The following is a 509,851-nucleotide window of genomic DNA, read 5'->3' as shown; positions in this document are numbered from 1 at the left end:
ACAGCCACAGTAATAGGGTGGTAGGTGGGTCCCACACTTTTTTTCTGGCGTGGCTCCCAGCCAGGGCCTCGCCTCTGCCTGGGCTGCCGGCCGCGGGAATGGGGGTAGGTCAGGGATCCGATCTCGTGTCACACCGCAGCCCCTCCTCGACGTTCTCCTGCTTCCGTCTTCCCCTCGCTTCTCTGCCTGCGTACCCACCCTGCGCTCCGGCACGGGTCACTGGCTGGATGCCGGTGTGTCGCCTGGGTGTTGCCTGCTCTGGCAGGGGGCCCTGCCTTGCCCTGGGCTTGGTGGGCCGCTGACGTTCCTGCGATGTGCCGTGCTGGTTGGGGGCTGCGACTGTGGCTCGTGGGCGGACGGGGGTGGGGGTTGGTGGGCGTCCCCTCATCCCATCCCTGAAAGCTGGTTGATGGGGGCCCAGGACAACCCTGGATCCCTGGGAGGTGACGGTGGCCCCTTTGCTGGGCCGCGGGTTGGCTGGGAGGGGCCGTGGCACAGGGGTGGCGCCCGCATGGTGTCTCCGCTCGCATGAGAGGCTGTTCCATGTTTGATGTGATTTGCGCATGGCTGGATGTGATTGGGCGCCCTCGGCTGAGGGACGGGGCGGCGTAGGGTGGGTTGACAACGGTCTCACACTCAAGGGATTCACACGATTACTAGGTTCTAGATCACAGGGTTGATTTGTGTACACTCCACCCCTCCTAATCACTTATCTTCTAGACTCCGCCCCCACTCTCTTTCCCTGATCAACAGGCCCCCTACATGGTGTCAACCGGAAATACATCTAGCTGACGATAACACCAACATATTCATAGTTAGTGTAGACGTTCAATGTATTTCTTGTTGTTGTGTTTCTTCTGTCTCTCTCTCCTTCTTTTCCCCCTTAACCCCTTCCTGTTCCCTGCTTTGTCTTAATAAATGACATATGTTGAATGATCACAATGGGAGTAGGTCATACTCCAATGTGAAACATTAACACTGCCCAGACCAACCGGACACTCAGACTTCCATTCTCCGTGTCAAACATTTGCTTCTTGTTAAGAAATTTCAGGATCCAAAAGGCAAAAATACAGTATGGCTGGTACTCGCAGCTCCTAGAGTTTATGGAATGCAACATTGGCTATTGCCTAGCATTCCTGGCATCCAGTTGGCTAAGAGGAACCTCGGCTGTATGTGTATGTGTGTATCCCAGTGTCCTCTTCATTCACCCCTAGTGTTGCAACAGCTTTACATGAGTGTATTAACTTTTTCTTCATTCTTGTTTTTTTATATTATGCACAACTACGATTTTATGTTTATTGTGCAATAATCTATTTGTAACATGTATTTGTTACATATTTTGATGCATTTTTATGCATTATAAAAGATGTCAGAATTTTGGGGGGCTTGGAACAGATGAGGGCATATACATGGAAAACGCGTCTCTACTTACTGAATTTTCAAATTATGAAGCTACCATCAGAACCAATTTATTTTCGTAAGTAGAATTACAACAGTATGTTTAAAAAAAAAATCATCTTTGTCTTCTTAAAAGAAAAAGATTGTAATTAGCTCTATTTTTTTTTTCTGTGCATTCACAACACATTCGATAATAAACTGGATATTTAATAAGAATAAAAGTGCAAAAAACATTAACTAGGCAGCATGGAGTATAGTGATATCCCTAAAAAATACAAATAGAACCTACATAAGCAAGAAAATACTACGTCCATCTCTTAATTACCAGTCAACAACACGCTTCTAATGTTCTCAAGGTTACTGTATGTGGCTACACGAGAGAAGTAGAAAATGAGCTGTGCTACAGAAATCTCCCAGTGTACTTTTTTTTTTTTTTACCAGCAACAGTAGTTTAGAGCGATGTGACGTTGGCTAGTGCTTCCCTGACGTCCCCAAGGATTCCTCATCAGCATCTATATCGCCATAGTCTGGTAGCTCGCTGGATATGTGGATTTCAACTGTGCTAGATTCTGAACCTACCGAGACAAAACAAGGGAGGGGGACGGGCACCGATTACTTTGTGGTTTTAAAAGTTACCCTCTAACGCAGTTATTTTGCTATCGAAAGAATATATTAGGGCTGGGCAATGATTACCCATTTTCATCGCGTTTAAATACGAAGTCAACATATTTCGAGTGGGTTTCAAAATAAATGCACGGAAAATACTAAAATTATTATTGGATGACAATTCGAGTAATCATAGTTGATCGCGTGTGATTAATTGCTATTAAAATGTGTAATCATTGCCCAGCTCCAAAAAATAAAAAAATAAGTTCTCCTACTTGAAAAGATTAGAGAGGCCTGTAATTGTCAACATGGGTAAACCTCAACCATGAGAGACAGAATTTTGAAGAAAAAACAGAAAATCACATCGTTTGATTTTTAAAGAATTTATTTGCAGATCATGGTGGAAAATAAGTATTTGGTCACCTACAAACAAGCAAGATTTCTGGCTGTCAAAGAGGTCTAACTTCTTCTATCGAGGTCTAACGAGGCTCCACTCATTACCTGTATTAATGACACCTGTTTTAACTCATTATCGGTATAAAAGACACCTGTCCACAATTCAGTCAGTCACACTCCAAACTCCACTATGGCCAAGAGCAAAGAGCTGTCGAAGGACACCAGAGACAAAATTGTAGACCTGCACCAGGCTGGGAAGACTGAATCTGCAATAGGTAAAACGCTTGGTGTAAATAAATGAACTGTGAGAGCAATTATTAAAAAATGGAATATATACAAGACCACTGATATTCTCCCTCGATCTGGGGCTCCATGCAAGATCTCACCCCGTGGCGTCAAAACAATAACAAGAACGGTGAGCAAAAATCCCAGAACCACAGGGGGGGACCTAGTGAATGACCTACAGAGAGCTGGGACCACAGTAACAAAGGCTACAATTAGTAACACAATGCGCCACCAGGGACTCCAATCCTGCGCTGCCAGACGTGTCCCCCTGCTAAAGCCAGTACACGTCCAGGCCCATCTGCGGTTCTCTAGAGAGCACTTGGATGATCCAGAAGAGGACTGGGAGAATGTGTTATGGTCAGATGAAACCAAAATATAACTTTTTGGTAGACACACAGGTTCTCGTGTTTGGAGGAGAAAGAATACTGAATTGCATCCAAAAAACACCATACCCACTGTGAAGCATAGGGGTGGAAACATAATGCTTTGGGGCTGTTTTTCTGCAAAGGGACCCAGACGACTGATCTGTGTAAAGGAAAGAATGAATGGGGCCATGTATCGAGAGATTTTGAGTGAAAATCTCCTTCCATCAGCAAGGGCATTGAAGATGAGAAGTGGCTGGGTCTTTCAGCATGACAATGATACCAAACAAACAGCCAGGGCAACAAAGGAGTGGCTTCGTAAGAAGCATTTCAAGGTCCTGGAGTGGCCTAGCCAGTCTCCAGATCTCAATCCCATAGAAAATCTGTGGAAAATCTGTTGAGTTGAAAGTCCGTGTCGCCCAACGACAGCCCGCAAAACAGCCCCAAAACATCACTGCTTTAGAGGAGATATGCATGGAGCAATGGGCCAAAATACTAGCAACAGTGTGTGAAAAGCTTGTGAAGAGTTACAGAAAACGTTTGGCCTCCGTTATTGCCAACAAAGGGTACATAAGAAAGTATTGTGATGAACTTTTGGTACTGACCAAATACTTATTTTCCACCTTGATTTGCAAATAAATTCTTTTAAAAAAAAATCAAACCAAATGTGATTTTCTCTTTTATTTCCACATTCTGTCTCTCATGGTTGAGGTTTACCCATGTTGACAATTACAGGCCTCTCTAATATTTTCAAGTTGGAGAACTTGCACAATTAGTGGTTGACTAAATACGTATTTGCCCCACTGTGTATATAACATGCAGGAAATTCACTGGTCATATACAAACAAAAGTTCTAACATCATCGTAATAAAGTGTCAACAGGCGTTTTTAAAATGTGTAAGATGCATCTTTATTTGTGGCACACCATACAGAAAATGAAATATATAAAGTGAAGAAGACTGCAAAAGAATTACAAAGTACAAGGAAATACTACATGCAGCATGTTTGACTATGTTAACTCATTATCTGCCATTGATGGTAATGGACATCCAGTACATCGGACTGGGGGTTCGTTCATTCTCTCCTCCCAGTCAAAATGGATTGGATGTCCATCACAGTCAATGGCAGCAAGTGAGCTGAGAAGTAGAGAGATTCATTTGCTAAAGAGAGAATAGGAATCTAGAGCAGAACTTTGTTAAATACAGCATAGTATATAAAAATGGCTTAGAAATAGGAACAAATCGTTCAAACGCATTAGTGCAGCACGTGCTTGTTTTCAAGATGTCTGTGTAATTGCGTCGACATTTCTTCTTCCGCAACACAAGGACATCACGTTGTCTGTCTTAGTGAACACTTTAACAAGACAAACAAATGGACTGAAGATGAATGGTGACGAGACAAAAAGTTGGTGTAAAAATTCAGAGGTTTGCTTGGAGTTCACATCAAGGACGTAGGTTTGGTCTCAACATTGGTAGTGACGATATAACAGCATTAACCTTCATGCACACATTTTGCTGGAGATGGGACATTAATAAAAGCAAACATATTGGGTGAATGGGGTTAGGGCTACATTTCTCAAGAATATGAACCTAATTAAATTAACTTTCATATGAATTGGTTCAGGTGATACAGTGGTATTAAAAAATATCTGAACCTTTTGGAATTTCTCACATTTCTGCATAAAATCACCATCAAATGTGATATGATCTTTGTCAAAATCGCACAGATGAAAATACAGTGTCTACTTCAGCTAAAACCACTCAAACATTTATAGGTTTACATATTTTAATGAGTATAGCATGAAAACAATGACAGAAGGGGGAAAAATAAGTAAGTGAACCTCTGCCTAAGGAGACTTAAAGAGCAATTGGAACCAATTTTTACCAAACATTTTCAGTCAGGTGTGTGCCCAATCACTGATGACTTGTTTAAAGCTGCCCTGCCCACTATAAAACACACACCCGGTAAGAATTGTCTTAATGAGAAGCATTGTATGATGTGCATCATGGCTCGGTCGAAAGAGCTGTCTGAAGACCTGCGATCAAGGATTGATGGTTTGTATAAAGCTGGGAAAGAATGCAAAACCATCTCTAAAAGTCTGGATGTTCATCGATCGACAGTCAGAGAATTTGTCTACACATGGAGAGAGTTTGGCACTGTTGCTTCTCTCCCAAGGAGTGGCCGGCCACCAAAGATGACGCCAAGAGTTCAGCGCAGAATACTCAGAGAGGTAAAAAAGAACCATAGAATGTCTGCTAAACACCTACAGAAATCATTGGCACAGTCCAATATCTATCTGCACAGATCAACTATATGTAAAACTATGGCCAGGAATGGTGTTCATGGGAGGACTCCACGGGGGAAGCCACTGCTGTCTAAAAAAATCATTTTTGCTCGTTTAATGTTCGCAGAAAGGCACTTGGACACTCCACAGAAGTTTCAGCAAAATATTTTGTGGACTGATGAAACCAAAGTTGAATTGTTTGGGAGTAGCACAGAACGTATGTGTGGAGGAAAAATGGGACAGCTCACCAACATCAACACCTCATCCCCACCATGAAGCATGGTGAAGGAAGTAGGGCTGTCAAACAATTAAAATTTTTAATCGAGTTAATCACAGCTTAAAAATTAATTAAACGTAATTAATCGCAATTAATCGCAATTCAAACCATCTCTAAAATATGCCATATTTTTCTGTAAATTATTGTTGGAATGGAAAGATAAGACGTATATATACATTCAACATACTGTACATAAGTACTGTATTTGTTTATTATAACAATAAATCCACAAGACGGCATTAACATTAACATTCTTTCTGTGAAAGGGATCCACGGATAGAAAGACTTGTAATTCTTAAATGTGAGAACAAGTTATAGTAATTTTGATAGTTTGTACATTGCGACTAAATATCGCCATCTAATGTATTTGTTGAGCTAAACTTAATGTTTGAATAGAGTATTATTTTGCATAGCTATTTTGATTGGGAATGCCAGATCTCTTTGCATTGAGCGCTTTTCTTTATGTGAACATTATTTTATTTTTGAGAGATAGGAATATTATTTTTGTTGTGCTTTCACCAAATGATACTGTAGCAATTTAAATGTTCTTAACTGCCCAAATGCATGATGGGAATTTGAGCAACCATGAGTCACAGTGGTCGCTGCAAATGGTATATCTTCTCTGCGTTGAGTACAATACATGGTGTTAAGTAAAAGATCATCTCCAGCTATTCTTCCCAATGTCGCAAGCCACAATAGTTATAACAGTTGTGGAAGAGATGCCACTGCTTATTCCATTAAATAGTGCGGCTCCAATAAATGCCTGCGTTACCAATTCGCCCTTCTTGGTCATTGGCGGTGCTATGGACCTGCGATTGTTGTTGGCTCATTATTGTCAGTTGGCTCGATTCGTCCGATTTCCTCCTGAGGAAGACGGCGGCGTACATATAAACACTGAGAGGCGTTGGATGGCTTTTTGTGGGTACTTTTTTTAACAAAACATAAGCATGTGGGGGATGCAGCATTTGAGCCTGCGCTAACTGCACACTTTCTCTACTGTCTCGCCCCCTCTCTCGCTCGACCACTTTCTTCCTTACTGCTCAATCTGACAATGCCGGTCACATTGAAAATAACAGCGCTCAATATACTTCAAACGGCGCCATTGTAGTCTGTTCGCGGCATTGCTTGAGTGGGTTGTTCCGCGCCTGCATTAATTGCGTTAAATATTTTAACATGATTTATTTAAAAAATTAATTACCGCCCGTTAACGTGTTAATTTTGACAGCCCTTGAAGGAAGCGTCATGATTTGGGGCTGTTTTGCTGCCTCAGGGACTGGGCAATTTGCAATCATTAATCGAAGAATGAATTCAAAAGTTTATCAGGATGTTTTACAGGAAAACCTGAGGCCGTCTGTCAGACAGTTGAAGCTAAAAAGAAGATGGATGCTGCAACAAGACAATGATCCAAAACACAGGAGTAAATAAACTTCAGAATGGTTTAAGGAAAAACAAAATACACATTCTGAATATATTAAATAAATATATAAATATTAAATATTAAATGTAATGGTTCACTTACTTATTTTTCCCCCTTCTGTCATTGTTTGCATACTATCTTCATTAAAATATAAAAACCAATAAATGTTTGGATGGTTTTAGTTAAAGAAGTTTTTTCATCTGTGTGATTTTGACAAAGAGCAGATCACTTTTGATGGTGATTTCATGCAGAAATGTGAGAAATTCCTTAAGGTTCAGTTACTTTTTCATACCATTGTACACCATTCAATTCAAACCGTTGTTTTCAAAAACTACTAAACTTTTAAAAACTAATTAAACTTTTGAAAACCTTCAAAATAAATGTCTGGATTTTATTAGCAAATTTAAATTCCAATATTAAACTAAACTAAATCATATTAACATACACAATAATACAAACTTGTTAATAATCTGTTAGCTGTCCAGGAACGCAAAAATAAACTTTTGTCTTAAGACCGCTCAACATTGTCTGTCTGAATAAAGAAATTAAATATAACTGAAAAAACTTAGTCCGGTAATCACAAAAATACATAAAAAATTGAGCCTTACTTCAGGTAAAATACTACCAAACTTAACCAAAAAAAATGGAAGCTCCTTTGGTTGCTTGAAGGAACATGAATAAAATAAAAATGAAAATAGGGGAGAAAGGGATGAACCTTGGTTCACTACATATCTCACAGTTTAATTAACGTTAACAATAGAAAACACATACAGAAGGACACTTCTCTCAAAAGCAACTTCCTGCTCGAGTTTTGCAAGTGAGCAAGTTGAGACAGTTTAATGTTATGCTAACTCTGATGCAGGTCGGACTTTCATTAGCAAAATTAGTGGTGTGTTCGTCTTTTCGCATTACTTACAGTGGTTGCTAACTGAAAAAAACTTCTAACATCCCTCCTCTTCAAAGAGGGCGGAGGAGGTGGCATGTTGTCGTATTTCTGTCGGTGCTGTATGTGTGTTGGAGGGGGGATGGTGGGGGGTTCCAATCAAACATGCGTTTGAGGGGGAAAAAATGACACATTTAGCAAGTGAAAAAGTGTAAATGTAAGTCTGAACATAATGAAAATAATTCACTTAATAATGGCAGGGTCAATTCTATCCTTACAACATATGGGAAGAATCGAAATTACAGTAGAGCAAATAAGTATTTAGTCAACCACTAATTGTGGTTGACTAAAAAACATTTCTCCCACTTGAAAATATTAGATAGGCCTGTAATCGTCAACTTAGGTAAACCTCAACCATGAGAGACAGAATGTGGAAAAAAAATAGAAAATCACATTGTTTGATTTTTAAAGAATTTATTTGCAAATCATGGTGGAAAATAATTACTTGGTCAATACCAAAAGTTCATCTCAATACTTTGTTATGTACTCTTTGTTGGCAATAACGGAGGCCAAACGTTTTCTGTAACTCTTCACAAGCTTTTCACACACTGTTGCTGGTATTGTAGCCCATTCCTCAATACAGATCTCCTCACGAGCAGTGATATTTTGGGGCTGTCGTTGGGCAACACGGACTTTCAACTCCCTCCACAGATTTTCTATGGGGTCGAGATCTGGAGACTGGCTAGGCCACTCCAGGACCTTGAAATGCTTCTTACGAAGCCACTCCTTGGTTGCCCTGGCTATGTGTTTGGGATCATTGTTATGCTGAAAGACCCAGCCACGTCTCATCTTCAATGCCCTTGCTGACGGAAGGAGATTTTCACTCAAAATCTCTCGAAACATGGCCCAATTCATTCTTTCCTTTACAGAGATAAGTCATCCTGGTCCCTGTGCAGAAAAACAGCCCCATAGCATGATGTTTCCAACCCCCATGCTTCACAGTGGGTATGGTGTTCTTCGGATGCAATTCAGTATTCTTTCTCCTCCAAACACGAGAACCTGTGTTTCTACCAAAAAGTTCTATTTTGGTTTCATCTGACCATAACACATTCTCCCAGTCCTCTTCTGGATCATCCAAATGCTCTCTAGCGAACCGCAGACGGGCCTGGACATGTACTTTCTTCAGAAGGGGGACACGTCTGGCAGTGCAAGATTTGAGTCCCTGGCGGCGCATTGTGTTACTGATAGTAGTAGCCTTTGTTACTGGGGTCCTAGCTCACTGTAAGTCATTCACTAGGTCCTCCCGTGTGGTTCTGGGATTTGTGCTCACCATTCTTGTTATCATTTTGACGCCATGGGGTGAGATCTTGCACGGAGCCCCAGATCGAGGGAGATTATCAGTGGTCTTGTATGTCTTCCATTTTCTAATAATTGCTCCCACAGTTGATTTCTTTACACCAAGCATTTTACCTATTGAAGATTCAGTCTTCCCAGCCTGGTGCAGGTCTACAATTTTGTCCCTGGTGTCCTTCGACAGCTCTTTGGCCATAGTGGAGTTTGGCGTGTGACTGACTGAGACTGTGGACAGGTGTCTTATATACCGATATTGAGTTAAAACAGGTGCCATTAATACAGGTAACGAGTGGAGCCTCGTTAGAAAAAGTTAGACCTCTTTGACAGCCAGAAATCTTGCTTGTTTGTAGGTGACCAAATCCTTATTTTCCACTCTAATTTGGAAATAATTTCTTTAAAAATCAAACAATATGATTTTCTGTTTTTTTTTTCTCTACATTCTGTCTCTCGTGGTTGAGGTTTACCCATGTTGACAGTTACAGGCCTCTCTAATCTTTTCAAGAAGGAGAACTTGCACAATTGGTGGTTGACTAAATACTTATTTGCCCCACTGTACCTATGTAACTGAAGTCATTATATAATGCAAATAAGGTTGCTTAAAAGTTGGTGGGGACAATTTGAACATCCTAAAAAGTTGGTAGTGTTATGTCCCTATCGTCCCTATGCAAACCTACGCCCTTGCTTAGTGGGTGCCTTAACGAGACCAGAACAGAATGGAATTATCTGTGTTGTGTTATTAGTAATGAACATGAGCCTGTAGGATGTTACATGTATTTTTTTACCCACGTAAAGAGAAACAGGAAATGGAGATCTTACAATGATCGAAAGTGTTATGCAAGAACTGTTCTTTTCATCGTAATTTTTTGTTTTGTTTGCAATCTGTGAGATACATCAGAAAGGTTCCATGATTGGCGTTGTACCAGTCCTCAAAGTTTACCAGGACAGTCAGAGGACCAGTCGGAAAAGTTCCGAGACTGCCTTCAAAACCAGAACTACTCTGTTGGTAAAAGTTACAGGATTTTCTAACAGAGCCCAACTGTTGGTGAAGTCCCAGTACTGTACTGCACTGGAGCAATGTCAGTCCTGGAACTTTTCTGACAGATGAGGTTTGTCAGAGAAGTTCCGGGATTGGTATGATACCAGTCCTGGAATCGGTCGGAAAAGTTACAGGACTAGCGTCAAAAGTCTCGGAACTTTTCTGACCAACCTCATCTGTCAGAAAAGTTCCAGCACTGACACTTACCAATCCTGGAATCCGTCAGAAAACTTCTAAGTACTTGTGTTGCTTTTCAAGAACTGGCGTTTACCAGTCATGGAACTTTCCAAAAGACTTCTATGTTGTTGCAGGATTACACTTTCAGTTCTAGCAGGTATCAGCAATAGTCAAAACTAATCACATAAATAAAAGCTCACATTTTCGGATTGAATAAAAGTAGCAGTCCATTCATCCTTCATCACCATCCCTCGTACATGGGCGAACCATTGGCGGCGCCGTGAGCCCAATTACCTTCTGAGAGGACGCTGATGGCGTCGGACTGCAGCTGCCCGTTGCCGTTCATGTTTTTCTTCGCCTCCTGCACGTGACTCTGGTAGAGCAGGGCCGTGCCCAACATTGAGTCGCGTCCACCTCCGTTGGCAGCCGACGTGGATGCCGACTCCCAGACCGGGTCCCTGCGACCTCGCAGGCTCAGGTCCACGTCGAAACCCGTCCAGCCGTGGAATGCCAGCGTGTTGAGAAAGGCCTGCATTGGGTTCAGGATCCCCTGAAACGCAAGATGCACATTGTGATTAAACTGCGATTGACGGCAATAGAAGTCCCATCCAATTGGACCGGATGGATTAGCAACAATTTTGTGCTAATAATATACTAAAACGAAAACTAACTCACTAATGTGTGCCATTCCACCAAAGTAAAAATTTTAATCTATTTTTGATCATTTATGGAAATTTTGCCCCACCACCCTGCTGCCCTTGGTATTACATGTATCAGCTGCTATCTATATTAATGGTAAACTTCTTGACTCATTAACTATCATTGATAATGACTGACGTCCAATCCTTTTGAACTGATAGGGCTGGCAGTGAATAAACATTTATTCATTTGCTGCCAACCTTCTCACTTCAAAGGGATTGGACGTCTATCACCGTCAATGGCAGTGAAAGAGCTAAAAATTCACCAATTTGCAGTATTTTAGTTTGCATTTTCTTAATGTGTAGGGTAATGGGTCTGCTTACGAAAGTATGGTTAAATCCAATTTCAGGAGGTGAAAGTTTCTGACGTGAGAGTTCATTCATCAAAAATATTTTTTGAGGGGATGGAATACACACAAAAATAAAAATTGTCCGATAATGACTTTTTAACCGATATCCCGATAGTTCAACTCCGAAAATCTGATACCAGATATCACCCCGATACCGTTATATGCGGTCGTGCACTCTACATATTATTGCTAGTTGTATTGTGAGGCCCCACTGGATGCTTTAATAATGATAAATGTGACAACTTCAAGGTTTTCCAAATAAAATTAACTTTCTGTGAAAAATAAGAACACATATATAAAATAAATGTCCCATATAAATAATATAAATTGAAATTAGCCAAAATGTCCATAATCAAATAAAAGGATTCATTCACAATTAAATTATGTTTACAGTGGTTACCCCAAAGAGCCACTAGGGGGTGACCAAAGCATCACAAATACACGCAGGCAATCATAGGACATGCCAAAGCAATGACAATTCCCAAGATGCATTTTAACCTTTTATTTACAAGAATTTTCAACTTAAAAAGTTCTTTATTCCGTCACGGCTGCCATGTTGGACTACACAATATTGTAACTTTTGCTTGAAATATTTACGTAAAATGAACGATAATTGCCCGTTTTTTGCTTTTAACCAAGAATCTGGACTGTTTTACATTCATACCTGTAGAAATTGCGCGATTTCAGCATTTGTTTTAATGAACTTTCAACTTAAAAAGGTCTTTTGTGACAGCCGCCATGTTGGATTACACAATATTGTAGCTTTTGCTTCAAATATTTACGTAAAATGAACGATAATTGCCCGTTTTTTGCTTTTAACCAAGAATCTGGACTGTTTTACATTCATATCTGTAGAAATTGCACGATTTAAGCATTTATTTACATGAATTTTCAACTTAAAAAAGTCTTTATTTTGTGACAGCCGCTATGTTGGATTACACAATATTATAACTTTTGCTTGAAATATTTGTGTAAAATGAACGATAATTACCCATTTTTTTGCTTTTAACCAAGAATCTAGACTGTTTTACGTTCATATCTAAAGAAATTGCGCGATTTAAGCATTTATTTCAATGAATTTTCAACTTTAAAAGGTCTTTTGTGACAGCCGCCATGTTGGATTACACAATATTGTAACTTTTGCTTGAAATATTTGCGTAAAATGAATGCTAATTACCCGTTTTTTGCTTTTAACCAAGAATCTAGACTGTTTTACGTTCATATCTATAGAAATTGCGCGATTTAAGCATTTATTTACATGAATTTTCAACTTAGAAAGCTCTTTGTTTCGTGATGGCCGCCATTTTGGATTTTGTAAAAAAAATTAAGTTCCTATTTCTGGCAAAAACTTATTATATGTTAACTTATATGATATGTTCAATATTGCTATTGATCCTGAAAATATGATTTTGATTATCTCTACATTTGGTGATTTTTGTGCATCTAGCATAAAATCTTGAGAATTTTATAGCCATTTTAAGTTTGTCGGCTACTCGATAATATCGGACAACTCAAATAAAAATAATCAATTCAATTTAAAAGATATTTTTTAATTCACTTAAATTTTTGATTTTTTTTTTTTTTAACGATAACTTACTAATGTAATAAAATGAATACATACATAAAAAGAATATTTACTGTTCAGGAGCTCAAATTATATTTGCATTTTTAGAATTACTTTACATTTCTCTGATTTTGACGCTGTGCATGAAATCTCTGTTTTTGACCCACACTTAAGATTCTGAAATCTTACCATGATAAACCACGTGATAAGAGCAGCATTCCTGATATTCCTTAGGCCGCTGTCACCAATGTTCACCTGCATTTCCAGGTAGAAGAGGAGGCCCTCATTGAGGATGTTGGGAATCCAGCTGATACGTGTTAATCACACAAATCAATATTATATCATATAAAAAAGAATCTTGCAGCAAAGAACATGAAACCCACCAAATACAGAAGACTAGCATGATTTTAAAGAAGCGGATTTTGATAGCGTTAGCTAGCCGGCGCTCGTTTTCCGTGTAGATCCCTTGACGTCCTTTCAGCAACGATGTCACTATAGAAGAAAAACATGGCTTTTTAAGCCCACATTTGTGTCAGATATTTCAAATTAATTTTAAAAAACCTTACCCGCGGAGGTGGTGCGATTGAAGAAGATGGGGTTGGCCACGAGGACTAACAGCATGGGTGCGTACGTGGTGACGTAGTGAGGGATAGCGTGCTGGAAGCCTTGCTCACAACTGGAAAAAACATGAAATACACACCAATGCAATGCAGTCATTTCAAATTAAAGATAGGATCAGCGGGTATTAAGTTATGGTGAAAGTCCATTTCTGACCTCTGTGACTTTTGACCTTATGAACTCTTCTACTTCATAATATAAAGTTTGACAGTAATCATATATATATAGTGTATATATAAATATATAATGTATTTCTGCCATATATAATGTATACGGCAGAAAATACTCAGGTGACTTGAAGTTCCGCTCTGAGACATCCCAATTTGGCCAACTTTCTAAATTGTCCGATATGCATGTGTGATGCATCATTGGAAAGCTTCAAATCTCAATTTTCTGGGGAAAGAAATTTTTTGAACAGGAGGGCATTTAAAAAAATTAATAAATTTAAACAGTGAAACCCCATCTGGAGGTGAGAGCATGAAAGAGCAGAATTAAAGACGTCATGACTTTAACGAGATATTATCGTGTACTTACCTTGTTTTGATCCATGAAGCATGCCTCGCTGAGTGTCAAGCCACAGCTGTGAATGGCCACAGCTGGATTTTTTGGAGATTTTATGGGTGAAACATGGTCATATAACAAGGGTCGCGATGCAGAAATCGCAGACATCAAGGAATGGTCGAGATTTTCTTTTACATATATTTACCCTTTTAAACTTTTTTTTATTCAATTTTTCTTTGTTTGGATCGATTATTTATCATCTAACATATCGGAGAAAATGCGACAGTAACAAAAAAATTCAAGTGAGCGATAGTTATGAGGTAGATATATGTGACTTTTTTTACAGGCACTATTTTTTTCATTGAGACGTCATTTGTTTAAAAGTTTAAAAGCTGTGAGTGAATCATTTTTTAAAGTCGTTTTTTTAAATGAAATATTAGACATCAATTAACGATTCTAAGCTAAAAATGACAGACATTTTGAATGATAAAAATAATTAATTACCTTCGTTTTATGGCTGGGTTGAAACAAAAGCGGTTGCGCGACGTCTGTAAATGGGGGTTTTCAGGGTAAAACAGACATATTAAAAATAGTTCGGGGGCTTACTGCATGATTAATCTGCTATGGCAGCATATAGACATATTGTTCGATCAAACACAATAGTTGTTTTGGCTTAAAATACAGCAGTTTATTTTAAAGAGAGGTGCAAGAGCAGAAACTGCTTTTTCAGTCTTGTCTGTGAAAAAGCAGTTTCTGCTCTTGCACACCTCGTGCCATAAAACTAAGGTAAATTATTGTGTTTATTATTCAAAATGTCTGTTATTTTTAGCTTAGAATCATTAATTGATGTTTAATATTTCGTTTAAAAAAAAAAGACTTAAAAAAATAATTCACTCGCATATTTTAAACGTTTAAACAAATGACGTCACAATGAAAAAAATGGCGTCTGTAAAGAAGTCACGGATATCTACCTCATAACTATCGCTTAATTGTATTTTTTTGTCACTGTTGCATTTTCTCCGATATGTTAGATGATAAATAATTGATCCAAATGAAGAAAATTGAAAAAAAACGTTTAAAAGGGTGAACATATGAAAAAGAAAATCTCGAACATTCCTTGATGTCTGCGATTTCTGCATCGACCCTTGTTATATGACCATTTTTCACCCATTAACTCCCCCAAAATCCGGCTGTGGCCATTTACAGCTGTGTCTTGACACTCAGTGATACATGCTACATGGAGCTTTTGGACCGAAAAGAAGTACGCGATAATATCTCGTTAAAATCATGGCGTCTGTAATTCTGCTCTAGTGTGCTCTCACCTCCAGATAGAGTTTTGCAGTTAAAAAAACTTTTTTTTTTTTTTTCAAAATGCCCTCCTGTTCAAAATTTTTCTAAATAACCCAGAAAATGGAGATTTTAGGCTTTCCAGTGATGTATCACACATGCATATCATATAATTTTGAAATCTAGCCAAATTGGGGTTCTCAGAGCAGAACTTCAAGTCACCTGAGTGTTTTCCGCCATATATATATACCCAGTATACATTAATTATATAATGTGAAAATGTAATACACACTGGCTTTTTGCAACACTGCAATGTTGTTTTTCTGTTATGGTCATGTTTTTATCCATTTTTTTAAGGTTAAAATCTTTTTGTATGGTGATTACCATTTTTTTTCTACTGAAAACAGACATCTGAGACTCAATTTGGGGTGAAAATATCATTTTTGCTTGGATATGCTTGCCTGAAACGGCCTTGAAGAACATTAAATGAGATGAAAGGAAGGGAGAAACCCTGAAAATGCAATTATAACTCAGCTGGAATCCTAGTCTATGCTTATGTAGGTGGTTTTTTTTTTTCACTCGTGTTCCTTGTTATGGACTTATTAGTGATTTCATACATTTCATTTCATGCAAATAATTTTCTTCTTTTAAAAGTTTTTTTTTTTTTTTTTTTTAAAACCTTTTCTGTTCAGCTGATTTGACATGGAGAATGGGAATCTGAGTGTCCTTATGGTCTGAACAGCTTTAATGTATCACATGGAAAAATGATTAGGTGATTAGGAGAATGTAGTGAGCAGGAAGGGGTTACGGGGGGACAAAAAGAAAAGCAGAAGAATAGAGAAGAGGAGAAACCCAAACAACAACAACATATACCATTGAACACTACCTATGAATATAGTGGTGCTATCGCTAACTAATTGCATTTCCCGTGAACACCATGGGGGGGGGGCAAGGAGAAAGATGAGGGTAAGTCAAAAAGATGTGAGTCCGGGTGCCGGTCCGGGGCCGCGGCCCTTCCCCGGCCGGCCGGGGTGGGGTGGAGTTGGGGTGGGGGCCGGGGGGTGTATGCGGCAGCCATGGTTCCCTCCCAGGTCCGCCCGGCCGGAGCCGCGTCTCCCTGTACCGGGTGCCGGGGAGGTGCCCTCTGGTGCCATACCGCGCGCCCCTCTTGGCCCGGGGGTGGGTTGTGGGGGGTGCGCTTCCCTCCCCTTGGTCTGTTTCCGGCCCTGTCCGCCTCCCTAGGCCGCGGCGGCCGCGGCTGCCCCCCGGCCGGTGGGGTCGTTGGCGGGGCCTCTTGGGGCCCGCGGGGCCTAGGGTGAGGCTCGCTGTCCCTTGCCGGTGGGGTGAACGCCCCCTGGTCGCCGGCGCTTGGTGTGGCGCCTGCTCGGGGTGCGGGGTGGGTGCTCGGTGGGTGGGAGGGGGGTGGGCGGTCGCGGAGGCGCCGTGGGTGGTCTGGGGCGGGGATTGATCGGGGCCCTGACGCTTCTTCCGCCCTGGGGCCGGTGGTTCTGGTGGACGGGGCCACGCCCGCGGGAGCCTGCCTCTTAAGTCACGCACTTCTCACTTCGGCACTGTAAATATTTTTCACCCTGGCACTTACATGCTCATACATTTCTCCGGGGAGAGTTGGGACGGGGCTTTACAGTCCCAGCCCGACTCCCCCCTGTTTTTAATGCACCACACACCAAGGCTGTGGGATGGTTGGGACCTGTTGGGGGGGGGGGGGCCTCACGGCTGCCTCCTCACCACAGGCCCCGCCATCCCTGCACCTTTTTTAAATGCACCACACACATCATACTCCACAGGAGAGCTCCGGCAAAGGGCGGTGGGACGGGCGGCTGGACAGAAACTCCATGCTGCGGTCCCACTGCCCCAAGCCAAGCTCTCCTATTTTAATGCATACATTGCACTACCCTCCCCTCACACCCCCATCACGGTGCTGGGTGATGGCTGCCAGTCGGGAACCTGGCAGCCACAGTAATAGGGTGGTAGGTGGGTCCCACACTTTTTCTATATGGCGTGGCTCCCGGGGTGTGGCCTCCCCTCTGCCTTGGCTGCCGGCCGCGGGAGTGGGTTGGGGGGTCGGGTCTCCGATCTTGCATTGCCCCGTGGCAGTCCCTGGGCGTTCTCCTGCCTCCGCCTTCCCCTCTCTTCTCTGGCTGGGCATCCGCCCTGCGCTCCGTCGCGGGTCGCTGGCTGGGCGCCGGTGTATCAGCGGGGTGTCGCCTGCACCGGCGGGGGACCCTGCCTTGCCTGGGGCTTGGTGGGCCGCTGGGGGTCCCGTAGCGTGCCGTGCCGGTTGGGGGGCTGTGGCTGTGGCTCGTGGCCCGGGTGGGCGGGCGGGGGTGGGTGTAGGCGTGGGGTTGGTGATGCGTCCCCTCCTGCCATCCCTGAAGGCCGGTTGATGGGCGCGCGGGTGGCCCGGGGGACCACCCTGGGTCCCGGGGGGGGGGACGGTGGCTCCTTTGCTGGGCGGCGGGAGGAGGGATGGGCTGCGCATGGCCCCCCCACCACCCCGCCCGCCCTCCCTCCCCGGGCTGGCTGGGTGGTGGCCGTGGCCCTGGGTTGGCGCCCGCGCGGTCTCTCCGCCCGTCTGCGTGGCTGTCGCGCGCCCGGTGGGGCTTGCATGCTGCTGGATGTGGTAGGGCATGCTCGGGTTGGGGGTTCCGGTGCCGGGATTGGCGATGCGGCGGCGTAGGGTTGGTCGCCAACGGGCTTACACTCATAAGAGATTCACACGATTACTGGGTTCTAGATCACAGAACTGATTTGTGTACACTCTACCCCTTTCAATCACTTAGCTTATAGTCTTATAGACACCCCCACCCCCATTCTCCTCTTTCACTGGCCAATTGGCCCCCACATGGTGTAAACCGGAAATACATCTCGCTGACGATAGCACCAGCATATTAGTAACTAGTTTAGATGTTCAATGTATTTCTTGTTGTTGTTTGTGTATGTGTTTCTTTTCTTTCTTCTCTTGTATTTCTTTTCTTCTGTCCCCCCATAATCCCTTCCTGTTCGCTGCTTTGTCATAATAAAAAGGTATTTTGAATGATCACAATGGGAGTATGTCAGACTCTCCATGTGAAACATTAAAATTGTTCAGAATCCGGGCACTTAGACTTCCATTCTCTGTGTCAAACAGCTGAACAGGACAGGTTTTAAAAAAAATAAATAAATAAAAAAAATTTAAAAAAAAAAAAAAAAAAGATGTGATTAGACGGGGTGGAGCATACAGAAATCCGCACTGTGAGGTGTCGAACCCAGTCATATGTGAAACACTTGTACGTGTGGAATCAGTATGTTGACATCCTTTTCTATGCTGCCTGATCGCTAATCCTGGCACCGACATTCTCTCCACTGAGTGTGCCTAATTGCACCCAGTCATGCATTAATTCCATTAGACTTGTGATAGTCCTACAGACTAGGGTCTGTAGGACTATCACAAGTCACATGACGTCACAACCACGCCTCCGCGCCATATTGTCCGTCTACTCGTCGTTTTGACGCATTACCGCTACGTAAATTCCTCCTATTATGGCATGTTTTTCTGCTCGTTAACATTAATAATCAAAATGGTGAAGGCGTGTGTGGCGGTTGGTTGCAATAACAGAGAAGATAGACGGAGAGACTTGAAGTTCTACCGTATTCCGAGAGACCCGGGGAAAAGAGCGAGATGGACTGCTGCAATTCGACGAGAAAACTGGGCACCAAACGATTACCACAGATTATGTAGTAGTCATTTTATATCTGGTAAGATGCATTTAATATATATTTAGAGGGTTTTGGGCTGACAACCACAATTAAGATCATTGCGAGGCTAATCGCCGACAACATACAGTTTCAAATTCAAGATGCTTATTTCTTCCACCATCATTACATTTTGAATAATATTTAGCTGGTACCAAGTGAAAGAAGCTGGCCTCGTCTACGGATCATCAGTTAAACAGGTGTGTCCAAACCTTTTGCAAAGGGGGCCAGATTTGGTGTGGTAAAAATGCAGGGGGCTACCTTGGCTGACTTACATAGAACAATATATTTAAACAAATTTTAGCAAGCCCTTCTGTGTGTCACATTTGCTTTATTATTATTATTTTTAATTCATAATTTCAACAGTGTCGTCTTTGTGGCGTTCTCTTTCGACACTCGGGCTCTTGCGAAATACTGCTGCTGTGAAATTAAACTAGCTTCAAGTTACTATAATTTCTCGCTGCGTATCTTCCCTGTAATGTTGTCGTACATGTCAGCGTGTCTTGTTCGGTAATATTATCGCGTCACATCGAACTCTTTGAAAACAGCGACTGTCTCTTTGCAAATGAGGCAGACACAGTTGTTGCGTATTTTATTGAAGAAATAGTCCAATATCCACCTATCCTTGAAGCGTCGGCCATCGCAGTCAACTTTTTTTTTTTTTTTTGATTGTCGCCATTTTAGAAATCACACGGGGTAATGATGCTTAGAGTGCTGCTGTTAAAGTTTTTCAAACTTTCGTGAGAATAGGCTGATTTTGTGTGGACAAGATAGTTGTAGATATCAGGATAGCAGATGTCAGGCAGAGAGGGCGAAGACAGCGGGTCGAAAAATATCGATTTAGGCATCAAATATGGATCTGGCGAATGGATAGACTGAAGCTTTTCCACATAACGCCTTTTATGCAACGCATGCAATGAGTTTACAGCGTCTTAAAGCACCGGGGCTTCCATGAATTGCTCTATAAACTGAACGACTAATTGAAACCATTGAGAATAGGGCTAAACAGAGACGGACAATATGGCGGCCGGATACAGCGACACGTCATTCTGTGACGTTGGTGAGTAGGGTCTATAGCAGTGCTTCTCAATTATTTTCTGTCACGCCCCCCCAAGGAAGACGTAAATGTTTCGCGCCCCCCCAAACTCTCTGCCGCCACTGTAAATAGTATCATTTGTCTATAAAATTACTATTATAAATACGCATCTGCCTAACATTGTGTCCTTTTTTTCTAATAAAGAAAAAAAGTAACATAGCTCAACTTATAATAAAGTATAACTTTATTAACATTGTTTTGTTTGTAACAGAGAAGACTTGACGTGCATCAATTTGCCTGAATTTAAAAAAAAAAAAAATTCACATCCAAACTAAAAAATACACTCAAGGTACATTTTTGACCATTTGATACAGAAAAATTAAATGCAATAAAATCAGTAAATAATACCAAATTAAAATTGATTAGAAACATTCACTCATGAGGACAATGTGCCAAAAAATTTGACCGAAAAAACATCTGAATAAAAGGGGGGAAAAAGTGTCCTTGGACAGGACAGTTTTTATTTTTGCTGCTCATAGTATTTACCTCCTTTGCAATGGTGTGGAGTTATTTTGCAATTAGCATGCTAACAATGCTCACTGGCTTACTGATATAACACTGACAAAGCAGGACGATTGTTGGCAATATTCGGCACGTTTTCACTGAAAAAATCAAGCGGCTTAACAATGAGATTGGGGTCTAATGTCTTTAAGTGGCGTCTTAATTGATTTGGCTTCTTGCTGTCTGCTATAATTATTTTTAGACACAGTAAACAGTGGTCTTTCATCATCACCCACTGTATTAAAAGTCAAAGCTAAAAGGCAAACGGCACGAAAAAAGCGCATTCACGGCGGCCGAGGTAGTGAGGGCAGTCGTCCTGACGATCCCAAGCCGAAAATGGCACTTCTTGGGCGGCGACGTGAGAACCGGACAAGACAGTGGGTCGCTGCGTGAGTGAGTCCGGTCGGAAAACGGCTTTCGAAAACGGCGGTGGCACACTGCTCTTCATATCTGTTGTCTGTGTGTGCTGAGTGCTCTTCCTTAGTTCAAAAATACTGCGCGCACTCTGAAAATGAGAGCGCCACTGCCACCTACTGAGTGGATGTGCAAGTACACTTTATTCCAGTACGGCAAAAAAAAACATGTTCCCCGAGGTCACATGCGCCCCCCCTGGCATTGCTCTGCGCCCCCCCAGGGGGGCGCGCCCCACTATTTGAGAAGTACTGGTCTATAGACAAGTGGAAATGCTGCGCGGGGGCCGCCCCACGGCCACGGCCCCTTCCCAGCCAATCAGGCGGGGTGAGCCAGCGCAGACCATCTCTCTTCCTGCAACTCCAGCAAAGTGGCTGTCGCCATACCCCCGGGACCCAGGGTGGTTCCCCGGACCATCCGCGTCCCTGTCAGCCGGCCTTCAAGGAAGGGATGAGGGGGCACGCTACTGCCCCGAACGCCCACCACTGTCCGCCCAACCAGCGCCGCAACCCCCAAACCGACACGGTACACCGCAGGACCTGCAGGGCCCACGAGGCTCAGGGCAGGACAGGCTCCCCACCCGGAGTGGGTGACACCCCAGTGACCCACGCCAGGGCCCAAGGAGGATAGAAAAGACAGGGGGAGGTGGAAGTAGGAGAGCGCCGAGAAGCCGCCGCGGGGCGGTGCGGGACTGGAGCCTTGACCCTCTCATAAAATTAATTTTCTATAGTTCTTGCCCTCATTAGAGTCACGAAAGAGTCAATATACCGTATTTAATTCTTTCACTGCCATTGACAGTAATAGACGCCCAATCCATTTTGACTTGAAGGGGCGATTATTCCCAGTCACAATGGATTGGACATCTATGGCCGTCAATGGCTGCAAATGAGTTAATGGCGGATCAAAAAGTCTTACTTGGAGATGGAGGGGTAGTAGAGCATGGCCACGCCCTCCACACACAACAGCAAAGCCAGACCCCATGTGATCATGTGGTACAGGATAATGGTGCTGAAGGAGAATAAGAACAAGTCATGAGTACGCAACACGTGTTGCAGCTCTTTGTCCTCCAACCCGCGCTTGACTTCTTACGACGCACTAAACCATGTGCTTCCATTCATTTAGCAAACTCTGAGAAAAGGATTCTAGCAGTGATTGCCATCAATGGTGGACTTTTTCTCGAAATAGTTGTCAATTTTATTTTAACTTTTTCTTTTAAAATCATTGCAAGTAATTCAAGGCAAGTTTTTAAAGAAAAAAAATACCCCAAAGAGCTTTACAAATGCATACTTGATATTGAAATATTTTGAAAAAGTTGCCATATTAGTAATACGGTAACACTATTACATGAATAAAATGTATAAAATATAAATATTTGAATAATTGTAATACAGGATAAAATGTTGGCATATTAGTACCATTGAATACATTGGGAAAAGACAGCAAAGGATCAATAATTATTAGAGATGTCCGATCACGTCAAGAATCGGAATCGGCAAAAAAATATTGGACATGCCTTTTTAAAAAATATATATATATATATATACATTTTTTTTTTTTATTAAATCGTTTTCTAATTGTATTTAACGTTACAGACATAATATGTTGCACTCATCCAGTCTTTAGTTTAGGTTTAAGGTAGGGTTATCAAATTTATCCCGATAACGGCGGTAATTACTTTTTAAAAAAATGTATCACATTAAAATATTTAACACAATTAATGCATGCGCTGCACGACCCACTCATGCATTGTCGCGCTCAATCTGTAATAGCGCCGTTTTACCTATATAGAGAGTTAAAAGGCAGCGTAAAATGAGTAGAGTGAATTTTGGCAGCCTTTGGAGCCTTTTTTTAATTGGCTAAAGCCTTACAATCCCTCTCTCTAAGATTAGAAATATCGTGGGAAGCAATGTGGGGAAGCAAGGTAGTAATTGCTCTTTTTTGTAACACCCTATGTTAATTCCCAACGCAGAGAAGATATATCAATTGATAGCACTACGCACAGTCATGGTTGCACTTCCCATCATGCATTTGGGCATGGCTACAGTATCATTTACTGAAAGCTCAACAAATAGACGAGATGGCAATATTTAGTCGCAATATACAAAGTCACATTTATCTTTTAAGAATTACAAGTCTTTCTATCCGTGGATCCCTCTCACAGAAAGAATGTTAATAATGTAAATGCCATCTTGAGGATTTATTGTCATAATAAAATGTATATATTCATCCGAGTTTTATTCATTTTTTTCTTAATGCATTGCCAAAATGTATATGATCGGGAAAAATTATCGGGAATGATTGGAATTGAATCGGGAGCAAAAAAAAAGCAATCGGATCGGGAAATATTGGGATCAGCAGATACTCAAACTAAAACGATCGGGATCGGATCGGGAGCAAAAAAACATGGACGGAACAACCCTAATAATTATAGAATAAATAAATGAATAAATGAGTGATATTAAACAAAAAATAAATGTATATATTTTGATTAAATGACATTTAGTTTTTAAAATAAATTATTTATAATGAAGACATCCCTTGATTTACACACTAACAAATAATAACAAATTATTATTAAAATGATTCCCTCTTCACATTATATTTAAGTACAGTGGTACCTCTACATACGAATTGACTTCGTTCCAGGACCTGGTTTGTAAGTCGAATTGGTCGTATGTCGAGCGGGATTTTCCCCTAAGAATAATTATAATTTGATTATTTCGTTCCATAGCCTACAAACCTACACTAAGTCCTTAATATACTAGTATACTGCTGGTACAATTACAAATAGCAATTACACATAGCAAAACCAATAAATTATAAATAGAAATCAGAAGAACATAATGATAATAATAGGGCTGGGCATAGTTTGAATTTTAAACAGTTCCAGTTCCACGTTTCGATTCCGGTTCCAAACGATCCTCGATTCTGATTCTTTTAATAGGCAGGGTAAAAGAAACTGCATAGTTTATATTAATTTCTTAAACTTCTCAATTATTTTTTTTAAATTATATGAACTTTCAATTAACTTTGCTATAAATTTCTTGCAGGGCTATTTTTAACTTGTATATACTGTAAATAATGGTCTATGAATTGATATGATATGATGAAGTTTCTTTCCACGCGAGTGCACTTTCACAAAGATGTTTATTTTTCAAAAGCTCACGGGGAGAACATTTACACATATTCTTTTGCCTATGTTTTGGAGTGTCTTATGCTGCAGGCATTTATTGTATTGCATCGTTTGTTAGTTAGTTAAGGGTCAGGCAGGAAGTGTTCTGTACTTTGATCTTAGGTTGACTACTTTTTAATTTTGATTTCTTTCTAAACTGATAAATTGTTCAGCCGTCAACAAGATGTCACTTTTAACTCTGGATTCTACAGTTTTTCTTTGTTTTGCTATGCGCGCTTGGCTTGTGAGTGGTGACTTACTGGAAGCAGCAGGCAAAAAGAACTTCCTACTTTACTTGGAAAAGAATCCTTGAGGTGTACAGACGTTACACAACTCCTCTGCACAACACATCGTTGGGAACCCTTGATAAAACAATATCTAAGTTTGCACGTTCTAACAGGGGGTCTGATATAATTTCGGTGTGTTTATTCTGTTTGTGTGTTTGTGAAGCGAAGCAACACGTTTTTGTGATGAGCTAAATTAGCCATTTCATTTGATTTGCTCATAATGGAGCTAGTCTCCATGTGGCCTCTTCGTGGTGTTCATCAGCTATTTTTATGGTCGGCGGTCAGGGCATTGAAACTTGGAATCCAAATGAAAAAATTTGAATGGTTCCGGGAGAACAGGAGTGTTAATCCTGGATCCCATCAATGCTCGATGCCCAACCCTAAAAAATAATATTGTAAAGAATCGGGTTCTAATATGGCGGTTGTGTTTTGCATGCTGTTCCTGAACGCACAGTGTGTATTCATATTTTTCTATCATTTCTATCTTAATTTCAATGGTAAGAGACACCTTTTCCCTTCTTTTCACCACCTGCACTAACCTTCCTGGGATCCATGTTGATTTAAAAAATGATGATGACCACGAAACGCAGTGTCGGCAATAAAATTAACTTACAAGATACAGTATATGCTCCGATAGTAGCTTAGCCCATGCTCGTACATAGAGGCATCCCAGCTGTGTGTGTTAGCGCACTGTCTAATCAAGTGGAGAAGTAGATGTGGCGTCCTTTTTGACTGAATATTCCAGCCTGGAACATTTATAATAATCCGTTGAAAATGAGCGATTTTTTGTTTCCCATCATTTTTTAGGGGAATTCTAAATAGGACAGCTATGCTACTGGCCAAGATTGCCATCCATTGAATATGGTACGCCCGTTGGTGGCTCTGTTAACATCTTTGGTGGGGCAAACTGAAACCCCGCTCGCAATTTTGGCGGTGCTCTCTGGCGTTTCATGGTCCACATCTTCAATCCTTGGCTCTCAGTCAGTAGTTGTTGTTGCTTTTGAAAGCTTAGGTTTGAAAAAATGATGTATATCCATCTTTCCTCTTCTATCCTTAGCTGTTTTTTTTTGGCTAAGCAAAACAAATGATCGACTCTAAGGTGCTCGTCACATGATCTGTTTGAAAAATAACTTTGACCCATTTTAAATTTTATTATATAACTTTTTTTTTTTTTTTTTTTTTAATAGACAACATTTTACCAGCAAAGTCTTAATTTTAAATGCATGTATTGGAAAACAAATACATGCAATGACATTTTTGGCCACCGGGGGGTATGTCCCCCGGCCCCCCCTTAATCTCTGCGTATGGTTGAGCATGTCGTCATGTGCCAAGACAAATGATGAGTCAAATTTTACGTCGGATGTCGAAAGACTCGTGTTGAGGTACCACTGTAAATTTCTTAACATAAAATGACAATTTAAATGTTTTGTTATTCAATTAGAATACAAATCTGATTTATTTGGTTTTATAAATATCAAGCTATCGACTATAAATTGATTTTCTCTTAAGACACTAAAACAACTTAATTTTTCTTTTATAATTCAGACAATTCTCAAAATATTATATTCTGGTTTTGCAATAATACACCTATAGTCTTGTAAAGATGTTCTTGCAATATTATGACCCCATTTTCATTTGGCATTGTTTCACTTTTGGAAAGACTAAAACAGTTCTACCCAATAGTGATTTAAAGTGAGAGCATCAAATTAAATTATTCTCATAAAGTAAATGATGTCGCATGTCCATTTGAACAGCTAAAATGAATTCGACATCTTCACCGTTGATGGCAGCGAACGAGTTAACACAAATGTGGTTCGTTTTTGTGTGCGTCACCTGATTCCCGCAGATGTCTTAACCACCAGAAAGACATCGACTGCGTAACAAAAGGTCCACCAGAAGGAAGCGCTGTAGAACAACTGGATCCACATCTGCAAAAGTGAACCTTTAAACAAGTGTAACTATGTATGTCGTCCCATTATGGGCAGGATGGCTTACTGCGCTGCCAAGGCAGAGGACGTCCGGCCAAGCGTCGGTGCTGTTGGCCACAGAGATTTGTTCAACTGCGTTGGGAAGGCCCAACCATAGAGAAGACCTCAAAAGAATACCTGGTAGTGACAAAATTGAGGTACTGTTACTCAAGGAGCGTAGGTTTGGTCTCAACATTGGTATGCATAACCTGCATGTACACTTTTTGCTGGGGACAGGACATTAATAAGACCAAACAGATTATTGAACGGGGTCAGGGCTACATTTCTCATAAATATGAACCTAAATAATTGATAGGCCAAATGATTAATGCAAAAATAAATCTGTATTGACATCTCTATCTACTTCTGCGAGACACTTGAGCACCCCTAGACTCAAACTAAAGTATTGTAAAAGTGATTTGGGAAAAAAATGAAAAAATATCTCGGCTATCCAAGGACCTGTCGACATCTGAGGGATACTAGACTACCTCAAGACTTGAACAAAAGTACTCTCACGAAATCCTGATGTGTGATTTCATTTCACAGATTATTTTTTTTCATGTCAGTTCATGTTCATGTTCATGTCAGTGTCCCCCTGAAGTGGACCCATTCTTGGATAGCTCCCTGTTTTTTTTTTTTTTTTTTTTTTTTAATTCGCACTCTGAAGCTACCGCGTTGCATTACCTTAATGCACATAATTCAAATAATGATCCTAATGAGGGATGGCTAGCTTAATATCGTTGTTCCTTGTGGAGGCTGGCCTGACCGAAGTAGTTTTGCAGGTTAGCAAGTTCAGACAGTTTAATGTTATGCTAACTGTGATGCAGGTTAGACTTTCAGAAGCAAAATTAGTGGTGTTTCCCCCACCTCCACAACATTGACACCTTTTTAGATTACTTGCAGTGACTGCTGCTGGCCAAAAAAACCTTTTAAAATCCCTCTTCTTCGAAGGGGGCGGAGGAGGCGGCATGTTGTTGACATGAATCTGTCGGGACTGTGTGAGTGTGGCAGGAGGGGCGGGGTCAAGTTATCAGCCAATCAAACGTGTGTTTAGGGGAAAAAAATGGACCGGCAACACCCTGAATCGGTTGCTAGCCACTCGCAGGGTACAATGAGATAAACAACCATTGCTGTTACTTATCATTGACCATAAACTCATCCATTAGAACCCAAACATTTAGCACAAAAGACAAGTTTACTTTCAGTTAATTCCTTGTACCTACAGTGAAAATCCAACTTGGAAACAATTTTACCGGCCAGATCGTAGACATATTCCGGCATTAAGGTCGACCCAGTTCACTGACGTGCACACCAGGCTCATTTTTTTCTATCATTTACATCTTAATTTAAATTGTTAGCGTCAACCTTTTACTTTTTAACCACTTGCACTAACCTTCTTGGGACTCATGTTGATTTCTCTCAAAAGAAAATCTGCCGTGCCTTTGTTTCTTGCGGGGAAACAACGAATTTGTGACGCTGCCATAAAACGTCCTATTTCGAGCATATCGTCATATGATAAGACAAATGACGTGTCAAATTTTACGTCACATGTCGAAAGGATTGTAGGTCGATGTGATTGTATGTTGAGGTACCACTGTATTACTAAAGATTGGAAAATGTTAGAATCAACTTTATTTTCTTGGTAAAAAATGAATGAAACCTGCTTAAAATGGTTTCCAGTGAACATTGGTATAAAGAAGAAAAGTCAACAACCACTGTGTTTTGTATCAAGGTGCTTGTATCAAACTACCAAAATATAAAAATGTTTGTAAAATGAGCTGTTCTTTGTAGAAACTAGTGTGTGCGTGAATGGTTGTTTGTCTCACTGTGCCCTGCGATCAGCTAGCAACCAATTCAGGGTGTACCCTGCCTACTGCCGATAGTTAACTGGGATAGGCTCCAGCACACCCACAAGCCTTGTGAAAATAAGTGGCACGGAAGATGAATGACTCAATGACCAATCAATTAACCCTGGCTAGGACAGTGGACATCTATTCAAAATGTATCCTTAGCTTAACTCATTCAATGCCAGCCAAGATCGCCGAGTATATGTTGTGCAGTTAGTAAAAGAGAGAAGTTGATATTGAAAACACCTATTGACGTCAAGAGACGTCCAATCCATTTCGAGATTGCACTGGCACCTTCCATTTAAAATCAAGGGGACATCTATTGGTCTCTATGGCAGCCAAAGAGTTAAGATAAAGTATGTGAAGTGACAAGCAATTTATAACACAATACAAAACAAAAATAAACAATAATAAAGCAATGAAATTCTCAAAGAAAGTTAAGCATGGGACTCATCTGATTTTTTCCCCAATTTATTAGTTTGTGTGTTTCTTTTTTTTTTAAGTTTTAACTTTAAAAATAATTTAACTGTATTACGATTTACATTGTCTATAGCCAATACATATATATGGCTGAAAACACAGACAAGGCTGAAAAAGCAGTTTCTGCTCTTGCACCCCTCTTTGCTTTTTTTTTTTAAACTGCTGTATTTTCAAAGGACTGTTGTGTTTGATAGAACAATATGTATATATGCTGGCATAGCAATTTTATGGCGCATTAAGCCCCCGAACTATTTTTAATTTGCCGGTTTTACCCTGGAGCAGGGCCGGCCCAGCCTATACGCAGACCATGCAGCTGCTTAGGGCCCCTGACCACCAGGGGGCCCCCAATCTGGCAATTGTTTAATTTGTGTTCGATTTTGTTTACTACAGTTTGCTTTATTTTACTTTTGTGAGTTTTGAGACTTGATTACAAGCTTAAAAAAATAAAATTTCTTCCTTAACTTCTTTCTTTCCTCTTTTAGAAAAAGGTTTGGCGCTATCTACTGTAAGTACTGACAATCATTTGGGGTGAGAAGTTTGAAGTATGCAGTGCAACAAAATCTGATTAATATACAAAATATGGACGTATGGGTTGGATTACATGTATGGGTTTGACAGTACACTGTGACGAAATGGTGGGCCAAAAATATGGGCCCCTTTGCATTATTTTGCTTAGGGTCCCAAAATGGCCTGGGCCGGCCCTACCCTGGAGACCCCCGTTAAGAGACACCGCGCAACCACTTTTGTTTCAAACCAGCCATAAAAATAAGGTAAGTAATTATATTTATTATTTGAAATGTCTATCATTTTTAGCTTACAATCAATACTTGACGTCTAATATTTAGTTTAAAAAAACAAAAACAAAAACGACTTTGTAAAATTATTCACCCGCATATTTTAAACTTTTAAACAAATTACGTCACAATGAAAAACATAGTGTCTGTAAATAGGTCACGGATATCTACCTCATTTCTATCGCTTAACTGTATTTTTTTTGTTTTTTTGTTACTGTCATATTTTCACCGATATTTTAGATGATAAATAATTGATCTAAATAAAGAAAAATTGAAGAAAAAAAAACATTTAAAAGGGTAAATATTTGAAAAAGAAAATCTCAACCACTCCTTGATGTCTGCGATTTCTGCAATGCGACCCTTGTTATATTACCGTGTTTCACCCATAAAATCCCCAACAAGTCCGGCTGTGGCCTTTCACTGCTGTGTCTTGACACTCAGTGAGACATGCTACACAGAGTTTTTGGGTCGAAACAAGGGAAGTACGCGATAATATCTCGTTAAAATCATGGTGTCTTTAATTATGCTCTCTCTTGCTCTCACCTCGAGTTAGGGTTTCTGGGTTTAATTTTTTTTATTTTATTTTATTTTTAAATGTCCTCCTGTTCAAAAAAAATTTCCCCAAAAAATTAAGATTTTAAGCTTTCCAATGATGTACATACCTGTCAAGTTGTACGGTTTCTGCGTAATTTGTACAAGTGAGCACTGATGTTTAAATGTGTACGCCGTACGTTCAAAATCTGTACGTTTTTCGTGCATTACCTTTTTTTTTCTCCGTTTGGATTTTGTCACCGTTTCGGCAATGAGACAATGTGCATTACTATGCGTTACTACGTTGGTTTGATGACGCGAGAAAAGTCAGAGACACGGAGAGAGAAGAGTGTTTGTTGTGACACCGTAGCAAACGCGATGCAAGGCGGCTCCGATATTTCCTGACTGTAGCCAACAGCCTACAATCTACGCCTAGGTATCACATGCATATAGAACTACATGCGAAATGACAGACTCGGTGGCGTTCGTAAACAGCCGCCATTTTAAAGCAATAGACTTCTCAGAAAGGCTCTGTTGTAATGAACCTTCCTAGCGAACCTGAGTAACTTTTAATCTAAAATACTCCTAAATCAGAAAAATCTTGACTTAAATCTATCTTTAAATGATGAAACAGTTTTAAGACTTTTGCATGTCGAAAGTAGACAGAAGGAAACCAATGCAAAAACGGGAGCAATTTTAACAACTTTAACAGTTGATTCAAAACATTAAGTGACTTCCAAACATAGCAAAGGTTACTATGTTTTTTTTGGTTTTTTTTTTAATGGAGAAAAAAAACATGAAAGGTAACACCAGTTACTTTGCCAAGTAACTAATTACTCTTACATTCAGGTAACTGAGTTACTAACTCAACTACCTTTTGGGAGAAGTAATTTGTAACTTTAATTAATTACTTTTTTAAAGTAAGATTAACAACACTAGTCATAAAGATGAAGTCTGCAGATTGAAAAGTGACGAAAGCGGAGATTTTATTCTGCCAATTTGCTGCCGAACATAATTAGACCGCAACTATTGCTGATCAGTTCTCAGAATTAGCAAAAGAAATGTTCCCTGACTCAAAGATTGCATCGGTAAGTTAATTTTATCAATTGACTTTTTTAATTTAAAATTGGACACACTATTATTACTATTATAAACTGTTCGTTAGACAGTTTTCGAATACCTTCAAGTCAAACTGAACTGCGAGCTGAAGTGCCATGATGTGCAGCCATCAAAAGACATGATAGAAACTGCCAAAAGTGCTACATACAATTGTAACAAAAGTCACTGTTAAATTTTAGTAATCAGGATGTACCTGAAGATATTGTTATTTGATTGCACCAGGTTATATGTTACAATATTACCTATGCATTCATATTATTTTAAAATTTGAGTTTTATTTTTGTTTTACAGTATATTGCACGCTATATAAAACGTTGTAAGATTAGTCACCAATTTGTAAAGGCATACGTCACTATTTGTAAGATTGCCAACGGCCTCGGGTTGACAGGTATGGATGTATCACACATGCATATACAGTGGGGCAAATAAGTATTTAGTCAACCACTAATTGTGCAAGTTCTCCCACTTGAAAATATTAGATAGGCCTGTAATTGTCAACATGGGTAAACCTCAACCATGAGACCATGAATGTGGGAAAAAAACCCAGAAAATCACATTGTTTGATTTTTAAAGAATTTATTTGCAAATCATGGTGGAAAATAAGTATTTGGTCAATACCAAAAGTTCATATCAATACTTTGTTATGTACCCTTTGTTGGCAATAACGGAGGCCAAACATTTTCTGTAACTCTTCACAAGCTTTTCGCACACTGTTGCTGGTATTTTGGCCCATTCCTCCATGCAGATCTCCTCTATACCAGTGATGTTTTGGGGCTGTCGTTGGGCAAAACAGACTTTCAATTCCCTCCACAGATTTTCTATGGTGTTGAGATCTGGAGACTGACTAGATGTGTACTGGCTTCAGCAGGGGGACACGTCTGGCAGTGCAGGATTTGAGTCCCTGGCGGCGCAATGTGTTACTGATAGTAGCCTTTGTCACTGTGGTCCCAGCTCTCTGTAGGTCATTCACTAGGTCCCCCCGTGTTGTTCTGGGATTTTTGCTCACCGTTCTTGTTATCATTTTGACGCCACGGGGTGAGATCTTGCATGGAGCCCCAGATCGAGGGAGATTATCAGTGGTCTTGCATGTCTTTCATTTTCTAATAATTGCTCCCACAGGTCATTTCTTTCCACCAAGCGTTTTACCTTTTGCAGATTCAGTCTTCCCAGCCTGGTGCAGGTCTACAATTTTGTCTCTGGTGTCCTTCGACTGTTCTTTGGTCTTGGTCATAGTGGAATTTGGAGTGTGACTGACTGAGATTGTGGACAGGCGTCTTTTATACTGATAATGAGTTAAAACAGGTGTCCTTAATACAGGTAACGAGTGGCGCCTCGTGTGACCTCGTTAGAAGAAGTTAGACCTCTTTGACAGCTAGATATCTTGCTTGTTTTTATGTGACCAAATACTTATTTTCGGCTCTAATTTGGAAATAAATTCTTTAAAAATCAAACTGTGATTTTCTGTTTTTTTTCCCCCATTCTGTCTCTTATGGTTGAGGTTTACCCATGTTGACAATTACAGGCCTCTCTAATCTTTTCAAGTAGGAGAACTTGCACAATTGGTGGTTGACTCAATACTTATTTGCCCCACTGTAGGACAATTTTAAAATTTTGCCAAATTGGAGGTTTCAGAGCAGAACCTCAAGTAACCTGAGTGTTTCCCACCATGTATATATATATATATATATATATATATATATATATATATATATATATATATATATATATATATATATATATATATATATGTATATATATATAGTTATATTAAAATTTTATTTGTTTTTATTTTTTTTTCCTGGCTATAGCAAAATACATAAAGGCAACACTAATAATCCAACTGGATGTCAAATAGAAGCCATATTGTCCTAATATTTTGGCTGCCAAAATATTAAAAACGATTTACACACTATTCGATTCATTGTTAACTTTATTTCAAAGGTAAAGGCAAACTTTTTTAATGAAGATCCATCAAAAGTATAGTAACAAAGTTTAAAAAAAGAAAAACAAAGAAAAAATTTTTTTTCGAATATATTCACTGTCATTGACAGCCAAAGACGTCATATCCATTAGATACTAGGATGGCTCAATCTCTCTCAGTCCAAATGGATTTGACGTCTTTCGCCGTCCATGGTAGCCGACGTGTTACCTGCACATCCCAAAATGTCACAGACGCTGATAATGAAAAGTATCCGCGACGACGAGGCTGGTCTGGGCAGCGGATACTGTCCGAGCCGCCTGTAGCCTTTCCTCTTGGGCAGGATCTGCAGCAGGGCGAAGAGCGCGCTGACTCCCGCGCTGACTGCCGTCAGAACGCCAAAGAGGAGCGGCTGGAAGGTGACCACCAGCTCGGTGGCCGCGTCCCGGTTGGAGCAGCAGAAGGTCTCCAGCCGCGGTGACGCCATGACTGCTCGACCCAGCCCGGCACGCCGACCAACCAGCCGGTTTACAGAGAGGCAAAGTGAAGAAAGAGAGTCCACTTAGTCCAATTCTTTGACTGCTCACATGGTGGCTGCATCATGTGCTTTCATTTAATCCCCTTGCAGCGCGCCTCGCCTCAACTCAACTAACAGCAAACTGCAATGCCCGAGGACTAAGAAAGGTCAAGTGGCCTTTAAAATTATTAGAATTTATAATCTTTACATCTGCTCAACCAAAAGGCTTCTGTCAATAATACTGTATACATGTCGTGCCATGCGTCTGATCCGTGCAATGGAAATATTTTATGATTACTATTTTTGTGCTGTTTCTTACTGTATGACAGCTTTTCCAATACATTAATAACGAGGAACAAATCTTATAAGATCTATCTACTGTATATGATTGTATGTGTCACAGTTTTTAACTTTATTATTATGATATTGTTAAAAATAAATAAATAAATAAAAATAAAACACAAAAAAAACGTGTTAAAATTTGTCATATTATTATTTCAAATGTGTATGAAAATTATCGGTGTAAAAACTTAAACATTATTTTCATTTGTTTTCTTTAGTGTGTGTAAATTGGAACTTTAAGTACAGTGGTATGAAAAAGTATCTGAAACCTTTTGGAATTTCTCACGTTTCTGCATAAAATCACCATCAAATGTGATCTGACCTTTGTCAAAATCACACAGATGTAAAAACAGTGTGCTTTAACTAAAACCACCCCAACATTTATAGGTTTTCATATTTTAATGAGGATAGCATGCAAACAATGACAGAAGGGGGAAAATAAGTAAGTGAACCCTCTACCCAAGGAGACTTAAAGAGCGATCGAAACCAAGTTTTACTAAACAATTTAAGTCAGATGTGTGCCCAATCACTGATGAGTGGTTTAAAGTTGCCCTGCCCACTGTAAAACACACACCTGGAAAGAACTGTCTTGATGAGAAGCATTGTCTGATGTGCATCATGGCTCGGTCAAAAGGGCTGTCTAAAGATCTGTGATCAAGGATTGTTGATTTGGATAAAGCTGGGAAAGGATACAAAACCCTCTCGAAAAGTCTCGAAAGTGGATGTTCATCAATCAACAGTCAGAAAAGTTGTCTACAAATGGACAGAGCGTGGCACCGTTGCTTCTCTCACAAGGAGTGGACTTGGACACTCCACAGAGGTTTTGACAAAAAAAATTGTGGACTGAAAGTTGAATTGTTTGGGAGTAACACTACGTCATGTGTGGAGAAAAAAATGGAACAGCTCACCAACATCAACACCTCATCCCCACCGTGAAGCATGTTGGAGGGAGCATCATGGTTTGGGGTTGTTTTACTGCCCCAGGGCCTGGACAACTTCATTCATGGAAGAATGAATTAAAAAGTTTATGGAGAAAAAATGGAACAGCACACCGACATCAACACTTCATCCCCACCGTGAAGAATGGTGGAGGAAGAATCATGATTTGGGGTTGTTTTACTGCCCCAGGACCTGGACAACTTCATTCATGGAAGAATTAATTCAAAAGTTTATCAGAACGTTTTGCAGGAAAACCTGAGGCCGTCTGTCAGAAAGTTGAAGCTAAAAAGAGGACGGATGCTGCAACAAGACAATGATCCAAAACACAGAAGTAAATCAACTTTAGAATAGTTTCAGAAGAACCAAATACACATTCTGGAGTGGCCAAGTCAAAGTCCAGACTTGAACCCCATTGAGATGCTGTGGCATGACCTAAAGACAGTCATTCATGCCAAACATCGCAGGAATCTGACTGAACAACAGCAGTTTTGTAGAGAAGAATGGGCCAATATTAGTCCTGATCGACGTGCCAGACTGATCTGATCTGCAGCTACCGGAACCATCTGGTTGAAGTTATTGCTGCCGGGGGGAGGGGGCATAAAATATTAAATTTGACGGTTCACTTACTTATTTTTGCCCCTTCCGTCATTGTTGGCATACTATCCTCATTAAAATATGAAAACTTATAAATGTTTGGCTGGTTTTAGTTAAAGCAGACACTGTTTTTACATCTGTGTGATATCGACAAAGATCAGATCACATTTAATGGTGATTTTATGCAGAAATGTGAGAACTTCCAAAAGGTTCAGGTACTTTTCCATACCACTCTACACTCTTTCCCCCACAATAAAAACAATTACACTAATATGGATAAGTTGATCTCTTATGGTAATATATAAACTTGTCCATAATATTCCATTCATTGTGGAGGTAAATAAACTTCCATTATATTTATTTTTAATAATATATATAAAATAATGTCTCTACACACAGAATTCTCAGGTTAAGACACTCCTGAATGGGAAAATATTGCCTCTTGTTAAGAAAGAAATTTGAGAATATGAAAGGCAAAAATACAGTATGGCTGGTACTCTCAGTTCCCTGTATATACAGTGGGGCAAATAAGTATTTAGTCAACCACTAAATGTGCAAGTTCTCCCACTTGAAAATATTAGAGTGGCCTATAATTGTAAACATGGGTAAGCCTCAACCATGAGAGACAGAATGTGAAAAAAAAAACAGAAAATCACATTGTTTGATTTTTAAAGAATGTATTTGCAAATCATGGTGGAAAATAAGTATTCGGTCAATACCAAAAGTTCATCCCAATACTTTGTTTATGTACCCTTTGTTGGCAATAACGGAGGCCAAACGTTTTTTGTAACTCTTCATAAGCTTTTCACACACTGTTGCTGGTATTTTGGCCCATTCCTCCATGCGGATCTCCTCTAGAGCAGTGATGTTTTGGGGCTGTTGTTGGGCAACACAGACTTTCAACTCCCTCCACAGATTTTCTATGGGGTTGAGATCTGGAGACTGACTAGGCCACTGCAGGACCTTGAAATGCTTCTTACGAAGCCACTCCTTACTCTACTCCAAACACGAGAACCTGTGTTTCTACCAAAAAGTTCTATTTTGGTTTCATCTAACCATAACACATTCTCCCAGTCCTCTTCTGGATCATCCAAATGCTCTCTAGCGAACCGCAGACGGGCCTGGGTGTGTACTTTCTTCAGAAGGGGGACACGTCTGGCAGTGGAAGATTTGAGTCCCTGGCGGCGCATTGTGTTACTGATAGTAGCCTTTCACTGTGGTCCCAGCTCTCTGTAGGTCATTTACTAGGGCCCCCCGTGTAGCTCTGGGATTATTGCTCACCATTCTTGTGATCATTTTGACGCCACGGGGTGAGATCTTGCATGGAGCCCCAGATCGAGGGAGGTTATCAGTGGTCTTGTATGTCTGGCATTTTCTAATAATTGCTCCCACAGTTGATTTTACACCAAGCGTTTTACCTATCGCAGAATCAGTCTTCCCAGCCTAGTGCAGGTCTACAATTTTGTCTCTAGTGTCCTTCGACAGCTCTTTGGCCATGGTGGAGTTTGGAGTGTGACTGACTGAGGTTGTGGACAGGTTTCTTTTATACCGATGAGTTAAAACCGGTGCCATTAATACAGGTAACGAGAGGAGCCTCGTTAGACCTCGTTAGAAGAAGTTAGACCTTTTTGACAGCCAGAAATCTTGCTTATTTGTAAGTGACCAAATACTTATTTTCCACTCTAATTTGGAAATAAATTCTTTAAAAATCAAACAATGTGATTTTCTGTTTTTTTTCCCCACATTCTGTCTCTCATGGTTGGGGTTTACCCATGTTGACAATGACAGGCCTCTCTAATCTTTTCAAGTAGGAGAACTTGCACAATTGGTGGTTGACTAAATACTTATTTGCCCCACTGTAGCTGCTATGCCATTGGCTATTGCCAAGCATTCCTGGGCTCCAATCCGCTAATAGGGACCTCTACTGTATGTGTATTTGTGTATCCCAGCGTCCTCTTCATTCACCCCACGTGTTCCGACAGCTTTATATGAGCGTATTCACTTTTATTCTTTTATTATTGCTTCTTTACATCATGCAGAACTCTGATTTTATGTTTATTGTGCGATAATATAATTGTAAAATGTATTTGTTAAATGTTTTGATGCATTTTTATGCATTATAAAAGATTTATGTCTAAATTTCGAGGAGTTTGGAACAGATTAGGGCATTTACATGGAAAACGTTTTCAAGTTACAAAACCAGAACCAACTAATTTTCTAAGTATAGGTACCATTGTATTTGGAAAGGCGGAGGTGGGGAAAAGCATCTCAAAACTTTATTGAAGTGAAAGGACTAAGGATGTCCCAGTCGCATATTTTTAAGCCCATATCTGTGTCACCTGAATTTGAACCAAAGGTGTGTTACAGTCCTGTACTATTTACAGTACCTCCAGTTGCACTTTTTCCGGGAGAGTTGTATTCCTGGATTGTTACTTTTTAGTGTTCCGGCAGAGTTGTATTTCTGGATTGTTACTTACTAGCCTCTAAAAAAATTAGAAACTCAGTCCTTTTCTGATCCTTTAAATAAATGGCACTTTCGGCCAGATTTCCGATCATGTGATCGGGTCTGGGACATCCCACAGAAGTACTGTTACTTTTTGTTTGCTTACCTTGTAATGGAAGCGTTTCAAAATGTAACAAAGTAAATTAAATGAAACTAGATTGATTTCAGTGGAACTCAAAAAGTTACATGGACAAAAAAAAGTACTTGTCGCCTTTGACTCCAAAATAGTCACATTACAGATCAAAGCAGCTTGATTATTATTTTAAACTATTGATGGCTGTTGTTACTTATTTGCATCATACATCAAATTATATGTATTTTATTGTTTATTTTTAAATGTTCTCAATATTGTATTTTTAATTATGTATTTTTAATCATGATTTGTATTTGCATTTTATTTTAATTGTTATGATTTATTGGTATTAATTATTCTGTATTTTAATACTTTCCAAACTAGGTTTAGCAAAATTACAAGCAAAAAGATTTTTAAATCTTAAACTATATTTATTTATTCAATTTTGGCGTCAAGGGGTTAATTTTAAATTTACACAAACAAAAAGTAATCTTCAAAAAATTAGAATAAAAACAGAATATCAATTAAATGTTTATTTAAAATGTAAATAAATCTTTTCATGACATTCACGTTTTAGATTCATTTTTTTTTTCGAATTTAATTTTTATTTTCTTCGAAAGCCATGACATTAGTCCACAATGGGCCATCTATGAGGGTCATTCGCATCAATGTCATGTAAACTCTCGATAAGAAGGAAAGGTACCTCTAATGGAGTGTGTTTGGACAGCTGACTAGCCTGCATGACTGCGTGGCTACTGGACAGTCGAGCCACACTCCGGCTCCCTGTGTTACTTATTAAGATTAAGAGTTTATGGCTAAGCAATAAGATGATTTCAGTGTTTAAGCGCGACTAAAAATATCAAGGTTATTCGTGACTAAATAACTGAATTGATACAGTGCCATTGATGATGGTAGCCGTCCAATCACGTGGCTTTTATATTTTTGTGCTGTGAATTCAAATGGGTTTGTCACGAGTAGACATGCAATTCATTTGAAGTGGGAGGCCTCCAACTATGATATATATATGTGAATATGGCGGAAATCAGGTGACTTGAAGTTTCGCTGTGAGACCCCCAATTTGGCCAAATTTCAAAATATTCCGATATGCACGTGTGATACATTATTGAAAAGCTTAAAATCTCAATTTTCTGGGGGAAGACATTTTTTGAACAGGAGGGCATTTAAATTAAAAAAAAAAAAAAACCTAAACCCTAACTAGACGTGAGAGCATGAGAGAGCATAACTAAAGACACCATGATTTTAATGAGATATTATCGCGTACTAACCTTGTTTTGCTCCAAAAACTCCGTGTAGCATGTCTCACCGAGTATCAAGACACAGCTGTGAATGGCCACAGCCAGACTTTTGGGGGATTTTATGGGTGAAACACAGTAATTTAACAAAGGTCGCAATGCAGAAATCGCAGACATCAAAGAGTGGTTGAGATTTTCTTTTTCAAATATTTACCTTTTTAGACGTTTTTTTTTTTTTTTTTCAATTCTTCGTTGTTTGGATCGATTAAGTATTATCTAAAACACTGGGGAAAATGCGACAGTAACAAAGAAAAAAATAATACATTTAGGCGATAATTATGAGGTAGATATCCGTGACCTATTTACAGACACTATTTCTTTCATTGTGACATAATTTGTTTAGAAGTTTAAAACATGCGCGTGAATAATTTTATAGTTTTTTTTTTTTTAGATTAAATATTAAACATGAATTAATGATTCTAAGCTAAAAATGATAGACATTTCGAGTAATAAATATAGTTACTTACCTTCTTTTTATAACTGGGTTGAAACAAAAGCGGTTGCGCGGTGTCTGTAAAGGGGGGTCTCCAGGGTAAAACCGACAATTTAAAAATAGTTTGGGGGCTTAATGCGCCATGAAACTGCTATGGCAGCATATAGACATATTGTTCTATCAAACACAACAGTTGTTTTGGCTTAAAATACTGCAGTTTCTTTTAAAGAGGAGTGCAAGAGCAGAAACTACTTTTTCAGTCTTGTCTGTTTTCCACCATATATTTAAAAAGAAAAAAATCGTTGTCTCGCCCACCCGGGCGGTATGGTCTCCCCTTTCAAGCTCGGGTCCTCTACCAGAGGCCTGGGAGCATGAGGGTTCTACCCAGGATTGCGCTCTTCTGAATGGAGATGTCGGACGTTGTTCCTGGTATCTGTTGGAGACATGCACCCAGCTTGGGGGTTACTGCCCCTAGTGTCCTGATCACTACTGGCACCACTGTTGCCTTCACTCCCCACATTTTCTCCAACTCTTCCTTCAACCCTTGATATTTCTCCAGCTTTTCATCTTCTTTTTTCCTGATGTTGCTATCGCTCGGGATTGCTACATCTATCATACTGCTGTCTTCTGATGTTTATCCACCACCACTATGTCAGGCTGGTTGGCTATCACCAGTTTGTCTTTCTGGATCTGGAAGTCCCACAGGATCTTGGCTCGGTTGTTCTCGATCACCTTTGGAGGTGTCGCCCACCTTGACTCCGGGGCCTCCAGTCCGTACTCTGCACAGATGTTCCTGTACATTATGCCTGCTACCTGCTTATGTCGTTCCATGTATGCCTTGCCTGCCAGCATCTTAAACTCTGCTGTGATGTGCTGGACTGTCTCAGGGGTCTCTTTGCATAGCCTGCACCTGGGGTCCTATCTGGTGTGATAGACCCCCGCCTCTATTGATCTTGTGTTTATATACACACACACACCGGTATATGTCTATATGTTGCCATAGCAGATTCATGGCGCATTAAACCCCCAAACTATTTTTAATTTGTCCATTTTACCCCTAAAACCCCTGTTTACAGACATTTTTTGGCTTAAAATATTATTTTAAAGAGGGATGCAAGAGCAGAAACTGCTTTTTCAGCCTTGTCTGTGTTTTCCACCATATATGAAATGAAAAAGGTATAAAAAAAGGCCGGTCGTTGAAGGTGAGTCTTATATTGTGGTGCGCCTTGTAGTGCGGAAAATACGGTACATTAAGTTCATATAGTTTGTGAGCTTGATTCCATTGCTGAGAATGTGTGTTAAATTTAACTAGTGACTGCAAAACAAAAAAAAGTATGCACATGACGGAACAGATGCCTTTTTAGTTGAGGAAAATAAATAAATTATCATCAAAATTTCAAAAAGAGATTTCTGGGCCATTATGATGGTTCAGTGTAACATCGAAATGAAAGTGGAAGGACACGCCTATTCTATGTCAAATTTGGATAGTTCCTCTGTGAAAATGGTCATTATCCTCATAAAATAGATTTTTCATACTCACTAAATGATGACTTTTAAGTTTTAACTCATAAAATTTGGCAGTTATGTGGTGAAACATTGTTGCAAAAGTATGTTCTTCTACTTTTGAGCTGTGTCATTTTTTTTTTAAATGTTTGCCAACGTTACAACTTTTATTCCCTTGAGAAATTACTACTTCTCCAAAACACAAGATGAAAAAAAGAGCAGAAATATTACAGTTGAGGTTGACCAAACGCCTCCGGTGTCTTTCTCGGTGTCAAATGTCAAGGCAAAAATTCCAACCTGCTCGACAGGCCTTCTTCTCTTTTTCCGGCACCTCCATTGGTCGAAACACACCCGTGACATTTCCTGGTGGGCAAGTCGCTAGTCTGAACAGGAAATGACATCACAGTGCCGCAGGGCGTTTTGTATAAGGAGCAGATGTGTTTTCAAAAGTAGAGCAATAGGAGAAGAAACATGTCAAGGGTTTTCTTCTCCAATCCTCTGATGAGCGGTGAGTGACGCACATTTGTGTCGATTACAAGCATGTGACGTGCACATTTGTGTTATCCGCACAAGATGTTGAAGCTGACTGGAGTCCCATTCATGATGCGGCGTTCAACGGACGCACGCTGACGCTGAAAAGGCTCATTGAGCAGGTAATGCTTCACTTGTAGACTTCCTGCAAGTTTTAAATATTAACAAAGAGTATCCAGTAAAAGTACAACTGCAATCTGTATTTTTTTTTTTTTAAGATGACACTTAGAATGGGAGCAGAGGTAACGGTTAGATTTACTCCGTTACATTTACTTGAGTAACTTTTTGTGTAAAATGTACTTCTAAGAGTAGATTTACAAAACCATACTTTTTAATTTTACTTGAGTAGATTTGTGAAGAAGAAGCGCTACTCTTACTCCACTGCTTTTCGGCTACACTTGTCATTACATTTTTCCTATTTAATCTACATATTACATTTTTACTTTTTTTCCTTGCCATACACGCCAACAGTGGCTCTACCAGTTTCACTAATGAGACCTTGCAAGAATAATCACATGACTCCATTCTACCAATCAGATTCAAGCTAACTGGTTTATGATCACGCCGGCCTGTCCAATCACAGTGTCTTTAAAGCACAGCGAAAAATTAAGTGTTTGACCACCGCGCTGCCGTCAACTGGACTTGAAAGCCCAGATTTTAATCGCTCTTCCAGATTTTAATCGGCACTGATTGACCACGAAAAACTGAATAGTGCTTCATTTCTGTAGATTTTTTTTTCTCTCGCCAGAATCCAATGATTTTTTTTTTTTTTTTTGTATTTCTTTGGCTTAAAGTGATTATGTAACAGGGTATAGTACTGTATAATAACACCAATTCATATAGATAACTTTGTGCTGAGACAAAAAATACAAATGTTTAAAAACAGAAAAATCAAACAGCTTAAGCAGTTACTCACAACGTTACACATTACTTGAGTATTCTTATGACAAAATACTTTTTTACTTGTAATTAAGTACATTGTTTGGATGACTATTTTTACGTTAACTTGGGTAATAATATTTTGCAGTAACGCTACTCTTACTTGAGTAAAACTTTTGTCTACTCTACCCACCTCTGAATGGGAGTCAATTTAACGCTTTCAGTGCTACTGACGATTACAGAAGTCGAATTTAATGGCGTTGCATAATCCTTCTGCTGTGAACTTGAATGATTTTATCACTTTTAGACATCCAATCCATTTGAACTGGAAGGGATGGCTACAAATACACTAGGGTTGTTCCGATCATGTTTTTTTTGCTCCCGATCCGATCCTGATCGTTTTAGTTTGAGTATCTGCCGATCCCGATATTTCCCAATCCGATTGTTTTTTTTTGCTCCCGATTCAATTCCAATCATTCCCGATAATTTTTCCCGATCGTATACATTTTGGCAATGCATTAAGAAAAAAATGAATAAAACTCGGACGAATATATACATTCAACATACAGTATATAAGTACTGTATTTGTTTATTATGACAATAAATCCTCAAGATGGCATTTACATTATTAACATTCTTTCTGTGAGAGGGATCCACGGATAGAAAGACTTGTGAATTTGTATATTGTGACTAAATATTGCCATCTAGTGTATTTGTTGAGCTTTCAGTAAATGATACTGTAGACATGCCCAAATGCATGATGGGAAGTGGAACCATGACTGTGCGTAGTGCTACCAATTGATATATCTTCTCTGCGTCTGCAAAGATCAATTGCTACCTTGCTTCCCTACATTGCTTCCCATGATATTTCTAATCGTAGGGAGAGGGATTGTAAGGCTTTAGCTAATTGAAAAAAGGCTCCAAAGGCTGCCAAAATTCACTCTACTCATTTTACGCTGCCTTTTATCTCTCTATATAGGTAAAATGGCGCTATTACAGATTGAGCGCGACAATGTGTGAGTGGGTCGTACAGCGCATGCATTAATTGCGTTAAATATTTTAACGTGATACATTTTTTAAAAAATTAATTATCGCCGTTATCAGGATAAATTTGATAACCCTACTTTAAGCCTAAACTAATGACTCTGGATGAGTGTAACATATTATGTCTGTAACATTAAATACAATTAGAAAACGATTTAATTAAAAAATATATATCTATATTAAAAAAAGGCATGGCTGATATTTTTTTGCCGATTCCGATACTTTGAAAATGACGTGATCGGACCCGATTATACATTTGTTGATTTGCTGCCAGAACTCCCAGTTCAAATGGATTCTATCGCCATCAATGGCTGCCAATGAAAGGAAGGAAATGTTTAAATAACAATAATACATTTTATTTCTAAAGCGCCTTTCAAGACACGCAAAGACACTTTACAAAAAATGGGAACACAATAGCTCAACAGGAATAACAAAACAATCATAAAATTAGATTAAAAGCAGGATAAGAGTATATATAAAGTTTAAGAGGTCAGGATAAAACTGAGATTAGGATCATGGTGGGTAAGAAAGGGTAAACAGGTGTGTTTTGAGTTGATTTGAAAAGTGAGAGGGTAGATATATTGCGAAGATCGAAGGGTAGGGAGTTCCAGAGCTGGAGGGCACAGTGGCTAAAAGCTCTGGAACCAAAGGTGGCGAGACGGACACGGGGGACCGAAAGGTGGAGGTTAGAGGAAGAGTGAAGTGAACTGGGAGTTAATACAGAGGAGATTGCATAGGTTGGGAGGGGCCAGGCCATGGAGTGCTTTAAAGGTAATTACAAGGATCTTGTAATTGATTCTTAGCTTGACAGGGAGCCAGTGAAGTTGACGGAGGATGGGGGTGATGTGGTGGTTGGTGGGGGTCCGAGTGATGAGGTGTGCTGCTGAGTTTTGGAGGAGCTGCAGTTTCTAAAGGGACTTATTTGGGAGACGGAAGAGCAGTGAGTTACAGTAATCGAGCCGGGAAGTGACTAGACTACAGAAAAGAGTGGAAGCGGTATGGCGGGTGAGAGAAGGGAGGAGATGAGAAATACTGCGAAGGTGGAAGTAGGCCGATTTGGTGATGTTGTTGATATGCGAGCGGAAGGAGAGCGTGCTATCGAGGATGACACCCAGACGCTTAACCTGAGTGGAGGGAGAGATCAGTACATTGTTGATGGTAACAGGGAAGTTATTGTCATCAGAGAGTGTGGTGTTGTTGCCTACAAGGAGGACTTCTGATTTTGAGCTATTGAGGAGGAGGAAGTTGGAGGAGAACCAAGAATTAATGTTTTCTAAACAGTGGGTGAGGGTGGAAGGGAAGAGGTTGGTTTTGAGGAAATGTAGAGCTGGGTGTCATCCGCATAGCAGTGGAAGTGAATGTTTTGTTTGCGAAAGATGGAACCGAGGGAGAGAATATAAATGATGAAGAGGAGTGGCTCCAGGACGGAACCCTGGGGCACGCCAGCGGTTACAGGGAGGGATTTTTTTGTGGGAGCCAAATTTGACAAATTGTGTGCGGTCGGACAGGTGGAAGTGAACCTAGAATGGGGTGTGTGGGTGAAACCAAGGGAGGAGAGCCAGCAGAGAAGGATTGTGTGAGAAATGGTGTCGAAGGCAGCAGTGAGATCAAGAAGGAAAAGGATTGATAATAAATCAGAGTCAGAAGGGATGAGGAGGTCGTTTATAATTTTAAGTAAAGCTGTTTTAGTGCTACGGGGGGTGGAAATCGGATAGAAACTGCTTGTAAATGTTATTAGTAATTAGGTGGTTATGGAGTTGGGTTGCAACGGTTTGTTTCAAGAATTTTGGAAATGAAAGGTAAGTTGGAAATGGGGCGGAGGTTACTGAAATTGGTGGGATCCAAACCGGTTTTTTAAAGAATGGGCGGGATGGAAGCCGATTTGAGAGATGAGGGGACTGTACCAGACATGAGCGAGGAGTGAATGATATTAATGATGAGGGGGACAATTGAGGGAAGACAGGTTTTGATGAGGGCAGAGGCTCAAGATGACAGGTAGTGGGTTTGGATTTAGTAATGATGTCACAGATAACCGGGCTTAAAGGAATGGTAAAACTGGACAGTGTGCTGTTGAGAGGGACATGAAAGGGAATGGAGTCAGTCCCCTATTGCTAAAGTAACCTGATTTTGTTGTGTGTGGTCAAACAGGGTGCCTGCGTGAACCTGAGCACTTTGGATGGGGCCTCCCCCCTCCATGTAGCGTGTGTTGGAGGCCACGCGGCCTGCGCCAAGCTGCTACTGCAACACGGTGCTAATGTCAGTCATATTTGTGCTTATTCAGCACATGCTCATCTATGAAAAGTCCTAATCTGTTTGAATTCATTTGCTATCATAAGGTAGACTGTCAGTCTTTAGATGGCTCTCCCATACATGTAGCAGCAGCAAAAGGTAAGCGTTTCTGCATCGGTCATGCGTCTGTCTGTATTGTGACTGTTTTCCACACAGGTTACCTAGAATGCATTGAGACTTTAGCGCAGCACTGTGCCGATGTGGATCTGAGCCTGGGTCGATCTGGCACCCCGCTTCATGTTGCCTGCATTAATCAGCAACTGAATGCTGTCAAGAAGCTGCTATATCTTGGTAAACAAACTGATGAAGCAATGCACTGAACTACTGACACTGGATTTAGTCAAATAAAATTGTACAGCTTAATTTTCATAAATTGTTAAAAAGAATACAGTGAGGAGCAGAACTATTTGCACTCCTTGTGATTTTGCAAGTTTACCACTTTGAAAATAGTTAGAGGTCTGAAATTTAAATCAAAGCTGCATTTCCACTTACAGAGACATGATCTAAAAAAAAAAATCTGGAACACACATTGTTTGATTTTTTAATTATTTGTTATTTTCTGGGTTTCATAAGTAATTATACCCCTGAGAATCAGCAATAATTATGACACTCAAAAAGTTGTCAGTCTACCTTAAAAAAAGTCCACCTTAACGCCATGAGTAACCACCCGTTTGAGCTCATAGTTGTCACCTGTGCACCCCACAGTCAATCATAATCCAACTGCTACCATGGGCAAGACCAGAGAGCTTTCGAAAGACACCAGGGGAAAAAATTGTTGAGCTCCACAAAGATAGAAAAGGCTATGGGAAAGTTGGAAAGCAACTTGGTGAGAATAAAACAACAGTTGCAGCAATTGTTAGAAAATGAAAAAGGCTAAACAAGACAATCTACCTCGGACTGGGGCGCCATGTAAAATCTCTCCTCGTGGGGCATCACTCTGATGAGACACTGATGAGAAAAGTGAGGGCTCAGCCTAGGACTACACGGCAGGAGCTGGTCAATGATCTGAAGAGAGCAGGAGGCACAGTTTCAAAGGCTACTGTCAGTAGAACACTACGGGCCAATGGTTTAAAATCATGCCATGCTCAGAATGTTCCCCTGCTGAAGCCAGTACATGTGAAGGCCCGTCTGAAGTTTGCCAGGGATCATCTGAATGATGCAGGGGGGTCATGGAAGAAAGTCATGTGGTCAGATGAGACCAAAGTAGAACTTTTTGGTGCAAACATTACTCGTTGTATGTGAAGGAAAAAGAAAATGAGTACAATCCCAAGAACACTATCCCCACTGGGAAGTATGGCACTGGAAACCTCATACTTTGGGGATGGTTTTTAGCAAATGGGATAGGACGACTGTACTGTATAAAGCAAAGCATGAATGGTGAAATGTATCGTCAGATTTTGAGCCAAAACCTCCTTCCCTCAGTCAGAGACTTGGAGATGAGTCGTGGCTGGATCTTCCAACACACAGCACACAGCCAAGCTGACCAAGGAGTGGCTGTGGAAAAAGCATTTCAAAGTTCTGGAGTGGCCTAGCCAGTCTCCAGACCTCAATCCATTCAAAAATTTTGGGATTAAGATGAAACTTCGTGTTCCTCAACGGCAGCCCCGAAACCTGACAGATCTAGAGAAGATTTGTGTGGAGAAATGTGCCAAAATTCCTGTTTCCATATCTGAAAACCTGGTGAAGAACTGCAGAAAGCGTCTGACCTCTGTAATTGCAAACAAAGGCTTCAGCACTAAATATTAGCACTGATTTTCTCAGGGGTACAAATACTTACGAACCCCAGTAAATTACTAATAAACTATTGAAAAATCATACAATGTGAGTTCCAGATTTTTTTTTAAGATTATGTCTCTGTAAGTGAAAATGCATCTATGATTGAAATTTTAGACCTCCACCTATATTCTAAGAGTGTGAACTTGCAAAATCACAAGGGGTGCAAATGCTTCTGCTCCTCACTGGATATAATTGTATTATTTTTAAGTAGAAAGTAAATAAATGGGGGGCTGGGAGTAGCGCTGTGGGGAACACCAAATGAAAAGATATTGGACCAGAATTAAATCAGCAAAAAAAAAAAAAAAAAGGGAATGAAGCCATTGTGTTTAGAGGATTGTCAATACTGAATGAAAAGCAAAGTACAGATCGTGGAAGTAAGATGCCAGAGTTCTTTTTCTCAGATAGTCAAAATCAGGTTCTCATATGGCGATTGTGTTGCATGCTGTTGCTGAACGTACCGTGTGAGAGTGACTGGCCGCGACAGGCGGAGCATCTCGGGGCGTTTTGTGAGTCTTGCTCTCTTGAAAGTGGCGGTTTATAAGACAGCATCATGTATTCACTTTGAAACGTTGTGAAAAAAATGAATGGGAAAAAATTAGCATACCTTTAGCTTGAAATATTTACGTAAAATGAATGATAAATGCCTGATTTTTTTGCTTTTAACCAAGAAACTGGACTATTTTATGTTCATATCCATAGAAATTTTGGGATGTACGCATTTAACTTACAAGAATTTTCAACTTAAAAAGCTCTTTGTTTTGTGATGGCTGCCATGTTGTATCCATACACAATAGCGTAACTATACATTGAAATGATCAGGTAATTTTCGGCCAACTGCTCGTTTTTGGGCAAAAAATGAGTCATTTAGACATTTCTGCGTCCATACAAAAAATTTCAATATAAAAACGACGAGAGCCAGATAGCCGGCAACACGTGCTGAAGCAATAGGAACATCAGAATTAAACCTAAATAAGTTATTATATGTAGAAAAATGCAAATTTTGCTTTTGTTGAGTAAAATTAAGATGATTTGGCATGCTTTCCTCAAGTGTTAAGTTTCTGATGTGAGTGATTTATTTCGCTATTTTGGGCAAAAACCCATATATGTTAAATTTTGCTATTGATCCTGAAAATTTAGGTGACTATCCCTGCATTTGGTGATTTTTGTGCATCCAGTGTAAAATTTGATAATTTTACAGCCATTTTAAGTTTTGTTATACTTACATTAAAAAAATAATCAGGATTTTATTAGGGAACGACTTCGAATTTTTTTGTCGCTGCTCATGGAGACTTATATATGCCCAAGGCTTTGGTTTTGAAAGTATTTGAATTGTAACTTTTTGAAAATAGGCCTCCTACCGATCGGCCTCGAGCCCCGTGTCCCGTCACCTTATAGTGAAGTCTGTGGTTTAACATGTAAAAATAATGTTATGCTACATTATGTGCAGCTTCACAGCACCACGCTATGATGCTCAACGCTCCCTCCCCTCTCAGGAGGAAGGTATTTCCTCTCCTATGTGTCCAATCAATGAGTGCAGCATTTGTCTACGTGATGCTACACGGAAAATCCGGTTGAGCAGTGTGAATGCTGAACTTTTTCAGCAACTCATTTGCAAGTGTTGCTGCGAGTCAACTCTCCAACAGGACTCAAATAAGCCCCCAATATTTTCAGAAAAACAATCAATTCGAACCAATGGTGTTACCAGGATGCCAAGTGTGGGTGGGCATTAGTCTTACCTGGGGGGACGAAAAAAAAAAAAAAAAAAAAGCTACAATGCTCAAGTAGGTCGAAATCCAGCGTAGGGGTACTGCACCTTCAAACATGTTTTGTTTTCTGCTTAAGATAACCGTTGTTGTGATTTGGTCTAAACAAATAAAAGTTGATTTGATTTTGACTTAGAACACATCCGTAACTGAACAGTATGGACATGCAGGTGACAATGTTTTTTTTTAGGTAACCTACCCTCGGTTTTATTATTGTTATTATAGTTATTCATTGTTCCGCAGCCCCTTTGAGCTCAATTTGACCCCCTCAGAATGCTTTAAAATGCACCAAAATCGGCAGGCAGGTCAAGTCAGGTGCAATCTCTGATAGTGTGTAAAGACAAATTCCAAATACACTATGTAGCGCCCCCTAGCAGTCATTCTTTGTCCCGCCGACGCTTTGAGCCCTACTTTGACCCCCTCAGAATGCTTCAAAACTCACCAAACTCAACAGCCAGGTGAACACTGGTGAAAACTTTTGATAAAATGTAAATAAATAAATAAATAAAATCAAAGTGTAGCGCCCCCTAGGAACAAAACCAACATTTCATTTTTTTTAAGGCGAAAGAGGAGGTAACAACGCAAAGGTTAAAACCATACGCGGTGCTCAGACTGCCGTTACTACTACATCCAGTTTTCTTTGGCTGGGCAGAGCATGTCCGTGGGTGGGCACTGCTCACCCCTGCCCCCCCCGGTAACGCCCCTGATTCGAACGATGCTGGCAGCCCCTCCCAGTCAAAATAGATTAGATGTCTTGTGCCGTCCATGGTTCCTAATGCCCTCTTAACTCTGGTCTTCTCACTTTCAGGCGCCGATGTGAATAACTGTGCGCCGGGCGAGTCCCCTCTGCACGTGTCTGTGCGCACTCACAATCCCGAGATGGTGTCGGTTCTACTAGAGTACGGTGCCGACACCTCCCTGCGAAACTCGGACAGCAAACGGCCGGGGGATCTGGCACACCCTGGCAGCGACGTGGAGAAGCTGCTCACTCAAAACCGAGGTATTCGAATGTTCTAGACAAGGGCGTAGGTTTGCATAAGGACGGTAGGGACATAACACTACCAACTTTTCAGGAACCTTATTTACATTATATAATGACTTCAGTTATATAGGTCATTTAGATTGTCTTCCTATATTTTGTAAGGGTAGAATTGATCCTCCCATTATTAAGTAAATTACAGTAATTTCATTATGTTCAGATTTAAATTGACCCCTTTTCAGTCGCTGAATGTGCCAGTCCATTTTTTTCCCTCAGACACACATTTGATTGGCTGATGACTTAACACCCCCCCCCCCACACACACACACGCAATCACAGCCCAACAGAAATACAATATGCCGCCTCCCCCGTCCCCTTAAAAGCCGAGAAATATTAGAAGCATTTTTCCGCAAGCAGCAGCCACTGTTAGTAATGTAAAAAGACGTCAATGTTGCGGAGGTGGGGAACACGCCACAAATTTTGCTACTGCTACAGTGCTTCAAGTTGATTTTACTCACTTAGATTTCTTGAAATAAGAAAAACAGCTAGCTGAAAATAAGCTTAATAGACTTATTTTAAGCAAAAAGTTTGTATCTTTAATCTTAAAAGAAAAACTCATTTGTCAGAAATTTTCTTAATATTTTTCAAAACACTTTTGAAAGGATTTTTTTATTAGGTGAAAAATGACCACCTTTTGTAGTAATAAATAGTAGTAAACAGTAATGTTTACTTACAGTAAGTGGAAGAATCTGACGCAATAATCTGTTAACTAGCCTTTAACACTCAAAAATGGAGAAAATTATTTGACTAAATTTACCAAAAATTATCAGATTAAGGCCTTATAAATTTGCAGTGTGAAAGTTAGTATAGGTCTATACAGATTTATTTTGCATTAATCATTTAGCCTATCAATTAATTAGGTTCATAATGGTGAGAAATGTAGCCCTGAGCCCCATTCACCAAATATGTTTGGTCTTATTAATGTCCCCAGCAAAAAGTGTACATGCAGGTTATATTGTTCTATTGTCCCTACCAATATTAAGACCAAACCTACGCCCTTGGTTCTTGAGTAGGACTTTAAGAGCCAGAGCTTGGACTTTTTTTTTTTTTTTTTTTGACCATCAGGAATCCCCACGCTGATGCAGCTGTGCCGCCTACACATCAGGACGGTTTTAGGCAAAAGAAGGTTGTGCATCGTCCCTCACCTCCAATTGCCCGCATCACTCAAAAACTACCTTCTATGGAGATCCTGATATCACCAACAGAGGGCGCGCTCGTACAATCTTTGAGGACAAACTAGATTTGGAAAAGATGTTCAACTGAAGGTCATCAACTGATCGCCAGCATGTTCTATTCATGAGCTGCTGGCACACTTTTTGGCCTTTCATCTCGTCTTGTTGATGTTCCAAAAAGATTTTGTTGGGGCCCCCCAACAGGCTAAGCTTGAGCCTTTCAAGATGAATTTACATATTTTAGAGAGGAATATTTTCGCCACAGGCGCTTTTACTTTGAGATAAAATCTCCATTTTTTGGGAGGTACCTTTCACATCAATTTTGTGAAATTACAAAGATGGCTTGAATATTTGTATTTTATATACCTGGTTTCTCAAGTTAACTCATTGGCTGCGATAGACAAGTGATAGCGCAAATAGTTTAGACGTCTATCGCCGTCAATGGCACGGAAACAAAATGTTTCAGCGTTTCATAGGAGTTTTAATGTTTTTTGTCTATATGTGCCCGTTGTTTGGCAGAGGTTGGATTAAAGTCCTGTAATATTTATAGAAAATTGTGATTTTAACTGAAAACATTTGTAGATTTCCTCACAATTTCTCACATATTGCTATATCAAAGATTGGGGATGAAGTACAACAGCAATAATAAAGTTTAGGAATTATGATCTGCATTTTTTTTTTTTCCCGACTGAACAGGGTTTTTTTGGCAAAACATATTAGCAAATTGCAATATAAGGAAATTTTAAGTTAAAATAAAAAAATATATTTTAAATAAAACTAAAATAAATGCAGTACTTTAGGTGAGTGTAAAAAAAATATTCTAAATAAAACTAAAATAAATGCAGTACTTTAGGTGAGCGTAAACCCACAGCTAGAGCTTAACATTATCATCAGAAAAATAATTGAATTATTTTCCATAAAAAGCACATGTGTATGACTCTTATCATGTTTACATTATAAACACATTCTCTTTCTCAACACAGACAGTTGCCAGAGAGAAAAAAAGTGTTTTACCACCGCTTCGGCAGCCACCCTCTGCCAACATGTTTTAGATGTCGGTTGGCCCTTCTCTAAGCTGTAGCCGTCTGTAACTTTACTGTAGCCGAAGTATTCCCAATTTCCCATACCAGCGATTTCGTTTTCTTTAATGGGGGAAAAGTTCAGTTTCATCTCCTCCATCCATCGTGTAGCACTCACTGAGACTTATCAACAACCAGTGGGGGAGGGTTGAGCCTTGCAGCTGAAAGCGAGGGATTTTCTCCCTGCATTTATGGTACATAAAATGGGCTAATACTTAGGGACGGTATGACGGATAACTTTTGCATTTTTGAAACCGTGACTTTTTCATACCACAGTATACCTTGAAATGGGTTATCGTCAAATACCTTAAATATGAGAAAACAATTGGTAAAGTGTGAGTATGTGACCAAGAAAAGAAAGTGATATAGTTTTGAATTTTTTTCAAATTATTACCAAAACTGAATTTTCCTCCTGAAAAGTCTCTCTAAAAACCTTTAAAAATAATGTATTGTGCAATCAAAACCTACTTTAATATTGTAATGTTGCTTATAAAACTAAATCACAAATTCACGCAGTTCATTATAATTGTGCATTAACAAAAAAGTGAAGCCTGTTTTTTTTTTTTTTAATCTCTGCTATTTGTACATATACTACTGGAAATACCACTACATATGCTAACACGCCATTAGTAGTATTACTAATGCATCATAACTTTACCGAGTGGACACCATTTAAGGAGGGGATACACCTAATAATCAACAGTGTTGTTAATCTTACTTTAAAATGTAATGACAATTACATATTATTTATCCCAAAAAGTAATTGACTTAGCAACTAATTACTAAGTAAGTAATTAATTAATCAGCAAAGTAACCGACGTCACTTTTCATGTTCTATGCATTATTACATCGCACATTCTATAACAACTTTCACATCAAAGATGTCAATATGAACGGATTTTTTCTTTCTCAAAAAAAAAAAAAAAAAATATATATATATATATATATATATATATATATATATATATATATATATATATATATATATATATATATATATACGATACATATATACGAGTGTAACGGTATACAAATGCTGTGAGGAAAAAAAAAAAAAAAACCTTCTTGTTTTTCCTGTTGTACTGAACCCGCATTGAACCCTGACCCCCGTATCGAGGTACGCACTGAACCGTGACTTGTGTGTATCACCACACCCCTAATATATACTGCATATATAGATTTTTCAATATGCAGTTGAAGCTCTGAATCTCTTGCCTCTCCTGTCTTTGCTCTAGTTTTTTTTTTTTTTTATTAACCCACAATGTTCACACAAGGTTCATGGAAACATAACTCAAGAAAAGTTTAGGGCAGATGACTACGTATTTTTGGTCATTAAAAAAAAAAAAAAAAAAAAAAATCCAAATTATTCTTACATTGTAGCGTCTACAAGCACAATACTAATTTGGTGATGAAGATGCATACTTGGCAGAAAAACAGTCCGCTATTTTCAATAAATTGTACCCGCTTTGACGTCATCAACTGTATGTTAAAAAAAAGTTGCCCAAGAGTTTAAGATGACGCTCGTCACGCTAAATGCGAACAAGAACGCGAATGCTATGCTAACACTCTGAGCCACTTAGCCAATCATCACCACGTTTGCATCAGCGTCACCACACCCTTCCCTCATCCCGCTCTGCTCTCAGACAACTTGCACTTCATTCAACCAAATGATAGTAACGAGCCCCTTCACATCCTCAGTAACGGTAACTGTGTTGAAAGGAAGGGAAAATTAATTACGACTGAAAAAAATAACGCCGATATACTACAACGTCGTTATTAACAACACTGATAATCAATAAGACAGGATTGCTACCAGTCTGCCGCTTCAGAATGGCTTGGATGTCTATCGCCGTCAATGGCAGCCAGAGTCAATTCATGAAATAACAAAGCCAATAGAAAACAATATACATAAGCTATTGTTTTTTTTCTGCCATCTGCATGATGAAACTGAATGGAGCAACTAATGAACATGGAAACAACGGTGGATACGGGATAGGACCTTAGGGAACACCACGGGTAAAATAGCCTACCCCAAAAACGGCCAGCACAAATAATTATGAAAAACAGATCATCAACTGAATACAAACTAAGCATATTCAGTCGATTAAAGCCACTAGTACTTGAAATGTTGAGTACATTTCAGCGACTCCGCCCGGAAAATCCTTGGACTTAAATGCAACACTCATTCATTTTCTATTGATCCCTCCTCCCAAACAGACTCAATGAGTACATGCTGAAACGGCAAGTGATGTGATGTCCGGAGGTCACGCTGACTTTGAGGCGCCTTTTGAGTTGATGTCAAATTGATGCAATCGAGGGGCTCACGTCTCCCAACACAGACTCTGGAATTAACGACAGCTTAGCTATTGTGACCATTAAAATGGCTTCAAGGCTGGGACATCACTCAAGTTGGCAATTAAAGTTGTTGTCTTGGAGCAGAACAGAACTAGAAGGAAAAAAATACATAAAATTATAATAAAAACTTTGAGGAAAGAGAGGAAGTATTCACTTAATGACACATTTTTTGATTTAATGCAACGTTTTTATTTTCTGGTGGGTTTTTAGGGAGAATTTTGAAAAAAAATTGACAAAAAGTTAAAAAGATTAGTGCATTAAAAATGTGTACTAGTATTTTAAGAAAGAATATTTGAAAAACAATTTAGAATTTTATGAAAAAAAACAAAATATTTGGTTATTTTTAAGACATACAGTATGTATTTTTTTTTAGATTTGTTAGATTCATAATTGGAGGGGAGTAGTAATGCGTTACATGTACTCCGTTACATTTACTGGGGTAACTATTTGAAAAAAATGTACTACTAAAAGTAGTTTTACCAAGTAATACTCTTTACTTTTACTTGAGCAGTACAAAAGCAGTTTTCACTATTCAAACAAGGAATTTTTCCAGGAATTTTTAGAGGGCACTCATGCTCTTTGGAGGAATAATGCTCCCCCTTTTTTTTTTTTTTTTTTTTTTTTTTAAATGGTATTTCTTTGACTTATCGTCTCGGCCCGAATATAAGACGGTGTTTTTTGCATTGAAATACGACTAAAAAAGAGGGGGTCGTCTTATATTTGCGGTCTAGACGTTATATCCATTCAGGACGCTAGAGGGCGCCAGATATCTTTGAAGCGATGTTCTGTCATGACAGATCTCAGCTACTCTTTTTAGTTTGACCAGTTTGCATTATTTTACTGCAATGTTTTTCCTTATTCAGATTCGTTTCAAGACTAACTTACAGTTAGAATTCACTTTGATGGTTAATACAGTTATTGCCATTTTGTTGTTTTATCACAATAGATTGATTTATTTACATTTCAAAAACCAGAAGCCATTCATTTAGGAATGTGATTGCACTTTAGTTTTCATATTTAAATGTTCAGATATTAAGATTTGAATGAGGCAAAATAACATGCTTTTTCTCTTAAATATATTGTTATATTTGCTTCGGATGTACTGTAATTATTTTCTGTATAAAAATTAATTTGGTGTTTGGTGTTTTCAAACTTAAAAAAAAAAAGAAGGGAAGTCAGAAAAAAGTCTTATAATCAGGGCCGTCATATTAGGGCCAATACGCTAATATGGTTATGTAATTTGTTATTGTGCAGTATAACTATACAACAGTTCACATAGATAGGTTTGTGCTGAGAGAGACAAAAAAATACCATTATTTATTAAAAAATTTTTAAAAAAGCATTCTTTTCACTGTATACTTTTTTACTTGTACTTGACTACATTTTTTGGGGACTACTTTTACTTGAGTAATATTATTTTATAGTAACGCTACTCTTACATGAGTAAAATACTTGGCTACTCTACCCACCTCTGTTCTTAATACTAACAAAGTGTTGTCTTTGTCAACAATGGCGATAACGAAAATATTTCGCCGATGAACAATTTTTTCATGATGATGACATCACAATGACAGGCTAAAAAACATGGCTTGGGAGACTACAACATAACAAGACAACTTCCAGTTTTCGCCTGACGAGATGAAAATGCGACTGTTTCTGTCATATGTTAACAATGTGTGACATATTTCATATTGTGAGTACGTCAGCTTACATCGTAGCAGTGTTTGGGTCATGTCACTCATGTGAGATGTGTTGTGCCTCTCCCTACCTCTCCTAATCAGAGTTTAGGATGTGTCTAAAGCTAGCTAAAGCTCCATCTTGCTTGTTTGGAAATACGGTAAGATTTTTTCCCCCTATCTTTGCAAGACAGAATACGCAATGTTGCTGGCTGATCGGAGACAAGGTGGAGACGAGCTCTGTAATAAAACACACATCTCCTGTAATCTGCGATGGGAGGACCACCAATGGGCAATGAATTGAAGCATATTATTGCGACGCACGTTTCAAGGTTCAAGAAAAATATGTGAATGCATTGTCAGGTCGAACGAGTCGGCTGGTACCACATTTAAAATTACAGTTTAGCGGACAGGCAGATGCACTGATCAAAAGAGTCAGAAATGGCTGGCGAAGACATAGGTTCCTGACACCTGTTCTAAACTTTAGATGATAAACTAAACAATGTGGAAAAGAAAAGAGGAGCAGGACCACGTCTTGATCGTCTGCCTCCATTGTTTACAATGCCAGCGTGCTGCACTAAAAATGGCGATGGCACGCTCCATGACGTCAATTCCTTTGTATCCGATTGTTGTATGGAGACAGCAGTCTATATTAAGTGGTGGGTAATATTACCCGACAACATTTTCCGTGTAACAACTAGGGGTGAAAGTGGCTAGAATTTCTTGCCGAAACTCCCCGACGTGAAGGTCGCCACGGAGCAAGAAATTTTGTTTATTTATCTATTTTCATTTTTTTTTGGGGGGGGGGGGGGGGGGGGGTGTCAAACCTCCTAAAACTACTGAAATGCAAAGAAAACTGTTTTGGCATAGTTATTTCTATAACACAAAAACTTTTTTTTTTTTTTACTCAAAATTGTATTTTTTCAATGATTTGCAAAATAAAACCTAACATAAAAAAGACAACAATTACCCCAACCTCCATCTCCTAATTTTTATTTTCCCTCATTTTCTCACATACTAAATGCCAAATCTAAATTTTAACTACTTAAGAACATAGGATGTATATCAAAAATGAAGTTAATGTAAACATTTTTTTTTTTTTTTTTTTTTAATAATAAAGATATAAGTAACATACATTCAGAAAAATAAGTACAAATGACTTATATTATGCAGAGTGATATGATATGAATGACCGAGCCCGGGCATGGGCGATGGCCGAGTGGGAGCGTGACTCTCCAATTTGTTACTCACTCACTGCTTTCAGAGAAGCCCTAATCAGGACGTTCGATCCAGTCTGCACCGAACGGCCTCGTGCGTGGGAACTGGGAAACTTGCTGCAAGGCAGCCGCTCTGTCAATGACTATGCCATCGAGTTCCGAAGGAGCATCCTTTTTGAAGGGGCTTTCCGTTCCTATCTGGGAGCGACTCATTCCCCTGGATCTACCTGACGACCTCAAATCCCTCATTGCTTTAGCCAATCGGACAGACCATCGGCTGCAGGAGCTCCAGAGGGTCTGACCAAACCACTCCGAGAAACCCTCTCCCCGGACATCTGAGCGTCCCGAGATGCTTCACCCTTCTCTGCATCATGCCACACCGCAAACTGTACACGCCAAGCCCATGCAGCTCGGGCCAACTGGTCTTTTTAAAGAGGAGCGCAAGCGCCACCAACTGGAGAGAAGGTGCTTCTACTGCGGGGCCTCAGGACACCTTGTAGCTGCCTGTCCCTCTTGCCACGACCAACCAGGTGAACCACGACGTACTCCGGAGAGTACACCCCGCTCGACCACCGATATCCAGGTAACGCACGGGGCCAAGACACATTCCGGGCCCTCATTGACACTGCAACGGATGAAAGCCTGATGCCTTGGGGGGGGGTAAACTGTTGGGACTGCAGGCTCTTCCTCTCAGGTCCCTTGACGGCAACAGGGTGTTTACGATAACCCATACTAAAGATGCACCGATACCGATACTAGTATCGGCAGGGGGCGCCGATCCGGCCCGAAATGGTGGTATCGGTATCGGCGAGTACCAACAAAGGCGGCGCCGATACCATTTACCGGTCCATTATTATAACATTTGACCGCAGCCTCTTTTTCCTCCTGGCGCTCACTACATTGTCTCTGTGTTGTGTGATAACACGTGAACACCAAGCAGCTATCGCTATTGGCCTGCTCCAGACCAATGACAGCGGGCCAATAGCCACTCTGACCAATGACAAAGATGCTTTTTCATATGGAGGAAAACAAACCAGGAGAAATGGCGGCGGTTGGGAAATATTTCAAAATAGAAATCCCGTCGATTAAAATCAATGGCTGCATTTTGCGGTCTGAAAATTTCGAGATGTGGAGTTAAATCGGCCAGTTTCAATACCTCGAACCTGATAAAACATTTGAAGACGAAACATGAACTGTGACGGAGTAGCCCCGTCAGATCCCGGGGAGACTCGGCGTCCGCAATATAACGCGTGAGACACGGTGGACTCGGCGTTATCAATAGTATTCATTTTGACACAATATTACTAATTTTGACTCACACACACGTGCGCACGTACATTCACACCGTACCTGTTGAATCTTTAGGCATCGCAGGGGTCTGGGGTGCACACTAGACTGCCGCCACAACATCGTTATGCCGTACTCACTCTTAACAAACATTTCCAAAGGTAGTCACCCTCCATTCACGTGCTGAACTGTCAAAACAGAGCGCGGATTCACTTCCTGGTTTTATGACGTCGCGAGCGGGCCGTCAGCGAGTGACGTCACAATACGGCTTGAGTTTTTGGCCATCGTAAATTTATTTTTCTTTCCAAATGTTTTTTCGGTATGGTAGTACCAGTATTTTGTTTATTGTATTTTTCATTAATTTATAGTGAAGCTAATATTACATAAACTGGAGTTATTGAACAGAAAACTAAACTTTTGGAGTTAATTGGCTGGAGGGGAGGGGCCAGGAGGAATATAAAGAGCGACCTACCTTTCCTACCTGAGTCACTTGGAGTCACGCAGTGGTGCAGAGCAGGTAATAGACCTTTTTATTTTATTTGTCATGCAAGTAATGTTTTTGTAAATATGGTGAATGTATCTTTTGTAAATAATCACTTTTTCACTTTGTCACAGAACACTGCTGTTAATTTGTTGGGAACGTCGTTAATAAAACACTTAAAAAAAACATCATTCTGCTTCGGTTGCCATTTTTGGGAGCAAGAGCCCCGCCACATATGGTGGCAGTGGTGGGATGGCAAACCGAAGAAAACGACGTTCCCAACAGCGAAAGATGGAGGAGGAAGACTTCTCAGTGGGAACAGCGAAAGATGGAGGAGGAAGACTTCTCAGTGGACCAGGGGGCTGCAGCAGCACAACAGCCCGTAGGGGAGCTCCTTGGCCTCATGAAAGAGTTTTTGGCGGGTCAGCAGAGGAGAGAGGAGGGGATGTTGGACGAGATACGCAACCTACGTGTCTCGCTGAGACCAGCTACCCCGGCCTTTTCAGCTGAGCATGACGGGTTATCCAGCGTGGGCAGCCCACGGATGGAGCTGCCTACACCAGCCCAGTCAAGGCGGCCTCTAGGACAGTCCACAACATTGCGGGCGGGGCCAGAACAGAGCGCCGCCGGAGCCAACCTTCCACCGCCAAATATGGAGCCGAGGCCATATGCAGCTGAGCCGAAAATTCCGCCATATGAGAAGGGAGAAGACCTCGAGAACTACCTGTTACGTTTCGAAAGAATAGCGAAGACTTGGCGATGGCCAGAGACTGAGTGGGCATGCCGGCTTGTGCCACTTCTCTCGGGGAAAGCGCTGGAAGCATATACAGCCATGGATGAAGGGGAAGCACACCGCTACTCAGACCTAAAAGCAGCCCTGTTGGCCAAGTTCGACATTTCACCCGAAACCTACAGACAGCAGTTCCGCACCACCATGATTCCACCTGGAGAGACACCGACCGAGACCTACCACCGTTTAAAAGGCCTTTACCGAAGATGGGTGCGTCCAGACCAGCTCACCAAGGAGCAAATCGGGGAGCTCGTTATCCTGGAGCAGCTGCTTCGTGTCCTGCCTGCTGACGTCCGCACCTGGGTCCGAGAGCATGAACCTGACGATGGTCTGACGGCAGCAAAGTTGGCACTGCAGTATCAAAACGCTCGTCGGGGAGGAGTTCCACGACCCACCAGCTCAGCACCTAGACCTGCCCAGCAGTTTACACCAGCACGACATACGAGGGAGCCTATGAACAGCTCGCGAGGTACACCCAACTCTACTCCAAACCAGCCTGGGATGGGTAAGCCCTTTATTTGTTATTACTGCCAGCAACAGGGACATAAAGCTTCTGTGTGCCCAGTACGAAGGGATAAGCTTACTGGGGCCTGTTACGCGCCTCGTGCAGAGGGTAGACGGTTAACTAACCAGGATTCGAACAAGCATGTATTAAAAATTGTGACTTTAAACGGCCAGCCAGTGACAACACTGCTGGACAGTGGGAGTATTACCTCACTGGTAAAAAAGAGCTTGGTCCCAGTGACCGGTATTGACTATAACCATAAAACTGATATTGTTTGTGTTCATGGGGACAATCATTCATATCCCAAAGCGGAAGTGACTGTAAGAATTGATGGACAATCTTACTTGATGACTGTTGCAGTAGTGGAAAATTTACCAGTTGACCTGGTCCTTGGTACTGATTTCCCTGTACTGTTAGAACTTTTGAAAAATGAAAAAGGGGGAGTGAATGGGTTGAATAACCATGGTTTCTGTCCGGTTGTAACGCGGTCTCAGACAAAAATGGGCTTAGAGCCCTTACCAAACTTAGATGACAGCATATGTGAAGGAGGCCTCAAAGGGCCTAGAAAGTCAAAACTCCAGAGGCGAATCGAAAAACGGCTAAACCTAAGTGGCTCAAACTCTACCAACTTGAATATTGAGGAGGGGTGGAAGATACCCGAGAATATAGCAGAATTGCAAAGACAGGATAAAACTCTACAAAACTGTTTTAAGAACGTGAATGCTAATGCTATCGCTAATTCTAGTGCCACGGGTAAAGAACAGTTTATTCTCATCAATGATTTATTATACATTGTTAACGATACTCAAAAACGTCTGGTGATTCCGGCGTCCTGTCGGCAGATAGTCATGCACGTTGCACACACACTCCCGTGGGCTGGACATCTTGGGCGTCACAAAACCTATTTGCGCGTGAGTGCTCGGTTTTACTGGCCAGGCATGTACAACGACATACAGACATATTGCACCACATGTCCGACCTGCCAAAAAACCTCACCACCTCGCCGATCTGACAGGGCTCTCCTTCATCCACTGCCGATAATATCCACACCATTTCGCCGAATTGCCATGGACATTGTTGGACCGTTGGTCAGAAGTGCTCGGGGCCATCAGTACATTCTCGTTATTTGTGACTATGCCACTAGATATCCCGAAGCCTTTCCATTATGTACAATTACTGCTCCAGCTGTCCTCCATTGCTTCGTTCAGTTATTCTCCCGAGTCGGGATCCCCGATGAAATCCTGACTGACCAGGGAACCAATTTCACTTCACGTCTCTTACAATTATTTCATAAACAGTTAGGGATCACAGCGTTGCGCACCACACCTTATCATCCGGAAACAGACGGCCTGGTCGAGAGATTCAACCAAACGCTCAAGAGGATGTTGCAGAAATTTGTTGGCGACACCGGTAGCGATTGGGACAGATGGCTGCCATTCCTTTTATTCGCCTACCGAGAGGTACCTCAGGCATCCACTGGATTCTCTCCCTTCGAGCTATTGTATGGATGGGACGTGCAGGGACCCTTGGACTTGCTGAGCAAAACATGGGCGGCAATGGAGTCCAAAGCCAGTGAGAGGGGAATCGTCCAGTATGTGCTGCAAATGAGGGATCGGCTGTCCGACTATCTCGAGGAGGCTGAAGAGAACCTGAAAGAGGCGCAAAAGAAACAAAAACTATGGTATGACCAACAAGCCAGACACCGTGACTTCCATCCGGACCAGAAAGTATTGTTGTTGCTTCCATCATCCAACAGCAAGTTATTGGCAAAATGGCAAGGCCCCTACACCATCCTGCGACGAATGGGACCAGTCACCTACGAAATACATCAGCCAGACAAGAAAAAGACCAAGCAGACCTACCACGTGAACCTGCTGAAGGAATGGAAGGCGGCTTCTCCGGAAAATCCAGACATCACCTGTTTAGTGAGGAAAATGGACGTGGATGATGAAGATCCTGGTGTTCCTGTAGTCAACGATCCATCTGACCCTCACATAGCTCACCTCTCAGTTGACCAAGCTGCCGACCTTCAGAACATCTTCGAGGAAATACCATCCATCTTCAGGGCGGAGCCTGGCAGGACCACCGTAACCCAGCATGTAATCCGGTTGAAGGACACCAACCCCATTCGTCAACGCCCATACCGGATCCCCCAGCAACTGACAGAACAGCTGAAGCAGGAAGTGGAGTCAATGCGGACACTGGGAGTCATTGAGCCATCAACATCAGAGTGGTGCAGCCCGGTCGTTATTGTCTTTAAGAAGGACGGTTCTTTGCGCATCTGCATTGATTTCCGAAAGCTGAATTCCATCTCTGCTTTCGATGCTTATCCTATGCCAAGAATAGATGACCTTTTAGATCGCATTGGCTCAGCATCTTTCATTACGACCCTGGACTTGTGTAAAGGCTACTGGCAGGTACCGCTAGAGGCCTCCAGCCGACCATACACTGCCTTCCGAACACCTACCGGCCTGTATCAATTTACAGTAATGCCATTCGGCCTGCATGGCGCCCCAGCAACCTTCCAACGCCTCATGGACAGAGTTCTTCTAGGCTGTGAAACATTCAGTGCAGCTTACCTGGATGATGTGGTGATTTTCAGTAGCACATGGGAAGAACATCTCAAACACCTGAGGGTAGTATTAGGGAAGATCAAGGAGGCGGGGCTGACCTTAAATGTATCCAAATGTGAGTGGGCACGCCAGAAAACCCGATATCTGGGGTATCAACTGGGCGGAGGAGAGGTACGTCCTCAAATGGACAAGGTAGAAGCGATCCAGAGTTGTCCTCGTCCTCGCACAAAAAAGGAGGTGCGATCGTTCCTTGGCCTTGCGGGGTGGTATCGCAGGTTTGTCCCACAGTTTGCCACAATCGCTGCCCCACTCACTGCTCTTACTATGAAAGACAAAAAGAATCCAGTGACGTGGACGAAGGAGTGTGAAACTGCCTTTGAAAACTTAAAAACACTCCTCTGTTCATCTCCAGTGTTGCGCAGTCCTGATTTTAACCGACGCTTCTTGGTCCAGGTGGACGCTTCGGATGTTGGCCTCGGAGCAGTTCTTGCACAAGGTGACCCTGGAGCTGAGCAACCCATCCTCTGTCTGAGCAGGAAACTACTGCCACGTGAAGCCAGATACTCAGTGGTGGAAAAGGAGGGACTAGCCATCAAGTGGGCTCTGGAGAGCCTAAAATATTATTTATTGGGGAGAGAGTTTGATCTAGAGACAGACCATAGGGCCTTGACTTGGATCAACTCCATGAAAGACCATAACAGCCGGTTGACACGCTGGTACCTCTCGCTGCAGCCCTTCCAGTTCTCTGTCAAACACCGGTCTGGGAAATCGAACTTGGTAGCTGACTACCTCTCTAGGTTGCCAAGACTTTGTCAACCTTCGGGAGGAGGTGGATGGTGTGACGGAGTAGCCCCGTCAGATCCCGGGGAGACTCGGCGTCCGCAATATAACGCGTGAGACACGGTGGACTCGGCGTTATCAATAGTATTCATTTTGACACAATATTACTAATTTTGACTCACACACACGTGCGCACGTACATTCACACCGTACCTGTTGAATCTTTAGGCATCGCGGGGGTCTGGGGTGCACACTAGACTGCCGCCACAACATCGTTATGCCGTACTCACTCTTAACAAACATTTCCAAAGGTAGTCACCCTCCATTCACGTGCTGAACTGTCAAAACAGAGCGCGGATTCACTTCCTGGTTTTATGACGTCGCGAGCGGGCCGTCAGCGAGTGACGTCACAATACGGCTTGAGTTTTTGGCCATCGTAAATTTATTTTTCTTTCCAAATGTTTTTTCGGTATGGTAGTACCAGTATTTTGTTTATTGTATTTTTCATTAATTTATAGTGAAGCTAATATTACATAAACTGGAGTTATTGAACAGAAAACTAAACTTTTGGAGTTAATTGGCTGGAGGGGAGGGGCCAGGAGGAATATAAAGAGCGACCTACCTTTCCTACCTGAGTCACTTGGAGTCACGCAGTGGTGCAGAGCAGGTAATAGACCTTTTTATTTTATTTGTCATGCAAGTAATGTTTTTGTAAATATGGTGAATGTATCTTTTGTAAATAATCACTTTTTCACTTTGTCACAGAACACTGCTGTTAATTTGTTGGGAACGTCGTTAATAAAACACTTAAAAAAAACATCATTCTGCTTCGGTTGCCATTTTTGGGAGCAAGAGCCCCGCCACACGACGAGTTTGAGCCTGGAAGAGCAGGACTGCTCTCCAGAGGAAGGGCACTGGACCGGAGCAACAATCTCTGCTCAGTTCACTACGTCTACTTTACTTTTATTGTCTTTTACTGAAAGAAATGCCGCAGTAATTTGGGCACTCTTTCCAAAGTAGGTTTGCCACCTTTAAGAAATTGAAATAAGGGACTCCCCCCTCCCGAAAAAAAGGAGGCTAATAGAGAGACGGAATGCTGTGGTCAATTATTATTACTTATAATAGTTAGCGTACACAAATGCGGAAACAAAGTTGAACCTCGAAGCAGACAACAAGCGGGGGATACGTACAAGGGTTTAATGATTGCAAACAAAAAATAACACGCGATCGCAGGATAGTAGCGATAACAAAAGGAGTCCGTGACAGCAGGTTGACGGAGCTCAATGCTACAAACTCGAAGGTTAACTAAGACGATAGGCAGCGAGCCAAAAAGCCAAACTAAAAACACTCAAATACCTGCACAGGGTAGAGGTTACAAACGAGAGTAGCACACTAACAGAAAAAACCCAATGCAGGGGCGTAACAAGCAAATGTAGCGAGACTATAGTGCGAGATGTCAAATGGCGGTCAGCAAGGCAAATATCTCAGCAGCCTTCTCTGAGATCACCCGTGCTTAAATGCTGCGTTGATGAGCCTTCATTGGATTCAGGTGCGACGTCAGTAACGTCCCCACTACCAGCCCAGCAACAAAACACAATCTAACCAGCAGCAGAATGTGACAATAATTTCATGAAAGTTTCACTGTTTGGACTTTGAGATATTTTAAAAAGTTTATTCAGTTCATTCAGAGTTTATTATTATGAATTTATTTTTACTTTCTTACTGTTAGGCTAGTATTATACATGTTTTATTAATTTCACAAATGTAGCACTATTTTGGCTATTGAGAGCCAAAGGTTTATTCAACTATTGTCTACTAGGGTTTAGTGTACTTTTTCCTATTTTGCAAAGGTAAGCAACAGCCTGACAAAGAAAGCCTTGATAGCAATGATTTCACATCCAATTATGTACAGTGCCTTGCAAAAGTATTTGGCCCCCTTGAATCTTGCAACCTTTCGCCACATTTCAGGCTTCAAACATAAAGATATGAAATTAATTTTTTTTGTCAAGAATCAACAACAAGTGGGACACAATCGTGAAGTGGAACAACATTTATTGGATAATTTAAACTTTTTTAACAAATAAAAAACTGAAAAGTGGGGCGTGCAATATTATTCGGCCCCTTTACTTTCAGTGCAGAAAACTCACTCCAGAAGTTCAGTGAGGATCTCTGAATGATCCAATGTTGTCCTAAATGACCGATGATGATAAATAGAATCAACCTGTGTGCAATCAAGTCTCCGTATAAATGCACCTGCTCTGTGATAGTCTCAGAGTTCTGTTTAAAGTGCAGAGAGCATTATGAAAACCAAGGAACACACCAGGCAGGTCCGAGATACTGTTGTGGAGAAGTTTAAAGCCGGATTTGGATACAAAAAGATTTCCCAAGCTTTAAACATCTCAAGGAGCACTGTGCAAGCCATCATATTGAAATGGAAGGAGCATCAGACCACAGCAAATCTACCAAGACCCGGCCGTCCTTCCAAACTTTCTTCTCAAACAAGGAGAAAACTGATCAGAGATGCAGCCAAGAGGCCCATGATCACTCTGGATGAACTGCAGAGATCTGAAGCTGAGGTGGGAGAGTCTGTCCATAGGACAACAATCAGTCGTACACTGCACAAATCTGGCCTTTAAGGAAGAGTGGCAAGAAGAAAGTCATTTCTCAAAGATATCCATAAAAAGTCTCGTTTAAAGTTTGCCACAAGCCACCTGGGAGACACACCAAACATGTGGAAGAAGGTGCTCTGGTCAGATGAAACCAAAATTAAACTTTTTGGCCACAATGCAAAACGATATGTTTGGCGTAAAAGCAACACAGCTCATCACCCTGAACACACCATCCCCACTGTCAAACATGGTGGTGGCAGCATCATGGTTTGGGCTTGCTTTTCTTCAGCAGGGACAGGGAAGATGGTTAAAATTGACGGGAAGATGGATGCAGCCAAATACAGGAACATTCTGGAAGAAAACCTGTTGGTATCTGCACAAGACCTGAGACTGGGACGGCGATTTATCTTCCAACAGGACAATGATCCAAAACATAAAGCCAAATCTACAATGGAATGGTTCAAAAATAAACGTATCCAGGTGTTAGAATGGCCAAGTCAAAGTCCAGACCTGAATCCAATCCAGAATCTGTGGAAAGAGCTGAAGACTGCTGTTCACAAACACTCTCCATCCAACCTCACTGAGCTCGAGCCGTTTTGCATGGAAGAATGGGCAAGAATGTCAGTCTCTCGATGTGCAAAACTGATAGAAACATACCCCAAGCGACTTGCAGCCGTAATTGGAGCAAAAGGTGGCGCTACAAAGTATTAACGCAAGGGGGCCGAATAATATTGCACGCCCCACTTTTCAGTTTTTTATTTGTTAAAAAAGTTTAAATTATCCAATAAATTTTATTCCACTTCACGATTGTGTCCCACTTGTTGTTGATTCTTGACAAAAAATTTAAATTTTAGATCTTTATGTTTGAAGCCTGAAATGTGGCGAAAGGTTGCAAGGTTCAAGGGGGCCGAATACTTTTGCAAGGCACTGTAGCTCTTTGGGGGGGTGTGTGTGTGTATATACACATATATATATATATATATATATATATATGTTTAAATGGGGTGGTATCGGTAGGGTATCGGTAACGGCCGATACTGCACAGCCAGGTATCTGTATCGGGGCCAAAAAATGGTATCGGTGCAACACTAACCCATACTAACGAACCAGTTGCGGTTGAGGTACAAGGACACACAGAGACTATGAGCTTCCACCTGTTCTCAACATCAACTCAGACTGTGGTGCTGGGGTTCTCCTGGTTGTGTAAACACATTCAATGGAAAACTGGGACAATTGTGGGCTGGGGTAGTGACTGGGCAAGGAAGTGTGTGTGTGTGTGTGTGTGTGTGTGTGGGGGGGGGGGGGGGTAGTACGGTGGCTAGAAGGTTGATGTTAATAACGTCTCTTTCTACCTTTTCAGGACCGGAGATCGACCTGAGTACAGTCCCCGCTTGTTACCACCACCTAAGCCAAGTCTTCTGCAAGACCAGAGCCATGTCATTACCTCCTCACAGACCTTATGCCATCAAACTTATCCCTGAGTCCACTATCCCCAGGAGATGGCTCTACCCGATCTCTGGTCCCGAGAGACAAGCCATGAAGGATTACATCCAGTCCTCGTTAAAAGGCGGGTTAAATCCGCCCTTCTTCCTCTGCTGTTGGGGCAGGTTTTTTCTTCGTGGGGAATGACGGAGGCCTGCGCCCGTGTATTGACGATCGCCAGCTGAACGATATCACGATTAAGAACAGTTATCCACTCCCATTATTGTCATCAGTTTTCGATCAGTTGCAACAAGCCAAGGAGTTCACAAAGCTTAAGGAATGCTTACCACCTAGTTAGGATACGGGAGGGGGGTGAGTGGAAGACGGCTTTTAACACTATGGATGGCCATTATGAATACCTTGCGATGCCGTTTGGTCTTACCAACGCCCCTGCTTTCTTTCAGGCATTGATTGATGACGTTCTACGTGAATTTTTAGACCGCTTTGTATTTGTTTATTTAGATGATATTCTGATCTATTCTCCTGACCGAGCCACCCACCAGCAGCATATAGCCAAAGTACTAGAAAGACTCTTGGCCAACCGGCTGTATGTTAAAGTGCGTATGACACCTAAAAGCATGTTTATTTCATATTTCACGCGGTGTTTTATGCTCCTGAATGAAACGGGCCGCTTGGATGTGTGTGGAAGCCATCGTTTTATATATTCAATTTTTGAATCCCGCGCTATGAAAACTAGTTACTTCCGGCTCCAGTCTCGGGTTCCGGACAAATGCGAATGTGACGTCACCCGGGTCAGGATCTCACAATACAGCATTGCTTTATAGCATGCAGATGGACTGCGGATTCAGCTGATTTTGCGGATTAATTTGTTTATTTTTCGCATCACGCCAGCCAAAAGGCTGCGCCAGGTAGAGGCGTGTGAGCCTTTTTGGGTTTCAGAAAGTTTCCGTTCACCCCGAGATCGGCCAAAACAAGTGTGCGACAACTGTGGGACCATTGGACTTACGAGGAAGTGAGTAAACATCGTGTTTTGTATTATGTTAAATTAGGGCTGTCAAAATTATCGCGTTAACGGGCGTTAATTAATCTTTTTAATTAATCACGTTAAAATATTTGACGCAATTAACGCATGCACTGAATGACCCGCTCACGCATTGCCTCAAACAGATTACAATGACGCTGTTTATGGACATTAAGAGTGAAGAGAATGCCACCGGCCGCTTGGGGGCAGCACTGTTCCATACTAATGTTATTCCTTCTATTAGTGGGAGAATTAGTAATTGTGAGACGTTTATGCTGTTGCATTATGCTATTTGTGCTCCATACATATTTCTGTAAGTATTCTTTCTTTTAGTGGCAATTATGTGTCTCTTGTTGTATTTTGGGTAAGATATGTACAGTGATATATATGTTATAAAGGCGAGTGGGCACAGGCGTTCTTTGGACCGCGCCGTTTATTGGCATAAGCCTCGGCTACTCCTTCACAACATACATAAGTATCATTGATCATTATCAGTGAAAGCACAACAAAAAAAAAAAAATCCTATCTCTCAAAAAAAAAAAAAAAAATGTTCACAAAAAGAAAAGCACTTCAGTCTGTAGCAATGAGGCCCAATTTTCACACAGTTAAACAACAATGCAAAGTGAACTAGCATTCCCAATCAAAATAGCTATGCAAAATACACATAAAACTTACTCAGACTTTGGTCACTCTATTCTTATTATTGTTATTTTTATTCTTATATTAACTCTACTTTTGATTGAAAATTTTACAAATTTTATTAAAACGAAAACATGAAGAGGGTTTTTTATATAAAATTACTATAACTTGTAACTATAACATTTATCTTTTAAGAACTACAAGTCTTTCTATCCGTGGATCACTTTAACAGAAAGAATGTTGATGCCATTTGTGGATTTATAGTTATAATAAACAAATACAGTACTTATGTACAGTATGTTTTATGTATATATCCGTCTTGTGTCTTATCTTTCCATTCCAACAATAATTTACAGAAAAATATGGCATATTTTAGAGATGGTTTGAATTGCGATTAATTACGATTAATTACAATTAATTCATTTTTAAGCTGTGATTAACTCGATTAAAATTTTTAATCGTTTGACAGCCCTATATTAAATATTGGGATCATAGCACACGTTTGAATACCGAGGTGGCTTGCATTTTGTGGCTGACATGCTCCTTGTCCACTCGGCCGACGATCGGCGGCTTGTCGCACATCCCCCCTGCCGGGAGAGCGCTATACTCGGCTTATTGCCCTCTTCGTGTGCCTGGTGTTCTGTCAAATTTTCCACCCGATCAGAAATTGCAAGTTTGTGTTAAAAATTGCCGCGAATACAGCGATTACAAAGTAAACACTATAAACTGTCTTTAAATAAAGGGTATTTACTTACGTTTGATCATGGATGGGCATGTAGAAAAGCTCTCCTCAGATACATTCTGCCATGTTAGCTGCACAACAACTGCAGCCGCTCTCATCTGACTCTCTCGCTGTTAACGTCTTCGCCGTGTGGTAAAGCATTATTTTGCCATATTCCTGTTGACCATGTGGCAGCTACGCACTCCTCCGACGTCGGCCGGTTTGTCCAGCGGTCATTGTCCAGCTGCTTCCCCGCAAACGAGCCCTCTGCCCTCAGCAGGGTAACTACGAGCTTTAACTTGCTTGCCGCCGGGCGGGTTGCTGATTGGCGAAGAAAATCGACAACCCCGCCGCCGTGTGATATGATCCAGGCTAGTTTTGTGTTTTGGGTTAGCATGTCGGCTAGCTGTCCCGCCTATTGGTTTATTTACATTCTCCGAAGCCGGGGGCAGAGAAATGACAAAAGCCCGACTAACTACTGTGGCATAAAATATCGTTCGGGAGGCGCGACAGTAAAGGTGAAGTCGACACCATTATGGAGTAATTTGGCCATGTCGTACTGAATAAATAAATGCATTTTTATTATTTCATATTCCATTTGCCACAAGACTGTCATTTATCATGAACATACCATTTATTTAGCTATTGGGGAAAAATAATTGGATCAAAAGAATATCCTGTAAAAATACTGGAGTAGAGAGACTGAAACAATGACATTTTGCGGCTCTCTTCGTCACATTTTCCTCGTTTTGTATAATTCCCCCTCAATGGGCTGAATAGTAAAACAGATGAAACCATTCTCCTGCTGACGTCATCCTCCAGTTGGGTACGCTAGAGCTTTGTAATGGTATGTGTGGTTAACCGGCAGATTAAAAAACTAATTTCTCGTCATCCGCGCTTTGCCAAATTGTTGTATAGGTCAAATCGTCTCAAAATTAGATTTTAATTCACATTATAATTCTATTTAACTTTTTTTCTCCTGTCATACGCACTTTAAGGCAGAGAAAAGCCAATTCCACGCCGACACCATCTCCTTCCTGGGCTTTATCGTAGCCCCTGGAAGGGTTCAGATGGATCCGGCTAAAATCAGCGCTGTGGTTAACTGGCCGTGCCCCCTGGTGTTTCAATGGCCTCACTCCTCGCCGCTTTCCTGCCATCCGAGAGTTTGGCGGACAATGCACGCCATCTGCCGGAGGTTCTGGTGGCCGGGCATGGAGCCGGATGTCCAGGAGTACATTAAGGCATGCTCAGTACATTAAGGCATGCTCAATCAGCGCCCAGAACAAGAGCTCAAACCGCCCACGCATGGGACTGCTCCAGCCGCTGCCCATCCCCTCCAGGCCTTGGGCTGAAATCTCCATGGATTTCGTCACAGGACACCCGATCTCACAAGGCAACAACACAACCTCACAGTGGTCGACAGATTCTCTAAGATGGCCCGCTTTATTGCGCTACCAGCCCTGCCCTCCGTCAAAGACACTGCTGAGATCATGATGCGGCAGATGTTTCGGGTTCATGCGTTCCCCTAAGACATTGTATCTGACCGGGGGCCCCAGTTCGTGTCCCGTTTCTGGGGGGCCTTGTGCAAATTGATCCTTGCCAAGCCAAGCTTTACCTCTGGGTATCATCTGGAATCCAACGGTCAGACCGAGCGCCTGAACCAGCAGTTGAAAACCGGCCTCCGGTGCCTGGTGTCCCAGAACCAATCGACACGGGGCAACCGCCTGGTCTGGATCAAGTTCGCCCATAACACGCTGCCCACCTCAGCTACGGGTATGTCACCGTTTAAATTTGTGTTCGGCTACGACCCTCCAGTTTTCACCGCCCAGGAGCCGGAGGTCTCCGTTCCCTCAGCCTCCGTCCGCCGTCGAGGCGCATCTGTGAGGCTGCCCACCTGGTCCTTTCCCGACAGGGGGACAGAATGAAAAGAATGGCGGACCGTCGACGTCGCCTTCCTACCAGGCGGGGCAGCGGGTCTGGCTCAGCGCCTGGGATCACCCTTTTCGACCCTCATCCAGGAAGCTGGCACCCCACTTTGTTGGATCGTTCACAGTCTCCAAAGTGGTGGGACCTGCGGCCGTTCGACTGCGGCCTTCCTGGACCCTTTGGATCCACCCCACGTTCCACGTGAGTCAAGTGAAACCCATGGTGGAAAGCCCAGCGCTGCCGACTCCGCCCCCGCCACCCCCACTGGATGTTGACGCCGGCCCCGCCTACAAGGTCAAGCGGCTGTTGGCGGTCCGGTCCAGGGGCAGGGGACGCTAGTATCTCGTCGATTTGGAAGGGTACAGCCCCGAAGAGAGACAGTGGGTCCCCTACCTCTTTATTCTTGACCATAGCCTCATTGCAGACTTCCACGGGGACCATCCTGAGATGCCTGGTCCGTCTGGGATCCGGTCCTAGAGGGGCGGTTCTGTCACGCCTGGGTTTGGGTTGTCATGTCTTGGTATATTGTTGTCTCTTCCTGCTTTATTTTGAAGCCTTACCCTCCTGTTTCCAACACTCACCCTCCTTGCTGTCTATCCTGTCTGATTATGATTACCTATTGTTCCCACCTGTGCTGCATTCCTATATGCTTAAATTGTTTGTCATTCCCTAGTCTCGTGCCAAAGTGTCTTCACCCTTCGATGCCACCAAAGCCAGTCCATAGCCAAAGATATTCTAAGTTGTAAGTTGTTCATTGCATTCTGACTGAATTTTGCATTTGAGTCCGCTACATCTTGTCTAAGTGTGACATAAGACTTGTAAATATTTTCATCCTAAAGACTAAAACAAAAATTAAAAGGGCTGCCAAAACAACACTGCCAAGAAATGTATCTTTTTTTGACAATTCCAAGATTAATACAATATTTTAGACAAATTATTACTAAGTTATTTCCAGTGTTGTTAATCTTACTGAAAAAAAGTAATTAATTATAGTTACAAATTACTTCTCCCAAAAAGTAATTGCGTTACTAACTCAATTACCTGAATGTAAGAGTAATCAGTTACTTGGCAAAGTAATTGGTGATAATTACTTTTTTTTTTTCCCCCTCAAAAAAAAAAAAAAAAAAAAAACATTGGCCACACTATGTGAAGTTTTTTGTGGAGGTTTTTGGTACAATTGGCCCGAGCCCAATTCTTTACCCTAATTTACCCTTTACCCTGAATCAACAGTTAAAAGTTGTTAAAATTGCTCCCATTATTGCATTAGTTCCCTTCTCTCTACTTTCGACATATGAAAGTTTTAAAACTGTTTCATCATTTAAAGATAGATTCAAGTCAAGATTTTGCCGATTTAGAAGTATTTTGGATAAAAAGTTACTTAGGTTCGCGAGGAAGGTTCTCTACAACAGAGCCGTCCTAAAAAGCCTACTGCTTTAAGATGGCGGCTAACATTTTGCATCTAGTTATATCTATATACAGTACATGGGATATCTACCATGTCTACCATATCTACCATAACATGCGGGCGTAGTTTGTCCGGCTATCGGCTACAACATGTATTATTGGAGCTACCTAGCATCGCGTTTGCTCGGCTTCACACTTTCTTGCCTCCTCCCCGCTCCTGCTCTGCTCTGTCGTCTCGGTGAGTCCGTCTCCCTCAGACTTTTCGACCAATATAGTAACGCATAGTAACGCATGCCTTTCCGTCCTCAGTAACGGTAACGGCGTTGCCAAGATGAGAAAAGTAATTAATTAGATTACCCACTACTGAAAAAAATAACGCCGTTAGTAACGCCGTTATATTGTAACGCCGTTATTAACAACACTGGTTATTTCACAGAAACATTTTCTTGATAAAATGGAGAGGAAAAAAAATGAACATTTTGTCATTTAGACTTGTTTTTTTATTCATGACAGATATAAGATGTAAGACAAGAAATAAAAAATCGGGCTCCGAGAATGTAATGATACAAGCCCCATGCTACATGGGTGCAAAGTTTCAAGACAACCGGTCGATTAATGACAGAAGAATAAGACTTCAAAATGAGTCTCCACAATAACAACAACAACCTGAGTGGCAACTTACACATATTATGTTAGCTCGTTGGCTGCCATTGACGGCAATGGAAGTTCAATCCATTTAAACTCGGAGGGTTAGCAGCGAATGAATTCGCTACTAGTGACAAACTCAGTAGAAGGATGAAATTTATATGTTCAATTTAAAGGTGGGGGTAGTACTAATGATGTATTTTTGAGTGAAATGTTTTAATGCTTTTTATTTCTTTGGTGAGCCATATAAGACCCACAATCTTCCCACTCCCAAAGACTCCATTAACTTCCAGCAGCGTTAAAACTTCAAAGTAGGTTAGAGCGGGCGGTCTCGGAGGCTTTTGCAAACAACCTCATGGTAATCAACACCGCAAGAATGTGCTCATTACTGTCGCTCATCAGCCAACCGCGTTCGAACGGCACGTGTTGATAACTAAACAGAAATGGCCGCTCATCACGCGGGTCCTGATTGCTCGGCGTCGCAGATAAAACAGATTGACAATAAGCAATGCGCGCGTGTCCTTGTGCCCGCTGCTAATTGCTTCTGTAGTTTTAGCTAATTAGAAGCAATCTGTTGGCGGCGAAGGACCGCAACTTTACTGATTGAATCTATACTTATATGTCCACGCTACAAAAATGACTTACGTGAATTAAGTGTTTATTTTCACATCTTCAATATCATATAAAATATTGTACATACAATATGATCACAAAAATAAATCTTTCCTTCATATTTTTTAGTAATAAATACCTTTTTTTCCAGCTTATAAAATGCTGCCAAGTTGTTAAAAGCGTCTTTGATCGTCGGCACCGAATTGTGTCCCTTGAACGGTCTTTGTTGGTCAAGATAGTTGCTGGTAGAACATCAGCAGGTGGATGCAGTACAGGTTGAGTAAAAGCAGAATCAGGACCAGGCAGATTAAAACTTTCTGGACCCACATGCACGTGTTGACGCTCTGCTCCAGGCGGGAATTGGAGGCCATCAAACGCATGAGCTGGTGGCACAAAAGAGAGAGAGAAAAAAACAAGGGTTTTAGAAGAACATAGGTCTTCCATCTCATTCCATGTCAGATACAATTGCTTTTACCAGAACAGCTAGCAGAACTGCTATGAAGATTTTTCAACTAAATATTATATTATTTAACATTTATTGACAATAGTTTAAGAGACATTGTTGACCTAAAGAGGGTCCAAATTATCTTTTTTTTTCTTAACTCTTTGGCTTCCATTGTGCCAATAATTCTATTCCAACTTCACAATCACATCCATAATCATTCCATGATCGCTCTAGTTCTTCCTCCATCTCCTCCTCACGTGTTTTTGCGCTAAAATGATTTTTGTTATTTTTGTATAACGTTGGTGTGTAACAAATTGGTGTTTGCCGTCATCATTTACCCGTTTTCAACTTTACAGGGTGCACCAAACCGGAAGACGGATGAACCAACGAGAAACATGAATAAACCCAAATTGACTCCACTGACTACTTACCCATATTTTAATGTTTTTGGGAAACAAACACACAAACAAAAAAACATTTTTCTTGGGACCTCCAGGGGGAGGCGGGCCTGCGGGAGAGCCTCGTGCCTGGGTGAAGCTTTCCTGTCTTCCCCTTACCACCTTCTGAAAGTCTCCCCCGGCTCGGTTGTCATGGCAACAATTTAGAAGTCAAAGAGATGACTAATCCAATTATGGCTCACAATTTTCAAACTGGACCGTCATTATGACGACATTATTTTCTCCGTAGTTCACATGATTTAATTATCACATGCTATGTTCATACTATAGGTTTCATATACTCGTTGACTTTTCTCTAACCTAATTGCCTGCATATGTGGGTATTGATCTACACACCTCACAGTAAACCTTGTTTTTTGTATCTTCGGAGCTGACCCAATTCCAGCGGTCTCACCACTTGGGCTGAAACTTTCTTTCCCTTTTCTTTTCATATTGGATTTCGCTTTCCTTCAACTCCTCGGGTGACTCTTTTTTGAGTGGTCTTTTTTCCCCGGTGCGTTCCCTCTTCCCATCCCTGGGGGCCGGTTGACGGGAGCGCGGGTGGTCCGGGGAACCACCCTGGATCCCGGGGGGGTGACGATGGCTCCTTTGCTGGGCTGCGGGAGGAGGAATGCACTGCACTCCAGAAATCGTTATTTATATGACAAACACGACGTGCTTTTATTTTGAAATGTTCACCGGAAGTACGTTCGCTAAACCGCTAAGCTTTCCACTCCGCAAAAAAGCACTTTTCGTCATTGCTTGTGGTGTCACTAATTGATTTTTTTTTTCATGTTAAACAGCGATTTTTCATGTTTGAAGTGTCACCCTGAAGTGTAACCGCAAGTTTGCATTTTGGAGAAGTATAAATAATCGACTTATAACCGAATCGGAGCCTCTGAAACATAATCGTAATTGAATCGTTAGTTGCCCAAAGATTCCCTGACAGTGCACCTTATAATCAGATGCGCCTTATATATATAGATCAATATTGGTTAATCATGACATTCCCTTAAGCGTAGCGCCATTACTGGATGCATAACATAACTACAACAACAAGGTGACCCAAAGACAAGTTTTTAGAAAATATTTTATTCATAGTAATTGGAACCTTAAAACATCCCATTTAAAAAACAATTATGGAATTTTCATTTTAAAATTGTGTCCTTCAAATGGTGTCGTCCTGCATGAATGCATTCATGTAATCCGCTGTTGACCACTTAAAAAAATAATAAAAAGAAAAAAAGGGAATTTTTGCGTACTGGCACTAAGGGTGTGGCCACCTTAGGCACACCCCTGATTCGATTCGATTACGATTCAGGGTGCTACGATTCGATTTTGATGATCACGGTAATGACGATGATCAAGGTTATCGCGATTATCACGATTATCGATGCATCGTACATTCCTGATTAATAAGGTAGCCAAATAAATTTATGTCCATTATTTATTTAAATTATCCTTATGATTCAACAGGTACGATGGAAACATGCCCATACAACAAAAAACTGCCCTTAAACTGTGTTTTTATTTATTTATTTTTTTTACAAGAAAGTGCAAAAACATTAACCATTTTAAAGGGAGTACTTATTTCTCTCAACAATACAATAAAAGTTACACTGGTCAAATGAATTCCACATTTTCTGGACACAAACAAAGTGTCTTTAGAAATAAGAATTCTTTTAACCAATATACTTTGTTTTCACAGTGTTACCTCCTTTGTGTAACTCTTGGAGTGACAGGTGGAAATCAAAACTGATCTTGATCACTTTTAACTTGTGGCGTTTATTGCTGAGCACATAAAAAAGTCCGGCAGCCTCCAACATCGCCACACACACACTCATTACAGCGCACGCACTTTCTTCTCTCCCTGCACGCTCACACACGCCTGTCGGCTCCCAGGCAGCACTTACAACAACAGATTTCTGTACTATTTCGCATGTTTGTTGTTTTTCCCACTGTACTTAATCATGGTTTTACACGTTCTGCATATGAAATACACGTTAGCTAATAAGCTTGGCGCTCGGCGCTAACTATTAACTATCTAAAAAACAACAACAATAAAGGCTAAACAAGAGAGTTCGTGTACTAACCTCTTATAGACGCACACAGGTCTTAGCAACCCACTAAGGACATTTTTCAATTGAAATGCCTTAAAACTACTGCTGGACATCTGAAAGACAAGGAGCAACGAACTATCTCTCTTCCTCTCTCGCTCTAAAAAAATAACTTGCGCTTCTGTCCCTGCCTGTGTCATACACAAACGTATTTTCCAGTCTTTTAAAAAGGAGTAAATTCCTCTCCCAATAACCGGGAGCATCCATCATAACGCCGTGCGTGCGTCCGTTAACGGTATCTGGGCGGCAGACGTGTCTTAAATTTTGTTCCGCTACGAGCAGCTGTCATAAAGTTATGAGGGAAAATCCTCGTTTTTTAACCTTTATGAATCGTAATCGAATCGTCCCGTGTCAAATCGCGATGCATGTAATAATCGATTTTTTGGAACTCCTCTAATTAGCAGACATGAGCAAGTGGCAACACTGCGAGACAGTGACCTTGAGCAAGTAAATATGCCATTTTAGCAACCACGGTGAAATTCACAGTATTCAACATCTCAGACGAGGAACCAATGAGAAATCTTAGCAGCACATTTCAAGAATGTATTTGTACAAGAGGACGCCATTTAAAGTATGTCATTTTAAAAAAGTGAAAACTCCATCATTGTTTCTTAATTGGCATGTTTTAAGGTGTCAATTCCTATAAAGAAAATATTTTCTTCCAACAGTCTTGGTTTTATTGGATTGCTAAAAAGTTCCTGTTGTTTTTTTTTTTTGGGTCACCCTGTATTTGGATCAATATTGGTTACTCATGGCATGACATTTAGCGCAGCTACATTTAGTGGCTGCATAGCGCAACCCCAACCACTACTACTACTGCGCCTTATAACGCTGTGCGACCTAGATATGAAAAGTTTTTAAATGGGCCACTCATTGAATGTGTGTGTTATACTCCAATGCACCTTATAGTGCGGAAAATACGGTAATTATTCAACAATCCAGCAGGAAGCTCAGCTCCCATTACACCAGTCATGTCCAAAGTCCGGCCCGGGGGCCAGATGCAGCCCGTGGACAAATTTCATCCGGCCCCCAGCCTCTGTCATAAAATAAATAACGTCTGGCCCGCACACAGACTTAATAAATTGGTCAGCAGTACTGCTACCAGCATATGAAGTCACCTACACACTAAATACTGCTCCTCATTTACCCAGTAAAAGGCAGCAGCACGCTAACATTACCCCGTGTGACCCAATTTTCTAAAATGGCGACAATCAACAAAAAAAAGTTGACTGCAACTGCTGACGCTTCAAGGATAGGTGGAAATTTGACTATTTCTTCACTAAAATACGCAACAACTGTGTCTGTGTGTCTGCCTCATTTGCAAAGAGACAGTCGCTGTTTTTAAACAGTTCAATGTGAGGCAATAGCACCAAACAAGACACGCTGACATGTACGACAAGATTACAGGGAAGATACGTAGTGAGAAATTGAAGCAACTTGAAACTAGTTTAATTTCACAGCAGCAGCATTTCGCAAGAGCCCGAGAGTCGAAAGAGAACGCCACAAAGGCTAGTTGCAAGATTGTTGAAATTATTAATTTAAAAAAATAATATAGCAAATGTGACACACAGAATGGCTTGCTAAAATTTGCTTAAATATATTGTTCTACGTAAAGGACGTTAGCCAAGGTCTGCCCCCACATTGTTACCACACCAAATCTGGCCCCCCTTTGCAAAACGTTTGGACACCCCTGCATTACACTTTGACCTAAAGACCCCTAAATGTATAAAAGAAAAGTTTGTTCGTAAAGCTGTCGAGTTGTTATCTTAGCATAAAAATTGAAAAAGCAGTGGACACCACTTGCGCTTTCTGATTAACTCATTGGTTGCCATTGACGACAATCGACGTCCAATTCATTTTGAGTGGTAGGGCTAGCAACGAGTGAACGAACCAGCCCTACCGCTTAAAATGGATTGGACGTCTATCGCTGCCAATGGCAACTAACGTGCTAATCATATTCCAAGAAGCCAAAATTGCATAAAGAAGACGCAATGCTCTTTATGTAAGTCAATTATAAGGGCGCCCACTCTGATATTGATCTGTAAAATCAATTAGGGAAATCTTTAAAAAGACATTTGAAAGGAGGCAGTCACACTGTCTCGCTTGTCCACAGGTTAAGATAAAAACTAAAATAAATAATCAATAAATAAATGAAGATTGCAGCTTCTTCCTAGGAAAGAAATAAATAGCCTTCATTCAGCCAAGACTCACTAAATCATAATCTGGTGCCAAGTAGCCTACCAGCAGACAGTGTAAGAAATATAAACTGTTACATTGCAATTGCGATGCCTGTCAAGTCATTTTTTTTGTTTTTGCTTTCCGATGCCATGTGACAGCGTACTTACCATCGTGTTAATGTCGTTGCTGCTTCCTATATCGTAAGATTCCTTCAAAGGGTTCACCACCGGTTTGACGCTTTCAAGAACATGGCATCGCAACCTGCAGGGGAAAAAAAGAAACAGTTGAATGAAACTAGCAGGAATTCCTCAAAGCGTCAGGAAGTACCTGTGTTCCATGATTTTAGGTTTTGGTACTTCTTTCCAGAACTGCGCGAGTTCTTGAGATCCTACGTTGTCCATCTCTGCCGCCATCACCAGGAAGCGATCCTGGGGGGACGCTTGAGACGCTGGGCAAAAAAATGGGGGAAACAAACCTGTGGTATTGAGTGATTGTCATTGACAGTGACAATCCATTTCAACTGGGAGGAGCTGCTTTCATTAATCGACTTTTGTGATTGAGAACTAATCGGTTAACAACAAATTAATCAACTATTTTGATAGTCGATGAATTGTTTAGAGACATTGTCGAGCTAAAAAAAATGTCCAAATCATCTTTTTGGATTTTCTCAATCGTAAATATTGTCGTATTTATTCATTCACATTTTCCCTCCATTACAAAAACAGCAATGCAGGGAAAAATATGATAAAAGGTCATTTTTAACTCGATTAATAAAAAAAAGTATGTATTTTTAAAGATATATTTTAAATTGAAAACGAAAATTGAAAATTTTTAAAAATGTAATTGGTATTGTTCGTATTTATATCTTAAACTTTTATTTATTTTACTTTGTAAAAAATTGGGAAAAAAATACTTTTTTTCTAATTCGAAACTTGATTTTTTTTTTCAAATATATATATTAGGAATAAAAACACACAAAAGGAAAGCAACAGTAAATGTTGTACTTTTTTGTTGTGCTTATATGAATATTTAAGATTTTATTCTTTTTTCCAATCAAAACACAAAACAAGGGGAAAAAAGTAGTTTTTTTAAAAAAAATTATTATTATTCACTTTGAATTTTGCAAAACATTTTAAAATATATTGTAAATCAAAAAAGGAAACATGGAAAAAAGCAATATTATCTTTTTTATTTACATTTCACATTTGATCTAGCTTTACTTAATAAACAAAGTTAAAAAGTTAATACTCTGATATATCTGTAGTCCTCGATTAAATCATGCGAATTTTTTTGAAATTATATTTGCAAACATTACTTTTTCTTTGGAAAACTATAATAGTAATAATAATAGTCCAACTTTTCTCTGCGCATTGTTTTTGGGTCCAATGCATATTTTAAACCAAAACTTATATAAGACTAATATAAAAATGTATATATGAGCCAATTAGTCGGTTAATCATCACCCCCTCAAAAATCAATGTTTGTGGAAGTCCTAGTAAAGAATACGTTAAACTTGGAAAAGTACCTCCATGCAGTGACACCACAATATCGATGGAAGCGCCTGGTTCACAAGTGCTGCTGCTAGGCTTCACTCTGTACTTCTCGGGTGCCGTAGTCCGAACCTGAAAAGGAAAACTACTAGAATCAGAAACTTTTTGTGAGATGCAGTTAAAACAAAAGCAGATGACATGTCACGCTCACCTTAAAGGCTAATGGGTTTTTGGTCACATTGCACAGGATAATGAGGCTTTTCTTCTCTGTATCTCCACAACCGAAACTGAGCTCTTCTGCAGGGCTGCAATAGAAAAAAAAATGCATTACACAAATAAAGAGTGGAACGCCTGGAGGCTGTTTGGACTCAGTTAGAGTTCAATCTGGGCTGTGGTGGCATATGACAACGAAAACCTCATTTCAACACCACTATATCATTACCAATATACTCCTATCTAATTGTAGTATCTGCACAACAACACATGGCCACATGCATTTTAGCCTCAGGAGCCACAATATGATTAAATGACTAATCAGCAATAATTATACATTCCAGGGTTTCCACTTTCCAGGGCTTTATAAGCCTGGCAGGCCAGGAGATTAATAAACCTTCCCATTGTTAAAACGACTTTGCCACTGACGGCGATGGACGGCCAATCCATTTTGACTTCGTGGGGGTGGTAGAAATCGTTGGATCGCTACCAGCCTCCCAGTCAAAATGGATTGGACTTCTATTGAAGGTCAATGGCACTGAATAACGATAATCATAATTCAATGGTAAGGTAAGGGCTGAGCGATTGACTGATTGATTCACAGAAAACTTTCATATTTTTTCCCTCAAACTTTTTTAAGGAGACAATAACAACAGTCCTTTTCAGACATACACTGCTGGCCAAAAGTATTGGCACCCCTGCCATTCTGTCAGATAATGCTCAATTTCTCCCAGAAAATGATTCCACTTACAAATGCTTTGGTAGTAATATCTTCTTTTATTTTGCTTGCAATGAAAAAACACAAAAGAGAATGCGAAAAAAAAATTAAATCATTATCATTTTACACAAAACTCCAAAAATGAGCCGGACAAAAGTATTGGCACCCTTTGAAAAATCATGTGATGCTTCTCTAATTTGTGTAATTAACAGCACCTGTTACTTACCTGTGGCACATAACAGGTGGTGGCAATAACTAAATCACAATTACAGCCAGTTAAAATGGATTAAAGTTGACCCAACCTCTCTCCTGTTTCCTTGTGTGTACCACATTGAGCATGGAGAAAAGAAAAAAAGACCAAAAAATTGTCTGAGGACTTGAGAAGCAAAATTGTGAGGAAGCATGGGCAATCTCATGGCTAAAAGTCCCTCTTCAAAGACCTGAATGTTCCTGTGTCTACCGTGCGAAGTGTCATCAATAAATGTAAAGCCCATGGCACTGTGGCTAACCTCCCTAGATGTAGATGGAAAAGAAAAATTGGGGAGTGATTTCAACGAAAGATAGTGCGGATGGTGGATAAAGAATATCGACTAACATCCAAACAAGTTCAAGCTGTGTCGCAGTCCGAGGGTACAACAGTGTCAACCTATACTATCCGTCGGCATCTGAATGAAAAGGGACTCTATGGTAGGCAGTGGTGTCAGTAACTAAGTGTTGTCAGTGTCAGCAGTGTTGTCACTAAGTAACGCGTTACTGTAATCTGATTACTTTCTTTCAGTAACGAGCAATCTAACGCGTTCATTTTTCCAAACCAGTAATCTGATTAAAGTTAGTTCTGACCCAATATACAGGTAATCCCCGGGTTAGGAATAAGTTACATTCCTAAAATGGCGACGTAACCCAAATTTCCACGCAAGTCGGAATTAACCATTTGAGTACCCCTTACAAAATAACTGTCCAAAAAGTCCAAAAGTATTGTATTTTGTTTAAAATAGAGGATACACTGCCCTCTGGTGGCAGCGTTGGGTCTGGCTGGGCTGTTGTCTTTTATGACTGAGAAGCACACTCAGACGTCTGACATGGATAAGGGATAGCTGTGCTCTGGTTTGGCACATACAGCTATAAGTTGTTTCAGCCAATATATGTTTGTGTATGCATTTGTTATAAAATTTACAGCTACAGTTTGTGGAGTTACGTGTGAGCGATTTGCAAAGCGAATTGTAAATAAGTAAGCATTCGTAGCATTTAAGATTGCAGAATTTTTTTAGGCAAATAGGGAATGGGATGTACTACATCATTGTTTGGATACGACGCCATGTTGGTAAAATCAAGTACTTCCGTTCCGGCAGACTCAACGTGGACTGTAACCAGTTTTGCCGATGAATGGAGAAAAACACCTGTAACCTTTGACAAGACCTTTTGTGACCCGCACTGGTTCCACATATATAACTGCACATATATAACTGCACATATCTATAAAAATAACTGCCTTTGAGAGTGCCTTTAAGAGTAACTAACTGCGTATTAAAGTAAAACGAGTCCACGTATATAACAACAACTGCCTTTGACAATAAAGAGCCTTTGAGCGTGCCTTTAGGAGTAACTAACTGTGTATTTGTGACGGCGCTGGCCGTTTAATGGTTAATTTTCTGAGGTTCTTCCAGTCAGGTGATCGTCGCCTCCACCAGCTGGCTGCTTCCCCTCCCACTGTGACGGAAGCTGATCGACGCAGGACGGACCAACGACGTCGCCGCAGCTGATTGGCCAAGAAAAAGGCGCCAAGCTTCATAAACCTGCCGCTGTCAACGTTCTATGAGGTCGCAATTTGGCAGTATTCTGTCGCGTTCCTCCTCGCTAGCTGTTTGCTCGTCATTCACGCTCGTTTGCACTTTGATCGCTAGTTTGATACACTCCCGCTTTTTCGGTGAGATCTTTTGTGTTTATTCGTTATTGGATCGTTTTTGTTCACCACTGTAAATAAGAGCACTGAAGCAAGTAAGGGTAAGTCGCCATTTCTGTTCAACCCGTTTTCTCCTGTTTTGTATAGAGTAGGAAGTTAGGTTAGAAGCTGTCTTTTCTTTGTTCCTTTTACATGATCAGGGCTTAGTTAGCGGGTGGGGTTTAAGTGTAGTTGCTTTTGTTTGTTGTTTTGGCCTGGGCTTACCCTGAAGTCACGCTTCCTCGGCATTTTGTACATATTCATTGCGAGTTTGATTATTGTGTAAATAAATTTGTGTCCACTTGTCCATTTGTGTGGATTGTTTTATGTTACGCCTTTCGCGAGCCATCTTTGGCACGTAACAGTATTAAAGTACAACGAGTAAACCAATCATATTTGGACACGAGAGTCATACAACGAGTGAACCAATAAGTTTGCAGGCCACGTGACATGTGCCAATAAAAAGCCGGACATTTCCGGGCCACGCCAGAGTCTGTCGTTGGATTAACGTGTGGTCGCTCAGCTTTGGTTCCTTGGATACTCAGACCTAGAGCGTATGGCTCTCCGCTCATTGTCAACAGGTAGGAGCTTGATTCATTACCAGGGAACTCGTTGTGCTTTAACTGTGGCGTGGGGGTGTTAGCTTTGACAACTATACATCTAGCGCCATTGTTTCTTGTACTTGTGTGTGTTTTAACTGCATCGTGGGGGTCTTAGACGTTATCAGTGACAATCTAGACCTAGCGCTGTGGTTATTCTATGTTATGTTTTTTTTTCCTTTTCTTTCAATAAACTTCATTCATTTGCAATTTCTAATCAATAAACATTGTCTGTTTAGCAAAAGTGTGCCTGTTGCTGACTCACTGCGAACCTTGAAATTTCGTCAGCGAACCTTGAAATTTCGTAAAACAGCCGTTTACTTCACCGTAGGATGGCTTTTTTTTGCAGGTATTATGTTAAAAACCCATAGTCGTGGTGGGATTTACAGAGAAACTCAAAACCGGTACTTTTCTAAAATCAATTTAATCAACGATGTAGACCCATATACTTGCTGCCAAAGAAGGCATGGAGCAACAATTTGGACGACCTGTCCTCATTGACTATGTATGTAAATGTAAAGATTTTAAACTGTCAGTTCAAATAATGTATTGGAGAAGTTGCAACCCTTAAATGGAAATGCAAGAACTGCAATGTACATATTTATTCTGCCTGGCTATTTACCTAAGACCAGTATTTATATATTTATTTTAAACCGCTTTGACAAAGACATATTTTGTAATCTTGTATTTATATAGTATTAGTTATAATTTATCATAATATTATATATTATAATATTTGCTGCCCCCTGTCAGAGTGTGGGGCTTTTGTGCACTAATGTAAAGATTTTAAACTGTCAGTTCAAATATTTTACTGGAGAAGTTGCATTAAATGAAAAAAATCAATTGCAATTTATTAGTCCCAGTTCTTGTCTACAACACTGTCCAAACATTGTCAGTAGAGCTGTCCCGACTAGTCGACATAGTCGACGTCATCGATGACGTAAATCCGTCGACGAGCACAACATCCCGTCGACGGTTAATGAAAAGTTAAAAAAATATATATGCACGGAAAGTTCAGAATGTCGGATGCTCTGTATGCAAGCGGGGAAAGCGGCACAAAGCCAAAAAACCGCACCAGAGTGTCCAAAACATTGACTTATTTCAAAGAAACAAAGGAGCGTACACTCTTCCGTCCTGTCTCTTCAATGCCAAGCTTGGCTAAACGTCGGCCGTGAATAAACACCTCAAGCGCCGTAACCCAGTTTGTAATTTTGTTTTTTCATTTTTTGTACACCAGAGGGTGCTGTCGCCTTACTAAATAATAATGTTTCATTGACAATGGGCCTGTAAGCGCTATTAGTATTGTTCTTAATGCTAACTGAAAGGTTTATTTCATGTTATGGTTTATTTTATAGTATAGAAAATTATATAAGGTTAAAAGGTCATAAATATATACAGTATATACAGTGATTGCACTTAAGGGAGAGATTGTCAATGATAAGGTAATAAAGGTAAAGGCAATTCATATAGGCAATTCATTGATATATAAATAAGGTTTAAAAGGAAAAAGGTGAAAAGTTTTCGTTAATTTCTAATTGTGTTGTTTTATTTGTGTGCACCGTAGCTTTTACAGTGTGATTACATCAAGGATGGAATAAAATTTGTAAACCATCAGTTTAAGAGACCATCTTTTCAATCAAGATGCTACACTAGTTAATTCTATCAGCATTTCAACTCATTGTTTATTTGTGATTTATTATTGTTATTTACGTGTTTATTTGTACTTTAATAAATAATTTAAGTGTTCCAATATGTTTTTTGTGACTTGATAAGCGTCAACAAAAATTTCATTGCTAAATTAGAAAACAAAACAAAAAAAATTTTTTTGTTTTTTAAAATTATTAGATTAGTCGACTAATCATAAAAATAGTCGGCTGACTAATCAGGAGAAAATTAGTCGTTTGGGACAGCCCTAATTGTCAGTGCATATTCCAAATAGAATAACATAACATTAAATCACCTCACCCTGTAATTGTTACAACTGTTGATTATGAAGAGCTAAAGTAAACAACGAATTGTTAGTTTGTCAAGAACTTGTTAAAGTCATGTTATAGTATTTACATTTTATTGACTTTTCACAACCACACTTTGGCTCATGTTTGTAAGAGCACACCAAACAACCGCAAGCTTATCAAGGAAGGTAACATCCTCCCTTTTACATGGCACCACAAAACTAATAGGAACCTTGTTTGACAAAATGGTGTACTTATTCCAAATGTTCCCAATCACCTGTTTCACATGAATGCGAAGGTGAACAATTTTCCTAGGGCTCTCCACATCACTTGCATCAAGCTGGCTGTGACCTTTAGTAAAAGCAGGGATCTTGACTTCTGCACACGAGCCACACACTGTCTTGTATATCAAACCCTCAATCTACCAACACCATATCACCAGGAAGTAGTTTATCTAGAATCCCACTTGTTTCCGTTATGCGTTTATTGTTTGCACGTCCACCCCATCCTTTGGAGATGAATGAAATGGCACCCTGTGGTGTTACCACTCATTCCAGCAGAAATATGGTCAAAAGATATGCTTCTCAGACGAACCGCTGCGACCCAAGCCATCCGTTGTGCCTTTGTAATCTCTGATATTTGGTCACCTTCATTGCTGCCCCATGCAGGAAAGTGGTGAAAAATCAGTGGTTTTCTTCACCCCTTTTCTGTTGTGGGAGACGCTGTTGCACCCAGTAACACAACAATGCACACTAGGGGTGTGCCATCTTAGTGACCCCGCGATTCGATTCGATTATGATTCAGGTTCCTACGATTCGATTATTGAACGATGATCACGGTTTGACAATGATCACGATTATCGATGCATCATACATTACTAATTAATAAAGTAGCCAAACCAATTTATGTCCATCATTTATTTAAAATATCGTAATGATTCAACAGCTTTTTTTTTTTTTTTTTTTTAACAAAGTGCAAAAACATTAACCATTTTAAAGGCAGTACTTATTTCTCAACATGCCTATAGAACACACAGCTGAGCTTGAAATGCTCTTTTACAGAAGAAGGTGCAAAAACAGCTGTTTCAGAGGCAGTACTTATTTCTCTCAACAATACAATAAAATTTACACTGGTGGAATGAATTCCACATTTTCTGGAAAGAAATGAAGCGTCTTAAGAAATAAGATTTTTTTTTAACCAATATACTGTTTTCACAGATTTCTGTACTATTTCGCATGTTTGTAGTGCTACCGCTGTACTTAATCCTGGTTTTAAACATTCTGCATCTGGAGTAACTTTTGTACACCACCAAACAACGCACAACTTGACATGGAAATACATGTTAGCCAAACAGCTAATCAGCATAGCGCTCGGCGCTAACTAGTATCATCTCAAAAACAACAACAATAAAATCTAAACAGTACAAGGGGGTTCGCGTACTCACCTCCGATAGACGGACACGGGACTTTTTCCAATTAACACGACTCGAGCCTACTGCTAGACAACTGAAAGACAAGGGGCAACGAACCATCTCTCTTCCCCTCTCGCTCTAAAAAATAACTTGTGCACAGAAGTGCGACCTGCCTGTCTCATACACAAATTAATTTTCGAGTCTTTTGAAAAGGAGAAAATCTCTCGCTCAGTAACCAGCAGCATCCATCGTAACCTTGTGCATGCCTCCGTTAAAGGTGTCCGGCGGCAGACGTGTCTTGAATTTCGTTTCGCTCCTAGCGGCTGTCATAAAGTTATTAAGGAAAATCATCGTTTTTGAACATTTATGAATCGTAACTGAATCGTCACGTGTCAAATCGCGATGAGTCTAATAATCCGATTTTTTGGCACTGCCTTAATGCACACTCATGTTTTATTTTGACTACAATGAAGGAACTAGCCTAGCACTACCACAAGTTATAATCCGCGTCGAGTCTGCCGGAACGAAGGTACGTGATGTTACCACCATGGCGGCGTATCCAAACAATGTACAACCCAACAAAATTTAGAGCACTGTCGACCCAAACTATGTTTCAGCAGGGCCATGCAGAGACCGGCGGAGGGGCAGGTGCTCCTAGATCAACAGGAGCACATGAACAAGTATTTAATACACCTTACAACAACATAACTTAGATTTTAACCATCTTTAGATTATAATTGGGACATACTTTAATTCGGAGGGGGTGACAGTTAATAGAAATCAACACTGTCATCAACACTTCCTGGCTGTGACTCAGTCACTGCCTGTTTTCTTCCTTCAACTTCTACATCAAAAATTCCTTCCTCAACTTGTTGTTCATCTGAGAACAATCCACATCTGATGGTCACTGAGCCACCAACAGCACAGTTTTCTCAAAACTATTATTTCATTATTATCCATATTTAACAACTCTAGCACCTAATAATTAATAAAGCAATGACATTAAATCTTACAGAAAAATGACATTGTAATTCTGTTTAAGGTTCTATTTTATACCCGACTATCCTTGCAATCTGTTATTCTTACCAAGTGTGCTATTCACCAAGCTGATGAGGTATCCACTGCCTTTAGCAGCCTCATCCAACTCCTTTTTTTAATCCTTCAATCTCCTTTCCTTTCGAGGCATGTCTACATAATAATAATAAATCTTAAATTAATAAAAAAAAATTAAAAAATCAAACACCTCGGAGGCTTTTATTTTTAAAGCTTTCTTAATTTCTTTCTCTCTCAATAACTATGGAGGTAGATTTGTGTCTTTATTATTCAGTCAAAAAAAAAAAAAAAAAGTTGCTTCGATCAAAAACAAAGGTGGTTCAATCAAAATATATATTTTCAATCCAAAAAAAGTCACTTCAATAAAAAAAGGTGTTTGAATGCAAAAATAAATTTGAGACAAAAAAAAAGGCATTTGTAAACTATTTTTCTTGATTGAAACAACTTTTTCAATAGAAGTAATGTTGTTTTGCGTTTGGGCCACATTTTGGCTAGGACATTTGTGTCTTTATTATTCAATCAAAAACATAAGTTCCTTCAAAACAAAACCAAAAAAATCGCTTCAATCAAAAAAAAAAAATCATAGAAAAAGTTTGCGCATGCGTCAATCATTGTTTAACTAAGTGAGCAGCTTGAGAGGATTTGAGTAGACTCACTATGAAGCATTTAATAAAGCCATGCATTTTCCTACTACTTTATTCTTGTTTAAAAATAATTCAGTGGGACGGTAACATGTTTAAAACTTATCATAATTATTCAATTTTAAAGTGCTTAAAAACCATTTATAAATTATACTTTGGGGAAAAAAAGGGAAAAAAACGTCATAAATATGTATCTTTTTTCCAATGGTAATCTGGATAAATGCATTGAACACGCACAAAAACGGGGGGTGTGCGCTACTTCGCTGTTTCCCCATTAACCGCGGAAAACGAGGGATCACTGCATTTCTGAAAAGCTTTAAGAAGCAAGATTCATTCCCACCACTCGTCGAGTCAGCTCAAGTCCCAGCCGAAAATAACGCGCCTCAGGCGGACGACAGGATCGATGCGAGGTGCCCCCCTCCATCCGAGAGCATGCCACTTAATTTGACTTAACAGTGTGTTTTGTCATTTATATTACCGTTAAATACACAAGCTTGGCACTAACTTAACGGGAGCTATTTTTTATGGGAGATTTGGCTAGCTCTGGCAGTGTTCAACGCAAGCTGCAACGAAAGGCAGTAACTTTATAATAATACAAAATATGAAAACGATTGAAACCATTACTCACCAAATTCTATCTGCTGGCAAATGCAGGCAAGTGGGTATGCTGCGCTCTGGTCTGCCCCACGGTGGATATCTGTCAAGTTGTACGGTTTCGGCGTAATTTGTACAAGTGATCACTGTTTTTTAAATGTGTACACCGTACGTTCAAAATCTGTACGTTTTTCGTGCGTTCCGTTTTTTTTCTCCGTTCTGATTTTGTCAACGAGACAATGTGCGTTACTATGCGTTACTACGTTGTTTGAATGACGCGAGACAAGTCAGAGACATGGAGAGAGAAGAGTGTTGTGACGCCGTAGCAAACGCGATGCTAGGCTAGGTGGCACCAACCTTCCTGACGTAGCTGACAGCCTACAATCTACGCCTAGATATCACATGCATATATAACTGCATGCGCAATGACAGACTCGGCGGTGTTAGAAAGAGCCGCCATTTTAAAGCAGTAGACTTCTCAGAAAGGCTGTTGTAGTCAACCTTCCTAGCGAACCTAAGTAACTTATCTAAAATACTTCTAAATCGGCAAAATCTTGACTTGAATCTATCTTTAAATGATGAAACAGTTTTAAAACTTTCACGTCGTAAGTAGACATAAGGGCAGTAATTCAAAAATGGGAGCAATTTTAACAACTTTAACGGTTGATTTACACCATTAAATGACTTTCAAACGTAGCAAATTTGACTTTTTTTTTTTTTTTTTTTGTGAAAAAATGAAAAAAAAACATGAAAGGTAACACCAGTTACTTTGCCAAGTAACTAATTACTCTTACATTCAGGTAACTGAGTTACTAAATCAATTACCTTTTGGGAGAAATAATTTTTAACTGTAATTAATGACTTTTTAATTACGGTACTATTTACGAAAGTGAAGATTGTATTCTGCCAATTTGTTGCCGAACACAATTTGCCTGCAACTATTGCTGATCACTTCTCAGAATTAGCAAAAGAAGTGTTCCCTGACTAAAGATTGCATCGGTAACTTGATTTTATCAATTGACCTTTTTAATTTATAATTGCACACACTAACGAACTACCTTCAAGCCAAACTGAATTGCGAGTTGAAATGCCATGAAGTTCAGCCATCAAGACATGATTGAAATTGCCATAAGTGCTACATACAATTATAAAAAAGTCACTGTTAAATTTAAGTAATCATGATGTAGCTGAAGATATTGATTGTTCTTTAATTGCACCAGGTCATATGTTACAATATTACCAATAAATTCATATTATTTTTAAAAATTGAGTTTCATTTCTGTTTCGTATTGCACGCTATACACAACTTTGTAAGATTAGTCACCAATTTGTAAGGGCATACGTCACTATTTGTATGATTGCCAACGGCCTCGAGTTGACAGGTATAGGAGAAGGTCTGGTTTTTGTTTTCGCAGCTTTGCAAGGCAACCAAAGGCTCTCTAAGTACTCCATGTACACCTGAAGAATGTGTGCGCGATTGGAATAATGGAACGCAGTTTGGGCCTATGATTGGTTGTTGTCAGCGAAGCAGCCAGAAGGATATGCTGACAGTCCAAGTGAAACTTTTTTAAAGGACCGATTTCTGAAGTGCTCAGTTTATGTACTAAGGTAATCACATGATAATAAAAATAATAATAATTTTTTTTTTTTTAAATCTACCGACCCCACCCTCTCCCCAAAAATTTCTCCTCGGATCTACAAAATTCAAGTAGGTCACCCTTTTTGACTTCAAAACGGCATATTTCGCCAAAAGGTGAGACATTTTCATGCCAAAAATGTACATATTGATCTGACTTGATGGATGTTTGAACACCAATTGATTTGTGTCAAGTGTTTTATTGTTAAAATGTGTGTCGTTTTGAACATAAGTGTACGTATGTGTGTTACAGCTTTACAAATTGTCAAAAATGAAGTAATGTAAAAGGTTCAAAAAGCACAATTGCATTGTTTGCTATCTATCAAGCTGAATAACTTCACGTTTAGTGAGGATAGAACACGTCATTAATAAAGTAAAGTAAAAAATAAGTTACTGTGAGGTACGAGTACAATAAGGTACTGTGTATGCGACTTCAAAAAAAACAAAAAAAACAACTGGAGGCAAAATGGCGGACGAGACTCCGGCGTCGTCAAGTCGAAATTGCGTTAAGTCGAGTATGTCGCCACCCGGGTACTACCTGTAATCTTTTTGTTTCCCCCTATTTGTGCTGTCAGCCCCCGAATACAAGTAATTATTATGCAAAGAAACAAACTTTCTCGTGGCATAATCAGTTGAATAACGGCTTGCGAGATTGGGATTGAGATTTTTTGGTAAAAAAAAAAAACAAACAAAAAAAAAAAAAAAAAAAAAAAAAAAAACTTGATTTAATTCATAAAATTGATATATTGCACAGGCTTAGGTTAGATTGATACACTTGGCAATCAAGACTACTGAAAAGTGAGGTCTGTGACCTTCAAGTCACCCTTCTGAGTCATTAGATAAACAATGATTTGCTGCTTTTAATTGAACTCATTTTAGTGACAGTCAAGAATGTTGCCCGTACAGTTTCAGTCCAACAAATAGGAGCCGAATGGTTAGTGTGGAATGCTAAGTGTTTACACATCCAGATTATACTATTTTCATTTTTTTGGTCTTAGCAGTGGTGGCGTAACTCATTCAATTCAATCACATTCAATCCATTTTGACGGGGAGGGCCCTTCCCCATCAAAATGGATTGAACGTCTACTGAAACTCCTTCTTTAGCATTCAGCAACTGTAAACGCCCTTAACAGGAATTACACACAATTACCCATTGGAAGCAGGAAGGAGCTCATTTGGGAAAACTCTTGACAAAACGCCCCCATTGCCATTATCTTACAAACACACAAACAATGCTATAAAACGCAGAGCAGAAAAAAAGAGAAACATTCACAGTCTCTTGTCAAAGCAACTCTAATAGAAGAGGAATTGCTGTGTATTTTCTCCTTTTTCATATCCGTGTGTTATTTGCCCAGAGTACCCAAAGTGAATCTCCAACTTAAGCAATCAAAGCATCCCCGCCTTTCTTTCCCCAGGGAAGCCCCCGGCCTTGAATTAAAAAGTAACGCGGCTCAGAAACATCGCAGTGCTGTTGCGATGCGTTTATTGGCGTGATTTGTAGCCTTGAGCTGTCACAGTCCTCGCTTCAAAGCGGCTACGCGATGGGAAACAGACCTTGACGGCCTCCGCAGACAAATATGTTCATTTGAAAAATTTATACTATGTGTACATAGGGCTGGGCGATATGGCCTTAAACATGTATCACGATAAATTGAGCAGATTTATCTCGATAACGATAAATGACGATAAATTCGCCCAAGCGTACTGTTATATAATTTGAAAATCTGAATCAATGCATGAAATACAGATTAACTGTTTCTTGTTGATTTATTTACCAGCATTCAATTTCATATACTGTATTTAACAATTGTACATGCAGTCTAAACATTAAGTTTATAAAAATGTAATGTAAGCAATAAGAATTCAAGTATGAACATTTATAACAGCGTGTATGACTTGAACAATGTACATTATCAAAATCAATATGCCTGTGCAAACATGTCATTGTAACACAAATGACTTGCAGCTTGAACAGTACACTTCAAAAAGACAACTTGTTAATGGCTGCTGTGACATAATTATTAAATACAAGTGTTTACATTATGGTTTCAGGGTCCCCCCCAGTGCATTTTTTAATAAATGCACGCACAAATGAAACCCCAAACAAACAGAGAGAGACACACACACATTAAAGCTATATTGATCTTCTTCAAATGAAACGCTTAAGATTTTATGATAGCAATAATGACACAGAAATAAGCACATACAGAAAAATAGCTGGGGCCATTTCTCGGTCATTATAAGTTTCGCCGTTGGATTGTACTTTAAGCTGAATGCTTTACCATCACAAAAGCTATCAGAGGAATCACACACAGACAGATACAAAATAATGCCACATAGTAATTGCTAGATGCAGTCCGTGCCCAATCCACTCATTAAGTTTAGCCGTTTCGACAAGTTAAGAGCCGCTATCCGACTACATCACGTTCATTTGTAGCGTTAGCCGCTAGCTAGCGTTAGCCTGGCTACCAGTAGAAAGCACTGAAAGCACCATCTCCAGAAATTGTGAGAACAGCAGGGAGGACAGCGGGTGAAAGCCCGTCTGGATGCCACCAAGAGTCTACTAAATGTCGGTTAAAAGTTTGGTGAACCTCCCTTAAGCCACACTCCATCACGTTTTGCTTGTAGCGTTAGCTGCTAGCGTTAGCTTACTAGGCTTTTGTTTGATTGGCTCCTTGATGATCACGTGACTCCCTACGTAAGCCCATTGACGGTTTCTTAAAGGGGAATGAACATAGACGGACAACACAGAATCAAAGCGGGATGAAAAGACTATATTTTCTTGTTTTATTAATTTACCGAATTTACCGACATGGTCAAAATTACGTCGGTCATCGTTAAGAATTTCGGTGACGGTAAATTTTCGGTTTACCGCCCTGCTCTATGTGTACACCGCATGTATTGTCCAGTTAAAGCAAAATGAAGCAATAAAGATTGAGAAGGGAGGGATTGAGGAAGATTTATTCTTTTGTAAATTTATTCAAAACAATATTCCCAAAACTCATTGGTTGCCATTGACAGTGATACACGCCCAATCATGTGGGTCTTTTCATCCTTCTGCTGTCAACCTAACTGAGTTTATCACTAGTAGATTTCCAATCCGTTTAAAAGGGTAGGGCTAGTGGCGTATGAACTAAATGTATCACTAGTAGACATCCAATCTATTATAAGCGACAGGGTGGCAGCAGAGGCGGGTAGTAACGCGTTACATTTACTCCTTTACATTCACTCCAGTAACTTTTGAGAAAAATGTACTTCTTCGAGTAGTTCTACCACACAAAATTTTTTACTTTTACTTGAATAGATTTGTGAAGAAGAAACACCACTTGCTACTTTTGGCTACACTAGTCGTTACATTTTTCCTTTTTATTAGAGATCGACCAATATGGGTTTTTCAGGACTGACACCGATACTGATTATTAGTAGTTAGAGGGGCTGATAACCGATTTTTGGAGCTGATATTCATTTGCAGTAAAAGTAAAAATATTGGTAAAAATGAATAATCGAAACATTGAACTTCAGTTAACACTAATAGAAAATAATAGCTAATAATAGCGGGTGGCGTAGTTCAGTGGTAGAGTAGTCGCTCCCCAACCCAGAGGTTGAGGGAACGACTACTTGTGGGTTTGATTCTCTGCCCTGATGACCTCGTCTAAGTATTCTTGGGCAAGATACTAAACCCCACGTTGCTCCTGGTGCTGCGTCACCCATACACTATAAAAAAACAAGGACCATTTCATTTGGAGAGACACTCCCAACATGAATGGCATTGTACAGTAACAGGTAAGTGTGAACTTAGGGTTTCTTTTAAAATTGTCAATGCGAAAACATTAACAAGCCTGGTACGCTGCGTGTTAAATCCCCTATAGTAAAAATATGTTTATATTTTACTCCTGGCTTTTGACAGTCATTCCTGATAGCTAGCTAAAAGCTAGCCGTTTTTCAGAGCAAAGCAACATGAGTTGCTGGTAATAATGTGGTTCTATTTGAATCATTAACCTTATTAGGGCCCGAGCACTAGCGTGCGAAGGCCCTATTGTTTTGCAAAGGATTTTTTTTTTTTTTTTCAGGGCAATTGAAAACGGCCAATTTGGAGGCCTGAACATGCACGAAAAGTCACCAAAATTTGCACATATGTGCGGAAAATTGTAAATTTCGATAATTTTGCAACGTTGCAAAAAAAATGTAACCAAATGACTCAGTGGCGCCCCCTTGAAATTTTAAAATTGGCCTATAACATTATGGTCTGTCAGCATAGAGCGATGAAATTTGGGGGGTCTATACCTTGTCCAAAACCGCTCCAAAAAAGCATTTACACCCATATTCCAAACCCAACAGGAAATCGGTTATTTCGAATATGAAATTTTTATCGATTTACAGGGTGCACATTTGAGACCTTTTCGCCGAGGGAGTTAGTTGGATCATCTTCAAAATTGGTGAAACTGTTCAGGACATATATGAGATCTTAAGTTTTTAAAATGGTGCGTTTTCATTCACGGGTCTGACCTGGGCGTGGTGCCAAAGTCGGCCATTTTTTCGGCCAAATGACAAATTCAGTAAATGACTAATAGTTCCTTGACACAATGTTCAATCTTTTTCATATCTGGCATATATGTACGGTATCCCACCCTTAACACGAGTGCATTGAAATATTACCCATTAGGCCTAGTGCCCCCTAGTGAGAACAGGAAATGCCTTTTTTTACGAGACAGGTTCCTCATCCAAGGGAAAAAAATCTGTTGACCTCAAACCTGCATCAGGGGAGCCTTAAGACCTGTGTTCAGTTGCCTGATGAAAAATATTGAGGTTTCGTTGAGGCAGAGGGGTCCGAATCAGGAAAGTGAAAATGACCGTCAACAATTTGTCATGCAAAAAACTTTAAACAGTCATAACTCAGCAGATATACAACATATCTGCGCCAAACTTCACGTGCTTGTTGAGAGTCATACCCTGAAGGGTCTTGTAGGGGTCATTTGCATCAACTCTACAGTGCCAACTAGTGGCGACAGAAAGGAGTTTTAAAAAAGGCCTTTCCTATTGGGTTTTTTTCAACGTAGAGCAATGACATTTGGGGAGTCCATACCTTATGCAAAACTGCTCCAAAAAGTCTCTTGCACCCATTTTCCAAATCCAACAGAAAATCGGGTATTTTGGATCGAATGTGAAATTTTTATCCATTTGTAGTACAGTTTACATTTGGAGGCCTGAACATGCACGAAAACTCACCAAATTTAGCACATACATGCGGCTTTGCATGTATTTCGATAATCTTGCGACGTTACAAAAAAATGTAACAAAAGGGCTCAGTGGCGCCCCCTTGAATTTTTCAAAAAGGCGTTTCCTATTAGGTTTTTTAACGTAGAGAAATGAAATTTGGGGAGTCGATACCTTGTGCAAAATTGCTCCAAAAAATCTCTTGAACCCATATTCCAAACCCAACAGGAATTTTGGGTATTTTGATCGAATGTGAAATTTTTATCAATTAACAGGGTGCACATTTGAGACCTTGTAACAGAGGGAGTTAGTTGGATCATCTTCAAAATTGATGAGACTATTCAGGAGACATAAGAGATCTAAAATTTTCAAAATGGTGCGTTTTTATTCACGGGTCTGACCTGGGCATGGACCTAAGTCGGCCATGTTTTCGGCAAAATGACAAATTCAGTAAAAGACTAATAGCTCCTTGACGCAACGTTCAATCTTTTTCATATCTGGTATGTATGTGCGGGATCCCACCCTTCACACGAGTGCATTGAAAAATTACCCATTAGGCCAAGCGCCCCCTATTGGGAACAGGAAATGCCTTTTTTTACTAAACAGGCTCCTCCTCAAAGGAAAAAAAAAATATTCACCTGAAACCTGCATCAGGGGAGCCATAAGACATGTGTTCAGGTGCCTGATGAAAAATGCTGAGGTTTGGTTAAAGCAGAAGAGTCCAACAGGAGAAGTGAAAATGACTGAAGCCATTTCGTCTCACCACAAGTTTTGAACAGTCATAACTTCTACAACATATCTGCGCCAAACATCTCGTGCTTGTTGAGTCATACTCTGAAGGGTCCTGTAGCGGTCATTTGCATCAACCCTACAGCGCCAACTAGTGGCAATAGAAAGTCACTCATTTTTCTAATATATGTCCAGTTCTTTTCAGATTGGTCATTATAGTTTCAAGACCTTTTGAAATATTTATTTTACGTCCCATGTCCACATGTCTCTGTCTGTTGCCGTGACGACCCTTTATTCGCTCCTTTTTTGTAGTACTCTGTCCAATAGGGGTTTTTATCTCTTAGGTGTGTGAATGTAAAGAGGCAACGTTTGAGCATGTTAGGTTCTAATGAGATGATTAGAGAGGACGATCTGCCACCACCCTGACCTGCACACTGTCCGAGTTGCGTGACGTCCGAGTTGCGCTAGATTGCGAGGGCCCGTTCAGTCCTGCTTGCAGGCCTCATTTTCTAATTAACTTTTCAGTTACGGCGCACCGTATTGTCAAATGTTTCGCCCTTCAGTATTATAGAGTGACGCTGGGCTGCTACTGCATGTAAATTGCAGTAATGGCGGCAACCACTAGAGCACAGGTGTCAAACCGATTCCAGAAAGGGCCTAGTGGCTGCTGGATTTTGTTCCAACCGATAACGCGCAGAGAGTTTAACCAATGAACTTCCTGCTGAAACAAGCAGCACCTGACAAAGTTTAACTGATTACACATGTAAAAGATCTAATTGGTGAAAAGGTGTCCTCTTCTTTGGTTGGAAAGCAAACCTGCACCTACTTGGCCCTTTCTGGAATCGGTTTGACACCTGTGCACTAGAGGCTACCACAACTTGGATTAGTCAATATGTATTAAGGAACAACTCATCGGCAAGCTATCCAATAGCCTGATAATGATCCTGATTATTTGATTTAGGTGTGTTGGAGGACGGAGATGTGGAAAACAGACTGGATAGGTGCCCTCGAGGACTGGAGTTGGTAACATGCTACAACATAGCACTCCTGTGGGGTTCAAACATTTATGGTACAGCATTTTTGCCTTATTAGTATGTCAAACAAAGATTCTACAAACAAACGTATGCGGCGACCCGTTGCAGACCATTACGGTATGTGACGTAACCAATTTGTTTCGGTAATACATCACTCTAATCGGCCGAATGATTTCGTCTGTGTTAAATTCTGCTTTTTTTACTCTTCATAAAGTACAGAATTTAGTTTCTTGAACTCATTTGAGTCAACGTTTATTGCAGCTCCGCAACTCGGACCATAACAAACGTAACAACAGACTTCCTGTGTGTGTCCGTCAACTATATCTGTCCCTCGGGAAACTCAAACCCAAATAACAATACTAGTTCCTATTGTTACTGTCGTGTTGACAGCAATGAGCTCTCACGGATATCCGACTTACGTTCTCGCTTTCATTTTACCGTATCAATTCATGGAAGAAACATTTATTCGTCATGATGAAACGAGCAAGTTATACAGCAGCCTTTAAAAGAAAAGTCACATCTGTTTTGTTGGAGAAGTTGTCAAATCATATTATTACCGTAAATATTAGAGCTGGGAATCTTTGGGCACCTAACGATTCGATTACGATTACGATTCAGAGGCTCCGATTCGATTATAAAACGATTATTGATGCACCCTCCTCCTTTTTTTTCTTTTTTTTTTTTTTTTAATGTTTTGTACATTAGTTCCAAAATTGTTCAAAAATACTCTCAGGCTAAACCACACTACTATTTCAGTATCAAGTTAACATATAGCAGTAAACAAATATACAAAAATAACATTAAATAAAAAACTCCAGTCCCCATTCTGTATCAGCAGCTTTAAACTACATTCAATTAATCTTGCTTGGAAGGTTCGCTACAAAAGCCTTGCAGGGAAGTGTACTGCTTTAAGATGGCGGCCGTTTACTAACGCCCGCATCTAGCTTTTTATAGATGTGCTGCTAACACTACCAAATCTATATTGCATCTAGTCCTATATAAATGATATCTACCGTAACATTATATGGATGTACTTTGTAGCAGCTTTTCGGCAGCAGTCAGGTATATTGTTGTGTTTTTTTATCTCGTTGCATGAGTTGAGCTAGAGCCGTGAGTTGAGTATTGTCATTACCCGAGGGGCCGGGTAATGAGAAGCATGATGTTTAGCTATTCTCGCTCCGTTCCGTCCCGATACCGCGCTGAGTGTTGTGTACTTCCACTTTACTTCGCATATTTCAATAATCGGAATTTGGATGTTTGTGAATCGTTCTCCAATCTTCCACGGCCGAATCACGAATAATCTAAGAATCGGAAATTTTGCACACCTCTAGTAAATATTGTCAGTTTATGGTAATGTTTTGAACTACCAATGTGCTATGCTTGTGCTGTGTTTCACCAGTCAGTAAAATGACATTTTGTACACGAGCTCTATTTTCTTGTATTCTTCTATTTATTGGTGCTAAAATTAGGGTGAGCGTTATAAACGGGTACAACAATTTTCCCTAGATTTTACAAGTAAATTTGGGGTGCGCGTTATACACGGGTGCACCTTATATTCGGGAAATTATGGTACTCAATTTTAATAGGTCTTAAGTGATATAATCTGTTTCAAAAGGTTAAGTAAACCTTAACCAAATTATTGGAGTATATTACTGTTAGCGCATTTAGGTAATATTTATTTAATAAAATTCGCTAAACTTTATACAATCAAACTGAGTGTAAATTGTTACCTCAATTTTATTAAGTAAATTCTATAAGTTGTTTTTTACAGTGTAAGTAGATGAGGATATAGTGTGAAGCGCTTTGAGGGCCTTAAAAAGGCGGAAAGGTGCAATACAAGTGTGACTCAATTCAAACAATCAGAGGACAGGGTGATTACTAGTGCAGGAGACAGCAGGCAGGAGAGAGAGGTACACCTGCATCTGAGCAAAAATAACCCAGTTTTAAATTGAAAATGTTCATACCCGCTGGTCGGATTAAAAAAAATAATAAATAAATAAAAAATAAAAAAAAAAGGCCGATATGTTGTGGCGACCCGTGAAAGAAAAGCCGAAAGGAAAAGAAGTAGACCGATATACATCAAATTTCCAAATATCAGCACCGATAATCGGTCTGTTTCTACTCTTATCTACATCTTGACTTTATTTTTGCTAAAGACGCCGACAGTTGCCGTCTCAGTTTCACCAATGAGAGGTTGCAACAATAACCACATGACTCCATTATATGAATCAGAGGTAACAATGTTTTTTTCTTTCCACTTGAGGGCACTCGTGCTCTTTGGACAGGTGGTGTTTCATAGTGTTGCTCTGCTCTGAATTCGATGAAACTGTCATCTTTTTTACCTAATACGGTCATGTAATAGGTTATAGCAGGGTAGCCAATGTCAGTCCTCGAGGGCCCCTATCCAGCTTGTTTTCCATGTCTCCCTCCTCCAACACACCTGATTCAAATAATCAGGATTGTTATTAGGCTCCTGCAGAGCTTACTGATGAGCTGATTATTTAATTCAAGTGTTTTAAAGGAGGGAGACATGGAAAACAAGCTGGATAGGGGTCCTCTAGGACCGGAGTTGGCTACCCCTGAGTTATATAGCATTGTTTTTTTTTTTTTTTTTTTTTTTAAAAACAGACATTGTAGGCAGTTACTTTCAATGTTACTCATTACTTGAATATTCTTTTCAACGAAAACTTTTTTACTTGTACTGAAGTACATTTTTGGATGACTACTTTTACCTGAGTAATATAATTTAGAAGTCACAACTACTCTTATATGAGTAAAATATTTGGCTACTCTACCCACCTCTGGGTGGCAGTGAATGAACATGCAACTTTAAATGCATTGGACATCTATGGCCTGTTCAAAGTGAATGTAGAAATCTTCTGTCTTTGTGCAAGGGCTGGTCACAGCTTAGAACAGTTATTGCTACAGTGGGGAGAACAAGTATTTGATACACTGCCGATTTTGCTGGTTTTCCCACTTGCAAAGCATGTAGAGGTCTGTAATTTGTATCATAAAATCTCTTGTGCTGTGAGGGACGGAATCTAATGCAAAAAAACAGAAAATCACGTTGTATGATTTTTAAATAATAAATTTGCATTTAATTGCATGAAATAAGTATTCGATACATCATAAAAATCAAACTTAATATTTGGTACAGAAACATTTGTTTGCTATTACAGATACCAAACATTTCCTGTAGTCCTTGACAAGGTTTGCACACACTGCAGCAGGGATTTTGGCTCACTCCTCCACGCAGATCTTCCTTCTCCAGAGCCTTCAGGTTTCGGGGCTGCTGCCGGGCAACACGGACTTTCAGCTCCCTCCATAGATTTTCTATCGGGTTCAGATCTGGTGACTGGCGAGGCCACTCCAGGACCTTAAGATGCTTCTTAGGGAGCCACTCTTTAGTTCAGGACATTAAGATGCTTCTTAGGGAGCCACTCTTTAGTTGCCTTGGCTGTGTGCTTTGGGTCGTTGTCATGCTGGAAGATCCAGCCACGACCAATCTTCAGGGCTTTCACCAGAGGTTGCGCTGGACTTTTTCGTTGTCTGTCATTTTGACTGACAGGCTCATAAAAATCTGGTCATAATCTATTTTTACCCGTCACTTAAATTTTAAAAATGATAATAATAACATATTCAATAGTATTTATTTTTTATTAATTTTTAATTAATATTCTGTTCGAACAAGCTTAACAGAGAATTCACACCGTGCCATCACACATCAAGCAGATGAATATGTAACTTTTTCTCCGCAGTGACAAAAACAGCTGACTGTGGCCCCAGTAGGTAGGCTACATATGGAACAATGAAATTAACAGTTCACCGGCTGTGGCCTGAACGCAGTCTCACACCTTCCTCCTGGTGCGCATGGACTTGAATCGCGTGCCCGCTTGTGCAGTCCCTCTTTTTTCACCTCTTTTATAAACACCATCGTCGTTTTGGGGCTTTTTGAAGAAACTTCGGACAATCAGATGCCTTGACATTTTTCCGAGTAAGGCCAACGACGTCATGCATCAAGAGAGACAATAGCTAATTAATATGCTCACTCGCCACCCTGTGGTCTGGGGTGTGAATTGCAACCTGTCAAAATGACAGATGGACTTCAGTTTTTTCTGTCACCGTTTTAAAAAAAACGGTCAACGACGGAAAATATTCGGTTAACGCGACCCCTGGCTCTCACTGAAGGAAGGAGGTTGTCAGCCAAGATCTGGTGATACATAGCCCCATCTATCCTCCCCTCAATACGGTGCAGTCGTCCTGTCCCCTTGGCAGAGAAGCAGCCCCAAAAAATGATGTTTCCTCCTCCATGTTTCACGGTTGGGATGGTGTTCTTAGGGTTGTACTCATCCTTCTTTTTCCTCCAAACACGACGAGCCGAGTTTAGACCAAAAAGTTCCATTTCGGTCTCATCCGACCACATGACCTTCTCCCATTGCTCCTCTGGGTCATCCAGATGGTCAGTGGCAAACTTTAGACGTGTCTGGACATGCACTGGCTTCAGCAGCGGGACCTTGCATGTGCTGTAGGATTTTAATCCATGACGGCGTAATGTGTTTCCGATGGTTTTCTTCGAGACTGTGGTTCCAGCTCTCTTCAGGTCATTGACCAGGTCCTGCTGTGTAGTTCTGAGCTGATCCCTCACCTTCCTCATGATCAGTGATGCCCCACGAGGTGAGATCTTGCATGGAGCCCCAGAACGAGGCAGATTGACCGTCAACTTGAACTTCTTTCATTTTCTAATAATCGCTCCAACAGTTGTTACCCTCTCACCAAGCTGCTTGCTTATGTTCCTGTAGCCCATCCCAGCCTTGTGCAGGTCTATTATTTAATCCCTGATGTCCTTGCACAGCTCTTTGGTCTTGGCCATTGTGGAGAGGTTGGAGTTTGTTCATTTGAGCATGTGAACAGGTGTCTTTTATATAGGTAACAAGTTCAAACAGGTGCAGTTACTTCCGGTAATGAGTGGAGAACAGGAGGGGTTCTTGAAAAAGAACTAAGAGCTGAAATATTTACTAGTTAGTAATGTATCAAATACTTATTTCATGCAGTTAAATACAAATTTATTATTTAAAAATTATACTATGTAGTGTTGCACCAATACCATTTTTTGGCCCCCATACCGATACCTGGCTGTGCAGTATCGGCCGATACCGATACCCTACCGATACCACCCCGATTATATATATATTTTTTTTTCTCCAAAGAGCTACATAATTGGATGTGAAATCATTGCTATCAAGGCTTTGTCAGGCTGTTGCTTACCTTTGCAAAATAGGAAAAAGTACACTAAACCCTAGTAGACAATAGTTGAATAAACCTTCCGCTCTCAAAGGCCAAAATAGTGCTAAATTTGTGAAATTAATAAAACATGTATAATACTAGCCCAACAGTAAGAAAGTAAAAATAAGTTCATAATAATAAACTCTGAATGAACTGAATAAACTTTTTTAAACCTCTCAAAGTCCAAACAGTGCAACTTTCATTAAATTATTGTCACATTCTGCTGCTGGTTAGATTGTGTTTTGTTGCTGGGCGTGGGGGCGTGGCACTTGAATCCAATGCAGGCTCATCAACGCAGCATTTAAGCATGGGTGATCTCAGAGAAGGCTGCCGAGATATTTGCCTTGCTGATCGCTATTTGACATTTGGCACAATAATCTCGCTACATTTGCTTGTTATGCCCCTGCATTGGGTTTTTCTGTTAGTGTGCTGCTCTTGTTTGTACCCGCTGCCTATCGTCTTAGTTTGTCCGTCGACCTGCTGTCACGGACTCCTTTTGTTATTTCTACTGTCCCGCGATCGCGTGTTATTTTTTGTTTGCAATCATTAAACCCTTTTATGTATCCCCCGCTTGTTGTCTGCTTCGAGGTTCAACCTTGTTTCCGCATTTGCGGACGCTAACAACTATAAGTAATAATAATTGACCACAGCATCCCGTCTCTCCTTTTTTTCGGGAGGTGGGAGTCCCTTATTTCTATTTCCGAAAGGTGGCAACAATACTTTGGAAACACTTCCCAAATTACTGCGGCATTTTTTTCAGTAATAGACAATAAAAGTAAAGTAGACGAAGTGAACTGACCAGAGATTGTTGCTCCGGTCCAGCGGCCTTCTTCCTCTGGATAGCAGTCCTGCTCTTGCAGGCTCAAACTCGTTGTGTTCTTTCACGTTTCGTTTTCAAATGTTTTATCAAGTTCGAGGTATTGAAACTGGCCGATTTAACTCCACATCTCCAAACTTTCAGGCCGCAAATCTTGCATGCAGCCATTGATTTTAATCGACGGGATTTCTATTTGGAAATATTTCCCGACCGCCGCGGCGCCGCCATATTTCCTGGTTTGTTTTTCGTCCATATGAAAAAGCCCCCTTTTGATTGGTCAGGAGTGGCTATTGGCCCGCTCTCATTGGTCTGGAGCAGGCCAATAGCGATAGCTGCTTGGTGTTCACGTGTCATCACACAACACAGAGACAGAGTGTAGTGAGCGCCAGGAGGAGAAAAAGGCAGTGGTCAAATGTTATAATAATGGACCGGTAAATGGTATCGGCGCCGTCTTTGTTGGTACTCGCCGATACCGATATCACCATTTCAGGCCGGATCGGCGCCCCCTGCCGATACTAGTATCGGTGCATCTTTAATACTATGTGATTTTCTGGATTTTTGTATTAGATTCCGCCCCTCACAGTTGAAGAGAACTTATGATACAAATTACAGACCTCTACATGGCTTGCAAGTGGGAAAACCAGCAAAATCGGCAGTGTACCAAATCAGGGATTCCCCTATATTCAACAGATTGTGGCGCACCGCCACACTAAAATGAAAGCCGCCACGCCTGGCAAATGAGATGTATTTTATTTATTTATTTAAATAAAAAAAATGTTTTAAGGCCGCTTCAAACTAGCGGCAGCCAAGTGGGAGGAGTTCAGCGGACACCTATTCATTGTGTATTGTAGCCTAATGTTCGTAACTATGCAGGCCCCCCCTTAAGAGACGCAAGGGGAACGAGTAGGAAGAATGGGAGAACGAGCGAGATAGCGAGAGATAGCGGTCGCATGTTGTAGCAGCCCGCTGTTATTTTGTTATTGTTTTTCTTTATTATTGTTACCACAATAAAGTGGGTAAGCAAATACAGACTTCTCTCCTTCTTGCCCATATCCGGGGCATTACAATAATTTGGATCGGACTTTTTGGCGAAAGTGAGCGGTGGACGGCCGTCTTGGACGGAAAGCAAACTTTGACTAACTTGCGCTGAGAGACTGCGGAGAGGCGGGGCCCAAAATAAAGCCTTGCTCTTTTTTCAGAGCGTTGGTCACAGTAAACGATTTATCAGTTCAAGCGGAGTAAAATGATACATATTCACGGTACAAGAACGTCGTTTCTGTGTCCATCGATTGGTAAGAAAAGGCTGTTTGTACGAGTGACGTGTGGGCGCTCCCGTCAGGGGGGACATTTCACGTGGAGTGGCTATTTTTCGGCACAACACCGGCGCGCCAACTTCAGACAATTACGGCTGACGAAACTTTGATAAATGCGCCCCCCCACCCAAATTTCGCGAGCTCTGGGACACTCGAAAAATGACTCTCATACCTCTCCTTGCTAAGTTAATGGTACCTCGACGTGCCTTTGTGCGGAAATTTAGTTTACGAACAACGGGGAAAAAACTATTCGCCTTCTCACCGAATCAAGTAAAACTCTTTACACGGCTATTAGAATTCCCCCAGTGCTCTAAATGGGTCAGTTGACAGAAGGACTGTTATTGTTGTGGTAATGTAGTACTTATGAGGGTCAAATAAAAGGAAAAAGGAGGACGACGACGGTGGTCTGCAACCCGCGGCTCTCGGGCCGCATGCGGCTCTTTAGCGATGCTTCGGAGCTTTTTTTTTTTTTTTTTTTTATAAATGGAAAAAGATGGGGGAGGGAAATATATTTTTTTGTTTTAATAGGATTTCTAGGAGGACAAAACAAACATTCTTTCAATTCATTAATATTGTAATGAAGTTAAACTTGTGGTGGCATAGTACAACAGAGTAGTCACGTGGTGCGTCATTCTCTATAGGCTCCACTGCAGGGAAAACAAACATTTAATCATGAAGGCTAATTACGTATTTCTATAGTAGGCTAATATAGCTAGTATCGATAATTTATAAGGCTTGTACAAGGCTTTTAATTTTTTGTGGCTCCAGACATACTGTATCAGTTTTTTGTGTGTTTTTTTTGGGGTCAAATATGGCTCTTTCAACAGTTTGGGTTGCCAACCCTGAGTCACTACGAGATGTAAGTCGTACTATTGCCACGAGAAAAAAAGTCGCATTAGTACATCGGGTAACGTAGCTGTAATCAGCTACGCATTTTACATACATGTACTGTAGCTGAGAGGTACAACATTAGCCTGGCTAATGAAATATTTCAAATATATCTTTGTTATGGTTCTTCTTGGGGGGAAAAATGAAGAAAAAAAAATTCGCTGTGGCACATGGTGAGGCTGTCCGACTCCGATGCAGCCCACCACCACAGCTTCAAAAAATCCTAGGGGAAACACTGCAAATACTTGTTCTCCCCACTATATATATGTCCATATGTAGGCTATATGTCCGTATAAGTCCACGGCTGCATATATTGGTATCAGTTTGATATCGGCATCAGATTTTTGGAGGTGGACAATGTCGGGTTATCGGTTAAAAAAAGTCATTGTCGTTCAACTCTAATCAACACCCATTCTCTCAGACCAACTAATCCAGAAAAATGAGAGTACAATCATGAAAAAACTACAAATCACCCAAGGGGAGACTGAGTGCATATGCTTTAGTCCCTCTCAACTCTGTCTCAACGCTTCGAGGAATTTGTCCTTGTGCATCCTCCTTTGAGTATTTTACTTGGTGATCATTAAGCCATGAGTGACCCTGCTTTGCTTTAAATGTTAAAAAAAAGTTTTAACTGTCAACTTTACATATTTGTTAATGCCTCAAACATTTTGTTTAATGCTTTTTTAAAGCCTGAATTTTGACAAAATCCATTTAATGACTTTTAATGACCCACATAAACCCTGGCTTTTCTATGAGTGTTCCTGAGGCATGTGAATATTCACTGGTTTAAGAGCCAAATATTGTGAAGTGATGCCAGTTGTCATTAGAACATTAATGCTGTCTTACGTTGTATAGGTAGTCCCCGGGTTACGACATACCTGACTCACGTCATTTTGACTTTACGACGCCAGAGTCTTGCCCGCTGTGTCTCCAGTCCTTGTTTTGTAAACAATACCTTCCGTAAATTTCAGACTATGAGCCGCTACTTTTTCCCCTCATTTTGAATACTGTGGCTTATAGTCCAGTGCGGCTTATTTGTTGATTTATTTGGATTAATAGGTAACGCTTTATTTGACAGCGGCATCATAAGACTGCCACAAGACCGTTATAGTTATGACATGACATTATCATGGGCATTTTTGAATGCTTATGATAGATGTCATTAAGTGTCATCCAGCAAATTATCTAACTAACTCCATTCATGTCCAGCTCGGATCTTTTACATCCATTCAAAAGGGAGATAATTTGCCGGATGACACAAAATCACATCAGTCATAAGCATTCATTAATGTTCGTGGCAGTGTCATGTAATAATTATGATTGACTTATGACAGTCTTATGGCCCCACTGTCAAATAAAGTGTTACCAAATTCCATAAATGGAAATTAATGAAACAACTACAACAATAACTGAAGAAATAATTAGCACAGAACATGAATTTTGATTTGTTATTAACATTTGTAGCGCTGCAATGCATGCTAGCAGGCATGTTGCACGAAAACAGCATTGAAAGCAGGTGGCAGCAGAGGTTTACCGTCTCACCCAAGAGAACAGTGATGGCCAAATTGAAACTTCTTGAAGCAATGAAGTAGTAGTGAAGGTTTTAAACGGAATGCCAGCAAGTTTTAATTTTTTTAGAACCATGAAGCTTTGAACCAACTGGCTGCAAAGCTTCATGGTGGTTCATTTGGTCTTACGACAGTCTTAAGATGCCGTTGTCAAATAAAGTGTTACCGGTTGATATCTTTTGGTGTAAATATCTCACAATACAGTTAGGACACGTGCGGCTTATAGACTAGCGCACCTTAACTATGAACAAATGCAGTTTTTGAGTCAAATTTGGTGCGTGGCTGCATATAGTCAGGTGCGCCTTATAGTGCGAAAATTACAGTAGTTCTTGCCATGTCAGGATCCCCTCCTCCCCAAGCAGTGTCGCAGCCGTCCTGCAGTTCCTGACAGCGTCAGGTCTCACTTCCTTGTTCTCATGCTGCTGCTGCTTCCCCCCGGGACGGACTCCTCTCCGGTATTTTGAGTTCGGACGGTGGACAGGCATTATGAGAGAGGACGCTGGCCACCTGAGCGTCCATGATATCCCCCTTTTCTCACCTCCCTACTCTTTCCAGATCGCCCTTTTCTCTGAGCAAGGCGACTCACTCATATTTAATGACAATTCGAGGCTTTAAAAAAAAAAAACTATTTGGGCTTTACTCATAACAGCATTTAACACAACGAACCTCACAGTATCGTATTTTTTAACCTTGTCTTATTAATATGAGGTATAATACATGTTTTTGGATAGTTAGCTTGAGGTATAGGGGGTATCTTAAGGTACTTTAAGGGTTAATTCCAACTTACGCGGAAATTCGGGTTACATCGCCAGTCTAGGAACGGAACTCGTTCGTAACCCGGGGACTACCTGTATATTATTATTATGTTTATGGATTTACTGGATCAAAGGAATGCTAAATGTGATTTGTATTTAAAAACAAACAAGTGTGTGTTTAATTTCACAATTTAGCATCATTACTGGGTAGGTAATAAGTGGTACGAAAACCAACATTGGATTCTTTGAAGGACTGCTCGCTAGCTGCCAAAGTTATTTCCGCCACATTGGCTCGGTTAAGTAGGTCACGGCCGATCATAGAAATCGACCTTAAATTTTTAGAATAAGCCTTTTCACTTCAAACTGAGACCATACATCGTCAAGAACCATGTAGTTCAAACACCCAAGTCGAGTAGCAACAGGCAAACACTTGTTTTGATTGAGTGTTACGCCTTCAGAGAGAGAATCAATGGCCGGCCGCTGCCTCTTGTTGATTTCTGTTAATAATTAACCAGGACGACTACCTTCTAATCAATAAACAATTGATTGGTAGCACCCTTAATTCCTGCCCCCACATGCAGCCGGATCAATTGAGCTATTGCGGTATAAACATATCAATAATATTGCAGCCAAGATAGGCAAAAAGATAAATAAAGAGAAACATTTTTACAAAATGTTGCCAATGGCTTCTTTTAAAAGTTGCAAGAAGTGTAGCTGCTTAACACCAGGAGAGGGCAAGACAGTTATTTTTGTAGAAACATCTCAACTGGTTTTTAGCGGACTGCCAAACTGTTGCCGTTTCCTGGAAGTGTGTATCATAATGTAAAAATCACACTCCGTCAACTCAAATAGTACCTGATGTCCAACAGAGTGCCTTTGAATGTGGTCACGGGCTTCCTCACTCCTTTGATTCGGCCGTCACCCTTATCGTTCTCTTCAGTCTTGACATTTTCTTCCAGGAAATTCACCTGGAAAAAAAAGAACACTTAATAACCAGCAAACGCAAAGCAACGTGAACCTTGGGGCATTGTTCAACCTCTGGTCTCCACATGCGGTGACCTATCAGATGATAAAGGTTAGTGATTTAATTAGTGTAATGTTTCATTCTTGAAAACCTCCTTTGAAGAGCAATGACCCTTGTTCTCATTTAGGTAAAGCATAAATCAACAGACCGCATGTCCATTGAAGAATGCAGAACTAAGATAAACCTCAGACTTGTGACTGGAAATAGAAACGACCCAAAAAAGTGAATAATCCACAATATTTTGATCTAAATTGGTACCAGACACACGGCAAGCTCGTGACGGATCTTGTTTTTCAAGATGTTTGCAAAAAAGAAAAAAAAAACTATACATTTACTGTTGGTAATGGGGGTTGGTCATTTATTATGGTCACGTGATCCGGATGGAGAAGCAAAGGTGAGAGGACTCTGCATGTGATGAGAATTTGAATGACTCACAGGGGAAATGCGTGCGACTGGAGCAACATGACTAGTTGAGATGACCGTTTACGCAAGAATGAAGACATGAATCAGCTGCTAAGAAACAACTCAATTTATTCATAATCATTTTAAAGTGCTAACTTGACACAATAACAGGAAATAAAAAGTATAACGTTTCTGCGTCAGTCAAAATTAAAAATTCAAATCAACATACATTAGTATTATTACTAGTTAAGTCACTGATTCTACTAAATTTGTAAAACCAATACAAATCTTGATTGCATGTAATTAAAAAGACAATAAATCTATCATAAAAAATGATCAGTTGATTGCTTGAAATGCTTCAAAGTTATGAAATGCTGCTAGATGACTCAACATTTAATGAGGGTCAGGCAAGAACCACAGCATGGTTAGTGCTTATCATACTCTTGGGGACGAGAAACAGAGGGCGTTTTGTTTTTACGCTTTGCCTCTGAGGTTTGAGGGGGGTGTTGATTGAGTGCTCCACACTTTTCACTTGGTCTACTGTTTTATAACAGTAACTCATTAACTATTTTTATGGGACATTTGGGAGTGAAAATATGGAATGGTTGATTGGAGTGATAGTTCCCAGTGACATGAGTGCCTTATGGTGATTGTGTAAAAAATATATGAGGCTACAGTCCTGTAGCCTTCCTCTCAGAAAAGAAAAGTGCTGACACGTGGTTGAAATTTTGGACCGCTGAAATGTAGAAGGTCAAATAGAATCCGAGATGGAGTCAAAGGGGCTCACTTGAGCACACCTGCCTTGGCAGCCTGCAGAAATCTTGCCGTGTGTGGGTGCAGTGATCCGACGCTGCATCACCACCTCCAGCCCTTGTTTCAAAAGAGAGAGAGAGGCAATTAGCTTCCGAGTACCTTTGGGATCCTACGCCAACTTGTCTCTGGGAAGAACGGAAGGTAGGTGAGAGCTCCTTCAGCTGGGATGGTATAGGACAGCATAGGATAGTGCTCACTGTCTCAAGTATGAATACATAGCAGTGTTATTTTGGTCAACAATGACGATAACGAAAATATTACGTCAACGAACTATTTTTTCATGACGATGGCGTCACGAAGACATGCTGAAAATGTGTCTTGGGAGATTAAAACATAAGATGGATGCTAGTTCTCGTCTGATGAGACGAAATGAAAATTCACCATAGTTTCCGTCATAAATTCATAATGTGTGATATTTTCTTATTTTACGTGTAGTTAGCATGCATTTAGCAGTGCTTTGGTCGTGTCACTCATGTGATGTTCTGCGCCCCCCCGATCCTCCAGCCCCGCACACACGCCGGCTGGTTAGTAAGCCTGTGCCCATTCCAGGCTCCTTTTGTGAAATGTATGTATCAGCTGAGGCTTGGTATGTTTGCTTTCTTATCTTGGCTAGATATGCTATGTTTTTTTAGCCTAGCGTTTGCGTTAGCATTAGTGTTCACGTTAGTATTAGCATTTAGCGTGGTGACTTGGTGTATTAGACTGCCTAAACTAGTCGAAATTTCTCAAAACTTTAGTTTTGATTTGGTCTTTCACTTCTAAGAACTGCATTAGTTTGACTTGGTTTTAGCATCTCAAAGTCTTAGTCTAGAAACTGTCTCAATGCAGTGTTGTTCTGAACTGACTATCAAACCCTTTGTCTTGACTTGGTCTAGTCTCTTTAAAGACTTAAGTCTCATCAACTCCTTCGCAAGCCCTCAAAACCTTGACTTGGTCTCAGCAGCTCAGTTCATCCATAACATTTGACAATGGGAATAATCTATTGAGCTGAAGAACTAAATGCACTACTTGGTGGAAATATGGCTTTAGCCAAAGTACTTTCCCACATAGGTAACTTACTCATCCGCTTAGTGGGTTAAAGTGCAGTCTTTCAGAATGTGCTGATCGCAACAGACAAATCTTTCTGATGCAAGGCAATACAACCTTACATTTCTCAAAGCCCAAACACAAAAATACTGTATTTTGAAACGAGGCTAATGACTACTGATTTGCATGCCTCATTTTTTCTGGTTATCTCAGTCCTTAGCACATGGTCAACAAGGTCATAATCAACAATCTTTCTCTTGTTTATATGGGAATTTCAATGTTACAGGATTTGAAATTTGAACAGGCTACAGTTTCAGTTTGCCACATGTTGGCAGCCAGCTGGAATAGCGTACTTGCAGGTAAGAGTGTGACAATATCTCGATACAGCGATATATCGCGATATTTTGCAACCCGATCGGTTATTGATATGCTCCCGCCAAGTATCGATACTTTTATTTAATATATTGGCCATACAATGGAGTATGGATGCTGTCAACTGCTCAATGTTTGTTGAGCAATTCCTTGGCGGTCCACTAGGGGCGCTCGGGAGTGGCGGTGAGGGTAAAGTGCGCACAAGTTGTCTAGAGAAGAAGAAATGTAGCTCCAAGTGGGTTGAAAAAATAAAAAAGCGCCGTGAGAACGGTGGAGGAAAAAATGAGCAAAATATTGCTACAAATCACACATGGGGACACACTTTAGATTTTACACCAACAAGAAAGGAAGTAAGGTGAACAAGGACTTTGTTGTATGCAAGAATTGTCTTAGAAAAATAAGTTTCACTTGCAGCTGGTGACGTAGTGGACACAGGAGTTTGTGAGCTTAGCTTTCATCACTTGAGGTAAGAAGGTTTTGCAATGTAATTGACTTTTTAATTTACATGTATTATTTTGATGACATTTGGTGTTGAATGATATAAAATAAACCGGGACCCTAAACTGGATGAAAATGAATATCGAACAAGCCCACATGAATTTACCGATTTATTTGATATTATTTGAGAACCACTTTCCATGTAGTTTACTACACAAACTGTTATTACTGTCATTTTGATACAATAAGCTATAAAAATGGTTTGAATAGGTTCCAAGATATATAAAGTGATGTGCATGACAATTAATGTTGCTTACATATTAAAAATAGGTAATGATTGCATTTTTAATTTCTATACATTCAATTCATTTTTTTTTTAATTCAATACTTCCAACACAAAAAAAGAAAATCAGGATTTCAACTCAAAACCTATGAAGTAGCTAATATTTTTTGTTTTATTTTGTTGTTTTTAAGGTGAGGAAGACTGTGACTGAGCAAGTCTGGCATCTTAAATGCTGAAGCAGATAGTGGAAGTGCTCAAACCAAGCAAATAAGGTCATATACGAAGAAAAGACCCACCAATTTTATCATTGCACCACTCCAAGCTCAACTGCTGACACCTATGGCACTTTTTATTTTTATTTTTTTTAAAGATTTAAAACTTTAAAGAAATTAAGGGTGCCATTCATCATGATCTTTCCAAGCAATATCAGTGGTTGTGGCTTGTTTCCTCTATATGTGCAGGTGCACAATTTGCAGTAGATTTATATTTTACAGCAATGTTGCGCAGAAAAGGTGTCACTGTTTAATAAATGACTTAAACAGTATTTTTTTCTATTTTTAATTATCTTTTTTTCCCCCCGTTTCAACAGCTGTATCGTAGAATGTCATGTATCCAATTTCTGACCAATATATCGAAAATCGCTGCATCGTGATATCGTGAGATAATCGTTATCGTGAGCCTTGTATCGCGAATCGTATCGTATCGTGAGGTGCCCTGAGGTTCCCACTCCTACTTGCAGGCTCTTACAAATATAGGTCAAGCCCTAGTTGACATGGGCCTCGACACCAATTCACATAAAACACCGCAGCAAATAGAACATCAAACGGCAGTCTAATAGAGATGAACTTTCTGCCGGGCGGCGATTTCATGCGGTCTTAGTTTGCACTTGACGAGCTGCAAAAGAAGCTAAACAGATTCTGAGAGTGAAAGATGGACCTCTTTCTGTGTATAGAGTAGAATATGAGAGGCGAGTTGCAGTCCCATCTGTAACAACGGCTAAATACAGCCAGGTTAGAGTGAGGAGGTGGGCTGAGGATGTAATATTCAAGCTAAAGCCAAAAGGTTTAGTGGATATCCAATTATGGAGATGGACATCATTAAGCCAGACCTGACTGACACATACAAGGATGGATATGAAATGGCAAGAGAAGCTTTGACATGAATGAAATCAAATAAATTACAACAAGTGAGATCTTCCAAATTATTCTTGAGATATATTCCATGTTCTGCAAGAGTATTTGTGGGTATGTGGTGGATAAATGAAAAAATGTACCTTTTTGGGCTTGATGGCAACCTCTGAGTTGAAGCTGGAATCGAGGCCTTCTTTGCTCTCTAGCTCGCTCTCTTTGCTCTCAATCTCGTCCTCGCTGACGATTGGTCCATTGTCGCCGATGGGTGTTTGGAAGTCATCGTCGGGGAGTGGAGGGTAGCTGTACTTAAACGGGTCCTGGAAAAAAAAAGTCGTTTTGAAGTTGCATCATCAATGATTGACACAAAATCCTGAATTGTGATTGAAACCTTGACAACAGTTGAGTGAACTACAACGCACCGATCCTCCCATGTGAGGCGGCAAGTACTCTGGGTCGATGTACGACGGGAGTTCCGATCTGGATGCAAACTTAAGCTTGCTGATGGCTTCCGGACCCAACCATGTCTTCACAATCTTCCAAGCAGCTACCCCAGGGCAGAGAAAAATCGATTTAGGAAGGGAATGTTGATTCGGAACGTCATAAAATGCCACAGTGGACTTGCTCTCACCGTTCATGATCCAAGGCATCTCCACAATAATCATCTTGGCTGAAATCACAAGGTAATTGAATTTTTGGCAAAGACAAGGAAAAACAAAAATAAACAAAATGGTGTAATATCTGGATGAGAATTTTACTTACAGAGCAACTTTGGATAATATATTTTGAAGCAATTTACAACGTACTTCACAAAGTCCATGTCCTGAAACATTTAAAATGAGACTTTAATCAGAATTTAATTTGCTGCACGTGTATGCACATTAATAATGTTACATTATAGATTTAGGGAGATACAATAAAAATTTTTAAACTACTTTTCATGCGAAAGCAGAAATTCCTTCTCTGACCTCTGTGATCTTTGACCTCAAAATTTAATCATCTCTTTGGTTTCGTATTACAAACACATCCAGCAAGTTTGATAATAATCCCCTTATTTGTTCTTGAGTTGTCTTCAACACGAACATACAAACAGACGGATGGAACTGAAAACACAACTCAGATTGAGTTCTAAACAAAACAGGATATTTATTATATAAAGAAAATCTTGAATAAGGTTAACAATGTTTTAGTGAAAATGTCTTTTTGTTGTCGGTCTTTGGTTTTATATGGGAACTTGGCCATTTACTTGTTAAAAGTCCGATTTCTTTGTCTCGTAATATTACTTGTTTTTTTAACTTCAGAATAGTATATATTACTGGTGTCAACAATAATCGATGCGGCGATGCATCCCGATGCAAGCCATGGACGATGCGATTCGATGCGGGCAACAAGCCGAATCGATTCAGCACATATTAAAATATATAAGTCCGTTCAAAAATCTTCTGGTGATGCAATGGATTTGGTTTCCCCATTCGTATTATTATTCTCATGTTTACCTGTAGAGGGAGCTACTATACAAGCAATGCAGGGGGGACGAGGAACCCAAATCTGCTTCCTCACGGGAGTAACGTCACAGACATGCGCAATTGCGCAGTGGCAATCGAGAAAGCAGAGATAAGACATAACAACAATGGCTGATGCGGAGAAAGAGGGAGCGCGAAAGATTATTGACGCACCAAAGACATTGAAAGCAGGCATATGGAGACATTTTGGCTTCTATGAGGTTGGTGGGAAACTTGACCAAACTTATGCGGTGTGTAAAAAATGAAAGGCTGCTACTGTGTGTAAAAAAATAAAAATAAAAAATAAAAAAGAAAGCCCTGGTCTCATTTAAAGCACTAATTAAATGCTGTGATGTTTTTTTATTTTTATATATATTACTATTTTCATTTGACTACAACCAGGAATGACACAAGAGCCTATAAAAAGTTGTTTAATGTCTGACCGCTTGTGTTGCCTCATGATTCACGAAAAATATGCTTTGCTTTAGCATTTTAATGCATCCCAGGCTTTAATGCATCGTGATGCATTGCCGAATCGAACCGAATCGAATAGTGGCCCTCTGAATCGAATCGAATCGTGGCCCTCCGAATCGTAATCGAATCGAATCGTGAGGGCAGTGCCGATGCACACCTCTAGTATATATATATATATATATATATTTTTTTTTTTTTGCTTTTTCAGGAAGAGTTTAAGACAAAAAGTAAGTTCTTCAAATTTCTAGTCGGGATGTCCCCGATCCGATCATAGAAATCAGGCCGATCGTGCCATTTTTCAGAGGATCGGAATCGGGTGAAAAAGATCACGTTTTTATATTTTAAAAAACTAAAAAATAAATATAATCGGGTATTTCCTGGGTTATGAACGAGTTCCCTTACTACACTGACGGAATGAACCCTTTAAGTACCCCCAAATCTCAAAATATCTATCCAAAAACATGTATTTTATGTCATGTTAATACAATAACGTAAAAAATGACGACAAAATGTCAGAAGAGACACTGTTACGAGACAAAAAAACAAACAACTTTTCGATATTGGATCGGGAATAAAAACGGCAGAGTCTCAAAACCAGGTGACTCGGGACTCGGTTGCAAAAATATACGATCGAGACATCTCTAATTACTAGACACCACCTAACATTGGCTTCCATTGACAGCGATAGACGTCTAATTCGTTTGAACTCTGAATGAACAAATGTCAACGGCAACTAATGAGTAATAAATGACTTGAACTCTGTAGCTGTGTAAATAAATCCACTATTTGCGAAAATGTCATTTTAGGCAGACGTTTTTCTTCATCTTCTGACACTGTAAAACCTACATGCACTTTTAGCGATTAATTAAAAAAATAATTGGCAAACTAATCGACTTGGCTGTGTGCCCAAAGGAGCCCTATGATGGATGTTCAGCGTAGCATTTCACGTTGACTGCAATCATCACGGCAACAGATTTATCAATAGAAGCTAGGCCCACGTCCTGACTGCGTTCCATAATTGGCAGGAGCCCTCATTGCTATGCCGGCGCCGCGCTCCGGGCCTTAACGAGATCCTGCTGAACGGCGACGCGCCGGCTCCCGCTGAGCCTCCGCTTTGCGATCGGATTTTCTAAACTCCTCATTTCGTATGCGCACTACATTTTTTCTTTTGCTCTCTCTCTCTATGAGTCTTTCTGCTTTAGGCCTTTAACTCCTTCGTTTGCGGAGCACTGCGTGAGCTCACGACTGTGGATTAGGCAGCCCCCTTGAATTGACCAACAGGATTTAAAGGTTATTTTAATCTCCAAAGAGTGAAACCACTGAAGAGCGAGTGTCACTCAATTTTCAGTCAACAAGAGGAAATTTGAAGTGACGGACAACATCTTGCTCATCATTATCTTTCCAACCCTTTAAAAGGCCATCCATTTAACTACTGAAAGATGAGCATTCACAGCCAACCTCCCAGCTTAATTGAATTGGACGTCTACCACTGGGTGGGTACCTTTATAACCCAATTGAAAGAATTGTATTAAGTGAAGAAGATTTGATCTGTATACATAAAGTTTAAGTAAAGAGATTCACGTTCAAAGGCCCTGGCTGAATCAGATTGTATTGTTCCTTTTGACATGCGCATTACGTTACTCTCTGCCACAACCTGTAATGTGACATGCTGCCTTCACATGCTCTGGCAGGGGTCGAAACTCGACAATATAAATGGCCCGGTGGCTCGGAAGTACTTTTAAAACAGTCGGGGCCACCAGAATGCTTGAACCACTGGCCTTGAGGGGCCAGCAATAATAATGCGTAGATTAAAAAAAAAAAAATTCACATCAATTCCCAGTGGTTCGGTGTTTTGACGACGTTATGCTACTCCGATCAAAGACAACCTTACAGTCTATGCAGCCAGCCGTTGCTCTCTGTGGGGTGTAAACACATCTCGTTCACTCCCGCACGAACGCGCTCAACCTGACTATTGCTACATATTGATTGTCAGTATCTCAGTACCGCCTAGCGTTATACTTCACGACGACATGTTTCTGAAACCCCCAGCACCCAGCCAAGCACTGGGGGAAAAAAGATCACTCAAGAAATCGAAAGTCACCGGAGGAGTTGAGGGAACGCGAATTCCAATATGAAAAAAAAGAGAGAGAAAGTTTCAGCCCTAGCGGCGAGACTGCTGGAATTGGCTCGGCTAAGATGAGACAAAAAATAAGGTTTACTGTGAGATGTGCAGATCAATCCCCACATGTGCAGACAAGTAAGTAAGAGAAAAGTTAACAGATATGAAAGCTATGCTATGAACATAACGTGGTAATTCATCTACGTGATTACGAGAACAATAATATCGTCATAACGACGGTCTAGCTTGAAAACCGTAAGCCATAATTGCCTTAGTCGTCTCTTTGACTTTTAATTGTTGTCACGACAACTGAGCCGGGGAAGACTTCCAGAGGGCGGTAACAGGAAGACAGGAACGCTTCGCCCAGGTGCGGAGCTCCCCCGTGGGCCTACCCCTCGGAGCACCCAAGGAAAAAATATTTTTTTGTGTGTGTTTGTTTTCCGAAAACATTAAAATATGTGTAAGTGGTCAGTGGAGTCGATTTGGGTTTATTCATGTATACTGGAGTGATTATGGAACACTTATAGAATTATTTGCACTATATTCATGTTTTTACACCATTTTGCTGCACTTTTCATTAAATCTACCTTAAAAAAATGTCATTCAAGCAAATTGTTCTTTTTCATGATTATTGGGATCAATAACTGACACCTTGACCTGGGTCGGTGGTTTTGATAGTGGGGCCAGTGAACTTTAAATTTCCCTTATTGCCCACCCCTGTATGGGAAAGACGATCGTCACAACTTTCAAATTGATAGTTACCAGCACAGCCTATTCATGTGCTTTTGTTATCGTTGAAAAAAGCAGATACAAATTTCATTTTAGTTTGTTGTGTGGGCAAAACGGTTTTAGACCTATTAATTCCTCAACTACAATAAGTTTATAGAAGTACGTTTTTGTTTGTAACTGGACGTTTTAGCAACCACTTGGTTAAAAAAATAAATGTACACAACATTTTGATGCTGGCGTAAAAAATTTAATTAAAAAGAAAAAAGTGCAAATTGACGAATAATCTTCTTAATCTTACCATTCACAACTTTTTTTTTTACGCGCCGCCATTTTGAAACGTAAATGGTCGTCCTATCTCGGAAACTCGGGTATCATAATAAAATGCCGGTGTTCCAGTAGAAAATACGACTTGAGGGGGCATTCATATGCAATTTTCCAATCGACGAGTGGTATATACCAAAATTACGACATCACATGAAGGCAGCATAAAAGAAGAAGCGATGCACTTTCTGCTTCACCACCATACTTTCACATAGTAGGAGCGCATGCGCGAACCAGACAATCCTCTCCATCAACCCAATACGCTCCACTCAGCAGTTTACATAGAGCGTGGAGCAGATTATCAATCGGTGTAGAGTACATTTTACAATCTGATCCAAAATATAATACGATCCGGGTTAATCCAATTGGCTAAGGTGTTTATATGAGACATATTTAATCATACAGGGCTTTAAATCGGATCATAAATAAGATTTTTGAACTCATGTATACACATGCTACCATTGTCAATGGCATACAATGAGTTAGCAATATCTAAAAAAGACAATATTCACTACTATCTTTAAATTTTAAGATTGTGGGCTACATGACCCAAAATGTGATTCTTACGTCCACATGAGGTTAAGTTTCTTTTTTTAATTATCCAAAATAGTCACTTGCCTTATAAAGGGTTAATAAATTGAAAAATCTCAGATTTTTATTTTTCAGATTTAAACGTGAATTTAAGACAGTGTGTTCGGGAAGTGGCTGCCCGCCACAGGCAGACATTTTATCAATGTATTATTTTGATTAGTAATATTTTAGCAATAGATTGAGTCTATCCCCTTTTTTCGTGACGTCATTAATACCCATTATGATTATCAAATGCGCTTGTGGTCGTCTTATCAGTATGTATAAGCGTAGGTATAATTAATGTCACAAAACGGCTGCGTTCATAAATTGTGTCATTTTTTGTGTTTGCCCATTATTTTCTCCATTATCCGAGGTCTCAGAAATTTGTAATTTGCAGATTTCAAACTTGTAGCAACAGTCTTTCACATACAAGTCATCTGTACTAGGTGTTGTCTGTCTGTTTAAACAAAACATATTCGACAAATCAAACTTACAATATTGGCAAGGCCAGACTCTGACATGTCAAACACTACTGTCAAAGGCATCCCAGGTTCTTTCTTGACATTGCGTTCCAGCCAGAAAGCCACATATTTCTTCTTGTCAAAGATTGTTTTTGCATCCTTCACATGCAGCTTAACCTTAAACCAGACTGGGGAGTAAAAAGAAAAGTCACCACATTATTCTCAGAGGATTTACATGTAGGCATGTGCCGATAACCGGTTTCAAGGTATACCGTGGTATGAAAACTGTTTCAAAATCACAAAAAAATTCTGTCATTCCACCCGAAAGGTATTAGCTATTTTTAATGCACCATAAATGCAGGGAGAAATCCCTCGCTTGCAGCTGCAAGGCTCAACCCTCCCCCAATGGTTGTTGCTCAGTGTCAGTAAGTCAGCTGTGCTACACGATGGCTGGAGGAGGTGGAACTCCTGAACTTTTTCCTCCATCAAAGAAAATCGCTGGAATGGGAATACTTTGGCTACAGAAAAGTTAGACTGCTGCGGCTTAGAAAAGGACGGCCAACCGACATGTAAAACATGTTCACGGAGGGTGGCTGCCGAAGAGGGAATACCTCCAATATGATTACTAAAGGTTAGTAAACACTGTTGTGAACGTTTCCCACCAGCTACGAGAGTTAACTCTAGCGTGTTTAGTGTGTCTAGCGGTGGTAAAACATGTCTTTTTTCTCTCTCTGGCAACTGTGTTGAGAAAGAGTGTGTGTGTGTATAATGTAAACATGATACGAGTCATACACAGATGCTTTTTTATGGAAAATAATTCAATTATTTTTGTTCTGATGATAATAATGTTAAGCTGTGGCTATGGGTTAACCTCAAGAACTGCATATATTTTAATTTTATTTAGATTTTATTTAATTTTAACTCAATATTATAATTATGTTCCAATTTATTAGTATGTTTTGAAAAGTAAAAATACTGTTCAATTGATTTTTTTTTTTAAACACTATAATTGCAACACCGTGATACCGTGAGCAATCATACAGTCAGAATCTCACACCGGCACATGCCTATTTACATGTAATATGATCACTTTTTGTTGCCCCAGTGAAAGTGTGAAAGAAAATGGGTCAAGTGTCACACATACAGAGCTTATTGCCCTCTTTGTCGTAGCCATGGAGGAAGACTGCCCCGGTTTCAAACATCCACCTGGGAATGGAGCTCTCAGAGAGATCTGAAGGGGGAAAAACAAGTTGGTTAGACAACTGCTCCACAAATGTGAATTGTGTTAGGAAAGCAACATATTTTAAGGGGTGGGTAACCTCAAGCTACAGAGAAAGTAAGTGAAACTCGTCGGACAAGCTGTCGTCGTTCTGATCACAAAGAACTAGCGTTGGATTTCATGAGAAAATAACACTCGTTTTTACAGACGACAAAAGGAGGAATAAAATCCAACCTTGGTGCCAATGATCGCTAATCACATTCCCTTAACATAACTGTCTGACAAATTGCATTTTCTCCATAAAACAGTTCCTTGCAGCAATCGAACCTCTATGGATATCTGAAAAGCGGGTATTGTTTTCATAAGCGGCCTATTCATCATGTTAAGAGCACAATGGGACTCTTGTGTGTATTGGCTCATCCCCGAGAAGCAGTGAGAGAGCTGCTCTGACAACCACTGAGCGAGGCACAGTCACAATTCCATTGATTTGCAAAGCTGAACTTGGACCACTTGTTGAGGTCAGCTGCGCTCTGACGATTAAAGCAAAAAACCACTGTGACATTTACGGTGTTGTTAACCCCTAATCATGTTTGTGCTATGTCATTGTCAACAGTTCTCAGTGAGGCCATTGCAGATACAGAAAGACATCTCACCGTTGACACCATATTCTTTCCTCCACTGGAAACTCTCATCGATCATTTTCAAGGCGTCGTCCACCACGTAGAGTCGCCACATCAGGTAGCCCTCCACCATGGAGTTGTCCTTCAGCAGTTTATCTACGTCTCTTTGGTCATATTTGTCGGATGAATCTGACATTTAAACCAACAATTTTTTAACTGGCAGAAAATGCACAAATTACGAAAGTAAATTGCACTGAATTATATACATACAGTTCATAGTTTTACTCATTGGCTGACATTGATGGCGCTAGACGTCCAATCCAATTTGACTGGGGGAGTCTTGCAGCGTGCCAGTCCTCCTAGTCTAAATGGATTGGACGTTTAATGCCATCAATGGCAGCCAATGAGTTAACCTGTGTGTCCACTTTTACTGACATGAGATTTACTCTAATGTGAAATGTGTGCCATAGGTCGATTAAGGTTGGGAAACAGTGCATTGGAGAAGCACAGCAATGTGGCCATACCAGTTATTGCGAAGTGCTCCCCAATAATCACACTGAATGTATTTTGAGAATGAGTTAAATTAATTTATTATGTTTATATGTCTTAAGAATTAAATTAAGTAGTATAAATTTGGATGAAAACAGGATTCTTTGCCACCGTTAGCTCATCTCATTGAAGCTTATTCGGACCTTTATCAATAAAAGGAATGATTATACCACCAATAAATATATATGTCATGGTTACCTAGGAAGGTTTCCTGTTCAGATATTTTACAATAGCTTTGAATGTGTGTCACAACCCAAACCAGTTACTTACCTATGAGGAACTCATTTTTGAACCTCTCTCTCGTCTGTTCAATTTTCTCTTGAATGCCCTGCGCCATGAGAGTTTAATGAAGTTTATAAACACACGTTTCAAAGCTAAACATCACAAGAAGTACACGGCATCCTAACAATTCAAAGTTCAAATACCTGCTCCCCTTGGTGTTGTTCGAGATCAGCCATGTTCAACTGACACCGGCGCGTTTCCTTCCCTACTGATAGTTCCTCGTTAGCTCGCTCGCTAAGTAGCTAGCCGCACTTTGGGTGAATCACTGTAAAGTGAGAAACTGACGCCCCTTCGAAGCCATTTTGGCTCAGTTCATTGGCCACTCCTCTTCGTTTTGTTGTTTTATGACGAGGAAAGGAAGGAAGGTGTGTGCAGTCGTGTTCGAGATGTCGCGCAAATGTATTAAAAATACACAAAAAGCGTGAAATCGATGCGTCGAGCACTAAGCGCTATGTCATGGAGGCTAAACCAGTTAGCGTAAGCTCTTGAACGCACCGCTGTTTACAAAAATAAACTCCCACAATGCACTTCACCAGGCGGTAAACTTCCGGGTTGGCGCGCGCTTTCGAGTGAGACGATTTCGATTCAAAATAAGTCAGTCAAATGCAATGAAAAATGTCAAAACGCGAAGGACATTATAAATGTAATAATTACATTAAAAACATAGCTGTTGTCGTTTAAGTGCATAATGACGAGCGTCACGTCAACTTCGAACCAACTTTCGTTCTGTGGCAAGATCATCACATTTAATCACGTCGTAAGGGAAAACAAGGCCAGCGAGGTAACGTTCTGTGACTTTTCTTTCCAGCCGGAGCATGAGGTGTTTATGAAAGCATCACAAGGATCTGCTGTCATCCTCCACAAAAGTGCCGCCCGCGTGGACGCTTTTATCAAATCAAAAAGCGTCGTTTGTGTTCAAAGTAGGACCTCTACACCGTGTGTGCTTGTCTCGAAAAAGAACAAGAAGTCAGATTTTTTTCTATATAAAACTTTCATTCTGAGCGACTCAAACCAGCTGAAGCCCAGCATTGAGTTCTCACTCCCTCACCGCTTGAGTGGGGATGTTTGTATCCTTCAGGGTCCAACTGTGCTGTGGACACATGGTGATGCTGTGTTTCATGCGTCAAGTAGGTCAGGTGAGGTCAAACAAGTACCTCTCCAGTTATCCCACTGTCTTATTGGTGAGCTCCCGCTAGTTAAGAGACAAGTGTTCATACTGGGACAGCAACAGGGCTCAAGTAAACAAACAGTGGCCTACTTGCTTGGGAGCGGTCGCACTGTGGACGGTTCTCAGATTTTACCTCATCCATACATTGGCATCACACAGTGCATCAATGTTCTGTCTGCGTGCATAGCAGGCGACGTTCTGCGGTGCACTGTGGTTGCAGCCACTGCCAATCGGCAACTTGTTTACTTGGAGAATGGCGTGGTGGAACACACGTGCACACTCCCATATGAAAGTCCTGAAGCTATACAAGTGGTCGACACAGGAAGAAATGGAGTCATCTTTGTCGTAGCTTTCGCCCATGGCAACGCCTGTGCTGTGTGGAAGGATACATTTCAAGTATGTGATACATGATTGTTTTTGCCTGGGCACTGTCATAAACACAGTGGTTCAGGATTGAACCCACAACACTTATTTTCCAGTATTAACACAGTTTGTCTAATTTTTATTTTACAGATCGCCACCCAGTGGTCAAAAGTGAGTTCTGTTCACGTGGATGACTATCTCCGATGCGGCACAGAACAGATATTGTTGGTTTTTCACGATGACCGTGTATCGGGGCAGTTGCTGGATCATTTCCTCATCACGGACCTTTGCGGAATCTCCTATTCTGTAAGGAAAACCTTTACGTCATTGACCTTCAGAGGCGGGTAGAGTAGTCAAAAATTTTACTCGAGTAGTGTTACTTCCATAAAATATTACAGAATTAAAAATAACAGTCATACAAAAAAATACCCGAGGACAGGTAGAAAGGTATTTAGTGAAATAATACTCAAGTAATGAGTAACATTGTGAGTAGGGGTGTAACAAAATATCGAAATGGTGATATATCGTGATACTTTGTATCCCAAAAGGTTATCGATATGCACCTGCCAAGAATCGAGAAATTGTTTTAAGAAGGTGTCAATGTTAAAAAAAAAAAAAAAAAGGAACCATCAAGTTGCTATCAAAATCTTCAACTATAATAGTGTCTCGGTTAACTCTATGGCTGCCATTGATGGCCCTCGACGGCCAATCTATTTAGACTGGGAGGGTCGCACGAACGTTCATTCATTTGAAACCAGAGAATTCACAGTCACTCTTTCTGATTTTCAGGCCATTTACAAGTCAATTTCTGTTCATTTTAGGGCATTTACACGTCGCTTCCTGTTGCGTTTGAGTCACTGCCTATTCATTTGGGAGATTCCTAGGCCACTTCCTGTTCCGTAACGCAAAATCAACAGGAAGTGACTCATAAAATGCCCCGAAATCAACACAAAGTGACTCAAAATCAATAAAGTAAGAATCTGAAATGCCCCAAAATTACCTCGTTGCCTAGCATTGGCTGCCACTGATTGCCATAGACGTTCAATCCGTTTGAAGTGGGAGGGATTGCAGCGAGAGAACGAAATTCATTCCAATTCACAACAGAAGCTTGTTTTTCTGTTTATTAGTCGTTTTGTAGAGCATCTTAGGTTGATTTCCTGACCAATGTATCAATAATCATTGTATCGCCATATCGTGAGATCATCGTTATCGTAAGCTCTGTATCGCAAATGAGTAAAATTGTGAGTAACTGCTTAAGATCTTAGATTTTTTTTCTCAGCACAAAGTTATCTATTTGAACTTTTACTATTATACTGTACTATAACCTATTTCATAATCACATTAATCCAAAGAAGAAGAAAAAACAACAACAACAACATTCCGCCAAGAGAAAAACAAATCTACAGAAATTAAGCATCATTTGTCCAAATAGCAATAGTGCCCTCTAGTGGAGAAAACATTTCCTATTATGAAACTAAAGGGATCATATCGCCGGTTTTCCGTGGTCAATCGGTGCCAAATAAAAACGGCGAGAGAAATTAAAAACCGCGTTTTCGAGTCATGTTCAGGGCTATGTCAAATACTTAGATTTTTTTGCGGTGCTTTAAAGACGCCACATGATTGAACAGGCTGGCATGATGGAACGGCAAGCTTTATTGCAAGCAAGATTGGTATAATGGAGTCATGTGATTATTGTTGCGACGTCTCCTTAGTGAAATTGGTAGAGTCACTGTTAGCGTCTCTAGCAAAAAAAAAAAAAATTTAATATCTGGAATAAACAACAAAAATGTAACGACTAGTGCAGCTCAATGTAGCGGCGTTAGAGTAGCGTTTCTTCCTCACAAATATACCAAGTAAAATAAAAAATTATGGCTTAGTAAAACTACTTAGAAGTACAATTTTCTGAAAAAGTGACTCAAGGAAATGTAACGCGTTACTACCAACCTCTGTTGACCTTCCATTACATTGAAAATTGATTGTTCACTGACAACTGTAAATAAGGATCATGTGATCAAAATCCTTTAGAATTTTTGAAACCAAACCTGAAAAAAGGCCTAAAACTTCTGATTAGTGTCAAAATGTTTCAACTTTAGCGTGGCGAGCATTGCAGTGCAGCTGCAAAAATGTCCCCTCCACCAGAGAACCACCTCACAATGAAAGCTTTGGAGTCCAGACTGCAGGTGATCCATAAAAACACTGAAGTTGCATCACTACAATCACGTTTTCCCAAAACAGAACTATGTTTTTTAACTTCCTCTGTCATGCGACTGTCATCTGTCTCTCAGAGTGGACTCAGCGCGCTGCAGGAGCTCCAAGGGGAAGTGAAAGTGAAGGACAAAGTTTTGCGGCAGTCATTGCAAGTGCTTATTGGCGTGGTTCAACATCGAAAACCTAATATCACAACGCCTGAGCAGGTATGTCACACGTGGATACGAGATTTCGATTTTTTGTTGTTGTTGTACACAACTATAAAGAAAAATCTTTATGTCCCTCACCCTCTTTGTGCTGTCGGCCCGCTAATACGGAGAAATAATGACAACACAACAAAGGAAAACTCATGGAATAATGTATTGAAGAACTTGTTGGCAAATTTCCATCTCTCTTTTTTCAGTTTGACTGTTTTCCTGCTGTCATTATTTTTACGTGATACAAAAATATATTTTGAAAATCATGTGCGTGTGCAATATGGGGAGAAAAGTTGGTCTCCCTTTTGTATATACTGTGTATCTCTTGGAGGTGAGACATGCACCGCACCAATTGATAAAAATAACACTCAAATCCGTTTTTAAAAAAATCCTCCGCAGTAAAAAAAATCACTCGAGAGATTCAAGTCCCACTCTCCTCCTTCCCAAATCATTAGATTAGCTCCGAAACTTGTTTCTCATATTGATAAATTGACACTGATGGAAAAAGATGCAGTCAAAGCCCAAAATATAAAAACAAAACTGCAGAAAATTGTGCTTTTGTGCAATAAATAAAACGCAAAGATTCCCATCTGTGTACCGTTACTCATTGGCTGCCATTACCAAAGACAGATGTCCAATTGATGTGAATTTGCTCTCCCAGTTCAAATGGATTAGACGTTTACTGGTGACAAAACTAATTTAAATTCACAGAAGGATGAAAAGAGCCACATGATTGGTCGTCTATCAGCATCAATGGCACTGAAAGAGTTAATAGTGGTGGGGGGTTTTTTTGGACATCAAAACTCATGTCAGGGCTGTCGCACACTTGTCATCTGTCGTTATCATCTTTCTGTCCAGGAAGGACTCGTCGCTCTTTGGGAGAGTGATGACGAGTCAAAGGAAGAGGCCACCGATGACGAGACCAGAGTCATGCCAACGGTGCTCTGCGGACCTCACATTGACAAGTTTTGGCATCGCGTCTCGGACGGACGAATGGTCGTGGGAGTGATACTCGCTGCCGACAGCTCAGTGTAATTTCATTTCATTTCACTGTCCAATGCTGACAGAAAGTTGTTAATTAGTAAAGCCTCGTGGTAGAGAAGCCCAGCAGTGGCCCACTATGCATGTGGGGGAAAAAATATAAACATTTAAACTTGACAGAATGTTTAAATTATGACTGTTACAGTGAAGAAAATCAGCATTTGAACACCCTGCTATTTTGCAATTTCTCCCTCTTAAAAATCATGGAAGGGGGGTCTGAAATTTTCATCGTATGCGCATGTCCTTTGTGGGAGAGATAATTTAAAAAAAAAAAAAAAAATCCAGAAATACCAATGCATGATTTTTTTAATGATTTATTTGTGAGATACAGCTGCAAATAAGTATGTGAACACCTGTCTATCAGAATTCTGACCCTGAAAGACCTTTTAGTCCGCTTATTGAAAGTCCACCTCCTCTCCATGTGTTCCATGTATCCTGGATCGGATACTCCTGTTTGAGGTCGTTAGCTGCATAAGGACACCTGTCCACCCCGTACGATCAGTAAGACTCAAACTTGTAAAATGGCCAAGACCAAGGCCACTTTTCAAAGACACCAGAGAAAAAATTGTACACCTCCACAAGGCCAGAAAGGGCTAAGGAGCAACTGCCTTAGCTGCTCATTGAAAAACGTCCACTGTTGGAGCAATCATTAGAAAATGGAGGACGCTAAACATGACGGTCAATCTCAATCTGAGTGGAGCCCCATGTAAGATATCACCTCATGGGTTCTCAATGATTCTAAGAAAGGTGAGGAATCAGCCCAGAACTATACAACAGGAGTTGAAACCTTTGTAGGGAGCTCAAACTCAGTGTTTCTCACTGACAGCCTAGAAACCTGACTGATTTAGAGAAGATACTGTATGTGTGGTGAAGTGGGCCAAGATCCTCCTGCAGTGTGTGCAAACCTGGTGAAAAACTATAGCAAACGTTTGGCCTCTGGAATTGCAAACAAAGGCTACTGTACCAAATATTAAGATTTGTTTTCTCAGGTGTTCAAATATTTATTTGCAGTTGTATCACACAAATAAATAGTTAAAAAATCATACATTGTGATTTCTGGATTTTTCTTTTTTAGATTATCTCTCTCACAGTGGGCGTGCATCTACCATGAAAATTTCAGACCCCTCCATTATTCTTAAGTGGGAGAACTTGCAAAATAGCAGGGTGTTCAAGTACTTATTTTCTTCACTGAATGTAATGTTAAGTGATTTACTAACAATATTTAAACATAGTCATATATAAAGGCAGTCTTGAAAGGAATGCAATGACAGAGAGCTGGGACAGGTTTGTTCACATATTGAACATAAGACATCACCTTTGCACCTTCAACCCTATTACTAGGTTTTGTTCAACTGCAAATGCAGTTGAAATCTGTATGCTTTTTATACTAGCTCGCCAGGCGTAGACAGCACCGGGGAAAACCCTGAATTCGTATGTGTATTTTGCTGTATTAGGTCCTATTGATAGTTGTTGCCCCAATTTTTAATCAAAACAACTGAGGCAGCGTAATAAGAATTGCAAAAAATAATTTCCACTAGTCAAAATGGATTTAACGCCTATTGCCGTCATTGGCAGCCAATGAGTTAATGTTAGCGTCAGTAGCTCAAGTTTTGAAATAGATTCGTCTGTTTACAACTCGGATTTAGTAGATGAAGTGTAATTTGTACTTGTTGATTGCCTCAGCCTCATGTGAATTTGGGCCAAATTCAGGTAGTTGTCATGGCAACACCTTTTTTTCCTCCCTCTAAAATAACCTGACATTCTCTTTTTGTGGGAGCAATCAGATATCTCCCACCACCTGTTCCGGCACATGTGGCGAAAAACTATTGCCTCAGGAGTGGTTGCAATTTCTAATCTACTCTCACCATCTGGAATATTGTTAATCACCTACTTGTATGTCTATGAACACATCTGTGCTACTGTCCTCATGATGTCAGCGGTCCTTACTGATGTGCTATTTTGGTTCCAGACCAGCAATGGGTTCGAGCTTATCCATGGTGACACAGGCAAGCCACGGCTCGGCGCCCGCAGTCATCCGGTCCCAAAGCCGTGTGTCGTGGCTCCCCCCACTCGGCGCCTCCGCCTTCCTGGAGCCGGCAGCCAAAAGAAGCAAGAGGCACCACGCGGGCGGCCTGAATGATCTCAACACGGCCAGACTCGCCGTGACTGCCGTGACCGAGCTGGCGCCTCTGTTGAACTCTGCCTGCGTCAAGTGCAATGTCATGCTCCATTACACCCCGAGACAGGACAATACAGCACTCGCCCGTCCACAGCCGATGGTCCTCCATTGTGGTCAAGTTAGTGTGGACGTTCACGCTGACTTCAACACCCAACTGTTGAGCAGCCCGGAGCTCAAAACAGGTGAATAGCAATAAGATTAAATTTCCAAAACGTGCCTTAAAACTAAGGAAACAGGTCAACAATCTCACCACTGTTAAAACTGCTTTAATGTTAGGGGTGTGACAAAATATCGAAATGGTGATATATCGTGATACTTTGTTTCTCAAAAGGTTATCGATATACTCCTGCCAAGAATCGAGATATCGTTTTAAAAAAAAGTGTCAATGTGTAAAAAGAAATTTTTAAAAAGGAACCAACAAGTTGCTACCAAAATCTTCATCATAAGTGTCTCCGTTAACTCTAAGGCTGCATTGATGGTGCTCGACGCCCCATTCCATTTAGACTGGGAACGTTCGTTCATTCGAAACCAGAGCATTCACAGTCATTCGCTCCGATTTTCAGGGCATTTACAGGTCACTTGCTATTCATTTTAGGTAATTTACGGGTCATTTCCTGTTGAGTTTGAGTCACTGCCTATTCATTTGGGTATTTTATGGGTCACTTCCAGTGCTGTAACCCAAAATAAACAGGAATTAACCCATAAAATACCCGAAATTCAACAGGAAGTAACTGAAAATCAACAGGTAAATGACCTTAAATGGCCCAAAATTACCTAATTGCCTGGCGTTGGCTGCCACTGACGGCCATAGACGTTCAAGCCGTTTGAAGTGGGAGGGATGGCAGCGAATGAACGAATGTTCATTCGCTGCCACCCTCCCAGTTCAAATGGATTGGACGTCTACTAGTGATAAACTCATTCCAATTCACAGCAGAAGCTTGTTTTTCTGTTTATTCGTTGTTTGTAGAATATCCTGGAATGATTTCCTGACTAATGTATCGATAATCATTGTATCGCCTTATCGTCAGATCATCGTTATCGTGAGCTTTGTCTCGAAAATCGTATCGTATCGTGAGGTACCAACAGGTTACCACTGCTATTTAATGTTTTTTCATAAATTACCTTATTTGCTACTATTGACAGTGATAGACATCTAAAGCCTCCCAGTTCAAATGGATTGGACGTCTGCTCGTGATATAACCATTTAAATTCACAGTAGAAGAATGGCTGGACATCTATCATTACTAAAAGAGCAGATAGTCGTATGTATTTTATACATTTGTTGTTTCATTTATATTTTTCGTGTTTGTTTTGGATAAGAAAAAAGAATAAAAAATGATATGCTCTTTTATATACTTTTTAAATTATTAAAAAGAAAATTAAGAATGTGAAAAAAATAGCTATCCTCTTATTTATTATAAATTTTCTCATTCTGTAGTGCTCAAAAGCAGATAATTATTTTTGTTCTTATACTGTAGTCATTTCTGGACCAGAATTTGCTACCAAAGCTATGAACCCTGCAATTTATAGTCTCATGCGGCTTATTTGTGTATTTTTACAGGCTAATGTATTTTGGTGTAATTACTATCTTATAATACCTCGTAGACACCTGTGGTTTGTATTAGAACAAATGCAGTTTTCTTTTAATACTGTATTTAGTGGGTGTGTCTGATAGTTCGAAAATTGCAATACTGTTATCAAAATGGATATTTGCACACATCTGCTTTTGCTTTGGAAAACAACATACAGTTTAGGCCTAAACGATATTGAGAAGAAAAAAAATCATTGATACTTTAGGGGGGTGCGATATATCGCGATATTATAGTGTGATTTTAAAATTAGACATTTTCACCAGATAACTTGAGTAGCTCTGTTTGGGATAGGCCTGAAGGATATTAGGGGGGAAAAAAATAACATTGCGATATATATATTGCCAAGGCTCCATACTTTTTGCATTGGTTGGCCCTTTTTTCTTAAGGTGCACCAGCACAAAATGTAGGCACACCCACATTTTTCATTGCATCACCTTAAAAGCCATACTTTTAATCACTCTCCATAATATTCATTTAATTCATTCATCTTCTGAACTGCTTATCCTCACGAGGCTTGTGGGGGTGCTGGAGCTTATAACAGCTAACTCCAGGCAGATGGCAGGGTACACCCTGAACAGGTTGCCAGCCAGTTGCACGACACATATAGACACACAACCGTTCACGCACACCCACTCAAACCTACAGACAATTTGGATTTGGGGTGTTCAATCTGCGTACCATGCACGGTTTTTTGGGATGTAGCAGGAACTGGGAGAAAACATGCAAGCATGGGAAGAAAATGCAAGCTCTTTGGAAGTCTGGAGCCAAATTGCACCCCTGATCCCAGAACTGTGGGGTGGAGGAGCTAACCACTGTCCCAGCATGCTACCTTCATAATGCGAATTATTTTTAAACAAGAATAATGTAGAAAAATTATTGTCTTTATTAAAGGCTTCATTGAGTGAGTCCACTCAATTCACTCACGTTTTGATGCTCACGCTGCTGAGAACAGCCTCTCACTTACACAATGAATGAGTTGGCACAGTCCATTTCAGACGGGGTTGCAAGTCTAATGATGATTAACCCCAAAATCCCACTATTTCCGTGCGGCTGCTGCGCTCAGCTCCGATGCGGAACGCCTGTGATGCCCACTGCATATGTCTCTCATGCGGTCCGTACACCCGCAGACTCTAGATGCAGAAAATGGAGGAGACCACGTGATCAGATCAACACAAAGTTTATTATTGTGACAGTATTTTCAGAAAAAAAACGCGCATGTATGGGCCAAAAATGCACAAAGGCCAATAGTACAGTTTGCACACGACATCCCGCGGATGCACCCCCCCACCCCCCCACCCCCACAAATCAACGCACGCACACACATGCACTAACATAGTCCAGCACTTGCAAGTATCAGCTTCAAAATCAGCTTCAGTTAATTAGCACAGAAGTCTAGCTCACTTTTTACTGTTAATTTTTCTCTGCACCCAATCGTGATGTCAGTAACCATATAATCCAACACATAGAACAGATATGTCATCTTGAAAGGCAATTTAAAATAATAATTATTATTATTACTATTATTTAAAATAATAAAATAGAGAACAACATGCTGAATAAGTGTTTGATAATGTTACATGATGCATGAACAACGAAATGCAACCGTTGCCGGTATGTAAACGTAACATAGCTATTAAGAGTTATTCAGATAACTATAGCATAAACAACATGCTAACAAGTTGACCAAACCATCAGTGTCACTCCAAAATACTAAATAAAACAAAAACAAATAAATAATAAATAAATAAATAAAACAAAACACGTGAAATGATATAATAATGTGTTAATAATTTCACACATAAGTCGCTCCAGAGTATTAGTCGCACCCCCAGCCATACTATGAAAAATACGACTTATAGTCCGAAAAATACGGTAATTCTATACATGCATGTTTTCATCTTATATTTTTTCATTTCTCGGTACCGAGATATGGCTCTGGAGGACTTGCTGTCTCTGTTGTCGGTGCTGGATCACTGGACTTTCCACATAGATTCCCCCGATCACAGTTTGGGTGATATTGACGGCTGGCTGCAGAGGAGAGTGGGATCTAAGAGGGTACAAGTAAGCCCTCAGCATCAACTATTCACTTCTCAAGGACTCTCATCCCTCTCACTGTTGCGCTGGCGTCACATCAGCCCGTTCCTAGGGGAACTGGCGGTCCACTCCAGGTGAGAAAGATGCATTTATGGTGGCAAAAACAGAACACTCAGACAAACAAGGAGTGCACTGCACAAGAGAACAGGAGTGTCAAAATGAAATAAAAGTGGAGAGAAAAAAAATCAGTGTTGATATCAATATATAAAAATGAGACCTATAAATTTGAAATAAGTTTAAACAGTATGCATAGCAATACTCATAGGAATATGGTCTTTCTTTTGCAAAAAATGGGTATCGGAAAGAGCTGCAGAATGAATGAACACATTTGCTGCCATTGACGGCGAAAGACAGCCATTCCATTTGAATTGGGAATGTTCATTCATTCGCTGCCACACCTCCCAGTTCAAATGGATTGGACATCTATCAACGTCAATGGCAGCACAGTGTCAGTGATCCCTCATTTTTAACGGTTACCGGGGACCAGAACCTGCCGCGATAAGTGAAAAACCGCAAAGTAGTGCACCCAAACCCCAATGTATTTATTCAGATTCAGCATTAGAAAGAGATACATGTAAGACATGTTTTTTCACTTTTTTTTCTGAAAGGATAATTTTTAAAAATTCATATATATACAGTATATATAATTTGTAATAAATGGTTTTTAAGCACTATAAATGTAATAATTATGATAACTTTTAAACATGTTACTTGTCCCACCGAATTATTTTAAAACAAGAATAGCGTAGTGTACTGTAGTAGAAAAGTGCTTGGCTGTATTAATTGCTTCTGTTCCCTCCTTTGGCTGTGACTCTTTGAGTGACGTGGAAATTACAAACTGCTCAGGATCAATTTTGAACATGTGGCGTTTATTGCCGAGAACACAACACGTCCGGCTGCCTCGAACGTCGCCACACACTCACATTCATTCCAGCGCGCGCTTTCTTATCCCCCCGCCCGTGCAATACGCACACAGAGCCTGTCTGTTCCAAGACAGCACTTCATTGAGTGAGTCTACTCAAATCTCTCTTAGACACAATGAGTTGCCACAGCAACTGTTTAACAAGTTAAATGGTGATTGATGCTTGCGGCGCTTTTGAACCCTGTGACTCTGGCCAAGTCAGACACAAACATCTGTCAACATCATTAACTTTAATAAGCAACTCCAGTGCACGTGCACTGCCTGCCTGGGGAACAAAGAGCAGGGAGAGGGAGGGAGTGAGAGTGAGACTAAGCGATCGGCTCGGGACAGCTCATTTGTATTTTTTGTTTTGTTTTGGTATTTTTAATTGAAAAAAAGTCTGCGAAGGACTGAGGGCGTGAAGTTTGAAGCGCGAAGTAGCGAGGGATCACTGTAAATAAGTTCATCATTATGTATGTCTTTACAATCCCTACTAGCATTTTACAGGTGCTCGGTTCTATTCATACGAATTGATTTTAATTAGGGCTGCTGCTATCGATTATTTAAGTAATCAATTAATCTATCAATTAGTTAGTTTAAATAATCAAGTAGTTGGATTGGGAACATTTAATGTGTTGCAGAATAAATTTTAGGAGATTAAAAACAAAGGCTTGCTATGATTGCACTTTCAAAAGAGCATTAAATGCAAATACAAAATAAAATTCCCAAGTGTTTTTTCAAACTACGTAGAATTGCACTTTCATTCCTCAAGAGCAATAATTAAAATAACTGAGCTTAGCCACAAATGGTATAAAAAAAATTAATGAGTACAACAAAAGAACAGTTGGCTAACTTAGATAGCAAAAGTCTGCTATCTTAAATGCTATAAAATGCAAACTTAAATTTTTTTTTTTTTTTTTTTTTAAATGCTCTTAACAAATCGTTCAAACACATTCCCATTCCCCAAACTGCTAAATATACCTCTAAGCTAAATTACAAATGCATGAACAATCATATTAGCTAAAAAAAAAAAAAAACCTTACAACCTTATGTTGGTCTTGGCAGGGAGCGGCTGGATCCAGCCATGTTAGATGAGTAATGTCATATTCACTGTTGCCTCTAGAGGACAGTATATCCATCCAAATCAATAAAGCTAAATGCAAACACTTTCAAAACAAACCATTACAACGCCACTCTAATTAAACGAATCCTTGAAGCAGCAAAATTAGTTTGAAGTTTTTTTTTCAAATTAATTTACTCCAGTTAATCGATTAATTTTGAAGCACTAATTCTAAGCGTTAAAATCGAAATTTTGTTTGCTTTTTCACAGCCACTTACAAATGCTCAAGCTTTTGGACACCCTGCTAGATTATCTTCCATCTTCCTGCTCCATCCAGCCCATCCGTGCAATAAGAGAGAGGTCATCCGACATACTCGCTTTAGCTTTGGAGAAAGAAGTGGCATCACTACGAGAGTTTGTGTCACCGCTACCGCGTGACGAACAGAAGAGCAACAAAAGGGTAATGGGACCTGAGGATAACCATGACCCGGGCACGCCCGAGGGGCTTCAGAGTTGTAGACTAGCCTGGCAACAGGACGTGGAAAGGAGTCTGCAGAATTTAAACCCACAGTTGGACGTGAGCAGGTACCGCAAGTTTATCCAAAAGCTGTCTGACGCCCAGCTCGATGGGGATTTAGCCGCTCTCGTGGAGACTCAGATGAAATAATGCTATTTTTGCTGACATTATACATTGAAAGAAAATAACATTCGGCCTTCAAGAGCAAACTGATGCTGACTCGGATACATTCTTTTGTCGCATCCTGTCTCCGCACGAGCGTATTTCCACTTGATCACCTCCGAGGTGCCATCTTTTCAATCTGCTGCGCTCTGTTCGTCTTAATCCTCCAGACTATGTGTCCTCAAACCATTTGTTGGCGCTCTCTAGTTTCACCCCGAAGTGAGACATGTCAGGGGAGGTGATAGGATGGCACAAAGAAAAGCTTTTACTGCTTCTTTCACCTCACGGTTCACCCGTCTTCCTGCGACACGATACAGTTTCACATGTGATGCTGCTGGGAAAATGCCACACAAGTGCACAAGATGTCTTTTAGATTGTTTTTGACCAGCTTTGTATCATAAATTGTTCAGAGGGATGTCTATACAGTATGTGCTCATTTCACAATACCATAATTTTCAGACTATAAGCTGCTCCTTTTTTTCCTTTATTTTGAATCCTGCAGCATATTGTCAGTACGGCTTTTTTTTTTTATTTATTTGGGTTAATAAGTAACACTTCTTTATTTGACAGCGGCGTCATTAGACTGTCATAGTTGTGACATGACACTATCATGGGCATTACTGAATGCTTATGACAGATGTCATTAGGTGTCATCCGGCAAATTATGTAACTACTCGAATCTTTTACATCCATTCAAAAGTGAGTTAATTTGCCGGATAACACTAAATGACATCTGTTATAAACATTCATTCATGCTCATGACAGTGCCATGTAATAATTATAATTTTCCAATGACAGTCTTATGGCGTGACTGTCAAATAAATTGTTAACAACTGGGACAGTAACTGAAGACATAATTAGCACATAATATGAATTTTTGATTGTTATTTACATCTGTGGCGCTGCAATGCTTGCTAGGAGGCATGTTGGACAACAACAGTGTTGTCAGCAGGTGGCAGCAGAGTTTGACTATCTCCCCAAAGGGAGCAGTGATGGCCAAATGAAGCTTCTTAAGGCAATGAAGCTTTGCAGCCAATTGGTTCAAAGCTTCATTGTGGTTCATTTGGTCTTATGACAGTCGTATGATGCCGCTGTCAAATAAAGTGTTACCGGTTAATATCATTTGGTGTAAATATCCCATAATACAGTGAGGACAGCTGCGACCTATCTATGAACAAATGTTGTTTTCGTGTCACATTTGGTGGGTGGCTATTTTGATAGTCAAAAAAAAGTTTTTGTTGAAATAAAAATGACTAAATTATTATTTTTTCTTTCTTTTTTTAGCCTGTCAGCACAGTTTTCTTTCATTTCCCTTTTTTGTTAAAAAAATGGAGGGTAGCAGTAAATATTCTTTATTCTTATTTTTTATCATTTTTGTTTTTCTATATTAAAAAAGAAGAATAACTGTAAGTATTCATTTATATACTGTAAATGTATGTAAAGTATATTCATATGTTTTTTTATCTTTACACTTGTTCAGAAAAAATAGGTGGGAATCGGTCAACATTCTTTTTTTTCCATTTTGGGATTTTATAGAAAAAAATTGAATAAACAGTATATTTGTTTTATTTTTAAAATCTCATTAAAAAAGAAATATTCTCTTATTTGTCATCCATGAAAGTTTTATATAAATACTTTTCAGGCCACACAAAATCATGCGGTGGCCAGGATCTGGCACCTGGGTCGCCAGTTTGACACACCCCTGGTTTAAAACATTGACTAGCATTAAGAAAGGGTATGAAGCATTTTGGACTTGCAACATTTTGTTTAAAGAACAAAAATAGCACATACAGCAAACAAAATACAGGGAAAATCTCTGTTTAAACCAAAATAATAGAAACTACATTGCAAGCCACAACTAAACTAAATTTCTAAACTGCTTTAAACAGTATAACAAGTTTCACGATCAAGCAAATACAGTACGTGCAATGGAGCAAATACTGAAGATTAATACTAGGTCAACGCTTGGCCTCTTGTACTTCAACTGATGCGCTAATAATAGCACGGCAATAAGTTGTAACTCTAAAACTTGGTGTGAGGTCACCAGCGATCAATAATGGGCACCCATGGAGCAACCAAATGGGAGCTCATTGATTGATCGATCGTGTACGCTACATGAATCTTGTCAATATCATTCATTATCCCCAATGATTTTTTTTCTTGCCCACTCGTAAAAAGAAAAAAAAAAACATGAACACCACCTCCAAATAAATTCCTGGCAACCTGCTGTTCAGTAAATAAACCCTCGTGACCAATCTATACAACTGGCTATCTTAACATTAACCTCTTGATACCTGAATTTACATTTAACTCTTTGGCTGCCATGCATTGATGGCGATAGATTTTCACATCATTTTGATTGGGAGGGTTGTCAACGATCGGATGACCAGTCAAATTGGATTGGACTTCTATCACCGTCAATGGTGGTGAATGAGTGAACAAATAGATATCAAAAAGCATTGAGGGAATACATAGTTCCATAGAAAACTTAATAATTAGAAAATAACAATTTGGAAAAATACTTTTAAAAAATCAGAATCATAAAAGAAAAACTAATATTGTCAAAATAATTAAAAATAAAAATGTTGTCGTTTAAACAAATAGATCTGTTAATATCCTTTTTTAATGGGCACGCTAGCAAGCCCCATTAACTAGCGTTAGCTTAGCCATTCCGGAGCCCCGAAACTAACACTTAACTAACAAATTGCTCGGAATTTGTCAAAACTCCACCAACTAGTTAAACTCTCGCTAACTCGAAGATTAAGCCAAATGTAAAAAATTCTTAACATTTATAATAGGGCTGTCAAAATTATCGCGTTAACGGGCGGTAATTAATTTTCTAAATTAATCACGTTAAAATATTTGACGCAATTAATGCACATGCCCCGCTCAAACAGATTAAAATGTACAGTACAGTGTAATGTCCGCTTGTTACTTGTTTTTTGGTGTTTGGCGCCCTCTGCTGGTGCTTAGGTCCAACTGATTTTATGGGTTGGTACCATGAGTGAGCATGGTGTAATTATTGACATCAACAATGGCGAGCTATTAGTTTATTTTTTGATTGAAAATTTTACACATTTTAATAAAACGAAAACATTAAGAGGGGTTTTAATATAAAATTTCTATAACTTGTACTATCATTTATCTCTTAAGAACTACAAGTCTTTCTATCCATGGATCGCTTTAATAGAATGTTAATAATGTTAATACCATCTTGTTGATTTAATGTCATAATAAACAAATACAGTACTTATGTACCGTATGTTGAATGTATATATCCGTCTTGTGTCTTATCTTTCCATTCCAACAATAATTTACAGAAAAATATGGCATATTTTATAGATAGTTTGAATTGTGATTAATTACGATTAAATAATTTTTAAGCTGTAATTAACTTGATTAAAAATTTTAATCGTTTGACAGCCCTAATTTATAACAACGTTACGTTTTCAGTGACGCCAGTGGATAAAAGCGGTATTGTTTTGTCTAACGGAAGACCGCATTTCCCATGAAGGCCTGCGCAGGTGTCATAAAGTCCTGATCTTCCAACCGCCTGCAGTCTGACTACTACATTTGTGTTTCCAATGGCTGTGCGAAGGATGAAGACTCTCCTCGAAGTTGCTTAATGACTGTGAAAGTGATACACATTAGACCCCGAGGACTGTGACTGAATTGTCATTCAACTACTTTAAGTCGATGTTCAATCACATAATGCTTAATCTTCGAGTTAGCGGGGGATTAATTAATCGGTGGAGTTGATTTCAACAAATTCTATGGAGTTTATTAGTTATTTGTTAGTTTCAGGACTCCGGAGTGGCTAAGCTAGCGCGAGTCAATGGTGCCTGCTTAGCATACTAATAAAAAACAACATATGCACGCATGAGAACCATTGATGACCCATACAATCAATGGTTTTGACTATGTTTTCAGTATAAAGTTATTAAAACTTACCATTGCATGTCAATAATAATAATATGAACAGCCACATTTGTAATCCAGCAGCTCTGCAGGGAATGGGCTGTCTAGGCAAGTAGGGCGGAGTGATATCACGTTTTTTTTTTCACCGCTGAGTTTTTTTTTTTTTTTTTTTGCTTCTGGGAATGAAAGGGACTCCCCAGGAGACTGAGCACGAGTGGCCGAAGCACTCCTCTCTATTGTGGTCGCATAACGCATCTAAAAAAATGGTCCTGCAAAATGAAATTAATTTCGGCAGTTTGGTGTGCCATTTTTTGGGGGCGGGTATTTCGAACAATGAGGTGCATTTTGAAGTTATTTCTCTATGTTAGATCTGTTAAAATCATTTTTTTTATTGGCATACTAAGCAGGCATCACTGACCCGCGCTAGCTTGGCCAGTCCGGAGCCCTGAAACTAATGAATAACTGACAAACTGCACGGAATTTGTTGAAATCAACTCCAACGACTAATTAAACCCCGCTAACTTGAAGATTAAGCCTGATATCAGAAATTCTGAACTTCCGCTATAAAATAAAGACTTAGCCGTTTAAATGTTGTCTATAAAAGTCGTAAAGCAATAAAACAACAAAATGAAATGAATAAGGCTCCTATAAAGTATTTCATAATGGATCAAAATTATTTTTCGAACAGATCATGTGACTAGCACTTTAGAGACGGTCCTTTGCTTTGCTTAGCCAAAACTACACCTGAGGAGGCAAGAATAATAGTTTCTCTAGACCTAAGCTTTCAAAAGCTTAAAACAACAACTGAGCGTGAACCGAGGATTGAAGACGAACAGTGTCAACAAGTATATATACACAAAACCATAAATATATATACAGTATGTATTAGTAATTTTATTTCTGACACTGTGTTTCAGGGTCATCAACATGTTTTGCCCCCCTACCACAAAAGTCAAACTCCGCCTATGCCTGAAGGTTTAGTGGGAAAAGGCTTCACTAACAAGATATGTAATCCTCTGATGCAATGTTGTGCGGGTGACTTGTGCAATCGTGCCATACCTCCTGCTCCCAGTCTCCTCATCCTCATAATGTTGTTTTGCTTTTTAAAAGTGTTTGTTTGAGCTACAAATGTGTCAAGTAGGCATGTGGCGGTATGAGATTCTGACGGTATGATATGGATTTGTATTTTTCAAAGTATATTAGCAAATTGGAACATAGGTATAATGTTATCCTCAACATTATTACCATCAGAGCAAAAATAATTGAATTATATTCTATAAAAAGCACGTGTGTATGACTTGTACCATGTTAACATTATACACAAGACACTTTCTCAACACAGACAGTTCCCTGAAGGAAAAAAAAACACCTCATTTAACTGCTAGATACTAAACACGCTGGAGTTAACTAATAGCTGGTGGGAAACGTTCTAGACTGTGTTTACTTACCTTTAAATTTGTATAAATGCGAAATCATATTGGAGGCACAGTATTGCCTCCTCAGCAGCCACCCTCCTTAAACATGTTTTACATGTCGGTTGGCCCTCCTCCTCTAAGCCGCGGCCACCTGTAACTTTTCTGTTGCTGAAGTATACCCATAGCAGCGATTTCGTTTTATTTGATTGGGGGAAAAGTTCAGGAGTTTCACCGCCTCCAGCCATCGTGTAGCAAAGCTGACTCACTGACACTGAGCAACAACCGGTGGGGGAGGGTTGAGCCTTGCAGCTACAAGCAAAGGGTTTCTCCCTGCATTTTTGGAACATAAAAAATAACTAATACCGTAGGGATGGTATGAAGTAAAATTTTTGCTATTTTGAAAACTTGACGTTTTCATATCACGGTATACCTTGAGAACGGCAATCAGCACATGTCTAGTGTCCATCCATCCATCTTTCATCTACCGCTTGGTCCGCGGTCGGGTCGCGGAGGCAGCAACTTTAGCAGGGAAGCCCAGACTTTCCTCTCCCCAGCCACTTCAACTAGCTCCTCCGGAGGGATCCCAATGCATTCCCAGGCCAGCCAAGAGACATAGTCTCTCCAGCGTGTCCTGGGTCGTCCCCGGGGCCTCCCGCCAGTAGGACATGCCCGGAACACCTCTCCAGGGAGGCGTCCAGGAAGTATCTGTACCAGATTCCTGAGCCACCTCAACTGGCTCCTCTCAACACGGAGGAGTAGCGGCTCGACACCGAGTCCCTCCCGGATGACCGAGCTTCTCACCCTATCCCTAAGGGAGAGCCCAGACACCCTGGGTAGGAAACTCATTTCAGCCGCTTGCATCCGGAATCTTGTCCTTTCGGTCACGACCCACAGCTCGTGACCATGTCTCGTGTCAAGCAAGCATTATTTAGGAACTTATGAGTTACAGTTGGATCTATCGCTCTAATGTAGGGAAGTCAAACTCGTTTTAGTTTACGCATCACATCCATCCGAATTTCACATCAAGCGGGCCGGACAAGCTTACAACTTACAAGCTATGAATAACAATTAAAATTTTCACTATTTTTTGGTTAGTACCAGTCCATTTGAAAAACATTCACACTTACAGTATCGAGTTGCAAAGCTTGTTTAAAATCATATGCACAATCTGTTTTTATTAAATTGCCAGGAAGGTGGGCTCAAGTTCTCACTTCTTTTTGTTTGAGGGCACTAACTGCGCAACAATTGCCAATCCTCTGTTATTCTTTTATTTATCACAATAAAATTTAGCATGTATAGTGAATCTAAGGATTTATACGCATCGATCCTCGGAGCCCTATTTTCTAAAATTTGGTCTGAGGGCTTGTTATTGACATTAATTGCGCTCTTCTGCGATTGGCTGGCAACCAATTTAAGGTGTACTCAGCCTACTGCTCATAGTAACTGGGATAGGCTCCAGCACGCCCGCAACCCTCGTGAGGATAAGGAAAAAGGAAGACGAATGAATAATTGCAGACTTATTGTTTTCTGTCAATTTCTAATTTGTTTTCAACAAAAAAGTGCAATTTCTCAATATCACTATCTGTGCACCTGCAATTTATAGATGACATTAGTGCATTTTACAGTGTGTGATGTGTGTGTGCTCATCCACCAGGAAATATTAATAAGTGACTCACCACACAATACAAATGATTATTTGCCACCAAACCTCCCAGTCAAAACAGATTGGGCGTCTGCCGCTGTCAATGGAGGCCAAAAAGTTACATTACTGCATCTTTCATGTGTTAATTTGATGTTGGACCATGAATATAATTTTGCTTAACACATTGGCTGCCTTTGACGAATGTTCATTCACTTCTATTGGACGTCGACTAGTGACAAACCCATTTAGATTCACTGCGGACCATAGGTGGGTAGTAACGTGTTTACGCGTACTCTGTTACACTTACTTGAGTAACTTTTTGAGAAAAATGTATTTCTAGGAGCAGTTTTACCAAGCCATACTTTTTACTTTTACTACAGTAGATTTGAGAAGAAGAAAAAAAAGGCAACTTTTACTCCGCTACTTTGTACTACCCAAGAGTCGTTACATTTTTCATCTTTATTATACATATTAGATTTATTATTTTTTGCCAGGGATGCCAAGAGTAGCTCTACCAATTTCACCATTGCGATGTCGTAATAATAATCATTATTCCATTGCAGCAATTTGACGCAAGCTTGCCGTCCTGCCTGCCTGTTCAATCACGTGGTGTTTTTAAAGCACCGCAAAAAAGCACTGTAAAAGTATTTGACATAGAGCGCTGCCCTCAACTAGACTCAAAAGTGCTGATTTAAATCTCCGTCCCAGTTTTTATTTGGCACCGATTGACCACAGAAAACCGGAGATATGACCCTTTTAATTTCATAATATTAATTATGAAGGAACTATTCACTATTCAAAGTGGGAACTATTTTCTCCACTAGACGGCACTAATGCTCTTTGGACGAATAATGCTTCATTTCTGTGTTGTTTTTTTTCTCTCTCGTAAGAATTCAATGATTTTTTTCCCCCTTGTATTTCTTTTGCTTAATGTGGTCGTGTAATGGGTTATTGTACAGTATCGTTATATAAACCGTTCATATAGATAAGTTCGTGTTGAGAGAAAAAAAATACTATTATTTAAAAAAACAACAGTTACTCACAATGTTACTCATTACGTGAGTATTCTTTACACTGGATACTTTTTTACTTGTTCTTGAGTACAATTTTTGGATGACTACTTTTACTTGAGTAATATTATTTTGAAGTAACGCCACTCTAACTTGAGTAAAATTTTGCTTACTCTTCCCACTTCTGCTGCAGACGGATGACAACAGCTACATTATTGGACCACTTATCATTATGAATGGAACTGAAAGAGTTAAATATACCACCAGCGCTGTAAACAAAACTGAGAGAGTTTAATAATATACCAGCTCCGTAAACTATTTGCTCTTGCTCCTCGGCCTTCCTGATTGGGTGCAGTTGCCATGGCAACTCATTTCTCTTCTCAGTCTTCCTCACACTTCCATAAACGAGCGCAAGTTGTTTCCACCCTGAACGCAATTAGAAACTGCAACTAATTTTTCTTTCATGTGCTGCTGTATGACTTAATGACTCGTCCCTCTTTTACATAATTCAAACAATATTAATGAGCTGTTATGTAAGATTGGAATTGATGGAATTCCTACATGAGGATAAGTGTTATTGATTAGTGTACAATCTCTGTAATTTGGGCTGCCTGACTCATGTATGAATGCATGAACTAGTCTAGTTATAGGAAGTTAATCTGCATCTAAAAAACTGTACTCACCTGTCTCATTAGCTGTTATTATGCTGTATAATCATGGCTTTTGGCCAAGCACATAACATATTTATGAGCCTTTTACAGCAACTGAGTCGTGTGCTGTTTATGCAATCGTATGCTGGACTTTTCCAAGCATTTGCACAATGTGAAGGTTTATTATCATGCATTGGAGCAATCCCAGTGTCAGATAATATCCACACTACCCCAGGCCATGCAGCCATCCATGGCCAGTGTCATCACCTCGGTGAGATGAGACTTTTTATCTGACCTGTAATCGGGCCAAAGTAGCATTTGTATGTTATTTTCCCACATAGAATAGATCGAATATGACAGAAAAGCAATACAAAGGTTTCTTTTTTTAATCATAGATGCTGAACTGGTCTGAACTGAGGTGAAAGAAAATGAAGCAAATGTAGTGCAGTCATGTTTATTGATGTTCAGGCTGATAAATAAACGTTTTCAATAATAGTATTCAAAGAAATAGTTCTTAAGGTCCATTAGCAGTTCTATAGATGAACGTTAGGCAGTTTCAGTGTTGTCCTTCCACCCACTGGCGCAGCTATCTTGAGTACTGAACTGTATGCCTCCATCTAACATGTCAAAAGGTACACAGCCATTGCAGGATAGAGAAATACCTGAAAGGTTTTTCAATTAACACAAGCCTTTCTGCAGTTAAGAGTTCAATGTACTGATACTGCAAAAACAAGATATGTTGTATTGGATTATGATACAGTCAGAAAGTTCAGTGTCATTGAAACTGCAAAATAGTTTGTTCAGGGTTTCCTAAACTTTTCCAGTTCAAGATTCAAAGTAGAAACTTGGTTCCTCTCTGAGACCCAAACTTACAAAAATACGCTGTACATCATTGCCACAATGTTGACATTTACACATGAATCAAAAAAGGCAAGCATATAGGAGCAGCCTGTGAACAGAATTTTTAATGTCTTTCTAAACACATGGAATTCAATTTGGATGTTCGAAATTCATGTGTTCTTAGCTTGGCTCAGGGAAAATACAAAAATCTAACGATCACCAAAGAGTTCAAATTTAGGAAGGCTGTAAGATAGGTTCAGCAGTGCGGCACAGAGAGGGTGGAGCCGGATCCGACTTGGCAGTCTGTTGACTGATCAATAGGGAAAGAAATGCTGGATGCCCTCCATCCTTTCTTCTCGGTGTAATTTGTTGTGTTTCGCTTTAATTGTGTCGGTCGCCTCGATGCCAGCACAATTTATGTAGCCAAGAAACACTTTTTACCTGGCGAGACCCTTTTAATCAGAAGTTCCTTGAAATATTTGATATGCGTTTCAGTAAAAGATGGTTGGATTTGCTTGGCTCCAGTATTTTACAGCCGTGAAAAAAATAGGACACCCCATTAAATATTCAGTTCTTTAATAATAAATGTTCACATAGCAATGTCTAAACTTGTTTGTCGTTATCTCTGGAAAAGAAAATGATTTAATTGTAGGTAAACAAAAATAACATTGTTTTACTCATTAAACCAAATTTATCAACAAAAATGCTTATACAAGTTAGGACACCCCACCACATAATAGCTAGTGTTACCCCCTTTAGCTGAAATAACTTCAGTGAGACGCTTTTTGTAGCCATCTACCAGTCTTTGACATTAGTCTGAAGAAAGTTTGCCCCACTCCTCAACACAGAATACTTTCAACAGTGACTGACTGATGAAGTGAGTGAAAACGCCATGGTGAGATCAAAGGAGCTGTCTGAGGCCTTCAGAAAGAAGATTGTAGACGCTTATGAGTCTGGTAAGGGATTTCAAAAGAATATAAAATTTGCCAGTCCACTGTCCGAAAAATAGTCTGCAAGTGGAGGTCATTCAAAACAACTGCCAATATGCCCAGGTCTGGCCATCCAAGTAAATTCACCCCAAGAGAAGACCGCAAGATGCTAAAAGAAGTCTCCCCTAAATTGTCATCACGAGACCTACAGCAGGCTTTTGTAACTGTTGATGTGAAACTGCATGCCTCGACAATCAGAAACAAACTTCACAAGTTTAACCTTCATGGGAGGTGTGCATGGAGGAAACCTTTGATCTCCAAGACGAACATGAAAGCCAGACTGAAGTTAGCCAGAGTTGATGTAGACATAGTCGTAACTTTTTCCTCAGTTAGAATATGCATTTTTGTTGATAATCTGGTTTAATGGGTAAAACAATGTTATTTTTAGTTGTTTACCTGCGATTAAATAACTTTTCCAGAGATAAAGAAAAACAAGATCAGACATTGATATGTGAACATTTCCTAATAAAGAACTGAATATTTATTTGTTTGTCCTATTTTTTTCACATGACTGTACATGTGAAATTATATTATCTTCAAAGGAAGTGTCGTGATATTACAATATAAAATATCCCTTTGATAGAAGATTGTGACAATCTGGAGAAAACTGAGGTTCAAACTAAGCTACGGTACGATATAACAAACTTTATACTTTGTTTCCATAGTTGTAAACACCTCAAGGCAAAGATGGGATAGAAAAAGATTTGGTCCACCGTAACCGGAATGCTACTAAACCTTGAGTTCTCCCCTTCAGATTCCTAAATCAGTATTTGTCAGCATACAACATTTCTTCAAGATTCACGAAGACTCAACATTATCCCTGATAAAAACATCCCTTGGCATTGCCTATCTTTTCTCAGTTCGAGAAACAAGTCGTTACTTTTTCTCGATGTCCTCGTGCCTGATGATCTTGTAGGTGATCCAGTAAAAGACATTAAAGATGAGAAAGGCCAGAGGAAAGGCAGCGCGAGAAATCGTGTCTATCCTCTTGGCGCGGTCCACAAATTTCTTCTTCATGTTTTCCGAGTCTTTGGGGACTGGCGGCTGAGGGTTTTGGGCTAGAGCGGCGTTCTTAACAGCTGAGCTGTCCTTCGTTGGCAGACACTGGTTCATGTTATAGCCAGTAAAATTAAAGCGGCCGTCACGCATGTCTTCATCCTAAAAACACATGTGGACATGTCTGAGCTCAGATGGCATTGGAAGGATTTTTGCAATACATTGACAGAAATAGACATCAAATACATTTTAACTCGGGTAGCTGGTAATGAATAGAAAGGAGGCATGTGCCGGTATGGGATTTTGATGGTATGATACCTTAATCAAAACATCGCGGTATCACAGTTTTTGGGAGTTTTTCCTTGCCGACATGGAGGGTCCAAGGATGGGGGATGCCCAGGACTTGAACTTTATTTATTCATCTTTGTTTAATTCATTTGCTGTTTCTGACTGTGTATCATATTGCCTCTGCAAAGCCCTTTGAGACAACCTTGTTGTAATTTAGGGCTATACAAATAAAACTGAATTGAAAATTGAACCACGGTATTGTAATTATAGCTCTAAAATGTGTTATTTTAAAATGTATGGATTAAAAAAACAAAACTTTTTTTCCATTGAACAGATTTTTTTTTTCACAACATAACAGTTTTTACAAATTGGAACATCAGCATTAATATAATGTTAAATAAATAAAATAACAACATAATAAATAACAAACATTTTAAATAAAATTGAAATAAATATAGACTAAACCCACAGCCGCAGCTCAAGTTGCTCAACATTAGAACAAGAACAAAAAAATGGAACAAATTAAACATCATATGATCAAACTGGTTTTATGTTAAACACATACCACTACTACTATTAATATTAATTAGTTGAATATTAATGGAGAACGAGATCAAGAGACATTGTGTGTGTATGACTCGTATCATTTTTTACACGTTATGTATACACACACACACACCCTCTCTCAACACAGAAAGTCGCCAGATAGAAAAAAAACCACAGGCTGTATTATGAAAATGTTATTTTGAACAGATGTTTACAATGGTGGAAGACTTTACAAAAAGTAGGCTAATGGTAGCGAGGAAACTAGTTAGCCGTCTTGGCATGCTACCGAGCTACGTTATCTGCCTCATTAACAACCTTAATTTATAGTGTTTGTTTTAACCATCGCTAGCCACACTAAACAAGCTGGAGTGAACGCTCGTAGCTGGTGGGAAACGTTTATGACGGCGTTTACTTTCCTTAAATTTTGTGTAAAGTAATGGATGATGATCACGTAAATGTGAAATCACGTTGGAGGTCCTGCTGTCCTTCCTCCTCGAAGCTGCGGCTGTCTGTTTGTTTTCGGTAGCCGAAATACTCCCATACTAGCGACTTTTTTGAGGGGGGAAAAGCTCAGGTGTAGTTTGAACACCTTCAGCCATTGTCTCTATTCCACGGCACAGCTACAGACAAAGGACATAGCAACAACCGGAGGGAGAAGGGTGAGCGCAGCCGCTCCAAGCAACTGATTTCTTGCTGCATTTTTGGGACATAAAAAATAGCTAATACTGTACTACAGTATGACCGAAAATTTTAGTGGTTTTAAAACCGTAGCGTTTTCCATACCACGGTAAACCTTGGAACCGATAACCAGCACATGCCTAATCAAAACGGTGTTGAAATTTTTATATCACCGTCAACGGAAGTCAATGAGGATTCTGTTGGTCACATCGACAAACTTCATGAAAACAGCAAGCTTCAGAAAAGTCTTACCTTGTGATTCTTCCTTTGTCTTCGCCTCAAGCGGAGAAACTCCTTCTGTTGCCTGGAGACGAAATTAACCCCAGCGTATTCGAGTAATGCCGCAAATACAAAGAGCAGACACACCGCCATCCAGATATCAATGGCTTTCACATAGGAGACCTGCAAGCGGCAGGGAACACTTTTGTATTAGTTCTTCTCCAGTCAGCCGGCAGATCAATTGCGCTTTGATTGCGCATAAAAATAATCACCACATATGCTTTTGCTAAATAAATAATAACGAATGATAGTCCTTACATTTCCCTTCATACGCTAGATGCTGCTCAGAGCTAATAACCACCTCAGCTACAAACAATGCTCCGATATTGATACCATCTTGTCATCCTGGCAAGGAAGATGAAAGCTGTTTGTCAGCATGACCTCGCTTCTGACTGCCGATTAGCATGTGGAACACAGCAACTCAGCTTTATGAGGCCACTCGTGCGTGCAGACTGTTTTCACTAGTGGCGACTCTCAAAGGCCTCATTTTAAATATTTATCACCGCACGTGTCTTTCATGTTTGAGACCGTGATGTGTTTTATGGGCTGTCGCCGCTCATACAAACACAGACTAATCAGCAACAACTGAAGTATGCTCAATATGTGTGTTTACCGTCAGCTACATATGAATTAGTCACTGACGGAATACTTTCTTTTCAAAGTTTGAACACTTATCTTGAAAATGTGCATAGTGATGAGTGTCGAGAGGCGGTTGATAGAAAGTGCACAGGTAACTGCGAGTGCATGGGCGATTAAGGGGAATTTCTCATTAGCTTCCTTTTAAATTGCAATAAGTTGCATTTGGTTTGGAAACACTCAGTGCTGAATGTTCTTGTGCTCACCTCATGCTGGCTAAGCATGAAGATAACGGCAATGCTAGTCTAAAATCCTAATTTAGGCAAATCCACTTCACCAGGTGTGTGTTTAGTATTTCTGGATCATGCTGTGATCCACTATGCACATTGTATCTCACCATAAGTTTAAGATTACAAAAAAGTCCAATATTTTTATCATATAGACAAGTTCCTGAGGTACAGTGGTATGAAAAGGTATCTGAACCTTTTGGAATTTCTCACTTTTCTGCATAAAATCACCATCAAATGTGAGCTGATCTTTGTCAAGATCACACAGATGTAAAAACTGTCTCCTTTAACTGAAACCACCCAAACATTTATGGGTTGTCATATTTTAATGAGGATAGCATGCAGACAGAAGGATGAAAAATAAGTAAGTGAACCCTCTGCCTATGGAGACTTAAAGAGCAATTGAAACCAATTTTTACCAAACAATTTAAGTCAGGTGTGTGCCCAATCACTAATGAGTGGTTTAAAGCTGCCCTGCCCACTATAAAACACACACCTAGTATGAATTGTCTTGATGAGAAGAATTGTCTGATGTGCACCATGGCTCGGTCAAAAGAGCTGTCTGAAGACTTGCGATCAAGGATTGATGATTTGTACTGTATAAAGCTAGGAAATGATACAAAACCATCCCTAAAAGTCTGGATGTTCATCAATAGACAGTAAGAGAAGTTGTCTACAAATGGAGAGAGTTTGGCCCTGTTGCTCCTCTCCCAAGGAGTGGCTATCCACCAAAGATGACGCCAAGAATTCAGCGCAGAAGATTCATAGAGGTAAAAAAAAGAACACTAGAGTGTCTGCTAAAGACTTAAAGAAATCACTGGCATAGTCCAATATCTCTGTGCGCACAACTATACTGTATGTAAAACTATGGCCAAGAATGGTGTTCATGGGAGGACTCCACGGTTGAAGCAACTGCTGTCTAAAAAAAAAAAAAAAAAAAAAGATTGTTGCTCGTATAATGTTCGCAAAAAGGCACTCGGACACTCCACAGAGGTTTTGGCAAAATATTTTTTGGACTGATGTAACCAAAGTTGAATTGTTTGAGAGTAACACATAAGGTAATAAGTGGAAGAAAAATGGAACAGCTCACCAACATCTACACCTCATCCCCACCGTGAGGCATGGTGGAGAGAGCATTATGATTTGGGGCTGTTTTGCTGCCTCAGGGCCTGGGCAATTTGCAATCATTAATGGAAGAATGAACTCAAAAGTGTATCAGGATGTTTCACAGGAAAACCCGAGTCCGTCTGTCAGACAGTTATAAAGAGGATGGATGCTGCAACAAGACAATGATCCAAAACACAAGTAAATCAACTTCAGAATGGGTTCAGAAGAACAAATTAAATGTTCTGGAGTGGCAAAGTCAAAGTCCAGAGTTGAACCCCATTGAGATGATGTGGCATGACCTAAAGACAGCAACACATGCAAGACATCCCAGGAATCTGATTGAACTACAGCAATTTTGTAGAGAAGAATGGGCCAAGATTAGTCCTGATCGATGTGCCAGACTGATCTGCAGCTATAGGAAGCGTCTGGTTGAAGTTACTGCTGCCAAAGGTGGGGCCACAAAATATTAAATGTGATGGTTCACTTACCTCATGTTTCGGACTATAAGTCGCAGTTTTTTTTTCATACTTTGGCTGGGGGTGCAATTTATACTCTGGAGCGACTTATGTGTGAAACTATTAACACATTGTTATATCATTTCATATGTTATTTTGGTGTTTTGGAGTGACACTGATGGTTTCGTAAACTTGTTAGCATGTTCCTTATGCTATAGTTATTTGAACAACTCTTCATAGCTATGTTACATTAACATACCGGCCACGTTCGCATTTCGTTGTTCATGCATCGTGTAACATTATCACACTCTACACTTATTCAGCATGTTATTCTCTATTGTATTTTTATTTTAAATTGCCTTTCAGGATGACATATCTGTTCTATGTGTTGTATTTTATCAAGTAAATTTCCCCCAAAAATGCGACTTCTACTCTGTTGCGACTTATATATGTTTTTTTTCCTCTTCGTTGGGCATTTTATGGCTGCTGCGACTTATACTCAGGTGCGATTTATAGTCTGAAAAATACGGTACTTATTTTTCCCCCTTCTGTCATTGTTTGCATACTCTCCGTATTAAAATATGGAAACCTATAAATGTTTGGGTAGTTTTAGTTGAAGCAGTTTTTTAATCTGTGTGATTTTGACAAAGATCAGTTCACATTTGATAGTGATTTTATGCAGAAATGTGAGGAATTCCAAAAGGTTCAGATACTTTTTCATGCCACTGTATGTACATGTGTGATGAGCTCATAGTACCATAACTATAACCAGATGAAAAATACCTTGGAGTATTTCCTTGTAACAACAAAATCCGTTCTAGCCCTTCTACATTCGGCAACAGTAATATTATTTGTAATTTCGCTTGATTTTGGTCACTGAAGTGGCCGGCGTATCAATCACCTCATGTTAACACAAGAGATTGTTAGAATTTTGTCCATGAACGATCAACGGAGTGATAAGAACAAACATACAATATGAAAATGGGAATTTAAATTTCCTTCAGGATGTCTTAATGCTTCTGGTCCAAGATCCAATGTGGTATCACGTGGCGCACGCACACACATGCGCGTATTTGACTCTTGGTGGACTCTTTAGGTGTAAATCACTCCCTTAACTTCTCTCTTGTCCTTGTCTGCTGCTGGTTTTGATTTAAGGCGTATGGCAATGTAGATCCACACTGGCAAAACATTCCACTTCCAACCACATATATAAGCACTTCCAGGAGTTCACACACAGCACAGAAAGTCCCAGAGCCTCATCTACGTTGTGCTGAATCCTTTTTAACTTTGTCTACACACTGCTTACGTCAACCACACTTCATGTTACTCTGTCTAAATCGAAAGTCCGTAGCAGAAACTGTCAAAAATGGCGCAGCCCAAATTTTTGCTCAGGAAACTTGTCTATATTTCTTTTACTTTTATTGGTTCGGGTGTAATATAAGGTGTCTACAGAGATTCCCAGTTTCCCTGTTGATGATAATCCACAAAAGTTGAATTGGAGACACCTGGACTTCTTATAGTTGCTGAAAACATTTCATCCTCATTTTAAGTTGGAGTCAGTGAAAGTGGAGCGTAAGCCCTCTGAGAACTTGCAACATCCTGGAGAAGATCCCAATTAGATCTCGGCAAAGCAGTTTTCCCCCACTGGTTAACACTGACATCATGTTTTGGAAGCTCAACTGAGAGAAATCACACAAAGTGGGGGATGGTGTTAAACTGTTCACATTTTTCACTCTTCACACCTGCACACTTTGCCTGAATAAAGATAAATCTAATTTTCATTTTTCCGAGAAAAAAAGACTTTTACCTATGTTATAATAGTCGAGTGCAGAAGCACAATTTATGTAGTCTGTACCCATGTGCTTCAACATAAAACACGACAAATGTATTTTTGTACAATGGACAGACCATACTATTTATGTTTAGGAATTTAATAGACATAGACATGATATTCCCATTTCACTGCACAGTTCTACCTATCCTAATCCATATAGACAAGTTTCCTGAGCAAAATTAAACCAGAGGAATCCAGGGAATCTCCAAAAATGGATTCAGCACGACGTAGATGAGGCTCTGGGACTTTCTGTGCTTTGCGTGAATTCCTCAAAGTGCCTATATATACCGTATGGTTGCAAGCGGAATTTTTTTTTATCAGCGACCAGCTAGTAGCTACAAAGCGCCAGTGTAGATTTACCTTGCCATACGCCTTAAATTGAAAACCAGCAGCTGACGATAAGTTAAGGATGTGCTTTAAACCTAAAGGCTCCACCTAAAAGATTGTATGCTTGTTCTTATCACTCTGTGGATCGTTCGTGGACAAAAGTCTAACAATCTGTCCAGCCTGTGTTAACATGAGGTGTAGATTGATATGCCGGCCACTTGAGTGACCAAAATGAGGCGAAATTACAAACAATGTTACAGTTGACGAATGCAGAAGGGCTGACATGGATTTTGTTGTTACAAGGAAATATTACAAGGTATTTTCATCTGTTTAGATTATAGTCATGGTATTATGAGCTCATCACACACACATATACAGCATATATACGTATAAATAAATAAATATATATATATACACACACAGTGGGGCAAATTAGTATTTAGGCAACCACTAATAGTGCAAGTTCTCCCACTTGAAAATATTAGAGAGGTTGGAAGAATGTGTTATTGTCGAAAACAAAACAAAACTTTTTGGTAGAAACACCGGTTCTCGTGTTTGGAGGAAAAAGAATACTGAATTGCACCATACCCACTGTGACGCATGGGGGTGGCAACATCATGCTTTGGGGCTGTTTTCCTGCAAAGGGACCAGGACGACTGATCTGTGTAAAGGAAAGAATGAATGGGCCCATGTATCAAAACATTTTGAGTGAAAATCTCCTTCCATCAGCAAGGGCATTGAAGATGAGACGTGGCTGGGTCTTTCATTTTGACAATGATCCCAAACACACAGCAAGGGCAACAAAGGAGTGGCTTCGTAAGAAGCATTTTAAGGTCCTGGAGTGGCCTAGCCAGTCTCCAGATCTCAACCCCATAGAAAATCTGTGGAGGGAGTTGAAAGTCCGTGTTGTCCAACGACAGCTCCAAAACATCACTGCTCTAGAGGAGATCTGCATGGAGGAATGGGCCAAAATACCAGCAACAGTGTGTGAAAAGCTTATGAAGAGTTACAAAAAACGTTTGGCCTCTGTTATTGCCAACAAAGGGTACATAAACAAAGTATTGGGATGAACTTTTGGTATTGACCAAATACTTATTTTCCACCATGATTTGCAAATAAATTCTTTAAAAATCAAACAATGTGATTTTCTGTTTTTTTTTTCACATTATGTCTCTCATGGTTGAGGTTTACCCATGTTGACAATTACAGGCCTCTCTAATATTTTCAAGTGGGAGAACTTGCACAATTAGTGGTTGACTAAATACTTATTTGCCCCACTGTATATAAACAAATAGTATGGCATTATTTTCTATTGCAGACATTGATTGCAATAAAAGTTTTGGACAACATAGTTCTACTCCTAACTTTATTTAAAACATTTGGTGCATCTGCAAAACAGGTCAATGAATCACAATTAACAAAATTATTAGAAAAATATTAACGAAGGTGGCGCATAAATCGAGCCTTCCGTCATCAAAGTAGAATGCACGTAGTCTCGATATATGTCCATCAGCATCAACACAACAAGTGTTGTTGTGAGGCACATCAAGTTTTCTTCTCTTGCCTAACAGCGTTTTCCAGCTGTAAACAAACGAACAAAAAACGTTTGCATTCATGCATTTAGGGTAAAAAGCCCGTATATGACTCGTGGTAAATGAGTTTTTGTTTTCCATTCTTTGTTGTTGCAGCTAATGCAGAGCTAATCATGTCTTAGCTATGACGCAACACAGAATTGTAGTCAAACTGAAACTAATTTGACCTGTTATTGCTTTGCGGTGGCACTGCCTTGGTTCCACATCTGCCTTCATGAACACAAAATTCCCACATTCGTGTATCAGGACACATTCAACTTTGTTGCTATGCAGGTAGGTACTGGATGCTTGGAGCTTTTTAGGTCTCTCATTGCGTTTCCATCCACTGCCATTAAATCAATAAAATGTGAAAATATTTTGGTTGTGATGACTCTTTGCCATTTCTTCATGTTGTCCTCCCATGACGAGATAATGGCAGATGGATGGGGTATTTCCAAATTGTCTTTTTTGAGGGATTTTGATTTGTTCTTTTTTGTTAAAGAACGTGAAAAATGGAAGTCGCGAGCAGAAATGCGAAAGTACATCGGGAAGTTGTCAATAATTTGCGTGTTAGGTCTTCTTCTTCCTCATACCAAACTTTTGTCAACCTTCCAATGTGCAAACCAGTTTCTCTTTCTATCATGTCGCGGAAGAGCAAAGAAATGAGCTGATACTTTAAAGGGAATGTACGGAAGCCTCCTTATTAGTGTGAAAAAGTCAGAAGTGTGAAGAATAAGCGATGCATCCTACCCTCTTCGCAAAGTTTGGCGCAGGTTCGCCACAGCACTAATGGGATAAGGCTTAACTGTTGGCGCTTACCTTTGGAAGAGAAGCTCTAGAGCCAGAGCTTTGCGTGGTCATGGTGAGCACAGTGGTGATACCCAGTGCCACTCGGGCAGGGGCGGCATCCATGTTGATCCAAAAGGACACCCATGAGAGGATGACAATGAGGAGGGAGGGGATGTACATCTGAATCAGGTAGTACCCCATCTGACGCTCCAGATGGAATTTCACCTCAATGCAGGTGAATTTGCCTGTTCAGAAATGATCAAACAAAATCAATTCAGTTAATACGTCACTCAGCCTAGTTACCACTTACCGGTATTGTAGTGTTTGGTACAGTAGCCCAGCTCCTTCTCTTCCTTCATGATGAACTGAGGCAGTGTCAGACCATCTGACACTTGCACGGCACCTTTCTCCAGCCACTCAAAGATCAGGTCGTTCATGGTGTAGCCGACTGTGGAGAACACAGACAAAATGAAGCTAATTTTAGTTTTCCCTGTGCAATTTTGGTGCAGTCACTCAGGCTCAATATTTGTGAAAGTTGAACATGTGGCTCAGTTTTCACTGCTTAAAGTTTTTATGTGCGATTAACAGTGCTGTTTGCTTCATTAGAAAGGCAAATACTGAATAACCTGTAATGTGTAATGATGTATTTCGTGACTAAACAAAGTACTCATTTATATTCCTATGATCCAACTACACCAACAGATCCTCAGCATATTCAATGTCTTAGGTGTTTTTTAAGTCGCACAAGTTGTCTTTAGCTGACAAAGAAAGAACAAGTTTTTCCTATAATTTGTTTTGTTTGTATTGACTAGTTGAAGAACCCAACACAAAACACAGAATCCCCTGATCTAAACCCCAAAATCAATCAACCTTATGACTACTGCCATGGTAGTGTTTATAACATGTAAAGTAGCAAAATTCTGACACTCACAACTCTCAAGTTGCATTGTACACGTTTGGACATCCATTGGGAAGTTTTTCAGATCCATCGGGCAGGAGAGGATAAGGGTCAACCTGTGATGTCAGTGATACAAATCACAACAAATAAATGGACACTAACCATAAAAAAGAGACATTACACTGTAGTAAAGTGTGCTAGTGGTGTTCTCGTGTCTCCCTTGCACTCTGCTGGGATACATCAGCAAGATTCACTCCAGCGGCTTCCAATCACACTTTCATTACTGCAGCTTATTGTCTCGCCGAGGCATTCGGGTGCCCACTGGGCCCCCCACCATCTTTCCCTGCCGCGAACAGCGATGGAGGCTAACCAGCTTTCATCTCAGGCGTCGACCCGCTCTGCCTCTACACCTGAGCACCACTCAGCCCCGAGCAGCCTCCGTAATAGACTCAAAGACTTTCAGTTCTGTGTCCAGAAGATTGAATTCGGCTCCTGTTGGACGTGACGGTGTATTGGAATAGAATGAAATATTTTCATACATGTGCTCGGTTTTGTGTGACTATTTGGCCTTAATTAAAGTTCCCAATTGGAAATGGAACTGCTTGAAGAGTCTTCGGATTCATGGAAACCCAGCATGAAGTCTCAATTTTTTTACTTTAATCTTTTGATCCTTAACAAACCCGCCGAGATTACCGTACGCGCTTTCCATCTGAATTCTTTTATTAGAAAATCTACATGCAGTGAATTACGAGATGTCAAAGGGGGCAGTCACAATGGAATCTAATCTAATTTAAACAGTGTCCCTACAACCTTTGAAGTTGAAGGAAATATTCACTTTTTACAGTTGGATTCGTACCTTACCAACCAGAGTAAAACTGTACTTTTAATTAGTTTTATGGAACAAATTGAAGGGTAGCAACCAATTTTTTCTTAGCATTAGCTGTCTATTCATGTCAATTGGAATAAAGAACAGCGAATAATTGCTGCTGCCCTTCCCAGTCAAAATGGATCGGTCGGCTATCACCGTCAATGGCAGGCAATCAGTTCATAGCAACTTTAAGACAAATTTGGCAATGTAGTGCCATAATTATGCTTTTGTCCAGTCATGATTGCTGAATTGTCAATTTGGGACAGATTGTACGGTAGCAGGGAATTGTCTGACAATTTGGAAATTCTAAACGCTTTGCACAAGAAAAAACACAAATGCCAAAAACACGGACGCAAGACGACAACAGAAGTAGACTTATATCGGTAGATACACATATTGCTTTGTGACCATCTCTGCTCTAGGCTTTTCAAAAGTAGTTATCCAGTAGAGAGCATCAGCTGTACGCGACCTGCTAAAACATTCAGCATAGATTTGTTGTGTATGGGTACTGGTCTTGTTATTACAGGAAACCATCATGTGCTTTTTTATTAGTAGGGTATGTGCTTAGTTAGTTCCGTTGTGCTTACGTCTGACTGGCTAACGCTATCTGCAGATATCAAACAACAATCTCTACTGGTTGACTACTTCTGAAAGGCCTAAGGCCGAGATGGTCGCCAAACACCAAAAAGTACCCTGCAAAAGCAGCTCCCTAAAACTAGTTAAATTCCCTAGTGTAAATCTACTAGCAATACGTGAAATGATCTGCCAGTGCTTCAAGTAGATTTTACTCAGATTTCTTGAAATAGGAAAAGTAGCCTGCTCAAAATAAGCTTAACACTTATTTTAAGCAATGAATTAGGATATTTAATCTGAAAAAAAAAAAAAAGCTTTCAAATGTTCTTAATTGAAGAATAGATATTGTTCAAAACATTATTTGAAAGCAATTTTTTCTTGATTTAGATGAAAAATGACCAACTTTTAGATGTATGGGCTTAATAAGAACAAATAGTAATATTTAGTTAAAGTGCAATTATCTGACGCAATAATCTGTTAGCTAGTCTTTAAAACCTAAAACAAGATGGAGAAAATTATTTGACTAGATTTAAGAAAAATTATCTGATTAAGACATTAATAAATCTTCAGTGTATCAAATCGTCACATTATTCCATTTACTTTAAGTAAATATTACTATTTGTTGTTATTAAACCCATGCATCTAAAAGTTAGTAATTTTTCACCTAAATCAAGAAAAAATTGCTTTCAAATAATGTTTTGAACAATATCAATTCTTGAATTAAGAACATTTCTGACAACAAACTTTTTTTTTTGTGGATTAAATATACCAATTTATTGCTTAAAATAAGTATGTTAAGCTTGTTTTCAACTAGCTATTTTTCTTATACTAAGAAATCTTTGTCAAATTTACTTGAAGCACTGGCAGGTAATTTCATTTATTTCTAGAATACAATAGCCCTTTTTTGTCATTATACGGTTGTACAATGAAATTGTGGAGCATCTCCCTTTACAGTGCAGGATAAGTTAAAATCTCAAAAGTGACTTGCAAGTATAAAAGTATAAAGTCTAAATAAATATAAAATGTGTATGAGATAGTCCTATGTTCAGGCAGTGCAAATAGTTGGAGTGAAGTTGCAGCAGTTTGGCAGTGAAGGCATTGAATATTGCACGTAAGTATTGCACATATAATATTGCATGTAAATGTATATTGGACATTGGGTGATGTGGTGCTGCATATGGCAGTTCAGGGTGGAGATGGTTTTAGCAAAGAAACTGTTCCTCTTTCTGTTTGTTTTTTATTTTAAACTCTAGTAGATTTACACTGAAAACACAGGAATTTAACTAGTTTTAAGTAGGTGTGTTTTTGAAGGTTACTTCCATTGTGGTCATTTTGCATTTTTGTTGCAACTATTGGTTTTTACGTTGTTGTTTTTTTCCTCCTTGTTTCAAATTTCCAAATTGCCTGACACTTCCCGGCCACCGTAAGATTTCCAGTGCACCCATAAAAACAACATTTAGGGCTAATATAAACCACACATTTGACCATATTTTCCTTGAATTTTTCATCTCCTCGAACTGTCATTTTTACTGGAAGAGCTGGCAGTCAATGAGTTCTTCACTTTCCTTCACCTGATACTGTAGAGGACATTCCCATCCTTGAAAATCCTCAAAAGCTTGTTGTCCGTCGTGACATCGTGGAAATTAGCGCCCTTCTCGTTGGCGAAGAAGAGGTCAGGCTTCCAAATGGAGTCCAGCATGGAAGGGTCCAGGTCCAGAGAGGAGTCTGGGTATTTGCTGTACGCCAACCGGGGGTCATTCCACGTCTGCCGCAGGAAGATATTCACTCTGTAATCCTGCAGACACGACAAGCGGCTTTGCATATTTTTGTGGTGCAGCTATTGGGCTTAGGGGAAAGGGAGCATGCTGGTGACACAAAGTCACTCATCTGCATTGTTTTTTTAAATACAATATCTCCTCTTTTTAAGCGTAGTGGGAAATTGTATTTGAAAACATTGCTGGGGAATATGACGGACAACAATGGCCTCTGCGAAGTGATCATTGGTGAGAAAACTTGGTTCATAATTGGCATGACTATTTGCAGAGGTGGGTCGTAACGTGTTACATTTACTCCGTTACATTTACTTGAGTACCTATTTGAGAAAAAATGTACTTCTACTATTAGTTTTACTAAGCCATACTTTTTACTTTTACTTGAGTAGATTTGTGAAGAAACGCTACTGTTACGCCGTTATTTTGGGCGACACTAATCGCTACGTTTTTCCTCTTTATTCTACATTTTAGATTTTATTTATTTATTCATTTATTTATTTTTGCCAGCGATGCCAACAGTATCTCTACCAGTTTCACCCAAGAAACATCGCAACAATAATCACATGACTCCATTCTATTAATCAGACTCAAGCTTGCAGTTCTACAGTGTATCACAAAAGTAAGTACACCTCTTGCATTTCTGCAGATATTTAAGTATATCTTTTCATGGGACAACACTGACAAAATGACACTTTGACACAATGAAAAATAGTCTGTGTGCAACTTATATAATAGAGTTAATTTATTTTCTCCTCAAAATAACTCAAAATATAGCCATTAATATCTAAACCCCTGGCAACAAAAGTTAGTACACCCCATAGAAAATACGTACATCCCTAAATGTCCAAATTGAGTACTGCTTGTCGTTTTCCCTCCAAAATGTCATGTGACTCATTACAAGAGTGCTGTCAGCATTGCTGCAGAGATTGAAGAGGTGGAGGGGTCAGCCTGTTAATGCTCAGACCATACGCCGCACTCTACATCAAATTGGTGTGCATGGCTATCACCCCAGGAGGAAGCCTCTTCTGAGGACAGTACACAAGAAAGCCCACCCGTCTCATTAGACCATAGGACATGGTTCCAGTAATCCATGTGCTTTGTTGACATGTCTTCAGCAAACTGTTTGCGGGCTTTCTTCTATAACGTCGTCAGAAGAGGCTTCCTCCCGGGGTGACAGCCATGCACACCAATTTGATGTAGAGTGCGGACTACTTTTCATTGTGTCAAAGTGACATTTTGACAGTGTTGTCCCATGAAAAGATATACTTAAATACCTGCAGAAATGCAAAGGGTGTACTCACTTTTGTGATACACTGTATGAACACGACGGCCTGTTCAATCACATGGCGTCTTTAAAGCACCATAAAAAATGGAAGTGTTTGACATTGAGCGCTGCCGTCAACATGATTCGAAAGTGCGGATTTTAACCTTTCTCCCAGTTTTTGATTGGCATCGATTGACCACAGAAAACCAGAAATATGATCCTTTTAATTTCATAATTGGAACTATGAAGCAACTGTTCACTATTCAACTATTCAAACTAGGAACTCTGTGGACAAATGATGCTTCAGTTCTGTGTTTTTATTTCTCTCGCTGGAATTCAGTATATACATTTTAATTTATTTGGCTTAATGTGGTTATGTAATGGGTTATTGTACAGAATTGAATTACTAAGAGTTCATGTAGATAACTTGAATTTAATACCATTGTTTCAAAAAAAAAAACAACAACAAAAAAAATTTTAACATAGGAAGCAATTACTCACAAGGAAGGTTACTCATTACCTGAGTATACTTTGCACCAAATACTTTTTTAATTGTACTTGAGTACATTTTTTGGATAACTACTTTTATTTGAGAAATATTATTTTGAAGTAATGCTACTCTTACTTGAGTAAACTTTTTGGCTACTCTACCCACCTCTGACTATTTGTTAGTCTGACTGATTTGACCTCAGCAAGTACAGTATATCATTCCAAATCGATAGGGCTCTTGCTATGAGAAATATCCAGAGATCGTTTCAAGTCTTCCCACTGATTATCACCTTTCTTATATCAAAGGTACTTGAAAATCAAAGGATTTTAGTTTTTGATAGAGGTGAAGTATGATCTCAATTTGGAACATCTACAGATATTGATTAAATAAAGCGCTTGAGCGAGCAGCTGTCTGACCTCAACCTACCCTCATCATTTGGGATGTTTAAAATCAATAATATTCTTGTTTTTCAAATGTTTGAAGCTCATTTAGCAGAGAAATCAACTTAATTTTTTTTTTTTTTTTTTTTTAAAGCTGAGCTGTTAGCATTTTTTTTTTGTTATTTTCGTATCACGAAAAAACATCACGCAGTGATTTTCAGATTTTAATCTGATGTTTATATTGAAAAATATTAATTTGAAAATACAAGGTCAGAGTGTGATTTTGTCATCAGTTTTGATTTATTCAAATCCCCGAGAAGAAATTGTGCGCATATAATATTGTTCGGATTGCACTGGTGAGCTACTGTACTCACTGGCCGAACAAATGTGAACAGGCCCCCGGTGCTATAAGCAACAACGGGCCCCGCGAGAAGAACGTCCGGTGGGTAAAGGTGTTAAGGGAAGATTACTCGCGGGGCCTTCAATACGATCGTCCGAAATGTGGGTTGGGGCAGAGCTAGGGGAACACTTTCTGCAGGCAACAACCAGTTGAGCGAGGGGGATGGGGGTGTATTGGGCTAGGTTCATACCGCAAGTCTTAATGTACTAATCCGATTTTTTCGTGTTTTTCGACTTGAGTCATTAACTTGATGGTCTGAACGTGACAAGTCGCATAGAAGTGGACCATTTCAAATCTGATCTGGGTCACTTTCGTGTGTGGTTTAAATCCGATCTAGGCCACATTTTTCCAGAATGTGGTGGCGGTCTAAACTGTCAAGTCTCCCAAATCAGAATTCATGCAGCAATTAAGTCAAAAAAGAGCCTGAGAGACAGGGCGCTACATTGGCGGTGCAGCTGTGCATTAGCGTTAACTCCTAGTTTTAATGCGGCTTTTGGGAAGGAGCGGGCTTGACAACAGTCATAAAAAATAAAATGGGTTGAGGAGAAGCCTGAGATTCTTGGTTTTCTCTGCTCCACATGAGCAATATTTCAATATTGCTTACACCGCCGGGAGTCTGTATGTGTGTGTGTGCGTCATGTGTAGTCTTTTTTTTTTATGCTCCTGTGCATACTTGTCAGTTGCTGAGCGCGTCTTGTACTGCGAATTAGTGCGCATGCGTGATACTTGAACAGGCTCAATTGACAAATCAGTCTGAACGGGCATGCCAAAAAAAAAAAAACAGATATGACAAAAAATTGGAAATGTGCATTAAGACCTGTGGTATGAACTAACCTTAGAGATTTTTGACACTTAAGGCTGAAATACACCAGGCAATGAATGCAATTAAATGCAATCCAGCAGCGAGTGCACACCAGTTGCAGAGCGGCTGCATTTCATTCTCGTCCACCATTCTATCTCCAGTCCTTTTTTTTTTCTCATATAAATAGTACCTGGTTCTTGCCATGTCAGGATCTCCCCTTCCCCCAGCAGCATCCCCGCTGTCCTGCAGTTCCTGACGGCATTAGGTCCCACTTTTTTGTTCTCATGCTGATGCTGGTGCTGCTTCCGCCCGGCGCGAACTTCTCAAGCAAGTCCCGATCCATTTTTTTTTTTTTTTTTTAGTTTGGACGTCGGACTCGCGTTAAGAGAGGGGACGCTGGCGACCTAAGCGGCCATGATACCGCCCTTCTCTTGCCACCTTGCTCTTTCCACAGGATCCTTTTCTCCAAGCAAGGCGACTCACTTGCAAGTAAAGCCCGATTTTTATTATTATTATTTTTTTAAAGCCCAAATAGTCATTGATTTTAACTGCATTTAACACAATGTCTTATTATGACGTATAATGCATGTTTTTGGACAGTTATTTTGAGGTTCAGGGGGGTATCTTGGGGTACTTAAAGGGTTAATTCCGACTTGCGCAAAAAATCGGGTTACATCACCAGCCAAGGAAGGGAACTCGTTCGTAACCCATATTTGTCGCGAGACGCAACCCTCCTGCGTCAATTGAACTAGGTAGAATCGGGCGGACCAGAAGTCACGCGTGTAAAAATATAATACTGAATACCGTTCAATTTTCAAAATAATATGCTGTTGCGAGTGCTGCCTTGGAACCGACAGACTGTGCGCATCAGGGGCATTACGGGGGAAGGGCTCTGCCCACCCAAAGAAAACTGGATGTAGTACTAATCTGAGCACCGTGTATGGTATCCCATTCATATAGTACTGATGTGTTCTAAGTTTGAACCTTTGCGTTGTTACTTCCTCTTTCACCTTAAACAAAACAAAACCAAAAAAATGAAATGTTGGTTAATTTCCTAGGGGGCGCTACACAAATTTACGCATATTTAGATTTTTTTTTTTTTTTTTTTTTTACATTTTATCAAAGTTTTCACCAGTGTTCACCTGGCTGTTGAGTTTGGTGAGTTTTGAAGCATTCTGAGGAGGTCAAAGTAGGGCTCAAAGCGTCGGCGGGACAAAGAGTGACTGCTAGGGGGCGCTACATAGTGTATTTGGAATTTGTCTTTACATGGTATCAAAGATTGCACTTGCCTTGACCTGCCTGCCGATTTTGGTGTATTTTGAAGCATTTTTAGGGGGTCAAATTGAGCTTAACTGGGCTGCGGAGAGAATAACTATAATAATAATAATAAAACCGAGGAACCACAATAGGTTACCTAAAAAAAAAAGACATTCTCACCAGCATGTCCATACTGTTCAGTTATGGATGTGTTCTAAGTCAAATCAAATCAAATCAACGTTTATTTGTTTGGACCAAATCACAACAACAGTTATCTCAAAGAGAAAAAAAAACATGTTTTAAGGTTACGCCGGATTTCGATCTACTTGAGCATTGTAGCTTTTTTTTCTTTTTTTGCCCCCCCAAGTAAGACTGATGCCCACCCACACCTGGCATCCTGGTAACACCACTGGTGCACATGCACGGGTGGTGAGATAAGAAAGTGTGCGCTGGAATGTGTGTGTTTGGTGACGTTCGAGGCAGCCGGATGTGTGGAGTTAACGGCAATAAACGCCACAGTGACCCTGAGCAGTTTGTGATTTCCACATGTCACTCAAAGAGTCACAGAAGACAGGGGCAACAGTGCAATTAATTTGATCAATTTCTGTGTGGCACTTTAACTTAAGAAAATTCATCAGAAAGCTTTTTAAAACCTTTCATAAGGAAAAATGATTCATTGAGGTATTTAATTTGTACAATACATGTTGAAATCTTCTTCTGAAATCTTTTTCTGTTTCGCACAGGACTTCTTTTGTATTTCAGAAAGAAAGCTGATCACACGGGGTCGGAAAGGCAAATGGTTGTTGTGTAGTCATCTTTAAATACCCGCTACTCTCGCGCGATTTTGCAATCCTCATGTGAACCGATCGAGCAGCTCCACAGACACTCTGCTCGTAAAACGCACCCTGTGGAAATTGGGGGCGAGTGGCAGCGGTGCGGGATGTATTACCGGGGTAAACGCTATAGTCCAGCTCTGAGCATCATCTTACCTTTCTGTTTGACCCTCCCCTTGCCCAACCACGCCCCATTTACACCCACAAACCAGGCCTCTGGGCGGTAGGGTGTGTTTAATGTTAACATTTAAACACTATATTACAGCTCCATGCATCATCGTTCTATTGTGTTTGACCCTCCCTTCGCCCAACCGTGCCCCTTATACGGCCGCAAACCAGGCCCCTCAGAGGCCTGAGCCCGGGTGCCACTGCACCCCCCCTTAGCTCTGCTCCTGACTGTATTACGGTTTAGCGCCTATAACGTGCAATTCCTTATACCGTATTGGCCCGAATATAAGATGGTATATTTTGCATTGAAATAAGCCTGAAAAAGAGGGGGTCGTCTTATATTCGCGGTCTAGACAGTATACCCATTCATGACGCTAGATGGCGCCACATATCAGTGAAGCAATGTTCTGTCATGATAGATCTCAGCTACTCTCATTATTTTATTGCAATGTTTTTCCTTATTCAGATTTTATTCAAGACTACAGTTACAGTTAGACTTTACTTTGATGGTTAATGCAGTTATTGCAATTTTGTTGTTTTATCACAATAGATTGGTTTATTTACATTTCAAAAACCACAAGCCATTCATTTACGAATGCGATTGCACTTTAGTTTACATATTTAAATGTTCAGATATTTAGATTTAAATAAGGCAAAATAACATGCTTTTTCTCTCAAATATATTGTTATAATCATTTGTTTCGGATGTACTGTAATTATTTTCTATATAAAAATTAATTTGGTGTTCAAAAAGTCTTTTTTCAAACTTGAGTCTTGAAAAAGAGGGGGTCGTTTTATAATCAGGGCCGTATTATATTTGGGCCAATACGATACTTAATATTATTTCTGATCAAAATAAATAACTGTCTAATCGGCACTAAACTGCTTACGCTAACAGGAAGTTTGTGGAATTTTTCCAAACAGTTGACAGACTTAAAACACTTTTGCTTGATTTAATTTTATGACGCGAAACGAAAAAAAAAAAAAAAAAAGGTAACAGCCCATGTTCCTGTTTCGTTTTTTTTTATTTGAAGTTGAAAATTGAAAGAAGATTCAAGATTTATTCAAATTCCAACCCCGAACCTCTAATTATGCTTTCTAAAATCAATATGCTTCTTGCGTTGCCTTCATTGATGCTGAGAAATAAAAGTTTTCAACAATGTTTTCTCGATCAGCTTTACCTGTGCTCTGCAGAAAAAGTCGTTCAATCAGACATTTAATGTTAGGTTCTACCACTCTATTATTAAGTTTAGTTAAGGTGGAGCAGCGTAAACATCAGTTGGAACAAAACAACTTTCTCCTCTGACATTTAACTTGAACTCTGGTGGGATATTTTAGAAAAATGAAAATCAATACTTTTTGCCTTTAAGTGCAGTCATTCAAAATCAATTTTGCTTCCAAAAAACACAATCCTGTAATTTTCCGAGAATTGTCACCTTTAGTATGGATCACTTCGCGGCTGCAACGATTTGTCGAAATCACTTGACGACAATACGAAACAACATCTTGCATGCAAAGCAACAACACAAAAATTGACTTGTTCAGTGATATTGACAGCGACAAACATCCAATCCATTTCAACTGTAATCAATTGCTGCCAACCTATCCCAGTTTAAATGGATTGGGCGTGTAACAATGGCAGCCAATCAGTTAAAGCACAACACAGACTCAGACTCACAGAAAAATGAATGGGTAAAAAACAAATATTCCTCTGCTAGTCTTAGACAAATATTTTAATATGTTGCTGATTACAAAGTGGCGGCGCGCCAATTTGCAACAACTTTTCTCATTAAACGCAATCATGGAGTCACCATAATAGAAAGCAAACGATGTGTTTATTAGCTTGGAGCATGTGTCATCACCATGACACGCTCTTATGTTGTTTGACATTTCATCAGCGCGTCGCCACCTCCCGAGCGTCGGCGCCCGTGTCGGAATCTGTGTAATTGCCAACTCGTGTGCAAATTAACATCCTCCATTCACGATCCAAGTGGTGATTAGAGGCCATTAAATAGGATCGCTGCCGTTTTCCCACGCGCACTCGCGCGTTTTTGTATTTTTATCCCGTTATCAGTGTGGATATTTTAGCATAGCAGCGATTTTCGGACGCTCCCGTCGCCATTGGCTGGATTTATGGAGATTTACCAGCTGGGATTGACTGTATGAAATATTAACTTGGATTAATATGAAATTTAAAAAGAACGGGAGGATTCGTAGTAGCGGAAAGCTACATGTGTCATTTATAGTCACAGCATGAGCTGCAAAAAAAAAAAAAGGGGGGGGGGTACAGTGTAACTTTTAAGGTGCATCACCATCGGGAGCACTGATCTGATTTTCACTTTGAAAAAAATTGAAGTAGAATTTTTTTCTCCAAGCATTTAAACTGTCTTTTAGTAACATTCCCATTAAAATTCTTGTGTTCGCGAAAATTTGCTTTTCATTTAGAGTGTGCCCAACATTTTTATCAAGACTGTAACTTGAAATTTTTTGTACTAAATACTTAACAGGAGGCCAGTTCATGTAAAATGTTGTGTTCAAACTACTTAACAAAAGTCCACTTTATACTTAAAATATAACGTATTAACTGATAACTTGTATTCTTTTTTTTTTTTTTTTTTTTTTAGTTTTCCATTAAAAGTAGAGATACGACCAAAAATTTGGCGCTGAAAACTTTCGGCCGAAAAATAGCTAAAATTGCATTTTCGGTTTTCGGTTAAAAGACAGAAAGTTTCTGTCACTGTCACTACCCAAATGTGACAGGCTACAGGATCGCGACAGATTGCTGCTGCGCATGTGTGAATCAATGCCATTTTCTCTCAAGGGATGAGGGAAGATATAGATATGTACGTGATAGATTAAACAATAAAGATTTTTATTTTTTTTTAATTCGTCACGGTCTCTGAGGGGAGAGGAAGACTGTTTAAATTGCACTTTAAATTCTTGAAAGACCCTTGCTGTAAAACTTACCAAAAGTCTTTTGGTAAGTTTTACAGCAAGGGTTTTTGTGCAGTCTAACAGTGAACTCTTGTGGTTGCTTTGCAACATGGTTTATTGCTTTCTTGCCAGTTCAGTATGGCTGCAAGACGTCTCGGGCTGACGCCTACGTTGTAATGTTGTGCTTATATGATCCTTGGACAAGATTTGTCCGTAAGTATGGTTGTTGTAAAGAATGTACATATTATGTTAGTAAGCAAAATGTTATATTTTTTGTATGAGACGCTTTTTGTTTATGTTTAGTTAACCTGTATAGCGTGCTAAGCTAACGTTGTTGCTAATGCAATGCTTTTGTACCTTTTTTTTTGTAGTTTTACCACGGTCTAAAGAGGACAATGGTTTGAGGCCATTTTATTAATAAATCAGATGAAAAAGGAAGAAGTCCGATTATTAAGGCGTTGTTTACTAGCTGTCTAGCTTTGGAAAAAGTAGACGCTTTGGAGTGAGGACAGCATAGACAGATTTAAATGACAGTAGAGTGAAATGCCCACTACAGTCCTTATGTACAGTATGTTGAATGTATATATCCATCTTGTGTCTTATCTTTCCATTCCAACAATTTATTTTACAGAATATATATATAATTTATAGAAAAATATGGCATATTTTAGAGATGGTTTGAATTGCGATTAATTGCGATTAATTACGATTAATTAATTTTTAAGCTGTAATTAACTCGATTAAAAATTTTAATCGTTTGACAGCCCTAATTATTATTCATCCCACATGCCAGACCGTTGGAAGAATAATTAATTCCATAAAGCCAACGGGGGAAGTGATGTAGCACAGTCACGTGAACAGGCGGTCACAAGTGGGTGGCCGTACAACATGTGCGCGTTAACATTCTTCTTCTTGCAATCAATTTTCAGATGAATACCGCAACCTAATATACAAAATGTGCAGCACTCATTCATCTACCCTTATGATCTATACATCATCTTAATACCCTTCAAGAATTTAAAATGTGCTTTCCTTAAATACCAAACTGTCTTCCACTCCCCTCACCCCAATTAAACCCTTCAGAGACCAATCACGCTGTTAACAATAAACCATCCATCATCTACCACAGTAGCTTTAGCAGGGAAGCCTAGACTTCCCTCTCCCCAGCCACTTCAACCAACTCCTCCGGCGGGATCCCAAGGCGTTCCCAGACCAGCCATGTGCCCTGGTACATCCCCGGGGCCTCCTGCCGGTGGGACATGCCCAGAACACCTCTTTAGGGAGGCGTCCAGGAGGCATCCGAATAAGATGCCCGAGTCACCTCAGCTAGCTCCTCTCAAGGCAAGGAGTAGCGGCTCGACTCCGAGTCCCTCCTGGATGACCGAGTTTCTCACCCCATCTCTAAGGGAGAGCCCGGACACCCTGCGGAGGAAACTCATTACGGCCACTTGTATCTGGGATCTTGTTCATTCGGTCACGACCCACAGCTAGTGACCATAGGTGAGGGTAGGAACATAAATCGACTGGTAAATCGAGAGCTCCTTCTTTACCACTACGGACCGGTGCAGAGTCCACATTTCTGCAGACGCTGCACCGATCCGCCTGTCGATCTACCCCCACTCGTGAACAAGACCCCAGGATACTTAAATTCCTCAACTTGGGGCAGGATCTAATCTCTGTCCCGGAGAGGGCACGCCACCCTTTTCCGACTGAGGACTATGGTCTCGGATTTGGAGGTGCTGATTTTCATCCCGACAGCTTCACACTCGACTGCGAACCGCTCCAGTTAGAGTTGGAGGTCACGTTTTGATGAAGCCAACAGCACCACATCATCTGCAAAAAGCAGAGATGCAATGCTGAGGCCACCAAACTGGACCCCCTCAACGCTTCGGCTGCGCCTAGTAATTCTGTAAAAAAAACTATTAACAGAATTTTATGTTATTTATTCATTTTTAATTTTTAAATTCATATATAGGTAAGTCAATTACACGCAATGATATTTTTCGGCCATCAAGGAGCACTGCCCCGCCAGCCCACCTTCAAACTCTGCGTATAGCATGCTTGCTGGAACTTTTGCAAGTAAAAAAAAAACCCAAAGAAAAAGTAAAAGTGCAAGTTAATCCTCAGATTTTTCGCATGTGTCATCGTTTGGGGTGAGAGTAAATACAGTGGGGCAAATAAGCATTTAGTCAACCACCAATTGTGCAAGTTCTCCTACTTGAAAAGATTAGAGAGGCCTGTAATTGTCAACATGGGTAAACCTCAACCATGAGAGACAGACTGTGGAAAAAAAAACAGAGAATCACATTGTTTTGAGTTTTTAAGAATTTATTTCCAAATTAGAGTGGAAAATGAGTATTTGGTCACCTACAAACAAGCAAGATTTCTGTCTGTCAAAGAGGTCTAACTTCTTCTAACGAGGTCTAACAAGGTGTAACGAGGCTCCACTCGTTACCTGTATTAATGGCACTTGTTTTAACTCAATATCGGTATAAAAGACACCTGTCCACAAGCTCAGTCAGTCACACTCCAAACTCCATTATGGCCAAGACCAAAGAGCTGTCAAAGGACACCAGAGACAAAATTGTAGACCTGCACCAGGCTGGGAAGACCGAATCTGCAATAGGTAAAACACTCGGTGTAAAGAAATCAACTGTGGGAGCAATTATTAGAAAATGGAAGACATACAAGACCACTGATAATCTCCCTCGATCTGGGGCTCCATGCAAGATCTCATCCCGTGGCGTCAAAATGATGACAAGAACGGTGAGCAAAAATCCCAGAACCACACGGGGGGACCTAGTGAATGATCTACAGAGAGCTGGGACCAAAGTAACAAGGCTAATATCAGTAACACAATGCGCCGCCAGGGACTCAAATCCTGCACTGCAAAGAATACCGAATTGCATCAGAAGAACACCATACCCACTGTGAAGCACGGGGGTGGAAACATCATGCTTTAGGGCTGTTTTTCTGCAAAGGGACCAGGACGACTGATCTGTGTCAAGGAGAGAATGAATGGGGCCATGTATTGAGAGATTTTGAGTGAAAATCTCCTTCCATCAGCAAGGGCATTGAAGATGAGACGTGGCTGGGTCTTTCAGCATGACAATGATCCCAAACACACAGCCAGAAGTGGCTTCATAGGAAGCATTTCAAGGTCCTGGAGTTGCCTAGCCAGTCTCCAGATCTCAACCCCATAGAAGATCTGTGGAGGGAGTTGAAAGTCCATGTTGCCCAACGACAGCCCCAAAACATCACTGCTCTAGAGATCTGCATGGAGGAATGGGCCAAAATACCAGCAACAGTGTGAGAAACGCTTGTGAAAAGGTACAGGAAACGTTTGGCTCCGTTATTGCCAACAAAGGGTACATAACAAAGTGTTGAGATAAACTTTTGGTATTGACCAAATACTTATTTTCCATCATGATTTGCAATTAAATTCTTTAAAAATCAAACAACGTGATTTTCTGTTTTTTTTTTCCCCCACATTCACTCTCTCATGGTTGAGGTTTACCCATGTTGACAGTTACAGGCCTCTCTAATATTTTCAAGTGGGAGAACTTGCACAATTAGTGGTTGACTACATACTTATTTGCCCCACTGTAACTGCCTTGAGATATGACTCAGCCTCCTTTTAAAAAAAAAAAAAAAAAAAAAAAAAAAAATCAAGATTTCACCTTTGTTTTTTCCGGAGGATTTTTTTTACTTTGACTTATTTGCAAAAATTTGGTTGCATAGTAAATATTGCATAAGAAAATCCTTAAAACTGTTTATTGCTGTCTTTTTATAAAGTCCGATACTACAATACGCTATTTAATAAGGGTGTGTATTGCCTCATATCTGGTGATGATTCACAGGTCACGTTTTTATTCGATCCTGATTATTCCTGATAATACACTAAATGGACATAAAAGCATAGGCGGAGTCTGACTTTTGTGAGGGGCGAAACATTTGACAAAGAAATTCCAAATATCCATCTTGCCTCCTCAGGTGTAGTTTTGGCTAAGCATAGCAAAGGACCATCTCTAAGGTCCTAGTCACATGATCTGTTCGTAATTTTGAACCATTATGACCTACTTTATATGATTCTTGTTCATTTCAGTCATTTTTTTGGTTTGTTTTATTGCTTTACAACTTTTATAAACGACAGTTTACCAGCTAAGTCTGTATTTTAAATTGAAGAAGATATTGGGGGCAGTCACAGTGATATTTTTCGGCCACTAGAGGGGCACTGCCCTGCCTGCCCCCTCCTGCCATCTCCACGAATGCATAAAAGTACATTTACATAAATGTATTCCTAGAAACCTAATCCAGCACTCAAGTAAAAATGTTTTTATTTTATGTTTGAACAACATGACTTTCATTATAACATTTTCTCTTTTTTAGTTCAAACCTGCTCAGATGCAGGATTCTAAATACTCCATGCCTCCGTTTTGCGGTAAAAGCCAAAATGAGCCCATATTTCAGACTAAAAGGACTAATCCGAGCAAAATGACTGGAAGTTACCTGTCCGCCATTGCTGAGGTGTGCCGCCATCAGTACACAGCCAATAGCTGCTAATGTTACCGTTTACGTTGACTGACGCTGAGCTGCTATAGGTGTGTAAACACCCCAGTAATAAACACTAGAGGGCGACGTACGCAAATCTCTACTCGGATTAATTCAATGTTGTTGTCACTTCAGCAGACTGCAAGGCAATGCTGCTGCGCGCCGCCAACTACTGATATGAGAATTGCGTGACGTAATATCATGATATATATCAGAATCGATTTTTTTAAAACACCCCTACTATTTATGTATTAAAAAAGACTAAAAATGGAATAAAAAATGAAAACGTGATGAATTCAATCAGTTTCCGACCCCTCAACTCACCATGGTAGTTTCAGCTATAGAACCAAAGCTGTTGATAAATATGTTGCAGGTAACGTTAACAGGCGGACCTGCAGTTGAGGGACAGACAACACATTCACTCACACTTGTGCACAGTAACGCAGCCACGATCACAGAGAACTCACCATGGTCGTCTCCGTGACCGAGCCGAAGCTGTTGATAAAAATATTGCATGTAACGTTTACGGGCGGACCTGTGGAATGGAATGACACGCCTTAAAAACGCTGACGAAATATGAGTGAGTTGGCCTGTGACCTGTTGGACGTTTCATTAGCTCTCATGCATTGATGGATGTTTTCGAATGTGCAAAAGTGCTCATAAAAAATGCAAAGACTCTGAACGCCCTCATTTTTTTCTCACAACTCCCAAATTAAGTCATTTAACACCACTTTCCTCTCAATCTTGTCTGACCACAGAAAACTCTAATCAGATCACTTTCAGAACTGAACTATAAGTCTCCTCAGCAGGCGTTTGCCATGGCAAGCCTTCTGACAGCAGCAAAGTGAAGTTGTCAGCCTTTGCCGCTGCCCTTTTCCCCGCGTTTTCCTCATCAATATTGCATCGGACGCTGTATTAATATTTGCCTCGCTTTGTTGTCAGCTGACTAAGACTTAACGGGCCGAGCAGGAAAATAAAAGCGGCTCACAACAATGTCAGCAAAAGGAAATCTAGGTCATCCTTCAGCAACGCAACGCACTCGTCAAGGTGTGACAAGCTTGCAGTACAAATGCAGAAAAGGTGTGTTTTTAGAATGTTTTTTGGGGGAGGGGATAGCAAATGTTTTTACCAAATAGTATTAGGGCCGCATTCTAAAGGGAAAACGTGTAAATAGTAAATGAATAATCTTTATCTAGTCAAGGATAAAAGTTCTGAAGAATGGATTTTAGCACAACTTTGCAATGCAACATGAAAGTTTCTGAGGTTACAGTTTATACGTAATGCCATTTTGAATATATATATATATATACATATATATATATACATATATATATACATATATATACATATATATATATACATATATATATACATATATATATACATATATACATATATATACACATATATATACATATATATACATATATATATATATATATATATATATATATATATATATATATATATATTTTTTTTTTTTTTTTTTTAAACTCCTCCCCCTCCCCCCATCTCTGGTAGGGTGGGTGGCTGTTCATCTCAAGCTCGGGTCTTCTACCAGAGGCCTGGGACCTTGTGGGTCCTGTGCAGTATCTTTGCTGTTCCTAGGACTGCGCTCTTCTTGACGGAGATGTCTGATGTTTTTCCAGTTATCTGCTGGAGCCACTTCTCCAGTGTGGGGGACACAGCCCCCAGTGCTCCTAAGACACCATTGTATTGATATGGTGGAAAACACAGACAAGCTGAAAAAGCCGTTTCTGCTCTTGCACCCCTCTTGAAAAATAAACTGTTGTTTAAGCCGAAAGAAATGTTGTGTTTGATAGAACAATATGTCTATATGCTGCCATAGCAGTTTCATGGCACATTAAGCCCCCAAAATATTTTTAATTTGTCCGTTTTACCCTGGAGCCCCCCGTTTACAGACACCGCGCAACCGCTTTTGTTTCAACCCAGCCATAAAAAGAAGGTAAGTAATTATATTTATTATTCATAATGTCTATCACTTTTACCTTAGAATCAATAATTGATATCTAATATTTAGTTTTTTTTAAAAATACAACCTTATAAAATTATTCACTTGCATATTTTAAACTTTTTAAAAAATTACGAAAATTACGTCACAATGAAAAAAATAGTGTCTAAATAGGTCATGGATATCTACCTAATAACTATCGCTTAATTGTATTTTTTTTTTCTTGTGACTGTCGCATTTTCCACGATATTTTAATAATAATAATTATATTAATACATTTCATTTCTAGAGCGGTTTTCAAGCCACATAACGACGCTTCACAAGAGAAATGGAATAACAGTACGAACAAAATATACAGTATATAAAAAATTTTAAAAAAATCAGATGATAAATAATCGAATCAAACAAAGAAAAATTGTTTAAAAGGGTAAATATTTGAAAAAGAAAATCTCGACCAGTGTTGTTAATAACGGCGTTAGAAAATAACGGTGTTTTTTTTTTTTTTCAGTAGTGAGTAATCTAATTAATTACCTTTCTCATCTTGGGAACGCCGTTGCCCTAACCGAGGATGGAAAGGCGTGTGTTACTATGCGTTGCTATAGGCTATTGGTTGCATGACGGGATAAAAGTCTGAGGGAGACGGACTCACTGAGGGGCAGTTTACATGGCGACTCTGCGACACAAAGACGCAATGACTGAGTAGCGGACTCGCCTCGCGTGCATATGGTGTCGGCGAAGACGAAAAATTCTTAATCCTGCCTCCAAAGTGGAAGAATCCGATTGCGGGGGTTGAGGGGGCTTCCTCGGCATGCATATCAAAGGCTCCTGCGGCGCAAGACCGCGCTGTTAACGTCAGCACTCGTACACGTCACATTGGGCGTGCGCAGCGGTGCTACTAAACATTAAAAACAGCAAATATGGCGGAATGTCAGCTTTAATTTACTGTTTTAATAATGAATAATAATTAATTTTATAATACGAATTTTAATTTTTTAAATTAAATATGTTGAATGTTTCAATTTTTGTGCCTTTTAGAAACAAAAGAAAAATGACATCGCTTCGAGTGGGCGGGCATATTTTTTTCCAGGCCGAGGGAGCTTGGTGGGGTCAAAGTGCATCATTCTCTGTCGCCCTGTAAATCTGCACTGCCCCGTAGGGCCTGGCATGAATACCCATAAAATCCCCAAAAGTTCAGCTGCTGCCATTCACAGCTGTGTCTTGACACTCTGTGAGACATACTACAGTTTTTGGAACGAAACAAGGTAAGTACGCGATAATATCTCGTTAAATCATGGTGTCGTTAATTATACTCTCTCATGCTCTCACCTCGAGTTAGGGTTTAGGGGTTAAATTTTTTTTTTTTTTTTTTAATGCCTTCCTGTTCAAAAATTTTCTTCTCCCAGAAAAATTGAGATTTTAAGCCTTCCAATGATGTATCACACATGCATGAAGGACAATTTTGAAATTTGGCCAAATTGGGGGTATATACATATATACGTATGATATGTATCAAATACTTGTTCTCCCCACTGTATATATAATTTGATAAAATAAACCCATTGTATCTAGAGACAAAAAAAAAAATCCTGTTAATTTTTGAGAAATGGTACTGGTTTACCGTGAAAAAAAAAAGAGTCCAGTTGTACCTCTCCTTATGAAATTAATTGGTTTTAGAAGTAGTTTTGTAACCTGAAAATGTTGTAAGTTGAGACTCGTTTTCCATGTAAATGCCCTAATCCTTTTCAAGCCCCCCAAAATTCAGACATAAATATTTTATAATGCATAAAAATGCATCAAAACATGTACGTAACAAATACATGCTACAATTAAATTATAGCACAATAAACATAAGAATATAGTTGTGCATAAGGTAAAAAACCAAGAATGGAGAAGTAAATGCACTCATTTCAAGCTGTCAGAACACGAGGGGCGAATGAAGTCGAAGTCCCTCTTAGCCAATTGGATGCCAGGAATGCTAGGCAATAGCCATGGAAGAGCAGCTGGAGGTATGTTACTTTCACTAAACTCTTGGAGCAGCGAGTGCTAGCCATACTGTATTTTTGCCTTTCATATCAAGAGGCAACATTTTCCCGTTGAGGCATGTTTTTAACCTGAAAATTCTGTATGTAGAGAAGTTCGTATGTAGAGGTACCACCGTATATATTTTAAAATAAAATACTGTAATGTTTAAAAAAAGAAAAACTGTAGTTTTTACAGTATTCTTCATGCAAAAAAATGAAGTGTACAATGCTTGTGTGTTCATGAAAATAGTAGTACAGTAGATTTTTGGGGGGCTGAAAAATCTTAATAGAAAAGAGACTACATGATTTTTTTATAACATAGTTAAAAAAAAAACTTTGTTGTTGGCTAGTTTAAAAACAACGGTTCAAATACATTATATTTTAACTTGTAGTTTACTGTAATTTTTACACAATAGTAATTACACTTTGCCCATTTTTTTCATGTGAAATATTAGCAAATAGGGCCAATGTTTTACCATAAATTTGGTGTGAACCTTTTTTTGGTGCATATTAACAATTTATTTTTGCAAAATTGCATTTTTCATGTAAAGGTTTAATATCGTGAAAGTAGAACTCTACCCTCCTAACATTTCAACTTTATCTCTGTGATTCCAACTTGAAGCCAATAATTCCAAAACTTCATCAATAACACATGCATCTTCCCTTACTCAATCTTTTGCTGCTTCACTTGAATCCCACAACAAACTGGAGTAAGACCCTCAACCCCAAAACAGCTGGGTTCATCCCTGCCCACCAGAACCCGCTCGTTGCGAGCTGGGCCTCTCCTTATGTTTCCAGTGACAGATGCTGTTTGCGTCTCCGCAGCAACACAAGACGGGAAGCCCGCAGCCTTGCCACGGGGGCACCATCCATCACTTGGACCTGTCAGGGTAATGCCCCCCTTCTTGCTGCGAGCACTTATCAAGACCTCCCCGCGGACGCTGGTATTCTCTTCACACACTTGTTTGTGATGGAATGGATGAAAACAAAACGTGGCATTGGGGTGAGAGGTTATGGCCACTTAATTAGGAATACGAAAACAGAAAAATATTGAAATTTGATTGACATAACTGCGGTCATTGTGGTTGGTTTAACTCGTTGGCTGCCATTGATGGCCACAGATGTGAATATTGTATCAAATTTCCTGTATTTTGTAAAACGATAAATCGCAATTAATTGTGTACTGGTGTGACAAATCGTGATTTTTTTTTTTTCCCCACGGCAATCCATTTGAATTAGAAGGGGCTGGCATTGATAGCCAAAGTGATTTTAGTGTTCATGTCTGCAGATTCTATGAAGATTTTTTATGAAGAATATAGCTAGAGAGATAAAGATCTTACTTCTAATAACTAATTAATTATATTTGAAGAGCCTGCAACACAGTACAGTGGTACCTCTACATACGAATTTAATTCGTTCCAGGACCTTGTTTGTAAGTCGAAATGGTCGTATGTCGAGCAGGATTTTCCCATAGAAATACATTATAATTCCATTAATTCGTTCCAAAGCCTAAAAACATACACTAAATTCTTAATAAATACTGCTGGCACTGTTACAAATGGCAATTAAACATAGAAAAACAAATAAGTTATAAATAAATAATTCAGAATAATATAATAATAATAAGAATAATTAATAATTATTCCTGTAAATAATGTAACGAATCGGATTCTAATATGGCGGACACTTTTTACTGTCCCTGAACGCACCGCGAAGCTGACGTCTCAGTGAAATAGGTCGGTGCGGTAGAGATAATACTTTCGTTTTCTTGAGAGCAGTCAACTGCTTAAGACAATGGGCGTTTTGTGTTGGATAAGTTCTTAAATAAATGATAAAAACGTGACGAAGCTGGCGATTTCCTTGGCAATGTTACCACAATAATAATTGTCACCTTAACTTATAAATAGTGGCGAACGGTGGTCGGAAGAGGACCATGGAGCTGTATTGTTGAGCCAGTTCAGGGACGCGCACCCCAAGCTCATATTTTTCTATAACTTGCATCTTCATTTCAAAGGTAAGCATCACTTTTTTCCTTGTTTCTCCAACTGTATCAACTTTTTTTGAAAACTGTGTTGATTTCTCACACAAGAAAATCCACCGTGCGTTCGTTTGCAGTGCTGTCATGTCGTCGTATTTCGAGCATGTCGTCGGCTGTAGAAACAAATGGCGAGTCAAATTTTACGTCAGATGTCGAAAAGATCGTGTGTCGAAGCGATCGTATGTCGAGGTACCACTGTATACTCGCCTTTTAGCACTTTTAATTCACAACGCATATACAGCATTCACTTCATAAATAGATTGCAAACTGGAGCTAGATATTTAACTAATTGACTGCAATTGACATTGGTCGACTCCTGATCTACAGTGATCCCTCCCTACTTCGCACTTATAACTTTGCGCCCTAAGTCCAAAGCGGATTTTCTTTCAATTAAAAAAAATAATTAAATAAATACAGTCTAGCCGTCCCAAGCCGATCACGTAGTCTCACTCTCCCTCCTGCTGCTTTTTGTTGGTCAGGCAGTGCACTGGAGTTGCTTATTAACCCTTAGATGCACAAGTGGGTCAAAAATGACCCGGTGAGGTTGTTTTCTTGAAATATCTTTGGAATGAAAAATTGTTATCTATTCATTCTCCAGGTATTCCTCAAAAAACATGTTTTTGATATAATGCCACTCAAATTTTTGATTAACTTTTTCTACATTTGAAGAAATTGTCATTTGTGTATTCCTATCTTAAGCTTCCACAAGTGGGTCAAAATTCACCCACATGCATTTTCTATGGAATCCAATGGGAATCTTTCATTCTTATGTACTTTGGCTGTCAGGAATAAATTTACCGTGGACCACACAGACTAGGTATGTAAAAAGTGACATCCCTTAAGAAGATTATTTTACATAGCAAGAGCTGATACATGTACTCTAAGTATTGTGTCCATATGGTATTTTGTGTGCCTTTCATGACTCTTTTTATTATTATTTATCAACAAATTAACCTACTTCATAACCAGGTAGCTAACTAAGGCTAGGTTCATACCGCAGGTCCTAATGCACAATTCCGATTTTTTGTCATACCTGTTTTGTTGGCGTGCCCGTTCAGACTGCCTTTGTCCATTGAGCCTGTTCAAGTATAACACGTGCGCACTAATTCACAGTTCAAGATGCACTGAGCAAACTGGCCCGCATGCACAGATGACTACACATGACACACACACATACGGACAGTTTTCCCCGACACCTCACCGTGTAAGCAATCTTGAAATATTCCTCATTTGGAGCAGAGAGAAAACAGAGCATTTTCAGACTTATCCTCACCCCGTTTTATTTTTTTATGACTGTTGTCAAGCACGGTCCTTCCCCAAAAGTTTTATGACTGTTGTCAAGCATGGTCCTTCCCCAAAAGCCGTGTTCAAGCTAGGCGCTGATTTGAAATGGTCCATTTTTATGCAACTTTTCCTGGTCAGTCGAGTCGGAAAAACGTGAAAAAATCAGATTTGTGCATTAAGACCTGTGCGTATTTATTCATACAGCTATATATTGATCTATTGAAAACACTCCTTATCCAAAATGTCATAGCTGCTAGATTTACAGCTGAAATGGTCCTACAGATGTTGGATGATGGAGAGGCCGTGACGGGGTTGGACTCAAGTGTCCGAAATTTCTGTTGATGAGGACCCAGAGTATTGTCCAGGTGGCAGTGGTAGTTGTTCACCTGGAAATCCAATTGAACAGGATCCATCTGACTCCTAAGACTCCACTTATGTGTCCTCTGAAGAAGAAAGTGTCCAAATCATGGCCAACAGAATGAGTTGGTAGGGCTCTTACTAGAGAGAATTACCTCCCACCCAGGGCAGAACACAGAACACTTCCATAAGTGGGTAATTTTTTACCCACTTATGGAAGAGGGTAGCGTCCAGTCAGTTGTGCATCTAAGGGTTAAAGTTAACGATGACGACAGACATTTAATGTTTGTTCTTGCCACAGATGCTTGGAAGCTGACGCTTCAACGCGTCAATCAATGTTTAACTTGTTAAACAGTTGCTGTGGCAACTCATTGTGTGTAAGTGAGCAGCTTAAGCAGATTTGAGTGGACTCACTCAATGAAGCATTTAATAAAGACTGTCACGTCATGGAGTAATTGTGTTATTTCCTGTTTTATTTTGAAGGCTTCACCCTTGTGTCTGTACACTTGCCCTTCCTTTTGTCACCTAATCACCTATTGTTTCCACCTGTTCCCCATTACCTCTTGTGTATAAATAGTCTGCATCTCCCTTGTCTTTTGCCAAAGTGTTTTACAACCCGTGTTGCTCACATCAGTCTTGTTTTGTAGTAGTCACAGTCATCTAGGTATTTTCCTCCATTGGAGTGCTTTGTGTTTGATTTTTTAAATAATTGTTGTCTTGGCTTTTTCCTCCATTTGGAGCGCTTTAGGTTTGATCTTTTCCTTATTCCTTAAAGTTTTTGTCCTGAACTCCGCAGCTGAGTCCACCTTGTCATCTCGGCCTGACAAAGACAAGCATTTTTCTACTTTATTCTTGTTTAAAAATAATTCGGTGGGACAGTAACATGTTTACAACTTATCAAAATTGTTATATGCAGCTTTGCAGTGCAAAGGCCCAGATAGTAAAATTGTGCAACTTTATTATTTTTATATGGGGCTTTGCTATGCAAAAAAAACGTTATTTTTCTTGATTGATTGCTTGATTGATTGAACATTTTTATTTCGACAATTCAATACATAAATACCATTACTCAGTGACAATAATCAAATATAAAAAAACAAAAACAAAATATGTGTATTTGAAAAGGAGTGAGAAGAAGTTAAACTTATTTAAACACACCCCTTGTCCTTTAATTCTGACATGTCAGTTCCCGTCCACACATTTAAACATATACATTCTTATTTGACACATACTGTATACAATCCCACCATATAACCTTACATGTTACCTACACAATTGTTGCAAAAGCCTTGTTCATAAATCAGTTCTTATTATATGGGGATTTTCATTGCAAAGGCCCAGATAATAATCATTATTAATACATTTGAAGTGCTTAAAAACATTTATTAAAATATATATACAGTACACTTATTTTTTATTATTATTATTATACTTTGGTGAAAAGTGAAAAAAAAAATGTTTTATGTGTATGTCTTTCCAATGCTAAATCTGAATAAACACATTGAAAACACACAAAAATAAATATTTTTTTGTCTGCTACTTCGTGGTTGTTCACTTATCGCGATGGATTCTGGTCCCCATTAACTGCGAAAAACGAGGGATCACTGTATTTTGCGAATGACCACAGCCAGCCCTCCTACAGTTCAAATGAATTGGACATCTATTGCCGTCAATGGCACTGAAACAGCAGCATTCAACTAAATTGCATGTCTTATTGATGGAAGCCAATGAGTTAAAAAACAACAACAAAAATAGATTTTACGCAATCCACTCAAACAATACTGCTAATATTTTGGTTTCCCCATGACTGAAAACTGCACAACTACAATTTTAAACGCACACGTTAATAATAAACACGCGGCAGTCAATCAAAATTCAACATATTGCATTAAAGTGAACTTGGGTACCTAATGAAGTGACCTGCGAGTGTCCAAAATAAATGAATTACACCCTGGATAATAATTAATTAATAATGATCCTTTTTTTTAGTGGTGCTTACACAGGTGAATAATTTATTTGAAATGAGTCCAACCTTTAAAATTGGGTCGTATTCGCGCGTCGTAGCCTGACGTTCGACCCATGAGCGAGTCCAGAAAGTCGGACGGAGACATGTTCGACGACGACCGAGGGTCGTGCTCCTTGGCGTCCGCCAGCCTGGAAAACACGCACGGGTCAACAGATCTAACCACGCCGGGTCAAAGTATCCCGTCAGGTGGGCGCGACCGTGCGTTAAAGCGCATTACGCACGATGGAGGAATGCGCACATTCAGGGAGGAAAAAAGGCTGCAAGTGCGTAAAACTTGCGTAAAATTGCGTCAATTTGCTCACCTGTAGTTGAAGAGTAAAGCTCCCCAAAACATCACCCAGGAGCGCTGCATACCGGGTGCTGTCTTTTTCACTTCTTCCATCTGTCAGCGCTCACCCAAAAAGTCCTCTCCTCCCGCATGGTGAAGCTCTCGCGCGGCGCATTCCACAGCATACTTTGCGTGCATGCAACTCTTTTTAAAAAAGAAGGGACAAAAAGAAATTAAAAAGATTCCAGAGAGGGGGGAATACTATAAAGAAAAAAGGGAAGGGATTTTAATTTTACCCCCTCGAAGATGATACAGTTTGGAGGAGCATGCACTCAGAGTGTGGAATGAGTGAGGAACGCCTTTCTCCCCTCTTTTTTACGCGCACGCGCACAAGTGACAAACGTGCGTTGGGTTCCAATAGAACACGCACGCGCAAGGTACAGTATTCTGTCAAATGTGTTATGTAACCTGATATATTTAGGCGTAATGCTCATTTTAAAGCATAATTTTTCCGGATTTTTCACCAAAAAAAGAAGGGTGAAAATTTTTGGTCACCCTACATCCTTTCCATAGTCCATATAGTGTAAACAAAGGCTGCGCCAGTCAGTGAGAGGCTAGATGGAGAGTATTTGGTGCCCTGGTTACCCTGGAAACAGATTCGCAGGCATATGATTGGAGACGGCGCAAAGGTTGGCCTCTCCGAGCGAGACGAGATGAGATGTGAGTGACAGACAGGAAGGAGGAGAGGCTACAAGACTGAGAGGCGACGCCGGGATTAACATTTCCCATTGAGATCAATAAGAGTTCTGACCATGTTTTTCCTGATCAAAACCTATTTTTGTGGCTTGGGGTGAATTCTAACTCGCAATTTAGTGATAAACCGTTGTAAAAATAAGTCAACCCTCTATAGGGTGCTCATTTAACTTATTAGCTGCCAATGACGGGTCTGGACGTCAAATCTGTTTTGATTGGGAGGAGCGGATGAACATCCATTCGGCCTTCCCAGTTTAAATGAATTGGATGTTTATCATTGTCAATGACACACAATGATGAAATATTATAGGGGAAAAATATCATGTTTCGAGTGATATTGGGGGTATAACCAGAGTGTATTCCTATAATAATCATTTGAATTCTATTAACTGTGATTATATTAACATTTTTATTATTTTCTTTTTTTATAATTGCATAAAAAAACATAAAAATCATATTAAAGCATTCAATAAAGATTACATTAGAAAAAAATATATTATACAGTGGTATGAAAAATTATCTGTAAAGATTAAATTAGAAAAAAAATATACAGTGGTATGAAAAAATATCTGAAGCTTTTGAAATTTCTCGCATTTCTTTATAAAATCACCATCAAATGTGATCTGATCTTTGTCGAAATTACACAGATGAAAAAACTGTTGGCTTTAACTAAAACCACCCAAACATATAGATAGGTTTTCACATTTTAATGAGGATAGTATGCAAACAATGACAGAAGGGGGAAAAATAAGTAAGTGAAACATCACATTTAATATTTTGCGCCCCCCCCCTTTGTCAGCAATAACTTCAACCAGACACTTCCTGTAGGTGCAGATCAGTCTGGTACATTGATCAGGACAAATCTGGGCCCATTCTTCTCTACAAAACTGCTGTAGTTCAGGCAGATTCCTGGGATGTCTGGCATGAATCGCTGTCTTTACTGTAGGTCATGCCACAGCAACTCAGTGGGGTTCAAGTCGGGACTTTGACTTGGCCACTCCAGAATGCGGATTTTGTTCTTCTGAAACCATTCTGAAGTTGATTTACTTCTGTGTTTTGGATCATTGCCTTGTTGCAGCATCCATCCTCTTTTTAGCTTCAACTGTCCGTCAGACGGATTCAGGTTTTCCTGCAAAATATCCTGATGAACTTTGGAATTCATTCTTCCATTAATGATTGCAAGTTGTCCAGGCCCTGAGGTAACAAAACCGCCCCAAATCATGATGTGCCCTCCACCATGCTTCATGGTGGGGATGAGGTGTTGATTTTGGTGAGCTGTTGTATTTTCCTTCACACACGACGTAGTGTGTTACTCCCAAACAATTCAACTTTGATTTCATCATTCCACAAAATATTTTGCCAAAGCGTGATTGGAGTGTCCGAGTGCCTTTTTGCGAACATTAAACGAGCAACAATGTTTTTTGTTTTTTTTTGACAGCAGTGGCTTCCTCTGTGGAGTCCCCCCATGAACAGCATTCTTGGCCATATTTTTACATATTGTTGATGTGTGCACAGAGATACTGGACTGTGCCAGTGATTTCTGTAAGTCTTTAGCAGACACTCTAGGGTTCTTATTTTACCTCTATGAGTATTCTGCGCTGAACTCTTGGCACCGTCTTTGGTGGAAGGCCACTCCTTGGGAGAGAAGCAACAACGCCAAACTCTCTCCATTTGTAGACAATTTCCTTGACTTTCGATTGATTAACATCCAGACTTTTAGAGGTGGTTTTGTGTCCTTTCCCAGCTTTATACAAATCAACAATCCTTGATCGTAGGTCTTCAGACAGCTCTTTTGACCGAGCCATGATGCACATCAGACAATGCTTCTCATCGAGACATTCTTACCAGGTGTGTGTTTTATAGTGGGCGGGGCAGCTTTAAACCACTCATCAGTGATTGGGCACACACCTGACATACAACGTTTGGGTAAAAATTGGTTTCAATTGCTCCTTAAGTGTCCTTAGGCAGAGGGTTCACTTACTTATTTTTTTGCCCTTCTGTGATTGTTTGCATAGTATCCTCATTAAAGTATGAAAACCTATAAATGTTTGGGTGGTTTTAGTTCAAGCAGACACTGTTTTTACATCTGTCTGATTTTGACAAAGATCACATTTGATCTTGATTTTATGCAGAAATGTGAGAAATTCCAAAAGGTTCAGGTACTTTTTCATACCAGTGTATTTGGACACTTTATTGGTTATTTTAGTTGCTGGCCTTATAAGGGCTTAAGTGTTTTAAACAAAGGCATAGGTTTGCAAAGGCACGGTCGGGACATATTGTAACACTAGCAACTTTTCAGGAATCTTAAATTATCCCCACCAACTTTCAAGCATTTTATTTATTGGTTTATGATACACTGCCCTCTGTTGGCAGCAATGGATCTGGCTTGACTGTCGTTCAATAATGCTTCCATACAGGAGCACTCAGACGTCTCACATGGATAAAGGATCGCTGCACTCTGGTTTGGCCCAGAAAAGGCTTTAAGTTGCTTCAGCTAATATATGTTTATGTATGCATTTGTAATTAAGTTTAGAGGTACAGTTTGTGGAGTTACAAGTGAGCGATTTGCTGTGAGAATTGTAAATATGTTAGCTTTAATAGCATTTAAGATAACGGACTTTTGTGATGCAAATTAGACTAATTTTTTACTCTACTAAATGTATATAGTGATAAGACTAGATAAATGTTGGAGCACCAATTGCTTTGTGTTGAGTGGTTTACTGTTAAAATCTGTGTCGTTTTGATCAGACGTGTACATACAGTATGTGTGTTACAGCTTTACAAATTGTCAAAAGTGAAAGAAGTAAAAAGCTTGAAAAATTGCTTTGTTTGCTGTCAAGCTGAACAACTTAACGTTTAGTAAGGGCAGAACAAGTCATGTCAATAAAGTGAAGTAAAAAAATAATGATACTGTGAGGTACAATTAGGTACTGTTGTGCAACAAAAAAAAAAAAAAAAAAGACAGGAAACAAAATGGCGGATAGGACGACGTCGTAAAGTCGAAATTGTGTAAATTGAGTACGTCGTAATCCGGGACTACCTGTATAAATAATTCAGATTGTTTTCCCAAAAATGTGTTGTAAGGATAGAACTGACCCTACCGTTATTAAGTGAATCATTTTCATTATTTTCAGACTTACATTTACCCCTTTTAACTTGCTGAATGTGCCAGTTCATTTTCCCCCTTCAAACGCACGTTTGATTGGCTGATGACTTGCATTTATTTGAAATGTATGTATTTTTTTCCACCTTATTTATTTAAAAATATTTTTATTATCAGCCGATGCAGACATTTTTTCAGATAATCACACATTAATCATAGCCGAGGGGAAAAGTTTTCATTTTTTGTTGAGTTTAGCTGTGCTTGTGGACAAAAGCAGTAGTTTTACCTGAAGGAAGGCCCTATTTTTTTTAAATTTTTGGTATACCCTGACTACAAACTTTTTTCAGTTATATTTATTTATTTAGACAATGTTGAGTGGTCTTAAAGGGAACCTCAGACTTAAAGACTTGTAGGCTCTAATAAGCCCCAATTGTTCTCTTTTACTAAAATATGTTATTAGAAACACATAAAATATTGCCATTCATTTAAAAATCTATAATATTTAGTACATGTTTTGACCTACGGAGGGCGCCATGTTTTATGCGCACAATGGACGCTCGGGGTGATGATGTAGTTTGTCATTGTCACTAGACGAACACCTCTGGTGTTCTGCAATTCCTTCTACGCGGCGAGACGTCCAACACACGTGCACATCGTTTAAAATCGGCGATCACTTACTATTCGTGTTTTTATTGAGTCTTTCATTTCCTTTTCATTGCCAGAAAATACTTTTTGCAAGTGTTTCCCTCTCATACTTTTAAGCATTGTGTTATCTTGTGGTAGCTTTAAAGCAGATTGTTGATCTGTTGACCACATTAGTCACGTTTAAGTATTTTCTTAAGGCATCTTAAGCGCACGGTAGTACTTTGGGTGTGAAATTTGCCTCTTGTAGGACGTTTCGCCGATGTAGCACATTTTGTCGGAACACCAGTTTTGTCATACTCTCGTCTCGTCTCATCCCGTCTTTCCTTTTCATTTTGTATTTGCTGCACGTTTTGTGAAATATCGACAGTGCTGTCATGCTCATTAATGTTCCTCTCGGGTTCAAATTGAGAGGGTAGAACGGAGGCCATGTTTATGTCGCTAGGGTTATACTCTGCAAGGTCGGCAGCGTAACACAGTGACGTCACCGCCCTGCGACTTCAACAACAATGGCGAACTACTAGTTAAACTAATTTTACAAACTGTATAAAAACGAAAACTTCAAAATGGGTTTTAATATCAAATTATTTTAACTCATAATAACGTTTATCTTTTAAGAACTACAAGACTTTCTATCCGTGGATCCCTTTAGGAAAATATTGATTGTGTATTTTAATATAATTTATGTTCAAATATTGCAGTTTAAATTTGCTGATGAAATCCAGACATTTATTCTGGAAGTTTTCAAAATGTTTCTTTATTAGTTTTTGAAAACAAAGGTTCGAATCGAACGGTGTATCACCTGAACCAATACATGTGAAAGTTAGGTATAAGTCAACACAGATTTATTTTGCATTGATCATTTAGCCCAGGGGTCCCCAAACTATGGCCCGCAGGCCAGATACGGCCCGCCTCCACATTTGGTCCGGCCCCCTGAATAAAAAAAAAAAATATATATTATTATTATTATTTTTTTTTTTTTCAATAGTGTTATTTATTTCCTGACTTTTTTCTGGGAAGAACCCAGAGAGGGTTATTTGGTTATTATCTATTTAATTAATAGTGTTATTATTATTTATTATTATATTATATTATATTATATTATTATTTTATTTACTTTTGTTCCGTGACGCATCCAGAAAGGGTTATTTGACAGGGCTTTCTAAAAAACAATAAATCTTTACATGTTGGCACTCCTGCAATCGTCATACCTTTTCTGTTACAAACTGACCCCGGCCCCTCTTCAGAGAAGGGAAAAGTTATGTGGCCCTCACAGGAAAAAGTTTGGGGACCCCTGATTTAGCCTATCAATCAATTAGGTTCATATTTGTTGGAAACGTAGCCCTGACTCCCGTTCACCCAATCTGTTTGGTCTTATTAATGTTCCGTTCCCAGCAAAAAGTGTACATGCAGGTTATGCTGCTATATCCTCCCTACCAATGTTGAGACCTAACAAATGCCCTTGGTTTTCAATGTGTTTCTTTGCTCATAAACCAAACACATCTTAAGACAATTTACTCCAAATGTTACTTTCGCTGTGTGAAATCTAAACTCACAGTCATTACAGTATTTTATTGTAAGAATGGCAACAGTTGGATACACAAAAACAACGCACCCACTGAAATCTAGTGGGAGAGCGTGTAATTTATTCTGCCTGTCACTCCATGTTCCTGGCAAAGAAAAATCAGCAAAGAGGCATTAGTCCACCTGCCAATGACGACGACAGACGTCCAATCCATTTTGACTGAGAGGGCTCGCAGCAAACATTTGCTGCCAGTCTCTCTCAGTCAAAATAGATTGGACGTCTATCGCAGTCAATGGCAGCCAAATATTTAAAGGTAAAGTAGAAGCTGCAATCTCACATGTGTAATGCGTGTGTAGTTTCACACCGTGACCCGCTCAAGGCCATATTTGCGCGTTGCTCGGTTACCGACCGGATTCCTGATCACGTTGGCCTTTTGAAGCCCGCGGAAAAGCAGCCTCTTTTAATGCTGAGGTCACCAGTGTCACATTGCATCGCATAGTGGTGGATATGCGGCGTGCTTATATGGGTTATTTGTGTGTCGGTTCATATATTTTTTGCGTGTCATCGGAAGCCTAAAGCGTGTTAAACCCTTTGCGTACAGAGCCCAGCTATGGAATAGTCACTAAGAGCCGCATGCAAAAAGTATTGTTTTGACCGCAGTTTTATTTTGTTTTTACTGTACATTGAACCATCCTCACTAATTCCTACTGTTACATCCTTGTAATTCTTACATCTTTAAGATTATAGCCTCCTCACTGACAAAATGACATTTGTTTTCTTCAGTTTTTTCCCCTTGGCCCCGTAACGCCACACCTCACCAAGTTTTAGCAGAAATTGTTTATGAAGTTTTTGTTTAGTCCTAGCAGAGTAACACAAGTTGGCAAAAGAACAAATGGACTGACTAACTGACCGACTGCAACGATGACTGAATACCCACCTGACCTGCCGACAAACAAGTTTACAAGGCAAGGCAAATTTATTTATATAGCACAATTCAACACAAGGCAATTCAAAGTGCTTTACATCACATGATGATCACAAAAAACACATTTAAATCAATGGAAAAAAAAGTAAAAAACAAAAAAACGTAAAAAAACATAAAAAAACAATCGAAAAGGTAATAAAATTATACGTAAAAATTGCATTTAATCACGAATAGAATAAAAAAAAAATCAATCAATCAATAAATAAATAAAAATAAAACAAATACTACTACTACTAATAATAATAATTGAAATCAGCAAAAGAGATAGGCAGAAGAGGAATAGAAAGCAAATAGATGGAAATATATAGACAGTTACAAAATGACAATTAACCAAATGACAACGTGCCGACCATACTTGACTAGCTTACGAACGACATACTTGTGAGTACTACCGAATGACTGGCAACAAACTATCATTTAATAACTGGTTTCCCCACTTAACCCTTTATAGCCAAATGTATGACATTTGATACACTTAGAATTTAATGATTTTGAGACTAATTCAGAATTTTTAGATTTTTCTTTCAAAGAAAAAGATGGATGCAAGTCAACGCATGCTCCTGCAGGTTCCATTTGGGGAAAAAAAAAAAAATTAGCAAGGGTTATACATTCACCGGCCACTTTATTAGGTACACCATGCTAGTAACGGGTTGGACCCCCTTTTGCCGTCAGAACTGCCTCAATTCTTCGTGGCATAGATTCAACAAGGTGCTCGAAGCATTCCTCAGAGAGTTTGGTCCATATTGACATGATGGCATCACACTGTTGGTGCAGATTTGTCGGCTGCACATCCATGATGCGAATCTCCCGTTCCACCACATCCCAAAGATGCTCTATTGGATTGAGATCTGGTGACTGTGGAAGCCATTTGAGTACAGTGAAATCAATGTCATGTTCAAGAAACCAGTCTGAGATTATTCCTGCTTTATGACATGGCGCATTATCCTGCTGAAAGTAGCCATCAGAAGTTGGGTACAATGTGGTCATAAAGGGATGGACATGGTCAGCAACAATACTCAGGTAGGCTGTGGCGTTCCAACGATGCTCAATTGGTACCAAGGGGCCCAAAGAGTACCAAGAAAATATTCCCCACACCATTACACCACCACCACCAGCCTGAACCGTTGAGACAAAGCAGGATGGATCCATGCTTTCATGTTGTTGACGCCAAATTCTGACGCTACCATCCGAATGTCGCAGCAGAAATCGAGACTCATCAGACCAGGCAACGTTTTTCCAATCTTCTATTGTCCAATTTCGATGAGCTTGTGCAAATTGTAGCCTCAGTTTCCTGTTCTTAGCTGAAAGGATTGGCACCCGATGTGGTCTTCTGCCTCAAAGTTCGACCTACTGTGCGCTCAGAGATGCTCTTCTGCCTACCTTGGTTGTAACGGGTGGTTATTTGAGTCACGGTTGCCTTTCTATCAGCTCGAACCAGTCTGGCCATTCTCCTGTGACCTCTGGCATCAACAAGACATTTCCGCCCACAGAACTGCCGCTCACTGGATATTTTTGCTTTTTTGGACCATTCTCTGTAAACCTATAGAGATGGTTGTGCGTGAAGATCCCAGTAGATCAGCAGTTTCTGAAATACTCAGACCAGCCCTTCTGGCACCAACAACCATGCCACGTTCAAAGTCACTCAAATCACCTTTCTTCCCCATACTGATGCTCGGTTTGAACTGCAGGAGATTGTCTTAAACCATGTCTACATGCCTATATGCACTGAGTTGCCGCCATGTGATTGGCTGATTAGAAATTAAGTGTTAACGAGCAGTTAGACAGGTGTACCTAATGAAGTGGCCGGTGAGTGTAGATATTAGAATGCTTATTACACATATTCATTTTGATCTTTTTTTTTTTTCTTTTTTTTTTTTTAGCAGATTTGAAAAAAAGGTTCCATCCGTGTTGTTTTGGTCAACAATAACGATAACGAAAATATTTCTCAACAAAAACCTTTTTCATGATGATGATGAGATGATAACGAGCTAAAAACGTGTTTTGGGAGACCAAAACAAAACGAGACGAGTGCCAAGTTTTTGTCGGTCGAAACGAGAACGAGACATAAATAGTTTCCATCGCATGTGTCAGGTATGCGGGCAGGCAGGTGGTGTGGACCCAAATGCAGGGAAAGGGAGGCGAGGCAGATAGGCAGTGCAAAAAGTATTTAATCAAAGCCAACAAAAAACAGAGTACAAACAAAACTACCAGGGAATCCAACAACTCAAACAAAAGTCAGAGTACTAACAAAAGACTGGTATGGAAAAAATGTACTTAGGCTGAGGAATACAACAGCTGTGACGTAGAATCGACGCTGATGTGAACACGGACATTGACAATGACGCAACAAGGAATGAAAAGAAACCGGGAGCTTATATACACACACAGACAAGGGGTAACGAGACAATGAGGAACAGGTAGGTGGCACAGGAGGATGCAGATTGGAGGATACACTAGGAGCAAGTACAACAGGTGAAATCAATTGGCAATCACAGGGGCACACTCGGAGGTAACCAACTCAAAACCTAACAACATGTTCACAATGTGTGACATTTTATGTGTAGTTAGCTTGCATGTTAGCAGTGTCTGGTTTTGTCACTCATGTGATGTGCTGCGTCCCCTAACCCCCAACTTGCTAGTGTCCTCTCCTCTCCTCTCCTCTCCTCTCCTCTCCTCTCCTCTCCTCTCCTCTCCTCTCCTCTCCTCTCCTCTCCTCTCCTCTCCTCTCCTCTCCTCTCCTCTCCTCTCCTCTCCTCTCCTCTCCTCTCCTCTCCTCTCCTCTCCTCTCCTCTCCTCTCCTCTCCTCTCCTCTCCATGACTCTTTACAGGAGTGCTGTCAGCATTGCTGCAGAGATTGAAGAGGTGGTGGGTCAGCCTGTTAGACCATAGGACATGGTTCCAGTAATCCATGTGCTTTGTTGACATGTCTTCAGCAAACTGTTTGCGGGCTTTCTAGTGTACCGTCTTCAGAAGAGGCTTCCTCCTGAGGTGACAGCCATGCACACCAATTTGATGTAGAGTATGGCGTATGGTCTGAGCACTAACAGGCTGACCCCCTACCTCTTGAATCTCTGCAGCAATGCTGACAGCACTCCTGCAACGAGTCACATGACATTTTGGAGGGAAAATGACAAGCAGTACTCAATTTGGACATTTAGGGATGTACGTAGTTCTCATGTGGTGTACTCACTTTTGTTGCAAGGGGTTTAAATATTAATGGCTATATTTTGAGTTATTTTGAGGGAAAAATAAATTAACTCTAATATATAAGCTGCATACAGACTACTTTTCATTGTGTCAAAGTGTCATTTTGTCAGTGTTGTCCCATGAAAAGATTTACTTAAATATCTGCAGAAATGCGAGGGTTGTACTCACTTTTGTGATACACTGTAATTGCAGCATGAATTCCGATTCAAGAGACTTGACAGTTCAGACCGCCGCCACATTCTGGAAAAATGTGGCCCAGATCGGACTTAACCACATACGAAAATGACCCAGATCGGCTTTGAAATGTTCCACTTCAACACTGGAACCGGGGTTTAGGGTTGCCACCTGTCCCTTAAAATAAGGAACAATCTGAAATTGGGAATTAAATGTTGTGTTTCGTATTGAACTAATACGGAATATAAATGAATAGATACATTTCTATGCATTTTAGGAGTTGTTGGGATGTCCCTTTCTTTCTCTGCCTGTACAGCTTTGGGCACGAGGGGGGCGCCCTGTAATTCTTATTTCTGTAAGGTGGCAACCCTACCGGGGTTATGACCTTATTATTCAAATTTTGGGTTTCTCTTTGCCTGGCACGGCCAGACTGTTCTCCCTGTGTTTTTCAAACACTGAGAGTATAGTCTGGGACCCAGCCCATTAACGGCCTCTCGAGCAAGTACAATATCAATCGACAAATCAGATTTGTTTATTTGCGTGACGTGTTCTTAACGAGCAACGTCCCTCTTCCGCGTCAGAAGTAGTCTCCACAACAACACAGATGGCGAACAGGAGAGCCGAGAATATTTTCCAATTCACGGTAAAATCAGTTTTGAATGACACACCGACACAAGTCACTGACAACAGTCTGTCTCGCGCTAGCCATGTTAAATAAACTCCGCTCTCCTCGTATGTTTACTTCCGCGCGCAAGTCCCTCGTCCCGCCCGTCAGTGATTGGTCCACTCCGCTGTCTGTTTGCTGTGGCTTGCTCCGTCCTAGAAATTTTATCTGCTTAATGGTGGCCGGACTCAATAGCTGGAACAGCGGTGAGTCTGGAGTACCAGGCTAGGATTCTCTGACAATTGCTTCATGTTGCAGGCCTTTAAAGAATAGTCAGTTGACCAACCAAGAACAATGTGATTGTCAAAATGACAAGTGGATTGACTGACTGATCACCCGTGAGTCAACTTTCTGTAGACAAGCTGACTGACTAAACTAGCAACCAGAAACAAGCTGAAAAACACTTGTAGACGTCCTGTTGTTGAGGAACTACAAACGTTGAAAACTAAAGAATGAATAGTCTTACTGAGAAATTCATTTAGTGACTAACAAATCAATGCCAAACTTTGAACTGGATTAACTGAGAAGACAACAAAATGACTGACTTACCAACAAACAAATGATTGGCCCAAACGATGCCTTGCTAATGGCAGGCATCAAACATGTGAGTAGCTTCACGGACCACATAACAAACTAAGCAACCAATGAACCCCAATCAAAACAATACATTTCTACAGCAGAACTTTCCAATTCCAAACGATGTTGCTAACAATCTGTTTACATTATGTTCTTTTTCCATGAATCAGAGTGACTTGTTTTTGACCCAAGACCTGAATTCAATGCTATACATGTCTGTTCCTACAGTTGGTTTTAATGGGAAGCGAAGCAAACTTGGCTTGCATAATGTGTCCTGATTTATCTGTGGCAAAAATAACCACCGTGTCTTTTCTACTTTTCACATTGTCTGCCAGCTGCAGCAGCTCTGTAATGACACTCGAGCAGAGCTTCTGGTGTCATTTTAATGGCATTGACGGCCATTAGTTTAATAAGGGGGAAACTTTAGGCCAGGTGGGTCATGCAATTAAAGGAGGAAAAGTCAAATCCACGCATCATTAAGAGAAAAAGTTACATCTTTGTCTGGGAAAGGAAAGCCTGAATGAGAGAAGTGTCATATATCCACAGCATCATTAAAAATTACAGCCTCTTAATAAGCAGAGCAATTTTAAAGCCGCCCACACGTGCACACAAAATGAGGGTTGTTATTCAGAGGAGGATTAAGGGCGTATTGTTGTCTAAGAAGGATGTTCCGCTCCATTGATAACTTCAAAATGATGCCTCTGAATAATTTGCCTCATTCAACAAATCGAAAAAAAATGACAGCCTTGCTTTGGTGCACACAGATTTGGGAAGGTTTCAAGATATTGCAGGCCTTGATGACTGTCATTGAACTCGTTCACTTGCTCTTGACTGTGCTGGAGTAACTCACCTGGAAGAACTTGCATCCGATGCATCTGATATTCCGGTGCAGTCGACCTGACACAACGGAATATCCGTTGCTCCATCGATTCCTTATGTCTTTATTCCTCTCCCTCCCACTAATTCCACTCACGGATGCAGCAGAATAACTGGGATCCCTTTCGATTGGCTGCCAACACGCTCGCTCGAAGAATTCCGAGGCTTTAATGAGTATTCTTGAAGAGAAGGGAGGATTTTTTTCTCTAATTCTCTTGTGCCACAACACAATTATCATAATCCCTCCGTCGTCGCAAAACCGAGCTCTCGGCGGCTCGTATGTGTCGGCACGTGCTCTCAACGTCGGACGCGTTAATTTGGAATCAAGCATGTTCTAAATGCTCACCGCCACGCTTCTCCTCGATCTGCGCTCATACTTGCTTGTCAATCACAACTCTTATGTCTCCAGGGAGTTAAACTGACTGCCATGCTAACATATGAACAAACCACAACCCTCAAGGTGCTTCTGAACATTTTCAGTAGTTACACTGTCTTGAAAAAGCACTCGTACATACTAGTCCTTCTAAAAAAATTAGCATATTGTTATAAAATTCATTATTTTCTGTAATGTACTGATAAACATTAGACTTTCATATATTTTAGATTCATTACACACAACTAAAGTACTTCAATCCTTTTATTGTTTTAGTATTGATGATTTTGGCAAAAAAAGTCAAGAAAAACCAAAAATCCCTGTCTCAAAAAATTAGCATATTTCATCTGACCGATACAAAAAAGTGTTTTTTAATACAAAAAAGGTCAACCTTCAATTAATTATATCAACTATGCACTCAATACTTGGTCGGGAATCCTTTTGCAGAAATAACTGCTTCAATGCGGCGTGGCATGGAGGCAATCAGCCTGTGGCACTGCTGAGGTGTTATGGAGGCCCAGGATGCTTCGATGGCAGCCTTAAGCTCATCCACAGTGTTGGGTCTGGTGTCTCTGAACTTCCTCTTCACAATGTCCCACAGATTCTCTATGGGGTTCAGTTCAGGAGAGTTGGCAGGCCAATTGAGCACAGTAATACTATGGTCAGTAAACCATTTACACTTGTTTTGTTTTCACTTGGTTTTGACACTGTGAGCAGGTGCCAGGTCGTGCTGAAAAATTAAATCTTCATCTCCATGAAGCTTTTCAGCAGATGAAAGCATGAAGAGCTCCAAAATCTCCTGATAGCTAGCTGCATTGACCCTGCCCTTGATAAAACACAGTAGACCAACATCAGCAGCTGACATGGCACCCCAGACCGTCACTGACTGTGGGTACTTGACACTGGACTTCAGGCATTTTAGCATTTCCTTCTCCCCAGTCTTCCTCCAAACTCTGGCACCTTGATTTCCGAATGACATCAAAATTTGCTTTCATCTGAAAAAAGCACTTTGGACCACAGAGCAACAGTCAAGTGCTGCTTTTCTGTAGCCCAGAACAGGCGCTTCTGCCGCCGTTTCAGGTTCAAAAGTGGCTTGACCTGGGGAATGTGGCACCTGTAGCCCATTTCCAGCACATGCCTGTGCACGGTGGCTCTGGATGTTTCTACTCCAGACTCGGTCCACTGTTTCTGCAGGCCCCCCAAGGTCTGGGATCTTCTCCACAGTCTTTCTCAGGGGGGCGGTCACCTCTTCTGGTTGTGCAGCGTTTCATGCCACACTTTTTCCTTCCCACTGAGGTGCCTTTCTGTGTCTTAGCCTCTTGCTTGAAGGTGTCAATGATGGCCTTCTGGACAGCAGTCAGGTCAGCAGTCTTGCCCATGATTGCGGTTTTGAGTAATGAACAAGGCTGTGAGTTTTCAAAGCCTCAGTAATCTTTCGCAGGGGTTTTGAGTTAATTCGTTGATTCAGATGATTAGGTTAGCAACGTCTTTACAGTACCTTTTCATGATATACTAATTTTTTGAGATAGGGACTTTTGTTTTTTCATGACTTTTTTGCCAAAATCATCAATATTAAAACAATAAAAGGCTTGAACTACTTCAGTTGTGTGTAATGAATCTAAAATATATGAAAGTCTAATGTTTATCAGTCCATTATAGAAAATAATGAACTTTATCACAAAATGCTAATTTTTTTTTAGAAGGACCAGTACATATAAACTGCAAGTGTCCACGTATTAACATGGCATCTTTAATCAGAAAGATTCAGATTGATGTCAAAATCTATTTATTTGCTAAATTAACATCTTCAACACAATTGCTCCTTAGCCTTTCAACCGGTAAGCATGATGCTAGTTTGCCTGTTATTAAACCGCAGGATTCAAAGGTTGAGAAAATGGCATTTTATCGAAAATATAACCTTGCAGCTACAGTGCTGGCCAAAAGTATTGGCAACCCTGCAATTCTGTCCGATACTGCTCAATTTCTCGCAGAAAATGATTGCAGTTACAAATGCTTTGGCAGTAATATCTTCATTTATTTTTCTTGCAATTAAAAAACACAAAAGAGAATGGGGAAAAAATCATTATCATTTTACACAAAACTTCAAAAATGGGCAGGACAAAAGTATTGGCACCCTTTGATAAATCATGTTATGCTTCGCCAATTTGTGTAATTAACAGAACCTGTTACTTACCTGTGGCACATAACAAGTGGTGGCAATAACTAAATCACACGTGCAGCCAGTTAAAATGGATTAAAGTTGACTCAACCTCTGTCCTGTGTCCTTATGTGTACCACATTGAGCATGGAGAAAAGAAAGAAGACCAAAGAACTGTCTGAGGACTTGAGAAGCAAAATTGTGAGGAAGCATGGGCAATCTCAAGGCTACAAGTCCATCTCCAAAGAACTAACTGGTCCTGTGTCTACCGTGCGCAGTGTCATCAATAAGTGTGAAGCCCAGGGCACTGTGGCTAGCCTACCTAGATGTGGACGGAAAAGATGATTTGACGAGAGATTTCAACGAAAGATGGTGGATAAAGAACCTCGACTAAAATCCAAATAAGTTCAAGTTGTGCTGCAGTCCAAGGGTACAACAGTGTCAACCAGTACTATCCGTCGGCGTTTGAATGAAAAGGGACTCTATGGTAGGATACCCAAGAAGACCCCACTTCTGACCCAGAGACATAAAAAAGCCAGGCTGGAGTTTGCCAAAACTTACCTGAGAAAGCCAAAATGTTTTGGAAGAATGTTCTCTGGTCAGATGAGACAAGAGTAGAGCTTCTTAGGAAATGGCATCAACATAAGAGTTTACAGGGAAAAAAACAAATCCTTCAAAGAAAAGAACACGGTCCCCACAGTCAAACATGGCAGAGGTTCCCTGATGTTTTGGGGTTGCTTTGCTGCCTCTGGCACTGGGCTGCTTGCCCGTTTGCATGGCATTATGAAGTCTGAAGACTAGCAACAATTTTGCAGCATAATGTAGCGCCCAGTATGAGAAAGCTGGGTCTCCCTCAGAGGTCATGGGTCTTCCAGCAGGACAATGACCCAACACTTCAAAAAGCACTAGAAAATGGTTTGAGAGAAAGCACTGGAGACTTCTAAAGTGGCCAGCAATGAGTCCAGACCTGAATCCCATAGAACACCTGTGGAGAGATCTGAAAATGGAAATTTGGAGAAGGCACCCTTCAAATCTCAAAGACCTGGAGCATTTGGCCAAAGACGAATGGTCTAAAACTCTAGCAGAGCATTGTAAGAAACTCATTGATGTATACCGGAAGCGGTTGTTTGCAGTTATTCTGCACGTTGTGCTACCAATTATTAAGCTGTCCCGGGCCTCAGGACCATGGGGGCCCCTGAATGACCCTTGATTTATTTTACTTTACATTCACATATTTCTTTTATATTTAAATCTTTGATTAAATATTATGTTCTACTCGATATATACTTAAAAACTTTACATTTTAAGTATTTCAAATAAATATTTTTTCTGTTTTTTCCACAACACCCCCCCACCCCCTACCCCCCACTGATGTTATAAATGACTTTGCTGTAAAAAAAAAAAAATCACTGTTTAAGGGCTTGATAACCCCAGGGATGTGGAGGGGGCGGGCATAGGATGTGTAGTAATACCGTTTTGTTGCTTAGCAGGCAGGCATAGAACTCTCAGTTGTATTGTATTGTAGCCTTCATGAGACAATAGATGGAAATGCTTTGTTTTTTATTGTGTCACATTACGGTCTTTTAAATTTAACTGTTCATCTCAAATTAAATAATTTGAAAATTTACACTGTCATTGCTTGCAAAGCAAAGTACTGCGTATGTTGTCATGACAAGCCGGTGGCAGGGGTGAGATGGGTGGACCCTACAATGGTCTCTTGTCCCCTGGCCCCTGCAAGTCTGCTGACAGCCGTGACTGTAACTAATTACTTTTACTAATTACTAAGTAAAATTACCAACACTGTAAGTGATAGATGTACAAAATCATTTGTGTTTAAATGACTCGCTGCAGTTGACGAGGAATTAATCGGACATCTATCGCCGTGAATGGCACTGAAACATTATCATAGTCTTGTTTACTCTAATCTATTTCCAACGTGTACACTCGTCTTGTGTTCCACATCCATCAGAATGACGCAAGATTGATGATCTGTGTTTCTTCGTGAGTTTACATCAGTGCGTCCTTTGAGAGGCGCTTACAGCAAATATGCAAAGCCACCGTTTACACAGAGGAACATCTTACATGTATGCGGGAATTAATCTCCCGCACACGGAGGCTTGTGTTGAATCTGAACGAGTGACAATGTGTTTATATAGCTGTTTTGCCAGTGAGTGTCTGTGTTCTCTCATCACAACGCCAAGAAGAAGAAAAATATAGTCCGCTTGCACAAGCATAGCTTCATAAAAGTGATTAGCGCGCAGCCTGTCAAGTAGTGAAGAGCACATGAAGAGGACGGCCTGTCACGCCGCCGTCAAGCGGCCTCTTCTATAGAAGGCAGACTATTCCGGTCTTATGGTGTCTTTGAAAGTTAGGTACCACCTACACGCGGAGGATGAGTAATCAGATATGGTGGCTTTGGAAAGCCTCTTATTTCGAAGTGCCATTAAGTTTGCGTTCTGTCCGAAGTCTTATGTGGGTTATCGTGATGAATTGGTGTTTCATAATCAAGCAGAACACCATACTGCCGTGAGTACAGGGGTGCGTAAACTTTTTCCTCCGAGGGTTGTGAACAGAAAACCAATTTGAAAGAAAAGACACAATGACATTCCTCAAATTGAACTTTGATGTTGTTCGACTTTAACTTTTGAGCAAAAGGATTGGACATCTACCGCCCTCAATGGCAGCCAATGAGTTAATACTGACTACATTGGGATGATTTATCACGAAATTAAATAAATTACAGTGATCCCTCGCTACTTCGCGCTTCAAACTTCGCGCCCTCAGTCCATCGCGGAATACAGATGAGCTGTCCCGATCCGATCAAGTAGTCTCACTCCCTCCTGCTGATATTCTTGGTCAGGCGGTGCACTGGAGTTGCTTATAGTTAACGATTATTGACAGACATTAGGTTTGATCTTGCCAAGACACTCGGAAGCCAAAACCTCAAAGCGCCGCATGCATCAATCATCTTTTAGCTTGTTAAACAGTTGTTGTGGCAACTCGATGTGTAAGTGTGCAGCCTGAGTGGATTTGAGTGGACTCACTCAGTGAAGCATTTCATAAAGAAAAGCATTTTTCTTATTTATTCTTGTTTGAAAATAATTCGGTGCGACGGTAACATGTTTAAAACTTATCACAATTATTGGAATTGAAGTGCTTAAAAAATATTTATCATATATATGATATATATATATATATATGTGTGTGTGTGTGTGTGTGTGTGTGTGTGACGGAAAACACAGACAAGACTGAAAAAGCAGTTTCTGCTCTTGCACTCCTCTTTAAAAGAAACTGCTGCATTTTAAGCCAAAACAACTGTTGTGTTTGATAGAATAATACGTCAACATGTACAGTGGGGGGAACAAGTATTTGATACACTGCCAATGGGAAAGCCCATTGGCAGTGTATCAAATACTTGTTCTCCCCACTGTATATATATATATATATACAAATATATATATATATATATATATATATATATATATATATATATATATATATATATATATATATATATATATATATATATATATATATATATACAGTGCTGCTCAAAAGTTTGTGAACCCCCTCAACATTTTGGAATTTTCTATTATTTCAACCTGATTTCCTAATCAATCAATTCAGTAGTTTTTTTTTGTTTTTTTAACAGTTGTGTTGTCGAGACTAAATTAAAAAGAGTTTTCATCAACTGATGTAGGTGCAAAATTGAACTGTTTGGTCACAACCAAAACCGCCATGTCTGGCGAAAAGTCAACACTGCATACCACCAAAAGAACCTTCTCCCAACAGTGAAGCATGGAGGTGGGAATGTCAAGATCTGGGCTTGCTTTTCATCCTCAGGACCTGGACAACTCCATATAGTCCAGGGAATCATGAATTCTGAGGAATATTGTCAAATCCTAGAACATAACCTGACGCCATCTGTTTTGAAGTTAAAGCTTGGCAGAAGGTGGATCATGCAACATGATAATGATCCAAAGCATTCCAGCAATACAACCAAGGAATGGCTGAAAAAGAAGAAGATTCGTGTTCTGGACTGGCCCAGTCAAAGTCCTGACCTAAATCCCATTGAAATGCTGTGGCGGGACCTGAAGCGAGCAGTTCATGCCAGACGCCCATCAAACCTCTCTCAACTGACTGCGTTCTGCAAGGAAGAATGGGCAAAAATCCCCCAAAGTAGATGTGAGAGGCTGATTAGTCACTACAGAAACTGTTTGGTTGAGGTAATCTCTGCAAAAGGAGGCGCAATATCCTATTAACTGAAGGGGTTCACATACTTTTGCACACATGATATCTGAGTTTTTCTTAAATCAACCACTTTTGTTAAATAAAGAATGACAATATAACTATTTCTTTTGTTTCAGTCCATTATTTGGAATGTCAGTATTGTGGATTTGGGTATAACTTAACATTTAATAAGGTTATTTTAGTTTTTTTTACAAAAAATCTGACCATCGCTGTGGGGTTCACAAACTTTCGAGCAGCACTGTATATATATATATATATATATATATATATATATATATATATATATATATATACATACATATTTACAAAAAAAAAAATCATTGGATAATATCTCCGCCTGTCACGCGGAAGACTGGGCTTTAATTCCGTGATGGGGTGTTTGCTCGAGCTATTTGACAACTGTTGACTCCTCAAAATGTGTTCCGATAGAAATTGTCCTCAAACGAGGCGATCAGGTCAACTTCATCAGCTTTCCTCGTTAGTATAGTGGGCAGTATCTCCGGATGGCTAGACTTCAATTCCCTGATGGGGAATTTACTTTAGGTTTTTGACAGCTATTGAATCCTCAAAATGCGATCCTAGAGAAACTCTCCCCAGTCTACAAGATCAGATTTACCTGTACAAATTTCCTCGTTAGTATAGTGGACAGTATCTTCGCCTGTCACGCGGAAGACCAGGGTTTGATTCCCTGACGAGGAGGTTCTTCTAACTTTATACCCTAAGAAACGTTGACCTCACTGTTTTATCCTTGAAATGCGCTCATATAGAAGCTCTCCTCAGATGAGGCTTCCGGCTTACATCAGCGTCCGTCCTTGTTAGTATTTGGTCAGTATCTCTGCCTGTCATGTGGAAGACTGGGGTTCGATTCCCTGACGAGGAGGATCTTCTAACTTTACACCCTACGAGAAGTTTACCTAATTGTGTATCCTCAAAATCCAATTCTATAGAACCTGTCCTCTTTCGTGAGTCGTTTGCCAACGTCACTTCCCGTTCACTGACCGAACGCTTCATTTGGCCGGGTTGGGTGTGGGAGAATGAGGGGGGCGAACGATTTGTTTGAACGAGTCTTTTTACTGAACGAACCGGAATGGATTCGTTTACTCAAGTGAACGACATATCCCTTCACTAGTTGACCTCACTGTTCTATCCTTAAAATGCGATCCTATAGAAACTGTTCTCAGACTGTGCGATCAGGTCACTTTCGTCAGCCTTCCTTTTTAGAAGAGTGGACAGTATCTCCGCCTGTCATGTGGAGGACCAGGCTTCACTTCCCTGACGGGAGTTTGCTTTAGCTATTTGAAAACTGTTGAATCCTGAAAATGCGATCCTAGAGAAACTCTCCTCAGTCTACGCGATCAGATTTCTCTGGACAGATCTACTCGTTAGTATAGTGGACAGTATCTCCGCCTGTCACGCGGAAGACCGGGGTTCGATTCCCTGACGAGGAGGTTCTTCTGACTTTATACCCTACGAGAAGTTTACCTAATTGTCGTATCCTCAAAATCCAATCCTATAGAACCTGTCCTCTTTCGTGAGTCGTTTGCCAACGTCACTTCTCGTTCACTGACCGAACGCTTCATTTGGGCGGGTTGGGGTGGGAGAATGACGGGGGCGAACGATTTGTTTGAACGAGTCTTTTTACTGAACGAACCGGAATGGATTCGTTTACTCAAGTGAACGACATATCCCTTCACTAGTTGACCTCACTGTTCTATCCTTAAAATGCGATCCTGTAGAAACTGTTCTCAGACTGTGCGATCAGGTCACTTTCGTCAGCCTTCCTTTTTAGAAGAGTGGACAGTATCTCCGCCTGTCATGTGGAGGACCAGGCTTCACTTCCCTGACGGGGAGTTTGCTTTAGCTATTTGAAAACTGTTGAATCCTGAAAATGCGATCCTAGAGAAACTCTCCTCAGTCTACGCGATCAGATTTCTGTGGACAGATGTCCTCATTAGTATAGTGGACAGTGTCTCCGCCTGTCACGCGGAAGACCGGGGTTCGATTCCCTGACGAGGAGGTTCTTCTGACTTGATACCCTACGAGAAGTTTACCTAATTGTCGTATCCTCAAGATCCAATCCTATAGAACCTGTCCTCTTTCGTGAGTTGTTTGCCAACGTCACTTCCCGTTCACTGACCGAACGCTTCATTTGGGCGGGTTGGGGGTGGGAGAATGACGGGGGCGAACGATTTGTTTGAACGAGTCTTTTTACTGAACGAACCGGAATGGATTCGTTTACTCAAGTGAACGACATATCCCTTCACTAGTTGACCTCACTGTTCTATCCTTCAAATGCGATCCTATAGAAACTGTTCTCAGACTGTGCGATCAGGTCACTTTCGTCAGCCTTCCTTTTTAGAAGAGTGGACAGTATCTCCGCCTGTCATGTGGAGGACCAGGCTTCACTTCCCTGACGGGAGTTTGCTTTAGCTATTTGAAAACTGTTGAATCCTGAAAATGCGATCCTAGAGAAACTCTCCTCAGTCTACGCGATCAGATTTCTCTGGACAGATCTCCTCGTTAGTATAGTGGACAGTATCTCCGCCTGTCACGCGGAAGACCGGGGTTCGATTCCCTGACGAGGAGGTTCTTCTGACTTTATACCCTACGAGAAGTTTACCTAATTGTCGTATCCTCAAAATCCAATCCTATAGAACCTGTCCTCTTTCGTGAGTCGTTTGCCAACGTCACTTCCCGTTCACTGACCGAACGCTTCATTTGGGCGGGTTGGGGTGGGACAATGACGGGGGCAAACGATTTGTTTGAACGAGTCTTTTTACTGAACGAACCGGAATGGATTCGTTTACTAAAGTGAACGACATATCCCTTCACTAGTTGACCTCACTGTTCTATCCTTAAAATGCGATCCTATAGAAACTGTTCTCAGACTGTGCGATCAGGTCACTTTCGTCAGCCTTCCTTTTTAGAAGAGTGGACAGTATCTCCGCCTGTCATGTGGAGGACCAGGCTTCACTTCCCTGACGGGAGTTTGCTTTAGCTATTTGAAAACTGTTGAATCCTGAAAATGCGATCCTAGAGAAACTCTCCTCAGTCTACGCGATCAGATTTCTCTGGACAGATCTCCTCGTTAGTATAGTGGACAGTATCTCCGCCTGTCACGCGGAAGACCGGGGTTCGATTCCCTGACGAGGAGGTTCTTCTGACTTTATACCCTACGAGAAGTTTACCTAATTGTCGTATCCTCAAAATCCAATCCTATAGAACCTGTCCTCTTTCGTGAGTCGTTTGCCAACGTCACTTCCCGTTCACTGACCGAACGCTTCATTTGGGCGGGTTGGGGGTGGGAGAATGACGGGGGCGAACGATTTGTTTGAACGAGTCTTTTTACTGAACGAACCGGAATGGATTCGTTTACTCAAGTGAACGACATATCCCTTCACTAGTTGACCTCACTGTTCTATCCTTAAAATGCGATCCTGTAGAAACTGTTCTCAGACTGTGCGATCAGGTCACTTTCGTCAGCCTTCCTTTTTAGAAGAGTGGACAGTATCTCCGCCTGTCATGTGGAGGTCCGGGCTTCACTTCCCTGACGGGGAGTTTGCTTTAGCTATTTGACAACTGTTGAATCCTCAGAATGCGATCATAAAGAAACTGTCCTCAGATGAAGCGATCAGGTGACTTTCTTCAGCCATCTTCGTTAGTATAGTGGACAGTATCTCCGCCTGTCACGTGGATGACGAGGCTACGATTTCCTGACGGGGAGTTGACTTTAGCTTTTTGACCGCGATTGAATCCTCAAAATGCGATCCTAGAGAAACTCTCCTCAGTGTACGCAATCAGATTCTGTACAGATTTCTTCGTTAGTATAGTGGGCAGTATCTCCGCCTGTCATGCGGAAGACCGGGGTTCGATTCCCTGACGAGGAGGTTATTTTGCCTTTATACCCTAAAAACGTTGACCTAACTGTTTCATCCTCAAAATGCGATCATATAGAAACTGTCCTCAGATGAGGCTTCCGGCGTACATCATCATCATCTGTCCTAATTAGTATAGTGGACAATATCTCTGCCTATCATGCGGAGCACCGTGGTTCGATTCCCTGACAAGGAGCTTCTTCTAACTTTATACCCTAAGAAACTGATCTAACTGTTGTATCCTCAGAATGCGTTCATATAGAAACTGTCCTTAGATGAAGCGATCACGTGACTGTCTTCAGGTTTCCTCGTTAGTATAGTGGACAGTATCTCCGCCTCTCATGTGGATGACGAGGCTGCGATTCCCTGATGGAGAGTTTACTTTAGCTTTTTGACAGCTATTGAAGCCTCAAAATGCGATCCTAGAGAAATTCTCCTCAGGCTATGCGATCAGATTTCTCTGTGCAGCTTTCCTCGTTAGTATAGTGGACAGTATCTCCGCCTGTCACGCGGAAGACCGGGGTTCGATTCCCTGACGAGGAGGTTCTTCTAACTTTACACCCTAAGAAACGTTGACCTAACTGTTGTATACTCAAAATGCGATCATATAGAAACTGTCCTCAGATCAGGCGATCAGGTGTACATCTTTGTCCTTCCTCGTTTGTGTAGTGGACCGTTTTTTCGCCTGTCACATGGAAGATTGGGGTTTGATTCCCCGACAAGGAGATTCTTCTAACTTTCTACCCTAATTAAAGTTGACCTCACTGTTCTATCCTCAAAATGCGATCCTATAGAAACTGTCCTCAAGCTGTGCGATCAGGTTGCTTTTGTCAGCCTTCCTTTTTAGAAGAGTGGAAAGTTTCTCCGCCTGTCACTCGGAAGACCGGGCTTTGATTCCCTAATGGAGAGCTTTAGGTTTTTCACAGCTGTGGAATCCTCAAAATGCGATCCTATAGAAACTGTCCTCACACTACACGATCAGGTCAGTTTTGTCATTGTTCCTTGTTAGTATAGTGGACAATATCTCCTCCTGTCATGTGGAATGCCGCGATTTGATTCTCTTGGCGGGGAGTTTGCTTTAGGTCTTTGACAGCTGTTGAATCCTCAAAATGTGATCCAATATGATAAAATGGCTGACATTGAAATCATTACAAAGCAGTGGTTCTGTTATTTTGTTAGTATGGGTACTATTGTTCACCACAGTACTTTTACATACATGTGCTTCACCGTGTGGCGTGGTCGCCAAGCTGTGCCCTTGTTTTGGGATGTCAGACATGTTGAGTGCTTCCTGTGGAGGCCCCGAAGGCCACCGAGGGGTAACTGGCTTGTTGCATTTCTCTGTACTAAATCGTCTTGGTCATAAAAAAGCTAGCAAACCTGACTGAAATGGCATGCACATGTTGTTACACTAAGGTATGATTAGTAAAAACTGACCATTGTGTTTGTGTCCCTGCCCTGCATTGATGTGACAAACAACCATGAAGCAGATCAATACGTCTTTTTGGAAAATTGTTACCCATTTTGCCAAAGAAGCAGATAAGAGCCGTTTGTCATCAGCTCCTCATAATGAAAAATCAAACCGATTCCTATTAGCGGCCTTTAATTGCGCCGTCCAGCCGAAAGCCCTCACAGCTTTTTCAGCTTTCATTAGTCATCGGAGAAATACGGCTGCTCCAATCCGCTTATCAATGTGTGTCTGGGCCGTGTTTCCATGGCAACTGTGTTTACTGCCCCACGGCTTGCTAAAAATGGTTCCGTGGTGATAACGGCACTGGGGAGAAGCGGCATTATGGCGTGACAGCCGGCGGGAATGATTGACACTAGGGACACTATAAGAACGTTTCGCTTTAACTCCTTGGGTGTTATTGACGGCGATAGACGTCAAAACCGTTTTTGTTCATTCACGCCTCCCAGTCAAAATGGATTGGACGTCTATTGCTGTCAATGGCAGTGACACATGACCATTCACATCCACATTGGAACAAAAAGCTAACAAGATTTAAATGTCCATTCCAAGCTGACTGTATTATATCCCAGCTGACTACTTGGATCTATAATTTGTGGATCAATGTGTGTGATGAAGCGCTCCCTGGTTGATGTCTTTCTAATGAAGCCTTTGGAGGGAGAAAAACAGCACACTGAGTGTATCCCAGCACTATTTAATAACACACAGCCAAATACAGCACTATTTAATGATACATCACACAGCCGGTAATATCCTACAAAACCATAACAGGATGCAGAGGGAGAAATTTAGGCTAAAATGGTCCATTGTGGCTGATCCCAAATGAGCCCATGAAAGCGTCATCGGGCCATTGCTTAAACAATTGCAGGTAGTAATGAATGGCACCATTACAAGGCTAGCAGTAAGACAATCAGCCATTATGTTCATAATATAGTGTAGCAGGGCAATTTCCCATGAGGTGGAGCAGCTACAGAGGAGAAGCGGTAATAGGAAAAGAATTTGGGTTCAAGAGTGGCCAATAAGGCACTCGTGTTTAAAAAAAAGGGGGTTAAATGCTTTCATCTCATTCATTCTCAGAAGCATAGTCTTCATGAATGACTTTAGCGATTAACAAGTTTTGTTTTTTATGATGGAAGGTCAGCAAACGTTTAAATGAATAAAATTCGAGAATGTCTCTAATTAGTATCGACTGTGTATAGACACAGTGGGGACGCGGTGTCGTCGGGGAGTCATCAAAACCAATTTACTCTTGCGTGAGGATTGAAGCAGGTAACTATTTAAAGGTAAATTTCAGTTTGAAATTAGATTTAGTTATTCAAACTTTTCAATGTGCTTTTATTGTATGCCGCCCTTCACAGTAAGAAAAGTATTAAGAATTTTGGTTTGTCAAGGATAAGAAAGTTTTGATTGACATTGTCAAGTAGTAAGAATATTAGTGATATACAATGTACCGTATTTTCCGCACTATAAGGCGCTTCTTATTTTATTTCTTATTTTTATTTTTTTGACAAGTTCTGTCCTCACTAAACGTGAAGTTATTCAGCTTGACAGACAGCAAACAAGGCAACTGTGGATTTTGAAGCTTTCTAAGTCCTTCACTTTGACAATTTGTAAAACTGTAACGCACATAAGTCCCTTTCACACATGCCGAAACACCAGGAAAAATATTCTCTCCATAAAGGTAATGAACAGAAACGGTGACATAGGGCAGCCTTGGTGGAGTCCAACTCTCACTGGAAACGATTTACAACCGGCTACACGGACCAAACTCTGACACCGGTCATACAGGGACCAAAAACATAAAAAAATTCAAAGTCGTTCCCTTATAAAATCCTGATTATTGTTTTTTATATAAGTATAACAAAACTTAAAATGGCTAAAAAAAAAATTCTCAGATTTTACACTAGAGGCACAAAAATCACCAAATGCAGGGATAATCACCTATATTTTCAGGATCAATAGCAATATTAAACATATATCATAGGTTTTTGCCCAAAATAGCAACTTAATTATTTATTTATTTATTTACTGCAAGTTTTCAAGATAATAAATAACTTAATTTTCACATCAGAAACATAATATTTGAGGAAAACATGCAGAATAAACTATAAAGAATACATATATAAAGCGATTATTAATAAATTGTATACACAATCATAATTTATTATATATTATTAATAAATTGTATCCACAATCACAACTTATTATACAATATAATACAATCGAATAGAATCACCCTTTATTGTGTACAGTGAAATTGTGGAGCATTTCCCTTTACTGTGCATTGTAAATGAAAATCTCAAAAGTGACTTGCAAGTATAAAATCTAAATAAACTAGGGCTGTCAAACGATTAAAATTTTTAATCGAGTTAATTACAGCTTAAAAATTAATTAATCGTAATTAATCGCAATTAATCGCAATTCAAACCATCTCTAAAATATGCCATATTTTTCTGTAAATTATTGTTGGAATGGAACGATAAGACACACGACGGATATATAAATACAACATACTGTACATAAGTACTGTATTTGTTTATTGTAACAATAAATCCACAAATGGCATTAACATTCTTTCTGTTAAAGTGATCCAAGGATAGAAAGACGTGTAGTTCTTAAACGATAAATGTTATAGTTACAAGTTGTAGTAATTTTATATTAAAACCCCTCTTCATGTTTTCGTTTTAATAAAATTTGTAAAATTTTCAATCAAAAGTAGAGTTAATATAATAATAAGAGGAATAAAAATAACAATAATAAAAATAGTAGAGCTGGGAATCTTTGGGCACCTAACGATTCGATTACGATTACGATTCAGAGGCTCCAATTCGATTATAAAACGATTATTGATGCACCCCACTCCTTTTTTTTTTTTTTTTTTTTTTTTTAAATTTGTTTTGTACATTAGTTCCAAAATTGTTCAAAAATCCTCTCAGGCTAAACCAAACTACTATTTCAGTATCAAGTTAACATATAGCAGTAAACAAATATACAAAAATAACAGTACATAAAAAACTCCAGTCCCCATTCTATATCAGCAGCTTTAAACTACTTTCAATTAATTTAATGTTGTGAATCAACCGTTAAAGTTGTTAAAATTGCTCCTGTTATTCCATAATTTCTCTTTTGTCTACTTTCAACATGTAAAAGTTTTAAAACTATTTTAAAGATAGATTCAAGTCAATCTTTTACCGATTTAGGAGTATTTTAGATAAAAAGTTAATTAGGTTCGCTTGGAAGGTTCGCAACAACAGCCTTGCAGGGAAGTGTACTGCTTTAAGATGGCGGCCGTTACTAACGCCCGCATCTAGTTTTTTGTAGATGTGCTGGTAACGATACCGAAGCTATAATGCATCTAGTCCTATATAAATGATATCTACCGTAACATAATGTGGCTTGTAGCAGCTTTTCGGCAGCAGTCAGGTATGTTGTTGTTTTGTTTTTTTTTTATCTCGTGGCATGAGTTGAGCTAGAGCCGTGAGTTGAGCATTGGCATTACCCGAGGGGCCGGGTAATGAGAAGCATGATGTTTAGCTACTCTCGCTCAGGTCCCTAATTGCGTACCGAAGACCGCGCGGCGCGCTGAGAGTGTCGTACTTCTGCTTTACTTGGCATATTTCAATAATCGGAATTTGGATGTTTGTGAATCGTTCTTGAATCTTCCACGGCCGAATCGCGAATAATCTAAGAATCGGAAATTTTGCACACCTCTAAAAAATAGAGTGACCAAAGTCACAAGTTTTACGTGTATTTTGCATAGCTATTTTGATATGGAATGGCAGTTCATTTTTCATTGTTGTTTAACTGTGTGTCAGAATAGGGCCTCATTACTATAGACTGAAGTGCTTTTCTTTTTGTGAACATTATTTTTTTGGGGAGAAATAGGAATATTATTTTTGTTGTGCTTTCACTAAACGATACTTACAGTGGGGAGCCAATGGGAAAACCCACTGGCAGTGTATCAAATACTTGTTCTCCCCACTGTATGTTTGTTGTGAAGGAGTTGCCAATAAACGGCGCGGTCCAAAGAATGCCTGTGTCCACTCGCCTCTATTGTATAACATATATTTGTACATATCTTACCCAAAATACAACAAGAGACACATAAATGCCACTAAAAGAAAGAAAACTTACCGAAATATGTGTGGAGTACAAATAGCAATTTGCATTGCATTGTGAAGCATAAACGTCTCACAACTACTAATTCTCCCAAGTTTAGAAGAAATAACATGAGTATGGAATGGCGCTGCCCCCAAGCGGCCGGTGGCATTCTCTTCACTCTTAATGTCCATAAACGTCCTCATATGATGTAATCTATTTGAGGCAATATGCGAGATGGTCATTCACCCAAGCGCCAGCAGAGGGCGGCAAAACTCCATAACAACAAGTGAGCGTTTCAGTGTACTGTCATTTAAATCTGTCTGAGCGGGACATCTGCGTTAATTGCGTCAAATATTTTAGCGTGATTAATTTAAAAAAACAAAATTAACGCCCGTTAACGCGATAATTTTGACAGCCCTAAAATAAACAAATATAAAATGCGTATGAGATAGTCGTATGTTCAGGCAGTACAAATAATCGAAGTGAATGAGCAGCAGTTTGAAAGTCAATGCTTTGAATAATGTAGGTGAGAAAGTATTGAACATAGAATATGCATGCAAATGAATATTAGACTATTGCTGTGTTTTCCAGTCATCTTCCTCGACTTGCACAAGTCTGTTCCTCGCCATTTCCTTTCTGCCGGTCTGCCACTCTAAGGCCTTGTACGTCATCGCTTCGGAAGCCACATCCTTGGAGAAGTTCGCACCAAAACAGTTGAAGAGGGACCTGCTGATGTGCGGCGAAATGGTGTTGACCAGCCTGTGCCTCTCCTGGCACCTGTACCCCTGATAGGCCGCCCCTATCACCTCCTGCTCTTGGCCGCAGCACACATCGGTAGTTATCATTCCAGCGCATTTCCTGCCCCGGCCCATGCACATTCATCACAGAGATCATCCTTTGGAACATCTCCAGAATGTTAGCCGTGTCCCTGTGTTCCTCCTTGTTTGTGGTCATGGCGAGGAGCCTCAGCCCGGCGACCATGTAGGGGACCACCGCCAAGATGAGCCCAACGCTCTGCTTCTTAATAGAAGAGGGCGCCAGCACCTTCTGGATCAACTTGTAGCCGGCCTTGACACTTTTAGTTCACCCACCTGGCCAGCACCTTCCGGCTCGAGAATCGGGCCGTCCTCATCCTGTCAGGCTCCTAAAAACATGTTTGTTTTTATGAAAAATGAAAGATAGGTGTTTTGATTAATCTTTTTTATAAAGTGAATAATTCTGGCCACTGACCTCAGCCCCAGGACACCTGCGGCAGCACCATACAGCCGTTGTTGAAGAAGCTGCTGTAGATGTTCTTCCAAAGGTGCACGGGGTCAAAGTAGAAGATCTGCTTGTTGCCGTCGGCGTAGCGGTTGGTGTAGGACCATGGTGTTTTACTGAAAGTTATTAGATTGAAATATTACATAAAACAAAACACGTAAAAGCTGATTGTTTTTAAATACGGACACAGAAATGTCTACAATAAAATCTAGAAATACAAAATCCTTCATGGCCGCCGTAGCAAAACATTGAGGTTTTTACGTTGAATTTCTTGTGAATAAATGCTTAAATCCCAGAATTCTTTATAGATATGGATGTAAAACATTCTCGATTCTTGGCTAAAAGCAAATGAAATGAAATGAAAGGAAGCATTTATTTCACGTAAAAACGGCGAACGTGCGGCTCGTCTTTAAGTTCACTCTGGCGCTGCCTTACCACAAGCCCATAGGAATGAGTTTTTTACGTCGAACGTTTTTTACGTTCTTGTGAATGCTTAAATCCCTGAAGTCTTTATACATATGGGCGTAAAACAGTCTCGATTCTTTATTAAAAGAAAAACAAACGGGCAGTTTGAGTTCACTTTAACTTAAATCTGTCGAAGAATTAAGCTAGTCCGTTAGCGTTGTTATGATAAGGGGTCTGCCACAATGGCGTTTTCAGTTCAAAATTCTTGTGAATAAATCCTAAAATCACTAAACTCTTTACAGATATGGACATAAAACAGTCTCAATTCTTGGTTAAAAGCAAAACAAACGGGCAGTTTGAGTTCACTTTAACTTAAATCTGTCAAAGAATAAAGCGAGTCCGTTAGCGTTGTTATAATAAGGGGTCTGCCACAATGGTGTTTTCCATTCAAAATTAATAACTGAATTCTTTGTAGATATGGACGTAAAACAGTCTCGATTCTTGGTTACAAGCAAAAGCCGGGCAGTTATTTTACATAAATTTGTCGAAGAATGACGCCAATGGCTCCCATTGATTTTTTTTCACGTTTCAAAATGCATGCATTGTAAGAAAAATATAATAATTACCTTGAATCCTCGATCAAATCACTACTGAGACAATCCTTGTTGTTAGTATGCGTTCTACATTTTGTACTTTTTGAAGGTAATTCCTCTATGGTGATTCCAAACACAGCATATGTGATAGTCATGATATGATAGTGATAGTCATTCCCACCTACTTCTAATAAATGATGCTGACTCACCCTACGGGCGGGCTTTGCGCGGAGAATACCTCAAGTGACTCGTCAAGTAAATTATGATGTCTGTGTATATGTATATATGTTTTGTTTGTTTTTTTAATTTACACACATATATACATACAGCGATCTAAGTCAGTATTCAAAGAATCAGAAAATTAATTGACTGATCAGTCAGTTTTTTTTTTATTTTAAACTGTGCAGAATGGAAAATAAACAGGCAATAAATTGACTCCACAGTAAACAAAAGCTTAACAAGCTCAAAAACTCCAAAACTTAGTTTAACGGCAGATTGCAAGCAACTATAAGGTGCATACCGCCACCTGCTGTACAAGAGTGTGCAGCACCCATCTGAAGGTGCGCTGCTCACTCTGTTGTTTTTGTTTTTCATTGGTCAGTATCTTGTTCAACTGCCTAATCTTGCTTGTTCTCGTGTTGCTGCCTGTCGTGTTGCACCATTACGGTACAGTCCCACGGGGCTTATCGATTGCGTGAAAAGGCATGAAAATGAAACAATCAATTCACAATGAGAAAAAAAAGAAAACAACAAAAAAAGTAACGCGTAACACAGGCGACAATTTGAAAAGTAGTGGAGTAAAAAGTAGAGATACGTGTTATAAAATGTAGTGAGGTAAAATTAAAAAGTACCACTTCATATTTGTACTCAGGTAAAGTACAGATACACAAAAATGTACTTAAGTACACTAAGGAAGTACTTTTACTTTGTTACATTCCACCACTGGTGATAACTCATCTATCAGTGGGGTAGGGGTGAATGAATTTGTTCATTCCCCCTACCTCAGTCAAAATGGGTTGGACATCTAGCTTCGTCAATGGCATCTAATGAGTGCCCTAAAAATGATTAACAAAAATACCTGATATTAACAAGATTGATGTTTTTAAAAAATGTGTATTAAACTAGTGCTTCTTATCATGACGCAATAAGCTTGTTGACAACTTTCGCAGACAACCGACGAAGTTCATCCATAAGCCATTCAGTTAATGTCATTTGAGTTGAAAATATTTACAATATTTTTACCCGCCTTACGATATGACGGCATGCTTCTTTCAAAATAAAAGTTTTTTGAGATGTCGATAAGACATCCTAATATCTGTTTCTAGAAAAATCCCAGCATTCAAATTTGAGTTTGATTTCAAACAATCAAATGCCAGCAGGCTTTTCACCACCCCACAATCAGCCACATGCACAGATGGCTTTTTATCTCCAAAGTTGAAAAAGCACCGCGATGCATCGCACACCGACCGGGCTGCATCTTTTTCAACTCTGAGAAGCCGGCATCTGCTGGCGGGCGATACCATTCAAACAACATGAGTCGCCTGTCAGCCAATGACTTGATAATTTCCCTCAGGTAAACTCAAGCGCACTACTCCTTTAATCTGTCAGGGAACATAACAGGAGTCCTCTGGAGAAATTTACTTCCACGCAGCGGGGAAAAAAACCATCTCAGTGCCGCTTGTTAATTGAAAATGTTGATTTATGTTGACGTGCATGTCTGTGTTGCCATTCCCACTTGAGTCTCAAAAATACAATGAAAATTACAAGTAATGAAAGTCATACTTTGGGGAAAATATCACTTCTTGCTGCGTCTCTGACTTTTATTAAAGATAACCATCAAATATGGAATCCATAATACTACATTTAAGTCAAATACAGAATGTATCATGCGAATCGCAGTCGCTGTCAATATATGACGTGATTTCAACAGGCCGAAAATGGTTTGGGTTAAGTGTAAACTAGAAGTAATCCCAGTTGATTATGAGATACACCCAAAGGGGTGCTGAGGATCTTATTTTGTTAGTCATGCTCGGGTGTTTTGTCCATACAAGGTGTGCACAATGGCAGTACAAACACATGTTGGATAGTTTACATACTACTACAAGGCTACTACAAAGATAGTGTTCTTGTTCACCTAAAGAGTGTGTTGGAGTTTTTGTATTGGAAAATATTGGATAATTTGTTTTTGCGTCATGTTAACGCCTCCTCTGTCAGCAGTTAATTTTTCCAATACCGCCTTATTCAACGTGACCCAGTAGCAAACAAGGGGTCAGGTGGTGACCATGTTAATAACAAAAAAAAATGTTTTCAACATATGTATTTATTCTCTAAAGGTATATACTTTATTGTTTCAATATGTTTAATTAATTTACTTATTTATTTATTTATTTTAAAAAAATAAATAAATAAAACAAACAAAGAATCTACCAAAACACACTATTTTTTTCTACCCAACACCAGAGGGTGCTGCACCCTCAGCCACTGGATACACCCTGGACTGGACTGGTCGCCAGCTAATTGCAGGGAACATAGACAAGCAACTCACATTAAAACCTATGGATGAAGTCTTTAATGCACTAAAAAACACAAAATCCATGCAAGAAGACCAGAATTTGTAAGATGTAAGCATACTAACCATTAGGTCACCACGCTTTCCCTCTTATAAAGATCGATGTGGATAGACGTTCAATTCATTTTAATTGGGAAGGACCGAAAAGATCATTACATGCTATCCCCTCATATTAAATTTATTGTTGTGATTAAAGTCACTGTTCATCCATCTGTGACAGGCGGAGATACTGTCCACTATACTAACGAGGAAGCCGGACAAAAGCGACCTGATCACATAGTCTGAGGACAGTATCTGTAGGACAGCATTTTGAGGATTCAAGAGCTGTCCATAAGCTAAAGCATACTCCCCATCAGGGAATCGAACCCTGGTCTTCCGCACACCAGATACTTTCCACTATACAAGCCGGGAAGCCTGACGAAAGTGACCTGATCGCGTAGTGTGAGGACAGTGTCTGTAGGATAACCTTTGGAGGCTTCAGCAGCTGTCAATAAGCTAAAGCAAACCCGCCAGTAGGGAATCAAACAAAGGTCTTCCACATCACAGGTGAAGATACTGTCCACTAGACTAACAAGGAAGGATGATGGCCCAGACCTGATCATGTAGTCTGAGGATAATGTCTGGAGAATTGAATTTTGAGGATTCAACAGCTGGGTCACTTCACTAAGGGTGGAACGTTAGAAGAACCTCCTCGTCAGGGAATCAAACCCCGGTCTTCCGCATGACAGGCGCAGATACTGTCCGGTATGTAACGGTATAGTAACAAGGAAGGCTGAAGATAGTGACCTGATCGCGTAGTCTGAGGACAGTTTCTATAGGATCGCATTTTTGAGGATTCAACAGCCATCAAAAAGCTAAACCAAACTCCCCATCAGGAAACCAAACCCCGGTCTTCCACATGATAGATGGAGGTTCTGTCCACTATGGAAGGATGACAGACAAGACCTGATCGTGTAGTCTGAGTACAGTGTCTGTAGGATTGAATTTTGAAGATTCAACAGCTGCGTCAACTTCAGGGAGGAACATCAGAAGGATCTCCCCATCAGGGAATTAAATCCTGGTCTGCCGCATGACAGGCTGAGATACTGTCCACTATTCTAACAAGGAAGGATAATGGCCAAAACCTGATGTAGTCTGAGGGATCGAAGTTTGAGGATTCAAAAGCTGGATCAACTTTTTTAAGGGTGCAAGATTAGTTAAATCTTCCCATCAGAGAATGGAACCCTGGTTTTCCACTTGACAGGTGGAGATACTGTCCACTATACTAACTAAGAATGCTGAGCGCAGTGACCCGATCGCATAGTCTGAGGAAAGTTTCTGTAGGATCGCATTTTGAGGATTCAACAGCTGTCAAAAAGCGAAAGCAAACTCCCCATCAGGGAATCGAATCCTGGTCTTCTGCGTGACAGGCGGAGATACTGTCCACTATTCTAAAAAGGAAGGATGACGGCTAAGACCTGATGTAGTCAGAGGGATCGAAGTTTGAGGATTCAAAAGCTGCGTCAACTTTGTTCAGGTTGCAAAATTAGTTGAATCTCCCTGTCAGGGAATCAAGCCCCAGTCTTCCGCTTGACAGGCGGAGATACTATCCACTATACTGACAAGGAAGGCTGACAGGAGTCACCCAATCGTATAGTCTGAGCATAGTGTCTGCAGGATTGCATTTTGAGGATTCAACAGCTGTGAAAAAGCTAAAGCAAACTCCCCGTCAGGGAATCGAACCCCGGTTTTCCGCGTGACAGGCGGAGATACTGTCCACTACACTAACAAGGAAGGCTGAGTGCTGTGAACCGATCGCAAATTGTGAGGACAGGTTCTATAGCTAAAGCAAAGTCCCGGCCAGGGAATCGAACCCCAGTATTCTGCGTGATAGATGAAGGTACTGTCCACTATTCTACCATGGAAGGATGATGGACAAGACCTGATCGTGTAATCTGAGGTTAGTGTCTGTAGGATGAGATTTTGAGTATTCAACAGCTGGGTCAACTTCAATAAGGGAGGAACATTGGAAGGATCTTCCCGTCGGAATCGAATCCTGGTCTGCCGCATGACAGGCTGAGATACTGTCCACTATTCTAAAAAAAGAAAGGATGACGGCTAAGACCTGATGTAGTCTGAGGGATCAAAGTTTGAGGATTCAAAAGCTGGGTCAACTTAATTCAGGTTGCAATGTCAGTTGAATCTCCCCGTCTGGAAATCAAGCCCCAGTCGTCCACTTGACAGGCGGAGATGCTATCCACTACACTGACAACGAAGGCTGACAGCAGTCACCCGATTGTATAGTCTGAGCTTAGTGTCTGCAGGATCACATTTTGAGGATTCAACAGCCGTCAAAAAGCTAAAGCAAACTCCCCGTCAGGGAATTGAACTCTGGTCTTCCACGTGAAAGGCGGATATACTGTCCACTATACTAACTGGGAAGATTGAGCGAATTGACCCAATCACAAACTCTGAGGATAGTTTCTATAGGATCGCATTTTGAGAATTCAACTGCTTTCAAAAGCTAAAGCAAAGTCCCCGGTCATCTGCGTGATAGATGGAGGTACTGTCCACTATTCTGCCATGGAAGGATGATGGGCAAGAGCTGATCGCATAGTCTGAGGAAAGTGTCTGTAGGATCAAATGACTGGCAGAAGCAAACTCCCCGTCAGGGAATCTAACCCCAGTCTTCCGCGTGAGAAGCGGAGATACTGTCCACCATACTAACGAGGAAGCCTGAAGACAGCTTCTAGATCACGTAGTCTGAGGTTAGTGTTTGTAGGATGAGATTTTGAGGATTAAACAGCTGGGTCAACTTCAAGGGGGAGCAATGTTAGAAGAATCTCCCTGTCGTAGAATCGAACCGAGGTCTTCCACGTGACAGGCACGTACATACAGTCACATACAGTCCACTATAATAACGAGGAAGGCAGAGGGGCTTGATCCGCTAGCGTAGTCACAGGATAGTGTCTGTTTGATCGCATTTTGAGAATTAAACAGCTGTCAAAAAGCTAAAGCAAGCTCCCCATCAGAAAATCAAACCCCAGTCTTCCGCATGTAAACCAAAGATACTGTCAACATCTTCTAACAAGAAAAGATGATGGACAAGACCTGTTCGCATAGTCTAAGGAAAGTGTATGTAGGATCGAATTTTGAGAATTAAACAGCTGGCTCAACTTCAATAAGGGTGGCCTGTTAGAAGAATAGCAAGCGCAAACTCCCTGTCAGGGAATCGAGTCCCAGTCTTCCATGTGACAAGCAGAGATACTGTCCACTATAATAACAAGGAAGCCGGAAGGCAGCTTCTTGTTCGCGTAGTCTGAGGGCAGTGTCTGTAGGACAGCATTTTGAGGATTCAACAAATGGGTCAACTGTCAAAAAGCAGGTCCGAGTTGAAGGCAAGGCGAGGCAAATTTATTTATATAGCACAATTCAACACAAGGCAATTCAAACTTCCAAGTGCTTTACATCACATGAAGATCATAAAAATCACATTAAATCAATACAACGTAAAAACAGAGACAATCGAAATAGGAAATAAAATTAAGTGTTTTGTGGATGAGCAGTAGTATTTTATAGTCTATCCTTTGACTCACTGGAAGCCAGTGTAACGATTTCAAAATCGGTGTAATGTGGTCCAGTTTCCTTGTATTTGTGAGGACTCTGGCTGCAGCATTCTGTACTAGCTGCAGCTTCCTGACTGATTTTTTATCAAGACCTGTAAATATACTGTTGCAATAGTCCAATCTGCTGAAAATGAATGCCTGCATAAGTTTTTCCATGTCTTGTTGAGTCAGAAGCCCCTTAATTCTGACTATATTTTTTAGGTGGTAATCAGCAGATTTAGTGACGGACTTAAGATGGCTATCAAATTTTAGGTTTGAGTCAATAATTACACCAAGAATTCTGACTTGACTTGTAGCTGTAAGTGACATTGTGCTAAGGTGCCTGCTTATCATTGACCTTTCCTTTTTTGGCCCAAAAATGATCACTTCTGTCTTTTCCACATTTAACTGGAGAAAATTCTGGCACATCCATTCATTGATTTGATGAATGGGTTTACTCAGGGATTTTCAGGGACTATAATCATGTGGGGACACAGAAATGAAAACCATAACGAGTGAACGGAAAAGTTTTTATGCGATTGAAAATGAATGGAAGCATTGGAAATGAATAGGGCCATTGAAAATATATGTGGATGTTTTAGTCAAATTTCAATAGAATCCCTTTTTAAACTGTTAAACTGGCTTAAATCTTGTGTGCCTTGATATTTGGAAATTTCTTATGTGCGAATTATGTATATCCACACAATCATTGGAAAACAAGGAGCTGAGTCAAGTTTCAACAATTTTAAAAAAAAACATATTTCAGTTCCATTAATACTGCAACAAACCACTAGATGGCAGCATAATACAATGCCACTACTGCTGTGGTCCCCTGTTCCTTTACTATATGTGGTCATTGGAAGTAAGGTCACGCCATCAGGCCATCAGGATCTTAAACAACAAGAAGTAGTGATAAGAAGTCTGAACTCGACACGTTCAGCTTCGTGTCACAATAAAACGTGTATTTTCTGTCTCGGCTTTCCCGGCTGCTCGCCTACTGCGTTTTTACAGTGGAAAACATTGCTCACTCCGCTCATGCGGTGACTAACAAGAGTGGTGGTGACCCACTTGTGCGCTGGCCGCGCATACTTGCTCTTTTGTTTTTGTGATGACTCGTCCAAATGTGACCCCTCCCAAAAAATGCCCACTGGGAGTGTGAGCGCACTGCAAATATGCGTCGCAGGGTTGTTATGTGAATGATCATGTTTCAGTGTCAGTGGAAATTGAAATGAATCTTGATTAATCTGTGGCTCATTGCCTTTTAACTAATTGTCTGTCCTCTATTTCAATGTAGCATCAGAGTTTGTGCACTTATGGGGATGTATCAAGATTCAATTGTATGACATTGAGGAATGATAGTGATTTTACCAAATTAGAAACAACAATTTTGAAATGTTTTGAATTGTTTTAAACCCCTAAACATTTTTTGTTTGTTTAAAGACGAAAAACACATTGTGAGCTACTTTACAAGGCCATAAATAATTGGTTTGGATCCCGCTCAGTCTGCCACTTTCACTGTGGTTTGTAATCAAACAAGTTATTGTTTTTGGTCCATTTGCTGAGCCATAACTGTTATCCATTTTCTATAGCGCTCATTGGATCTGAATTTTTTGTTGTTGTTGTTTTTTTTCCGCTTGGTTCAAGTGTTGCTTGCCATGTCGCCATGAAACATCCCATGGAGCATCGCCCATTTGGCCCAGAGTGAAAAGGCCGGATCAGCCCCTGGACCGCCGGGACCTCCATGGTAACCGGATGGTGACTGGTTTGAGTGAAGCAAACAACACACAATCGTTTAGTCTGCTCAGAGTCCATGTCCAACATGACAAATATTCTTGGCGTCAATACCAGTGGAAAATGCACTTAGAACAAGGTCACTCTAGGACACTTTTGATGGATATTTAAGCAATTTTACAGTGTACTTTTTCGTTTTTACTGTTTTTAAGAGGGAAACCTTATATTTCTCTTTCTCCAATGAAGGCTGAAACATTGGATAGTTGCTGAGTGAATATTTACTAGGGCTGTCAAAATTATCGCGTTAACGGGCGGTAATGAATTTTTAAAATAATCACATTAAAATATTTGATGAATTTAACGCACATGCCCCGCTCAGATTAAAATGACAGCACAGTGTAATGTCCACTTGTTACTTGTGTTTTTTGGTGTTTTGTCACCCTCTGTTGCATTGTGTATTTATTGAGATCAATAATGGCGAGCTACTACTTTATTTTTTGATTTAAAATTTCACACATTTTATTAAAACGAAAACATTAAGAGTTTTAATATAAAATTTCTATAACTTGTACCAACATTTATCTTTTAAGAACTACAAGTCTTTCTATCCATGGATCGCTTTAACAGAATGTTAATGTGCATGCCATCTTGTTGATTTATTGTTATAATAAACAAATACAGTACTTATGTACCGTATGTTGAATGTATATATACGTCTTGTGTCTTATCTTTCCATTTCAACAATAATTTACAGAAAAATATGGCATATTTTATTGATGGTTTGAATTGCGATTAATTATGATTAATTAATTTCTAAGCTGTAATTAACTCGATTAAAAATTTTAATCGTTTGACAGGCCTAATATTTACACTTATGTTTTATTTTCATCATATGACGCTTGTAGTTGAAGATTTTCTACTCTTAGATAATGAATTACCAGTTGGTTTTAATATTTTCAGCAATTCGAAACTGCTAAGTGAACCATTTAAACAAGTGAAAGTGCAGTGTGGGCTAAAAATGCTAGCATTAGCCAAAATGTCCACCCTTTCATTGTCCATCCTGTCAGCCAGATTGCATATTTTGTTGTTTCTATGAAATGAACAATGCCTTTGACAGTAGTAGTGGTGATTAACGGCCACTGACGTCCAACACCCATCGATGTTTGCCACCAGTAAAAATGGATTTGACGTCCATGGCTTTCAATGGCAGCTAGTGAAGTAAAGTCCTCTTAAAGAAAACTTTCTGTATTTCATCGGGCCACCACTGTTGTTTTTTTCCTTTCTTTCTTTCTTTCTTTCTTTCTTTCTTTCTTTCTTTCTTTCTTTCTTTCTTTTTTTTTTTTTTTTTAATTTACATGGATACAAACATCTGAAAACAGTTGACAAAAAAAATGGACAATCACATACAGATGTAATCAACATGGTTACATGATCTTTACAAAATAAAAGACTGTAATAAAAAAAAAGATGTAAAGTAAAAAAATGTTAGAATCAAATAGAAATTTTAACCAGAGGCTTCAGGGAAAAAAAACATGTATTTTCCCACAAAAAAAACTTGTAAAGCCTGGTGGCAAAGAAGCCCACAGGCGGCCTACCATATTTTGGGAAAAAAAAAAAAATAAATAAATAAAAATGTTAATTTGATAGGAATTTTGGACTTGCAGTGGAATGAAAAAGTATCAGAACCTTTTGGAATTTCTCAAATTTCCGCATAAAATCACCATCAAATGTGATATGATCTTTGTCAAAATCACACAGATGAAAACACAGTCTCTGTTTTATCTAAAACCACCGAAACATTTATAGGTTTTCATATTTTATTGAGGATAGCATGCAAACACTGACAGAAGTGGGAAAAATAAGGAATGAACTCTCTGCCTAAGGAGACTTAAAGAGGAATCAAAACCAATGTTTACCAAACATTTGAAGTCAGGCATGTGCCCAATCACTGATGAGCGGTTTAAAGCTGCCCTGCCCACTATAAAACACACACCTGGTAAGAAATGTTTTGATGAGAAGTATTGTCTGAAGTGCATAATGGCTCGGTCAAAAGAGGCCGAAGACCTGCGATCAAGAATTGTTGATTTGTATAAAGATGGGAAAGGATACAAAACCATCTCTAAAAGTCTGGATATTCATCAATCAGCAGTCAGAGAAGTTGTCTACAAATGGAGAGACTTTGGCACTGTTGCTTCTGTTCCAAGGAGTGGTCGTCCACCAAAGATGACGCCAAGAGATCAGTGCAGAATATTCAGAGTAGTAAAAAAGAACCCTAGGGCGTCTGCTAAAGACTTACAGAAATCACTGGCACAGTCCAATATCTCTCTGGACACATCAACTACTAGTATATGTAAAACTATGGCCAAGAATGGCGATCATGGGAGGACTCCATGGAGGAAGCCACTGCTGTCATTACAAAAAACATTGCTGCTCGTTTAATGTTTGTAAAAAGGCACTTGGACACTCCACAGAAGTTTTGGCAAAATATTTTTTGGACTGATGAAATCAAAGTTGAATTGTTTGGGAGTAACACACAATGTCATGTGTGGAGGAAAAATGGAACAGCTCACCAACATCAACACCTCATCCCCAACGTGAAGCATGGTGGAGGGAGCATCATGATTTGGGGCTGTTTTGCTGCCTCAGGGCCTGGACAACTTGCAATCATTAATGGAATTCAAAAGTTTTGCAGGAAAAACCAGAGGCCGTCTGTCAGACAGTTGAAGCTAAAAAGAGGATGGATGCTGCAACAAGACAATGATCCAAAACACAGAAGTAAATCAACTTCAGAATGGTTTCAGAAGAACTAAATATACGTTCTGGAGTGGCCAAAAGTGACCTAAAGACAGCGATTCATGCCCGACGTCCCACCAATCTGACTGAGCTACAGCAGTTTTGCGGAGAAGAATTGGCCAAGATTAGTCCTGATCGATGTGCCAGACTGATCTGCAGGTACAGGAAGTATCTGATTGAAGTTATTGCTTCCAAAGGGGGGGGGGGGCACAAAATATTAAATTTAAAGGTTCACTTATATATTTTTCCACCTTCTGTCAATGTTTGCATACTATCCTCATAAAAATATGAAAACCAATATATATTTGGGTGGTTATAGTTAAAGCCCTCACTGTTTTTTCATCTGTGTGATTTTGAGAAAGATCAGCTCACATTTGATCATATTGGTTAACAATACTTAAACATAGATTCCTATAAGAAGTAACAGTCTTGAAATACAATTTTAACAAATAAATAAGCCTGGGTAACCACCAGGCTTATAAAGCACTGGACCTGTTCAATGTATACATTGGATAAAAAGAAACCCATGTTGCTTAGTGTCTGAAAACTGCGATTGCTCATAACCAAAATGCATGTGTATCTGAAAACTGCGATTGCTCATAAACAAAATGTATGTGTAAATCTCTACTAGTACCTAGTCTGACATCAGAAAAGCCTCTTCTTGCAAATACCATAAGATAATGAATGAATGTGGAAGTATGCACCAGCCTAGTCAGCTCAAGCCAAGCGGATGCTACTTACAATACGTCACTTAAAATGTGTAAGACTTGATTAATCGTGTACATCTCTACTCATACCTACTTCAGATGTGTACATGTATTTTGTTGATTATCGATCACGGAATCATTAAAATGTGCTTTGTCAGTGAATCAGTTTTACCCGGGAGGTCCAAAGTTTCCTAATTTTCGTATCCTTCAGGAATGCATGCAGGCTTATCAATTCTTTCGGAGTCTTACAACACCCAGCTGCTATGCATCAGTGCTGCGTATTTGCCTGAATGTTTCTAAATCATTGGGGAAAAAGATTGTTTAATAGAAAAAAAACTATAAAAAACGAATAAATACAGTACACTGTACAGTGTTTTATATATTTATTTATGTACTAATGTTAAGATATATGATATGATATGATATGATATGATATGATATGATATGATATGATATGATATGATATGATATGATATGATATGATATGATATGATATGATATGATATGATATGATAATGGATTGGGCGTCGAGCGCCTTTAATGTCAGCCATAGAGATTAATTGAGACACAATTATGGTGGAAGATTTTGGTAATACCTTCTTGGTTCCTTATGGTTTTTTTTTTGTTTTTGTTTTTTTAAACATTGACACCTTTTTAAAATGATATCTTGATTCTTGGCATAAGCCAAGAGTTAACACACTCCTAGTACAAACCATTGTTTTCTTTAATAGACACGTTTCCGAGGTACTTCCGCTTTACTTCTGCATTTCTGCTCGCGACTTCTGTTTTACACTTTCTCTAACCTAAAAAAAGACCGTAGAGGTGGAATGGCATTACTCATTAAAATCCATAAAAAAAAGACCATTTGGAAATGCCGCATCCAACTGCCATCATCACAACATATGAGGACAGCATGAAAAAATGGCTAAGAGTCGCGATGCAGAAATCACAGACATCAAGGAGTGGTTGAGATTTAGTTTTAAATATATGTACCCTTTTAAACGTTTTTTTTTTTTGGGATCAATAATTTATCATCACAAATAACGGGGAAAATGCGACAGTAACAAAAAAAAATACAATTAAGCGATAGTTATGAGGTAGATATCCGTGACTTATTTACAGACACCATTTTTTTCATTGTGACGTAATTTGTTTAAAAGTTTAAAATATGCGAGTGAATAAATTTTTTAAGTGTTTTTTTTTTTTTAAATATTACACATCAATTAATGATTCTAAGCTAAAAATGATAGATATTTCGAATAATAAGTATAATTACTCACCTTCTTTTTCTGAGTGGGTTGAAACAAAAGCGGTTGCGCGATGTCCGTAAACGGAGTTTTCAGGGTAAAACGGACAAATTAAAAATAGTTTGGGGGCTTCATGCACCATGAATCTTCTATGGCAGCATATAGAAATATTGTTCTATAAAACACAACAGTTCTTTTGCCTTAAAATACAGCAGTTTATTTTAAAGAGGAGTGCATGAGCAGAAACTGCTTTTTCAGTTGTCTATGTTTTCCGCCCTATATTGTTACCAGGATGCCAGGAGTGGGTGGTCATTAGTCTTACCAAAAAAAAATAAAATAAAATAAATAAATAAATAAATAAATAAAAAGCTACAATGCTCAAGTAGGTCGAAATCCAGCGTAGGGCTACTGCACCTTAAAACATGTTTTGTTTTCTCCTTGAGATAACGGTTGTTGTGATTTGGTTTAAACAAATAAAAGTTGATTTTATTTTATTTGACTTAGAACACATCCATAACTGAACTGTATGGACATGCAGTTGACAATGTTTTTTTTTTTAGGTAACCTATTGTGGTTCCTCAGTGTTATTATTATTATTATAGTTATTCTTTGTTCCTCAGCCCCTTTGAGCTCAATTTGACCCCCTTAGAATGCTTCAAAATGCTCCAAAATCGGCAGGCAGGTCAAGACAGGTGCAATCTTTGATACCATGTGAAGACAAATTCCAAATACACTATGTAGCGCCCCCTAGCAGTCATTCTTTGTCCCACCGACGCTTTGAGCCCTACTTTGACCCCCTCAGAGTGCTTCAAAACTCACCAAACTCAACAGTCAGGTGAACACTGGTGAAAACTTTTATCAAATGTCAAAAAAAATAAATAAAAAATCAAAATATGCGTAAATGTGTATAGCGCCCCCTAGGAACAAAACCAACATTCATTCATTCATTTTCCTTTTTATTTTTTTTATTAAAAAAATTTTTTTTTAAAGGTGAAAGAGGAGGTAACAACGCAAAAGTTAAAAGTTAGAACTCATCAGTACTATATGAATGGGATACCAAACGCGGTGCCCACACTGCCGTTAGTACTACATCCAGTTTTCAATTGGGTGGGCAGAGCGTGTCCGTGGGTGGGCACCGCCCACCCCTGCCCCCCCTGGCAATGCCCCTGTTTGCAGTGTTTAAACCCAATTAGGCTCGAGCGTATGACGTGGCACTCGCGAGGTTTCCGCAGCTATCACCATTATGGAAGCGGTAAACATAAACAGTGAGGCATTTCAACACAGGTCGCTCTTTAAAAATGGTTGGAAATTATTGTGCGGTAAAGAATTGCAACAACCGATCGAATAGACAGGAGAATGTACAGCTCGACGGAACACCATTGAGTTTCTTCCGGATCCCTACATGGAGAAAAGGCGAGGGAAAGGTCATATCTGAACTTACCAAACGTCGAAGAATGGCATGGGTGGCCTCGATCAGAAGGAAGGGCATAACGTTTGATTCTCCAGTTACACACAGAGTTTGCTCTATGCACTTCCACTCCGGTAAGTTAATTTCGTTTGTTTACGCAAATTTCGGTAACTTTATGCCCTAAGTCGGCCTGTTGTTAGCTATAGCTACAGCTAAACAACTAGCATGCATACATGTGCATTGTCTTCATAAGACATAATTTCTGTCGTTGCTAAATGAAAAAGCTGTAATATTTTGACGTGAGAGAGTGGCAAAGAATTTGTACACAGGCGACATTTTCTGCAACAAAACATTTGTACATCCGTGGTCACAGACTAATGTAAACACACATTGCCTACCTTTGCTAGAAAGATGGTCATAATGTGCAGATCCTGCACCCATCCGCAGCAAAACTGTTCGTAGCTTTGTAGCGATTTGTAGTTTCGGAATTGCTGATGAGTGTAGTAACTTACACCAAACACTAAATACAGCATGATGTCAGTTTCGCGTAGTGGTGGAAGCTTGTCGACATCTTTATTCCATTTGTGTTCGGCTTGCTCGTAAGGGTCAACATTGTTCACATCCTTAAAATTGCTCACATATCTGTCCTTCGCCGTGGTAACAAGTTTGTCTCTGTATCGAACTGGCAAGTTTTCCTTACTTTTTTCCATCTTTGGCACTCGTAGTTGAATTGTATTTGCCGTTAAATTTAAATGTCCCGTGATGCAGACGTGCTTCCGAAATGGCTGCGTTGTCGCAAATCTCGCATGATCCCGTGCTGCTGTGACGTAAACGCTCGAGCCTAATTTATTAAAATATACATATTAGGTTAGGATTTTTTGTTTGTTTGTTTTTCCTTTTTTTTTAATTTGGGGGGAAAAAGGGAAAAACATGTCTCTCTTCCAATGCTGTTAAATTTTAATAAATACATTAAACACACAAATAAATGTAAAAACGTTATAATCTATTTCTGACTGAAAAATGCAATTATAGGAGGTTTCTCGGTGAACTTTTGTTTGTGAATAACAAAAACTTAGCATAAAGAATTATAATATCGGCCACCTCTCTTAGCCCCACCCACGCTTTGCAATGACGTCATACGCCGGGGCAGTCTCCAGTGTTTGCATTTTGCGAACGTCTAGTTTAGTGCGCATCTCGGGACTCCCTCGTTGCGGCGGTGCACCCAAAACACTCGACGACTTGCATCCGACTCTTACAACCTCGGACTCACAGGGAACACCTTTAAACATGGGTGAGTGCACTTTTATTTATCACCAAAACGCTAGGAACAGCGGGCTGGTTTGATTCTGCAAACTTTTCCGCGGGTTTAACAGTCGGTTCAAAGTTCTGCTTAAGTGTCAAAAAAGAAGTAGCACTGTGTTGTAGAATATACATCGCGTCCACTGTGGGATTTGAGTCGAAGAAAGCGATTAGAGAGATTAAGTGCTGCAGGGTTGAGCTGCATGTGTGCTCACTCACTGATTTCTCTTGCACTCTTGCTCACTTGTTAACTCACTGGCAGTGAATGTTCATGTTTCAGTGCCACTGACGTCGATAGACGTCCAATCCATTTTGATTGGGTCCCAGTTAAAATGGATTGGACGCGAACCACCGTCATTGGCAGCCAATTAGTTCATACAAGTGAGCCATAGATTGGCCTTGTCCCAGAATATAAAAATTGCTGTGACATGTCAACGGAATGCATTTAATATTTATGATTAAGTCATTGGGGAAAAAAAGTTAAATGAAAATATTGAATAGTGAGAAAATATCCTGTAGTTGCAAAAACACCCAATGGAAAGAATCATATTTAGCCCAAGGCTCAACAGTTTTGCAGATTTTAGTGGAAATTATTTGAGGAGTTGCTGTTGTGTAACCCTGCTAAAAAAACAAAAAAAACAAATATTTACCTCAAAATCTTCTACAATGAAATTCCGTTGTTTGATTTCCACGCAACCATTCCCATGGAAATGATTGGAAATCAGTTCCACAGACCATCTGTTACCGTTATAAATCAAGAGTTCTGTACAGATCAAACAAAAAACAATGTCAAGCACAAAATTTAAACTTTTTAGTTTGTAGTTGGAAAGCAGAAAGGCTCAGCGGGTGCAAACAAAAGAGACATTTTGTGCTGCTTTTAGGGTGATCATTCCCCCATCCATTCGCAGCCAATCGCAGTCAACTTCTCATACCCTTTAAATATGGCACACTAGGTATGCACTGATGCTGTAGCTAATCCTTGATTTTAACAAATATAGGAACTGATGATCTGAATGTATAAATGAGCGCTGTGTAAAACTCGTCAGGTGTGTGCAGTTTTCAAGGTAGCCCACAAACTTTCCTGGCTCAAGATTGCGAAGAGCACAAAATGGCTGCGAGAATGCAATCCCGTGACCCCCCCCATGCTTATGAGCTGTTTGTGAGAATATGTATCGGTGCTCATTAATTCGCTGGGAGGCTCCCACAGAGGCGTCTTTGTGCTCCTAATTTGGAGGCGCTCCTTTGTGCGGCGCCTCCGTTCACCAACACCCAAGTTCACTGAATGGCCCCGGAGTCTCACAGCAACACGGCCTTTGAACGGAATCCCCACGCACCCCTCTCCTCCTCCTCTTTCTTCGTCTTCTTCCTCACAGCATCTTTTTGTGGTTTCCTTCAAACGATTCATGTAGGGCTGGCTTTCTCGGAGTTGAAACATGAAAACGTTGTTCCCAGCTTTCATCCAACTCAGTTTTCACCCGCTGGCCTTTGGGGCATTTCCTTGTGTGGTCACATGTTCCCACCATTTGGTTACACATGTACGCTGGCTTCCTCAAAAACATGCAAGTTGGGTTCATAGTGAGTAGGACTGATTGTTGGTTGTCTAATGTGCCTCATAATTGATTGGTGACCTGTTCAGGTTCTATTAGTGATTTTCTGTTCATTAAAATACAATGATATTAAAGCTGAGTAAGTTAACAAGTCAATTTCGAGTCAAGTCATAATTGCAATGGTGGTCCAATCATACAGGCTTGCCTCCGATGTAGCTTATGAGCATTTTTTAAAGATCAGGACAAAACTTGGCAGTAGTACTACGATTTCCTTTTTAATTTTTCTTTGCTAAATGAATCTGAATATTTTGTATGATTACTACTGTAAGAAAAACATGCTTGCCCAATGAAAGTAGGGATGTGACTATATATCAAATAGGTGATATATTGCTGTACTTTGTAGCCCAAAAGGTTATCGATATGGTCCAACCAAGAATGGATATATATATAGGGTAAGGATGTAACGGTACATGTATTTGTATTGAACCGTTTCGGTACGTGGTCCACGTTTTAGAACGGAGGCGTACCGAACGAGTTTCTGATGTAATGTAAAGTGCTCTCAAATTTAGCGTGTAGCGGGGGGTAATTAATTTTTTGAATTAATCACGTTTAATTTTTTGAATTAATCACGTTAAAATATTTGACGCATTTACCACAAGCGCGGAATGCCCGCTCATGCATCCCATAATCCCACTGTTACGTCCCACGGACGGGTCGCTAAGGGCGTAACATAAAACGAGCCGTGCACACAAGTTGCAAGTGGACACAAATTTATTCACACAAGTCGAACTCGCAATGAACAAAATATACAAAATGCGGAAGAAGCTGACTTGAGCGTAAGCCCAGGTGAAAACAACAAACAAAATGCAACTACACTTAAACCTCACCCGCTAAGTAAACCCTGATCGTAAAAAGGAAATAAGACAGCCACTACCCTGGCTTCTACACTAAACAAAACGGGTTGAACGAAAACGCCAGTTTACCTCTACTGCTGCGGTGCTCTTATTTACATTGGTGAACAAAAACGATCCAATAACGAATGAACACAAAAGACCTCACCAAAAAAGCGGAAGTGTAACAAAATAGCGATCAAATGCACAGGTGAATGAATGGCGAGCAAACAGCTGCCGAGGAGAGGAGGTACGCGGCATGTATGCTGTCAAATGCGAAGTTGTGAACTCTCAGAGTGTTGACTGTAAAATGACGAGCGGTCAGATGGCTTTTGTTAACGCTGCCTTTATTTGGTTAACAAGACTCAGGCACAATACAACACACACGCGGGGATGCGAGCTCAACCTACCTTGTATCGGCTTAGCTGCCGTAAAGCAAGTGTCGTTATTGCCGCAAATGTAAACAAAGCGCTGCACGATGGAGACATGACAGACAGCGGCTAGTTTTTGAAGTTGGCACCCTTCCTCGGGTGGCCTATCAGCGGCGGCGACGTCGTCTGCCCGTCCGGCGTCAATCAGAGTAAGTCACGTTGGGAGGGGAGGCAGCCAGCTGCCGGACGCGACGATCAGCTGACTGACAGTCTCAAAAAAGATAACAATTAAACGGCCAGGGCCGTCGCACTACTCAGAACTAAGTGCAGTGAGCAGCCTGTGTAACGGTTAAATGTAAACATGGAAGAAAATTAGGTTGGCCCTCTGGGTGGGGAATTCAAATTAAAAAAGAATATAGATAGAACAACTCTCAGAAAATGTAAATAATTTGGTTTGCCTCAGCGACTTGCTAGAGGATGAGTAGCGAAGAGGGCCACATTTATGTGTACACTACACACACTTTTCACACATTATAAATAATACTGTTTTTGTTACTTTTGTAAGGCTCTGTTGTATGTTTGTTTTTGCAGAGAAAAAGAAAATGTCTTCAACAGAAAGAATGTTAATGTTAATGCCATCTTGTGGATTTATTGTTGTAATCAACAAATACAGTACTTATGTACAGTATGTTGAATGTATATATCCGTTTTGTGTCTTATCTTTCCATTCCAAAAATAATTTACAAAAAAATATGGCATATTTTAGAGATGGTTTGAATTGCGATTAATTACGATTAATTATTTTTTAAGCTGTGATTAACTCAATTAAAAATTTTAATCCTTTGACAGCCCTAATAACCCTTACTTTTCGAGCCTGTGGTCATAAAGTTAATATGAGAAACTTGAAACTGTTCAGTGTTGCAACTGTTGAATCTTCAATTTTGCACATCAGATATTTTTTTTAAAGAAAAAGTATTAGCCAAAGTTATTTATTTTATTTTGTTTTTCAAAATATCTACATATCAAAATATTGTATTTTCTATTTTTGAGCAGAATTCTAGCTTTGCATAGGCTAATGCTCCTATTGTTGAAAGCACAAAAGTGTGTAATAAACAACTAGCACATTTATATTTTGCATTTTGTTTTCTTACTGTACCGAAAATGAACCGAACCGTGACCTCAAAACCGAGGTATGTACCGAACCGAGATTTTTGCATACCATTACACCCCTAATATACGGTAATGTAGTTTTAAAGAGGTGTCACTGTGTTTTTTTTTGGGAGGGGGGGGGGTTGCTACCAAAATGTTCCATTAGAATAGTCTCTACATAAGCTCACTGGCTGCCAATAACGGCCTTCGACATCCAACCAATTTTGACTGAAATGGACGTCTATGGCGGGCAATGGCACTGAAACAAGAGCATTCATAGCCAGTCTTTTGTGGCATTTACTGGTCACTTCCTGTTGATTTTGTGTCCCTTCCTTTTCAGTAACCCAAAGCCAGTTGGATGTAACCCGTAAATGCACCAAAAGGAAAAGGAAGTGACCAAAAATGAACAGGAAATGACGTGAAATGCCTCAAAATGAACTCACTGCCCGGCACCGGCAAAAACTGAGGGCCACATACGTCCAATCCGTTTGAAGTGGGAGGGATCGCAGCGAATAAACGTTCATTCACTGCCATCCCTGCCACTTCAAACGAATTGGACGTCTACTAGTGATAAATCTATTCCAATTCACAGCAGAATGATGACAGTAGCTTATTTTACTGTTTACTAGTTGTTTCCTAGAATGATTTCCTGACCCATGAATCGATAACTGTTGTGCCGCTATATCGTGAGCAAATCATATCGTATCATGAAATACCCAGAGGTTTCCACCCCAAGTGTAAAGTCTGCAAAAAGACTTTTCCATTCGGGACAATGGGGGGTCAAAGCCATCGAGTTGCACATGAGAGGAGAAAAACACCAGTTACAGTAAAATGAAATTAGTTTTTTTTCTTCATCAGAAGTTGCGACATGTTTTAGTGTTAAATTATATTTGTAAAGTCTTCAAAATGTCTTAAAAAGCATTGAATTGGACTTTTAAAAGAGTGCAAGAACCATGTGTTAATTATGCAAGAATCACGTACAGTAAGGAAAACAAATAAATGAATACCCAATTCTCCCAATTAGAAATGATGGGCGAGTTAAACATTTTCATGGTAGGTGCTTGTCCACTATGAGAGACAATCTAAAAAAAATCCTGAACTCACAGTGTATGATTTTCAAATAATTTATTTGTATTAGACCACAGCAAATACATATATGTACACCTGAGAAAATCAATGGTCATATTTGGTACAGTAGCCTTTGATTACAATTACATAGGTCAAATGTTTCCTGTAACTTTTCACCAGGTTTGCACAGATAGCAGCAGGGATTTTGCACCTCTGCTCCGCACAGATCTTCTTTAGTAGGGGTGTGACAAAATATCGAAATGGTGATACATAGTGATACTTTGTATCCCAAAAGGTTATCCATATGCTCCTGCCAAGAATCGAGTTATCGTTTTAAAAAGGTGTCAATGTTTAAAAAAAAAAAAAAAAAAGGGACCAACAAGTTGCTACCAAAATCTTCCACCATAATAGTGTCTCAGGTAACTAAGGCTGCCATTTACGGTGCTCGACGCCCAATCCATTTAGACTGGGAATGTTCGTTCATGCGAAATAGGGCTGCAGCTATCGATTATTTTAGTAGTCGATTAATTGATGAACTATTTAGTTCAAATATTCGAGTAATCGGATAAGGAACATATTTTTTTTACCTGAGCTGAGCCTCACACGGTATATACTGTATATACATATACTGTATATATATATATATATATATATATATAAGAGGATCTATGTACAACAAAACAAGAATTGGCTCACTTAAATAGCAAAACTCCGCTGGCTTAAATGCTATAAAATGCTAACGCTTTTTTACAATGCTCTTAACAAATGGCTCAGACACACATTCCCACAAAAGAATGGCTAAATATACCTTTAAACTAAATTACGAATGCATTAAAAAAAACATTGGCTCAAACAAAAACTTAGCTTATGTTGGTCTTAACAGGGAGCAGATAGATTCAGCCATGTGAAATGAGGTAGACTAGAGGGCATTTTCAAAACAAACCATTACAACACCGCTTTAATTAAATGAATATTCGAAGCAGCAAAATTTCATTTGAATCTTTTTTTCTAATCGAATACTCGAGTTAATCGATTAATTGTTGCAGCACTAATTCGAAACCAGAGCATTCGCAGTCATTCTGTCCGATTTTTGGGGAAGTAACTGAAAATCAACAGGTAAATGACCTTAAATGGCCCAAAATGACCTCATTGCCTGGCACTGGCTGGCAATGACGGCCATAGATGTTTAATCCATTTGAGGTGGGAGGGTTGGCAGCGTTCATTCGCTGCCACCCTCCCAGTTCAAATGGATTGGACGTCTACAAGTGATAAACTCATTCCAATTCGCAGCAGAGGCTTGTTTTTCTGTTTATTAGTTGTTTGTAGAATATCCCAGAAGGATTTCCTGGCCAATGTATCGATAATCGATGTATCGCCATATTGTCAGATCATCATTATCGTGAGCTTTGAATCGCAAATTGTATTGTATCGTATCGTGAGGTAACAAGAGGTTCCCACTCCTATTCTCTAGATCAATCAGGTTTTTGGGTTGTCACTGAGAAAGACGGAGTTTGAGCTTCCTCTAAAGATTTTCTATTGGGTTTGGGTCTGGAGACTGGCTAGGCCCCTCCAGAACCTTGATATGCATTTTATGAAGCCACTCCTTGGTAATTCTGGCTCTCTGCTTCAAGCCATTGTCATGTTGGAAGACCCAGTCACGACCCATTTTCAATGCTCTACCCGAGGGAAGGAGATTATTCCCCAAAATCTCACAATACATGACCCTGGTCATCCTCTCCTTTATACAGTGCTGTCGTTCAGTCCTATATGCAAAAAAAAAAAAAAACACCCCCAAAGCATGATTCTACCACACCCATGATTCACAGCAGGGATGGTGTTCTTGGGATGGTACTCATTATTCTTCTTCCTTCAAACACTATGAGTGAAATTAAGACCAAAATTTCCATTTTGATCTCATATGACTACATGACTTTCTCCCATGACTCCCCTGGATCATCTTAATGGTCAATGGCAAACTTAAAATGGGCTAGGACTTGTGCTGGTTTAAGCGTGGGAATCTTCCGTTCCATGCATGATTTTTAACCATGACGTCCTTGTAAATTACCAACAGTAACCTTAGAAATGGTGGTCCCAGCTCCTTTCCCTTTCAGGCCATTGATTCCTCATCATTCTTAGGATCGCTGAGACCCTATGAGGTAGATCTTGCATGGATCCCCAGTCCGAGCGAGATTGACAGTCATGTTTGGCTTCCTCCATTTTCTAATAATTGCCTTATAACACCAAGCTGCTTTGCAATAGCCCCGTAACCCTTTTCTAGCCTTGTAGAGGTCTACAATTCTGTCTCTGATGTCTTTTGACAGCTCTTTAGTCTTGACCATGATAGTAATGGGAGTCTTCTGATTGTATGGGGTGGACAGGTGTTTATATGTAGCTAACCGCGTCAAACAGGTCAAAAAGTCAGACTTAAAAAGTCTACCTCCACTGCACTTATTCGTTGGACTTTTTAAAGGCGACTAACAGTTTCAAATACTTATTTGCAGAAGTATAATACAAATAAATAGTTAAAAAATCATACACTGTGATTTCTGGATTTTTTTTCTTTAGATTGTCTCCCACAGTGGACAAGCACTTAACATGAAAATTTCAAACCTGCCCATAATTTCTAAGTGGGAGAACTTGCAAAATCGCAGGGTGTTCAAATACTTATTTTCCTTACTGTAATTATGAATGAAAAAGTACATCTGAAATACACTTGTGCTGTATACTACGCTTCAATTGGAATTTCGTCATAGTACGATTAATCGTGAGAAGCTCACGCTATCACACTATTTTATGCGCACAAAATATTTTGCTTGCACTTTTTAAAGTCATCTTTTCTTAAAGTTCTTGATGGATACCTGTATAATGATTGATAAAAGGACAAATATCTCTTGAGACGTCCAGCCGTTTAATCCATTTGGACTGGGAGGACTAACAGCGACCATTTGCTGCCAGCCACTCCCATTCCGAATTGATTGGACGTTTATCACCATCAATGGCATTGAATGAGTTAACTCTTTCCTGCATCCACTATAGATGCAGTTTTATCATTAAATTTATTTCGTAAAGATTTCATTCCACGTGTGACATTTAAGACCCAACTAATCAAACCCAGAGCTCTGTTTGTATTTTGAGCCAAACTCCAGTTATGAAGTTTACACTTTTCGGAAACAGGTTGTCGGCACGCTTTAGGTGAAGGTTGTCCACATCAGTCCAGATTTTGGGACAGGGAAATAAATACGAATTGAGTGCATTTCGACTGACGTTCTGTAATGCCTGGGTGAAGAAATATGTTTTCCAGCTGCTCTTGACAGTGCGGAGGCGTGAACGTGGTGTCAGATGTAATACAGTGCGAGCTATGAGATGAAACACGCACACAACTTAGGCTTTGTTATGATTTTGTCTTCGAAGATGAGTCTACTGTCTCTGATTTCCACATTCCTGTGCAATTTTGCGTGGAGGTCTGGAAAGTGTCACATCAGCATGCACACATTGGTGTGCGGCATGCTGCCTGACCCAGTATCCTGAGTCGGAGCATCAACAACACGTCAAATAATGTCAGGAGTCACTTTGTCTTCCTCAATATTTCCCTGAAATGTAGCAGAACACGAGCAAAGAAGAAAATTACAGCTGCCATTGGGCGCCATTTTGGCAGCCAAAAGATGCCTCAAATGTGTGACTCCACTGTGTGTCTCCATCAATCAACTGGGAAAAAGCATTACGTCTTCAATTTGTTGTCATTAATTGCATAAATGATGCTCAGTAATGAGGCGATCGGCGTCACGCTCGCGTTATTTCTGGGATCGTTTCCATTTGGGAACTAAGATACAGTTGACCGCGTTCAGTCCTCATACAGAGGCAAAGTGTCTTTTTTTTGACTGATTCTTTTAAATGAAACCTTAATAACATTAAAAAAGATCAGTTTTGTGTTTAAATTTATTAAACATTTGCTGATAGACTTCCATTCCGTTTGAATTGGGAGAGGCTGGCAGCGGATGATTACTGCCAGGCCTCCCAGATCAAATGGATTGGACATCAATCGCTGACAGTGGTAGCAGTGGGTAAAAACAACTGTTGATGTTTTTAGGTAGTCGTTTAACTTGAAAATTAGCATACCTCAACTGTTTTTAACAAAGAAGCCATTTAGACATACTTTAACTCGTCATAGGACAGGTGGCTATTTTTTTTAAACAATTATTATCAAAATAATTATATTATATTTACAATATTTTGTAAATATTGAAATCTAGAAGTAAATCAAATTGAAATATACACAAAATTAGCAAAATTAAAATGAATAAAAACAAAGTATCTAAAGGAATTTTAAATTTATCTGTTTGTAATGTTGGTATGTTTTTATATTATAACAATAATTCTTGTTTGTATTGTGTGAAATACTGCATATAAATAAATACATCTCTGAATACAAAAAAAAATCAAGATAAAAACAGAATAATATTAAAATAAAGAAAAACGTTTTCTGGACAAATTAAAGACAAAAGGTGTGAAGGGTTAACCTGAAAATTAAAATTCATCAAAACAGATTAGTGCCAAGTAGGCATGTGCCAGTGTGAGATTTGACGGTATGATAACCTTAAGCCAAAATATCATGGTTTCACAGTTTCACGGTACTGCAATTACAGAAAAAGAAAAAAACAAAAAACAAAAAAAACTTTTTTTCCCCCATTGAACATGATTTTTATTTTTCATAACATATTAGCAAATTGGAACAAAAGTATAATGTTAAGTTAAAATAAAATAAGTAACAAAAAATAACTCAAATATTCTAATTAAAATTAAAATGAATGCAGTCCTTTAGGTGAGCCTAAACCCACAGCCACAGCCCAACATTATCACCATCAGAACAAAAATAATTGAATTATTTCCAATAAAAAGCACGTGTGTATGACTCATATCATGTTCACATTATACAGTACACACACTCGCAACACAGACAGAGAGAAACAAAAACACATGTTTTACCACTGCTAGACACACTAAGCACGCTGGAGTTACAGTGGGGCAAATAAGTATTTAGTCAACCACCAATTGTGCAAGTTCTCCTACTTGAAAAGATTAGAGAGGCCTGTAATTGTCAACATGGGTAAACCTCAACCACGAGAGACAGAATGTGGAGGAAAAAAAAAACAGAAAATCACATTGTTTGATTTTTATCAAAGTATTTGGTCACCTACAAACAAGCAAGATTTCTGGCTGTCAAAGAGGTCTAACTTCTTCTGACGAGGTCTAACGAGGCTCCACTCATTACCTGAATTAATGGCACCTGTTTTAACTCATTATCAGTATAAAAGACACCTGTCCACAGTCAGTCAGTCACACTCTAAACTCCACTATGGCCAAGACCAAAGAGCTGTCGAAGGACACCAGAGACAAAATTGTAGACCTGCACCAGGCTGGGACTACTGAATTGCATCCGAAGAACACCATACCCACTGTGAAGCATGGGGGTGGAAACATCATGCTTTGGGGCTGTTTTTCTGCAGTGGGACCAAGACGACTGATCTTTGTAAAGGAAATAATGAATGGGGCCATGTATCGAGAGATTTTGAGAGAAAATCTCCTTCCATCAGCCAGGGCATTGAAGATGAGACGTGGCTGGGTCTTTCAGCATGACAATGATCCCAAACACACAGCCAGGGCAACAAAGGAGTGGCTTCGTAAGAAGCATTTCAACGTCCTGGAGTGGCCTAGCCAGTCTCCAGATCTCAACCCCATAGAAAATCTGTGGAGGTAGTTGAAAGTCAGTGTTGCCCAACGACAGCCCAAAACATCTCTGCTCTAGAGGAGATCTGCATGGAGGAATGGGCCAAAATACCAGCAACAGTGTGTGAAAAGCTTGTGAAGAGTTACAGAAAATGTTTGGCCTCTGTTATTGCCAACAAAGGGTACATAACAAAGTATTGAGAGGAACTTTTGGTATTGACCAAATACTTATTTTCCACCATGATTTGCAAATAAATTCTTTAAAAATCAAACAATGTGATTTTCAGTTTTTTTCCCCCCACATTCTGTCTCTCATGGTTGAGGTTTACCCATGTTGACAATTACAGGCCTCGCTTATATTTTCAAGTGGGAGAACTTGCACAATTAGTGGTTGACTAACTACTTATTTGCCCCACTGTAATTCTTGCAGCTGGTGGGAAACGTTAATGACAGTGTTTACTCACTTTTAATTTTGTATGAATGTGAAATCATATTGGAGTTATTGCCTCTTCGGCACCCCCCCTTTGCAAACATGTTTTACATGTCGGTTGGCCCTCCTCCTCTGCGCCGCGGCCGTCTGAAACTTTTCTGTAGCCGAAGTATTCCCATACCAGCGATTTCGTTTTCATTGATGGCTGAAAAAGTTCAGGAGTTTTACCTCCTCCAGCCATCGTGTAGCACAGCTGACTCACTGACACTGTTCAACAACCGATAGGGGAGGGTTTAGCCTTACAGCTGCAAGCGAGGTATTTCTTCCTGCATTTTTGGGAGATTTAAAAATAGCTTATACTGTGGGGACGGTATGTCGGAAAATTTTTGCCTTTTTGAAAACGTGACGTTTTCATACCACGGTATACCTTGAAACATGTAATCGGCACATGCCTACTCCCAAGCACAGTTTGTTAATTTTATCCGCTCTGATGTGTCACAAGACTTGCTGACATTTCTCCCAGTTTTGACTTTTTGTTCTTTCCTGCAGCATCTGTGGCGTGCTGCCTGCATGTTAATGTTCTGGGAAGTTCTGACCTGTTAAAGACAAAGGAAACCCATTGACTATTGTGACTTGAGAAGTGATTGGAATAGAAGGTCCTAACTGGGGATGCCTGTGCTCAAGCATGTTCAATGGCCTTGACCTCGACTTGGAAGCCTGCTCACTGTGTGTGTGAATGGTCATGTTTCAATGCCATTGACAGTGATTGACGCCCAAAGCATTTGAACTGTGAGGGCTGGCAGTGGATGATGACAAATATGAATATAATAATACAGTGTAATGTGAGCCTTGTTGGAGTCACATTGCATCATATGATAGTGAACGCAGTTACAATGACAAGCCATAACGCTATGTCGAATTTGCAATTTGATTGAGTTGCATTCACAATGGGCCAATGAATTTCTCAAATATTTAAACAATTATCTAATGATAATATTTATAATCTTTTACTTTTCTCCTCCTAGACAAGGGACCCACGATGGTCCATTTTTCATTGTAATTTCACCTTATGAAAATGTGAGTGACAATCATTTAGATAATTATTAATACATTTTGAAGCAATGTGTAAATAACGACTTGTCTCCTAACTATTTGTCGGACTATAAGTCGCAGTTTTTTTTTTCATAGTTTGGCTAGGGGTGCGACTTATACTCAGGAGCGACTTATGTGTGAAATTATTAACACATTATGATATCATTTCACATGTTATTTTGGTATTTTGGAGTGACACTGATGGTTTGGTAAACTTGTTAGCATGTTCTTTATGCTATTGTTATCTGAATAACTCTTAATAGCTATGGCCACGTTCGCTTTCTGCCTTTGGCAATGTGTGTTCAATTGTTTTATTTAATTTTTTTATATTGAAATGCATGCTTTTAGTTTGTGGCACTTTCACACCCACGTGGGGGCACACTCACACTTGTTTTCGTGAAGAAGAGCGCTCACACACCAGAAGAAGACTGACACTCTGAGTGAGTGGGCAAGTTAGTGAGAGCGAAACACGGCTGCGAACCTACGTTCATTATTTATGCTTGTAAAATATCTGTACAGAGGCAGCGCCTGTGTGTATCATCTTTTCTGTTGTTGTTGTGTGTTTTCCACCCGCGATCGGACACTTAGAGCCAGTTGTGTGGTTGTTTGAACGATGTGCTAATGCTAGCGAACGCATGCTAACCGTTTGTGTCATTGTTGTATAGCACCTAATTATCATTTATTTACGTTGAAGCGAACCTGTTTGGTATCGAGGACGAAATTGATTCAGCAAATTATACGGACGTCCAGCATTGTCATTTGGGAGTTTAGCTCACTGTATAGCCAGGACCGAGCCGTAGCGTCCTGGTGAGGACTATATTCGCATTTCGTTATACATGCACTGTGCACTGTACACTTATTTAGCATGTTGTTCTCTATTGTTTTTTTATATTAAATTGCCTTTCAAGTTGACATATCTGTTCTATGTGTTGGATTTTACCAAGTAAATTTCCCCCAAAAATGCGACTAATACTCCAGTGTGATTTATATACTGTATGTTTTTTTTTCTCTTCGTTGGGCATTTTATGGCTGGTGCGACTTATACTCCGGTGCGACTTGTAGTCCGAAAAATACGGTACCCACTTTTGATCAGCAAGATTGACACACTCCCACCGCTTTTGTGGGCCAGTGATCTTCCATCACTCGAGACAACAGGTTTTCCCACAAAAAACCTGCAAAGCCTTGTGGCAGAGAAGCCCATTGATGGCCTACCATGTTTTGGGAAGAAAAATAAAAATAAATAATGGAATTATGACTATTATATATTATCATATTTATTAACAATACTTAAAGGTAGATTCCTATTAGAAGGAACAGTCTTGAAATACAGTTTTATTAAATGAAATTACAATGCAATTCAGTGAAATGAAAAAAGCCTGGAACTGTTCAATGTTTACATATGATAAGGAGAAACATATGTTGCTCATGGTGTCTGAAAACTGCAATTGCTCATCACCATGATGTCTGTGTATTGTGTACATCTCTACTAGTACCCAGTTTGACCTCGGAAAGCCTCTTCTTGCAATTACCATAAGATAATGAATGAATGTGGAAGTATGAACCAGCCGAGTCAGCTCAAGCCAAGTGGATGTTACTTACAATACGTCACTTAAAATGTCTAAGACTTGACTAATCGTGTACATCTCTACTTATAGCTACTTCAGATGTGTACATGAACTTTGTTGATTATCGATCCCGGAATCATTAAAATGTGCTTTGTCAGTGAATCAATTTCACCCGAGAGGTCCAAAGTTTCCAGTTTTCTTATCCTTCAGGAATGTATGCAGGCTTATCAATTCTTTCGGGGTGTTACAACACCCAACTGCTATGCATCTGTGTGGCGTATTTGTTTGAATGTTCCTAAATCAGTGAAAAAAAAACTTGTTTAGTAGAAAACAATGGGAAATACTGTGATATTTCCTGCATGTGTCACGATTAATCTGCCATTTAGTCCTGACATCATTTTTACATATAGACCTGTTATGTTAAACCTATTGAATTGTTTTCTTTAAAGAGCAGATGAGCTTATAGATAAGCTTTTCATATTTCTGTGTGATTTTACGAATATGGGCGAGTTTGTCGAAATGGCTGTCTTTTCTAACGTGTAACTGCGGGACGATTTTTTTTTTTTCTTTCAATTTTTTAGCAGGAAGTGCGACGTACAGAAGTCAATGGAAGACATAGCACACTTTATCCATAGCAGCACCAGCGATTGTGATATTTCCAGCGAAAGAAGCCCTTAAGGATTGCTTTTTTGTGACGTTAACAATGGCGAGGGATCCCAGGAAAGATGATCTACAATTACTCCTTACACATTTGAACCTGAGGCCTCAGATGATGATTTACTCAGCACAGCAGACGGTGGTGACGACGCCAACTGGCGGCTCGACACTTCACTAAAGGAAGCCTCTGTCTAGCATCGATATTTCTCCCTGAGCCTTTCTTTTCCCAGTCATTTTGTGATAAATTCATCAGTAATTGCAGAAACAGACGAGTAGTTGCATAGATCTAGTAACAAATGTATCAAATTCACATGAATAGACGACCTTTCAGCTGTCGTATCTACATATGATAGGCCAGCAGCAGCACTAACAAAAAACAGGTCACACTTCAACAAACATGCAGTGGGATTTACCCTCCTATAACAACAAAATTGCATCAAATTTTAGAATTAAAAAAGCCTATGGCGGAAAAAACCTCAGGTGACTTGAAGTTCCGCACCGAGACCCCTAATTTGGACAAATTTCAAAATTGTCCTATATGCATATGTGATACATCATTGGAAAGCTTAAAATCTCAATTTTCTGGTGGAAGAAAAATTTTGAACAGGAGGGAAATTAAAAAAATAAAAAAATAAAAAATAAACAGTAAAACCCTAACTTGAGATGAGAGCACGCGAGAGCATAATTAAAGACGCCATGATTTTAACGAGATATTATCGCGTAATTACCTCTTTTCGATCCAAAAACTCCATGTAGCATGTATCAGAGTGTCAAGACACAGCTGTGAATGGCCACTGCTTGATTTTGGGGGGATTTTATGGGTGAAACATGGTAATATAACAAGGGTCGCGATGCAGAAATCGCAGACATCAAGGAGTAATGGAGATTTTCATTTTCATATATTTACCCTTATAAAGGTTTTTTTTTTCTTTTCATTTTTTCTTTGTTTGGTTCGATTATTTGTCATCTAAAATAACGTGAAAAATGTGACAGCAACGACAAAAATACAACTAAGCGATAGTTATGAGGTAGATATCCGTGAATTTTTTACAGACGCCCATTTTTTCATTGAGACGTAATTTGTTTAAAGGTTTAAAATCTGCAAGTGAATAATTTTTTAAAGTCGTTTTTTTTTAAACTAAATATTAGACATCAATTAATGATTCTAAGCTAAAAAATAACAGACATTTCGAACAATAAATACGATTATTTACCTTCTTTTTATGGCTAGGTTGAAACCAAAACGGTTGCACGACGTCTGTAAACAGGGGTTTCCAGGGTAAAACGGACAACTAGTTCGGAGGCTTATTGCGCTATTAATCTGCTATGGCATCATATAGACATATTTTTCTATCAAACACAATAGTTATTTTGGCTTAAAATACAGCAGTTCATTTTAAAGAGGAGTGCAAGAGCAGAAACTGCTTTTTCAGTCTTGTCTGTGTTTTCCGTCATTTATGGATCTACTTACATCTCTGAAAAACCAAAGTTGTATTCTGCTAGAGTTTCAAAGCTGTCGTCGCTGAAATGTTGAGAACAAAGAAGCGATCGGGGAGCCGAAGAGAAGTTCTTCCGCTTGACCCTAGCAAAAGATCCTTGCAGAAGAAGGTTTTTTGAACTGCGAATAGTCTTCAGCAATTCATCGCTACACATCAAGATAGCATGATGAATCTCGCGAGTAAAACCTAGAAAATCTTTGCAATATATGGCGAAGATAGCGTAGTGCTATACCTAGTGCTGGGAAGGTTCTTCTGTAAATTACGTCATCAGGTAGTGGCCGGCAGCGAGGCGCGTCCCTGCTAAGGTTTTGCTATAGCAGTAACTCCAAAAACTGTCCGGGCAATTCAAAAAAAAAATTTTTTTTGGGGGGTGGGGGTAATATGCAGCGACTGGTGCATTCAATACAATTTAACTGAATAAAATGCTCAAGAATTGAACTTTTCTTCTGCCCTTTAAGGTATCAGCTTCTGTCTTCAAACGCCATTGGTTCCACCTTTAATCCTCAGGCCCAGATCCTGAGCAACCTCTTTGCACCGTTATTTTAGTGTCTAGGCGACCACTCCACTCTCTTTAATACTGCAGCCTAACAGCTGAAAATACATGATTTGGTATGAAGACAGTGCAAATCGTAGACCTGGAAAAAGATATTTTAACTAGCCAATGGGCTGCCGTTGATGGCAATTGACATCCAATCCATTTGAAGTGGGAGGTATGACAGCATTTGCTGCCACACTCCCAGTTCCAAAAAATTGGACGTCTATCGCTGTCAGTGGCAGTGAAACGTGTGAGAGCAGAATTCATTAGGGCTCCTCTACTGTGGGACCTCGTAAGAATTGAGCTGTTGGCCCGGCGCCCGTTCAAGTGTATTCAAGGCGCCACAGATCAGCCTTTGTGCTGGCCGCTTTCTGCGCCGCTGCTAAACAACCGTAAGACAAAAGCATGTTGGGGGCGCACCAATGAGAATGGTTGGGTGCAATGTAGAAAGCCTGACGGCGGATTGGAGCTGGCGTGAATGGAAAATGAATTGCTGTGGTAGTGCTTGAGCTAGACGTTAGAATAGACAATGTCCTCTTCGTGTTAGGTTGTTCTTATTATTCATAATACAGTGCATCACAAAGTGAGTACACTCCTCGCATTTCTGCAGATATTTAAGTATATCTTTTCATTGACAGCACTGACAAAATGACACTTTGACGCAATGAAAGTCTGTGTGCAGCTTACACACAATAATACTGTTGAGTTAAAATTTTCCCCCTCACAATAACTCAAAATATAGCCATTAATATCTAAACCCTTGGCAACAAAAGAGAGTACACCCCTTAGAAACTACGTACGTCCCTAAATATCCAAATTGAGTACTGTTTGTCATTTTCCCTCCACAAAGTCATGTGACTTGTTACAGGGTTGCTGTCAGGATTGCTGCAGAGATTGAAGAGGTGGGGGTCAGCCTGTTAGTGCTCAGACCATACGCCGCACTCTCATCAAATTGGTGTGCATGGCTATCACCCCAGGAGGAAGCCTCTTCTGAAGATGGTAAAAAAGAAAGCCTGCAGTTTGGTGAGGACATGTTAACAACATGGATTACTGGAACCATGCCCTATGGTCTGATGAGACGGTCGGGCTTTTTTGGTGGGAAAATGACTCGATTTGTACTCAATTTGGACATTTAGGGATGTACGTAGTTTCTAAGGGGTGTACTCACTTTTGTTGCCAGGGGTTTAGATATTAATGGCTATATTTTGAGTTATTTTGAGGGGGAAATAAATGAACTCTATTATAGGCTCCAGCACCTCCGCGACCCTCGTGAGGAAAAGCGGCATGAAAAATGAATGAATGGATGAATATTATATAAGCTGCACACAGACTACTTTTCATTGTGTCAAAGTGTCATTTTGTCAGCCTTGTCCCATGAAAAGATATACTTAAATATCTGCAGAAATACGAGGGGTGTACTCACTTTTGTGATACACTGTACTTATTTTTAAAGACATTATGCTAAGTTAATGTACAGCAGTCTGAAAAGTCAAAATAGCTAGTGATAAGTGTTAGTAGAAAATTAAGATATTTTTACATTTCTAGCTTTACACTGGATAGTTTTAGGTTGAAGAACTACTTGTTGCATTTAACATTTCTGCAAGGCCAGTTTAATGTAAATTAAAAAATAAAGTGTGTGGTGAAGAAGCTGTCATAATTGTTGTATAATTTTTCACCAAATAATTAAAAATGGGCTTAGTGGTTAGCACATCTGCCTCACAGTTCTGAGATCAAGGGTTCAATCCCGGGCTTCGGCCTTCCTGTGTGGAGTTTGCATGTTCTCCCCGTGCCAGCGTGGGTTTCCTCCGGGAACTCCGGTTTCCTCCCACATCCCAAAAACATGCATGGTAGGCTGATTGAACACTCTAAATTGTCCGTAGGTATGAGTGTGTGCGTGAATGGTTGTATGTCTCCTTGTGCCCTGTGATTGGCTGGCAACCAGTTCAGGGTGTCCCCTGCCTACTGCCCGTAGTTGGCTGGGATAGGCTCCAGCACCTCCGCGACCCTCATGAGGAAAAGCAGCATGGAAAATGAATGAATGAATAATTAAAAATGTATCATATACCATGCCATATCGATAGTTGTCGATTTTTTTCTCCTCCATATTACACAGCACTAGGCTCATCTATAATAGGTACTCATAAAATGTAATTAAATAATCTTGAGTACCAAGTTGTACAGGATTCGAGTTTTGGTCATTGAGTGTAGGTGGAGCACAGCATCAAATTTTGATGATTCACCACGATGTTGTGCTCCCAAGGCTGCAGAGTTAAAGGCCACTACACACACCTGCTTTATCTCTCTCACTAGTTTCCATGCGAGAGCGCTCATTGTCTGCTTGTAATCCTCGGGAGGAAGCCCACAGGAAGCGTCTCTGCCAAGCTGTCCAAAGTCTGCAAAAGTTGAGCTTTTGTGCAGCGACAGATGCTGGCTGGAAGGCAACAGCAGAGGGGGAGGAGAGTCGACAGCTCCGACAGTTGTGTTTTAAGAGAGCGTATATGAATGATGATGCTCTGGAAGAGCTGTATGTTTGAATATGATACAAAGTTGTGCAAAAAGCTAAAAAAGAAAGAGGATCCCTCTTTTTCAGCTAACAGCAGCTTTGGGGGGAGAGAAATTCTCACATGTGTGACCCTGAAACCACACGCAGACCCAATGAGGGATCTGTTCACGTTATGACTATTACATCAATGTCGCCTATAAGTCATTGGAAGCTTTTGACCCCTGCTGTATGGGAAAAGGCTTCTGCAGCATCTGGAATGTGTAGAACTACTTTTTACGACCGCCCTTAACTTGAAGAAAGTTTGTATGTGATTGTACACTATTGGGGCACCAACTTACTCACTCACTCAATTAATAGATGGAAGAAGCTTTTTAAGACTTTTTAAAGAGTTGCATGCAATGTGGGAAACGTTTGAGGAAGGCTCTTCACTGCTCACGGTGCAAAAAAAAAAAAAAAAAAAAAAGCTCCAGAAAGGCATGTTTGGATCAATTTGATGTGGAAGGAATTCAGCTAGACCTCATCAAATTGGGATGAACCACAGTTGAGACAAACAGGAACACTCAGCGGTGTTGTTGAAAGTTTTCCAAACGAGTGGAAGCTGTAGCAGTTGCAGCATTTCTAATGCTTTATAAGCCTGGTGGGTTACAAAAACAGCTTGTAAAAGCAGTTCTGCGAAAGAATGCAGATTTCAACTGCATTTTAACCGTGTCAGGTGATACGGTTGAAAGCGCAATGGTGGCAACCTAAGGTTGATATGTGAACAACCCTGTCTCAGCTCTGTCATTACACTCAATTGCACTGGATTTTTGTTTGTCAAAAATGCACTGTATATCAAGACACACTCTGGGTGTAGGTATCAAAGGGCAGAGAAGAGCTTTTCGGATGAGCGTTTTACTTGTTTAAATTGGCCTGAATGCATCATTCACTGTCTCAAAACTCACATTACCAAAAATTTTTTGGAACCGACCACATAGTTTTAGAGCTACTGCCATAGCAACACCTTAGCAACGAGAGACGTGCCTCGCTGCCAGCTGCTACCTGATGACGTAATTTCCCCAAGACCTCGCCAGTGCTCCAATACGAATACCACGCTATCCCCGCCATATACAGTAATACCTCTACAAACGAAGTTAATTCGTTCCAGGATCTCGTTTGTAAGTCGAAATGGTCGTATTTTCCCATAAGAATACATTATAATTCCATTAATTCGTTCCACAGCCCGAAAACCTACACTAAATCCTTAATAAAATACTGATGGTACTATTACAAATCGCAATTACACATAGCAAAACAAATACAATATAAATAAAAATCGGAATATAATAATAATAATTCCTGCAATAATGTAATGAATCGGATTTTAATGTGGCGGACGTGTTTTGCGTGCTGTACCTGAATGCACCACGTGACACAGAGTAAGAAAGGTGCAGCTGAGATTTTACTTTTTCTTTTAATGTTTTGTTGTTGCCGTCAACTGGAGCGAACAGTAGGCATGTTGTGTTGCACAAGTTCTGGAATCAATTGCCCGAAAGCGCCGCGGGGACGGGGCCACCCTCACCCCTGGCGTGGCCGCCGATCGGACAGGGACTTCTGCCCCGGTGGCTTTCAGGCTGGCTCTCCAGTGGTTAAAGCCACCTGGCTTCTTCCCTGGCGGCTTTAAGGCTGGCTCCCCACCGCAACAGGCTGCCGAGAGCCGGCCCTCACCTTCATTGCGCCTCGAGGTTTCGTCGCTGGGAGAACCCTGCGGGTATCCGCACCTTTTGCCTTTCACCCCCTGCACTAACCTTCTTGGAACCTGTGTTGATTTCGCTCACAAGAAAATTCGCCGTGCGCCCGTATGCGGCGCTGTCATGTCATTGTATGTCGGGCATGTCATCGAATGTAGAAACAAATGTCGAGTCAAATTTTACATTTTTACAAATTTCATCGGATGTTGAAAATATCGTGTGTCGAAGCGATCGTAAGATGTGTAGCAATGAATTGCTCACACGAAGGCACAATGCTCTATGAAAAAAAAACAAAACAAAAAAAAACTTCTGCAAGGATTTGGACATCTTTTGTGGGAGTCAAGCGGAAGAACTTCTCCCAGGTCCTCGATCGCATCTTGGTTTACAACATTTCAATGATGATGTTGGGGTGCGCTGGTAAGTGGACCCCAAAGCAGACAAAGAGAATTACTGTGCTAGTATGCAACGTTTATTTACTTTCGCACGAGGCTCGGAGCAGCGCACGTGCACGCCGGGTCGTAGCTGACAAAAGTTGACGGCCGGTCAATCAGGCGACGTTACAGCTAAGGATCAGGAACGGGGAATTCTGGAATGGAACAAGAAGTCAAATCAGCTGGGTGTGATACAATTTGAGAAATTCCTGAATCCTAGACGTGACTGACGGATATGCTGAAAGTGTTGGTCTGGCGACAAGCAGCAAAGACGAGCAGGCTTAAAAAGGCGGCTGATTGTGATTAGTCGCAGCTGTCATTGTTCCCCCATCCGGCCTCCAACCTGAAATCAGGGAGCCCTAACAGACTAGTCTAGGAGGATACAACGTAAGTAGACCCTTACTGACAATTTGATACATTTATTACTTGATCGCGACCTGTTTTTTGTTGTTGCTTGCCTGTCATAAGACAGCTGACAGGTTGTCTATTCATGTCAATTTGATATAATTATTACTCGATCTGCAGTGTATCACAAAAGTGAGTACACCCCTCGCATTTCTGCAGATATTTAAGTATATCTTTTCATGGGACAACACTGACAAAATGACACTTTGACACAATGAAAAGTAGTCTGTGTGCAGCTTATATAATAGAGTTCATTTATTTTCCCCTCAAAATAACTCAAAATACAGCCATTAATATCTAAACCTCTGGCAACAAAAGTGAGTACACCCTTTAAAAAAACGTACATCCCTAAATGTCCAAATTGAATTCTGCTTGTCATTTTCCTTCCAAAATGTCATGTGACTCGTTACAGGAGTGCTGTCAGCATTGCTGCAGGGATTGAAGAGGTGGGAGGGCGGGGGGGGGGGGGGTCATTCCCACCACCATGCTTGACTGTAGGAATGACACACTTATCTTTGTACTCATCACCTGGTCGCCGCCACTCATGCTTGAGACCATCGGAACCAAACAAATGAATCTTTGTCTCATCAGACCATAGGACATGGTTTCAGTAATCCATGTGCTTTGTTGACATGTCTTCACCAAACTGTTTGCGGGCTTTCTTGTGTACCGTCTTCAGAAGAGGCTTCCTCATGGGGTGACAGCCATGCACACCAATTTGATGGAGAGTACGGCGTATGGTCTGAGCACTAACAGACTGACCCCCCACCTCTTCAATCGCAATCTGCAGCAATGCTGACAGCACTCCTGTAATGAGTCATATGACATTTTGGAGAGAAAATGAGAAGCAGTACTCAATTTGGATATTTTGGGATGTACGTAGTTTCTAAGGGGTGTACTCACTTTTGATGCCAGGGGTTTAGATATTTGGGTTAGATATTAATGGCTATATTTTGAGTTATTTTGAGGGAAAAATAAATGAACTAAGCTGCACACAGACTACTTTTCATTGTGTCAAAGTGTCATTTTGTCAGTGTTGTCCCATGAAAAGATATACTTAAATATCTGCAGAAATGCGAGGGGTGTACTCACTTTTTGTGATACACTGTATATACCTACTCGTCTTTTTTTTTTTTTTTTTTTTTTTTTTGCAGTCACTGACAAATATATCACAGAATGACTGGGGAAAGAAAGGTTCAGAGAGAAATGATGATGCTGGATGCCTACCACTCTTTCGTGATGAGTGTCGAGCTCCCAACCGGCGTCATCACCAACGTCTGCTGTGCCGAATAAATCGTCGTCATCTGATGCCTCAGGTTCAAACATGTAGGGATTAATTATAGATCATTTTTCCTGGGAGGTTTTGCTATCGTTAGCGTCACAAAAGAGCGATCCTGAATGGTTACTTTTGGTGGAAATATCACAGAAATCGTTGTTGCTGCTATGCTCGCTGTGGATAGTCTTCTGTTGCGTTGGGGAATTTACGTCAGGGTTTGGGAATGGACTATTAACGGAGTGCACAAAACCTAAAAAAAAACGCGAATTACGGTATCCTCGCAGTTACGGGTTAAAAATGACATTCTTGTTTTGACGAACTTGTCCAAAGTTTATATTCGTAAAATTACACCGAGATCCGAAAAGCTCTTCAGCTGCTCTTTAAAGGCTAGTAATAACACATATTGTTCATAATTTTAAAAAATCTTGTCAACTATTATTTATTTACTGTAATCATTAAAAAAAAAAAAAAAAAATTGAAAACATGGTATAGGCCACCAATGTGCTACTCTACCATCAGGCTTTGAAAGTTCTCTGGGGGAAACCCTGTTTATATTGTAATTCACATTGCATGTTTACATACAGTATTTTATGGCAATCATTCAATGAGTTTTACAAATGTAAAAGTTCAGCTGTCAGTGTTTTTCTCGGTTTGGTACACATAGCTGCATATCAGCCCTCAAAGCAATAAGGCAATGGATTGACTTACACTCAGTGAAGATTACACAGCTAGTAGTGTCCAAAAGCTACTCATTAGGAGCTCCTTTGTTGTGGTTTGGTTCCAACTTAGGGTGTTAGCGTCAGTTTAGATGCAACGCCTGCTGAGTCACTTTACTATGACAGGTTTTAGGCTTGTGGGTGCGTTCAAGAAGGGTTTGAAAAACGGCCAAGTGTTGGGTCAAGGGTGAGAGGTTGGCAGCGTGAGGTTGAATACAATAGTGGAAAGCGATCCCAGGAGCGGGGTTGGTCCGATTCATGGGAAACACCCCTTCGACGCCCTGCTCCCATCGTGTTTCTATTGTGTGTGTGGGTGTCAAAGCAAGCAGCTGGACTGTGAGAATGTTTGAGTTAGGAACATGCTTAGATGGCGTGAAAGTGAAAGCTTGATTTCCGTGGCAACAAAGATCAGACAATATTCACTGCACCGTCCACTTTTGTGTGGCTTTATTTCAATTTAAATAAATAAACTTTACAAAAAGTGATTTAGGGATTGAAAATATTGGTAACACTTTATTTGAACTCGGTGTGTGACACTGTGATGAACATTAATGAATGTTAATGACAGATGTCATGAAGTGTCCTAACCATAACACGGTGCCTAAACTCTAATCCCAAACCAAAGACATTTAAAAAAAATCTCAACATTGCACCAAAAGTGACATAATTATTCAATGACACTAAATGACATTTAAAAAAAAAAAAAAAAAAAAAAAAAAACTGTCCTGTTCAGCTGCTTGACACGGAGGATGGGAGTCTGGGCGTCCTATTGGTCTGAAAAGTTTTAATGTATCACATGGGAATATGATATACTCCCATTGTGAGGATTATTCATTGTGTTTCATTTATTAGGAGAAATCAGCAAGCAGGAAGGGGCTATGGGGGGACAGAAAGGAAAATAGAAAAAGAGACAGAAGAGAAGAACAAACAACAAGAAATACGTTCAACGCCTATACTAACTATGGATATAGTAGTGCTACCGTTAGCTAATTGTATTTCCCGTTGGCATCATGTGGGGGGGCCTGATGATCGAGGAGAAAAAGGAGGGGTGGGACATACACAAATAAGCCATATGAGGTGTTGAACCCAGTATTATGTGAATCATCCTTAAGTATGGATATGTTGGCGTCCTATTCTGGGCTGCCTGATCGCTAATCCTGGCACCGATTGTTTCTCTGCTTGAGTGTGTCTAATTGCACCCAGTCATGCGTGAATCCCATCAGACGTGTGATAGTCCTGTCGACAAGTGGAAATGCTGCGCGGGGGTCGCTCCAGAGTCGCAGCTCATCCCTCTTCCCGCACCTCCAGCAAGGGGGGGGCGCCGTCATTCCCCTAGGATTCAGTGTGGTGCCTCGGACCAACAGGGCCCCCATTTATCGTCTTCATGGAAGGGATGAGGGGACGCGCCACCGCCCCCCATCCCCACCCCCACTACCAAACCAGCCACCGCTGCAACCCTCCGATTGACACAACCACACAGTGGGACCCCCACGGCCCACTAAACCCGGGGCAGGACAGGGTACCCACCCGGAGTGAGCGACACCCCGCCGACCCACCGGCACTCAGCCAGCGACATTGGCCAGAGCCAAAGGAGGATACCCGGGCAGAAAAGAGAAGGGAAGGCGGAAGCAGGAGAGAGCCGAGAAGCTGCACGGGACCGGAGCACCGATCCCTCCCGCCCCCACAACCGGCAGCCAGGCGAAGAGTTGGCCACACCCCGGGAGCCACGCCATAGAGAAAAAATGTGGGAACCACCTACCGCCCTATTACTGTGTCTGCCAGGTCCCCGACTGACAGCCATTACCCAGCACCGTGATGGGATTGTGTGGGGAGGGTAGAGAAGCAAATGCATTAAAATACATAGTAGAGCCTATAGAGCCTGGCTGAGGACAGTGGGACCATCCATCCATCCATCCATCCATCCATCCATCCATCCATCCATCCATCCATCCATCCATCCATCCATCCATCCATCCATCCATCCATCCATCCATCCATCCATCCATCCATCCATCCATCCACCGCTTAATCTGGGGTCGGGTCGCGAGGGCAGCAGCTCTATTAGGGAAGCCCAGACTTCTCTCTCCCCAGCCACTTCAACTCCTCCGTAGGGATCCCAAGGCGTTCCTAGGCCAGCCGAGAGACATAGTCTCTCCAGTGTGTCCTGGGTCTTCACTGGGGCCTCCCGCCGGTGGGACAGAACACCTCTCCAGCGAGGCGTCCAGGAGGCATCTGAACCAGATGCCTGAGCCAACTCAGCTGGCTCCTCTTAACACGGAGGAGCAGTGGCTCGACCTTGTGTCCCTCCCTGATGACCGAGCTTCTCACCTGGATCCCGGATACAGGTGTCCGAAATGAGTTTCCTTAGGAGGGTGTCCAGGCAGTGGGACCTGCATGGAAGTTCTTCCCAGCCGCACAGCCCCCTGCCCCCATGGACTATAATGTATGTGATGTGTTAAAAAAGGTATGGGAATGGCGGGGCCTGCAACTCACTCAACACTAATGACATCTGTATAAGCACTCATTCATATCCATGACAGGTGTCATGTCATCATTATAACAGTCTTATGACACCGAGTAAAAATTTGTTATCAAAATAGTTGTCGACTAATTTGATAATCAATCAGTCGATTAATCTTGGCACCCTTAGTTGTCAGCCGCTCCCATTTCTGATGGATTAGATGTTTTTCTCTGTCAATGGCAGTAAACGCTTTAATTTTTCACAATTTTTTGAGAATTGATTTTCCTCATATGAAAAAAATTCAACACACATTGTTCACCCCAAAAATACATTCCCACTCTTGTTGGCGCTTTTGGCATGGCTGTACATAATGACTTTGGGCTTTGAGTCCAACACTGATTTTTCTGGTCCAGAAGAGGCACGCATGAGTTGAAGCTGTCATGTGTGGACGCGCACTCAGCGTGCATTGTAGTGTTTGGCAAAGGACCGCACGTGCTTGTGGTCAAATTCAGCGAGAGGTGAATAATGGTTCACGGGGCACAACCATGTAAGGGATAACACATATAGCTCCACTGTGTCAACACATTGTTCAGCCATAAAGGGTGGAAAATTTCTTTGCCTGTTTTTGAAGTTGCTTTTATGATTTCTCTCACAATGCTGGATGCAAGACAACTTATTGCGGGCGCTAGGACTGGAGACTGCTGATTGGCTGTTGTTCTGAGCTAAATATAAAGATGCTTATGGCACCGGTGTTGGTTGGGCATGTTAGGGATTAACCACACGCCGGGGGATTTACTGTCAATGGAGGATTGCAGACATGTTGGATATCATGTCAAAGAAAAATGTTATGTGATTTTAAATGTGATTTGAAATGAATATGTTAAAAATAATCCAAAATATTGAAAAATCATTTAAATATTATATATATATATATATATACAGACCCTACTCACATGACGTCACAACCACGCCGCCGCGCCATATTGTCCTTCAACTCGTCATTGTTGACGCATTACCGCTACGTAAATTCCTCCTATTATGGCGTGTTTTTCTACTCGTTAACATTAATAATCAAAATGGTGAATGCGTGTGTGGCGGTCGGTTGCAATAACAGAGAAGATAGACGGAGAGACTTGAAGTTGTACCGTATTCCAAGAGACCCGGAGAGGAGAGCGAGTTGGACTGCTGCAATTCGACGAGAAAACTGGGCTCCAAACGATTACCACAGATTATGTGGTAGTCATTTTATGTCTGGTAAAATGCATTTAATATATATTTAGAGGGTTTGGGGCTGACAACCACAATTAAGATCATTGCTAGGCTAGTCGCCGACAAGATACCGTTTCAAATTCAAGATGCTTATTTGCTCCACCATCTTTATTTTTTGAATAATATTTAGCTGGTAACAAGTGAAAGAAGCTGGCCTCGTCTACCGATCATCGGTTAAACAGAGGTGTCCAAACTTTTTGCAAAGGGGGCCAGATTTGGTGTGGTAAAAATGTGGGGGGCTACCTGGGCTGATTTACATAGAACAGTACATTTAAAGAAATTTTAGCAAGCCCTTCTGTGTGTCACATTTGCTTTATTAAAATAAAAAATAATAAATAAATTAAATATTAAAATATTAAATAAATAAATTAAAAATTAATAAAATGTGGGGGGCTACCTGGGCTGATTTACGTAGAACAATACATTTAAAGAAATTTTAGCAAGCCCTTCTGTGTGTCACATTTGCTTTATTATTATTTTTTTTTAATTCATAATGTCAACAATCTCGCCTTTGTGGCGTTCTTGTCAGGAATGAACGGGCAGGCAGGCAGGTTGTTATGGACCCAAATGCAGGGAAAACGAAAAAGGCAGCGAGGCAGGTGGCAGAGAACTCAAAAGGGCTTTAATGATAACTAACAAAAGGCACAAAGTACAAAACAAAGGCTGTGGTGATCAAAAAACTATCAACAAATAACTTAGGTCACTAACAAAGGCTGAATATCAAAAACTTACTGAGACGAACACGAGGGCTAGGACTGGACTTCAACTTTGACGCAGGCACAGACATTGACATAGACATAGACAATGACGCAGCAAGGAGTGAACAGAAAATGGGAGCATATATACACAAGCAGACAAGGGATAACGAGACAAGGAACAGCTGGGTAACACAGGTGGATGCAGATTGCCGAATACACTGGGAAAACACACACAGGTGAGAGTAATGGGTAATCACAGGACAAGTCACACAAGGAGAAACCAAACACAAAACCTAACAGTACCCCCCCCTCAAGGGACGGATCCCAGACGTCCCGAGGAAACAAAAAGTCAGAAGGTTGCTCGGAGGAGGGAGCAACACCAGCCCGTCACGGCCAGTCAGGCGGGCGTCCAGGACGCCAGACGTGGGCCGATCGCACGGGTCGATCGGGAGGGCGCCCGGGGCGCCAGACATTGGGCGACCGCACAGGCAGATCAGGCGGGCGTCCCCGACGAGGTAGTGCTCGGTTGTCCATACCGCCACGTTTTGGCAGGAAACGGGGAGCAGCATCATCGGGGCGAGGGTCCGGAACAGAGTCGGAGTCGTCGTGCGGACCAGGAACAGAGTCGGAGTCGGAGTCGTCGTGCGGACCAGGAACAGAGTCGGAGTCGGAGTCGTCGTGCGGACCAGGAACGGAGTCGGAGTCGTCGTGCGGACCAGGAACGGAGTCGGAGTCGTCGTGCGGACCAGGAACGGAGTCGGAGTCGTCGTGCGGACCAGGAACGGAGTCGGAGTCGTCGTGCGGACCAGGAACGGAGTCGGAGTCGTCGTGCGGACCAGGAACGGAGTCGGAGTCGTCGTGCGGACCAGGAACGGAGTCGGAGTCGTCGTGCGGACCAGGAACGGAGTCGGAGTCGTCGTGCGGACCAGGAACGGAGTCGGAGTCGTCGTGCGGACCAGGAACGTCGTCGGAGTCGTCGTCGGAGTCGTCGTCGGAGTCGTCGTCGGAGTCGTCGTCGGAGTCGTCGTCGGTGTCGTCTGCTGGCGGGACAGCAGCGGTGTCGTCTGCTGGCGGGACAGCAGCGGTGTCGTCTGCTGGCGGGACAGCAGCGGTGTCGTCTGCTGGCGGGACAGCAGCGGTGTCGTCTGCTGGCGGGACAGCAGCGGAGTCGCAGGAGACTGCTGGCGGGACAGCAGCGGAGTCGCAGGAGACTGCTGGCGGAGCAGCAGCGGAGTCGCAGGAGGCTGCTGGCGGAGCAGCAGCGGCGTCGCAGGAGGCTGCTGGCGGAACAGCAGCGGCGTCGCAGGAGGCTGCTGGCGGAACAGCAGCGGAGTCGTCTGCTGGCGGGACAGCAGCGGAGTCGTCTGCTGGCGGGACAGCAGCGGAGTCGTCTGCTGGCGGGACAGCAGCGGAGTCGTCTGCTGGCGGGACAGCAGCGGAGTCGTCTGCTGGCGGGACAGCAGCGGAGTCGTCTGCTGGCGGGACAGCAGCGGAGTCGTCTGCTGGCGGGACAGCAGCGGAGTCGTCTGCTGGCGGGACAGCAGCGGAGTCGTCTGCTGGCGGGACAGCAGCGGAGTCGTCTGCTGGCGGGACAGCAGCGGAGTCGTCTGCTGGCGGGACAGCAGCGGAGTCGTCTGCTGGCGGGACAGCAGCGGAGTCGTCTGCTGGCGGGACAGCAGCGGAGTCGTCTGCTGGCGGGACAGCAGCGGAGTCGTCTGCTGGCGGGACAGCAGCGGAGTCGCAGGAGACTGCTGGCGGAGCAGCAGCGGAGTCGCAGGAGACTGCTGGCGGAGCAGCAGCGGCGTCGCAGGAGGCTGCTGGCGGAGCAGCAGCGGCGTCGCAGGAGGCTGCTGGCGGAGCAGCAGCGGCGTCGCAGGAGGCTGCTGGCGGAGCAGCAGCGGCGTCGCAGGAGGCTGCTGGCGGAACAGCAGCGGCGTCGCAGGAGGCTGCTGGCGGAACAGCAGCGGCGTCGCAGGAGGCTGCTGGCGGAACAGCAGCGGCGTCGCAGGAGGCTGCTGGCGGAACAGCAGCGGCGTCGCAGGAGACTGCTGGCGGAACAGCAGCGGCGTCGCAGGAGACTGCTGGCGGAACAGCAGCGGAGTCGCAGGAGTCTGCTGGCGGAACAGCAGCGGAGTCGCAGGAGTCTGCTGGCGGAACAGCAGCGGAGTCGCAGGAGTCTGCTGGCGGAACAGCAGCGGAGTCGCAGGAGTCTGCTGGCGGAACAGCAGCGGAGTCGCAGGAGTCTGCTGGCGGAACAGCAGCGGAGTCGCAGGAGTCTGCTGGCGGAACAGCAGCGGAGTCGTCGGGCACTGGAACGAAGGTCAGACGGCGAGGCGCCGGGACAGGGACTAGGCGACGAGGCGCCGGGACGGGCACCTCGGGCAGCTTGGACTTTGGCGCGGGCACTGGACTGCGTGGAATCAGCGCAGGCACTGGAACGGAGGCCAGACGGCGAGGTGCCGGGACAAGGACTAGGCGACGAGGCGCCGGGACGGGCACCTCGGGCAGCTTGGGCGCCGGGACGGGCACTGGACTGCGGGGAGCCGGCGCGGGAGGAACTGGACTGCGGGGAGCCGGCGCGGGAGGAACTGGACTGCGGGGAGCCGGCGCGGGAGGAACTTGACTGCGGGGAGCCGGCGCGGGAGGAACTTGACTGCGGGGAGCCGGCGCGGGAGGAACTTGACTGCGGGGAGCCGGCGCGGGAGGAACTTGACTGCGGGGAGCCGGCGCGGGAGGAACTTGACTGCGGGGAGCCGGCGCGGGAGGAACTTGACTGCGGGGAGCCGGCGCGGGAGGAACTTGACTGCGTGGAGCCGGCGCGGGAGGAACTTGACTGCGTGGAGCCGGCGCGGGAGGAACTTGACTGCGTGGAGCCGGCGCGGGAGGAACTTGACTGCGTGGAGCCGGCGCGGGAGGAACTTGACTGCGTGGAGCCGGCGCGGGAGGAACTTGACTGCGTGGAGCCGGCGCGGGAGGAACTTGACTGCGTGGAGCCGGCGCGGGAGGAACTTGACTGCGTGGAGCCGGCGCGGGAGGAACTTGACTGCGGGGAGCCGGCGTTGGCGGAACTTGACTGCGGGGAGCCGGCGTTGGCGGAACTTGACTGCGGGGAGCCGGCGTTGGCGGAACTTGACTGCGGGGAGCCGGCGTTGGCGGAACTTGACTGCGGGGAGCCGGCGTTGGCGGAACTTGACTGCGGGGAGCCGGCGTTGGCGGAACTTGACTGCGGGGAGCCGGCGCGGGAGCTTCGGGAACCCACGACGTCAGCACCGCCGCCCGCCGTCGGCGTTGACGGCCAAGCCGAGGCTTTTGCTGAGGGCCTTCAGGTGGCAGGGGCGGCAGAATAGCCCCATTAGGCCGCAGTGAGCCTGGGCGTCCCCGCAGACCACCCCGGGGGGGTCCCCGATAGATGGCCCACCGGGATCCCAGGTAGGAGTCTTTGGCCAAGATTTCAGAACGGGATATAAAGTGCGACGGGTGGAAAGAAAAATTACCAGGGGAAACGGAGGGCGTGAAATCAAAATCCAGGTCGGAGTCGGAATCAGAATGGAAATCATATGAATCGTGATCTTCAAAATCAGAAAAATCTGAATCTAAAAAAACGTGGCGAGGCAGAATATAATCAGGGGAACATGCGGATGGTCGTCGGCGTGTACGCCGGTGCTGGATTTTTCCCGCTGGGTCCACTAGTGGCTGCGTCATTCTGTCAGGAATGAACGGGCAGGCAGGCAGGTTGTTATGGACCCAAATGCAGGGAAAACGAAAAAGGCAGCGAGGCAGGTGGCAGAGAACTCAAAAGGGCTTTAATGATAACTAACAAAAGGCACAAAGTACAAAACAAAGGCTGTGGTGATCAAAAAACTATCAACAAATAACTTAGGTCACTAACAAAGGCTGAATATCAAAAACTTACTGAGACGAACACGAGGGCTAGGACTGGACTTCAACTTTGACGCAGGCACAGACATTGACATAGACATAGACAATGACGCAGCAAGGAGTGAACAGAAAATGGGAGCATATATACACAAGCAGACAAGGGATAACGAGACAAGGAACAGCTGGGTAACACAGGTGGATGCAGATTGCCGAATACACTGGGAAAACACACACAGGTGAGAGTAATGGGTAATCACAGGACAAGTCACACAAGGAGAAACCAAACACAAAACCTAACAGTTCTCTTTCGACCCTCGGGCTCTTGCGAAATACTGCTGCTGTGAAATTAAATTAGTTTCAAGTTGCTTTAATTTCTCGTTGCGTATCTTCCGCGACTGCCTCTTTGCAAATGAGGCAGACACAGTTGTGTATTTTATTGAAGAAATAGTCCAATATGCACCTATCCTTGACGCGTCGCAGTCAACTTTTTTTGTTTTTTATTGATTGTCACCATTTTAGAAAATTGGAAGTAAAGGGTCACATTGGGTAATGTTGCTTAGAGTGCTGCTCCTAAAGTTTTTCAAACTTTCGTGAGAATAGGCTGATTTTGTGTGGACGAGATAGTTGTAGATATCAGGGTAGCAGATGTCAGGCAGAGAGGGCGAAGACAGCGGGTCGAAAAATATCGATTTAGGCATCAAATATGGATCTGGCGAATGGATAGACTGAAGCTTTTCCACATAACGCCTTTTATGCAACGCATCGAATGAGTTTACAGCGTCTGAAAGCACCGGGGCTTCCATGAATTGCACTATAAATTGCACGACAAATTAAAACCATTGAGAATACAGATAAACAATGACGGACAATATGGCGGCCGGATACAGCGACACGTCATTCTGTGACGTTGGTGAGTAGGGTCTATAAATAGATTTTTTTTGTCTCTATATATGTAATATATAAAAAAATACTTCTAAGATAAAAAATATACATAGAAATAACTAAATACATGAGTTTCTAAATTTATTTATCCAGTCAGGCATTTTTTTCTAGTTTATTTTATTACATTTTTGGTTCAAAAATACAGAAAAATCATGATTACAAATGTTTAATGTATATAAATATTTTATATCTCATCATAAAAAATATCATAAAAACACATGTGCTTCTGAGTATATAAACTTGTTTTCTCTTTCTGGCACTTTTCAGTGGTGTTTGTGTCTATTTGGCATTACACTTCTCCATAATGTGAGATCAATATAAATTGGAAACGAAGCGAGCTTATTACCCTCCATTACGCTAAGTGGATAATAGAGGTATATGTTTTCTCAGTAAGCTTTTTGCCAACTTTTGTAAGACGAGCAGTAGCTCGAGAACATCATTTTGCGTTCACTAAAAAGACTAAAAAACGAATTTCTCATTTGAACCAGTCATTTTGTGCACTGTGACATCTTTCCAAGCGTTCCTAAAGTAACACGAAGCATCTGCCTCACACTTTTCCTGCCACATGCCTCTAGCCAAAACCGCAGCACTGGCGGATCAGCCACATATTCACTCATTTTTTTTCCATTTTATGGGGGTGGGGAGGGTGATTGAAGAAAAACACGGCTGGAGACCGTTTCCAGATCTAATAAGATGGTAACACAAACATGTAATTACAATGGTGCTGAATCAGGCACTGTTTTTGGCCATTGTTAGTGAAAAATGTGAGTTAAAACAGCAGGAAATAGTTGAAATTTGAGGAGAAAATGACAACTTTAGATGAGTTAACTCATTCTCTGCCATTGTCGGCGATAGACATCCAATCCATTTTGGTCAAATGGATTGGACGTCTATCCCTTTCAATAGGACCGATGCCAAGTAGGGCTGCCACAAATGACTATTTTGATAGCTGATTAATAAGTTATTATTTTCAATTAGTCAAAAAAAAAAGCCCTTACACAGCAAAAACACACCTCCTTAAAGTAGTTAAATTCCCTTGTTTTCAGTGTAAATCTACTATAAATAAGTGACATTATCTGCCAGTGCAATTAAATTTTACTCAGATTTCTTGAAATCAGAAAAAAAAAGCTAGCTGAAAATAAGTTCAACAGATTTATTTTAAGCGATAAATTAGAAAATTTAATCTTCAACAAAGCTTTGAAATGTTGAAATGTTCTTACTTCAAAAGTAGATATTGCCCAAAACATTGTTTGAAAGTAATTATTTCTGGATTCAGGTGAAAAATTACCAACTTTTAGATGTAGGGGCTTATTAAAAACAAATGGTAATACAGTATTTACTTAAAATAGTGCTTCTCAAGTAGTTACTGTTCTTCCCCCAGGAAGACGTAAACGTTTCACACACACACCCCAAATTCTGCCGCGACTCTAAATAGTATAATTTGTCTATAAAATTATTTCTATTGTAAATACACCTCTGCATAATATTGTGTCCTTTTTAATATTAAAGAAATAAAGTAATATAGATCATTTTACATTACTTAGTTAGTTTTATAACTTTATTAACAATTTTTTTTTTTTTTTTTTTTTTTGGTAACAGAAAAGACTTAAAGCGCATCAATTTGCCTGAATTAAAAAAAAAAAAAAAAAAAAAAGTCACCACCAAACAGAAAAATACAATCAAGGTACATTTTTTTGACCATTTGATACTGAAAAATAAAATGTAATAAAATCAATAAAGAATAATAAATGCAAATTGATTAGCAACATTAATTCATAAGGACAATATGCCAAACAATTTGACCGAAAAAAACAAAAATTAATAGAAGAAAAACAACAATGTTATTGGCCAGACGCCAGAGGGACAGTTTTTCTTTTGCTGCATGCGGTATCAGCTCCTTTGCTATGGTGTGGGATTATTTTGCACTGAGTAACCTGGTAGGGCACCTTGTATTTTGTCTACACTTATAGATTAGTTGGATTTTCTTTCTTTTATCACAGACAATTGTTTTAGGTTGTTTTATTTACCATCAGCCATCCATCAGCTGATAAATAATAAAAATATTGATGGACAAAAATATAATTTAAAAATATTGTATTTGGTGTTGTAATACTCTGTGCTTTACATCGTAGCTGGAATGTGCAATAAAACCAAAAACAATGTACTGAAGAAGGATGGACAATTAATATTATGTAACTAACCTTTAAAAAAATTTTTTTTATTTTTTATTTAAATGAATGAATAAAAATTAAGATCTTTTTTTTTAATACAAGTTTACATTTAATTTAAGTTAAAAAAAATATATTGGTATTTTTCCTTCTCCTTTTCTTTTTCTTCAAAAAATAAAGGTGAAACAACATGGTTTCCCCATAAAACCTTTCAAAGTCTTGTGGAACTACCAGTTCTACAAAAAATACTAAGAAATAAAAATCGTAATTTGGCAGGCATTTTATTCAAATTATCATGATTATGTGTCATTATAAGCAATTGATTAAAATTATGTTAATATAGAGTTAAATAAAGGCACAGTCATGAAATAAAGTTTTAACAGACAATAATGGGCGTGACTCAATTGGTAACGAGAGTTGTCCTTGGACTGAAGGGTTAGCGGTTCGATTCCCGGCTATGACTGCCCACTGTCGAAGTGCCCTTGGGCAAAGCACTGAACCCAAATTTGCCTCCTGTGGGTTGGCAGCACCTTGCATGGCAGCAGCACCATGGGTGTGTGAATGTGTGTGTGAAAGGGTAAATGTGTGCTAATGTAAAGCGCTTTGGGCATGGTAACCATGTAGATAAATGCGCTATATAATTACTGTCCATTTACCATACAAACAAAATACTCCGCAGTTTAGTGCAATAGCCACAGGTCTGTCCACATATTCACCATAAGATATCGACATTGTGCTTTCAAACATATCACCAGACGCAGTTAAAATGTAAAACAAGAGAAGGGTGGTGGTGGCCCGCCAGGTTTATAAATCACTAGGAGGAACCCTTAGCAAAACAACAACAAAAATTGAAACACTTTTATAGCAGAATATTTACTTTTAAGAGACTCAAAAAGAGGATTTGGTCATTTTCAACTCAACAAGTTCTGGACAATTAATCAACTATCAAAATAGTTTTCAATTATTTGATAATCAATTAGTTGCTGATTTATCGATGAGGGCTAAGTAACCTCAGTTTCTGTTTTTTCAAACAACACGAGTCCTCTGATGATTTACAGTCATGCGACATGAGCATAAAATTGGTCTTATTAATCAATTCCTTGTGGTTTGTACTCTTTATGCTCATATTTCTCCCTTGCTTCGATAAAATGTCATTTTCTTAAACACGGAATACCCCAACTCAATCAAGATGGATGGCTTTGTTGCTGGCTCTAAGCTTAAACGAATGGATAGCTCTGGGTTTTTCTCCCTGTTTTTCACATATTGAATTTGTGTAGTCTGTGAAAAGTGGGCCAGTAAAACAAGCGAATGGATCACGGTAATGAGTTTGTGTCCTGTGCTTTTGTTTAACCAATCAATGAGTTTGATCGGAGGCAGACAGCGAGTGGTTTTAGAACTGTGTCATTTCACTCCGATGGACAGTAGGCCCTACTTTCAGTGTTTCTCAGTTCTGATGCCGGGTCTGGCCGGGCTTTTGTCAGGGAGTGCTGAATGGCACCGAAACGGCTGCCTGGGAACTGAGGGTGCAAGCCTTTTGTGGTTGACTGAAGAGCATTCACTGCCAGCAATCTCACTGTGTGAAATCCACAATGAAGTCTTCTCTGTTTCTCTGTCGGGCCTTCGTCGGCATTCAGATGAAGTCCTGAGTGCACAACTCTCAGACTTGGACAGCATTTTTAAATCTTGGATTGTTCCAAAAAGGTTTTACTTCTAGGCTGCATCCCAAGCTAAATTAAGTACTGTACAAGTTGTTCGACTTTGGATAAAAAAACGACTTATCCATGACTTTTTCTTAGGTATTTATTTCCTAAAGTGTTTTGTCTTAACCTTGTAACTAGAGATGCCATGATTAACCCTTCATAGGGCACTCATTGGCTGCCATGCAATTACTTTTGACTGGGAGGGGCAAATGAAATTTTTTTTAAATGACCAAATATAGTGACTTGCCCTATAAAGGCTTATTCGACGAATGGACAACTTATCAATTACCAAATTAATCTAAACTATTTTGATAGTCAAATCGTTTAGAGACATTGCTGACCTAAAAGTTGTTCCAAAACTTTTTTTTGAACTTATTATTTGTAGATGTTTAAAAATATGTTTTAAATAGGGCTGGACGATAGTGGAAAAAACAAACATTGCTATTTTTGGGGAGATTGCGATGTATATATCGATATTAAAAATAGAAGAATTTTCACCAGATGACTTGAATAGTTACTAGTTGAGTTAGTTATGACCACATTGTATTGATGTAGATGTCCCGATCCGATCACATGAACTGAAATCGGGCCGTTCGCGCCATATTTCAGAGGATCGGAATCGGGTGAAAAGGGTTTTTAATTAAGAAAATATTTTTTTGTGCTTCATGCTCGAACAGCGCCACAACCTCCCTCCTGCTGAGCAGTGCTGCCAAACTGTGAGTTTGGTACTTAAAGTTAGCAGTGATTGACAGGTTTGTTGCCTTGATCCGGCCAGAGACGCCTTGGTAGCTTTAAGATCAAAGGCACAAATGCGTTAATCATCGTTAAGCTTTGTACACAGTCTGACGTGTCCTTGGGAAACTTATTCATTGCGTAACTGAGAGGTTGTTCTCAGCAGCGTGAGCGTCAAAGAAAAAAAAAAAAAATTACGGTATCGGATCGGGACTTTTTATCGGCAGGTTCTCAATAGCAGGTGACTTGGACTCGGGTGCAAAAATATGCTATTGGGACATCCCTAGTATTCATATCATACCATTTGAGTGATGAAGATTGATGTATATCAAAGGGATCCAGGAAGCAATGTCTCTGCACAATTGCTGCTTTTCTGAAGAAAAACAAAAGTTCACAATAAAAAAAAAAAAAAAAAAAAAACAATCGCACGTCCTGCGAGAGGACTATTGCGCATGCGCACGTTGTGATGGCGATGTTCAAACGATATGTCGTGCATGCCTAGTTTTAAAAGCATTTCTAATGAAAATTGGTATTTTTTTCTCATTGTGTTTATTCCTGAAATATTTTAAATATTGTAAAAAAAAAAAGTGAAAATTGATTTTAAAAATGTAAATATTCTCTTAAAGCAACAGTAGGTAACCTTTCAGTTTTGGTCGATTTTAGCGATGCCCGCGGACAAAAGCGGTTGTGTTTTGCCTTAAGGAAGACTGTCCCTATGAGGAACAGCGCACAGTGTTGTAAAATGATCTCCCTGTCGCCTGCAGATGGATTAAACGACATTTTTGTTTTCAGCAGCTGTGTGAAGGATGAATAGTAATAACGTAATGTATCCAGTTGTGGATAAACAATAGCATATGATGGTTAGCAACTGTGCGGCTTAGTGTGGCTAAGCCCGCCCGACCCCTCGAACCGAAGTCGTCAGTGCTGACGGGGCGGTGGGAGACATGCCAGCTAAGTTAAAGCCGGGCTAATATTTATTCTTGAATGTCCTTTTATCCCTGGTAGCCTCCCTTTTTTTTTCCTGCTCGGACATAACTTTTTGTCTCTTTTGTTGCTCTGCCATCTTTGCAGAATTCGCGCAAAAGCGTTCACATCGACTTACGTCATTATGATGAAAATGGGAAGTGACGTACTGTATGCCGTAAAGCAGTCAGCACATTTGTAGTTTTTTTTGTGTGACAGTGTTCCTGCCATCCTTCTCAAAGTTAATTAGTGCCGGTGAAAGCGATACAGACCCGCTCAAGATATAAAAAAGGTGTCATTCAACTAGTTGTCAGTCGACATATCATCACACATGTTATGAAAATATTTTACAAAGGTTGAAAAGTTACCTAGTGTTACTTTAATACTGTATATATTTTTTATTTATTGATTCATGTTTTTTTAATTAAAAAATGGTTGTAAAAAAAATGTTTCTGTAGCCCCTCCTTACACCTTTCTTATTGTGAATGATTATAATTATAATTGTGAATGATTGTGTTTTTTTTTTTTTTTTTTTTTTTTTTTTTTGCCAATAAGGAAATATAGCAGCCAGTTATTCAACAGATTATTCCATGATAAAGAGCTTCGTTGTGTAGTGTTTACTTGTTTATTTGGGGGTTGACAGCACAAATATGGGGGGAATGTAAAGATTTTGGTTGGCACGTTATCTACATTTATCTACACTTGTTCAAATTGTTGGTCCCAATTTCTCTTTCTTTCCTTTGTATTGTCTCCTTTAAAAAGTTGAAGCAGATGGATAAAAATTCAGAAAATAAATCTGAAATTTTATAACAGAAATTTTATTTTCAGGCCATATTACCCAGCCCTACTCCTCCCAGTCAAAATTGATTGGACATCTATTGCTATCCACTTAAATCTTGTAATAAGTTACCTCATTGGTTGCCATTGACGGCGCTAGATGTTCAATCCATTTGAACTGGGAGGTTCATTGACTGCCACTCTCCCAGTTCAAATGGATTGAACGTCTACTAATGATAAACTCATTTAAGAGCCCCATGATTGCACATCTATCAGTAAAAAGAGTTAAATACCTTAAATAATCTTATACTTTTTTCCATTTTTGCAAGGGATGGTCCTGATTAGCGCTGCTCTTGTTACCTTGAACTCTGTCTTGTTTGTCTTTTTGAGCTGGCGGTACAATTAAATTTTGCCTATTACAGAATAAAGATCCAATAAACATCTTAACACGACCATATAAAGAGTTCAAACGAGTCTTTACGAGCATGATGTCAACTCTCCCTGCATTGAACAGAAAAAAAGTGAAGATTAGCTCGGCCATTTGTTGTTGTGTTGTGGGATCCCCGCTAAGTTCGCTTCCCTGACCCCTGAGGCTCCCCTTTTTTCTCCCAAGTCTGGTATCCGTGAGAAGACCCCACTCCAGCCCCCTTCGCGCTGAAAGGCCCCTCTCTCATTAGCATGCCCCTAGGGGCGGCTCTTACGTCGCTGCCAAGATCCTCGTGGCCCCGGTCATCCCTCGCCACCGGCCTTCTCCTGTCTCATATATTTAACAAGCTGCTTTAAACATCACTGCTTTGTATTCTTCGCTGTTTAACTCTTAACATGAGATAGAAGTTCACATATGTAAGCCATCACCAACACCTTTTTGACTAACGTCTCATGGGAAATGCCCAGCTATTTGACAGCTCAAAGTCCGGGTCCATCTTGTGCACCACCCCTCCATCAGCAGTCTCATATTGATATTCATGGGTTTGCTCTGGTTCCTGAAAGAGTTTGGTAGACTGGTTCTCACAACAAGTGATATCAATTTAGGGAAAGGGGTATTTGGTAGTGTTGTAATTCTCAAGACTGGTCATGACGAAGATTTTCTGACAAGACCAGCACTTCAACTTTATTAACTTTTGGACGAAAGTTTTTAGTCATATTTTAGTCATTTCAAAATGTTTTCGTCCAGTTTTAGCCGACAGTTACTCAAAATACTTTCGTCTGTAAAATTCAAATTCAAAGTTTTAGTCCAAAAATAAACGTTTGCAACAATTTCGAATGAGCGTAGACAGACGATATTGTAGTGTATACAAGGACAACACCAGCTTGGTGATGATAATACGCACTCAGCAGGAAAAGCAGTACATTATTTTCGATCAAACCTGCCTAGAAGCCACGAACTGGATGTAAAAAAAAAAGTTGTCCTAGAGTTTAACATCCTCTAGACTTTCAGCTCATAAAAGCCAAGTGGCTCTGCTTCACAATGGACGGTCTTTTAAGAGGATGCTAGCCATTCTGAAGCTAATGCTAAGGCAAACGCGAATGCTACACTAACGCTAGGACTGCATTGAACGTCTGATGATCACTCAGCACAGACCTTTAAAGGCTAAAGCAACATTTTTAAAATATATACAGTAAATGGCGGAAAACACTCAGGTGACTTGAAGTTCCGTCCTGAGACCCCCAATGGCGTATCGCACGCATGTTATTTTTAGACCGTGACGTTGCATCGTAAAGCGAAAGTAAAGCCGAAGTGGGACATTATAGACCCGCCCTCGCATAGAAACAACGTAATTTGTGCCACTTTTCTCCAGTAATCTTTCAAAAACGAACATGCCGATCACGTATTGCTTTTTTGGAACTTATAGAAACGACTCTAGACATTATGACACATGAAGGATGTTTTCTTCTTACGTTTCCGGAAACCAAAAACTCGGGAGGAAAAAATTTGAAGACCAAATCAACTTGCGCGGACTTTAACACCAGCTCGGTGAATCCATTCACATTTCATATGCAGTAATCCTTTTGTTGGGTTGTCATTGTCTTTCAGAGGACAAAGAGGTAAGCCATTTTTATATTTTTAACTTATTTTTTTCGCGTAACGTTGTGCCGTACTGCTTCTGTCTGACAATTAATGACCTGAAAAGAATTACAATGGTATCTGACTGCCACTGTTACCGTTTCTGTTATATATACTGTATATAAAAAAAACAACTTTAGTAAGGGGGAAGTGTAAATAAATGATAGAATTAAGATTTGTTATCAATGAAAAAGTTAAAAGTGTTCGTTAGCTGTCACTGAGTAGCATTTGCGATCGCTACACAAAGCTAACTAAATTACCCCCAAGAACGGTAAGAGACGTAGGACAACCAGAGGATATATAAGAAAGACAGGGCTGATGGTAAAGGATAGCTTGTTGAAACAGGAGAATGTCATTGTCAGTGGCGTCGATTAAAAAAAAGCTAAGGCTATGCTTAGGTCAGCTCGTTTTTTTCGTCTTTTTCAGCCTTCGACACTAAGCCATCTCTTTAACTGAACATTTTTATGTTCTTCCACATCTTTACCAGTGAATTTGTCACCAGGCACATCATTTTCGGAGAGAATTGGTAGGTTTAGCTCTGTAAACATCTCCTTCGTACACGATTTCCATTCATTTCCTATTAGGGACAACCGGTTTCTTGTCCCTACTTAGCAACAGTAGCTAATGTCATGAATATTAATGAACGGAAGTGACGTGTTGCTTGTGGTACGCCATTTGACCAACTTTCAAAATTGTCCGATATGCATGTGTGATACATCATTGGAAAGGTTGAAATCTCAATTTTCTGGAGGAAGAAAAATTTTGAACAGGAGGGCATTTAATTTTTTTTTTTTTTTTAACAGTGAAACCCTATCTGGAGGTGAGAGCACGCGAGAGCAAAATTAAAGATGCCATGAGTTTAACGAGATATTATTGCGTACTTACCTTGTTTCGATCCAAAAAATCCATGTAGCACAGGAGTCCAGTCCTAGTAAGCCCCTATCCAGCTTTTTTTCCATTTCTCCCTCCTCCAACACACCTGACTCAAATAATCAGGATCATAATCAGGATCATGATCAGGCTCCTGCAGAGCTTGCTGATGAGCTGATCATTTGATTTAGGTGTGTTCAAGAAGGGAAACATGGAAAACAAGCTGGATAGGGGCTCTTGAGGACCGGACTTGGGCACCCCTGATGTAGCATGTATCACTGAGTGTCAAGACACAGCTGTGAATGACCACAGCTGGATTTTTGGGGGATTTTATGGGTGAAACATGGTAATATTACAAGGGTCACGATGCAGGAATCGCAGACATCAATTACCCCTTAAACATTTTTTTTCTTTGTTTGGATCGATTATCATCTAAAATATCGGAGAAAATGCAACAGTAACAAAAAGAAATACAATTAAGCAATAGTTATGAAGAATATATCCGTGACTTTTTTATAGACACCGTGTTTTTCATTGTGAGGTAATTTGTTTCAAAGTTTAAAATATGCAAGTGAATAATTTTTTAAAGTCGTTTTTTTTTTTTTTTTTTTTTTTTTAAACTAACTATTAGACATCAATTAATGATTTTAAGCAAAAAATGACGGACATTCTGAATAATAAATATAATTAATTACCTGTGTTTTATGGCTGGGTTTAAACAAAAGTGGTTGCGCGACGTCTGTAAATGGGGGTTTCCAGGGAAAAACAGACAGATTTAAAATAGTTCGGGGGCTTAATGTGCCATGAATCTGCTATGGCAGGAAATAGACATATTGTTCTATCAAACACAACAGTTGTTTTGGCTTAAAATACAGCAGTTTCTTTTAAAGAGGAGTGCAAGAGCAGAAACTGCTTTTTCAGTCTTGTCTGTGTTTTCCGCCATATATATTATATACTGGACTGTCTCAGGAAATTAGAATACACAATATTCTAATTTTTTGAGACAGTCCTGTACATTCTAGTACATTCTGACATTGCATATTCTCTCTGGGCAAGATAAGAAAACAAATCTTACTGTCTGTGCAAACCTTGAGAGGAGAGGACACTGGCGAGTTGGGGGTGGGGAGTGCAGCACGTCAAATTAGTGACACAACCAGACACTGCTAAGATACAGGCCAACCATAAGCGGAGTTTGACTTTTGGGGCAGGGGGGGCACAACATGTTGATGACCCCGAAACACAATGTCACCAATAAAATTATTTTACAAGAATATTTATAATAATAAGTTGAAAATGAGCATTTTTTTTTTTGTTTCCCATCATTCTTGAGGGGAATTCGAAGTTGAGCTGCTTAGGACAGCTATGCTTTTCACCAAGCTCGTCATCCATTGAATATGATACGGCCGCCGGTGCCGTGCCAATATAGTTACCCTCGTCAAAAATTGTATCCCCTGGGCGGAGCCACTGCGCTGCACTGATTTGCTTGAGTTTTGGTGATTTAGCTATCTACGAGGTTTTAAAACATGGCCCATCCATCAAAAATTAACGGTCGTAAAACGTAACATGCGCACTGAACATAAAAAAAGGCAATGTTTTACTGTTCTACTCGTAGGATGACCTATAGTGTTTCTCCAGTTAATAAACATCGATGTCCAAAACATACTGTGGTTCTTTTCTGGTTTCAATTAATTGTTTAAGTCGACAGAACTCATAACTGATGTGTGTGTGTGGGCGCTCCCGCGGCCATGTAATACAATTTTTGACGGGGGTAACTACATTGGCAAGACACCGGTGGTGGCTCTGTTGTACAATTAGCGTCTTTAGTAGGGCAAATTGAAACTCCGCTCATCATTTTGACGGTGGTCTTTGGTGTTTCATGGTCCACCTTTTCGATCCTTGGTTCTTGCTCATTAGTTGTTGTCGTTTTTGAAAGCTTAGGTTCGAAAAAATTGTATATCCATCTTGCCTCTTCGGTCCTCGGGGGGTTTTAGCTAAGCAAAGCAAATGACCACTAGGGCGCTAGTCACATGATCTGTTCAAAAAATAATTTTGATCCATTATAAAAATATGTTTTTTTTTGTTCATTTCATTCATTTTTGTTGTTTGTTTCATTGCTTTGCAACTTTTATATACAATATTTTACCGGAAAACTCTTAATTTTAAAATCATATATAGGGAAGTCCATTACATGCAATAACGCTTTTCAACCACTGGTGGCCCTTAAAAGTCACATATGATGCTAACTACATATACAGTAAAATGTCACACATTGTAAACATATGACAGAAACTATTGCACATTTTTGTCTCGTTCTCGTCTTGTGCTTTTGAGCACAACCCTAATATTTGGACAAAGGTTTTTGGGATTGTTGCAACTGCCATGCTAACAGTCTGACCACCGGCAACTCCCACAATGCAACTCTGTGACCTCATTATGCAAACAGTCTTAAAAGATATTTTCCTAACTACTAGTTAAACGATTTTGGCATCCAGTGGGCATAAAAATGCACTTGTGCGATTAGGTGTTGGTCTTTTTTTTCTTTTTAAATGAGTTGGCGTGTACGTAATCTTTTTTCTAGATGGAGGTAGAACAATAACTCAGTTTAACAAAATGGAATGTTCTACATCATTGCTTCCACTACAACAGTACATAGTGTGTCGTCAGTCCTCCAGCCAATTACTATAGTTACTGAGAGTATACTGTATATTTAGACTCTGCCCATCTCCCCAGCATAGTCTGACATTTTCAGCTGGTAATCCTCCTTCATCGGGCATGCCGACAACCATCATCTTCCTCTTGTCACTTTTAATGACAATGAGGTGCTCGCAGATTCCGATCAATCAAATCTGTGGGAGCGTTAGAGTCACCCTTTTGCAAGTGAGCAGTGATTAATGAGGTAGATGAGAGGGGGTGCCGTGGAGGAAGATAAATGACTTGTCTTGCAAACAGATTGCTACAAGGCGCGTGCACAATAAAGAGGAGAATATAACATTAACTCATTCATCCGTATGGCAGGAATCAGCAGGAGGGATTGATTTATTAGCAGTAGATAACCCCAGTAGAAAATTTTCCATTGGTGATTCAATACTATAATAATAACATATAGTACATACATCGTAGTGTTTTGAGTAGCACTTAACTACTATAAACCAAACTTGTCATGTCTCTACAATTGAATTGTTATAAAATATATGTTGCTGATAATATTATAATAAAATAGCAATAAATATTTATTCTGTTGTGAAATTTATGAATGACAATCATATGATTAGCAATAAATATGTAATGCATGACAGCAAATAATCACTGCCAAACACTCCCGTTTTTTTTTTTTTTTTTTTAATTGTATTCTTGTCTCCGGCGAAATATTGTGATAGATTATTTGTAGATTGAGCTATTGTTTTTATTCACTTTTTTTGTTTTGTTTAAATTAAATCCATGTTTACCTTCAAAAGGAGTATTACAAACTGTTGCAGTGCAGGAAACTACATCCACACTAAAAACCTTTGTGTTATATTCATTTGCCATTTCCTTTAATTATTTGTAGATTAATCTCGTGTGTTTAATTCGTTTTTATTGTGAATGCTCTGCTGTGGATGGATGACTTGCAGTCAGCGGCTATCATCAGTCAGCTGCTGCTTCTTGCCGTCTTAGCAAAGTAAACACGGAGGCCACTTTTGACAAATTTCCTTCTGCTCGGATCGGCCTTGTCCCCGGAGGGAGGCCATTAGAGCCATTACGCCTCTTTTAATGCCCTCAACAAGAAGAGCCTGTGGAAAAAAGGACTCACATAGATATGTTAGTGTTTTGGCAGCTCTGCCCTCCAAGTGCCAGCAAACAATAGTGAGCTGTAAACAAACACATCTGTGAGCAATGAGGGATGCACGACAGATTACAATGCGCATCGTGTATTGTTTATGGTTATGCGGGCCTGCAGGGGTTTGTATTTGCTGTATTGGAGTCATAAATCATTTGTAATAGAGACTACACACTTTTAAAACAAAATGACATTGTAACTTGTCTTAAATGTCTGCAAACAGCGACCAGTCGTTACTAACATTTCCACCAGATTACCACAGAAGCTTGTGGCCTTGTTCGTCATGGTAGGATAAATGAAAAGTGGAAAAAATTGTAAAACAAAGATGAAGTCGCTAGTTTGGGTTTGAAGTGGCCAATGACAGCGATTGCCCCCAAAATTGGAAAAAAAACGACATCTCACAAGTCACAGAACACTCTGAAGTGGTTTGACATCACAGAAAAGCAACTTCCCTCTTAATCCATTCGCTACCATTGAAGTCGTTAGACGTCCGATCCAAGTTGAGTAGTGAAAATGGATTGGACGTCTAGCGCCGTAAATGGCAGCCAATTACAGTGGTATGAAAAAGTATCTGAACCTTGTAGAATTTCTCATATTTCTGCATAAAATCACCATAAAATGTGATATGATCTTTGTCAAAATCACACAGATGAAAAAACAGTGTCCGCTTTAACTAAAACCACTCAAACATTTATGGTTTTAATATTTAATGAGGACAGTATGCAAGCAATGACAGAAGGGGGAAAATAAGTAAGTGAACCATCACATTTAATATTTTGTGCCCCCCAGCAGCAATAACTTCAACCAGACGCTTCCTGTTGCTGCAGATCAGTCTGACACATCGATCCGGACTAACCTTTGCCCAGTCTTCTCTACAAAACTGCTGTAGTTCAGTCAGGTTGCTGGGATCTCTGGCATTAATCACTGTCTTTAGGTCACGCCACAGCATCTCAATGGGGTTCAAGTCTGGACTTGAACTTGGCCACTCCAAAATGTGTGTTTTTTCTTCTGAAACCATCCTGAAGTTGACTTACTTCTGTGTTTTGGATCATTGTCTTGTTGCAGCATCCATCCTCTTTTTAGCTTCAACTGTCTGGCCTCAGGTTTTCATGCAAAACATCCTGATAAACATTTGAATTAATTCTTCCATTAATGATTGCAATTTTTCCAGGCCCTGAGGAAGCATAACAGCCCCAAATCATGATGATACCTCCACCATGCTTCACAGTGGGGATGAGGTGTTGATGTTGGTGTGCTGTTCCATTTTTCCTCCACACATGACTAATGTGTAACTCCCAAATAATTCAACCTTGGTTTCATCAGTCCACAAAATATTTTGCCAAAACTTCTGTGGAGTGTGTGCCTTTTTGCAAACATTAAACGAGCAGCAATGTTTTTTTTTTTTTTTTTTTGGCAGATACACTACGGTTTTTTACCTTTTGGAGTATTCTGCGCTGAACTTGGCGCCATCTGCGGTGGACAACCACTCCTTGGGAGAGAAGCAACAGTGCCAAACTCTCTCCATTTGTAGACAACTTCTCTGACTGTCGATTGATGAACATCCAGACTTTTGGAGATTTTTGGTTTTGTATCCTTTCCCAGCTTTATACAAATCAGCAATCCTTGATTGCAGGTCTTTTGACCGATCCATGATGCATATCAGACAATGCTTCTCATCAAGACAATTCTTACCCGGTGTGAGTTTTATTGTGGGCATACACCTGACTTAAAATGTTTGGTAAAAATTGGTTTCAATTGCTCTTTAAGTCTCCTTAGGCAGAGGGTTCACTTACTTACTTTCCTCCTTCTGTCATTGTTTGCATGCTATCCTCATTAAAATATGAATACCTATAAATGTTTGGGTTGAGTTAAAGCAGACACTGTATTTTCATCTGTGTGATTTTGATGAAGATCAGATCACATTTGATAGTGATTTTATGCAGAAATGTGAGAAATTTTCAAAGGTTCAGACACTTTTTCATGCCACTGTAATTAAATATGTCACTGCTGATCACCAAAATCAACTTAAATGTTTTTCCCATGTCTACGCTGTACTATAAATGTAAAAACTTTAGACTCAAGAAATTACGAGCTCACTCATGACAACAAGCGCTAATGAAAACGGATGGCTGGATCATGTTATAATTCCAAGGGTGCCCTGTATTTACTCTTTCCAGCTGTTGGAAGATTTCAGCTTGGCTGTGACGACAGGCCGCAGTCATGTTGTGGTCGTTGGTGATGGATGGATGCATGTAAAAGAGGGGGGTTAAGGGGGTCCAGCTGTAGGATTGTTAGCGCGTGATGTCTCGGCGATGACATATAAAGTGAAGATGCCCCTCTGGGCTATCCTTCTTCCCATGGGAGACGCTTTTTTGTGGAGTGTGAAGTGGTTTGGAAGTACTCGAGCCCAGCAGTTGGCCGGAATAGGCCTTGCTGTGGTTCCGAGTGGAGCTTTGAATGAACTGGACGCGATGGAGAATCGCACACAGTCGTGTCTTTGTTTTCCAACATCTTGGCTTCTGTCTCTGTCTGTTTTTTTTTCCTGTGTCTCTCACACAATAACACACACAAGTATCTCTCCTTGTGATGCCAGCGTGACAAATGGAAGCTCAACACAAACAAGTTGTCTGCGTTCTTTCCCTTTTTCCCTCCTCCTCATCCTCGCGACGTCTTCACGAGTCTAACCCGAGCAGGAGCGTTGTGCGTCGGCGAGATCAGAACCATGTGAAAGTCATCAAAGGCAACGTGATTTTCATTTACAGCCAGCATTATTTATTTCGCTGTTAAACTCGATAAACCATATAAATAAACATGTAAACACATGTCAATGGTGGGCAATGAGTTAATAGTTAGAATAACTATGATGCTAATAGGTCACTAAGTTTCTTATTGTTCTAAAGCTAGGTCGAAGCTTTGACCCCAACTGTGAGAAAGCTGAAATGTTGACAATGTGAAAGACAGGCGGCTTGTGGTTACATTTGTTCGTGCTTATGGGGGCCATTTTGTGCAGTTTCGTACATTTTTTCCACCAGTACAGTAGGTTTATATATTATTAAATTGTATACTTGTCAAATCCACGCAGCTGCATAAGCCATCTGCTGTATAGATTTGACTCTTGGGCAAAGAACAGTATTTGTGTAGGACGGCTTGTAAATGTGTGTTCTCTCAGATGTTTAATCTTGAGAGGAGACACAATTGTAGGGCGCCTCTTTGCGAGGTGTACGTCTAGCTCGGCTGATGTTTAAAACACATGGTGGTCTGCTGCCTTTGTGTCATAAAAAAACGATCACAGAATTATTTTTTAATCTTGTTTCGTGACATTGACAACGATATACGTTCAATATATTTCAACTGGGAGAGAGCGGCAGAGAATAGTGCTGCCAGCCCTCCAAGTCCTAATGGATTGGATGTCTACCACTGTTAATGGAAGGAATGAGTTAAAAATGGTACCTAATTTCGTGACCAGTCAATCTGTAATTATACAAATGAATTAATATTGTTGCTGCTATTAATAACACTAGCCATGTTTACATGGAACCTATATTCAGGTTATGGTCAACATGATATTTTTTTGTTTGTTTTTTGTTTACATCCAGAACTACCCATTTCAACATTATCACGCCCAAAAAAACTGATGACCCCATTTGTGTCAATTCCGGCCAACCTTGCAAACGTTTCGCTAAATCTCACTATCCTGGCACTTCATACTGTCAATCAAAGACCTAATCTTTAAGTTTTTCACTAAACCAGTGATTCACATAGTATGGTAAAAGTACCACCAACTATACAGGTAGTACCTGAGTTACGACATACTCGATTAAGGCAATTTCTACTTTACGATGCCGGAGTCTCGTCGGCCATTTTGCCTCCAGTGTTTTCAGTTTGTTTTTTTTGTTTTTTTTGTCGCATAAACAGTACCTTATTGTACCTCACAGTATCTTTTTATTTTTACTTTATTTACAGTGCTGCTCGAAAGTTTGTGAACCCCACAGCGATGGTCAGATTTTTTGTAAAAAAAACTAAAATAACCTTATTAAATGTTAAGTTATACCCAAATCCACAATACTGACATTCCAAATAATGGACTGAAACAAAAGAAATAGTTATATTGTCATTCTTTATTTAACAAAAGTGGTTGATTTAAGAAAAACTCAGATATCATGTGTGCAAAAGTATGTGAACCCCTTCAGTTAATAGGATATTGCGCCTCCTTTTGCAGAGATTACCTCAACCAAACGGTTTCTGTAGTGACTAATCAGCCTCTCACATCTACTTTGGGGGATTTTTGCCCATTCTTCCTTGCAGAACGCAGTCAGTTGAGAGAGGTTTGATGGGCGTCTGGCATGAACTGCTCGCTTCAGGTCCCGCCACAGCATTTCAATGGGATTTAGGTCAGGACTTTGACTGGGCCAGTCCAGAACACGAATCTTCTTCTTTTTCAGCCATTCCTTGGTTGTATTGCTGGAATGCTTTGGATCATTATCATGTTGCATGATCCACCTTCTGCCAAGCTTTAACTTCAAAACAGATGGCGTCAGGTTATGTTCTAGGATTTGACAATATTCCTCAGAATTCATGATTCCCTGAACTATGTGGAGTTGTCCAGGTCCTGGGGATGAAAAGCAAGCCCAGATCTTGACATTCCCACCTCCATGCTTCACTGTTGGGAGAAGGTTCTTTTGGTGGTATGCAGTGTTGACTTTTCGCCAGACATGGCGGTTTTGGTTGTGACCAAACAGTTCAATTTTGCACCTACATCAGTTGATGAAAACTCTTTTTAATTTAGTCTCGACAACACAACTGTTAAAAAAACAAAAAAAAAACTACTGAATTGATTGATTAGGAAATCAGGTTGAAATAATAGAAAATTCCAAAATGTTGAGGGGGTTCACAAACTTTTGAGCAGCACTGTATATGATATGTTCTGTCCTCACTAAATGAGAAGTTGTTCAGCTTTACAGACATCCAACAATTTTTGAAGCTTTTTACTTCCTTCACTTTTGACAATTTGTAAAGCTGTAACACACATATGTTCACTTACAGTATGTTCAAAACGACACGCATTTTGACTCTTCTACCTAGTAATCTTCTCTACAACAGGGCTTTGCAAGTTTTTGAGGGAAACTCGGAGTGCGTGTGTGTGTAAATAAGCGAACAAGTGAAGGTATACTATCCATTAAAAAAAAAAAAAAAAAAAAAAAACACAAAAAATCTATTTACTGTATTTTTCGGACTACAAATTGCACCTGTGTATAAGTCTATATATATATATATATATATATATATATATATATATAAGTCGCCCTGGAGTATAAGTCGCATTTTTGGGAGTAATTTACTTGATAGAATCCAACACATAGAACAGATATTTCTTCTTGAAAGGCAATTTAATATAAAAATACAATAGAGAACAACATGCTGAATAAGTGTACAGTGCATAAACAACAAAATGTGAATATACTGTCCTCACCAGGACCCTATGGCTCGGTCCTGGCTATACAGCGAGCTAAACTCCCAAATGACTAAGCTGGACGTCCGTATAATTTGCTGAATCAATTTCGTCCTCGATACCAAACAGGTTCGCATTAACGTAAATAAATGATAATTAGGTGCTATTACAGCAATGACACAAACGGTTAGCATGCATTCGCTAGCATTAGTACATCGTTCAAACAACCACACAACTGGCTCTAAGTGTCCGATCGCGGGTGGACAACACACAACAACAACAGAAAAGTTGATACACACAAGCGTTGCTGCTGTAGAGATATTTTACAAGCATAAACAATGAACGTAGGTTCGCAGCCGTGTTTCTCTCTCGCTAACTCGCCCACTCACTCAGAGCTATGTAGCTGTCAGTCTTCTTCTAGCGTGTGAGCGATCTTCACGTAAACGAGTGCGAGTGCGCCCCCACGTGGGTGTGAAAGCGCCACAAACTAAATGCATGCATTTCAATATAAAAAAGTCAATAATACAATTGAACACACATTGCCAAAGGCAGAACGCGAACGTGGCCATAGCTGTTAAGAGTTATTCAGATAACTATAGCATAAAGAACATGCTAACAAGTTTATCAAACCATCAGTGTCACTCCAAAACACCAAAATAACATGTGAAATGATATCACAATGTGTTAATAATTTCACACATACGTCGCTCCTGAGTATAAGTCGCACCCCCAGCCAAACTATGAAAAAAAACTGTGACTTATAGTTCGAAAAATACGGTAATTTGATTGAATATAAAAAGTGGAAGTAGTGTTATTGTTCTTGGATAGACCTGATAAATGCCAACATGATTCAACATCCCTGTAAAAGATTTTTAATTTTAATATTATTATTTTTAAACCAAAAATTTGGTACCTTGCCCAGACTTAGCGAATTTTGGGGGGTTAACCCTGCATCCATTCATTTTAAAGCAGAATATTAGCAATTTTGTTTTTTCAACATACTTTGATGGCCTTGAATAACCGGATTACTGCCAAAAACCTGATTGTGAAAGGGTTATCAGCTGCATGGAAACCTGGTCACTGATTTTAATTTTAAGAAATTCTTTAGTTTTCCTAGTATGTGGTTGTTTCCCTTTGTAATTTTCCAGTAAATACCAACCATATGAAGGCTGAAAATTAATACAATGCCCATAGTTCTTGATGTCTACTTCCCATGCCACTTTGATTTTGAGTGTTGGATGGGTCACAGCCCATATACTGCATAGTAAGCCCTGCGTCATCCCAACTGATGCTGCACTTCCTCTTTCAAAAGGACTCTAATCACTTTGCAGCTGGCCTTAATATCCTGTTTGGAGTCCGAGCACCTTTTTTCTTCTAGATGTGTCCATCAGAACCATGCAAAGTGTGATGAGGAAATGTAGCCAAGGTAATGTCTTGGCAACATCCCATGAAACTGCATCAGAATGCAATTTGTCTGTATTTATTCTTTGCAGATGAAACAGAAGATGCCATATGTATAGGTGATGCCGTTGTCACGATACTAAAATGTTACTCGAAACTCGATACCATTTTTTGATACAACCATAGACTTCATAATTGTTATGACGGGTCACATCCGTCAGCCACTGCGCAACACCTTCAAGTAGGGGGCTGTCCTACAGTCCGCTTCAGTTATTCGCAGTCGGTCGCAGTTAATCAACACATGCAGTGATCCAACACCGGATTTAGGTTGAAAAAGTACGAAAGCTGTAATGCATACAAATAGGAAGGATTGTCTCAGGAGTGATTTGTTCAAGGATTTAAGGTAATTATTATATTTTTTGTACCATGCATGCATTTTGAAGTGTTGTGGGAAAAAAAATCAATGGGAGAAATTAGCCACTACAGCATTGGCATTATACTTCGCAATATTTACGTAAAATAACTGCTAACTGGACGGTTATTTTGCTTTTAGCCAAGAATTGAGACTGTTTTACGTCCATATCTACAAAGAATTCAGGGATTTAAGCATTTATTCACAAGAATTTTCAACGAAAAAAACCTGTTTGTTTTACATATGGCGGCCGCTAATTCCCTTACTGACTAGCCTCATAGTTCACAATATTTACATAAAATGAATGCAACCTGCACGTTTTTTTTTTTTGCTTTTAACCAAGAATCGAGACTGTTTTATGTCCATATCTATAAAGAATTCAGGGATTTAAGCATTTATTCACACGAATTTTCAATGGAAAAAGCTCTTTGTTTTACATATGGCGTCTGCTAATTAACTTACTGACTAGCTCATGGTTCACAATATCTATGTAAAATAAATGCTACCTGCACCGTTGTTTTGCTTTTAACCAAGAATTGAGACTGTTTTACATCCATATTTATAAAGAATTCAGGAATTTAAGCATTTATTCACAAGAATTTTCAACGGAAAAAGCTCTTTGTCTGTGTTTCCACTCGGTCAGCTTTGACGGAGATAGGCCCCCTATGAATCGGCCCCGTGTCCTGTCAATACATTATGAAGTCTATGATACAACATAGACAAAAACTAAGATTAAAACTGAATTAAATGGTGACTTTTTCAGTTTCTCCATTGGTGGTCATGTATTTTGACGAAAACAAAAACACTTTCTTTGAATTGTTACAAAATTTGTCAGAGGTGACATGGAAATCAACAGAAAGTGATATGGAAATCAACAACAAGTTTTCTGGAAATGCCCTCAAATCAACAGGAAATTTTCCTAAATGTACAGAAACTGACACCAGAATGCCCCAAAATGTGCCGTAAGTGTTTCCTAAAATTAACAGGAAAGTGACCCAAAAGAAACTCATTGCCTGCCATTGACAACATTAGAATTCATTTAACCTGGGAGGATTGGCTGTGAATGATCATCTTTCAGTGCCATTGACAGCGCTAGATGTCCAATTCATTTTGAATGGGAGAGGCGAAGGAACTTGGTTAATGAGTTAATAGGGAAAATGCAAAAATACTATATCCTCCCAAATTTATGGTGACCTGTTGTAATGCAAAAACAAATGACTGAGTATCAATATTTTGCAATCAAATATTCAACATTTCAGTGTTGACACTTCGATACTTTTGACAACCCTAATAGGTGATGACTTATGCCACATTTTAATGTTCTTAAAACATGCCCTGTGATTGGCTGACACCCCCCCCCCCCCCCAAAAAAAACCCCTCCTCTACCTTGACGAAAGGAATCAAATGTTTACCCCTGCTAGTATTTCCTGTCAGATAGTTTGCTCCAGTAAAACAGAAAAGCCCGGAACACTTTGTCCCACATCTCTTCAGACCTCCGCGACGCCTCTGACTCCAAGCTTGGAACAAATGTTTGACTATCACCCCGAACTACACAAACAGTTCACATGAGCGGTCGACTTAAAGAGCCAGTGGTTGTATATCGGCTTTATTGTTAGCTTCCAGCCATCAAAGAGGAAAAAAAGTGAGAATACAATCTGAGATTAATCGGAAGAGGAAGCAAAACATGCTGAAAGTCTGTAGTTGTGGCCAGAAGACGCAAATGTTGACATGAAAGTGATGTCATCTTTTAGCACAACAACATCCTGTCACGCGCGTGCAGGAGATGGAAAACACCGCGGTCGCTTGCTTCGCATGCGATTGTGGTTTCATGCGACCACCCCAGAGGGAGGCAGACCGGCTGCTGCAAGGCCGTTAACTCATTGGCTGCCATTGACGGCGATAGACGTCCAATCTATTTGAACCGAGAACCGGGAGACCTTCCAGTTCAAACAGATTGGATGTCTACAGCCATTAGGGCTGAACGATATTGGAACAAAACTTACTTTGCAACTTATTGGGGGTTTGCGAAGTATTGCGATATTGCAATATTAAAACTAGAAGAATTTTCACCAATTGACTTTAATAGCTTTGTTTGGGAAGACTTGGTTGACTCATTATGACCTCATTTATTCATGTAATACAATGTGGTCCAGGCTAAGGGGATTCATCTGTGAATTATGAAGATTGATGAATATCAAAGGAATCCAGGGGGCCATGTGTCTGCACACTTGCTGCTTTTATAAAGCAAAACAAAAGTTTACGTTTTGTAAAAACAAACGAACAAACAAACAAACAAAACAAAACAAAAAACATGGCACGTCCTGCGATAGGACTGTTGCACATGAGCATATTGCGATGGCAATGTTCAAGCGATATATTGTGCAGGCCAAATCCCCATCAATGGCAGTGAATGAGTTAAGGATCTTTTAATTGTTTTGAGTTTTGTTCATACTGTAGTGTAGTGCAAGTAGTGTGACAAAATATCGAAACGGTGATACAGTGGTACCTCTAAATACGAATTTAGTTCGTTACAGCACCTGGTTGTAAGTCAAAATGATCGTATGTCGAGCGGGATTTTCCAAGGATACATTATTATTTGATTAATTCGTTCCACCGCCCAAAAACCTATGCTATCCTTAATAACTACTGCTAGTACAATTACAAATAGCAATTACACATAGCAAAACAAATAAATTAGGTATACAAATCGGAATAATGATGATTATAATAATAATGTAACAAATCGGGTTCTAATGTAGCAGTTGTGTTTTGCATGCTGTCCCTGATTGCACCCTGTGACTGACGACAGAGTGAGAGAGGTGCGGGTTGTTGGCAGGGGCGCTGGAAGTCACTCACAGCAGTGGGTGCCGAGAATCTTATTTTATTATTATTTCAAAAACAACCGTTTCGGTCTAGATTTGTCATGGTCGCGCAATTTCTTCATACAACGCGTGCACAGTGGCATTTTACACGCATGCTGGATAGTTGACGTACTAATACTACGCTACTACAAAAACAGCGTTCTATTCCACCTACAGTGTGTGTTGGTGTTTTTGTATTGGAAATAAAAGTGTCCATGTATTAAAATGGAAATCCCCGCAGCTAGAAGGCGCAACGACCAGTAGTGTTAATCTTTAAAAAAGTAATTAGTTAGAGCTTCAAATTACTCCTCCTATAAAGTAATTGAGTTAGTAACTCAGCTAATTCAACGTCAGAGTAATTAGTTACCCGGCAAAGAAACTGACGTTACTTTTCATGTTCTACACTTTATTACATGATCCATTCTATAACGTCTTTCATCACATCATATTTATAGTACCTGATTGAATTGAACTGTCTTTTTCATTCCAAAAAAACATAGGTCACCCTTTTTACATTTTTAAAAAATTTCACCTATATGAGAGTGTAATGGTATACGAATTTTAACTTTCAAATGCTGTGAGAAAAAAAAGCCTTTTTCCTGTTGTACTGAACCATGACGTGTGTGTATCGTCACACCTCTAATATATATAGCGAAATTTTTCAATACCCAGGTGAGGCTTGAATCTCTTCCCTCTTCTATCTATGCTCTAGCTGTTTTAATTTTTTAAAAAATCACACACGGTTTATGGATATGTCATTCAAGAAAAGATTAGGGCAAGTGACTATTTTTGGTAATAAAAAACAAAAAAATATATATTATATAATAGCATCTACAAGGACATCGTCCACTTGGTGATGCATATTGAACAGGAAAACAGTGCATTATTTTCAATTAATTGTACCCACCTGAACGCCACGAACTGTATGTAAAAAGTTTCCCGAGCGTTTAAGAGGACGCTCGCTACGTTAAATGCCAATGCTAGCGAGAACACGAACACTAGGCTAACGCTCCGAGCCACCTAGCATCGTGTTTGCAAAGGCGTCACAACCCCCTGCTCCTCCTCCCCTTTCCCACTCTGCTCTCTCTGTGTCTCTCAGACATTTCTTGCATCATTCAACCAACGTAGTAACGCATAGTAATGCACGCCTTTACGTCCTCTGTAACAGTAACGGCGTAGCAAAGATGGGAAAAATAATTAATTAGATTACTCACTACTGACAAAAATAACGCCGTTAGTAACGCCGTTATACTCTAACGCCATTATTAACAACACTGGCAATGACATACACAAACATATTTGAAAACTAAAAGGTCCAATCAGCCTTGGTTTAACACCCACTTTTCACAACACTCAAATAAATTGCACACCAATATCCAACAGCGCTCTGCATGGAGGCAGCTCAACTGCAACAACAAACATTAATAGGGACTACAATGCAAACATTTTGTTTTCCACAGTTAATCTGCAATGAACTTTTTCTCGCTGGGCCCTCATATGAACTATCATAATCATCTTCATTTTCAACCTCGAAATGAATTTCAGAAAATTTCGTTGTTTTTGTTAAGAAAAAATCGCTAATTCGTTTTTGCGCCATGTTAACACCTCCAGTTAACTTTTCCGTTCCAATAGTGCCTTATCCAACGTGACCTGGTGGCAAGCAAGGTGTCTGGCGGTGACCATGTTTTGAACAACAATAAAAAACTTTTTCAATATATACAGTACAGGCCAAAAGTTTGGACACACCTCATTCAATGCAACACAAATGAAGGTCCCAACCCCAATTGTAAAGCAATAAATTCCTCTAATCAACATTGAAAAGGCATACCTTTGAAGTCAAAAAACATTTTAGGTGACTCCCTCTTGAAGCTCATCAAGAGAATGGCAAGAGTGCGCAAAAAAAGAGCAAAGGGTGGCTACTTTAAAGATACTAGAATATTACACGTTTTTAGTTATTATTTTTTATTTTTTTTCGCTGAGTACATAATTCCACACGTGTCCATTCATAGTTTTATTACCTTCAGTGAGAATTTGCAATGTAAATAGTCATGGAAATAAAGAAAACGCACAAATGAGAATACAGCTTATGTTGAAAATAACCCTGATCCTTTTTTTTTGTGTGTGTTTTTCCTATTAATTTACTTATTGTGTGTATCATTCACCCCTCGTTTGTATATTTGTTTTTGTATTTGTTGTTAATTAAAAAAAAAAACAAACAGGTTTGCTAAATGCCAAAACTATGCTAACGCTACCAGTTACATTTAGTCTGTGATGATCACTCAGCACAGACCTTTAAAGCCTAAAGCAACATGACATATCTAGCCAAGATAAGAAAACAAAATTTACCAAGCAGCACCCGACATGCTTCACAAAAGGCAAGTCTGGGGACTGGACAGTACTTTTGTTAGTAGGCGTGTGTGGGGCTTGCAGCACATTACATGAGTGAAATGACCAAACACTGTTACAATGCGTGCTAACTACACATACGATAAGAACATTCTGAAGTTATGACGGAGACTATGGCCAATTTTCATCTCGTCTCGTCAGACGAAAACTGGCATTCGTCTCGTTATGTTTTAGTTTCCCAAGACAAGTTTTTAACTCGTCATTGTTGATGAAAACAACACTGGCATCCAGAAGTTGTGCATGTGATTTTTATTCTTATCTTATGTCTTGTATTTTCAACTTGATATTTGATCTTTATAATGTACAGCTGTGGTTCTTTTTTTGCTCATGAAATCATATTGAGTTTACGCTGTAGTCTAATGTTTACGTTGACTCGTACTACTGTACACACGCTGACCACTGTTTAAAATATAAGAGGTACTTTTCACTGACTGCTCCACTTTGTTTGTGTGTTGCTTCCAGGTTGCTTCGAGTGCTGCATCAAATGTTTAGGCGGCGTGCCATACGCATCACTGGTGGCGACCATCTTGTGCTTTTCCGGTGTGGCCCTCTTCTGCGGTTGCGGTCACGTGGCGCTCACCGGCACCGTCGGCATCCTGGAAACCCACTTCTCCAAGGTTGCCAGTGATCACGCCATGCTCACTGATGTGTAAGTGGAAGAACTTTGCTGCCATTGCCGGTGTTAGACCTCCGATCTAATTTGATGTCTCTTGCTGAGACTCAATGAGACTGAATGATGACAAATTGATGTTTCCGATTTTCTAATTTTCTTTAAAACAGTTACTTCATGCTGGAACCAAAATCGGGCTTTCCCGAATTCTTTCCTTAAAGTGCACATTTCCCCGAAATGATGACAAATTAAGATGACAAATCTTAATCTACATAGTCTACATGTATCTTGCTCAACTCTTGATTGTTTAATGAATTGATTTACAAGTGTGTGTCGCTATTTAAGTCCACAGAGCGTGATGTAATTTTATTCCGATGGAATCACAAGAGTCCAAATGTATGAAAAGCAACTTCTTGAATGACTTCATTCCGGCTATTTTTAGTATTTTCTAAATGTTGGAGCAGAGTAGTCCAAATATGGACGTGGTTACAAAGAGTCTATTAGCTTTGGTAATAAAAGAGGAATGACAGGCGCTGAGCATGTTTGGATTTAGAGGCCTTTGTTGACTGGAAAAATTCATCCGTCTCCTCCAGAGACGAATCGTCAGCGTGGAGAGTGAGCAGTACTTTTGTGTTGTTTTCAGAGTCCAGTTGATGCAGTACGTCATCTACGGCATCGCCTCTTTCTTCTTCCTGTATGGAATCATCCTGCTGGCGGAGGGTTTCTATACCACTAGCGCCGTCAAGGAGCTGCACAGCGAGTTCAAGACCACTATCTGCGGACGATGCATCAGTGGAATGGTACATTTGGAAAAGGCTTGTCAGCATGTCGCGGCGGATAGTTGGAAGATCGGTCAAATGCTCCTCATAGTTTTTTAAAATCTTTACTAGTTATAGATTTGAGGAAATAAAATGGAGCAAAATCCAACAGTACACAAAGACTGAGATCATATCCAGAGCAAACCTGATTTTGTATGAGACTAAATTGAAAATAATCTGCCATTAATTAGGATTTATAGATGTATATATATTTATTCCTTAGCATTTTTTTTTCAATAAATATTCAATTCAATAATCAAAATATTTACGTAGCTATATTTATCTATTAGTGTAATATGAATACATGAAGACATTAAAAAAAAATTTTTTTTTAAATTCACTTCAATAAGAAAACTAGTATTTTATGAAATTGTAAAACTACTATTTTCCCAATTAAAAAAAAAAGATAATCTGTAAAATCTTTTTACAGATTAAATTCACAGTTTTTATTATTATCATTATTAATGTTGGTAGTATGAGTATTAGTAGTAATGACAGTAATAATGATAATAATAACAGCTAGTACTAAAACTAATTACAGGTATATTAAACATTATAATAATGTTGTTTCTGGTTCTAGCACTGCCAAAATGATAAATACTTTAATACATATTAATACTAGTACTAATAAAACAATATTTTTCTCCTTCTAATATTGATAATAATCGTAATGATAAAATATTATTGTTTTTATTATAGAAGTTGAATGAATGAATGTTTTCATTGTGACATACGAATGTTATTCTTATGATTATTGATTATTATTATAGTAACACTGGTAATTATTATTAGTAGTACAGTTTTTTATTTTATTTATTATTGTTATAATTATTATGATCAATGCCTCATTTAAAGGGGACCCATTTTTTTCCTACAATACACATTTTGTAGGAAAAAAAAAAACAAATTTCTCCCTTTATTACAGTGCACTTAGAAAACACTCTGTTAAAATATTGTGCTGTACAATAAGACAAAATAAATATAAAAACAAAGACTATTGTGAATAACTGAATCAAAAGAATCATAATGAATCATAAAAGGATGAGCTGTACAGATTCCTGATGTTGCGTGTGTGCCCTCAGTTTGTGTTCCTGACCTACATCCTGGGAGTGGCCTGGCTGGGCGTCTTTGGCTTCTCAGCGGTGCCCGTCTTTCTCTTCTACAACATGTGGTCCACCTGTGCCACCTTGAAGTCGGCCGTGTCCAATCTCACAGACATCGACTCCATCTGTGTGGACGTCCGCCAATACGGTACGACAACGCATGCATGCGCGACGGGACTCCGTTTCCATTGTCAATCAAAAATTTGTACTTTCAGGAATCATCCCGTGGAGTGCAACACCAGGAAAGGCGTGTGGATCCACGCTAGGTGACATCTGCAACACCAGCGAGGTGAGAGCAACAGTGGTGGATGAAGTACTCACTTTTTTTTAAACTTAAGTAAAAGTACAGCTAGAGGTGCAAAAAAATACTTAAGTACAAGTATCTATCTATCTATCTATCTATCTATCTATCTATCTATCTATCTATCTATCTATCTATCTATTTTTACATATGGAGATCTGAGTCAAAATTCAAAGAAAGAACCAGAAAATTCATTCACTGCTCAGTCATATTTAAAACATCAGAATGGAAAAAACAAGCAATAAAATTAACTGCTCTGTGAACAAAAGCTTAACAAGCTCAAAAACTCCAAACTTAGCTTTAGCGGATTGCAAGCAACTATCAGCAGCATACCGCCACCTACTGTACAAGAGTGTTCAGCACCCATCTGAAGGCGCGCTACTTTCATTTTTGTTTGTTATTGGGAATCATCTTGTTCACATGTCTAATCTTGCTTGTAGTAGTATTACTACCTCTAGTGCTCAATTAGGGTAAAGTTGCACGGGGCTTATTGATTGCTGCTTATTGATTGCTGCGAAGGCATGAAAACGAAACTGTGAATCCACAATGACAAAAAAAACTAGTAACGTGTAACGCAGGTGACAATTTGTAAAGTAATGATGTAAAAAGTACAGATACGCACTTCAAAATGTAGTTAAGTCAAGTAAAAAGTACCACTTCATATTTGTGCTCAAGTAAAGTACAGATACACAAAAATGTATTCAAGTACGGTAACAAAATACCATCACTTTGTTACATTCCACCACTGGAGACCAATTATCATGATCCACTGCCATTGAAATGTTTTGTCAACATACTTTATTACATTGTTGCGATGAAATGATTCCAAATCTAGAAAGTGCTGGTCAAACGCTTTCATTTCATATATGATTCAATGGACTTTGTGGTTAATTGATTATTTTTTAGCGGATTACAGTACATAAAATTACAAAAGCATTATGAAAAGCATAATTTTCCAGCAGACTTCGATTTAGATGGAATAGTGCCAAAAACTGTAAAACAAACATAAAGGCAGCAATTTGGGTTTGATTGCCAAAAACATCAGAAAACATGATGAAACCCACATGTCGCAGCAGTGGCGGGACAAATGCGAACGGGGCCCGGGTGCGATAAGAATAAACGGGCCCTCCAGGTGAACATGCATTGGGTGGGGGATCCAAGGAGTTGATTATTCACGGGCCCTTCCACTATTTAGCGATGATTCAAGATGATTGTCCGATATGTGAGGCGGGGGCGGTGCTAGTCTAAATTTTTTTGCAGGCAACAACCAGTCGAGCAAGGAGGGTGGGGATGTAATAGAGATATTTTAACACTTAAACACTTTACAGATAGTTCCCTGGGTTACGAACGAGTTCCGTTCCTACGCTGGCGACGTTTCATTGTAAATCGGAATTAACCCATTAAGTACTCCTAAACACCCCCAAAATCTCAAAATAACTATCCAAAAACATGTATTATATGTCATTGTACTGTCCTCGCCAAGACGTAGGAGCTAATAAAAACAAGCTAATTCCTAGCTCGACTGCGAGCGAAGCTCCGAAATGGCGTTGTTAGACGTGCGTGCGGTGTGCTGACTTTATTCAGCTACTCATGACATCAACACTTGCAGAAAAAAACTAAAATAAACATGAAATTAAATCAGTTTCATCTTCAATAACAGCAATTCAAATTTACATTTATGATTCGCTGCTGATACAGCAGCAATAATCCACACAAACGATGAGCATGCAACAGTTAGCGTCTGCACGTAATCAAAAACAATCACATAAACTCGCCCCAAGTATTTGACCACAATTGAAAACGGACAATAAACAGTACAAAAAGTGTTATATACAGGTGTTGCCTCTGTGGATGCTTCACAAGCAACAATTGTGCGCGCAGGCTTGCAGGTGTAATCTTTTCCATGTCTCTCTCACTCGGCTGCGTGACTTCTCCATGAGAGCAAATGCGCTTTATCTCGTGTGTGCGCAACGCCTTTCTTCTCCGGCATCGTAAAGTCGAAATCACGTTGGGTGCGTCGTAACCCGGGGACTACCTGTATTCCAGCTTCGCGCATCATCGTACTATTCTGTTTGACCCTCCCCTCGCCCAACCACGCCCCTTTTACGACCGTAAACAGGGCTCCCTAGAGACCTGGGCCCGGGAGCCGCTGCACCCCCAGCACCCCCCTAAGGTCCAACCCTACATCACAGAGAAAAGGGTCTGTCGTCCCTTTTAACTTTTTGGCAGTGAATGAGTTAACAACAAGCTTATTGTTGTGGTAAGCGTGTTATTAAACTTTTTTGGTTTCTTTTTTTTCTTCCAGTTCTACCTGTCATATCATTTGTACATTGTGGCCTGTGCCGGAGCCGGAGCCACTGTGATCGCTCTGGTAAGACAGTCGCAATTTACACAATGGTTCCTCTTCATTCCATTTTAGATATCCATCAACCGTGTTCTCATGAGAATTTAGTAGAAAAGCGTGCAAAAGTAGCATGAATGATAATACAATCAGTCTGAAATTGGAGAATACAAGTTGCATGAAAATATGATTTCAAACAGGAATTTTACCCGAAATAGGAAAAAAAATATTTTCTAAGTATGGAAAGTTTTTTTTTTTTTTTGTACATTTCAATCAAATCAATAGTTAAACTTCTTTTGTTTACATTTGTGACCCAAAGAATGTCAAAACCATAACTTAGAACATTTCCTAAAAATTTAATAAAACTTTTACAGCATCAGCTGTTAACATCACAAAAGAATTATTTGATTCCATTATAATCTATAAGGAAAAGAAAAATATGATGAATTCCATTACACTTTACAGCTGTTTTTCTTTCCAAGTGCCACTATCATAACCATGAATAGAATTGAAGAAAATAATACACATACTGTAGTGGATAAGCTGCAGGTGGCCACACTAAAATATGATATCTTTATGTTTCACTACTAAACACGACTGAAATACAGCAGTGAAATTTATTCATGAATCTGAATTATCCATTCATATTCCGAAAAACGTAAATTATCCCTGTGGGGTGATTTTGGAAATCATAAAAATCAAACAAATAGACCCAATCACTAAAAAAGCCTCAAAGGGGAATTTAACGTTAGGTTTATCATTATAACTCTATAAAATGCAATTTCAACATTAACACTACACTTTAATATGGTGTAAAAGTCTAGAAAAGAGTACTTGGATTCAATTAAAATGTACTGAACTCAAATGTTAAAGATTAAACAAAATGTAACCCAAAAAAAAAAAAAAATTTAAACTGATTCTTCAATTTACTAAATGGAACCGCACTTTGAGAACAGTGGGGGATGCTGGTATTTCAAGGAGGGGAAGCTCAAAGTGTGTTTGCCTGTGAGTGCTTCATGTCAGTGGAGGGGCTCAGCGGGTATGGAAAGAAACTGGAGTGACAGAAATCAGTCTACAAACTAGATGTCGACCAACATGGAATTTTTAAATGCCGATGCCAAAACCGATATCTGAAAAAAATTTCAGCCGATTGCCGATATCCCAAGCCGATTTTGTAAGCTGATAATACTTTTTTTTATACAGCATGTATATTATGAAAGGCAGTTTTAAAAAAAAAAAAAAAAAAAAAAAAAAAACAATGCTTCAGCAGCTTCAAATGTACAATTATGACCTGAGGCTTAAAGGACTAATTCAGTTTCGTGCTACCAAACAACAAACGCAGCACATCTTTTTATGTTTATACACACTCAGCATGAACGGTACATTAATTTCAAATACCGTATTGGCCCGAATATAAGACGGTGAAATAACACTGAAAAAGAGGGGGTTGTCTTATATTCACGGTCCAGACATTATACCCATTCACGACGCTAGATGGCGCCAGATATCATTGAAGCAGTGTTCTGTCATGACAGAACTCGCTTTTTAGTTTAACCAGTTTGCATTATTTTATTGCAATATTTTTCCTTATTCAGATTTGTTTCAAGACTACAGTTACCGTTAGACTTCAATGTGATGGTTAATGCAGTTATTGCAATTTTGTTGTTTTATCACAATAGATTAGTTTATTTACATTTCAAAAACCAGAAGCCATTCATTTACGAATGCGATTGCAGTTCAGTTTACATATTTAAATGTTCAGATATTAAGATTTGAATGAGGCAAAATAACATGCTTTTTCTCTCAAATATATTGTTATAATCATTTGTTTCGGATGTACTGTAATTATTTTCTATATAAAAATTAATTTGGTGTTCAAAAAGTCTTTTTTTCAAACTTGAGTCTTGAAAAAGAGGGGGTCGTCTTATAATTAGGGCCGTCTTATATTCGGCCCAATACGGTAATTAAACCAAACAGGACGTCATGACGACATGTGAACATGTGAGAGTGAGTTAAGAGGATGCTCGTCATGCTAAAGCTAATGCTAACGCAAATGATACGTTAACGCTACGAGTTACATTTAGAGTGTATGGATCACTCAGTAAACACCTTAAAAAGCTAAAGCAACATTGCATAGTCTCTCATGCAAGATAAAAAAAAAAAATCTTACAATATTTAACAAGCTGGCAACCTGAAGCTTCCTGTTGCAGCCTGCCTTCAAGCTGCTGCAGGGTCCTTCCGTCAGTCAGCGGAGGGCACAGTTGCCCGCATCGATGCCTGATCAAAATCCCATTTTATTGGCTTATTTTCTTTTGTTAATCAGCCGATGGCTGATGTTGGAAAAACGTCCATATATCGGTCGACCTCTACTACAAACACAAGCAGCTACAACAGAAAAAAATAAATACAAAAATAAGCTCGATTTTTCTCTAGTCGTTATTAACTAAGAAAATGTCGCTAGGATGTTAAGGAAAGTCTCCGGTTCAACTCAGAACAACAGAATAAAAATTGAAAAATTCTTCCTACGGATTTTAAACAAGATCACTGATTCGCTCATTTCGTTGTAAATCAAAAAGGGATTCAGCCTCAGACAGATCATCCGATCATCATGCAGAAAATCAGAGCGACCAGGCCAGCCAAGCCCCGCCCACTGCCTATAGACCTCCAGAGACGCACAGCGTCCGATGGGCGGAACAAACCCAGCCTTTAGCCAATGATTCATTTCGTTTCACAGATTTATGGAAAGCTGAGCTTCCTTTGCAGTCTTAGAGCAGTCGCCTCTGTTTGAGAATGACTAGCACTACATTTTGTACGTAATCCTACTAAATTCTTAAGAGAACATACTCAATAGAACATATTGATTTGTCCAAAAAGGTGTATTTCACGTCCAAAAAAATAGGCTTGTGTCTGATCCATTTATTCTTTTGCGAGTTGAATTTTATGAACTAAACATTCCGAGTGCGGGGCATGTTCTCTCATCACCTTCTCTTGTTCTCTTCCACCAGCTGATCTACATGATGGCTACCACTTATAACTTTGCCGTTTTGAAGTTTAAGAGTCGAGAAGACTGCTGCACTAAGTTTTAACCTCGTTTTTTGATGTTGTTGTTGTTTTTAACAGCGTGCCGCAGCGCAAATCAACTAAAAACAATAGACAGGAAATCTAGTGTAAATAGCGGACTGTGCGCTTTCTTTAGCCAGGACACCTAATGACACTTGTCCATAAGAATGGAGTAGATGACTAGTTTGGCCCATTCTCTTGTAGAAGACCACAACAGTGTTATTTATATTCTTTAATTCATATCCACAAAGAGAAGACAGTATTTAGTTGTCAGTATTCACTCTGCTTGAATGCATAGATTAGAGATTTGATGTGGGGGTTTAAAGTTGTCCTTTATTTGTCATGTGACCACTTGTATATTTTACATTGACTACACTATGAAAAGGTACATAGCTGATTTAAAGTAGTTTTTTCCTATTAGGGCCACACTGAAAGGAAAGACCAGATTTTGTGAGAATATAGTTTTATCATGAGAAAAAGGCATATCGTAAGAGAGGAAAAGTTTTATTTTTTGTTGTTGCTGTTACAACAAGTAAGGCCTTACATTAATACAAACCTTAATTATAACAACTGAATGTGAAAATGTGCCAAAACATTGACATATTACAACTTTTGTCTAATTTTTACCCATGAAATCAGCTCTTTATTTTTGTAAACATTTGTCATATGATTACGTTTTCCCTATACAAGTTTTTTAATTGATGAATATATTTCTCTTATTATTCCAGTTTTAGCTTCATAATTTAGTTTTCTTTATAAGTTTATTCCTATATTTTTTTTACATTTTTTTTTTTACATCTTCTTTATTATAAACATGACTTGATTCTTGTTACATCATTTTATTTCTTTACATTTTCCCCAGAAAACCGTTACTTAAGATTCTTTTTCCTGGAAAAAAAAAAAAAAAAAAAATGTAAATAAATAGAACATTCCAACTTAATTTTCATCGTATTTTTTTGTTTTGTTTCAGCGTGGCCCTAAAACTCCTTATTTTGAGTAAATAGATGACGTCTTTTTTTTTCTACATCAGAGCAAATGCTGGTTTTGCCTCAGCTATATTTTTGTCTTCCATTTCCTCTCCAAGTGCCATTAAAGAGCCATTTTTTATCTTAACATTTGAGCCTGCATGCAAGTCTGTTCATCGTCACTTATATTTTCCGTATATTTAATTACTGTTTTCTTCGAAAACTGTAGCCTTTACATTCTATATAAAATAAACAGTCTTTGTTTAAAAAAACAAAAAAAAAGAAAAATCTTACCTTGTTTATTTCTTTACAAGTGCTGATGAAAAGGTTTTGGAACGATACAATTTTTAACTTGCGCACTTTTTGCACTAACCTCCAAAAGCTTGCAACCCCTGGCTTTCTTTTTCTACTCACCCACATGCTTTTAAGGTGTCATTTCTTTAGTGTTTTAATAATTAACATGAAGCGCCAACTTACAATGAGAGACTCTTGTGACGTCAAACCACTCACAACTTTACTTGCATAATAAAAAGTAAGGTAATTGTGCTTATAAATTATGAATTATTTATAAATTTATAAATTATTCTGAGAAAATAATTACAAATCTGAAATGCGCTCTTCAAAAGCTTCCATTGAGATATGACTCGATATACTTTGTCGTTAATAAATTTTTTATCGGATTACTTGAAAATTACAAAAACATTAATAAAAACATCCGACTGTACCAGATTAGTACAGAAGCGAGTAGGATATGTTCATCATGGTTTAATCATAGACTTCACTATCAGTTGATGGGACAGGGGGTCTATTTTCAAAAACGTATAATTCAAATATTTTCAAAACCAAAGCCGCTAGCGACCTAAGACCAAAACAGGCATCCCCCTTAGGCATATATGAGTCTCTATGAGCAGCGACATAAAAAAATTCAAAGTCGTTCGAAAATAAAATTATTATTATCATTTTTAATACAGGTATAACAAAACTTAAAATGGCTATAAAATTCTTAAGTTTATTATTATAATTTATTGCAAGCGTATTTTAGTGCTTAAGCTTTCAACATCTAATAACTTGATTTTCACATCAGAAACTTAATACTTCAGGAAAGCATACAGAATAATTTTACTCACCAAAAGCAAAATTTGCATTTTTCTATATACAGTCACAACTTATTTAGGTTGAATTCCGCTATTGTGTAGAGATACAACATCCAACATGGTGGCCCTCACAACACAGAGGTTTTCAAGTTGAAAATTCTTATAAATAAATGCTAAAATCGCAGAATTTCTAAAGATATGAACCTTAAACAGTTTGGTCAGTCTAGATTTTTGGTTAATAGCAAAAAACGGGCAGTTATTGTTTATTTTACGTAAATATCTCAGGTATTGTGTAATCCAACATGGCGGCAATCACAAAACAAAGAGCTTTTTAAGTTGAAAATTCTTGCAAATAAATGTGTACATCCTGCAATTTCTATAGATATGAACATACAAGTCTAGTTTTTGGTTAAAAGCAACAAAAAAACAAAACAAAACAAAAAAAAAAACACTTATCATTAATTTTACGTAAATATTTTGGGCTAAAATTGTGCTGTTATTTAAATCCAAAGTGGCGGCCATCACAAAACAAAGAGCTTTTTAAGTTTAAAATTCTTGTAAATAAATGTGTACATCCCTGAATTTCTATAGATATGAACATACAACAGTCTACATTCTTGGTTAAAAGCAAAAAACGGGCAGTTATCATTCATTTTAGGATAATATTTCGAGCTAAAGTTACGCTAATTTTTTCCCATGCATTTTTTTTTTACAACATTTCAAAGTGCATGCATGGGGCTACTTTATATAATAATTACCTCGAATCCTTGACCAAATCACTCGAGACACTCCTGCCTGCTTCTATGCAGTAAAACTTTCACCCTTTTCCCACCTAAATCTGGCGTTTGAACACAGCGTGCGTTTGATTTTATCACAGTGAAAGCCAAATGCTCTGCCTGGGTCGGCCCCCAAAGGTGAAGTCTATGGTTGGATGCACGAAAAAATGCTGACCAATGTAAAATAAATATTAAGTCAGCCATTTTGGTTTAAAGTGGCAAATGAATACGATCACCAAAAATATCGTAAAATTGTGAGTGGTTTGACATTACGAAGAGTCTGTCTTTCCTTTTAACGCGTTGCCTGCCATTGACAACGATAAATGTTCGATCACGGTTCAAATAGATGAAACGTCTTATCGCCATCAATGGCAGCCAATGAGTTCAAGTCGTTTTTTTGCGTGACGTAGCGTAGTTGGTAACTTCTATCTTTTGCTTTGCTGCTTTCTCTTGGACCTGCTCACCGGCCCCCCACCTCACCCTTCTCTTCCAGATCCACTTCCTCATGATTCTGTCGGCAAACTGGGCCTACCTTAAGGACGCCAGTCAAATGCATGCCTACCAAGACATCAAAATGAAAGAGGAGCAGGAACTGCAGGACATCACTTCACGCTCCAAGGAATGCCTGCATTCCTACACATGAGGGCATGTCTCTCACACACACCCACACACAGACACATACATTCATGCAAAGGGGCACATTCGGAACTCCAATGACCACCTATGCTGTACTAACAGAAACTAACACACTACAGCTTCTGCACTAACTCAAGACGCATTTTACTTTTTTTTTTTTTAAAGCCCGTTTGGTTGTCGCCATTTTCTTTGGCTGTCATTTTTCCCTTTTTTCACAAGGAAAAACCGTGATCAAGGCCGTTTCAGACTAGCATCAGCTTAGTGTGAAGGGTTCAGCGGCAACCCATTCATTGTGTATGTGGGAGTGGCCTTCTTGGCGAAAGTGAGAGGCCGTTTTGGGCGGAACGGCAAGTTTGAATGAATTTGCACAGAGAGACGGGGCAGCACCGCCGCGTTGATGTCAACAACGCAACCAATAGCAGAGGAGCAGGCGTACCTATATCTATGCTATCAGGCTTTTTCGGCAGACGGATATACACAAACTACGGCTGACGAAACCTTGATAAATGCACTCTTTTAAAGTTTCGTGAGCTCTGGGACACTCGAAAAATATCTCTCATACCTCTCCTTCCTAAGGTAAATGGTACCTCGATGTGCATTTGTGTGGAAATGTAGTTCACGAACAACAAAAAACTATTCACTTTCTCACAAAAACTAGTAAGACTATTTACACGGCTATCATAATGCCACCTAGTCCTTGAAATAGGAAAAGTCACTGTTTTCTTGTGCATAAGCTTGCCGCTTTTCACTCCTTTGCGCTTGCCGTGGACCACTCTTCACACCGGGCTGACGCTAGTGTGAAAAGGCCTTTATTTTTACACATAGCCATAGTGTACGTGTGGCAGTACAGCAATGAATTATCCATCCATCCATGATACGCACAAAAACTGAATTCACTTCAACAGGTTGGACAAGTAGAATACGTGCATGGAGGCAGTTATATGTGCTCTTGTGTGCAAACATATTAACTTCATGGCCTACATTAACTCTACCTCAGGGGTCTGCTGGAGCTGGATAAACATGGAATTGGAAAAGCATGTACTGTACAACCACCTGTGTAGTTTGGGATGCTCATTGAAGCCACAATGTTAGGTATACCTGCAAAATACATTGCAATGTGTGATAAATTTAGTAGTTGCAAGTAGAAAACTAATTTATCATTTTTTTAGATGAATACAGCAAAAAAAAAAAACAAAAAACACCCAAATGAAAATAAAATACAGATTTTTGGGGGAGCGTAATTCAATAATATAATGCACTTGTTCAAAGGGGAAGTTCAGAATTTTTGACATTAGGCTTAATTTTCGAGTTAGCGAGGGTTTAATTAGTCGGTGGAGTTGATTTCAACAAATTCCATGCAGTTAGTTATTCATTAGTTTCAGAGCTCCGGAGTGGCTAAGCTAGCGTGAGTAAATGGGCCAGTCCTAGCATGCCAATAAAAAACAACATATGCATGCATGAAAATCCCCGATGACGCATGCAATCAATAGTGTTGGCTATGTTTTCAGGATGAAGTTATTAAAACTTACGATTGAATGTCAAAAACTGTCGTATGGACAGCAACATTTGTAATCCAGCAGCTCTGTAAGAGGCTGCAAAGCAGAGTGATATTTTTTTCCACCTGTGTGTTTATGTTGTAGTCATCAGCAAGTATCCAGTTTGTATTGTTGCTCGTTCTTCATAGGGAATTTTTGTAAACTCTCATTTGCCCATTTCTTCTGTTTCCATAGCCTCTAATGCACGTTTCACTTTGTTGCCGTTCTTCAGTCAAGACCGTACGCTCCGTAGACTGATGCTGCATTCAAGGAAGGTGGGAAATATGACTTTTCCAACCTCCGACCAAAAAAATATAATTGGAACGCCACTCGAACTGCGAGGCCCTAGTCGTGAAGTCAGGAAAAAAAGTATCCTGACTTCAGAAGTTGCTTCAATCAGACATCACTCGACAAAATGCGCAGTCTTTCGAAAAGTAAACCGTCAATACTAAAACTAAAGAAGCCAGTTTACAGTGTGGTCTGTTTACCTTAACCGTCGTTTTTCCTCCACTATTTGATCGCTTAAGGCAGGTTTGCTGGAGGTCAACATGTCTTTTGATTTCAAAAATAAAAAATGCTTGGAACGCTTTGAGGTCACAACTGGTAACACCCGAGTGGGATAAGTCCGACTTCCCACCTTCCTCGAATGCAGCGTGAGCACCAGTGGCCGAAGCGCTCCTCTCTAAATAGTGCCACAGAAATAAATTAATTACGGCAGCTTGGTATGAAATTGTTTTGACCGCATAGGTATTTTGAGAAACGATCTGCATTACAAATTTATTTGACTGTTAAATCTGTTAATATCAGTTTTTTCTAATTGGCATGCTAGGAAGGGACCATTGACTCACGCTAGCTTAGCCACTCCGGAACCTTGCAATTGATAAATAACTAACAAACTGCACTGAATTTATTGAAATCAACTCCACCGACCCCGCTAACTCGAACAATAAGCCTAATGTCAAAAAGTCTTAACTTCCGCTTAAAGTTTTAGTTTATGACAAATGCGAGAAAATGTTCATGCCTGTTGGAGAAGTGTGTGGTGAGGGATTTTACAGCCTTAAAACATTCAATAATTGTGAAAAATCAGTCTGACGACTTGATGGATTTCATCTATAACCCCCAGCAAAAAGTATGGAATCACCAGTCTTGGACGAGCACTCACTCAGACATTTTATCATGTAGAACAAAGTCAGATAAAAAGCTTGAAAAAAATAATGAATTAGTTCAAAAGTGCAACTCTTTAGCATTTAGAAACAGTAAAAGAAATGAATAAAAAACATTGTGGTGGTCAGTAAATGTTACTTTTATAGAACAAGTGCAGGGTTGAGATCTGGGCTATTTGCAGGCCATGACATTGACTGGATGAGTGTTTCTCCAAGGAATGCTTCAACAGTTTTAGCTCGGTGGCATGGTGCACTGTCATCTTGGAAAATGACAAACATATTTTTAATTGAAGGGATAAGAAAGCTGTCTAAAATTTCAATGTAAACTTGTACGTTTACTGAAGATTTAACCACAGCCATCTCCCCAGTGCCTTTGCCTGACATGCAGCCCCATATCATCGAGGACTGAGAGAATTTTGATGTCCTCTTCAGCCAGTCATCTTTGTAAATCTTACTGGAACAGCACCAAACCAAAGTTCCAGCGTCATCACCTTGTCCAGAGTCAAGAATCTCTATTGGACAAGGTGTCAAGAGTCAAGAATCTGCATTGGACAAGGTGATGATGCTGGAACTTTTGTTTGGTGCTGTTCCAGTGAGATTTACAAAGATGACTGCCTGAAGAGAACATCAAAATTCCCTCAGTCCATGATTATATGGGGCTGCATGTCAGGCGAAGGCACTGGGGAGATGGCTGTTGTTAAATCTTCAATAAATGTACAAGTGAACATTGAAATTTTAGACAGCTTTCTTATCACTTCAATTGAAAATATGTCATTTTCCAAGATGACAATGCGTCATGCCACAGAGCTAAAACTGTTAAAGCATTCCTTGGAGAAAGACTCATCCAGTCAATGTCATGGCCTGCAAATAGCCCAGATCTCAACCCTATCGAAAACCTGCGGTGGAAATTGAAAGAAAAAGGTCCACAGCAAGTCTCAGACCTGCAAGGATGATCTGGTAACTGCAATCAAAGAGTGTTGGCATCAAATTGATAAGGAATACTCCTTCAAGTCCATGCCTCAGCGACTGCAAACTGTCATAAAAGCCAGAGGTGGTGCTACTAAATACTACAGATGTGTTTTGATTGTTATTTCTTTGTTTGTTTAACATGATTCCATGTTTTTTTTTCCTCAGAGTGGAGTAATTCCATATAAATTTCCCCGCACTTGCTCTGGAAAAGTAACATTTACTGACCACCAATGTTTTTTTTTATTCATTTCTTTTAGTGTTTCTGAATGCTAAAGAGTTGCACTTTTGAACCCATTTATTATTTTTTTCAAGCTTTTTATCCGAGTTTGTTCTACATGATAAAATATCTGAGTGAGTGCTCGTCCGAGACTGATGATTCCATAGTTTTTGCTAGGGGTTGTATTTGGCGTTATTTTTTAGCACATAACCACCACAATAAATAAGGGAATACTGTTCTAGAAAAAACATTCATAATAGGCTTCTAAAAAATATAAACCAAGTGTTTAATGTATCTTTGTTCATCATTTATTTCTATGTTATTGCAATACTTATTTTGAGATATTTATGGAAAACAGTACAAATTCAAAACTGGCTATTATCATTTTTGTAGGCTAGTTTGGCTTTAAAGTACTGTAATTTTCATTTGGATTATAAACAAGCTTCGAATTTACACTTTTTTTAGTTTAACAAGGATAAATAATCACACAGATACTTCATTACATCAGTACTTTTAGGCTGAATTTGGCAGGTGTACCCAATATTGTGGACAGTTTCATCACACTCTGCATTACAGCATGCAACTGTATGCCATAACAACAACATGCTTGCTAAAGAAGAACTACAGTCAAGAAATTTGCAATGAATTTGAGCCCTCATATTTGCTATTTTAGTTCAATTACTACAAACTGAATTGTAGTGAGTTACAGTGTTATCAAACCTGAAGTGTTCTTTGGCACCAATGGAACAAGTGTGAAGGTGTGACCTGTGTACAATTATGTTTTTAACACATTTTTTTGTCATCGTTTTCTACAATTGCATCAGAATTTGATGGTATAAATACTGTTGTGTAATCTTTTTTTTTTTTTTTTTTTTTTATCAGTTGCTATGCTAACTTCTTGTTTTTGTTGCATTGAATGAAGAGTTGATACACGGTCACGTATATTAATTTTGTAAAGAAGGCATGTTTTGCCTCATGTTTTGTTCAATACAAAGGATTAGCTCAGTCATTCTAGATACTTTTAATCTACTGTATGTAAATCCTATTAGAAAACATTTTATACAAGTCTTTTCTGTGAATGTTAAAGGGCTCCCCCGCAACACATCTTACAACTTTTAAATTAGCCATAGTGTGGCTGGCAAGTGGAAAACAGCACGTCTCCTTTTGAATCAACCAAAAACATGAAGAAAATAATGCTACCTATCAATCAATCAATCAATCAATCAGGTGGAGAAATAACACACCAACATCTTGTTTTGATGAAGAAATACAACATATACAAACTGGCCTGTTTTTTTTCTTTTTCTTTTCTTTTTTTAATAAAAACTTGAAAAAGTGAAAATCTCTTCTAGTTTCTCATCTAATGTTACAAGAAATACAAAATAACTTATTCATTATTGTCTTTATCTACAAAGTGGTGTCAAAGTCATCCTAGTTTCGGGCCACATTGGAGTTAAAGCGCCATTGTGTTGGGGGAAAAAACAACTAAATATTCTAAATATACTATTTGTATAACATCTGTAGTCATTGATCATTAATTCAGGACTACATAATTTTTAATTTTAACCAGGAATATGAAATCGTACCACATGGTTTACTTTCGTGGCCGTACAAAATGAAGAGGAGGGCCGCATCTGGTCCCCGGACCACCAGTTTGTCACCCTTGATCTACATTACATAAAATCCCAAAAAGAAACTCACTAGTAAATTAGCAGTTCTACCAAAAATTATCATCAGCACTGTCATCCTTGTGCGAATAGGCCGCAATGCTGTGAAAAGAAAGACAAGCAAGTTCATTAAGTGGGACTTTTCATGGCCAGGAGGGGGGGGGGGGGGTGGGGGATTTTAAATTAAAATACGACTACAGAAAGCACAACAAAATTAAAATGTCGTTCAGGGGATGGATTGTGGAGGATTATGTATGAATTTTTAAAATGAATAAGCAAAGCCATACCTATTATCTTTCTCTTCAGACAAACTCTTGACTTCTGGGCTCATGTGGTTCTCACTGCCAGCGCTCTAAATCCCAAAAAAATAAAAAATAATAATAGCAATTTAAAAACTCGAGATGAACAAAGAAACATTTACCGTAATTTTCGGACTATAAACTGCTACTTTTTCCCTCATTTTGAATCCCTCGGCTTATAGTCCAGTGCCTCTTATTTGATGATTTATTTGGGTTAATAGGTAACACTTTATTTGACAGCTGTGTAGGGCTGCAGCTATCGAATATTTTAGTAATCGAGTAATTGACTGAAAATTCTATCGATTAATCGAGTAATCGGATAAAACATTTTTTTTAGGTAAAGAGCCATTATAAGTATACATGAGAAAATAAGACATTTAATCCAATATTGAGCCATTTTCAGTCAATCAATGTCTTTATTTTCGATGTACATTGTTGAAAACAGACAACTGCATCTCAGATGTGACTAGAAAAAAAAAAAATCACTACTTTCACTCAAAAAACTTCTAGATCTTATAAAAAAAAAAAAAATCTTACTTAAAAATGTAATTACGCTTGATAACACACATCACTTGAAAGCTATGTGTTTTCCCCAAGTGTTTCAATTGAATTTCCATTTGTGTCAAGCTATTTTTAAGTTCTAGTTAAGTTTTAAGTTAGTCTAAACTGTAAGTCCTGATAGGATTTTGAGTTTTTGCAGTGTTCAAAATAAATGTATGATACTTGCTGTACTGGAGCACATTAGGGACCAGTGCTACTTGGTGTTTTATTCAGCAATAACTACTGAGCTAAAACTGACAGTTAGCTTTATCATGTTTTAATTTTACACCCTCATCACTCTACAGCGCTGTGTTTTTACAGAATAAATAAAGCCTGTATGTAAGACACATTAGCCACGCATCGACCGTGGTCATAATCAAAAGAAACCTAGCCCTCCGAAGGGCTAACGATACGTGAGCGAGTGAAAGTAACGTTATATTTATTATCGCTGAGAAGTCTACTACTTAAAGATGGCGGCTGTTTACGAACGCTGCCCAGCCGCGGCCGAGTCTGTCATTTCGCATCTAGTCCTAAATGCATGAGATATCTATTAGACGTCGCAAACTACGCAACGTCGGCGTAGTTTGTAGCGGCTGTCGGCTGCAGTAAGGTTGTGTTTTTTATTTTTTTATTTATTTATTTTTTTAATTGCTTCTTCCTCTACGCACGTGACGTCAGCATGGTCCCGCATTAAAAGTAGTCCGGGCAAAACGTGATGCTTAGAGCTGGCAAAATTAAACGATTCCTCGAGGTGAGTAAGACTACTCAGATCAGTTTTTGAACTCGAGTAACTCGAGTTGCTCGAGTATTCGTTTCAGCTCTACAGCTATGTCATAAGACCGTCATAATTATGAAAAATGTTCCCACTAAGCTGCACGCATGCGTAATCCCACACTGCTTTCATATACTCAGTATACAAGAAAATCTATGCAGCGCACAAAATAAAATTTAACAGAAACGTCAATAGGACTACTGTCGGCACTGCAGTGATGTGTCAGCGTGACACTCCAATTGGAGAGTTCCATACGGCAACGCAATGCTCCTATTAGTGCGTTCAGTACGGCAACGTGACGCTCCCAATGGTGCGTTACAACACCATGTTTGTATATAGTTGTGAGGTGAATAACCTGGTCATGGAGAAAAATACAGAGTGAAAAGTCATCTAGAATCCTGTGCTGATTTACTGAAGCAACATTTTTGCAAGGATTACAGTATTAAATACCATAATTTTCGCACTATAAGGCGCACCTAACTATTAGCCGCCACCCACCAAATTTGAGACAAAAATGACATTTGTTCAGGTATAAGCTGCACTGGACTATAAGATGGAGCTTTCCTCACTGTATCAAGATATATTTACACCAAAAGATATTAACCGGTAACAGTATATTATTTATTTATATTTTATTTGACAGCGGCATCATAAGACTGTCAAAAGACCAAATGAACCATCATGAAGTTTTGAACCAATTGGCTTAAAGAAGCTTCATTTGGCCATCACTGCACCCTTGGGAGAGACAGTCAACCTCTGCTGCCACCTGCTGTCAACGCTGTTGTTTTCCAACATGCCTCCTAGCATGCATTGCAGTGCTAAAGTTGTAAATAAGAATCAAAATTCATGTTCTGTGCTAATTATCTCTTCAGTTATAATTCCAGTTGTTTTATTAATGGTTAGTTATGGTATTTGGTAACATTTTTGAGATTGGCGCCATAAGACTGTCATTAGACAATCATAAGTATGACATGACACTGTCATGAGCATTAATGAATGCTTATAACAGATGTGATTTAGTGTTATCTGGCAAATTAGCTCACTTTTGAATGGATGTAAAGGATCTGAGCTGGACTTAAATGGCGGTAGTGACATAATTTGTCGGACATCTGACATAAGAACTCAGTAATGCCCATGATAGTGCCATGTCATAATTATGACGGGCTTTTGACGCCTCTGTCAAATAAAGTGTTACCTATTAACCCAAATAAATCAACAAATAAGCCGCATTGGACTATAAGCCGCAGGATTCAAATTGAAGGGAAAAAGTACCGGTTTATAGTCCTAAAATTACGGTAATATTTAACATTAAAACTGGTACAATCTAGTTAATTCAACCACCAAAACTGTTTTCTGTACCATAGGCTTCGTAATGTTCATTATGAAGTCTATGTCTGTACTATGGCATTTTCCAACGTTATTAAATGAGCAGCAGATGTCTATCCAATAATACGATAGTTCACTTCACTTACGCTACACTGCCAGTCATAGCAGTGACAGTGTTGCGCATATGTGCTCTGCCCAAACGTGCCGTGCAGGTTAGCAAGCTAAACAATAGTGCAGCGGAATTAAGAGACGCAAATGCTATCATGGCAAAAGGAAAATGCAGCGATACTTCACTCATCAAGCCAAAGTAAAAAACAAATGCAGTTCTCCAAAGATGGAATGGCTGTCGGAGTATATGCAACTAGAAGAACAAGCAGTGAAACTGAGTGAGACCTTTTCTTTGGGGGTTTTTTGTTTGTTTTTTTTAACCTGTCCTGTATAGCTGCTTAGACACTGAGAATAGGAATCTTGAGTGTCCTTAATGTCTGTACAGTTTTAATGTGGGAGTTTGAAATGCTCCTATTATGATTGTTCATTGTGTTTTACTTATTAAATCACCCATGCCACAGGCAAGACTTTTGGTTAAAGCAGGACATATAATATAGTACACATCTTATAAACAACAAAATTTTTGTCTTTTTCATTTTAAGTGGGCCAAATCAATTACAAATCAAGTGTCCCAAAGTGACCGAAAGTTCATTTGCTTACAACCATCCCACTTCAAATGAATTGGACATCTATCGCTGTCAATGAATGTTATGTTAGCTTTTCTTTCTTACATTGTATGTTAGCTTGAAGCTAGCAGATTCACATTAAAATATGGGGAATTAATCACTATTTAAAGTGTGAAGCAGTTCAAATGGATTGTACATCTATCAGCGCCAATGGGAGCCATTGTGTTAATACTCCAGCATTACACTACTTATCTCACCTTATCTTGTTTCTTCTCTCGGGCTTCCAATACCATCTTCATATACTTCTCCAATGAGTTTTCTTTAGGGACTTCCGCTTCTTGCCTTTTGTCTCCATCTCCTTTTATGTCTTCCTCCTCCGATTGTTGTTGCTGTTGCAAAAGCTAGGCAAGCACACATGTATTCATTCAATAAAGCAAGTGGCTAAGACAAGAAAAAATGGAGGGTTAGTTGGTCAGTTACACTTTCTTTCTCCAATCTCTCCGTTTCCTTTTGTTCTCTCGCTCTAGCCTCCTCTTGCTCCCGCCGCCTCAAATCTTGCTTTTCTTTTCTTTGTTTTTCCCATCGCTGTCCTTCATCCCCTTTCTCCTCATCCGCCGAGGACGTCAAGATTTCGGAGGCTTCTGCGAAACAAAAAAGTATGACACAGTACTCGCTTGGCAGTTTTCGTCAGACATTTTCGTCACTCACCCGCTCGACCCGGCGAGTCCTGTGGGCAGGGGACGGAGGGGCCGCCGGGGGCCTCGGAGGAGGAGAGAGGGACGGCAGTGTCCGGGAGAAGCTCTGGAATGTGGCCGGGTTCTAGAGGGATACACGCACAAAAGAATCTTTTATGCTTTGCCCACTAACCCTTCTAAACGGGGCCAGAGAAGCAGTGGAGAATACATAATCAGTGGCCCTTCATCTTAACTAACGTGTCAAGTTCTGGGCGCAAACCCACGAGCTCACAGGATCCAAAGCCTTTTGGAATTTGAAAGGAAATCTGACAAGAAAATCCACAAATTTGAAAGGAAATCTGACAAGAAAATCCACAATCATTTAAATAATTAGTGATAATGAAAATATTCTGTATGGACGTATCAACTAAATAATTTTTCTTTTTAGAAAATGTCTCATAAATCTACAATGTGAAAACATGAAAAGCATGTAAAATCGTGACTTATGAGTTGCATTACACTAGTTCCAAAACTCTAAATTCTCGCAAAATTCCTTAGCTGATCGCTCTGACCTTTGACCTCAATACCCCCAAATTTAAACCTCTCCTGCTTCATAATAAAAAACATATCCTGCAAGTCTGATAATAATCCCTTTATTCATTCTTGAGTTATCTTGAACATAAACATATACTGAATAACACTGAATAATTTGAAATGCAATTAATCCTATCCAGTCCGTCCAGCTTAATACTTAAAATGTTGTCATGTTATACTGGTGAGGATAATAGTTATTTAAATTTAAATTATCGTACTTTACAACAACAACAACAACAAAAAAAACACAGGAATGACAGTAACTTTCAGACTACAAGGCACGTCATATTTAGGGCTGTCCCAAACGACTAATTTTCTCCCGATTAGTCAGCCGACTATTTTTACGATTAGTCGACTAATCTAATAATTAATTTTTTTTTTTTTTTTTTTTTAAACTAATTTAGCAATGAAATTTTTGTTGACGCTTATCAATTCACAAAAAACATATTGGAACACTCAAATTATTTATTAAAGTACAAATAAACACGTAAACAACAATAATAAATCACAAATAAACAATTAGTTCAAATGCTGATAGAATTAACTAGTGTAGCATCCCGATTGAAAAGATGGTCTCTTAAACTGATGGTTTACAACTTTTATTCCATCCTTGATGTAAACACACTGTAAGAGCTACGGTGCACACAAATAAAGCAACACAATTAGAAATTAACAAAAACTTTTCACCTTTTTCCTTTTAAACCTTATTTATATATCAATGAATTGCCTATATGAATTGCCTTTACCTTAATTTATTACCTTATCATTGACAATCTCTCCCTTGAGTGCAATCACTGTATATACTGTATATATTCATGACCTTTTAACCTTATATAATTTTCTATACCATAAAATAAACCATAACATGAAATAAACCTTTCAATTAGCATTAAGAACAATACTAATAGCACTTATAAGGCCCATTGTCAATGAAACATTATTATTTAGTAAGGCGACAGCACCCTCTGGTGTACAAAAAAATGAAAAAAAAAAAAAAATTACAAACTGCGTGAAGGCGCTTGAGGTGTTTATTCACGGCCGACGTGCAGCCAAGCTTGGCATTGAAGAGACAGGACAGAAGAGTGTACTCTCCTTTGTTTCTTTGAAATAAGGCAATGTTTTGGACACTCTGGTGCGCTTTTTTTGGCTTTGTGCCGCTTTCCCCGCTTGCAAACAGAGCATCCGACATTCTAACTTTCCACGCATATATTTTTTTAACCCTTCATTAACCGTCGACGGGATGTTGTGCTCGTCGACGGATTTACGTCATCGATGACGTCGACTATGTCGACTAGTCGGGACAGCTCTAGTCATATTAAAAGACACACCATTCATGAATAAGTTAATTTTTAAAAATAAAGCACATCTAATAATAACACACATTAGTTCCTCAATGGACTGCATTTGCATTCGTTCTTTATCTTTTAACATTGTAATTATTCTTTTATTTGGTAATTTATTTGAACTGGAAGGTCAAAACAAAAAAATGAAATAATTCTTGCCACATTTTGTACAGTAAAAGGTCACAGTGCTACACCCTGCTTTCTAACCAGATGATGATTAAAAACTGACCTATCTATCTAAAAACATCATTTTTATTATTCCTTTTGACATTTCTTATTTTAAGGAGCTCTAAAATAAACATTACTTTTTATATCAAATTAAAATCTTTAAAATATATTTTTTTAATAATAAACCCACACTAACCCTGCTTTTGCTACTAAACATACACTGCTGGCCAAAAGTATCGGCATCCCTGCAATTATGTCAGAAAATGCTCAGTTTCTCCCAGAAAATTATTGCAATTACAAATGCTTTGGTGGTAGTATCTTCATTTATTTTGCTCGCAATGAAAAAACACAAACGAGAATGAAAAAAAAAATCATTATCATTTTACACAAAACTCCAAAAATGGGCCAGACAAAAGTATTGGTACCCTCAGCCTAATACTTGGTACCACAACCTTTACGCAAAATGACTGCGAACAACTGCTTCCGGTATCCATCAATGAGTTTCTTACAATGCTCTGCTGGAATTTTAGATTTTTGGAGCCAACTGTTCCTGGTTTCAGATTTGATGGGTGCCTTCTCCAAACTGCCATTTTCAGACTTCTCCACAGGTGTTCTGTGGGATTTAGGTCTGGACTCATTGCTGACCACTTTAGAAGTCTCCAGTGCTTTCTCTCAAACCATTTTCTAGTGCTTTTTGAAGTGTGTTTTGGGTCATTGTCCTGCTGGAAGACCCATGACCTCTGAGGGAGACCCAGCTTTCTCACACTGGGCCCTACATTATGCTGCAAAATTTGCTGGTAGTCTTCAGACTTCATAATGCCATGCACACGGTCAAGCAGTCCAGTGCCAGGGGCAGCAAAGCAAACCCAAAACATCAGGGAACCTCCACCATGTTTGACTGTGGGGACAGTGTTCTTTTCTTTGAAGGCCTTGTTTTTTATTTGTTTTTTGCTTTTCCCAAAAAGCTCTACTTTGTCAAATCTGACAAGAGAACGTTCTTCCAAAACGTTTTTGGCTTTCTCAGGTAAGTTTTGGCAAACTCCAGCCTGGCTTTTTTTTTTATATATCTCTGGGTCAGAAGTGGGTTCTTTCTGGGTATCCTATCGTAGAGTCCCTTTTCAGGTTGCCAATACTATTGTCCAGCCCATTTTTGGAGCTTTGTGTAAAATGATAATGATTTAAATTTTTTCCCCATTCTCTTTTGTGTTTTTTCATTGCAAGCAAACTAAATGAAGATATTACTACCAAAGCATTTGTAATTGCAATAATTTTCTGGGAGAAATTGAGAATTATTTGACAGAATTGCAGGGGTGCCAATACTTTTGGCCAGTAGTGTATACTGTATTTATAAATATTCTCAAGTACCGGTATACTAAAACATGTTTAGAAATTTAATTTAATTAAAATGAGGATGTTGCACCGTGGGATAACAATTTGTTGGGGGAATGTTTTTTTTTTTTTTTGCATTTCAGATTTGCATAACTTCGAAAGTAAAGAACTGGATCCATTTATGGACCGTTCACATTGTGATGCTGCGAGAGTACGACACATTTTATGTTTGCATTAACATGGTTCCTTCTCCATTCTAATTCGTCGCAGTTCGGCGTGAAAATGATGTATACTTCATGCCGGGCCCTAGGGAGGAGTGCAGTTTTACAAGGTGACAGCCAATGATGCACTTCGTTGACAACCTACCCGCCCATTCCAAGCAATGGCGTCCAAGCGTTTTTTTTTCTTCTTTTTTTCAAAAGCGCAAACATAAAATACATTTAAATAAAAAATATTATCAAAACAGTCAATTAAGCCGACGGTCTGTAATGTTTGCATTTTTTTACGTTTACTAGCAGCAACTGCGCACGCAAAGTGAAGTGTGCGAGTCTGACGTCACTGCAGCGACGGCGTTCCATTCATATGGTTGTGGTGAAATCCCCGCAATCGAATCGTTCTGCTTTGGAGACCGGAATCTAAGGGGCAGTTTACATGGCGACTCTGCGACACAAAGACGCAATGACTGAGTTGCGGACTCGTCTCGTGTGCATATGGTGTCGGCGAAGACGGAAGGCGAAGACGAAAAATTCTGAATCCTTCCTCCAAAGTGGTAGAATCCGATTGTGGGGGGTTGAGGGGGGCTTCCGCGGCATGCATATCAAAGGCTCCTGCGGCGCGAGACAGCGCTGTTAACGTCAGCACTCGTACACGTCACATTGGGCGTGCGCAGCGGTGCTACTAAACATTAAAAACAGCAAATATGGCGGAATGTCAGCTTTAATTTACTGTTTTAATAATATTTTTAAATTAAATATGTTGAACGTTTAAATTTTTGTGCCATCTTGAACAAAAGAATAATGACATTGCTTCGAGTGGGCGAGCATATTTTTTTCCGGGCTAAGGGAGCTTGGTGGGGTCAAAGTGCATCATTCTCTGTCGCCCAGTAAATCTGCACTGCCCCCCAGCGCCTGGAATGAATACTACATCGTTTTCATGCGGAATTGCGACATTGTTCAAATGGAGACGCAAATGCAAATTTGAAATTTTTCGTATTCTCGGAGAGTCACCATGTAAACGGCCCCTAAGGTTTGTGTCTTTGCTGTCACTGTGTAAAGGTGAGGCCAATCCGCAACACAATCGTTGCACCTTGGTGTCGCATCGTCACCATGTAAACGGCCCCTTAGATTAGAGACTTTGTCAACTCACCTCCAAAGTAGTGGACCCAAATGAGTCAACCTGTTCTTTAACTAAGAGAAAAACACTTTTGTGCCGTGATCGTCAATAAAATGAACGCAAACAGAACAAGCAGCACTATTTTGAGCTACCTGGTGAAATGCCAGCAAGATCCTCAACGTTTATCCTCTCAGGCTGGGGCGAGGAATGCGAGCTAGAGGAGACGCGTTGTCGACTTGGAGCTCTGGTAGGAAAATTATTCAGTCAAGTTGTTTAAAGTCACACATGTATGCATGCACATGTACAATATGTCGCGAAAAAAATGAAGGGCAAGCGATGCCAAACAGTACCTGCGCGACTCTCGCGCGGTGCTCTTGAGCTGGGGGCTGCGAGGGGGGCTCAGCTCTGGGGACAATTCACCCGAGCTGGACGCGTCACGTCGTGGGGCCAAGGAGAGGCGGCTGTCATGTGACTGCAACCACGGTGATAAATCCACTTCTGCCAAGTGTGAAGAATTAACACCTGAAAGTGTTACCATGCACATTATTTTCACGAATAAATTACTAATAATAATTAAATCATGAAATGTGAATAACAGTTAACATTAAAATACTTTTAAAAAAATATATTAAATCATATTAATATATCAAACAACAGTAAATGAGTAATAATGGTTATAAAATCATGAGATCAATGAGTATTATATAAAGGCGGAAAACACAGACAAGGATGAAACAAACAGTTTCTGCTCTTGCACCCCTCTTTAAAATAAACTGCCGTATTTTAAGCCAAAAGATCTGTTGTGTTTGATAGCACAATATGTCTATATGCTGACATAGCAGTATTAATGGAGCATTAAGCCCCCGAACTATTTTTAATTTGTCCATTTTACCCTGGAAACCCCTGTTTACAGACACCGCGCAACAGCTTTAGTTTCAACCCAGCCATAAAAGGAAGTAATATTTATTTATAATTCGAAATGTCTGTCATTTTTAGCTTAGAATCATTAATTGATGTCTAATATTTAGTTTAAAAAAAACTTTTAAAAAATTATTCACTCGCATATTTTAAACTTTTAAAGAAATTACGTCACTATGAAAAAAAGGTGTCTGTAAATAAGTCACAGATATCTATCTCATAACTGTTTTTTTTGCTACTGTCGCATTTTCCCTGATATTTTAGATGATAAATAATCGATTCAAACAAAGAAAAAAACATTTAAAAAGGTAAATATTTGAAAAAGAAAATCTTGACCACTCCTTGATGTCTGCAATTTCTGCATTGCGACCCTTGTAATATTTCTGTTTTTCACCCATAAAATCCCCAAAACATCCAGCTGTGGCCATTCACATCTGTGTCTTGACACTCGATGAGATGTGCTACACAGAGTTTTGGGATCAAAACAAGGTAAGTACGTGATAATATCTCGTTAATGGTGTCTTTAATTATGCTCTCTCATGCTCTCACCTCAAGTTAGGGTTTAGGGGTTTTAAAACATAGGAAACCTAAAGAAAAGTAAAACAGGAACTAAAGATCCACAATAGGGTAACATTCTCTTTCTGAATAAAATCTACAGTATATACAAATATGAATACTTTGATCTGCTTTCAATAAAATTTCATGTTTAAAATGCATTCTAATGAAGTGTCACACTAAGCGTTCTTTAAGTACCTTCTGTTGAATCTTTACAATGCTTCTTCTTGGTGCGGAAGGACAGATGCGTGAATGACTGCTGGCCCTGAAGTTCAGCTGATGAGAGACTACTGGTGCCGTAGGACTTGTGAAGCGGGTCTTGATAGGTTACTTTGTGCCGAGCAGCTGGGAAGGACACCGGGGAGGGGGTTCTGGCTTTGTTAGGTGAAAGTGCTTGCGTCAAACTCTTTGACAGGTGGGCGGCGTAAGGCAGGTCAGAAGTCAGTGTCAGTAGAGTAGAGTCGCCCCGACTGGAAGGTGTCAGACGCCTACGTGAGACGTTGGCGCGCGCTGCCCTCTGCTGGTGCTTTTTGTATTCTTCAGCCAAAACATCAGCCTCTTTCTCCATCTCCCGCATGCGAGCCTGAAATTCCGCCAGGCTCTTAGAATCAGAGCTAGAGTCGCTCGTCACCAGCCGGCCAATATCACCAACGGGTTCATAGGCCGGTCGGGGCCTCAGCGCCGCCCGGTCCACGTAAATGTTGTGGGACACCAGCCCGTCATTGCTAAAGTCCAAAACGGAACGGTCAACAAGTGAGGGTTTGGTGTTGAGTAGGACTTCGTTTTCAAGAGCTGTTGAAGAAGAATGCCATAGAGTTGTAATATAAAACAATCATGAATAAAACTGAAATGATTTTTTTTTTTTTTTTTTTTTTAAAGTTTCATTGCCAGTGACGATAATTGACGTCCAATCCATTTGAACTGGGAGGGCTAGCAGCGCTCGAATGATTGTAATCAGTGTTGTTTTCGTCAACAATGACGCTAACGAAAATATTTTTTCGGCGAACAATTTTTTCATGACGATGATAAGCTAAGAACACAGCTTGGGAGACTAGAACTTGACAAGATGAACGACCAGTTTTGCGCTGACGTGACGACGACGAGACGAAAATGTGACATCGTTTCTGTCATATGTTCACGTGAAATTTTCATATTGTACGTCAGCTTGCATCGTGGCAGTTTTTGGGTCCTGTCAGTCATGTGACATGTGCTGCGCCTCTCCCTCCTCACCCGAGTTTAGGATATGTCTAAAGCTAGGCTGAGCTGCATCTTGCTTGTATGAAAACACGGTAAGATTTGTTTTATCTTGGCAAGAGAGATTATGCAATGTTGCTTTAGCCTTTAGTCTGTGCTGAGTGACCATCAGATACTAAATGTAATCCTAGCGCTAGCGCAGCATTCGCGTTCGTGTTAGCATTAGCTTCAGAATGGCGAGCGTCCTCTTAAAACAGTGGCCAGTCTAAAGCAGAGCCACTTGCCTTTTCTGGTCAGTAAATCTAGACTCTAGAGCAGGGGTCGGGAACCTTTTTGGCTGAGAGAGCCATGAACACCACATATTTTTAAATGTAATTCTGTGAGAGCCATACAATATGTTCAAAACTACAAATACAAGTAATCTGTGCATTTTATGTAATTTAAACACTTTTAAAGTACAATAAGTCTCTGAATTCTTTTTAATAACCTATATAATAATAATTTAAATTAAATAATGTTAAGTAATATTGAAATAGTTATTTTAATATTTTGTTGTGTCCACAGATAGATTCACCCGATGTTTAAAATGTTTCATCTTATTTCGTTGTTTGTGGAAAATATACACACATTTTCAGCCTGAAAAGACTGTTGTACTTACAATTTTGAACCACCAAGTGGCAGCGTTCGCTTTTTGGCGTGCATGGGAAATAGGTGTTCGCATTTTAGAGCAAATAAGAAATGACCCGTCTGTGCACTAATGCGAGACGTACGTTGTTAAATGTATTTTTTTCTTGTTTCAGGTAAGAATATAAAGTATAAGTAAAAGTATCATTTGACTGTGTATCTTAGCGGATTGCTTAATTTTAGGATGAATATGATGTGTACTGTGTGTTAATATAGTTCAAAAATATGTTAATCGTTATGTACGTTTATGTATGATGCATGGCTATTATTTCAACCGACTGCCACACGCATCATCAGACTTTGGCATTCTCCACTGCCGCACCTGTCCTGAATGTCGCCTGATCACTGGCTTGCCAAAAGAAAAATGTGAGCGCCCCCTACTGGTTGCCCTTTTTAACGTTCCCCCTGTGGCCCATACGCCCGGCAGGTTTTCCCCGAGGTCCTAGCGCCCTTCCCATTGCATAACGAACTTTTTTTTTTAATAATTGAAGATCTGCGAGCCAGATCCAGCCGTCAAAAGAGCCATCTTCTGGCTCGCGAGCCATAAGTTCCCGACCCCTGCTCTAGAAGATGTTAAACGCTAAGACATTTTTTTTAATATATACAGTTTGTGGCTTCTATGTAGGTTTAATTAAAAATAATTTACTGCTTTTACTGCTGAGTGTGTATCATCATGACAAAGTTGGCGTTGTCCTCGTAGACACTACAATTTGTGCTCGTCCGTCTATGTTCATTCAAAATTGTTGGAAATCTTTATTCATTTTTGGACTAAAACTTCGAATTAGAATTTTACAGACGCAAATATTTTGAGTAACCGTCGACTAAAACTGGACGAAATTTGGATGGGATTTCGTCGACTAAAACTAGACGAAGACGAAAAAAGTTTGAATTGACTAAAATATGACTAACACTAAAAAGTATTTTCGTCCAAAAGACTAAGACAAAAATGAAATGGGCTGCCAAAAACAACACTGATTGAAATAAAATAAAACTGAACTTTAAGAAAAATTTAATTAAAAAAAAAAAATTAAAATGAAATCTAATTGAGGTGAAATAGAACTGAAATAAAATAGAATTACCACAGAACTAAATGAAATAAGTGAAATAAGTTAAAAAAAATAAATAAATAAAAAGATTTAATCTTTTTGTGCCATTGAAAGTAATACACTTCCATCCAATTTGAACTGGGCGGGCTGGGAGCGTTCGAATAATTGAAATGAAAACTTTTTTTTTAATGAAATAAAATTTAAGTAGAAACAAATTGAAATGAAATAAAATTAAAGTGAAATAGATCTGAATTTACAAAGAATTACCACAAAACCAAATTATAATAATACGACGGAGGATTAGGGCCAAATCAAGGAGAGAAAAAAAAAAAAAGAAAAAGGACGACGAGATTAAAACCGTACTGGTACTACAAGACTAAACTCATTACATAGCGTAACCGCTACGCACATTACGTACATGTACCGTAGCTGAGCGCTACGACGAAGCATTAATATAAAGCAATCTATTGATTATAATTTTATGTAGATGAGCCAAAAGATAATGTGTTTCTTTATTTATGAAGCAAATTATAAAATATAGGCTCAGGAAAAGCACAATATCACCCGAATACGCTATGACGTCACTTACGGCGTACGTAACGTTATATTGACTTGGAACAACAGCGTGCATCTCGAGAGCGGTGGTGATTCTGTACTTCTGGATTGTTTCAAAAAGACGTTTTGGTGCATTGGCATCAAATTACAATCAATATAAAGAGTCATACACGTCGTGGCTCCCAGCCAAGGTAGGGTAACTTGTTATTTTAAGTACTTGATATAATATCCGTCGTAATCACACACAAAGCTTTCACTTCATTAAGTTTTCACCGTCAATTGCAGCCAATGAGAAAATACTGTGATAGGGCCAAATGTACGTTTTATTTATATTAAAAGGTAATACTCAAACGTACGTTTTGCTCGATGTATTTATATTAAAAGTAATAATTTATGTATCGTGAATCTTCACAATTCTTCTACATGGTGTGTCTGTATATCCATTTTTCATAGTTCTTCCCGAGCGCTTACATGTTTTGCATCTTCTCATTTTTGTCTTCCGAGTTCCCGATTTTCTTGTTTATTCAATTCCACCGATCCAAGATGGCAAAGAACTTGTTGGAAATTGTGACTTTCCTGAGACGTCGGAGTGTATCAGAGGAAACAATCAATTGGATTGAACAGCAAAAGGTATTTCTTACTTTTTTTTTTACCTTTTCATCAGTCAGTTCATGTCATTTGTAAATAACAATGTTTCAATATGCATTTGTTTCGACTATTTCTCCGTCACTTGTTACTTTTCTCATCCGCCTCTCCTCCTATGCACTTTCCTCTTACCATCCCCATCTTCTCACCTGCTTCTCTACTTCACTTCTCACACAGTATCTCGCAAAAGTGAGTGCACCCCTCGTATTTCTGCAGTATTTAATTGTCCTTTCACGGGACAACACTGAAGATATGGCTTTTTCAAAAGGTGAAAACGAGTCGGTGTACATCTAATAATACAGTGTAAATGTATTCTCTCAAAATACATTCATTAATGTTTAAACCACTGGCAACAAAAGTGAGTACACCCTAAGTGAAAAATCCCCAAATCAGTACGCCTTTTTCCCTCCCCAGCGTAACGTGAATCATTAGTGTTACGTGATCTTAGGTGAAAATACTGTAGGGAGCAATAGTGTTAAATGTGGTATTACTGCTCCTCTCTGGTTCAACATTAATGGCTGTATTCAGAGACAGATCTTCAGTTTCGTGGGATACTGTACCTTCTCTTTTCCTACAAATCTCCTCCTCATTTCTCCTCATTACCCCCTGAGCATTATTGTTACCTAGGAGTGATGTATACTAGGGCTGAACGATATTGGAAAAAACTGACATTTCGACTCTATAGGGGTTTACGATGTATGTTGTGATATTGAAACGAAAAGAATTTTCACCAAAGAACTTGCATAGCTCTATTTGGGAAGACTTTGGTTGACTCACCATGACAACACTGTATTCATATGATACCGTTAAATCCAGGCTAAGGTGGTTCATCTGTGAATGATGAAGATTGCTGCAAATAAAAGGAATCCAGGAGGACATGTCTCTGCACTATTGCTGCTTTTATGATGCAAAACAAAAATATACATGGCTAAAAAAATAATAATAATGAAATAAAACAATCACACGTCCTGCGATGGGACAATTGCGCTTGCGCACATTGCAATGGCGATGTTCAAACGATATATTGTGCAGGCCTAATGTATAGCCATTTTAACTAAAATTGAGAAATGAAAATCGGGAAATTTGGAACGTTCTGGATATCAGTGGACTTAATAGTGTTATGAAATGGAGTTCTGGATGAAAGTTACGTTGTCCTTTTTTTTCTTTGTTATGATGATGTGTCTGTCTTATTTTCAGATTGACAGCGAGGTCATCCTACTGATGGAAGATGCTCAACTGGCGAATTATCTCCCATCATATGGAGACAGGATTGCTCTCTTTAACTTTTGCAATCACCAACCACAGTCATCAAAGCGAAAGCAGGGACTGTTTGAAAAGCTAAGTGAGAAGCTCAAACTTAGAAAGGAAAACCATACAGAGAGTGAGGAAGCAACCACCTCCAATAAAACAAAAAGACCTAAACCAAAAACAAGAAAGCTTGAAATAGGGTGGATTCACACTGAAGGCCAACTGACCAAACAAATCAGAGCAAAACAAGGCAGAGGGACAAGAAAGATCTCAATTCGAAGTGAAGAAGGTTATAGTGAGATACTAAAACAAGGAAAAGTCACTTTTCTTTCGATACTTTTCTAGTCGATATTTTGACGACAGATGTTGCTGTCTGATTCCATTCAGTTTTAAATACTCAAACTGTTCTTTTTAAAATCACTCCATGAAGGGAATACTGTATTCACATAAAGATAATCAGAAACACAATTGTTCAATACCAACGTTTACAGTTTTACTACGTTAAATGTACAGTAGTCTGCTACTGCACCATATTTACAGAGATGACAGTTTTACTGTTACACGTATATATCACATTACGATGTTGTGTACGATGTTACAGTGAATCTTTAAAGAAGACCAGTATTACAATGCTACATGTAAACAGTATATGTAACTGTTACAAATCATTCTTATTATTTACAATGTACCATTATTTACAATGTTATATGTGTATATATATACAGTGGGGAGAACAAGTATTTGATACACTGACAATGGGAAAACCCATTGGCAGTGTATCAAATACTTGTTCTCCCCACTGTATGTAACAGTGGCTTGGTAATGTAACTGTTTAACAGGTAATTATGCTATTTACAGATAATGTGAATCATTGCTTTAAATTTCACTGCTGCTTTCTTGGGGACCTTGGCTGAGTGAACATTTCAAAGGGTCGCTCGCATTTGTTTGTTTTTTTCCACAAGTTCCATTTACTTTATATGTTCAATAAAAGGTTGTGAATACGTCTACATTTTACTGTGGAACATCCATAAAGCATAGAGGAATGCCATTTCCAATATTTCCACACTTTATATATGTTCGACTATTTCATTCCTTAGTCGTGAATAGAGTTCTACTGCAGCATATGCATCTGATGGAGCATTCCAGACATTTTCCTCCATAAGGAGAGTGCAAAGCTCAAAAACCGTCTCATCGCAGGGATATGGCCCTTTCGGAGTGCAATCCTCCTTGCAAACAGGTATTTCCTCTGCAAGGACAGGCTACAGTTTGTCGTCTGCTGCATACAGCCGTGCCATGCTGAACATGAGGATGGGCCGTCCTCCAGGCGTCCCATGGGCAGATCTTGGTCGTATTTGGTGTGTGTTCCATGTCCTTACCACTTCATCCAATTCATCCTGCATGACAATTAATATACAATTGATAATCAATCAACAGAACCACTATAAATGTCTAAAAGGATAGTGGTTTTTTAGCTGTAGTTGTGAAAAAGTAGCCTTACGTCACATTTCGTTTTGGCAGATGTTTCAAAGTATTTTTACAAATGATATTGGATTATTTCCATCAATTCGCCTGCTATATATCTCTGTGTATGTTTATTATTCCTCCTCTTTATGTCTCACTCTCTGTCTGTCCCAATCTTAGTTGATATTACAGTACATGGGCAATAACTTCCTTTGTTTATTGAAATAGAATAGATTACAACTATAAACATGAACTATTCCTTTTTAGCCTCTGTGATGGAGGTGCAAAATGTCATTTCTCGTAGTGGAAGTAACAGTATGACTTTTATTCTCGAAGTAACAGTATGACTTTTATTCTCGAAGTAACAGTATGACTTTTATTCTCGAAGTAACAGTGTGACTTTTAATCTCATAGTAACAATTGGAGTTCTATTCTCGTACTAATAGGGTGACATTTTTCTCGTACTGTTACTTCAAGAATAAAAGTCGTATTATTTCGTTGGGCTAATGCTACTTACAGGGAGCTACGACAAAGTGTTGATAGCCTGTAAATAATGATGTAGATGAGCCAAAATATGAAGGATTTCCTTTTCCTTATTTGTAGATCCGATTCAAAAACACAAGACGCTTTCAATACAAAACAGTGTAAAAGCGACGTCAGGTAAGTAGCATTAGGACAACGAAATAATATGACTTTTATTCTTGAAGTAACAGTACGGGAAAAATGTAACCCTATTAGTACGAGAATAGAACTCCAATTGTTACTATGAGATTAAAAGTCACACTGTTACTTCGAGAATAAAAGTCATACTGTTACTCGAGAATAAAAGTCATACTGTTACTTCGAGAATAAAAGTCATACTGTTACTTCCACTACGAGAAATGACATGTTGCACCTCCATCACAGAGGTTAAAAAGGAATAGTTCATGTTTATAGTTGTAATCTATTCTATTTCAATCAACAAAGGAAGTTATTGCCCATGTACTGTAATAATATCAACAAAGATTGGGACAGACAGAGAGTGAGACATAAAGAGGAGGAATAATAAACATACACAGAGATATATAGCAGGCGAATTGATGGGAATAATCCAATATCATTTATAAAAATACTTTGAAACATCTGCCAAAACGAAATGTGACGTAAGGCTACTTTTTCACAACTACAGTTAAAAAAGTTTACAGTGGTTCTATTGATTGGTTATCAATTATTTATTAATTGTCATGCAGGATGAATAGGATGAAGTGGTAAGGAGCTGGAACACACACCAAATACGACCAAGATCTGCCCATGGGACGCCTGGAGGACGGCCCATCCTCATGTTCAGCATGGCATGGCTGTATGCAGCAGACGACAAACTGCAGCCTGTCCATGCTAAGGAAATAGCTGTTTGCAAGGAGTATTGCACCCCGAAAGGGCCATATCCCTGCGATGAGACGGTTTTTGAGCTTTGCAGTCTCCTTATGGAGGAAAATGGCTGGAATGCTCCTTCAGATGCATATGCTGCAGTAGAACTCTATTCACGATTAAGGAATGAAATAGTCAAACATACATAAAGTGTGGAAATATTGGAAATGGCATTCCTCTATGCTTTATGGATGTACCACAGTAAAATGTAGATGTATTTACAACCTTTTATTGAACAAATAAAGTAAATAGAACTTGTGGAAAAAAAACAAACAAATGCGAGCGACCCTTTGAAATGTTCACTCAGCCAAGGTCCCCAGGAAAGAAGCAGTGAAATTTTAAGCAATGATTCACATTATCTGTAAATAGCACAATTAACTGTTAAACAGTTACATTACCAAGCCAATGTTACATAGATATACATATGACATGGTATATAATGGTAAATTGTAAATAATAAGAATGATTTGTAACAGTTACATATACTGTTTACATGTAGCATTGTAATACTGGTCTTCTTTAAAGGTTAACTGTAACATCGTACACAACATCGTAATGTGATATATACTGTACGTGTAACAGTAAAACTCATCTATGTAAATATGGTGCAGTAGCAGACTACTGTACATTTAACGTAGTAAAACTGTAAACGTTGGTATTGAACAATTGTGTTTCTGATTATCTTTATGTGAATACAGTATTCCCTTCATGGAGTGATTTTAAAAAGAACAGTTTGAGTATTTAAAACTGAATGGAATCAGCAACATTCGTCGTCAAAATATCGACTAGAAAAGTATCGAAAGAAAAGTGACTTTTCCTTGTTTTAGTATCTCACTATAACCTTCTTCACTTCGAATTGAGATCTTTCTTGTCCCTCCGCCTTGTTTTGCTCTGATTTGTTAGGTCAGTTGGCCTTCAGTGTGAATCCACCCTATTTTAAGCTTTCTTGTTTTTGGTTTAGGTCTTTTTGTTTCATTGGAGGTGATTGCTTCCTCACTCTCTGTATGGTTTTCCTTTCTAAGTTTGAGCTTCTCACTTAGCTTTTCAAATAGTCCCTGCTTTCGCTTTGATGACTGTGGTTGGTGATTGCAAAAGTTAAAGAGAGCAATCCTGTCTCCATATGATGGGAGATAATTCGCCAGTTGAGCATCTTCCATCAGTAGGATGACCTCGCTGTCAATCTGAAAATAAGACAGACACATCATCATAACAAAGAAAAAAAGGACAACGTAACTTTCATCCAGAACTCCATTTCATAACACTATTAAGTCCACTGATATCCAGAACGTTCCAAATTTCCCGATTTTCATTTCTCAATTTTAGTTAAAATGGCTATACGTTAGGCCTGCACAATATATCGTTTGAACATCGCCATTGCAATGTGCGCAAGCGCAATTGTCCCATCGCAGGACGTGTGATTGTTTTATTTCATTATTATTATTTTTTTGGACATGTATATTTTTGTTCTGCATCATAAAAGCAGCAATAGTGCAAAGACATGTCCTCCTGGATTCCTTTTATTTGCAGCAATCTTCATCATTCACAGATGAACCACCTTAGCCTGGATTTAACGGTATTATATGAATACAGTGTTGTCATGGTGAGTCAACCAAAGTCTTCCCAAATAGAGCTATGCAAGTTCTTTGGTGAAAATTCTTTTCGTTTCAATATCACAACATACATCGTAAACCCCTATAGAGTCGAAATGTCAGTTTTTTCCAATATCGTTCAGCCCTAGTATACATCACTCCTAGTTAACTATAATGCTCAGGGGGTAATGAGGAGAAAGGAGGAGGAGATTTGTAGGAAAAGAGAAGGTACAGTATCCCACGAAACTGCAGATCTGTCTCTGAATACAGCCATTAATGTTGAACGAGAGAGGAGCAGTAATACCACATTTAACACTCTTGCTCCCTACAGTATTTTCACCTAAGATCACATAACACTAATGATTCACGTTACGCTGGGGAGGGAAAAAGGCGTACTGATTTGGGGGATTTTTCACTTGAGTGTACTCACTTTTGTTGCCAGTGGTTTAAACATTAATGGCTGTATTTTGAGAGAATACATTTACACTGTATTATTAGATGTACACCGACTCGTTTTCACCTTTTGAAAAAGCCATATCTTCAGTGTTGTCCCGTGAAAGGACAATTAAATACTGCAGAAATGCGAGGGGTGCACTCACTTTTGTGAGATACTGTGTGAGAAGTGAAGTAGAGAAGCAGGTGAGAAGATGGGGATGGTAAGAGGAAAGTGCATAGGAGGAGAGGCGGATGAGAAAAGTAACAAGTGACGGAGAAATAGTCGAAACAAATGCATATTGAAACATTGTTATTTACAAATGACATGAACTGACTGATGAAAAGGTAAAAAAAAAAAGTAAGAAATACCTTTTGCTGTTCAATCCAATTGATTGTTTCCTCTGATACACTCCGACGTCTCAGGAAAGTCACAATTTCCAACAAGTTCTTTGCCATCTTGGATCGGTGGAATTGAATAAACAAGAAAATCGGGAACTCGGAAGACAAAAATGAGAAGATGCAAAACATGTAAGCGCTCGGGAAGAACTATGAAAAATGGATATACAGACACACCAAGTAGAAGAATTGTGAAGATTCACGATACATAAATTATTACTTTTAATATAAATACATCGAGCAAAACGTACGTTTGAGTATTACCTTTTAATATAAATAAAACGTACATTTGGCCCTATCACAGTATTTTCTCATTGGCTGCAATTGACGGTGAAAACTTAATGAAGTGAAAGCTTTGTGTGTGATTACGACGGATATTATATCAAGTACTTAAAATAACAAGTTACCCTACCTTGGCTGGGAGCCACGACGTGTATGACTCTTTATATTGATTGTAATTTGATGCCAATGCACCAAAACGTCTTTTTGAAACAATCCAGAAGTACAGAATCACCACCGCTCTCGAGATGCACGCTGTTGTTCCAAGTCAATATAACGTTACGTACGCCGTAAGTGACGTCATAGCGTATTCGGGTGATATTGTGCTTTTCCTGAGCCTATATTTTATAATTTGCTTCATAAATAAAGAAACACGTTATCTTTTGGCTCATCTACATAAAATTATAATCAATAGATTGCTTTGTATTGATGCTTCGTCGTAGCGCTCAGCTACGGTACATGTACGTAATGTGCGTAGCGGTTACGCTATGTAATGAGTTTAGTCTTGTAGTACCAGTACGGTTTTAATCTCGTCGTCCTTTTTCTTTTTTTTTTTTTTTCTCTCCTTGATTTGGCCCTAATCCTCCGTCGTATAATAATAATGAAGTAAACTTAAAATTAAAAAAATAAATAAAAACGATTCAATCTTTCAGTGCCACTGACAGTAATGTTTGTCCAATCTATTTGAGCTGGGTGGGCTGAAAGTGATCGAATGACTAAAATAAAATATTAAAAAAATAAAAATAAAATTGAAGTAAAATCAAATTGAAATTAAATTAATACTAAAAAAATAGTTTAAAAAAGATTTATTCTTTCTGTGCTATTGATGGTGAAAGACGCCCAATCAGTTTGAAGGCAGAGGGCTGTTTTTGCAAAGGGCTATATAAATAAATTGATTGATTGATTGATTGATAAAATAAAAATGAAATTAAAGAAAATTGACCAAAAAAGTAATCTTTCAGAGCCGTTGACAGCGATAGCTGTGCAATCCATTTAAACTGGGAGGGTTGGCAGCAATCAAACAATGGTTGCGAATCGATTCCAGTCCAAATGGATTGCACGTCTGTTGCAGTCAATGAGTTACAAAACCTTGTTGTGTTTGTCGAAGCTGCATCTTGAGGTCCTCCACAAGCGTGTTCATCCACTGCTGTTTCTCCTCGCACTCCTTCAGCTGCACGTTCAGTTGACTACATCGCTCCACCTAACAAAAATCAACACACGCTATTCCCAATAAATTTTGAGGCTTCAAAGTGCCTTACCTCAAACTGGAGCTGTTTTTGCAATGCGTTCTGCTGCTTGGCAAACTCTTCTTCCTGCAATTTGCAAGCGCTCTGAAGCTTGAGGAGCTCCGCCTGCAAGGCCAACTGCTCGTCGGAAGGTTTACGCAATTCTGAGAAACCGGATGAACATCCAGTGCTGAAAATAAAATTCTGGCTTCGAAAATATCTGCTGCTTACCTGCGTTAAGACGCCGATTCTCCTCTTGCGCTTCCTCCAGCTGTTTCTTCAAAAGCATGACTTGTCCGCGCAGCCGTACATTGTCCTCTTTTAAAGCAGGGAAGTCGTTCATACTTTCCAGACGTTCCCTCAAAAGTTCATTCTGCTGACGGAGCAGACACGTTTGCTGCTGTGCTGCATCCACATCCAACTAAAAGACGAAGGACATTGTTGAGATATTTTAAGTGGATATTGTCAAAATGATTATTTCATTTTAACATTTTATTCCTTTACCTGCAGTCGCTTCCGTTCTGAACAGGCTTCATTGTATTCTTCTAATCGGGCCTTAAGAGTGGCTGTATCATTTTGAATGCGAATGATGTTCTCTAAGAAAGAAAAGAAATATGTAATATAAAATTAAACCTAAAAAGGACATTGGATTCTTTTAAAGATTCACCTTTGTTTTGATTCTCACTCGCTGTTAGTAGCTCTGTTCTCTTGTTGTAATCCTCCTTGAGCTCCATCTGATATCTAAGATCACATGTCCAAGACAACAATAATGAAAGAAGCCATTTAGAACATGTGACAAATAACTTTTCACTTTTTGGACTACTTGTCATGCAAAACTAGAGAAACCATGCAACAGGACCTCAAAAGCTGTGTTTGGACATGAAGCCATTTAGAACATGAGACAAATAACAGTTTTCACTTTTTGAACTATTTGTCATGCTAAACTACAGAAACCATGCAACAGGACCTCAAAAGCTCTGTTCAGACATAAATACGACAACAATAATGTGTAATGTGACACGCAACCAATGTTTTTTTCAATTATTGTAACAGTTTTTAAAAATACATATATTATTTTATTTTTCATTAAAAAAATACATAGAAAATAATTATTAACAGTGTGGAGAAAAAAAAAACATTTTAATTGAGACCTGGAATCTACATACAGCGAGGAGCAGAAAGAAGTATTTGCACCCATTGTGATTTTGCAAGTTCACCCACTTAGAAAATAGGTAAAGGTCTGAAATTTCAATCATAGATGCATTTCCTCTTATACAGAAATAAGAAAAAAATATGGAAATCACATTGCATATTGACCAATTCCACCAAGACCAAGGAATTAATAGTGGACTACAGGAAGGTGCCTGCCTTGGAACCGGCACCTCTCTGGGTAAACGGAGTACGTGTGGAGCGTGTAAAGACCTTTAAATTCCTCGGCGTACACCTATCTGATGACCTCTGCTGGTCAGCTAACTCCTCGGCCAAAGTGAGGAAAGCTCGCCAGAGACTCCACTTTCTGAGGGGCCTCAGAAGGAACAACACGGGCAAGGAACTAATGACTGCCTTCTACCGAGCAGCTATTGAGTCCATCCTCACCTACTGCATCCCAACGTGGTATGGAACCTGCTCGGTAGCGGACAAAAAAATCACTGCAGAGGGTGGTGAAAGCAGCGGAGAAAATTATTGGCTCCTCTCTGCCACCTCTGGAGGACATTGCTGCTGCACGACACCTTAAAAGAGCTAGGAACATTATTAAAGACTCTTCCCATCCTGCCCATCACCTGTTTGAACTGTTGCCCTCTGGCAGGAGATATAGGGCGATGAGGTCACGTACAACTAGACTCAGAGATAGTTTTTTTCCTAGGGCCATCCGCATTCTTAATACTGAACAGCACTAATTCCTCATGATGCTGCTATGTAGCGACTTTTGCACAATAATTTATTCTTGTCTTTTATTCAGTGATATATTTTAGTTGTGTGTTATTTTATAGTCTTGTGTTTTATGGTCCCACGGAGTAGCTTTCCAATTTCGTTGTTTGCTCTGCTTGCAATGACAATAAAGGAATTGAATTGCATGATTTTTCAATAATTTATTTTTAATTTATTGGGGTTCATGAGTATTTGTACCCCTGAGAAAATCAGTGCTAATATTTAGTGCAGCAGCCTTTGTTTGCAATCACAGAGGTCAGATGCTTTCTGTAGTTCTTCACCAGGTTTTTACATATAGAAACAGGGATTTTGGCCCATTCCTCCACACAAATCTTCTTTAGATCTGTCAGGTTTCGGGGCTGTCATTGACAAATATGAAGTTTCAGCTCCATCCAACGATTTTGTATTGCATTGTGGTCTGGAGATGGGCTAGGTCACTCCCAGAACCTTGATATGCTTTTTACACAGTCACTCCTTGGTCAGCTTGGCTGTGTGCTTCGGATCATTGTCATGTTGGAAGATCCAGCCACGACTCATCTTCAAGTCTCTGACTGACGGGAAGGAGGTTGCGGCTCGAAATCTGACGATACATTTCACCATTCATCACCTGCTTTATACAGTACAGTCGTCCTGTCCCCTTTGACGAAAAGTAGCCACAAAACATGAGGTTTCCACCCCCCTACATCACAGTGGGGATGGTGTTCTTAGGATTGTACTCATCCTTCTTTTTCTTCCACACACGACGAGTAATGTTTGCACCAAAAAGTTCTATTTTGGTCTCATCTGACCACATGACTTTCTCCCATTACCCCTCTGCATTCAGATGGTCCCTGCCAAACTTCAGACAGGCCTTCACATGTACTGGCTTTAACAGGGGAACCTTCCGAGCAATGCATGATTTTAAACCATTGCACCGAAGTGTTCTACTGACAGTAGCCTTTGAAACTGTGCACCCAGCTCTCTTCAGGTCATTGACCAGCTCCTGTCATGTAGTTCTAGGCTGACCTCTCACTTTTCTCATCATGAGTGATGTCCCACGAGGAGAGATTTTACATGGAGCCCTATTCCGAGGTAGATTATTAGTCATGTTTATCCTTTTCCATTTTCTAACAATTGCTGCAACTGTTTATTTATTCTTACCGGAATGCTTTCCAATTGTCCCATTGCCTTTTCCAGCTTTGTGGAGCTCAACAATTTTCTCTCTGGTGTGTCTTTCGAAAGCTGTCTGGTGACTGTTGGGTGCACAGGTGAGAATAAAGAGCTCAAACGGGTGGTGGGTGGGTGGTTACTCATGGGGTAAAGGTGGACTTTTTTTTAAGGTAGACTGAAAACTCTTTAAGTGTCATAATTATTGCTGATTCTTAAGGGTGCAAATACTTATGAACCCCAGTAAATTAGAAATAAATTAGTCAAAAATCCTACAATATGAGTTGGGGATTTTTTTTTTTTTGGATTACGTCTAGGCCTGAACGATATATCGTTTAAACATCGCCATCGCGATGTGCGCATGTGCAATAGTCCCATCGCAAGGACGTGCGATAGTTTTTTAATTTCATTTTTTTTAATCCACAAACGTTTGTTTTGAGGAAGGAGAGGGAAAAAAAGCGCACAGCTTCTTTCCCTCCAGCAAGTCATCGGCTCCTCCCCTTCCCCCTGCAACAGCGGAGTGGAGGGAGGAGGGGCCGAACAGCAGAGTGGAGGGAGGAGGGCCCGTTCTCAAAGTGAAAGCAAGCAATCAACACGTTGGAGGAGCAAGGAAGACTGTATCCAAAAGGAGTTTTGGAAGTATTTTGGCAAGAACAAGACTATAAGGGACAAAAAACAGCCCTGTCGACAGTGCCTCGCCATGGTTGCCTCAACAAGAAGTAATCTGTCAAACATGTGGGACCATTTAAAACGCAGGTATCTATGCATTCCTGCTACGAGCTCCCCATCAGAGGCTTTTTAGCACAGGTGGGAACATTGTTACGTGCCAACGTTCTTGTCTCAAGCCTGCTATAGTGGATAAACTAATAGACTTGGCCAAAAACCTATGAGACCCAGTTGAGAATTGCTGAGCAAGGAAGGTGGACGATATGCAGACAAATACATAACACAGCTGAAGGAATGTCTTTTCTTCTTTTTATTCATGTGACAGCTATCAGGAAGGCAGGAAATTTGGGAGTTAAAATGGTTCTGTTATTCATCACAGTTATTTGCAGTTATTCAGTTCAATTATTTACAAGTTCAATTGAGTTTGTTTCTTTTATATTTAAATTTATTGTAAACCGTATTTTTCAAATAACTATATATAGTACAGCTGCACATAAAGTTTTGATACTTAATATTTTTGTTGAAATATTTTTACAACTTTGTTGCCGTTTTGCAGTTTTATATTGTTATATTTTGTGTAAACAACTCAGGGGACTAATGCACTTGCACTTTTATTAGTCAGATTTAATATTTAAGTTCAAATATGTTGACAACTTTGTTGTTTAACTGAGGTTTTTATGTATTGTTATAGTTTGTGAACTCTTTTGTCATATTTAATATTTTTGTTCAAATATGTTGACAACTTTGTTGTTTTACTGAGGTTTTTATTTATTGTTATAGTTTGTGAACAACTCTTTTATTTGTCATATTTAATATTTTTGTTCAAATATGTTGACAACTTTGTTGTTATTTTACAGAAGTTTTTATTTATTGTTATATTTTGTCAAAAACTTAGGGGACTAATGCACCTGCTCTTTTATTTATCATTTAACGTATTTGCTGCTGTTGAAGTGTAAAATATTGTATTCAATAAATGATCTATTTTGTGCAGACATGACTTCCTGGATACCTTCATACAGAAATCTTCATCATTCACAAATTAAACGGTATTATATGAATACACTGTGGTCACGGTGTGTTATGTAAAGTATTTCCAAACAGCTATTCAAGTCATTTAGTGAAAATTTCTTTAAAAAAGATAGATCTTTTTTTTTTTTATATCGCAATATAATATCGCAATATATTGCAAACCTAAAAAAAATCGCAACAATAGTTTTTTCCAATATCGTTCAGGCCTAATTACGTCTCTATAAGTGGAACTGCATCTATGATTCAAATTTCGGACCTCTACCTATTTTCTAAGTGGGTGAACTTGCAAAATCACAAGAGATGCAAATACTTCCGCTCCTCACTGTATGTGGACATCACATGTTGGGTATTGTGGCCACACTTCCTTCCATACTATATGTTAATATTGTTGCCTACATCAGTGGTCCTCAACCACCAGGCCGGGGACTGGTATTGGTCCGTGGCGCATACGGTACCGGGCCGTACAGAAATAAGAATAACTTATTCATGACCACATTCTTCCTCTTGACACACCAATTTGCCTCTGAATGTCGCCCTCCAGTGGTGACCGCCATTACTGGGTGTTTACACACGTCAGTAGCAGCCCAGCGTCAGTCAATGTAAACAGTAACGCTAAGGTGCCTGTCGCTGGCAGCACACCTCAACAATAGCGGACGGGGTACTTCCGGTCGTTTTGCTCGAATTAGTCAATACATGCTAAAATAAAACTGGATAGGATGTCGTCAGAGAAATCAAGTGGAGCTAGCATCTATTTTTTTTTATGTCTATGTGCACTTGTCCTTGATAATGACGTATGATGTAGGCGCATCAGATTTGTTCCTGGAAATAATAAGCCCACACGCTAGCGAAGATGGCTGACAAAACAGACATCTTTGGACAGTTTTTTACACGGGAAAGGCCAACTGACGACTCAGAAGAGAATCCTAAGCCAAGTGCAAACTCCATAATATGTAGCCAAAAGTTGTCAAACGAAGCAATGAAGCCTTCAAAGCTGCTTCCGCACATTGAGGCTAAGATCACTGGAATAATGCATAAGTCTTTGGAATTTTTGAAACAAAAAGGTGCGAGAACGACGGACAGAAAGTAAAGAGAATGCACTGATAGCATCATATTTCGTGGCGAACTGTAATGCTAAAGCCAAGAAACTTTTCACGATTGTAAAAGAACTAATTATGCCTGCGACCAAGGATATTTGCCGTCACGTTTTAGGAGAGGCCACTGTTAAACAGGGTGCTTCAGCGTCTGGTGAGTTACCTTTTCCCTGAACATAACGTTCGTTTTTAGCCCTATTTTAATATTTTTTATTTATTTTTATTGCCGGTCTGTGGAAAAAAAAGGCCCACATCACACCGGTCTGTGGTGCAAAAAAGGTTGGGGTTGGGCCTACATGACAAAAAATGTGATGTCTACATATGTGGATGCAAGGTCTTTATGGCGGTAAGTTTTTGTTTTTTTTTAATTACCAAAATTAATCACTTGGCCAATAAAGTGTTAACAGTAAAGTTGTGTACCTGGAAATTTCATTCTTCAACTTTTGGTCATACATGTCTTCCATGGTCTTCACTGCTAGTTCTCGCCTCCTCAGCATCTCTTCGCCAGTCTTCACCTTCTCTTCTTGTATTTGACAAGTTCTGCATTCACCAATTTTGTCATTGACTAGACCAACAATGAATTCCTGTTTTCAGATTCGTTATGAAATAAAACATACTCTTCAAAAGACTCCATGCGCAACTTCAGCTCATTTTCTCTGTTTCGCAGCGTGTCGATTTCCTTTAGCACCATTTGCCTCTGCATGTAGACATTTTTTTCCTCGATCTGATGAAAATGTTCCACAAATTCAACTACGGTATCCAAGAGAAAAAGCCTTTTCGTGTTTTATACCTCTTGCTGTTTTTGAAGCCGTTCAATGGTGTGTTTCTCCCTGGTGTTCAACACCTTCATCTTCATCTCGTAGCTTTTCTCCAGTTCTTGTTTTAGCTTGTCAAACTCCTTCTGAAATTGCACTTTTTCCTCCATTTTGACCTTGGTGACTTCAACCTCTTTGAAATGCTGAAGCTAAAGGAGAAAAAGCAACATAAAGTCCACTTTCAGAGATAACATATGAGAGTATTTTCTTCCCAGTACCTTTGTGTTCATTTCAGTCTGCATCTGGGATTCCAATTCTCTCTTGTAGGAAGCCAGTTTAGACTGGAATGAAAACCACTTTTCCCCGCTGTAATTCACATTCTCGTATTCCTTGTCGATCATTTTCATCTTCTCAACTGGGAATGGGAATATAGAACGCATATATTAAACATGACACACGTGAAGGAAATATTATGAAAAAAAGAAAAATCATCATACCGAGAGACTGTTCGTAACTTGCGGAGCTTACTGTCTGCGTGTCGGCATCTCGATGCTGACACACATTCTGACGGTCAGTGATGTATGACACAAGGTTCATTAAAAAGCCTTACAGAAAAATATAAAATACATAAAAATATGACTGTGAAAGACTTATTTCCTCAGAGAGATTCACTTGCTATATAATTACTAGAGATGTCCCGACCACAGTGGTACCTCTACTCACGAAATTAATTGTTTCTGGAAGTAGTTTCTTAACTTGAAAAATCTCTTAAGTAGACACGTTGTCCATGTGAATGCCCTAATCCATTCCAAACCCCCCAAAATTCGGACATAAATCTTTTATAATGCATAAAAATGCATCAAAACATTTAACAAATACATGTTACAATTAGATTATTGCACAATAAACATAAAATCTGAGTTGTGCATACTGTAAAAAACCAAGAATAAAGAATATAAGTTAATACACTCAAGTAAAATCTGTTGGAACACAAGGGGCGAATGAAGAGGCCGTTGGGATACACACTTAAACATAGAGTAGAGGTCCCTCTTGGCCAATTGGATGCCAGGAAAAAATAAAGTTGGTTATTCAATATGATAAATAGAGCTACAGTGGTACCTCTACATACGAAGTTAATTCGTTCCAGGACCTTGTTTGTAAGTCGAAATGGTCGTATGTCGAGCAGGATTTTCCCATGAGAATACATTATAATTGCATTCATCCGTTCCACAGCCCGAAAACCTTCACTAAGTTCTAAATAAACACTGACGTTTATTGCAAACAACAATGACAAAGAGCAAAACAAATGAATTATTAATAAAAATTGGAATAATGATATAATAATAGTAATAATAACGATAACAATAATAATAGTACCTGTAATAATGTAACAAACCGCGTTCTAATGTGGCAGACGTTTTTTGCTGTACCTGAACGCACCGCGGAGTGAGCCTTTTTACTTTCGTTTTGTCTATTTGCTGCGGGGGACACTAGGCGTGTTGTGTTGCACAAGTTAATGGAATAAATGATTAGAAACCTGAGGAAGCTGGCGATTCTTTTCTTTTCTGTCATATCTATCATATCCATCTTCATGTCAATGGTGGTTAGCATCACTTTTTTCCTTTTTTTTCACCACCTGCACTAACATGTTTGGAACCCATGTTGATTTCTCTCACAAGAAAATATGCTGTGCGTCCGTTTTGCGGGCAAACAAAGAAACTGAGGTACCGCCGTAGATCGTCGTATTTAGAGCATGTTGTCGGATGCAGAAACAAACGGCGAGTCAAATTTTACGTCAGATGTCGAAAAGATCGTGTGTCGAAGCGATCGTATGTCGAGGTACCACTCTATCTTGGTTGTGATTTTCTTGACATTTCTGCTGTCGCTGGATATTTCCTCTTGGTTTTGCAAAGTTTGTTTCAGTAGTGCATATATATAATAAATGTATACACCTCTAGATAATTTTGTTACTTGTAGCCATTATTGACAGTTATAGACATCAAATCACTTTAAACTGGAAAGACTGGCGTTGATCATGGTTTACTGCTATTGATGGTGATAGACCTCCAATCCAATCTGACTGAGAGGCTGCCCTCCCAGGCAAAATGGATTGGAGGTCTATCACCGTCAATGGCAGCCAATGAGTTAATACTTTACCATTGGCTCCCAAAAACGTATAAATACGTTCTATTTTTAAATGTTTCAGTGTCCCAAAGACTTATTTATACGTCTTTTATGTTTTTTTTTTTTTGTTTCTTTTTTTGTTTTTTCAAAAGAGACATCTCTGGGTCGTGATTCAATTTAGCTCCAAAGCACAAAGCTGAAAATCCATTTTAAAGCTGGCCACTGGAGGGCAGTACCGCATTTGGTAAGACCCGCAACTCTATTTAACGGCAACGAACGGCCAAGTCGTAAAGCCAGGGCACAGGCGGAAGACGACTGAATGGATGCCAGGCAGCGGACGACCGAGCAGAACAACTGGTAGGACGCCCGGGATGCCAGGCATTGGACGACCGAACAGAACAATCGGGACCATTAGATGCCGTTGAGTCCGTGCTGCTAGTGAGCAGAGCCCGCAGAGACTCAAAAAAAAGTCATCTTTTTGAGACAGGCAACGATGAGGGAAAAGTTTAACCGGCTGTCGCGGCCACAGTAGCGTCATCTTTCAGTTAGTTATGTGTAAATAAATTGTTACTTTGCTATCAAAAGCTCTATTTGTCTTGTTGTTTCTGTTATTTTGTAAAAGGAAAACATTATTCAGATTTTTGGGATGTAACTAAAGCAAAAAATAGCTGTGTTAAAGTTATGTTTGAAATGTATGCTTTCACAAAAAGCTCAATTTCTCGGTTTTCTCATCAGAAATTGGAAAATTGCTCAAACTAAGCTATTTTGTAATGCTGATTTCTAAAGAATGGAAAAAGATATGAACTTACTTTTTTTCTGCTGAAAGAAGAGAGTCTAATCTTTGTTTTGGTGGGTTCCATGTTTATATAGCAATAAAACAGAATTTTCTGTGGGCCTTGCAAAATCAGTCAAAATCCAGTAAAACGGCCGGGAGCGAAGGACCCTGCTCCGGTGAAAATGGCTGGGAGTGAATGAGTTAAGAATGAATAAATACATTTTTAAAACCCGATCTTTTTTTACCGGATCATATCCTCTGAAAATGACGTGATCAGCCATATTTCCCATCATGTGATTGGATCGGGGACATCCCTAATAATTACATCCACAATTACATACTGCGCATACAATACCTGTATTATCAACGCTCAGTGACTGTAAGAGAACAAAATAGACATTAAAACTTATATAATATTAAAATACATTTAAAATTAATCATTCATATTTTACTGTTTAATACCAGGGATCTATAAAGTGGTGACTCAGGGTCGATTTTAAGAACCTGGAGGAGATCTCCTTTGTTGAACACCTGCCACACATAAATCAGAAATATTTTGAGATAAAATTATATTTCAGGCTGTTAATAGTTAAATGAGATGAAAAATTTCACCTTTTCCTTGCATAGCCCACTCTCTGGGCAGAATACAGAGTAAGAGTAGTCATAGCCTGAGCTTCGCAGATAATCAGCCACTATGCTGTTGCAGGCTGACATGAAATGGGAGTTGGCTCTCACAGCTGATTCTGCTCCGTTTAACGGTGCGGGTTTTAACTCGTGGATGAGTTGGTTACGCAGATGAGTCTTAAATAGAGAGGGGGAAACCAGAAACATCAATACGTTGGCTACATATTACAGCACTGACGACTTACTTTGAGTGTATCCAGCACTCCCCGATCTCTCAGCGTTTTATAGAGCTTTTTTCTCAACTCGTCTGGGGATATAGCATCTTCCCTGGCTGACATTATTTTCCTAATTTCATTCGCCTTCCTGAAAGTTGAGGGGGGAAAAGTCCACCGGCAGAATTGGCATGAAGGCCTGCGCAAGTCCTGAGGGCATTAGGTATCCTTGGCTGCAAACTTTCGATGAAATGTTATGACATCGAGGAGAATAATTCCCAGTTTCTTGTTATTGTTTTTGAGTTATTTAGGTTGTACGTGGAAACGGAAGCGCGTCCCTAGCATATTTTTTGTCGTTTACTGGCGTGGTGGTTGTCATGGAGCGGTGAGATGCAATACTGCGGCCTACTGGTGTGGAGTGCTATATCATATGTATGTATCTAAGACTAGATGTCTTAAGGCAGAGTTAGCGGCGTAAGTAGCATGCAGCCATCTTGGAACAGAAAAAAACATTCTCTACCCGCTGAATTATTCACGAAAATCACTCAATTTATTGCACCCCCCCCCAACCAAGCCGTTTGAAATTCGAGCAATCTACAGCTACTTCAAAGTATACGCGCGACTGACTGTATTTTTAAGTGTGTCGAATGGCACTGTTGCAAAATGGCCGAAAAAAGACGACGCTTTTTCCGTTGGCTCACATCGTGCAGCAGACATCTAAGACTTAAATATGATAAGCATGGTTGCCTGAAGCATAAATATCACATGTATGAGGCGAGATGTCAAAAGGCGTAGTCAGCGGCGTAATAACTGGCGGCCATCTTGCATCGGAAGACTCATGGTGGTCTCTATTAACCAAACGTAAATTGAGTAATTTTCTCCACTAAATACTGTCATCTCCACGAACTCTTGACGTATTTACAAATGATTACGACAAACATTCTTAGCATAGCTATGATTTAGGCTGGACCTTGATTTTTTTTTTTAAGACTTATTATTATTTCGAATATACAGTAAATATACTAAATCTCTTGAATTTATATAATAAAATGTTTGAAAATCAGCGTGAATTGAGCAATCCACAGCTATTTCAAAGTACACTCTCGTTTAACGATAACATTTTGTACCGAATGGCTCCGCTACAAAATGGCCGACAAGTGATGACGCTCGTCACATTGGCACACAAAGTTCATCAGGGATCTAGCCTGAAGCAAGTTGCCGTAACTGAAAGTTGCTCAAATATATCCAATGTCTGGTCTGTTTTACATATAAAAAAGGTTGTAACAACGACTATTATATTTCAAATGTCAATAAATAATAATTTATTTTAATAGAGAACAGCTTTCATTATTAGGAATGAAAAGGGAGCTTCAATTTATCATATTTGATTCATTTACTATACTATAGCCACTACAACGGTGACACCTCTCTCCGCAGAACATATCTAAAGTCAATGTCAAATGATCCTGGATCAGCTGTTTATACGAGGCCCAACCTCTAAAATCTACTCAGGCCGAGAAGACAGCAGTGATTGGAATCTACCGGAGCCGCTGATGAAGAAACGCACCTTAGAGACGGCGGCGTCATATTAGTATAATCCTGGTAAGTGTACGGGGGGGGGTGATGCTGGACGCACACAGACACAATCGGCTATTTTAGCCGCTTGCTAGCGGCATCTTTTTAAAAACACATTTCTCTGAATGGATGGTTCTTGTGTGTTTATATATTTCTATTTTGAATGGGAAAACGTGGGATTTTATGTTACAAATTGAAGAGAAACACGCCTCACGACCGAAACAGGTTGTTTACAGGGGTCTGGACTGTCAATGACGTTGTTGCGGCTTCTTGTTACCAGCTTGTGACTTGTGCGTTTCTGTGTTTGAGTCCAGGCAGCATGAATTCGCTCACAAGGAGAGCGGCGTTGCATCTCTTTCGACGCTCGACCACTGCGGTTGTAGCGGCCGGCGGGCTGCCCTTACAGGCGGCGAAGGTTTGCCATGGCGGGGCGAGATGCAAAGGCAGCGTTAGCACCAAGAAGCGCGGCTATGACATCACTAGGAACCCCCACCTCAATAAGGTGAGGCTCTCGTGAAGTCTTTCAGTGCCGTTGACGATGACGGACGTCCAATCATGTGGCTCTTTTCATCCTTCTACTGTGAATTTGAATTAGTTTGTTTCTATCAGTGGCGGAGCTAGAGGGGGGGCCGGGGTAGCACTGGACCCCCCTAAAATCTGATTGGACCCCCCAGGTGCCACCCCAGATGATTGACAATGACATATCGCGGCACCGACTGCTAAGTCCTTCCTGTACAGTAGTTGGCGCTATGTACCATAAAGCGTTGCAAATTTGCTTTCATGAGGAGAAGAAGAATCGCCACTGAAACGGAGGAAGATTTGAGATTTGAGTACTTGGTCATTGTTGACGGAACGGAACACGGAAGATAAACAAAGTGACAAGAACAAACAAGGAGACGAACTTGGATACCCTGCCCACAAGCCACTGAAATCCTCGTCGTAATGTAAGTTTTATGCTGGTGTCCTAATGAGTCAATGTTTAAATTTGTAGGAAGGAGATTTTTTGTTGTCGCTAAAACAGAGAGCCACGGCATCAAGCAAACGTTAACGTTATCTCATGTCGTCCAGCTTCCAACAGCCGCTCGATATTAACGTCTATATTTAATTCATTTGGGTCGCTATTTACATACATGTTTCTCCAATAATTGTAGAGCATTAGCCAGCTGTCTCATGCTCTCTTGCCTTAAATGAAACGTCACGTGAACACGGTAGTTGGCCGGGCCTGCTGTCAACTAGCTTAAAAGTCAGAATATTAAATTTATGTCTACGTTGGTTTATTTGCCCTGAATTTTTTAAGGCTTGAAGTAGGGATTTAATCATTTACCAACATTGTGTGATTATGAGTGATGCTAGGAGTAACGTTAAAAGGACTGGCTCATTGTTTCATAGGGACAGTTCAGAATGAAAAGGCAGGGGGCGAAGATTTATAACCTCTTTTTAAAGCGATCCAAGTCTGGGACGAGTCAGGCTCAGGATGATAAAGAATCTGGCACACACTGCCCATCACCAGGTCAGTCAGAGCAGAGAAGCAGCTTCTCTGGTCTGAGAAGCAGTCACATGCTCACTTCAGCAGTAATTTTTCAGATACAGGTTTCCTACGTGAGTATGGAAAGTATGGAACTTGATTTTTTATATTTAGTTCTATAGTAGTAGTTCTACCATATATTTCCATACAATGGCTTCCATATAGTATGAAAGCCATTGTATGGAAATATATTTATCTTAATAGTAGCTGGGATAGGCTCCGGCACCTCCGCGACCCTCGTGAGGAATAAGCGGCATGGAAGATGAATGAATGAATGAGTTATCTTAAAATATTTGGATTAATTATTTTGCATACTTTTACATACATATCACTTATCTACAATCTCCTGGAAATAATTTAGTGACATAATGACATACAAATTCAGACTAATTATAACAAAGTTGTTACCAAGTTGTGTTTTACATTTTTTACATCGTTAAGATGTTGATAAGAGAGAAGGGGGGGGGGAGACGTATGAGTAACTGTGAATGTGTTGGTGCATTTTCACCATTTTTGTAAAAAATAGTTATTATCAAGTTAGTAAACAAATTATATACATAAATCTCATCACCTGTGTGCTTAGTATGTACATTTAAACATTTGACACTCTGATTGCAATTGATAAGTCAAGAAACAAATGTATTGTTATAGTCTGTGGACCCCCTGAAATAGCCTCGGCCACCCCCTGGCCACCCCAAGAATAAAAGTCTAGCTCCGCCACTGGTTTCTATTGGACCCATTTGAACTTGAAGGTTTCTCAGTTCAAATGGATTGGACGTTTATAAGCCAGCCACATTATTTTTGCGTGGCCAAAGAAATCAAATCAACTTCATGTTTAGTAAAAACCATTATTCAACATATTCTGTTGGTAAAAATATCAGACGAGTGATGGGTTCACACACGGTAAAAATGGCCCCCCGAGGGAAACTGTATCTACAGTTTGCCTTTGCAACAAAAATGAGTTTTGACTCCCCTGGACAAGGCCCATCCACATTTGTATATAAGTTATTATCTTCTTAAATGACATGTTAAAAAAATAATCACTTAAATTCACATATGCCAATCCATGAATATACAATGGGGCAAAAGAAGTATTTAGTCATCCACCAATTGTGCTTAAGTTCTCCCACTTAAAAAGATGAGAGAGGCTTGTAATTATCGTCATAGGTGAACCTCAACTATGAGAGACAGAATGAGAAAAAAAATCACTTTTGTCTGATTTTTAAATAATATATTTGCAAATTATGGTGAAAAATAAGTATTTGGTCACCTATAAAATAGAAAGATTTCTGACTCTCACGGAGCTGTATCTTCTTTAAGAGGCCCCTCTGTCCTCCTCTCGTTACCTGTATAAATGACAAGTGGTTGAACTCATTTTCAGTATAAAAGACACCTGTCCACAACCTCAAACAGCCACACACCACTATGGCCAAGACCAAAGAGCTGTCAATGGACGCAAGAAACAAAATTGTAGACCTGAACCTCACTGGGAAGACTTCATCTGCAATAGGGAAGCAGTTTGGTGTGAAGAAATCAACTGTGAGAGCAATTATTAGTAAATGGAAAACATAGAGACTAGGGTTTTTCTGATCATGTTTTTTTTTTTGCTCCCGATCCGATCCCAATCGTTTTAGTTTGAGTATCTGCCGATCCCGATATTTCCCAATCCGATTGCTTTTTTTTGCTCCTGATTCAATTCCAATCATTCCCGATCATATACATTTTGGCAATGCATTAAGAAAAAAATGTATAAAACTCTGATTACATTCAACATACAGTACATAAGTACTGTATTTGTTTATTATGACAGTAAATTCTCAAGATGGCATTTACATTATTAACATTCTTTCTGTGAGAGGGATCCACGGATAGAAAGACTTGTGACTTTGTATATTGTGACTAAATATTGCCATCTAGTGTATTTGTTGAGCTTTCAGTAAATAATATTGTGGCCATCCCAAATGCATGATGGGAAGTGGAACCATGACTGTGTGTAGTGCTACCAATTAGGCCTGAACGATATTGGAAAAAACTATTGCTGCGATTTTTTGCGAGGTTGCAATATATTGCGATATTATATTGCGATATTAAAAGAAAAAAAAAATATATATATATATATATATATATATATATATATATATATATATATATATATTGCGATATTATATTGCGATATTAAAAGCAAAAAAAAAAAAAGAAAAAAAAAATATATATATATATTTTTTTTTTGCATTGAAAAAAGATACATATTATACATATATTGGACATGTTTTTTTCAAAATGTTCCCCCTAAAATATGCTTTACAAAATGTATATGGCTAACTTTAAAAAATGATTCACTCGCATATTTTCAATTTTTAAACAAATTATGTCACAATGAAAAATATGGCGTCTGTAAAAAAGTCACGGATATCTACCTCATAACTTTCGCTAAATTGTATTTTTTTGTTACTGTCGCATTTTCCCTGCTATGATAGATAATAAATAACTTACCCGAAAAAAGAAAAATTGGGGAAAAAAACATTTAAAAGGGTAAATATATGAAAAAGAAAATCTCGACCACTCCTTGATGTCTGCGATTTCTGCTATAGTACCATGTTTCACCCATAAAATAAAATGAAATAATCCAGCTGCGGCCAGTCACAGCTGTGTCTTGACACTCAGTGATACATGCGACATGGAGCTTTTGGATCGAAACAAGATAAGTACGCGATAATATCTCGTTAAAGTCATGGTGTCTGTAATTCTGCTCTCGCATGCTCTCACCTCCAACTAGGGTTTTGCTGTTTAAAAAACATTTCAAAAAACATTTCTTTTTTTTAAAAAAATGCCCTCCTGTTAAAAATTTTTCTTCCCCCAGAAAGTTGAGATTTTAAGCTTTCCAATCATGGACCACACGTGCAGATCATCGAATCATTTTTAAACAAGAATAATGTACTGTAGTAGAAAAATGCTTTGCTTTATTTAATGCTTCTGTTTATCTACCTTGGCTGCAGAATCACTTCTAGTGTTTATTTCCAGGACACAACACAACAGGTGTACAAAGCATACCCATTCGTCAGAACACCGGCTGTCCCCAACGTTTCCACGCACACACATTCATTCCAGCGCACGCTTCCTTCATGCAACAAGTGCTTAACAAGTTAAACGACGACTGAAAGATGCGGTGTGATTGAAGTCCGCCTCTGTGGCAAGATCAAACACAACCATCGTTAACTTTAATAAGCAAGTGCGCAGAGGAACAAAGACCTAGGAGAGGGAGGGAGGGAGAGGGACAGGGAGGTTGTGTGAGTGTCACTAAAGCGATCAACTCAGGACAGAGAAAGCATGGAGCAACATACATTTGTGGATTAAAAAAAATAAAACTATTGCAAGTACTTGCGATGGGACTATTGCACACGTGCACATCGCGATGGCGATGTTTAAACGATATATCGTTCAGGCCTACTACCAATTGATATATCTTCTCTGCGTTGGGAAATAACATAAGGTGTTAAGACAAAGATCAATTGCCACCTTGCTTCCCCACATTGCTTCCCATGATATTTCTAATCATAGGGAGAGGGATTGCAAGGCTTTAGCCAATTAATAAAAGGCTCCAAAGGCTGCCAACATTCACTCTACTCATTATGCGCTGCCTTTTATCTCTATATAGGTAAAACGGCGTCTTTACAGATTGAGCGCGACAATGAGTGAGAGGGTCGTGCAGCGCATGGTTTAATTGCGTTAAATATTTTAATGTGACACATTTTTTAAAAAATTAATTGCCGCCGTTATCGGGATAAATTTGCTAACCCTACCTTAAGCCTAAACTAAAGACTCTGGATGACTGTAACATATTACGTCTGTAACGTTAACTACAATTAGAAAACGATTTAATTAAAATATATACTGTATATATATTAAAAAAAGGCATGGCCGATATTTTTTTGCCGATTCTGATACTTTGAAAATGACGTGACATCTCTAATATAGACCACTGATAATCTCCCTCGATCTGGGGCTCAATACAAGATCTCACCCTGTGGGGTCAAAATGGTCACAAGGACAGTGAGCAAAAATCCCAGAACCACAAGGGGGGACCTCGTGAATGACTTGGGGGGAGCTGGGACCAAAGTAACTAACGCCACCATCAATAACACACTCCGCTACCAGGGACTCAAATCCTGCTGTGCCAAACGTGTCCCCCTGGTTAAGCCAGTACACGTCCAGGCCCGTCTGAAGTTTGCTAGAGAGCATTTAGATGGTCCAGAAGAGGACTGGGAGAATTTCATATGGTCGATGAAACAAAAATATAAAACTTTTTGGTAGAAACGCAACTTCTCGTGTTTGAAGGAGAAAGAATGTTGATTTGTATCCAAAGAACACCATGCCTACTGTGAAGCATGGGGGTGGAAACATCATGCTTTGGGGCTGTTTTTCTGCAAAGGGACCAGGACGACTGATCTGTGTAAACGAAAGAATGAATGGGGCCATGTACCGAGAGATTTTGAGTGAAAATCTCCTTCCATCAGCAAGGGCATTGAAGATGAAACGTGGCTGGGTCTTTCAACATGACAATGAGCCCAAACCCATTGCCCGGTAAACAAAGAGTGGCTTAGTATGAAGCATTTCAAGGTCTTTGAGTCGCATAACCGGTCTCCAGATCTTAACTCCCTACAAGATCTTTGGAGGGAATTGAAAGTCCATGTTGCCCAACGACAGCCCGAAAACATCGCTGCTCTTGATTAGATCTGCATGGTGGAATGGGCCAACATACCTGCAACAGTGTGTGAAATGCTTGTGAAGAGTTACAGAAAACGTTTGGCCTCCATTATTGCCAACAAAGGGTACATAACAAAGTATTGAGAATTTGAGATTAGATTTTGTTCTTGACCAAATACTTTTTTTCCAACATAATTTGCAAATAAATTCCTTAAAAATCAAACAAAGTTACTTTCTGAATTTTTTTCTCATTCCTTCTCTCATAGTGGAGGCATACCTATGATGAAAATTACAGGCCTCACTCATCTTTTTAAGTGGGAGACTATGCACAATTGGTGGCTGACTAAATACTTTTTTCCCCACTGTATGTTACTCTACAACGGTCCTTAGACCTTGTAATATAATTTTTTTAACTACTGTTTGGCCCTGTTGTTAGATTAAGTGTTTAATCAAGTTTTATATCTATAAATGGGATAATTTCTAGTAACCATAACAGTGAATTTGCCAGAGCAAGGTCACTGCAAGGAGTCACTACATACACTTGACATTTATCTACCCTACAACGTCCTGCATACTAGGTGGTAGTTGTGGATCATTTATACAAATACGCATAACTCTGCCTAAAATATAACAAATAAATGTTTTACATTTTTTAAATTTACTGTCTGTTTAAGCAGAACACATTTTTTGAAGTCAAACACTTTCCTTGTAAAGACGGACTGACTTTTTCCATGGTGATCCAAGCCAAACATCCTCATTGAGTCATCAGCGGGTTTTTCGAGGCTGTTGTTCTCAATCTAAAATAAAACAGGAAATGCCACTCCCTTAATATTTCAGTTTCTTCATCTAGACACTGACTAACTGCCTAGTTTTATTGGTTTTACTTGACATGAGGAAGGTCACAGTTCTATCTAAGTCAGCATTTCTGCATTGACTCGCTGTGGGAAGCGCAAGTCCGGAAATGAGTCTACAAGTATTGTGACAGTGAGAGCGTTTTTATGATCTTGGCCTAAATTCTGGCTTCGTAAATCTGTTTTTTTTTTTTTTTTTTTCATCCCTCTAATCTACCTTATCGTACTCGTCCAACTGATTTAAACTGCTAAGAACAATCAGGTTGTTCTTTTTCCTCTTTGGCCTAGAGCAGTGGTCTCAAACCGGTCCTCAAAGGGCCGCAGGGGGTACTGGATTTCATTCCAACCAAACGAGACAAATACCTTTTCACCAATCTGGTTTCTTACAAGTGTAATCAGTTGATTGCAATCAGGTGCTGCTTATGTTAGTAGAAACCTCATTGGTTGAACTGTTTGTGCTGGATCTGTTGGAACAAAAACCAGGACCCACTGCGGCCCTTTGTGGAGTCGGTTTGAGACCGCTGGCCTAGAGCACATGATGCATGTGTGTAAAATAGGAATAATACAAGTGTATTCTGCAACAGTGTCCATGGCTTCAAGGTCTAAAACAGTTGTGACTCTTACTTGTTTAGAGTCAAAACAATTTGTCTTTAGTCTTCTGCAAGCACCTGGGACATTGAGGCAGGCTAGTTGGACAACTTTTCACACTGAATAGGAAGGAATTCCTTTGGAGGAGGAAATTTCATAGTGCAAGCATTCAGAGGGCAAACCACAGCAGAGACGAGGGGAGTAAGTTCAGTCTGCCGCACCATTGGACAGAATTAATAGCATCAATATCACACCTGTCAACGCTCCAACTCCACAGCAGACATGGTCAGTGTTTCAAAAGACTAATGCATCAATTGTTACTGTTTTGGTCTAAGGTTATGTTGCATTTTTATACAACGAAGTCTAAGAAAATTCATATTTTGGAAAATATCACTGTACTTTGTGTGAGAGAATTTTATTCACGCTTAAAACACAACCATTATACATCATATTTTGTGTGCTTTTGTTATGCTTGTATGAGAACATTGTAGCATAGAGCGTCGGTGTTATATTAATCTATTTGAGTGTGCCTTCCCATGGCCTTGACGATTGTAGACTGTATCACAATATGCCCAAATATTGCTATGTTTTTCAATATGCCCTAAATGAATAAAAGGGAGGACTGTGGTTTCTTATCATCGTTCTAGCCAGAGCAGGTGTTTAAGCTCTCAGCTCAAAGATGTTTTTGGTCGGAAAAATACTCAGGTTTGTGAGATGATGAGGTCGTTTCTTAGTAAGTTTCGTTTCACGGTGGGCTTCGGCACTGCCCTTTCAACAGTATAAATGTCCAGCCTCTATTGTACTTCTTTGTACTTCTGGGTGATCACAGCTCTTGGCTGAGTCACATCATTTTGTACCCGAGAGCTCTTGTTCATAAAGCCTTCGAAGCAAAGCAATCCATGGTTGGGGTCGTATTCATTTTTCTAATTGAGCTATCGAGGAAACACTTGTCTTGGAGTTCAAACTTGAGATTCCCTGACACTTTGATACCCTTACTTACAGTATGTGCCTGTTACCCAACAGTTGAACACCTTTGCTGTAGATTATTCTTTAAAAAATTTAAAGCAAGTAAATTTTCGGTTTTGGTCGATTTTAGCAACGCCGGTGGACAAAAGCTATAGTGTTTTGCCTTGAGGAATACTGCGTTTCCCATGAGAACTAACGCTGCGAGTTCCATGAAGACCAGCGCACACACGCACAGTGTCATAAAATTAGCAATCAATCAAAAACAATCTCCCGTTCACCTGCAGATGGATTAAACAACATTTCTGTTTCCAGTGGCTGTGTGAAGGATGAATAGTACTAAGGTAATGAATCCAGTTGTGGCGAAACAATAGCATATGACGGTTACCAACCGTGTGTCTTAGTGTGGCTAAATATACATATCCTGTTGGCCTCCCTTTCTTCTTCTCCTCAAACAAAAATTTTTGTCTCTTTTGTTGCTCCCCCATCTTTGCAGAATTCGTGCGAAAGCGTTCGCATCAACTTCCGTCTTTATAACGAATGGAGAAAGTGGGAAGTGACATGCTGTATAGCAGTCAGCACATTTGTATTATTTTTTGTTTGTGGCAGGGTTCCTGCCACCCACCTTAATGTTAATTAGTGCCGGTGAAAGCAATAAAGAACCCCTCAAGATATAAAAGAGGTGTCATTCAACTAGTTGTCAGTCAACATATCACAGATGTTGTGAAAATATTTTATAAAGGTTGAAAAGTTACCTAGTGCTGCCTTAAATTGAAACAGTCTGGAAGCACTTAAATCTGGTTTTAATTTAGCATCCAATTCCTCTTTTTAGGGAATGGCATTCACCCTGGAAGAGCGCTTGCAGCTGGGCATCCACGGCCTGCTTCCCCCTTGCTTTTTGTCCCAGGATGTCCAAGTGCTTCGTGTCATGAAGAGTTATGAAACACGTGTCAATCCTCTCGACAAGTAAGAACAAAACTTTTAAGTACAGTAATTGAAATATTATAATATATTATACAACGGGATGGTAAACAAACTAGAATGGAAGTTGCGTCTCCTTTTTTTAATCTCGCACTGTTGTATCTTAGGTACATCCTGCTGATGACGCTACAAGACAGGAACGAGAAGCTCTTTTACCGAGTGCTCACGTCGGATATCGAGGAATTCATGCCCATCGTCTACACGCCAACTGTTGGCTTGGCCTGCCAGCAGTATGGCCTGGCCTTCAGGAGGCCACGGTAAGATCAGGACACATAATGCTTTTTATCAAACATTATGAGAAAATAAGAACATTAGGTTTAAAGAATGAGTGGAGATTTAAAAATTCCTCAAGTTCTGAATTTTCCAAGAAGATAGTCGATGCCAGAAAAGTACAATTTTTATGTTAGAGCGTAAGTTCAGAATTTTTGACGTTAGGCTTAATCTTCAAGTTACTGGGGGCTTAATTAATTGGTGGAGTTGATTTCAACAAGTTTCGTGCAGTTGGTAAGTTATTTAAGGCATATGGAGTGGCTAAGCTACCGTGAGTTAATGAGGTCAATTTAGCATGCCAATAAAAAACGATACAGATCTACGAACAGATCTAACGTAGTCCAATAAATTCAAAATGCAGATCATTGTTCCAAAACACCCATGAGGCCAAAACAATGTCACAAAAAAACTGCCGTAATTCATTTCATTCTGCAGGACTATTTTTTTAGATGAGTAATACGGCCACAATAGAGAGGAGTGCTTCGGCCACTCGTGCTCACGTTGCATTCGAGGAAGGTCAGAAGTTGGACCTATCCCACTCGGAGCGAACAAGTTCCTACCTCAACGCGTTCCATGCGAATGTAAACAACAAAGATTGAGGCTGATCGCGACAAGTTGCTTTTTATTTTGGCCATTGAAGGAATAGTACCGTTTCTCGTATTGACTGTTTTACTGTTTGTATTTCTCTAACGTACCCAATATAAAATAGATATCATTTATATCATAGTTTAAGGAAAACAAGCAGAATACATTTGACGTAGGGCATAAGAGATACATGACGCCTTCTGACCACGGTAGCCCAACGCGTGCGTCATGCAGATGACTTAGCGAGATTGACGGTGACTATCAGGTGATAGGCAAGACATCTACAAGCCCACGTCTGCAACACCAAATCCCGCAATCAACTCTTCAGGACAGTCCAGAACAAATGGCGGGATGTCCTGTACTACTACAACACCCGATAACAAAAAGAACTTTGAGAGAAGAAGTTTGATAGCTCAGCGCCTCTCAGACACTGAGGCGCACCGAACCTCCCACCTCAGTTGCCTCATTAACCATGACCCAGCAACGGTGACACACAAACTTGACCGCCCAAATCTGTAACAGAAGAAGGCCCAAACACACCCTTCTTCCTGCATAAACCAACAAAAACAGTCTCGATTCTTGATTAAAAGCAAAAAAAGTTACCATTTATTTTACGTATATATTGCAAACTGTGACACCAATGCGGCTAATTTCTCCCATTGATTTTTTTTCACAACGTTTCAAAATGCATGCATGGTACGAAAAATATAATAATTACCTTGAATCCTCGAACAAATCACTCCTGAGACAATCCTTTCTTATCGTATGCGGTACAGCTTTAGTACTTTTTCAATCTAAATCCGGTGTTATCGCTGCATGCGTGTGTTTGAGAATAACTCCTCTTGATGTGGGCAGGCCCCCTACTTTAAGGCATGGCGCAGTGGATGACGGATGTGACCCATCAATATCATTATGAAGTCTCTGCTAGTGACAATGTTGTATTAGTGAAGGCCCATGTTGAAAATGGCTGGCCCACATACTGTATGTGTCTGGTATTCTTTATGATAATATGACGTGAAATATTTACGAAACACATTACAAGTATAGGAAATTGATTTTGATGAAACCAGCTTGAATATTACGCAGTACTGGATAGAATATCGGGCCATTCATAAGCTTTTTTCATTCACAGTGGACTTTTCATCACCATCCATGATAGAGGCCACATTGCAACACTGCTCAACTCCTGGCCTGAAGAGAACATAAAGGTAGGTCTTCCTCCATCTTTCCTCTTAACTCCATACAATCAAGTTCTTTGTCTTTTTTTTTCATTTAGGCTATCGTAGTGACAGACGGTGAGCGTATCCTCGGGCTAGGGGATCTGGGCAGCTACGGCATGGGTATTCCTGTGGGGAAATTGGCGTTGTACACCGCCTGTGGCGGAGTTCGGCCACAGCAGTGCCTCCCTGTGTTGCTGGACGTGGGAACCGATAACCAGAACCTACTCAACGATCCCCTGTACATTGGCTTAAAGCATAACAGAATCCGCGGGAAGGAGTACGACGAGCTTATCGACGAGTTCATGCAGGCCGTGACGGACAAGTATGTAGGAGAATGGCAGCGATGCTATTCCATTTTGCTGTCTTAATGCGTCTTTATGTCACCCTGCAGGTATGGGATGAACTGCCTGATTCAATTTGAGGATTTTGCCAACAGCAACGCTTTCCGCATTCTCAACAAATACAGGAATCGCTACTGTACCTTCAACGACGACATTCAAGGTTGCCTACTAGGCGCATATTTTACATGACAACAATATTGTGCATCATGCAACGTTTATGTTCTCAAATAGGCACGGCGTCTGTCGCGGTGGCTGGGTTGTTGGCAGCTTTGAAGATCACCAAAGATAAATTGTCTGACCACAAGTTCGTTTTCCAGGGTGCCGGCGAGGTGATTACTTTATTGATTTTAAAAAATATATGCATATACTAGAAATGGCAATTTCTGGAGAAATTACTCTGGGTCTTTGCCGTGTGAAGAATCAGATCTTAGCTCCGCCCAGGTTCGTTTGGGGACAATATCAGGTCACTTCCTTTTGATTTAGGGACATTTTGGGGGACACGTCCTGGCCATATCAGGTCATTTGGGGACATTTGGGGGGGGCGTGGCCTGGTCATATCAGGTCATTTAGGGGGCGTGACCTGGTCATATCAGGTCATTTGGGGGGCTGGCCTGGTCATATCAGGTCATTTGGGGACATATCTGGTCATTTCCTGTTGATTTGAAGACATTTGTTTTTTTTGCCATAGAAAATGAATGGGAAATTTCAACATCATCAAACATCAATAGAATTGACATACAATGTCAATGGTATTAACGTGCATAGCCCTAAAATACATGGCCGTCAATGACATCAGTGCAATGTGAATGACATTGGAAATGAATGGGAAATCATGTGTCCATACGTTTACGGGCGAACGGAAATTTTTTTGGGGTCGTACGAAAAATTCCTTGCATCGCGTGAAAATTCCGGTCGTTTAAATATTTGAACGGTGCCGATCGGTCAAACGGTTCGGTTGTGCGGCGCACCGAAGAAATCTCATTAAAAAAAAATAAAATAAAAACAGAATAACACTACCTGGGTCAGACCTAGATAATATTAAAGTTGCAGAACAACACTTTCTAGCACTTTCAAGTAAATTTAAACTTTGTGTGATCTGTTCATGTCAGGCCGCTTTGGGCATTGCTCACCTGCTTATGATGGCCATGGCCAAGGAGGGCTTGTCTCGAAGTGAAGCCTCCAAAAGGATCTGGATGGTGGACTCCAAAGGTCTCATTGTGAAGGTAACGCCATCAAGGGCATGCTTTGTGGAAAAAGATAAAACCAAATGCTTCTTGTTCAGGGTCGAAGTCATCTGAACCATGAGAAAGAGGAGTTTGCGCATGAGCATCCCCACTTGAGGACCTTGGAGGAAGTGGTGCACACCATCAAGCCTACTGCCATAATTGGTGAGTGGAATGCAGAAGTCATTGTACGACGATCATTATTGTTCCCTGAACCACATGTAATATAACCTATGTCCCTTTTTCTTTCATCCGTTTGATGGAAAACGCATAAGCTTGCTGGAGGTGATTTCTTTTCTTTAGCATTCTGCTAAATTTAGCGCAATTCCTCATACACAGGCCATGCAATTGTGTATCCAGCCATCCATTTTCTATAGCGCTGCTCCTCATTGGGGTTTTGGGTGAGTTGGAGTAGATCTCCCTTCTAAGGGTAAAACACCATGGAACAATCACCCTTATTATTAGTAGTATTATACAGGTAGTCCCCGTGTTACGACGTACCTGACTTACGTGATTTCGACTTTACGACGCCCGAGTCTCGCCCGCCATTTTGTCTCCAGGTGGTTTAAATTAAAAAAAAAAAAAGTATATACATACATATACATATATATAATATATAATGTTGACTTTTGTTTTGTGACGCATGCTTTTATTTTGGCAAAGGAAGAGCAGAGCAGGGAGTACTTCCGCACGCGAAGCACAGAGCGCATGGACACAAGAAAAAGAACGCACACACTAAGAGCGCATTTACGCCCACAAAAAAGTGGGCGAGACGAGTAAGAGACAGAGGGCATAGTTCACAGCTGTAAGCCTGCGCGCACATTTGTTGCTTGTGAAGCATCCACAGGGGCAACGGCTGTGTATAACACCTGAAGGGAATAGTAGCTTTTCTCGTATTTACTGTTTGTATTACTCTAACGTACCCAATATGAAATAAATAGTATTTATATCATAGTTTAAGGAAAACAAGCAGGATATATTTGACATACTGTAGGGCATAAGAGATATATGACGCCTTCTGACCACGGAAGCCCAACACTTGCGTCATGCAGCTGACTGAGCAAGATTGATGCTGACTACCAGGTGATAGGCAAGACTCCTACAAGCCCACGTCTGCAACACCAAATCCCGCAATCAGCTCTTCAGGACAGTCCAGAACAAATGGCGGGACGTCCTGTACTACCACAACACCCAATAACAAAAAGAACTAAGTCTGATAGCTCGGCGCCTCTCAGGCTTCAAGGCAGGCCAAACCTCCCACCTCAGTTGCATCAGTAACCATGACCCAGCAATGAACGTTTACGCATGAACTTGACCGCCCAAATCTGCAACAGAAGAATTATCCTAAACAAAACCCAGGCACAGCCTTCGTCGAGCCTGCCGTACCGCAGACTTCAAAGAGACTGAGCGTTTAGCTAACAACTGTCACTTCTCAGGTATATTCCAATGTGCTCGTTGTTTTGCTGACCTTTGGTCCAGAATTGCCTCTCTGTCGGGGACCTATTTGCTGTTTTACCTTGCCGTTTGATCACTGTCGACCTGAATAAATTGTCAACTTGTGGTTCGAAGCCTTTTTCCAGCTTGTGGTTCGAAGCCTTTTTCCAGCTTTTAAAATGGAGTCAGTACAAGGGGTTAAGACTAAGGCGAACGCGCGGAATTTGGCCTTTTGGCTGGGTTTTCGGGGTTTCGCCGGCCCGGGTTGTTGGTTCGGTTGGCGTGATTCCGGCTATCTGGCTAAAAGGTCAGATTCCTTCACACCTTTTATACTGTTTATTGTTGGTTTTCAATTGTGTTCTAATACTTGGGGTGAGATTATGTGATTGTTTTTGATAATGTGCGGACATCGCTAATTGCTACATGCTAATCGTTTGTGTGGATTGTTATTGCTGTATCAGCAGTTTGTTAAACACAAATTTGAATTGGTGGAATTGAAGATGAAACTGATTTAATTTCATTTTTTATTTTAGTTTCATTTTGCAAGTGTTGACGTCATGAGCTGAATATAGTCAGCAAACCACATGGACGACTGACATCGTCATTTCGGAGCTTAGCTCGCTGTCTAGCTAGGACTTGGCGCCAACGTCTTGGCGAGGAAGGTACAGTGACGTATAATACATGTATTTGGATAGTTATTTTGATATTTAGGGGAACCTAAAGTGTTTATTTCGACTTTCGTGGAAATATACGCCGCCAGCGTATTAACGGAACTCGTTCATAACCCGGGGACTACCTGCATTTTAATTTTCTCTGTTGTCTTTTTGCAGTGATTCAGTATGTTTTTTTTCACTAAAATACTTATATAATACAGAAAAAGGAGAAAATCCTCAACAATTAGATAGGGAATGTTACTAAGTAAATAGTAAATATAAATACCAGTAGTTGTAAATAGTTATGTTTGTTTTTGTGTTGTAGATTTTTATAGACACCGGTAGTTGAAAATAGTTATGTTTGTTTTTGTGTTGTAGATTTTTATTTTCGGAGCTTTATGTTGAGCAGGGTTCACTGACATGTTGATCGTAAGCATCAGGTAGCCCCCAAGGCTCAGATGTCACGCATGCTCTGTGGGCTACCTTGACACATGGTGGTGTCAGTCATACAAAAGGTAATTACAACCACCATGTGATGTCTTTTTCCTCAAGGCAAGAAGGGCACTGATTTTGGCTGCTGGGTTAAATTGATTCAGGTGGATGACTCAGCAGGCAACTATCTAGGGTAAACACCTATCACAGCGGAAAAATTCTCTATCAATTTTGCTTGTTTAATTAATATTTTAGTGGATATGAAGAATAATTTGCATGTGTAATCTAATCTAATGCATTATTTCATGTGATGGTTGAAAAAGAAATCAACTACATGAGGCAGCAAACATTCACGCAACGTAGCTGATCTATAACGTACTGTTGTTTTGTTTTCATGAATGTGAAGGAGTCGCAGCCATTGCAGGCGCATTCACCGAGAAGATAATTAAGGATATGGCGGCCAACAATGAGCGGCCCATCATTTTTGCCCTTAGCAACCCCACCAGCAAGGCCGAGTGTACGGCAGAGCAGTGTTACAATCTTACAGAGGTAGGAACTCCATAGACTTTTGCAAGCTGGTGATCCTGTGAGATGAAAATTTTGTGTTTACGAAGCTTTTGCGTTTTCAATTAGGGACGCGGAATCTTTGCTAGCGGGAGTCCATTCAACAAAGTGACTCTGGCCGATGGGCGCTCGTTTTACCCCGGCCAGGGAAACAACGCCTACGTGTTCCCCGGGGTGGCATTGGGTGTCATCGCCTGCGGCGTTCGCCACATATCCGATGACATTTTCCTCACCACTGCAGAGGTCCTTTTTTCATTTTTCATTAATATGACCTTCACCAACAAACCATTTCTGTCATTACTAGATGTGGGAATCTTTGGGCACCTAACGATTCGATTACAATTCAGAGGCTCCGATTCGATTATAAATCGATTATTGATTTTACCCGCCCCCCACGCTTTTAATGTGTTGTACATTAGTTCCAAATTTGTTCAAAAATCCCCTCAGGCTTAACGAAACTAATATTTCATGATCTAGTTAACAGTTAAAAACAGTAAATAAAATACTCAAGTCCCCAGTCTGTATCAGCAGCTTTAAACTACATTTAATTAATTTAATGATGTGAATCAACCGTTAAAGTTGTTAAAATTGCTATCGTTAGTCCATAATTTCCCTTCAGTCTACTTTCGACATGTCAAAGTTTTAAAACTGTTTCTTCATTTAAAGATAGATTCAAGTCAAGATTTTGCCCATTTAGGAGTATTTTAGATAAAACGTTATTTAGGTTTGCTACAACAGAGCCTTCTAGAGAAGTCTACTGCTTTAAGATGGCGGCTGTTCACAACGCGGCAACTACTAAACGGCAAATCTGTCATTTCTCATCTAGTTCTCTTTATATGTTTTAACGCCGCCGTCGTCTGTCATTTTGTATCTAGTTCTACATATATGTGATATCTATTATAGCCGTATGTGTCCGTATGTTTGTAGCAACTAGCAACTGGGCGTTGTTTGAAGCAGCTGTTGGCCGCCGCCACGTATTATTGTTTTGTTATGTTTTTTATCTAGCGGCATGAGTTGTACACGATATTTACTTTCGGTCCGTTCCTCATTGTGTCCCGAAGACCGCGCTGACTGTGTTTTAGTTCTGCTATACCTGGTATAATTCAATAATCGGAATTTGGTTGTTCGTGAATCGTTCTAGAATCTTCCACGGCCAAATCGCGAATAATCTACGAATCGGAAATTTCGCACGCCTCTAGTCATTACTGTGTGTTTGTTTGTCAGGCCATTGCTGACATGGTGACTGAGGAGCATTTGGCTGAGGGGCGACTCTACCCTCCTCTCAACACCATCAGAGAGGTGTCCTTTAAGATTGCTGTCAAGGTTTGACATTAAATAATATCTTGCTATTTTGTTAAAATTGTAATTATTTGTGGAAGAAGACCATGGCAATCATTCAAACACAGCGTATACCTAAGCCCAATTGGACATTTGCCAGAGCATATACAGTGGGGAGTAAAATTATTTGCACCCCTTGTGATTTTGCAAGTTCACCCACCTAGAAAATAGGTAAAGGTCTGAAATTTCAATCATAGATGCAGTTCCATTTATAGAGACATAATCTTAAAAAAAAAAAAAAAAGAAATCCGGAACTCACGGTGGATGATTTTTCAATAATTTATTTGTAATTTACTGGGGTTCATAAGTGTTTGTACCCCTAAGAAAATCAGTGCTAAAATTTAGTGTAGAAGCCTTTGTTTACAATTACAGAGGGCAGACGCTTTCGGTTGTTCTTAATCAGGCTTTAACATATGAAAACAGGGATTTTTGCCCATTCCTCCACACAAATCTTCTCGAGATCCATACAGTAGTGTATGCTAGATCTGTCGAGGTTCTGGGCTGTCGTTGAAAAACACAAAGTTTCCGCTCCGTCCAAAGATTTTCTATTGGATTGAGGTCTGGAGACCGGCTAGGCCACTCCAGAACTTTGACATCCATTTTACGCAGCCACTCCTTGGTCCGCTTGGCTGTGATGACTCATCTTCAAGTATCTGACTGAGGGAAGGAGGTTGTGGCTCAATATCTGACTATGTATTTCACTATTCATCCTCTGATTTATTCAGTACAGTTGGCCTGTCCCCTTTGCCGAAAAGCAGCCCTAAACATTAGGTTTCTATCTCCATACTTCACAGTGGGGATGGTGTTCTTGGGATTGTACTCATCCTTTTTCCTCCACACACGACGAGTAAAGTTTGCACCAAAAAGTACTTTGGTCTCATCTGACTACATGACTTTCTCCCATGACCCTTTTGCATCATTCAGATGGTCCCTTGCAAACTTCAGATGGGCCTTCACATGTACTGGCTTTAACAGGGAAACCTTCTGAGCAATGCAGGGTTTTGAACCAATGAACCGTAGTGTTCTACTGACGGTAGCCTTTGAAACATCCAGCTCTCTTCAGGTCATCGACCAAGTCCTGCCGTATAGTTCTAGACTGAGCCCTCACTTTTCTCATCATGAGTAATGCCCCATGAGGAGAGATTTTACATGGAGCCCCAGTTCGGGGTAGATTGTCAGTCGTCTTCAGCCTTTTTCATTTTCTAACAATTTCTGCATCTTGTTTTATTCTCACCAAGCTGCTTTCCAATTGTCCCATAGCCTTTTCCAGCTTTGTAGAGCTCAACAATTTTTTTTCTCTGGTGTCTTTCGAAAGCTCTCTGGTCTTGCCCATGGTAGTAGTTGGATTATGACTGACTGTGGGGTCCACAAGTGACAATATAGAGCTTAAACGGCTGGTGGGTGGGTCGTTACTCATGGGGTGAAGGTGGACTTTTTTAAGGCAGACTGACAACTCTTTGAATGTCATAATTATTTCTGATTCTCAGGGATACAAATACTTATGAACCCCAGTAAATTACAAATAAATTATTGAATAACCATTAGGGCTGTCAAACGATTAAAATTTTTAATCAAGTTAATTATAGCTTAAAAATTAATTAATCGCAATTAATCGCAATTCAAACCATCTATAAAATATGCCATATTTTTCTGTAAATTATTGTTGGAATGGAAAGATAAGACACAAGATGGATATATACATTCAACATACGGTACATAGGGACTGTATTTGTTTATTATAACAATAAATCAACAAGATGGCATTAACATTCTTAACATTCTGTTAAAGCGATCCATGGATAGAAAGACTTGTAGTTCTTAAAAGATAAATGTTAGTAGAAGTTATAGAAATTTTATATTAAAACCCCTCTTAATGTTTTCGTTTTAATAAAATTTGTAAAAATTTCAATCAAAAAATAAACTAGTAGCCCGCCATTGTTGATGTCAATAATTACTTACACAATGCTCATGGGTGCTGAAGCCTATAGACCCTACCCACGTGACGTCACAACTCCGCCCTCCTGACTGGTGCCGCCCAATTGTCCGTCAAAACATCGTCTTTACCGGTTACGGCTACGTACATTCCTCCTATTTACGGCGTGTTTTTCTGCTCGTTAACATTAAATATCAAAATGGTGAAGGCGTGTGTGGCGGTCGGTTGCAATAACAGAGAAGATAGACAGAGAGACTTGAAGTTCTACCGGATTCCGAGAGACCCGGAGAGGAGAGAGCGAGATGGGCTGCTGCAATTCGACGAGAAAACTGGGCTCCAAACGGTTACCACAGATTATGTAGTAGTCATTTTATATCTGGTAAGATGCATTTAATATATATTTAGAGGGTTTTGGGCTGACAACCACAATTAAGATCATTGCTAGGCTAATCGCCGACAACATACACGTATGTATGTAGTGAGAGTGCTATCGCTAAACCATATAAACATTAAAAGCCCTAGCTCCATTGACAAATGACATGAAATACATTAGACTTGACAGTGGATGTTAGCAATAACAAAAGATTTTGAATTGAAAATTTCGTAACTCACCTTTCCAAGCACAAGATAGATTCCTGCCGCATTTTCGTGGACGAGGACCTGTTTCACCCAACCAGCAACGAAGTATTTATAAGCCTCCAAGCTCTTAAAGTTTTTCAAACTTTCGTGAGAATAGGCTGATTTTGTGTGAACAAGATAGTTGTACATATCAGGGTAGCTAGCAGATATCAGGCAAATACGGCAGAGACAGCGGGTCGAAAAACATCGATTTAGGCATCAAATATGGATCTGGCGAATGGATAAACTGAAGCTTTTCCACATAACGCCTTTTATGCAACGCATCAAGTGAGTTTACGGCATCCGAAAGCACCGGGTCTTCCATGAAATGCATTATAAATTGCTCGATCAATTGAGACCATTGATAATACAGACACAAAATGACGGACAAGGGGGCGGAACAATACAGCGATCACGTGATTTTGTGACGTCGGTGGGTAGGGTCTATAGAATCAGTCACACCCAAGCGCCAGCAGAGGGCGGCAAAACTCCATAAAACACAATTAACATGTGGGCATTTCACTGTACTGTCATCTGTCTGAGCGGGGCATGTGCGTTAATTGCGTCAAATATTTTAACGTGATTAATTTTAAAAATTAATTACCGCCCGTTAACGTGATAATTTTGACAGCCCTAATAATCATACAATGTGAGTTTCGATTTTTTTTTTTTTTTTTTTAGATTATGGCTCTCTATGTGGAAATGCATCTATGATTGAAATTTCAGGCCTATACCTATTTTCTAAGAGAGTGAACTTGCAAAATCACAAGGGGAGTAAATACTTCTGCTCCTCACTGTAAATAGCCCATTAATCCATCCCTTTTATACTTATTCGGGGTCAAGTTATTCACATCTGCATTTCAAGAAGCTTTGCGGTCGCCTAATTATTTTTGTTTGTGTGTATCCAGATTGTCAACTATGCATACAAGAATAACATGGCGTCGCTATATCCGGAACCAAAAGACAAGGAAGCATTTGTTCTCTCGCATATCTACAGCCCAGACTACGATTCGTTCACACTGGACTCTTACACTTGGCCGCAGGAGGCCATGAACGTGCAGGATGTTTGATCATTGCCAGCCTGTTTGTGTCATACTGCTGATTTTGTATTATTATTACTTTTTTTAAATAGTTTAGATCAGCGTTTCTTTGCATTACGCACCACTACTGACAGTATACCTAGGACAAAACATAACCTTTAATGTCACACTCCATCCTCTCATAACTACTTCAATACAACAAGTCTTTGTGCCTCTTCCAGAGTCATCAGTTTAATCACCTAGCAGCTGTCCCTGCCAAATTTGTGTCATTTACTGTAAATCGGGAGCAGATTAAGGGCATCGATGTGACTTTTTAATGTGTGATGATGAGTCGAAGGTGTGGTTTCATGCTTAAAGTTTTCAAAATGGATATTAAACTTTATACTTAAGTTTTCCAAAGTCATGATTGTTTTTGTTCATGGATTTTTTCAAATCGATAAGTCATATTATTATTTTTTTTTTTAACTAAACCAGGTGTTAGATTTAGACATAAAATTCATTTTTTTAAATTACTTCTATAAACATAGGTGATATTTACCATTCCAAAACAGTTTGATCACTTGCAGTTTTAGGCCCATATAAATGAACTCGTACCTTTTAAGAAGACACTAGTATGCATAGAGTTAAGATATGTCATGCTAAATGAAACTGACGAGCTTCCGTATATGGATTGGAGTAATGAGTTTCTAATAAGTGATGTTCAATGAGAATCGCACATCATCATGAAATCATGAAAATGCGTTATGCCAAATCCAAACTTCTTCAGGGAACTGTGAAGGCAAAAACAGTCTCAAGTCTGGAATTGTGATGTAACTGTCATTTATTCACACTTTTATAAACACTTTTATTGATTTATCCATGGCATGGCATTTATGTATGCCACATTTATGTGTGACGACGTGCTTCCATTGCGGTTTGATCGTCCATTGCATTGCCGTTGTTTTGAGCAAATTCCATATGACTCAATCGATACAGCAATTACTATGAAATTAATTCATCGATCGAAACACTACTGACAGTAGTAACTGTAATTATATCTTGACAGTCACATATATAAACGCATCCGACCTTCATTCATTGGTTTACACACTTCTTTGGCAATAGTGACTCTAAGTGGATATCATAGGTATTACAGTAAATAAATTGTATTGGCAACCGTATCTACGATACTACGATATTCAATATGGAATCACAGGAGTGCAAAAATTAAAAAACAAATAAAGAGAAATAAAGTTTATTTTATCATTGAATTTTACTTTTTGCTATTGAAAAACACAAACGGAAAAACAATTGCACGTTTTTTCTCTGCCTTTTCTATTTCGCTTGTCATTGTCTTTGCCTTTGCTTTTACTAAAATGAATGAGTACTGGGACAAGGAAAGTGTTAGTTATCGACGGCATTAAATTTGATTGTCTCGGGCCATGTCTACACCTAGCAGGTTTTAAAAATTTTATTTATTTATTTATTGTTCTTTTTTTTTTTTTTTTTTAACCAAGAGAATTCTGCCCTAATACGTCTGGAAAAAATAAGTATTTATACAATCACGTTTGTAGAAGAAAAAAGCTTCCACAGCCAACCGCATTCATTCATTTTTAAGTACATTCTTTACAATGGGTGAAAAATATTTGTCCTTAATACCCCCATCCTTCGCATGTGTTCTTTAATATGAAGCAGTGCAAGAGTTTGTAAATAAATGGAAACAAAAAGCACCTGTCTAATACAGTGTATCACAAAAGGGAGTACACCCCTGGCTTTTCTGCAGATATTTAAGTATATCTTTTCATGGGACAACACTGACAAAATGACACTTTGACACAATGATAAGTAGTCTGTGTGCAGCTTATACAATAGAGTTAATTTATTTTCCCCTCAAAATAACTCAAAATATAGCCATTAATATCTAAACCCCTGGCAACAAAAGTGATTACACTCCTATGAAAAAACGCACATCCCTAAATGTCCAAATTGAGTACTGCTTGTCATTTTCCCTCCAAAATGTCATGTGACTCGTTACAGGAGTGCTGTCAGCATTGCTGTAGAGATTGAAGAGGTGGGGGGGTCAGCCTGTTAGTTCTCAGACCATACGCCGCACTCTACATCAAATTGGTGTGCATGCCTGTCACCCCAGTAGGAAGCCTTTTCTGAAGATGGTACACAAGAAAGCCCGCCCGTCTTATCAGACCATAGGACATGGTTCCAGTAATCCATGTGCTTTGTTGACATGTCTTCGCAAACTTTTTATGTTGGTCTCGTGTGACGTAGGAACAAAGTTTGTAGCAGTCAGTGACATCTCCACAGTTAAACCTTATTAGTTATCAGTGTCCACATGATGACGCTACAAACGCAAAATCTGCACATCTTCAATTGGGACGGAGTTTTTAAAACCCTCGTTTTCAATGCCCAAAATGTGCTTGTGGATCATAGGCTGAACCGTAGAAAAAGTTCTCCTTTTTGCCAAATACCCTGCTACGAGTAGACATGTCCTTGGTGACGGGGTAGTTGGCTAAGGCGACCCCATTCAGCCTGTTAGTTGCTACTCTAAGCAGTTGTGAAAAAGGTTTTTCCATATCACTCTAAATAAATGATGAATCAAAAATCGCACGTAATTTTGATCCCCCCCACCCCACCCCCCGTCGATCCGAGACGTTACTTTCCTTCAGGTTAACTAGGAGAAATCACCTATTGACTAAAACTCCTGTTTGGAAAGCCCCTCCCAAACCCATATGATAGACTGGCCATTCCTTTTGTTAAAAGCAAAGGCTGTTGCAAAAGAGAAAGTCATAGACAAGTTAAATAGAAATGGCAAAGATAAAAAATTGCCATTGTTTTTTCCCTTTGTGTTTTTCAATGAAAACCAGTTAAAGTCAATGACAGTATATACTATTATATTTTCATTTATTTACTAATTTATGTCTCTTTATATTTATTTATTCATTCATTTATTTTAATTTTGGCACTCATGTAATTCCATTATTCAAAAGCATTTTGTCAAACTTAACAATCGTACAGTATTTCGCCCTTGCATGCCACTTTTTTTTTTAAACCTTTATGAAATACTGTTGTTTATATTTTTAATGTCAACTTTAATTCTTCCTTTCCTTGTCCCCTTTTTTTCAAGTTCAAGTTTTTTTCTTGAATTTATTTTTCAAATATGAAATAAAGGAAAAGACACTAGATCGTACTGTATATGTCGCCTGTCAGCTGTGATCATTGGTAAACTTTAGCTTGTAGATTTATTGCCAAAACCAACAGAGCCTCATTGTGCAAAGCAGGAACACCCTGCAAACAAAGTAGGTAACATTGACTCCAGCTGGCAACCTGCTGCCGTCATTCTGCTTGCTTTCCCACCTTGTTCATTTTCTGGCCTTGATTTAAGACTGTGGAGACATACACCTTTTTATCCCCATCATGGAGTAATTCATTGTGAAAGGTGAGTCTTTAAACGGTAAGCCATGCTGCTTCAGAACTTTAAATCGGTGTCTACTCATTTCATGATTTTGCCATTTTGATTTTTCTTTTTCATTATTTTCTCACTCCAATGGAGAGTGGGTTTAATCACTAAACGCCATGTGAGTATAGGGTAAGGCTCTGGTGGTCACTTACCTGTCCACCTGTAGGTTGCAATGGAATCCTTGACAGTGGGATGTCCAGGGCATATCGTTGATAAGGTAGGGGATGGAGCGATCCTGCTGAAGGAGGTTAATTCAAGCAACACTAACCCTCAGGAGAATGATCTATTCCACGAGGATGCCCAGGTAAGATCAGATTGCTCTAATTTCATTATCTTATTAAAAATGTATAGGAATTCCAATGACGCTGATGTGCATTATTGCCGTTTCACAATTAGTTCTACCAATTATCAAGCAATAACCAAGATTCTGAATTCGTACACCTTCATCACAAGGGACAGGGTTTCACATATGAATCAACATTTGTTTACATTTGTCTTTTTAAAGACATTACCCTTTGTGCAAATACAAGTCAGTTTTATGTGGCAATAACCATTGTTGCTATTTAATTACTCATGTGTATGCTTTCCACCCGCTTGGGGGCTAAATGAAACATTTATATGTTTGGGACTTATTTCAAATTAACTCACTAGAAGTTAAATAATTAATAACTACACACAGTGAGGAGCAGAAGTATTCAATATTGTTACCTGTGCACTCCACAGTCAGTCATAATCCAACTGCTAAAATGGGCAAGACCAGAGAGCTTTCAAAAGACACCAGAGAAAAAATGTTGAGCTCCACAAAGCTGGAAAAGGCTATGGGACAATTGGAAAGCAACTTGGTGAGAATAAATCAACAGTTGCAGCAACTGTTAGAAAATGGAAAAGGCTAAACATGACTGTTAATCTACCTCAGACTGGGGCTCCATGTAAAATCTCTCCTCGTGGGGCATTACTCATGATGAGAAAAGTGAGGGCTCAGCCTAGAACTACACGGCAGGAGCTGGTCAATGACCTGAAGAGAGCCGGATGCACAGTTTCAAAGGCTACTGTCAGTAGAACATTACAGTGCAATGGTTTAAAATCATGCATTGCTCAGAAGGTCCCCCTGTTGAAGCCAGTTCATGTGAAGGCCCGTCTGAAGTTTGCCAGGGACCATCTGAATGATGGGAGGGGTCATGGGAGAAAATCATGTGGTCAGATGAGACCAAAGTAGAACTTTTGGTGCAAACTTTACTTGCCGTGTGTGGAGGAAAAAGAAGGATGAGTAAAATCCCAAGAACACCATTCCCACTGTGAAGTATGGGGTGGAAACCTCATGTTTTGGGGCTGCTCTGGGGGACAGGACGACTGTATTGTATAAATCAGAGGATGAATAGTGAAATGTATCATCAGTTATTGAGCCACAACCTCCTTCCCTCAGTCAATGACTTGAAGATGAGCTGTGGCTGGATCTTTCAATATGACAATGCTCCGAAGCACAACCAAGGAGTGGCAGACCTCAATCCAATAGAAAATCTTTGACTTGAGCTGAAACTTCGTGTTTCTCAATGACAGCCCTGAAACCTGACAGATCTAAAGAAGATCTGTGTGGAGAAATGGACCAAAATCCCTTTTTCCATATGTGAAAACCTGGTAAAGAACTACAGAAAGTGTTAGACGTCTCTAATTGCAAACAAAGGCTTCTGCACTAAATATTAGCACTGACTTTCTTAGGGCTACAAATACTTATGAACCCCAGTAAATTACGAATAAATTATTGAAAAATCATACAATGTGAGTTCCGGTGTTCTGCCAAAATCTCCTACATCGGCGAAACGTGAGTCGAATTTGACACCCAAAGTACTACCGTGCGCTCTCAACTTGTTTTGTTTAGATGCATACAGGCAGAACGTACTAAAAAATGCCTTAAGAAAATACTTAAATGTAGCTATATAAATCAGGATGGTTAAAATACACTATGTGACTAATGTGGTCAACTGCTTCAAAGCTAACACAAAAAAACACAATGGTTAAAAGTATTAGAGGGTAATACATGCGAAAGGTATTTTTGAGGCAATGAAAAGGTACTAAAAAACTAAATGAAAACGGAAATAGTGAGTTCTCGCCTCTTCTAACCGATGTGCGCATGCGTGCGTGCAAATGCTTGCGCAAGCGTGCTGAGCATTGTGTAGGACGTTTCCCCGCGTAGTAAGGAATTGCCGAACACCGGATTTTTATTTTAGATTATGTCTCCATAAATGGAAAAGCGTCTATGATTGAAATTTCAGACCTATACCTATTTTCTAAGTGGGTGAACTTGCAAAATCACAAGGGGTGCAAATACTTCTGCTCCTCACTATACATTATTTAAAAAGAAAATGGTCTTGTGCTGTACAAGATTTTACAGTATGAACTGTTGTGCTTCTATGGCCAGGGGTCTCAGCAGTCCAGTCAGCCGTGGTGGAGAATCAAACTTTTTGTGTGGGAGCCGGTGCTCTTTGGTACCTGGGATGGAGTCTTCACCACGTGCATGATTAACATCTTTGGTGTGGTTTTGTTCCTGCGTACTGGCTTTTTAGTGGTGAGTACGTACTGCTAATTTGCACAGTGGAAACTCACATTTTGTATGTCCCTCAAGTTAAATGCCTTATGAAATAGAGTTCATGAGTTTGAATTGTAGTGAAAATGCACTGAAATCTGTAACCATATGCAATTGGGAGACAGCATTCATGATGCCGTGTTGATGAATCTTCCAGGGCAACACAGGTGTGCTGGTCGGTATGCTCCTTGTCTCTATGGTGGTACTGTTTGCATTGGTCACAGTGATGTCTGGGATTGGCGTGTGTGAATTCTGTGGGGTGGGAAGTGGAGGCGTGTACTCCATGATCTCCACAGTCCTTGGAGGCAGGTTGGGAGGCAGCGTGGGCCTTCTGTATGTGTTTGGACAGGTAAGTACTGAATCGAAATAATGTCAGACCTTTTTTGTGTCACATTTAAGTAAATCTGACCACATTGTTTTCTGTCACAGTGTGTCGCCGGTGCCATGTACATAACAGGCTTTTCTGAGTCTGTAGCACAGCTACTGGCTCTTAAGAGCCAATGGGCGGTGCGAGGCATGTCCGCTGGAGTGCTGTTTGCCCTGCTTGGAATCAACCTGGCAGGTGTCAAGTGGATTGTGAGACTCCAGCTGCTGTTACTGGCGGTGTTGGCTGTCTCCACGCTTGACTTTGTCATCGGTACTTTTACACATCTTGACCCAGGTAGGGCAACATTCATGGATGTATGATTGACAGGACATACCCTAGGATTATTGTTGGTAAACTTTGTTTTTGCAGTTTTTTTTTCTTTTGTACTCAGCCATCGATTGCTTTACAGTACTTTTCACAGTGTTTTGCCACAGCAGCATGTTAGTTTAAAGAGGTACTACTTACGGCAGGGGTCGGTAACCTATGGCTCACGAGCCAGATATGGCTCTTTTGACGGCTGCATCTGGCTAGCAGACAAATCTTTAATTATTAAAAAAAAAAAAAAAAAAAAAAGTTTCGTTATCCTCCTTTGCGCATTGCCCAAAATGGCGACGGACAGCGGCAACTAGAAAGCTGGTTCGCAGTAATTTTGTTGGGAAAGAGGCAAACATATATATTGTTGAGTCTATCTACTTATCTATCAATTACATTGGCAATGCAGATGAGGCAAAGACAGTGTTCAAGTGGGGTTGCTGTATTTTGCTGTCGAAAATAGCAGCCGATGTGCGCTTGTGCATGAAGTAAACATCCTTCGTTTGTAGCTGCATTTTCAACGTTTGTCAACTAATTTTAGAAACCTTTTTGAGAAGATGGCAAAAAGAAAAAAAAGACGAGGAGTTTCGTACTTTTCAGCAGGAATGGACAGGGGAATTTGCCTTTGTGAGAGAGCAGGTTCTACGGTGTGTCTAATATGCAAAGATAAAATTGCATCTATGAAAAGGTCAAATATAAAGTGGCACATCGACACCCGCTATACTACGTTTGAATCAATATATCCTGCGGGGTACAACAGGAAGAAAGCACGTCAAGAGCTACTATCAAGAGTGCAAGCTAGTCAGCTTCAACTCCGTGTTTGGACCCAACAAAGTGACTGGAATTCGGCTAGCTTTGCTGGCGCTTTAGCAATTGTGACAAACAGAAAGCCATTCACGGATGGGGAGTATGCCAAAGCATTCATTTTTGATGTTGCCAATTACTTTTTGACGACTTTTTGGATAAAGAAAAGACAATTAAACGAATAAAAGACATGCCTCTGTTGGCAAGAACTGTTCACAATCGTACCATCATGATGTCAAATCAAATTGAGGCAACGCAAGTGAAGGACATAAATGCGGCTCCGTTTCCTTCTCTCGCTTTGGATGAGTCAACAGACGTAAGCAATTTATCCCAGTTCAGCGTGATTGCAAGATGTTGACCATGAAAGGGACAACAAGAGGGGAGGATTTTTTCAAGTCCTTCACTGAGTTCGCAAAAGTAAAAAAAAAAAAAAAATCTACTAATGGATAAACTTGTTTCAGTGTGCACTGATGGTGCTCCGTGCATGGTGGGGGAAAAAAAGGATTCGTGGCGCTTCCTGAACATGAAAAGTGACGCATCTTAAGTTTCTCAACACCTGCATGAAGCTTAACCCCACCAAGTATCAACCAGACTACTAAGCCATCAGCAAAACCATACAGCACCAGAAGTCGCATTAATGATATAAAATACTCATCATTGATTAGCAGCAGCCTAACAATGTTATTAAAAATAATTCAGAGACTGTGGTGTTCATGCAAGGGTGTAGGTTTGGTCTCCACATTGGTAGGGATTATATAACAGCATTACCTGCATGTACACTTTTTGCTGGGGACGGGACGTTAATAAGACCATACAGATTGGGTTAACGGGGGTCAGGGCAACATTTCTCATGAATATGGACCTAATTATTTAAAGGCTAAATGATGATGATGACCTTTCATATGTATTAGTTCAAGTGATACATTGTTTGATTCTACCTTTGTTTTCAAAAACTACTAAAGAAACATTTTGAAAACTTAAAATGTCTGGATTTTTAATTTTTTTTAAATTTTTTTTAGCAAATTTAAAAATTGCTATACTTGAACAGAATTTAAATTATATTAACATACACATTAATCTCTTAACTATCCAGGAATGCAAAAAAATAAACAATTGTCTAAAGACCACTCAACATTGTCTAAATAGATCAATTAAATATAACTGAAAAATGATCTTAGCGTATAACAAAAATAAATAAAAATGGAGCCTTCCTTCAGGTAAAACACAACTGCTTTTCTCCACAAACAACCAAACTCGTCAAAAAAAAAAAAAAAATTAAAGCTCCTTTGGGCTGCTTTAAGACCATATAAATAAAATAAAAATGAAAATTGGGGAGAAGGGTTAAACCTCGGTTCACTACATTTCTCACAATTAACGTTAACAGTAAAAAACATACTGAAGGACACTTCTCTCTAAGCAGCTTCCTACTCGAGTTTTGCAGGTCAGCAAACTTTTACAGTTTAATGTTATTCTAACTCTGATGCAGGTCGGACTTACAGTAGCAAAATTATTGGTTTGTTCCCCACGTCAACAACATTGATGTCTTTTTACATTACTTACAGTGGTTGCTGCTGCTGGCTGAAATAAAATTCTTATATCCCTCGTATTCGAAGGGAGCGGAGAAGGCGACATGTTGTCGACATGTTGTATCTCTGTCTGGGCTGTGAGTGCGTGCGTGTGGGGGTGGGGGTGGGGGGCTCATGTAATCAGCCAATCAAACGTGTGTTTGAGGTAAAAAATTGACTGGCACATTCAGCAAGTGAAAAGGGGTAAATGTCAGCCTGAACATAATGAAAGTAATTCACTTAATAATGGTAGGGTCAATTCTATCCATACAACATCTGGAAAGAATCTAAATTATCTATATAACTGAAATCATGATATAATGCCAATAAGGTTGCTTAAAAGTTGGTAGGGACAATTTGAGCATCCTGAAAAGTTGGTAGTGTCCCTACCGTCCCCATACAAATCTACGCCCTTGTGTTCATGGCTTTCTCAGCCACAAAGGTTCCAGATCCCTGACTGATAGTCGTCTCAAAAACCTCTGTTGAGCATGGATAATATGTGTAGACCAGTAGGTGTCGCTGTACTATCACTTAGTGAAGCAAGGGTGTAGGTTTGGTCTCAATATTGGTAGGGAAGATATAACAGCATAAACTGCACGTACACTTTTATGCTGGGGATGGGACATAAATAAAACCAAACGGAATATATTGAACGGGTGTCAGGGCTACATTTCTCACAAATATGAACCTAATTAACGAATAGAATAGAATAGAATAGAATAGAATAGAATAGAATAGAATAGAATAGAATAGAATAGAACTTTATTGTCATTGTGGGCAAAACGGCTAAATGATCAATGTGAAATAAATCTGTATTGACTTATAATAACTTTCGTGTGTATTGGTTCAGGTGATACAACATTCAATACAAACTTTTGATTTCAAAAACTACGAAAGAAAAATTATCTATCCAAGAATGCGTCCACTTCTGGAAGACACTGGAGCACCCCTAGACTCAAACTAAAGTATTGTAATATAAAAGTAATTTTGGGGGGAAAAATCTGATATATCCAAGGACCGATCAACATCTGAGGCATACTAGACTACCTGACTCGAAACAAAGGACTCTCATGAAATTCTGATGTGTGATTTTATTTCACAGATTTTTTTTTCATGTCAGTTAATGTTCATATTCAGGTCAGTGCCCCCCTAAAGTGAACCCATTCTTGGATTGGTCCCTGTTTTATTTTTTTTGTTTTTTTATTTAAGGGACTCTGAAGGCACCGCGTCGCATTACCATAATGCACATAACGCAAACAATGATCCAAATGAGGGACGGCTAGCTTGACTTTGTTGTTCCTTGTGGAGGCTGGCCTGACCGCAGAAGTTTTGTAGGTTAGCAAGTCCACACAGTTTAATGTTATGCTAAGTCTGATGTAGGTCGGACTTTCAGCTGCAAAATTAGTGACGTTTCCACCACCTCAACAAAATTGTAGGGCTGTCAAACGATTAAAATTTTTAATTGAGTTAATTACAGCTTAAAAATTAATTAATCATAATTAATCGCAATTCAAACCATCTATAAAATATACCATCTTTTTCTGTAAATTATTGTTGGAATGGAAAGATAAGACACAAGACGGATATATACATTCAACTAGGGATGTCCCGATCCAGGTTTTTGCACTTCCGATCCGATACCGATATTGTTTTGCACTTCTGATCCGATACCGATACTGGCCGATACCGATACCGGCCTATCTGAGCACGTATTAAAGTTTAAAGTTATTTAGCCTCCACACTTAGTTGTCAGACTCATGTTGAAAAGGGTTTTAGTACTCTTGATAACAACTAGCCAGCTGAATTAGGTGAGTTTGAATAACACACAATGGTTGGTAACAAGAAACTGACCTGTTTATTCAGTGACAAACACAAAACATTCTAAATAACAAACAGAAATGGCATAGTCAGTCAGTAAAATGTGCAAATAATATTGTAAACTGTCAGTGGAAAATCCCACAAACTTCCCAAGCTATTAGATGCTTTTAATGTTTCGTGCATTAGTTACAAAAATTGTATAAAAAGCCTCTCAGGTTTAAATAAACGACTATTTCAGTATCAAGTTAACATTTTAAAACAGTAAATAAAATACTCAAGTCCCCATTCTGTATCAGCAGCTTTAAACTACATTCAATTAATTTAATTTTGCGAATCAACTGTTAAGGTTGTTAAAATTGCTCCCGTTATTCCATAATTTCCCTTCTGTCTACTTTTGACATATGAAAGTTTTAAAACTGTTTTGAAGATAGATTCAAGTCAAGATTTTGCCGATTTAGGAGTATTATAGATAAAAAGTTAATTAGGTTCGCTTGGAAGGTTCACTACAACAGCCTACAAGGGAAGTCTCCTGCTTTAAGATGGCGGCTGTTTACTAACGCACGTAGTTTTCAATGCATGTGTTGCCAACGGCGTCGAGTCTGTCATTTTGCATCTAGTTCTATATACATATGATATCTATTAGACAAGCATGATGTTTATGCTGCATTCCAGAGCAGTGGGATGGTACCAGTTCTGACCTCAAAGCGTTCCAAGCAAATGTAAACAACAATGATGGCTGATCGCGACGAGGTGTTTTTTTTATTTTGGCCATCCAAAGACATTTTGACCTCCAGCGAACCTGCCTTCCTATAAGCTATCAAATAGTAGAGGAAAAACGACGGCTTCGTTATAGCCCCCACTGTGAACTGCCTTTGCCTTTCATGTTTTGTTTTTTTTTTCTCAAAAAAAAAAAAAAAACACAAAAAAACCACACAAAAAAACAAAAACTCACACAATGTGAAGTTTAAAGGGTTTTTGGGACAATTGGCCCTAGCCCAATTCTTTACCCTCCACTTAACAAGACACAAGGGTATTGCGATAACTTGATAGTAACCTTTGCTATGTGTGGAAGTCATTTAAAGTTGTGAATCAACCGTTAAAGTTGTTAAAATTGCTCCCGCTATTGCATTAGTTCCCTTCTGTCTACTTTCAACATGTGTAAGTTTTAAAACTGTTTCATCATTTAAAGATAGATTTAAGTCAAGATTTTGCCCATTTAGGAACATTTTAGATTAAAAAAAAAAAAAAAGTAGGTTCGCTAGGAAGGATCTCTACAACAGAGCCTTCCTGAGAGGTCTACTGCTTTAAGATGGCGGCCCGTTTACTAACGCATGTAGTCCTTAAAACATGTTGCCAATGCAGCCGTGTCTATCATTTGCATCTAGTTCTATAATATGTGATATCTACCGTATCATGTGGGCGTAGTTTGTAGGTATAGACCCTACTCACCTACGTCACAAAATGACGTGTCGCTGTATCCGGCCGCATATTGTCCGTATTTTTTAGACTTATTCTCATTGTTTTCAATTAGTCGTGCAAGTTATAGAGCAATTCCTGGAAGCCCCGGTGTTATCTGACGCTGTAAACTCATTGGATGCATTGCATAAAAGGCGTTATGTGGAAAAGCTTCAGTTTATCCATTCGCCAGATCCAAATTTGATGCCTAAATCGATGTTTTTCGACCCGCTCTCTTCGCCGTCTTTGCCTGACATCTGCTAGCTACCCTGATATTTACAACTATCTTGTCCACACAAAATCAGCCTATTCTCACGAAAGTTTGAAAAACTTTAAGAGCTTGGAGGTTTATAAATACTTCGTTGCTGGTTGGGTGAAACAGGTCCTCGTCCACGAAAATTCGGCAGGAATCTATCGTGTGCTCGGGAAGGTGAGTTACGAAATTTTCAATTCAAAATCTTTTGTTCTTGCTAACATCCACTGTCAAGTCTAATGTATTTCATGTCATTTGTCAATGGAGCTAGGGCTTTTAATGTTTATATGGTTTAGCGATAGCACTCTCACTACATACATACGTATATAATATGTAATAAATATGAAGTGCGATAGCACTACTCCAGATTGTCCCTAGTTGAATTTATTTTTTGGCTTTTGACCTCAATAGTGAAATTGTAAATCAATTGTATGACAACTGTCTGATTATCCCCTTATAATTATATTTTTTCAGGTAGTTCATTCACAACGTCTGAGTGTATATTGTCGGCGATTAGCCTAGCAATGATCTTAATTGTGGTTGTCAGCCCAAAACCCTCTAAATATATATTAAATGCATCTTACCAGATATAAAATGACTACTACATAATCTGTGGTAGTCGTTTGGGGCCCAGTTTTCTCGTCGAATTGCAGCAGTCCATCTCGGTCTCCTCTCCGGGTCTCTTGGAATACGGTAAAACTTCAAGTCTCTCCGGCTAGCTTCTCTGTTTTTGCAACCGACCGCCACACACGACTTCACCATTTTGATTATTAATGTTAACGAGCAGAAAGCCACGCTATAATAGGAGGAATTTACGAAGCACTAATGCATTAACATGACGAGTATACGGACAACATGGCGCGGGGGCGTGGCTGTGACGTCACGTGAGTAGGGTCTATTATCGGAGCCACTTAGCATCACGTTTGCAACGGCGTCTTCCCCACTCCTGCTCTGCTCTCTCGTCTCCGTGAGTCCGTCTCTCTGACTTTTTTTATTCAACCAACTTAGTAACGCACAGTAATGCACGCCTTTCCCGCCTCAGTAACGGTTACGGCGTTGCCAAGATGAGAAAAGTAATTAATTAGATTACTCACTACTGAAAAAAATTTCGCCGTTAGTAACGCCGTTATATTGTAACGCAGTTATTAACAACACTGGTGGGACATAACGCAGCCGTCGTTTTTCCTCTACTATTTGATTGCTTATAGGAAGGCAGGTTCGCTGGAGGTCAAAATGTCTTTGGATGGCCAAAATAAAAAACACCTCGTCGCGATCAGCCATCTTTGTTGTTTACATTGGCTTGGAACGCTTTGAGGTTGGAACTGGTACCATCCGAGTGGGATACATCCGACTTCCCACTTCTCTGGAATGCAGCATAAAAGTGTTGGATGGTGCGTCTTTACTCACGAGAGATAATGGCTCGTCATCCAGAATGAATTCTTCGGCAATGACTCTTGTTATTCCCTGGGCTTTGGGACTGTCGAGTGCCAGTTTGTCACGCATAGCAAAAGTTTCTGCCAGTGTTAGTTGTGTAGGACTTTTCTTTTTGTCTTCGGTTTTCTTAACATACTCTTTATATTGTTTGTGGTGGTATGTCGCTAAATGCTTGATTAGGTTGGTTGGATCCGATACCGATGCGCATTTTTTTGCCCGTATTGGCGTCCGATCCAAATATCGGATCGGGACATCTCTACATTCAACATACTGTACATAAGTACTGTATTTGTTTATTATAACAATAAATCAACAAGATGGCATTAACATTATTAACATTCTCTTAAAGCGATCCATGGATAGAAAGACTTGTAGTTCTTAAAAGATAAATGTTAGTACAAGTTATAGAAATTTTATATTAAAACCCCTCTTAATGTTTTCGTTTTATTAAAATTTGTAAAATTTTCAATCAAAAAATAAACTAGTAGCTCGCCAGTGTTGATGTCAATAATTACACCATGCTCACTCATGGTGTAACACATAAAATCAGTTGGACCCAAGCGCCAGCAGAGGGCGCCAAACACCAAAAAACAAGTAACAAGCGAACATTACACTGCTGTCATTTTAATCTGTTTGAGCGGGGCATGTGCGTTAATTGCGTCAAATATTTTAATGTGATTAAGTTAAAAAATTACCGCCCTTTAACGCGATAATTTTGACAGCCCTACAACATTGACCTACTTTATGTAACTGAAGTCATTATATATATGATGCAAATAAGGTTGCTTAAAAGTTGGTTGGGACAATGTGAGCATCCTGAAAAGTTGGTAGTGTTATGTCCCTACGGTCCCTATGCAAACCTACGCCCTTGTAGTAAAGCCATTGTTTATTCATTATTTACTGAGACTTATTTTATCCTACAGTGCTGTATAAACCGTATCTATTTTAAGGTAGAAACAATTTAAACTTTTTATTTAGTCATTTCTCATTGCAGTTTGGCATATATACATGATTCTATTTTTTTTTTTTAGCTGTTTTAAGGAATTACAAATACACGTTCAATATCCATGTCTTTTCAAGTAGGCATTTCAAAATTAATTTGCATCTGTATCTAAACTGTGATGTGTATATTTATACATAAAAAAAGAAATCAAATCAAACATCCAACTACTCTATATGGCGAATCTGAACTCGTTTTGTGCAGATCAACAGATTATGTAGCCTAATACGGAACTACTACCTAAAATAATCACACGTCCAGGTTTTTCCAGTTATGGGCTGTGTGTTGTGGTGACCTCATAGTTGGCAGGTTGCCAGTAAGTCCCTTAGCTGGCTGGAACAACCCAGATTAAACTGCACTCACTGAACACTCAACTACAGTACATCCTGAAGGAGAAGCTTTTATTGTCACCGTCTGTAACCGTAGCTTATTTCCGATTTCTGATGTTGTTCAAACTACAGTTAAAAGTTCATTTACTTGTTTATATCAACTGTGGTTAAGCGTTATCCATCTTTTTTGAAAGTATCAAAGCTTTGTCATGCTCCATAAGAGGAGAATTTCTCAATTGTAATTCATTCTGACTCTTTGAGTGCGACACTACTGCCAAGTTATTGTCTACGAAACCGCAACCACATCAAGTTTGACCAAAACATTCCCATTGTGATGCAAGCAAAGCCATTCCGTGTAGTTGAAGACTTTTCCCTGAAGAAAGCTATAATGTGGTCCTATGGTCACGGCCTTTGGGTGTTAACCAGACTCACCCACATATTTGCAAAATGACAAAGAAATAAAACTGGAGTTCAGATGAGAGGCCACTTTCTACCCTTGCAACCCAAACATCTCTGCGCTCTTCACTAATATGCAGCTGCCAGTCATCTCAGTGGGACCTGCCCTACCACTGTAACCTCACAGCCTGATGATTTGGGTGACAAAGAGGTCAAGCAGAGGGAGAGGCCTCGGACACATGCAATCTGCATTCCATTGAGTATCGGAGGAATGCAGAACAAAAAGAGGAGTCGCATTATTTTCTTTTACACCCTTCTTCACAATATGTGCAAATAGTCTTGTTCATGTCTTAATCACATGTACCGGTAATAATTTGGCAGACTGCAGTGCAAAAGAGCTTTACATAACACTTTCATAGCATTAAGGATGGACCCTCTATACAAGTTTTATTTATCTGAACAAAGGAAACCAGGTGCTTGTCTAAATTCAAACTTCGCGCCCTCAGTCCATTGCAGATTTTTTTTCAATAAATGAATAAATGCAGTATTTAATGAGGCTGTCCTGATCCAATTACGTACGTAGTATCTCACTCTCGCTGCTGCCGCTTTTCTTGGTCAGGCAGTGCACTGGAGTTGCTTATTAAAAGTTAACGATGATTGATAGACGTTAATGTTTGATCTTGCCAGAGACTCTTGGAAGCCTAAGCTTCAAAGCAACGCATGCGCCAATCATCGTTTAACTTGTAAAACTGTTGCTGTGGCAACTCATTGTGTGTAAGCTTGTGCGGATTTGAGTGGACATACTCAATGAAACATTTAATAAAACAAGCATTTTTTAACTTAATTCTTGTTTAACCCCTTCAGACCTATAGTAAGCGTGCTACTAAAGCAGGGGTCCCCAACCTTTTTTTCACCACGGACCGATGTTATTTGGGTCTTTTGAGTCTTTTTTTTCCACCGACCGGTGTTCTGACAAATTTTACAACCCATCAAAAATTGCAACGATGCGGTTCTGCGCGTGCGCGTAACATCAAACATAGCCGCAAAATGCGCAAATGCAGCGATTCCAAAGTAAACCCGACAAACTTTCTTGAAAGAAAGGAATATTAACTTACGTTTGATCATGGAAGGACTTGTAGAAAAGTTCTCCTCAGATCAGAGGTTGCGCTAGACATTTTCGTTGTCTGTCATTTTGACTGACAGGGTCATAAAAATCCGGTCATAATCTATTTTTACCCGTCACTTAAATTTTTAAAATGATAATGATGACATATTCAATAGTATTTAGTTTTCATTCATTTTTAATTAATATTGTAACGCTTGCTTGGCGGCGAAAAATTAGACACGGAAGTCGTGGTATGTTTCTCCCTCCTTTTACTTTGCTTACCGCCAACAACACCAACAAAACAACAACTCCACCCCCAAAGAAAAAGACGCAACTATATAGACCCCAATCACCAACGTCACACAATGATCTTAATTGTGGTTGTCAGCCCAAAATCTTCTAAATATATATTAAATGCATCTTACCAGATATAAAATGACTACTACATAGTCTGTGGTAGGGATGGGAATCGAAATCCGATTCCAATTCGGAACCGGTTCCGAGTGTTTCGAGGCCTCGACATCACAATGAAAAAGCCTTAACGATCCCTTTAACGATTCCTAAAGATGCGTATTGCGTCGTGACGTGTGTTGTTGTCCAGACGCATCAAACTAGCATGGCACCAAGAACCACTCGCTCCAAAGTTTGACTACACTTCACCAGGAAAGAGTGTGAAAATGAAAGGTTACGACGGGTAAGCACGAGCATTGCAGCCATAAACATAACAATGACAGAACGTAGGTTCAAACGCTCGAAAGTGTGTCCTCACTTCACGAGGAAAAATGACAACAAAGCGACTTGCAGTCATTGCAAGGTGGAGATAACTGCATCGGGAGGGAATACGACTGCGCTGTCCTCACAGAGAGGCTAAGGCTCAGTCCTGGCTATACAGCTAGCTAAACTCCCAAATGACGATGCAGAAGACGTTGGTATAATTTGCTGACTTTATTCAACCATCACTTGAAGAGTGAAACTAAGAATAGAAATGAAACAAATCAATTTCGTCCCCAATAACAAACAGGTTTGCATCAACGTAAATCAGCGATGATTAGCTGCTAATAACAGTAATAACAAATGGTTAGCATTCGTTCGCTAGCATTAGCACATCGTTCAAACCACTACACAACTGGATTTAAGTGTCCGATCGCGAGTGGAAACACAACAACAACAACACAAAAGATGATACATACAGGCGTTGCCTCTGTAGATATTAACATTAACAAAGAACGTAGGCTCGTAGAAGTGTTTCCCTCTCTCACTAACTCGCTCACTCACTTGGATGCGGCATTTCTTCTTTAGGTGTAAGCGCGCTCTTCTTCACGTGAGCGCGTTCTTCTTCGCGTGAGGAAGCGCAAGGGCGCCCCCACTTGAGCGTGTAAGCGCCACAAAAACTAATAGGCATGCAATTCAATGTAATGGTAAAATAATACACGTTAACTCAGCAGTCCCCAAACTGCGGCCCGCGGCCCAAATACGCCTCCACATTTGGTCTGGCCATTTTGAATTTTTTTTTTTTTCCTCAATCGTGTTATTTATTTCCTGGCCTTTTCCTTGAAGAATTCAGAGAGGGTTATTTGGTTATTATCTATTTAATTAATAGTGTTTTTATTATTAATGATTATTATTATAAAGAATCCAGAAAGGGTTATTTGATTGTGGCTTTCTGAAAAACAATAATTTTTTACATTTATGCACTTCTGCAATCGTCACACTTTTTCTGTTACAAACTGACCCCGGCCCCTCATCAGAGAAGGGAAAAGTTATGTGGCCCTCACAGGAAAAAGTTTGGGGACCCCTGCTTTAACACATATTGCCAAAGGCAGAACAACAACCTATCTGCCAATATATACCAATATTTTTTATTTCTATTAGATAAATTTTTCAGTAAAATGTTACACATTCTTGTGTATTTGCCACTTATTGCCACAGTTAACATTGAGGCTTTGGGCCTCTTTTGATCTCGTTGTGAGTTTGTAAGGTTGTGACTTCTGATTAAACAAACTCGATGCCAATCAAAACGTTTGTTCTTCTTTTTCCCCAAATTAAAATCGATAAGAGAATCGATAAAGAATCGAATCATTAAGCAATATCGATAATGGAATCGGAATCGTAAAGATCCTATCAATTCCCATCCCTAGTCTGTGGTGATCGTTTGGTGCCCAGATTTCTTGTCGAATTACAGCAGTCCATCTCGCTCTCCTCTTCGGGTCTCTCAGAATGCGGTAGAACTTCAAGTCTCTCTGTCTATCTTCTCTGTTACTGCAACCAACCGCCACACACGCCTTCACCATTTTGATTATTAATGTTAACGAGCAGAAAAACACGCCTTAATAGGAGGCATGCATGCGGCAATCTAGTCCACTAATTGGATGACGCGCTGGCACACCGGGTGCACCAGTAAGAACCTCGCGTTGATGTGTCAATCACGGTGCCACCGCCAGACCCCGGTGACGCTACAATATTCTGACAGAATAGCCAACGACGTCATGCATTAAGAGAGACAATAGCTAATTAATATGCTCATTCGCCACCCTGTGGTCTGGGGTGTGAATTGCAACCTGTCAAAATGACGGACGGATTTTATTTTTTTCCGTCACCGTTTTAAAAAACCGGTCAACGACGGAAAATATTCAGTTAACGCGACCCCTGCCTCAGATACATCCTTCCATGTAAGCTGCACACAACAACTTCACACCGCTCTCACCATTAACGACTCTGCCTTGTCGTTAAACATTCATTAAGAAGCCCGCTTCACAAAGATACGATGTTGGAAATTGTAGCAAGGTTTTCAATGCTCTTGTAGCGATGTCAGGATATTCCAAAATAACTTTAATCCAGAACCTCGGTAGAGTTATTGTCTCAAATGTACGTTTAATAAGGTCGCCGTCAGTTGCGATTACTACAAGTTGATCTTACTGTTGCACATGCTCTAATCACTCGGTTTATTCACAAATGGGTCACGAATCCACTCCTTTGCAGTTCGTGGGTCTTTGAGGTTTTAGGCTCGTCAGGTGCCATTTTCGCCATAAAAAAATCTCCAAAGACGTCTTTTTTCCAGTCATCTTCGCTCGTGTGGGGGCTAATTATTTCCGGGAACAAATGTGCTGCGCCCGCGGCCTAGCAATACATTATTATCGAGGACAAGCGCACATAGATATATTATATACACAAACAAGATGTACTGCTAGCAGTCCAGTCAATGGAGTTCTATGACAACATTCTAATCTATCCCGTAGTATTATATCTAGAGTAGACAGGGATATTGGTGTGTTAAGCACAGGGTTAATTCTGCCAGAATGCGGTCGTTGTTAAATTATCATTTCTGCACGGACCGGTACCGGTCCGTGGCCCGGCAGATGCGGACCCCTGTGCTAAAGGACATGATGCGTTTGCATCTCTAAACCAATAAATACCAAGGGCGTAGGTTTGCATAGGCACGGTAGGCCATAACACTACCAACTTTTCAGGATGCTCATATTGTCTCCACCAGCTTTTAAGCAACCTTATTTGCATTATATAATGGCTTCAGTTATATAAAGTAGGTCATTTAGATTGCCTTCCCATAGGTTGTAAGTATAGAATTGACCCTACCACTATTAAATGAATTAACTTTCATTCTGTTCGAACTTACATTGACCCATTTTCACTTTCTGAATGTGCCAGTCGATTTTTTTCCCCTCAAACACGCGTTTGATTCGCGATGACTTTACCCCCCCCACACACACGCAATCAAAGCCCCGACACTAATACATGCCGCCCCTTCTAAGACGACGAATATTAGTTTTTTTCCTGCCAGCAGCAGCCACTGTAAGTAATGTAAAAAGACATCAATGTTTTTGCTACTGAAAGTCTGACCTGCATCAGAGTTAACATTACATTAATCTGTGTGAATTTACCAAACTCAAATAGGAAGCTGCTATAGAGAGAAATATCCTCCTGTATGTTTTTTCTACTGTTAATGTTAATTAAACTGTGAGAAATGTAGCGAACCGAGGTTAACCTCCTTCTCCCCAATTTTTATTTTGATTTTATTTACGTGGTCTTAAAGCAGCCCAAATAAGCTTTCATTTTTTGTTGAGTTTGGCTATGCTTGTGGACAAAAGCAGTAGTGTTTTACGTGAAGGCATTGATCATTTAGCGAATCAATTAATTAGATTCATATTTGTGAGAAATGCAGCTCTGACCCTACATTCACCCAATCTGTTTGGTCTTACTAATGGTCTTTTTAAAGTCCCGTCCCCAGCAAAAGGTGTACATGCAGGTGATGCTGTGATATCGTCCCTACCAATATTGAGACCAAACCGAACCGTAGTGTACATAATGAAAAATCCCATATGATACACTATGGTTCAAAAGTTTGGGGTCGCTTTGACCCAAACTTTTAAACGGTAGTGTATATATGTACATATTTTTTCTTAATTATACTTTGGGGAAAAAAGTGGGGAAAAAACATATTGTATGTTATCTCTTTCCAATGCAAAATCTGAATAAATACATTAAACCAGTACTTCTCAAATAGTGGGGCCCCCCCTGGGGGCGCAGAGCGATGCCAGGGGGGGCGCATGTGACCTCGGGGAACATGCTTTTTTTTGTTTTTTTGCTGTACTGGAATAAAGTGTACTTGCACATCCACTCAGTAGGTGGCAGTGGCGCTCTCATTTTCAGAGTGCGCGCAGTATTTTTGAACTAAGGAAGCGCACTCAGCACACACGGAAAACAGATATGAAGAGCAGTGTGCCACCGCCGTTTTCCGACCGGACTCACTCACGCAGCGACCCACTGTCTTGTCCGGTTCTCACGTCGCCGCCCGAGAAGTGCCATTTTCGGCTTGGGATCGTCACGACGACTGCCCTCACCTACGGTTCTACCTCGGCCGCCGAGAATTCGCTTTTTTCGTGCTGTTTGCCTTTTAGCTTTGACTTTTAATATAGTGGGTGATGAGGAAAGACCACTGTTTACTGTGTCTAAAAATAATTATAGCGGACAGCCAGAAGCCAAATCAATTAAGACGCCACTTAAAGACATTAGACCCCAATCTCATTGATAAGCCGCTTGATTGTTTTTCAGTGAAAACGTGCCGAATATTGCCAACAATCGTCCTGCTTTGTCAGTGTTATATCAATAATCCAGTGAGCATTGTTAGCATGCTCATTGCAAAATAACTCCACACCATTGCAAAGGAGGTAAATACTGTGAGCAGCAAAAATAAAAACTGTCCTGTCCAAGTACACTTTTTTTTTCTTTTATTCAGTTTTGTTTTTTCGGTCAATTTTTTGGGCATATTGTCCTCATGAGTGAATGTTTCTAATCAATTTTAATTTGTTATTGCTTACTGATTTTATTACATTTTATTTTTCTGTATCAAATGGTCAAAAATGTACCTTGAGTGTATTTTTTACAGTTTGGATGTGACTTTTTTTTTTTTAATTCAGGCAAATTGATGCACGTCAAGTCTTCTCTGTTACAAACAAAACAATGTTAATAAAGTTATACTTTATTTTAAGTTGATCTATGTTACTTTTTTTCTTTATTAGAAAAAAAAAAGACAATGTTAGGCAGATGCATATTTATGATAGTAACTTTATAGACAAATGATACTTATTTTATTTACAGTGGCGGCAGAGAGTTTGGGGGGGGCGCGAAACATTTACGGCTTCCTTGGGGGGGCGTGACAGAAAATAATTGAGAAGCACTGCATTAAACACACACACACAAAAATTCGTTATTTGGGGGGGGACCCTACATTGCGGTTTTTCACTTATCGCGGCCAGTTCTGATCCCCGTTAACCGCGAAAAACAAGGAATCACTGTATTATACTTGATTGTACTGTCTTCGCCAAGACGTTGGGGCTAAGTCCCAGCTAGACAGTGAGCTAAGCTCCGAAATGACGATGTCAGACGTCCGTGTGGTTTGCTGACTTTATTCAGCTGTTTATGACCTTAACACTTGCATAATTAAACTAAAATAAAAATGAAATTAAATCACTTTCATCTTCAATAACAGCAATTCAAATTTGAGTTTATAACTAGCTACTGATACATCAATAACAATCCACACAAACGATTAGCATGTATCAGTTAGCGTCCGCACTAGGGATGTCCCGATCTGATCACGTGGTTGGAAAACGGGCCGCTTACGCCATTTTTCAAAAGGTTCGGAATCGGGTGAAAAGGATAGAGTTTTTAAGTTTAAAAATATATTTGTTTTTCTGCTTCATGCTCGTACAGCCTCTCAGTCTCCCTCCTGCTGCTTTTCATGGTCAGAAGGCAGCTGGAATTTGCTACTTAAAGTTAACGATGATTAACAGGTTTGATCTGGCGAGTGAAGGCTCTGTAGCTCTCTGATCAGAGGCCCAAATGTGTTAATCATTGATTAGTCAATCTTCGTTGTCTAGAGGCTGTTCTCGGTGGTGTGACTGTCAAAGTGTGAGTGGATTCACTGATATGAATTACAGTATATGAATGTTATGGCACGTGATTAAAAGTATGGCGTTAAAGGTGATGCAACGAAAAATGTGGGTGCGCCTACGTTTTGTGCTGGGGCACCTTAAGAAACAAGTGCACCAGTGCAACTAATGCAAAAAGTAATTGTAGAGCCTTGGCAATATACTGTATATCGCGAAGTTAATTTTTTCCCAATATCATTCAGGCCTAATTTACATATACTGTATATTTTTTCTTTTTAAGGGCTAAAAGTAACAAAATAATTCAGAGATGCAGATATATATGTTTTCTGCACTGCAACACTCCTGGAAAAAGCGGAAGAAGAAGTACTGTAAAAAGTACAGTACTGTGACATGTTTGGAACTTTTGTTCAAATTAAAAAGGAAAAAAATAAAGTTTTTTTTTCTTTTCTGTATCGGATCGGGACTTTGTGATTGATTGTGAATAATTTTTTTTTTTTTTTTTTAATTATTCTCTTTTGTGTTTTTTCATTGCAAAAAAAAAAAAAAAAATGAATATATTACTACCAAAGCATTTCTAATTGCAATCATTTTCTGGGAGAAATTGAGCATTATCTGACAGAATTGCAGTGGTGCCAATACTTTTGGCCAGCACTGTATTAAAATTTACTTCATTATAAAGCTGAAACAATTCATCAAAATATCCCATATCAATATTTAATTGATTTTAAGGCTAAAATGATTAATCGAATGCTTGGATTGGGCGTCTAGCGCAGTCAGTGTCACTGAAACACGATCGTTCAATGCCAACCACGGCAGTTCAATTGGATCACTTTTTATATTCTTTTGGAATTCCTGTCCTTTGTTACAGGCACTTCATAACCTCTACATCCAGCTGTTTTGGGTTTCTGTTGTCCTTTAGAAACAAAAGAAAAACGTTCACGGCGTCTCCCTCTCTTTTTGTTCAAACTTGGAAACTGTGCAGCTTCTGAACTGGGTGGTTACTTCCTTTTGGATAAACATGTCATTAATCTGAGAGAACACATTCTTTCCCATCGCAAGATAATCAAGGGGGAAATGTCCGGTGTTGGCGGAGCACTTCAGAGTCAATAAAAGGCCTCCAGCAATGCTGGACAATCTGTCCATGTGCAATTTGGAAGTAAAGACACATGTTGAGTGAAGGGTGGTGCAGTTACACGGCTTTGTAAAGCACAATGGATATTTTCACTTAGGGTTGATCAAAAAGTAAAAAGTAAACATTCGCTCAAAAACCTTTTTGGATATTATTGAATAAGCATCTGATCACATCATTCTTAGACGATCAGAATCGGATGAAAAAGAGTAGGTGTTTAAAATTAGGGCTGTCAAACGATTAAAAATTTTAATCGAGTTAATCACAGCTTAAAAATGAATTAACCGTAATTAATCGCAATTCAAACCATCTATAAAATATGCCATATTTTTTGTAAATTATTGTTGGAATTGAAAGATAAGACACAAGACGGATATATACATTCAACATACTGTACATAAGTACTGTATTTGTTTATTATGAAAATAAATCAACAAGATGGCATTAACATTATTAACATTCTGTTAAAGCGATCCATGGATAGAAAGACTTGTAGTTCTTAAAAGATAAATGTTAGTACAAGTTATAGAAATTTTATATTAAAACCCCTCTTAATGTTTTCATTTTAATCAAATTTGTAAAATTTTCAAACAAAAAATAAACTAGTAGCTCGCCATTGTTGATGTCAATAATTACACGATGCTCATGGTGCTGAAACCCATAAAATCAGTCGCACCCAAGCGCCAGCAGAGCGACAAAACACCAAAAAACACAAGTAACAAATGGACATGACACTGTGCTCTCATTTTAATCTGTTTGAGCGGGGCATGTGTGTTAAATGCGTCAAATATTTTAACATGATTAATTATTAAAAATTACTTACCGCCCTTTAACGTGATCATTTTGACAGCCCTATTTAAAATGTATATTCATTTTTTAATTATAAGGGGTACAGAGAAACAAAATGATCCAGCGGTACAAGGATATTCCCCTCCAAAAACTATTATAAGTTTTATACTATATATTTACACAACTGTAACAAACTTTCCAGAACAAAGATAAAATCTCCAGTGACAGCAAAAAGTTAAGAAATTCACAACCAAGATAGCTCAATTTATCACATTGGATGACATACGTGATGAGTTTCCATAACGATGAACTTCCTGTTGCTCTGCCTCATATTTTAGCGCATGGTTTCACTGGTTATTCATTTGGTCTGCTCAGCCGCAACACGCTGCCTGATTACAGCTCAGGAGAAAATTTCTTCACGGTATTTGGGGTCTTCTTCCCTGCTGCTACAGGTGGGTGTGCCTACCCGTTGACTTAAGTGCAACATTACAGTAGTCTGTTTACATTCCTCTGTGCATTGTCTGTAGGTGTTATGTCAGGCTTCAACATGAGCCCAGACCTGCAGCGAGCAGAACACAACATCCCTGTGGGAACACTGGCGGCTGTCTTTACCTCGTATGAGGAACACACATTCAAACCCACACAACAAAATGGTTTACTAAAAAAACAAGAAAAGAGACAGGACAGGGAAAAAGTGTTTTACTATGATAGATTGAAATATCAATCTTGACGAGCAACTATGCACAAGATGAAAATTATCAAATAAAAGTGTTAATTTTGGCTGCATCCATCCTGTGCTGAGAAGTCGAACTGCTGGTATTGGCCCTTTGTAGGGCATGCATTGGCTCCCATTGACGGTCTTAGACATCCATTCCATTTTGACTGGCAGGGGCGGATGAATGATGAAATCTGGCTCTGTCAATGGCACTTCAAGATGAGCAATTCACAGCAAGTCCTCCCAGTTTAAATTAATTGGATGTCTATCCTTTGCAATAGCGGGCAATGTGTTAATTACTATGAAAAACTTTAATCTACAGTATGTATCTTTATCTTATTTATCTATTAACATTGTAACTTACACCTAGCGTCCGTCAGTGTTGTTAATCTTACTTTAAAAAAACTAGTTACAAATTACTTCTTCCAAAAAATAATTGCGTTAGTAACTCATTTACATCATTGAAAGAGCCGTTAATCAGCAAAGTAACTGACGTTACTTTTCATGTTCTGCACGTTATTACATTATACATTAAATAAGATCGTTCACATCAAAGATGTTTGCATTAACGGATTGAATTGAACTGATTTCTTCATAAAAAAAATAAATAAATTAAAAAAAATAACTTTTTAAATTTAAAAACAAAAATTCACCAACGGTATAAAAGAATGTAACGGTATAAAAACTCAAATGCTGTGAGGAAAAAAGCCTTTTTGTTTTCCTGTTGTACTTAACCCGGACCAAACCATGACCCCCGTACAGAGGTACATACTGAACTGTGACTTGTGTGTATCGCCACACCTCAAATATACAGTGCCTTGCAAAAGTATTCGGCCCCCTTGAATCTTGCAACCTTTCGCCACATTTCAGGCTTCAAACATAAAGATATGAAATTTATTTTTTTTTGTCAAGAATCAACAACAAGTGGGACACAATCGTGAAGTGGAACAACATTTATTGGATAATTTAAACTTTTTTAACAAATAAAAAACTGAAAAGTGGGGCGTGCAATATTATTCGGCCCCTTTACTTTCAGTGCAGCAAACTCACTCCAGAAGTTCAGTGAGGATCTCTGAATGATCCAATGTTGTCCTAAATGACCGATGATGATAAATAGAATCCACCTGTGTGTAATCAAGTCTCCGTATAAATGCACCTGCTCTGTGATAGTGTCAGGGTTCTGTTTAAAGTGCAGAGAGCATTATGAAAACCAAGGAACACACCAGGCAGGTCCGAGATACTGTTGTGGAGAAGTTTAAATCCGGATTTGGATACAAAAAGATTTCCCAAGCTTTAAACATCTCAAGGAGCACTGTGCAAGCCATCATATTGAAGTGGAAGGAGCATCAGACCACTGCAAATCTACCAAGACCCGGCCGTCCTTCCAAACTTTCTTCTCAAACAAGGAGAAAACTGATCAGAGATGCAGCCAAGAGGCCCATGATCACTCTGGATGAATTGCAGAGATCTACAGCTGCGGTGGGAGAGTCTGTCCATAGGACAACAATCAGTCGTACACTGCACAAATCTGGCCTGGAAGAGTGGCAAGAAGAAAGCCATTTCTCAAAGATATCCATAAAAAGTCTCGTTTAAAGTTTGCCACAAGCCACCTGGGAGACACACCAAACATGTGGAAGAAGGTGCTCTGGTCAGATGAAACCAAAATTGAACTTTTTGGCCACAATGCAAAACGATATGTTTGGCGACACAGCTCATCACCCTGAACACACCATCCCCACTGTCAAACATGGTGGTGGCAGCATCATGGTTTGGGCCTGCTTTTCTTCAGCAGGGACAGGGAAGATGGTTAAAATTGACGGGAAGATGGATGCAGCCAAATACAGGAACATTCTGGAAGAAAACCTGTTGGTATCTGCACAAGACCTGAGACTGGGACGGAGATTTATCTTCCAACAGGACAATGATCCAAAACATAAAGCCAAATCTACAATGGAATGGTTCAAAAATAAACGTATCCAGGTGTTAGAATGGCCAAGTCAAAGTCCAGACCTGAATCCAATCGAGAATCTGTGGAAAGAGCTGAAGACTGCTGTTCACAAACACTCTCCATCCAACCTCACTGAGCTCGAGCTGTTTTGCAAGGAAGAATGGGCAACAATGTCAGTCTCTCGATGTGCAAAACTGATAGAAACATACCCCAAGCGACTTGCAGCTGTAATTGGAGCAAAAGGTGGCGCTACAAAGTATTAACGCAAGGGGGCCGAAAAATATTGCACGCCCGACTTTTCAGTTTTTTATTTGTTAAAAAAGTTTAAATTATCCAATAAATTTTGTTCCACTTCACGATTGTGTCCCACTTGTTGTTGATTCTTGACAAAAAATTAAAATTTTATATCTTTATGTTTGAAGCCTGAAATGTGGCGAAAGGTTGCATGGTTCAAGGGGGCCGAATACTTTTGCAAGGCACTGTATATAGATAGATTCAGAGCCTCAAATGCATATTGAAAAATATGTCTTTTTTTGCTCTAAAAAACATCAAAACATCAAACAACAAAAGGTTAAGGGCAAGTGACTATATTTGGTAATAAAGAAAACATATATGATATTGTACAGGGTGGGGCAGAGCGACCAGCTTATTTAAGTTTGGCGCCCTGAAGCGATAATTTCTCTGAGGATGGTGTGGATAGACTTATTTCAGAGGGTGGGGCTTAAAGTTTGGTTCTTAACGTGCGTTATTTATTTTGTGTTTATTTCTCAGGAACCCCAGTGAGCATCATGGAGTGGACGAAGTTGGAACGCGCTTTCACTGTTGAGGACTTTTTTTTTTCAATTGGTCGCTTAATTTTCGCAACGCAACGTGCATTCCGTAGACATTTCAATATTGACCTCCGTGGTCATGTTCCTGGCTGGCAATCGATTGTTTCATGGGTAAACAACTTCATGGAAACGGGTGATGTAAAGAAAAAGAAGCCTGGCCTCCTACGAATAGTAAGGTCACCCCAAAACATTGACGTGGTGAACCAATCTGTTTTGTGATCTCCCTGACGGTCTGCCCGCGAACATGCATCTGCTCTTGGGTTGTCTGCTCATTCTGTGAGACGAATCCTCCATGAAAAATTGAAATTTCATCCCTACAAATTAGCTATGGTGCAGGAACTTAATCCACGCGATTTTATTGCTCGCTTGAAAAAAATGCCTCAACATTCTAACTTCGTTCATTCCATGATGCTCACTGGGGTTCCTGAAAAATAAACACACAAAAAAAAAATAACACACGTTAAGAACCAAACTTTAAGCCCCACCCTCTCAAATAAGTCCATCCCTACATTCCTCAGAGCAACCATCACTTCAGGGCGCCAAACATAAATTAGCAAGTTGCTCTGCCTCACCCTGTAGCTTCTACAAGGACAACACCAACTTGGTGATGATAATGCACACTCAGCAGGAAAATGGAACATTATTTTCAATTAAATGTACCCACCGGGACGGCATAAACTGTATGTAAAAAAATATATATAAATAAATTTTTAAAAATTAAAAAATTTAAAAAGATGACGCTCGCTATGCTAAATGCTAATGCTAACGAGAAGGCGAAAACTATGCTAATGCTCCGGGCCACCTAGCCTTTCAACATCATGAAACAGCGTCACCACTCCCCTCCAGCTCTGCTCCCTCCAAAAAAACTGTGACAAAATTAGACAACTCGTGTTTAATTCAGCCAAACTGTAGTCACGTGCCCCTTCAAATCCTCAGTAATGGCGTTGCAAGGATGGGAAAAGTAATCAGATTATACACTACTGAAATTACACCGTTAGAAATGCCTTTATATTCCAACGCCATTATTAACAATACCGACGTCTGTATATGTGGACATCACATTTTGGGTCATTTTTGCCACACTTGTTGGACAAATGTTAATCTTGTGGCCTATATAACCCAAAATGTGTTTTTGACATACAGTGGGGCAAATAAGTATTTAGTCAACTACTAATTGTGCAAGTTATCCCTCTTGAAAATATTAGAGAGGCCTTTAATTGTCAACATTGGTAAATCTCAACCATGAGAGACAGAATGTGGGGAAAAAAAACAGAAAATCACATTGTTTGATTTTTAAATAATTTATTTGCAAATCATGGTGGAAAATATGTATTTGGTCAATACCAAAAGTTAATCTCAATACTTTGTTATGTACCCTTTGTTTGGCAATAACGGAGGCCAAACCTTTTCTGTAACTCTTCACAAGCTTTTCACACACTGTTGCTCTATTTTGGCTCATTCCTCCATGCAGATCTCCTCTAGAGCAGTGATGTTTTGGGGCTGTCGTTGGGCAACACAGAACTCCCTCTACAGATTTTCTATGGGGTTGAGATCTGGAGACTGGCTAGGCCACTCCAGGATCTTGAAATGCTTCTTACGAAGCCACTCCTTTGTTGCCTTGGCTGTGTGTTTGGGATCGTTGTCATGCTGAAAGACCCAGCCACGTCTCATCTTCAATACCCTTGCTGATGGAAGGAGATTTTCACTCATAATCTCTCGATACATGGCCCCATTCATTCTTTCCTTTACACAGATCAGTCGTCCTGGTCCCTTTGCAGAAAAACAGCCCCAAAGCATGATGTTTCCACCCCCATGCTTCACAGTGGGTATGGTGTTCTTCGGATGCAATTCAGTATTCTTTCTCCTCCAAACACGAGAACCTGTGTTTCTACCAAAAAGTTCTATTTTGGTTTCATCTGACCATAACACATTCTCCCACTCCTCTTCTGGATCATCCAAATGCTCTCTAACGAACCGCAGACGGGCCTGGACGTGTACTTTCTTCAGCAGGGGGACACGTCAGGCAGTGCAGGATTTGAGTCCCTGGCGGCGCATTGTGTTACTGATAGTAGCCTTTGTTACTGTGGTGCCAGCACTCTGTGGGTCATTCACTAGGTCCCCCCGTGTGGTTCTGGGATTTTTGCTCACCGTTCTTGTTGTCATTTTGACGCCACGGGTTGAGATCTTGCATGGAGCTCCAGATTAAGGGAGATTATCAGTGGTCTTGCATGTCTTTTCTTTTGTAATAATTGCTCCCACAGTTGATTTCTTTACACCAAGCGTTTTATCTATTGCAGATTCAGTTTTCCCAGCCTGGTGCAGGTCTGCAATTTTGTCTCTGGTGTTCTTCGACCACTCTTTGGTCTTGGCCATAGTGGAGTTTGGAGTGTGACTGACTGAGCTTGTGGACAGGTGTCTCTTATACCGATAATGAGTTAAAACAGGTGCCATTAATACAGGTAACGAGTGGAGCCTCGTTAGACCTCGTTAGAAGAAGTTGGACCTCTTTGATAGCCAGAAATCTTGCTTGTTTGGAGGTGACCAAATACTTATTCTGCACTCTGATTTGGAAATAAATTCTTTAAAAATCAAACAATGTCATTTTCTATTTTTTTCCCCACATTCTGTCTCTCATGGTTGAGGTTTACCCATGTTGACAATTACAGGCCTCTCTAATCATTTCAAGAAGGAGCACAATTGGTGGTTGACTAAATACTTATTTGCCCCGCTGTATGTTGACACCGGAGCTTTATGTGTATGTATAGAAATAAATAAATAAATATATATATATATATATATATTTTTTTTTTTATCAATGACCAAAAATAGTCACTTGGATTAATTTCACTGAAATAATCATGGGATGAACAAGTGTTTATTCACCTTTCCCAATCAAAATGGATTATTGTAGATGTCTAGCTCTGTCAATGGCAGCCAATGAGTTCAATGACTGCCTCATGGAGGGTTAAACTTGTTTTCAGTTTTCTCTGTCCTTTGTTCTTATCGTCTTCTTTATAACGTGTGTGTATGTGTGTGGTTGTGGTGGTGGGCGGGGCGTAAATCAAATTTTGAACGAAAGTTTTAGGCTGGTCCAGCTCTGGTGTGAGTATTTCATAATGTTGAAAGGAATATGGTTGAATAAAAAAACTTATCTATTTTAAAATGCTCCATTGACAAGAAAACAAGCTGTCACGTGGCATTGTAAGAGTGGTGGCATTTTAAAAACAACAAGCTAACTCAACTCTTATTTATAAGGCTAAAGTCACTGAAGAGAACAAACCCCAAACCTCTGTTTCATACAGTAACATGAATGGAAAACTTGTTGAATAAGTGTGGTGCACTGCTGGTGACCCACAGGTGGTTCCTGTATCTGGTCTTTGTCTTCCTCCTCGGGGCCATATGCAGCAGAGAAGCTTTACGCTATGACTTCTTGATAGCAGAAAAGGTGACAATCCAACCCTACACCGCCGAGATGTTAAAGGTTTCATTTAACCAAAAACCTTTTTGCTATCATGAACTTAACCAGTATTTCAAACATGACTAATGTCAAAAAATACAAAATTGGCATAAGTAACATTAAAACCTGTTCTCAAACAAGTAATCAACTTTCCCCGGAAGCCTCTTTTTGACCTCTTTTTGTTCCCAAAGCATGCAATCGATGTATTTATAGTAAAATGCAGTGACATAATGCAAGCTTCGGTAATGACTAAAGTTAAATACATCACAAATGGACTGATTAACCTTGACCTGTTCATCCGGGTTAGCGCCTGTTTTTTTTTTTAAGGTCTGACTAGAGCGGAACTGAGCAGGGTGTAGCTCGCACCCCACCCTATCCTCTTCCAGCCTCTGTTTGTTTTCTCCCTTCCTTCAGGTCTCCTTGGTGGGTTTCCTGTTTCTGCTCGGCCTTTATGTCTCCTCCCTGGCTTCCTGCATGGGCGGCCTATACGGAGCACCCAGGATCCTACAGTGCATCGCCCAAGAGAAGGTCATCCCTGCACTGGCCTTTCTTGGAAGAGGGGTGGGTTGGATAAAAAGAGTTATAAATGATAAAACATTACCTGGAAATTGATAGGCCGCCTATATACTTGAATTAATGATTTTAAGACCGCATTTAACACTTTATAGGGCACTCATTTATCTCATTGGCTGACACTGACAGCGTTATACGTCCAATCCATTTGGACCGATAGAAAGATGCGCACCTCCCAGTCAAAAAAGATTGGCACTGAAACATGAGCATGCACAGCCAATTGTCATAGTTTGAATGAATTTAACATCTATTTTTGTCAAAGGCAGAAATGAGTTAAATACTTTTTTTTTTTTTAAGCTGGCATTTTGGGGGGGGAAAAATCCCAAAATAGCAAAATAATAGCTATTATGCCATGTTTCCAACAACTATAGATACAGGAGACCAACAATAGGGACACGTGATGTACTGCATAGGCAGAGATTGGGGGGGGGTCGGTCAGAAATTTTAAAATATGGCTTAATGTTCGAGTTAGTGGGGGTTTAATTAGTCGGTGGAGTGGATTTCAACAAATTCCGTGCAGTTTGTCAGTTATTTCTTAGTTTCAGGGCTCTGGAGTGGCTAAGCTAGCACGAGTCAATGGTGCCTGCTTAATATACCAATAAAAAAAAAAAATCATATGCGCACACGAGAATCACCGATGACCCATGGAATCAATAGTGTGTTGTGCTGTGTTTTAATAACATTACATGTCAATAATTGTAGTATGAACAGCGACATTTTTAATCCAGCAGATCTGCAGGGGACAGGCTGTCTAGGCAAACATGACAGAGTGATATCACATCGTTTTTTTCACCGCAGATTTTTTTGTGTAGGAAGTTAGGAACAAAAGGGACTCCCCGGCAGACTGAACCTGAGTGGGCAAAGCACTAAACATCTATAAAAAAAAAAAAAAAATTGTCCTCCAGAATGAAATGCATTACAGCAATTTGGTGTGACATTATTTTGGCCGCATGGGTATTTCGAACAATGATCTGCATTTTTAATTCATTTGACTATATGTTAGATCTCTTAATATCAATTTTATTGGCATGCTAAGCAGGCACCATTGATTCGCGGTAGCTTAGCCACTCAAGAGCCCTGAAACTAACTATTAACTGACAAACTACACGTAATTTGTTGAACTCAACGCCACCGACTAATTAAACCCACGATTACTCTGAGGAAAAAAAAAATTCTTCCTCATGCTCTTTAAAATAAAGACCTAGCTGTTAAAATGTTGTCTATAAAAGTTGTAAAGCAATAAAACAAACAACAAAAATGAATGAAATGAGCAAGAATTCTACAAAGTATTCATAATGGGTCAAAATTATTTTTCAAACAAATCATGTGACTAGTACCTTAGAGACGGTTCTTTGCTTTGCTTAGCCAAAACTACACCTGAGGAGGCAAGATGGAGATTTTAAACTCCTTTAAACCTAAGCTTTCAAAAGCTTCAACAACAACTGAGCTTGAACGGAGGGTTGAACACTAACAGTGTCAAGATGTATATACAGTGCTGCTCAAAAGTTTGTGAACCCCCTCAACATTTTGGAATTTTCTATTATTTCAACCTGATTTCCTAATCAATCAATTCAGTAGTTTTTTTTTGTTTTTTTAACAGTTGTGTTGTCGAGACTAAATTAAAAAGAGTTTTCATCAACTGATGTAGGTGCAAAATTGAACTGTTTGGTCACAACCAAAACCGCCATGTCTGGCGAAAAGTCAACACTGCATACCACCAAAAGAACCTTCTCCCAACAGTGAAGCATGGAGGTGGGAATGTCAAGATCTGGGCTTGCTTTTCATCCTCAGGACCTGGACAACTCCACATAGTCCAGGGAATCATGAATTCTGAGGAATATTGTCAAATCCTAGAACATAACCTGACGCCATCTGTTTTGAAGTTAAAGCTTGGCAGAAGGTGGATCATGCAACATGATAATGATCCAAAGCATTCCAGCAATACAACCAAGGAATGGCTGAAAAAGAAGAAGATTCGTGTTCTGGACTGGCCCAGTCAAAGTCCTGACCTAAATCCCATTGAAATGCTGTGGCGGGACCTGAAGCGAGCAGTTCATGCCAGACGCCCATCAAACCTCTCTCAACTGACTGCGTTCTGCAAGGAAGAATGGGCAAAAATCCCCCAAAGTAGATGTGAGAGGCTGATTAGTCACAACAGAAACCGTTTGGTTGAGGTAATCTCTGCAAAAGGAGGCGCAATATCCTATTAACTGAAGGGGTTCACATACTTTTGCACACATGATATCTGAGTTTTTCTTAAATCAACCACTTTTGTTAAATAAAGAATGACAATATAACTATTTCTTTTGTTTCAGTCCATTATTTGGAATGTCAGTATTGTGGATTTGGGTATAACTTAACATTTAATAAGGTTATTTTAGTTTTTTTTACAAAAAATCTGACCATCGCTGTGGGGTTCACAAACTTTCGAGCAGCACTGTATACAGTGCCTTGCAAAAGTATTCGGCCCCCTTGAATCTTGCAACCTTTCGCCACATTTCAGGCTTCAAACATAAAGATATGAAATTTAATTTTTTTGTCAAGAATCAACAACAAGTGGGACACACTTGTGAAGTGGAACAACATTTATTGGATAATTTAAACTTTTTTAACAAATAAAAAACTGAAAAGTGGGGCGTGCAATATTATTCGGCCCCTTTACTTTCAGTGCAGCAAACTCACTCCAGAAGTTCAGTGAGGATCTCTGAATGATCCAATGTTGTCCTAAATGACCGATGATGATAAATAGAATCCACCTGTGTGTAATCAAGTCTGCGTATAAATGCACCTGCTCTGTGATAGTCTCAGGGTTCTGTTTAAAGTGCAGAGAGCATTATGAAAACCAAGGAACACACCAGGCAGGTCCGAGATACTGTTGTGGAGAAGTTTAAAGCCGGATTTGGATACAAAAAGATTTCCCAAGCTTTAAACATTTCAAGGAGCACTGTGCAAGCCATCATATTGAAATGGAAGGAGCATCAGACCACTGCAAATCTACCAAGACCCGGCCGTCCTGCCAAACTTTCTTCTCAAACAAGGAGAAAACTGATCAGAGATGCAGCCAAGAGGCCCATGATCACTCTGGATGAACTGCAGAGATCTACAGCTGAGGTGGGAGAGTCTGTCCATAGGACAACAATCAGTCGTACACTGCACAAATCTGGCCTTTATGGAAGAGTGGCAAGAAGAAAGCCATTTCTCAAAGATATCCATAAAAAGTCTCGTTTAAAGTTTGCCACAAGCCACCTGGGGGACACACCAAACATGTGGAAGAAGGTGCTCTGGTCAGATGAAACCAAAATTGAACTTTTTGGCCACAATGCAAAACGATATGTTTGGCGTAAAAGCAACACAGCTCATCACCCTGAACACACCATCCCCACTGTCAAACATGGTGGTGGCAGCATCATGGTTTGGGCCTGCTTTTCTTCAGCAGGGACAGGGAAGATGGTTAAAATTGACGGGAAGATAGATGTAGCCAAATACAGGAACATTCTGGAAGAAAACCTGTTGGTATCTGCACAAGACCTGAGACTGGGACGGAGATTTATCTTCCAACAGGACAATGATCCAAAACATAAAGCTAAATCTACAATGGAATGGTTCAAAAATAAGCGTATCCAGGTGTTAGAATGGCCAAGTCAAAGTCCAGACCTGAATCCAATCGAGAATCTGTGGAAAGAGCTGAAGACTGCTGTTCACAAAACCTCTCCATCCAACCTCACTGAGCTCGAGCTGTTTTGCAAGGAAGAATGGGCACGAATGTCAGTCTCTCAATGTGCAAAACTGATAGAAACATATCCCAAGCGACTTGCAGCTGTAATTGGAGCAAAAGGTGGCGCTACAAAGTATTAACGCAAGGGGGCCGAATAATATTGCACGCCCCACTTTTCAGTTTTTTATTTGTTAAAAAAGTTTAAATTATCCAATAAATTTTGTTCCACTTCACGATTGTGTCCCACTTGTTGTTGATTCTTGACAAAAAATTAAAATTTTATATCTTTATGTTTGAAGCCTGAAATGTGGCGAAAGGTTGCAAGGTTCAAGGGGGCCGAATACTTTTGCAAGGCACTGTATATATGTATATATATGTTTTGCCCCTCCTCTCCCAAAAGTCAAACTGTGTCTGCGCTGAATTGCACTGCTGCCTGAGTGCTCCAATGTGTGAAAATCAGTCAATTATGACAAGCTAATGTTGACAACAATTCAGAAAAATATAAGTATAAGCCGGTTACTATGCAAAGGACTGAAAAGATAACCTGGTATTGGGTGAAAGTGTATGAAGAATCTGTATGAATTACCATTAATTTAAGAATATAAAAAATGTCAATTGCATGAAAACTAACACAGACGGAAAAAAGCTGATGGCAGATTTGAAATTTTGACCACAAATTGTATGCAATAAGATCAACAACAACAAAAAAAATCCTCATGTAACAGAAAATGAACAAGGAATTTGTTTGCCGGTGTAACTAATAGTAATATAATCATAATTGTGACCTGAGGTCCACATAAGTGGGCATTACATTTTGGGTCATGTAGGCCAAAATTGTAGGCTACATGACCCAAAATGCCAGGTCTTTATGAGGTATTAAAAAAACAAAACAAAACATAAAATATCAATTTGCAATCAATTGCCCTATAAAGGCTTCAAATAAAATCTATACTTATCTACTATGTGTACAGTCATGGTGCACGTCTGTGAAATCCCCCACCTTAGACTGACACAAGTGTTTCAAGCCTGAATGTATGGGAGGAGTGAAGGAAAAAGGCACTAATTATAGCAAGTGAACTCCACTAAAAAAGTGAGTGGATTGACTGCGTTACAGCAAAGACTCGTTCACTGTGCACACATAAACACAGAGAGTCCTGCTGACATCCTGACCCCATCCACCCCCACTTTTCCTCAGACTGGCAGCAGTGTCTGACCTCTCTCAGTGGGCTGGAATGAGGCCCGAGACATCTTGGCCCAAATCAAAGGTACAGAACAAACGCAGGAAGGGCGACAGGCTGGACTCTGCTCCGCTGTGTGCTCTGGATCTCTGCCAGGTGCACAGCGGCGCTCATGTAGCTGGCCGATAGGACCAAGGAAGGGAAAGTTAACAAGCCATGGCTTCAAACGGTTCAAAACGTTAGGCTGCATTTGGCGAAGAGATTAATATTGTTGATGGATCAGATAGAGGAGAAAAGAATGTTTAGCTGATTGGTTACCGGTCAATTACAGAGCCAGTTAGGTCTATGGAAAATTTGGAGTCTAACAATTTAACATCTTTTTGTTATGTGGGAGGAAGAGTGTCCAGCAGAACACAGAAAGACCCACAGTCCTCAGAGCCTTCCTAACTTCCAAGCTTTTAACCATTTTGAAATAGACTAGAGCAGGGGTGTCAAACTCATCTTTGTCTCTTGCCACATCATAGTAATGGCTCACTCTGGAGGCATTATATTTTGGCCGACTAAGGCTGCCACGATGAATTGACAGCTAACTGAATATCAAGAGAATCAACAATTTTGATAGTGGATTAATTGTTTAGAGACACGTTAACACATGTTAACCTAATTATTGTCAGAACTTTTTTTGAGCTTCTTAATTGCCAATAATCTCCATTTATTTTTCATTTTGACTTATTTAAATTTTTAAACAGGAAGAAAACGGTTAAAATTGTCTTTTTATTTCTTTTTTTTGTCACAAAAGGTAAAGGACAGTAAGTTTTCTCTTTTCATTACTTTTTTAAAATAGATTTTGAATTAAAATAAGTAATAAACATTATTTTATTCTTTTCCCTGTGTTTTTTATGAACAAAACGAAAAACTTGAAAGTCTAACTTTTTTTTTTTTTTTTTAACACAGTATTAACAAATGTTTATTTACGGCGGTGCGATGGTTAGTACGTCTGGCTCACAGTTCTTGAATCAAGGGTTGAATCCTATGCTAAGGCCTTCCTGTGTGGAATTTAGATGTTCTTCCTGTGCTTCCGTGAGTTTTCACTGGGGTCTCCTTCTGCTTTCCACATCCCTAAAACATGCATGGTAGGGTGATTGGACAGTCCAAATTCTCCGTAGGTGTGATTGTGAGTGTAAAATGTTGTTTGCCTATATGTACCCTGTGATTGGCTGGCAACCAGTTAAGGGTGTACCCAGTGCTTAATTTGTAAATCATAAGGTGCTGGAACGCAAAGTACAAATGACAGTGCAGGTATGATGAGACGGGCACAGGTCCCGGAACATACGTCGGAACATACGCAGAAAATGGTTCTGAAAACAACACGCAAATGCCCACTTGCCATGCTGTGGGACTTACAAGCCTCAATTTCAGATAACATTCAAGGTATAAATGTTATGACAGCAATTTACAATTATTTAGGCTATACTCTGCACAGCACAGGCAATTGCCCACATTACCACAGGTGGGACTTACGGTACACAGTCAGCAATTAGTTTCTCAACAGATCTAACTTGAAAATAAATAAATAAATAAAAATCTGGGATTAAAATAAATAACAAAAACCTATTCTTTTGGGAGTTTTACCCCCCGTCTTCTCTGGCCCCAAAGTTCCCACCGCCTTACAAATTATGCAGCCCAAACCCGAATTTCCCATAAGGGTACTGGCCTGTTACTCCGGCTGTTGGTGGTCCACCTTGCTGACTGCTGGCGCTGTAGCTGGCTGCCACTCCAGGTGGCGCTGAACCTGACCAGCTTCTGCCACGGTAGCAGCCTCCTGCCCCAGCATGGCTGGCTGTCCGTGAACCTGGCTAGATGCTGCAGCGCTAGCCTCCTGCTGCACCAGGTCCCACCCGTTAGCATGATCGCTGCAGCTGCCTTCATCGCCGGTTGTTGCTTTTCTGACTCGTTTTGAACCATCTTCCTTCTTTTTGAAAAAAAGACAGTAAATGCAACTGTCTTTTTGGCATGTTGAAATACCATTGGACCTGGCTGGTTGCTCCAAGGTGTTTTTTTTTTTTTTTTTTTTTTTGAATCAGGTGCAGGATATATTGGTCCGGCTTTTCAGTGCATCAACAAATCTCCGACTCTTTCAAATGGCGTTGAATTTTTATAAACAACATGCAATTCTTGGGATTTGTTCTGTAAATGAATATTTGCATATTTTTATTTTATTTTATACATTTAAAAAAAAAAAAAAGTTTTTATATTATTATTTTCTTTTATACACAAGTGGTGCTGGATCTGCCCAAATAAGTGACACAGGTAGGCCAAAATCAAGAGGTGCCGGATCTTTTTCTGGCAGGATCCGGCACAAATTAACCCCTGGGTGTACCCACCTCATGCTCGTAGTTAGTTGGGATTGGCTTCAGCGACCCTTGTGAGGATTAGCAGTGCGGATATTGAATTAATGTTTGTTTACAAATTGAACATGAAATATTCTCGTATTTCTGTAGTACTTTGACTTTTATTGAGTACTACGTAAATCGTATTTAGATCGCATTTTAGCAAAAAATAAACATAAATTCAAGGCACAGGGTATACTTTTATAAGCCACACAAAATGACATGGCGGCCTGGATCTGATTTTGACACCTGTGAAAAAACATCACTGGTGCTATATCCTGGTATGTTGTGACTAACCATATAAAACTGTCCAGCAGAAAGGCCCAAACAAGACTCCTGTTGCTGCCATCTGTCTGACCAGCCTGCTATGCATGGCCTTTGTTTTCATCGGCCAGGTCAATGTACTGGCACCCATCGTGACCATCAACTTCATGCTCACCTATAGCTTTATTGACTACTCCTACTTCTGCGTGTTCATGACATTCCAGTTGAAGGAAAAGGAAAAAACCAACCTAGCTGTAGGAAGTCAGCAAAGATCCACCAGACAGCTTTTAATTGAGACCACTGCTCCCGATTATGGAAGCGGAGGAGAGAGTCCACAGGGGAAAGGTACTTTGATCGAGTTCACCAAGGACATGGATCGGATCTTTCCCTCTTCCTCCAATGGAGTTGCTGGACCTGAAATGGCCTTACAAGGAAGGAGCAGGGGCAAAGAGGCCAAACAAAAGCTGATGGACAGTTTTGGCTTGGACTTGAACAAGAATGCGTTTGAAGATGAGCAAGATCTGCCTCAAGAATTGCCAAAGGTGGGGCAAACGGAAACTTGTCGTGTTGAACAAGATTCATCTTCTAGGCCTTGTAGCTCAGGTGCTCCACGCTGAACAGATAATACAATTTAAAACTCTTTTATTAATACATTGTTTTCATTCTCTTTAACTTTCAGCCATTGGAAGTAAAGCACAACAGCAGAACTTAGAAATCAAAACCCATCCTGACTCAATCTATGCTAAGTTTAGGAACCATTGGATGGCTCTTATCGGTGTAAGTTCTTCGCAGGTTTTGTTGTTCCTATCTGATTTGAATGAGTACAGTTTGTGTCTATTTTTATCTTTCAGGCTTTGAGCTCCCTGTTGATTATGTTTGTTATTCAGTGGGTTTACGCACTAGCAAATATAGTTGTTGCCCTGCTGCTCTTCTTCTACATTGGTAAATCCAGCCCTGGACTACACAAAGGTGACTTCCACACTACACCATTGAAATAACTTACAATTTTACGGGCCGTTTAGATGGTGACACTGCGACATCAACAGTGTTGTTTTTGGCAGCCCTTTTAATTTTTGTCTTAGTCTTTTGGACGATAATACGTATTAGTGTTAGATATAATAGTCATCTCAAAATGTGTTTGTCTTCATCTAGTTTTTGTTAATGAAAACCCAAGCCTAATTTCGTCTAGTTTTAGTCAACATATTCAGTCGAAATATTTTCGTCTGTAAAATTTCTAAAATTTACACCAAAAATAAATAAATTAATAAAGGTCTCCAACTATTTTGAATGAACATTGACAGATGAACACATATTGTAGCGTCTACAAGGACAACACCAACTTGGTGATAATACACACTCAGCAGGAAAACAGAGTCCATTATTTTTAATTAATTATACCCAACTGAACACAACAAACTGTATGTAAAAAAAAAAGTTGTCCGGGAGTTTAAAAGGATGCTCACCATATATATATAAAAAAAAAAGTTAAAAAACAAAAGTTGTGCAAATGCTGCAAGTTACATTTATTGTGTGATGATCACTCAGCGCATACCTTAAAGGCTAAAGCAACATGGTATATTCTCTCCAGCCAAGATAAAACAAATTCTACCTTTTTGCAAGCATGCATGGAGACTGGAGAAGAGACACTGGTGAGTCAGGGAGGGGCGGGAGTGTAACACGTCACATGAGTGACACAACCAGACACTGCTACGATGCAGGGTAACTACTCATGAAAATGTCAGACACTGTGAACATATGACGGAAACTATTGCGCATTTTCGTCATGTTCTCGTCTCATCAGACGAAAACTGGCATTCATCTCTTTATGTTTCAGTCACTCAAAACACGTTTCTAGCCCGTTATCGTCTCATCATTTTCTTAAAAAAAAAAAAAGATTTCGTTGACGAAATATTTTCGTGATTGTCATCGTCGATGAAAACAACACTGGATACCAAGATGCAATGATTGTGTTGCGGAATGGCCTCACCTTTATCCGGTGACAGCAAAAACGGAAGGCGATGATTCACACATTTGATTCCTGTGGAACGATTCGATTGCTGGGATTGCTCCGCAACCGTATGAATGGAACGCTCTCGCTCCGGTGACATCAGCACTCACACACGTTGACTTTGAGCATGCGCAGTCCCTGCTACTAAACATTCAATACAGCAAACATGGCGAAACGTCGGCTTTAATTGACTGTTTTTATAATATTTTTAATTTAAATATACTTTATGTTTTTGGTTTTCTGCCGTTTGAAGCAAAAAAAACAAAAAAAAACAAAGAAACGCCTGGACGCCATTGCTGAGGAGGTTGTTGTCAAGGAAGTGCATCATTGTCTATCACCTTGTAAAACGTCACTGCCCGCTAGGGCCTGGCATGAAAACTACATCATATTCATGCGGAACTGCGGCATCGTTCGAATGGAGACGGAACCATGTAAATGCAAACATGAAATGTGTCGTATTCCCGGAGTGCCACCATGTAAACGGTCCCTAAGTGTCATGTGGGGTTTTCTCTGTATAGGGCACTCAATAAACACATCGGCTAAATGAACATTTGTTCATTCACCCCTCCCAGTCAAAATAGATTGGCTGTCAATGGCATTGAAACAGCAGGTCTTTATGAGACTAAATTTTTTAATTATCAAAAGCACCGTAATTTTCGGACTATAAGCCGCTACTTTTTTCCCTCATATTGACTCCTGCGGCTTATAGTACAGTGCAACTTATTTGTCGATTTCTTTGGGTTAATAGGCAACACTTTATTTGACAGCGGCATCTAACAATTTCATAAGACCCTCATAATTATGACATGACACTATTATGGGCATTAGTGAATGCTTATGACAGATGTCATTTAAGGTCATCCGGAAAATTATGTCACTACCTCCATTTATGTCCAGCTTGGTCTTTTACGTCCATTCAAAAGTGAGACTATTTGCCGGATGACACAAAATGACATCTGTCATAAGCATTCATTAATGCTCATAGCAGTGTCATGCCATAATTATGATGCTCTTATGACAGTCTAATGGCGCCACTGTCAAATTGTTACCAAATACCATAACTAGCAATTAATGAAACAACTGGAACAGTGACTAAAGAAATTAGCACAGAACATGGTGATTTACATCTGTAGCGCTGCAATGCATGCTAGGTGGTATGTTAAATGACAACAGTGTTGACACCAGGTGGCAGCATAGGTTGACTGTCTCCCCCAAGGGAGCAGTGACGCCCAAATGAAGCTTCTTGAAACATTGAAGCTTTGTAGCCAATTGGTTCAAAGCTTCAGGGTGGTTCATTTGATAGTATGACAGTCTTATGATGCCGTTGTCAAATAAAGTGTTCTGGTTAATATCTTTTGGTGTAAATATCCCATAATACAGTGAGGAAAGCTGCGGCTTATAGTCCAATGTGGCTTATCTATAAACAAAATGGCGTTTTCGTGTCAAATTTGGTGGGTGGCGGCTTATAGTCAGGTGCGCCTTATAGTGCAAAAATTATGGTAGTCACTTGCCCTGTTGATGGTTAAATGAGTTCATTACTGACATTTTTTGTTTTTTTAAGTGTTTTGGGGGGCCATAACCAGAATGTATTTCAAGTACAGAGAATACATTAAAATAATATAATAAAATAGTAAATGCTTGTAATAATTTTAAAAACCAAAATAAAAATAATAAAATACATACGATTTTATGTATGATTGAAATTAGCGACTATGGGCATCCATGGTAAAATAAAAATATAAAACATTGAGGTTGCTTTGATCTGGGATGTGGCTAAAGTACGACAACAGGGATTAATATACAGTGCCTTGCAAAAATATTCGGCCCCCTTGAATCTTGCAACCTTACGCCACATTTCAGGCTTCAAACATAAAGATATGAAATTTAATTTTTTTGTCAAGAATCAACAACAAGTGGGACACAATCGTGAAGTGGAACAACATTTATTGGATAATTTAAACTTTTTTAACAAATAAAAAACTGAAAAGTGGGGCGTGCAATATTATTCGGCCCTTTTACTTTCAGTGCAACAAACTCACTCCAGAAGTTCAGTGAGGATCTCTGAATGATCCAATGTTGTCCTAAATGACCGATGATGATAAATAGAATCCACCTATGTGTAATCAAGTCTCCGTATAAATGCACCTGCTCTGTGATAGTCTCATGGTTCTGTTTAGAGTGCAGAGAGCATTATGAAAACCAAGGAACACACCAGGCAGGTCCAAGATACTGTTGTGGAGAAGTTTAAAGCCGGATTTGGATACAAAAAGATTTCCCAAGCTTTAAAACTCTCAAGGAGCACTGTGCAAGCCATCATATTGAAATGGAAGGAGCATCAGACCACTGCAAATCTACCAAGACCCGGCCGTCCTTCCAAAATTTCTTCTCAAACAAAGAGAAAACTGATCAGAGATGCAGCCAAGAGGCCCATGATCACTCTGGATAAACTGCAGAGATCTACAGCTGAGGTGGGAGAGTCTGTCCATAGGACAACAATCAGTTGTACACTGCACAAATCTGGCCTTTATGGAAGAGTGGCAAGAAGAAAGCCATTTCTCAAAGATATCCATAAAAAGTCTCGTTTAAAGTTTGCCACAAGCCACCTGGGAGACACACCAAACATGTGGAAGAAGGTGCTCTGGTCAGATGAAACCAAAATTGAACTTTTTGGCCACAATGCAAAACGATATGTTTGGCGTAAAAGCAACACAGCTCATCACCCTGAACACACCATCCCCACTGTCAAACGTGGTGGTGGCAGCATCATGGTTTGGGCCTGCTTTTCTTCAGCAGGGACAAGGAAGATGGTTAAAATTGACGGGAAGATGGATGCAGCCAAATACAGGAACATTCTGGAAGAAAACCTGTTGGTATCTGCACAAGACCTGAGACTGGGACGGAGATTTATCTTCCAACAGGACATTGATCCAAAACATAAAGCCAAATCTACAATGGAATGGTTCAAAAATAAACGTATCCAGGTGTTAGAATGGCCAAGTCAAAGTCCAGACCTGAATCCAATCGAGAATCTGTGGAACGAGCTGAAGACTGCTGTTCACAAACACTCTCCATCCAACCTCACTGAGCTCGAGCTGTTTTGCAAGGAAGAATGGGCAAGAATGTCAGTCTCTCAATCTGCAAAACTGATAGAAACATACCCCAAGCGACTTGCAGCTGTAATTGGAGCAAAAGGTGGCGCTACAAAGTATTAACGCAAGGGGGCCGAATAATATTGCACGCCCCACTTTTCAGTTTTTTATTTGTTAAAAAAGTTTAAATTATCCAATAAATTTTGTTCCACTTCACGATTGTGTCCCACTTGTTGTTGATTCTTGACAAAAAAATTGAAATTTTATATCTTTATGTTTGAAGCCTGAAATGTGGCAAAAGGTTGCAAGGTTCAAGGGGGCCGAATACTTTTGCAAGGCACTGTATATTTACCTCCGCCAGTCAATGACACCTACGGAAAGTTGAGGTTAAGTATTTGGTTGCGTATGTCTGTATGTTTGTCTTCAAGATACCTCAATAACTTATAAAGGGATTGTTATCAAACTTGCAGGATATGTTTGTAATGTTAAATGGAAGGGGTGATTAAATTTGGGGGGGTAATGAGGTCAAAAGTCACAGAGTTTAGAAAATGAATTTTGCCATAACCTAACAACAGATTAGCTATTTGACTCAAATTTGCGGCTAGTTGATATGATGAGAAGCGAAAGAGTGATGACAGGTAAGGCAAAAAAAGAGGTCATAATTTTATACGAGATATTATGTAGCCTACATGACCAGAAATGTTATATCCACATACTGTGTATGGCCACCAGGTCTTGATGAGTTTGTCTGTTTTTTTTTTTAAATGACCAAAAACAGTACAATTTTTTTAAATGTTCAAATTAGTACTACTTCTTTTATATTCCTCCAAGGGCTAACAACTTACATGTGTCATGAGGCATTTATTATTCGTGAAGAAATTAAACATGGTTCTCTCTTACATTGCTCAAAAGTTTTTTTGCAGTTGCAAGTTTTAAAAAGCAAATATATTGTAAAATGTGATATGCCGTGAAGCAATATTAAATAAGGATCAAGCCATTTAACAGATTTCATGAACCACACATCATCCGATCTCAGGCTAACAAAAGAAAGGCCTCTAACGATCGGACACATTCCAGTTTGGTGACCGTATTCCGTACTGTAATATGAACTGATATTATAATCAGGCACGGTGCTTGTAGTTTTTCTCAGTCTGGCAGCTGTCAAGGCTCAATTTTCCATGAACGGCGGCTGTAGGGTCCTTTGAGTCTCACATCACATCTGATCGTGCATCAGATGCACATATATCAGCTATTCCAAGTGTTTCGTGGTTGAGCAAATGCTGCTGTGCCATTAAGTTATCAGGAATGTTTCCAGAATACAGTGTATCACAAAAAGTGAGTACACCCCTCGCATTTCTGCAGATATTTAAGCATATCTTTTCATGGGACAACACTGACAAAATGACACTTTGACACAATGAAAAGTAGTTTGTGTGCAGCTTATATAGGGTATAGGGTTAATTTATTTTCCCCTCAAAATAACTAAAAAATAGCCATTAATATCTAAACCCCTGGCAACAAAAGTGAGTACACCCCTTAGAAACTACGTACATCCCTAAATGTCCAAATTGAGTACTGCTTGTCATTTTCCCTCCAAGATGTCATGTGACTCGTTACAGGAGTGCTTTCAGCATTGCTGCAGAGATTGAAGAGGTGGGGGGTCAGCCTGTTAGTGCTCAGACCATACGCCGCACTCTACATCAAATTGGTCTGCCTGGCTGTCACCCCAGGAGGAAGCCTCTTCTGAAGACGGTACACAAGAAAGCCCACAAACAGTTTGCTGAAGACATGTCAACAAAGCACATGGATTACTGGAACCATGTCCTATGGTCTGATGAGTTGGGCGTTCCACCTCTTCAATCTCTGCAGCAATGCTGATAACACTCACTTTTGTTGCCAGGGGTTTAGATATTAATGTCTATATTTTGAGTGATTTTGAAAGGAAAATAAGTTAACCCTATTATATAAACTGCACACAGACTACTTTTCATTGTGTCAAATTGTCATTATTTCCGTGTTGTCCCATGAAAAGATATACTTAAATATTTGCAGAAATGCGAGGGGTCCATTCACTTTTGTGATACACTGTATTTGTATTTTATCTGACACAAGATATTCTTGTAACTAATATTTTCAGGTGTTGCGGCTCGATTCAGTTTTATCGCATGGCTCAAATCAACGTCAAACAGCGTTTGCAGGTACCGCTTGAATGTATTTACACTGAATGTGACTTCAGATATTGCTTCAGTAATGCTTTAATAGCATACCGAAATTTAAATTTGAACATGGATGACACATTCTTGCCTTGGTGCCAGGAGGAGCGCTCCAAGAGATGAAATCGTAGTGACACTGCCTCTGTCGGTGGTTGGTCTTAAAACTAAGCAGCTGACGGAGGAAAATGCCGACTTTGCATCTCGCAACCGCTACCATCAGTCCTCGTTCATCAAGAGGGATGAGGTGGTACGACAGTCACATGAGTAACTTAAGCTAAACACCATCTCTATCAATGTACATTATTGCCTGCTATTTTGTATTGTACAAAATCTGTGTGTATGTTCTTTGTATCAGTATATGAGAGAGTGAATGATTATATTAAAAGTTGATTCAGACTACCTCGTGATTAATGTGAATCTTGGAATATTTGACTGCATATGTTGACAATTCATAACTAGTTTTCACCTTTCAACACAGTTTAGAAAAGAAACAGAGAAACTGCAACATATTACAGCAATTCCCAGATACCATAAAATATGTCCCCTCTGCTCTGAGACTGTTTTAATGCTATCACTCACTGTTTTGAGTGCTTCAGCTACTCTAATATTGATAAAACTATACAGTATATTATGAATTTTGCATATAAATAGGTCCAGAAATGTAATGAATTCAGCAAAGAGGACCACTGAGAAATGTGAATTTAAATGAATAAATACTTTATGTTACAACTAGTTGCTGAGCATAGCACAGTGTTGGGATGTCATACGCAAACGAATTTGTCAGGAGAAAAGTCTTTTGATCTAGAGCAAAGATGCACAACTCATCTGTGTTGTCGGACATGTTGTAGTTATGTTATGTTAGTTATGTTGTAGTTATTGTCCTTTAGTGGGCCATTGTGTCAATCAATTGCAAGGGCGTAGGTTTGGTCGCAACAATGGTAGGGACGATATAACAGCATAACCTGCATGTACACTTTTTGCTGGGGACGGGACATTAATAGTACCAAACAGTTTGCGTGAACGGGTGTCTGGGCTACATTTTTCACAGATATGAACCTAATCTGTTGATAGGCTGCTAAATGATCAATGCAAAGCAAATCTATTCACTTATTCTAACTTTAATGTGTATTAGTTCAGGTGATACACCGTTCGATTCAAACCTATGTTTTCAAAAACTACTAATGAAACATTTTGAAAACTTGCAGAACAAATTTCGGGATTTTATTAGGAAATTCAAATTGCAATATTTGAACATAAATTATAATGACATACACAAAAAATACAAACTTGTTAGTAATCTATCCAGGAATACTAAAAAACACAAACATTTGTCTTAAGACCACTCAGTTAAAATGCTATTTTCATTGGAGAAAGTCATTTTTCAAAATGGGGAATTCCCCCTTGCTTCGTGTAAAGGAAATTACAGTGGTTGTTTATTAGTTGTCTCTTTCATCTTCTTCTCCCTTATTTTTATCTCTAAATGCATCGGTGGTTTGAGCAATTATGGAAAAAAATCTAAGTGGGAATTAATTTAACTTTTTACCTCGATTATGATTAATGTTTGATTATCTAAAAAAATGTCTGCATAAGCTGCAAATGAAAATATTTTTAAATAAGTAATGTAGAAAATACATTTTAATTAATAAATACATGCACTAATAGGTATTTGGTTTCAAAAGTGTAAACTAAGTGTAAACTTCTTTCCTTCTAAACTAGGCTGTTTACAGGAAGAAAAGCAACACCATTTTGACTGTCAACACTTTCCTGCAAAACGCAGACTGGGACCGCTCTCTCTCAAAGCAGCCTCTTGCTCTCGTTTTTTCGGTTTTACACTTTCCAGCACAGTTCACTAAATTTCTCACAGTTTCATTAACGTTAACAGTAGAAAACACATACAGGAGGACTCTTCTCTCTAAGCCAGTGGTCTCCAACCGCTGGGCCGCGGCGGTCTACTACAACTAGATAGAATGTCTACATAGAAATCCATTGGACTGCTAGCAGTACATCTTGTTTTTTATATCTATGTGCGCTTGTCCTCAATAGTAACGTATGACATAGGCTGTAGGGCGGGCGCATCACATTTGATCCCGGAAATAATTAGCCCCCACACTAGCGAAGATGACTGAAAAACAGACGTCTTTGGACAGATTTTTTACGGGTAAAAGGGCACCTGATGAGCCAGAAGATGAGCCTACAACCTCAAAACAAAATTTTCTTTTAGCAGACAGTACCAAGAATCCTACCTAAAATATGGGTTTGTCGCAACAGTTGACTGTCAGGCGCCAAGTCCGCTCTGCATAATATGCGGCCCACAAACTGCGGAGTAGATTCGTGACCCGTTTGTGAATAAACCGAGTGATTCGAGCATGTCTGTGCAACAGGAGGATCAGCTTGTAGAGATCGCAAATGACGGCGACCTTATACATACATTTGAGACAACAACTCTACCGAGGTTCTGGATTAAAGTCATTCCGGAATATCCTGACATCACTACAAGAGCATTGAAAACCGTGCTACAGTTTCCAACATCGTATCTTTGTGAAGCGGGCTTCGATGCAATGACGGCAACCAAGACAAAGTTACGGAACAGGCTGGACAAAAGGAACACAGTACGTGTCTCACTGTCTCTCATCACACCTAGACCATCTCGTCTCAACGAAACAAGCTCAGGCCTCCCACTGATTCGGCGGGTGAGTTATATTTCCCCTGCACTTAACATTTGTTTGCAGCCCCGTCGTGTTATTTAATATTTGCTGTATTTTTCTGCCGCACATTGCCGGTCCGTGAAAAAAAAAGACCTAAATCACACCGGTCCGTGGTGCAAAAAAGGTTGGGGACCCCTGCTCTAAGCAGCTTCCTACTCGAGTTTTGCATTCAGGACGACACTTCTAAGCAGTTTCCTACTTGAGTTTTGCAGGTTAGCAAGTTCACAGAGTTTAATGTTATGCTAACTCCGATGCAGGATAGACTTTCAGTAATATCCCTCCAATTCAAAGAGGGGGGAGGAGGCGACATGTCATCAAAATGTAATTCTGTTGGGGCTTTGTTAGTGTGCGTGTGTGTGTGCGGGGGGGGGGGGGGGGGGGGCAGTCCTCAGCCAATCAAAACATGCATTTGAGGAAAAAAATGGACTGGCACATTAAGCAAGTGAAAAGGGTTAATTGTAAGTCTGAACATAATGAAAATAATTCACCTAATAATGGTAGGGTAAATTCTATCCTTGCAACATATGGCAAGACATTCTAACTTACCTATTTAACTGAACTCATATCATGCGAATATGGTTGCTTAAAAGTTGGTGGGGACAATTTGAGCATCCTGAAAAGTTGGTCGTGTTATGTCCCTACCGTCCGTCCCTATGCAAACATACGTTCTTGGAGCCAACCCATATTAACATTTAACTAATTTGGTTGCCATTGATGGCATTACATGTCCAATTAATTTTGACTGAAAAAAATACTTGTATCGGTATGGATAAGACACAAAGATGACATCGGTATTGGTACTAAGAGTATTAAGAAATAACGTGCCTTAGCAATTTTGACTTATCGAGATGCAGTTTCCAACTTCTGGTTGCCCTACCCAAGGAAAGAAAAAGGCAGCAATTATCGCTCTTTCCAAGATGATGTTAGTCATCAAACCGTGTGGCATCCAATCATATTTCTGCTGTGAATTTCAATTAGTTTATCACTCTCTAAAGTCTAGACCATACGCGGAGATTAAGAGGGGCCGGGAGGTAAGCGAAGGTGGCCGAAATATGTCATTTCATGTCATTGACTTTCCGATACAGTGTATATGAATTTAAAATTAAGACTTTGTCGGTAAAATTTTGTCTATGAAAGTTGTAAACCAATAAAACAAACAAAAACAATGAATGAAATGAACAAACATAATATTTTTATAATTGTCAAAATAATTTTTCGAACTGATCATGTGACTAGCACCTTAGAGACTGTCATTTGCTTTACCTAGCCAAACCTACCTGAGCACAGAAGAGGCAAAATCGATAATGACGTAATTTTTTCTAACCTAAGCTTTAAAAAGTGACAACAACTACTGAGTGAGAACCAAGGATTGAAGATATGGACCATGAAACGTTGGAGAGCACCGCCAAAATGGTGAGCAGAGTTTCAGTTTCCCCCATTAAAGATGCTAATTGTACAACAGAACCATCAATGAGCGTACCCTATTCAATAGACCCCGATGTTGGCCAAAAGCATAGCTGTCCTAAGCAACCTAAGAATTGCCCTAAAAAATGATAGGAAACAAAAAATGTTTATTTTCAACATATTATTAAAAAAAATTCTGCCTGAAATATTCAGTGAAAAAGGATGCCATCTCCTGTTTTGCTTGCTGCGATTTTCAAACTGACCATGGTGAGGATTTATTTCTCAAGGGTGTGAATGACTGGAAAAAAAATTGGCAGTAAATTGGATTTCTGCGTGGAAAGAAAAGTCGGTGTCTACTTCTCCACTAGGTAAGACAAAAAAACGTGTGCACTCACACATGAATGCACGCACCCCCCCCCCCCCCCCCCACACACACACACACAGCTGGTATGCCTGTATTTACGAGCATGGGCTAAGCTACTAACCGAGCATATATCTTATAAATTAATTTTATTGCTGTCACTGCGTTTCGGGGTCATCAACATGTTTTGACACCCCCCCCCCCGCCACAAAAGTCAAACTCCGCCTATGGTCTATCCATTTGTTGTGGGAGGGTGACTGCAAACCCCCCCCCCCCCCCCCCACTTCAAATGGATTTAACGTCTAGCGCCGTCAATGGCAGACAATGAGTTAAGTAGTGTCTGACCAAGCCATGCTGAGTTGCTGACAATTACTTTTTATTAAAGTGAGATGCAGTAATTTAATATAAAAAGGGAAAAAAATGTTTATTCTCTCCAAAAACGTGGAATCAGCATCGGTCGATACCAAACTGCCAGGTATTGGGAGCCTCCAAGAAATGATAGTGCAACTCTGGAAAAAATACAGTATTAGTTATGTTAAAACGAAGTTAATTTTAAATTGAATGTGTTAATGGTGCTGTCTACAGTTTTAGTGCGTGCGTGCGCGCGTGGGCAAAGGAGGAGGAGCCCCGCTCCAGCACACTGATAACAGGCTGTTGTTTGCCGCCTCGCCTCGGTCATCTTCCTTTCACCCCCGATAACGACCGGACGTAACGCGGATCTCTTCAACGAGCTACGGGAGTTCCTAAGAAGCCCCCCTCCATGCTGTCCCCGGGAGACCCGCCGGTGTTAACTCGACTTTCCCCGACCACCGCGCTGGATTCTTGGAAACCATGAAAACGTGGTCGCGGGAGCCCGTCCTCGGCGTGTTCCTGTTAGTTTTCACGCTTACTCCATCGTGGTGGCCCCTCGGGGCTGGGACTCCTATAAACAGCAACACGGATGCAGGGACGACCGCCATTTACTTTTCTTTGAGAAGTACCGGTGAAGTGAACAACACGGAGTACGAGTCGACTTCCACTTCATCTCCCCCAAGTGAGAGTTCACCCCCATCCCTGCTGCTCGCGCACTTTGCGGGTAAGATGCGCGTTTCTGCGGCCTACGTGACAAGTGCTCTATGAGTAATAAAAGCCTCAGACTGTTCAGAGTACATATACTATAGGCCTGTATGAATGAAACTTGTCTTTTTATGTTTTCATTGCTTGGTATATGAGTGATTGATTCTCAGTTTTTATTCCAAGTTCAGCCATAATGAGCAACTATTTTGGCAACGGTACCATAATTGGCCTAGAACCTAGGCCAGGGGTCGGCAACCCAAAATGTTGAAAGAGCCAATTTGGAGACCCCCCCCCCCCCCCCCCCCCCCCCAAAAATGAAAGCCGTACATAAGCCTTAAAATGAAGGCAACACATGCTTTATGTATCTACATTAGCTGTATTAGCATACTATCAAAATGACTAAATTGGCTACAAATACAGCCTTCATGATTACCGTATTTTCTGAGCAATAAGGCGCAGCTGAAAGCCTTCAATTTTCTTTAGGGCTGTCAAACGATTAAAATTTTTAATCGAGTTAATTACAGCTTAAAAATTAAATAATCGTAATTAATCGCAATTCAAACCATCCATAAAATTTGCCATATTTTTCTGTAAATTATTGTTGGAATGAAAAGATAAGACACAAGACGGATATATACATTCAACATACAGTACATAAGTACTGTATTTGTTCATTATAACAATTAATCAAGATGGCATTAACATTATTTGACATTCTCTTAAAGCGATCCATGGATAGAAAAACTTGTAGTTCTTAAGAGATAAATGTTAGTACAAGTTATAGAAATTTTATATTAAAACCCCTCTTAATGTTTTCGTTTTATTAAAATTTGTAAAATTTTCAATCAAAAGTTGCTCGCAATTGTTGATGTCATTACCATGCTCACTCCCCAAACCCATAAAATCATTTGGACCCAAGCGCCAGCAGAGGGCGCCAAATAACAAAAAACAAGTAACAAGTAACAAGCGGACATTACACTTCTGTCATTTTAATCTGAGCGGGGCATGTGCGTTAATTGCATCAAATATTTTAAAGTGATTAATTTAAAAATTTAATTACCGCCCGTTAACGCGATAATTTTGACAGCCTTAATTTTCTTAAAAGCCGACAGGGTGCCTTATAAATGGATCAATATTAGTTAATCTTGGCATAACATTCTGTTTAGCTCAGCTCCATCTTGTGTTTGAATAATGCAACGCCAACCAGTACTACTGCTACTGCTGCACCTTATAATGCAGTGTGCCCTATACATGAAAATAGTTTTACAATTGGCCACTCATTGAAGGTGCACCTTATACTCCGATGCTTTATAGCAGGGGTGTCCAAACTTTTTGCAATGGGGGCCAGATTTGGTGTGGTTAAAATGTGGGGGGCCAACCTTGGCTGACGTCCTTTACTTAGAACAATATATTTAAGCAAATTTTAGCAAGCCATTCTGTGTTTCTTTTTTTTTAATTATTACATTTCAACAAACTCGCAACTAGCATTTGTGGTGTTCTCTCTCGATTCTCGGGCTCTTGCGAAATACTGCTGCTCTGAAATTAAACTAGCTTCAAGTTGCTTTCTCGCTGCGTGTCTTCCCTGTAATCTTGTCGTACATGTCAGCCTGTCTTGTTTGGTAATATTGCCTCACATTCTTTAAAAACAGCTACTGTCTTTTTGCAAATGAGGCAGACACAGTTGTTGTGTATTCTAGTGAAGAAATAGTCCAATTTCCACCTATCCTTGAAGCGTCGGCTGTCACAGTTAACTTTCTTTTTTGTGTTGATTGTCGCCATTTTAGAAAATTGGGAGTAAAGGGTCACACGGGGTAATGTTGCTTAGAGTGCTCCTGCCTTCTAGTGGATAAATGAGGAGCAGCATTTGTGTGTAAGCTACTTCATATGCTAGTAGTAGTACTGCTGACCAATTTATTAAAGTCTGTGCGGGCCAGACGTTATTGATTTTATGACAGAGGCTGGGGGCCGGATGAAATTTGACCAGGGGCCGCATTTGGCCCCCGGGCCGGACTTTGGACATGTCTGCTTTATAGCGTGGAAAATACGATAAATGTTTATTTTTGTGTCATGTTTTTCCTACTACACAAATCATATTAAAACTAAAAATATATTTCCCTCCCCCATCTTTTTCCATTTTCAAACATTTTTGAAAAAGCTCCAGGGAGCCACTACAGCTGCGTTAAAGAGCCGCATGTGGCTCTAGAGCCGCGGGCTGCTGACCGCCGGCCTAAGTGCTGACTAAAAAAGTGGTTATGTTTTGAGTCATTTTAAGTCCACTTAAAAAAATAGAATAGTAACTGTTTGAATATTAAAACTAGTTTTGTGTGGTATTGGCCGATACCGATAGTGTGCCGATTCCTTTATTTATTTATTATTTTTTAAAAATAAATTAAGGCTGAAGCTGTCCATTATTTTAGTAGTCAATTAATTTATCAACGAGTTGGTTCGAAAAAGCGAGTCATTGGATTAGGAACATTTAATGTGTTGCAGAATAAATTTTAGGAGATGCAAAAAAGGAGCTTGTTAAGACCGCACTTTCAAAGGAGCATTAAATGCGTATACAAAATAAAATTCCCGAGTGTTTCTTTAAACTATTCAGAATTGCACTTTCATTTAAAAATAAATTAAAATACCTGAGCTAAGCCTCAAACGGTATAAAAAATAAATAAATAAATAAATGAGGATCTAAATACAACAAGAGAGCAAATGGCTAACTTGCATAGAAAAAGACAAAAAGCTGTTTTTTTAAATTACAATGCTCTCAACAAATCGTTCAAACACATATTCCCACAAAAAACTGCTAAATATACCTATAAACTAAATTACAAATGCATAAATAAACATATTAGCTCAAACAAAAACTTATTATATGTTGGTCTTAACAGGGACCAGCTGGATTCAGCCCTGTTAAATGAGTTATGTAATATTCGATGTTGCCACTAGAGGGCAGTATATCCACCCAAATCACTAAAACTAATTGCAAACACAAAACAAACCATTACAACACCACTCTAATTTAACAAATACTCGAAGCAGCAAAAGCTTTGTTCTAATTAAATTACTCAAGTTCATCGATTAATCGTTGCAGCACTATTATGAATAATTTATTTTCTTTTAATACTAAATTACTGCATACTCACTTGACTGTGAAGTAATTGTCATCATGGCTTGATCAGAAGCTGCTCAACTCATTGTCTGCCATTGACTTTGCTAGATGTACCAATCTAGTTGAAGTGAGAGGGTTGGCAGAAAATAAGCAAATGGTCGGTGTGCATAGCTTGTGGCCATCTTGGGTGGGGTGACCAGCAGTTGCAAACTAGATCTCAAAAAGTACATATTGCACAGCATCGGCACGTTATTTCTTCGTACTCTCTGATACCGATGACGTCATTTTAGTGCCGTACTGCCATAGTGGTACTGATCATAACTGTGTTAAAAATCAGTAATTAACCAATTACTCACAGTAAAAGCTGTACTTCAATATTTTTTCCAACAGCAAAATGTTAAATTTTATTTGTGAATGTGTTGTACTTTAAAGTTAAATACGACTGAAATATGCAAGCTAAAGTCTAAATTCTAATTTTGGTTGTATTGCCTGTTTTAACTGTATGACACTAGTTGCATAAAGTTAGACTGCTGCTGTAATCGATTCTTCACAGCACATAGATATATTAGAGATCGACCCATAGGGGTTTTCAGGACCGATACCAATTATTGGTAGTTAGAGGGGCCGATAACCGATTTTTGGAGCCAATGTTCATTTGCAGTGAAAGTGTGAAAATTGGCGTAAAAAATGAATAATGCAAACACTGAACTTAATTCAAATGCCTAAATCATGTTTATTAAATCACACAAATAGAAAATAATAGCTCCAGAAGTGCTTGAAGCACAATACAAGAGTAACTCCATTTGCCAATTTAGGCATGTGCCGATAATCGGTTTCAAGGTATACCGTGGTATGGAAACATCACAGTTTCAAAACCTCAATTTTTTTCTGTCATACCGTCCCAAAGGTATTAGCTGTTTTATGTACCATAAATGAAGAGAGAGATCCCTCGCTTGCAGCTTCAAAGCTCAACCCTCCCCCACCGGTTGTTGCTCAATGTCAGTGAGTCAGCTGTGCTACACGATGGCTGAAACTCCGGAACTTTTTCCCCCCATTGAAGAAAACGAAATTGCTAGTATAGGAATACTTCGGTTACAGAAAAATTACAGATGGCTGCAGATTAGAGGAGGAGGGCCAACCAACATGTAATACATGTTTGCGGAGGGTGGCTGCCGAGGAGGCAATACCTCCAATATGATGTCGCATTTATACAAAAGTAATGTTAGTAAACACTGTCATGAACGTTTCCCACCAGCTATGAGAGTTAACTCCAGCATGTTTAGTGTGTCTAGCTGTGGTAAAACATGTGTTTTTTTCTCTCCGGCAACTGTCTTTGTTGAGAAAGAGAGTGTGTGTATAATGTAAACATGATACGAGTCATACACATGTGCTTTTTATGGAAAATAATTCAATTATTTTTGTTCTGATGGCAATAACGTTAAGCTGTGGCTGTGGGTTTACGCTCACCTAAAGGATTGCATTTATTTCAATTTTATTTAGAATTTTTATTATTTTTTGTTATTTGTTTTATTTATTTTAACTTCACATTATACTTATGTTTCAATTTGCTAGTATGTTCTGAAAAATGAATATCCTGTTCAACCGTGTAACCCAGAGTAACTCAAAAGTAACTCATATTTGAGGTGTAATTGCGATACTATGAAACCGAATATTTTTGCTTACGGTTATCATACCGTCAGAATCTCATAGCGGCACATTCCTAATTTACCATTACCATTTAACCAATCAGAGAAGGGGATGAATACTAGTGCAGGAGACATCAGGCAGGAGAGAGAGGCGCGGCTGCATCTGAGCCAAAATAACCCGGTTTTAAATAGATTTTTAAAATTTAGGCCGGTCGGATTAAAAAAAAAAAAAAAAGGCCGATACCGATACATGTCAAATTTCCAAATATTCGAGTCAATAATAAAATTGTGGACCAATAAAAGAAATATTGTTGCAACAAAATATAAATGGAAGTAATACTGTAGGATTATAGTATTGGCCTGAATATAAGACAGTGTTTTTTGCATTGAAATAAGACTGAAAAAGTGGGGGTCGTCTTATATTCGTGGTCTAGACATTATACCCATTCACGACGATAGATGGCGCCAGATATCATAGAAGCAATGTTCTGTCATGAGTCATGACATATCTCAGCTACTCTCAAGTTTAACCAGTTTGCATTATTTTATTGCAATGTTTTTCCCAATTCAGATTTCTTTCAAGACTACAGTTACAGTTAGACTTCACTTTGATGGTTAATGCAGTTATTGCAATTTAGTTGTTTTATCTCAATAGATTAGTTTATTTACATTTCAAAAACCAGAAGCCATTCATTTACGAATGTGATTGCCCTTTAGTTTACATATTTAGTGTTCAGATATTAAGATTTGAATGAGGCAAAATTACATGCTTTTTCTCTCAAATATATTGTTATAATCATTTGTTTCAGATGTACAGTAATTAGTTTCTGTATAAAAATTAATTTGGTGTTCAAAAAGCCTTTTTTCAAACTTGAGTCTTGAAAAAGAGGGGGTCGTCTTATAATCAGGGCCATCTTATTTTCGGACCAATACGGTAATTATATGTACAGTATATGACAGTGAAAATTTATATACAGTAATTTGAATATTCAACTCAAACATAGAAGGAAAATAAAATGAACCAGCACATAGTGCACATTTTAAGGCAGGGGGGGGTCTAATTTCATCATTTGTTTCTAAATTACATTCTATAAATTCCTTTCTAGTGTACTAGGCTCGTGTGTAATACTTCTTCTTGACATTTGAATCCCTCAGTGTCTCTATCTCAGTAGTTATTGGAAGGAAAACAATAAAGTAGAAGTTGTCGCCATGTGTCCAACATGTGGAGAAACTCTACTCAAACCTCCAGAATCTGACAAAATATTGCTAACAAATGTTCCTCATACTGTGTGTTCCCAACTGCATACCACCATACCGTTGCATCATACAATTTGCTTGATAATTCTTACACAAGTTAGTTTAAAGCCACATGCAAGGATCGAAGGTTAGAATGAGTGCGTTTGAATTTGTGCTAATTGAGGCACTAGTTTAATCTTCTGAGTGTAAAGAGTATGTTGCATTTTTGCAATTCAACAAGTAGATGAAATTAAAGTTAACTGTGCTCAGCAGATTCTGGTATTTTTTTGTTTTTTACTTTGTTACAAGATACATATTTTTTTATTCAGCCGAGATTTGGGTGGTATTTAAAAGCACAGTGAGGCGTCTGTTCATGATTAAGAAAAATGCAACAAATGATTGATATAGGAGATAATTCAAACATTAGCCATAAAGTTGGTTAGTTGTCATTTACAAGCCTCTTACTACTTGCCACGTTACACCCATATGTTGTTCATCTTGGAGAAACCCAAGCCAAAATAGGGTAAAATGTAACATTACTTGCGTTTTTTCAAACCCCGCCCCTTACATAAAAATAAATGCATCTAAACAACACAGTTGGTATTTTTGTTGACTTTTTCTTGTTAAGTCAAGAATGAAATTCAGTCGTAATTCCAGTGGTTAGTGGGTTTAAAAACAACTCTTTGAACTGCAAGGCTCACATCCATAAGCGTCGCTCTTCTGTCTTTTGCTCAGTGCTCACTCAGCTTTAGGAAGGAAGCGACGGATCCCCAGAGGAGACATTTGCCGCCATATTTAGGCTTTCAAGCTGATGTTAGAGTAGAAAACTCCGCCTGCCAATTGTTCTCCACCCAGAAATGTTGCCTCTGCTCTGCTGCAAACAGCAGGAGTCCTCACATCATCAGCTATAAAGCTGTCTGTGTGTCTGACAGTCTCATAGTGACCATATTGCATCATAGTACTGACTAAGATGGTTGTACTGTATAAATGTATTTCAGCACTGACCAATTGGGGTTGCAGCAATTAATTATTTTACTAGTTGATTAATCGATCAAATAGTTTTTTTGAATAATCGAGTAATCGGATTAGGAACATTTAATGGGTTGCAGAAGGAATTTTAGGAAAAGTAAAACAACAGCTTGCTAAGAATTGCACTTTCAAAAGAGCATTAATGAGCATACGACAGGAGAAAAAAAAAGTCTTAAATAGCGTTATTATGTGAATTAGAATCATATTTTGAGACGATTTGACAATATACAACAATTTAGCAAAGCGCAGATGATGAGAAATTAGTTTTTTAATCTGCCGGTTAGACACGCCTACCATTATAGGGCTTGAGCGTCCCCTACAGGTGGATGACGTCAGCGGGAGACTGGGCTCATCGGTTTTACTATTCAGCCCATTGAGGGGGAATTATTCAGAACGAGGAAAACGCGACGAAGAGAGCCGCAAAATGTCATTGTTTCAGTCTCTCTACTCCAATATTTTTACAGGATATTCTTTTTATCCAAGAATTTTTCCCCAATAGCTAAATAAATGGCTTGAGAAGGACCAGTCAGCCTGTCGAGGGGGAACTATTCACAACGAGGAAAACGCGACGAAGAGAGCTGCAAAATGTCATTGTTTCTGTCTCTTTACTTCAATATTTTTACAGGATATTCTTTTTATCCAAGTATTTCCCCAATTGCTAAATAAATAGCATGGTCATGACAAATAACAGTGAAATGATAAAAATGCACTTATTCAGGACGACATGGCAAAATTACTCCATAATGGTCAAAACTGTCGACTTCCCCTTTACTGTCGCACCTCCCGAACGATATTTTATGACACCTAAATCGGACATATGTCATTTCTCTTCCCTGGCTTCGGAGAATGTAAACAAACCAAGAGGCCTGACAGCTAGCCAACATGCTAACCCGAACCGAGTGATGTTTCAAAGTCTTCGAAGCGGAAAATCACACATAACTAGCCCGGATTATTTGACATGACGACTGGGTTGTCGTTTGTCTTCGCGGATCGGCAACCCGCCTGGCAGAGAGCAATTTACAGTTCGTTCCCCGGAGGAGGGCGGCTGCAGTTGTTGTGCAGCTAACGTGCAGCTAATGTGCTTGAGGAGAGCTTTTTATATGCCTATCAATGATCAAATGTAAGTAGTCCTTTATTTAAAGAAAGTTTGTAGTGTTTACTCTGTAATCGCTGTATTAATATTTGACATAATACAAAACAAGATGTTTACTCACTTCCTCGTAAGTCCAATGGTCCCACAGTAGTAGGGCTTGGCCAATATCCACGGTGAATGGGAACCTTTTGAAACTCCAAAAAGGCGCACACGCCTCTCCCACATAAAGCAAGATTTTTCTGCAGCCATTTGGCTGGCGTGATGCGAAAAATAAACGTATTAATCCGCAAAATCAGCTGAATCCTTAGTCCTCATACACAACAGTATGGCTGTTTAGTGAAGAGGACGCCTTCACCCGTACCCGTCACAGCGCCCTCCTCCTCAATGCAAGACCGAAGCCGGAAGTCACTCATTTTCATGGCGCGGGATTAAAAAAACTAAATAAATATAGCGATCGCTTCCACACACATCCAAGCGTCCATATCATTCAGGAGCATAAAATACTGCGTGTAGTATGCAATAAACATGCTTTTTCGTGTCACATGCACTTTAAATACGATTACAAAATGAAATTCCTGAGTGTTCCTTCAAACTATGCAGAACTGCACTTTCATTTAAAAATAAATTATAATACCTGAGTTTAGCCACAAATGGTATAAAAAAAATAATAAATGAAATTATAATACCTGAGTTTAGCCACAAATGGTATAAAAAAAATAATAAATGAGAATCTAAGTACAACAAGAGAACAATCGGATAACTTGCACAGCAAAAGGCCGCGAGCTTAAATGCTATAAAATGCTAACGTTTATTTTTGCAATGCTCTTAACAAATTGTTCAAACACATATTCCCACAAAAAAACGGCTAAATATAACTATAAACTAAATTACGAATGCATAAAAAAATCTATTAGTTTAAATAAAAAAATTACCATATCTCGGTTTTAACATGGAGCAGCTAGATTCAGCCAGATTAAATGTGTTATGTTTTATTGTTGCCACTAGAAGGCAGTGTATCCACCTAAATCAATAAAACTAAATGCAAACACTTTCAAAACTGTCCATTACAATGCCACTCTAATTAAACGAATACTCGAAGCAGCAAAATTTGATTCGAAGCTTTATTCTAATCGAATTACTTGAGTTAATCGATTAATCGTTGCAGCACTACTGACAATATTTAAATATCATCTGTAAATGAGTCTAAAAGCAATTGTTTTATGTTTCAGACACTGAGCAAACACAAACCACAAGAGAAATAAGTGCAAAATCGCTGGAGACTGTTCATGGATCCACTGAGTCATTCACGTCCTCCCTGGTCGGCACCTCTTCTGAGACCGGCAGTAGCAGCAAAAGCTGGAGTGATGCTTCACAAACCAAAAACCTGCCTAGTGTCCCGGCCGGTGTGTCCAACAAAGAACTGTTTTCCCGTATGTCGACACAGGACTCCTCTAATCTCCATCTTGGAGAAGTCATCCCCTTCAGGTCGCAGACTCAAACCCTCACAGACAGCATCTTCACCTCAACCACCATCAGCCGGGCTGGAGAGAGGACCCTGCTATCTGTCACCTCTTCTTCCTCTAAGAACAGTTCCTCCTCCTCAGTCTTTACAGAGGGCTCAAACTCTCATCAACCCTCCTCTACTTGGAGCATTCCATCTCCAGGTGGAGCAAAGACTGAAGACTACACTCACAGTGTACAGTCCACTGAAGAAACAGAAGCCCTTTTGCGCACTCAGTCGTCATTTCCCGAAGCATCCCAAGGAACCCAAACCCTTGCCGGACATCTGAATGCCACTGGACATCAACACATGCTAACATCAGAGGCAACTTCACTCTCGACGCCCAGCATGTCCAGCACCGAAAAATCAAATGACTACTTCTACTCCACATATCCAGCGGTATCGCCCGTGAAGAATCCCACTTTCGTACCCAACCAGGAGTCCACAGTGGAACCTTTCACTGAATCTTCTAGGGTGACCATAAGCTATAGCTCTCAGAACACTGGCTTGAGCACAGAGATTTTATCTAGAAGCGAGGAGGAACACTTTACTTTCACCACAGCTCCCCCACTGATTAGTGGTACGACAAATCAGTATGACACCCACATGAAATCAACTGACGACTTCATCACTACAACATCAGTCGCTGTAACTGACAGGTAAGTTATTATTATTATTATTTTTTTTACTCCATAAATTAATACACTTGTGCAGAGGTTCTTAAATGATATTTATATAATTACTATGGGGTAAATATTAGCATATGCTTTGATTTTAACTTTAACTTTCTAAATTTTTTAGTTAAATAGGTTAATCCATTATCAAATTTTCACCAAATTTATCGACCTCTATGACTTTTACCTCATTACATATCTATATTACAAAAAATATCCTGCAAGTGTAATAATAATAATCACTTTACACGGGTAGACAATAAGGGAAATTAAGTTCACTGGTCCCACTATAAAAATCACTGGCCCAGGTCAACGCGTCACTTATTGATCCCAATAATCACGAAAAAGAACAATTTGCTTGAATAACATTCATTTTTTCGCGGTAGATAATGAAAAGTGCAGCAAAACGGTGCAAAAACATGAATCTAGTGTACCATATTTTTTGGACTATAAGTCGCAGTTTTTTTAATAGTTTGCCTGGGGGTGCGACTTATACTCAGGAGCGACTTATGTGTGAAATTATTAACACATTATGATATCATTTCACATGTTATTTTGGTGTTTTGGAGTGACACTGATGGTTTGGTAAACTTCTTAGCATGTTCTTTATGCTATAGTTTTCTCAATAACTTAATAGCTATGGCCAAGTTCGCGTTCTGCCGTGTGTTCAATTGTATTATTGACTTATTTATATTGAAATGCATGCTTTTAGTTTGTGGCGCTTTCACGCCCATGTGGGGGCGTACTTGCACTCGTTTGTGTGAAGAAGAGCGCTCACACGCCAGAAGAAGACCGACAGCTACGTAGCTGAGTGAGTGGGTGAGTTAGCGAGAGAGAAACACGGCTGCGAACCTACGTTCATTGTTTATGCTTGTAAAATAGCTCTACAGAGGCAACGCCTGTGTATCATCTTTTCTGTTGTTGTTGTGTGTTTTCCACCCGCGATCGGACACTTAGAGCCAGTTGTGTGGTTGTTTGAACGATGCGCTAATACTAGCAAGCGCATGCTAACCGTTTGTGTCATGTCATTGCTGTAAAAGCACCAAATTATCATTTATTTACGTCGATGCGAACCTGTTTGGTATCGAGGACGAAATTGATTCAGCAAATTATACGGACGTCCAGCATCGTCATTTGGGAGTTTAGCCCGCTGAATAGCCAGGACCGAACAGTAGGGTCCTGGTGAAGACAGTATATTCGCATTTCGTTGTTCATGCACTGTACACTGTACATTTATTCAGCATGTTGTTCTCTATTTTATTTTTTATATTAAATTGCCTTTCAAGATGACATGTCTGTTCTATGTGTTGGATTTTATCAAGTAAATTTCCCCCCAAAAATGCGACTTATACTCCGGTGCGACTTGAATATGTTTTTTTTCTCTTCGTTGGGCATTTTATAGCTGGTGCGACTTATAGACCCTACCCACGTGACGTCACAACTCCTTCCTCCTGACTGGTGCCGCCCATTTGTCCGTCAACACATCATGTTTACCTGTTACGGCTACGTACATTCCTCCTATTTACGACGTGTTTTTCTGCTCGTTAACATTAATAATCAAAATGGTGAAGGCGTGTGTGGTGGTCGGTTGCAATAACAGAGAAGATAGACGGAGAAGACGGAGAGACTTGAAGTTCTACCGGATTCCGAGAGACCCTGAGAGAAGAGAGCGAGATGGGCTGCTGCAATTCAACGAGAAAACTGGGCTCCAAACGATTACCACAGATTATGTAGTAGTCATTTTATATCTGGTAAGATGCATTTAATATATATTTAGAGGGTTTTGGGCTGACAACCACAATTAAGATCATTGCTAGGCTAATCGCCGACAACATACACGTATGTATGCAGTGAGAGTGCTATCGCTAAACCATATAAACATTAAAAGCCCTAACTCCATTGACAAACGACATGAAATACATTAGACTTGACAGTGGATGTTAGCAATAACAAAAGATTTTGAATTGAAAATTTCATAACTCACCTTTCCAAGCACAAGATAGATTCCTGGCGAATTTTCGTGGACGAGGACCTGTTTCACCCAACCAGCAACGAAGTATTTATAAGCCTCCAAGCTCTTAAAGTTTTTCAAACTTTCGTGAGAATAGGCTGATTTTGTGTGAACAAGATAGTTGTACATATCAGGGTAGCTAGCAGATATCAGGCAAATACGGCAGAGACAGCGGGTCGAAAAACATCGATTTAGGCATCAAATATGGATCTGGCGAATGGATAAACTGAAGCTTTTCCACATAACGCCTTTTATGCAACGCATCAAGTGAGTTTACGGCATCCGAAAGCACCGGGTCTTCCATGAAATGCATTATAAATTGCTCGATCAATTGAGACCATTGATAATACAGACACAAAATGACGGACAAGGGGGCGGAACCATACAGCGAGCACGTGATTTTTTGACGTTGGTGGGTAGGGTCTATACTGAGGCGCGACTTGTACTCCAAAAAATAAGGTAAATAATCCTATTCCAAAACTAAAATGATGTTTATAATTGTATAATTTTTGTGTCACGTCGGTGTGTAACAATCTGGTATGTGGCGTCAGATTTTACCCGTTCTTTGCATGGCCCACCAACCCAGAACACGAATAATCCGACCAGAAACATGAATAAACCCAAATCAACTCCACTGACCACTTACACATATTTTATTTAGGGCTGTCAAGTTTATCGCAAGAAGGGGCGGTAATTAACTTTTTTAATTAATCATGTTAAAATATTTGATGCGTAGAATTAACGCATGCACCGAATGACCTGTTCATACGTTACCTCAAACAGTTTACAATGACGCCGTTTTAGCAAATTGAGAGCGAAAAGGCAGAGAAATGCGAGTGGACACAGGCGTTCATTGGACTTCGCCTTTTATTGGCCTAAGCTTTGGCAGCCACTACTAACAGTCAAGGTTGCCCAACTACCCATCATGCATTTAGTCGGAGCAAGAGACCATCTTTTTCTTAACACGCTTAATTGAACACAACGCAGAAAATATTGTATAACATTTGCAGCCACTACTGAAAGTCATGGTTACCCACCTACCCATCATGCATTTGGGCGGAGCATGAGACAATCTTTTCTTACCAAGGCTATTTGAACACAACGCAGAACATACTGTATACCATTTGCAGCCACTACTTACAATCATGGTTGCCTAACTTCCAATCATGCATTTGGGCAGAGCAGGAGACGTTCTTTTTCTTAACACGCCATATTGGACACAACGCAGAACATACTGTATACCATTTGCAGCCACCACTGACAGTCACGGTTGCCCAACTTCCCATCATGCATTTGGACGGAACAGTTAAGTCGCTAAAGTATCATTTAGTGAAAGCACAACAAAAACTAGGCCTGAAAGCAGGACTGAATGGGCCCTCGCAATCTATCGCAACTTGGATGTCACGCAACTCGGACAGTGTGCAGGTCAGGGTGGTGGCAGATCGTCCTCTCTAATCATCTCATCAGAACCTAACGAGCTCGAAAGTCGCCTCTTTACATTCACATACCTAAGAGATAAAAACCCCTATTGGAGAGAGTACTACAAAAAAGGACCAAATAAAGGGTCGTCACGGCAACAGACAGAGACATGTGGACATGGGCCGTAAAATAAGTATTTCAAAAGGTCTTGAAACTACAATGACCAACCAAAAAAGAACTGGACATATATTAGAAAAATGAGTGACTTTCTATTGCCACTAGTTGGCGCTGTAGGGTTGATGCAAATGACCCCTACAGGACCCTTCAGAGTATGACACAACAAGCACGAGATGTTTGGCGCAGATATGTTGTAGAAGTTATGACTGTTCAAAACTTGTGGTGAGACGAAATGGCTTCAGTCATTTTCACTTCTCCTGTTGGACTCTTCTCCTTCAACCAAACCTCAGTATTTTTCATCAGGCACCTGAACACATGTCTTATGGCTCCCCTGATGCAGGTTTCAGGTGAATATATTTTTTTTCCTTGGAGGAGGAGCCTGTTTAGTAAAAAAAGTCATTTCCTGTTCCCAATAGGGGGCGCCTAATGGGTAATGTTTCAATGCACTCGTGTTAAGGGTGGGATCCCGCACATACATGCCAGATATGAAAAAGATTGAACATTGTATCAAGGAGCTATTAGTCTTTTACTGAGTTTGTCATTTTGCTGAAAAAATGGCCGACTTTGGCACCACGCCCAGGTCAGACCCATGAATGAAAATGCACCATTTTGAAAATTTTAGATCTCCTATGCCTCCTGAACAGTCTCACAAATTTTGAAAATGATCCAACTAACTCCCTCTGTGACAAGGTCTCAAATGTGCACCCTGTTAATTGATAAAAATTTCACATTCGATCAAAATACCCAATTTCATGTTGGGTTTGGAATATGGGTTCATGAGACTTTTTGAGCAGTTTTGCACAAGGTATCGACTCCCCAAATTTCATTGCTCTACGTTAAAAAAAACCTAATAGGAAACGCCTTTTGGAAAAATTCAAGGGGGCGCCACTGAGCCATTTTGTTACATTTTTTTGTAATGTCGTAAGATTATCGAAATCCACGCAAAGCCACATGTATGTGCAAAATTTGGTGAGTTTTCGTGCATGTTCAGGCCTCCAAATATAAACTGTACTACAAATGGATAAAAAATTCACATTCGATCCAAAATAACCGATTTCCTGTTGGGTTTGGGATATGGTGCCAATGCTTTTTTGGAGCGGTTTTGGACAAGGTATAGACTCCCCAAATTTCATCGCTCTACGCTGACAGACCCTAATGTTATAGGACAATTTTAAAATTTCAAGGGGGCGCCACTGAGCCATTTTGTTACATTTTTTTTGCAACATTGCAAAATTATCAAAATTTACATTCTTCCGCACGTATGTGCAGATTTTGGTGACTTTTCGTGCATGTTCAGGCCTCCAAATTGGCCGTTTTCATTTGCCCTGAAAAAAAAAAAAAAATCCTTTGCAAAACAATAGGGTCTCTGCACGCTTAGTGCTCGGGCCCTAATAATATCCCTATCTCTCAAAAAATAATGTTCACAAAAAGAAAAGCGCTCAATTCAAAGAGAACTGGTACTTGTGTACAGTATGTTGAATATTTATGTCCGTCTTGTGTCTTATCTTTCCATTCCAACAATAATTTGCAGAAAAATATGGCATATTTTAGAAATGGTTTGAATTGCGATTAATCACGATGAATTAATTTTTAAGCTGTGATTAAGTCGATTAAAATTTTTAATCGTCTGACAGCCCTAATTTTAATGTTTTCGGGATACAAACACACACACACACACAAAAAAACAAAAAACAAACACACATTTTTTCCTCAGGAGCTCCAGGGGTAACGGGCCCGCGAGAGAGCCCTGTGCTTGGGCGAAGCTTTCCTGTCTTCACCTTGCTGCCCACTAGAAGGCTGCCCTCGTTTGTCGTGGACACAATTTAGAAGTCTAAGAGATGACTACGGCAATATTGGCTAACAATTTTCAAGCTAGACTGCCGTTATGACGATGTTTTCTTCGTAGTTATGCGAACGAATTATCACGTTATGTTCATACCATATGTTTCACATATTCGTTAACTTTCCTCCAACTTACTTGTCTGCACATGTGGGCATGGATCAGCACACCTCACAGCAAAACTCGTTTTTTGTATCATTGTAGCTGAGCCGATTTCAGCGGTCTCGCCACTGGGGCTGAAACTTTATCTCCCTTTTCTTTTCATATTGGAAATCACTTTCCCTGAACTCCTTCGGGGATTTTCTCTGTCTTGAGTGGTCCTTTTTTCCCCCGGTGCTTGGCTGAATGCTGGGGGTTTCAGAAACATGTCGTCTTGTAGTATAACGTTAGGTGGCTACTTACATCCTGACAATCAGTCAGAAGCACCTATCAGGTGAGGGAGGGAGCGAGCGAGCGAACGAGGTGTGTATATGCCCTACGGAGAGCAACGGCTGGCAGCATACACTGTAATGCTGTCCGATATTGGGATAGTGTAACGTAATCAAAACATTTTTGTTTTTTTAATCGACACATTACTTTTGCTGGCTAGTGGTTGGAGCATTCTGATGGCCCTGACGGTTTTAAAAGTACGTCCGGGCCATTTTTACTGTCGACCCCTGCCTTTACCAGTTTTTGATTAATCTTGAACACAATCATACAGGGTTACGGAACCGAATATGTAACCTCCACCTACTTACTTGTGAAGGCAACAAAAAAAAATCAGCAAATTTGCTGGTCGGAGTAGCATGAGTAGATGAAAAATGCCTTTTTTGTTTTAGAGGCAAAATTTCACCACGCCTTTTGTCTGAAGTCATCTTAGACATAGATATGCATGATATAATTTTTTCTGTTTTTTGAATTGGTTTGAACTTGTTCGACTGTGAAATTATTAAAAAAAAATAAGCATGTCTCTTAATTTTTACTCCTAACAGATCTGAAATAACAGTAGCGGATAAAAGTACATCAATTAGGTCCACCAGCAGCTCTCTACTCCTCGCCACTTCGTCTTCCAAGCTGAGTAGTACATCGCTCCACTCTACTCCAGAGTCACCCACCCAAGCCATCATCCCTTCCACAACGTCTATAACCAGCACCCCCACACTGGCTCGACATAGCACTGCAGCCCCAACTACTCCTTTCTCCAACACTGACCGAAGCCTGTCGTCATCAGCCGGGATTGTGGAGACCACTGACGTCACCACCTCGATTCTGGAAACGAGCACAGCCACCGTGGTCGTCACCACACCGACCCAAAGCCGACGCACTACTGTTCCTTACATCCTCAGCGACCCGACAAGAAGCCCGGGGTCTCTCTACACCACTCAAAAACAAACAGACAGGGTGACCACAGAGGGAGTGACGACAACAACACCCACTCATGTCCTAGCCACGAAGGCAACTCCAACAAGTGAGTAATAACCAAGTGGTATTTTAAATTTTGGAAAAAAAACAAAAAAAACCCCAAACATCATATACCGAGTATACTGTAAATTAACATGAAACATGCTGGCAGAACTTTAACTCATTGACTGCCAGGGCGATTGACGTCCAATCCATTTGAACTGGATGGGCTGGCAGCAAAGGAACAAATATTTTTTCGCTGGCAGCCCTCCCAGTTCAAATTGACTGCACGCTTACTGGTGATTAACCAATTTTAATCTAGTCTACTAGCAGAGAGGGACAGTAACACATTACATTTACTCCGGTACATTTACTTGAGTAAGTTTTTGAGGAAAAATGTCCTTTTAAGAGTAATTTTATCACGCCATATTTTTTGCTTTTACTTGAATAGATTCATGAAGAAGAAACGCTACTATTACCCTGCTACTTTGGACTAAACTACCAGTTTCACCAATGAGATGACGCAATCATAATCACATGAGTCAATTATATCAATCATATGCAACAATAAAGTCATATAACAGTCGGACGTCATATGATCACGCCAGCCTGTTCAATCACATAACGTCTTTAAAGCGCTACACAAATTAAACTATTTGACACAGAGTCGACATTACAAGAAAGCGCGGATGTGTTTGAAACTTTCTCTCAGTTTTTGTTTGGCAGCGATTTATTTGACACCGATAGACTCCATTTCAATTGATGGAAGGAATGATGTTTTTTCCTCACTAGAGGGCATGATTGCTCTTTGGACAGGTAATGTTTCATTTTTCTAGTTTGAATTTGATGATTTTTCTTAATTTTTTGGGCTTAATATGGTCATGTAATCAGTTACAGTTATAGCACAGTATAATAATAACAGTTCATATAGATGATGTTGGCTGAGGAAACAAAAAAATATCTGTTTGAAAAATTATCACACTGTAAGCTAGGGGTGTGACAAAATATCGAAATGGTGATATATTGTGGTACTTTGTATCTCAAAAGGTACCGTAATTTCCCGAATATAACGCGCACTTTTTTTCCCCAAAATTTACTCGTAAAATCATGGCTGCGCGTTATTCACGGGTACAGGGACGGAGACAGAAAAAATTCATCATGATTCATGTTCCATTGTAAGCATGGACCAGCACAATATTATCTAATCCGAACGACAGTGATATAATAATCAAGTTTCATGTGGTAAATAATCGTTTTCATGATATTTTTCACATCTAATAAAATTAAAATGTTTTTTGTACTATTCATTTATTATTTACCGGTACATTTTTCTTACCTTTGCGTTGCAACATGGCGGCACACGGCGATGTTGTCTTTAAGAGAACGGATACAGCGATCCGTTTCGTATCGATGTTGACCGTGTGGCAAGCTAGGACAGGAGTCTGAAGAAGAGTGTCGAACCACTGAGCCAAGCCGCGTTGTTTTATTTACATTGAAACTCACAAAGTAACAACGTACGTCTTGCACGCAAATCGCGGGACATTTGTTTACTTCCGGCTGTTCCCTTAACTAAACTCTTCCCCCCCGGGAACTACACAACTTGCCAACATTAGTTCCGCTGTTGAATTCTGTTAAAACTTGCTACAACTCCTTACTTTGTGAAAATTATTATCGTATACTGTGAGCAATTTTAACACCGAAAATTAATATTCTATTTTTTTTTTAAATATTTGACAAAAGGATTTAAAAAAAAAAAAAAAAAAAAGTTCGAGACACGAGACTCATATTTATTGGTGCTAAAATTAGGGTGCGGTTTATGCACGGGTACAAGAATTTTCCCTAGATTTTACAGGTAAAGTTGGGGTGTGCGCTATACACGGGTGCGCCTTATATTCGGGAAATTACGGTAATCGATATGCTCCTGCCAAAAATCAATATATATAAATATAATAATAATATATAAAACATAATGTATAAAAAGGTGTCAATGTTTAAAAAAAAAAAATATATATATACCCAACAAGTAGCTACCCAAATCTTCCACCATCATAGTGTCTCTGTTAACTCTATGGCTGCCATTGATGACTCTAGACACCCAATCATTATAAACTGGGAGGAACCAGAAACCAGAGCATATACAGTAGGAGTGGGAACCTCTTGGTTCCCTTACGATAAGATACGATTTGCGATACAAAGCTCACGATAACAATGATCTGACGATATGGCAATACAACGATTATCGATACATTGGCAGGAAATCATTCTAAGATATTCTACAAGCAACTAATGAACTGGAATGAGTTTATCACTAGTAGACGTCCAATCCATTTGAACTGGGTGGGGTGGCAGCGAATGAAAGAATGTTTATTCGCTGCCATCCCTCCCACTTCAAACAGATTGAACGTCTGTGGCCGTCAGTGGCAGCCAATGCCAGGCAATGAGGTAATTTTGGCCCATGTAAGGTCATTTACCTGTTGATTTTCAGTGACTTCCTGTTGATTATGTGGTATTTTATGGGTCACTTCCTGTTTATTTAGAGTTAAAGAACAGGAAGTGACCTGTTCATTTTGAGTTGCAGAACAGGAAGTGACCTGGGAATCACCCAAATGAATAGGCAGTGGCTCAAACTCAACAGGAAATGGCCTGTAAATGCCTTATAATGAACAGAAAGTGACCTGTAAATGTCCCGAAAATCGGACCGAATCACTGTGAATGCTCTGGTTTTGAATGAACGAACGTTTCCCAGTCTAAATGGATTGGGCGTCGAGCACCGTCAATGGCAGCCTTAGAGTTAACTGAGACACTAATATGGTGAAAGATTTTGGTAGCAACTTGATGGTTCCATTGTTTTTTTTTTTTTTTTTTTTTTAAATATTGACCCCTTTTTAAAACGATTTCTCGATTCTTGACAGGAGCATATCGATAACTTTTTCGAATACAAAGTATCACGATATATCACCATTTCGATATTTTGTCGCATCCCTAATATACAGCCAGTCTATCGGAATTTTGGGGCATTTACAGGTCAATTTTGTTGAGTTTGAGTCACTGACTATTAATTTGGGGGAGATTCTCGGATCACCTCCTGTTCTGTAACCCAAAATCAACAGGAAGTGACCCATTAATGCCCCAAATTCGACAGAAAGTGACTGAAAATCAACAGCAAATGACCTGAAATACCCCCAAATTAAACACGTTGCTTGCCGTTGATCACCATAGACGTCCAATCCGTTTGGCATAGGATGAATGGCAGTGAATGCCCTCCCAGTTCAAATGGATTGGACATCTACTAGGGATAAACTTACAGCAGAAGGATGAAAATAGCTTGTTTTTCCTGTTTATTAGTTGTTTTGTAGAATATTCTAGAATGATTTCCTGACCAATGTATCGATAATCGTTGTATCGTCATATCGTGAGATCGTTATCGGGAGCTTTTTATTGCAAATCGTATCGTATCATGGGGTGCCAAGAGGTTCCCTCCCCCACTATAAACACTTACTCACAAAGTTACTCATCACTTGAGTATTCTTTTCACCTGATACTCACCTCTGTCTACTTGTAATAATCTAATAAACCAATTTAAATTCACAGCAGAAGAATGACAATAGCCACATGATTGGTTGTCTATCATTTTCAGTAGCACTGAAATGGTGAACATAGTCCAGTTCATTTTCTTGATCAGTCATTCTCAAAATTTTCAGGCTCTCCCTCGTGGTATGTTGTTAAACAAAAAAATCCATCAAAATAACCAACTTGGAAATATAGTTTTATAGCAGTCCCAAGCATTCAGGGACAATACAGCTTCTTATATGCCTTCAAATATTTCTTAAAATTTATCCAAGTACTCTTGAATTTTTTTCAGTATTCACGAAATCATTGAAATACTTGTAGATGTACTGAAATACTCCCTAAAAATGATATTAATACGCCTAAATATCCGAAAAATAATTCCTAAACGTCAACTTAATGCTTTCAGGTCTACTGAAACATTCATGAAAGGTTAAATAATTAAAAGAAACAGAGTTATAGATGTACTGAAAAATTAATTGACCAAGTAATTCCTAAAAATTAAATACATTTTTTCTAGATGTCCTGAAATACTTCCTAATGTTTGCTAAATACTAAAATACTCACTAAAGTTTATCTTAATCTCTAGGTGTAAGTACTCTTAAATATAAGGAAATGAAAACTGCACTTAAATAACAATTCAAAATGTACTGCTGATTTTTATGTGTGTTTATATATATATATATATATATATATATATATATATATATATATATATATATATATATATATATATATATATATATATATATATATATATATATATATATATATAATATGGTGTAAGTATTTAAACAATGGCATAAAAGCCACTTAAACAGTATAAACACCTTGTCGCTATACTTAAAAGATTTCTTTGCATATATATATATATATATATATATATGTATATATATATATATATATATATTATATGGTGTAAGTATTTAAACAATGGCATAAAAGCCACTTAAACAGTATAAACACCTTGTCGCTATACTTAAAAGATTTCTTTGCATACGAATACAAGGACGCCCTGTACCCACAGTATTAGTCATATACACATTTTTAGCAGCAATTGACATCCATCCCAGTTTTGTCACTAACGCCTTACTAAGTAACGCGTTACTGTAATCTGATTACTTTCTTTCAGTAAGGAGTAATCTAACGCGTTCATTTTTCCAAAGCAGTAATCTGATTAAAGTTAGTTCACTTCATGTCTGTGCGTGACTATTTTGTTATTGCCTCATAATGTATGTAGAATGAAGAATATTTCAGTCATATACGAAGAGCATTTTGAACAGAGAATGTTCTAAAGGTTCCCGCGACGTGTTTGTTTTCATGGTAACCGCTCACAGTTACGTCCTGTTATGGTCTCAAGTCACACACGCTAAGTCTTTTGGGACTGAGGAAGGCGTATGCCAGCGTGGATGCACATTCAAGCCCAGTGCAGCCACCTGTTTAGATGTGCGAGGGAATGTTGATCTGTGTGCGTCCATGAGTGAATGTGATGATTTTTCCTTCATTCTGGAGGGTTCCAGCGATAGGTTGGAGCTGGTACATGCACGGCCGTTTAGTAGCTTTGCCGTTGCAACGGCGGGTAGTCGTCGCTCAGAGTTGGCAGCATTGTTTACATCAAATTCGTGTTGCACATTTATGCCGCGAGGTGACCTGTTCGTTTACCATCTTTGGGATGTGTTGTCAGTTCGATTGAATGTAAAGTGCTTAGCGACCGCCACGTTTTGTGGCCAAATTGACCGTGTGTGTGTACGGCGTATTTCCGGGTTGTGCGCGCCCGCCCCCACCTTTGTTTTTATTGATCTGTGCAGTTCATTTGCGTGTTATTGATTATTGTGCAGTCAATTTGCATTATTTTACATTGGCACTAATATGCTGTTAACCGTACCCCCTAAACCCTAACCCGAAATTCAGAATTTTTGACATTAGGCTTAATCTTTGAGTTGGCGGGGTTTAATTAATTGGTGGAGTTGATATCAACAAGTTCCATGCAGTTTGTCAGATATTTGTGTGTTTCAGGGCTCCAGAATGACTAAGCTCGCGCGAGTCAATGGTGGTTGAAATCAAGTCCATTGACTAATTAAACCTCTGCTAACTCGAAGATTAAGCCTTATGTGAAAAATTCTGATCGTCCCCTTTAAATTCAATTATCGGAAAGTCAATTACACGCGATTACATTTTTCTGGTGTCATTCTTATGTTGAGGCAGCAAAGGGAGAAAAATTGGTCAAACGTAACCGATAAATTACTTTTAAAGTATCTTACTCTGTTAAGTAAGTAATCAGTAAAGTAACTAGATTACTTTTTTGAGGTGTAATCAGTAATTGGTAATTAAATTACTTTTTCAAGTAGTCTGTGACAACACTCATCCATCCATACGTTCAAAATTCCTTAATCCTGTTTAATGATTTGGGGAAGTGGTAATCAATTGTAATGTACCAAGTACTAAGATAGGTTGTTTATTTATTAAAACATTGTTTGTGTCTTCATGAACAGAAGCAGACCCTTGCATGTCAGACCCATGCATGAATGGAGGGACGTGCATGAGCTACAAACATCATCAGTTCTCATGTGGGTGTCAGCAGGCCTGGACGGGCCCTACTTGTAATCAGGGTGAGCTTCCAATACATCTTATAGGAAAGAGCGCCCCCCCCCCCCCCCCCAAAAAAAAAAAAAGGTGCAGATTTAGGTTTTATTTACAAACTGGCACCATAAATTGAGCTAAATATGGATCAGTTGGATAATGACATTGTAATTAGCATCAAGTCTTAGATGGCTAAAAGGCGATTGTATGTACAGATATGGATGAGTGTGAAAAGGATCCCTGTCCTGTTGGCTCCACATGCATAAACACAAGGGGTTCCTTCAGCTGTGAGTGTCCGCTGGGCTTCGACCTGGAGGACGGACGCACGTGCACTAAAAGTAACCTTTTAATAAATTGAAATTGTCCTATTGCAAACTCCTTTATTTAGCTCTCATTGTATTTTGTCCCTCCACAGCAAAAACCTTTTTAGGAACATTCAGTGTGTCACATCACCAAAGTCTCTTCAAGAATGCCACAATACATGAGATCCAGAGGGAGATTATTCAACTGGTGAGAAATTTACGCAGTGAACGCTCAAAAGTTGAACAGTTTGTTCTCGTGCGATTGGATTTAGAAAATAAGTGAAATTTATCATCGCTCAAAATATTAACTAGTATTTTAATATTCTTAACTGTCACTGGATGATTTTATGATTACTTGATTACTACAAAATGACAAAGGTGTTCCTCACACATGCAAAAATGTTTAACTACTTTGAAGCATTTCTTTAACGTTCTTAATTTTATGTACTTCTTTCATGTCCTCTCTTCATCTCAGCTAAATGCCTCCTTGTCCTCCCTCAGAGGTTACAGTCGCTCCACCCTCAGTAAGAAGTAAGTTCATGACACATTACTTTTAAATCCACTTTCAAGCAACAATATATGTAACTAAATAAGGGGCTATTTGTCAAAATAATACTGTACATAGACTCAAACAAAGACCTCGTCTCAACAGAGAACAACAGGACGGCGTTTATATATCGGCCGTCAACATGTTCTCCAGCTCCTCTAACGTGACGAGTACGGAGGTCTCCAATAGTGTCCAGATGTATTTAAAAAACTGCAGTTCTTCACACTCTCACTGCCACATGGTGCTGCAACACAGACTCACTTATCATGGTAAGGAAAAAAGCATGAAACGTCTGTTTATCACAAGAAAAGTCACTGTCAGAGCCATTTGAGCTATCATGTTGAGGAACTTAACATAATGTTGCATGATTGCATTCTACCGCTAGATGTCGCGTTTTAGTGACAGACAGGACTACAATTATTTTCTTGATGGATAGACTGTAGTTTTGTTAAGTCTTCAGGGAGCCAGTTATATTATATCAAGGGCATAGGTTTGCATAGGAACAGTAGGGATATAACATTACCAACTCTTCAGGATGCTCAAAGTTGCCCCACCAACTTTTATGCAACTTTATTTGCATTATATAATGAGTTCAGTTATGCTGTATAGGTCATGTCGATTATTTTCGTAAATGTTGTAAGCAGTGTTGTTAATCTTACTTTAAAAAAGTACTTAATTACACTTACAAATTACTTCTCCCAAAAAGTGATTGCGTTAGTAACTCAGTTACCTGAATGTAAGAGTAATTACTTACTTGGTAAAGTAACTGGTGATAATTTTCATGGTTTTTTTTTCTCCCCCCCCCCCAAAAAAAACAGGTCACACAATGTGAAGTTAAGCGGTTTTTGGGACAATTGGCCCTAGCCCAATTCTTTACCCTAAACTCAACTAGACACAGGGGTATTGCAGATATTACGATAACTAGATAGCAACCTTTGCTATGTGTGAAAGTCATTTAATGTTGTGAATCAACCGTTAAAGTTAATATTTCTCCCGTTATTGCATTAGTTCCCTTCTGTCTATTTTCGACATGTATAAGTTTTAAAACTATTTCATCATTTAAAGATAGATTTAAGTCAAGATTTTGCCGATTTAGGAGCATTTTAGATAAAAAGTTTTTTAGGTTCGCTAGGAAGGTTCTCTACAGCAGAGCCTTTCTGAGAAGTCTACTGCTTTAAAATGGCGGCTGTTTACTAACGCACCTAGTTCTTTATTATACATGTTGCTAATGCCGCCGTGTCTGTCATTTGCATCTAGTTCTGTATATATGTGATATCTACCTAAGCATCATGTGGGCATAGTTTGTAGGCTATTGGCTACAGTCAGGTATTATTGGAGCCACCTAGCATAGTAGGATCGCGTTTGCAACGGCGTCACACTCCCTTGCCTCCTCCCCACTCCTGCTCTGCTCTCTCGTCTCCGTGAGTCCGTCTTTTTCAGACTTTTCTCGCGTCAGTCAACCGACATCGTAACGCATAGTAACGCACGCCTTTCCTGCCTCAGTAACGGTAACGGCGTTGCCAAAATGAGAAAAGTAATTAGATTACTCAATTCTGAAGAAAATAACATTGTTAGTAACGCCGTTATATTCTAACGCCGTTATTAACAACACTGGTTGTAAGGATAGAACAGACACTACCATTATTAAAGCCTGGTTTTAAAACCAACCTATCTTAGCCAGTTAAAATAAAAATTCATGCTTAAAAAACTAACCACATATCCTTGTTTATATTTGTACATAAATTGTACATTTTATTTAATTTTTTTGTTTTTGTTTTTTACCTAGATATAAAATTAGTCCGGAAAAAAATAATACAAAGATGAGTAAAAAAAGAAAAAGGCAAGAATCCATCACAAAATGTGCCACTTTTGATATTTTCCTAATCATTTTTGGAATAAAAAGACATGAGAAATGCTTGATAGTAAATTAACGCTGACACATAATCTTAAAACTATCGCAAAAATTAAATAATTTCTTTTTTTGTGGGGGGTGGGGTGGGGTGGGGGGGCAACAAGTTATACCAGATTAGCAGTTTTTTGGTCTGTCCACAAAATCACTGTTGTGTTAAAACCATATAAATATACTTATGAAAGGGAACAAAAATAGACTAAAACTATTGAATCCAAAAATGATTATACATAGACTTCGTAATGTATTGACGGGACACGGGGCACGGGGCCAATAAATAGGGGGCCTGCATCGTTGGCGAGGCCATCAAAGCTGACCGAGTGGAATTGCAGACAAAGAGCTTTTTTCGTTGAAAAAATTGTGAATAAATGCTTAAATCCCTGAATTTTTTTTATAGACATGGACGTAAAACAGTCTCGATTCTTGGTTAAAAGCAAAAAAAAAAAAAAAAACGTGCAGTTAGCATTTATTTTACGTAAATATGTCAAAGTACAATGCTAGTCTGTTAGTGAATGTAGCTAGCAGCCGCTTTATGTAAACGGAGCTTTTCCGGTGAAAATTATTGTGAATAACTGCTTAAATCCCCAAATTCTTTATAGATATGGACGTAAAACAGTTGGGCTTGACGTAAAACAGTTGGGCTTGTTTGTTTGATTTCCTGATAGTAACGTGACATCACACGTAAGGACACGTAAGGCTGTACTTAAAGGGGAATGAGCATAGCCAAACAACGCATAGTCAAAGCAGGCTGAAAAGACTTTTTGGTTTCATTAAAAAAAAAAAAAAAAAAATTCCGACATGGTCAAAATTGCGTCGGACATCGTGAACCATTTATGTAACGGTAAATTTTCTGTAAACTGCCCAAATGTAGTATATTGTCATGTATTGTCATATTGTTATTCTTGAAACAATGTCAGCCATATTTACACTCGAATAAGAGTTGCATTACTTTAAGTCCATATGACTTTCAGATGACCACTCAAAGTGGTCATCTGAAAAATTCCCTTGAATGTAAGTCAAAAAGTATTGTGTGAAAAGAATACTCATGTCATGAGCAATTGCTTAAAATGTCAGATTTTTTTTAACCATAACTTCATCTATATGAAATGTTATTTTCTAATGCTACCGTATAAGCTAATACATGACAATATTTGGTAAATTATCGAATTCCCCCTGGAAAAATGAAACATCAGTCGTCCAATAAGCAAGAGTGCCCTCAGGTGGCACAGATAAACATACTCTCAAGAATGAAAGGAAAACGAGCATCACTCAGGTTTCAATATTGTGGATTTTAACGGAGGCGAAGTGCTACGTAAAGTAGCAGTTTATTCAGCTACATTAGCCCTACGAAATAATACGACTTTTATTCTCGTCGTAATACTACGAGGAAAAAAGTCCAACTTTTACTCCGAGCAAAAAAAAATTATTTCGTTGAGCTAATTTGGCTGAATAAACTGCTACTTACTTTATGTAGCGCTTCGCCGCTGTTAAAATCCACAATATTGAAAGCAGCTTGTGTTTTACAATCAGTTTTATACATCAGGAAAAGAAAATCTTTTATATTTGGCTCATCTACATCTAATAAATTATCAATAGTGTGATTTATAGACTACCAACGCTTTGTCGTAGCTCCCAGCTAGGTAGTAGCATAGACTTCACAATACATTGATGGGACATGGGGCGCGTTGCTAATTATGAGGTCCTATCTCTGTCAAAGCTGACAGAGTGGAAACACAAAGTGCTTTTTACGTTGAAAATTCTTGTGAATAAATGCTTAAATCTCTGAATTCGTTTTAGATATGGACGTAAAACAGTGGATTCTTGGTTAAATGAAAAAAAAAAAACCGGGCAGTTAGCATTTATTTTACGTAAATATGTCGAATGTGCTGCTAGTCTTTAAGCCACTGTGGCGCCTCCTTATCACCACAAAGAGCTTTTTACGGTGAAAATTCTTGTGAATAAATGCTTAAATCCCTGAATTCTTTATTGATATGGACGTAAAACAGTCTCGAGTCTTGGTTAAAAGGAAAAAAAACGGGCAGTTAGCTTTTATTTTACGCAAATATTGCGAATTATAAACAGCAATGCCGTGCCGGTTAATTTTTCCCATTAATTTTTTTCACAATGTTTCAAAATGCATGCAATGTTACGAAAAATATAATAATTACCTCGAATCCTCGAACAAATCACTCCTGAGACGATCCTTCCTGTTTGTATGTGGTACAGCTTTCGTACTTTTTTAACCTAAATCCGGCGATGGATCGCTGCATGCGTTTGAGAATAACTACGACCGACTTAGATGACTGAATTGGAGTGTGGGACGGCCCCTACTGGAAGGCGTGGCGCAGTGTCTGTGTAATGTGTCACGTCAATATCATTATGAAGTCTATGGTAGTAGCTTTACGACGTGACATCATAGCGAATTGGAATAATATTGTGCATCTCCTAAGTCTATTAAATGAGGAAATCTTTTGGGTCATCCACATCAAATTATAATCAATAGATGGCTTTATATTGAAGCTTCGTCGTAGCTCCCAGCTAAGGTACATGTACGTAAAGTGCATAGCAATTTACCCAATGTAATGATACATTTTTTTCTCATATTACCAGTGCGACTTTAATCTCTTAGTCCCCCCCTTTTTTGGGGGGGCCCTAATCCTCTGTTGTACTCTACACTGTTTTGTGACTTAAAAAAACAAACAAACAAAGAAACAAAAAAAAAAACGACTGGAGCCGAAATGTTGGTCGAGACTCTAGCGTAATAAAGTCGAAATCACGTAAGTCGGGTACGTCGTAACCCGGGGACTACCTGTAATTTACTCAAGCAAGCTGAAAAGTTGAAACTTTACTTCAACATATGATGACTCAAGTTGCAGAAAATTCACTCAAGTCCTGTACAAGTCAGAAAGTATTCGGTGATAAGAATACTCAAGTAATTACGATAGTAAATGTTTATTATCATTTAATTTTAAAATGTCATCAGTAGAGTAGTGAGTAAGAGTAGCATTACTTTAAAATAACATACTATAACTCAATCACAAGTAACTTGTGTCTTATTTATTTTTATAACTGTTATGAGAACCCAAACATTGTACGTAAGAGTAGCATTTCTTTAAAATAAACTTAACTTAGTCACAGGTAACTTGTGTCTTATTTGTTTTTAAAACTGTAATGAGAAGCCAAAAATTGTACGTAAGAGTAGCATTTCTTTAAAATAAACTTAACTTAGTCACAGGTAACTTGTGTCTTATTTGTTTTTAAAACTGTAATGAGAAGCCAAACATTGTACTCGAGTAAGAGTAGCATTACTTTAAAATAACATCCTGTAACTCAATCACAAGTAACTTGTCTTATTTTTAAAACTGTTATGAGAATCCAAACATTGTACGTGAGTAATAGCATTACTTTAAAATAAACTTAACTCAGTCACAAGTAACTTGTGTCTTATTTTTAAAACTGTAATGAGAAGCCAAACATTGTACTCGAGTAAGAGTAGCATTATTTTCAAATAAAATCACTCAAAGTACTTATAAAATAAAAACATGACTGTAGTACAAGTATTAAAGTAGTACAAGTAAATCAATGTTATCAAGAGAGAAGCCAAAAGTTGTACTTGAGTAAGAGTACCATTACTTCCAAATATAATCACTCAAAGTACTTTTGAAAAATGACTGGAGTGCAAGTAAATCAATGTTACCAAGAGAGTCGCCAAAAGTTGTACTCAAGTCAAAGTAGCATTACTTCCAAATATTACTCACATTAAAGTAAAAATAGTATGCACACAAGTACAAGTGCAAAAGTATTGGGAGAAAAGAATACTGATTACTTGCTTCATTATTTCGACTTGACTTTCTATAGTAAAGTCCCGTCGAATGACCTGGCCAATAAATGAGAGTCAAATCATGTGGAAAAAGAAAACGAATGATTCAGATGACATTAAAAAGCAGAAAATCAAGCTGTTCAGCCCGTGTCAACATGACGGCTAACTGATGGCAATCGTAACAAGAGGTGGAATGGGGATTATCTTTAGAGGAATTTTATGTGCCGTCCGGAAATAAGGATACATTTTGGTGTTACCGCACAAGTCTGGCCAATTGGAAGACTTCATATGTTTCCACAATTCAATGTTTGTAAGAGGTTCAGAGATGGAAAATGACCTTTCATTCATGTCCACTTTAACTCGGATCTTCTGCACTTTGACAGGCAGATTCCACTCTCCAAATTGGTCATTGAAATTTGTGTATTTCCCATCCCAAAATGCAGTTAACCAACTATTCATTTTCTCTGGCAAACAAGGGTCCCCCCACGCAACCCCCACTTGCCAGTCATTGTTGTCTCCCACCTCAACGTCCCACACGTGTCTTCCCCAGTCTAAAGCACAACCCAGCACGGACTCCCACTTGAACCTTTCTGGATTCTTTGGACGCTGCTGCTGTGCTTCTTTTAAAGTCAGACAGCTCAGATCTTCGGACAGACTGAGTTCTGGATCAGCCGTGTTGGGGTCCAGAATGACAGGATGGTAGACGAGTGTCTCCTTCAGTCGCTCCCACACGTTGAACATGAGATTGCCCACGTGTTTGGCTTCATCCAGAAGACCACCTCGGAGATCCTCCGGTTTATCGGGGATCTCTTGGATCCCGCTCATCGCAGTCTTGAACTTCTTCATGAAAGAAACATTGCTAGGCTCCAGCTGCTCCTCAGTGCTTCTGATGACACTCGAGAGAGTGGCCATTTGTTTTCCGAGAGCTGCGATCTTCTCCTTCATCCTTTGAATCTTGTTCCTCTCTTCCTCCCTGACCGCTGCCAACCTGGCCTTCTCCTCGACGTCAAGAAAGCGACGGAGCTCCTCAAAATCCTTCTTAATCTTGCGTTCGACCTTCTTCTTCTGGACTTTGATGTACTCTGCCTGTTCATTGCAGCTCTCTCGGCAGTCGTTGTAATCTTTGAGTCTTTCCTTGGCCTTCTGCAGGCCTTTCTTGAGTTCCTCACGATGACCTTTCACAACTTCTTCGAGGGGCCGGAACTGGTGACCAGTGTGTATTTCTGCGTCTCTGCAGATGAGGCACACACGCTCTTGGTGGTCCAAACAGAAGAGTTTGAGTTCTTCTTTGTGCAAGCTACACATCTCTTCTAACTTGACTGAGGCTCGTGAAAGGTTCTCACACAAATTCTTCAGTGCCAAGTTCGGAGGCGGATCTATCCAACTAAACAGTGTCCTACAGAGTGGACACGATCGTTCTCCTGTGTCCTTCCAATGCTGCAGACACGCACGGCAGAAGTTGTGACTACACGGCAGCAGCATGACGGGATCTTGGAAGATGTCCAGACAGGTGGGACATTTAAGATGGTCCTCCAGACGTTCAGCCATTGTTTTGGAGAAGACGGTGTCTGTCTCGGCGCACAAGTTTGGAATGTTGAGCTGCAGTTGTTCTGCAAAACGAAAAGCATTCTTACATACAATGCGAAAGGATTATTTCACGTCCTCCTTCTAGGCCCAAAAGTGCACTTCCTGCTGACTGAAGCTGGGCTTGAATTTGTGGAGAGCTACTTTTATGACTTTGAAGTGAGATATTACAGATGAGTTACCCTGAGGTGACTAGCTGTAACCTTAAGCTCGTGTCACACAAAAGAGATTGCAATTGTGGTTTCATCTGACATTGACGGGATGCTTTTGTTTTCAGTATGTCCAAAAGTCAGCTCTGTTTTGCTCTTTGCCATTCTTGGGGATTGGACACTTGGGACTTGTGATCATACCTTTCTGACTTGATTTCCCTAAAAATGAGATCAATACTGGAGAAACCAACGTACAAGTTAAAATGATTTGTGATCAAAACCTTTATGGATTCATTTTATGGGTAAGGAGACATTTGTACTTGAGTAAGAGTAGCATGACTTCAAAATAATATGACTCAGGTCAAAGTAGTCATCTGAATAATTCACTAATGGCTGTTTCAAAAGTCAGATTTCTTTTTTTCAGCGTTACTTCTTCTCTATGAACTATTATCATTATAATTAAAAAAACTAATGCATGACCATAATATGCAAATCATCGATTTCCCACTAGAACAGTGGTTCTTAACCTGGGTTGGCTCAAACCCCAGTCTAAGGGGTTCGGTGAAGTTCAAGAAACGCAGAGCCTTATTTTCGTACACTGATTAAATCTAGGCAAAGTGTCTTTTTAGACTAGGTTTTGGACTGGTTTACTCCCAATTTACAGGCTTAATCCATTTCTTTTTGCTGCTAGTCCTCGATCTCATGGGAGCTGGTTTGCACAGCGGAAGGTTGACTTGCACTGGGTATTGGGAATACCAATGGACAGCGTAGTCTCAAATTTTGACCTGTTTATAAAACAATCTGTCAAAATGAGAAGAATTTTGAATAGCAATTGCGAAATTATTAGTTGGCTAGGCTGCTTAAATATATCGGTTTTGAATTGGAAAAAAATGCTTAATTATCCAATTTCAAAGGGTTCAGTGAATCTACATGTGAAACTTTTGGGGTTCGGTACCTTTAGCAAGGTTAAAAACCTCTGCACTAGAAAAATGAAACGTCAGTAGTCCAAAGCGCAAGAGTGGCACGGATGAACATAATTTCTAGAATGAAACGAAAACGATCATAACTCGGGTTTTTCCGTGGTCCGTCAGCGCCAAATAAAAATTGGGAGAGAAATCTGCACGTGTTGATTTTTGACGTCACTTTGAAGATGCCAAGTGATTCGACACCACCTGCGTGATCGTAGTCATTTGACTACTTTTGGCACGTCTAATTGGTGATATTATAGAGCCACTCCAACAAAAAATAAAGTAAGTAACAAGCTAAAGCTGTGGGGTAAGAGTAGCGTTTTATGTGCTAAAAAACATTAAAGCTCCAAGTAGAATTTCCAAATCTCTTCCTGGTTGTTTCCATTGCAGAGCAATAACCAAAGCAAACCATCAAAGGCTATTCAAAGCAATCCAAAAGGATAAGCATCGCATCGTATCAGTTTGAGTTTCATGGTGACGTAAATTGAATGGCAAATAAAGAAACCTTACGCAGAAGTCGATCTCACGTCTCGTCACTCCTAGGTGCTGTTACAGAGCCCTTTCATTCGTTTAAAACTAATCTGGTAGCCTTCAGTATTTCAAAGCACTGATCAATGGGCCAAACCACTTCCTGACTAAGTATGAATGAGGCAGTAAAGAGGGTCACATGTCATTGGTCACATGATTTGAGGCCAGCTAGGTCATCAAATCAGTGTCAGTCTGTCAAGAGAGTTGCCTGCAGGGAACTTTGATGTCCAGCAGGTGTCAGTATTCAATGACAGTATCAACACAGTGTCAACACAGTGTGTCATTGTGTTGACGCGCTTCATGAGGCCTCACAGATGCATCACTATAGACAACTAGGCACAAAATAACGACGACTATGGCAGATCACTATGAACAAACTTACAATGAAGAACATCTTTGGCTATGGATCCTTGCTGTAGTGGCAACGAAGGGCGAAGACACTTTGGCATGACAAACACATGAGGAATGGGGCACAAGTGGGAACAATAGGTAATTACAATCAGAGACAGGTGAGGCAGTAGGAAGGGTGAGTGGTAGAAACAGGAGGGTGAGGCTTCAAAATAAAACAGGAAGAAACACAACAATAAACCTAGACTTGACAACCCTCTCCCAGGTGTGACTTAATCTCACTTTTGAAAGGATGTATAAGATCCCAGCTGGATATAAATAGAGTTAGTGACATAAATTGCCGGGTGACACTTAATGACATCTGTCATGTTCTTTCAGTAATGCCCATTATAGTGTCATGTCATAATTATTATGGGCGCATGGCAGTCTTATGACGACGCTGTCAATAAAGTGTTTACGATTAAACCAATAAACCAACAAATAACCATCACTGCAGGATTAAAAATGAGGGGGAAAAAAGTAGCGGCTAATAGTCCGAAAATTACGGTAAATCTTTCTATTGGTTGAAGAAGAAGCAAAATATTAGTGATTTCCATACATAGACTTCACCGTCAGATCTGATGATCTGAAGTCCATGTTCCATATTTGTTAAACCAGTTCTAAAATAAATGATGCTTTCAATATTGTTGATTTTAAATGGAGGAAGCCATGCGCTACGTAAAGTACGTAGCTGTTTATTTACAGTGCCTTGCAAAAGTATTCAGCCCCCTTGAACCTTGCAACCTTTCACCACATTTCAGGCTTCAAACATAAAGATATAAAATTTTAATTTTTTGAAAAGTGGGGCGTGCAATATTATTCGGCCCCCCTTGTAGCGCCACCTTTTGCTCCAATTACAGCTGCAAGTCGCTTGGGGTATGTTTCTATCAGTTTTGCACATCGAGAGACTGACATTCTTGCCCATTCTTCCTTGCAAAACAGCTCGAGCTCAGTGTGATTGGATGGAGAGTGTTTGTGAACAGCAGTCTTCAGCTCTTTCCACAGATTCTCGATTGGATTCAGGTCTGGACTTTGACTTGGCCATTCTAACACCTGGATACGTTTATTTTTGAACCATTCCATTGTAGATTTGGCTTTATGTTTTGGATCATTGTCCTGTTGGAAGATAAATCTCCGTCCCAGTCTCAGGTCTTGTGCAGATACCAACAGGTTTTCTTCCAGAATGTTCCTGTATTTGGCTGCATCCATCTTCCCGTCAGTTTTAACCATCTTCCCTGTCCCTGCTGAAGAAAAGCAGGCCCAAACCATGATGATGCCACCACCATGTTTGACAGTGGGGATGGTGTGTTCAGGGTGATGAGCTGTGTTGCTTTTACGCCAAACATATCGTTTTGCATTGTGGCCAAAAAGTTCAATTTTGGTTTCATCTGACCAGAGCACCTTCTTCCACATGTTTGGTGTGTCTCCCAGGTGGCTTGTGGCAAACTTTAAACGAGACTTTTTATGGATATCTTTGAGAAATGGCTTTCTTCTTGCCACTCTTCCATAAAGGCCAGATTTGTGCAGTGTACGACTGATTGTTGTCCTATGGACAGACTCTCCCACCTCAGCTGTAGATCTCTGCAGTTCATCCAGAGTGATCATGGGCCTCTTGGCTGCATCTCTGATCAGTTTTCTCCTTGTTTGAGAAGAAAGTTTGGAAGGACGGCCGGGTCTTGGTAGATTTGCAGTGGTCTGATGCTCCTTCCATTTCAATATGATGGCTTGCACAGCGCTCCTTGAGATGTTTAAAGCTTGGGAAATCTTTTTGTATCCAAATCCGGCTTTAAACTTCTCCACAACAGTATCTCGGACCTGCCTGGTGTGTTCCTTGGTTTTCATAATGCTCTCTGCACTTTAAACAGAACCCTGAGACTATCACAGAGCAGGTGCATTTATACAAATATATACATATATAAGGGGCCGAATAATATTGCACGCCCCACTTTTCAGTTTTTTATTAAAAAAGTTTAAATTATCCAATAAATGTTGTTCCACTTCACGATTGTGTCCCGCTTGTCGTTGATTCTTGACAAAAAAATTAAATTTCATATCTTTATGTATGAAGCCTGAAATGTGGCGAAAGGTTGCAAGATTCAAGGGAGCCGAATACTTTTGCAAGGCACTGTATATATAGATTAGTGCTGTCAAATTTATCATGTTAACGGACGGTAATTCATTTTTTAAATTAATCAAGTTAAAATATTTGACAAATTTAACGCATGCGCGGAATGACCCGCTCATGCATTGCCTCAAACAGATTACAATGACTCACTTGAGAGCTAAGAGGCTGAGAAACGTGTCTTGTTTTTTGCTTTTTCTTAACAAAGGTATGCCACATGCGACGTGCTGGCACTTTGTTTCTTTATTAGCACATTCAGCTTCAACATTAAGACAGCTTAAGGCTATCGGCAGGCCGTAACTCTAACTCACTCCTGCATCACGTGAGTAAACATTGGCGCAGCGTGCACTTCAGGTTGCCTCGGATAATTCTATATCAGAATGTTACAAAAGGCGAGTGGACACAGGCGTTCATTGGACCGCGCCGTTTATTGGCATAAGATTCGGCAACTCCTTCACAACAAACGTAAGTGTCATTTAGTGAAAGCACAACAAAAATAATATCTCTCTAAAAAAAAAAAGGTAATGTCCACAAAAAGAAAAGCGCTTCAATCTGTATTAATGAGGCCCTATTCTCACGCAGTTAAACAACAGTGCAAAGTGAACTGGCATTCCCAATCAAAATAGCTATGCAAAATACAAATAAAACTTACTCAGACTTTGGTTAAACTCTATTCAAACATTTCACTTAGTTCAACAAATACACTGGATGGCAATATTTAGTCACAATATACAAACTATCAGAGGTCTCAAACATTGTGAAGCCAGCACTCAAATGACGTGAATTACAATGGACGGACCAGTAAACAGGGAACTAAGGCATCAGTCGGGGGACAAAACACATTATTTGGCTTTATTTCTAAATGAATTTAAAACTAGCAATTGACACCTTGTGGTGTATTTCAATCACTACCTTACGTAGTTAAAGACACTGTGGAAGTATGGCAGGGAGCCCATGTGACGTCCCGCTCGGCGATGTCAACAATGGCGAGGTACTAGTTTGTTTTTTGATTGAAAATTTTACAAATTTTATTAAAACGAAAACATTAAGAGGGGTTTTAATATAAAATTAGTATAACTTGTACTAACGTTTATCTTTTAAGAACTACAAGTCTTTCTATCCGTGGATCCCTTTAACAGAAATAATGTCAATAATGTTAATGCCATCTTGTGGATTTATTGTTATAATAAACAAATACGGTACTTATGTACAGTATGTTGAATGTATATATCCGTCTCGTGTCTTATCTGTCCATTCCAATAATAATTTACAGAAAAATATGGCATATTTTAGAGATGGTTTTAATTGCGATTAATTACGATAAATTAATTTTTAAGTTGTGATTAACTCGATTAAAAATTTTAATCGTTTGACAGCCCTATATACATATGTATATATATATATATATATGAGGAGTGTAACGGTACATGTATTTGTATTGAACTGTTTCGGTACAGGGTGCTCGGTTCGGAACGGAGGCGTACCGAACGAGTTTCTGACGTAATCTAGTGCTGTTAAATTTAGCGCGTTAACGGGCGGTAATTAATTTTTTGAATTAATCACGTTAAAATATTTGACGCATTTAATGCAAGCACGAAATGACCCGCTCATGCATCCCATAATCCCACTGTTACGTCCCACGGACGGCTCGCTAAGGGCCTAACATAAAACGAGCCACACACACAAGTTGCAAGTGGACACAAATTTATTCACACAAGTCGAACTCGCAATGAACAAAATATACAAAATGTGGAAGAAGCTGGCTTCAGCGTAAGCCCAGGCCAAAACAACAAACAAAATGAAACTACACTTAAACCCCACCCGCTAAGTAAACCCTGATCGTAAAAAGGAAAAACAAAATGGCTGCTGTATACGCCTACTGCTGTGGTGCTCTTATTTACAGTGGTGAACAAAAACGATCCAATAACGAATGAACACAAAAGACCTCACCGAACAGTGAGGTCAGCGGAAGTGTAACAAGGTAGCGATCAAATGCACAGGTGAATGAACGGCGAGCAAACAGCGGGCGAGGAGAGGAGGTACGCTGTCAAATGCGAACTCTCAGAGTGTTGAAAGCGGCTAGTTTTTGAAGTTGGTACCCTTCCTCGGGTGGCCCATCAGCGGCGGCGACGTCATCTTCCCGTCCTGCATCAATCAGAGTTTGTCACGTTGGGAGGGGAGGCAGCCAGCTGGCGGATGCGACGATCAGCTGACTGACAGTCTAAAAAAAGAAAACAATTAAACGGCCAGGGCCGTCGCGCCACTCAGAAGTGAGCAGCGTGGGTAACGGTTAAATGTAAACATGGAAGAAAAGCAGGTTGGCCCCCTGGGTGGGGGATTTCAAATTAAAAAAGAATATAGATGGAACAACTCTCAGAAAATGTAAATAAGTTGGTTTGCCTCAGCGACTGGGTAGAGGATGAGTAGAGAAGAGGGCCACATTTATGTGTACACTACACACACTTCGCACACATTATAAATAATACTTTTTTTGTTACTGTTCTAAGGCTCTGTTGTGTGTTTGTTTTTGCAAAGAAAAAGAAAATGTCTTCAATAGAAGAATGTTAATGCCATCTTGTGAATTTATTGTTATAATCAACAAATACTGTACTTATGTACAGTATGTTGAATGTATATATCCGTCTTGTGTCTTATCTTTCCATTACAAAAATAATTTACAGAAAAATATGGCATATGTTAGAGATGGTTTGAATTGCGATTAATTAATTTTTAAGCTGTGATTAACTCGATTGAAACTTTTAATCGTTTGACAGCCCTAAATGTAACCCTTTCTTTTCAAGGCTGTGGTCATAAAATTAATATGAGAAACTTGAAACTGTTCAGTATTGCAACTGTTAAATTTTGCACATCGGATATTTGTTTAAAGAAAAAGTCTGAGCCAATGTTATTTATTTTTATTTTGTTTTTCAAAATATCTACATTTTAGAATATTGTATTTTCTATTTTTGAGCAGAATTCTAATTCTAGCTTTGTATAGGCTAATGTTCCTATTGTTGAAAGCACAAAAGTGTGTAATAAACAAATAGCACTGTACCGAAAACCGAACTGTGACCTCAAAACCGAGGTACGTACCGAACCGAGATTTTTGTGTACCGTTATACCCCTAATATATATATATATGTATACATATATGTATACATATATGTATATATATATATATATATATATATATATATATATATATATATATATATATATATATATACAGTGCCTTGCAAAAGTATTCGGCCCCCTTGAATCTTGCAACCTTTCGCCACATTTCAGGCTTCAAACATAAAGATATGAAATTTAATTTTTTTGTCAAGAATCAACAACAAGTGGGACACAATCGTGAAGTGGAACAACATTTATTGGATAATTTAAACTTTTTTAACAAATAAAAAACTGAAAAGCGGGGCGTGCAATAATATTCGGCCCCTTTACTTTCAGTGCAGCAAACTCACTCCAGAAGTTCAGTGAGGATCTCTGAATGATCCAATGTTGTCCTAAATGACCGATGATGATAAATAGAATCCAAATGTGTATAATCAAGTCTCCGTATAAATGCACCTGCTCTGTGATAATCTCAGGGTTCTGTTTAAAGTGCAGAGAGCATTATGAAAACCAAGGAACACACCATGCAGGTCCGAGATACTGTTGTGGAGAAGTTTAAAGCTGGATTTGGATACAAAAAGATTTCCCAAGCTTTAAACATCTCTAGGAGCACTGTGCAAACCATCATATTGAAATGGAAGGAGCATCAGACCACTGCAAATCTTCCAAGACCCGGTCGTCCTTCCAAACTTTCTTCTCAAACAAGGAGAAAACTGATCAGAGATGCAGCCAAGAGGCCCATGATCACTCTGGATGAACTGCAGACATCTACAGCTGAGGTGGGAGAGTCTGTCCATAGGACAACAATCAGTCGTACACTGCACAAATCTGGCCTTTATGGAAGAGTGGCAAGAATAAAGCCATTTCTCAGAGATATCCATAAAAAGTCTCGTTTAAAGTTTGCCACAAGCCACCTGGGAGACACACCAAACATGTGGAAGAAGGTGCTCTGGTCAGATGAAACCAAAATTGAACTTTTTGGCCACAATGCAAAACGATATGTTTGGCGTAAAAGCAACAAAGCTCATCACCCTTAACACACCATCTCCACTGTCAAACATGGTGGTGGCAGCATCATGGTTTGGGCCTGCTTTTCTTCAGCGGGGACAGGGAAGATGGTTAAAATTGACGGGAAGATGGATGCAGCCAAATACAGGAACATTCTGGAAGAAAACCTGTTGGTATCTGCACAAGACCTGAGACTGGGATGGAGATTTATCTTCCAAAAGGACAATGATCCAAAACATAAAGCCAAATCTACAATGGAATGGTTAAAAAATAAACGTATCCAGGTGTTAGAATGGCCAAGTCAAAGTCCAGACCTGAATCCAATCGAGAATCTGTGGAAAGAGCTGAAGACTGCTGTTCACAAACACTCTCCATCCAACCTCACTGAGCTCGAGCTGTTTTGCAAGGAAGAATGGGCACGAATGTCAGTCTCTCGATGTGCAAAACTGATAGAAACATACCCCTAGCGACTTGCAGCTGTAATTGGAGCAAAAGGTGGCGCTACAAAGTATTAACGCAAGGGGGCCGAATAATATTGCACGCCCCACTTTTCAGTTTTTTATTTGTTAAAAAAGTTTAAATTATCCAATAAATTTTGTTCCACTTCACGATTGTGTCCCACTTGTTGTTGATTCTTGACAAAAAATTAAAATTTTATATCTTTATGTTTGAAGCCTGAAATGTGGCGAAAGGTCGCAAGGTTCAAGGGGGCCGAATACTTTTGCAAGGCACTGTATATACATTAGTTTGAGTCTAGGAGTGCTCCAGTGTCCCCCAGAATCGGACCCATTCTTGGATAGCTTTCTGTTTTTTTCGATAAAGGGACTTGCACTTCAAAATGTTTTGTCAGTAGTTTTTGAAAACTAAGGTTTGAATCGAACGTTGTATCGCCTGAACCAATACACATGAAAGTTAGTATAAGTCAATAAAGATTTATTTTGCATTGACCATTTAGCCTATCCATTACATTCATATTTGTGAGAAATGTAGCCCTGACCCCCGTTCAATAATCTGTTTGGTCTTATTAATGTCCCGTCCCCAGCAAAAAGTTATGCTGTTATATCTTCCCTACCAATCTTGAGATCAAACCTACGCCCTTGTATGATATATAGTTAAGAACCGTTCAGTGCATTCTCTGCTTTGATACTGGGAAACTAGCTGACACATTTAGGGGACATAAAAATGTTATGTGAACACAAATTATCTACAAAATCATTCTAGCTTTTAAGGATGTTCACACTATGTTCTCAGTGGAGAGTCTCTGTTTGGCCCAGAGGATTCATTGCAACCCTGAGCGTTCCACCTGCACTGATGACACCGGCAACGCTCAATGTCAATGTCTACCAGGTTATTACAAACATAACCTTGATGACCTGTCCTGCTTAGGTAAGCTCTATTATTGTTTTTCTGTGACAAAAATATAGTCCAGTCAAAAAACAATCTCTTTTGTCATTTTCCAGAATGTGGCGATGGCTACAAGCTGGAAAATGGCACCTGTGTCCCGTAAGTATACATTTGTTCATTTCCGACTTGTTCACGGTGGACTTCAAGCCACATTCTGACTGCAGCTTCTTTGTCATGTTCCAGTTGCATGTTTGGATTTGGTGGATTCAACTGCGGAAATTGTGAGTAGCAAGGAACCAAGGAATATTAGAATGCAAAAGCTGCACGTTTAAGCCATTGATGCCCAAATTAATGTTTAAGAAATACACATAAAAAAAAAAAAAAACATTGGGGGAAAACATCAGTCCATGAAAATAATGATTAAAAATCAAATTTAAAAAAACAACTAAATATAGAAAATACATTGAAATAAAAATGATTTTAAAAAGAAACATATAGAAGAAAATATAGAACATATATATTAAAAAATTAAACATTTTGAAACTTAAATACATTGGTAAAAATTTTTAAATCTAAAACGATATAAGAGAAATCATAGATAAACCTTTTTTTTTTTCAATGAAACATTTTAAAATAATAAAAAAACAAATAATAATTTGTGGCAAGACATTAAAAAATGCAATAATAAACTACTTATTTTTGTTTTTTACTTCATGTATAATTTTTAACTATTAGGCTAGATGTCCAATCCATTTGAAATGGGAGGGTTGGCAGTGAACGAACACAAGTTCTTTCGCTGCCGCCCTCCCAGTTGAAATTGATTGGACGTCTACTAGTGACAAGCTCATGAATGAATTCACAGCAGAAGGATGACTGGACGCCACTCGACTGCATGTCTAGCACCGTCAATCGCACTGAAAGATTTAAGTGTAAATTCAGGCATCAAGAGGTTAATGTGCATTATTTTATTCTTGCAGTCTACAAGCTGATCGCTGTAGTTGTATCGCCTGCGGGGGGCGCTCTACTTCTCATTCTCATCATAGCTCTCATCGTCACATGTTGCAAGTAAGATTCTCTATTTCTTTTGCTGCTGTAGAGCTTTGTTCAAACAGCTCCGATAGTGGTCTTTAAGTGGAAAGAATTATTGAATTTGAACTTGTTTGTCTCTACCAACAGGAGAGAAAAGAATGACCTCAATAAGATCATCTTCAAGAGCGGTGACCTGCAAATGTCTCCGTACACCGATTTCCCTAAGAACAACCGCATTTCCATGGAATGGGGCCGGGAGACCATCGAAATGCAAGAGAACGGAAGCACCAAAAACCTGCTGCAGATGACTGACATTTACTATTCGGTAGGAAAACTCTTTTACACACTTCTTATTGGGTCCGATTGATGCTGATGGACGAATCAGAGCTGCTCTCTTAATGAACTGTTTTGACATTTTACTGTAATTTTGGCGTATTGCAATTTACAACACAGGTGTAAAAACTCAATGCCAATCTGGCCCGTCATGTAATATCAATTTTTTCTTTGTTTTTATTTTCATGTATTTATTTATTTATTTATTTATATTTTGGGGGGGGGGGGGGGGGGTTTGCTAAATTGAAATTTAAATAAAATATATGTAGCCCACAAAATAAGATGGAGGACTATAGAAATAAGCGAATATTTACTGTTAAATTTTGAAATACATAAACATTTGTTAAAATGGGAGGGGGGGAGGATATTGACTGTTTTTTTCTATTTATTCAATTTAAAACATTAAAAAAAAAAAAAAAAACAGAATATTTATTGTTTTTCACCTTTCTTTAATTAAAAATGTAAATACAGAGAGGAAAAATAAATAAGAGAATACTGTCTTTCCCCTTTAAATGTCTATACATCTTTGAAAGCAAAAGTAAATAGTTAATGTTTTCCCCATTTTTTGTAAGAAAATAAATAATAATAAATAATAAAATAAACAATGAAATTAAAACTACCATAGTTTTCAGACAACAAATCGCTCTTAGCTATAAGCCGAACCCACCAAATTTTACAAAAACAAAACCTTTATTTATAAGTCACACTGGACTATAAGCCACAGGTGTGCGGGTTTTGCACAAAACGAAATGCAGCTCATTAGCCTGTAAAACTCCATAAATGAACTGAATTATAAAATGCAGGGTTTAAAGTGGGGGGAGAGGTAGCAAATTACATTCTATAAGTGCATATCTGTTATCAAGAGGCATAGACTTCATAATATTTGACATGACACGGGGAAAGGGGCTGATCCGTAGGTGGCCTATTTTCAATTACTTCAAATTCAAATATTTTCAAAATCAAAGCTGATACTGACCTAAAACCAAAACAGGCACCTAGCTTAGCCATATATGAGTCTCCATGAGCAGCGGCATCAAAAAATTCTAAGTCGTTCCCTTATAAAATCCCAATTAATTATTTTTTATATAAGTATAAAAAAACTTAAAATGGCTATAACATTCTCAGATTCTACACTCGATGCACAAAAATCACCAAATGCAGAGATAATCCCCTATATTTTCAGGATCAATAGCAATATTCATTCATTCATTCATTCATCTTCCATGCCGCTTATTCCTCACGAGGGTCGCGGAGGTGCCGGAGCCTATCCCAGCTAACTACGGGCAGTAGGCAGGGGACACCCTGAACTGGTTGCCAGCCAATCGCAGGGCACAAGGAGACATACAACCATTCACGCACACACTCATACCTACGGACAATTTAGAGTGTTCAATCAGCCTACCATGCATGTTTTTGGGATGTGGGAGGAAACCGGAGTTCCCGGAGGAAACCCACACAGGCACGGGGCGAATATGCAAACTCCACACAGGAAGGCCGAAGCCCGGGATCGAACCCCTTGAATAGCAATATTTAACATATTATATAAGTTTTTGACCAAAATAGAAACTTTTTTCTTTTTATTTACTGCAAGTTTTCAACAGCTAATAAATCATTCAATTTAACATCAGAAACTTAATACTTGAGGAAAACATGCAGAAACAGTTATAAATAATATATAAATGGATTATTAATAAATTGTATATACAATCACAACTTTTTATAGAATAAAATAGTCCTTTATTATCATTATACAGTTGTACAATGAAATTGTGGAGCATCTCCCTTTACAGTGCAGGATAAGTTAAAATCTCAAAAGTGACGTGCAAGTATGAAATCTAAATAAACATACATTTATACATTCATACATAAATGCGTATGACATCGTCCGATAATTCAGGCAGTTCAAATAATCGCTGTGGTGTTACCAGGATGTGAACCTCATCTTTCAACAATCACATAGCCTCTTTCTATGCCTTGCGTTTTCTGGTCAGCTTCCTCGACTTGTACAAGTCCCTGTTCCTCACCGTCTCCTTTCTGCCCTCCTCGACTCTGCTCCTTTTCCTGTCCTGCCGCTTGGCCACTCCAAGGCCTTGTTCTGCCTCGCTTCTGAAGTCACATCCTTGGAGAAGTTCGCACTTAAACAGTTGAAGAGGGACCGCCAGGAACTCCAGCAGGTTCTCTTGTGCTTCCTGCACATCAAGGAGTCCCACAGCGACATACCGAAGGACGCCCTGTGTCATTAACGTTGATAGACGTCTAATCAATTTTGATTGGGGGTGGCAGTGATCAATCTAGTGTGTAATGAATAAATGGTTTTAACCCAAACAGCTAAAGTAAAAATAATCTCTTTGCTTCCTCACAGCCCGCATTGCGGAACTCTGACTTGGACAGAAATGGCTTGTACCCATTCACGGGTCTACCCGGATCTCGCCACTCATGCATCTACCCCGCCCAATGGAATCCATCTTTCACAAGTGACGATTCACGACGCAGAGATTACTTCTAACCTTCAGGTCAAACACAAATGCAGTGTCAGAAACAACAGACGAGGATCAAGCGCCGATGTGTGACTTTGTAATTCTAAAGTGTGCAATTTTGCAAGTAAAATGTGCCCTGAAAAATCTTCTCGGCTCATTTAAGCACCTTTGCATGGGTTAAGGTCATTTCCTCGTAAATGCAAAAACATTTTTTGGGGCGATGGATATGAACAGGCAATGTTGCCATTTCATTCACGTCTGCTGATAAACATGATAAAACCACTAAAGTTCAGTTCATAGAAACTGAACATGACTGATATGATAACCATTTTTATTTATTCAGATTGTCCAATTGCAGGACATGTTGCATTAATGTGGAAATGTCATTTAAATACACTGAAAGACAAAACCTGTGGCTTTAAGTGTGCATGTGTAAAATGTGCGTGTGTGTGTAAGGAGTTCATATTTGTATACTAGAAGTATTTTAAGTGCCAAGGCAATGTTGGAATGCAAAGATGTATTATAATTTGTTTACAATATTTTTATGGAACTTGTATCCTCTATTCTGGCGTTTTAGCCGGATGTGTTTATTTAAATAAAGACATATTGCACATATAGCTGTCTCTGTTTGATTATTGTGAAGTTTATAGGATTACTATGCTCGCATACAGACAACTGTGAATTGTTTTACTGGCTGGCATCTTAAGGGTACTCATTTAACTCTTTGGCTGCCATTGATGGCACATTCGTCCCCCCCCCCCCCAGTCAAAATGGATTGGACGTCGAGTGCAGTGAAACATGAGCATTCATTTCCAGTCCTCTATATTGAACTAATTGGGCATCTATAGTTGTCAATGGCAGGCAATGAGTTAAATACTGTACTATGGCGAAAAATGGTGGCCATACACAGAGTGTATTTGTTTTCCTTAATGTTTAATTTTATTACTGTAATTTTGTATTTAGTAGAATTTTATGGATTCATCATTGCATTTATAAATTTTAAAATGTATACAAATAATGATTATTATTATTATTTTTAAAAGTATTATTATCGGGACCTGTAGTTTACATACATGGACAACACATTTTGTGTCCTGCAGGCCACACACAAATATTGGGACTTACACAGAGGTAGCCAAAAATGTTGCTCATGTATGAGGAGCGTTACTTCAAAATAATTTTACAAAAATAAAAGTAGTCATCTACAAATTAATAAGTAAAAGTAAAAAAAAGTATTTGGTAAAAAGAATACCCAAGTAATGAGTAACATTGTGAGTATTGTTACAATGTTTGATTTGTTTTTGTAACAAAAGCAGAAAGTTTTCTCTCTGAAATATGATTATTCTGTACTAACCTATGACATAAGCACATTAAGACAAAGAATTACAACCAAAAGATAATGATAATTGAATTTTGGCGAGAGAAAAAAAATCTCCAGAAATGAAGCATCATTCGTCCAAAGAGCACGAGTGCCCTCTAGTCGAGAAAACATATTTCCTATAATGACAATAAACGGATCATATCTCTGGTTTTCCCTGATCAATCGATGCCAAATAAAAAACTGGAAGAGAGTTTAAAAGCCGCGCTTAGCGGATGATGTCGATGAGTCTTGTCGCTCGTGAGTTGACTTCACGTTGCCATGTTCGGCCGCTCGTGTCTCTTGTCTCTCTGCCGGACGTGCGACAAAGAGTTCCCCTCCAGGCACAACATACCCCACATTAGTTCCGTGGGTGAATTATGAACAGAGAGTGAAGGGTCACCACAAGTATTAAATTACGGTGCTTTAAAGATGCCACGTGATTGAACAAGCTGGCGTGATCACAGAACGGCAAGCTTGTGTCTGATATTTATAATGGCGTCATGTGATTTTTGTTGCGACGTCTCATTGGTGAAAGTGGTAGAGCCACTGTTGGCATTTCTCGCAAAAAAAAAAAAAAAGGAAAATCTAATGTGTAGAATAAAGAGGAAAAACGTAACGACTAGAGTAGCCCAGAGTAGTAATAAGTAGTAATTAGTAATAAGTAGTAATAAGAGAAGTGTTTGTTCTTCTCCAAGCTACTGAAGTAAAAGTAAAAAAGTATGGCTTAGTTAAACTACTCTTAGAAGAACATTTTTCTCGAAAGGTTACTCAAGTAAATGTAACATAGCAAATATAACGCGTTACTACTGTAGATATACAGTATATTTCCATTTATTCACTTGAACATATGTCTGTTTTTTTCACATCGTTGCACATAATCATTCTTTGTTCTCATAACTGTGTGTTAATCTACAGTTCCGCTTGCATACAAGGACTTTTTCTTCCTTTGTTTTATCTAGGTAGGGGCCGGCAATAGGCTACCTGTTTTTTTTCCACTGTTGTGTAGATGGCAAATATAAACGGTATGAACTTGAAGGTCGAAGCACTTTTTTCTGGGGAGCACCTCTTGTGCTACGGGACATGTGTCATGGTCGACCAGCTTTTAATTACTTTTTCCCAAATAGATTTACAATGCTGGCCAAAAGTATTGGCACCGCTGCAATTCTGTCAGATAATTCTCAATTTCTCCCAGAAAATTATTGCAATTACAAATGCTTTGGTAATAATATCATCATTTATTTTGCTTGCAATGAAAAAAAAACAATAAATAGAATGGGGGGGAAAAGTATGAAATCATTATCACTTTACACAAAACTCCAAAAATGGGCTGGACAAAAATATTGGCAGCCTTTGAAAAATCGTGATGCTTCTCTAATTTGTGTAATTAAAAGCACATGTTTCTTACCTGTGCCACATAGCAGGTGGTGACAATAACTAAATCACACTTGCAACCAGTTAAAATGAATTAAGGTTGACTCAGGTTGACGAGAGATTTCAACGAAAGATTGTGCGGATAGTTCATAAAGAACCTCGACTAACATCCAAACAAGTTCAAGCTGTCCTGCAGTCCGAGGGTACAAAAGTGTCAACCCCGACTATCCCACGGTGTCTGAATGAAAGGGGACTCTGTGGTAGGATACCCAGGAAGACCCCACTTCTGACCCAGAGACATAAAAAACCCTGGCTGGAGTTTGTCAAAACTTACCTGAGAAAGCCAAAAAAGTTTTGGAAGAATCTTCTCTGATCAGATGAGACAAAAGTAGAGCTTTTTGGAAAAAGGCATCAACATAGACGTAACAGGAAAAAAAAAAAAAAAAAAACAGGCCTTCAAAGAAAAGAACACAGTCCCCACAGTCAAACATGGTGGAGGTTCCGTGGTGTTTTGGGTTTGCCTTGCTGCCTCTGGCATTGGACTGCTTGACCGTGTGCATGCCATTATGAAGTCTGAAGACTACCAGCAAATTTTGCAGCATAATGTAGGGCCCAGTGTGAGAAAGCTAAGTCTCCCTCAGAGGTCATGGGTCTTCCAGCAGGACAATGACCTAAAACACACTTCAAAAAGCAATACAAAATGGTTTGACAGAAAGCACTGGAGACTTCTAAAGTGGTCAGCAATGAGTCCTGACCGGAATCCCATAGACCTGAAAATGGCAGTTTGGAGAAGGCACCCTTCAAATCTCAAAGACCTGGAGCAGTTGGCCAGAGAAGAATGGTCTAAAATTCCAGCAGAGCATTGTAAGAAACTCATTGATGGATACCAGAAGCGGTAGTTCACAGTTATTTTTGTCTAAAGGTTGTGCTACCAAGTATTATGGCTGCCAATACTTTTGTACGGCCCATTTTTGGAGTTTTGTGAAAAATGATAATGATTTTATTTTTTTCCCATTCTCTTTTGTTTTGTTTTTTTCATTGCAAGCAAAATAAATGAAGATACTACTACCAAAGCATTTGTAATTACAATTAGGGTTGTTCCGATCATGTTTTTTTGCTCCCGATCCGATCCCGATCGTTTTCGTTTGAGTATCTGCCGATCCCGATATTTCCCGATCCGATTGCTTTTTTTTGCTCCTGATTCAATTCCAGTCATTCCCGATAATTTTTCCCGATCATATACATTTTGGCCATGCATTAAGAAAAAAAATGAATAAAACTCGGACGAATATATACATTCAACATACAGTACATAAGTACTGTATTTGTTTATTATGACAATAAATCCTCAAGATGGCATTTACATTATTAACATTCTTTCTGTGAGCGGGATCCATGGATAGAAAGACTTGTGACTTTGTATATTGTGACTAAATATTGCCATCTAGTGTATTTGTTGAGTTTTCAATAAATGATACTGTAGCCATGCCCAAATGCATGATGGGAAGTGGAACCATGACTGTGCGTAGTGCTACCAATGGCGTACTGCACGCAGGCTATTTTTAGACCGTGACGTCGCATCGTAAAGCGGAAGTAAAGCCGAAGTGGGACATTATAGACCCGCCCTCACATAGACCCAACGTAAAAAGTGCTACTTTTCACCGGTAATCTTTCAAAAACGAACATGAAAAACGAACAACACATTACGCATTGCTTTTTTGGAACTTGTAGAAACGACTCTAGACATTACGACCATGAAGGATGTTTTCTTCATATGTTCCCGGAAACCAAAAACTCGGGAGGAAAAAATGTGAAAACCGAATCAACTTGCGCGGACTTTAACACCAGCTCTGCGAATCCATTCAAGTTTCATATGCAGTAAACATTATGTTGGGTTGGCATGGTCTTTCAGAGGACAAAGAGGTAAGCCATTTTTATATTTTTACTTTATTTTTTTTGCGTAACGTTGTGCCGTACTGCTTCTGTCTGACAATGAATGACCTGAAAAAAATTAGAATGGTATCTGACTGCCACTGTTACCGTTTCTGTTATATATATATAAAAAAAACAACTTTAGTAAGGGGGAAGTGTAAATAAATTATAGGATTAAGATGTGTTATCAGTGAAAGAATTAAAAGTGTTCGTTGGCTGTCACTGAGTAGCATTTGCGATTGCTACACAAAGCTAACTAAATTACCCCCAAGAACGGTAAGAGACGTAGGACAACCAGAGGATATATAAGAAAGACAGGGCTGATGGTAAAGGATAGCTTGTTGAAACCGGAGAATGTCATTGTCAGTTGCGTCGATAAAAAAAGCTAAAGCTATGCTTAGGTCGGCTCGTTTTTTTTGTCTTTTTCAGCCTTCGACACTAAAGCACTAACTGAACAGTTTTATGTTCTTCCACATCTATGCCAGTCAATTTGGCACCAGGCACATCATTTTCGGAGAGAATTGGTAGGTTTAGCCCTGTAAACATCTCCTTCGTACACGATTTCCATTCATTTCCCATTAGGGACAAACAGTGGCTTGTCCTTGCTTAGCAACTGTAGCTAATGCCATGAATATTAATGAGCGGAAGTGACGTGTTGCTTACGGTACGCCATTGATATATCTTCTCTGCGTTGGGAAATACCATAAGGTGTTAAGAAAAAGATCAATTGCTACCTTGCTTCCCCACATTGCTTCCCATGATATTTCTAATCGTAGGTAGAGGGATTGTAAGGCTTTAGCAAATTAAAAAAAGGCTCCAAAGGCTGCCAAAATTCACTCTACTCATTTTACACTGCCTTTTATCTCTCTCTATTGGTAAAACGGCACCATTACAGATTGAGCGCGACAATGCGTGAGTGGGTCGTGCAGCGCATGCATTAATTGCGTTAAATATTTTAACGTGATACATTTTTTAAAAAAATTAATTACCGCCGAAAGTTGATAACCCTACCTTAAGCCTAAACTAAAGACTCTGGATGAGTGTAACATATTATGTCTGTAACGTTAAATACAATTAGAAAACGATTTAATTAAAAAAAAAAATATATATATATATATATATATATATTTTAAAAAAGGCATGGCCGATATTTTTTTGCCGATTCCGATACTTTGAAAATGATGTGATCGGACCCGATTGATCGGCATCTCTAATTACAATCATTTCTTTATTAAGAAATGTTCTCATATCAATGTCTGATCTTGTTTTTCTGTATCTCTGGAAAAGAAAGTGATTTAACTGCAGGTAAACAACAAAAAATAACATTGTTTCCCTCATTGAACCAAATTCATCAACAAAAATGCATATCTAACTAAGGAAAAAGTTAGGATACCCTACCAGCCAATAGCTACAGTATTGTTACCCTCTTTGGCTGAAATAACTTCACTTTTTGTAGCCATCTACCAGTCTTTGACATCGGTCTGAAGAAAGTTTGCCCCACTTCTCAACGCACAATACTTTTCACAGTGACTGACTGTTGAAGGGAGTGAAAACACCATGGTGAGATCAAAGGAGCTGTCTGAGGCCTTCAGAAAGAAGATTGTAAACGCTTATGAGTATGGTAAGGGATTTCTAAAGATGTCAAAAATCAGCCATTCCAATGTCTGTAAAATAGTCTACAAGTGGAGGACATTCAAAACAACAGCCAACATGCCCAGGTCTGGCCGCCCAAGCAAGTTCACCCAGGAGCAGACCGCAAGATGCTGAAAGAAGTTTCCAAAAAAACCCTAGAATGTCATCATGGCAGGCTCTTGCTATTGTTGATGTGAAAGTGCATGCCTCTACAATCAGAAACAGATTTCACAAGTTTAACCTTCATGGGATGTGTGCAAGGTGGAAACGTTTGCTCTCCAAAAAGAACATGAAGGCCAGACTGAAGTTTGCCAGAGTGAATGTAGACCAGGACTTCTGGAATAATGTTCTTTGGACCGATGAATCTAAATTTGAATTATTTGGATATCAGAACAGAGGACATGTTTGGCGTAAACCCAATACAGCATTCCAGGAAAAGAACCTCATACCAACTGTGAAGCATGGAGATGGAGGTGTCACGGTTTGGGGAATCTTTGCTACAGCAGGACCTGGCCAGCTCACTATCTAGAATCCACCATGAATTCTATTGTGAATCAGAGGGTGTTTGAGGACGATGTGAGATCAACTGTGGAAAAAATTAAAGCTGAAACGAAACTGGACCCTGCAATATGACAATGACCCAAAAAATACCAATAAATTCACCAAGGACTGGGTGAAAAGGAAGAAATGAGTCCTGGAATGACCAAGTTAAAGCCCAGATCTTAATCCCATTGACATGCTGTGGGGTGATTTGAAACGGGCTGTACATGCAAGAAACCCCTCAAACATCTCAGAGCTGATAGTATTCTGCATTGGGGAGAGTGGCAAACATCCTCCAGACCAATGTCAAAGACTGGTAGATGGCTAAAAAAAAAAAGCGTCTCACTGAAGTTATTTCAGCCAAAGGAAAGAAAAATAAAGATAACGAAAAACAAGATCAGACATTGATATGTGAACATTTCTTAGTAAAGAATTGAATATTCAATGGGGTGTCCAAATTTTTTCACATGACTGTATCTGAGGTGATTATTACTTTCTTTTTGTTCCTGAATTGTGTGTTGTCATCTCCTGTTCATTAAGAGACTAAAAGAACCTGTAAAAAGAAGAAGAAAAAAAGACTTTTTTTTCCTTCACTACCCACCTCTAGACTTGACACAATATATGATGTTCATATACTGTATGTGAACACCAGGTCTTTATGGGTTACTATAATTATCTTTTTAATTACAAAAAAATAATCACTTGACTTGTACAGAGTTACGAAGTTTTAGGTCGCTGCTTTGCATATTTACAAATGTCAACTTCAACAAATATGGCATTACTGTTTCATAAAATGCCATTGGTCATACATTGTATAAAAAGCAGGAAGATGAGCATGTTTTCCATGTCCGATGCAACTCATAAAGGGTACATTAGTAAGTTAACTCTCTCTCTCTGTGCTGGGAATGCTTCACCGATATTCCTTCTGACGGGACAGCCTATTATGTAAATGCCTATTAGAGCCAGTCCCCTGCTTTCCCTGCAAAGTCATCTGTCAAAAGACGCATGTAATATAGACTGACATGTTCAGGAATTTTCACATTTGTTAAGATTGCTTGACATTTTAAAGCCACCGATGGCTAGAAATATAGATATTAATGGGCTGGAATTCTTTTTAATCAACAGTCCCCTTAACCTTATCAGCCTCACGGTGAACATTTTCCTACTATTTTGCTTGGCCAAGCCACCAGGTAACAACAAAAGACTCAAGCAACCTTTGAGAATACTCTTGGAATTCATCATGTGGCTGTCCATTTTTTATTCAGTCATTTTATTACTAGCTGTGGTCATGGGTAAACATTCCTCTACAGCACAATATGCGATATGGTTGACAATGCAGTTTGTAGTGCAAAAGAGCATGAGCTTCTACGTTTGCCTGGACTTCTACTTTTTTCTCCATATTGTCCCTGTACGATGCAATCTGCTCATTTGGTTGAAGAGAAACATCAAGGTTGCAATCTTCATGGCTGGTCTTTTTGGTCTTGCAATTTTGCTGAACAACTGGATTGTTGGACTTGTAGTTTTTTTAACTGTTGGGTCTTCACTGTTCCCGGTCCCTACCAACCACAATGTGACAAGGACCGAGACTCAGGTCAATTCTCCATTGAAACTTTTATTAAACGGCTCTTCTTTCATCGCATTGGGGTACATATTTACACTTATCTGCATTAAGATCATTACCAGCTGTAGCACTTTTCGATACCTGAGAGGTCACTTGACAAATGCGGCAAAAAACGGCATCGCCATCCCTACTGCAAGACTCCGGATTCACTTATGGCTCACTGTAACTGGAATTTCTCAATGTGTTGTCTTCTGGTTTTGGGCGTCTTATTATTATGTTGATTATTTCATTATTGTATTATCACCAACTTTCTACATGGGTCCCTATATTAGTTATACAATTACCACAGTTTATACACTCGGCACAACAATCAACTTAAGTATCGGACAGTCAACCTTTAGACAAAGGATTGTGACTTTATGGAGGGCTCTCAAATCCATGTGCAGTGCTTGCAGGGAAACAAATGATCTGGTGGTGAGCTCTGATTGAATGAAATAGCCAATACGGTTAGAGCTGTTGTCCAAGATTAGCTGTTGTATGTGTTTAGCAACTCTTGTAAAAGTACATATTTCCCAAAACAAAGGGTTAGCGTTGTGAATCCTGAACTTGTGTGACTTAAATATATGGTTTTGAAAGCAATTTCTTGGATGACGTTTGCATTTAATACGTTTCTGTCCATTTCAATAAAACTTACTCAAAATCAGTGAATAAAAACTCAAAATCATATTCAAACCGGACTACCCTGTATGCCTTCTTGTCATTGTTGGTTTACAATCATGCATGTTTCATTTTGCATTGTGGAGTTTGCATTATGCAAATATCTCTGATTTATTGCAATTTACAGTATTGTCACTGTACAGGGCACAGTATTTTTAAACATTTTCAAGCATTATTTTCTATTACTTCTTTAGAATTTTGTTATCCAGACAAGTAGATTTATTTTAGTATTTTGCATATGAGTTATTTAAACTTTAATTGATTAGGACATAAAATGTCCAGTAACTGCTTAATCCAAGTAACAACATACTTCATTGTAGTCTGTATAAAGTTTTAAATACCTTGGAAAACTAAATCTACATTCGTTTAGACGAAGATGATTATGACGACAAAATGAGTTTAATTTCGGAGTAATATTTAGCTAATCTTCATGGACGATTAACTTACGTTTGATCATGGGCGGACATGTAGAAAAGTTCTCCTCAGACACACCGTGCCATGTTAGTTGCACAACTGGACGCTGCTGTCTCATTGTTTAAGTCTTCGCCGTGTAGTAAAGCGTTATTTTACGCCATATTTGTGTTGACCATGTGGCAGCTACGCACTCCTCCGATGTCGGCCGGTTTGTCCAGCTGCTTCCCCGGCTCTCTTGTCCGAAGCAGGGGAACGAGTCTGACGAGCTGTAACTTGCTCGCTGCCAGGCGGGTTGCAGATCGCCGAAGACAATCGTCAACCCAGCTGCCGTGTGACATGATCCTGGGTAGTTTTGTGTGATTTTTCGCTTCGAAAGCCAAGAAAAAGACTTTGAAACATCACTCGATTTGGGTTAGCATGTCGGCTAGCTGTCACGCCTCCTGGTTTGTTTATTCTCTCCGAAGCCGGGGGAGGGAAATGACAAAAAACTCCTGTGGCATAAAATATAGTTTGGGAGGTGCAAGAAGTGGACAGTTTTGACCATCATGGAGTAATTTTGCCATGTCGTACTGAATAAATGCATTTTTAATATTTCATATTCCATTTAACACAAGACAGTTATTTGTCATGACCAGTGTTGGGAATAACGCCGTTATGAATGACGCCGTTACATAACGGCGTTATTTTTTCAGTAACAGGGTAATCTAACTAATTAGTTTTTCCACCGTTACAACGCTGTTACCATTACTGACGGTCAAAAGCGGTGCGTTACTTACTCTGAATAAATTGAAGAAACTACCAGGCGTACCGAGTCTACTCTGCTCTGTTTATTTGTCATCCAAGACTATTTGTCCCTGCTCATTCAATTAGACAATGCTTTCCAAAGCTTGCTAACGTTTCTGTTTTTGCTACACCTGAATGCTAGCCTCGTTCCCATGCCCCACTGTCAGCCAGGAAGAATGCTGCTTCCATCTTGAGGACGGCAGATGCTTTGAAGGTGACGGGAGGAGTAGGGGGATGAGGCTACTTGAATGCACCACCTGGATAGATGCGATGGAAGTTATTGTGATTGGCTGAGGGTTACAGTCATGTGTTTTTGTAAGGCAATCACAGCCGGTGTTTTCACACAGAAACCGGAACAGCGCGTGCGGCAAACACACACACGCAAAACAGATGCAGAGGGATATGATGGCAGAGCATTCAGAGGAAAATTTGTCCTTTACGAGGTGGAGATATAAACACTATTTCAAGTCAAAATACTTGAAGTACAGTAGGCTATGTCTACTTGACCAGTTGTCTCAGGTAGTGAGAGTTAGACTTAATTGATTAAACTCACTTTATATTGTTTACTGCTGATTGTTATTTTATTATATTGTTTACTGTTTATTTTTGTTGCACTTCAAGTGTAGGACAAATCTGTTGCTGGTGAGGTGCAATAAATATTACAAGGTTCTATAACACAACTACCTGTCTGTTCTTTTCTATTCGACTGACTCTAATACTGCTCAGAAAATTTCAAATTCTTTGACATACAACAACTTCTTTTTAAAGTAACAGAAATAATTGCTTTCCCTGGTAACTAGTTACTTTTACTGTAGAGTGATTCAGTGACTAACTCAGTTACTTTTTGGAAGAAGTAGTGAGTCACGATAACTAATTACTTTTTTAAAGTAATGTGCCCAACACTGGTCATGACCATACCATTTATTTAGCAATTGGGAAAAATACTTGGATAAAAAGAATATCCTGTAAAAATATTGGCGTAGAGAGACTGAAATTCTGCGTCTCTCTTCGTCGCATTTTCCTCAATGGGCTGGATTCTAAATCAGATGAAACCATGATCCTGCCGACGTCATCCTCCTGTTGGGGACGCTAGAGCCCTATAGACCCCAATCACGTGACGTCACAACTCCGCCCCCCTGACTGGTGCCGCCATATTGTCCGTCAGCTCATCGTGTTTACATATTACCGCTCCGTACATTCCTCCTATTACTGCGTGTTTTTCTGCTTGTCTAAGGAATCACCGCCTAGTAAACGAACCCAAAAACCTTCCTGACAATCGTTAACATTGATTAATCAAAATGGTGAAGGGATGTGTGGCGGTTGGTTGCAGTAACAGAGAAGGTAAACGGTCATTTTAGTAGTTGCTGTGTGCCCATTGTTAAAAGGGCAAATCTCGAAAGCAGCACGGTTTGTTTATCTCGGTCCATGATGCGTTTGTGTCGACAGCTGTTACACAGCGGATAAAACATCAATATGATGCCAACACGATCGCAGACATCATCAGACGGAGACTACGAAGCTTGTCGCCACGGTCGCCCAGCAAGAAGGTGAGTGCAACAACAGGTGTTGTGCCGAAAAATAGCCGCCCTGCTTGAAATGTCCCCCCTGACGGGGGCGCCCACACGGAAACGACTCTCTTGTACCGTGAATATGTATTATTTTACTCTGCTTGAACTAATAAATGTCATACCTGTGTGATTGTCATTGGGATATGGTCGTGAAAACCTGTAGACTAATACATTTCTGTTCAAAGATGGTTATGTGGCCCAGTCCACGATTTGTTACTAAAATACATGACTAATATTTTGTGTAATTTAATTATTTAAAACTGATCTTACAGTCGTAAATCCATTACTGTAATGCGTCCATGAAAACATTTGATGTTTTCACGTCAATAAAGCGTTATAAATAAGCGCTCCCGGCAGGAGGAACATTTCACATGGGGAAGCTATTTTTCGCACACACAGGCCCATTGTCGATCAAATTTCACTTTACAATCGTGACAACGGTGACGCTCAGCTGACCAAATGTCGGTTTATATCCTGGCCGGTGCCGATTTTGGGTACCCGACTCCTCATCGTGACATAAACTGGAGTATGATTGGAAATTTTGTGGTCTCAGGACGAGCTCACACGCACGGGACCGGACTGGACAGGAGGAAACATTGGTTTGGGCATCAAATATGGATCTGGCGACTGGACCGACCGAAGCTTTTCCAAATAACGGCTTTTATGCAACTCATCCAACGAGTTTACAGCGTCTGAAAGCACCAGGGCTTCCATAATTTGCAAGTGAATCCACCTTTACAAACTATGATCATTGACAATACGACACACAATGACGGACAATAAGGCAGCACAATACAGCGACCACGTGATTGGGATTGGTTGGTGATTGGGGTATATAATGGTAGGCGTGGCTAAACGGCAGATTAAATGACTAATTTTCCGTCATCTGCGCTTTTCCAAATTGTTGTATATAGTCAAATTGTCTCAAAATATGATTCTAATTCACATAATAATGCTATTTAAGACTTTTTTTTAATCTTGTCGTTGGCACTTTAAAATTAAAGCAAGATGTTTTTGTGGGGGTGGGGGGTGTTGGTGGGTCAAAGACAAATAAGAACGAATCAGAATAAAGCAACCCAATATTATTGCATTCATGAATAGAAAGTTGAAGATGTACAAATTCCGAGTTTCTCTGAAGGCACCAAGAGGTAGCGCCGTAGCGGAGAGAGGTGGACGTTTTTATGATCAACTCGTGGCAAATTGCCAGTACCACACTTACTGCCGAATACCCGCAGACCTACCAAACATCTTTGAAGTTTGGGAAACATCGAAAACATGAGAAAAAATCGGATCTGCGCCATTTGTATGGACCTATGAGCTGAACTACAAGCAACGTCAATCATGTAAGTCAGCGTTTTTTCTTTTCCTCCTTCAGACGTATCAATTATTACTTTGGTGACAAAAACATCTTGTTTATGTGTTTTATGCATCTTACTAGAATAGCTTGATAGTCTGACGACAAAATAAGCAAAACATATCATCTTACTAAGCGAGAGACGTTTGTTGGACACTTTGTTGAGTTGAAATAATTACACTCACTAGTCACATTTATGATACTACTGACTTGTTTTACGCACGTGTTTCTTTTTGTAAACTCAAATATGTATGCGAGTAGCCTAAATGCAGGGTACCGAAGTGGACATCAGTTCCCCCTTTGTGGTTTAAACCTCTCTCTGGAGGTCAATCTAATGAACCGATAAATACTCCACGGGTCTCTCATCCCAGGTGCATCAGACATATTACATATTCTCTGACTCAAATAGTCATGAGGCTTGTCCACTAAATGCATCTGGGTGTGGGCCAGATTTCCTTGATGTACACGATACATCCCTGTAGTGCTGCAACGATTAATCGATTAACTCGAGTATTCGATTAGAAAAAAAGATTCAAATTAAATTTTGCTGCTTCGAGTATCCATTTAATTAAAGTGGCTTTGTAATGGTTTGTTTTGAAAGTGTTTACATTTTGTTTTTGTTTTTTTATTTGGAGGATAAATTGCCTTCTAGTCTGCCTCATTTCACATGGCTGAATCCAGCTGCTCCCTGTTAAGACCAACATAAGCTAAGTTTTTGCTTGGGCTAATGTTTTTTTTGCTTTTTTTTTTTTTTTTTTTTTTTAAAATGCATTCGTAATGTAGATTATGGGTATATTTAGCCGTTTTTTGTGGGAATATGTGTCTGAACCATTTGTTAAGAGCATTGTGAAAAAATGTTAGCATTTTATAGCATTTAAGCTACCGGACATTTGCTATGTAAGTTAGCCAATTGTTCTTTTGTTGTACATAGATCCTCATTCATTTTTTAAATACTGTTTGAGGCTCAGCTCAGGTATTTTAATTTTTTATGTTTCTTATCCGATTTCTCGGTTATTCGAAGCCACTAGTTCATCGATTAATAGACTACTCAAAATAATCGATAGCTGCAGCCCTACATCCCTCCATCTTCATCGCATTCTCCTCCTTCTTCCCATCCTTCTTTCTATGAGATTTTGACGGGATGATAACTAGGCTTGTGCATCGAGCATTGATGGGATCCGAGACTAACACTCCGGTTTTTCCGAAACCGTTCGATGATTTAAAAAAAACTTTATTCCAAGTTTCAATGCCCTGACCGCCGATCGAAAAAAATAGCTGCCGAACACCACGAAGACGAAGCCACATGAAGACTAGCTCCGTTATGAGCAAATCATATGAAGTGGCAAATTTGGCTTAGCACAAGAACGTGTTGCTTTACTTCACATAAATGACAACAAAGTAACAGAATAAACACACCTAAATGATATCAGACCCTCTGTTAAAACCTGCAAACTGGTTTATCGAGGGGTCCCAACGATGTGTAGTGCTGAGGAGGTGTGTGGCGTCTGTACACCTCAGGGATTCTTTTCCAACTAATGTTCTTTTTGCCTGCTGCCTCTAGTAAGTCACCACTAGGGGAAGCCAAGCGCACATAGCAAAACCAAAGAAGTCTGGAGAGTGTGGAGTTAACAATAGTGACATCTTGTGGACAGATGAACGATATATCAGTTTATGATACTGATCTAGTTGTCAGCTCGTTCCCCTGCTGCGGGCAGGCGAGCCGGGGAAGCAGCTGGACAAACCGGCCAACGTCGGAGGAGCGCATAGCTGCCACAGTGTCAACACGAATATGGCGTAAAATAATGCTTTACTACACGGCGAAGAGGTAAACAGTGAGAGAGCTGGCATGCAGTTGTTGTGCAGCTAACGTGGGAGGATTCGTCTGAGGATAACTTTTCTACATGTCCGTCCATGATTCAACATAAGTAAATAGTCCTATATTTAAAGAAACTTTGTAGTGTTTACTTTGTAATCGCTGTATTTGCGGCCATTTTTAACACAAAGTTGCAATTTCTGATGGGGTTGAAAATTGGACAGAACACCGGGCACATGAAGAGTGCAATAAACCAAGTATAGCGCTCTCCCGGCGGGGGTGTATGCGACAAGCCGCTAGTCGTCAGCCGAATGGCATTTTCGGTGGATGATCAGCCACAAAATGCGAGGCACCTCCATATTAAATCGCTTGCCATGATCCCAGTATTTGACATAATACAAAATACGATGTTTCTTCACTTCATCGTATGTCCAATGGTCCCACAGTAGTAGGGCTTGTTTTGACCAATATCCGTGGTGAACCTTTTGGAACCCAAAAAGGCTCACATGCCTCTCCCTGGTGCAGCAACAAATTTCTGCAGCACATTTGGCTGGCATGATGCGAAAAATAAACAAATTAATCCGCAAAATCAGCTGAATCCACAGTACATCTGCATACTATAAAGGAATGCTGTATTGTGAAATGCTGAACCGGGTGATGTCACATTCGCATTCGTCCTAAACCCGAGACTGGAGCCGGAAGTTACTCATTTTCATGGCGCGAGATTCAAAAATTGAATATATAAAACGATCGTTTCCATACACATCCAATTGGTCCATTTATTCAGGAGCATAAAACACCGCGTGAAATATGAAATAAACATGCTTTGGTGTCATACGTACTTTAAGTTAAATACTCCTATACTAGCGACTTTTTTGTGTGTGGGGTGGGGGGGCTCAGGTTTAGTGTCGACAGCAACAGCAGTGTCACCGTCAGAGCAAAAACCGGAAGGGGTGAGCGCTGCCGGTCCAAGCCATTTCTCGCTGCATTTTCGGGACATAAAAAATAGCTAATACCGTACTACGGTATGACTGAAAATTTGAGTGAATTCGAAACCGTTTTCGTACCACGGTAAACCGGTAACCGGCACGTGCCTAATAAGTAGTCATTCTTTTGATTTGAGGAAGGCAAAATGGAAAATTGTGCTAGAGAAAGCGGCAAAAAACTCCAGTCCAGGTATGAAAGACTAAACAGCCGAGCGCTGGGATTAAAGAGGGTGTTGACCTTGCTCACAGCGATTGCCTCACTCCACTGTAGACAGCAGCTGGAAGGAATGAGAAAACCAGGTCAAGACAAAAGGGTTTAGACAACAGAAACCCTGGAAAGCTTTCTTCATGAACACTTTTTCAATTCTCCTCTAGGCGGGTACAGTTTAGACACCTGCAGTCCGACCTGGACTCTGACGAGACAGCCAGCAGCAGCTCTGATGAAGGGCAAGATGAGGTCAGATTGCATAGAAAAAGCAAAATGATGTGAGTATCACAAACTGAGAATACTGTAAAGTGGTGCCTTGTGAGATCAAAGTTTGATTTGTTCCAAAACATTTAAATAAAAACACACGCACAACAAACAATATTTTTTTGCCAAGATATGGTTGGTTTGTGCTTAAGTCTCTGTCTTTTGACCAACCAAGTGTGTTTGTTACATAAGTGACAAACCTTTTAAAACTCACATGCATACCCCTGCTACACTACCGTTCAAAATTTTGGGGTCTTTTTTCATTATGTGCAATCTGGTTCAAAGGTTTGGGGTCAAAGTGACCCCAAACTTTTGAACGGTAGTGTATATGGAGGACCAGGAGTGGAAAAATAAAAAATAAAAAACACAATAAAAAAAATATTAAATGTGTCATTAAAATGCTTCTATTTCAATATTTATTTATTTATGTCAATATTTATCTCAATATTTATTTATTTTTTTAAATTTATATTTATTTATTTCAGCGATATTAAAACTAGAAAAATTTTCACCAGATGAATTCAATAGCTCTGTTTGTGAAGACTTTGGTTGACCCACTATGACCACATTGTATTCCTTAGAATCTGATCACATTATCGGAAATCGGGCCGATCGCGCCATTTATCAGAGGATCGGAATCTGGCAAAAAGGATCAGATTTTTAATTTTAAAAAATGTATTTGTTTTTTTGCTTCATGCTCATACAGCCCCTCACATTCCCTCCTGCTAAGCAGTGTGACTAAGCTGTTTTTCCGAGTCACCAGTGCAGCTGGCGTTTGGTACTTAAAGTTAATGATGATTGACAGGTTTGTAGCTTTGATCCGGCCTGAGACGCCTTGATGCGTCTACAATCTGAAGTGTGCTGTGGCAACTCATTCATTGTGTAAGTGAGAGGCTGTTCTTGGCAGTGTGAGCGTCAAAGCAAAAAAACAACACCTTTTTTTTTGCGGTATCGGATCTTGATTCGGTATGGGCAGATTCTCAAAATCGGGTGACTCAAAAAGGTGTGCTAAAATATGCGATCGGGACATACATATTCATATCATACCGTTTAATCCAGGATAATCAATCAATCAATCAATCAATCAATCAATCAATCAATCAATCAATCAATCAATCAATCAATCAATCAATCAATCAATCAATCAATCAATCAATTTTATTTATATACAGTAGAGAGTTTATCTTTGAATTATTAAGATTGGTCCAAGATCACTACCCTGGCAACTGAGGCTCCACAGACGCACAACCCCCCCCCCCCAAGCGTTACCGCCATGGAAACATATTAAACGTCAAATTCAGTATCAACCGTCTAAGACTACTTATTAACATGTTTAACTATTCACTTCCCAGTCTTGCATCTTCTTGTAAAGATATTTTTAAATGAAATAAAGAAAGTTAGCCTCTAGCTAACTATGTGTTGTTGTATTTAATCTAAATTCCCACTACTGGGTTTGTCAATTTAAGGATTAAAAGGCTGTATTTATTAATTTTCTTAATTTTAAACAGTTTTTGCAAGTTCTTTTCTGGCCATTGTTTAGCTTTTATCTCAAGGCGATAAGCTGCTCCCAAAAATATATTCCTACTTTGAGTCAATGTAATCATTGATGTTTAAACCTCTTTGATAGAAAAGGTCCCTTAGGTAGAATTCTCATAAATGAGTTACAAAAACTGCCTTAATTCAAACATTTGCTGAAAGCAAACTATTTTTGTCTATTTATATGCATCTCCTTGCTCAGCAAATGCAGCAGCTGTGAACACATGTGGCTGGAAGAGAGAGCAAAAATTGGCAGCAGATGGAGTTGGTTGCAGTTACGTCTGGTTGACCTTGAAGGAAAGCTGAAGCAACTTGTGGAGCTCCATAAAAATATCTGTTCCAACAAGGTGAATGAAAACTTGTCATAACACAACTTTGAGCCGGGTATTTCCTGTAATAGTTTTTGGTGTTGGCAGTCAATGTTTTCTTGTATTTGCCATGTCAAACATATTTCTGAACTCTTTCTTTCTTAGGGAGGCGTGGTACTTGCTGAGTCCCAACCACCCACAGACAGGCAAATCCAGCAAAACCTCTTCAACGAAATGGCTGGTCTTCCCTCCTCAACACTGGACGTTGACTTGGAACAATGCAGCCCCAATCGTCTTCTTTACAACATTGAGAGACAGGTAAGTTTGTGTACTTAACTGTCAACTCGAATTCCAAGTATGGCAGAATGTGGACCATTAAGTGATTGGGCCCACTGGAAAAAATAGCTTTTTTGTCACAAAATAACGCATAAACAGTGTGGATAGTTTTCGCTTTATTATTCAAGGCTGAAACTTGTGTTTTTGCTGTCTTATGATGGGATTGATGCTGTCTTTCTAGAGTGCTCAGCTCAGCCAGATCATCAGCAGTCTGATGCCTCCTCTCAGCTTCTTGCCACCTTCAAAACAACAGATGTGGAAAGGCGGGAGAAACCCCTTTAGGTAGAATAGGCACATCTGAAAATTTCCAACATAAGCAAAAACACAATAATTTATTCTTCACTCTTTGCAACTTGTAGTCAATTTTTCCATTGGCGATTATTTCAGGTATACTACAAACATTAAAAACCAGTCCGACAAAGCTGATATCTACTCCTTGCTGGAGTCTATGCAATGCTTACTGAAAGATGACTCTTGGTTGTAAAATAACACCTCTGTCCCCATGTGACATAGCTTGATCTTTCCTTCATATACTTCCTCCCTGCTGCCATTTCAACTTCAAATGTAACTGGGAAGATGAAAGCCACACGCAAAATAAAAGGTGTCTTCTTATGCAGGTGACACAGGCTCATATTGTATGCTTCTGGTGGTTCTATAGAAATATGATCTAAGAACCAACACCTTGATGACCTGTCTTTTCATCTATGCGTGACTATTAAAATCTTGCTATCAATCAATGCTCTTTTGTGTTCCTACAGTCTGGCCGGAGGAGGAGTTTTCATGCCACGGGGGACTAACAGCAGTCTGAAGCAGCTGTACAAGTCTCAAGTGTCGTGTGTATGTGCTCGGACAAGACCTCTGATCACCCACCGAAAGCCCAAATTATTCTTTTTCGACTCCTACAATGCTATTCCAAAGGTGTGTACGCCGCTACAACGTTAGATATTGCTCTTGTGTCCTATCTGACAATACCATCATGTCCACTTGCACTTTAGAATGGGATTCAATTAAGCTTGAGAACGATAAACCGATACGACCGGATATCCGGTTTTACAGGTGAGAGATACAGATGTATCGATAGAAAAGTTACCATTCGACAGTAATTAGCCATTAAATATTCAATTACTGGAAGCAGAGATAGAATTCGACTGTCGCGAGCACAAGAATTGGCTTCTAATGCCTAGTTCAATGCATTGCTTAATATGATAATAATTTAGCTTTTACTTCACATGCTGCGCTTGTGTCATTCACCACACAGCGCACTTAGCTCGAGACTGCACGCATGATATAATATGGACAAGCACTACTCACAGTCGTGGTTGCCTCAACTTCCCATGCATTCCGGCAGAACCGCTACTAGTTGCTGTCATTACCTGATCGTCACGGGCTTGCCATAACAATGCGAGAGCTAACGAAACCACTGTAACGCACCCTCCGTAGCATTTTCTTCACAGCCCAAAACGAAACTAGTAGTGGCAACGAAGCAACATGCTAAAACAATGGACAGTGTGATCACCGACGCCAGCGACGTGCAGTCAGTGATTGATTTTCAACGCACCCAGGAAAACAAAACTCGGACTTTGAAGTGATGAAGGCAGTCAGATCTGTTCACATGGGACAGAGCTTGTGTGAAGCAGTAATGGCAAACTGAAGCATCATGAAGCAATGAGGCTTTCCATCAAACTGGTTCGCTCCTGGGCCGAAGCATCATGAGGCTTCATTTGTTCTATTGCGCCTTTATGTGGAAAATAAATGTCATGACAGACAGAGTGATTAAAATAATACCATGGCTTTGATGGGGTCAAAAGGGCAGGGAGTTGTTATGTGAATGAATGTGCGTGTGTTACTTGAAAGTACAGCCTAGATTGGGCCTAAGAAATCCAGCCGACCCGGCCCGAGCAATTAACTTTCAGGTCCGAGCCCGAAAAAACCTGAAATTGTATTTTTTTATTTGTATCCCCGACCCCGAAAAAAAGCCGAAATTTTATTTTTTATTTGTGAGGACCCAGAAGGAGGAAATGCAGGGATGCAATGCGTCAGTCAGACCTGGACAGAGCACTGCTTCGAAAATGGTTGCATTTTGTGTGATCACATTTGTGACAACACCTATGTGCATAATGATAACAAATTAAAGCCTGTCTTTTGTAACAAATTCTCCCAGTTGAACAAGACTGTAAAATGCATATTCAATAAACATTTATATCTTTCATATTTGTGTGTCTGTTCTATCAGGTGGATAGTTCATGCGTCATTTCCTTGGCAAAATGCAGCAACAGGCATTTATTTTAATTTCTTGAAGTTGGCAGAAAAGAACGCAATTTTTCTTAATGTTTAAATAGTCTACATATGTTTATGATCATAATAAATGCATGTACACAACGAAATAACGCTGGATAGGTTTGTTAAATATATTTCTGTGTGGGATATTGTGCTCTCATGGACGCACCTCTCTGACAAGGAGAGGAAAGGCAACAAATACAAAAATAAACTAAAATACCTTTAAATAACATTCTTTATTCAGAACAAACAAAAGAACCTGCCTTAAGGAGCACTGAAACAAAATAACATTTTAAAGAACACCACAAAGTCCTGCTTTGCACAAAGAGATGCAGCCCTCGAAACAAATGATAATAAAGATGTTTGACTAATATCATATCCATATCGAAATTCGAAAAGGAAATATCAGGATGCAGAGTTGCAGACTCGCGGAGAGCCCCAGAGCGTACATGTGCGCAAACAATGCACTGGCTCTCCTGCGGCTCATGACAGCGCCCTTTCTCTGTTTTATCCCATTTATTTATTTTACCCTCGTGAGGAAAAGCGGCATGGAAAATGAATGAATGAATGAATGAATGAATGAACAAGTATTCCTTAGTTTAACATCCATATACAAATATACATTTATTCTAAAAAAAAGTTAGTGAGAGAAGAAGTCCGGCCCGACCCAACCCGAACGTAAATGAGTGACATTTTGGGCCTGACCCAAGCTCAAGATCTAGGCTCTACTTGAAAGAATGATTGCTTTATTTTAGACATTGACATATAAACAAAGAACAAGACACCTTTCATTCATTTTTATTGAGGAAAACTTTCCTAATTTCCAAAGTTTTTGGCTTTAAACGGTTTCATTTTTTTTTTTTTAGATAGGATTTCTCCTGCTTTTGAAAATATTCTTTCGCAAGAGACGGATGAGGCCGGGGTACAATGCCTCAACATAGATGAAGTGTTCTCTTGGTACCCAAGTTCTTTAGAACAAAGTTTGCACTTCACCTTTTGAAAAATCAGCAAGTAGAAGAAAGACATTAAAACGAGGGATACACTGTGTTGTCACAATAATTTACAATATATATTCACACTGGTTATTATAATTCGTACCTTTTTAGGAGAGAACTGCTCAAAATGATCCCAGACAGCGGATGTTCTCTTATTTTTCGATGTTGGACAGTGCGTCCATTGCAAAACGAATCCGATTGAATTTAGGTTTGAAGATGCGAGTTGAGTGTGTCAGTGTCACCAGTCAGCTCATTGTCGTCTCGGTGCGCCATTTCATTTCGGATCACCGGCGAAACTATGTGTTAGCGATGACGTAGGAAGCCCGTCTCGTGAGGCTTCGGACGTAGCAACGTGCCTTCCGAGGCTTCGGGCGTGGCCGCAAGCGTAATCAACACATGCCTCGATGCGCGCTTTGCTGATTTTTTTTCCGGTTTACTCTGCACACGCATCGGCGCCTCGGCACAGTAGGGTACATCACTAGTGTGAAGTGTGGAGCGGTACAGAGATTGTGAGTTTTCAACCCTGAAAAATAACCCACTACAATGGTGGAAAGGGCGGCATATTCCTCAAGAAAAATCTGCCCTTCAAAAAAGATATGGACAGTGATGAGGAATAAAAAATGAGGAAGCACAGGCGTAAGTGAATGACTTTGCTGTCTATTAGATTAAAGTAATGATTATTGACCTGTCTATGCCATGTTTTTATTCCCCCAATTATACCAGTCGTAAAGCATAATTTATTATTTATTTATGATAACACTAGCAGGTTTAATTCTTTTTTTTTCTAGAACTGCTGCATATAATTAATATTTTTTGTTTGTAAGATGTTTACGTTGAAAGTTTGCACTTAAATTACTTACTTCTTGTGTTAAAAACACCAGGAAATACAGTAATTGAATTACTGCACTCTATTGTTGTGTCACTGGAGTTTTATTTTATTATCAATCCCATCCAACAAAATGACGATCATATAGTAAGCCTTTTTTTTTTTTTTTTTTTCATAAAAAAAAATAATACATAACATTGGTATGAAATTTTGTTTAATTTTGCTATATTAGAAATGTGGTCTTTTTATATGTTTAAAATACTGTACAAACACACACAACAAATAGTTACTATCGTATTGTTTTCACTCTATCAAACCGTATCGTTCTTACACAGTATCGAATCGTATCGAATCGCTCGCCCTTAAAAATGTATCGTTTTTTAATCGAATCGTAACCTGTGTATCTAGATACATATCGAATCGGCTTCATGCCAGAGATTCCCAACCTTAGATTCAATACAGTGGGGCAAATAAGTATTTAGTCAACCACTAATTGTGCAAGTTGTCCCACTTGAAAATATTAGAGAGGCCTGTAATTGTCAACATGGGTAAACCTCAACCATGAGAGACAGAATGTGGAAAAACCCCCCAGAAATTAAAATTAAAAAAAATTTTTTTTTTAAATTTTTAAATAATTTATTTGCAAATCATGGTGGAAAATAAGTATTTGGTCAATACCAAAAGTTCATCTCAATACTTTGTTTGGAGTGTGACTGACTGAGATTGTGGACAGGTGTCTTATATACTGATAATGGGTTAAAACAGGTGCCATTAATACAGGTAATGAGTGGAGCCTCGTTAGACGTCGTTCTGTTTTTTTTTTTTTCACATTCTGTCGCTCAGTTAGGTGGAAAAGCACTATATAAGTATAACACCATTTACCATTTACCATGGTTAAGGTTTACCCATGTTGACAATTACAGGCCTCTCTAATCTTTTCAAGTAGAACTTTCACAATTGGTGGTTGACTAAATACTTATTTGCCCAACTGTATATAGTTATTAGGGATGTCCCGATCGCATATTTTTGGACCAGAGTCTGAGTCACCTGATTTTGAGAATCTGCCGATACCGAGTCCCGATCCCAATACCAAAAAGTGTTTTTTTTTTGTTGTTGTTGTTATTTTCTTTTTTTGAACAAAGGTTTTAAACATGTTACTGTCCCACTGTGCCACCTTCGAAATGTGAATTATTTTTATACAAGAATAACATAGAAAAATGCTTGTCTTTATTAATGCTTCATTGAGTGAGTCTACTCAATCTACTCACACTGCTGAGAACAGCCTCTCGCATACACAATGAGTTGCCACAGCACACTACCGCTAGTGTGGAACAAGCTAAACGATGATTGACACTTCTGCATCTTTGATCGTAGAGCTACCAAGCTTTCCTAGCAGGATCAAAGCTACAAACCTGTCAATAATCATTAACTTTAACTAGCAAACTCCAATGCACTGCTGACCAAGAAAAGCAGCAGGAGGGAGAGTGTGTGGCTGTACGAGCATGAAGCAGAAAAACATTAATATTTGTTTCATTAAAAACCCGATCCTTTTCATCCGATTTGGATGCTCTGAAAAATGGCGCGATCGTCCCAAATTCTGATCACGTGATTGGATTGGGTCACCCCTAATAGTAATTGAATTTGGTCTAATTCTAAATGTACAAAGTAGCCTTTATACTTATGTACTATTTAAATCTGTAGGAAATATTTTCCTTACTTAACCTTTTCAATTTCCCACTCTTTTCATGCAGGATGCTCCACTCTTTTGCTCGTGTCGTTTCTCATGTGATTCAGAGGTCTCGTCCTCAAACTCTAGCACCAGCAGTACCTTCGCCTCTCTCAGAACGACAGGTAAAATTTGTAAGAGAAACATCAATTTAGCATAATAAATACTGACCTTCTTCTTGAATCAAAAGATAAGTTAACAGTTAAACAAATTTATTTCAACTTTCTTGTAGTACTGGATAGGCAAGTGTCATGTGTTGATTTTACCAAGAATTTGATGCCACATTTAAATTTTTGTAAAATTTAAAATAAATTTGGAAATTTTGGATTATGAAGGCTGTTTTTTTTAAAAATTAGAAACATGTCTTTAATTTCTTTAGGCAATCCACATAAGTTTTCTCAGGAGAGAGCAATGGTTTACACCAGTGGTCTCCGAACTATTCCACATAGGGCCGCATAGTCTTAGCTAGGAGTGGGAACCTCTTGGTACTTCATGATACGATACGATTTGCGATACAAAGTTCACGATAACGATGATCTGACGATATGGCGATACTACGATTATCAATATATTGGTCAGGAAATAATTCTGGGATATTCTACAAACAACTAATAAACAGAAAAAAAAGCTTCTGCTGTGAATTAGATAGTTTATCACTAGTAGACGTCCAATCCATTTGAACTGGGAGGGTGGCAGCGAATTAACATTCGTTCATTCGCTGCCATCCCTCCCACTTCAAACGGATTGAACGTCTATGGCCGCCAGTGGCCAATGAGGTAATTTTGGGCCATTTAAGGTCATTTACCTGTTTATGTTCACTTACTTCCTGTTGATTTTGGGATATTTTTTGGTTCACTTCCTGTTTATTTTTAGTTACAGAACAGGAAGTGACCTGGGAATCACCCAAATGAATAGGCAGTGACTCAAACTCAAGAGGAAATAACCTGTAAATGCCCTAAAATGAACCGCAAGTGACCTGTAAATGCCCTGAAAATCGGACAGAATGACTGAATGCTCTGGTTTCGAATGAACGTTCCCAGTCTAAATGTATTGAGCTTCGTGCACCGTCAATGCAGCCTAAGAGTTAACTGAGACACTATTATGGTGGAAGATTTTGGTAACAACTTGCTGGTTCCTTTTTATTTTTTATTTTTTGACATTGACACCTTTTTAAAAGGATATCTCGATTCTTGGCAGGAGCATATCGATAACCTTCTGGGACACAAAGTATCACGATGTATCATCATTTCGATATTTTGTCACACCCCTAGTCTTAGCTAATATTTAGTAACCATTTGTCACTGCACTTGATCAAATATTTTGAATTAGTGTGGGAGCATAAACCAAGTGAGGTGAAACACGGTAGAAATTGATGAAAGGATTGTACACCCTGCAAACTAATGATTCTGACGCATTCCTTTTTTTTCTATTTATACCAGGGGCATCAAATTGATCTTTGTAGCAGACCATATAGTAGCTGTGGTTTCTTCTGGAGGGCCCTTAGGTCTGCCTGATGATTAATCGACTACTCAACAGCTAATCGATTATCAAATGAATCGGCAACCCTTTTGGAATATAATGAATCTTTTAAAGACATTTTGACTGAAAAATTGCCGAAATCCTCTTTTTATGAGCCATTAAAAGCAAATATTCTCTTATTTTTCATTTTTATCTTTTAATTCATGTACATGTTTAAATTAAAAAAAGTGAAAGCAATAAATCTTATTTTATTTTTAAAAATAATATTTATGTTTAATTCTTTTATTTACATTTTTTTGATTTAAAAAGCACAAAAAGGAAGACTTAATATTCACTTTGATTATTTGGAACGTTCTGTTTTTTTAATTTATGGAACGTTCTGTTTTTTTAATTTAAAAATACATTAATCTTAAAAGTACAATAGCAGTAAACATTTCCTTATAATTTTCTTAAAAATAATATACAGTGGTACCTCGACATGATCCGATCGCTTCGACGCACGATCTTTTCAACATCCGAGGTAAAATTTGACTCACCATTTGTTTCTACATCCGACGACATGCTCGAAATGTGACGATCTATGACATCGCCGCAGTTTGTTTTCTCGCAAGACGGACGCACGGCAGATTTTCTTGTGAGACAAAACAACATGGGTTCCAACAATGTTAGTGCAGGTGGTGAAAAAAAGGATAAAGGTGATGCTTACCATTGAAATGAAGATGGAAATGATGGAAAAATATGTGAACTGGCTCGACAATACGGCTGTAGAATGTCTACTCTTGACGGTCCTCCTCTGACCTCCGTTCGCCAGTCTTCATAAGTTAAGGTGACAATTATTATTGTGGTAACATCGCCAAAGAAATCGCCAGCTTCGTCAGGTTTCTAATCATTTATTCCATCAACTTGTGCAACACAACACGCCTACTGTTGCCCGCAGCTGAAAAAGGTAAACAAAATGAAAGAACAAAGTCCCATCTCACTCTGTCAAGTCAGCAACGGGATGCGTTCAGGTGCACCACGCAAACACATTTGCCACATTAGAATCCGATTCGTTACATTATCACAGGTATTGTTATTATTAATATTATAATATTATTATTACAATTTTTATTCACAATTTATTTCTTTTGCTCTGTGTAATTGCTGTTTGCAATAGTACCAGCAGTATTTATTAAAGATTTAGTTTAGGTTTTCGGGCTGTTGAACGAATTAATGGAATTATAATGTATTCTTATAGGAAAATCCAACTTGACATACGACCATTTCGACTTACAAACTAGGTCCTGGAATGAATTAACTTCGTATGTAGAGGTACCATTGTATATTAGAAAGTTGAAGAGATGGCACATGATTTAATTTCACGGGCTTCACAAAATGATGTGGTGGGCCAGATATGTCTCCCCGGGCCTCATGTCTGACAACTGTAATTTAGACGTTGAATGGGTATATGTGTATATTCCTATTTCCTGGGCCATGAGTAAAGTAGACAAAGTTGCTATGCTAATAATAGTTAACAAAAGAGGTAATTTCCTGCTTAGAAATAGGTTGAATGGTTAAAAGAAGCTTTGACACACATCAACTAAACTAAACTAAATTCCTGAGCAGGAAGTGAATTGTAAACGGCAGGCTAGATTAGTTGCCTGTATTGATTCAGATCCTGCTTGTTTTCCAGGCTATAGACACTTATGCCAAGCTGGACTTGGCATGTGTCTGCCATCGATCAAGTTAGCTGATCTGGATATTGCACATCCATGCAGAAAAAGCAAGCATCGGAAAAGAAGACGGCGCACTAATATAAAAGTTGTACGTAGAAGTAGGTCCTTGTGCTTTTTACCTATTTTGTTGATTTGAAATTAAAAATAAAAACTTTCTGCTGTGGCAAGCAATGCACAGCTCTAAGTAATGCAGGGACATATTTGTATCAATTGACTTGCCTGATTTTGAGAATCTGTCGATACCAAGTCCTGATCCGATACTGTAAAAAACTAAAATAAAGTTTTAAACATAGTGACCCACTGTGCCACCTTCATAATGTGAAATATTTTTAAACAAGACTAACATAAAAAAAATTAGGCCTGTCAAACGATTAAAATTTTTAATCGAGTTAATCACAGCTTAAAAATTAATCGCAATTAATCGCAATTCAAACCATCTATAAAATATGCCATATTTTTCTGTAAATTATTGTAGGAATGGAAAGATAAGACAAAAGACAGATATATACATTCAACATACTGTACATACAGTGGGGCAAATAAGTATTTAGTCAACCACCAATTTCAAGTTCTCCTACTTTAAAAGATTAGAGAGGCCTGTAATTGTCAACATGGGTAAACCTCAACCATGAGAGACAGAATGTGGAAAAAAAAACAGAAAACCACATTGTTTGATCTTTAAAGAATTTATTTCCAAATTAGAGTGGAAAATAAGTATTTGGTCACCTACAAACAAGCAAGATTACTGGCTGTCAAAGAGGTCTAACTACTTCTAACGAGGTCTAACGAAGCTCCACTCGTTACCTGTATTAATGGCACCTGTTTTAACTCATTATCGGTATAAAAGACACCTGTCCACAACTTCAGTGAGTCACACTCCAAACTCCACTATGGCCAAGACCAAAGAGCTGTCGAAGGACAAAACAGAGACAAAATTTTAGACCCGCACCAGGCTGGGAAGACTGAATCTGCAATAGGTAAAACGCTTGGTGTAAAGAAATCAACTGTGGGAGCAATTATTAGAAAATGGAAGACATACAAAACCATGGATAATCACCCTCGATCTGGGGTTCCATGTAAGATCTCAACCCGTGGCGTCAAAATGATAACAAGAACGGTGAGCAAAAATCCCAGAATCACACGGGGGGACCTAGTGAATGACCTACAGAGAGCTAGGACCACAGTAACACAGGCTACTATAAGTAACACAATGCGCGCCAGGGACTCAAATCCTGCACTGGCAGACGTGTTCCCCTGCTGAAGAAAGTACACGTCCAGGCCCGTCTGCGGTTTGCTAGAGAGCATTTGGATGATCCAGAAGAGGACTGGGAGAATGTGTTATGGTCAGATGACACCAAAATAGAACTTTTTGGTAGAAACATAGGTTCTCGTGTTTGTAGGAGAAAGAATACTGAATTGCATCCGAAGAACACCATACCCACTTTGAAGCATGGGGGTGGAAACATCATGCTTTGGGGCTGTTTTTCTGCAAAGGGACCAGGACGACTGATCTGTGTAAAGGAAAGAATGAATGGGGCCATGTATCGAGTGATTTTGAGTGAAAATCTCCTTCCATCAGCAAGGGCATTGAAGATGAGACTTGCCTGGGTCGTTCAGCATGACAATGATCCCAAACACACAGCCAGGGCAACAAAGGAGTAGCTTCGTAAGAAGCATTTCAAGGTCATGGAGTGGCCCAGCCAGTCTCCAGATCTCAACCCCATAGAAAATCTGTGGAGGGAGTTGAAAGTCCGTGTTGCCTAATGACATCTCCAAAACATCACTGCTCTAGAGGACATGGAGGACTGGGCCAAAATACAATCAACAGTGTGTGAAAAGCTTGTGAAGAGTTACAGAAAACGTTTGGCCTCCATTATTGCCAACAAAGGGTACATAACATAGTATTGAGATGAACCTTTGGTATTGACCAAATACTTATTTTTCACCATGATTTGCAAATAAATTATTAAAAAATCAAACAATGTGATTTTCTGTTCCCCCCCCCCCCCCCACATTCTGTCTCTCATGGTTGAGGTTTACCCATGTTGATAATTACAGGCCTCTCTAATATTATCAAGTGGGAGAACTTGCACAATTAGTGGTTGACTAAATACTTATTTGCCCCACTGTAAGTACTGTATTTGTTTATTATAACAATAAATCAACAAGATGGCATTAACATTATTAACATTCTGTTAAAGCGATCCATGGATAGAAAGACTTGTAGTTCTTAAAAGAAAAATGTTAGTACAAGTTATAGAAATTTTATATTAAAACCCCTATTAATGTTTTCGTTTTGATAAAATTTGTAAAATTTTCAAACAAAAAATAAACTAGTAGCTCGCCATTGTTGATGGCAATACACAATGCTCATGGGTGCTGAAACCCATAAAATCAGTCGCACCCAAGTGCCAACAGAAGGCGACAAAAAACACAAGTAACAAGTGGATATGACAGTGTGCTGTCATTTTAATCTGTTTAAGCGGCGCATGTGCGTTAAATGTGTCAAATATTTGAACGTGATTAATTAAAAAAATTAATTACCACCTGTTGATGCGATAATTTTGACAGCCCTAAAAAAATGCTTGTCTTTATTAATTGCTTCATTCAGTGAGTCCACACAAATCCACTCATGAGTTGATGCTCACACTGCTGAGAACAGCCCCTCACTTGCACAATGAGTGGCCACAGCACACTACCGCTAGTGTTTAAGAAGCTAAAACAATGCTTGACACATGTGCACCTTTGATGATAGCGCTACCAAACTTCTCTGGGAAGATCAGAACTACACCCCTGTCAATCATCGTTAACTTTAAATGGCTAACTCCAGGGTACTGCTGACTAGGATTGGGCATCATTTGAAATTGAACGATTCCGGTTTCGATTCCGGTTCCGAACGATTCTTGATTCCGATTCTTTTAAGAGGCAGGGTAAAAAAAAATTGCATAGTTCATATTAATGTCTTAACCTCTCAATGATTTTTTAAATCACATGAACTTCTCACAGGGCTGTTTCAAACTTCTATATAAATATCAGTCTTTAAACTTGAATGAGATGTAGTTTCTTTCCACAGGAGTGCAATTTCACAAAGATGTTTATTTTTCAAAAGCTCCCGGAGAGAACATTTACACATATTCTTTTGCCATACATATACTGTACCTTAGCTGGGAGCTACGACGAAGCATTAGTATGAATTCTTCTATTGATTATAATTTGATTATCTTTAACACATTTGCTCCCAAAAAAGTAAAAATACATTCTATTTTTAATTGTTTCAATGTCCCAAAGACAAATTTATACGTCTTTCACGTTTTTTTTCACAAGATACATCTCTGGTTTCTGATTCAACTTAGCTCCAAAGCACAACGCTGAAATCCATTTTAAAGCAATAAAACTTGCCACTGGAGGGCAGTAGCACATTTGGTAAGACCCACAACCTGATTCAACGGAACGAACGGACGGGCCGCACGGCCAGGGCGTGGTGGAAGACGACCAAATGGACGTCCAGGATGCCAGGCGGCGGACAACCTAGCAGAACAACCGGGAGGACGCCCGCAATGCCAGGCGCTAGACGGCCGAGCAGAACGACCGGGACCACCAGTGCAGTGGACGATGCCGTTGAGTCCGTGCTGCTCGCCGAGCAGAGACAGGTGGCGATGAGGGAAAAGTTTACCCCACTGTCGCGGCTAGAACAGCGTCATCTCTCAGTTAGTTATGTGTAAATACATTTTTACTTTGCTATCAAAAGGTCTATTTGTCTTGTTGTTTGTTATTTTGTAAAAGGAAAACATTATTCAGATGTTTGGGATGTAACTAAAGCAAAAAATAGCTGTATTAAAGTCAAAGTTATGTTGGAAATGTATGCTTTCACAAAAAGCTCAATTTCTGTTTTTTCATCAGAAATTGGAAAATTGCTCAAACTAAGCTATTTCTAATGCTGATTTTTAAAGAATAGAAAAAGATATGAACTACGGTAACTTTTTTCCTGCTGAAAGAAGAGAGTCTAATCTTTCTTTTGGTGGGTTCCATGTTTATATAGCAATAGAACAGAATTTTCTGTGGGCCTTGCAAAATCAGTCAAAATCCAGTAAAACGGCCGGGAGCGAAGGGGGTTGCACCGGTGAAAATGGGAGTGAATGAGTTAATTACTGTTGATTTTAACAGAGGCGGCAACGCGCTACATAAAGTACGTAACTGCTCTATATACAGTATATTGGCTTTATAGACCGAGAAGTCTACTGCTTTAAGATGGCGGCTGTTTACTAACGCTGGCGAGTCCGTCATTTCGTATCTAGTTCTCTACACATGTGCTAACCCCACAGAGTCTGTCATTTCGCATCTAGTTCTATAAACACGTGACATCTACCATGGCCCGATGTAATAATACGACTTCTTCTCGTACTATTCCGTCAGACCATCCATCCATCCATCCATCCATCCATCCATCCATCCATCCATCCATCCATCCATCCATCCATCCATCCATCCATCCATCCATCCATCCATCCATCCATCCATCCATCCATCCATCCATCCATCCATCCATCCATCCATCCATCCATCCATCCATCCATCCATCCATCCATCCATCCATCCATCCATCCATCCATCCATCCATCCATCCATCCATCCACTTCTTAATCCGGGTTGGGTTCGTGGGGACAGCAGAAGACGGACGCAATTTATTGTTTTACTTAATTTATTAGTTTACTTACTTGGTTCTGATGGCGCAGCATGTCAAATACACTGCACTCTTGCCTGGTACACCAGACTCACCGCTGTTCCAGCTATTGAGTCTGGCCACCATTCACGCGGATGCAATTTCCAGGGCGGAGCAAGCCACAGCAAACAGACAGCGGAGTGGACCAATCAGCGACGGGCAGACGTGACGTTAGTAAAATGACGAGGGAAGGACGAGGGACCTGCGCGCGGAAGTAAACATACGAAGAGAGCGGAGTTTATTCAACATGGCTAGCGCGAGACAGACTGTTGTCAATGACTCGTGTCGATGTGTTTTTGGTAATTTAAAACTGATTTTACCGTGGATTGGAACATATTCTCGGCTCACCCGTTCACCATCTGTGTTGTTGTGGAGACGACTTTCGACGCGCAAGAGTGACGTTGCTCGTTAAGAACACGTTTGTACCTGCTCGAGAGGCCGTTAATGGGCTGGTTCCCAGACTATAGACCCTACCCACCGACGTCATAAAACCACGTGCTCGCTGTATGGTTCCGCCCACTTGTCCGTCATTTTGTCTCTGTATTAGCATTGGTTTCAATTGATCGAGGAATTTAAAATGCATTTCATGGAAGACCCGGTGCTTTCTGATGCCGTAAACTCACTGGATGTGTTGCATAAAAGGCGTTATGTCGAAAAGCTTCGTTCTATACAGTCGCCAGATCCATATTTGATGCCTAAATCGATGATTTTTGACCGGCTGCCTTCGCCGTCTCTGCCTGACCCTGATATTTACAACTATCTTGTCCACACAAAATCAGCCTATTCTCACGAAAGTTTGAAAAACTTTAAGAGCTTGGAGGCTTATAAATGCTACGTTGCTGGTTGGGTGAAACAGGTCCTCGTACACGAAAATTCTGCAGGAATCTTGTGCTCGGAAGGTGAGTTACGAAATTTTCAATTCAAAATCTTTTGTTCTTGCTAACATCCACTGTCAAGTCTAATGTATTTCATGTCATTTGTCAATGGAGCTAGGGCTTTTAATGTTTATATGGTTTAGCGATAGCACTCTCACGACATACATACGTGTATGTTGTCGGCGATTAGCCTAGCAATGATCTTAATTGTGGTTGTCAGCCCAAAACCCTCTAAATATATATTAAATGCATCTTACCAGATATAAAATGACTACTACATAATCTGTGGTAATCGTTTGGAGCCCAGTTTTCTCGTCGAATTGCAGCAGCCCATCTCGCTCTCTCCTCTCCGTGTCTCTCGGAATCCGGTAGAACTTCAAGTCTCTCCGTCTATCTTCTCTGTTATTGCAACCGACCGCCACACACGCCTTCACCATTTTGATTATTAATGTTAACGAGCAGAAAAACACGCCGTAAATAGGAGGAATGTACGTAGCCGTAACAGGTCAACACGATGTGTTGACGGACAAGTGGGCGGCACCAGTCAGGAGAGCAGAGTTGTGACGTCACGTGGGTAGGGTCTATACTCTCAGTGTTTGAAAAATACAGGGAGAATAGTCTGGTAGAGCCAGGCAAACTGCACTCAGCTATGCACTTGGCACTCGGCACTTGTATTCCATGAAGCCGGAGGTGCTTAATCATATTGGTCATGCAGCCACTTTTGCATTATATAGTTGTGTTGCAAATGTTGCACTGAGCTCACTGGTCACTTTTTTTTTTTGTAAAGTTGTGCCAAACATTTGAGGGCTGCCGCACCGTGTCCATGGTTGTAATCAAGTTGCAATGCACAAACACACGCTTCTTGTGGCTTCTTTTCTTCATGGTTTTCGGCAGCAATTTCTTTCCACTCGGCGGTCAGGGCATCGAAACATGGAATCAAAATTTAAAAATTCGAACGGTTCCGGGATCATTAGTGTTAGAACCAGGTCCCATCGATGCTCGATGCCCAACCTTACTGCTGATCAATGAAAGTAGCAGGAGGGAGATAGAGAGGCTGTAAAAGATGAAAAAAATATTTTTTTAAATTAAAGACCTGATCCTTTTCACCTGATTCCGCTCCGCTGAAAAATGGCGCGATCGGCCCAATTTCCGATCACGTGATTGGATCAGGACATCTCTAGTATGAATCAAATTAGCTGAAATCTTGAAGATGTGGTTATCACATTTATTTTGCCTGCTGGCGAATTAAATGTCTAATAGCTTATATTTGTTATCAGATGCAATGTCTGAAGCTTATCTGTCGGATCCAACAGCAACGTTAGATGATGGACTGGAGAAAATGGTAACACATCCGTTCAAATGTTATTTTTAATTTTTCAAAATTTATTTTTAAACTGTATGTTGAAGTTTAATGTTATACAATTCATAGTAATTTAATTGAATCAAAAAATGTTGTACTCTGTTGAAAGACTAACTGCATACACTACATTCCTTGTGGCCACTTTTCTTCACAGGGCTTGCCAGTCAGCAAAGTGGAGAAAATGTCCTCCGAGCATGTTCTCACGCCAAGGTATCGGTCAATTGTAAATAATCAACCTGACATTACTAATACTGTATGCACATCACGGACAAAGTCTCCCTGTTTTTTATAGTTGGCGTCTTGTTGACATCCAGTGTCTAACGGAGAAGCCTGAAAAAGACACTGAGGCAGGTTCAGTTTCATACTTTGGATATGAGATCTTTATTTTCCTTTGTGAAGAAACAATCATCCTCATACCTTATTTTGTGTGTGTTCTCTAGGTGGAGATTCTCACTGATGCGGTCTTTGCCCAGAGACACTTGCCTTCAGAGCTGAAGGAAAAATTACACTCCACATCCGAGGGAAGGAAAACTTGCTGCAGGCGCCCTACAAGGTAATTTGTGCTAGTTGTTTTTATGCATGTTAAATTATTTTGGACATCCTGAGAACAAAGACATTTGGACACGACTTGGGTCAATAACTGCATCCCAATTCAGGGTCTGCACCCTTCCTGTTGTTGGAGGGTCCTCCTCCCTGGTAACCAAATGGGACAATCTAACAACATTCAGTGTATTTCCTGGTTGTGTCATGTAGAAATCTAAAATATAAGAAAATAATACAAACGTATGAAGCGACCTCTGAACTGCAAATATTTTTATAGCGACAACCTAATAATTGTTTAGCACTGAAAGTCATGATTTATTTAAATATGGGGATTTTGGTTTAATATGACGTTGGGTGTTCAAATAAGAAAAAACCTTACTGTTAAAAATTTACATAAAATTGTTACTTTCATTTATAAGTCATGTCAGCACTGGCAGCAGCACGAAACACATGCTAGGATATGTCTCTTAGCCAAGTGCAGAAGTGATACGTTTTCCAAAATCGGCTCAAAATGATGAAAGAGGAGGACCCATTCTCACTTTGTGAGATGAGCATCCTCTGAGTTTTAATGGACTGGGATAGGCCCTTCTGCAGTTTTACAGTTGACATAACTGGCCTTCCAATGCATACTCCGAGTGTGCAGAACCTGAATTGGGACATAGGTAAAGAGTTAAGGGTGCTGAGGTTTGCTAGTTTTTAATTTGTTCTATATTGCCACTGAGTCCACCTCTTTTGAAAGTGGAATGTTGAGTGGTTTTCTAATAGTTTCATGCTTGTCCCACTCAATTTTAGATTTGGAACCAGATTGCGAGGCAGTGTAGGTGGGCCGTGCACATATGGAGTGGAGACCTCTGTGAAGTGGAGTCATTCTAAATTGGATGAGGATGAACAGCTGAACATAGAGCAGATGCCGGTGAGATAAAACTAGGAACTGGGAGGGATGGCACTGAATGATCAAATTCATTTGCTGCCAACCCTCACATGTTCAAATGGATTGGACGTGTAGCGCTGTCATTGGCAGCCAATGAGTTAAGGGGTTGTTTGTTCATGGAGCTGTCGTTATAATCCATAATATACGGTAATATACATTTGCCACAAATTGGATAAACACTCTATTTATACTCTTCTCAAAGCTGAAGCAAGAATAACAGTCACAAGTGCCGGACACAAGAAAGTCCATGTCTCAGCAGCTGATGATGCACTGATTGCATCACTTCATTTTGATTGAACTCAAATTATGTTTGCTGTTAAGTCTCCTCTCGAGCACCAGAGACCCACTGCAAGTCTGTGTTCATACACTTGCACACACGAACACAAGTGCAGCATTACATATACAACACACAGACACACACACACTATATAAAAATTCAGATGAAGGATGCACAATATACCGTATATATATCAATCCATTTGGCACGACTATTCTGCTCATATGAGCACATAACCTAATGTCATTATGAATTCTCATGAAGCTGTGTTCTGTCATTTGTGCCTTTAGACTAACTGGAAGCTAAGGAATTTTCCTTTAAAAATGAGTGAAGAAAAAGCCCTGCTCGACAACATGGAGACACTACGCCCTCTTATGGTCATCACGCATGCATTACAACTAACAGCAGTTTAGCAAGCGGTGCCTTACCACTTTCATTCATACATTCAATGAACATTTTCAACAATTTTCTCATTCGTGACTTATAAATGTTGTTGGTATCAAGTATTTTTCCCTCTTTTTGTGATGTCACTCTCAGTCTGTTGTAAGAAGAAGATTTCCTGCCATGAGGCCCTTGATCTGTGACCATATTGTCCCAAACAGGGCTGGACCTGGGTGAATAGGTGCCCTAGCCGAAAGTGTAGCTACAAGCCTTCTGGGAAGCCTTCTAAATATACACACGCACGCACGCACGCACGCACGCACGCACGCACGCACGCACGCACGCACGCACACACGGCGGAAAACACAAAACTGAAAAACCAGTTTCTGCTCTTGCACTCTTCTTTAAAAGAAACTGCTGTATTTTAAGCTAAAACAACTGTTGTGTTTGATAGAACAATATGTCTATATGCTGCTATAGCAGATTCATGGCACATTAACCCCCCGAACTATTTTTAATTTGTCAGTTTTACCCTAAAACCCCCCGTTTACAGACGTCGCGCAACCGCTTTTGTTTCAACCCAGCCATAAAACAAAGGTAATTAATTATATTTATTATTCAAAATGTCTGTTGTTTTTAGCTTAAAATCATTCATTGATGTCTCATATTTTGTTAAAAAAAAAAATATATATATATATTAAAAATTATTCACTCACATATTTTAAACTTTTAAACAAATTATGTCACAATGAAAAAAATTGCATCTGTAAAAAAGTCATGGATATCTACCTCATAACTATCGCGTAATTGTATTTTTTTGCTACTGTCGCATTTTCTCCGATATGTTAGATGATAAATAATTGATCCAAAAAAAAAAAAGTTGAAAAAAAAGTTTAAAAGGGTAAATATATGAAAAAGAAAATCTCGACCACTCCTTGATGTCTGCGATTTCTGCATCGTGACCCTTGTTATATTATCATGTTTCACCCATAAAATCCCCCATAAATCCAGCTGTGGCCATTCACAGGTGTGTTTTGACACTTAGTGATACATGCTACATGGAGTTTTTGGATCGAAACAAAGTAGGTACGCGATAATATCTCTTTAAAGTCATGGCATCTGTAATTCTGTTCTCGTGTGCTTATATGGCGATATGGCGGAAAACACAGATAAAACTAAAAAAGCAGTTTCTGCCCTTGCACTCCTCTTTAAAATAAACTGCTGTATTTTAAGCAAAAAGAAATATTGTGTTTTACCCTGGAAACCCCCGTTTACAGACGTCGGGCAACCACTTTTGTTTCAACCCAGCCATAAATTGAAGGTAATTATATTTATGATTCAAAATGTCTGTCATTTTTAGCTCAGAATTATTAAATGATGTCTAATATTTCGTTTGAAAAAAAAAAAAAGACTTCAAAAAAATTTCAAGCGCATATTTTAAACAAATTATGTCACAATGAAAAAAATGGTGTCAGCAAAAAAGTTACGGATATCGACCTCATAACTTTCGCTTAACTATCGCTGTTATTTATTATTTATTTTGTTGTTGTTGTTACTGTCGTATTTTCTCCAATATTTTTTATGATAATCGTTCCAAACAAAGAAAAACTGAAAAACAACGTTTAAAAGGATAAATACATGAAAAAGAACATCTCGACCGCTCCTTGATGTCAGCGATTTCTGCATCGCGACCCTTGTTATATTACCATGTTTCACCCATAAAATCTCCCCCAAAATCCAGCTGTGGCCATTCACAGCTGTGTCTTGACACTCGATGATGCATGCAGTTTTTGGATCGAAACAAGATAAGCAAGGTGTTTAAAATGTTTTTTGACCAGCAAAACCCTAACAGGAGGTGAGAGCACGCGAGAGCAGAATTAAAGACGCCATGATTTTAACGAGATATTATCGTGTACTTACCTTGTTTTGATCCAAAAACTCCATATAGCATGTATTACCGTGTGTCAAGACACAGATGTGAATGGCCACTGCTGGATTTTTTTCCCGGGTGAAACATGGTAATATAACAAGGGTCACGATGCAGAAATCGTAGACGTCAAGGAGTAATTGAGATTTTCATTTTCATATATTTACCATTTTAAACATAAAAAAAAAAAAAAAAGTTTTCTTTGTTTGGATCGATTATTTATCATCTACAATATTGGGGAAAATGCGACAGTAACGAAAAAAATACAATTAAGTGATAGTTATGAGATAGATATCCGTGGCTTTTTTCCAGACGCCAATTTTTTCATTGTGACGTAATTTGTTTAAAACTTTAAAATATGCGAGTGAATATTTTTTTTAAAGTCGTTTTTCTTTTAAACAAAATATTAGACATCAATTAATGATTCTAAGCTAAAAATGACATTTTTAATAATAAATATAATTATCTGGTCTTTGCCTTTTTGGCAAAGCCAGATAGTGTTATTACTTTCTTTTTATGGCCGTGTTGAAACAAAAGCGGTTGCGCGACGTCTGTAAAAGGGGGTTTTCAGGGTAAAACTGACAAATTAAAAATAGTTCGGGGACTTAATGCGTCATTAATCGGCTATGGCAGCATATAGACATTCTGTTCTATCAGACATGACAGTTCTTTTGGCTTAAAATACAGTAGTTTATTTTATCGAGGGGTCAGAGAGCAGAAACTGCTTTTTCAGCCTTGTCTGTGTTTTCCGCCATATATATGTATATATTTACAGTAGATGTGTATTTTGTAAATATTGTTTTATCACAAAGTAACACTAGGTAACTTTCCAACCTTTATAAAATATTTTCATAACAATTGTGATATGTAGACTATTTTCAGGGGGTCTGTATCGCGTTCACCGGCACTTATTAAATTTGAGGAGGGTGGCAGGAACCCCGACACACAAAAGAAAACTACAAATATGTTGACTGTGTTTCGGCCTACGTGACTTCCCCCTTTCATTATAAAGCCGGAAGTCAATGCAAATTCTTTCGCGTGAATTCTGCAAAGATGGCAGAGCAACAAAAGAGACAAATATTTTGTCTGAGGAGGGGGGAAAAAGGGAGACTACCAGGGATAAAAGATTACTCAAGCATAAACACTGGCCCGGCTTTCACTCCCTGACGTGATACCCCCCCATCACCCCCCTCAACCGAACCCGTCAGCACTGACTAAGCCACATAGTTGCTAACCGTCATATGCTCTTGTTTAGCCACAACGGGATTCATTACCTTATTACTTTTCATCCTTCACACAGCCGCTGGACACAGAAATGTTTCATCCATCTGCAGGCAAACAGGAGATCATGATTTTACGACACTTTGCGGGTGTGCGCTGGTTCTCGTGGGAGTCGCAGTCTTCCTTAAGGCAAAACACTACCGCTTCTGTCCACCGGCGTCACTAAAATCAACCAAAACCCAAAAGTTGCCTAGTGTTACTTTAATGAGTGTACAGTTTAAAGCCAAAGCACTACGTTAAAGCTATTATTTCTGAATAGAAATAAATAGTAAATAAATAATTCTTAAAGCACTTGTTGAGTATTGTTCATATAGTAAAACAAGCACATTAATTTCATTTTCTTAAATTCATAGCCATAGAATTCGCAACGATATTCTCTAAGACTTCAAAGACCACTTTAAAGCACCATAGAGCAAATGAACCAACATGAAACTTTGAATCAATTGGCTGCAGAGATTCATTGCTTCAACAAACTTCATTTGGCAATTACTGCTCACTGTAATCTCACTTCCTTTTGGAGAGATACAGTATATTGCCACTCGTGCCTCATTTCTCCCAGCATGCAGCTGTAAATTATGTGTAAATTTCATGTTCCGTGCTAATTATTTCTTCAGTTACAGTCCCAGTTGTTTCATTAATTGCTAGTTATACTATTTAGATTGTTGCTATCACTAGTTTAGTTAAGGTTAGTTCCGAAACTGAGTTTAAATGACCTTAGGTTGAATCACCTGCCATAATTTGTCGTTATTTGTGAAGTGGATCTGCTTACATACTGTCAATACAAACTGTTCCCCCTTGCCTCGCTAGTGCCATAAAATAGCAGTTGGCTAATATAATTCGAGGTCGGAAACCGCAAATGTTACTGACATGTAGCATATTGAAATGTAGTTGATATGCTAGAAGACGTTCTGGAAGCAGAGCATGAGTTTTCTCCTAAAGCAATTTGGCGCCCTCTCCACTAGATGGTGCCATTGGAAACCACCTAGCTCACCTTTTCCCAGGGCCCGGCCCTGATCGCCCTCACCTCCCAAAAAATCATGTTAATTCATAGTCCACTTTACTCTTTATCTTATTTTGTTGTATTTATTTTTAGTTTTTTATCTAAAATTGATCCTTCAATTGAGTCATTAATTTTTATTTGAAATTATAATCATTTTATTGCCCATCGCAAAATCTGCGCGGACATACTACAATTGGATGTAAAACAGGAGCCACAAAATATTGTCCTGTGGACTGCAATTGGCCCCTGGGCAGCAAGTTTGAGACCCTTGTCCTATATGAATGTGGGTAATAAAAACCTTTAAAAAATATGTAATTCATTCATGAAAGTATACATATTACATATTGTTGGATTAATACCTTTACACTCCCATATTTAAGAAACAAAGGAAGAGAATGTATTACACTGAAAGAAAAAGGTGTGTCATAGTTTCAGCAATCTAGACATAGCAGTCAGTCTTTTGAATTAAGCTCCAGCGATTATTTTTTCATCCTGTGAATTATGTTTATTACTGAAACCAACTCCTTAATTTTATGCCACTGATCCTAGTTAATTATAGCAGAACAAGTGGATATCAGATCATTTCCAAAATAAGTCTGACTGAACTTGTTTACCTGATTTTACTTTTGATTTTCACTTGGGTTGTTGTTCTTGTGGACGCTAACTTTGAAGTCCTACTCCTTCATCATTCGTGAATAGATTGCATGGCATAGCATGGGCCAGTATCTATTGCTTCTCAGGCTGATTTTTAAAATACTTTTTTTTTTGTTTTTTTTTTGTTTTAAATGTTTCTATTTTTTAAATTTTTATTATTTTTTAAATTTATTCTTATTTTTTAAATTATTTTAATTTTTAAAATTTTTTTTATTTAATTTTTTTTTTTTTTTTTTTTTTTAAATACCAAAGATATATATATATATATATATTAAAATACTATGGTATGGTATGGTATGGTGTGGTATGGCTGATAAATTAATTGCAGAATTATAGTTAGGAGTTAGCCAGGATAGGGATTTGCCAGTAGAAGGCATGCGTGCACAGTGCAATAACTTTTTGGTGCTTCCTGACTGATTCTTTTTATTGTTGAGTCCTCTAAATAAACCATTGCAATAGTCCAATCTACTAAAAATAGGTGCATAGATATTTTTTTCCATGCCTTGTTTCGTCAAAAGCCCCTTAATTTTTGCTATATTTACTTGTATTAGGTGGTAATAGGCAGATTAATCACAAACTTTAGATGGCTGTCAAAATTTAGGTTTGACTCAATAGTTATGATTAAAGACTTCTGGCTTGATTTGTAGCTGTTAGTAACATTGTGGTAAGGTGAGTTGTTGTTGACCTTTCTTTTTTTGGCTTCAAAATGATGACCTCTGTTTTTCCTGCTTATATTTAAATGGAGCAAATGTTGGCAAATCTATTCATTGATTTGATGAATACATTTACTCAGTGAGACTAAGATAGTCATGTGGGGACACTGAATTGTAGAGTCTTGTCCCATCTGCACTGATGTGATAGTAGACATTGTACTGTTCCATAATCTGAGCTAAAGGAAACATAGATGTTAAACAAAAGTTGTCAGAGATTGGACCCTTGAGAAACCCTACATGTGAATTTGGTTCGCTGAGACTCATGGTTTCTAATTGACACAAAGAAATCCCTACCTTGTAAATCAGATTTAAAACATTGAAGCAAAGTGCTGGTGATCCCCACCTACTGTTCCAGTCTTCTGAGTATTATGTTATGATCAGAGGTTGCTAGTGACGTGTTATATTCACTCCGTTACATCTACTTGAGAAACTTTTGGAGAAAAATGTACTTTTTAGTAGTTTTACCACACAATACTTTTTACTTGAGTAGATTTGTGAATAAGACACAATACTCTTACTCCGCTACTTTGGGCTACACTAGAGTTGTTACATTTTTCCTCTTTCTACATAGTGACTTCATTTTTGCCAGAGATGCCGACAACTTCAGTTTCAATGAGATGTCACAACAATAACCACATGACCCCATTATAACAATCAGAGGCAACATTGTTTTTTTCTCCACTAGAGGGCACTCATGCACTTTTGACGGGTCATTTTTCATAGTTTTGTTCTTGTCTGAATGGTCTGATTGTTGTGTCATCTTTTTGTCCTAACATGGTCATGTAATAGGTTATAGTACAGTTTAATAATAACTATCCATATAGATGAAGTGCTAAGAAAAAAATATACACCATTAAAAAAAAAAAAAAAAAAAAATCAGACATTGTAACCAGTTACTCACAATTGTACTCATTCTTTTCAACGAATACTTTTTTACTTGTACTTGAGTACATTTTGGGATGACTACTTTTATTTTTACTTGACTAATATTGTTCAGAAGTAACGCTGCTCTTACTTGAATAACTATTTTTTGCTAATCTACCCACCTCTGGTTATGATCGGCCGTATCGAATGTGGCACTGAGATCCAGTATTACAACAATAGATGATTTGCTTGCATCATTGTTCTGTCGAATATCATTTAGGACTTTGATTAGCATAGTCTCAGTGTTGCGGGGACATCCTTCACCCTATAGTAGCACATATGAGTTTTTTTTTTTTTTTTCTTTTCTTCAAAATGTAGACCAGACAGGCTGCAGATAAACTTAATTATGTGCTTGAATAGTGTGAAGGAATCTTGCATTTCCGTTCAAATGTCTTTTTAAAAACAGATGCTTTAACAGACCTAACACCACTTGTACAAATACTTCCGGTACATTTTGGATCAAATTGTCAAATTGGATTGGTCGTCTGTCGCCGTGAATCACAATGCCGACCATTCCAGTTTAAACGGAATTGATGTTGTAGTGCTAATATATAACAACAAGGGCGTTTGCATAGGGACATAAAACTTTTCAGGATGCTCAAATTGTCTTCATAAACTTTTAAGTAATCTTATTTGCATTATATAATGAGTTCAGTTACATAGGTAATTGAGATGGTTTTCCCATATGTTTTAAGGATAGAATTGACCATACTATTAGTAAGTGAATTATTTTCAATATGTTCAGACTTACATTTATCCCTTTTCACTTGCTGAATGTGCCAGTCCATTTTCCCCCTCAAAAGCACATTTGATTGGTTGATGACTTGCATTTATTTAAAATGTATTTATTTATTTTCTACATTATTTATTTTGAACTATTTTTATTTGCAGCCTATGCAGACATTTTTTCTCCCCAGATAATCTTTCATGAACCATATTTAAGGTAAAAAGTTTTCATTTTTTATTGAGTTTAGCTGAGCTTGGCTGTGTTTGTGGACAAAAGTAGTAGTGTTTTACTTGAAGAAACGTTCCATTAAAAAAAATTTTTTTTTTTGTGTGTTATACCCTAAGAAGTTTTTTTCAGTTATATTTAATGTATTTATTTAAACAGACAATGTTGAGTGCTCTTAAGACAAATAATTTTTTTTTGCATTCCTAGATAATTAAGAGATTAACACGTTTGTTCTGTATGTTAATGTTATTTAAATTACAGTGCCTTGCAAAAGCATTCGGCCCCCTTGAACCTTGCAACCTTTCACCACATTTCAGGCTTCAAACATAAAGATATAAAATTTTAATTTTTTGTCAAGAATCAACAACAAGTGGGACACAATCGTGAAGTGGAACAAAATTTATTGGATAATTTAAAATTTTTTAACAAATAAAAAACTGAAAAGTGGGGCGTGCAATATTATTCGGCCCCCTTGCGTTAATACTTTGTAGCGCCACCTTTTGCTCCAATTACAGCTGCAAGTCGCTTGGGGTATGTTTCTATCAGTTTTGCACATCGAGAGACTGACATTCTTGCCCATTCTTCCTTGCAAAACAGCTCGAGCTCAGTGAGGTTGGATGGAGAGTATATGTGAACAGCAGTCTTCAGCTCTTTCCACAGATTCTCGATTGGATTCAGGTCTGGACTTTGACTTGGCCATTCTAACACCTGGATACGTTTATTTTTGAACCATTCCATTGTAGATTTGGCTTTATGTTTTGGATCATTGTCCTGTTGGAAGATAAATCTCCGTCCCAGTCTCAGGTCTTGTGCAGATACCAACAGGTTTTCTTCCAGAATGTTCCTGTATTTGGCTGCATCCATCTTCACGTCAATTTTAACCATCTTCCCTGTCCCTGCTGAAGAAAAGCAGGCCCAAACCATGATGCCGCCGCCACCATGTTTGACAGTGGGGATGGTGTGTTCAGGGTGGTGAGCTGTGTTGCTTTTACGCCAAACATATCGTTTTGCATCGTGGCCAAAAAGTTCAATTTTGGTTTCATCTGACCAGAGCACATTCTTCCACATGTTTGGTGTGTCTCCCAGGTGGCTTGTGGCAAACTTTAAACAAGACTTTTTATGGATATCTTTGAGAAATGGCTTTCTTCTTGCCACTCTTCCATAAAGGCCAGATTTGTGCAATGTACGACTGATTGTTGTCCTATGGACAGACTCTCCCACCTCAGCTGTAGATCTCTGCAGTTCATCCAGAGTGATCATGGGCCTCTTGGCTGCATCTCTGATCAGTTTTCTCCTTGTTTGAGAAGAAAGTTTGGAAGGACGGCCGGGTCTTGGTAGATTTGCAGTGGTCTGATGCTCCTTCCATTTCAATATGATAGCTTGCACAGTGCTCCTTGAGATGTTTAAAGCTTGGGAAATCTTTTTGTATCCAAATCCGGCTTTAAACTTCTCCACAATAGTATCTCGGACCTGCCTGGTGTGTTCCTTGGTTTTCATTAGTGATGCGCGATAATGCATTTTTCAACCGATACCGATAACCGATAATTTCCTCCTCATTCCAACCGATAACCGATAATGTCAAGCCGATAATTCTATTAAAAGATTTATGTAAAATTTTAAAGTATACACAAAAGAAAATATTACTGTGCAAAAATATAAATTATTGCTCTTTTTTTCAACACAATGTACGGACAAGTCGTCAATTCAAACATCTAAATAATGACAGATTGTCTGACATTGTGTAATGGTAAACCTTTGGCAACAATTACTTACAGAGTAAATACCTAAGTTGCACAAAAATGCGTTTAAAAGTAAGTCATTCCTAACATATATAACATTAATCCGCTGCAAAATACACCTCCTTAAAACTAGTCAGTTTTAAGTGTAAATCTATTGGCAATAAGTGAAATTATCTGCCATCGCTTCAAGTGTATTTCTCTCAGATTTCTTGGAAGAAAAATAGCTAGCTGAAAATAATCTTAACAGCCTTGTTTTAAGCAATACATTATTATACTTAATCCTAAAAAAAAAAAAAAAACTTGAAGAAGGAAAGATTTTGAATAATATTTGTGGCTACAGAATATTGATTTAAGAATTTGATTATCTACTGTGACTGTAATTGAGCAAAGAAATAAGTTAAATAATTTGAAAAGTGATTGCTAATGTTATATGCTTTGTTGCACACTGTGAAAATGATTACCTCAAAAGAGCGAGATGTCATGTACCCATTCTGCAGCGCTTTGTTTACATTTGCGGCTTTCACGACATTTGCGTTACAGCAGCTAAACTGCTACACGGCAGTACTATTGGGACGGAGTTGGCGCTCGCATCCGTGTGCGTGTTGTTTTGTGCCTGAGTTTTATTAAGCCGAAAATAAAGGCAGCGTTACAAAGTCATCTGACCGCTCGTCATTTCACATTCTGAATGCATCATTGACTGGCTGACTTCGTTTTCTCCATGTTTAAATTATCTTATAACCACTGTGCCGTCATGATAAACTTGCTTACCGGACATCACTTTTTCATGAAGAATGGTGGTCGTATAAACTGCATTATTTCTTTTATCCAGGGCTTTGGTTCTCGTGTCATTAAGGTAAAAAAAAAACTGTCTCGTCTCGGCGGCAGCTACATTCGTACCGGATAATCCGCCCGCCCGCCCCGGCCGGTTCGCCGCGGCGTATTCGGGTCCTGGCTCTGCTCGCACGCCGTGGGGGAACGCTTGAGAAACCGGGGTGTTCGCCGGAGGTTCAGAGGCCGGGGAACCGCCTATGGCGAGGCGGCGGCGGCCTGCCGGACTGGCCAAAGCGGCGGGCTCCGTCGGAATTTACCACCTGCCTTGGGCTGCATTCCCAAACAGCCCGACTCCGTATCGTCACAAGCCCTGTAGTTTAGCTTAGTGTTTACAATAGCTTTAGCATTCCTGCTAGCAGCAGCCTCGTATATGTTCCAAAATTCTTTGTGATGCAGTTTTAAATGGCTGCTGGGTTAGTGGTTTTGAATGAGGACGCGTTCTTCCTGCCTCGTGGAACTTGTACGTTACATGTTTCGCAGATGGCGAGAGCGTCGTTTTTTTAGTAACAGCTGCCATAATATTCAACTACTTCTTGTCTTGTAACTCCGCCTCCTCAACCCCTCCTCCCTCAGGGGCTTCAGAGAGGGGAGGGGTTGAGGAGGCGGCGTGCTGAATTCTTCGGTTGAGCACATTTGGAGGCAAAATCAAGTATATAATTATCGGATTGCATTATCGGTTGAATTTTTTTATTATCTGGATTATCTGCGTGACGTCATAATTGCCATTATCGGCCGATAATTATCGGTGACCGATATTATCGTGTATCTTTAGTTTTCATAATGCTCTCTGCACTTTAAACAGAACCCTGAAACTATCACAGAGCAGGTGCATTTATACGGAGACTTGATTACACACAGGTGGATTCTATTTATCATCATCGGTCATTTAGGACAACATTGGATCATTCAGAGATCCTCACTGAACTTCTGGAGTGAGTTTGCAGCACTGAAAGTAAAGGGGCCGAATAATATTGCACGCCCCACTTTTCAGTTTTTTATTTGTTAAAAAAGTTTAAATTATCCAATAAATGTTGTTCCACTTCACGATTGTGTCCCACTTGTTGTTGATTCTTGACAAAAAAATTAAATTTCATATCTTTATGTTTGAAGCCTGAAAT

General features: G+C 39.6%; 12 protein-coding genes and 3 non-coding genes across 31 annotated transcripts; 10 read left to right on the top strand and 5 right to left on the bottom strand.

The window, feature by feature from the left end:
- Nucleotides 1-1,213: 1,213 nt before the first annotated feature.
- Nucleotides 1,214-34,196, bottom strand: LOC130926522 (G-protein coupled receptor 143-like). Its single transcript, XM_057851447.1, has 9 exons — nucleotides 33,600-34,196; nucleotides 26,708-26,817; nucleotides 26,546-26,640; nucleotides 22,169-22,261; nucleotides 13,653-13,762; nucleotides 13,470-13,578; nucleotides 13,276-13,393; nucleotides 10,769-11,024; nucleotides 1,214-1,973 (listed from the first exon to the last, which is right to left on the bottom strand). The coding sequence occupies exons 1-9, from the start codon at nucleotides 33,853-33,855 to the stop codon at nucleotides 1,870-1,872; spliced, it is 1,251 nt and encodes a 416-aa protein (XP_057707430.1). The 5' UTR covers nucleotides 33,856-34,196; the 3' UTR covers nucleotides 1,214-1,869.
- A 7,833-nt stretch (nucleotides 34,197-42,029) lies between these two features.
- LOC130927593 (ankyrin repeat and SOCS box protein 9-like) lies at nucleotides 42,030-54,026 on the top strand. 2 transcript variants are annotated; one of them, XM_057853537.1, is made up of 7 exons: nucleotides 42,030-42,093; nucleotides 42,159-42,238; nucleotides 46,188-46,295; nucleotides 46,376-46,427; nucleotides 46,485-46,619; nucleotides 50,676-50,867; nucleotides 51,972-54,026. In XM_057853537.1, exons 1-7 carry the CDS (start codon nucleotides 42,057-42,059, stop codon nucleotides 52,097-52,099), a joined length of 732 nt encoding a protein of 243 aa, XP_057709520.1. In that variant the 5' UTR covers nucleotides 42,030-42,056; the 3' UTR covers nucleotides 52,100-54,026. The 2 variants fall into 2 exon arrangements, with proteins under 2 accessions (XP_057709520.1, XP_057709519.1); XM_057853536.1 differs by having other exon boundaries at nucleotides 46,376-46,619.
- Nucleotides 54,027-75,035: 21,009 nt separating this feature from the next.
- LOC130926671 (motile sperm domain-containing protein 2-like) lies at nucleotides 75,036-125,723 on the bottom strand. Its single transcript, XM_057851720.1, has 15 exons — nucleotides 125,340-125,723; nucleotides 125,185-125,242; nucleotides 124,399-124,554; nucleotides 123,671-123,757; nucleotides 122,560-122,714; nucleotides 117,113-117,173; nucleotides 116,982-117,020; nucleotides 116,773-116,897; nucleotides 116,497-116,670; nucleotides 111,721-111,833; nucleotides 82,720-82,813; nucleotides 82,544-82,640; nucleotides 81,346-81,466; nucleotides 81,186-81,279; nucleotides 75,036-76,224 (listed from the first exon to the last, which is right to left on the bottom strand). Exons 1-15 carry the CDS (start codon nucleotides 125,370-125,372, stop codon nucleotides 76,072-76,074), a joined length of 1,560 nt encoding a protein of 519 aa, XP_057707703.1. The 5' UTR covers nucleotides 125,373-125,723; the 3' UTR covers nucleotides 75,036-76,071.
- A 19-nt stretch (nucleotides 125,724-125,742) lies between these two features.
- On the top strand, nucleotides 125,743-140,169 carry LOC130926670 (Fanconi anemia group B protein-like). The gene is made up of 8 exons (XM_057851719.1): nucleotides 125,743-126,760; nucleotides 126,878-127,033; nucleotides 128,821-128,907; nucleotides 129,013-129,141; nucleotides 129,991-130,163; nucleotides 132,143-132,534; nucleotides 135,872-136,112; nucleotides 138,270-140,169. The coding sequence occupies exons 1-8, from the start codon at nucleotides 125,885-125,887 to the stop codon at nucleotides 138,664-138,666; spliced, it is 2,451 nt and encodes an 816-aa protein (XP_057707702.1). The 5' UTR covers nucleotides 125,743-125,884; the 3' UTR covers nucleotides 138,667-140,169.
- Nucleotides 135,046-198,605, bottom strand: LOC130926672 (glycine receptor subunit alpha-2). Of its 9 annotated transcripts, none has more exons than XM_057851722.1 (10): nucleotides 198,511-198,605; nucleotides 186,066-186,235; nucleotides 185,770-185,891; nucleotides 176,390-176,457; nucleotides 162,786-163,009; nucleotides 159,807-159,889; nucleotides 159,186-159,323; nucleotides 158,906-159,120; nucleotides 151,903-152,052; nucleotides 149,544-150,300 (listed from the first exon to the last, which is right to left on the bottom strand). In XM_057851722.1, exons 2-10 carry the CDS (start codon nucleotides 186,143-186,145, stop codon nucleotides 150,019-150,021), a joined length of 1,362 nt encoding a protein of 453 aa, XP_057707705.1. In that variant the 5' UTR covers nucleotides 186,146-186,235; nucleotides 198,511-198,605; the 3' UTR covers nucleotides 149,544-150,018. The 9 variants fall into 9 exon arrangements, 8 of the variants coding, with proteins under 8 accessions (XP_057707709.1, XP_057707705.1, XP_057707704.1 ...); XM_057851721.1 differs by lacking the exon at nucleotides 198,511-198,605 and adding an exon at nucleotides 186,328-186,386; XR_009066267.1 differs by lacking the exons at nucleotides 149,544-150,300; nucleotides 151,903-152,052; nucleotides 198,511-198,605 and adding exons at nucleotides 135,046-135,074; nucleotides 135,868-136,170 and having other exon boundaries at nucleotides 186,066-186,352.
- Nucleotides 198,606-207,832: 9,227 nt separating this feature from the next.
- trnad-guc (transfer RNA aspartic acid (anticodon GUC)) lies at nucleotides 207,833-207,904 on the top strand. The gene has a single exon. It is a non-coding gene; the product is annotated as a tRNA-Asp (tRNA).
- A 496-nt stretch (nucleotides 207,905-208,400) lies between these two features.
- Nucleotides 208,401-208,472, top strand: trnad-guc (transfer RNA aspartic acid (anticodon GUC)). Its single transcript has one exon. It is a non-coding gene; the product is annotated as a tRNA-Asp (tRNA).
- A 1,192-nt stretch (nucleotides 208,473-209,664) lies between these two features.
- On the top strand, nucleotides 209,665-209,736 carry trnad-guc (transfer RNA aspartic acid (anticodon GUC)). Its single transcript has one exon. It is a non-coding gene; the product is annotated as a tRNA-Asp (tRNA).
- Nucleotides 209,737-232,204: 22,468 nt separating this feature from the next.
- On the top strand, nucleotides 232,205-305,235 carry LOC130926911 (neuronal membrane glycoprotein M6-b). 2 transcript variants are annotated; one of them, XM_057852231.1, is made up of 7 exons: nucleotides 232,205-232,347; nucleotides 291,273-291,459; nucleotides 292,064-292,220; nucleotides 293,321-293,489; nucleotides 293,557-293,630; nucleotides 295,948-296,013; nucleotides 302,372-305,235. In XM_057852231.1, the coding sequence occupies exons 1-7, from the start codon at nucleotides 232,344-232,346 to the stop codon at nucleotides 302,519-302,521; spliced, it is 807 nt and encodes a 268-aa protein (XP_057708214.1). In that variant the 5' UTR covers nucleotides 232,205-232,343; the 3' UTR covers nucleotides 302,522-305,235. The 2 variants fall into 2 exon arrangements, with proteins under 2 accessions (XP_057708214.1, XP_057708216.1); XM_057852233.1 differs by lacking the exon at nucleotides 302,372-305,235 and adding an exon at nucleotides 298,989-302,221.
- A 1,263-nt stretch (nucleotides 305,236-306,498) lies between these two features.
- Nucleotides 306,499-341,498, bottom strand: LOC130927303 (centriole and centriolar satellite protein ofd1-like). 3 transcript variants are annotated; one of them, XM_057853013.1, is made up of 22 exons: nucleotides 341,139-341,498; nucleotides 340,882-341,070; nucleotides 340,732-340,800; nucleotides 340,625-340,646; nucleotides 337,868-337,975; nucleotides 337,649-337,785; nucleotides 337,406-337,579; nucleotides 337,233-337,339; nucleotides 337,036-337,155; nucleotides 331,422-331,495; nucleotides 331,259-331,350; nucleotides 330,986-331,175; nucleotides 330,788-330,918; nucleotides 330,618-330,729; nucleotides 318,788-319,381; nucleotides 317,467-317,638; nucleotides 317,269-317,360; nucleotides 312,385-312,495; nucleotides 312,157-312,314; nucleotides 311,934-312,077; nucleotides 308,353-308,417; nucleotides 306,499-308,167 (listed from the first exon to the last, which is right to left on the bottom strand). In XM_057853013.1, the coding sequence occupies exons 1-22, from the start codon at nucleotides 341,229-341,231 to the stop codon at nucleotides 308,116-308,118; spliced, it is 3,006 nt and encodes a 1,001-aa protein (XP_057708996.1). In that variant the 5' UTR covers nucleotides 341,232-341,498; the 3' UTR covers nucleotides 306,499-308,115. The 3 variants fall into 3 exon arrangements, with proteins under 3 accessions (XP_057708996.1, XP_057708995.1, XP_057708998.1); XM_057853012.1 differs by having other exon boundaries at nucleotides 306,500-308,167; nucleotides 312,157-312,317; nucleotides 341,139-341,497; XM_057853015.1 differs by having other exon boundaries at nucleotides 306,500-308,167; nucleotides 312,157-312,317; nucleotides 317,467-317,614; nucleotides 341,139-341,497.
- A 1,042-nt stretch (nucleotides 341,499-342,540) lies between these two features.
- Nucleotides 342,541-364,342, top strand: LOC130927219 (NADP-dependent malic enzyme, mitochondrial-like). Of its 4 annotated transcripts, none has more exons than XM_057852888.1 (14): nucleotides 342,541-342,707; nucleotides 342,995-343,182; nucleotides 352,144-352,277; nucleotides 352,400-352,549; nucleotides 354,280-354,355; nucleotides 354,424-354,689; nucleotides 354,759-354,868; nucleotides 354,940-355,037; nucleotides 355,818-355,931; nucleotides 355,991-356,096; nucleotides 358,857-358,999; nucleotides 359,084-359,257; nucleotides 360,239-360,337; nucleotides 363,812-364,342. In XM_057852888.1, exons 2-14 carry the CDS (start codon nucleotides 343,000-343,002, stop codon nucleotides 363,971-363,973), a joined length of 1,815 nt encoding a protein of 604 aa, XP_057708871.1. In that variant the 5' UTR covers nucleotides 342,541-342,707; nucleotides 342,995-342,999; the 3' UTR covers nucleotides 363,974-364,342. The 4 variants fall into 4 exon arrangements, with proteins under 4 accessions (XP_057708871.1, XP_057708872.1, XP_057708874.1 ...); XM_057852889.1 differs by having other exon boundaries at nucleotides 342,542-342,707; nucleotides 342,990-343,182; XM_057852891.1 differs by lacking the exons at nucleotides 342,541-342,707; nucleotides 342,995-343,182 and adding an exon at nucleotides 343,477-343,624.
- A 2,876-nt stretch (nucleotides 364,343-367,218) lies between these two features.
- Nucleotides 367,219-411,798, top strand: LOC130927220 (solute carrier family 12 member 8-like). Its single transcript, XM_057852892.1, has 14 exons — nucleotides 367,219-367,373; nucleotides 367,561-367,698; nucleotides 369,811-369,957; nucleotides 370,133-370,324; nucleotides 370,405-370,636; nucleotides 389,477-389,590; nucleotides 389,666-389,753; nucleotides 395,989-396,076; nucleotides 396,503-396,649; nucleotides 404,262-404,811; nucleotides 404,888-404,985; nucleotides 405,060-405,177; nucleotides 411,443-411,503; nucleotides 411,621-411,798. Exons 2-14 carry the CDS (start codon nucleotides 367,567-367,569, stop codon nucleotides 411,784-411,786), a joined length of 2,133 nt encoding a protein of 710 aa, XP_057708875.1. The 5' UTR covers nucleotides 367,219-367,373; nucleotides 367,561-367,566; the 3' UTR covers nucleotides 411,787-411,798.
- A 4,849-nt stretch (nucleotides 411,799-416,647) lies between these two features.
- LOC130927306 (protein HEG-like) lies at nucleotides 416,648-462,869 on the top strand. Its single transcript, XM_057853020.1, has 14 exons — nucleotides 416,648-417,063; nucleotides 426,384-427,314; nucleotides 433,748-434,223; nucleotides 440,216-440,332; nucleotides 440,519-440,641; nucleotides 440,719-440,813; nucleotides 441,081-441,136; nucleotides 441,258-441,421; nucleotides 457,993-458,127; nucleotides 458,202-458,244; nucleotides 458,329-458,366; nucleotides 459,063-459,150; nucleotides 459,262-459,439; nucleotides 461,810-462,869. The coding sequence occupies exons 1-14, from the start codon at nucleotides 416,820-416,822 to the stop codon at nucleotides 461,951-461,953; spliced, it is 2,832 nt and encodes a 943-aa protein (XP_057709003.1). The 5' UTR covers nucleotides 416,648-416,819; the 3' UTR covers nucleotides 461,954-462,869.
- On the bottom strand, nucleotides 445,019-450,212 carry LOC130927307 (E3 ubiquitin-protein ligase TRIM39-like). Of its 2 annotated transcripts, XM_057853022.1 has the most exons (3): nucleotides 450,093-450,212; nucleotides 448,816-448,851; nucleotides 445,019-448,491 (listed from the first exon to the last, which is right to left on the bottom strand). In XM_057853022.1, exon 3 carries the CDS (start codon nucleotides 448,427-448,429, stop codon nucleotides 447,044-447,046), a length of 1,386 nt encoding a protein of 461 aa, XP_057709005.1. In that variant the 5' UTR covers nucleotides 448,430-448,491; nucleotides 448,816-448,851; nucleotides 450,093-450,212; the 3' UTR covers nucleotides 445,019-447,043. The 2 variants fall into 2 exon arrangements, with proteins under 2 accessions (XP_057709005.1, XP_057709004.1); XM_057853021.1 differs by lacking the exon at nucleotides 448,816-448,851 and having other exon boundaries at nucleotides 450,093-450,210.
- A 12,070-nt stretch (nucleotides 462,870-474,939) lies between the features above and the next one.
- Nucleotides 474,940-498,866, top strand: LOC130927199 (KAT8 regulatory NSL complex subunit 1-like protein). The gene is made up of 14 exons (XM_057852850.1): nucleotides 474,940-475,145; nucleotides 478,331-478,441; nucleotides 480,166-480,310; nucleotides 480,437-480,589; nucleotides 480,789-480,889; nucleotides 481,366-481,525; nucleotides 486,457-486,556; nucleotides 489,583-489,723; nucleotides 496,498-496,562; nucleotides 496,735-496,790; nucleotides 496,873-496,927; nucleotides 497,021-497,133; nucleotides 497,916-498,036; nucleotides 498,622-498,866. Coding segments are annotated over exons 1-14 (1,446 nt in total). The 5' UTR covers nucleotides 474,940-475,143; the 3' UTR covers nucleotides 498,745-498,866.
- The last annotated feature ends 10,985 nt before the right edge of the window (nucleotides 498,867-509,851 follow it).

This window comes from Corythoichthys intestinalis, chromosome 12 (genome assembly GCF_030265065.1).
Source record: "Corythoichthys intestinalis isolate RoL2023-P3 chromosome 12, ASM3026506v1, whole genome shotgun sequence".
NCBI classification, from domain to species: domain Eukaryota; kingdom Metazoa; phylum Chordata; class Actinopteri; order Syngnathiformes; family Syngnathidae; genus Corythoichthys; species Corythoichthys intestinalis.
Note: the sequence above shows the minus strand (reverse complement) of the source record. Positions and strands in the feature narration are given on the sequence as shown.

Coding starts and splice junctions, on each gene's coding strand:
- LOC130926522 (XM_057851447.1), bottom strand. CDS start 33,855: ATGGCGTCACCGCGGCTGGAGACCTTCTGCTGCTCCAACCGGGACGCG. Junction 13,763..22,168: donor TACTACCCCTCCATCTCCAA/GTAAGACTTTTT, acceptor TGTTTTTTCCAG/TTGTGAGCAAGGCTTCCAGC. Junction 13,579..13,652: donor CAATCGCACCACCTCCGCGG/GTAAGGTTTTTT, acceptor TTTCTTCTATAG/TGACATCGTTGCTGAAAGGA.
- LOC130927593 (XM_057853536.1), top strand. CDS start 42,057: ATGTCAAGGGTTTTCTTCTCCAATCCTCTGATGAGCG. Junction 42,094..42,158: donor CTCCAATCCTCTGATGAGCG/GTGAGTGACGCA, acceptor TATCCGCACAAG/ATGTTGAAGCTGACTGGAGT. Junction 50,868..51,971: donor GCTGCTCACTCAAAACCGAG/GTATTCGAATGT, acceptor TTTGACCATCAG/GAATCCCCACGCTGATGCAG.
- LOC130926671 (XM_057851720.1), bottom strand. CDS start 125,372: ATGGCTGATCTCGAACAACACCAAGGGGAGCAG. Junction 122,715..123,670: donor CAAAGAGGGCAATAAGCTCT/GTATGTGTGACA, acceptor TTTACTCCCCAG/TCTGGTTTAAGGTTAAGCTG. Junction 81,467..82,543: donor TGTGGTGTCACTGCATGGAG/GTACTTTTCCAA, acceptor TTTTTTGCCCAG/CGTCTCAAGCGTCCCCCCAG.
- LOC130926670 (XM_057851719.1), top strand. CDS start 125,885: ATGACGAGCGTCACGTCAACTTCGAACCAACTTTCGTTCTGTGGCAAG. Junction 127,034..128,820: donor TTTGCGGAATCTCCTATTCT/GTAAGGAAAACC, acceptor TTTCAACTTTAG/CGTGGCGAGCATTGCAGTGC. Junction 130,164..132,142: donor CTCGCTGCCGACAGCTCAGT/GTAATTTCATTT, acceptor TTTTGGTTCCAG/ACCAGCAATGGGTTCGAGCT.
- LOC130926672 (XM_057851722.1), bottom strand. CDS start 186,145: ATGGAAGAAGTGAAAAAGACAGCACCCGGTATGCAGCGCTCCTGGGTG. Junction 159,121..159,185: donor TACCAAACACTACAATACCG/GTAAGTGGTAAC, acceptor ATTTCTGAACAG/GCAAATTCACCTGCATTGAG. Junction 152,053..158,905: donor CTAGAGCTTCTCTTCCAAAG/GTAAGCGCCAAC, acceptor TGCCGCTTGCAG/GTCTCCTATGTGAAAGCCAT.
- LOC130926911 (XM_057852231.1), top strand. Junction 292,221..293,320: donor GACGATGCATCAGTGGAATG/GTACATTTGGAA, acceptor GTGTGCCCTCAG/TTTGTGTTCCTGACCTACAT. Junction 293,631..295,947: donor ACATCTGCAACACCAGCGAG/GTGAGAGCAACA, acceptor TTTTTCTTCCAG/TTCTACCTGTCATATCATTT.
- LOC130927303 (XM_057853012.1), bottom strand. CDS start 341,231: ATGTCAGCCAGGGAAGATGCTATATCCCCAGACGAGTTGAGAAAAAAG. Junction 331,351..331,421: donor GAGTGAGAATCAAAACAAAG/GTGAATCTTTAA, acceptor TTTCTTTCTTAG/AGAACATCATTCGCATTCAA. Junction 317,639..318,787: donor TTGTAAAGATTCAACAGAAG/GTACTTAAAGAA, acceptor TAACACTTTCAG/GTGTTAATTCTTCACACTTG.
- LOC130927219 (XM_057852888.1), top strand. CDS start 343,000: ATGAATTCGCTCACAAGGAGAGCGGCGTTGCATCTCTTTCGACGCTCG. Junction 356,097..358,856: donor CAAGCCTACTGCCATAATTG/GTGAGTGGAATG, acceptor ATGAATGTGAAG/GAGTCGCAGCCATTGCAGGC. Junction 360,338..363,811: donor CCTTTAAGATTGCTGTCAAG/GTTTGACATTAA, acceptor GTGTGTATCCAG/ATTGTCAACTATGCATACAA.
- LOC130927220 (XM_057852892.1), top strand. CDS start 367,567: ATGGAATCCTTGACAGTGGGATGTCCAGGGCATATCGTTGATAAGGTA. Junction 369,958..370,132: donor TGCGTACTGGCTTTTTAGTG/GTGAGTACGTAC, acceptor TGAATCTTCCAG/GGCAACACAGGTGTGCTGGT. Junction 389,591..389,665: donor CTTCTTCCCTGCTGCTACAG/GTGGGTGTGCCT, acceptor CATTGTCTGTAG/GTGTTATGTCAGGCTTCAAC.
- LOC130927306 (XM_057853020.1), top strand. CDS start 416,820: ATGAAAACGTGGTCGCGGGAGCCCGTCCTCGGCGTGTTCCTGTTAGTT. Junction 434,224..440,215: donor CACGAAGGCAACTCCAACAA/GTGAGTAATAAC, acceptor CTTCATGAACAG/AAGCAGACCCTTGCATGTCA. Junction 458,367..459,062: donor TGGATTCAACTGCGGAAATT/GTGAGTAGCAAG, acceptor TTATTCTTGCAG/TCTACAAGCTGATCGCTGTA.
- LOC130927307 (XM_057853022.1), bottom strand. CDS start 448,429: ATGGCTGAACGTCTGGAGGACCATCTTAAATGTCCCACCTGTCTGGAC.
- LOC130927199 (XM_057852850.1), top strand. Junction 496,928..497,020: donor AGCCTGAAAAAGACACTGAG/GCAGGTTCAGTT, acceptor TGTGTTCTCTAG/GTGGAGATTCTCACTGATGC. Junction 497,134..497,915: donor TGCTGCAGGCGCCCTACAAG/GTAATTTGTGCT, acceptor ACTCAATTTTAG/ATTTGGAACCAGATTGCGAG.